Source organism: Argopecten irradians, chromosome 8 (genome assembly GCF_041381155.1).
Source record: "Argopecten irradians isolate NY chromosome 8, Ai_NY, whole genome shotgun sequence".
Lineage (NCBI taxonomy): Eukaryota > Metazoa > Mollusca > Bivalvia > Pectinida > Pectinidae > Argopecten > Argopecten irradians.
Window position 1 is genome coordinate 41,522,713 of NC_091141.1, and position 521,094 is coordinate 42,043,806.

At 36.0% G+C, this 521,094-nt stretch overlaps 18 protein-coding genes and 1 long non-coding RNA gene across 35 annotated transcripts; 13 read left to right on the forward strand and 6 right to left on the reverse strand.

Moving 5' to 3' along the window:
- Positions 1-8,696: 8,696 nt before the first annotated feature.
- Positions 8,697-9,239, forward strand: LOC138329909 (PE-PGRS family protein PE_PGRS47-like). The gene has a single exon (XM_069277193.1). It carries the CDS (start codon positions 8,697-8,699, stop codon positions 9,237-9,239), a length of 543 nt encoding a protein of 180 aa, XP_069133294.1.
- A 23,581-nt stretch (positions 9,240-32,820) lies between these two features.
- Positions 32,821-52,988, reverse strand: LOC138330389 (BBSome complex member BBS2-like). Of its 5 annotated transcripts, XM_069277977.1 has the most exons (25): positions 52,857-52,988; positions 51,396-51,532; positions 50,646-50,864; positions 49,988-50,113; positions 49,572-49,634; positions 49,067-49,144; positions 47,781-47,885; positions 46,882-46,968; positions 46,387-46,464; positions 45,426-45,483; positions 44,843-44,940; positions 43,539-44,003; positions 43,128-43,184; positions 42,601-42,634; positions 41,923-41,986; positions 41,548-41,655; positions 41,072-41,201; positions 40,205-40,336; positions 39,786-39,803; positions 39,277-39,294; positions 37,121-37,258; positions 36,815-36,927; positions 36,078-36,198; positions 35,889-35,916; positions 32,821-35,311 (listed from the first exon to the last, which is right to left on the reverse strand). In XM_069277977.1, the coding sequence occupies exons 2-25, from the start codon at positions 51,510-51,512 to the stop codon at positions 35,211-35,213; spliced, it is 2,556 nt and encodes an 851-aa protein (XP_069134078.1). In that variant the 5' UTR covers positions 51,513-51,532; positions 52,857-52,988; the 3' UTR covers positions 32,821-35,210. The 5 variants fall into 5 exon arrangements, with proteins under 5 accessions (XP_069134078.1, XP_069134077.1, XP_069134080.1 ...); XM_069277976.1 differs by lacking the exon at positions 35,889-35,916 and having other exon boundaries at positions 36,050-36,198; XM_069277979.1 differs by lacking the exons at positions 35,889-35,916; positions 39,786-39,803 and having other exon boundaries at positions 36,050-36,198.
- A 179-nt stretch (positions 52,989-53,167) lies between these two features.
- Positions 53,168-70,523, forward strand: LOC138330391 (uncharacterized protein KIAA2013 homolog). 2 transcript variants are annotated; one of them, XR_011209560.1, is made up of 15 exons: positions 53,168-53,333; positions 54,851-54,948; positions 55,738-55,992; positions 56,622-56,680; positions 57,182-57,286; positions 58,320-58,393; positions 58,541-58,684; positions 59,043-59,151; positions 59,507-59,575; positions 60,753-60,952; positions 61,977-62,089; positions 62,514-62,778; positions 63,818-63,942; positions 64,736-68,119; positions 68,164-70,523. XR_011209560.1 is itself a non-coding variant. In XM_069277983.1 (14 exons), exons 1-14 carry the CDS (start codon positions 53,206-53,208, stop codon positions 64,921-64,923), a joined length of 1,932 nt encoding a protein of 643 aa, XP_069134084.1. In that variant the 5' UTR covers positions 53,168-53,205; the 3' UTR covers positions 64,924-70,523. The 2 variants fall into 2 exon arrangements, 1 of the variants encoding a protein (XP_069134084.1); XM_069277983.1 differs by having other exon boundaries at positions 64,736-70,523.
- Positions 70,524-75,188: 4,665 nt separating this feature from the next.
- Positions 75,189-83,717, forward strand: LOC138330392 (branched-chain-amino-acid aminotransferase, cytosolic-like). The gene is made up of 10 exons (XM_069277984.1): positions 75,189-75,448; positions 77,111-77,305; positions 77,795-77,905; positions 78,128-78,256; positions 78,504-78,664; positions 80,583-80,725; positions 81,447-81,532; positions 81,823-81,891; positions 82,553-82,690; positions 83,151-83,717. The coding sequence occupies exons 1-10, from the start codon at positions 75,314-75,316 to the stop codon at positions 83,190-83,192; spliced, it is 1,209 nt and encodes a 402-aa protein (XP_069134085.1). The 5' UTR covers positions 75,189-75,313; the 3' UTR covers positions 83,193-83,717.
- A 29,559-nt stretch (positions 83,718-113,276) lies between these two features.
- On the reverse strand, positions 113,277-130,858 carry LOC138330390 (glutamate receptor 4-like). The gene is made up of 12 exons (XM_069277981.1): positions 130,721-130,858; positions 127,275-127,430; positions 126,139-126,318; positions 122,210-122,506; positions 121,595-121,788; positions 118,608-118,664; positions 117,166-117,408; positions 116,698-116,808; positions 115,717-115,842; positions 115,106-115,315; positions 113,894-114,705; positions 113,277-113,520 (listed from the first exon to the last, which is right to left on the reverse strand). The coding sequence occupies exons 2-12, from the start codon at positions 127,417-127,419 to the stop codon at positions 113,376-113,378; spliced, it is 2,520 nt and encodes an 839-aa protein (XP_069134082.1). The 5' UTR covers positions 127,420-127,430; positions 130,721-130,858; the 3' UTR covers positions 113,277-113,375.
- Positions 130,859-131,128: 270 nt separating this feature from the next.
- Positions 131,129-157,453, forward strand: LOC138329910 (glutamate receptor ionotropic, kainate 3-like). Its single transcript, XM_069277194.1, has 23 exons — positions 131,129-131,575; positions 139,202-139,357; positions 139,723-139,959; positions 140,901-141,091; positions 143,037-143,090; positions 147,731-147,830; positions 148,272-148,438; positions 148,721-148,855; positions 149,056-149,181; positions 149,367-149,543; positions 150,184-150,487; positions 150,706-150,740; positions 151,140-151,226; positions 151,549-151,551; positions 151,795-151,797; positions 152,091-152,157; positions 152,451-152,522; positions 152,844-152,917; positions 153,249-153,251; positions 153,659-153,706; positions 154,178-154,214; positions 154,546-154,577; positions 155,598-157,453. The coding sequence occupies exons 1-23, from the start codon at positions 131,491-131,493 to the stop codon at positions 155,769-155,771; spliced, it is 2,367 nt and encodes a 788-aa protein (XP_069133295.1). The 5' UTR covers positions 131,129-131,490; the 3' UTR covers positions 155,772-157,453.
- A 2-nt stretch (positions 157,454-157,455) lies between these two features.
- LOC138330393 (probable splicing factor, arginine/serine-rich 6) lies at positions 157,456-169,913 on the reverse strand. The gene is made up of 5 exons (XM_069277985.1): positions 169,825-169,913; positions 168,317-168,604; positions 167,825-167,992; positions 161,574-161,753; positions 157,456-160,862 (listed from the first exon to the last, which is right to left on the reverse strand). The coding sequence occupies exons 2-5, from the start codon at positions 168,589-168,591 to the stop codon at positions 160,448-160,450; spliced, it is 1,038 nt and encodes a 345-aa protein (XP_069134086.1). The 5' UTR covers positions 168,592-168,604; positions 169,825-169,913; the 3' UTR covers positions 157,456-160,447.
- A 139-nt stretch (positions 169,914-170,052) lies between these two features.
- LOC138330394 (serine/arginine-rich splicing factor 7-like) lies at positions 170,053-184,648 on the forward strand. The gene is made up of 5 exons (XM_069277986.1): positions 170,053-170,210; positions 173,166-173,368; positions 173,746-173,964; positions 175,894-176,010; positions 184,190-184,648. The coding sequence occupies exons 2-5, from the start codon at positions 173,166-173,168 to the stop codon at positions 184,233-184,235; spliced, it is 585 nt and encodes a 194-aa protein (XP_069134087.1). The 5' UTR covers positions 170,053-170,210; the 3' UTR covers positions 184,236-184,648.
- Positions 184,649-186,533: 1,885 nt separating this feature from the next.
- On the reverse strand, positions 186,534-205,884 carry LOC138330395 (dnaJ homolog subfamily C member 5-like). 2 transcript variants are annotated; one of them, XM_069277988.1, is made up of 6 exons: positions 205,692-205,884; positions 201,781-201,862; positions 200,982-201,038; positions 196,048-196,200; positions 195,266-195,397; positions 186,534-192,404 (listed from the first exon to the last, which is right to left on the reverse strand). In XM_069277988.1, exons 1-6 carry the CDS (start codon positions 205,712-205,714, stop codon positions 192,168-192,170), a joined length of 684 nt encoding a protein of 227 aa, XP_069134089.1. In that variant the 5' UTR covers positions 205,715-205,884; the 3' UTR covers positions 186,534-192,167. The 2 variants fall into 2 exon arrangements, with proteins under 2 accessions (XP_069134089.1, XP_069134088.1); XM_069277987.1 differs by having other exon boundaries at positions 195,257-195,397; positions 205,692-205,877.
- Positions 205,885-206,070: 186 nt separating this feature from the next.
- On the forward strand, positions 206,071-229,595 carry LOC138330396 (BOS complex subunit NOMO2-like). The gene is made up of 31 exons (XM_069277989.1): positions 206,071-206,256; positions 206,786-206,921; positions 207,131-207,231; positions 207,655-207,761; positions 208,171-208,246; positions 208,871-208,948; positions 209,407-209,481; positions 209,773-209,907; positions 210,384-210,473; positions 211,141-211,197; positions 211,834-212,033; positions 212,225-212,402; positions 212,892-213,033; positions 213,436-213,503; positions 213,853-213,916; positions 214,061-214,197; positions 215,971-216,119; positions 216,305-216,403; positions 216,756-216,881; positions 217,805-217,887; positions 219,799-219,958; positions 221,085-221,211; positions 221,784-221,900; positions 222,316-222,443; positions 223,060-223,201; positions 224,344-224,427; positions 225,033-225,182; positions 225,669-225,770; positions 226,154-226,273; positions 226,836-226,928; positions 227,784-229,595. The coding sequence occupies exons 1-31, from the start codon at positions 206,101-206,103 to the stop codon at positions 227,928-227,930; spliced, it is 3,627 nt and encodes a 1,208-aa protein (XP_069134090.1). The 5' UTR covers positions 206,071-206,100; the 3' UTR covers positions 227,931-229,595.
- An 11,267-nt stretch (positions 229,596-240,862) lies between these two features.
- On the forward strand, positions 240,863-348,749 carry LOC138330399 (myelin regulatory factor-like). Of its 5 annotated transcripts, none has more exons than XM_069277990.1 (22): positions 240,863-241,004; positions 266,828-266,900; positions 301,023-301,256; positions 310,534-310,610; positions 328,494-328,764; positions 330,482-330,612; positions 331,093-331,267; positions 332,007-332,202; positions 332,510-332,788; positions 333,367-333,567; positions 334,049-334,273; positions 334,757-334,935; positions 335,943-336,128; positions 336,514-336,627; positions 337,270-337,388; positions 338,234-338,380; positions 339,334-339,503; positions 340,589-340,739; positions 343,260-343,404; positions 344,326-344,428; positions 344,707-344,766; positions 344,934-348,749. In XM_069277990.1, exons 1-22 carry the CDS (start codon positions 240,962-240,964, stop codon positions 345,021-345,023), a joined length of 3,369 nt encoding a protein of 1,122 aa, XP_069134091.1. In that variant the 5' UTR covers positions 240,863-240,961; the 3' UTR covers positions 345,024-348,749. The 5 variants fall into 5 exon arrangements, with proteins under 5 accessions (XP_069134091.1, XP_069134093.1, XP_069134092.1 ...); XM_069277992.1 differs by having other exon boundaries at positions 328,494-328,611; XM_069277991.1 differs by lacking the exons at positions 240,863-241,004; positions 266,828-266,900 and adding an exon at positions 287,572-288,431.
- Positions 313,748-315,800, reverse strand: LOC138330398 (uncharacterized). The gene is made up of 2 exons (XR_011209561.1): positions 314,550-315,800; positions 313,748-314,013 (listed from the first exon to the last, which is right to left on the reverse strand). It is a non-coding gene; the product is annotated as an uncharacterized lncRNA (long non-coding RNA).
- Positions 348,750-385,398: 36,649 nt separating the features above from the next.
- LOC138330400 (BTB/POZ domain-containing protein KCTD1-like) lies at positions 385,399-390,156 on the forward strand. The gene is made up of 2 exons (XM_069277996.1): positions 385,399-385,511; positions 386,420-390,156. Exon 2 carries the CDS (start codon positions 386,486-386,488, stop codon positions 387,206-387,208), a length of 723 nt encoding a protein of 240 aa, XP_069134097.1. The 5' UTR covers positions 385,399-385,511; positions 386,420-386,485; the 3' UTR covers positions 387,209-390,156.
- A 7,643-nt stretch (positions 390,157-397,799) lies between these two features.
- On the forward strand, positions 397,800-400,157 carry LOC138329911 (protein starmaker-like). The gene has a single exon (XM_069277195.1). It carries the CDS (start codon positions 397,800-397,802, stop codon positions 400,155-400,157), a length of 2,358 nt encoding a protein of 785 aa, XP_069133296.1.
- A 12,643-nt stretch (positions 400,158-412,800) lies between these two features.
- Positions 412,801-419,668, forward strand: LOC138329012 (uncharacterized protein DDB_G0287625-like). Its single transcript, XM_069275712.1, has 2 exons — positions 412,801-412,952; positions 418,192-419,668. The coding sequence occupies exons 1-2, from the start codon at positions 412,898-412,900 to the stop codon at positions 419,385-419,387; spliced, it is 1,251 nt and encodes a 416-aa protein (XP_069131813.1). The 5' UTR covers positions 412,801-412,897; the 3' UTR covers positions 419,388-419,668.
- A 6,982-nt stretch (positions 419,669-426,650) lies between these two features.
- Positions 426,651-470,352, forward strand: LOC138330401 (uncharacterized). Of its 3 annotated transcripts, none has more exons than XR_011209562.1 (6): positions 426,651-428,316; positions 465,127-465,372; positions 465,893-466,045; positions 466,380-466,442; positions 468,564-468,918; positions 469,200-470,352. XR_011209562.1 is itself a non-coding variant. In XM_069277997.1 (5 exons), the coding sequence occupies exons 1-5, from the start codon at positions 426,911-426,913 to the stop codon at positions 469,240-469,242; spliced, it is 1,911 nt and encodes a 636-aa protein (XP_069134098.1). In that variant the 5' UTR covers positions 426,659-426,910; the 3' UTR covers positions 469,243-470,352. The 3 variants fall into 3 exon arrangements, 1 of the variants encoding a protein (XP_069134098.1); XR_011209563.1 differs by having other exon boundaries at positions 468,564-468,804; XM_069277997.1 differs by lacking the exon at positions 468,564-468,918 and having other exon boundaries at positions 426,659-428,316.
- Positions 470,353-476,390: 6,038 nt separating this feature from the next.
- Positions 476,391-485,769, reverse strand: LOC138330402 (RNA-binding protein 1-like). 5 transcript variants are annotated; one of them, XR_011209565.1, is made up of 7 exons: positions 485,682-485,769; positions 483,540-483,769; positions 482,639-482,806; positions 480,345-480,952; positions 478,921-478,980; positions 478,669-478,695; positions 476,391-477,159 (listed from the first exon to the last, which is right to left on the reverse strand). XR_011209565.1 is itself a non-coding variant. In XM_069277998.1 (6 exons), exons 2-6 carry the CDS (start codon positions 483,749-483,751, stop codon positions 477,135-477,137), a joined length of 492 nt encoding a protein of 163 aa, XP_069134099.1. In that variant the 5' UTR covers positions 483,752-483,769; positions 485,682-485,769; the 3' UTR covers positions 476,391-477,134. The 5 variants fall into 5 exon arrangements, 2 of the variants coding, with proteins under 2 accessions (XP_069134099.1, XP_069134100.1); XR_011209566.1 differs by lacking the exon at positions 478,669-478,695 and having other exon boundaries at positions 480,352-480,952; XR_011209564.1 differs by lacking the exon at positions 478,669-478,695.
- A 7,592-nt stretch (positions 485,770-493,361) lies between these two features.
- Positions 493,362-508,209, forward strand: LOC138328852 (metal cation symporter ZIP8-like). The gene is made up of 7 exons (XM_069275574.1): positions 493,362-493,468; positions 495,299-495,543; positions 495,786-495,955; positions 496,566-496,697; positions 505,097-505,337; positions 507,237-507,424; positions 507,894-508,209. Exons 1-7 carry the CDS (start codon positions 493,362-493,364, stop codon positions 508,041-508,043), a joined length of 1,233 nt encoding a protein of 410 aa, XP_069131675.1. The 3' UTR covers positions 508,044-508,209.
- Positions 508,210-515,484: 7,275 nt separating this feature from the next.
- Positions 515,485-516,447, forward strand: LOC138329912 (uncharacterized). Its single transcript, XM_069277196.1, has one exon. It carries the CDS (start codon positions 515,485-515,487, stop codon positions 516,445-516,447), a length of 963 nt encoding a protein of 320 aa, XP_069133297.1.
- The last annotated feature ends 4,647 nt before the right edge of the window (positions 516,448-521,094 follow it).

Sequence of the window (521,094 nt, forward strand, 5' to 3'; positions counted from 1 at the left end):
AGCAAGATATTTATGTTGAGAAAATTTGTATGATTTGGGGTGCATTTACAGATCTGAATAGGAAAGCATTCAATTAACAAAGACATATTCTGTAATGGAAATAACAAAGGTATATGGTGAATGCAGTATCTCAACGTTAAGAGAGTAACATTCCACTCAGCACAATCACTGATCTTCTACAATGTGGAAAGTCAATTAGGAGATACTTTTAAAGCAACCAATCAAAATAAAGAACATCCAACATTAACAACTGCCAATTAGTACAGCAGGAGTTGGATCATATGTTTCAAAATTACCCAATCAGAACACTACCCTTAAACAACCAACACATAGGCTGAAGAAATTAGATAATATGTTGCCCAAAATAGTATAAATTATCCAATCAGCACATCTATACTGTCCTAAAAAACAGCCATTCAGAAAGGCTGAAGAAATTAGATCATATGTGGCCCAAAATAGTATAAATTATCCAATCAGTACTCTGTCTTGGAAAAAAACAACCACTCACAAAGACTGAAGGAAGAAACGTCACTCAAAATGATGATTTATAAGACAAGACTTGAAGAAACACTTGATCAAAATCAGAAGTGATTTAAATTGGATTCAGATTTTACAAATTGACAAACAGTCTTGCGAAGATTTGTTTCTGCCCTTTCTTATGTAAATGAATCCCTGTACAAATCACAGCTTGTAAAACCTTCAATCAATAACGAACAGGTCTTTGACAAATCACAGCATCGGTTTTTTCTTCAAATCAACTACATTTGTATGAATTAAGGCATTAGAACATTTCCCCGTGCAATGGATTGAAATTTGTTGCAAACATTGACTAAACAATTACTGTTTCGTTCAACTGTTTAGATATTCTGAAAACGACTTGAAAAAAAAATTGAATAATACATATTAATCCAGAAGCTACCCCAAGGGTTTGTTTCTCAGATGAGAAATGAACAATACAGAGCACTTTGAACTATCTAAGGATGGAACATAATCATTCTCTGCAATATATCGCAAAGAAAACAGTTAATGGCTCACTCCCTTTCAGAGAAAATGAAAAGGTTTCTTAAAAACATTAATAACATCAGAAAATATATATCGATGGCCTTAGATGAGGTTACAACACCAAACATATGCTAGATTTTCTGTACAGTGGAGAGTCATTTCACTGTTTTACCGTGTGGCGCAGTGACAGTCAACTATCGTGTGGTATTTAGGACAAGGACGGAAAACATAGACAACCTGCGTTATGAAAATTAAAATTTTATTTATTTTAATCAAATTGTTCAAAAGGTGATAAAAAAGAGTCACTTTGGTTCTTGTTTCATGCATCAATATTATTATCATGTTAAATAGATCCGTATAATTTGTTTAAACTCAATTACATAAAAAACAACTAAAAAACAACAATCAAACCTGAGTCTACAACTTCCTGTGCAAATCACCGTAAAAAGTCTACCTTGGTTCTTAAAACATTTTCATGTTTCTTCTCATAAAAACGTTATCTCTATACCACTTTCAAGATTTTGACTTGTGATTTTGATAGTCGTAAAGAGTTAAGTCTAGCTGGCAAGGTCAACATACCAGGCCAAAGGTCAAACAAGGTCATCAAGGTCAAAATAGTTCAACATTTAGTACAACTAGACAGAGGTGTAAATCTGTCAAAAGAAAGTCAATCTATAATAATCAAGTCCAGAAAGGTCTTTAAGATCAAAACAGTCAGAGAAATTCCACAAGCCCAACAAGGTAAGCACATGTAGATGTGAAGATTTATCAACAAGATCAAAGGTCAGAAAGGTCAAAATAGTCAAACATGATAAGATGCAAAAAAAAAGTACAACTGAATATCAGACATTTCTAATCAATAAGGTCAAAAGGTCAATTGATGTCATTATAGTCAAAATAGTCCTATAGGGGTTAACAATTTGCTTTGAAAAGTAAAAGGTGAAGCAAAATTGTTCAAGGTCAAAATCAGCAAAATGATCAAACAAATCAACCAGTCCACAAGGTCTGTGATAAATTGATCTGTTAAAAGCCTTAAGGTCATTAGAAAAGTTCAAGGTCAAGCAAAATTGTTCAAGGTCAAAATCACCAAAATGATCAAACAAATCAACCAGTCCACAAGGTCTGTGACAAGTCTGTTAAAAGTCTCAAGGTCATTAGAAAAGTTCAAGGTCAAGTAAAAAATTTTCAAGGTCACCAGAGAATTTACAAGATAAGGGTTAGTATAGTTATATGTGAACTCCTCAAACTATAGGCAATTACTAAAAGTTTTTTACAAAAACCCACAAGATACAGCGCTCCACACCTTCTAACAATTTAGTTTTAAGTACTAGGTAGTTGAGAGCTTATAAGTAGCTTGTTATTAAATTAACATGGTTTATATCTCTCACACGGCTTGCACATCAGTGAAAGCAATGGCAAGATCATAATAAGGAACATATCTCAAAACATCTCTGACCTTTCACCATGGACACTTTTCAGTTCTTCTAAATTCCCTGTCTGGTATAAAGTAACCAGGAGTCTGTAGCTATCAAATAACTCAGTAATAGTCAGTACAACTTCTGTGTAGGTGTTTCAAAACAGGTTTTACAGTAAAGGTTAGGGAAACTACTTCAACCAATTATTTGTGACAGATTGGACTTAATGTCCTGTGAGAGATAAGGTCATTTAAGTCTAAGCCTTTCATATGTGCCAATGATGTCGGTATGTTTTGGAGTCTGTGGTATACTTGTGATGTGAATGAATGAATGTCTATATATTTGGGAAGCTAAGGTCATCTAAGGATAACTGCCTATGTGTGCACATGTGTGGTGTTTGTGTATGCCTGTATGCATGAATGTCTATATATTTAGGGAGGCTGCGGTATATTTGTATATGTGTGGTATTTGTGTATGCCTGTATGCATGAATGTCTATATATTTAGGGAGGCTGCGGTATATTTGTACATGTGTGGTGTTTGTGTATGCCTGTATGCATGAATGTCTATATATTTAGGGAGGCTGCGGTATATTTGTACATGTGTGGTGTTTGTGTATGCCTGTATGCATGAATGTCTATATATTTAGGGAGGCTGCGGTATATTTGTACATGTGTGGTGTTTGTGTATGCCTGTATGCATGAATGTCTATATATTTAGGGAGGCTGCGGTATATTTGTACATGTGTGGTGTTTGTGTATGCCTGTATGTATGAATGTCTATATATTTAGGGAGGCTGCGGTATATTTGTACATGTGTGGTGTTTGTGTATGCCTGTATGCATGAATGTCTATATATTTAGGGAGGCTGCGGTATATTTGTACACGTGTGGTGTTTGTGTATGCATGTATGCATGAATGTCTATATATTTAGGGAGGCTGCGGTATATTTGTACACGGTGTGGTGTTTGTGTATGCCTGTATGCATGAATGTCTATATATTTAGGGAGGCTGCGGTATATTTGTACATGTGTGGTGTTTGTGTATGCCTGTATGCATGAATGTCTATATATTTAGGGAGGCTGCGGTATATTTGTACATGTGTGGTGGTGTTTGTGTATGCCTGTATGCATGAATGTCTATTTAAAACACTAACATTCAAAGGCTTTTATTCAATTTTCTTTTTTTTTCTATATAATGAAATGGATTTTTTGTACAGTACAGACAATTTGCTACAACTCTGGATATCCGGAGAATTAAAAGTACGGACCGTTAGTACCTACCAACTGTCCTACCTTCCAGGGATTAGAAATTTGCAAACTAAAGATCGAGCTACTTGTAGTAGTATAACATATCATGATTTTTTACCCACTCATCACCGTGAATTCTCGTAGAAGTCGGAGTTTCTCCATGCATGGCCTCTTGATCCAACTTTGAATTAATTTGGTTTAATTGACTGTATCTTAGATACATTTTTTTCACATTTGAGAGGTTCTACTATAAATTGAAATGCGAGATGATGATCAGTGTGTGTTATAAATAATATTTATTAGCGGTATAGAAGGAAGTGAAGAATGATTGTGTAATCAGTATTCCGTGGAAATGGTTCGTTAGTGAATTAATGGTATCGTGTGCTGTGTAGCTTATATCATTATAATCAATAGCTCATTGTCATCAAACACACTAGTCTGGAAAGGTTATAATGTAAATAGTATTGACTCTCAGACTACACGTGTGACTAATTAAAACTCTAACTAAAATCTAACGAGCACCCATTGTTTATCACATTGACAAATATCAAACATTGATGAATCAATGTATCATGTTCTGGCTGGTGGAACCGGAACTGGAGATAGAATCTAATAGAGCATGATCATTGAGGTAAAAGGCTTATTTATTGCTTTTCCCACGCTACATTTCTCCTCTCTAACTTGTATTCAACATTCGGCATACATGCAAATATGTGACAAAGACATCAATCACTCGTGACCTTCAAGGCATACAATGATACCAAATATCTCAGATATTTGTGAGCATATACCAAATTATCTCAGATGTTTGTGAGCATATACCAAATTATCTCAGATGTTTGTGAGCATATACCAAATTATCTCAGATGTTTGTGAGCATATACCAAATTATCTCAGATGTTTGTGAGCATATACCAAATTATCTCAGATGTTTGTGAGCATATACCAAATTATCTCAGATGTTTGTGAGCATATACCAAATATCTCAGATGTTTGTGAGCATATACCAAATTATCTCAGATGTTTGAGCATATACCAAATATCTCAGATGTTTGTGAGCATATACAAATATCTCAGATGTTTGTGAGCATATACCAAATTATCTCAGATGTTTGGAGCATATACCAAATTATCTCAGATGTTTGTGAGCATATACCAAATATCTCAGATGTTTGTGAGCATATACCAAATATCTCAGATGTTTGTGAGCATATTATCTCAGATGTTTGTGAGCATACCAAATATCTCAGATGTTTCAGAGCATATACCAAATATCTCAGATGTTTCAGATCATACCAAATATCTCAGATGTTTCAGAGCATACCAAATATCTCAGATGTTTCAGATATACCAAATATCTCAGATGTTTCAGAGCATACCAAATATCTCAGATGTTTCAGAGCATATACCAAATATCTCTGATGTTTCAGGGCATACCAAATATCTCAGAAGTTTCAGAGCATATACCAAATATCTCAGATGTTTCAGAGCATACCAAATATCTTAATTGATTGAGAGCGTACCAAATATCTTAATTGATTGAGAGCATACCAAATATCTCTGATGTTTCAGAGCATTCCAAATATCTCTGATGTTTTAGAGCATATACCAAATATCTCTGATGTTTTAGAGCATATATCAAATATCTTTGATGTTTCAGAGCATATACCAAATATCTCTGATGTTTTAGAGCATACCAAATATCTCAGATGTTTCAGAACATATACCAAATATCTCAGATGTTTCAAAGCATACCAATATATCTCAGATGTTTTAGAGCATATACCAAATTATCTCAGATGTTTATGAGCTTATACCAAATATCTCTGATGTTTCAGAGCATTACCAAATATCTTAGTTGTTTCAGAGCATATACCAAATATCTCAGATGTTTCAGAGCATACCAAATATCTCAGATGTTTCAGAGCATATACCAAATATCTCAGATGTTTCAGAGCATACCAAATATCTCAGATGTTTCAGAGCATACCAAATATCTCAGATGTTTCAGAGCATATACCAAATATCTCAGATGTTTCAGATCATACCAAATATCTCAGATGTTTTCAAGCATTACCAAATATCTTAGTTGTTTCAGAGCATACCAAATATCTCTGATGTTTCAGAGCATATACCAAATATCTCTGATGTTTTAGGGCATACCAAATATCTCAGAAGTTTCAGAGCATATACCAAATATGTCAGATGTTTCAGAGCATACCAAATATCTTAATTGATTGAGAGCATACCAAATATCTCTGATGTTTCAGAGCATTCCAAATATCTCTGATGTTTTAGAGCCATATACCAAATATCTCTGATGTTTTAGAGCATATATCAAATATCTTTGATGTTTCAGAGCATATACCAAATATCTCTGATGTTTTAGAGCATACCAAATATCTCAGATGTTTCAGAACATATACCAAATATCTCAGATGTTTCAAAGCATACCAATATATCTAAGATGTTTTAGAGCATTACTAAATAATCTTATATTTTTGTAATTTTTTTTGTTCATTCACCCATCATATTAAAATTTATTTGCTGGTCAATATATTATAACAAGCCATTGCTTGTTCTATGTCAATGTGGGGTAGTTGCAGGGCACTATCTGCTGGTCAGCATTTTTTTCACTGAGTACTCCAACATCATATATTGGGGACTCCACTGTCAAACAGTATAGCTACAATGTCTAGGAGACTCCACTGTCAAGCACTATAGCTACAATGTATAGAGGACTCCACTGTCAAACACTATAGCTACAATGTATAAAGGACTCCACTGTCAAACACTATAGCTACAATGTATAGAGGACTCCACTGTCAAACACTATAGCTACAATGTATAGAGGACTCCACTGTCAAACACTATAGCTACAATGTATAGAGGACTCCACTGTCAAACACTATAGCTACAATGTATAGAGGACTCCACTGTCAAACACTATAGCTACAATGTATAGAGGACTCCACTGTCAAACACTATAGCTACAATGTATAGAGGACTCCACTGTCAAACACTATAGCTACAATGTATAGAGGACTCCACTGTCAAACACTATAGCTACAATGTATAGAGGACTCCACTGTCAAACACTATAGCTACAATGTATAGAGGACTCAACTGTCAAACACTATAGCTACAATGTATAGAGGACTCCACTGTCAAACACTATAGCTACAATGTATAGAGGACTCCACTGTCAAACACTATAGCTACAATGTATAGAGGACTCCACTGTCAAACACTATAGCTACAATGTATAGAGGACTCCACTGTCAAACACTATAGCTACAATGTATAGAGGACTCCACTGTCAAACACTATAGCTACAATGGATAGAGGACTCCACTGTCAAACACTATAGCTACAATGTATAGAGGACTCCACTGTCAAACACTATAGCTTACAATGTATAGAGGACTCCACTGTCAAACACTATAGCTACAATGATAGAGAGGACTCCACTGTCAAACACTATAGCTACAATGTATAGAGGACTCCACTGTCAAACACTATAGCTACAATGTATAGAGGACTCCACTGTCAAACACTATAGCTACAATGTATAGAGGACTCCACTGTCAAACACTATAGCTACAATGTATAGAGGACTCCACTGTCAAACACTATAGCTACAATGTATAGAGGACTCCACTGTCAAACACTATAGCTACAATGTATAGAGGACTCCACTGTCAAACACTATAGCTACAATGTATAGAGGACTCCACTGTCAAACACTATAGCTACAATGTATAGAGGAGCTCCACTGTCAAACACTATAGCTACAATGTATAGAGGACTCACTGTCAAACACTATACTACAATGATAGAGACTCCACTGTCAAACACTATAGCTACAATGTATAGAGGACTCCACTGTCAAACACATATAGCTACAATGTATAGAGGACTCCACTGTCAAACACTATAGCTAAGAGGACTCCACTGTCAAACACTATAGCTACAATGTTAGAGGACTCCACTGTCAAACACTATAGCTACAATGTATAGAGGACTCCACTGTCAAACACTATAGCTACAATGTATAGAGGACTTCACTGTCAAACACTATAGCTACAATGTATAGGAGACTCCACTGTCAAACACTATAGCTACAATGTATAGAGGACTCCACTGTCAAACACTATAGCTACAATGTATAGAGGACTCCACTGTCAAACACTATAGCTACAATGTATAGAGGACTCCACTGTCAAACACTATAGCTACAATGTATAGAGGACTCCACTGTCAAACACTATAGCTACAATGTATAGAGGACTCCACTGTCAAACACTATAGCTACAATGTATAGAGGACTCCACTGTCAAACCCTATAGCTACAATGTATAAGAGACTTCCCAGTTTGACACATTGTACACTGTCAGATATTACAGTTTAAATGTATAATTAAGTTATAATATATGTATGTCCAATTTGGTATAATCATTCTTGCTTAGAATAACAACGCATGATAGCAATCTCAGTGTCCTTTACACGAGAAACACTATCCATCAATTATGATGCATACCAGCTGAAGGGTTTCCAGATATTTCCAATATTATTGATATTTTTGCTTACAATGATTCCCAGGCAAATATTGCACAGCTGACTGTCCGATACTTTCATTAGGTGTGAAAGCAATAAATACGATACTTATTATCGCCACAAAAATATTGCTGTGATAACAATACTGTATATTTTTATATTGCAACATTACGACCAGTATTATGTGATTGTTATTAAAATAAGATATCTCTTCTTATTCTATGTTTTCTGATGTGAAAAAAATATATAATAGAGAATGTATGAAAACCTTATAATTACTTACCTGGAAGGAATGAGTAAGCCTCAAACTCGGCTGAAAATTACATATATCCGAGGTGAATCAGTGTTATATCAATAGTAACAGTCCGACCTAGAGAGATGAGCTGGTGCTGGCGACTGTTGGTGGCCTAGTGAGGACACATCTACCTGGAGCCAAGCCTCTGTAGCAGGATCTCACAGAGCACAGCTACCACCATGTCAACCGGCAGTTCAACAACTCAGGGCAGTGACAGCAACCAGGGGAACACAGGAACTAGGGTCAGCTGGGGGTGCACTGGGACTAGGGACAACTGGGGGACTATAGGGACTGAGGACAGCTGGGGAGTACAGGGACTGGGGACAGCTGGGGGAGTACAGGGACTGGGGACAGCAGCTGGGGGAGTACAGGGACTGGGGACAGCAGCTGGGGGAGCGCACATACTGAGGACAGCTTTTATTGGGGAGTACAGGGACTGGGGACAGCTGGAGGAGTACAGGGACTGGGGACAGCTGGGGGACATGGGGGACAGCTGGAGGAGTACAGGGACTGGGGACAGCTGGAGGAGTACAGGGACTGGGGACAGCTGGGGAGTACAGGGACTGTGGACAGCTTGGGGGGGAGTACAGGGACTGGGGACAGCTTTTATTGGGGGTGTACAGGGACTGGGGACAGCTAGGGGTGTACAGGGACTGGGGATAACTGGGGGTGTACAGGGACTGGGGACAGCTGGGGGAGTACATGGACTGGGGACAGCTTGAGGTGTACAGGGACTGGGGACAGCTAGGGGGTGGTACAGGGACTGGGGACAGCATGAGGTGTACAGGGCTTGGGACAGCATGAGGTGTACAGGGACTGAGGACAGTTGGGGAAGTACTGTGACTGGAAACAGTGGAGGGAGTACATGGACTTTGGACAGCTGGGGAGTATAGGGACTGGGGACAGCTGGGGAGTACAGGGATTGGGGACAGCTAGGGGTGTACAGGGACTGGGGACAGCTGGGGAGTATAGGGACTGGAGACAGCTAGGGGAGTACAGGGACAGGGGACAGCTAGGGGTGTACAGGGACTGGGGACAGCTGGGGGAGTATAGGGACTGGGGACAGCTGGGGGAGTATAGGGACTGGGACAGCTGGGGGAGTATAGGGACTGGGGACAGCTGGGGGAGTACAGGGACAGAGGGGACAGCTAGGGGTGTACAGGGACTGGGGACAGCTAGGGGTGTACAGGGACTGGAGACAGCTGGGGGGAGGGGACGGACAGCTAGGGTGACAGGGACTGGAGACAGCTGGGGGAGTACAGGGACTGGGGACAGCTAGGGGTGTACAGGGATTGGGGAGTAGGGGGACAGCTGGGGGTGTACAGGGACTGGGACAGCTGGGGTGTACAGGGACTGGGGACAGCTGGGGGAGTACAGGGACTGGGGACAGCTAGGGGTGTACAGGGACTGGGGACAGCTGGGGGTGTACAGGGACTGAGGGGACAGCTGGGGGTACAGGGACTGGGGACAGGGGGTGTACAGGGACTGGGGACATCTCGGGGAATACAGGGACTGGGACAGCTGGGACAGTACAGGGACTAGGGACAGCTGGGAGAGTACAGGGACTGGGGACACTTGGGACAGGGACTGGGGACAGCTGGGGGTGTACAGGGACTGGGGACACCTGGGGGAGTACGGGGACTGGGCACAGGTAGGACAACAACCAATGAGAAAATGGCATTGATATTGACCAATAACATCATGGCATGTTATCAACCAATGAAAACATGCCTCTAACATATCGGCCATCAAGGTTATGACAAGGTTATTTTGTAACAAGTGCATGTCCTGATTGGCTTCCATTCCTACAAACTCTGGTCATTTGTGCTACCAATTTCCCTACCTGGTTTCCAGCATGTAACGCAAACATTGCTACTGCCTATATTTGTACTCCCTATAAGCATTAGAATTATTTCTTATGTCAGCTACTTTGCAAAAGAGATTTTTCCAATTAACTATCACTGAAGATCTAACTAAACAACAGAGTTCTATATTTCACCAGGTGCTAATGGTGAAAAACTTATCATTCCTTATTAATAAAAAAAGGATCATCCTTTTAATGTTTCTTTGTGGTTAAAAATAGTTCTACAGAACAAAGCAGATGGGTTTTATTTCGGTAAAACTTAGTTGTCATGGTAATGACATTATACAACTAAATCTCTGACCTATTTGTGATTTTTTTTCTTCTTTTGTTCTACCTTTACAACTGTTTTATTTAGAATCATGAGTCTTTCATCAAATGAGTAGCTAACTTAACTAAAAATAAAGCAGCTGTGCAATTTTTGGATATCCATGGTAACCTAAGACCAATTATACTTCATAGGAACTCAAAGAACAAGAGGCCCAGAGGGCCCGTATCACTCACCTGGTATGATAAACCAAGCAATGTTATAAGTATCTGTACAGGTTATGTGCTAATTTCTTCAAGGATTCTAAAGAATTAACTATAATTTCACTCTATAGCTATTTGCCCCTGCTTCTGATGCACCAGGGAGTCAAAATTAAAAAAATTACAAATTCTGTCCCCTTCCCCCAAGGATGTTTCTGGCCATTTTCCTCATAATGAGCCCTGTCCCTCCTCCCCCAAGATTTATACAAACAGACCGACACACAATGAACAGCGGGACTGCGCCAGATAGAGCATGATAAATATAGGTCATCCTGACCCCAACCGTCAGATAACCTAATAATGAATTAAATGTACGTTAAACTGGTACCCAACAGATTTTTCTGTAAATATTTCCTAATTAATTTTATTAAATAGTGAAGGTGTAATTCAAAGTACTCGTAAATTAATGATTAATAAATGATTCGAATGATGCAATTTATAGATAGAATGCCTTAACCAATAGAAAGCTTATGAAAATTTCAATTTTTCAATGATCTAATTTTCTTTCATTATCCATATGATATTGTTAACATGTTTTTAATAGGTAAAAGAATTTGTTAAATATGTAGAATTCAAATATTACTACAGCCTACATGAACCGTCCCAGATTTAACAAACATAATTAAATCTGGTTAGGTATCTATATTTCCCTAAGTTATCTAATGTCTTACTGGACCGGCAGATCTTGTATACAATACAACATTTATAAATTCCCCTTTTATAATGAATTGAATTTCGATAATTCACAACCATTCAATATCTGATTCATATAAAATGAAACATGATTTATTGCTTCCCAAAATGAAATTCAACCCCTGAAGACATGAAAAGAGTCTCACTAGCCCTTCATCTCTTGGTCATGGTGGCTGAGTGGTTAATGTGTCTAACATTCTACCTCTAGCCCTCCACCTCTGGGTCATGGTGACTGAGTGGTTAAGGTGTCTGACATTCTACCACTAGCCCTCCACCTCTGGGTCACAGTGGCTGAGTGGTTAAGGTGTCTGACATTCTACCACTAGCCCTCCACCTCTGGGTCACAGTGGCTGAGTGGTTAAGGTGTCTGACATTCTACCACTAGCCCTCCATCTCTGGGTCCACAGTGGCTGAGTGGAAGGTGTCTGAAATTCTACCACTAATCCTCCACCTCTGGGACATAGTGGCTGAGTGGTTAAGATGTCTGACATTCTACCACTAATCCTCCATGTCTGGGTCATAGTGGCTGAGTTGTTAAGGAGTCTGACATTCTACCACTAATCCTCCATGTCTGGGTCATAGTGGCTGAGTGGTTAAGATGTCTGACATTCTACCACTAATCCTCCATGTCTGGGTCACAGTGACTGAGTGGTTAAGATGTCTGACATTCTACCACTAATCCTCCATGTCTGGGTCATAGTGGCTGAGTGGTTAAGGTGTCTGACATTCTACCACTAGTCCTCCACCTGGGGGTCATAGTGGCTGAGTGGTTAAGATGTCTGACATTCTACCACTAATCCTCCCATGTCTGGGTCACAGTGACTGACTGAGTGGTTAAGATGTCTGACATTCTACCACTAACTCCACCATGTCTGGGTCATAGTGGCTGAGTGGTTAAGGTGTCTGACATTCTACCACTAATCCTCCATGTCTGGGTCATAGTGGCTGAGTGGTTAAGGATGTCTGACATTCTACCACTAATCCTCCATGTCTGGGTCATAGTGGCTGAGTGGTTAAGGAGTCTGACATTCTACCACTAATCCTCCATGTCTGGGTCACAGTGGACTGAGTGGTTAAGATGTCTGACATTCTACCACTAATCCTCCATGTCTGGGTCATAGTGGCTGAGTGGTTAAGGTGTCTGACATTCTACCACTAGTCCTCCACCTGTGGGTCATAGTGGCTGAGTGGTTAAGATGTCTGACATTCTACCACTAATCCTCCATGTCTGGGTCACAGTGGCTGAGTGGTTAAGGTGTCTAACATTCTACCACTAGTCCTCCAACTCTTGGTCATAGTGGCTGAGTGGTTAAGGTGTCTGACATTATACCACGTATCCTCCACCTCAGTACTGGGTCACAGTGGCTGAGTGGTTTAAGGTGTCTGACATGTATTTCAGTTTGTACCACAGTATTGTCAGTTTGTATCACCTACTGTATTGTCAGTTTGTCACAGTATTGTCAGTTTGTATCTACTACTACAGTATTGTCAGTTTGTATCACTACTACAGTATTGTCAGTTTCATTGTCAGTTTGTATCACTACTACTACAGTGTTGTCAGTTTGTATCACTACTACACAGTATTTGTCAGTTTGTATCACTACTACTGTCAGTTTGTATCACTACTACAGTATTGTCAGTATCACTACTTACAGTATTGTCAGTATGTATCACTACTACTACAGTATTGTACAGTTTGTCAGTTTGTATCACTACTACTACAGTATTGTCAGTTTTGTATCACTACTACAGTATTGTCAGTTTGTATCACTCACTACTACAGTATTGTCAGTTTGTATCACTACTACTACAGTATTGTCAGTTTGTATCACTACTACTACTACAGTATTGTCAGTTTTGTATCACTACTACAGTATTGTCAGTTTGTATCACACTACTACAGTATTGTCAGTTTGTATCACTACTACAGTATTGTCAGTTTGTATCACTACTACTACAGTATTGTCAGTTTGTATCACTACTACTACAGTATTATTGTCAGTTGTGTATCACACTTCTACTACAGTATTGTCAGTTTGTATCACTACTACTACAGTATTGTCAGTTTGTATCACTACTACTACAGTATTGTCAGTTTGTATCACTACTACTACAGTATTGTCAGTTTGTATCACTACTACAGTATTGTCAGTTTGTATCACTACTACAGTATTGTCAGTTTGTATCACTACTACTACAGTATTGTCAGTTTGTATCACTACTACTACAGTATTGTCAGTTTGTATCACTACTACTACAGTATTGTCAGTTTGTATCACTACTACAGTATTGTCAGTTTGTATCACTACTACTACAGTATTGTCAGTTTGTATCACTACTACTACAGTATTGTCAGTTTGTATCACTACTACTACAGTATTGTCAGTTTGTATCACTATACTACTACAGTATTGTCAGTTTGTATCACTACTACTACAGTATTGTCAGTTTGTATCACTACTACAGTATTGTCAGTTTGTATCACTACTACTACAGTATTGTCAGTTTGTATCACTACTACAGTATTGTCAGTTTGTATCACTACTACTACAGTATTGTCAGTTTGTATCACTACTTACAGTATTGTCAGTTTGTATCACTACTACAGTATTGTCAGTTTGTATCACTACTACAGTATTGTCAGTTTGTATCACTACTACAGTATTGTCAGTTTGTATCACTACTACAGTATTGTCAGTTTGTATCACAGTTTGTATCACTACTACAGTATTGTCAGTTTGTATCACTACTACTACAGTATTGTCAGTTTGTATCACTACTACAGTATTGTCAGTTTGTATCACTACTACTACAGTATTGTCAGTTTGTATCACTACTACTACAGTATTGTCAGTTTGTATCACTACTACTACAGTATTGTCAGTTTGTATCACCACTACTACAGTATTGTCAGTTTGTATCACTACTACTACAGTATTGTCAGTTTGTATCACTACTACTACAGTATTGTCAGTTTGTATCACTACTACTACAGTATTGTCAGTTTGTATCACTACTACAGTATTGTCAGTTTGTATCACTACTACTACAGTATTGTCAGTTTGTATCACTACTACTACAGTATTGTCAGTTTGTATCACTACTACTACAGTATTGTCAGTTTGTATCACCACTACTACAGTATTGTCAGTTTGTATCACTACTACTACAGTATTGTCAGTTTGTATCACCACTACTACAGTATTGTCAGTTTGTATATCACTACTACAGTATTGTCAGTTTGTATCACTACTACTACAGTATTGTCAGTTTGTATCACTACTACAGTATTGTCAGTTTGTATCACTACTACTACAGTATTGTCAGTTTGTATCACTACTACTACAGTATTGTCAGTTTGTATCACTACTACTACAGTATTGTCAGTTTGTATCACTACTACTACAGTATTGTCAGTTTGTATCACCACTACTACAGTATTGTCAGTTTGTATCACACTACTACAGTATTGTCAGTTTGTATCACTACTACAGTATTGTCAGTTTGTATCACTACTACAGTATTGTCAGTTTGTATCACTACTACTACAGTATTGTCAGTTTGTATCACTACTACTACAGTATTGTCAGTTTGTATCACCACTACTACAGTATTGTCAGTTTGTATCACTACTACTACAGTATTGTCAGTTTGTATCACCACTACTACAGTATTGTCAGTTTGTATCACCACTACTACAGTATTGTCAGTTTGTATCACTACTACTACAGTATTGTCAGTTTGTATCACTACTACAGTATTGTCAGTTTGTATCACTACTACTACAGTATTGTCAGTTTGTATCACTACTACTACAGTATTGTCAGTTTGTATCACCACTACTACAGTATTGTCAGTTTGTATCACCACTACTACAGTATTGTCAGTTTGTATCACTACTACTACAGTATTGTCAGTTTGTATCACCACTACTACAGTATTGTCAGTTTGTATCACTACTACAGTATTGTCAGTTTGTATCACTACTACAGTATTGTCAGTTTGTATCACTACTACTACAGTATTGTCAGTTTGTATCACTACTACAGTATTGTCAGTTTGTATCACTACTACTACAGTATTGTCAGTTTGTATCACTACTACTACAGTATTGTCAGTTTGTATCACTACTACTACAGTATTGTCAGTTTGTATCACTACTACTACAGTATTGTCAGTTTGTATCACTACTACTACAGTATTGTCAGTTTGTATCACTACTACTACAGTATTGTCAGTTTGTATCACTACTACAGTATTGTCAGTTTGTATCACTACTACTACAGTATTGTCAGTTTGTATCACTACTACAGTATTGTCAGTTTGTATCACTACTACAGTATTGTCAGTTTGTATCACTACTACTACAGTATTGTCAGTTTGTATCACTACTACAGTATTGTCAGTTTGTATCACTACTACTACAGTATTGTCAGTTTGTATCACTACTACTACAGTATTGTCAGTTTGTATCACTACTACTACAGTATTGTCAGTTTGTATCACTATACAGTACAGTTTGTATCACTACTACTACAGTATTGTCAGTTTGTATCACTACTACTACAGTATTGTCAGTTTGTATCACTACTACTACAGTATTGTCAGTTTGTATCACACTACTACAGTATTGTCAGTTTGTATCACTACTACTACAGTATTGTCAGTTTGTATCACTACTACTACAGTATTGTCAGTTTGTATCACTACTACAGTACAGTATTGTCACTTTGTCAGTTTTATCACTACTACTACAGTATTGTCAGTTTGTATCACTACTACAGTATTGTCAGTTTGTATCACTACTACTACAGTATTGTCAGTTTGTATCACTACTACTACAGTATTGTCAGTTTGTATCACTACTACTACAGTATTGTCAGTTTGTATCACACTACTACAGTATTGTCAGTTTGTATCACTACTACTACAGTATTGTCAGTTTGTATCACTACTACTACAGTATTGTCAGTTTGTATCACTACTACAGTATTGTCAGTTTGTATCACTACTACTACAGTATTGTCAGTTTGTATCACTACTACTACAGTATTGTCAGTTTGTATCACTACTACTACAGTATTGTCAGTTTGTATCACTACTACTACAGTATTGTCAGTTTGTATCACTACTACAGTATTGTCAGTTTGTATCACTACTACTACAGTATTGTCAGTTTGTATCACTACTACTACAGTATTGTCAGTTTGTATCACTACTACTACAGTATTGTCAGTTTGTATCACTACTACTACAGTATTGTCAGTTTGTATCACTACTACAGTATTGTCAGTTTGTATCACTACTACTACAGTATTGTCAGTTTGTATCACTACTACTACAGTATTGTCAGTTTGTATCACTACTACAGTATTGTCAGTTTGTATCACTACTACAGTATTGTCAGTTTGTATCACTACTACTACAGTATTGTCAGTTTGTATCACTACTACTACAGTATTGTCAGTTTGTATCACTACTACTACAGTATTGTCAGTTTGTATCACTACTACTACAGTATTGTCAGTTTGTATCACTACTACTACAGTATTGTCAGTTTGTATCACTACTACTACAGTATTGTCAGTTTGTATCACTACTACTACAGTATTGTCAGTTTGTATCACTACTACTACAGTATTGTCAGTTTGTATCACCACTACTACAGTATTGTCAGTTTGTATCACTACTACAGTATTGTCAGTTTGTATCACTACTACAGTATTGTCAGTTTGTATCACTACTACTACAGTATTGTCAGTTTGTATCACTACTACTACAGTATTGTCAGTTTGTATCACTACTACAGTATTGTCAGTTTGTATCACTACTACTACAGTATTGTCAGTTTGTATCCACTACTACAGTATTGTCAGTTTGTATCACTACTACAGTATTGTCAGTTTGTATCACTACTACTACAGTATTGTCAGTTTGTATCACTACTACAGTATTGTCAGTTTGTATCACTACTACTACAGTATTGTCAGTTTGTATCACTACTACTACAGTATTGTCAGTTTGTATCACTACTACTACAGTATTGTCAGTTTGTATCACTACTACTACAGTATTGTCAGTTTGTATCACTACTACTACAGTATTGTCAGTTTGTATCACTACTACTACAGTATTGTCAGTTTGTATCACTACTACTACAGTATTGTCAGTTTGTATCACTACTACTACAGTATTGTCAGTTTGTATCACTACTACAGTATTGTCAGTTTGTATCACTACTACTACAGTATTGTCAGTTTGTATCACTACTACTACAGTATTGTCAGTTTGTATCACTACTACTACAGTATTGTCAGTTTGTATCACTACTACTACAGTATTGTCAGTTTGTATCACTACTACTACAGTATTGTCAGTTTGTATCACTACTACTACAGTATTGTCAGTTTGTATCACTACTACTACAGTATTGTCAGTTTGTATCATCACTACTACAGTATTGTCAGTTTGTATCACTACTACTACAGTATTGTCAGTTTGTATCACTACTACTACAGTATTGTCAGTTTGTATCACTACTACAGTATTGTCAGTTTGTATCACTACTACAGTATTGTCAGTTTGTATCACTACTACTACAGTATTGTCAGTTTGTATCACTACTACAGTATTGTCAGTTTGTATCACTACTACTACAGTATTGTCAGTTTGTATCACTACTACAGTATTGTCAGTTTGTATCACTACTACAGTATTGTCAGTTTGTATCACTACTACAGTATTGTCAGTTTGTATCACTACTACTACAGTATTGTCAGTTTGTATCACCACTACTACAGTATTGTCAGTTTGTATCACTACTACAGTATTGTCAGTTTGTATCACACTACTACAGTATTGTCAGTTTGTATCACCACTACTACAGTATTGTCAGTTTGTATCACTACTACAGTATTGTCAGTTTGTATCACTACTACTACAGTATTGTCAGTTTGTATCACTACTACAGTATTGTCAGTTTGTATCACTACTACAGTATTGTCAGTTTGTATCACTACTACTACAGTATTGTCAGTTTGTATCACTACTACTACAGTATTGTCAGTTTGTATCACTACTACTACAGTATTGTCAGTTTGTATCACTACTACTACAGTATTGTCAGTTTGTATCACTACTACTACAGTATTGTCAGTTTGTATCACTACTACTACAGTATTGTCAGTTTGTATCACTACTACAGTATTGTCAGTTTGTATCACTACTACTACAGTATTGTCAGTTTGTATCACTACTACTACAGTATTGTCAGTTTGTATCACTACTACAGTATTGTCAGTTTGTATCACCACTACTACAGTATTGTCAGTTTGTATCACTACTACAGTATTGTCAGTTTGTATCACTACTACTACAGTAATTGTCAGTTTGTATCACTACTACAGTATTGTCAGTTTGTATCACTACTACAGTATTGTCAGTTTGTATCACTACTACAGTATTGTCAGTTTGTATCACTACTACTAGTATTGTCAGTTTGTATCACTACTACTACAGTATTGTCAGTTTGTATCACTACTACTACAGTATTGTCAGTTTGTATCACTACTACAGTTTGTCAGTTTGTATCACTACTACTACAGTATTGTCAGTTTGTATCACTACTACTACAGTATTGTCAGTTTGTATCACTACTACAGTATTGTCAGTTTGTATCACTACTACAGTATTTGTCAGTTTGTATCACTACTACAGTATTGTCAGTTTGTATCACCACTACTACAGTATTGTCAGTTTGTATCACCACTACTACAGTATTGTCAGTTTGTATCACACTACTACAGTATTGTCAGTTTGTATTCACTACTACTACAGTATTGTCAGTTTGTATCACTACTACTACAGTATTGTCAGTTTGTATCATCTACTACTACAGTATTGTCAGTTTGTATCACTACTACTACAGTATTGTCAGTTTGTATCACTACTACAGTATTGTCAGTTTGTATCACTACTACTACAGTATTGTCAGTTTGTATCACTACTACTACAGTATTGTCAGTTTGTATCACTACTACTACAGTATTGTCAGTTTGTATCACTACTACTACAGTATTGTCAGTTTGTATCACTACTACAGTATTGTCAGTTTGTATCACTACTACAGTATTGTCAGTTTGTATCACTACTACTACAGTATTGTCAGTTTGTATCACTACTACTACAGTATTGTCAGTTTGTATCACCACTACTACAGTATTGTCAGTTTGTATCACTACTACAGTATTGTCAGTTTGTATCACTACTACTAGTATTGTCAGTTTGTATCACACTACTACAGTATTGTCAGTTTGTATCACCTACTACAGTATTGTCAGTTTGTATCACTACTACAGTGTATTGTCAGTTTTTTACCAGTATTGTCAGTTTGTATCACACTACTACAGTATTGTAGTTTTGTATCACTACTACAGTATTACAGTATTGTCAGTTTGTACTACAGTATTGTCAGTTTGTATCACTAAACAACTACTCTGGAACTAGTATTGTCAGTTTCTAGTTGTATCAGGATTAAACAACACTCTGGAATCTAGGGTATTCAGTATTAGGATTAAACAACACTCTGGAATCTAGGGTATTCAGTATTAGGATTAAACAACACTCTGGAATCTAGGGTATTCAGTATCAAGGATTAAACAACACTCTGGAATCTAGGGTATTCAGTATTAGGATTAAACAACACTCTGGAATCTAGGGTATTCAGTATTAGGATTAAACAACACTCTGGAATCTAGGGTATTCAGTATTAGGATTAAACAACACTCTGGAATCTAGGGTATTCAGTATTAGGATTAAACAACACTCTGGAATCTAGGGTATTCAGTATTAGGATTAAACAACACTCTGGAATCTAGGGTATTCAGTATTAGGATTAAACAACACTCTGGAATCTAGGGTATTCAGTATTTGGATTAAACAACACTCTGGAATCTAGGGTATTCAGTATTAGGATTAAACAACACTCTGGAATCTAGGGTATTCAGTATTAGGATAAAACAACACTCTGGAATCTAGGGTATTCAGTATTAGGATTAAACAACACTCTGGAATCTAGGGTATTCAGTATTAGGATTAAAAAAACACTCTGGAATCTAGGGTATTCAGTATTAGGATTAAACAACACTCTGGAATCTAGGGTATTCAGTATTAGGATTAAAACAACACTCTGGAATCTAGGGTAATTCAGTATTAGGATAAACTAGGTATTCAGTAATTAGAATTAAAAAACGCTCTGGAATCTAGGGTATTCAGTAATTAGGATAAAACAACACTCTGGAATCTAGGGTATTCAGTATTAGGATTAAACAACACTCTGGAATCTAGGGTATTCAGTATCAAGGAAACAACACTCTGGAATCTAGGGTATTCAGTATTAGGATTAAACAACACTCTGGAATCTAGGGTATTCAGTATTAGGATTAAACAACACTCTGGAATCTAGGGTATTCAGTATTAGGATTAAACAACACTCTGGAATCTAGGGTATTCAGTATTAGGATTAAACAACACTCTGGAATCTAGGGTATTCAGTATTAGGATTAAACAACACTCTGGAATCTAGGGTATTCAGTATTAGGATTAAACAACGCTCTGGAATCTAGGGTATTCAGTATTAGGATTAAACAACACTCTGGAATCTAGGGTATTCAGTACCAGGATTAAACAACACTCTGAAAATCTAGAGTATAGGTATTCAATACCAGGATTAAACAACACTCTGGAATCTAGGGTATTCAGTACCAGGATTAAACAACACTCTGGAATCTAGGGTATTCAGTATTAGGATTAAACAAACTACTCTGGAATCTAGGGTATTCAGTAGGATTAAATCAACACTCGGAATTTAGGGTATTCAGTATTAGGATTAAACAACACTCTGGAATCTATGGTATTCAGTATTAGGATTAAACAACACTCTGGAATCTAGGGTATTCAGTATTAGGATTAAACAACACTCTGGAATCTAGGGTATTCAGTACAAGGATTAAACAACACTCTGGAATCTAGGGTATTCAGTACCAGGATTAAACAACACTCTGGAATCTAGGGTATTCAGTATTCAGGATTAAACAACACTCTGGAATCTAGGGTATTCAGTACCAGATTAAACAACACTCTGGAATCTAGGGTATTCAGTATCAAGGATTAAACAACACTCTGGAATCTAGGGTATTCAGTATTAGGATTAAACAACACTCTGGAATCTAGGGTATTCAGTATTAGGATTAAACAACACTCTGGAATCTAGGGTATTCAGTACCAGGATTAAACAACGCTCTGGAATCTAGGGTATTCAGTATTAGGATTAAACAACACTCTGGAATCTAGGGTATTCAGTATCAGGAAGGATTTAAACACACTTGGAATCTAGGGTATTCAGTATTAGGATTAAACAACACTCTGGAATCTAGGGTATTCAGTATTAGGATTAAACAACACTCTGGAATCTAGGGTATTCAGTATTAGGATTAAACAACACTCTGGAATCTAGGGTATTCAGTATTAGGATTAAACAACACTCTGGAATCTAGGGTATTCAGTATTAGGATTAAACAACACTCTGGAATCTAGGGTATTCAGTATTAGGATTAAACAACACTCTGGAATCTAGGGTATTCAGTATTAGGATTAAACAACACTCTGGAATCTAGGGTATTCAGTATTAGGATTAAACAACACTCTGGAATCTAGGGTATTCAGTATTAGGATTAAACAACACTCTGGAATCTAGGGTATTCAGTACCAGGATTAAACAACACTCTGGAATCTAGGGTATTCAGTATTAGGATTAAACAACACTCTGGAATCTAGGGTATTCAGTATCAAGGATTAAACAACACTCTGGAATCTAGGGTATTCAGTATTAGGATTAAACAACTCTCTGGAATACAAAATCACAGACACTAGCATAATCTTATAAAATGATTATTGTAGATCACTCACCTGGAAACAGTCACCATAGGTCAACAGACTGTTTCTTATGCCTGTCCAATAGCCAGACAGTTTTCCATGGATGTCCATATGATACAAACTGTATTCCATGGAGACTGTTTCCATGGATGTCACACTGCTGTGCCAGATTCACACACCTGGAAACTGGTGCCATGGAGTCTAGATAAAGAAACCACAGACATTGTATATTCATTCAAAATAAAGGTACAGAATTATTTACATGTATACCTTTTTTGTATTATTGAAAAATAATAAGATTTTGGTGAAACTTTACTATGGCAAGTTTGTAATTTGCCATAGCGACCACCTCTGTATAAAGACCACCTGCTTAATTAATAAAGCCACTTTCCAGACTCCTAAATGACCAATAACAATTTCAACACAAATCAACCTGTTTTATAAAGACCACCTGCTTAATTAATAAAACCACTTTTCCAGACTCCTAAATGACCAACAACAATTTCAACACAAGTCAACATGTGTATAAAACCACCTGCCAATTAAGACCATTTTCCTCTGTCCTTTTGATAGTCTTTATAAACAGGTTGACTATACTGTAAATTAATTTTTCTTTAGCATGCAGTTTACTTTTGCTATATAGTTAACTTGTTTGTCTTCATGAAGAAATATCTTCTATATCCTACTCATTTCTATTGAAATGTCACAATTTTCATTGAATTCTTAAAACCACATAAGTAAATTTAATGTTTTGAAATGAAAGTCGTGAGCTATAACATCCTTAAAGCAAGGTTTATCTATTCATTTATATTTTTATCTAAAGCTCATTTGCATTTTTTTAATTTGGCATAATTATATTGATATGCCTGTCCTAAAGAATTCATTGATATATATATGGTTCATCATTCTCATCCATCAGAGTTAAATCTACTTCCCTTCCTTTCACTCAGTTGGTATAGGGATATATATATAGCTTGACAGCCGATGGGGGCCGAGAATGTGGGTTCATAAGTTGCCTCCCTTTACAGATTGTCTGCGTCACTACTTGTATATTGAGCACCACCGAAGAGCCCAAGCATGAAATGGCCATAACTTGAGTTTAGTGTTTGCTGCAATTAGCGACCCTCTAGTCATCATTAGGATTTTCTGTTAGAAATCATAACTATCAATCTTTGATGTCATTACCTCCAACGTGTTAACAGTTCCACTTAACATGAAGACAAAACAAGAATATACCACAGTCTCCCAAAACACCCACCTCGCATAGGTATTAACTCGTCTGACAATACATGTCAGTATAATATATTGGCATGTATTGTCAGACGAGGGTATTAAACTCGTCTGACAATAGATCTACAAGTCAATATTAATATATTGGCATGTATTGTCAGACGAGTTTAATACCTATAGCTATGGCACCACGCACTTTATACACACTACGCACCGCATACATGGGTGTAATAGGACATTAATTAATCAAACAAACAACTTTATACCTATATGACATATCCGGTTCTGAGAGTAGACGCACGTACAGTACCACATACACCTAGACGAACGCGTACTCGGAGGTAGACGAACGCGTACTCGGGGGTCGTCTCAAACCGACTTGACTCTTCACTCAAATACACTCAAATATACTCAAATACACTCCTCAAAAAGTAAACTCCTCTCAAACGCATACCCAGACGTATTGTCGATTTCCAGCTAGGGCATAATAAGCATTCCACTAGTGAAAAACAATGAAGAACTACGATATTAATGGTTTTATAATTACAAAGTATCTTGTAATCAAATAACATCACAGTTTTTCACTTATTTATACTGACGTGTTTTAATTTTGATACAACCCCCTGAGTACGCATCCGTCTACGTTGATATTCTCAGAACGAACAGTCGCACGCATTTTTGTTTTAATAAAGATTATGCCATAGTTCTAGATGTCTTAGAATATTTTCTTATGTAATTATCATGCTATCAGATAATCTTATTAGTCTGCAAATGCCTATGATCAAAACCAGAGATGTCTTGCATTCATATAAGGTGCATTTTTTTGCTGAAACATCCTGAAAATCTAATGATTGGAAACTCCTTCTTTGTCTTTGATTTGATGACAGGCAAAGCAACTCCGGTTTATGGGCACTACTGGGTTAGCTACTTAAAAGTGCATGGATTAAACATGATATTTCTGCGTGAATACAAAGTTTAAATATTATATCTTGGTTTGATATGACAAATTGTCCCGATTAACATGATTTAATATGATTTTTGAAAGCATGAAAATGACCAATTTTACATGGTTTTTATTCAATCGACTTCTTCTCAATATTAAACCGAAAGGCACAGAGTACTGATTTATTCTAATATTTGGCATGTGATGCTGGGATGAAGGGCTACAAAGTTTGTTCAAATGAATGACCTTGACCTTCATCCAAGGTCAGAGGCACAGGGATATATTGTATAATGTTTGTTTAAAAAATGTGTGCTAGGTCCCTGTGGCATGCTGGGATGAAGGGCTATCAAGTTTGTTCAAATGAATTTCATTGATCTTCATTCAAGGTCATTGATCTTCATTGAAGGGCACAGGGGTCAAATAGGATAATAAAATCTATAAACAACTTCTTGTGAATAACTAAGAGGCCTAGAGACCAGATATTGGGCCTGTGACATGCTGGGATGAATGACTACCGAGTTTGTTCAAATGAATGACCTTGACCTTCATTCAAGGTCACTGGGGTCAAAAAGGGTAAAATCTTTAAACGAATTCTTGTGAATAACTAAGGGCCCTAGAGACCTAATATTGGGCCTGTGACATGCTGGGACAAAGGGCTACCAAGTTTCTTAAAATAAATGACCTTGACCTGCATTCAAGGTCACAAGAGTAAAAAACGCTAACATCTTAAAATGTATTCTTGTGAATAACGAAGAGGCTTATAGACCTGATATCCATGGTCTATGACATGCAGGGATGAAGTTTGTGCAAATTTGTTTATTAAAATGAATGATCTTGACCTTCATTCAAGGTCAAATTCATCAAATAGATCTGAAACCAAATTTCTATGAAAGAGTACATTGTATTGCCTAATTGTTTGCCAGTACTACTGATATATTCTTTGTTGTATTCTGCCAATAATCAGATGACCATTAAGGCCCATACGACTCTTGTTCGAAAATCAGACATTGAAAACCGGAAGTGCATTTTGATTTATTAGTATATATATTTTAATATATTATTTTTTTCTTTCCAAAATCATACTCAAAACCATCTGAAAATTACTGAACTTTTTGTAACATATCAAAGTTATTCTCCTATATTTAACTGTATATAATAAAAAAAAACAACCATAAGCACTTAGAGGTACATCGCAAACAATGACGGAGTTGCCTATCTCTCTAATATATGTTTCTGTTTAAACATCTATTTCAAACTGGATTCCCAAATTCATATCACGGTTACCTAGGTATAATTAAGTGCCAAAAACCTTTTTACTTGTGAAATTCAAAATTAACCAGCCAACCATAGGGTTAAATCTTCTATACACAGGGGCCATTTCAAAGGTCTATTTTTCTTTACAAATGGGGCCATTCCGAAGGTGTATTGTTATTTACACAGGGCAGGGGCCATTTCGAAGGTGTATTGTTATTTACACAGGGCAGGGGCCATTTCAAAGGTCTCTTTTTGTTTACACAGGGACCATTTCAAAGGTCTGTTTTTCAGCATGTTGATTGCCCCCTTAGATAATAACAAATTCAACAGCCTGAACAGAGAACCAAATCATTTCGACTACAAATACGGCTGAATCTCCAAGTTCTTTTCTATTGGAAAATATGTACTTTTCAAATGCATGCTAATGGTGTTTGGAGAGTTTTAAGTGCTCAGATCAATCACTATCTAAATAAACTTTTCCCAGTAAAACCTTACATGCAAATTTGACCTTCTCTGAGCGAAAATATACAACTTAAAACTAACATCTTTCAGAGAAAACCAAACATCTTAAAAGTGAATTCAGCATTTCGGTAAAATTTAAATGCAGATCTTCCCCAGAACTAGATGTAGATCTGTATATCAGTTTTTCAGAAATGTCAACAAAAATACATGTAAAAGCAAACAGTTATTTATTCTTGAAGATTCAGCTAAAATGGAATAACATTCACAGCATTTTATCTGCCCAATGTGGATAACAGTCATGGTTTCGACTGTAATGGGTTAACCATTCAACACAGAGTTGGAGGACTAGTGGAAGAATGTCAGACACCTTAACCACTCAGCCACTGTGACCCAGAGGTAGAGTGCCAGTGGTAGAATGTCAGACACCTTAACCACTCAACCACTGTGACCAAGAGGTGGAGGGCTAGTGGTAGAATGACTAGTGGTAGAATGTCAGACACCTTAACCACTCAGCCACTGTGACCCAGAGGTGGAGGGCTAGTGGTAGAATGTCAGACACCTTAACCACTCAGCCACTGTGACCCAGAGGTGGAGGGCTAGTGGTAGAATGTCAGACACCTTAACCACTCAGCCACTGTGACCCAGAGGTGGAGGGCTAGTGGTAGAATGTCAGACACCTTAACCACTCAGCCACTGTGACCCAGAGGTGGAGGCCTAGTGGTAGAATGTCGGACACCTTAACTACTCAACCACTGTGACCCAGAGGTGGAGGCCTAGTGGTAGAATGTCAGACACCTTAACCACTCAGCCACTGTGACCCAGAGATGGAGGCTAGTGGTAGAATGTCAGACACCTTAACCACACAGCCACTGTGACCCAGAGGTGGAGGCCTAGTGGTAGTGGACACCTAACTACTCAACCAGGACCAGAATATTGGGACACCTTAACCACTCACACTGTGTACAGTGTTATATTGGGACACTCAATCCGCATCACAGCAGCTATAGCTAGGAAACTGAACAAGCTGACTTTGGGTTAAGTCAAAGATAATTGAGAAAATGTTTAGTTTTGTTATGAGCTGCATATTACCTCAGAATATGACCTCTTAGCCAGCTACCAAGACATTACTAACAAGCTTAACCATTCAATATTGTATATGTGCTATGAACAACCAGTATTTTACGGCTCCCAGACGTCATAAAAGTGATGAAATATAGGAATATGCTATCCAGGGAATCCCTTCTCAGCTACACACTAATGGAGGTCTGCTGTTCCACATCCACTGATGCCACCGCAGACAATGGTCGACCCATTTGTACATTACCCATAGGAATCTCTTCTGATGTTACAATTGATTTGGCTACTACACTAACATCCCGTTTCTATTACACAGAGATAGTAAAAAAAAATAATTGAACACTAATTAGGGTTATAAATGACACTGGCCAAGCTCAGTAAGGAGGGAAAGGATGAAGGGGTTTCGGTGTCAGAAATCATCCTTTCTGGTTAAAGATACTAGTCTGCAAGTAAACAGTAGGACTTATAAGATGCATAAAGACCGAGCCGACAAATACTAATAACAGCACTTGGTTAGGACCATAGGTCAAGATCATTTCAGGTAAATTGCAGCTAAATCACTGTTTTCAAGATGGCCACCATGGCACCCATGTTAGATTTCAGGTCGACCCAAAAAATGCCAACACTCAGTCAGAATCATTTCAGGCAAGTTTCAGCTCAATTTCAATAGTGGAACTTTAGAAAAAGTTATGTGTTTTCAATAAGGCAGCAGCGGCAGCCATCTTGGATTTCGGATTGAACCGAAAAGTTTACTGACAGTGGGTAATGGCGGCTGATGACAGGTGATGCACGATGACTATAGTGTGAGGATGACCTCAAAATCACCGAAAAGTGACCAGAACCTAGCCCATTGACCGATCGCCAGGTGTAATATAGCCAGGCCTCGTGCTCACAAACCCACGTGTTTCTATTCAATGTCAGAGCAAACATTGTAACACACAATACAAAATGCAAAGTCACGTGCGGTTTGATTGACAGCTGGCGATCCGTCAATGCCCAATATAGGATTTGAACTTGTGACCCAGAGGTTGAAGGTTTGTGGTAATAGTGGTGACATCTTAACCACTCGGCCACCAGCTACATACAACTCAACTTTATCTGAGTATCTACTATTCTGAGGGCAGTTGGTTACACAAGCCAACATAATTACTTTATCAAGAAAATCAAAAGTTGTTAGAGACAGTCAGTTATTACATCAATGTGACTGTCTTTAAATTACCTTGGCCATTCATTGACCAATAAACGTACAAGTAAGATATACGTGTATACCGTGAAACTCAAAAAAATCACTATGGGTCAAATAAAGACTCTTCGCCTGTGTAGAGAGCTCTTTACCTGTGAATAAGCTATTTACCTGTGTAGAAAGCTATTTACCTATGTACAGAGCTCTTTACCTGTGCAAAGCTTTAACCTGTGTAGAAGCCATTTACCTGTGTAACAGCTCTTTACCTGTGTAGAAGCTATTTACTTGTGTAAAAGTATTTACCTGTGTAGAGAGCTATTTACCTGTGTAAAGAACTATTTACCTTTTAAGAAGCTATTTACCTGTGTTGAAGCTCTTTACCTGTGTAGAAGATCTCTACCTGTGTAGAAGCTATTTACCTGTGTAGAAGCTATTTACCTGTGTAGAGAGCTATTTACCTGTGTAGAAGCTCTTTACTTGTGTAGAGAGCTATTGTACATGTGTAGTTAGCTCTTTACCTATGTAGAGAGCTCTTTTACCTGTGTAGAAGCTCTTTAACCTGTGAAGAGAGCTCTTTACCTGTGTAGAAGCTATCAACCTGTGTAAAAGCTCTTTCCTATGTGAGAGCTCCTTACCTGTGTAGAAGCATTTACTTGTGTAGAGAACTATTTACCTGTGTAGAAGATATTTACCTGTGTAGAAGCTCTTTACCGTGTAGAGAGCTCTTTACATGTGTAAATAGCTCTTTACCTTTGTAGAAGCTATTTACCTATGTAGAAGGTATTTACTTGTATAAAGAACTATCTATTTGTGCAGAAGCTCTTTACCTGTGTAGAAAGCTCTTTTACCTGTGAAGAGAGCTCTTTACCTTAGAAGAAGATATTAAACTGTGTAAAGAGCTCTTTACCTATATTGAGAGCTCTTTGCCTGTGTAGAAGCATTTACTTGTGTAGAGAGCTATTTACTGTGCAAAAGCTCTTTACCTGTGTAGAGAGCTCTTTACCTGTGTAGAGAGCTCTTTACCTGTGTAGAGAGCTCTTACCTGTGTAGAGAGCTCTTTACCTGTGTAGAGAGCTTGTTACCTGTGTAGAGAGCTCTATCCTATAGGACATGTGTTATTGAGGACACAGTCAGGGATATCAGCCTACCTAATTATACTCATTAGTAGGTATATATCATTGTCACCAACACTGTACCAATATCCACGATAACAGCCTATGTGTCACCACAGTAGTCATTTAACTCGATCACTCGCTATAGCATCGCTGTCAGGCAAAAGACACAGCCACGACAACCTTAGCAGACACTGACGTCAGAGACAATCCATTCTTGAAGTTTGAAGCTATTTCGGGCAAGATATTTATATATATAACTTTCTCTAGTGACATTACTTAAATTTGGAATGTATTTCTGGAGCTATATTTCAACAATTCTGTATCTATTTTTAGCAATCATTAAGTTTAGTTTTATGTCAAGACAAAGGATTTTCATTCTTTTTGTTCTTTAGAAGCTTAATCCTTCTCTGAAATTGTCAATACAATTTGTTAAATCTATGTTGGTTCAATTGTTTTTCTATTTATACCAATCGTCGGAGACTCTGTTGGGAGCACTACACACTCAACATCATGTAATTTTTAATAACATTTCCAAAATCTCCAAGGAAAGTTACTGTTTTTTTTATAAAATCTGTCAACATTTCCCGATTCTCTGATGAAAGTCACAGGTTTTGATAAAACCTGTCATCATTACCCAAACCACAAAGAAAGTCACAGGTTTTGATAAAACCTGTCAACATTTCCCAAACTTCCAACATTGCTTAAACCTCCAAGGAAAGCCACTGGGTTTTTTTTATAAAATCTGTCAACATTTTCCGATCTTCCAAAGAAAGCCACTTGGTTTTTTTATAAAATCTGTCAACATTTTCCAAACCTACAAGGAAAGTCACTGGTTTTCATAAAAACTTTTAACATATCTCAATCCTTCAACTAATTTAAGTCACTGGTTTTTATAAAATCTGTCAACATTTTCCAAACTTACATGGAAAGTCACTGGTTTTTATCAAATCTGTCAACATTTTCCAAACCTCTGAGGAAAGACACTGATTTATTTTTTTATAAAATCTGTCAACATTTTCCAAACCTACAAGGAAAGTCACTGGGTTTTATATCAAATCTGTGAACATTTTCCAAACCTCCGAGGAAAGCCACTGTTTTTTAACAAAATCTGTCAACATTTTCCAAACCTACAAGGAAAGTCACTGGTTTTTTTTTATAAAATCTGTCAACATTTTCCAAACCTATAAGGAAAGTCACTGGTTTTTATAAAATCTGTCAACTTTTCTCAATCCTTCAACTAATTTAAGTCACTGGTTTTTATAAAATCTGTCAACTTTTCTCAATCCTTCAACTAATTTAAGTCACTGGTTTTTATAAAATCTGTCAACATTTTCCAACTCTCCAACGAAAGTCAGAGGTGTTTATCAAATCTGTCAACATTTCCCAACTCTCCAACGAAAGTCACTGATTTTTATCAAATCTGTCAACATTTCCCATACCTCCAAGGAAAGTCACTGATTTTTATCAAATCTGTGAACATTTCCCATACCTCCAAGGAAAGTCACTGATTTTTATCAAATCTGTGAACATTTCCCATACCTCCAAGGAAAGTCACTGGTTTTTATCAAGTCTATCAAGATTTCCCAAACATCCAAGGAAATTCACTGATTTTTTATCAAATCTGTGTACATCTCCCAAACATCCAAGGAAATTCACTGATTTTTATCAAATCTGTGTACATCTCCCAAACATCCAAGGAAATTACTGATTTTTATCAAATGTCAACATTTTCCAAACCTCCAAGAAAATGTTTTTTTTTTTTTCATTAAATCTGTCAACATTTTTCAATCATCTAAGGAAAGTCAATGGTTTTTTTATCAAATCATTGTATCAACATCATCTGGTATCATTGGTTTACAGTGTACCTGTGTACCATTGGTATACAGTGTACCATTGGTATACAGTTGGTACCATTGGTATACAGTTGGTACCATTGGGTATACAGTTGGTACCATTGGTATACAGTTGGTACCATTGGTATACAGTTGGTACCATTGGGTATATAGTTGGTACCATTGGGTATACAGTTGGTACCATTGGTATACAGTTGGTACCATTGGTATATATTTGGTACCATTGGGTATAGTCAGTACCATTGGTATATAGTTGGTACCATTGGGTATACATTCAGTACCTTTGGTATACAGTTGGTACCATTGGGTATACAGTTGGTACCATTGGTATACAGTCGGTACCATTGGTATATATTTGGTACCATTGGGTATAGTCAGTACCATTGGTATATAGTTGGTACCATTGGGTTTACAGTTGGTGCAATTGGTATATAGTTGGTACCATTGATATAGTCAGTACCCCTATGAGGGCACTATTGCCTCGTAGAATATTATCGAGCTGAAGGTGAGGGCACTATCCCATCATGAGACAATACTATGAGGAAATAGTGCCCTCTCAACCAGGCCATAATGGGTTTAGTACATCACCCTGTCAATTGTATAACACAATATCATGTCTTTCATCATCAAAAAAAACACTTCAAGGAACATCTCACAACGCTGCTGTATATCCTAATTCACAATGATGGTGCAGCATTATAAATACAACATATCAATTGTAGCATATCTGTGTTTCTTCAAACGAGATTCAGTTTCATGAAGTTTGAAAGTAGGCCAATATAGAACTAACAACCGTCTTCTGCAGAAAAGCGACATTTGTCGATATCCCTGTATACCATGCCTATCCACCATCTTTGATGTCTTGGTTCAGCCCAATGTTGAGATGACGTCGTGTGGTGTCACAGTACAGTCATGCCCGACGTCACATCACTACGATAGTGGTAGCAGGTCCTATTGCAAATAGTTTCTATGTGTGTAGCCAATCAGAGGTCAGTATTCTGTCATGTGATGTATTACATGTAATGGTATTTCGTCATTACCATTGGTAAACTGTTGGTACCATAGGGTGCAGTCGGTATCATTTGCATACAGTCCGTAACATGGGTTATTGTATATTGTAACATTGGTAGACAACTTGGTATCATTGAAATACACTAAAGACAAAAGTATAATATGGATGTTTAAGAATTTTATTCACATTTTTATTAACCATCATCACAATACATTATAATATGTATCACAGAACAGCTATAAGACTGCCCCATGTCCGAGAACAGTGATTTTTACAATCATAACGGTCCTTAACATAAATAAATATACCTCACATACATCACATGGGGCGGTGGTGTTTATTTACATAATTATTGTATCACTTTTCAGTTACGCAAACAAACATCGAAGGGTAGTGGCAGACATTCGGACGGAATATAATCTATTACACATATATTGGTGTACAGAGAGCCAACGATAATCCGGGAACAGATAGTCCGGAAAACTCACCATCCAGACGGAAATGTCAGTAAACAGAATTGACACTTGACTAAATAGACAGATTTCGGCAGTGTGGAAAGTTTAAAGAACGTACACATTTAATACCCAGTACAACCTATTTGGGGGCCGAAATTCCACCCCTTCCCCTACAGAAATTTAGATGTAGTGTATTTTCCAAATGTCATGTAAATATTTTTCCACATGAAGTAAAACATCTGTTAAATATATGCATATCAAGGAAGAAAAATGTGGTATTTTCTCAAATTTAAAGGCACAGGCCCCTGAAATGATCATATACAAAAATCCATATTTCACCTTTTTTTTCTCTCTCACTCCTTAATTAGGGTGAGAAAGTTGTTTTATATAAATAATCCAGATACCAATGTTACACACACATGACATTCACCAATAAATATATATGTAGTATATTGTGTATATTACAACACATAAAATGTTTTAAATTAACGTAACATACAGTTTTAAATGAACATACCATCAATGCATATCAAAGTTATACAGCTCATTATCGTAATGATTTGAATATACATTTGTATTTAGTATTTCATTTTATAGAATATTTTTTGTATGGAGGTTTCTAAATCATGTTTCATATGGAAATCACAAAACTATTTTTTCTTTACACAAGTGTTACCCGTACCAAGTACGATGATTTTCGATCAAATCACTACATTATCCAGAGTTGTCTCCCCTTGGTTATAGATGCTGATGATCATTTCATTGGTTACTTACTCCCACATGTGTATGAGGTCCTATTCCACCCTAATTACATTGGTTTGGATAGCGACGCAATGTTAAAAAGTCGTTAATCTCGTCTTATTAACCTCTAACATTGTTGGAGTAATTTGTAACTTATGAGAAAATTATATTATTTTTCACAGCTTATCAAAGATCAGATGATACTACAAACATATAAAATCCATAATAAGTAAATGTTCAGTGAGAAAAAACCCTACTGATGTGAATAAATAAAGCCGTGATTTCTACACCCTTTTCAAGACACTGACCATGACATTCAGTGTCCAATAGAAACTCTTGAATACCAATTTTTATTGATACATGTCGATATTTAGGTATTTACCATAAGCCTCCAAAACATAATATGTCTGTGTAGGGTTAGATTGGCAAAAAAAATCGGAGTCTGAGATCGAAATCCCGACTTTTGATATATTTTTTTCATAGAAAAGTGGAAAAAAAATTAGGGTCAGGGGTTAAAAATTAGGGTCGGTCGGGTAACCCAAAAGAGACAATTTTTTTTTTGGCCTAAGCATACCATTATGTAGACTGGGCACCAGACCTAAGTCAATGATAAGACTTTCTCAGCTGAGTTCTTCACTAGATTATCTCCCCCTAGTTTGAAGCTTAAAATCAGACATGAAGTAGAGACAAAATAATCCAGCCGATTTTTAGTGATATTTTTCAATATTCTAGAGACTGGTAGCCAGTGTAATCACCACCTAGTAAACGTCCAATGTGTAATTTCAAATAACAGAACTGCAAGTTGAAATCTTTGGAAATTAAACTATAATTGTGGATGGACAGAAGGAGGGTATACCGGTAATACTGTGATTACATACCTCCTTAAGTTTATTCCAACATCAATCGGTCCCCCTAAGTTTTAGATGACCTTGACAATTCAGACACAAATTGTTCCCTTATCATAACACCAATCTCTCACTCTAAATTGAGACACAAGGAGAGCACTTCTGTATTGATTAATTTAAAGCATCAATGATATTAAATATGTCTGTTCAACATTAAACAATTGCAACCTGCCTTAGGAATATCAAATTTAAAACATTCTAAATATAGTTCATGCTTCTTGACACTTGACATTTGTGAGAGTTGAAAATTGGCAAAAAATTAAGTGCTAGAAAATGAAGTTTTCAGACATACAGGCATACATTTTCTCCATAACAATTGTTTTGCTGATGAAGAAACCCAATCTCTGTAACTAAAATGTCTTCTTCACAGTTAGTTATTCCTCAGAATAAAACATTATGCACATTTAACAGGACGGAATGCATTCAAGTCTCTGTATAGAAAGCCTCTATCAGGATGCTCCCGTCTTGATGATTTTGAACAGCGAGCTGACGTTGTTGTTTTTGATAGCACCTCGACATGCATTGATAACTTGTGTTTTGTATCTGCCCACTGTAAATAGATTTAGACATTGTGCAGTAATCAACAACTAGTCACATGTACAGACATACTGAGTACAGCAGACACAGATTTAAGGGGAGGGGCAAGGTTTGGATATAGTTTTTATTTTATAAGTCCCTCAGAAACAAAGGAAAGAAACTGGTTTATAAAGAGAAAATCAATGTGGTCAAGCAATTACATTACCTTAGAGCATTTTCATATTCCTTGAAAAATCAAACATTCAATGAACAAGAGGCTCATGGGCCTTAAGGGAAGTCACAATACAACACAATACAACACAGACAAAGTATGTATACAAAAAACCTTTGGATCAATATAGAAGAATCAAATACATGTAGACTGACAATGCTCACCTGTTCATTGGATAACATTTAAAGCATTGTATTCTAGAAACTCTTCATTTTAACCCAAGTGACCTTGAATGTTGTTCAGGTGATTCAGTATCAACTGGTTGACCTGTTGTATGTCATCATGACTACCTTTGCCATGACTATCGTTACCATGACTACCTACCTCTGTGGGTGACCTGTTTTATGTCGGTATAACTACCGGTGCCATGACTACCTACCTCTGAGTCGTCCGGCCTTCTGTATAACCTGGTTGACCTATTTTATGTCCCTATGACTTCCGTTACCATGACTACCTACCTCTAAGTCTTCCAGCCTTCTGTATAACCTGCAGGTTGACCTGTTTTATGTCGTTATGACTACCGTTACCATGACTACCTACCTCTGAGTCGTCCAGCCTTCTGTATAACCTGGTTGACCTGTTTTAGAGAGGCCAGTAGCTCCTGATGGTTTCCACAGCGGATCTTATAGCCATTGATAAGGTCACGGTTCATATTAAACAGCTCCATGTATCCCTTCCGCATATTCTTCCTGAGGGTAACAATGACATCAGTTACTTAATGTCTTCTGTTTTCATACATGTGATCAAACCATGAAAAGCATATGATAACAAGTCCTGATGGAAACAAAGTCCCCTAAATCACCCAGCATTAATATTATTGTGGTCTCTCATAAACCTGTGGACTAATTCTAATACAACAACAACAACTAAAGTACAACCAATGAGGCGTCCATTCTGTTACCATGGCAATGGACCTTTTTGAAAACTATAAACATAGATATTTCTACGAGTGCTTAATTTAGCGGCATACTTAACGTTGATCTTTTGGTAAGAGCTTAGAGGGGTTATATATTCAGAGTATTTTGTATTGAACAACCTTCACAAACCATATTTGACCCAATAAGCGCCCATGTCCCTATAAGCCCCCCCCCCTTTTAAGGCCTCACTTCAAATATCCGAGCATAAGACTAAAACTATCAAAACTGTATATGTATGCAATAATTTTGTCTTATTATGCACCTTTTTATTTTTTCAATTTTTTAAACATCCTGTGCGCTTATTGGGTTGAATACAGTAACTATGAAAATTTTCAACACATATTTCTGATTACAGTATATTTATATATCTACAAATTTCTGTACTCACATATCTCCCATTAACCTGGCGTCTTCAGCTCGGACCACCATACTTCTGATGAGGTTGGAGTGGTCAGCCATTTCTGCGGTCAGTTTCTGTCTCACAACATTGTACTCGTCCACCTGCCAAACCACAAAAGAAAATGGTCATCAGATGTCCAGATCAGCTGATTGGCCTTAATGGGCATCTCGGTCTCACTGTGAGAGCCAGGGTTGGCAAGTGATGAAGATAAATCAAATATTCTACCACAAGCCCTGGACCTCTGGGTTGTGAGTTCGAAATCCACTAGGGACAGAAGTGAACATTTAATCCTACCTTTAAAAGGACTTCCTTTAGATTTTCTATCTCGGCTGGGAAATCTGCTGTCACCTGCAAGTCGTCCATGTTAAGGAAGAGTGCTAAGTTCTGTATCACATCCCCGGCCATGTCCATATCGTCTGTCAACAGGGTCACCTTGGCAACGAAATAAACAAATGTATAACACTGGAAATTTTTTGTCAACAGGGTGACCCTGGCAGCAAAATAAATAAATATATATATTTATAATGATATTAGCATACAAAATAAATAAATATATATATTTATAATGATATTAGCATACCATATTCAACCCTATAAGCTCCCCACTACATGCACCACTCTCCCTTTTTTGAGGCCACTTACCTCAAATTAAATGGAGACAGAATCTACGAAAATCTGTGGAGGTTTCTCTTTTTGAATTCTTTTGAAAATTTATTAATGACTTTCTCTTTACAATAGTTTTATGAAATGTTAGCCAAAGTTTGGTACTATTAAGCACCCCTTCATTTTTGCAATGTTTTAAGTGCTTATTGAGTCGAATATGGTACATGTATGTAAATAATTTTCTATAACAATATTATGTCAATTAGATATAAACAACTACATCTTGCAATGGGTCAAATCTTAACTAATAATAGGTCACAAAGGTCAAATACTAACTAATAATAGGTCATGAAGGTCAAATATTCACAATTACAGTCATGAAGGTTAAATATTAACTAATTATAGGTCATGAAGGTCAAATATTAACTAATAATAGGTCATGAAGGTCAAATATTAACTAATTATAGGTCATGAAGGTCAAATATTAACTAATTATAGGTCATGAAGGTCAAATATTAACTAATAATAGGTCATGAAGGTCAAATATTAACTAATAATAGGTCATGAAGGTCAAATATTAACTAATTATAGGTCATGAAGGTCAAATATTAACTAATAATAGGTCATGAAGGTCAAATATTAACTAATAATAGGTCATGAAGGTCAAATATTAACTAATTATAGGTCATGAAGGTCAAATATTAACTAATAATAGGTCATGAAGGTCAAATATTAACTAACAAAATATACCATGAAGGTCAAACATAAATCCAATATCAAAGGTCACATGAATTAATTTATTTATGTGATGTGATCTCTACATTATTACATTCGCCTTTCACCATTCATTCATATAAAAGATACTTGGACTTTAAATAGCACACATTATCATTGTGACATATTTTCCAATTAATAAACATAATTATTAACTTTCTTTTCAATAAAAGATAATTGCAAACATTTTAAAAGCAAAATTTTGTTCTCTCAAAATGTTGTCCTAAATATTGTAGACATGACAATAAAAAGGTTTAAATTACTATAGTCTATAGTATATCTATAGGAACACCTACACAGGGTTAGAATTAATTAGTCTGTCCTTTATCACTTCAAAGAATTGAAAAATATATGATAGAAAATTTAAAAAAAAGAGTTGACAATAATGAATTAATTGAAAGATAATACATGATGTAAGAATGTTTAGGTTACATTGGCACCATTTGAAAAGGAAATTTTTTTATTTTAGTTTTCAATATTTAGTGAATTTCGTGTCCATCTTGGATTTTAATAAGACAGTGCAATGTGTTTTTGGAGGTCTAGAATAACAAATAACAATTCTAGGCTATCCTTTAAAACAAATTACATTCATACAAATTTTCAGAACTAGTTGAGCTGAAGAAAAACTTTAAAATGTGTTTTTCATGATAGGTGCTGTGGAATCCATCTTGGAATTTGGACTGACCAAATACTTAACCATATCAGGATCATTTCAGGAAAGTTTCAGCTAAATTGTACAGAAAGAACTTGAGAAGAAATTCAAAATGTTTTGAAGATAGTGGTCATTGCGGTCATCTTGAATTTCAGATTGATTCGAAAAATCAAGACTATGTCAGAATCATTTCAGGCGAGTAGCTCAATTTGACTATTGGAACTTAAAAAAATTAAATTGTGAAAAGTTTATAGACAGCACACATCGACGGACGAAGCAAGATAGATATAGGTCATCAAATGACCTAAAAATAGTGATTTATGTTACTAAAGAATGACAGCCAGACACCAGAGTCCAAAGATCATTGAGAAAAATGTTAGTAAACTTCATTTCTGAATAATTAATTAACAAAGTTAATCACCCTGGAGCTATCACATGTCTACAACAAAACAAATGTCAACCAGCAAAACATTAAAAATCAACAACAATATTTATCCTAAAAACAGCCCAACAGTCATTCATCAACTCATATTTACTTAATGAACTTTAAAGTAGTAAACTATAAAAGGTTTCTTCAGACTCTCAGGACAGAACTAGAGGTTTTGATAGGGTAAATGGGAATAATTCTCAAACCACGTGATACCTGATAATGTTTGTGCGGGACTATTGTTTCTATTGGTGATGGAATGACGTCAAAAGATGATATCCTGTGCTAACGTCATTTCAGCGGGAAGATTACAAATGGTTACGTTCCATCACCACTGGAGGAACAAGTCCTGTACAAATGTTATCAGGTATCACATAGTACGTGAATTAGTCTCAATGAAATTAAAAAGACTTAAATATAAATCTCTAAAAGGGATCTAAAAGAGGTGAAGTTTCTTGTAGGGGTGGGCTACTTTAAGATAAATATGGTACAGTATAACTTACAACAGAAGCAGCACTGGTCTACAAACATTGGATGGACAGTTCATGTTATAATGGATTTAAGGTAGAAATCTGGAGAGAGGAGGCAGTACTAAAAACCAGGGGAAATGGCTACTTATTTTCAAATGTGAATAAATTTTCTAAATTAACAGGTGACAATATCAGAAATAGTGAAAATAAATTGCAGCGAAAATGTTTCATGCTGAGGCATTGTAGAGCAATAAGGACTCGTGAAAAAGGCATAAAAACACGAAAAGTTTCTGTTCAAATAATTTGGTTTAAAGTATTTCCCTTCTCCCACTCCAGCTGATTCTACAAAATCGAAGAATGATTTAGAAATAACCAGTTTCCCTAGAATTATTTCCCCTGTCATGGTTTGTAGATTGTGTTCAGATTTTATCAGAGTTTTATAAAATCTGTACCTGGCCAGCAGCCTCCATCTTGAAGACCAGCGGACCAGAGCCTCTCAGGGACAGAAAACTGAAGTGGAGGCTAGCTCCGTCGCAAACTAAATCATCTTGTAGCAGGAAATTCTGGTTGATCCAAAGTAATACCTGAAATAAGAATAGGAATACAAAATATCATGCTTTATACATACAGTGTATCTTGTCTAAATCTGATGTTACCAGGCCCAGACTATTTGGTTGGTATAGTCAGGTTTCTGAAGTATACAGGTTTTGATTACATTTACTATTAATTAAGAGGGAAATTTCATACAAGTATGTCGGACTACATAGGTCTCTAGATTAGACAAGGGCCAATTTCACTGTACTGGGTGCATGTTCGTGTTTTACTGTGGTCTAAAATTGATGAAATAAGTTTAATAATTTGATAGGCCTTGGACGACTAGCATTTCCAACCATTTAAAGATGCTCTACCTCTGACAAATAGTATTTTTTCTCAATAAAAACATGAGCAAACAAATTAGTATTTTTTTTTCAACTACAAAAATCACTTACTTTACACCATTACCACCATTGAAAAGTTTGAGTTTCAAATTTTATTTCCAGATAAAAATATTAAAAATAATTAATTGTATCCCGAAAAAATTCTGTGGTACTGTGTTCTTTATGGAATGAAGAACTGATTGCACATGTACCAAAAGCATAACTAATTATTTATATTAATTTTGTGCTAATTACACATACAACTGTACATATATATATATATACATGATTAAACACCAATTATTGATCAAATGATGAGTATCGTTTATGCTCTGTCGGCAGTGGAGCATCTTTATTGAGTAAACTGCGGCATGACTTACATACTACCAAGAGTTATCTTACCCTGGCCACACGGTCGTTGACGGTGAACACACAGGAACTCTTCGGCTCCTGGTCCGGGTTGTTCTTGATTGGAGTATACATAGAGAACCGTGGAAGTTGACGTGTTAGCTCAAATACGTGAAACTGGATACTGAAATCAGGCAGAGCAATTTTAACTCATCTGTAGAACATCAATAGATGAAAGTATCTCAAAGCAAATTTCATCTCTAAATTACATTTTGACCTATTGAGCTTCTGTGTGATTTCAAAGTTGTGCATTTCTCCCTTAAAATGGATGTCCATACTCTAAACAACACTTAAAATCATGATACCTGTATATGTATTTCAAAACATGTTCCAAAACCTTTACATCAATGAAAGGAGGATTCCATAAGTGTTGTTTTAGCATGTAATTTCAGCCATTTCTAGTACCCAGTATAACACATTCATATCATGAGGCAAACAAGAAAGAGAACCAAAATATAATCAGAAATTACCTTGACTTGTATCCGACAAAGGCTTTAATATGGAGATCCACAGGGACGTCTTTTGGGGGTTGGATTGATACAGTCAGGCTGTTTGACAACTGGGCAGGGGCTGGGTGTCTGTTGGGGAGAAAAGCATGGAAAATCAATCAAATTTAATTGGTACACAGAGAACAAAAGATAAGTTAACAGCTTAAAACAGAGTGATTATGTCTAAAGTCTTAAAACTGATGATTTTCTTTTACATTACAACTTGTCAGATGCGGTCTTAAATAATACGGATCTCTGTCAAATGCAGCATTATTGTATGGCATTTTCTTTTTTAATCGGTAGTAATGAATACCTGTGTAATCAGAAAACTTGGCAAAATTCAACCTCACTACTTACATGACATGACTTTCTCCCTCAAATATTCCCTCAGCAAATATCAATACTGCTTTGATGGCAGTGTCTGCAAATATAAAATTCTGAGTACAAATTCATGTAATGAAGAGCTTTATAATAAAAATACAAAATGCCTGAAAACTGAAAATCGTAGCTCTGTATTAATATATGCAAGTGAGCGCTATACATTTTTAATACTTTAAAAACTTTGTTCTCAGTTCTTTTAAAAGTTCTATTATTATGTATGCATGTAACATGTGACTTTCCCAAACCAATTAGTTATGCAATCTAATTAAAATTAGACTTGTAATTCCGCTTCACAAAGATGCTCTACTATTGAACTCTGTTCAGGGTCACCTAAGAATGACCCTATAATGTGCCAATCAACGTGTCGCCTATGAAATCTTTGGTACGGTCCAATCTCTTGGAAGTGTAAATGGCTAACAGTACATCCCAAGATTCTTGGCCAGGGTCATGCTGAGGTGACCCAAATGGGGAATTGTTAGATCTTGTATTGAAGCTTACATTGGAGCATAGTGTAGAGCATTGTAAAGGAGTGGAATTACAAGTCTAATTTCAATGTCATCCAATAAGAGTTTGAGATTTACAAATTTTATGTAATCTAACAAATTAATTAACTAAAATCAATTAGGGTGATGAGTCATGTTGATGTATACATACCATTTGTTGTTCCTATAAATAATTCCACGTGTGGCTAGGAAAAAAAAGATTAGAAAAATTACAGTATTCTTAAACAAAGTATATTTTTTTCTAAAAAATCAAGTTGGCATGAATAATGAAATTCTTAAATTGGAAAGTTTATCTAGAAGAGTTTAAATAAATATCATGTCATTTATTCCTAGCCTTCCAAGTACACAGCATTCTCTGGTATTCTAAGTGCTTTAGGTGATGTGACTGTGATATGTTTTTATACTAACGAACATTTATCTTTGTGTAATAATTCACACAATGTGATGGTTTCAAGATCCGAAAACGATGTAGGTAAAGTAAGAGTTACTGTTGATTTGTCTCACCATCCGGTGATTGTGACGTCACATTTTGATGTGAACTTGGTGATGTCACAATCGACAGTAATTGTATTTTACACAAATTATTTTGAAATCTTGATGATCTATTGATGGAGAGATGGAAGGGAATGGGGGTTCATATCATTAAAAGTTTATGCATTTTACGTAAAGGATACTTACAGGTTTACCATCCTCCCCCGTATTCACCCTCAGTGTTGTCTGTAGCTGGGTAGCAGCCTGTCAAGGTCAAAGGTCAAAGGTCAGTCTAAAATGGTACTTTTACTATCTGACATGCATCACATAATAATGAGGAAGCAGAGATTAAAAGCATTTCAACAAAACAAAATCCTTTGATTCATATTAATACAATGCAGATGAAAACAGATATATATTGTACATAATTGCACAAAAAACATACTTTTAATTAGTTTTTTAAAGAAAAATTCATATTGATGTCAAAATCTGAAAAAAATATTTGAAATACATGTTCCTTATCTTTGGCTACACCACATAATCTTTTAGTGATTATATAATTAAAATAAGGGACAAGCATTTCAAATATTTCTTCCAATTTTGACATTTAACACTTACAGGAATGACTCCCATCTTCTGGGCATCGTATTCCCCAGGTGGGAACGGCCTTTCTGCGGAGAATCTAGCTGCCACACTCCCCACACCTCCGTCTCCTCCCAAACCGCCCGGCCCGCCGGCACCAACTCCTCCAGGTCCACTTCCAGAAACCCCACCTGGTCCTCCGGATCCGCCAATGCCACCTCCAGCTCCACCAGCTCCATCTGCTCCGCCTCCTGCCCCGCCCATACCACCTCCAGCTCCGCCCATACCGCCTCCCGCTCCACCCATACCTCCACCAGCCCCGCCCCCGGCTCCGCCCATTCCTCCAGGTCCCGATCCACCCATACCTCCACTGCCACCCATACCACCACCTCCACTGCTGCTGTTAAAGCCACGAGAGGCCGCATTTGTGGCCAAGGCAGTGGCAGCCACAGCTCCAGCCTTTGTGTTCTCATCATAGTTTTTGAGTTCCATCATTAGGTTCTACAATTATAAATATATTACACAGATCAGTGAACGTCTTAATTGAAAATTACTTATAAAGTAAACTTTAAATTGAAATTAAAGAAATGTGCAACGGAATACAATCTCCCCCCCCCCCTCAACCCCCCGGTACAAGGTACAAGTGTATATCTCTTTATTAAACAGTATTCTAAGGAATTAATTATTTTCAAATTTAAAAGTTGTTTTTTTATAATTGTTTTATTTTTCAAAAGTTTTTTTACTACATATATTAAGATGGTACATATATGGAATACACATACATGCAAAATAAACACACATACACATACTCAGCCTCACACTCACACACCTTTACATACAGCCAGTTCAATTTATTTTTATTCTGAAATATCAATAACACACAAAATGTTAACCTCTGGCCTATTCTTACACCTACCATCATTGACATACATGCGATCACACACCAACTCACATTATTCTTGTCAAAATTTAGATACTCAGTTTATACATATGGACATACATGGATATATAAACACATCACTCTTAAATAAAAGACAAGTATGCACACACATATACCAAAAAAACATTTTGGAAACATATACAAGAATAATAAATTCAGCCACAAATTAATGGTAGGTAACGATACAAAAAAATGAAGATCAGAGACAGATAAACAAAACAAACTACAATGTACACAACATGTATTGACATACAAACTTTAAAAGTTGTTAAACCATCAGAATAATTTCAGGGACAGATAAGCAAGACCATGCTAAATTTCATAAAAGAAGCCAGTTTGATGGAAATTAAACTCATTGCATCTTCTGTTCTGTTGGAGTTATATTTGTTATTTTTCTTACCTGTTTGCGGAGACTAAGGTCACGAATGGTTTCTTGTTCCATGTTTGCATCCATAAGGTTTCCCCTCATTTCTATAGGAGCAGGATTGTATCCCTTTACTGAAATATTTACATATAAGTTTCATTTTATTTCAAAGTATAAAATTATTTCAATTTATTTCATTTGAGGTTTTATTTTAATTTTGTCAGGATCAAGCAACAACTATCAATTTTCTTTCTACTTATATAATGTTCCTTAATCTCAGACTGGAAGACTTTCTTACAAAATAATCTTTAAACAAAACAAACTAGAACTGTCGCCAGATTTGATGACTAATACTCACACTGCACAAATTTAGCAATAACTCCATTAATTGAGAACACTGCAGATCCCTATACAGTTTACTCAACTCCCCTTTATGTCAGGGTTCTGTGTACCAAATTTTATAAAAATCTGTCAGGTAGTGTAGAAGTTCGCCGGACAAAGTTGTGTCTATAGACAGACAGACAGGCTGACAGACAGACAGACAGACAGGCCGACGAGTATAACCCTCTTAACTTCGTTGCTTGGGTATAATGAAACCAAACCAAACCTAGGTACTTACCTTCGCCCTCTGCTGAGACACAGATGAGCTGCTGGGATCCATCTAGTCGGTAGTCACCCTGTAGATATACACAATACATGATCAGTCGAACCAAAAACTATATTTTCAGAAACTGAACATGTATTTTTTTATGTTGCAACAGTCTTAAAAAAAGCTAACAGATATCAACAATGTTTCAAACCTGTTCGTCGTTCAAATAATGTTTCGCCTTGAAAGTAGGTCAATCAAATCAATGGACATGACTGAGATTAAGAATTTTCTGTTAGTGTTGGATACAACAACAAGATATGTGGTAGGTGTATTCCAACAAGGTCAATTTTCATAACATTCAGGGTTTTTTTTGTACATGCATACATGTACAGGTAAAATGAAACCCTGTTTGAGCATACATATTTGTATTACGAAATTAATCCATGTAGTTTAAAAGTAAGCATGTCTCATAACTAAGTCCTACATGCCTTACAAGATCAATGAAATCAATAATTAGGTAGGCTTTAAAAAATAGGTCGGTCTTGAAAATAAGCCTGGGATTTCCTATCAAAAAAGATATAAGACATGGCTTATGGTCAAGATTTTGTGAAAGCATTTCTTAAAGTCTGTCAAAGCTGTTGTTGGGAGGGGAGATTATTAGCTTTATGAAAAAGAAATTTCAAGATTCTTTTATGGTGAACAAATAATTTGATAAAGGAATCTTTGTGTATTGAGCTTGCACAGTGGCAAAACAATGAATTTTTTATCCACAAAATGGCTATAAGCTTTGAATCCCATATTAGATGTGATTAAGTCTGGGGTCATCTTTATGAATTTGGACAGTCCCAAAAAGGGGATAGAGGAAATTTACTTAAATCTTGACTTTAAACAACCAAATTGTTATCCGCCTCCAAAATAATGTATGTTTTCCTCAGATGCTCTAGATTCCTAACTCACAAAAAGAAGTTGTAAATTAAGTTAGACACCTTACCTGGACTATGCCTGCCACAGGGTGGTTAAACGTGTCCTTGTAGATTACCTCCCCTGTTCGGTCACTCCGAACATCAATCTGAACAAACGACAGAAAACAGATCCAAATCAAATATACAACAGCTTAATGAAACTTAATGAGCAGCTTATCTGTCAGTCGATTTGACAATAAAAAGCTTTGGAAAATAGTTTTGTTTACAGAATTAGAGAACAGAAAAGTGTATAATGTTATCTAGGTTTTTTTTTAATTTTAATAATGAATGTCAGCTGCCATTATTGCATTTTGTACTCATGTACAATGTCTTCAAGAACAACAAATAAAACTTTTGACATTTGTCTAGCTCTTTAGAAATTTGTGGTTGGAAATGTATGTTAAAGAACAATTCAATGAAGTTATTTCTGCCACATAGCCATCAAGCAAAATATTTTATGAACTATTGTTCGAAATCTCTCATGAAAAGTAAAACAAAAAATATTTTAATGTAATATACATCACCTTTCCATTGCTCCAGCCTGTGATTAGTTCTGTCACTCCGTCTGAATCCAGGTCAAAACTGTGGATCGCTAGAGCCTGGTTCTTTGACTGAAAAATCAAATAATAATATCTGTTCCTGAGAAATTCAAAGTATTGAAAGTGTGAAAGCAAATAAACCATGAAGGACTATGTATGGTTTGGACCATTTTTGGTCCCTAAATCCATCAATTTTAAACTAAGCTTTAAGATATAAAGCTGTTGTTTTGAAATAATTAATACATTAAGTTATCATGTAGTTCCCTATTTTTGCAGCTCTAGTGGGCAACCATCCAAGTTTTGTTTAAATTATGTGAATTTGATTTTTTTTTTTAAATATGTATGGTAGTGTTGTTGTGTAAGAAATAACAGAGAGTATTCTTGAACAATCTTAACATTTACTGGGTATATGCAGACACTTAAGATACATTTATAGGGGAAGTATAAAGTTTGTTCAAACTAGGATACACTCTTTTATTTTAAGATAATATTGATATAAAATTACCACATTTGCATAATTTATGCATGTTTAGATGGTTGCCATGGCAACAACAGCTGCAATGATACACAACTATAATATTAATTGCATCAAAGATGTACTTGATATTTGATTTTGCTATTTAAACATTAAATAACATGTTTGAAAATTTGATTGATTTCGGAGCCAAACAGGGAACAAACCATACATTGCCATTTATCTTATCATTATTTGTTCATCAACCTATCGTTGTCAACAAAATGTTTGAGATCTTTAATAATATTATTATGTTCTTTAAGACAATAGCGACTTGACCATACGTATGAAAAGAGTAAAGGATTACAGAAAGGGATGGTCTGAACTCTATTCTTTTGTAACACTTTCCCATGTATAATGTATTTGTTACCTTGATTCTCCAGTACCGAGAGGACCTTTCGTATACCCCCACTGTACCATTGGCTAGAGTATACCCAAACCTGCTATCCATCATTGGGCACAGACAGGTGATAGCCTGCAATGGAAGACAATTCAACATAAAAATAGGGCACAGACAGGTGATAGCCTGCAATGGAAGACAATTCAACATAAAAATAGGGCACAGACAGGTGATGGCCTGCAAAGGGAAACAATTCAATATAAAAATAGGGCACAGACAGGTGATGACCTGCAAAGGGAAACAATTCAACATAAAAATAGGGCACAGACAGGTGATGGCCTGCAAAGGGAAACAATTCAACATAAAAATAGGGCACAGACAGGTGATGGCCTGCAAAGGGAAACAATTCAACATAAAGATAGGGCACAGACAGGTGATAGCCTGCAATGGAAGACAATTCAACATAAAAATAGGGCACAGACAGGTGATGGCCTGCAAAGGGAAACAATTCAACATAAAAATAGTGCACAGACAGGCGATGGCCTGCAAAGGGAGACAATTCAACATAAAAAAGGGCACAGACCCATGATGGCCTGCAACAGGAGACAATTTAACACTCATTACCATCTTTTATAATGAAATTACAATTGAAAAAAAACCCAGATACAATTGTTGTGTGTATAGGATGTTTGGGTAATGCAAGATGCTATGACAGTCTAGGGGAGATAATTTGGTATTGATGTGTAAGGAGTTATTTCCCCTTGATTGTAATTCCCCCCTAATATGAACAATTAAGATAAAGATTTTGAAGAGAACAATGTTTGTTGTGTTAAGTATGTAACTTAAGAGCAAGTTCCTCAAACCGTGTCACTACATTACATACACAATGTAAAGTTAAATTTCAGTACCTCACTCTTGCAGATTTTTATTGATCCTCCTTAACACTTTAAGATAACATCGTTACTAAATATAAAGAATACAACTGTAATTTTGAGTTTCTGAAGACATCTCTTACCACAGTGCTAAAGCTAATTCAAGGTCACAGTTCATTATCCTTAAATAACATTATAAAAACACGTGTCATCATCAAATTACACATTCACATTCAGTATAAGAGTATATCCAGTTATTTTTCCAGAGAATTCTCAATTTTTGTGTGGCCACAAAAATTTCATCCACGAAATAATAAGTAATTATTATAGTTAAATCATATGTACTTTTGTATTGGAATATCATGTTTTCTCGTATTATGTCAAAAGTAGAGGAATATTTAAGCCACAGAAATAACCAGTTAAACAGTACACTGATAATTTTACCTCTGTTTCTGTCATTTCTGCCAGAATCTCGTCCTCTCGGAATACACGGATGTCAAAATCTTCTGAACCAACAACAAGCTAAAACAAAAAATTTATCGGGTAATAAGTCCAATAATGAAATTATAATTTAAAACATAATAAATACATCTATTTGTGATTGTCCCATCCACCAAATTGCTGCTATTCAAAATAATTTACAGTATACATGTTTATTTATGTAATTCAAAAAATATCTTCAAATACGATATTTGACCTAATAAGAACCCCTCCATCTTTTTGTGGCCTCATTTTCACAGACCTCATACATGTATTAAATGCAGACTGACAGCATGAAAACAAATATTTTCTTCATTTGATTTCTTTTGAAAATTGATTAATGGCTTACTTTATACAATAATTTTATGAAAGGCTAGTCCAAATTTGATTCTTTTAAGCGCCCCCCCCCCCTTTTTTTTATTACTTTTTTTTACTGTAAGCTGTCAGATCAGATTATAAGCTGTCTTACCTCGTTCTGTCCATCACTGCTGAAGTCAACTAAAGCCAGAGAACACACATTGTCACCTGTCACCTAGACAAGAAAAGGGATTCCAATTTAATTTCTGAATCCTCTAGATATTAACGTTTCCAATCAAGAAACTTACTAGTCGAAAGTTTATTCCTCTAATAAACGATTTGATTCTTGAATCATAAGCAGCGTACATACTTAAAGGATTGCAGCTGACTGAAAATTCCATTTTTATTTATTTCTTAAAACTACTGTACAATTGGACAAATGAATACAAAAGTTTAAATTTTACCACTACATGTACATGAAAATTTCTAACATAAAAAGAACATTGCAGTGAGAATATTTTCATTCATCAGCTAAGAGTTTAAAATGCCTCGGGATTTATTGTAAGCATGTATGCATATATAACATACAGTCCAGAATATGTCATTTCCTTCCATGTCGTAGCCCTGGAGTGTACAGTTTCCTCCTACAATGGCCATTGGATCTGCGATGGAGCCAAGTCGACCAATCACAATACAATTGGAGCCATCAGCTGTCTGTAACAGAAGATCAAATCTAGTCAAAGGGGAGATAACTTAAGTATAGAAGAAATCAAAACATTTTTCTAATCTCTGCAATCCTTTTTAATTTAAATACAAATCAATCGCTTATGTTAGAGAAATTTGTGTTTGAAATTAAAAAAAAAAATTAGACACTAACTTTTCATTAATATACCAATAATCAGTTAATCTGAACAAATTTTCTTTAGCAGCTTCTAAATTTTCTGATTTCTATTTCAAAACACATTTATGAAGATTAATATTTGTGGATTGAAAAATTAAATGAAAGTTTCTAACAATACAAATGATGTAGATATCCATTCCAAGATAAACTTTCATGGCAAAATTACTTGGATCAAGACAATAACATGATTATGAAAATTGGTTTACAGTAGCTTATTTTCAAAGTATTTCGTCCGAGTTCAATACCATTTTTTTTTCTTTATGGGCTGATAAAATAAATTTTCAAGCCAATGAAAATGCTAGTTATAGGCCATATTGAATTATAATACAATAAACTGATACCTACATCTTTGTAAAACAAATCGCTGTTATTTTCCACGTCATAAGCCAGTAGGTTTGTATGAGTCCCTACAGCCAGGATATCATTCTCCTTATCAGGTACGAGTTGGCCGGCTGACACCGACGACACCTGTTGGTTAACACTGAGGAGGTTGATGTCGCCATCAGATGTGATGTCTAAGCGACCCCCTTTTAATCCTCGATCGTGAGGGTTGTGAATCAGCACCTGAAATGGTAAACATATTTTCATACCCAGAAGAAATCATGACTGAATTTGTTTACATAGTCAAACCTGAATGTCACTATAAGTCAGATTTGTTGCTTGAGAACAATGGTAGATGTGACAAAGTATAAACGATACTCATTATTTGATCAATAACTGATGTTTAATAGTGTATATATGTCTAATTAACACAAAAATACATATAAAAGATGAATAATTTATTTTGCTTTTTGTACATGCGCAATCATTACTTCATTCAATATAGGCCATAGTGTCACAGATTTTTTTTTCAGATGCAATTAATTATTTTTAATCTCTTTATCATGAAGAAAAAAAAGAAGCACACACTTTTCATTAGTAGTAATAGTGAAAAGTAAGTAACTTTTGTTACTAAAAAAAATACTTATTCATCTGCTCCTGTTTTTGATAGAGAAAAAAAACATTTGTCAGCAGTGAAGCACCTTTAAATAATGCCATACTTTTGTGATTAGATTTTAGATAATGACCAGATTTCTGTTATATTGTTTTTAATACCTTCCCAGCTGTTGTAGCACAAGTGAGAGACGACTGGGCACCATCATACTTCCCAATGGTGACCATTCGAGGATTCACTTTATGGTTGATCTTCAAGTTAAAAATCGGCACCAACATCTTGGAGATTTGGAGAGTTACTGTAATGAAGATATTGAAGCAAAATTGGTTAAAAATCGGCACCAACATCTTAGAGATTTGGAGAATTACTGTAATGAAGATATTGAAGCAAAACTGTTTAAAAATTGGCACCAACATCTTGGAGATTTGGAGATTTTCTGAAATCGAGATATTAAAGCAAAATAAGTTAAAAATCGGCACCAACATCTTGAAGATTTGGAGAGTGACTGTAATGAAGATATTGAAGCAAAACAGGCTAAAAATTGGCACCAACATCTCGGAAATTTGGAAATTTTCAGTAATCAAGATATTGAAGCAAAACAAATCATGAAAATGAAGAAATGCATAATAGAAAGTAAAAGATCTTTATTTGTATCCTGATGAAACATTTTGACTATATACAGAAAATTTCAAATCTCCTTTAGAATTAAAAAATGTCTGCCTACATGGAGGTGCGAGATTTTTCCTGCCGGACACAATTTCAAAGTCCAAGGGGCACTGGAATACATGTGTTATAGAATTTATATTCTCACACACGTACTATGGCTATTAGAGCTGTGCTTTTGTTACATGTATATATTGAAATAAGAAAAAAAAAAAAGATTGCTGTAATTTATTAAGAGCACAGCTCTCTGCGCTGCCGAAGGCGGGTAGAGTGAAGCTCTACTAACCATAACACATGTAGGAGCATTTAGATTCCAATACATTCCAGTACCCCTTGGACTTTGAAATTGTGTCCCGCGGGAAATGTCTCGCGCCTCCATGTAGGTAGCCATGTTTTCTTTCTCGTTATCAGCACGACGAGGTTTGAAATTTCTGTACTAGACTAAATCATCGGTTTACGCTTTAAGATTACTGTAAGTAGTTTTAATTTACACATATATATACAAGTACAACGCAATAAATATACTGGTCCAATATTATACTGTGTATGTTCTCAAGCGCACGGCACCGTCAGCAGTGATGTCACAAAACCTGACGACAAATATGACAGCACAAATTCGCGCGTATATTTTTGATAGCATGGCATATTGCCAAGTTTTCTCTGCATCTGATAAAAACAAGATGGAAATATATAGAACTATTCATTTTGGATTATTTTGAATTAATTCTAATTATCGATAGTATAAGTGTGAAACCGAAGTGTCATGGAATTAAAGAAGATATGAAGACCTATTTGCATAAATAACTTAACAATTATTATTTTATATCATCGCAATGCTTGTAAAATTTGTAAACGCCGCTCAATCAGCCCGGTAGAGTCATTGACAACACAACATTGTAATGGGAGTTTTTGCTAATTTGACTTAAAATAACAGCGCAATAAATGAAAGAAACACTTACAAAGCAACTGATACGGGTCTGAAAGAGGATGAAAGGCAAATCAGAGATGACAGCTATCTCGTTTACATGTTTTCGTCTCGGCTAAATTATCACTTTTACCTCACAGGAATTTTTACCGGAAGTTGAAACGGAATTTTTCATCAGGAGTGAATATACAATTTAAAAACGAAATGGTGTATTTTAAAAATGATTGAATATATAAATATATCCAAGTCATTATTTGATCAGTTTTAGTATCAAAAGTATGTTTTACTTTTGAAAATTAATAAATAAAATAAATAGTTTTGTCGACTGCGGGACAGAATCAAACTGTCATGGCGGGTTAGATGTGGCAATCGCGCTGTGGAGTATGAATAATGGTCTAATTTTTGTCCGACGCCTTGTTTGTTGCAAATTACCAGTAGCTTTTAGAACTCGCCAAATGTGGTGGAAAGGATCTATCCAGAATTCTTTTAGTAGAATTAACTCTTTGAGCAGGTAAACATTCTTTAAGCTTCATTGTCATATCGATTCAGTGTATTTTATGTAGCAACCCTCTCAGGCTCCTGGCGTTAAAATTAATTCAGGCCCCCAGTTTTCCTGACATTATTGTCATGTTCTTATTTTATTTAAATGTGCATATTGAAGTTTGAACATATGTTACATACGGATGAAGCATGCAGGGAAAACGCACATTCCAGTAAATCTAGTCAAAATTTGACTTGTGATTCCGCTTCAATATAGTCTACGATGCTCTACGTTACGCTCCAATGTACAAACGTACATAACAAGTGTAATCCATACATATTCTTTAACGACATCAAGTGACAACAAACGACAACAGATTCAATACGCAGAAAAGTAAATAACATTGTATTGGAAGTCGTCGATATAACCTTTGTGCCCCTCTGATGGTTATTTATCGCTGTAAAGGTGCCCTTTTCAAAAAGCACCATGCCCTTTTGGGAAACACTTAACAAGATATATTGTTGAAAATAAAAATCCACATGAGAGGGGGTGTTAATATGTACAGGTTAACAACTGTTTTACCTTTTACTTTGACCTTTGCATGGCTGTGGTATTTTTTCTGTCATGCATTTATTTTTCAAGAGTTAAACTGTTTTATATAACCCGTTTCCACTGTCATGATTATATAATTAGCAATCTGATTAAAACCAGCTCTTCAATATGCCTAGGCCATATTTTTTTTTTCAAAAATGTCTGTTAGGGTTACATTGGCAAAAAAAATAGGGTTGGTCAGGAGGATTTTTTCTTTTTAGTGTCTTTCACTCAAAAATAATGGCCGGAACCGGAGTCTGGGATCGATATCCCGACTTTTAATTTTTTTCTTCATGAAAAGTGGAAAAAAATTAGGGTCGGTGTGGGTCGGGTAATCCTAAACAGACATTATTTTTTTAGGCCTTATGCTTCATTATTAACTGGCCAGGCATTAGAATTGTGCCTGGTGCCCCATTTCCAAAAAGCGACTAATTATAAATTTAGGATCTTATCTTTTCTGTTCTTCCTATATAGACGCCCATGACACAACCTAACTTTTGGCCTTCTGTTGAGTGCTCGCCCCTGTGAGAAAGGCTCTGGGTTCTCTCCCCTGGCCGAGACACACCAAAGTCTATAAAAGTGGTAGTTTCTGCCCCTGCTTAGCGCTCAGCATGATCACCCCTTCTTAGTTTAATGTGACCGGGCCAGAGAGGGATGTGTTGCTTGGTGCATGTGTCTTCGGCAGCATGCATGCTTCAGTGATATAGCACTATAAAAAGGGCAAGAGTTCCACTATACAAAAAGACAATACAAAATTTTATATACTGCAGTCTCCCAAAACATGCATCACATATATACTACATACATTCATATGCTTTACACCGCATACATGGTTGTAGAAAAGTATGGAAAATGAAGAAGATTCTTGTCAAATAAATGTGCTATCATAAAATATGACAATACAAAATAATGTAAATGTACCTATACTTAAAACAATGTGCTGTTGTATTTTTCAGGTCCAGAAAAGTGATCCTTTTGATTTTGGTGCTGTTGTTGATTCTGTATTTTCTTGGACCTTACTTTTTCCGGACCCAGACTACTCAAATTAATCTTGGTAATTTATAGATAATAAATTACAAGCTGTTTGATAGCTTATTAATAAGCAAAAGCAGTTTGAATTAAAGCGAAAAAGATATTTGTTTTTGAATTAGTTATTTTTATCAAATTATTTACGTAGTTCAAATGTTCTGAGATGATAACCAATGATTATAGGAAGTGAACACAATGTGACAATTGTAATTTACAAACAGTGGAACCTTGTGAAATTAGCTGGAATTTAAAGAAAAAACTTAGAAATGATCTGAAATATAAGTAACATATATAGAAAACTAAAAATCAGAATGTATTTTATGAAATTACTAAAGATGCTCCACCGCTGACAAATGATAATTTTTTCTATCAAAAACAGGACTAGGCGATTTAGTATTTTTCTTCAGTTACAAAAGTTACTTACTTTACACTACTACCACAATTGAAAAGTTTGAGCTTCTTATTTTACTTCAAGATAAAAATATTAGAAATAATTAATTACATCCCGAAAAAATTCCTTTGCACTATGTCCTATATGGAATGCAGTACTGTTTGCGCATGCACCAAAAGCAAAATCAATTATTTTTTATTATTTTTTAGTTAATTAGACATATATATACACAATTAAACACCAATTATTGTTCAAATGATGGGTGCCATTTATGTTCTGTCGGCGATGGAGCATCTTTAATACTGAATGTGTCAAGCACTCCATGTATATTGCATGTTTCAAAACCTGTATAGAAAAAATATATAATTGAACCTAAAATGCCATATAGATGTATATAAAAATGTATCTTTATTCCATTGGCAGATGTCCTGGACAGTTGTGTAGAGGACAAGGTGAGAATCTTCCGTAAAGCCACACAAAGTTTTGATGCCTTTGTGAACGGAGGACCAACATCACCAGACCGACAATACCCTGCCTATGTTGGTAATGGCCACGTCGCCGCAGCTTTGGGCAGCTCCAATGGCCTTTTTATTCGTCTCAATAGAGCCCTCTCACTTCCAGTCAAGTTCTACCCAGTCGTGTCAGCCTTCATGGAAAATACTAAATCCAATGTGAAAGGTATCTTAGTGTTTTATCGATAGTTGGCAATCATAATATTAGTTAATTAATTAATAACTTAATGAAGTTGAATAGATTTGAATATTAATTTAAAGTTTCATAAATGGCTAATAAGATCATTATTGTTAATGAAATAAAAATGATAGTGTGATTGAATCTTTCTTTCATTATTTAGTCCAAATATGGTAAGACACATTATGTTGTATTTTTAACGTATGAATCTATTTACTGCTAAAGCTAAATGCGAAAAAAAAAATTACTAGAAATTCAAGCTGATTACCACAATTTTGAACAATTGTAAAATCGCAGATAAGTCATCTGATTCCAGCAAATGATCAATTTAGCTGATTACAACACAACTTGATATGATAAAGGCTTATTCATTTCAACCTCACCGTCTGTCGCTGCAATACACAGATGATAATTAAAAGATGTTTAGCTGAACTGGACAAGCTCGGTGGACCTGAGTAAAGTCAAATTGTATACCATTTAACTTCTCTAATTCTCTGGTAATTGAATCAAAGAGGATAATTTTGAGGTTGAATAAGTTAAACTAGTATTTCCTTAACTAAGAAAACATTAAACAGCATGAAATGACTTTGATTAATTTAATTTTTTTAATGTTTCAGAAGTGACAGCTTTGCATATAAAGTCTGGTATTGCTTACAAGATACAGACCATCCATGTTGTAAGTCTGTTTACATATTAAGTCTGGTATTGCTAACAAGATACTGACCATCCTTGTTGTAAGTCTGTTTGGCAATGTTTTGTCATAACTATCCAAGTACACTACTGTATGAATTTGTGAGATGTTTTTTGAATAAATTGATGGGATCCATTGATTTAATAGTAGCAAAACTAAGAATACATTTGCTGATCAAGAAGCTTATATTACAATCTTTATACATAGAGGCCTTGGTGGCCGAATGGTGAAGACGTCTTGACACATTACCACGAGCCTCTTGGTCATTAGTTCTAATCTCAGGTGGCCATGGGTCAGTTACCAGGTTCTGACCACTGGTCAGTGGTTTTTCTTTGACCTTGTCTGTTAAAGGGACGTTAAACAAATCAGACCAACAATCTGAAAAATTATATTACAACAAGTGAGAGAGAATTTCACCAAAATAAATAGTGAAAGCATTTTATCACAAAAAATCATTTTAATGTTTAGTTTTGCTTTTACCCACAGGAATCTGGATGGACTGGCTCTTGTGTCTCCATAGGAACACAGCTATATGCACACAGGTCAAGGCCGTCGGTGCTGGTACAGGATATCAAACTCTCAAACCCAAGTGTATGTATGAACTCCACCTCATTAAATGACCATTAATTCAATATTTCATATAGTTAATAATCATTCCATAAGATTTTAAAGAAACTATACTGTATTTTCTGTAGTATAAGCCAAGACATTTCCCCCTGAAAATCAGGAGTGCGGCCTATACACCAGTGCGACTTATATGTGCACGAAATCCAAAATCAGACAATGTTTTTGCATTATTACGTCATGATACAAAAATCGTTATTTTTACTGGCTGGTGTAGTAAAGTTATATACAGAAAAAATCTCAGTAAAAGTGTTTAAAAGAAATAAGATGTATTGAAAATACAATAAAGATGAAATTAAATGTGAACCAGATTCATGTTCAATTGTAAAATTGTTTAACTCGAAGAAAATCATGGTATAAAATGTAGGGGTGACTATTGCCCACAATTTCAACCATTGCATTACTATTGCTATCAAGGGAAACACTATTGCGATAGTTTAAGTATTGCAGACTACAATTGCAATAGTATTGTGATAGTATTGCACTCTGAATTTGATGAAAATCCAGTCGATGAATTGGTCGCCATGGCTCACAGATAGTGCAGTATTGGTTTAGAGTTACTTCCCTTTACCTGCTATCGTCAGTTCCAACTCAAACTCGATGGAGATCGTGATTGAGAACATTGTAGGTGTTTGCATTTGATTGAAAAGCATGGAAAAGAGACATTTTTATCGTGACTGTTAGTCTGTTACTGTATCAAACCTCTGTGAGTACATGATTTTAGTCCAAGTTACAGAAAAATATCTGACTATTGAAACTATTGATAGTTTGGCTTACTATCGGCGATTGTTATCGACTTTTTGAAATTGCCATCGATTGATTGAGTTGAGAGGCATAAAATCGCAATATATCGATAGTCCGATGTATTGTTACACCCCTAATAAAATGTATGTTAAATATCACTTTGGCGTATTCTAGACTGCATTAGAGAAAATGTGTGTTGTGGATCTTTTGGTTACAAAGATGATATGTTCTAAGAATTCTGAAAATTGATTTACAGAAGAACCTGGTGGTTGTTGACTTGGACCAGATTGGAGATTCCGGATGGGAAGGGTCGAAAGCTATCCTGAAAAGGTACACATTCTTAGTTAACATTTAGATAGTCTTAGCAGCTGGTAAGCTCTCTGGCCCATGGTGCAGCGTCCAGTCCTCAACTATAAATTACCTCTTCTCAATAACCAAGAATTAATATAATTAAAATGACTTGGTTTTATCTTACAGTGCTAAGAACAATGTAGGGGAGGATGTTCAGTACAGTTTGACCTCTGGAGAGGTCAGCAGTCAACTGGAGGATGGCTATGTTTCCTACGTCACGGTGGCAACCGTTAAAATACCTGAAAAGTTCATCAAAATCGCAGCTGGGAAGTATGTGTACAAGATTAATTATCATGACTTTGCACGATTATCTCTGTAGTCAGAAATGTTACATCATTTCCAGATTTTACCTCTCTTCTAGAGACACGAAATTGAAAGTTTGGTCTATATTTCTTTAAACACTAGTTATGTGATAAATATAATCATACAATTGTGGCTACTTAATATGAAATTTATAAAAGTTGTTATATAATAATTTGGTGTATAAAGTTTTCAGTGTCAGTCCTGTCCTTTTTTGTTTTGTTCCGAGTAAAATATGGTGATGGATGACATTGAGAGTTTTTTATCCTGATTTGCCTACAGAACTAAACTATGAGATAATAGTTTTTTTATCCTGATTTGCCTACAGAACTAAACTACTACATGTAGTTACAGTGGTACATTACACGGCACCGATACCAAAGAACACCCGGGATCCTGTCACCGTCTTCAAGGACTTGGAAGAAAAAGTAGACCAGGTAGAATAATAGTTGAAGTGACATAGTGAAGCCTATTTTTATTTTTCACTTTATTTCCCACTATTTTTATGCCCTCCGCAAAGAAGTTAGGGGGGTATACTGGAATCAGGTTGTCTGTCCGTCCATCTGTCTGTCTGTCTATAGACACAACTTTGTCCGGCAAACTCCTCCTCATTACTTGACAGATTTTGATAAAATTTAATACACAGAACCCCGACATAAAGGGGAGTTGAGTAAACTGTATAGGGTTCTGCAATGTCCACTATTTATGAAGTTATTACTAAATAAGTGCATTAGGGGATACAATGTATAAGGCATCGATAGTTCTAGTTTCTATAATTTATCCTTTTTGTAGGACATGTTGGAAGTGCTAAAGATGGACGCTAACAACTTGAGAGAAGAACACATACACGTATGGAACAAGGTAGGGGCAAATCAATCTTGTAATTCACAAGGAAACCCATTCACAAATTCTAATCCCTAAATTACAAATGTTTGTATAAAATGACAGACTTTAGTGTAGTTTATTTTGATATTTCCATTTATGCTAACATATGTCACCATACTGGTTAACAATGGAATAATAATTCATATGTTCAAATATCATGCTTTCAAACAAATAATGCTTAAAAAGCTGAAACTGGCACCAAAATGTTAAAAAGTTTACAAACAAAAATTATTTGGTTACAGTGGCTATCGTCATACATGTTGACATTTTAATGATTGGCTATTTATAAAAACAAAGTTGAAACCATGGAAAAATCATGACACAATTAGTTGATCTGTGTACATTGTGTATATTGGTCCATACTAGGTACACAAAGAATTACACCTAAACACGGTTGATATATATGGAAGCTTATGCCACTGAAAACTTGTCAATGTCAGTGTCCTCAAAATCTGAGATGTACTTAAATTGTTTGTTGATGATATAAAATCAATATAGATCTAATTTGTGAAAATAAAATCATTTTGAGATTTGAAATAACAAAATTATGTATTTTCAATTAAGTTTTAATCGGGATGTTCATTATTTTTCATCTGAAGCAATTATGGTATCTTTAATCTAGCATTTACCAGAATACAAATTCTAAAAAGTTTCAAGATACACTGTATGGTATTCAATAGCTTTGACTTAAGATGATAATTCTAAAAAGTTTTAAAGATATGTGCATTGTCAATATGACAGAAACAAATATTATTTAAAGACAATAAAATGATTGTACCGTGGTGGCCAAGTGATAAAAATGTCTCCACATGTTACCACGAACCCTCCACCTCTGGGCAGCAAGTTTGAATACCATGTGGGGCAGTTGCCAGATACTGACTGTTGGTCGGTGGTTTTTCTCCGAGTACTCTGGGCACATACTTACATGACATCTGCTGTTAACGTGGTGTTAAACCAATAAAACCTTGTAAAGTCAGTACTACTGTATAACATGAATTGATCATGGGAACTTTCTTTCATGGTTTGAAGCATCCAATTCATTTCTTGGATAAACTATTTGTGGTTAAATGATGAAACAAGGTAATAATTTTATATTTGTAGTTCCATAGTAGCCACAAAAACAACAAACATTTGCAGTATTGGTTTGTTACAGCTATGGCAGAGTGGGTTTGGGATCAGCTACTCCAAGGCGAGCGGCGCCTTGAATGGAGACAAGATCAACTCAACCATGTACTATGTAATGAGTAACATTCCGGCCCCACTGCACAGTGTCACCTCCACACTACAGGAGCGTACTGAGATCTACAGAACACTCCACTACCCAGATAGGTGTTACGGCGGCCATTCTACGCTGTAAGTACATCGCCCTCAACCATTGTGCATTACATACTTTAAGAGTCTGAAATTCTCTCCTTAAAAACCACACAGATTATGTTAAACATATATAAGAGAGAAAAGAATGGATTGATTTCCCCATGATATAATCCAAAGGTTAAGGATGACCTCTAGTCATCAGGCTTCGTCCATCCTTTTCTGTCCTACGGCATGTGCCGCCCATAAACATTTTGAACTTCTCAAATTTTATGAGTAGGATTGAGAAGAAACTTGCCTGAAATCATCCTGACATAGTGCTGACCAAGTGTTGTTATTTTTTGGGTCAATCCAAAATCCAAGATGGCCACAACCGCTGCAATCATGAATGCGCATTCCAAACTTCTTCTCTAGTTCTACTTATGTGATTTAGTTGAAACTTGTCTGAAATGATCCTGAGATGATTTTTGTTGATATGGAATCCAAGATGGCCACCATTTTCGTAACACATTTAAAAGTCAATTCCAAATTCACCATCTTAAAAAAACATATTAAAGTGTTTTTACTATGCAATTGGTGTAATGGTTGTCTGATGTGTCTCTTGTCAAATTGCGAAAATTTGGCCGACAACATTAACTGATTATGTACAGTAACTAAAATCAAACCATGCCCTGACAACCATATATATCAAATGTGTCTCATCTTCCATTCATACATGTATTTTATAGATATGTAGATATTCATATAAATGTTTCTTTAATTAAACTTTACTCCATTAAATAATTAAATAGTTAGCAAATCATTTTTGTGAACATTGGCTTCACGTCACCAGAATATTGCTTTAAGATAGATATATTTATACTTAAATTCACACCAACACCCTACAAATAATAATCTTTCGTTTTAACACAGGTTCTAGATTCTTGTTACAAGAGTATTGAATATATTTATTCTTATGAAAGGTAAATTCACGCCAACACCCTATAAATATTATTCTTTAGTTTTAACACAGGCTCTTGATTCATGTTACAAGAGTATTGTATAAAGAATATATTTATATTTACAGCCACGCCAATACCCTGTGGGTAGATGTGGCAGATGAGGATGACATCGCTAGGGTGACTACTACATGGATGATTACCCTGGAGAAACAAGGCTGCTCAGTCATGGTAAAAGCAGGTAAACTTATAGAGACATCATCAAATCCATTTTACTTACAAATGTCTCATTTACCTGTGAGAATTCTAAATGCTTAGTCATTCTAAATATGTTTGCCACCTTTGTGACTTTATTGCTGACTTTGTCAACTTAGTCCTCGTTACACTGTCTGTGGCATTCGATTAAGATTCAGGAAAATTATTTGAATTAATACGGCAGTATACAAGGTTGGCAGACTTAAAGGGGAAACTATATCATAAATATGATTTAAATTAATATCTTATTATTTCACAGATCCAATTTTTGTGATCCTTATGCCTGCAAAAAGGCGATAATTAAAACAACCGACTTTGCTGTATTTATTCTAACACTTCAATTATCATAAATTGTTTATAATAAGATTTCACTGCCATATGTAAAATTAATCTGTATACTACATTTTTAGGTGCGGAAGGTGTGATACAAGCGATGGTGTTGAGTCTAGGAGCGCTCAGGTTCGCCAACGATCACCTAGAATTCGCAATGGAGCCTAAAGATCTGCACCGGGATCTGTTTTTCCACAGAATTAATTACGGAAATAACACTCACGTCAATGTGTCTGTAATTGTGGGGGACGACAACAGAGCAAATCTGTTTGTAGCCCTCGATCGTAACGACCGTCCGTACTACGCATGTGATGCTGGTTGTATAGATGCACCAGTAGCTCTCAGGTAAGGTCAAGGTCATTGTTGGAGTCTCCCATCATCTCTCAAATCAGGGTCAAGGTCATCATTTCTATAAATGGAATAAAGAATAGTGTTCAGTTTTATCTGGAAAAGATAGAAGATTAGTAAACAAGAGTAGAAATTTTAAGATTGAATCGCATCCTTTGTTCAGTGGTTTCCAATCAACTTCTTCTTTAAAACAACTGATGGGAATTGAACCAAATTTAATTTGTAGCATCCTTGTGGAATGGGGACTCAAATTGTACAAATGGTCAGATTGACTACCCATGAGCCTGAGGGGTGGGGCCAAAAGTGTCAATTTTGCTGTTTTCATATTTTATTGCATTTATAATGGTAGGAGTGAGGATGTTGATTGATTAATTGATTTTAAAACTTTACTGAACCAGACAACTTTTTAAATGTTTGTTTTATGCATACAAAAATCGTTTCATAGTTCTATAAAGTGTACAATAACATATATTTACTCAATTAACCAGGTGAGGCCATACAAAAAAAATATTTGTGTTTCTGGTAACCCAACCGACCCTATAAAATCAGTGCCTACTCAAAAACTTTTTATCAGTTTTGTCCTCAAGCAAACAAATAACAACCTAAATTTTGTTTGGTTTTCACAAAATCCAGAATTTTGATAAAAATTCTGTAAATCTAAGACACCAATAATCCCCTGGGAATCAAATCCATAGTTTATATAAGGTTGAATAAAGTCTATTTCTGTCTTTCACTGCAAGGAACTGAAACAAGAATATAGTTTTATTTGGAACTGAAACAAGAATATAGTTTTATTTGGCCTGAGCGATATGTTCAGATTCATATACTTAAATCTACCAGGTATGTATCAAAAGACAATGCTACCATTCTGGTCAATGCAGGCCCCCAAAGCAGGATGTAAATTAAAGGAAATTCTAACATATCATTTCATTGAAGGCACAGTATTGACCTTGGAATTAACTGCAGAATTTTTCATGTTTTACAAAATGTATTATATTCTGCATTTGTGTGTATGATATATTAATCATGATTTCAGCAAGGAGCTGAAGCAGTTTCCAGTGAAGCAAACTAAACCATTGACCTCCATCTTATACATCACAGCTGACAAAATCCACATGGAGGAGCTAAAACATGCCATCCACGTGGAGAATATTGTAGAAGGTAAATAGCCTCACTTGGATTTAATAGGGGCGGCCGCGGAGCTGAGCTTCACTCTGGATTATACCGAATTTGCATATTACAGAGTTATCTGCACTTGCGGGTAGGTATTGATTGTGACGTCTTTCGTTTGGGAGCGTAACGTCATAAGTGCGGAGAAAACAACGTGAATTGCGCTCACAAAATAATGACGTAACTATCGATACCTGCCCGCAAGGGAGCTAACTCTGTAATATGCAAAGACGAAATAATGGGGGCAGGGCCAAGCCTCACTCTGGATTATAATGGTGGCGAGGCCAAGCCTCACTCTGGGCTGTTATGGGGCGGGACTAAGCCTTACTCAGGACTGTAATGGGGGCAGGGCCAAGCCTCAATTAGACTGTAATAGGGCGGGGCCAAGCCTTATTAGGACTGTCATGGAACTTTCTTTAAATTCTATTCATGAATAGACATGTTAGTGCATAAATGAATTGCATAAGGCGGATTCCAGACTGGGAAATCATGTTAATTAGATAAGAGTTTTGTCATACTTGCTGAATAAGCCAGGTGAGCAGCACATATGCCTCCTCATTTTATAGTTGATTTTTTTTCTCACAAACTGGCATCTACCTTTTTTTTTATTAGATTTTAGCTCTGATAAATCTTCAATAAAATTGTGTGTCCTAAGAGCTTGATAGTGGGGATAAATACAGTTTACGGGGTAAAAACTTGATAATTTATTACTAGAATATTCAAAAGGGTATAAAGTCAAGTATAGAAGATCAGTTGAGTATATAAGATTTTTTCTGTTTTTCAGCGCCGGCCCATGAACACCATGTGATCGCCCTCCACAGACACGGACATCACTTCGGAGGACTACCCACCATATTCTGGCTGTCCATAGCATTCCTTGTCATCGTGTTCCATATGTTTTTGTGTAAATTAATATTCAACGAATACTGTGCTGGACAAGAACGTTTCACCAGGGGGCGCTACAATGTATAGTACATGTAGGCCCCTCCTATAGGGGTACTTCATAGTCATCTGTCATTTGGGAAATTCTGTTTCTGCCATGAAACAAATTGGAAGGAGATCATTTTGATTTGTTTGAGAAATAATCATGTATGCTTCATGATAAGTCATTGGACAAAATTCATTCATTTGACCTGAAAGCAATCTTATATTCTCCAAAGATTATGATCACATGATGCTATTCTTTTCCCTTTTAAGATAAATGTATGTGGTTGAAAACTAGGAAGTATTTTAATGAGAAATATTGAGACCTTAAACTGATTATTAAATTTACACCAAAATTTTCATATAAACTATGAAGAAAATGAAAACAATATTCATATGAACTTGATCTGGATTCTGCGAAATAAACAACATTTTATTGTTGATTATCTAAATATCTTGACTTAAAGTGAAACAAATAACAGTTTTACTGTGTATGCATCAGTAATCTTAACTAAGTTTTTATCTTTGTAGATATTATGAGAGTAGTTATTCATATAGGAACAATTTTCGAAGGTAATTCAGATTTTATCTTACCACAGGTAATAAAGGTCTTTTTAACCTCTTGTTTCAAAACCAGTACGTGTATATATTATCAAAATTTCAAAAAAAAACACCTTGACTATATAAAAACAGATTGTTTAAGGATAAATTACAGATGATTTTATGTGAAGTATATGTGGAGTTATTTCCCTTGGTGATAACATTTTGTACTGTGATAAAAAAACTCAATAGTCAAACAAAGCTCAAAGTCCATCATGCATTCTCAGACTGTGCTATTCTGTATTTGCATATTACAGAGTTATCTGCCCTTGTGGGTAGGTACTACTTGTTATGTCATGTTTTTATATTTTCGGGGGAAATGATGTAATTGTGCTCACAATACCATGACATTATGATTGATACCTCTACAAGGGAGACAACTCTGCAATCTGTAAAGACTCGAGTTAAATGAATTATGAGAGAGATGGGAGGGGCGGGGGTGTTTGTTGAATGTCAGGTGTAAAAATTTTGGGGTTGACTGGAGTCTAGAGTGTTTATGTAAAGTAACTAACATTCCCAGAATATTTTATTGGATGAGATGTACAACATGCTATAGAAATCATAGAAGTCAGTCATGGTGAAAATGCTATGAATATATATTATGTAATGTCAGCAATGAAGTGATAAACTGCTGAAGTGTACATATTCTTACAGAGTTATTGAGTAATCTTTCGGATATTCTAAAATGCTGTTTAAGAATCTGTTAAATATATAATCATGAAAGAACAATAATCATGAAAAAACTTCATGGTATTTTCAAAGTAATTTTCCAACATTATTCTTATATTTTCTAAAAGTTCTTGCTTTTCCGAAAATTTACCATCTTTCAATAAAGAAAGGCTAAAAAGTCATAAAATGTGCCACAAATATTCCTTCCTTAACACCATTTTGTGTTGATTATATTTACTATGATAAACTGTATTATTTATTAATTATATGTTAACAAAATCGCTGTGATGTTCTGCTCTAAAGCTTATATACCCTAATTCAGAAATCCGTGTGGGGAATGTCACATCCTACTTACCTCCCCTTAGTAACTTTTTAATTCAGTTTTCTTTGCTTTCATACTAAATCTGACTTTCTGATAAGAAATTAAAATTTTTAATTTGATTTTGTACAATGAAAACTAAACATGAATACATATATGATTTGATTCATTACAAATGTAACCCTACCCATTTTAGCTAATAACAAAAGGGAGGTAATCTAGAAATAAACATTAGATACATTATTATCAGTACAGGAATTCTCCACTTTAATAAACTGGGGTTTGATGTGTCGATAGGAGATAAAAAGATCCAGAGATTTGGATGTTAACTCATTCACTCCTAAAATTTCATAATGGACTGGTCTAGTTATTGCTCTAGAAGAGTCTAAATGTCTCTACAGGGGTGAATGTGTTTAGTATGTGTCAATGATTAATTTGAAATTTAAAACAATTGCACAGAATTGTTCGTGCTTGTAAATTGGAATTGAGTTAGGTAAAAGAGAAAGCAAAAATCTGTTTATCATAATTATTGATATATTTACATGTATTTGGAACTGGTACTGGTCAAATATATTTATATATATAGGCATATTTATCTCTCTATCATAATCATGTTAAATACTATATCAGTAATCTATGGGACGCATGTATATGGAAAAAAATTGTTTCTTATTTGTTTTACTTTTTCTGGATTTTGTTTTAAATTTGTGAGTACATGATTATTGAACTTAGAACTAGTGAATGTATATCATCTAGCAACCAATGTGGATTGGTTACACAAACGTTAATGTATTAACCTTACCTGGCTATGCACCTTTTGATACATTAAGTATGAAACAATCTGTAGTGAAGTTGCCTGGTGATGTGATGTCATTGAATTATCCTGTTGATATTTTGTGATTCTGATCAAATTACCGATACTTATTCTCGCTTGTTTTATAGAGATTGTGATGACCTCGTGATGGGTCATATTATGTGACCCGTTCGTATTATCCAGAATACACTGTATTGAACTTTATCATGCAGGAGATGAACCAATGTCATAGTTCTTGATATATCGTGTTGATGATTTCATCCCATTTGCAAAACAAAGTCAGCTATCTAAGAAGAATGGTGTGATGAAATGTTATTTTAGCTGGTGCTGTAGTGAGATGGAAAATATACTAACTGGTACAGGGAGTTCAAAGGTCATCAGAATGTGACCCCTAACAGGATGTTGTCAGATCCTCAATGGAAAACAGTGATAATCAGGCTCTGTATTTTAATCCAAGTGATGTTATGTGATCATTTCAGCTGTTGTTGTTGTTGTTGGGGGGGGGGCGTGAAATGTATTTGATGACATGTGTGAAGAGGTATAGAACTTAACATCTTCAGTTTGTGAGAGTTGTCTGCCCCTGTGAACAGGTATAGAACTTTACATCATAAGTTTGTGAGAGTTGTCTGCCACTGGTAACAGGTATAGAACTTTACATCATAAGTTTGTGAGAGTTATCTGCCCGTGTTAACAGGTTTACATCTTCAGTTTGTGAGAGTTGTCTGCCCCTGTGAACAGGTATAGAACTTTACATCATAAGTTTGTGAGAGTTGTCTGCCACTGGTAACAGGTATAGAACTTTACATCATAAGTTTGTGAGAGTTATCTGCCCGTGTTAACAGGTTTACATCATTAGTTTGTGAGAGTTGTCTGCCCCTGGTAACAGGTATAGAACTTTACATCATAAGTTTGTGAGAGTTATCTGCCCGTGTTAACAGGTTTACATCATTAGTTTGTGAGAGTTGTCTGCCCCTGGTAACAGGTATAGAACTTTACATCATAAGTTTGTGAGAGTTGTCTGCCCCTGGTAACAGGTATAGAACTTTACATCATAAGTTTGTGAGAGTTATCTGCCCCTGGTAACAGGTATAGAACTTTACATCATAAGTTTGTGAGAGTTGTCTGCCCGTGTTAACAGTTATAGAACTTTACATCATTAGTTTGTGAGAGTTATCTGCCCCTGTGAACAGGTACAGAATTTTATATCATTAGTTTGTGAGAGTAATCTACCCCTGTGAACAGTTATAGAACTTTACATCATTAGTTTGTGAGAGTTATCTGCCCGTGTGAACAGGTATAGAGCTTTACATCATTAGTTTGTGAGAGTTATCTGCCCCTGTGAACAGGTACAGAACTTAATATCATTAGTTTGTGAGAGTAATCTACCCCTGTGAACGATAAAGAACTTTACATCATTAGTTTGTGAGACTTATCTGCCTCTGTGAACAGGTATAGAACTTTTCATCATTCGTTGTGAGAGTTATCTGCCCCTCTGAACAGTTATAGAACTTTACATCATTAGTTTGTGAGAGTTATCTCCCCCTGTGAACAGGTACAGAACTTTACATCATTAGTTTTTGAGAGTTATCTGTCCCTGTAAACATGTACAGAACTTTATATCATACATTATTAGTTTGTGAGAGTTATCTGCCCCTGTGAACATGTAATGAACATTAGATCATTAGGCTTAGAGTTAACTTGCTTGATTAAACTGGTGATATTCAATCATATCATGTTATTTATTGAACATTTTTATTTGTTATTGACCAAACATGTTATGACTAGTGTAGTTGTTGTTGTGTCTGATCTGACTATATTTATGTGATGAATGATGTTGATTTCATAAAATGGCCAATTTTCCTAAGTAGTTATGTCATGACCTCTCCTAAAAAAACATTTATTCAAAATCTGAAAACAGATCATGGTTATTCAGTTTTCTCCATTCCAGTTGGTCTGTTAATGTTAATAGATGTATTGAAATCCTGCAATACCATTTAGTATACAGTACCTTAATTTGTGAAATGGTGCATTAATTTTGTAATACAGCAGATTTGTGACAGTAAAATGTCATCTTTTTAGTACGACTGGTTCCACCATTTGGTGATTATGACGTCACACATTCAAACAAGAAAAAAAGACGTCGCCTTATCAGGAAGTTGGACAAATCCTACTCAAACGACAACATTTTACTGTAACTGCCATACTTGAAATAATCCACAAAACATTGTTATGTATTTGTTAATAGGTGTCTTATTGTTTTCTCATAGAGAGTAGGTGTGAATGTTTTGACGGCGGTTTATAAGGCCAGCCATAGCAAGATATATTTTGATGAAACCTGTACTAGCTGGGTATCACTGGTTATGTACAGCTGTGGGTTTATATGTAAATTGGTGTACAATGTATATAAAAACTTATTTTTATATCAAGGGAAGTAACTTATTGCTGTATTAGATTAGTGCTAAAGTGACTACACACTCTCAACACACGGTAATGGGCTGGCACACTCATAGGCAGATTGTGGTTGTCATGGTAACTCGCCCATAGTGTCATGTTTTTATACCCGACCGTGAAATATGGAGCATATACTGTTACCTATGTCATTGGCCCCGAAACATATGCTGCTTTGATATATCGGGGCAGGGAACTTTTTTTTTAATACATAGGTGATAAGCAAGTCCTGTGACTCAGATTTGAAAGTTCGGCCAATACACCGGTCCTTATTATTTAACAATATGGACTTGTATATTGGCAGCTGTACTTTTGTGTTGTTGTTTTTTCAGTCCAAAAACTTGCCTACCTTAGACTAACACTCATTTCTAGTGTCTTAAAATAGCAACATCTGAGGTAATCACATGATCTTTTGATCGAAGGCGATTAAGAGCGACTCCCTGCTATACAGCCATTCAGAAATACAAATCTGGAGAAAGGGGGAACTCTTCTTTGCTGGAGGTACAATTAGATGACTGACACATTCTGCCTTAAGTGTGAGTCATAGTGTCTGATAGCCCAGAACCTTGTTGAGGGAATGTGTCATTTTGTGTGTGTGTGTTTGGATTGATATCTGGTTGTATAGAACAGGCAAGATTGTGTAGGATGAGAGAGAGAGAGAGAGAGAGAGAGAGAGAGAGAGAGAGAGAGAGAGAGAGAGAGAGAGAGAGAGTGATGTTTGTAAATGGTTTTTCAAACCATGGATTAATTTTTTTTATTTAATTTTATTCAATAAAATGAAACAATTCAGAGTTGAAAGTTTTCACATTGTTCCTTTTGATCATATATGGTTGTTTTGAAGAAACACATAAATCATAAGAAAAGATTTGTGTATAATATTGCTCTCAATCTCTATGGAAATAGGACTTTGCATATCCCAGGATAAATTTTCGGTATCCAATTATTGGTGTGGAGGGTACCCTGTAATTAATCCAGTGCTATGTTTCCAACTGTTGACTCAATGTGCCGACAACCAATGACTGAATCATAGCAAATCCGAAGGCTCTGTCTTGTAATGGATGAGCAGTTAATTTGATGAATGAATGATAGTTCATTGTGGTTGACTTTGTGGCCATCTTGAAAACACATTATGAATATTTTCTCAAGTTCGACCAGTGTGATTTGGCTGAATCTTGCCTGAAATGATCCTGACATGGTTAGTCGAAGTAAGGTTAGTCGGGACCAAGTGTTATCATATTTCGATTCGATGTGATATCCAAAATGGCTCTCACAGCTGCCATCTTGAAAACATGTACAAAAGTCTTTAGATTTTCTGATGTTGACTTTGGGCGTAGTGCTTCCTTCTCTTTTCATTCTCTGCAATAATTGCCAGCTTGCGTAGGACCCTATCGAGATGCCATCTGTAACGTCCCTAAGTGTACGATATCTGACACCCTGACAAGATGTAAGCCATTGATCACTGGCTCCCACAGAGCGGACAACCTGGATCGTCAATAAGTCTCCACAAGATTTGATGGAAATGGTAGTGTGTCGTACACCGCTCTTTACAGGAATGCTATCCTGTACTGGTTCTTCTTTCACACTTATGACCAAGATAGTCCCACTTCATCCACATCCTTTGCTTTCCAAGCTAAACAGCTTTTGACTTCCTCATGACTTCCTTTATCCACCTGCCTTCGTTCTGAACCATCCTGTGCCTCTCTGGCATTGACGTGTTCTTCCACTGTTCAAAGTTTCACAACCCTAGTCCTTGCCTTCCGCTGCAAGTGTTTCTAACCACATTCCGTAGTTCCAACATAGTTTCAGCCTATTTTACAGATGTTTATACTGGCCACTTTCTTTCTGTCCTTGTATGGACAACTGCTCCGCTGACTTTTGCATTAAGGAATCCCGCTATGTCATGACTACTTGCTGCTCTCTCCGATCCCTCAACTTTCGTCATTGGGACCTCGTAGATCAGCAACAGCCACATCAGCCTTGGCAAACCTCGTCTTGGTAAATCCAAGCTTTGTACTTCCCTGGTAGTCCGTTTCCGTCCGCCTTTTTCATCCATGATCGATTTGTTGTCTGACGGTGATTATCAAATCTAGTTTTAGTTCTACCGTGTTCTTGCCTACTTCAACAGAATGAGGATTGTGCAAGTTGGGTGTGGCAAGGCTTGTGTGTGAAAGATTAATTATATTTGTATTTTGATAGTCCAGTCTTGAAGGAGGAGAGGGTAGCACTTGTTGCTAATTCGGGAGGGAGAGAATTCCAGTTGGATATGGTGCGTGGGAAAACAAGATTCTTTACGTGTGGAGGTTTTACAGGAGAAAGTTTGGAAAAAGAGTGGATGAGAGTGTCTGGACAGTCGATTGAGTGGTTTTAGGTCTGATGTGCGGATGGCTGTCTGTTTATCTATTTTAAACATGGTTGTCAGACGAGAATCGCAGCGTCGGTCCGCCAGGCTGCGCCATTGCAAATGGTCCAGCATGTTGCCAACACTGGATGTTTTCCTGTGGCGACTGGTTACAAATCTGGCGGCCCGGCGCTGCACCATCTCAATCTGATCTATGTCTTTTTTTAAATGTGGGTCCCATTCTGAACTGGCGTATTCCAGCTTCGGTCGGACCAGGGCTAAGTAGGCCTTTTCCTTGATCTTGGTGGAGAAGATTTTCAAGTTACGCCTCAGAAAACCAAGGGAACTGTTCGCACAGTTAGTAATGTTACCCCAACATGTGCCCCCCCCCCCTTCAAGTCGGAGGTAATCGTGACGCCCAAGTACTTAGCCTGGTCTACATGCTTAAGCACCTGGCCGTGAAGCTGGTAATGATGCAGTATGGGATAGCAGGATTTATGTATGGACAGAACTTGGCACTTATCAGGATGAAACGCCATTCTCCATCTGCTTTCCCAACTGGCGAGAATGTCTAGAACTTTTTGCAGAGCGATGGCATCACTAGTGGATGTAACTGTTAAATACATTATCGTATCGTCTGCAAAAAGCCTGACAGGAGGAGATACCGTCAGTAATATCATTTATGAAGAATAAAAATAGGCTGGGTCCTAGGACTGACCCTTGAGGTACGCCAGACTTAACAGGTACAGTGTCAGATGATTCACCATCTAGTACAACAGTTTGTGATCTGCCAATAAGGAAGTTTTTGATCCATGTATTGGTCTTACCTTGGATACCATACTGATGTAGCTTATGGACCAGGAGATGGTGACTAACCTTATCAAAGGCTTTACTGAAATCCATGATAAGTACATCAGTTTGTTAACCGAAATCTTAATTTTTGGAAACATCATCAACAAATTCTAAAAATTAGGATTCACTTGATCGTTTTTAAATCACTTTCTCTGATCATTTGATTGGATTGTTGACTAGTGTTGGGATTTCTTCGTCTTGCAGCTTCAAGTTAACTTCATCTTGGCAAAACGTCATTTTAAATTCACTAAAGAGCTGTTAGAGACAAAATATCGGATGGACTCCATTGTTCAAAAGAGGAAGTGGAAGGATATTTGTGGTAGACGCATCATGGTCCCAAATGTGATGCAATATTTGGCAAGAGCCCAAGAGTAGAAGAAGCCAGAATACCCATGAATGTGAAAAACTCATGGAAGGAAGTGTCCGAAGTGTGTAAGAAGACAAGATCAGGATCTGCACCTGGCCCTAATGGAATTCCTTGCGGGGTTTACAAGACGTGCCAACGGCTGTTGAGGAAGTTACTACAAATGATAAAGGTTAATTGTGTGGAAGAAAGGAGTGTTACCAGGAATGTTGGAGGAAAGCTGAGGGATGTTTCCCACCTAACGAAAAGGAGGAAAAGAGCATCAACCGGTTTAGTACAATATTCTTACTGAACTTGGAAAGAAAGATGAGGTATCCAAGAACTTTTGTCCACGTACTGTGACTGTAGCAAGTGTCAATTATGTCATAAATCTCTCCGTTCCTTCACCACTCCCAACACAATCTCAGAATAGTGCTGGATATCGTTAACACAATCATACCATCATCCGTGGTTTTAAACACCATTTTTGCTTTGTAAATGAAATCTACATGAAATAGGCAAGAAAACGATACCCGTTGGAACAAGATGACATGAATTTCCCCAAACGTAACGAGCTATCTTAGTGCGTGTAAATATCCAAACAAAAGCAAAAACAAAAAGTTTTGTTAGGCTTGTCATAAAAATTCAAATTGTGTTTTGATAACAATAGCTTTAAAATATTAATCAAACTTCATGTATTCTTTAATAACACCATCTATATTTGATGATTTGGTTTATTTAATACAGAATACGATGATCTTTATGTAATAAAAGTGCCTATATTTGATTGATTAAGCTCTAGGAACTTTAGCGAGTTTTACCTAGTACGTGTGACCCGGATATCCCGTCGGACATCTTGTGACATAGGTTATTATACAATGATAGGTAGCCTAGCAACATGTATAGATATAATTTAAATCAATTTTTCATCTATTTTGGTTAATTTTAAGTGACAGGAATTAAACTAATAAAATATTTTACTTGGGGAAGATCCAAACGAGATGTAAGTTGGCCTTCCATCACTTGTGTCATAGGGCCTCAAATGAGGCACTTGGTGTATTCACTTACATTCTGAATGCTCTTAAGTCAGAAAACAACTGTAAAACTTAAACTATTAAAAACTCCATGACATAAAATTTTGGTTATTTTATAAGGTTTATAAGTTTTCCAAATGGAGGTTACAAGAAATATGAAACATGTTTTTGAGTCATAAAATTAAAGATATATCACTAGTTAGTATATATGAGCTAGTCTTATATAATGTCCCCACTAATATGGTCCTACTGTTGAAATCTAACAAAAGACCAAAGATATACATTCTTGGAAAAATCCAAGATATTTTATATTACATTATACCGTATTCGTATAAACAGTATCTTGTTTTCACGGGAGAGGACAATTTGTACAAACCTTCCATCACATTATCCGACTATAGACTACAGCCAGGACGTAGATCTACATTTATGTTTTATATGTAAACTAGTTACGTATACGTAGGCGAGTTCATGATGTATATTTAGACATACATGTTTGTCATGGCTGGAATTTTATTTTACTCAAACTACTAAATACATGTATTCTACCGTATAATATTCCATGAATTATAAATGTATATTGTACATTACTAAATTCACGAAGTGGAAATACACTAGGCCTGTGTATTGTGTACACACAGAAAGGATGTTAAATCTATATGTACATGTGTAACTTGCACACATGTCGATAATGATAAGTGAATGGAAAATTTTGTAGCGTCCGTAAATACTCTCCGTGACGCGGATGATAAGCCAAATACCATCGGTCACGTGGTTGGAGGTGTGTCAGGTCACGTGATATTAAACTGGAGGTGTGTCAGATTTAATCCAATGAAAACGCTCGCCGCAATGTGATTATGAAATTCGGGTAGGTATACACATATATAAGCTTTTACACGCGTGTTAGTTGTAAACAACCCGCACAGCACTTTCGTAATATATCAGTCACGGCCTAACCGTCGTTACATCGAAAGATCCACTTTTTAGTAATTATTTACTACAACAGGAGAATAACTTGAAAATGGAAACAGTCAGAAAATCTGTTTTAGTTTCAGTAAGGAAACTAAACCAGTTTTCAGTTGCTTCTCGCTGTATTGGAACGCAAACAAAACATAGCCAACAAGATGACGAAATACTGGACGGACGTTCATTCCAAGTAAGTGTTGTTTATTTTTCAATCAATAACAGACTCCGGCAATGATTACAGTACTTTTCTCTCAGCCATATGCTTGTATCAAAAATAAGTACAAAATTACTTTGAGGACGAAACGCACCGACTATGTATAGTGTATATATATATATCATATGGTTTTTTTTCTCTCGCGTAATAATTCTGTATGAAACAGGATATACAATTAACCCATAAGTGATGCTTTAAGAGCAGTTGCGCCGCACTGACTTTCAATAGGGCTAGCTTATAAGATACGATGTGATCATGAGTGTATAATCCACGGGAAGAATATCGATATAAAAACTGTAGGTCTAGTACTTAAAACAACTTGTCACTTTATAAATCAAGAATCCCGGGGATTTACATGTAAAAGGATAACAATTTTCATATAAAATGTACTTCCTTATACGAAAATAATTTTTAATTGTAAAGCTATAAAATATACTGGTAAAGTAAATAATGTAATGTAAACCACATTGTGTATACAATGTATATACACGTATGTACATGCATTTCCTATAAGGCTTGTGTTCTAAGAAATCTCAATAGGATTATACCAATATATATATAACGGAAAAAACAACAGTACGCAATAACATCGATCAATATCCCCAATATTACATATATCTGGCTCAGAAATGGTGTTTCGCTTATAAACACTGAATCTGACAATAATTGATAAATTTCAACAAAAAGACATCCCTATAATCAAGATTTAAAAAATGACGGTCATGTCTAGCAGAATAATATTGATCTATATTCTTTGTTGTTTTTTCATTATCCTTTGTGATACTGTATATTGACACCATCGCATGCCTGTAGCTATTTGTGTAAATCAAAATGTGTTACCTGTGATTAGCCTAATTATTTGTTAACTGTAATTAGGCTGTAATCTGTGATATCTACCTGTCCTGTAGGGATTAACATTCCCTGATATGTTTCGTTGCAGTGCATTATTTCCAATGTCCAAGCTTTAACACCTATCGCTTAAAACTTGTTCAACAACCGTTGGTCACACAGGCACCCGATGGCAAAAATATGTATTTTAAACGCACATACAAATAAACCTATACAACCGGATTAAATTATGTTTTTGACAAGTACTGCTACACATGATATTCCTTGTTGCAAATTCCAAACTACTTGTGAAATGCAAACCACGGTCTACTAAAATATAATTTAAAAAAAAAACATTTACATATACCAGTCGCCAATTTGATTACTTAATGACATTAGCTAACTTCAAATTCGTTTTTGAGTATTTGTTGGCTACAATTCACGCGAAATAATTACGAGTTTCTGTTGGGTCGTGACTTTGAATCTCGTATGGGGGCAGTTGCCAGGTACCGACCGCTGCTCGATGGTTTTTCTCAGGGTAGTTGGTCTTTCTTCCACTTTAACAATGTACAACCTTAAATAAACCATCAAAAACGACTAATTATATAATAACCGTGGATATTGTACTAGATTATGGACAAATCCCCGGTGATGACCTGGACTAACATTCAGACAGACCGTTTTTTATGAGTCCCGAAACTGGAACTTACAACATCACGGTATGCAGACATTGTCCTTCATTATGAAATTATGCAACACCATGCACATTATTATATACCAATACATGTATCCTATACTTCAACCTTGTAGGCACGTGATACGATGGTGTATCGAACCCGCCGGCCTCAACCCAAACCGGCCAAGGATACCCTCAGCTTTGGCACTGCCTTTTCGGACCACATGCTGACCATAGAATGGGAAGGCCAGTGGTCAACGCCGGTCATATCGCCCCTAAAGAATCTCTCGTTACACCCGGCAGCTAAAACGCTACAGTACTGTACACAGGTATTTATATCAGACAGGGGTTTGAATGAGGAGAAACCAGGCCCCAACAGAACATGGCTTGTCCCCCAGGGGTCTGTTGTTCGATATCCACGGGACATCCTAGCTGACGCAATACCGCAATGCACACTGGGAAAGATTGCATCATGTCTTAACATGTGTTATGGAGTTGCATCATCGACAATATAAGCTTTACATTAAATAAACTGTTTCTATGGTCAAGCGCAAAGACAAAATTACTGTGCTCTACGAACAAAAAGAAAAAATAGAATTAAAAACGTAATATTTTTTCGCTTTTATTTTGTCAAAGATTTATAAGTATCACTGATTTTGTTCAATATCATTATATCGATAGCTTACCTAATCTATAGAGATATCTCCTATTTATGCTACTTAAGGGGAGAAATGGGTATAAAGACATGACAGCACACGTTTTATTTATTTATCTTTTATTATCATTTATTATTTATTTATTTATGTTTATTTATTTAGGTATTTGAAGGGATGAAGGCGTTCCGCGGTTACGATGACAAGGTCAGATTATTTCGACCAATGAATAACATGGAGAGAATGGTCAAATCTGCTGAGAGAGCGGGGCTACCGGTAAGTAAATAACACAATCAAATCAAATAATGAACAAGAAATTTGCTGAAAGGACAATCTTATCCCACTCAAACAAGATTGAGCTCAGTGCTTAAATCATTGAGTTACTTACCTACTTTTGGTGCAGCTTACATGTAGATACCAGCGTATTATAAATGTATTTGCAATCAATGGATTCAAATTTAATGGTTGCTATCATTTTTACTTGTGTACTTTTGACAGACGTTTGAGCCTGAGGAACTCCTGGGTTGTGTGAAGAAACTGGTGAGTCTCGACAAGTCCTGGATACCTAAAGCTTCACCGGATATGCCTTATTCCACCTACCTACGGCCAACGATGATTGGTACAGAGGTACGTATAACACAAGTTATTTTTTTATAATCACAGTTATTGTGGAATAAATTCATACTTTTCTTCACGTGCAAATTTTCTGAACTTTTTTTACAATGTAAAAGCAGCGGAAAGCTACGTTATATTTAGTTATCTAATAATTTTGAAAACTTTGAATGCAAAAACTGCTAGAAAAAGACAACCATCTGTACTTAAGATGTAGATTTTTTTCTAAGTAGATAAGTACATAAACCTCTCCATTACACAGCCTGCCTTGGGGATAGATAAACCAGCATCGTGTATGCTCTACGTCATCAGCGGACCGGTAGGCCCATACTTCAAGACTGGAATGAAGCCTGTCTCTCTCCTGGCGGACCCCAAATACGTCAGAGCTTGGCCCGGGGGCTCGGGCATGTACAAAATGGGATCGTAAGTATCACACCACTGGTGGTTTTTGTTGTTGTTTATTTTCTTTCATTTTTGTTTCTTGCTTTATGCATATAAATTTATATAACAATTGAAATTGCTAAGCAATATCATTACATGTATATCATCAGAGATTTAAATGCATGAAGTAATTATATTTAAATCTCTGATATCATTGTTTAATTTCAATATTCTTTCCAATCAAAGGGTTAAGGTTCCGCGTAGCCCATTTAGCTTTTTCTGAAGCTATTACATTGTACTTGTATTGCTTAGCAATTTCAAATGTTGGAAACGAAACCACGATCCGCGGAGAACCATGACGGTACAAAACACGCGTTCTTTGTAGTAAAACAAGTCACGTGCTTATACCTCATTCATGCCATTGGTCGAAATTATGGGTAACTAGTAATCACAAGATGTGTTTACTTTGACTTTGATTTCTCTGACCGTGTATTTAGTATATATAATTTGGCATTTTGACAGAGATCTGAATTTTGTGTGTGTTATATTTACAGTTTATCTGTTCTGAAACCTAAAGCAGGTAAATATAAATTTAGTATTTTACGAATTAAGACGGGAGTAGTCGATCTTCGCTGATCCTAGATAAGACGGTTAGACCGATGGAATCTGTCAATCCTCGTAATATCATTTAGAGATAAAACGTAGAAATGACGGTTTTATAACTCATTTCAGTCCATTTTCTATAGTAAAACAGTAGAAATGTGGAAGTCAAAATTATATGCATGTAATATTATTAATATTTTGGAGTCTAAATATTTTGCAATAAATCAATTTTTCCGAAAAATGGCAAGCAATCTATCACTATATTTGGAAGTAAACAGACAATCACGTGATCACCTATAAGGCAATTTTATATTTCGGCCAATGGCATGAATGAGGTATTAGCACGTGTTTTACTACGTTTTTACTACAAAGATAGATGCAAACATTTTAAACTGGTTTCCCAATGTGTAGTGTGTACTTGTACTGTATTTTAATATTACAAATATAACATACAAGGTAACAGTACAGGTACACACTACACATTGGGAAACCAGTGTAACGTGTTTCCATCTATTTTTTGTAGTAAAATTGTAGTGTAAAACAAGTCACGTGCTTATACCTCATTCATGCCATTGGCCGGAATATACAATTGTTTTATGGGTAACTAGTGACCACGTGATTGTCTGTTTACATCCAAATATAGTGATAGTTTGCTTGCCATTTTTCGGAAACATTGATTTCATGGAAAATATTTTGACTCCAAAATATTATTAATATTGCATGCATATCATTTTGACTTCCACATATGTACTCTTTTATTGTAGATAATGGACTGAAATGAGTTATAAAACCGCCATTTCTACGTTTTATCTATAAATGATATAATGCGGATTGACAAATTCAATCGGTCTAACCGTCTAATCTAGGATCAGCGATGATCGGCTTCTCCCGGCTTAATTCGTAAAATTATAAATTTATATTTGTCTGCTTTAGGTTTCAGAGCAGATAAATATAACACAAAGAAAACAATTTTCTATCAAAAGGCCAAATTAAGTATACTAAATAGCAGATCAGAGAAATCAAAGTCAAAGTAAACACAATCTTGTTATTACTAGTTACCCATAATTTCGACCAATGGCATGAATGAGGTATAAGCACGTGACTTCTTTTACTACGTTTCACAACAAAGAACGCATGTTTTGTACCATTATGGTATCCCCGTGGATGATCAGCAATATTATCATACCCTAGTTTAATTTCCATACAAATGGTTAGTTAAGCTTTCGCGTAGCTCACTTAGCTTTTTGGGAAGCTAATACTTTATTTTCACCGTTTTGACTTTAAAATTTTGTTGGTGTTAAAAAAAGCACGGGAAAATTGTCACGTATATATCATTGAAATGTTGTGCATGTTTCAGAAACTACGCTCCAACGATACACGTCCAGAAGGCCGCGCTAGAAGCAGGGTGTCAACAGGTGCTATGGTTACATGGTGACGAGCAGGAGATCACAGAGGCTGGCACCATGAATCTGTTCCTATACTGGATAAACACTGATGGAGGTAGGTCTCATAGCTGCCATCCTTGAATGTTAGTTCATATTTTAAATGAATTCTAATGGAACAAATGCCGTATAAGCGGATACAATTTTCGTGTTTTTAAATAAAAACTACAAAAATTAAGCTTAAGCCGTTTTAAATTTTCGCGACCTGGCTTCCATAGTATATATGAGCAGACAACCAACTCTCAATATTTCGCGGATCAAATCTTTGCGATTACAGCAGTGTCCCACAAAATCGCGAAAATAGCGGGCTATACTGTATATCATTTGTCCTACTCTAAATCTTCTCTAGCATACTGCACTTAGAGAGCGTTATTGTGTGTGTGTGTGTGTGTGTGTGTGTGTGTGATTTTTTTCTTCACAAAACCTTTGTGTTTATTCCCAATATTATTGAGTTTATTCCCAAAAGCATTGCGTTTATTCGCAAATGAAAATGCATTTATTTGTATCCAATTTGGCATCTATGGTCTTTCGTAATACTTTGTATGAATAATGTGTTTTGTGGAAATTAAAATTAAAAATAAAATAAAATCATATTCAATAAAAAAATTTTTATCAATTAATGTTCATTACAAATATTCCACGTTGTCGGAATGATATTTGACTTTTTTGTTGTTTGATGCAGAAGAAGTGAATTTCTTTGTTTACTTTTCCCCCATTATCATGTAGTTAAATGTGTCCATATCTAATTCACTAAGTTAAAATTATGCTTTACTTTACAGAGAAGGAACTAGTCACAGCGCCATTGAATGGAATCATTTTACCAGGCGTTACTCGCCAATCTGTATTAGACCTGGCGAATCAATGGGTAAGTACCTCAATAGTGCAATGAAACTACAAATATCCCCTCTGTGGACATTTTCTCCCGTGATTTCAGTTGAAAGGGTCATTAAGGAGACTAAGTTTGGACCCGTGTGTCAATTACGACACTTGTTACATGTACTTGAGATATTTCCTTCGTGTCAGTTTTTCTACCTTTTTGGTGCGACCTGTCATCAATTCTCCTTATATAGTTTAAAATCCATGATATATTATTATCAACTTAAGTAAAAAATACATTGTCAAAGGTACATCAAATTTTATATTTTTTGTTCAAAGGGGGAATTTAAGGTGACAGAGCGATCCATTACGATGTTGGAACTAATAAGAGGGATAGAAGAAAACAGAGTAAGTAGTTACATATAAACCCAATATATCTGGGAGAAAGTGATGTCCTTAACAATGGGGACATAGGGATGACTATTGGATAAACTGTCACAGGTTAAAGCGCCCTGTTACTGTCAGACACCGTAGCTTCTACAAACTGTTTAAAAGTTTTCATTCGTGAGACAGGCGACGATTTTTTTCTATAACATCATATTTATCTTTATCCCTTTATATTGGCAATTGCACTTTATACATGAAAAGGAAATATGACAGAGCAGCCATCTTGAATTTTGTCACTTTCTCTGAAAGTGCAGAAGAAGTCTAGCTTCCTCAAATCATCTTGTCGGTTCTTCTTGGTCCTGAGCTCTGCATATTCATTTTGAACCAATCCAAGCACAACATGGCAGATAGTGACCATATTTAATCTGACCGTTGAAGTGACTGAGTCTGATAAGCTTTCTATTTGGAGCAAAGTTAATGAAAAGTGTCTGTATGTGCATTCAATATTTGAAACTGAGAAAAAAGATGAGAAAAAGATCCATTTTTTCATTGTCTGGCATAGATGATTCTTTGGTGGATACCAAGATCTCTCTTTGAACTATTGTTTATATTTTTGCCCTAGTTATGGTATAATTTGACGTGATTGTCTGTATTTTAATGAAAACCACGATCTCTCTTCCAGGTGATAGAGATGTTTGGGTCAGGGACAGCGGTATCCATTTGTCCAGTTGGTCAAATCAAGTACTGTGACCAGTGGTATACCGTCTCTAAGGAACAAAAACTAGCCACAAGAATGTTCAAACAACTGACCGCTATACAGGTAGGTTTTAAGACATGTTGTTACCCAGTTAATATGCTCTTGTTTTTGATTAACTTTTATTGTTACGATTCGATGATGTCAGTATAATGTTAAAAAAGATATTAACAAAAAAAAAGAAAGGCGAGTTTAGCTTTGGTAACTGTGGGTTATAAAAAAAGGTGAAAAGACAGAAATCATAAATGCGTCAACTTCAAATATAATGACGTTGCTCAAGGCAAACAGGTCCTTATTTGGAAATGAAAATCTTCGTTTCTTTGTTTTCCATTTAGTTACAGTAAGATATGGGAACACCCCTTGATGACCATGTAAAAACGTCATTTGTCTGAAATAAGGATTTTACACTTTCATATTGTGATACAGTATGATTGATATATTGATAAAATCTCATTTATGTTCAATAAGGATCAATGTAGTTTATTGTTTTGAATATACAGTTTAAGATTATAATTTATTTTCGCAGTATGGCGAGCTCCAGAGCGAGTGGGCAGTGGAGGTCGATTGATCGCAACAAAGTCACGTGGTCAGTTTCCAAGGTAGCTGCACAGTTTACAGGCGGTCTTTCTGTTCCCGTCGGCGTAAAACCAACGTCACTTCCTGTCGTGACGTTTCATCACGTGGACATACGCTAGTTCAAGGAAGGGAATGATCTGTATAGTCTACATGACTTTCTAATCAAAGCACGCCGATTCACTGCAGCAACGTAATCTCAATAGTAAAGTGGATACTAGTACTTAAGAAAGCTTGTTTTAATTAAATAACCAGCTTCATTTTTGAATTTGTGATTCGTGTCTCCGGAAGAAAGTTAGTGTTGTGATTTAATATTTGATATAACCACATAGGGATTTGTGTTTTAGAAAAAACAATTTAAAATGTGATTCATTGTATATTGAATCAAAGACTGTACATGAGGTTTCGTTTACATGTAATTGCATTTAATTCATTTTGATTTTTGTTGTTGTTGATATTATATGTATATTTATTTTGACGAAAGTTGTTTATTTTTCAATAAAAATGTTCTCAAACGTTATTTTTGTTACTTTATTATATTTTAAAAAAATTGAAATCGACAAGCTGTATATAGTTATATCAAAGCTGCTTGGCAGTCTTAACGACCAAGAAATCAGCAAAGTAATTTGATCTTTTCTGTTATCACGTGTCCTTTAATATTATTGCATATACCCACAAAAACGCATACTATTCGATATCAAGGCAGAAACCAACATCAATTGTTCAGGAATACAACATTTCAACACTTTTACCAAATTCAACAACATTTGGTCCTTTGAATTTTCAAACGCCTTAGTTTTCATCCTTAAAATGATTTTCCATGCCGAACACACCACTTATAATTCTACAACAAGTACAAAAATCAATCTTTTTTAAAGTAAACCTACGCCAAACGCAGGAAAATTAGAAAAAACGCAACGAGAACTCCCTGGTCATGATTTTATTGAATGATGGTGGTGACATGAAGTAAAAAAAAACCAACCTTATGAAGGATACCCTTAGACTACTGTATGGTACGAAATGGCGGATATCAATTTGTGTATATTTGCTAACAAATTACATCAACGTCTATGTAAATTTCACAGTAATGAGGGGAGGTTACTCCGGTTTGGGTAGCCTCTCCGAGGGGCACACGAGATTGAATGAAGAGTTGCTAGATATTAACATGATTTCGTATCTCTCGTACTCTGAACTTTCCAAGTTATTTTCGTTTCGCGATTTACAGTCCAGTTTTAATGTACATTTAAGACCGCAACAATTTCGCAGCTAAGCTTTGGCTCACGAAAATTGGTTTATTCATGAACTTTGCTCTACATTTTACAGAAAATAATATAATGTGTCATTTGCTACTTTACAGAAACTAAATAACATACATATAACTTGTGAATTATTGCACTAATAAAATGGCTTTCATATCTTGATGCATTTCAGATTCTTTCCTAGTAATAGACAAGGTGGCCACTTGTACGCACATATACATTTACCTTGTCATTCATAAACACATACGTATCAACAGTTCAATACTTAAGTAAAACATTACAGGTGTATATTTCTCATACTATACATCACATGAAATAGACACTTTTATTATTACTATGAAATACATATGCTGCAGCTTATGATATATACAACCATATTTGTATTTTATACAACAGTAAACTGTTTGTACAGAGTGAGTCGTAAACACACTCAGTCAAATGAAACAAAAAATGGATCTTATAAACCATTTTAAAGGTTAAGGTATCTTTTCACTTCAATACCAAATTAAGTGCTCCTATGATTCTAGTGTTATCTACATGTACGTTGCTCCGAAATTATACTGAGAATTTTTATGTTTAGTTTGAAAATTCCTTTTGCTTTGAACCTTATCCTAAGTAAGAAAAAACCTTACATATCGTGAAACGACGAACGAACAAATGCTATTTTTGTTTTGATTTATCCACTACAATTATCATTATGTACCGTTGGTAATAGTGATGAGGTTTTTAATTTCGCAAAGTTCGCGGATCCATCCAAAATCGCGAAATTTATCAAATTCATGGTTTTACATATTATAGCCTGTTGTATTGCTAACACTTTCAAATGCCTTAAAGATAATTCACGAAAATAAACCCCGCGAACAAGTTCCAAACAGCAAATCGTAAAATTTTACAACTATACAGTATCCGTGTGCCATCATCCTGGATACTCCAGGGGTTCCGATCACTTACGATCTCTACACCCCTGGACTATCTCATAGTAAAACTGAAGGCAACAGAACAGAACAGGTAATTTAGTCGTTTGATGTACATCAAAAGAGCCGTATAACGGTAAACTGTGGTTGACTGTGTGGCTTTGATATTAGGCGTCTCTCTCTGTGGTCTTTAAAGGAAATCTTTGCAGGCCCGTGATTGGTTCAGATGTTTTCTCCTGAGCTGCCACCAATTGTACTATGAGATAGTCCAGGGGTGCACAGATCGTAAGTGATCGGAATCCCTGGAGTATCGAGGATGGGGTGCCATATAAACTGTATACAATGCCTTATAATTAACGCAGTGTAATGTTATGGTCACAATGATCGGCCGATATCCGAGATATCCGGGAGGGGTTGTGACCAAAGCATACATTTTCATCACATCTTAACGAGCTGCATAAATTGGTTGTACGATTTAACTGAATCTAAGCTCCGCTGAGTGTTTTATAACATGTCTCCAGGTAACTTTTGTGAACTATCCAATAGCACACTCTCCGGCATCTTTTCCTTTTCATCATTCCTTGCAAGCACATAAAACTTCTTAAAGAGGAAAAATGCCACAGAGCAAGCCATGCCAAAACCGCCCACAATGAAAACACCAGCCATGTGACCAATGGAAAACTCGACTTGTGTAGACGATCTACCGGAAGTTTCACTGTCACATTTACGTTTGTTATCCCACCACCTGTAAGGAAAGAATAAAACATACAAAAGACCGTGCATAATAAATTTAAAGATATCAAGAATGCAATCATGCAAACAAATATTTTGAAAAATAGATCTTTTTGAACTTTTTGTTCTCACAACTTTATTCAGAAGTTTCTTTCCTATCATACAATGTATCTTTTTATGTAATAATAGTGTTACAAACCCAGATAACATTTTATGTATGACTTTTCGGTGACTAGTACAATGCGCGTACCCACACAAACCATACTTTTAGAGAAAATGTTAAGAAAAACGCATTCTAGTAATCTTGATAAAAAATGGAAAATGCCTATATAATTATATTGTGACAACACCACGTTTTGTCATAGTTTCGGTATGAATATTCTTCTATGTATATCACACGGTTTAAACAAGCAATTGGATAATTCATGCATCTATTATTAGAACTAGGGGACATGTTCTTTGAGTATGGATTCGGGTCATTTCTCCTGTGACAAGACCATATCCTGTGGCTGCCCTATTTTTTAATTGAAAAAAAAATCTACATAATTATCAATTTCACAATAAAGTGCATTGACAAATACTTTCTTTGTCCATATAATCAGTTTTTTAAGCCTCAAAAACATAACATTTTCCCTGTTTATATATGTCTAAAAAAAACGGCAATATATTATATTGTAATTTGGCAATTTGCAACTTTTCTGAGAATGACTCATTTGCATATTACATAGTTATTTGCCTTTTTGGGTAGGTTTTGATTGTAACGTCCTGTGTTTTGTGAGCGTAACGTCATACGTTTTATTCGGGAGAAAAACGACATGAAATAATGATGTAACAATCGAATACCTACATGTACCCGAAAGGGAGCTAACTCTGCAGTGCGCGAAGACGATATAAACAATATTGCAAGCAAACACGCCCTAAGGAAAAACAACATTTGTTTTGCACTAAACAATCTTTGAAACAATCCGAAATATAATGGGACGAACGTAATAAAAAATAATGTAAAAAACACTTACCTATGTACATATATGTACTTTTTTCATATCAATGTTAAATACATTATATGTTGACATTTTCTACATTTTTATTATGACTCGGATAATTTAAGTAACATTTTTGGATTGAGTATATTTCTTAGACATCACAAATCCATGTTTATATTTTATAAATATTATTCGATACCAATATATATTTTGCATACATAACTGCTTCTCTCGTTACGCAAAACACATATATATTAATATTCAATATCAAAAGGGTAATATTTATAGAGTTTCAGATATATCAAAGATATATTCCTAGTCTCTCTTTGCTCCAATATTTGTACTTATTCGAAATTGTTTTCTCTATCTTAATTTTCCTAGCAATGCATATCTGACGAGCAATTATATCAGGAACAGATATAGATATTATAATTTTTAAAGTAAGTGACTGTTGTTTATCATGTTTATCAAACTCGAGTTGGTTAATTTTCAAATTTGGAAAAGACGCGAGCTTTAGCGAGTGTCCTTTTAAAAAATTGAAAATTTCTAACGAGAGTTTAGATAAACATGATAAACAACAGTCACGCGGTCGGGAACTTATTTATCCCATAACTGTAACTCTATATTTATAACGTGGTGACCATTTCTTCGTCTTCATTAAGGGAAACTTACCACCATACAACGTGGACTGATATTTTTCCGCCATAAAAATATAGTGCCTAAATAGAGAGTCAATATTCTATTGTTTTAATACTTTGAATAAGCAACTACCTGTTAAACAGTAAATACAATGATATTTAAAAGAAAATGCGCTGTGAAAAGTAGTCCAAAATTGAGAGCCAATCGGAAACAAGAGATCTTGAAGTTGACCAATCAGAGGGCGCCGTAGGTGTTTTTACATACTGGAGTGTGTAAACATAAACAACAATCAACTGCTATGGAATTTATCACACGGGTTTTCCATCGTGAAACATGCATAGGTACGTGATAAATAACAAACTCTGATTTATGTGGTTGCTCAACAGCTTTTCCTTGACCTTTAAAAAGGCTTTCATCAAAACATTTTTGTTTGTTTTTGGAATAACGCATTCGTTTGTTTGTTTTTCTTACATTTTTAGTATACATGCGTTACGATATTGTTCGATGCATTTGATTTAAACTAAGTATACAATGTATCTCTCACAAGACACTATCATCGGCCTATTACATATGAAGTTTGGGATACGTTCCGTATTATTCTGATTAATAAGATAAAAAAACTGACCTAAAAAAAATATCAAATGTAGTCAATACCACTGATAATAATATTTGGGCTTATTTTTCTTTAGTAAATACTTCGTTTATTTGCCATGGATAATTTGTTGTCCAATAATCATTAACAATGCAATTTACAAATTTCGGTTATATATACTGTGCATTTTTTTTATCAATCAAGGAAACGTACGACGATGTTATGTAATGAATTCATTTTTGAGTATCAAATAGTAAAGATACTTTAAATGTATCTTTTGTAATATTTCTTCAGTTACAAAAGTTACTTACTTTACACCATTATCATCATGGAAAAGTTTGAGCTTTTTATTTTACTTCAAGGTACAAATTTTAAAGACAATTGCGTCCCGACAAAATGTCCATGGTACTATACCATATGGATGGAGAATTGGTTGAATCCACAAAAAGCAAAGCAATTTATTATTTTTTTAATACTTTTGTATGTTCTGTCGTCGATGAAGCACTTTTTAACGGATTTAAACCCCAAAATATCGCATTAAATGATGGAATTAAAATTTCAGATCGCAGCTAATTGTCGCAAATGAAGTGTTCGCTCTACTTCAAGTTCAAGTAAATTTTAATCATTTGTTTTTAAGGTAAAAAAAAGATAAATAGCTGATGACTTCAAATTACTATCCTCTACAATATATTTTCATTTTTATGTGTTTATACTGCATTTTGAATATTGACAATATTCTATACGAAATCAGTGAGGTCGTATCAATATTAAAAATTAATTGAGGGTTTACATCAAGATCATCCACACGATTGGTGAGCATCATTCATTATTTTTTGGCGGTTGTTAATGCTGCACGAGATACTCCACACTATACTTTATCACTGGAAACACCTTTCTCAGACTTGAAGATCCTCATTCCCGGGTAAGAAACGCCAACCTCACTATCACATATCCATTTATCAACATTTTCATGACTTGAAGTCATATATGTCGTCTTATACCCAAAGTCAGTATGACTATGACGAGTTTTCTCCCCTAAAACTGCATCCTCATTGAGGCGGACTTTCAGTCTTGATCTCTCATTAAAAATGGCGGTTTTCTCACTTACAACTCTACTGACGGGATTGGGCAGTTTAGATCCATATTCCGAATTTACAGTTTTCTCCTCCTTTTCAGGAGATGTTCCTATTAAACATACCTGGTGCGGCTGTTGAGTACACTGACTAGAGATGTCAGTCTGACTTAATCCAGGTGAGGACCGAAGGTCACCTTCATCTTCGGCAGATGTTTTCAGAAATTGTCTCCTGTCTGCTGGATAACTGAAGTTTGTTATCTGATGAACCATTGAAGAAGTTGATAGGAGAGGTGTTTCTTCAACAAACTGTTTGGGTTTCAGAACGTGTTCGGTAAATGTTCCTTTAGACTAGATGAAGGTCTTATTGTTTTTATTAACATCCGATTCGATTGATTGTTTTGTATGTGTTCTTAGGTGGCAGTTTCGGTGATGTGACCTAGCAAACCTCTTACCACAGACATCACATCGATAACGGCTTCTCTCCTGTATGTGTCCTAAGGTGTCTATCTCTGCCTTGTGACCGAGCAAATCTTTCACCAACAAACATCACATATATACGGCTTCTCTCCTGTATGTGTCCTTAAGTGTGTATTTAAGTTTTGCGCTTGCCTGAACGTTTTTTCACATACATTACATTTGTAAGGCTTCTCCCCTGTATGTATTCTGCCGTGTGTCTCCAAGTGGTAAGAACTACTAAACCCCTTACCACAAATATCACATCTGTAAGGCTTCTCTCCTGTGTGTATCTTGTAGTGTGTATGTAAGGTATTCTTCTCAATAAACCCCTTACCACACACATCACATTTATGCGACTTTGTCGCGTTATGTGTGTTTAAGTGCCTTCGTAGGTCCCCAGAACGGATACATCTCTTACCACATATTTCACATGTGTACGGTTTCTCATCTGTGTGTGTTATGAGGTGGAATTTAAGTGATTGGGTCTTATTAAATCTCTTATCACAGACATCACATTTGTAAGGTTTTTCTTCTGTGTGCGTCGTCATGTGTAAATTAAGGCTCGTTTTAACACTAAAACCCTTACCACAAATATCACATCTATAAGGTTTTTCTCCTGTATGTTTCCTTTGGTGTCTCTGTAGGTACTGAGTCTGAGCAAAATCTTCACCACAAATATCACATTTATAAGGTTTCTCTCCTGTATGTGTTCTGTGATGTTTATTTAGGTTGCCTATTTCAACAAACCCCTTACCACACGCATCACATTTATATGGTTTCTCTCCTGTATGTATCCTGAAGATGCTTGTTAAGGTTACCTGTTTGAATAAACCCTTTACCACAGACATCACATTTTGTACGGCTTCCCGTCTTTATGTGTCCTGAGATGTATCTTTCGATCGATTGCCTTACTAAACTCCTTACCACATATATGACATCTGTAATGTTTATCTCCGGTGTTTGCCGATTCCTGTCCATTCTTTTTATCGTTCTCTTCCATTATGAAATAAATCACAATTCACCAATTGTACCGCTCTGGTCATGGATTAATCTTTTTCGGGTGTCAACATTTTCTGTTCTTTGGATTTCCTTTGGCTTTACAGTAAGTGATACTCAGAGTTCATTTCTCATTTCTGAAAAAAAAGTAATTTGATAAAATCTCACGATTTCCATTTAATGACAAGGAGACACAGCAATAATATACCGCAGCCTCCCCAAACATATATCAACGTACATGAAAGTATACACGTAATATTACGCAATGCATATTATATAGATAAGACCGTCATTAAAGTGACGATTCAGTCTAGAATACATTATAAATATTGCACATACTGTATATCGGAGACAACCCAGATCTAATAAAAGTTAGTTTAGTTTGGTTAAGTGTGATTCGCCAGAAAAGCCCACTGTGGTGAAATGTGTGTAAAATGTCCACATAGTGGTCGGACGTCTTGTATGCCGAACTCTGACCCTTGACAACGGTGTTAAGCGATCTTTGTCTAGAGCTCTTACTTAGTGTGTTTAGGTGCGTGTGTTCTTGTGTAAAAAACAGTTTGACCAACTCCACGGTGGTTATATATCATATTTGTTTAACTTAAATTACATTGACTCGGGTTTGGGTACAGCGTACACCCCTGGACTATATCATAGTAAAACTGAAGGCTGTTCAGAAGAAAATATCTGACCAATCACAGACCCAGCAAAGATTTCCTTTGAAGACTACAGAGAGAGCGACACCCAACTTCAGAGCCACACAGTCAACCACAGTGTACCGTATTACGGTTTTTTTGATGTACATCAAAGGACTAAATTACCTGTTCTTTCCAGTTGCCTCCAGTTTTACTATGAGATAGTCCAGGGGTGTAGAGATCGTATGTGATCGGAACCCCTGGAGTATCGAGGATGTGTACCTACATGTGCTTAATCGTATTGCAATACTATTTTAAATTTTAACGATATCAATTAAAATACTTTAAAATGCCGCGGAATTTAAAATGCCGCGGAATTCTTCAATATGTTTTGCTTTATGTTTTATAAGGATGCAGAACATTACATGGATGTCATATTTTGCTTCGTGGTTCTGTTACAGAATTAGCCTTACTGAATTGTCCCTTTAAGGCGGAGGTACATATTTGACAGGTAAAGGTTTACAATTCAAACATATCATGACAATTAGGGTGAACTACAATCTGTATCCGTCAGAGCAGAGTTAACGTTACTTTCCCTTATGTTGATGTTGACAGTACTGCTGACACTTTGAATTGAAGTAGAATAACTTGGAGGGCTGAAGTTGGTTGCGAGTTCCTAGTTCCTAGTTCCGTTTAATAAACGGAACTAGGAACCAGACCCGATTTCCGTTTAACTTAAACGGAACTAGGAACCAGACCCGAGTTCCGTTTAACTTAAACGGAACTAGGAACCAGACCCGAGTTCCGTTTAAACTTAAACGGAACTAGGAACCAGACCCGAGTTCCGTTTAAGCATATACGGAACTCGGGTCTGGTTCCTAGTTCCGTTTAAGTTAAACGGAACTCGGGTCTGGTTCCTAGTTCTGTTTATTAAACGGAACGAGGAACTAGGAACTTGCAACCAACTTCAGCCCTCCGAATAACTTTATATGTGATAGCCGGATTTGTTCATATAATCAGGAGCGGAAGTCAACATATCATTGATTTAGATACATGTACTTATATATTTTTGTTTCAAGCATCAATCATTGAAAGGTTGTGGAAATCTACCGTCCTCAATGACTAATAATTGGTCACCAGAAGTTCGATCGGTAGTATACAGTATATCGACGCTTTTTTTTTATTCTATAATTTTTTTTTTTAGCAAACACCGAGTCAGGAAGATAATAGATATTGTTAGAACTGAGCGTTTTTGTAGAATATGTAAATCTGGAGATGTGGAAGTTGAATACCATTTTTTTCAGAGATATTCGCTCAAAACGAATTAAATTATATTATTTGAAAAATTCATCTTTGTTTAAAACAAGCAAATTCGTGGAATTTATATCCCATTTGTCAATTAAAGGCCAATAACTCCACCAAAAAGATTCTAATGAAGTGCAAATAACTTTTCTAATGCCATGAAACATTTAACCATGTTATTAAGTTTCGAGACAATCCGGTATTATTTGCATGATCATGAGTTATTTAACGGAAACAGTCGGAAATAGACACGAGTGGCGTTTTTCGTTATTCAAAGGGCCATAACTCCGCCAAATAGGGTCAAATCAAAGTCTCAACCGAACTTGGCAAAAAGTCTGAGAATTTACTTATCTAAAATCCGGTAATATTTGTGAGAGTTATTAAACGGAAACAGTCGCAAATGCCATGGTCCGATGATCAAAGGGCCATAAACCCCGTCAAATAGGGTCCGATGAAAGTTGGCACATTCAACCATGTAACCAAGTTGAAAATTGATTTTGTGGCACTTATTGCACGGAAACCAAGCGTTACAGTCAGGACAGAAGGACGGACGGACATACCAAAATTAATAGCCCCCGTTTTGGTGAAAGCGGATGATAATGATACAATTATTAAGCTCAACTAATTTGATAGATTTGTCTATGTTAACCTAAAGTAGATTAAAGAAAAGGGTTTTAATTTGAACATCAATTTTGATGAACGTGTTTTGTCTCCACGATGAGCTCTTCAGGGTGGCGTCCTGTGACCATCGTTTTTTTCCAATTAACATACACATCGATATCATATACATGTGAAAGACACTACATATCTGATATATAAATTAAGGACTATTCATTCGGTCCATATGGTGTTATACATATACCATGCACCGTGTTAGAACTAAAACAAAATAATGAACTCAGGCTACGCCCTCGGTCATTATCTACAAGTAATTCTTTTAGGGTAATATTATTTTACATTATTAGTACATCAACAGAGGTCCATACATACACCAACATAGTCCCACAATATAATTGATAAATATCGGTACCCGTTATACTATAAAACATGCGGATATACAATATATATTGGGATAAAAATATATTCATGATTAGTTTTATGGAGCATAGAATTTTACGGCACTCACCTGTAATACATTGTATGTCATATTATAATGATAATAACTGTACTGTTCCCTATATGCTTGTTATGCATTTGGATGAAATAAAAAACTTGAAAACTTGTAAACTTGAAACTCACCTAAAACCTCAGTCAGGCAGCATACTAAGTGGTTGGACAGAAATAGAGAACAATGCTTTATCAAACATTCTAGACTGGTATCTCGACTGGCGATCAGGCGGTACAGTTTATACAAATCACCTGGTTCATGGTCAGTCCAGTAAACAAGTGACCACACGGGTTTGACACCGTGAATAAACATTAATTTGGCGGCTTACACCTGTCCATCCTCACTCAATGCTTGACATGGTAATATCTCCTTCGTCGTGGTTTTGTTTGTTTTTGCTTTGGTCACAACCCTTTCAGATAACACTTAATTCCCCCGGGATGATTTTAGCCATTCTGGTCTGGTCCCCGGCTGGACACCAGATCTAGACATGGCCGGGTGACACTTTATGTACCATTTTATTGTCCGAAGTTGTTTCTGATACTAGTATCATTTAATCAGGTTACGTCAGAGATATGAAGACTGAAGAGTCAGTGTTATTTTGACAAAATTATGATATCCATGTGATCAAGCTCATGTTAAGAATATTGTCTCTAGTTTGAAAGGTTCATGGAAAACACATTTGATTGAAAATTAAATTGAATAAAGGATTTGGTTGTTATGAGGTTTCTATCTAAACTATTTTTTTTTATTTCAATACGTTTTTTTCTCCTGAATTTGAAAATGTATAATTTTAAACTCTAATACTGAAAATCAAAGCTGTTAATTTGCTATCTAAACTACTTTTAATTCTTCCCGTTGTCTGTAATCAGCTAGAGTGAAACATATCTTTGACATAAACATATGTATACGTACTTGTAATGACATAGATTTATAATAGATAGTTTATACACATGTAACAAACTATATCACGCGTATACAAATGTAATAAAGTGGTCCTCTTACAAATATAGGTAATTGACAGGCACGTGATGACATGGTCCCCTATACGATGTATGTAATTGACAGACACGTGATGAAATGCTCCTCTTTGCAAATGTATGTAATTGACAGCCACGTAATGACATGGTCCCTCTACAATGTATGTAATTGACAGACACGTGATGACATGGTCCCCTCTACAATGTATGTAATTGACAGGCACTTGATGACATGGTCCTCTCTACGATGTATGTAGCATAAGATTTTTTGTTGTTGTATATTGTTGATAATGATTGTTGGTTGTTGTTTTCGGACCGTTGGTATTGTTTGAATTAGCAGGACACAAAACAAAGAGTTCGTTGGCTTGTAACAGGTTTCTTGTATTGTTAATTTTAATTGGTTTTCATATCATAATTATAATAAAATAGTGGCACATTGCTTAGAAGGTAAAATTAAAGTTCACTAATATTGGTAATCCAATGTAGACACTGTGATATTATGTCCGTAGATGGTAATCCATCAATAAGTTCACTGTTTCACCACTTGTTCTCTATTTTGGAAATCCAACCTTTGAAAATATGTAATTAAAAGTCCGATATAGTGGGGGGAACCGTCTTGGTCCGCTTGACCCGTTCTGTCCGGTTGATCGTTGGGATTCCAACGCAACTGCCTCCAAAATATCAAAACGCGGTTATATGAACAGAAGTGGTCATTGTTAGGTTTGACAGGCAAATCCGGATGTGAGATTAATTAATAAACAGTTGTAAGTCTTGACAATAGATTGTGTGCTTTGATTTACAAGTAAAAAGACTTTCCAAGCCTTAATGACACCAACGCCTCAGGTAGAGATATCGACAGTATACACACACTTTGATTGACACGTGAAGAATTGAGGCGTCATATTAATTGGACGGTAATTTCCACAAAGATAAGGACATAAGGTAGAAATAAAGATCTGAATAATGGTAACAATCAAAAACATTCACAGGGTAAATTATAAACAATTAATGTAAGAACAACTAAAACGTACGAAATTTCGCTGTGATATCTTTGTAATTGACTCAGGGCACGTGATTAAACATGGTCCCTCTTCGATGTATGTAATTTGAAAGAAACTCACGTGATAGACATGGTCCAGTCTTACAATGTATGTAATTTGTCATGACACGTGATGACGTGGTCCCTCTACAAATATATGTAATTGACATGACACGTGATGAAAATGCTCCTCTTGAAATGTATGTAATTGACAGGCACGTGATGAACTTGGTCCCTCTACAATGTATGTAATTGACAGACACGTGATGGAAATGCTCCTTTTGCAATTTAAAGTATTGGACCAGGCACGTGATGACATGGTACCTCTCACGAAGTATTGTAATTGACAGAACACGTGTTGGACATGGTCCCTCTACAATATATGTAATTGACAGACACGTGATGAAATGCTCCTCTTACAATATATGTAATTGACAGGCACGTGAAGATATGGTCCCTCTACAATATATGTAATTGACAGCCACGTGATGACATGGTCCCTCTACAATATATGTAATTGACAGACACGTGATGAAATGCTCCTCTTGCAATGTATGTAATTGACAGGCACGTGATGACATGGTCCCTCTACAATGTATGTAATTGACAGCCACGTGATGACATGGTCCCTCTACAATGCATGTAATTGACAGGCACGTGATGACATGGTCCCTCTAACTATGTATGTAAAATTGACAGGACACGTGATGAAATGCTCACTCTTGCATATGATTATGTAATTGACAGGCACGTGATGACATGGTCCCTCTACAATGTATGTAATTGACAGACACGTGATGAAATGCTCCTCTTGCAATGTATGTAATTGACAGGCCACGTGATGACATGGTCCCTCTACAATGTATGTAATTGACAGGCAACGTGATGACATGGTCCCTCTAAACAATGTATGTAATATGACAGGCACGTGATGACATGGTCCCTCATATACAATGTAATGTAATTGACAGGCACGTGATGACATGGTCCCTGCTACAATATATGTAAATTGACAGGCACGTGATCGACATGGTCCCTCTCTCAATGTATGTAATTGACAGACACGTGATGAAATGCTCCTCTTGCAATGTAAGTAATTGACCAGGCACGTGATGAATGGTCCCTCTACGATGTATGTAATTGACAGACACGTGATTGACAGGGGGGTCCATCTACAATATATGTAATTGACAGACACGTGATGAAATGTCTCCTGCTTACAATATATGTAATTGACAGGCAACGTGAAGATATGGTCCCTCTACAATATAGTAATCTTGACAGATACGTGATGAAATGCTCCTCTTGCAATGTTATGTAATTGACAGGCACGTGATGACATGGTCCCTCTACAATGTATGTAAATTGACAGGGCACGTGATGACATGGTCCCTCTACATGTATGTAATTGACAGGCACGTGAAGATATGGTCCCCTCTACAATATATGTAATTGACAGCCACGTGATGACATGGTCCCTCTACAATATATGTAATTGACCCAGACCACGTGATGAAATGCTCCTCTTGCAAGTATGTAAATTGACAGGCACTTGATGACATGGTCCCTCTACAATGTATGTAATTGACAGGCACGTGATGACATGGTCCCTCTACAATGTATGTAATTGACAGGCACGTGATGACATGGTCCCTCTACAATGTATGTAATTGACAGACACGTGATGACATGGTCCCTCTACAATGTATGTAATTGACAGGCACGTGATGACATGGTCCCTCTACAATGTATGTAATTGACAGGCACGTGATGACATGGTCCCTCTACAATGTATGTAATTGACAGGCACGTGATGACATGGTCCCTCTACAATATATGTAATTGACAGGCACGTGATGACATGGTCCCTCTACAATGTATGTAATTGACAGACACGTGATGAAATGCTCCTCTTACAATGTATGTAATTGACAGGCACGTGATGACATGGTCCCTATACGATGTGTGTAATTGACAGGCACGTGATTGACATGGTCCCTCTACGATGTGTGTAATGACAGGCACGTGATGACAAGGTCCCCCTCTACAATGTATGTAATTGACAGACACGTCGATGAAATATTCCTCCTACAATTGATGTAATTGACAGGCACTTGCACCAGTGATGACTGTTGGTTTCCCTTCTACGATGTGTGTATTTAATTGACAGGACACGTGATGAAATGCTCCTCCTACAATGTATGTTATTGACTATGCACGTGCACGTGATTGACATGGTCCCTCTACAACTGTATGTGATGTCTAGATCTTATCGCTATTGTGGCTTACACAATCACAATTGCCAGTTGTTCCGCATACCTGTCTATATTATTATAATTAGCGGACTAAGCACTACAGTACATATTAGCGGAACTAGCAATATAATATCAGCGGAATAACACTATTTGTACAAGTAGTCCGCTAATCCCGTCTTTATTATTAGCAGACTAGCTCTGTACTCACATTGTGCGACTTATGTTCCAATATAATGTCAATGAATCTTAACCTCTCTATATTGAACGGCTCACTGTCGATATTCTGTACATGATTGTATAGGCTTTTTTACTAGTCTATTCTGAAAAATCATTGCAATTATATGTGAAGGTATTTTTTTAACATACAAATGTACATGCAAACTCATGATACATATATTACTTTGTGTTACATTTACACGTATATTGTAAATTATCCAACGATTGTTACTAGATTTACGAGTGATATAACATCTCAGTACACTCCGTATACGTTCGTATATATACATACCGATGTAGGCCCGAAATACTCTGGCCCATGACACCAGACTCAGACATTATGACTGATAAATGTATGGTGTTAAACTAGACATCTTTATTTCATAATATCTTACATATGTAGTTCTGGTGTAAGGGCCAGAGTATCTCGGGGGCTAATACAAGATATATATATATATATGTATATTATGAAAAAAATATAACAAAATAAATTTCATTACGATATTGATAACTTCCCGAGATTACCCATCGGTTTATTTAATACTGTATTATTTTTTAAATTGTTCTCGTCTCTCTCTTTTTGAATTAAACTATACCCGCTTTCACTTGTATATCTACTGAAAGTATATTACGAACATGATACGTATCCCGGTTAAAACGGCCCCTCTGTAAAAATTGACCCCAATCAGAACGGCCCGACTGCTATAAACGGCCAGAGTCGAAACGGTCCCCGTTCCAAAAAAAGGAATTTATGTTTTATTTCAACTATATATTCATTGTTCATTTTGTTTATTTTTTACTTTTGTGAAGAGTTTATATATAATCTTGTACATACAATTAACGATAGGAAAATACAGGCACTAATTATTCTACAACCCTTTTAACACTAAAAATCATATGGTTTTATATTTATGTACTCTAAATTATTTTATGAGTTTCAATTAAAATTGTTTGATTTCTTCGTTATATTTTTTTCTGCAAATGCGTAGTAATCACACGCGTCTTTTCATTTTGTTGATAATATGAGTAGCCTGATCTGATTTGCTAATTTTGATTGAAATACACATCACCATTATAATAAGCTCGATTAGTTACTAACAGTGTTCAGGTATATTGTATAGCTAGTGTACAATCGTCTACAATGCATCTGGGTTGTATGTACATGTAAAGTACTGTGCATTTTGGAATAACATATTATGTATGTTGCTTTTATATTGGGCTTGGCTCTTTTTGTAGTCTTCAAAAGAATTATTTTCCCAGCTGTGATTGGTTCAGAAATTGTTACTCTGAGCTGCATTTCAGATTTACTATGGAGATACATCTAGTATAAGGGTGTAGAGATCGTATATGATTGGAAACCTTGGAGTATCAAGGATGGGCCACGAAGAGCGCCACTTAACCTTGGTTTTTTTCAATCAAATGAATAATTTATCATATCTTGAAAAGACCAAGGTACATTGTGGTGAGTCACAGTGAAGCCTCCCAGTGGTTATGTTTGTTTCTGGAAAGCTGTTCTGAATCGGTGATGAATTGGCCCGTACCAAGGCAATTGTCCCAGCGGAAAGTTTTGATATAGCAGTGTCGCCTCTGGCCAAACATTTGTCGAACATGGGCCAATGATAATGACAGCCTGGAAGAAGAACGATTTCCCATTTTCCGATGCCTAAAATGGATAGAATGGTTGGTACGAAAAATTCACACATCCCGAGCCAAGTCAAAAAGGGGAGCTGCATTAATTTTCGCTAGAAGGGGACATACTTGATTCGAAAGGGCATGTTTTATGAGTACAAATCTTGGTGACTCTGTCTCTAGTACCTGTTACGGGGTATCTTGTGATTTGTAGTTTTCGACTGTTCTTGGGTATTATGTTTTAAATATCATAATTCATTTTTAGATGGATGACTATACTAGTGTTAATTACAACTCAAAGTTTTATGTGATTTCTATAAAACTGAATACAATTGTAGGACTAAGTAAAAAGATTTAAGGTGTTGGTTAACTTACTGATGAAACGGAAGTTACGGTTTTGGGCGTGTCTTACATGCGACATGATAAAGTTTTCTTATTCAAAGAACATTTTATTCTAGAGTCCATGGATTTTAGAATGTGTAAAAATATATATTTTTAATTGGATTTTGCTTGACTCCTGTCCCTGTGATATTTTAGGTACTGTTTTGTTTTATTAAGTATTGATTTTTGTCACTTCAGTATTTGTTAATTTCAGTAGAATAACACGATGACATGATTGTTACCTGAATGGGGGGGGGGGGGGACAAACATGGTCAGAATCAATGATAAATGACAATCAATACAACTATTATTGTGAACATTTTCATTCAAGATGCTCCATCGCTGACGAATGGTCTTTTATTCTCTACCAAAAAAAGGAACTGATGAATTAAAGTATTTTCCATGAACTGACAAAAAGTTACTTACTTTACATTTGAAAAGTTGAGCTTCTTATTTTGATGTAGGATTACCAATTAAAAAAAAAAACGATTTAGTTGTAATCCTGAAAAAATCCATGGCACTGTGCCCTATTTGTTTATAAGTATGATTGTGCATGCACCAAAAGCAAAATATTTGTTATTAGGCTCACATGGTTCCGAAGGACCGTTGTGAGCTTATTTTTGGGATACCGAATTGTCCGTCGTCCGTCGTCCTTCCGTCCGTCGTCCGTCCGTTAAACGAATCGACTTCTTCTCCATAACCGCTGGTCGGATGTTCAAACAAAATTTGACTGATGGCATCCTTATGGGCTACTAAACGGAAAAATTGTACAAATGGTGGGGCTGACCCCACAGGGGCCTGAGAGGCGGGGTCAAAAGGGGGTCAATTTGGATATTTCTTTATAAATTAACTTTCTTCTCTGCAACTAAAGGCATGGGATAGCATCAATAATGTTAATGGTAAGCATCCTGTTCATAGAGGTGCGGGATTCAAAATTGTAACAATGATAGGGCATGACATCCAAGGGGGCCCGAGGGACGGGGTCAAAAGTATGTCAATTGGACATATTTCCATTTAAACCGACTTCTTGTCGGAAACTGAACAAGATTACGCTCATAATGCAATGGTAGCATTCTTATAGAGTGGGGATTCAAATTTATACAAATGATGGGGCTAACGCCCCCTCCCCTGGGGGCCTGAGAGTCTGGGTCAAGAAGGGTCAATTTAATATTTGCCATATAAAACGACTTCTTCTCTGCAACTAAGCATGGGGGAGCACTCATAATGCAATGGTATCATCCTTATAGGGTGGGGATTCAAAATTGTAGCCAATGATGTGGACTGACCCCTTATGGGACTGAGAGCAGGGGTCGCAAAGGGATTCAATTGGCTGTTACCATATAAATGACTTCTTCTCTGCAACTAACCTGGAAGGAGATCTCATGATGCAATGGTAGCTTCCTTATAGAGTGGGGATTTGAAATTTTTACAAATGATAGGGCTGACCCAGGGGCCTTATAGACGAGGTGGCAAAAGAATGCCAATTAGGCTTCGATTTTCATATAAATAACTTTTCTATCTGAACCTATGTATTGGATAGCATATAGTGTATGGTATCTATAGCATCATTATATCATTGTGATTCAAAATTTAGAAACAGTTTTTAAAAAGTAAAATTTTGCTAATTTTTTTGCTAATTGAGAGAGTACTTTTGTGATAATTCAAAAAAAAAAAAACAAAAAAAAAAACCAAAAAAAAAAAAATTGACACATCCTTTGGTCCTCATGTCCTATTCAGGTCCTTTCTGGGCCCCATAAGTATATGTATATGTATGTTGTGTGATTTAGACACATACACCATTAAACTTAATTTAATTGTTCAATTGACGGGTATTGGTTATGCTCTGTCGGCGGTTGGCTAAGTCTTTAAATAGTTTAGATTCATCAATAACAATTATAACAGGAGAGGAGATTAAATGTGGACCGAGTTCGGACCCAGACTAAGCTACATAGTATCACATCACTGATGATCGATCCATCAATTCGGCTACACAGGTTATGAAGTGAGATCACCTTCAGTATTGTGCCAGAAGCCACATAATCATTATTCCAAAATATATTCATTCATATTTGATAAATATCTAAAGTTTTTCTTTTTTTTTTTGGTTATTTTTTTTTTTTTTATTTTTGTCTATTTTTTGGGTGAATTTCTCGGTGAATTTTTGATTCATATATTTTGGAAAGAAGAAGAGTATTGGCATTTTCCTTCTATAATATTTGTATTAGGTTTATGTAGCTTTTATGTAGCTTTTATGTAGATCGTATATTGTTACAATTGTGTCAATTTTAATTTTAAGAAAATCTTGTAAATAACAGAAAAGCTTAGGCAATGCCGCATGGTTTAGATCGCCAATGATGCATTTCGCAGATAGCCAATGATGTATAGAGTAGATCGGCAATAACACATGGCTTAAATCGGCAATGACGCATGGCGCAGATAGCATATGATGCATGGGACATAAAGTCAATGATGCATAGCGCATATAGCCGATGATTCATGACACAGATCGCCAATGATGCATGAGGCAGATATCCTATGATGCACGGCTTTGTTTGTTTGATAGCCAAATGATTGATTCGCCAATGATGCATTATGATGCATGGCGCAGTCCTATTATCAGCTATGGTCATGTAAGGACGGCCTCCCATGTATTCGTAGTGTTGCGTGTATGTTGTGCGAGGTGTGCGTGTTTTGGGAGACTGCGGTATATTCATGTTGTGTCTTCTTGTATAGTGGAACTATTTGCCCTTTTTTATAGTGCTATATACACTGAAAGCATGCGCACCGAAGGTCACCAAGACAACACACTCCACCCGGTCACATTATACGACAACAGGCGACTAACCAGCGTCCCACTCCCTTTTTGAATGAGCGCTAAGCAGGAGTAGAAACTACCAATTTTACGACTTTGGTGTGTCTCGGCAAGGGGACAGAACCCAGAGCCTTTCCTCACAGAGGCGAACGCTCAAACTCAGGCCAAAAAAAAAAAAAAAAAAAAAAGTGAGGATAAGGAAGGATAAAGTATAAAAAGTTAGGAAGAATAGAAAAGATAAGATCCTAATTTAGTCGCCCTTTTACGATCCTGCAAATTGGGGGCAGCAGGACAATTCTAACGCCCTACCTTGCAGGGCACAAAAAATCGGAAGAGAACAAGATAATGTTAAATCTAAAATTATTACTATCCAATATAACAAATCGCATTCACAAGTAAGTTTTGTCACCAATCTGTAATCTACCAAGGTACAGATGTAAAACGTTTATTACAAAAACAATAGAGAAATATGAAATAAACCGACTCGACAAATTTCAACCTGTCTCCATGTTTTGTCCTAACCGCCAGAAGAGAAAAATCCTACACAAACATTATCAAATTCTTTAAATTTTTCAAATTTCTTTATTTGCAATTAAAGTTTTTCAACTTATTTGATTGTTTTACAAAAGATTAATATAAAAATACAAATTTGCATACACTACAGGATAAGTTGGAGAATGGACAAAGGCACTCACAATAATGACTTTCTCAAAATAGTGTGCATTGTAAATATTATTTACTAAGTAGATTTAATTCTTTTAATATTCTGTAGTAGTCAAAAGTTTGGTTATTTAAATACAGATGGTTTTTCGCCAATAATGTCCTTTTTATATATTTCTTTCTAATATCTTTGATAATTTGGACTAATGAGAATATAAATGATATTCGTCATCTATATCACGATGAGGGTCACAAAACTGACAAACACGCTCACTTCTATCTATATTTTGAAAAAACGTCAGATTCAATGCACAAGGTTATGTGCCGATAACCTTATTTTTGTCCAATACTATTACGATTTTTGTTTGGAATGTTACTATGTCAAATAAGTTTGGTAAATAACAACTTGATTCACCAGTGGACGATTTAATTAGCACTTAGAAGCGTTTTCTAATTTAGATGACAAACTCTTGAAAAAGCTTCTTTAACATTAATTCTTTGTCTGATTTATTGGTTAAATTTTTGATGGATACAAACTTTATGCTGGGTTTACCCAAACATCACCAAAACCCATGACTGTTACAATATATCTTTAACTACATTCATACCCAATTAAATACATGGTTCGGATTTTGGTTAATTCAATTTAACTATTATATAGCTGTTTTTAAAATACCAGTTAGTTGAATGCTGATTAAATTTCAACCAGTTACTCTTATCATTCGATACTTTCTGGTATAAACAAGAGGAATAACGGCCCAAGTTCATAATAAAAACCATTACATTGCATGTGGATTTTTTAACATGTAATACACTTTTTATTCTGATATTCAAAGCTGTATTTCTTTTCATTATCTGGAGCTTTACTGCCTGACCCCAGACTTCCGTTGGCATAACTTTAATACACATGTTTAACATAATGTCTCAAATGAATTATAATGAGTAAACAAAATTCATTTGCATTAGATTTACGCATGTTGAAAACTAAGCAAACACAGCCTTTCGCCCTTGTTCTGACAACTTTTTTAGTATTGCATTAAACCGTTATTATGAAATTTTTATAAAACAAACATCCCAGAATATCTCTGTTAATGAATTGTCTACAACTTCCAAATGTTGGTCAGCATTAAAACCAACATTTTTCTTTTCGTAACTTGCCACTTTTTTCTTAGAAAAACCATTATTTTAGTTTTATCAATCATTCACAGTTAGATTCCCACGTTTCACAATTAATTTTGTAGGGTGTTTCAGCATGTTTTCGTAAACTCTCTGGCAGATTCCGCAAAACAAAAACTAACATTTGCAGAGACTACCTTCTTGAGAAAATAGACTTAAACTCACAAAATTGGTAATCATTTACTCCATGTTCGTAAAAAATAGTTTTCAATAGTCCATTATCAAATTACAACCGAAAAAATTATCGGGGTGGACATAATTATCTCCCTTGAGGCGTGGCCCATAATTGTTTACTAAAAAAATATGACATCTCATTTTTTTTTTAACAGTATAAACAAGTTTGTACTTGGCTATACATTGATTTAATAGTTTTTATGTATGTTTCCTCTTATATTCCAATTTGAGATTAAATTTATATACCACCACATTAGCATATATCGATAGAGTCGCGAAAGCTCTTTTTTAAAATCACTAAACAGCAAATTAATCTTTATATTATACAATTATGAGATATAGTTATAATTGAAATTGGAGCACAAAGTGATAAGCTTCAACTGTACTTAATCCAGGGCGAAACACCAATATTGGGCATCAGTACAAACACTGTTTGATTCCGCCAATTGTTATAAGACGATTATTTTAAAATTGATGTATATAAGTTTTTTCGCCATACATGCTATGAAGACTAATACACTCTATTAATTGGCCAGGGTCACTTACGGTGCTCCTTTTCTTATAAAAATGGTTATAATTATTCATGCAGTTGACCAAGCTTCAGATGGAGTATAACCTGAGCTTCTCAATAACCATATTGAATATGTTATTTAAGAAATACAGGATTCAACATGTATGTTCTGCATTCGATAATGATATTCGTTGAAGATTGCCATCCAGGCCGTGGAGATTTACCTCTTTTCAAAACTCCCTAATAGCTTTTTCAATTTCCTGAGTGGTAATATTGGGTTTATCTAAATTCCTACAACACAGTAGCGTACGATCCGTATTTATCAGGGTGAGCCTGGTCATTTTTATTAACAGAAAGATTCTTTGCACAATGGATCATTAAACTCAGGATATATGTACTGTAGGGTTAACTCGTTTCCTTGATGAAAATTTATTTATAAAAATTTATAGGGGTTATGTTTCTTTAAAATGATCTCTATATATCAACCTTCTACCCTTCCTATAATACATGTTTTTACGCTTTCCTCTCAGCGTAATTTTGTATACACTGTTTACATGCGTGTAGCTGTTGGCGTATTACTGTTGGGATTTGTCCATCTATTAAATACTTTTAACCTTATATTATGCTTACCGACCTCTTATTCTTTGTAGTTATTCATCAAAGAACATGGTTTGTTTTCATGGGACACACGAGGAATGAGACGGAAGTTCTGGTCATCTGGGTCCTCAGCACCGTGCTGTCCTCTCAGGTCGCTCATCTGCCTGTTCTACTTTCGTGAATTAAACGGAGATAGTAAATTTGTCAACTCATGCGTGACATTGTAAACACATGTGTTTTTATAGAGTCAGGAGTTATTCTCCCTTCAATATCACTTTCAACGTTAATCCTATCAATATTATCAGTATTGTTGTAACACATTGATCTTAAACTTTCGTCCAATTTATACACATGACCTCTAGTACATGACAGATCATACATAACATTATCACTTGTACCAGATAATCTGATTAATTTCGTTTTGTAGAGGAGCGTGATCTGAAAATTCTGTGGAAACTACAGACAATAAATTATCAATGATGAAATTAGCTGGGGATGCCAATAAGGTAAATCAATTACACTCATTACCGCTTCTAACCATGGAATGTAAACAATCACTGGAAAAAAGTAATTTTATTTCTTCCGTTCATTATTCTTAGGCCAGGATGACTTACTTAGGATTTAACAGTTTGTACCTTAGTCATTCATAACCGTGTCCAGGGATTAATTCTTTAGTCATGTCAACTCTGTATCATATGTAATAAAAACTTTGCAAATGTTGTTGTATATTCTGATTTATATAATCTTGTCTAATGAAATCATTATCGTACGTGTTCTGACTTTTCATGTCACCAAAAACCATAACAATCACCCTTACTTGAGTATTCAGCAATACAGCTTTCAAGTTCAAATAATAAATCACAATTATAATCCTGATAGTAATTGGAATGACAGGAGGGATGTATACAAACCGCTACATATAGATCATTTTCATTATCTACCACCAAACTTTCCAAGGTACCCTCCTTAAAATGCCAGAGAATCATAATAATCATTCAGTTGTGTTAAAATGGGAGAACAACATGTGTATCAACAGTTACCTTAACAACGCCAGATATTATAGATATAGAAACATTAAGACAATAATAAAAATAATCTATAGCAGAAAAGTGCTCGCAAACACATATTAACATGACCAATGTTTAGAGGTGTTTGCCAAAGAAAATAAACCATAAAGGGTTGAACATGAGCAGGAAGCCACAGAATTTTATTGAAGATTAACGTATAACAATATATACCATGCCGGTCTAATAATATATCATTCCTGTAGTCATTTAGGAACTTCACCAGACAGAAAAGCCATTGATCCATCTGTGGCCCCTATGTATTGACTTTATGAATAAAATGTTCATAACGCTGATTTCTATTACAGAATTAATAAATTTTTATCCAGGTAGATAAATACATCATACAAAATAGTACAACATGACCAATGCATGTCAATATATATGACAGCCAGTGGCCTAATTGAAATTAAGTAAATAGTAAAGTTTACAGCATAAATTAAACTTCCTTCAATTTCAAATCACCTCTTAGTCTAGATTCTTGCTACTTTTTTTTCTTGCATTATACAACAGAATTATCTGTTTCCATGTTATTATACAACTAGTATATCTTTGTCATGATATTATACAAACATAGAATTCCTTTGCCATGACATTTTAATACTAGAATATGGTTTTCATGACATCATGCCCACTAGAGTACTAAAGTGTCATTATATCTCAAGACATGTAACTATTGTCATGAAATTATACCTCTAAAAATGAACATATTTGTATGACTTTATACCTCAAAACATGATAACCTATTTGTCATGACATTATACCTCTAACTTGAACCTATTTGTCTATGGACATTATACTCAAAACATGAACCTATTTGTCATTGAGCTTTATACCTCAAGAATGAACCTATTTGTCATGGTCATTATACCTTTAACTTTGAACCTATTTGTCATGACATATATACCTCTAAACATGAACCTATTTTATGACATTATACTCTAAACCATGAACCTATTTGTATGGACATTATACCTCTAAACATGAACCTAATTGTCATGACATTAAAACTCATATACATGAAAACCTATTTGTCATGACATTATACTCTAAACATGTAACCTAATTTTGTCATGGGACATTATAATCTAAAACATGAACTATTTGTCTTGAATTATACCTCTAAACATGAACCTATGTGGTTCTTGACATTATTACTCAAAACAAGAACCTAATGGACACTTTAACCTCCTAATACATGAAAACATGAATTATACCACAAGACATGTAACTATTTGTCATGACATTATACCTCATAGGACATGTAACTATGGGTCTTGACATTTATACCTCAAGGACTTGTAACTATTTGTCATGACATTATACCTCAAGACAAGTTAATATTTGTCATGGAACATTATACCTCAAGAAAAGTAACTATTTGTCATGGCATTATACCTCAAGTACATGCAACTATTAGTCAATGACATTATACCTCATGAATATTGTCTCTTTTGTCGTGTCATTATAGATACAATGAATTCATAGCCTATTTTTTCGTGACATCATACATCAAAGAACTTATTATCACTTCTTTCTTGATATTATACATCTAGACTATTTGACTCATTTGTCGTGTCAATTTTACTTCTAGACTCTTTTCACTTTGTCCTTACATAATACATCTAGGACCCATATCTAGTTTGTCATGACATTTATATTTCTAGACCCATATCTATTTGTCGTGAAATTATTCCCCTAGGATCTTGTCTCATTTAACGCTGACATCATACCTCTAAGACTCATCTATATGGACATGAATAATATACCGCTAAAACACTTTTCTCGTTTGTTCGTGATATTACCTCTAGATTCATTCTATATTTGTCTTTATCATCATACCTATAAATGTTTATCTTGTGTGTCATGATAACTTTTATCACTTAGTCTAGTATCCTCATTTTTCATGACATTATATCACAAGACTTGTATGCATGTGTCATTCCATTGTTTCACTAGAACAATAGACATCTAGCTCCCGGAGGACTGGGTGGACAACCACTTGCGGGAAGCTCACCGCATTTTGGGTGAATGCACTAGCTTTCGGCTTCCCACGCTTTTCAAGCTCAAGCCAACCTTTTTACCATGGCTTTACAACTCGTAATCACGAGAAGTAGGTCGCTGGTAGTTGAATAGGTTTTAATTATCAAATTTTACTATCTCTAGCTTTATGCTTTCACAAAACATGATTTGAATTATCTTTGTTTCGAATTAATTTCCCAGATCTCTACCATTTTGTGTATCTCTGGCAACTTCGTCTACCATTTGCCAACATATTTATAGCAGTTTACCTTGCCATTTCGTGCAAGCGTACACGTGTTTGGATAGAGCATAGCCACATGCGATAATCTACCGACCAAAAAATTTTAGCTACATTAACATCAAGACGCAGTATTTTAGTATAATTATCTTTAATTTATATTGCCATACAATTAACCTTCAAAACAGATGATTGTCTCATAGCAAAAAGTTACAAGACCGATACTTTTTTATAATTGTGTTACTTTTTCAAAAGATTTTTTTAACGTATATTAAGTTGGTACAGATATAGAATAAAAATAATATTCAAAAAAATCACACATACACATCCTCAAAGCCCATCACGCCCACACGCCAGTGCAAGTTCTTTTTATTTCTGATTATCGATAAACATCCCAAAGGTTAAAACCAGGCCTATTCCATAAACTTACCATCATTTGACAACCTTGCATCCACACATCAACTCATCCACGTTATTCTTGTCAAAATTTAAGATACTCATCTTATGGCATATGGGACATAAATGGATTATATCACCATAATCCATTACCGATGTCCAGTGATTTGGCCGCTGTTATAGTTTTTGCATATGTCACTAGTGTTAAATGTACCTGATAGCGATTTTTCATTAGGCTAGAGAATTCATTGTGACTGTCAAACAGAAACAATAAAATGACGTCATGAAACATGACGTGACGTCAGGATTGTGCCGAGACGGCGGGTCAAAATGAACGGCCTTTTTGCTGGAATTTAAAGTATACATTTTGACGTGAAAATTCTATATTAATGTTAATTGAAGCTATGATGATAAAAAGTAATCTTAAATTTTGTGTTAATTTCATATGAGTTTTTGTGAAACTCGTCTCGAATGTTTTAATTTTTGCTACGTCATAAGGCTCGCAAAAAAGTATAACCTTCTTAGACACGTTGTTCTATAAAATCTCTTATAAATTGGAACACACATGTTAGATCCAATATATATATAAAATCACCTCTCACTTAAATGGAAGACAAGTAATGCGCACACATAAACCAAAAATACCATATTAGAAACAATTTACAAAGAAAGGACATTACCAAAGACAAAGTACAAAGTTACCATTGGTTTCTCCCTTTCCTGTTACATAATGTACAAATTGGACTAGGGGCGAGTGCAAATTAATCTTATAGGGAAAATGTATTAGTCCACGTAGAATATCATGCATAATTCCTCACTTGAAAACCACTGTTGTTTTGAACTATTTGTCCTGTACCTGTTGGTGTTACAGCAAGAGTAAATCAAACAGTTATACAAGAAACTTTAGATTATTTTTTGATTCTTAAAGAAAATCTGAAATTTCAAGTGTTAAAAGCTGGTAGAGACGTGTGTCTCCTATAATGCAGTTTTACATCAATTTTTCGAAGGGAAATTTTTGGCTGCAGGGACACAAGGGACATTGAAAAATGGAACCTGCAAACTAGTATAAGTGGTAGAACATATTTGAAAACACATTGAATGTTGGAAGGGTTTTAATGCGGTCAGGATTCTTAATACGGTCATTGAGGGTAACTACACACATCATTGAACCAGTTTTTGATAAAAATTTACATTTATTTCCTACATTTTAAATCTGCATAATAACCATAATGTTTGTTTTCATTATATTTTCTTGTTTATATCTAGATTGGATTTGAATGTTGGGGAATATTTAAACTTAAAAAACTCTTTTGCGACATCTATCCAAAACATGTCATTGGTAGTTGGATAGGCACTGTTTAATATCTTCATTTCCACATTTCCACATATTTATATAATTAATGTAATAAAAAAAAAAATAAAAAAAAAAAAAAAATAAAAATTTGTGATTTTCCACTGTACCTGTGGGAATAAAAATTCTCCATAATCCAACCTATTTTTAGAGTGTCCTTTGAAGGTTTAAACATCTATCATTTTCAGTCCCCCTTTTCAATAGATCAGAATTACTAACATATTTTTTATTTTATGAGATTTTACTTGTCCCGTAGAAAATTCAAAGAGGAAAGAGATATTTTTTAATTGCAAAGAAGCTCTGTCAGATGAGTTTGGAAAAGGTAGTAAATAAGTAAATTAAGCTGAAGAAAGTAAGTAAAGATTTAATCATTTTGATTCTTATCCAATTGGATTTAGTCTTACGTCATTTTCAACACTGTAAAATTATTGACTTTAAATTTTACAATGATTTTTATCAAAAATTCATTTTGGGGAATATCACTTAAAATTGATCTGAAAAACTCAATTACCTAAAAAACTGAATATTATTCCTGCCACCGTTAAATGTTTAAATTCAGGAAAAAGCTTTTCTTTCGCTGTGCTTTTGAACTTTCCTTATCCATACTAACCTGTTTTTTGCTGGTGTTGACATTTAGTCCTGTTATTCTTAATAGAACAAATTGATTTTGGCCACTTGTACGCACATATACATTTACCTTGTCATCCATAAACACATACGTATCAACAGTTCAATGCTTAAGTAAAACATTACAGGTGTATATTTCTCATACTATACATCACATGAAATAGACACTTATATTATTACTATGAAATACATATGCTGCAGCTTATGATATATACAATCATATTTGTCATTTTATACAACAGTAAACTGTTTGTACAGAGTGAGTCGTAAACACACTCAGTCAAATGAAACAAAAAATGGATCTTATAAACCCTTTTAAAGGTTAAGGTATCTTTTTCACTTCAATACCAAATTAAGTGCTCCTATGATTCTAGTGTTATCTACATGTACGTTGCTCCGAAATTATACTGAGAATTTTTATGTTTAGTTTGAAAATTCCTTTTGCTTTGAACCTTATCCTAAATAAGAAAAAACCTTACATATCGTGAAATGACGAACGAACAAATGCTATTTTTGTTTTGATTTATCCACTACAATTATCATTATGTACCGTTGGTAATAGTGATGAGGTTTTTAATTTCGCAAAGTTCGCGGATCCATCCAAAATCGCGAAATTTATCAAATTCATGGTTTTACATATTATAGCCTGTTGTATTGCTAACACTTTCAAATGCTTTAAAGATAATTCACGAAAATAAACCCCGCGAACAAGTTCCAAACAGCAAATCGTAAAATTTTACAACTATACAGTATCCGTGTGCCATCATCCTGGATACTCCAGGGGTTCTCATCACTTACAATCTCTACACCCCTGGACTATATCATAGTAAAACTGGAAGGCAACAGAACAGGTAATTTAGTCCTTTAATGTACATCAAAAGAGCCGTATAACGGTACACTGTGGTTGACTGTGTGGCTTTGGTGTTAGGCGTCGCTCTCTCTGTAGTCTTCAAAGGAAATCTTTGCAGGCCTGTGATTGGTTCAGATGTTTTCTCCTGAGCTGCCACCAATTGTACTATGAGATAGTCCAGGGGTGCACAGATCGTAAGTGATCGGAATCCCTGGAGTATCGAGGATGGGGTGCCATATAAACTGTATACAATGTCTTATAAATAACGCAGTGTAATGCTATGGTCACAATGATCGGCCGATATCCGAGATATCCGGGAGGGGTTGTGACCAAAGCATACATTTTCATCACATCTTAACGAGCTGCATAATTTTGGTTGTACGATTTAACTGAATCTAAGCTCCGCTGAGTGTTTTTATAACATGTCTCCAGGTAACTTTTGTGAACTATCCAATAGCACACTCTCCGGCATCTTTTCCTTTTCATCATTCCTTGCAAGCACATAAAACTTCTTAAGAGAGGAAAAATGCCACAGAGCAAGCCATGCCAAAACCGCCCACAATGAAAACACCAGCCATGTGACCAATGGAAAACTCGACTTGTGTAGACGATCTACCGGAAGTTTCACTGTCACATTTACGTTTGTTATCCCACCACCTGTAAGGAAAGAATAAAACATACAAAAGACCGTGCATAATAAATTTAAAGATATCAAGAATGCAATCATGCAAACAAATATTTTGAAAAATAGATCTTTTTGAACTTTTTGTTCTCACAACTTTATTCAGAAGTTTCTTTCCTATCATACAATGTATCTTTTTATGTAATAATAGTGTTACAAACCCAGATAACATTTTATGTATGACTTTTCGGTGACTAGTACAATGCGTACCCTGCCAACTTCACCCACACAAACCATACTTTTAGAGAAAATGTTAAGAAAAACGCATTCTAGTAATCTTGATAAAAAATGAAAATGCCTATATAATTATATTAATATTGTTTGAAGTATATATCTTAGTGAACTTACTTTTTCTGCATGTCTCGAATGTAATTCTGTTCCTTAAGTTGTAGTAAACCGATATTGATTTTAGTTTTATAGGATGCTCCGGCTGGTAGGACGATCCCGTGTTCCTGTAGTCGAACTGGTATCCCCACCATTTTGGTCTCGCAATAGTTCTTTTCCGAGTAGAGGTTGATGAGGTAATCAAATATGAAAGCATAGTGTCCCTGTTCCACCCTCTGTCGTCCTACAGAAGAATTCTCCACCAATCCGTACTCAGATTCGCGGATTTTCTGCCAGATTTCCTTATAAACCTGTTTACTGCCGTCCTGTAGAAATTTCATTGTCGCCGATTTATCAATTGTTCCGCATTCAATGTCGCTCCTCTCTGCTAACTGTTCCAATGACGTCACAGGCTGTTCCAGGTTTGTTGTTGTAAGAAAAGCCGCCATATTAGCGGTGTACGTGCTAACTGTGATCAAAACGAAGAATGTGAACCCAGCCGTGACGATTCTCTGTGACGTAGGCCGTGGCGAGAAGTCCGTGCCGCGCATGAGTAGTGTACCAATAGAAAACCACAACGTCTCCTTAACAGTGAACTGTCTTTCGATACTGCTGTAGTCCAAAATAAATAAAATCACAGATACCACAAATGACGCCCCTATGATTGCTAACCACAGATTGAGAGAGAACGGCTCCATGAACTGGAAGATTGTCTTTGCCTCCTTTGGTTTCTTGATGAGCATGTTGACTCCTGTACTGATCACTCCAAGACTAAAATCTATAACCTTTTCTCTCGAGGACGTGATAGAAATTGCCCCCATCCCCATGTGTGCATTCTACAAAAGTAATGTATAAGTTCTTGAATACAACAAAACATGATTTTTTAATGTAAATATATTTCCATTCTACTTCTAGGTTTTTGTTTACGCTATGTAAACCAAATGGGAGTATATTAGGTAATGGACGGCCACCTGGGCCTGCTTGAGACCAGATGAGCGTCCATAGCCTAGTACATTCCCATCTAGTGCATCCCGACAGTTTTGGCCTTTTTATCTGTCAATGGTGTTTTTAAACAAATATGAAAATAATGGAAAGCGGCAACAGCAAATATTTGAAACTTGATCTTAATCGGTAAAAACCAGTTTGTACTTGTAAAGTGATCACTGCTTTTGAAAATTGGAAGCTTTCGTCTAATAATTATAATTGTTTAGGAATAGATCGTCAGCTGATACTAACCCCTGAGAGTACTTCCTGCACCATGCCATTCCACGAACCATTGGCATTCTCTGCTCCGTAGAAGTTGTCTGGACTCTCATAGATTTCGTACTTGAGCTGCAGAACATTGGCCAACTGCCGCAAGATGTCTATAGTAAAACCCTCGTAACGATCGTTGCCTTCGTATTGATGTCCATTCCGACCTACCTTTCGAATAACAAATGGTTCTTCCTGAAAACGAAATAAGTTGTTGTTTTCATTCTGTTTGAGATGTGTTTGTTTTCAAATTATTTATATACATCATCATTTTTTATATGATTATTGGCAGCTATAATTTTGATTAACGTGTCAGCCTTTTGTAGTTGATAAAGCACGAGATTACAACAAAAAAAAAAAAAACACACACACACACAAAACCCGCAGCCTATGACAAGCCCCTAACTTGACTTGGCCATCATCCTGTTCTAGCTGCACCTTAAACTCACGGCCACAATAGCTAACTGGAAGAATACGACACAAAACACTATTTAACCATTGGGTCGTGGACGAAGGGGTTTATGCAGCAATATTATGACATTACGACAGTAATAGTAATCCCTAGGATATCGAGGAGTCTTTAGGGACATACGTACGACGACCACTACGACTTTGAGGACATTGTCGAAGATGCTTCCTTTGGCCTGGTCTCCGTCGTTACCCGACTTGCTCAGATTGAGTCGTTCATGGATACTGGAGCCGGCAGGATTCCATTGTCCAACCTAGATAATGAATGGGAAGACGGAATGCGTCAACTGCTTGTAATCACAAGAGTATCTTAAAGCAAACAGGACAGCATAAATCACGACGAGAAACACAGTCATGGTCGTAAAATAAAATCTAATAAATATCGACAAATGAAAACAACACCTTGCATGAAGAGGAATTACAAGACGTATACGAGGGCGCAAAAGGAATTGCAACTCTCAGATATCTTAATATACGTCGGTATTACCTAGCGAACACCAGTGTTCCCACGTATGCAATTCCGAAACCGTACCTTCAAACTAGAAAAACCGATTACATTAAGCACACCAAATAACAAACCCAAAAATAATTTGAAGGCCTTTTTTTCCTCGCTTTTGTTCTTGAGGCGTTATAATAGTTTGCTTTGGGAACAAAAACGAAACGAAATTCATGAAAATTTGTTGACTTAATGTGTGTTATTAGAAGGCTGCATATTGTTATCAAAGGGAGTTAATCTTCTCAACATTTATTTGTTAGATTGTTTGCTTGAATCATTAATGTCCCATTTAATAGCCAGAGCCATGTAAGGACGGCCTCCAAGTGTGAAGTGCATGTTTTTGGAGACTGCGGTATATTCGTTTTGTATTTCCTTGCATAGTGGAACTCTTGCCATTTTAATAGTGCAATAACTCTGAAACACGCTGCCGAAGACACCAAGCAATACATCCCACCAGATCACATCATACTGACAACGGGCAAACCAGTCGTCCCACTCCCTTAATGCTCAGAGCTCCTCAGCACATAATCATACTAAATTATCATATTTGTTACTGTACCATAGTTTACCATAGATTTACCAATATGATATTAGATAAGTATGTGTTACTCACCGGCTGAAAGAGGCCCATCCCACCGTGATTTATCAGTCGTAATGTGTAATTCACGCGCTTTCCTTCGTTGTCAAATTGCACATGACCTGTCAGTGGCGAATCGAAGGTTACCTGGTGAAAAGCAACGCCCATTATCTCGACAATCATACTTTATAAGCGTTATAACAATGATTAAAAGGATCAAGCTGACGATAGATCCTTTTTTTCTTTAAAGTATCGATACACTGGTGCAGGCTTAAACATTTAAGAAAGAAATGAGCGTGAAACTGCGGAAGAAAAATTATTACCCCGTCAAACATAGGATTTATAAGAACTACCAGATTTAGAAAGATATCAAAATTAACATAAAAATTGTCTTATGTTATTGGAACAACGAAAATCTATAAACATCCAAGAAATGAATGGATTTGAAAGTTTATGAAGAAATAAATGGTTTACAATCTTTAACTTCACATTTTATTTTATTACCTGACGAATTGCGTCCAGAAAACGCGCCTTAGAGAAGACAGGGTCGAAGTAGCCATTTGACATTTCGAGGTACCGCGTTTGTGCTCTGCTCACCAACTCGGCAGCGTCTGTGGCTGTCGCTTCCTGACTGCTCGTCAAGTTGACGTTATTAAAAGTATACCGGAAGGCCAACAGGCGGCACTTGACGGCGTAAAGCCCCTTCCGGTACATATTCATTTCCTTCAGAGGCTCAAGGTACATTGACTTTGTGGAGAAAAATAGCATGATTTCAACGGGTATTTTGTCGTATTAAAGCAAAAATATAATGACTAGCAATGGATGAATTCAAACATTTAAAAGAACAGTTTAAAAAACAATCATAAATAAGATGTTCTGAATGAAAAGGCCCACTACCTTTCCAAGACGGCTTTTAATTTTTTTTAAATAAGAATGTAAAACTAGATCGTTAATTCAGTAGAGTCGTAAAAGTTTTTAGCTTACCGCTAATACTACACGTATCATCACCTTTTGAACAATTTCATATAATAAATTTAATGTGGATTTTGTTTCCTGCCGTCGACCAAAATACTGCACGGTAGTTGACTATCACTGCGTCAGAAATCAAAACAGCGAAATGGCTTTCCACTGTTATGATATATTACACAGGAAATCTTGTATATGTTTGGTGTTGTAACCTCATCTTAGGCCATTGCTATATATTTTCTTATGTTATTAATGTTTTTAAAGAAACCTTAATGTTTTGCTCCGGAAAGGTAGTGGGCCTTTATCATTTGGCATTTTTATGGAATTTATAGAAAAACATTTGTCGCTAATTAAAAGAAGAACATTGTGACGTGAGAGAGGGGGAATAATACATCTTGTATATCAAATTTAACGTTACCATCTCATCAGCTTGTGATGAGTTTAACATCAATGAAAGTCCTTCCGGCTTGTAGTGATATATTGTAAATATTTACAATAATGGTCAAACATCTTCATCATCTTTGGAGCAAAGTACACCCTACGCCAATATCTATCAAAAACATTGAATTTAATTAGAATTTAGACCAAGTAGCTAGCTAAGTATTCAGTAAAGATGCTCCACCGCCGACAGAGCATAAATGATGTTAATCATTTGAACAATAATTGGTGTTTAATTGTGTATATATATGCCTAATTAACACAAAAAATAATATAAAATAATTTATTTCGCCTTTGGTGCATGCGCAATCAGTACTTCATTCCATATAGGATATAGTGTCTCGGAATTTTTTCGGGATGCAAATAAATATTTTTCATATTTTTAACTTGAAGTAAAATTAGAAGCTCAAACTTTTCAATGGTGGTAATGGTGTAAAGTAAGTAACTTTTGTAACTGGAGAAAAATACTAAATCGTATGCTCCAGTTTTTTATAGTGAAAAAATATCATTTGTCAGTGGTGGAGCATCTTTAACAGACTTACTGTATCTAACAGGATGAAGACGTTATTCTTATCCCCCAGGAGACCAAACGACATGGCCTGTTAACAAAAACAAAACAACGTGTGAAAATGTTGACTTTGGAATTGCAATATGACGTATTAATATCTATATGATGTATTTATAGGATATGACGTATTAATAGCTATATGATGTATTTATAGGAATATGACGTATTAATAGCTATATGACGTATTAATAGCTATATGATGTATTTATAGGAATATGACGTATTAATAGCTATATGATGTATTTATAGGAATATGACGTATTAATAGCTATATGACGTATTAATAGCTATATGACGTATTAATAGCTATATGATGTATTTATTTAAGGAATGATTTTTATTTTTTGTTGTTTACTGGTGTGTAAACTGCATTTTTGTATATATATTATAAATGACGCACGTCAGCGCGTCATGTTGAAATATATTTACAAAAAATGCAGTTTACACACTAGTAAACAACAAAAAATTAAAAACATTCTTTATATTTACATTTCGACCGACCTTTTCATTTAAATTTAGTGTTCTGGTGAAATGAACCTTCGATCTTTCAACATTAAACAATTGATGTAACAGCTTGAGTAATTGATGGAATCGCGAAACAGCAGGCTCCAATTTGGCGGGAACAAGTTCCGGGAGTAAATAAAATATAGTTCCACAATAACTTTATCGTTTTTCATCCATTTATTCCATATGTTTTCATTTTTTTCATTTTTTAATATTAACACAATGCTTCCCATTGCATTCAAACTGATGTTGATATCGAACCCTTGTAATGGCATATATTTTAGCCTAACCTGATGCGCATTCACATAAGGGCGGAAGTCAGTGTTTTGGTTTGTGTTCTTGCGCAGCAGCCCCTCTGCGTTTACGCAAGTGTAAACGATTGCCCGGTTAGTAAGGTTATATAGGAAAGTGAAAACGAAAATGTAAATATAGGAATATGACGTATTTATAGCAATATGACGTATCTATAGCAAGATGACGTATTTATAGCAATATGACGTATTTAAAGGAATATGACATATTTAAAGGAATATGATGTATTTATAGCTATATGACGTATTAATAGCTATATGAACTTAAGTATTTATAGCAATATGACGTATTTATAGCAATATGACGTATTTATAGCTATATGACGTATTTAAAGGAATATAACGTATTTAAAGGAATATGGTGTATTTATCGCTACATGACGTATTAATAGCTATATGAAGTATTTATAGCAATATGACGTATTTATAGCTATATGACGTATTTAAAGGAATATGACGTATTTATAGCAATATGACGTATTTATAGCAATATGAAGTATTTATTGCAATATGACGTATTTATAGCTATATGAAGTATAGCTATGTGACGTATTTAAAGGAATATGACGTATTAATAGCAATATGACGTAATAATAGCAATATGACGTATTTATAGCAATATGACTTTTTAATCCATTTATTCCATATGTTTTCATTTTTTCATTTTTTAATATTAATACAATGCTTCCCATTGCATTCAAACTGATGTTGATATCGAACCCTTGTTATGGTATATATTTTAGCCTAACCTGATGCGCATTCACATAAGGGCGGAAGTCAGTGTTTTGGTTTGTGTTCTTGCGCAGCAGCCCCTCTGCGTTTACGCAAGTGTAAACGATTGCCCGGTTTGTAAGGTTATATAGGAAAGTGAAAACGAAAATGTAAATATAGGAATATGACGTATTTATAGCAATATGACGTATTTAAAGGAATATGATGTATTTATAGCTATATGACGTATTAATAGCTATATGAAGTATTTATAGCAATATGACGTATTTATAGCAATATGACGTATTTATAGCTATATGACGTATTTAAAGGAATATGACGTATTTAAAGGAATATGACGTATTTATAGCAATATGACGTATTTATAGCAATATGAAGTATTTATTGCAATATGACGTATTTATAGCTATATGACGTATTTATACCAATATGACGTATTTATAGCAATATGAAGTATTTATAGCAATATGACGTATTTATAGCAATATTACGTATTTAAAGGAATATGACGTATTTATAGCAATATGACATATTTATAGCAATATGACATATTTATAGCATATGAATTATTTATAGCTATATGACGATTTAAATATTATATTATATTTATAGCTATATGACGTATTTATAGCAATATGACATATTTATAGTCAATATGAATATGAATACGTATTTATAGCATATGAAATTATTTATAGCAATATGACGCATTTAAATGAATATGACGTATTCAAAGGAATATGACGTATTTATAGCTATATGACGTATTTATAGCAATATGACGTATTTATAGCAATATGACGTATTTATAGCTATATGACGTATTTATAGGAATATGACGTATTTATAGCTATATGACGTATTTATAGCTATATGACGTATTTATAGGAATATGACGTATTTATAGGAATATGACGTATTTATAGCTAGATGACGTATTTATAGCTATATGACGTATTTCTCAGTATGTCTAGAGGTTATCACCACTTGATTTAGAAATACATAAATTCAAAATATATAGCGTCATACGACGTCGAAAATCTAACGGTGGCAGATAAGAGAATTAAGACTTTTGCTCTCACCAAGCAAGTTACAATTGATCATGTTTGAAAGTTATACTGGTTCCTCGACGTAGTCTAACGCAATGCAAATATTCATTTTATAGCCAATTAATGATTGTTTGAGATAATGTTAAAATGGAATTATCCATGCTTTCTTTAAATGTTGAATTGAAAGAGCTTGCTAAGCAAAGACAACCACTGAATATGCCTGATCTTACATTGTAATAACCCAAATACGCAAATAAATAAATAAATAAATAAATAAATAAATAAACAAAACAAAACAAAACATGAAAATCAGTATATTCTAATCTATTCCTAAATGAAAAGCTGGAAAATATTAAAGAACAAACCTCATTTAGGACTGTTTCAATGAGTTTGTCCTTTTCGTCGCGTGGACTGCACGTGAGCACCACGCGTTGTTCGAGCATCTGGGCGTTTCTGAGGACATCCCGTGTCTGGTTGCTGGTTTTGTCGCCCAAGCTGACTGCGTAAGGAATCGGAGAGATATGACTCCGTATCATCTGCTTCACTAAGTCCTTGCATTCTAAAAATAAGAATACAGTTGTATGAAGGTAAATAAAATATTGGCTTAATCAAACACTCAATCAAAGCGAAAACAAAAGAAACTACGTTTTTTACTTATTGAATTTGCTTAAATAAAATTGGTGTCTTAGTTCAAAAATGTGTGCGCGTTTGTGTTTATTTCTTTAAATACGTTCTTTAAGACGTTATAGAAGTTATTACAAGGCTTTGTTTACTATAATGACTTGCTCTACAAGAACTTTTTCTAAATATTTGTTTATGATTAAGTGATCTTTTGAAGAACTAGATCACCTGTATCATTTCTTCCCAAACAATTTGAAAAAGAACACAAGGAAAATGGCATAATTCAATGAATCTCGAATTGTTTTCAATTGCATATTGCTTATTTTTACAACAGAAAAGAAAAATACATCCAGACAGACCTTGATTTTCCCTTGGATTATCGGGCAACACGACCACGACACTTGTCCAGTTCTCCGCCTTACACAGATCCACGACGGCCAAGTTAATTTCTGACGCAGCAGGCCTCATTTCTATCACAGAATGCCATTGGACGGAGTCTGTCACGCGATTACTATCCACCCAATCAAAACCCTTGTAATCTGTGACGATGTAGGGGATGCCGACCATCTGAAGAATCATGGCCATGTTTGTATAGAATGGACCAATCACAACAGTCAGTCCGTACTCACTGCCCAAGTTTGCTTGGTCATCCACCTCTGTTAGTAAGAAAAGAACAAAACAGGATGAATTGTAAACTCAAAACATTAGACAGATTCCTATAATGGCCAATGGTCGATCGAAGTTATGGTAGAATAAATGTCAATTAAACCTATTTATGGGGAAATCATACTGTATAGTTGCAAATATTCAAAAATTGAATTTTGCTAAACTCGCGAAATTTGATACCTCGCGGAATTTTTCAAAAGAGATGGATTTCAATTCCAAACAGGAAATCGCGAAATTTAACAATTATACAGTATTATTCCCAATTTATCTACTGTCATATTAGACGCTTGACTTAGTTTGGTTTGGTTTGCTTAGTTCATTTAAGTATGTGTCAGGTTTGATGGTTGAAGATAATCGTAGTATCCTAATCAGTACCTGGCAACTATCTCAAATAGTAATATAACTTGTGACCTAAAGATGTGCTAGTGTTGATTTGTTGGGACATCTAACCAGTCTGTATATGCATTATAAGTCAGATCATTAGCCATGGAAGAATTCAGATTCCGTCTTTGTATATTACACAGTTAACTCATTTTTTGTCGTTTGTGACGTCATTATTTTGTGGCAGAAAATACGTCTTTTTCTTTGCCAAATCACGCTCTCTCAGAGTTCAATGAGGCCCCACATTCAATGTGAAATGTGGGTACCGCAATGTACCATGGGAGAAATTGCTGACAAATATAACGTTTTACTCACAAAAACATGACGTAATAATCGATCCATTTCCACAAGGGCAAATAATTCTGTATGAAAAAAAGTATAATATCAAAGGTTTACACTCCATGAAAAATGAATGTTGTGCTAGGCGTAAAATATTTCTGACGTAGATTGAACTCTTTCTTTCACAGAATAATTGTGTTGAGATGTTATAAGAAGGTATCATGTGGCTAGCAGTAGTTTTACAAGTCCATGACAATAACAATATACAGATATTAATATGGTTTTATGTTTCGCTCTGGCACACTCCTATAATAACCATATAAAATAACACCATACAATGAAAACGCATTTATAAATATTGTACAGGCCAAACTATTCCGTGAAGTGTGAACACCTTACTTGAGTATTTCCTTTCAGATCATGTGATGTTACAAAATAAATAATTTGATAATACTTTTATCTGACTGAAATTTGGGCCATTCTTTGTATACAAGTAGATTTTGCGTAGTTCATAACAACACTAAAATATGACTTCGTTTGGAAAAATAGTAATTAATATCTAACATTTTTAAAAAATTAATACAATATGGGCATTCAATATAAAAAAGATCAAAGTAAATAGAGGATTTTACGGGTCATTGTCTGAGGTATTTGAGTATATAGAAATCCAAATGTATCGTCCTTGATTATTATCAATACCAGCATGTCATGCAATATATCGAGTTACATAATTTTTGCATGTGTTATGGAAGCGTTTTGCCTATTTTTGTGTTTTCATGCATAATATTAAAATTGATAGTGACGTATTCTCGATAACCAGCGTATCAATACCAGTCCTATCAATGTAACGTGAATATCTGTCGAACACATATCAATGAAATTTTAATTAACTCTTTACAGATGTGGTTTTGTTTGATATGGACATTCAAGCATACGCTGCAAATCAACTAGATAAAAAGGTAAAAATAAAAACTTGTCAATGCTGCAATTAGAACGAACTTCCCAGATATATGCAAAAAAGTAAATGCCGTTTGTAGTTTCAATACCTTCATAAACTTTCATAAACATTTTGCAAATCATATCTTGTTTAGAGGTGTGAACTTTGCTGACGTTATACTCTTGCTTTTGTCTTAGTCACGAATTCGACGGCAACGAAAATATGTGTTAACTATTGCACGTAGGTCGATGATTTTTCTTTGTCCTCAACACCAAAACCCGGAAATCTTTGATTGACCAGTACGTCAGATTTAACATTAGCTGAACAGTAATAAAATAAGAAAATATATTCAAATAACTGGTATTTGTATTTAAAACGACTAATTGCAGATCAAAATAATATCAAGAAATGGAAGATATAGAGCGTTGATTAACTTGAACAGTTTTACTTAATGAAGAAATTTTAATCAGCGTAGTAATTTATGGGTACAGCAACATGCATGATACAACGTCAATGTTTGGAATTAAAAATTATATTATTCCACTATCATTACGCAAGTAATGTGATATCTGAAAGTTTTACATCATGTCATAGGATACACCGGTATTAAATATCACTTTATTGACAACCGTATTGATTTATTGTTGAAATCCTCTTTAATTATTGTTCCCAGGATAGACAGATTTTCCGATGTCATCATTAATACTTTAATCACTCACACGAACCGCAGTTAATTGGTTTGCTTCAATTTGGAAACAGCTATAATAAAAGTAAAAATTACACGTAATTGTTTATAAAGGAAAACTACAGCATTAATATTGCAGGAATAAACGGCTATATAAACTACATGTATATGACAATTGTGAACATGTTGTGCAGAATCATCTATTGTCATCAGCATGATATCTGAATGCTACATGATGCTGGTCAATTAATTCATTCATTTTAGCGTGAAATATACACCTTCGTTTAGACTAATTTTAATAATGTTAAATACAATAAAAACTCTATTATAAACTTTTTTTGTACTCAGAATTGGCTTGTCATCTACATAACAAATACACAAAACATGTTCATATAATAAAAAAATACTCTATTTGAAATGAAACTAAATGTTTTGAAATAAACTGAAAAACTACATGCTATTAAATGCAATGAAATTAGTTTTTGTTATATTGTGTGGGCTGTTAATATTCATACAGTTTGTTTTACAATTAAACTATTCTGATTTGTTGGTTTTGGCATTTTATCAGTGTATATTTGTTCATTTTTTTTGTTAATTGTTATAGTTTTTATTTTCGATTTGGTAGTGGTTTTATTTCACATTATCGGTTATGCAAGCCTTCTACAATATGGTTTAAAATTTACATGATCCTGATAGTTTCATTGGTGGACAAACTCGGCCAATCAAAAACGAGGATACATGGCTACAACTTCAGCTTACGTTTCATGCTTAAAGTATATAAAAAATAAATAGAAATCTGCATGAAATGCTCATGGAAGTTTCTTTAAAAAATTAATTGATCAGCAGAAACATCGACCAATTACATAATAGTAACTCTACACGTATCACAAAACTGTTGGGTCTGGAACGTTCCATCCTCTATACCACAGGGGTTACTATCACTGTTGTTAAATCCCTCTCGAAATGTCATAGCAAAACTGAAGCCTTTATATTCGAAAACAAATCAGTAGGTTGTTTGGTCCTTAGATTTACATCAAAACAACATCAAAACAATCGAATAGTACACTGTGTTGCTTTAAAGTTAAGCATCGCTCTCCCTGTTATCGTCAATGGAAATATCTAAATCTGCAGACCTGTGACTGGTCAGTTTTCTTCTCCTGAGATGTCTTCATTTTAACTATGGTATACTCCAGGGGTGGATATAACGACAGTGGAAGTAACCTCTGAACTCTCGAGGATAGGAAAGTTCCTACCAAACGAAGACTGCATTTTCTACCGTATACATTTTTCCCGGATACCGTTATCATTGGACTGATATCATTCATTATTGATTTACTCACGTGACTCCATCATGTCTATAATTTTTGTCCACCCTGAGCGAGGGATCATCAGGTCACGATCGATGTCCATAATGACGATGTATGGCGGCATGAAGCAGTTCTGTACGGCTGTCTCATTATTCTTGATGTTGGCTGTCACAAAATTCTGAAAGGAACGTCCTCGGTTTGAACTCAGCACACCTACATAAACAGAAATATTTCAACAAGTAAAATATGGCGTGAAGTAGCACGGTTGGGTGGACTGAAAAACTTCGAGGCAACTTTGTTATGTTTTACTCATTCACCCCTAAAATTCTAAAATGGACTATTCCAAGCTTTGATCTAGAAGAATCTAAATGCGTCTTCAGCGGTGAATGGGTTACTGTACTGGGGGAGAGGGGTAGTAAGGTGATGATTTCATGGATGCGAATTTCATTATTGAAATACGCCTTCAATAGTATAATGACGTTTTGGTAATTATCTCTTTCAGTGGTATAAGCTGTATAATAACACCACATTTGCTGAATATTTCACAGCAATGTTGAAAATAAAAAAATAGTGTAGATGCTTATCCTTTCTGAAAAACCCACAGAGTCCACAAATAATCCATCATCGACATGCCAAGGACAACTATTACTGTGGGATATAACGGCAGTGAAGTAACCCCTGGAGTATCGAGGATGACAATGGCAAAGTTGTAGTACATTCACGTTGTTCTACAGGTATCCCATCCTCGATACTCCAGGGCTTCCGATCACTTACGATCTCTACACCCCTGGACTATCTCACACTGAAATTGAAGGCAGCTCAGCGGAAAACATTTGACCAATCACGGGCTAGCAAATATTTCATTTGAAGACTACAGAGAGAGCGACGCCTAACATCAAAGCCACAGAGTCAACCACAGTGTACCGTTATACGGCTCTTTTGATTTACATCAAATGACTAAGTTGCCTGTTCTATTCTGTTGCCTCCAGTTTTACTATGAGATAGTCCAGGGGTGTAGAGATCGTAAGTGATCGGAACCCCTGGAGTATCGAGGATGCAGGTATCCAAATTTTGTCCCACCAGCGACACCAATTACGTATTTTTTTCCTTTTTGGTCCTGCTTTAACAGTTAAACACAGTAAATTTATGTAAATTAATGACTCACTTACCCACTATAAAGGTGTATGGAGACTGGTCAGAAGAAGAAGGCATACATTCCAATGTTTTGCCCAGACTCCATGATACCAAGGTCATGACAACACCGAGCTGTATCCATTGTGTATAGAACACACATCGGGTGGTCGGCTTCAACATTTCTCTTTTACCTGAAAGGTTTAAGTTCAGATTACACAACAAATAACATATATATAGTCATTTGTGATATCGTCCGTTTAATCCTGGTCCACAACATACTGGACTTGTCTATGATTTTCTACAACATAGATCCCATCTCTTTTGGGAGATATTATCTTTGTTAATTTGTTACCTTTTTTGTTTTTGTTTGGGGTTTTTTTTTGGTTTTTTTTTTTTTGGGGGGGGGGGGGTGGTAGGGGTTGGTTTTTTCCCTGGTAGTATTGTTCAATTTTCCTCTAATAGGATCTTATTCTACCACACTCAAACACATCGCAAAAGATACCGAGCAAGATACCCCACTTCTTCGTTAAAGATATCGATCAAAAGATATCGATCAAGATACCCCACTTCGTCGTCAAAGATATCGATCAAGATACCCCACTTCGTCGTCAAAGATATCGATCAAGATACCCCACTTCGTCGTCAAAGATATCGAGCAAGATACCCCACTTCGTCGTCAAAGATATCGAGCAAGATATCCCACCTCGCATTACAATGACAAATGGCGAAAGTTCGTTCTACTCAATTTACTGAGCGCAATGCACTAACTAACCTGATTTTAAAATTCTGGTATATCAATAATTATTTAATATCTTTTTTTCCGTTTTCAATGCAAACATCCTCCATTCCAATCTATTGTTTCTGAAGCAGAATGATGTATAGTATACCTGACATTTAGTCTTTATACATTGATATACAGCATACAGACAAATATGACATGCATGTCAATATGAAGAACTACATTCCCCGAACTGTGATGGTTACATTTTACTAATGCTGATTTATATCTAATAATATAATTGGGTTTTTCTGACATTCCCCAAACCTGTGTCCCATATGATCACTTTATTATATCAACGACCAATATATAATGGCAAATACCAGCGATTCATCATTCACCACGCCGTTGAACTTCATATGCTTTCTAGGAAAGTGGTTTTTGCAGAAACGTATAACTGATGTGAATATCGCTTTGGTGTTTGATGGCACAACACGAGTAATGCATTAAGCTGTATGTAGAACGTCAAAGCTCGATAACAAAGATAAATTGCTCAGTCTCAATTTAACATCATCACCTGGTAATACTCTTCTTCAACTTAATGTGATTCAGAATTAATCCCTAGCAAGTTTAAAAGAGGAGTAATATTTTTGAACTCTAACTAGGTCACTTAACTTCCACGAAATATATAAATATATGTACCAGACAGTTGTCTGTTGAATTTACTGTACATATAGATAAAGCTACGATTGATCCTCGTTTCCTCGAAATCACATCAATCGAAAGCTTTAATTGATGCATTTTGTTGGTAATTGATGTGTTTTAATGGTGCTAACTCTTCACTATATTCGAGTAAACTTAAGTGTTACCACATTTCAAAGCGAAAATAGGTTGAAAAATCTAGTGACGCAACATTTCGTCCTGGATATTTTTGCCGCGGTAGTATGTGGTTAAGATGTCCCGACATATTACCACAAGTCTTCCACATATAGGACGCGAGTTCGAATTCCATGTGGGGCAGTTGCCAGGTACTGACCGCTGGTCGGTGGTTTTTCTCCGGGTACTCCGGCTTTCCTCCACCAACAAACCCGGCATGTCCCTACGTGACCCTGACTGTTAATAGTAAAATTAAACAAACCAAAGCCAAACTTATGTTATGACGACACAACAGACGCCCTGCTCGGTATAGCACCAATACAGTTCACCTCTTGAAATATTTCACTAGTGATACATACAATAATTTTGACTGTTTTCATGAAAACCACAGGAAATGCTGCTAATCCACAGGCGTCTGCTTCTGGCGTGGAAAAATACGATTACATATACTATATAGTAGGGGGAGGTTATTGTATTTTGTCCAAACTAGGAGCAGACGACTGTGTGCTATTCCTTGGTTTATTGCCATTTATACAACAGTAGCACTGATGCCAAGTACTGGTGTATGAGCCTAAAATGTGCGCAGTTGTATCCCCCTTCGAGACCCAATTTAAGCGTATAAATACAAATTTCATTATTTCTAATAATTATATTCTGTTTAAACCATCCGTTATTTAGATAAAAAGTCAGTTAATAATACTTTGTTTCAGTGAAATAATTGACCCTCGGTAGCAGAGATGCTAAGTAAGTATTGCACTGGGTCTTGGGCCTCGAGCAATAGTTCCGTATGTCTCTATTGATGTAACAATGAGTAGGTTTATCGGAATAGCGTGGATATCAATATAAGATTTTAATCAAATTGATATTTGACTGTTCCCTCGGTACCAATGATATTAAATGGGCGAAGTCATAGGATGTTTGACAAGTTATTTATCTCTAATTCACATGCTTAATTTACATGTCCAAGTCACTTCACAAAATACAAAGACGAAATAAGTCGCGATATTTAATCTCATATTGTTGCTCTTTATAAGCGAAAACTTGTGTTCAAGGTAGCGTCATTTCCATGTAATCAAAAAGTTCCATTCTAATGCTGCGAAATGTTGATAATATTCTCTCTTTCTTTTATTCCCATTTCCGTCAAAATAATAAGGTTAACTTTCGTATTATGTAATTTTTTCATGTCCAACAAATACATTTGGAGACTAATGTTAATGAAAGTCGTACGATATCTCTCCTACTCGAGAAAGGCTATTATGTAGTGCTCGCATTGTGACTTCTCTACCCAAGTCCTTGTCTTTCCAAAGTTAAATGAATTATATATCGACGTGGTTGAATACCAAGCAATTGTGTAAATAATATTTCTAAACATGTTCCTTTGACTGGAAACAATGAAGACTCCTGGTCAACAGCTTTAAGAACGAGTTTATCACGATTTCGTTACGTAATTGTACGGGTTTGTAATTACATTAACTCAATAACGTTGAATGATCAACGCCGTGGCGTTGTATGCTATCCTATACAACAATATGGTGTCATGGTTTTCGTAAAATTTTGTTATGATATTTCCATCAGGATTAATTCAAATTTACTTGTCGTAACATTGTAAGCATTAACGATGTTCTAAGTCATCAAGTTTTTATGACTTAAGACATCGTTCATGCTTAAAATGTTACGACACTGAATCCAACGATGTAATGAGAGTTTTCAGTTGCAATGTACATAATGTCATTTGATAAATACATAGCATGTAAATGTACGTTTGGGAAAAATTTAATTTTCTAATTCTAAATAATAATGGAATGATGTGAAACAGCAATACGGAGAAAATTGAATATGGTGAATATATGTTGAACTTGCAAACATTAATGATAAAAATGTTCTTACCTGTTGTAGAAAACTCTTTCGCAGATGTAAGGAGAATCTCAGTCAGATAAAAAAAAACCACCAAGGATATCTACATCTTTTCCACGTCAATTCGATTGTGCATTCCTCGTTCCTAAAAGCACAGCGCCAATGTTTGCCCATGTGAGCAGACGGCAGTCCGCTTCATTATTGATGCTGGACATATCAGATAGAACTCCAATAGGTTGGATTGGATAATCGAGTGCTAAGAGGCGCTCCTCCCACGAGGAATGTCAACAATTATGCATGAGCTTGCCTACGAGTTTGTCTCCTTCTCACCGAGGTCATAACAAGGTCTTGTTGTGTCGGTCATCGCACGTGCGGAACATTTTAATGTGTAAAACGAACACCAACCAACATGGAAGACAGACATTCTTTTCTGTGAACATTAACTTGGAACAAATTTGTGGTAAAATATCAGAGGGTTTGTCTGAAGGTGCGGAGTAAAAAATACACCTGTACTATATTCATCCAGAAGCATTAGAAGACAATTTGTAAAGATAATTTGTTTCGTTATTTTGGATATTGGATGAGTGTTATTTTGTTCAACAAAATAATATGTAAAGGACAAGTGGTTTTTTTTACTTCATTGTTTAATTCAGAAACAGAAAAGCAAATCTCGAAAAACTCCAATGTGTCTTCATTCAAAGAGCATTACACTTGAGATCGTGGCTCGCATGATATGAACAGGGGTTTTATTTCCAGTCTCTGTCAGACACAGTGTGGTTATTAACTGACTTTATCAAGGAAAGATGATGTCCTCATTATATTCTGTACTTGTACTAAGTTGTGTCTTCACACCCGGATCAACGGAAAACTCTTATCTACTTAACGCAGGTATGAACCTCTGTAATTGTCACGTGATTGTGTCCTGTACCCTATAACCACTTATTGGATTTTTTTGTTTGTTTTTGTTGTCTTGTTGTTTTTTACCAAGTAAATCTTTTTAAAATTCTTTTTCTTGTTTTTCAATTGAGATAATCTCTGCTCAAACAAAAATTATATTGGCATTTTAACGGAGGTATGAATCTCAATTGTCACGTGAGTGTGCCCTCTACCCTATAACTATATTTTGGATTTTTTTTCGTTTATATATTTTTTTTTCAAGTAAGTATTTATCTTTTTCCATGGCATGTGATTCACAGCTTCCACAACATTCTTTGTCTTATTTTGAATAATTTCTGCCCAAATAAATTGATGTTGACATTTTGCTATTGTTTATTTTCTAACGATGTTTCTGGAAACTGTCGTAATTTTTTGTTGTTTTAATCAAACCCTTATTGTTTAACGGTATGTCCATCCAGTGTACATTTTCTTTGAATATTTTTCATTTACAAAAATCAGATTGTTATATCGCATAGTAGTGTCAAACCTGTCTATAAAGACCATCCAAGGTATAGAGAAACATGATCTACATAGCCTCGTGGTCCTATACACGGGTAATTGTGTAGAAATTGGTCATTTAAAACCTCAGAAAAGTGGTTTATTAAGTAGGTGGTCTTTAAAAGAGGTGGTCGCTAAGACAGGCTTGTATGTAAACTGTAAAAATACATTCCTTCAAACAACATTGTTATTCTTGCTTGCTTTTTGTGAACTTCATGTGGAATTCAAGTGAGCGTCAACATTCCCACGTGAACTTTGCCTTTTTTGTCCAATCTCACGTGCAAGTCATGTGAGGTTTTCAATTGAATTTCAAATAAATTTCACATGAGTCTTTCTATCCGCTTACGTGTACGTATCATTAATTCTATCGTTCTAATATTTTATATTTAAATCTTTTTAAAAACTCAATCATAACGTTCAAAAATTTAAGATCAAAATTATCATTTACATGGAGAAGATTCATTTGTAATTTATAGAAAAAAAAGTTGGTATAGATATTATTTTAGTACTTCTGATTTACTTCGAGAAAAACTATGTCACTAGGCAACGATCTGATGCAAAAGTTAACTGCTATATAGATCATGCATTAAAGGCCATTAACTGTCTATATATGTATTTTGTATTTAGTTACTATGTTGCTTTCAATTCTATTCACTTATCATTTTTATTCGGATTCGGAGCAGAGCGTTATGGTTCGGTTTGAAAATTAGATTATATATACAAGTGATATGAATACTTTGTAATTCATTTACTGCATTACAATACCTTATATACATACCAGTATATGGAGATAAATTATTCATACATTCGGCGTAGTTATCCTTCATTCAATTAACGACTGTTATGACATGACCGCGAGTCCTACTAAAACTAGATCAAGGCGATCACCATCCTCGATACTCCAGGGGTTACTATCACTGACGTTATATCCATCACTGGACTATTTCATAGTGAAACTGGAGGCAGTTCAGAAGAAACAAAAGATATTTGATCCTTTGATGTACATCAAAGAAATCACATATTGGTAAACTGTGGTTGACTGTGTTCGAAGTTGGAGGTCGCTCTCACTGAAATCTTAACAGGGAGTCTCTGCTGGCAATTGATTGGTCAGTTTTTCCCCCTCCTGTCTCCAGTTTCACTATGAAATAGTCCAGGGGTGGATATACGTCAATGATAATAACCACACGACTATCGAAGATGGTCGATCACGCAGGTCTAAGTAAACACATATATGTCATCTTAAATCAATGGAAAAAGTCGTAGTCTACTGACCTGAGTGTCCATATGAAGACAGTAGATCGGTCAGTTGTATTTCTCAAGGAACTCTCCACTCTCCATCAGTCAAAAAAGTCACATCATCAAACATAATTGTTTAGACGAGTTTGTTATGTCTAGAAGTCTCAGAATTTGTAATCTAAAGATCCTACACCGGCCTTTATAAGAATATGATTAAAAGCTAATTTTTACATGGCACAGAGGCCGTTTATTTTTAATTCTGACAATTGTTAGACACCAGATTATTTTTACGTGTCATCAAGTATTCATAACTTATATGAAATATTTTACGACCAATATTGCATGTGGTTTGTGTAATAGACATGTAGTTTCATAGAGCACGCCAATTATAACCATGTGGTGAATAAACAAGATCAATGACGTAGCACACAATATATGGCTATGTCACAACAGAAAATCTCGAACTGTTTGCACGGACTACAGCGAAATTTCCATTATTACGCTGTGTGTGTCTTTATTACACCGAATCACAATTGGATTGCGCTCAGTATTGTTTTATGGGAGGATGTGGTTTATGATTTAAGTCCGGCAACATTTTGTATTTGCTCTCAACCTTCATTTCATTTCATACGGCAGCAGTCACAAACTTTTTTATTATTATTTTTACCACAGCATAGTTGATGAAGTGACTACTGCCATGAAAACTGGTTTTGAAATCACTTGAATACATTGCAAACCTAAGGGACATAAAACCAGATAGAAATCGATAGGATTCTCCACATTCCGCTATTGTAACTCCCGAGGAAGTCAGTGTTTGAATAGCCCAGAATGGCCTGACACACGACAGGGATAGAACAGAACAGCATGTATGGGGAGTATAATGAAGGCAGGGGGAAACACTCCAATACTAGTAGTGACAAATTTAACTTGTCATTTTTAATCTGCATTTCATAAAATAATAAGATTTATGAACTGTTTTGATTTCATTGTGTTTTCTGACATGATTTAAAGTTGATTGTTGTTGATTCTTTGACCGACACAGTGACGCCATCTCTCTGTCTCTCAGAACTTACTATCTACAACTATCATATAACTTACAAAATGAAAATAGCATAAATAATGACCTGTTTTAAATGTTGAGGTATTTTTTTTTCGTGGTTGTTGATTCATTATAAACTGACTTTTGATAGATTATTACAATAATGAATCCATGGATTTTTACTGATCACAATTACATAACCAAAATACAGCAGACCAAATCAATTATAATATGTATCAATATTAAAAAAAGTATTCAATGAATTTAGATAAATCTATAAAATCGATAATCTTTCCAAAAGCCTTTTGCGAACAGTTTATTTTCGACTTCTAAATCACATGGACTGTTGGATGAAAAAGGACAATCAATTCATTTAGACCTAATTTCTCTGATAGCTCCAAACCTTGATAAACATTACAAATCATGAAGGACGAATCTATTCCAAACAGTTGTGACACCAAATCAATGCTCGCTAAGAGGTATGAAGGACGCCAAAATGGCAACCGCTCTAGTCGGGTAATACGTTAGCACTGAACATTAAATAAATAGGAATCACTTTAGGAATCACTTATCCAGAGTAAACATGATAAGTGTTACGTCGTCAAGGTATATTTCTGTTTACGACAAGGATAGGAATTTCACGTTTGGATAAAATGGCGAAACCTTTGAATGAATTGTAAACTATTATATTGAACTTAAAAAGTTGATAAAGATATTACTTTTTGAACTTTCTATCAAAATGGAAGAAAAAAGAACGATTCCGTTAATTTAAAGATGCTTCACCGTCGAATGGTATTTTTTTTCAAAAATATAAGCAGACGATTGAGCATTTTTCTTCAGTTACAAAAGTTACTTTCTTTGCACCATTACCTCCATTGAGAAGTTTGAGTTTCGTATTTTAATTAAAGATAATAATATTTAAATAATAAATTGTGTCCCAAAAAATCTGTTTCTGCTCCTGCTTAGCTTACAAGAAGACCCACCACGAATATAGCAAAAACAAGCACCACGCACTTCATACACACCACACAAAGCACACACGGAAGGCCATCTTTAGCTGTTAGGATGTTAGTTTAATCAAACAAACAAACAAAAAACATTATAAAACAATGCCGTATACTTTACCTGTATGGAGTCAGTGAGCTATCATTCAGAATAAACCATTATTATACCAGTAGTGGTAAAATACGTAATATAAATGACATTTTCGACTTTAACAACTTAAGATTCTGTAACTGTTAAGAACACCGGTACTATAATTATTATCTCATTTTACCTGGCTTACCATTTCAAGGATCGCTTTCCTTTCAAAGGGCATACTCTGTCCACCAAGGAGAGTTGGATATTTGCAAGTTGTATATTTTATGTTTCATCCTGATGGTGGTCATTATCTAAACCTTCCCAGCTTCTCTGCCCGTGTAAAATCAGTAGTAATTGATTTTAATTTGTTTAACTAGTCTTTTTATATATTAGCTGCTACCCATTGATTTATCTAAATTGCAGGAAATTATATTTGAATTACAAAAAATAAATATCAGCCTATATGTTTTTATCATTAGCTGATGATAATGATTTATCTAAACTACAGGAAATATTTTAATAATTAACAAATTAAATGTCCTTCTCCTTAATCATCTTCTCATATACCATGCACTGTGTCATTCTGGCTGGTATTGGTTTCTGGTATATTTATATATTTTCAAAATGTCACTTTATAACAATTATTTGACGGTTGAGACTAATCCATTAGAAAAAGACTCCTCCAGTTGTTATAGCGTCAGAGGTGTGTCCCACTGTTGGGACGCTCGAGTCCCTAACCGTCAAATAATAATGGAAATGATTTATAACTGTGCACTGGTACCTCATTGTTCTCATAAATTCGTCAATATAACCAGTTGTTCATGTCAGACGAGGCACATGGAGAGTTCGGACCACGCATCATAAAAACTCCACATTCCACCAAACATTAACGAAGCAGATGATTATGGTGAATATAATTCGACCAATGTTTTTATTAGAAAGTTGATCACGACCAGGCAAGTATTCTTTTAAGCAACACCAACATCGACTAATACCATCATGTTTGGTTTGGATTGTTTTGTTTTTGTTTATTTTGCCTAACGTCCAATCAACAGCTTATGTCATTTAAGGACGGTCTACCCAATATGTAGTTTCGGGCATCCTAGATACTCCTAATTAGTTTCCCATCACTTATGATTTATACAACCCCGGACTATCTCATAATAAAACTGGAGACAACAGAACAGAACAGGCAATCTAGTCCTTTGATGCACGTCAAAAAGAACCTATAACGTTACACTCTGTTGAGCGTGGCTCTCTCCGTAGTCTTCAAAGGAATTTTCTGCTGGCCTGTGATTGGTTCAGATGTTTTCATATGAGCTGCCTTCAGTTTTACTATGAGATAGTCCAAGGGAGTAGAGATCGTGAGTGATCGGAACCGCTTGAGTATTGAGGATATGTTTCGGGAGACTGTGGTATATTCGTGTGGGGTATTTGTTAATACTAGAACTCTTGCCCTTATATAGTCATCCCTCATTGAAGCATGTACCGAAGACACAAAACAACACCCCACACCAGGTCACATCATATTGACAACAGTTAAACCAGTCGTCCCAATTCCTTAATGCTGAGCGTTAAGCATGACCAGAAACTACCACTTTTATAAGACTCAACCAGGGGACAGAACCCAGTAGCTTCCTTGCATAAGCGAGCGCTCAACGCATGCCGAAAGTGACACGGCGTCAAGGAAGACGTAAGGAACAAGAAAATCAAATAGAAAGAAGAGAAACGATAATATTCCAAGTTAAGTAGCATTTTACGATCATGCAATGGATGCAGCCGTTACAATTTTTAACGGCTTACTTGCATATTGTATCACCAAGCACAATGGTAAATATGATTTGTAATCCCGTTCCTTTATTTTTTCGTCGTTCAAAACTTAATTAATTTACTTCATAGCAACGTTTGCGCTATGTTTGCTCTGCTACAAAAATGAATAATTAAGATGAAAGTAATTATGTGTGAACAGAAACGAAGTGATCTTGTTTGATTTGCTCTTGAAGTGATGTGAAATTACTTTGATGGTTGCTACGTGGAACTATCATAGACCATGTGTGATATAATAAATGTGACGTGGTTCAGCGAGAATAAAGAAATCTCTTCAAATCACATTATTAGTTTTCATCATGGTGAGCTATTCAAATCGCTTTTCGTCCGTGGTCCGTCCGTCTGTTGTCTGTCCGTCCGTTTTTTCATCTCTCCATCCGTTAACAATTCTTGTTAACGCTATTACTCAAAAAGTGTAAAATATTAGCCTTTACAAGGGACCATTCTTAAGTGTCATTATTACTCAGGACTACTACATATCCGTTCATTTATTTAAACGCATAAGAACATTTGACAATAATTGGATATTTTAATCTATGTAATCGAAATACCCATTCCATTACGTAAATTCCTTGTCTATGTAATGTTAAGAGACATCCGCAGAGAGCCACCCAGCGCGCGAATGCCATATGGCATGATAGACTGCAATAATAATTAATCGTGAATCAAATAGGGAATGGCCATGTTTGCAATGGATTGCCTTTCAAATCAAACTGTGCAAACAACTAAAAGTCACTCCCATGGTACTGTAAGTGAAATAAAAAGCGGATTTTAACATTGCAATATAACTCGGGAAACATGTGTAGCATTGAACCGAGGGAATCAAATGTGACAATCCTTATCTCCATCTACAACGCAATACAATACATAAATGCCCACCTAGTCATATTCTAACCATATTGTTATTATATAGTTTTGCCATAGTTTATATCAATGCAATCACTCATTACATGTCTGCATTTGAACCGTTAAGCTGTTTTCATTCTGCAGTTATGTAATGATGAATGTTCGCTTCACTATTTCTAATCCACCATAAAGTGCATTCACGTGCTTCATCAATTTCGAATCGAGATTATTATCTATCATCCAAAACCATGAAATTAAAGCAATTTCGATACCTAAACATTCAATAAAAAATTGTCTATGAATTATCATCATAGTAGGAACAGTTTCTTCATGAGCATGCGCGATAACCGTGACGTTATAATTTATAATGAGGTATTATATAAGGTGTTGTGCGGTTACGCTTCAATAACGATCAACTGCGATTGTTTAAGTTTATATATTGCTTCTAAGATCGTTATTGATGTAATGGAAATATCAAAGCTGTTGTTAGGGACTGCTGTTTCGGCCGTCTAAGACTGCAAGTAATTTCAACCAGATTTCGTAATAGATCACGGCAGATGCTAAAATTAGCATTGTACATCACAAATTATCGTGTTTGAAAAACATAACAAATTTTTAAAGCAGTTACAGTTGTGGTAATCTTATATGTAGTTCTTTCTGTAATTTTAAAGAATAAGAAAATAATTACACCAGTTGAAATAAAAACAACACCGTGATCCAAACTCTAAAACGATTCATCAAAGTATGAACCATAATATGTTTGTAGTGAGATTAATTGAAATAAAAGCAAGCTGTGATCCAAATGATAAATCGATTTATCAAAGTATAAACCAAAATATGTCTGAAGTGAGATGATTATGAATATAACATGGTGTTTCAAAAGGGGAAGCGTACTCTACTTCATTGATCACGTGTAGATTTTACGTGTGAAAATGGCTGAAATGAGGGGCTGGCGACTACACGATATAATATATTCACCTCAATTAGCGGTAATCGTCTAACTAACGGTGTAAGAATAGGTAATAATGTGTGTTTCTATGCATGTTTTACAGCTGTGTTGGGCAGAAAGGGCCAGACTGTGATTGAGGATTACCGGAGAGTAGCGGAAGTGTTACAGGAAGGTCATAAGGATTACTGTCAGGTTAGGTTCACACCTGTGGAATACGACAACAGCAATGGTACAACTGTGTACGAAAGTCTAAAAACAGGTGGGTTTACGTCATCTATCGATGGAATAGCAGTTTTCAAAAGTGAAATGCTTAGTCGTATGGTTCTAGATGAATACTTACGTTACAGGGCATCTTTGTAGAAAAGTATAAGGCGAGTAAATGTACTTATAGGAATGGTTTAATATCTATTATCAAGTTTTATATGGAGATGAGGCTATGTGATGACATCATTATACAAACGTATACCTTTGATTTAGGGTGATTTTTCAACAAAATCGATGAAGAAATTAAAAGCCAGAGTAAAAAAAATCTTATTTTTTCTTTTTACTGAATAGCTTAACTTTAATAAAAAAATTTAATTGATATTTAAGCAAATTATGTAAATATTTGATTTTTTTCTGCAGCCCTAGATATATTTGCGAACCCTGAAATCGTCATTGCTGTTGGGCCCTTCATCGACGTTTTCACGTCAATGGATTACGTCATTAAAAGACAAATTCATTTGGTGACGTCATCAAGTGAAGGTCAGGAGAAATCTGATAGGGCTCTCCCGGTCCTCCCCGACACCAAATCCCTATCTAATGCTGTCGCGGAGATCGTTCGGACGCTGGGATGGACAAAAGTCGCCTTCCTTTCACAGGGTATGGACATCAAACTCGTGATTCATAATAATGTTCAGGGAATTTGAGTTTCTGTGATCCAAACATTCAGCAAAAAGAAAATTTCTATATAAACACATTAATTTCTCGAACACTGCATTTCTTTCAAATCAATTTCATAAACTAAATGGCTTAAGAATTTCAAAAGTAGTCGATGTACAATTTGGCTTACAGCTGCCAAAAATAAGTTTTACTACATTCTTTATCGCATATAGTAAAAGATTTTGTTCCTTATATTGTCCGAGGTATGATCAAGAATTTCAGTTTCTTTCAGAAATCAGCAACAGTTGTTTTCTATGTCTAAATACAAATCATATTTCATTTTTGATTATCATACATCCTCGATACTCCAGGAGTTAAAATGACTGTCATTATATCCACCACTGGACTATCTCTCATAGTAAAACTGAAGGCGGTTCAGGAAAAACACACTGACCAACCATAGGCCAGCAGAGACTTCATTTGAAGATTACATAGAGAGCGATACCCAACTTCCAAGCCACACAGTCAACCACGGTGTATCGTTATTCGATTCTTTTGATGTACAGTACATTGATTAAATTATCAATTTATTTGTATTTTCTGCTGCCTTCACTTTCACTATGAGATAATCCAGGGTGGATATAACGTCAGTGATAGTAACCTCTGGAGTATCAAGGATATACAATACGACACCTCTGGAGATATCACAACATACACTACCATTGTTTTTATTCTTCTTACACAGGCACCTCTAGATATGTATAATACTGAAACCAGGATTTGACATAAATGTTTGTATAACAAGAATACAAAATCCTTGTAAACTGTACAAGGGTGGTCTGTTGGACTCTTTTAGCATTGACGTTTCTTTAGGTGAAATAAGACACTTTGATGCATTAAGGGCCTCACATGTCTCTACCTGGGTAATATATGTTGTCTAGATGACTTCTCGCCCGTGCTGGCTCTCGGAAACAGTGAAATATTCGCTTGGCCGATTTTACTACCCTCCAAAATCACAAACGGCGGCAACCTAGAATTGCGGCAGACAATGACCCAGCTCCGTGAGGCCCAGATGAGGCAGTTCATTCTTCATTCCATGGATAAAGAAGTGGTGCAGCATGTCATAGCAGCGGTAAATATTCCTCTTCCTGTCGTGTGAGCATGTTATTATGTATCTATCACGGCCATGTCATAAACATCGTAAGACACATGTGTAATAACACTACCATGACGTCACATGTAGTTTTGACGTCATAATCTATAAAATGACGTCGTATGATTGTCTCAGTAGACGGAAGCGTCTCACCCGAGCTGGATTTCTATTATTTTATATAGAGACGAAATTAAAAGTTTCACTTATATTTCTTTTGATAAAACTCCTGTAATAAATAAAATCTTACATTCTTGACTATGTAAAATGAAACTCGTTACATAATTTGATATGCCACTCGCAATAAAAGCTCGTGGAATATCAAATTATTGAACGAGTTATTTCATATTACATAGCCACTCGTGTAAGATATTCTATATGTATAATAGATAGTTTTCAGTATTGCGGTACCGGGTATGATGTAGTTCTTTATGACAAGCAATGTAAATAGATAATCAGACCACACCGTGATAAGTAATTGTCTGCACTAATTGGTTACCTGGCAGTCGTCTGCCTTTCTAGGTTAGAGTTCATCAGACAGTACCTTGTGGATATAGTGATTCCAATAGTAACAGCAGATTGTAAATAACAGCAGTGTTTTACTGTCCCGAAGATAAAGACACTGAAGCGTGTCGTCATGCTTACACGGACAATTATCATAAGTTGACATAATTGTCACAAATAATGTTTTAGAAAAACTCTTTTTTTTCTTTATTTACGTCAATTCAGTTAAAGATGCACCACCGCTGACAAAAAGTATTTTTTTCTCTAACAAAAACAGGAACAGACGAATCAGTATTTTTCTTTAGTTGCAATATGTATTTACTTTACACTAGTACCACCATTGAAAAGTTTGAGCTTCTCATTTTACTTCAAGATTAAAATATTAAAAAATGATTAATTGCATCTCGTAAAAAATCGTTGCTACGATATCACATGCTACGATGCACAAAACACCAATTATTAGAAATTTTCAAATTTGATGATGAGTATCTTTTTTGCTCTGTCGGCGATGGAGCATCTTTATGATATTATTTGAATAATATTTAAATGTCAATTTAATATAAAATATTAAAAATCGACTTGATTTTCGTTTTTGTAAAATTAGACTATTAGGTATTGTTGTCGCATTTTAGTTGCAATCATTGATTGGAAATATAAATTACATATTTATTAAGACGAGCAATCTATTTGAATACAATAAGGAGTAGATGGATCGTACACAAAAGGGCACAGACATGGTGATGTACATAGGTTATACACCCCCAGTCTGCACACCACAGGGAAATCAGGACTAACCGAATTATAACAATCCACAGACATTGCGTGTTCGTGCAGCCAGTGGGAATCACTAAGATCAATATAATAAACGATCATCAAGCACCCAGTGGTGTACTCACCTCCGGGCTTCTCACCACCTATTTCGACTGACAAAAAAAATGATAAATGTGTCATTTGGTCACGATCCAACGAGCATCAACAATCCAATAGCATGTCTCATTACTTTTTTCCGTTGTTGCATCCCCCGCCGTTTTGACAAAATGTGATATTGAAAACTAATAACATTTAAGAGTTCATGACATCAAGAGATATGTAATGTTAAAGCATGCCTTAATATCCAATCTGAATCTACGTCGATAAAACAGGGGCAGAACTTTGAACACACTAAGTCTGTCAAAAGAACACAAGGACCATGCGCGTATGAAGAATACATGTCTTCTGCTTCGTCATCATGTAAACCGAGTTTATGTTTATAGTACAGTCTTTGATTATTTTGGAGTTATGAGCGTAGAAATAACAGTAATTATCACATAAAATGAGTTTTAGTAATTTATTATCAACATCGCATATAGGTTCATTTATATGCTTAGAGACTTCCTCTCTTAAATTATAGTGCTATCTTACTGAAATGTATTTATACTTACAGGCTGAGGACCACCACCTCCTCCACTACTCCAGGAGCTGGTTTATCACCTATCTAGTAAGTATATACAGCCAAACCTGCCTTGGCGACCACCTCTGTATCAAGACCACCTGATCAATAAGACCGCCGTCCAAATTAGTACATTTCAACACATATTGCCCTGTGTATATATAAAGACCATTTTTCTGTGCACCTGGGCGGTCTTTATAAACAGGTTTGGGTGTGTATTAACATTTCCTTACCTCATCTTTGTTTGTTTTAGGTATTTGGCGATATAAATTCAACAAATCTATAATATTGAACAGCAATTTCTTATTTTGTATATGTTTAGCGACAAGTACATTAGGGTGAACGACCTTCGAAATCAATAACATTAAACGGCATTATAGTCGTAATAAGTGTGTAGCATAAATAATTGAGTATATGGAGAATTATGTATAAAGATTTCTTTGAAATGTATGTCATATGTTTACTGACATCCCTGTAATATTTTCCGATGGGACAGACACCCATAAATGTTCCCAGTAAATTATCCGTTATCGGTAAAGGACCAGAATACCATGACATTTGAGAGAAGTGGGGGAAATATGTATCTGTATCAATGTATGGAAAAGAGGCAATGCTTCATTTGAATATGTCACCAGGGAATACAGAATAGTATGTCAGAGTGTGAATGCCCTGTGTTGGTTTGGCGCCTACAGATCCATTCACTAACAAAAACAAATACCCTATAGGTCTCGCGCATGGATTCCGATCTGTGGAACATATGAGAAAAAACTCATTTTATTCAATGTCTATTACAAATATTTCTACAAGTTCTTTCTTGTCTTTCAAAAGTTGTTTTCTTAATTTAATGTCGCATGCTCATACAATTAAGTCAAATTTGGGCTTAAATTGGTGTTTTAATTACATGATTTAATGAATAACCAGTCAACAATATCCTAATGAACTGTTATAATTATCAAAACTACAAGTACAACAGTCAAACATATCCTAAAGACTGTTATAATTATCAAAATTACAATTACAACAGTCAAACATTTCCTAATGACTGTTATAATTATCAAAATTACAATTACAACAGTCAAACATTTCCTAATGAACTGTTATAAATATCAAAATTACAATTACAACAGTCAAACATATCCTAAAGACTGTTATAATTATCAAAATTACAATTACAACAGTCAAACATTTCCTAATGAACTGTTATAAATATCAAAATTACAATTACAACAGTCAAACATATCCTAAGGACTGTCATAATTATCAAAATTACAATTACAACAGTCAAACTTTTCCTAGTGAACTGTTATAAATATCAAAATTACAATTACAACAGTCAAACATTTCCTAATGAACTGTTATAAATATCAAAATTACAATTACAACAGTCAAACATATCCTAATGAACTGTTATAAATATCAAAATTACATTTACAACAGTCAAACATATCCTAAAGGACTGTCATAATTATCAAAATTACAATTACAACAGTCAAACATTTCCTAATGAACTGTTATAAATATCAAAATTACAATTACAACAAACATATCCTAAAGGACTGTTATAATTATCAAAACTACAAGTACAACAGTCAAACATATCCTAAAGACTGTTATAATTATCAAAATTACAATTACAACAGTCAAACATTTCCTAATGAACTGTTATAAATATCAAAATTACAATTACAACAGTCAAACATTTCCTAATGAACTGTTATAAATATCAAAATTACAATTACAACAGTCAAACATATCCTAAAGGACTGTTATAATTATCAAAATTACAATTACAACAGTCAAACATTTCCTAATGAACTGTTATAAATATCAAAATTACAATTACAACAGTCAAACATATCCTAAAGACTGTTATAATTATCAAAATTACAATTACAACAGTCAAACATTTCCTAATGAACTGTTATAAATATCAAAATTACAATTACAACAGTCAAACATATCCTAAAGACTGTTATAATTATCAAAATTACAATTACAACAGTCAAACATTTCCTAATGGACTGTTATAATTATCAAAATTACAATTACAACAGTCAAACATTTCCTAATGAACTGTTATAAATATCAAAATTACACGTACAACAGTAAGGTAATAACTTCCACTATTTAGGAATCATAGCGCAAGACATACAAAACCCTATATAATCAAAAAAGGGCCAAGGTTGCAATCAGATGGAAGAAACAACTTAAACAAAATACTTACATTGTAAAGCAGGTCTTTGTCCAGTATAAAGCGACCGGGAATCGTGCCACGCTGACCTGAAGACATTCCACATACATATATGGAAAGGATCTGACTGACAAGATTAACACTAGACCAAAGTTCATTCTTGAAATATGATGACTCTAACACAAACACAGCTACATCAATTGGGAATATCACTGTACCATCTGGAAAGCTGACTACAACATCAGTCAGGTGAACTACCCTATCCTCAATACCAAGGTCCAGTTTCATGGACATTCCTTCAAGGAATCCCTTAACTTAAAATTCTCCATAGGCAAGCATTACAGGTTTTAAAGAAGGCTCCTTTACATAAGTTCCTTAAATTTAAGGAATGTTCATGAAACTGGGCCCAGATCAGAAGGGTAGAAGACTATAAATAAAACAACATCAGAGGATATAGCTAAGTCCATGAACAGTCATTTCACGTGTTTTACATCAGAGGAAAGGATCGCTTAGAGACCATACCTATTGGGAAGACATGTTTATCAAACACTTACAGTCCTTTTATATATCTGACGGACAAGCATGTTGACATGTTATCCTTTTACCCCGTGACTTCTTCATTCCCAAAAACTTTTCTTTTCTCTCCCAAAAGTTCACGAAAGACTAATATATTGTGATATCATTGTGATTTTATATTATATTCGTTTTATCAACATTGCATTAACATTGCCTTAACATTGCATTAACATCAGCATTAACATCAGCATTAACATTGCATTAACATCAGCATTAACATTGCCTTAACATCAGCATTAACATTGCATTAACATCAGCATTAACATTGCATTAACATTGCATTAACATCAGCATTAACATTAACATCAGCATTAACATTGCCTTAACATCAGCATTAACATTGCATTAACATCAGCATTAACATTGCATTAACATTGCCTTAACATTGCATTAACATTGCCTTAACATCAGCATTAACATCAGCATTAACATTGCATTAACATTGCATTAACATCAGCATTAACATTGCCTTAACATCAGCATTAACATCAGCATTAACATTGCCTTAACATCAGCATTAACATTGCATTAACATTGCCTTAACATTGCGTTAACATTGCCTTAACATTGCATTAACATTGCATTAACATTGCATTAACATTGCATTAACATCAGCATTAACATTGCATTAACATTGCATTAACATCAGCATTAACATTGCCTTAACATCAGCATTAACATCAGCATTAACATTGCGTTAACATCAGCATTAACATCAGCATTAACATCAGCATTAACATTGCGTTAACATTGCATTAACATCAGCATTAACATCAGCATTAACATTGCGTTAACATCAGCATTAACATCAGCATTAACATTGCGTTAACATTGCCTTAACATCAGCCTTAACATCAGCATTAACATTGCATTAACATTGCGTTAACATTGCCTTAACATCAGCATTAACATTGCATTAACATCAGCATTAACATCAGCATTAACATCAGCATTAACATCAGCATTAACATTGCATTAACATTGCGTTAACATTGCCTTAACATCAGCATTAACATTGCATTAACATCAGCATTAACATTGCCTTAACATTGCATTAACATCAGCATTAACATCAGCATTAACATTGCATTAACATCAGCATTAACATCAGCATTAACATCAGCATTAACATTGCATTAACATCAGCATTAACATCAGCATTAACATCAGCATTAACATCAGCATTAACATCAGCATTAACATCAGCATTAACATTGCATTAACATCAGCATTAACATCAGCATTAACATTGCATTAACATCAGCATTAACATCAGCATTAACATTGCATTAACATCAGCATTAACATTGCGTTAACATCAGCATTAACATCAGCATTAACATTGCATTAACATCAGCATTAACATTGCGTTAACATCAGCATTAACATCAGCATTAACATTGCATTAACATCAGCATTAACATTGCGTTAACATCAGCATTAACATCAGCATTAACATCAGCATTAACATTGCATTAACATCAGCATTAACATTGCGTTAACATTGCCTTAACATCAGCATTAACATTGCGTTAACATCAGCATTAACATTGCGTTAACATCAGCATTAACATAGCATTAACATCAGCATTAACATTACATTAACATTACATTAACATTGCGTTAACATCAGCATTAACATCAGCATTAACATTGCCTTAACATTGCCTTAACATTGCGTTAACATTGCGTTAACATCAGCGTTAACATTGCATTAACATCAGCATTAACATTGCCTTAACATTGCGTTAACATTACATTAACTTTGCATAATACATTGTATTAACGTTAATGTTTAATTACTGATGTCATGTTATAGCGCAAACTTGGTTTTTTTCGTTAAAGCATGCAGATTTAACAAGCAATTATGTAGTAGTGAAAATACTTCTTCGCTATATATATAATTATTTACCGTTTTCAGGATTTTCCCGACTTGACTTTGCATCTGAAGGAGACTGTGTCACTATATGGCATACAGCTACTGAACGCTGAAGCCATTCCGGCAAGGCTATATAGAGAAGGTACGAGTCCAACCAATCTAATCAACTCATCATCATACAGCTCTGTAATTCTCATAATAAGTACTATATCACTAGTCATTTTATGAGTATATTATAACTAGGTAGAGTAGCACGATGTTTGTTGCGTTGTATTTTGGTTGACAAAATTTGAACTGATAAAACAGTAAAAGTTTTTTTGTTTTGTTTTATTTATTTCCCCCTCGCTGTCTCCACATCGCCTTCACCATTAAACTGAACTATCATAAACCAACTATTTGTTTCCGCGTTTCCAGAACGAACGACGTTTTACGAAGAAATGTTTTGCTATTTAGATTCGAATATTCTTTTATATCGTTATTTGAAACTTTTCGTGTTGACTAAATTTTTTTTTATGAAGTTTTTCTTTTGCTGGAAAATAAATTGGTCTACACGTATTCTATGCTCTGATGTTGTTTTGTGCAGAAGAGTTCCGGAACAGATCCCGCTTAGACCTTGGTTTGCTGGTGGATGTCGTCTCCATCCTTAGACACTGTCTGAGGAGAGGTCACAGTGAGTCTTACTGCGACAGGCAGCCCTTGAAGAACCAGACCAGAAACCAAAAGATGCTCAATGAAGTTTTCGAGGATAGGGTAAGTTTATTGTCTACTTTGGGATGCATGTGGAAAATACACCGTAGTTGGAATTTTGAGTTGTCAAATCATTTTTGTTTGTGAGTTGTCCACATAGCAGTAACAACGTAAACTTGTTTTTGCATTTATGATTTAAGTTTGCTTTTTTGCATTTATGATTTAAGTTTGCTTGTTTGGCGGACGAGTGAATTTTAGACTTTAACACAGAACATATAATTTCCGTTTTCACGCTCTTTTGTGAGGCTGTGTGAATTAACAGTACGTTTTTCTGACTTGTTTAAGTCTGACACTTATGTGGGCGCACTAGGACAGTACATATGGGGACACACAGAGGATGGACAAAGTAGGATTCGTACCAGTTACTCAATGTCCGTACTACAGCATATAAACAACGCTACCATCAAAGACAACATCAAGGTATGTATTTCATCGAGCCACACGTTTTAGCCTTTATACTTTGATTAATGATCAAACAAGAGAAGGAAAATGTAGAAATTAAAACAACACAAATGTCCCTTCATATACCAATTCGGCCTCATGGCCATCCTCTTTCAGTCTGTTTTCCGTGAATCAGCTGCGGTCCTATTGTCTACTCAATTGTTTTACTCTTTGTATAGATAGGGAACTATACTTTCCTAGAAAATCCTGTCTACACCACAAGCAGCGGTGGCACGCAACAAAAAGAAGTTCGGGACATCAGGACGAGTCTGAAGGGCATGACCTTCACAGTCATCACCAAAAAGGTAAGCAAGTTTCTCTTATTATTTTTATTTGCGGAAACCTTTCTGAATGGAATTGCTTTAGATTTGTTTTAGTATTGTAAGATGTCTATAACGCCGTTTCTACATTAGACGCAGATATTCGAGCGTACATTGATTGCATCTGCTTAAATTTTACTTCACGTATAGTTAAGATTATTTCCTTTCAGGATCCCCCATTCTATTCAGTAAGGAACGGCATACACGAAGGCTTCTGTATTGACGTTCTAGATGCCTTGAAGAAGCTAATGGGGATCGATTACAAGATCCTCCCCTACAGGGGCAAATGGGCTGGACTGAACGAGGATAAAGAATGGGAGGATATATTACATAAGCTCATGGTCGGGGTGAGTGTATAATTATAATAGATGCAGGTCATCTGTGAACCGGCAATCCTGAATCCGTGTAAGGAAAAAGCGATCGCAATTTCCTTTTTAACATGTCCTAAAATGACCCTGACTTTTAAACCAAGCCAATCAAATGTTACTAAACAAATCCTAATCAATGATAAAAATAGGTAGGTATCTAGTGTTTTAATACATCTATAATGGGGTTACGGATTATGTAAAAACACCGTGAATGGAACCAGGCACGAGATAATTGTCTGTAAACGACATCTCACAAGTACATTGTATATGTCAAAGCTTCACGAGTGCATTGTATATGTCAAAGCTTCACAAGTGCATTGTATATGTCAAAGCTTCACGAGTGCATTGTATATGTCAAAGCGTCACGACTGCATTGTATATGTCAAAGCTTCACGAGTGCATTGTATATGTCAAAGCTTCACGAGTGCATTGTATATGTCAAAGCTTCACAAGTGCATTGTATATGTCAAAGCTTCACAAGTACATTGTATATGTCAAAGCTTCACGAGTATATTGTATATGTGAAAGCTTCACAAGTACGTTGTATCTGTCAAAGCCATCCTGGTATATTGACGTTATATCGAAAACCAAATACGTAATCCTTTCAAACATGTTGCAGGATGCTGCCATAGCCATTGGCGGTCTGGTCGTGAAGTCAAAGAGAGAAGCTCAGATCTCGTTCTCCAACACCATACTTACATCCTCTGTCAGCATGTTGATAAAGAGACCGCCACTCCAGCCGACCTTCTTCCAGTTCCTCTGGCCGTTCGATATCGGGCTCTGGTTTATGATAGCCATATTCTTCTTTATAGTCGGTCTGTCGCTGTTCCTTATGACTAAGTATGACACCACTCAGCGGACGGCTGAGCAGAAATTTGATCTGAAGGAGAGCATGTGGTACTCCCTGAATGTCATACTGCAAGGTAATGTGAAATATCAGTAAAGTAGAACGGTAAAGTTTGACATCCCTTTGTAAGTAATATCACATACCAAAGGCGATTATACGGATTACATTGAGTAAAGTGGCCAAAGTTTGGTGGGCAGTTTCAATCTTCCATTTCAAATTGTCAATTCAATAAAGTCATTTCCGTCTCCATTGTTTCTCCACCAGAACCACGTCGATTGTATCCTTTTGTTGTAGGCGGTACCGAGTTCTCACCACAAACCACGTCGATTGTATCCTTTTGTGTAATTTTTGTTGTAGGCGGCACTGAGTTCTCACCACAAACCCACGTCGATTGTATTTTTTGTTGTAGGCGGTACTGAGTTCTCACCACAAACCACGTTAATTGTATCCTCTTGTGTATTTTTGTTGTAGGCGGTACTGAGTCTGAGTTCTCACCACAAACCACGTTCGATTGTATCCTCTTGTGTATTTTTGTTGTAGGTGGTACTGAGTTCTCACCACAAACCACGTTGATTGTATCCTCTTGTGTATTTTTGTTGTAGGCGGTACTGAGTTCTCACCACAAACCACGTTGATTGTATCCTCTTGTGTATTTTTTGTTGTAGGCGGTACTGAGTTCTCACCACAAACCACGTTGATTGTATCCTCTTGTGTATTTTTTGTTGTAGGCGGTCACTGAGTTCTCACCACAAACCACGGTCGATTGTATCCTTTTGTTTGTAGGCGGCACGAGTCACCACAAACCACGTCGATTTGTATCCTTTTGTTTGTAGGCGGGTACTGAGTCTCACACAAACCACGTCGATTGTATCCTTTTGTTGTAGGCGGTACCTGAGTTCTCACCACAAACCACGTTCGATTGTATCCTTCGATTGTAATCCTTTTTGTAGGCGGCACTGAGTTCTCACCACAAACCACGTCGATTGTATCCTTTTGTATTTTTTTGTTGTAGGCGGTACTGAGTTCTCACCACAAACCACGTTAATTGTATCCTCTTGTGTATTTTTTGTTGTAGGCGGTACTGAGTTCTCACCACAAACCACGTTGATTGTATCCTCTTGTGTATTTTTGTTGTAGGCGGTACTGAGTTCTCACCACAAACCACGTTGATTGTATCCTTTTGTGTATTTTTTGTTGTAGGCGGTACCGAGTTCTCACCACAAACCACGTTGATTGTATCCTTTTGTTGTAGGCGGTAACTGAGTTCTCATCATCAAACCACGTTTAATTGTATAATCCTGTGTATTTTTTTTGTTGTAGGTTGGTACTGAGTTCTCACCACAAACCACGTTGATTGTATCCTTTTGTGTATTTTTGTTGTAGGCGGTACTGAGTTCTCACCACAAACCACGTTAATTGTATCCTCTTGTGTATTTTTTGTTGTAGGCGGCACTGAGTTCTCACCACAAACCACGTTGATTGTATCCTCTTGTGTATTTTTTGTTGTAGGCGGTACTGAGTTCTCACCACAAACCACGTTGATTGTATCCTTTTGTTGTAGGCGGTACCGAGTTCTCACCACAAACCACGTTTGTATCCTGGGTATTTTGTTGTAGGCGGTACCTGAGTTCTCACCACAAAACCACGTTGATTGTATCCTTGTGTATTTTTGTTTGTAGGGTGGTACCGAGTTCTCACCACAAACCACGTTGATTGTATCCTCTTGTGTATTTTTTGTTGTAGGCGGTACTGAGTTCTCACCACAAACCACGTTGATTGTATCCTTTTGTTGTAGGCGGTACTGAGTTCTCACCACAAACCACGTTGATTGTATCCTCTTGTGTATTTTTTGTTGTAGGCGGTACTGAGTTCTCACCACAAACCACGTTGATTGTATCCTTTTGTGTATTTTTGTTGTAGGCGGTACTGAGTTCTCACCACAAACCACGTTGATTGTATCCTTTTGTTTTGTTGTAGGCGGTACCGAGTTCTCACCACAAACCACGTTGATTGTATCCTCTTGTGTATTTTTGTTGTAGGCGGTACTGAGTTCTCACCACAAACCACGTTGATTGTATCCACTTGTGTATTTTACCACGTCGTTGTAGGCGGTACCGAGTTCTCACCACAAACCACGTTGATTGTATCCTCTTGTGTATTTTTTGTTGTAGGCGGGTACCGAGTTCTCACCACCACAAACCACGTTGATTGATATCCTCTTGTGTATTTTGTTGTAGGCGGTACTGAGTTCTCACCACAAACCACGTTGATTGTATCCTCTTGTGTATTTTTTGTTTGTAGGCGGTACTGATGTTCTCACCACAAACCACGTTGATTGTATCCTCCTTGTGTATTTTTTGTTGTAGGGCGGTACTGAGTTCTCACCACAAACCACGTTGATTGTATCCTCTTTGTGTATTTTGTTGTTGTAGGCGGTACTGAGTTCTCACCACAAACCACGTCGATTGTAGCGGTTACTGAGTTCTCACCACAAACCACGTCGATTGTATAATCTTGTGTATTTTTTGTTGTAGGCGGTACCGAGTTCTCACCACAAACCACGTTGATTGTATCCTCTTGTGTATTTTTTTGTTGTAGGCGGTGGGGCGGTGAGTTCTCACCACAAACCACGTCGATTGTACATCCTTTTGTATGTGTGATCACCACAAACCACGTTAATTGTATCCTCTTGTGTATTTTTTGTTTGTAGGCGGTACTGAGTTCTCACCACAAACCACGTTAATTGTATCCTCTTGTGTATTTTTTGTTGTAGGCGGCACTGAGTTCTCACCACAAACCACGTTGATTGTATCCTCTTGTGTAATTTTTTGTTGTAGGCGGTACTGAGTTTCTCACCACAAACCACGTTGATTGTATCCTCTTGAGTGTATTTTTTGTTGTAGGCGGTACCGAGTTCTCACCACAAACCACGTTGATTGTATCCTTGTGTATCCTTTTGTGTATTTTTGTGTTGTAGGCGTTCTCACCACAAACCACTTTTGTGTATTTTTTGTTGTGAGTTTCTCACCACAAACCAATTGTATCCTCTTGTGTATTTTTTGATTGTACCGAGTTCTCACCACCGTTGATTGTATCCTCTTGTGTATTTTTTGTTGTAGGCGGTACCGAGTTGCTCACCACAAACCACGTTGATTGTATCCTCTTGTGTATTTTTTGTTGTAGGCGGGTACTGAGTTCTCACCACAAACCACGTTGATTGTATCCTCTTGTGTATTTTTTGTTGTAGGCGGGTACTGAGTTCTCACCACAAACCACGTTTGATGTATCCTCTTGTGTATTTTTTGTTGTAGTGGGCGCGGTACTGAGTTCTCACCACAAACCACGTTGATTGTATCCTCTTGTGTATTTTTTGTTGTAGGCGGGTACCGAGTTCTCTCACCACAAACCACGTTGATTGTATCCTCTTGTGTATTTTTGTGTAGGGCGGTACCGAGTTCTCACCACAAACACGTTGATTGTATCCTCTTTTTTGTAGTAGGCGGTACTGAGTTTCTCACCACAAACCACGGTTGATTGTATCCTCTTGTGTATTTTTTTGTTGTAGGCGGTACTGAGTTCAAAACCACGATTGATTTGTATCCTCTTGTGTATTTTTTTGTTTGTAGGCGGCACTGAAGTATTTCATCACCACAAACCACGTTTGATTGTATCCTCTTGTAGTATTTTATTGCGTTGAAGTGTGGTACTGAGTTCTCACCACAAACCCACGTTGATTTGTATCCTCTTGTGTATATTTTTGTTGTAGTCGGGTACCGAAGTACTCACCTCACACCAAGCTGAACGTATCCACTTGTATATATTTGATGTAGGCGGCACTGAGTGTCATCACCACAGAAAACCACTGTATGATTTATATCCAAAAAATAAAAAATTCCTTGTGTATTTTTTGTTGTAGGTGGTAACTGAGTTTCTCACCACAAAACCACTTTGAATGTATCCCTTTTGTTGTAATCCCCCTTTGTTATGTTGTAAGGCCGGAACCGCGTTCCTCACCACAACCAACGTTAATTGTATCCTCTGTTGTATCCTTTTGTTGTAGGCGGTACCGAGTTTCTCACCACAAACCACGTTGATTGTAATCCGCTTATTAATGTGTGTATTTTTTTGTTGTAGGCGGTACCGAGAGATTCTCACCCAATAACCACGTATAATTGTATCCTGAGAGTATTTTGTTTTTGTAGGTGGTACTGAGTTCTCACCACAAACCACGTTATAGTATCCTCTTGTGTATTTTTTGTTGTAGGCGGTTGGTATGTATCCTATTTTTTTGTATGGAAACGAGTTTCACCATAAACCACGTCATACCATATGTGTTTATGTAAAGATGTGTATTTGGTACACAGCATGATTTTTTTTACTCTCAATTGCGAAATTTGAATCTGACTGCCAATGTACTTGTCTGTCAAGGAACACTTAGTTTAACGACAGCGTGTTATTATTCGCCTCGTTTCTCTCATTTCAGTAGATCCATGCGTGTGTGTGCGTCTAATAGTCAGGCACACACATGTTGAAATGCCATTGCTTCCATTCAGATGTGTTTTTTTCCAAAAACATGGTTCTTATTAAAGATTTTTCCTTGACCATTTTTGTTGTAGAAACATGGTTGTCACCACAAACAAAGTACTTTTGAATTTTTTTTGTAGGCGTACTGGTTTCCTTTCCTATTTTTTTTGTAAAGGAGTACAAACCCCCTTGTACGTCAAAGCTAGTCAATATCGGTTGGGTTTTGCAATGGAATTCTTAGAAGTCATGTTAGACTCGTTGTACATGTGTTGTTAGAACACTGACGTGATTAAGACTGTCATATTCCAGGCGTGCGCTTGTGTGCGGAAAACTTTCGATCTAATCATGAACTTCTTAGTAATGAATCCACGTAAGTATGTTTTCGTTTTGGATGTGGATATTTGTTTTCAGCTTCGGTTCAAAGCGACTCGTTTTACCACAAACCGACAATTGTTCCTTCTTTTTTTTATTGTTTGATAAGGTATCACTGTACAAGTACTTTATACTGGTGAAACAAGGTTTTCGCCTTCTTAGCGGTTTGTGAGAAATCTTTGTTAGGAAGCAATAAAAATTACAGTTCATATAAAACCTAATCTAAAGATGACTTATCGTGTTTATTTGCTACAGATGGTGGGAGCCCGTCTCTAACTGTTCCACCGTAGTTAAACGAGCAGACGGGCGTGAAGCTGTCGGGAGAGCTGGAGCTGGAAAACATGGTCGGGGTGTTTATTGTTCTCGGCTGCAGTGTGACGCTCGGGGTGCTCGTGGAAATATGTAAACGGATTTATCTAGCCGTCCAGAATGAACGAAATAATGAAAATGGTGACAAGAGCTGAGCATTTCCTGCTCTTCTTTTGTGTATTCATCAAGGAGGAATATGGTACTAGTGTAGCAGGTTGTAGTTGTCCTGGTCACAGCACCAAATGTAACAGGGCAAGAGTACACGCGACCCCGGACTTACTGGTCTGCAGCTCTACCGACAGAGCTAAAGAGAAATTCCTCATAGCGCAAAGCTAGAAGAGCGACCGTATCACTAGTTACAATTAAAACCTGCTATACTTATAGTAAGGGGTTGGTAATACTGTTATGGAAACGAGCTCAATATTCAAAATATCATATGTGTTTATATAAAGATGTGTATTTGGTACCGCATGATTTTTTTTTAATTGCGAACATCTATGCAAGAAGTCAACTTGTCGTCAAGGTCTTAATGTTATATTCGCCTCGTTAATCTCATTTCAGCCATGCGTGTGTGCCGATATCGACACATCAATAATGCTTCCATTTAGATGTGTTATTTTCCAAAATACCATTATTAAACAAGTGTTTGCAAGAACATGGTTGTCCATCAAAGTCGACAGAATTTTGTTCTTCCTAGTTTGTCAAGGAGTATGACCCCTCGTACGTCTTGGAAAGCTAGTCAATATCGTTGGGTGTTTGTAATGGAATTCTTCTGTCATGTTAGACCGTTGTGCGGACAATGACAAGATCATAATGTGTGCGCTTGTGTTTTCTTTCGACTAATCATTGTATAATAATGTCGTAAGTATGTTTTCGTTTTGGATGTGGTATATTTGTGATCCTCTTGAAGAACTGACTTTACACCGATGAAGTAAAAGGTTTTTTTATTGTTTGATAACGTATCACTGTACAAGTACTTATATACTGGTGAAACCAAGGTTTTAGTGGAAATCTGTGTTAGAAGTAACATTCAGAATGAGAATTTGCCCAAAACATAGTTACCGTATTCGATCCAATAATCACCCCATCCCAATAAACGCTACATCCCTCTTTTTGAGGCCTCCAATTCACTTTCTTGGTCCTATCAAACTCTTTCCATTTTTCAAAGCATTAGGCGTTTATAAGGTGTCGAATACCGTAAATGTATTTAAGCGAAAACAAAAGTTGGTCATCTGACTATTAATAAAAAACAGCATATAATAGAACAATGTAGCCCATTCGACCCGTGACCTTAAATGATTTGTTTGTTTGAGTTTTACGGCCCATCGACAACTAAGGTCATTTAGGGCCAACCTTGAACATAAAACTTTAAACGTCAAGGTCACTCATATGAACAAACTTGGTAGCCCTTCAAACCCAGCATGTTAAAGCCCCAATATCAGGGATACCTAGGCGTCTTATTGACAAGAAGTCGTTTGAAATTTTTAGCCATTTTGATCCTGAATGAAGGTCAAAGTCATTTCTGTTAACAATCTCATTAGCCCTTCATCCCAGCTTAACGGTTATTGGGAAAAAGTCGTTTAAAGATTTTAGTCTTTAGATTCTTGTGACCTTGAATGATTGCCATTCATTTAACAAACTTTATACCTCTTCGTGTCAGCACGATGCAGGCCCAATATGAGTACCCTAGGACTTTCTGTTATTGAAAAGAAGCTATTTAAATGAAACGTTTGGCGGATGGCGTAAAAACAGATGACCTAAAATGGTGGAAAACTCCTAAAGATCATCATTACTTTGCTGTATAGTTCTGAAAGTCGTAAATAAAACAAGAAACATATCTGACTCTCTTGGTCTTTTATTGGAATATGGTATAGTCATCATTAACATTTAAAGAAACAGCAACAAAACCCACCAACACAATGAATATAGAATACTGGGATCTTGTCGCCAGCTCTAACAGTCTCTGCATACTGGGACCTGGCACAATCTAAAACCTATATCTATATACTGTAAACAAGTCATTGTCGCCTGCAATTTTAAAGATGCTCCACCGGCGACAGAGCATAAATGATATTCATCATTTGAACAATAATTGGTGTTCAATTGTTTATATATATGTCTAATTAACCCAAAAAAAAATGATATAAAATAATTTGTTTTGCCTTTGGTGCATGCGAAATCAGTACTTCATTCCATATAGGATATAGCGGCACAGAATTTTTTCGGGATGCAATTAATTATATTTTTATATTTTTAACTTGAAGTAAAATTAGAAGCTCAAACTTTTCAATGGTGGTAATGGTGTAAAGTAAGTAAGTAACTTTTGTAACTGATGAAAAATACTAAATCGTCTGCTCCTGTTTTTAATAGTGAAAAAATACCATTTGTCAGCGGTGGAGCATCCTTAAAATTTCATGAGCAACAAAAAAATCACAGAAATTACTTGCTGCAAAATATCCCCAGTAAACAGTTGAACAATTATGAAATTTTGAAGATCATGTTGGTTTACAGTGAATAGTTGAGGTCAGACTGATCAAGTTTCATCTCAATTGTTTACAGGCAAGATTACAATATCAATAAAGATAAATACTATCTGTATAAAATATCTATAAAACTGTTAGCTTTTTGACGTTCACAATTAATCAATCTCACTTATAATGACATTAACTTTAATATTCACCGCTTATATTTTAATGAACTTTTCCATCCATTGTTACATCAACTTATTCTCCCTGAATTTTTCAATAAACTGTTTCAACTAAAATCACAAAAAATATATAAATTGCTTTGGTTTTATTTTTTAAGACGAGATCGAAAATACCTGGTACTCTACTCATACTCATAAGATTACGGAAATCATACAAAATTTATTCAAGACAGAAATAAATTGGAGCACCTTTTTACGTGTAAACTCTATAAAACCGTATCTTGAAAATGACTGTATGTATCTATAAAATATCAGGCTTTGATTCCTCAAAACAAAAAACACAGACTAAAGTCAAAAGTTAGTTTTTTTCTGTATGTAACATATTTTAACAAATTTTGACTAAAGTTCTTTTTCCACTTCAGTTTGTTTCAAGATATCTGAGCTATGTTGCAAAATAATAATCAAAATGAGCTGAAATGTCCTGAAATATGATAATTATGATACTGTATGTTTTTTGTAGATTATTCTGTAAATTATTGGTCACTGAATTATCTTCAAAACAATGGGGAAACAAAATAACTAACAACAAACAATAACATAACTGAACAGCCATACACCAACAACATATAGCAAAGACTCATGAGTGGCATCAACTGTCTCAAAAAATGTGGAAAGCAAGAAAATTGGTCTCTCAGCATACTTGAGTATATCGAGATTTTGATGAAATATTGTTCAAAAACACATAATATTAAACCAATTACCTTTGCTGTACACAGATGCTGCAATTTTCATTTAGAATAATGGTACAAAATTTCAACAAATAAAAATGTTCTGCCAATGTAGGTGTCTACTTTATCTGTCCCGGTCTTAACATTTTGCTGATAAAAGTTTTATGGTCATTTTGATACTCCAGTTACATATGGGTATATTGTATGTGAGTTTTAGTTTCAACTAAATTATTCTAATTATTAGGAAATGACCCTTAGGCATACATTTGATGTGTTATGAAGGGGTTCACATATAGACCCGGAATCTTTCTCAAATTAAAACCTAGTATGCTTGAAATAGAGATATAAGGCCAAAAAAAATGTCTGTTTAGGGTTACATTGGCAAAAAAAATAGGGTCAGGTTGGGAGGATATTTTTTTTTATAATTTTTTTTTTTTTTTTAGTGTCTTTCACTCTTAAATGATGGCCAAAACTGGAGTCTGGATGCGAAATCCCGCAAAAAAAAAATTCGTAGAAAAGTGGAAACAAATTAAGGTCGGTGGTAAAAAATTAGGGTCGGTCGGATAACCCTAAACAAAAAATTTCTGCAAATTCCATGATCAAGATAAATTCACAAAAGTTTATCTCCGCGAACTGGTATCTTTCACAATTCTTACACCAAAGATATTTCCATTCAATTTTAAATCTGCAAAACTTTTAAAATGGAAATCACAAAATTAAGTAGCCGTGAAAGAAAGTTTGCTAACAATATTATATATTGTTCTATAATACTGATTTCATAATGGGTTCAAATGAAAATTGTGTCCAGTTCAAATTAAAGATAAAAGCAGAAACAATTATCCTACTTGAATAAATCTTTTACATATAGATGTTTAAAATACTGAAAATCACTCAATTTTCACTGCAGCTTCATTTTCATGACTTACAGTATTTTTACCATTATTTAATTATACAGATTACAGTCAGAAAAAATTCTACTGTTCCTAAGATTCAAAATACTTCTAATAAATTCTAGCAGTACAGTATATTGCACATTTACAACAAATTTGTAATCCCTTTACCTATACGTGGATTATGTTTTCTGATTAATTGTTAGTCCTAATTACAATCAATTAATGTCTTTTTGTCATTGACACAGACAAAGTTTTAATAATGATTTATCTTTTTTCTAGTAAATAATTTCCAAGACGTTTGCAGTTGTACTGTACATAAAATCAACATTATAAATCATACATTTGTTTATAAAGTGCATGAAAAGGATTTCTCTATTTTCAATTAGAGCTATTGCTTACAAACATGAATGATGAAAACCTAATTCACAATTATACATGATCAATTTATTTTAAATTGTCAAAATCAAAGAGTAAACATTCTTTTCCTTGACAAAATGGCAAAGTCTATCAAAATATTCTGTCTCTTTGCTGTTTCCATCAGTGGATAAACAATGGAAAAAAAGTTAGTCAGCGTTTTCATCCTGTTCCATATTGTCGACGTTATCGTCGCCACGACGATCAGGACTCTGTGACGCTGACCGTTTAGGACTACGGCTGACAGACCTAGACTTATCATCCTCAACTCTTTCAGGAGATCGCGATTTTTTCTCCACAGAATGTGACCTTGACCTTTCATCTCTAGCGGGTGAAGCTGACCTTTTCTCTCTTGACCTTGACCTCGACCTTGCAGGGCTGCCATTGGCTTCCTTTTCTCTGCTGGGTGATCGAGATCTGTTGTTTTCATCCTTCTCCCTGTCGTCCTGTTTATCTTGCTCTTCTTTGTCATTCTCTCTCTCCTCTTTCTTACTCCGATGTTTATCCTCTGGTGTCCTACTTCTGTCCTTCCTCCTCCTCTTTGACCTTGAGTTTGACCTTGATCTAATACAGAGAAAAAGAATCTATAAATTGTGATAATTGTCTAAGAGAAGCTGGACCAGCCCTTCAGGGCAGCCCATAACCCAAGGCTTCTATTAGTCTCAGAGAAGTCTCAAAGAAAAGTGTCTTTCTGGGTCACAAAAAGTGTGGTCTTTAGTTTTGTCTTACAGAGAGTAGCTTAATTCAGGTAACTTATATCATAAATAACATCAAGAGGGAAATCACAAGGTCATATATAACAGGAGGTTGTTATAGTGGGTCATTGAAGCAGGTTTTACTGTATTTCCTTTTTTCAGCTTCCAGCTACTATTTCGTCTTTGATTATTACAGTTAGCTCCATTGCTTGTTGGTATCAATTTTACATCATTATTTTGTAAGCGCAATTCACGTTATTTCTTTGAAAAGTATGACGTTACACTCACGAACACATGACTTCTCGATCAATACCTTTTTGAGCCGATAACTCTATAATATGCAATACAGATTATGCCGAAGCCTAATTTCACCTATCGTATTCAACCCAATAAGCGCCCAGGGCGTTTTAAAACATTGAAAAAATTGAAAAGGTGCTAAATAAGACGAAATGAATGCAAACCTATACAGTTTTGATAGTTTTGGCCTACATTTATACCCAGGCAATTGATATTAAGGCTTAAAAATAAGGAGGGGCACTTATTGGGTCGAATACCGTATTAGTGTTTTCATTTGACCTACCTGCTCCTGCTATGCTTATTCCTCCTCTTACTCCTACTCCTAGACTTGCGCCTACTACGACTTTCACTCCTACTCTTCCTTCGACTACGACTCCTGCTCCTCCTTGACCGACGAGACCTGTCTCTCGACCTTGACCTCGAACGTGACCTTGATTTGCTTCTACGTCGATAGCCGCGGTCTCTGAAAATATTTAATCAACACTTTAGTTCCAAAATTCGAAATACTTTTAGTATATCAAATTAAACAGCTGACTTGTCAGGAGAAATAATCTACATGGGACATCCATTACATTTACTAAATGGATAAACCGGAGTAACGCATGAAATAAACACAAAATTAATGCCAAAAAAAAAAAAAAAACACAAAAAAACTAAAAGGACTTGAATAGAGATGTGTTTTTGTGACACTTCTAAAATGAAAAAAAGTAGGGTCTTACAATAAGCATGTGCATCACAAAACATATTTGGGCAATAAGCTGTCTGATCCTCCTCCACCAGGAATAAGCAAGGTCACAGATATGGCCCCCATACAAAAATCAAGTGCTTATCTCTCTAAACATATTGAAAATAAATAGAACATGAAAAAAGAAATTTAATGAAACAACTTAAATAAAGTTTGTGTAGCTAAAGGAAATACACAAATGTACATAAAAGTGTTTCGGACGACACAAAATCAATAGATATTCCTTGATAAATTTCTCGTGACAAGTCATGTAATCTGTTTGATATTACAGGTTTCTGGTTACATAGATAAACTCATGCTGAAATTTACAGTGTCATAACCTTATAATGGTTCGTCGGCTTCAACCTTATCTACAAAATAAAAAACTGAACAGATATTTTAAAAAAACTATTTCTGATTTAAAATTCACCGGTTGTTTTGAGACGGGACTGTTTTTGTAAAGTAAGCGGTATCCAAAAAATTTACTTTTATGATGTCATATTTAAACTTTGTATCGTAAATAAATTCTTACATTTTGCGGAAATTAGAAAAAATAATTATAATTAAATACTTCATCTAGTAGGTTTTCTATGCTTTCAGGTAATAATAATAGGAAGTAAAACTCTAAAAGCATTTCAATTTCATAAAATGTATAAAAATATAACCATATTTCCATCAATCAGAAAAAAGGTTGTTTTTTTAATTCATACAATTTTCTGATGGAGACTGAAAATTGTCTGTCGCTTAATAAAATAACTCATTCATCCCTTAAAACTCATAATGAACTGTTCCAATCTTTGAGTAAGAAGAGTTCAAATGTGTCTTTAGGGGTGAATGGGCTAAATCGGAGTGTTGATATGAAGCCCCTTCCTTGGTAGCACCTACTGGTAGGTGTAAGTGCGAGTCTTTGTGTAATGATTGACACACTCATTAATACATACCTGTCCACACGACTTGTTAGTGCCTAAGTCAGGCACTACCACATATCTTATATCTTTACAAAACAGCCTTTTGGTTCCCCCACCATCAGGCAACCAATCACAGGGCTCCACCACACAACCAATCACAGGGTTCCACCAATACGCAGACCAACCAATCACAACCCACGGTCATTATTCAATTTATATCCTTCACCATATGACCCCTTCACTGAGCACTCGATCTCACCCAATCTACCATGACTGTGTGAAAAGCGTTTAAATTAGTCAGGAAACTGATTCTTGTGTTTAAAATAGAACAAACAAATAGGAGTAAGGAGGAAAAATACAGGAATGTTTCCGTCTATATAGAGTTCATCTGATTTCAAAAAAGGCTTCTAAGTCTTATCACACATATCCAACTTTCTCAAAAGCTGTTTATATTTAAAATTTAAATTAAATATCTCATTCAATTACAATCAACGGACTTTGTTCTTCTGAATATGGAGAAGTTCACACTGTTGTTACATAAGGTATATTGGTGCTTCTTCAATGTTGTGAAACTATGTCCACATAGTGTATATGAGATAGCTACAACAAAGCAGCTACGTACTACTGGTACTAACATACCTTAAATACAAATACTTTGGCAACAATTGATAATACCACTTCAAAAGACATTGCATTGACATTGTTAACATGTACAATACAAAGTACATAACATCAAGAACATGCAGGTGTTTTATGGAATATAAAAAATAAATCCTACAATCCTCAAAGTTTTTATAGGAAAAATCAAATGGCAAACACTGTCACAGCTAAACATTTTAGCCATTAATGTACCAGTATATTAAACATATGTATACAAATAGAAATAATAAAAAAAGTTTTCTGACTTGAATGACTACATTATGAATATTAAAGTGTTGAATATAGAATTGTGTATCTATCAATTCTAAACTAGACAAGTATATAGCTAGGTTTTCCTAATCATGCAAGTTAATACACCTAAAATTGGTTGTCTAGATTGAAATATATATCCCTCATCCCACACTTCCACAAATATTCCTGAAGCATGCAGGTGACAAAATTTGAACCCCATTGTAATAACTACAAAAGAGGACTTTCACAGTACACATGAACAAATTGAGAATAATGCTGAAAATCATATAATGGATTTAATGCTAAAACTTGCAAAAAAGATGTAAATTACCGGTAATCAGTGAATTCGAAATTATCTTTTAAGAAGGAGGTAGCAGATATGAGGATTGGTTATTAGTAAGGAGAGTCAAGTAATTCTGTGTTTGTATATTACAGAGTTATCTGCCCTTGTGGGTAGGCATATTTATTATTTGAGAGTTGTGTAATTCTGTGTTTGTATATTACAGAGTTATCTGCCCTTGTGGGTAGGCATATTTATTATTTGAGAGTTGTGTAATTCTGTGTTTGAACATTACAGTTATCTGTTATTTGTGACATCATGTGTTTGTAAGCGTAACGTCATACTTTCCGAAGAAATCAATGTAAATTGTGCTCACAAAAAATGACGTCACAATGGTACCTACCCATAAGGGAGTTAACTCTGTAAAACGGAATAAAGTATTATACAATATTAGAAGAAAAGGTCATCCGGATCGCTGATAAAGATGAAAAGACATTAAAGAAATAGATGACCCTCTCTGCTTATAATTATTTATCATGGTTTGAAGATTAACCAATGTCAAGGCAAAATCGACACTTGTTAATATCAAAAAACATCAAAATAAATAAATCATTCTAATAAACTGAACCTGGATATATCGGTATACCGATAATACCGCGCACCACTTATAAACTGTCTGGGAAGGGGAGGGGGCATATGCCTTTTAACCTTTGAGATGCATTATTATGTTGTGATTCACATGTAAAAGACTCGCAAGTTCATGTAATATGGAATACAATGCTGATATTAGAGGCATCACATGTTGTAAAACATCATTAAACCCATGGGATGGGGGCTTTTATAATACAACTTTAAACACCTTCCCTAGAAAAGGAGGGGGGAGGTGTGCGCTTATATTGTTAAACTAATGGGGCATTTATAATACAACTTTAAACTCCTTCTCCAGAAAGAGGGGGGGGGCGCTAATTCCGGAAAGCACAGTATATACAATTTTATTTATACAGATAGCAACCAATGACTTCTGTTACTGACTTAGCTCACTGTCACACTTAGACAATTCCCTACAAACAAAATTAATTGAAATTTCACTGCATTCCAGTGAAACTGTGCAAATTTCCATTTGAATTCCAGTGTTATTTCCAAGGAACAGTGCTAATATTTACCAGGATTTTCATTGGAATTCAAGTTATATTTTTCATTGAAAAGTTGAGATGTTCAATACATTTTATACCTTCTAGGGCAAGTATTAAATCAAAAAACAATTTTGATTGTTTTATGTGTAATAGGCAATGTATAAAACTAGTTGTGATAATTTTGTACCATTTATATTTTAGCATTATCTCTCAGATCTACTCAAATACCTAAAGGTTGTTTTAACTACAAATAAACAATAGGAACTGTTTGATTTTGTTCGTTTGGAGGCCATGCAAAACCTTTTAAATGAAGATGCAAAAACTCTGATTTTTTTCTTCTTCAAAAATAAAACTCAAAAACGTACCTGCGCACTATACGCACAAAAATATGTTACTACAACAGATTTACTGATTAACTGATTAATATTAGTTCACAGTTCAACAGCAAACAAGAGGCTCAGAGGGCATGTATCCATTACCTGGTTCAACTCAGTAATAACAAACATTTTTTTTAAACTGACTTAGGACCTGATGCAACAGTCTCAAATATTGCAGTAACACATTAGATTTATATTAAGATGTCAAATTCAAACTATTTGTATAATTTTGAATCACCACCTACAAGTGTGTCACCAACCAAATTTGGTCAATTTCCGAAATTTGGTTTTCAAGAAGAAGAAATTGATTGCGAATTGTGGACGATCGGATACTGGAGGCCACAGTATGGCATATGTAAGTTCACTTAAGTCCAAACATTACGATGAATTCGTAGTTATAAAATTATTTTCATTCTCGGCCAATATTCCTATCAGGTTTGATACAATTGTGTTTTATTGTATGAAGGGACCATGAAATTCAGCAGCCTTAAAAAGACGTCGCAAGCATTCATGTGTATAAGCCTTGGGTGGTGATAAATTGGTAACTTTTACAATTTTTTTCCACAGGAACTAAAACTATCAGGTTCCACTTTGACTACAGATACAAATTTCAGGAGCGAATGAGTTAAATGCAAGCCTAGCTATTTATCCAGATTCTTAAGTTGTCATCACTACATTTTGAAGCAAAGACACTAGTATTAGTTTGTGTCCTCAGATATTTTCATAAATACCAATCAACCTATAACTGGAATCCTAATTATTCTGAAAATGTAAACAGTAATATTTTGAACAGTGTACAAACAGCTGTTTAAGGCAACACATGCTGACAGGGTCTATAACACATGCGTGAAGACTATACTAAATAAGTGTTACCATTTCTACAACACAAACCCAGTTAATACATTTTTCAGTTAATTAATCCACGAGTAATTTTTAACAGTATGAATAAACAGGACATCAACTTCCATGCAGGTGTTAAATGTCAACTTCTATAGGTAAGTGGTTTCTTTTCACACTTACAACAATCTAAATAATTCTTCATTTCTCTGACAACAATGTAAAACATTATCTAAAACTTGGCGGGATTTTCCCCGCATGCATTTTTATCTTCAAATTTCATCAAGCTTTGAAAGAAAACCACATGAATGTGTGTAAATTTGGAATATGTGTCTTAACACTGTGTACCTGCCGATGGCTAAGACAGCTGTACGTACATTAGTAATCTAAAGGTGATCTATAAGGTGGGACTAAAACCGAGCTGGTAAAAGTATTCACTTTGAGCAGTGTTAGTATTTGTCAGAAAGTTAATACACATGCCCTAAATGTAAGATTGGATAAGAACAGTACGATACTTTAGGATACAATACTGGTATTTAATGATAGTGATGATCATACTAATACTTTTGAAGACATACACTGGTTATCTAACATACTATGTATAGATTTCATTTGTATCAAAATTATAAAAGATTATACATAAGTTTTTGTGCAGTTGATGTAATTAAGACTTTTAAAGATCCTGTTCGCATACATACAACTTGTGTCTCCTTCAAATTCATTTAGTCAATTTTACGCATGGATTTCCTTTGAAATCCATGTGTTTATTTTTTTTCCAAATACAACTGAGAATCTGGTATCCAACACTAGCCGTGAGTGTCCTAGAAAAGGAAACTAAAATAATCAAGGGTAGATGTATTTGTAAAGGTATTTCAGAAATAGAAGGTCTGTTAAATTAACAACCATGCTATTTTTCTTTCGGAAAATACTTAAGATTTTTGCTTTCCTGTAGCAATGAAAACAACCATACAAAACTATTTTCTTAGCAATGTCAATGGTTTAGAAACTGAAAATAATGGGGGGTGGGGGGAAAAGCCGGTTAGTTGTTAGAACTGGTTGAGTACCAAATACATACACTGAGAGTACTATGCTATAGAAGATTATAAGTATTCTGTGTGAGTAGTGTCAATGATTTCTTTTAATACCACTGTCTTAATATTCCTTGATTTATATTTGTTTAAACCTGGTTCAATGAAAAGCCAAGATAGCATTTAAAGTGTCTTCAAGAATATAATTAGGAATGTGAAAATGCCATATAACTTGTTTTTACAATGAATATGAGAAGAAGTAGATGTAATTTGGCTGCATCATATACATAAATAAGTAAGTTGAGTTGAAGCATGACCTAGATTGGAGGTCCGTACCGAGATATTTCTATTTTTACCTGCTGTTGTTACGGCGTCTTTGTCTCCATATCTCTATACAATCTCGGGAGAAGTGACCTTTTTCTCCACATGTGTAACATCGTAAATTGGGGTCAAAGCCACGACTCCGTCGACCTCGTGTTCGTGGACGTGCAAATGAACAGCGTACCCTGCCTCCAGACATTGTTCTAAAACATTGAAAAGCATTTATCTAAAAAAATTGAATAAATGTCATGTGCATTGAAACTAACTTAAAAGATTTTTTTAGCAATAATTTTATGAATAGCTAGTCCAAATATGGTTCTATATGCACCCATATTTGTTGCAATTTTTAAGTGCCCAGTGCACTGATTGGGTCAAATAATAACAAATATGGTATGTACATTAAGTATTAGTTTTCATAAAGGACAGGAATATTCTCAATCTGAAAATAAACAAAATCAAACCAATATAGCAGATTAGGTTCTCATCAAAATTAAGTACAAATGAATGGAATTAGAATGATCACTAACTTGCCATCCATTTCTCGTATAGCTCTCTCTGCATCCTCTTTGTATCTATAAACAATGAATGCAAAACAGGGCGGATTCCTTGCCACCCACACTTCCATAATAGGACCAAATCGGTCAAAGCTTCTCTCTATTTCTCGTTTTGATGGGTCAATGCCGAGGTCAGACACATGGACACGAAAGCCTTCTTCAGGAGATGGACTGCGACTGTCATAACTGTCACTTCGACTTCTTCTGTTTCGACCATAACTTCTGCTGCGGGACCTTGACCTCCCCATGGTGGACAAAATTCTGAAAAAAGAAGGAACAAAAATAACTTTGAGTTGATCATCAAACTTTCTAAAATGCATTATTTCCACATTCATAAAACAAAAGTAAGTGTATACATTCCAATGTAATTATTAATAGAATAAATCCCAACCTAAGACTCTCTAACCACCTTCCATCAGTTATTTAGTTAGGCACTGACAAGCATTCTTTTCTAAGATTGAATTACCTCCCTTATAATGGACAGGTGTGCTAAAAATCACCTTAACTGCATTTTCAACAGGTTGGGGACCATACCGTATATGCAAGATAGTCCTGCATTTGAGTAACAGTCCTGTATTTGAGGGATAAATTTGTTATTCAAATGCAGGATTATGTGGAATGAAAATGGATAGTTGTTTTAAAAATTTGTATCAAAAAAGGGCGTCATCATTTTCAGATACCCATATAACTAATTGAAAACTTTATGTATTTGTTTATGAACTATTGAATTCTATTATCTCACTTTGTAATAAAGTGACAATTTAGGTGCTCTCCATAGACTACAGTGTATAGCCATCAGGGAAATATAGTGCAAATGTCATGGTTGATTGACTTTTACCTGTGTTCTATTTTTAGCCCCATAGTAGGCAATAGAGGTGATTTTGTTTGTGACTTTTACAAACATTTAGATGATGAAATTTGTTTCCATTTGAGTAATAATGTGGAAAGTTGTATTAGTGATGATGCCATATAAAAATTAAGATGCCCTTTTTTGATGACAATGTTTAAATCAACTTTATCACTTTTCATTTCATAGAATCCTGCATTTGCGTAACAAAATTATCCCTCAAATACAGGACTATTACTCAAATGCAGGACTATCCTGCATATACGGGATGGTCCCCAACCTGTTCAAGGCTTTACCTTTATTCAATATCATCAAAATGTCATTTCAGTAGGCAGGTAGCTCTATTTGAAGGACAGGCTTACCACTCAAGTCAAGTGAACTAGCTAAATTTATTCTGATTAGGTCTAACTGTTGGCTAATGGGCTATAGCTAAGAATCACATGTGAAACGTGATGATCATGATGGAACGATCGGCCATGTGTGTTCACGGTCGTTATACATGCAAGCATCATCGAGATTCCTAAATTTTGCTGAGGGAGTGTTGTGTACAATATTGCATAGCGTAACACATGCGTATGATGTAACAAATAACTGCATGACAATATCACAGAAGAAATCAGTAAAATGCGTTTACCTCGTCCGCCTCCTCAGAAAATCAATATCACACTAAACGCTTGACTTATGAGGAAGTGACACGTTGTAAATTAAACATTGATCCGATGCAGATTGATTATCGAAGGGACGAGAATTAAAAAAATAAGTGTATTTAAGTCTAAAATTTATTTTAAATCAGCTTCACGACAAAACAATGAAAATACAATGAATTTAGATATTCATAAACAAAATTTGATAAAATCGCTGCATTTTAAAAATTTCATTGCATTTTCTGAAAACGAGGCTCTCAGTATTCAGAAAACGTCGTGCTGCGTACGCGTGATTCGTGCTGCGTCCTGCAACTGAAGAGACAAAAGTAATAAGTTCATGTGGCCATAGCCGCCACACACTCTTATATTTTAGAACGTAAGTATGACCGGGATATGTCCCAATCATTTTCTGAATTAACGTTCCTGAAACGTGTGCGTGAAATTCTTGTTTTCTTTCGAGGTACCATAACAATGAACATTTCAACATCCGGCATGCTTACACGTGCTGCTTACATGGATAAACTGTACTGTACTTGTTGCCTAATGTTATAGGTTATTCTATTTATGGAAATATTTAATAGATATTGTTAGATAAAAAGGACAGTATTCGTTTGGAACAGAGAGGGAAAATTCTTTATTCAATGCCACAATAATGCACGGTTAGTGAGAAGGACCTATTTTACTATAAAACTCAGACCCTACTTGTAAGTAATTTAACATGTTTCTTATTGTGATTTTGCATGCAGTCGTAACAAGATTTTACGTACTGACTAAGAACTAGTTTTGCATCCTATATAAATTATCTAATATATACTTGCCACATAGACATGCAATTTTTATGATGCTATTTTACTATATGACAAGAAGGAAATGGAGGCGTCGTTAAACGTTGTTTCGATAAAGTCGCTCACAACTCCTAAGATATTGCAACAAAAGAAAATTTGCATTACTTCGAAATAAGCGCTATTAACTTGCTTATATGTTGTCAAGTTCGAAGTTTTTTACGTTTGCAATTGATTTTTGGAGAGAAGTTATAAAAAATGTAAAATTACTAAGAATGTATTGTAAAAAAATCGCATGGTATTGTATTACAGCCATCAGATCTGTATTTACAAGTACCTCCCAAATTAAGCCATAACAAATTTACATAAAAAATTGGTGTGATATCATTACTAATCATACATGTAGTAGTATGATGGCAACAATGTGTACTTGGCGAGAACTGGTCACTTGTAAGTCTATAGTTTCTGAAATACTAAAGAAATATACACTTCCTTGTCTAAATTTTTGTTACAAAGAAGTTTCAATTCTCTGGTTTGTTGCGTGTGGTGTCAAGACTGTATAGAGCAGTCAAGTGTGGCACTTGCATATAGAAGAATGCCAGGAAACATCGGACGACCTGCATTATGAAAATTGAAATTTCATTTATCTATACAAAATTGATTATTACAGGCAGGTGACCAGTTCTCGCCATTGATCTGTTTTCTGATCGATAGAAGACACTACCATTGTGCTGATATCCACGAAAAGTTATCTAAAAGTTTGTGTGTGATCACACACAAGCACCCAGTACATGCAATGGTGAGATTGGGCACTCGGCGATGTGTGTGATCATACAAGCACCCAGTACACTGCGATGGCGAGATTGGGCACTCGGCGAAAACTGGTCGCTTGACAATAGTGAAGGAGCTCAACAAAATTAGTTTCATTTTAAAAATAAGAAGTTGTTTCAGTTAAGATATGTTTAATACCTTATGTTCTGTTTGTTTGCAGTTAATCTTATTGCATAAAATCAATATATTGGTAATGCCTAAAGAATAAGGTCAATAAACTACTTTGTATGTACATGTTATATGTATATAATCAAAATATAATTTAACTAGAAATTGTCATAGACAGTTTGGCGGGCTTTTCACTATATTTAGTTTACAATACCGTCATTGCCAGGTAAGTTAAGAACTAGGTAATGCATGGGTTTTGAAGTTGTAACCAATAAATGACGTTGACTTTCAGCCCTGAATAAAAGTGTGTTTTAGTGAAGATCTGCATGAAGTTTGATCAGCCGAAGATAACTCTCATCTTAATCCAATTCATATTTCCAAATTCGTTCGAGCAAATGATAACGAGATCAAATGCGCCTTAATGTCATCTGACTAGCGGTGTTGTTAAGTATATATACCCCGGTATGTATATTTAAACTCTGGACCCCTGTGACCTTGAACGTATGAAGACTCTTGTCATTTTGGTTATTGTTGAGTCATTTAAAGATGTGAACATATTTGACTCATGTGACCTTGAATATGGGTCAAGGTCATTCCTAGTATCTGACTTTATAGTCCATCCCCTGGACATCTTATATATGAAATATGAAGATCCTAGACCTTACAGAACTTCAGGAGAAAAGTTTTCAAGTTTATTGTTAAAAACAGGACCTTTAACATTTGACCCTTACCGAAAACCGGAAGTTGCCATTTTTTGTAATAACATGTAGAGAGAAAAAGTTTACGCTTAAGATTATCTGCAAAAAATATTATTGGATGAAATCTGTGAAAAGAATTGTTAGTGAGTTATAAGCATTTTTAAATTTTAAGATATGACGTCATAGCGGCCATTTTGTTTTTCTGGTGAAGATGAAAATCATATCAAACGTTAGAGAACATTAGAGGGGTCTTTTCTATAGCAATTGCAGACTATATTAGTCATTCAGTTCGACAATATATAATGTTAAACATTTTGGCGGGAAATTAGCAAAGATCAAAGGATTGTTCAAAATGGCATACAGCATTAACCGGAAGTGCTACCGAAAAATAAAAGACACCAAATTCATCGGAATGACATTCTGCATCGATATGTAAAAAGAAATTTCGCAAAATCAAAAAAATAAAAATTCGTGAACTTTGACCTCATAGCGAACTTTTTAGTTTGACCTTTGACCTAATTGCTGTAATTGAATAAAAGTTAGTCTTTTATACAATCTACATCAAAAATATTTGCTGTATCTTAAACGGTTTTTGAGTTATGGCTGTTTTAAACTTTTTAGTTATGACGTCATGGCGGCCATCTTGGATTTTTGACCTACTTAAAAATGTTGCGGTCACCCCTTCAACTCATGCCATACAATAAAGCAATAAGGCCATTGGCATACCTCTTACCATTTTGAAGATCTTTTGGACACAAAAAAGTGTAGAAGAATAATAATAACAAAAAAACAGAACAAAAACAATAGGTCTTTTTCACCACATGGTGAAAAGCCCTAAATATGGAGAGATCCATTTCTTGTAGCATAGAAAAGCTTGCACAGGTAGACTACATATCTCTCTTACCATTTCAGATGTCCCGTGGCAATAGCCTTGATTCCAAAGTGTATGTTGGAGATATCTCCAGAGATGCCTCGGAGAAAGAGCTTGAAAGAGCATTTGGCTACTATGGCCCTTTGAGGAATGTTTGGGTAGCCAGAAATCCTGCTGGCTTTGCCTTTATTGAGTTTGAGGACCCAAGAGATGCAGATGATGCAGTTCGAGGGATGGATGGCACGTAAGTCAACATGTAACTTTTTGTGGAAAAAAAAAGATTCAATAACACTATCATAAATCATTGACAATATGGGACATAAGACTTTCTGTCATAATGATATTAAGAAAATGTATGGGCCTGTAACTCACTCAAACTTTCATGAAGTCGCATCATGAAAAAGTAAAGAACATGATGTTTTGTTTGATTTTGCAAAAAACTGAGTAGAATTGTCTGCTTAGAAGTTTGTTCTAGATGTTTTATTATAGTTTCTTACTTTTTAACCACATGCATTTGTTAAAATGTTGAATGACTAGAGAATATATATAGATTGTTTATCTGAAGCTGCTTGTCCTTTTACAATTTTATGTTTTCATAATAAATCTGTTTTTGATACATAGAACCATCTGTGGAAGCCGTGTACGTGTAGAACACTCTACTGGAAAAGTGCGTCCAAAACCTTGGCTACGAGCATCCCGAGGCCCACCTCGGAGTCGACGTCCTTTCCATCCAGACGACAAATGTTATGAATGTGGGGGGCGGGGACATTATGCCTATGATTGTCCAAGAGTCAACAGTAGACAAAGCAGTTCTTCTAGACGATCCAACAGAAGATCTCGGTAGGTTCATCCACTAAGGCAACTAAGCCTTTCTGTTTTGTTTTATTTATCTTTGATGAACAAGCTATATTGTAATGTTTTCGAAATTTTCAGTTCTTCTTTTAGCTGTCAAAATATTTTTATAAATTTTGTTCATTGCTTGAGTTCCAATGTAGATTTTGGCCACATGGTTTAGTTGATTGAGAAAAAGCGATAAAATCAATTCTATTTCTTTTTCTTTGTTTTGCAAATGTTTAGAATGATATTCTTTGTCTTGTGTTTTTGTTTTAGATCTAATTTTCTTTGTTATTACTCATAATAACTAATATATGTTGTGATACTTTCAGAATAAGACATGTGATTCTTCATTAGATTGTGATGTTTCAACTTGTGCTTTTAAATTTTTTTTTACTTTTCATCAAACAAAACAATGTAAAAATTCATAATGGAAACTAAATATTTTCCCAAAATTTTAATATCAGTAATTTTCATCTAAAAGGTGTATATCAATTTTATTTGCTAATAAAACCTTCGAAAAAATACAACTTTTTTTGCACCAAGAATTTTTGAAACATATAAATATTTGAGATTTTATTTCTGCAATGTTGTGTATTTGTTGATGCGTGTACGTGTCTGATGCATGCATTAAACCAACACTGACATGTTGCCTGTACATGCTTTGCAGAATTTATCCACTTCTATGATCAGCAGCTAGAACGAGTACAACCTAGCATCGCGTCAGTGCTGCCCCCCTAACTCAGATAGATCTACTTGACAAACACAACAACCATCCAACTCCATCGATAGTTCGTCATGATTTTCGTCATCAGATTATGCGTCACGATTTTGATCCATATTCTCCCTTCTTCCACTGTGAGAAAGAGTCGGCCAACACTGCGTCACAGTTTGAAATTAGAATTCTCGACCGACACATCCAAAACGATAAGATTCTTCTTCCCAGCTTAACTCCGAGATCGTGTCACAAAACGAAATTTATCATCCAAGAGATTGTGATCTAGAGCTCACCACACAATGAAATCTTTCATCCCAGAGATCGAGAGTTCATCCCACAATGAAATCTTTCATCCCAGAGAGAGCACATCCCACAATGAAATCTTTCGTCCCAGAGTGAGATTTTCCGCATTTTTCAGCTCTTGCGATTGTTTGATGATATCACCCTGCTTGGAGGTGTCATCTCTCTCTAGGTTATATTAGTGGAGTCTTTCGATCATCCTTTCTAGGCCTCTATCATCTGTCGTTAATCAATCTCGATCACAACATCTCCAATTTAAAATGCCCACTGAAACATATTCTTATTTTAAATGAAAACTACCGTAAACCGTAAGTGAAAATCAGATATTTGCTAAATACCATAATCTGTTGTAAATTTTAGGTCTTTTTGTTCACGATGGAAATTTATCACTTGATTTTACCCTTGATGTATAGAAAAATATATTTTTGAGGTAAAAGTTCATGTATTTTGCTTTATTTTTGCAAAAATAAGTAAAGTTAAGGTTGATTGCTATAGTGATAAAAAATGAAATGCTAAAATAAGCGAGTAGGTCATAATAATAAAATGTTTGATTCATTTAACTAATTTCATGAAATATTCCAAAAAAAATTATTTCAAAAGTTTAAACTGAGAATTGTTAATGCAGATTGCATTTTAGCTGTATTCGAAAATTTACATTGTGACAGATACTAAATCACCAAGTTTTTCAAAACTGATACTATTGTTCTTATTTTTAATTTGAAATGTTTTATAATTATCTGTCTATTGTTTTAAAACAATTTTACTCTAGCATTTCTGTCGATTATTTGTGGAAAGTGTTCATAATAAGTTGATTATTTGGGGATTTTCATGGTGAATAACGATGCACAGTTTGACTCTATGCTCTAATTACTAGTTAGTGTTAACTATTTATTAATAACATATTGATATGTATATAGGTCGAGGTCACGGTCGAGGTCAAGGAGCCCCCGTGGTAGGAGAAGCAGGAGTTACTCAAGGAGTCCATCTCGCAGTCGTTCACCACGATACAAGAAGCGCAGCATGACCAGAAGCAGGTAGGGTTTGTCACACAATTATAAATAAAGGATCCAACAGGATTGCTATGTTTAGTCTACTCATGTCACACAATTATAAATAAAGGATCCAACAGGATTGCTATGTTTAGTCTACTCATGTCACACAATTATAAATAGAGGATCAGACAGGATTGCTATGTTTAGTCTACTCATGTCACACAATTATAAATAGAGGATCAGACAGGATTGCTATGTTTAGTCTACTCATGTCACACAATTATAAATAGAGGATCAGACAGGATTGCTATGTTTAGTCTACTCATGTCACACAATTATAAATAGAGGATCAGACAGGATTGCTATGTTTAGTCTACTCATGTCACACAATTATAAATAGAGGATCAGACAGGATTGCTATGTTTAGTCTACTCATGTCACACAATTATAAATAGAGGATCAGACAGGATTGCTATGTTTAGTCTACTCATGTCACACAATTATAAATAGAGGATCAGACAGGATTGCTATGTTTAGTCTACTCATGTCACACAATTATAAATAAAGGATCAGACAGGATTGCTATGTTTAGTCTACTCATGTCACACAATTATAAATAGAGGATCAGACAGGATTGCTATGTTTAGTCTACTCATGTCACACAATTATAAATAGAGGATCAGACAGGATTGCTATGTTTAGTCTACTCATGTCACACAATTATAAATAGAGGATCAGACAGGATTGCTATGTTTAGTCTACTCATGTCACACAATTATAAATAGAGGATCAGACAGGATTGCTATGTTTAGTCTACTCATGTCACACAATTATAAATAGAGGATCAGACAGGATTGCTATGTTTAGTCTACTCATGTCACACAATTATAAATAGAGGATCAGACAGGATTGCTATGTTTAGTCTACTCATGTCGCACAATTATAAATAGAGGATCAGACAGGATTGCTATGTTTAGTCTACTCATGTCACACAATTATAAATAGAGGATCAGACAGGATTGCTATGTTTAGTCTACTCATGTCACACAATTATAAATAGAGGATCAGACAGGATTGCTATGTTTAGTCTACTCATGTCAATTATGTCACACTATGTTTAGTTACTCATGTCACACAATTATAATAGAGGATCAGACAGGATTGCTATGTTTAGTCTACTCATGTCACACAATTATAAATAGAGGATCAGACAGGATTGCTATGTTTAGTCTACTCATGTCACACAATTATAAATAGAGGATCAGACAGGATTGCTATGTTTAGTCTACTCATGTCACACAATTATAAATAGAGGATCAGACAGGATTGCTAGGATCTCATGTCACACAATTATAAATAAGGATCAGACAGGATTGCTATGTTTAGTCTACTCATGTCACACAATTATAAATAGAGGATCAGACAGGATTGCTATGTTTAGTCTACTCATGTCACACAATTATAAATAGAGGATCAGACAGGATTGCTATGTTTAGTCTACTCATGTCACACAATTATAAATAGAGGATCAGACAGGATTGCTATGTTTAGTCTACTCATGTCACACATCAATGTTATAAATAGAGGATCAGACAGGATTGCTATGTTTAGTCTACTCATGTCACACAATTATAAATAGAGGATCAGACAGGATTGCTATGTTTAGTCTACTCATGTCACACAATTATAAATAGAGGATCAGACAGGATTGCTATGTTTAGTCTACTCATGTCACACAATTATAAATAGAGGATCAGACAGGATTGCTATGTTTAGTCTACTCATGTCACACAATTATAAATAGAGGATCAGACAGGATTGCTATGTTTAGTCTACTCATGTCACACAATTATAAATAGAGGATCAGACAGGATTGCTATGTTTAGTCTACTCATGTCACACAATTATAAATAAAGGATCCAACAGGATTGCTATGTTTAGTCTACTCATGTCACACAATTATAAATAGAGGATCAGACAGGATTGCTATGTTTAGTCTACTCATGTCACACAATTATAAATAGAGGATCAGACAGGATTGCTATGTTTAGTCTACTCATGTCACACAATTATAAATAGAGGATCAGACAGGATTGCTATGTTTAGTCTACTCATGTCACACAATTATAAATAGAGGATCAGACAGGATTGCTATGTTTAGTCTACTCATGTCACACAATTATAAATAGAGGATCAGACAGGATTGCTATGTTTAGTCTACTCATGTCACACAATTATAAATAGAGGATCAGACAGGATTGCTATGTTTAGTCTACTCATGTCACACAATTATAAATAGAGGATCAGACAGGATTGCTATGTTTAGTCTACTCATGTCACACAATTATAAATAGAGGATCAGACAGGATTGCTATGTTTAGTCTACTCATGTCACACAATTATAAATAGAGGATCAGACAGGATTGCTATGTTTAGTCTACTCATGTCACACAATTATAAATAGAGGATCAGACAGGATTGCTATGTTTAGTCTACTCATGTCACACAATTATAAATAGAGGATCAGACAGGATTGCTATGTTTAGTCTACTCATGTCACACAATTATAAATAGAGGATCAGACAGGATTGCTATGTTTAGTCTACTCATGTCACACAATTATAAATAAAGGATCCAACAGGATTGCTATGTTTAGTCTACTCATGTCGCACAATTATAAATAGAGGATCAGACAGGATTGCTATGTTTAGTCTACTCATGTCACACAATTATAAATAGAGGATCAGACAGGATTGCTATGTTTAGTCTACTCATGTCACACAATTATAAATAGAGGATCAGACAGGATTGCTATGTTTAGTCTACTCATGTCACACAATTATAAATAGAGGATCAGACAGGATTGCTATGTTTAGTCTACTCATGTCACACAATTATAAATAGAGGATCAGACAGGATTGCTATGTTTAGTCTACTCATGTCACACAATTATAAATAAAGGATCCAACAGGATTGCTATGTTTAGTCTACTCATGTCACACAATTATAAATAGAGGATCAGACAGGATTGCTATGTTTAGTCTACTCATGTCACACAATTATAAATAGAGGATCAGACAGGATTGCTATGTTTAGTCTACTCATGTCACACAATTATAAATAGAGGATCAGACAGGATTGCTATGTTTAGTCTACTCATGTCACACAATTATAAATAGAGGATCAGACAGGATTGCTATGTTTAGTCTACTCATGTCACACAATTATAAATAGAGGATCAGACAGGATTGCTATGTTTAGTCTACTCATGTCACACAATTATAAATAGAGGATCAGACAGGATTGCTATGTTTAGTCTACTCATGTCACACAATTATAAATAGAGGATCAGACAGGATTGCTATGTTTAGTCTACTCATGTCACACAATTATAAATAGAGGATCAGACAGGATTGCTATGTTTAGTCTACTCATGTCACACAATTATAAATAGAGGATCAGACAGGATTGCTATGTTTAGTCTACTCATGTCACACAATTATAAATAGAGGATCAGACAGGATTGCTATGTTTAGTCTACTCATGTCACACAATTATAAATAGAGGATCAGACAGGATTGCTATGTTTAGTCTACTCATGTCACACAATTATAAATAGAGGATCAGACAGGATTGCTATGTTTTTAGTCTACTAAATGTCAACAGGACACAATTATAAATAGAGGATCAGACAGGATTGCTATGTTTAGTCTACTCATGTCACACAATTATAAATAGAGGATCAGACAGGATTGCTATGTTTAGTCTACTCATGTCACACAATTATAAATAGAGGATCAGACAGGATTGCTATGTTTAGTCTACTCATGTCACACAATTATAAATAGAGGATCAGACAGGATTGCTATGTTTAGTCTACTCATGTCACACAATTATAAATAGAGGATCAGACAGGATTGCTATGTTTAGTCTACTCATGTCACACAATTATAAATAGAGGATCAGACAGGATTGCTATGTTTAGTCTACTCATGTCACACAATTATAAATAGAGGATCAGACAGGATTGCTATGTTTAGTCTACTCATGTCACACAATTATAAATAAAGGATCAGACAGGATTGCTATGTTTAGTCTACTCATGTCACACAATTATAAATAGAGGATCAGACAGGATTGCTATGTTTAGTCTACTCATGTCACACAATTATAAATAGAGGATCAGACAGGATTGCTATGTTTAGTCTACTCATGTCACACAATTATAAATAGAGGATCAGACAGGATTGCTATGTTTAGTCTACTCATGTCACACAATTATAAATAGAGGATCAGACAGGATTGCTATGTTTAGTCTACTCATGTCACACAATTATAAATAGAGGATCAGACAGGATTGCTATGTTTAGTCTACTCATGTCACACAATTATAAATAGAGGATCAGACAGGATTGCTATGTTTAGTCTACTCATGTCACACAATTATAAATAGAGGATCAGACAGGATTGCTATGTTTAGTCTACTCATGTCACACAATTATAAATAGAGGATCAGACAGGATTGCTATGTTTAGTCTACTCATGTCACACAATTATAAATAGAGGATCAGACAGGATTGCTATGTTTAGTCTACTCATGTCACACAATTATAAATAGAGGATCAGACAGGATTGCTATGTTTAGTCTACTCATGTCACACAATTATAAATAGAGGATCAGACAGGATTGCTATGTTTAGTCTACTCATGTCACACAATTATAAATAGAGGATCAGACAGGATTGCTATGTTTAGTCTACTCATGTCACACAATTATAAATAGAGGATCAGACAGGATTGCTATGTTTAGTCTACTCATGTCACACAATTATAAATAGAGGATCAGACAGGATTGCTATGTTTAGTCTACTCATGTCACACAATTATAAATAGAGGATCAGACAGGATTGCTATGTTTAGTCTACTCATGTCACACAATTATAAATAGAGGATCAGACAGGATTGCTATGTTTAGTCTACTCATGTCACACAATTATAAATAGAGGATCAGACAGGATTGCTATGTTTAGTCTACTCATGTCACACAATTATAAATAGAGGATCAGACAGGATTGCTATGTTTAGTCTACTCATGTCACACAATTATAAATAGAGGATCAGACAGGATTGCTATGTTTAGTCTACTCATGTCACACAATTATAAATAGAGGATCAGACAGGATTGCTATGTTTAGTCTACTCATGTCACACAATTATAAATAGAGGATCAGACAGGATTGCTATGTTTAGTCTACTCATGTCACACAATTATAAATAGAGGATCAGACAGGATTGCTATGTTTAGTCTACTCATGTCACACAATTATAAATAGAGGATCAGACAGGATTGCTATGTTTAGTCTACTCATGTCACACAATTATAAATAGAGGATCAGACAGAGGATTGCTATGTTTAGTCTACTCATGTCACACAATTATAAATAGAGGATCAGACAGGATTGCTATGTTTAGTCTACTCATGTCACACAATTATAAATAGAGGATCAGACAGGATTGCTATGTTTAGTCTACTCATGTCACACAATTATAAATAGAGGATCAGACAGGATTGCTATGTTTAGTCTACTCATGTCACACAATTATAAATAGAGGATCAGACAGGATTGCTATGTTTAGTCTACTCATGTCACACAATTATAAATAGAGGATCAGACAGGATTGCTATGTTTAGTCTACTCATGTCACACAATTATAAATAGAGGATCAGACAGGATTGCTATGTTTAGTCTACTCATGTCACACAATTATAAATAGAGGATCAGACAGGATTGCTATAGTTCATAATAGTCTACTCATGTCACACAATTATAAATAAGGATCAGACAGGATTGCTATGTTTAGTCTACTCATGTCACACAATTATAAATAGAGGATCAGACAGGATTGCTATGTTTAGTCTACTCATGTCACACAATTATAAATAGAGGATCAGACAGGATTGCTATGTTTAGTCTACTCATGTCACACAATTATAAATAGAGGATCAGACAGGATTGCTATGTTTAGTCTACTCATGTCACACAATTATAAATAGAGGATCAGACAGGATTGCTATGTTTAGTCTACTCATGTCACACAATTATAAATAGAGGATCAGACAGGATTGCTATGTTTAGTCTACTCATGTCACACAATTATAAATAGAGGATCAGACAGGATTGCTATGTTTAGTCTACTCATGTCACACAATTATAAATAGAGGATCAGACAGGATTGCTATGTTTAGTCTACTCATGTCACACAATTATAAATAAAGGATCAGACAGGATTGCTATGTTTAGTCTACTCATGTCACACAATTATAAATAGAGGATCAGACAGGATTGCTATGTTTAGTCTACTCATGTCACACAATTATAAATAGAGGATCAGACAGGATTGCTATGTTTAGTCTACTCATGTCACACAATTATAAATAAGGATCAGACAGGATTGCTATGTTTAGTCTACTCATGTCACACAATTATAAATAGAGGATCAGACAGGATTGCTATGTTTAGTCTACTCATGTCACACAATTATAAATAGAGGATCAGACAGGATTGCTATGTTTAGTCTACTCATGTCACACAATTATAAATAGAGGATCAGACAGGATTGCTATGTTTAGTCTACTCATGTCACACAATTATAAATAGAGGATCAGACAGGATTGCTATGTTTAGTCTACTCATGTCACACAATTATAAATAGAGGATCAGACAGGATTGCTATGTTTAGTCTACTCATGTCACACAATTATAAATAGAGGATCAGACAGGATTGCTATGTTTAGTCTACTCATGTCACCACAATTATAAATAGAGGATCAGACAGGATTGCTATGTTTAGTCTACTCATGTCACACAATTATAAATAGAGGATCAGACAGGATTGCTATGTTTAGTCTACTCATGTCACACAATTATAAATAGAGGATCAGACAGGATTGCTATGTTTAGTCTACTCATGTCACACAATTATAAATAGAGGATCAGACAGGATTGCTATGTTTAGTCTACTCATGTCACACAATTATAAATAGAGGATCAGACAGGATTGCTATGTTTAGTCTACTCATGTCACACAATTATAAATAGAGGATCAGACAGGATTGCTATGTTTAGTCTCTACTCATGTCACACAATTATAAATAGAGGATCAGACAGGATTGCTATGTTTAGTCTACTCATGTCACACAATTATAAATAGAGGATCAGACAGGATTGCTATGTTTAGTCTACTCATGTCACACAATTATAAATAGAGGATCAGACAGGATTGCTATGTTTAGTCTACTCATGTCACACAATTATAAATAGAGGATCAGACAGGATTGCTATGTTTAGTCTACTCATGTCACACAATTATAAATAGAGGATCAGACAGGATTGCTATGTTACTAGTCACACTATCTCAGGATTGCTAGTTTGTCTCACACAATTATAAATAGAGGATCAGACAGGATTGCTATGTTTAGTCTACTCATGTCACACAATTATAAATAGAGGATCAGACAGGATTGCTATGTTTAGTCTACTCATGTCACACAATTATAAATAGAGGATCAACAGGATTGCTATGTTTAGTCTACTCATGTCACACAATTATAAATAGAGGATCAGACAGGATTGCTATGTTTAGTCTACTCATGTCACACAATTATAAATAGAGGATCAGACAGGATTGGTATGTTTAGTCTACTCATGTCACACAATTATAAATAGAGGATCAGACAGGATTGGTATGTTTAGTCTACTCATGTCACACAATTATAAATAGAGGATCAGACAGGATTGGTATGTTTAGTCTACTCATGTCACACAATTATAAATAGAGGATCAGACAGGATTGCTATGATATATGAAATTTATTTTAATGTGTTTGATACAAAAGCCATTCATTTCAGATTTATCACATAACTTATATTTATGACTCTCAATTACCTGTATAAGAGTTGCAGTTTCAGGCTCATATTTGATGTTTCTGTCTACCAAGACATTCGTACAACGTCCTATTTTGATCTTGACATTATTATCTGTGATGTCACAATAGTGTTATTGTAGGTGTGTTTTACGGCTGAACGGTTATGTGACATGCATTATACTGTAAAACAAAGAAAGACAAGACAGTGCATTATACAAATTGTCTCTCAAACAGAATATTCTCCTGACGACTGATATTTCCAACCTGTTAAGATGTTGATTTAATTTCCTTTCAGAACAAGGAGTCCAGTTCACAGATCGAGGAGTCGTTCTCGCGACTGATCCATCACCTGTCCATTACAATTCATCACAGACACACTACTGGTGTTTTTATTTTACAGTCATTCTAACTTTCAAACATGTTCCAATCACTATCTCTTTAGATTGAAGTTTTTCTCGAATTTTAAAGCCATTGTAATGTTGATTTTAAATCACTGTGTCAAATCTTGATATTAGTATTTTCTTGTGTTAACTTTATCATTTATTGATTAACATTTTAATTTGATGATCGCGACAGGTGTAGAGATGCACCACAGAAGTTCTGTACATACTCATTTTTCATCTCGTTTGTCCTGCTATATATTACCAAATGTATTGTGCTAAAGAAGGATAACACATGGTAGGGACTCCATTGTATAGTAAGTTTTGATGTATAAAATGCTCTTTTGAATGTAAATAAATCTATTAAACATGAACAGTTTTCAGTTATTTTTCATAAATGTTGCTCTGCTACAATGTCTTTTCCAGTATGAGAATAACTTAACTAATCATTGATTTGATTACTCTGTTTCATTTCCGATTTAATTCAAACTTCATTGAATAGTGCAAGATTCATTATCTTATCACTGATTGAATCCAGGTCTTCGTGTGATAAACACAGATAAGAAAGTTATATTCTCTGTATTCAGGGCATTTGCTCATTGTAAACATACTTATTTTAGCAGTAGTTTTAGTCTTTGAAGTGCTAAATTCATGTGTAGCACTAAATTTTATTATTTTTTCCTGGTATTGACTCACCGATTTGGGCTTATAAATCATTATTTGCAGTTTTTCTACATTTGTACCAAGCATGTTTACAGTAAAATTGACTGACAAGAGAAAAGTACATCCGGTATGTGTAATTGTGAAAGGAAAATGTCTGGGTCATTAAGGACAGTGGACAGTGAAAACTGGAGTACCAAGAGATAGAACACCAACCTATAATTAGTACCTAACTGACAATACAACAGAAAAGTACTGATGGTTGAATGTATCTGGACACGGCCAATATGGAGGTCCCGAGATTCCAAAATGTTGTGGGTCGAGTTTGATTTCCCGTGATCAGTCCCACCTTCTGGTGATAATGATGTCACAAAAATCATGTTGATGGTAAATTATACTTTACCCACATCATCTTGGGATCTTCAAAACTTCGTTATCACTACCATGACCACATAGTTATGGATGATTGTTTGTTTCGTATGTTTACGACTAATCCCTCGATAGAAGAATATTGGATTATGTTGTTGAATGTGATATGGATGAAACAACTTGCCTTGGTCTTTTAAATTGTCCATAACAACAAACAAGAGATCCCAGAGGATGCACCCACCCAAGAATGATCTATGTCTGACAAACAAAAGAGGGATCTTTTCTCTGCTTTTCAAACTTTTCGTACAGCTGTACATATTACTAAATATGAAATTTGAGAAAGACCCTTCGAGTACTTTCTTAGTAACATACTTCAATTATCGAAATACAAGATGGCTACCTGTCGGCCATTTTTTTGACTGATCAGTCCGAAAATGCAATATGCACAAATAAGGTCCTAGGGCAACTTACATATAAAATTTGAGACAGATCACTTCAGTACTCTCTGAGCAATAGTGGTAACAAGCTTCAACTATCAAAAAGATATCGGCCACCCTGTTCATCAATCGGTCCCAAAATACAATATGCACATCTAGACCCCTAGGGGAACCTGAAAATGCAATTTGAGACAGATCCCTTCATTACTTTCTGAGAAATAGCGGTAACAAACTTCATTGTCAAAATCCAAGATGGCTTCCTGGTGGCCATCTTGTTAACCGATCGGTACCAAAATGCAATATGCATAACCAGGGACCTAGGAGACCATGCACATGAAATTTGAGACAGATCCCTTCAGTACTTTTTGAGAAATAGTGGTAACAAACTTCAATTATCAAAATACAAGATGGCGTCCTGTTGGCCATCTTGTTGACCGTTTGGTCCAAAAATGCAATATGCACAACTAGACCCCTAGGGGAACCTACATGTAAAATTTGAGAGAGATCCCTTCAGCTCTTTCTGAGAAATAGCGGTAACAAACTTTAACTATCAAAATCCAAGATGGCTGTCTGGCGGCCATTTTGTTGACCGAATTAGTCCCAAAATGCAATATGCACAATTAGGGCCCTAGGGGAACCTACATATGAAATTTGAGAAAGATCCCTACATAACTTTTTGAGAAATAACGGTAACAAGAATTGTTAACGAACGGAAGGAGGGAAGGACGGACCACAGACGAAAAGCGATTTGAATCACCATCTGATGATGGTGGGCTAAAAACAAGTAATAAAGTTTGTAGGATGATTGCAATTTATTGTTGGGTAAACATGAACAATGGACTGTCACATGTTATACAGTAATAGCACTGTGCAACACTTAGCAATGTTACAATGGAGTTGCCACATAACCTATTACTTCTCCATAGGAAAGCATTACAGAAGTTTTCTTAACGCCGCTAATGCTTTCCTATAGAGAATTCTTATGTTAAGGAATATTGATGAAACTGGGCCCAGTTCATTCTCCTCATTGTGGTATCGCATTACATTTGGGACAACAGTTGTATTTGAATACCTTGTTTTGTTTTCTCGCCAAAAGATAATTAAAATCAAAAGAAAGTGGAATATGCATACAACTTCAGTTTATATTTTAATTTAGCAGTATTTTATGCAAAGTTTAGTCAATTTTCATGTGTTAATTATATTTATTTCAAGGCTATTCAAGATTAGAATGAATAACCTTGAGGTATCATAAAACCTTTATCATTAATATCAAAATTTCTACTGGTACTGAACAACTGGAAGAACAAATACACTTTAAATAACAGAAAAAAACCACATTTCATTTTCTCTAAGTAACCAATCTGGGCTTCATTTTCATTTACACAGAAAAATGGTTTATAATTTTGGATATGAATCTCCACAGGCCAACCTGCATACTTGTACCTCGACATAAACGGAATTAAATGTATTGTGAGGACACATCTACTGATGATATTTGTTCCTAGGCTCACAACTTAAACCAATTTACAAGATTCACATTGGACAGAAACAGGAGGAAATCTGGTTGAACCAGGGCTTCATCTAACCTAGAAACGCACGGTAAGTTAATTTATGTTGCTGATGATCAACTGAGCCCTTTCCAGCATCACAGACTGTACGATATTGAATAGAATGTATATTGCAGAATTCCTTACAAAAAGAAAGTAAGCTTTTACATAATATCATATTTATATATATTCTTCCAACTAGAGAAAGGTTTACATTAAATTAAAAGTTGCATTATGTTGAACAAAGTCAGTAGAAAAAAGAATTCTAGTATTTTACCTATCAACCCATGCAGTGCAGTATATTTATCCATTTCATATAACGTGTACAAGATATAACTTTATTGAAATTAAGTTTGTGAGCTAATTTGTGGTCATATTTAGATAAAGAATAATATCAATACAATCTAGCACACATATGTGTATATGGAAAAAGTGTGTAATATTGATAACAAACTTTATACAGGTATATATATGTCTATGGATCAATGATATCGCACATAGGGGCCTGGCACAAATTTCTAACCAACAGTATTTATGTATATATTATAGGATGATATATATATACACACTGTTGTTTAAAAATTTGTGCCATGTCCCTGTGATAACCCTGTTTGTGGTTCAACACGGTGAGGAAGTCTTCACATCTGCCAGCTAGATATAAATTGATTTGTACTTACAAGGCATATCTACGAGCACTATATACCAAATTATTTTTATCATTTTCACTGTGACTTAAATTCGTGTTCTCATGCATAATTTTTTTACAAGTTGATTTTACAATTTTGACTCAAAAAGTTTCATTATTTCTAATCACCAGTTAAATGGAAAATACTGAATAGCACATAAAACAAGTAAGTAAGTTACATGAACTGTCGTCACTGACAGATTTTATATCCGAACACCTAAGACATCCTCCTTCATTCTTGTGGATAATAACACTGATGATGAGTTTGAAAGATTAAGAAATAACAATTAGCTGAATATGAAGTGAAAATCTCATAGTACCACATAATTATGCTGTGCTGATTATATTTGCTTTAATTAGAGCTGATGAACTATAGAGAATGTACAGAAAAAAAGGAGTTATTTTTAGAAAAAAACCTTTAAAAACCTTGATTATATATACTGATATATCTGAGATATTTAAAAGCAGTTTTATTACAAAAACAAATATAAGAAATAAAAGATTACAGTAAATAATATAAATTTCAAGATTAGGAGAAATGAAATGTTTATATCTTGTCCTAATAGCCCAAACTAGTTTTTGGTTATAGGTCAAAAGTGTTTACTGATGAAATGATAGATTAATACCACAAAGAGATTTTACCAATATATATATATATACACACACACAAAGGTCTCATATATCACAAGATACATCTATAACAAGAGGTCCAATGGGCCTCAACTGTCATCTGACTATTAATAGAACATATAGTACTAAGTAAAATACAGTAATAGGAAAAAAAACAAGAGGCCCAATTGGCTTACTAAATAATCATTGGAAGTTTGTTAAAACGCCCTTACTTTCAATTGGTAAATGTATATTTCGTGTAAAAACGATGCCTCATCAAGAGCCATTTTATACTATCAGTATTGTTTGTACATAATCAAGAATACAATAGTAGATTTACAGGCAAACGGAGATAACTATAGATTTGTTTAGCCTATTTAATTTATCCCTGTGACCTTAAAGAGTTTACAGACGGCGTATGGCATACGAAGCACAATGACCATAGGGTCAGATGACCCCGATATCAATAACGCATACATGAAGATGATCTTGATGTATTAAGTAAGCCATCAAAATACTGAATAACATTCAAAACTGGGACCAAATGACGATAATCATAATTACATTAAACAATTATCAAATAAATATCTTACATTCAACACACAGAATTTTACAGACATAATTCAAGATGAAAACAGCAAACAATTTGGTAAATAATTCTTTCCTAACCAACTGAAATTCTCTTCTGCAGATATATTTCAGGTTTTCGGGTACATCAAACTTTACCCAGTTTTAATTCACTTTCCTTATTTCAATTTCATCAATATGTTATGACTGAATTTCTTCAACGAAAAATCAAAAATTTCTGTCTGTCATGAAAAATGTTACAAAGATATGCTACTACCTGGTCAGGTATATACATTCTAAACATGCACAAATGATCATTCTATATATATATATATATATGTATGTATGTAACTTTTAAAAATTTGCTACGAAAAAGATAAAAAGCGAAGAAAATGAGCAAAAGAGTGTAAAAAAAACATGTCAATTCACTCACAATATAAAGAATTTTTAACAAATAGTTTGTGAAGTCATCACACAAAATTCATCACACCACAAACTTTTCAGCAAATAGTAGCTTACATACTGGGGGGAAATCGAAACTTAAGCTTGAAATACAAAAATTACAAGAATGAAAATTTGTCAAAATCAATTTGGAGTAGATAATCCAAACATATGCTTCTAAAGCCCAATCCTTCTGTCTGCCAGACTCTGTTTTACATTATCAATAATCAAATCAGTTCCCTTATACATGTATATTTCTGTACAGAATGTGAGTTACGACCAGATTCCAGACCAGGTCCAGACTAATTAATTATTCCACCATAATTATTAATAAATTCATTCTGTTTTAGGGGGTTTCATTTTTTTTTTTCTTCTTCTGAAAACAAAAAAAGATACAAATTAAACAAGAAAAACTCTGTGGCCATTTGTCACTCACTTTATATCAATTACTTCATCCTTTCTGCAGTCTGTTAGACCTGCTTAATAACAACAGAAAAGTTCTATGTAACACGCTCTCACTCGTCCACACATACAGAAACTAAACAGTTTATAGGAATGATGAGAAATTACTGACACCAATAACACTAGTACTTCTTAATCTATTCAAACTCGGCATATTCTTAGTAATCTCACTACGCTTATTTGCCGTGTTGACTCTACATGTAAATTCCTTTCCTTATAACAATTCAAATCATGAGTAGCGTGCCAGAAATGAGACGTTTTACACAATTTTTATTTTAGAATTTGATTATTTCTTCTTGTAGCAAATAGGAAGTTTTTATTTTTGCACCCAGAATGAGATTGCTCATCCTAACACTTAAAAGTAAAAACATCTTATCTGCAATGAGAAGAATTAACCAAATTCTGAAATAGCAACAAAACCATTGAATATTTTTAACTGAAATAAATAAATTCAGCAACCTTTTTATGTTGTAAAAGAAAACCATGCATACTAAATATGCTAGGAGTTGGAATTTGGTAAGTAGACAACCTTTATCTACACTAGGAGCGTGCCGATAGCTAGATCTAGTACTGGATATATGTAGCAATGTTTTGAAGTCTTGATGTCTTCATCTGTCCCTTTATGCTTTAGACACTCGTATCTCAAATCTAGAAACGTTTAGAAACATCTATAATAGTTTGAGCCAATTTCCTTTAAAATGAAAATAAGCTATTATAATGGGACTAATTCAAGTAGCACATGAGCCCGATTGTGTTTGTGCGGGGCTAGTATGTCCAGTGGTGATGGAACATAATTCTTTGTAATCTCCCCGCTGAAATGACATTAGTGCGGGATATGATCTTTGGACATTATTCCATCACCAATAGAAACAACAGTCCCTCACAAACGTTATCGAGTATCATGTGGTACGTAAATTATTCCCATTAGTTACTAAAAAGAGTCCACATAGGTTAGTTTTATCAAAAATGTTTTTGTAAATTAATTATTTTTTTATGATTTAAATTAGGAAATCCAGAATACAATAACACAAGATATAAACAAATGATTAAATTTAATATAACTAGGTATTTTTCTAGGTTCATTTCTATTATATATATATATACCATAAATATACATGACATACAGGTTTTGGCTGTAAGCCTATATCTGCATTTTTTTTTTCGTGGTTGGATATTTCAGTGATCATTTTTCCTTAACAGATGTTTAAATCCCTAAGTTCAAAACAGTGTTATTGTTCCAAAACCTAAAAAAAAATAAAAGAAATAATCATCTTCCAATTAAGAATACATTGCATTTAATATGTTTTCTAGAGAATACAAAGTACATTGTACTTAAATGTTTTCCGATAAAGAATATGTTGTATTTAATATGTTTTCTAAATAAATACACAGACTGTTTGTACCATAGAGAATTACACTTTTAATTTACTGCATAGATGTTTAATTTTACGGGGGAAATTTTTCAAGATTTTCTCTTTGGTACTTATTTGTGGTGAGAAATTTTCACATATTCCTACCAGTTGTCTACAGGCTACCTTTTCAACATCCATGATACTCCAGGGGTTCCCATCACTTACGATCTCTACACCCCTGGACTATCTCATAGCAAAACTGAAGGTAGCTCAGGGGAACAAATCTGAACCAAGAACCAATCACAGGTCAGCAAAAATTTTCTTGAAGACTACAGAGAGAGTGATGCCCTACTTCAAAGCCACACAGGCAATCACAGTTTACCTTTATACGGCTCTTTTGATGTACATCAAAGGACTAAATTACCTGTTTTTTATGTTGCTTCCAGTTTTTCTATGAGATAGTCCAGGGGTAAAGAGATCGTATGTGATCGGAACCCCTGGAGTATCAGGGATGCCTTTTCATTGTATTCACAGGTATTTTAAGTTCACAGAACTGAACTTGACTGTGAATATAACATAGTTTAGTCCCCTGCAAATAAAAACAACTATCCAGTAATGCACTAAAATTTGTGTACACCAAAAAATGTACATCTGCAGTTTCTAACTGAAATTAAAATGTACAATAACAGTCACTCTGTAAAGATGCACTGCATCCATACACCCAAATATCATAACACTAAACAATCTCCTAGACATCACAACAACTAGCTTCGCTCCATGTCGTCATCGAAGAGCGGCGGCCTCTGTCGTGAGTGTGGCTCGCTCTGATTGGTTGGGTCTATTTCCTTTCCGTCCACTCCGTAGGTTGGTTTTGTCTCAGCATTTAGACTTGTCGTTTCATTTGCATCTGATGGTGGAGGTGCTCCCAGTACGATAGGTGCTGATCCGCCCTGGGGTTGGGCCGTCACCGGAGACTGGTCCTCGGGGCTACTGAACTCATCCTGTTAAGTAGATACATAGGTAATGAGTATATTGGCTGTCAGAATGTCAGTCGCAGTTATAACATTACGATGTCACAAGGAAACGTAATTACTATCATTATTAAGCAGTTAAAACTTACTATTAATAGGCAGGTATAGGATAATCTACGTAACTTTTGTGTCTTTTTACCTTCTAACATAAATTGTAAATTTTTTGTTTTACCTTCTGACATAATATATGTGTCTTTTTACCTTCTCACATAAATCATAAATTTTTTGTTTTACCTTCTGACAAAAACAGTAATTTTTTGTGAGAAAAAACTTTGGAAAATCTGAGTTTATTCAACTCCAAACTAATGTTCATTCCAAGTTAATGCATGGAATTTTCTATTTTTAGTAACATTGATCTTGACCTTGAACTTCAGACTTGGAAAGCAATCCTAGCAAGGGTTTTTGATATTTTTGGTACTACTGTAAAACAAAAAATTCCACAGAACGTTTTTAACTTGTTATAATCCGTACAGTTATACCCTGCAATAATCCATACACCATGTTAGTTTTAAATGAATATACGCCGTACTCAAGATGAGTAATTTTTCGTTTCTAAGACTAGCATATGGAAAATATAATGAGAATAAAATTCAATGAAATATAGTTACTATGTACAAATCAAGTGGTTACCATATAAGACCCAATAAACGCCACCGTCACTATAAGTTTACCATGAACTTACATCCTTATTTGGGTGCAGACTGAAAATACCCATGAATACTAGGTACACTGTTTCACAAATATTACTTCTTCTGCAAATTAATTTTGTGCTTAAACGCATACTTTGAGCAATTATTTTCTAAAGGTCTAAACTTCAATTTTTCAATTTTTTGGCAGCTTACTGGGTCCAATATGATAACTTCCATTTTAATTGGAGATTGCTCTGGGAATTGTTAAAGTTATATTAAATGTAAACTAGCCACATTATATAGCTATACATACTCTATCAAAGTAACCATGAATGAGATTTTGTTTTAAAGATTATTGAAAATAAATTCTGCAAACCAACATAATTTTGAGGTGACTTGTGAGTCATAAGTTTCTATGGTAACTATGACTGGTGCCAATTTATTTCTGCATTTTCCACTTCTGCAACACACATGAAATCAAATCGCATGGAAAAATTAGTTGGTTCAATAATTTTGCTCTAAGAAAGTTTATTACGACGAAAAAATCTTAATTTTGAAAATGTCAGTACAATGTTAGTAGACCCATCACCTGAACAGTGCAAACTAGGCAACCACGACTTCTCAATGTTATTTCTCGCACCTCCGACAGGGAAATCTCACATGATACCTGGTGCTACATTTTTCCGATCTGTCTGGTACCTTTACAATATTTTTGGCGGAATTTTACTCCATTCACGTAACAGTTTCGCATGTGACATCATAAAGCCTTGTTTGGAATTTGTTACAAAGCATTCAACTAAGAGAGCCCAATCCTGATAACTTACCGGTAACAGATTTTATCAATCAATTTCTTTTAGTAGAATATTGGTAAAGATGTTACCATCAATTGTCTGAACCAATAATTACTTGTTCCTAATATTTTCAGTGTATTAAGACTTTTATCTTTAATTTATCTTTTTATTACAATCATTTGTTAATTTATTTTTGGTGTGTGTTTTATATAAATATTGTGTCTGTAAACAATTGAAGGAAAAGTACAATGAAAATTAGGTTTAATAAGTTAAAATTGAGAATAATACGAATAAAACAATTATATGATTAAAAGTTTTTTTATATAATTCTATAAAGTTTCCAGAAAAACTGGAGGAAGGGACAAATTGATATTCTCATTGATATCAACTCCATACATCATCTAAATGTCTAAACATATCTGTGTCCTGTTTACCAGAAAATGGTGAAAATCACTCCAGTGCTTTCCAGAGCCTTCTAATTAATGGTCTACATCCAAATCTCCAGGCCCCTTGGTCATTAATTAGCAAAAACTTACCTAAATAATAAACATTACTTGAACTCTCTAACCTTGAATGAAGGTCAGATTTCAACATTTTGACTTCTGTGACCTTGCATGAAGGTCAGATTTCAGCACTTTGACCTCTGTGACCTTGAATGACGGTCAGAGTTCTGCATTTTGACCTCTGTTCTTGAATGAAGGTCAGATTTTATCCTGTTGACCTCTTGAAAAAAGGTCAACTTCACCCTTATCAGTCACCTGAGTGTTTATAACCAGGTTCTTGTGAACAGTCAGGGCCAATTTGTCCAGTAAGGTCTTCAGTAAATAGTGCTATCTAATACTGATAGTTCATGTCAAGTTTGATTAATTTCACATAGTATCTGATGTGTACGAAAAAATAATGCAGAAAATATCATTTTGATCTCTTTTACGCCAGGCCCATGGTTTTGGGGCAATTCACAATTTGATTGATGTTTGGCCATGGAATATATCTGCGGAATTTCAATGAATTTGTTTTATTGGTTTTGGAAAATAAGTCAAATGAAGCACATTGACAAGAAAAAAGTTGATCAGAAAAAGTAATTTGAGACTTTGTCTCAGGTACCCCAAAAAATCTCAATAGCCATATTTATCTTCGCTTAAAGTGATATTACTATCTTTCTTTATATGTTGCCAGATCATCAGTGCAAATAAGGCAGCTGTTTGTATCAAAGACAAAAAGATGACAAAATTGAAGAAAAAAAAATTGCAGGGGAAATGCTGACAAGTCCAGATGAGCAGCCATTGGTTGCTAGAGACATGGAGGTGTTAGCCCGAGCCAGTGTTAGTGACAAGCTGGTTACAGACAGACTGGAAGCGTGCTGTATATACGACCAGCCGGTAAACGGTAGTAAGTTGTTTACATTATTTACATGTAGATTGGCATACTCTCCCTCCTCGTCAGGTGCTCGTGGTTTGTACTTCCCGCAGCAGAAGTTACAGCAGCAGCAACAACAACAACAGCAGTAGCATCCCGTGATCAGTCCACAGAACACAAACAACGCCTGAAACAACAGAAAACATCAGAAATGAACACAAACAACGCCTGAAACAACAGAAAACATCAGAGAATGTACATGATGTGTGGGAAATCCATCAGAAATGGCACCAAACCTTGCTTAGTTGACCCCAGTAGCTGAAGTACCGGGACCGCAGAATTTTATACAAATAACCGAAATATTCAAATAACCGTTATTCGATTATGTGGAGTCCTCTGTAAATGTAGCATACTGGCTCAAGCAATCATTTTTTGTTCTGTTACTGATTCAAAAAAATCATTTCCATTATATTTGTGACCCTGAACAGTCCATAATTCCAATGGGACTATTTCATGTACCACCTGATACCTACAAACCATCAACTATATACAAAACAATACAGTACCAGGCATCTATGACCTGAAGCTATATATATATACATGTACTATATTAGCACTTACTGCATTGACCATTAACATACCATTCAACACTGTATATGACCAGAACTTAATTTTGGCATCCAAAATACTATACATGATCTTGACTTCATATTTTCACCAAAAATCTCAGTAAATTCTATTTGACCTTCACCTTTAAAACTTGTTATTGACCTTGACCTTCAAAAACCTTGTTAGCATTGATCTAGGCATGAATTATATGAACCTGTATAAACTCACCTTACACCAGCCACTTGTGAGGGTCAGGTACATGTTAACATTTTCTTCCCCGATTTGGTCGGCCAGGTAGATGCCCATGGAGCCATATCGGTCGTAGATGCCACGCTTGGTCGTGTCGGTGAGGACTGTGTGTGCCTTGGCTATTTCTTTAAACTGAAACAATTGATAGAGTAAGATAAATGTGTTTGTGGCCCATCATGACTGGTTTATTGATTGTAGGTTTCTGATTTTTCTCTGGAAAGTCTGGCTTCCCTCCACCACCAACACATAGCTCATTCTTATCCAAGTATCGAAAAAAAAAAACCCATTTAAGTTGTTCATGTTTTTTTCCTTTCTCTCAGCTAAATCTATTTATTCTTTAAAGGAGGTTTCACTTAGCCTGTATCCACATAAAGTATCACAATTTCAGGTAAATGAGTTCTTATATCCATCACAAATTAGGTCAGTAATTGTATATTGGCTGTCAAATTATTATTTTACTTATTGATAAGAATACACTGAACGGTTTAATTGGTAGTGATATTCTCTTTGTACCAAGTTCTGTGGAGAAATTTCACAGATACATATTGCATGTCCCACTGGGAATATTTCTCTCCGGTCATATATTCATGTTTAGAAATCTACAAGATCCTTGGATCCCCAGGGAATACAACTCAAACCCAAAGTATTGACCATTCCCTAATATGTGGAATAATATTAAGGCAGGTCTGCTCTCTAAGGGCCAATAGTCATGCAACTTCATCTACCTGGACATTATTTATAATATTAAGGATACAACTTTCCCATATCCACTATATACAATAGCATGATATCATTCTTCTGCAAAATATGTACATTGGCTAGTCTTACAGTAAGCCAGATGACTCGGTAACTTGATACACTAAAACGTTCATTGGTGCTAAACCTGTGGAATAACTCACTAATTCAGCACATTCGGTAATTTTGTTATAATTGTGCTGTGAAATTGCTTCTGAACAACTACAATTCTATTTGCTTTTCAAATATGAGACAAAACTCAGATATTGGGTCTGTCAAGTAGAAGGGAATTTATCTCAAACAATGTGAACGATTTCGGCTGATCAGCACTCAGCAAACTTATGCTATAATCATTTGACAATATCGTTATCTAAAAAACCTTTTTGTGGATGTATATATCTAAACCCTCAAAGCTATCTAATCAATGCATTTTCTGCAAAACTATAATGATGAAATTAATAAGATATTTTTAATGCATGCAAGTCACAAGTTAATAAGTAACAGTGACAGCTGGTCACAGGCTAGCAAGTCACAGTCTAGCAAGTCACAGGGAAGCAAGTCACAGGGATGTAAGTCACAGTCTAGCAAGTCACAGACTAGCAAGTCATAGATTAGCAAGCCACAGGGATGCAAGTCACAGGCTAGCAAGTCACAGACTAGCAACTAATAGATTAGCAAGTCACAGGGAAGCAAGTCACAGTCTACCAAGTCACAGTCTAGCAAGTCACAGGGAAGCAAGTCACATGCTAACAATTTTAAGTCACGGGCTAGCAAGTCACGGGCTAGCAAGTCACAGGGAAGCCACAGGGAAGCAAGTCATGGGCTAGCAAGTCACGGGCTAGCAAGTCATGGGCTAGCAAGTCACGGGCTAGCAAGTCATGGGCTAGCAAGTCATGGGCTAGCAAGTCACGGGCTAGCAAGTCATAGGCTAGCAAGTCATGGGCTCGCAAGTCACAGGGAAGCAAATCACAGGCTAACTATATTACAGAACCAAGCAGACCAATGTAAGGTACACTTATTACCCTCCAGATTACTACCAATTGTGTGTTGACTTCCTCTTCGTGTTATTGATTTTGTAATATGAGCCAGTGTGACCTTGACCCTTTGGTACTGAGAATCAATGCATCCTAACATGACAGCTGAAATCCCTTGTTGCTTACTCAAAATGATGCTTTCCTTAGAACTAATTTTCTTATATAACCTAAACAGTAAAATTGTTTATAAATACAATTTACTTCAGCTTTTCTTTCAAAATTCAATATCTAAGAGTGTAAAATTTATGATTTTGTTTCCAAATTCTTGGCCTGTTATTTCTTTGCTCCTTATCAATGTTTCAGCGACACTGGCCCATATTTTAGCATTTTGTTCAATAGTTTTCAAACTGCTTACACTTATCAAACCTTGTGGCATTTAGCCAGGAATGTCATCAGAATCAAGTCCTACCTCAAACTATTAATAGGTCTATTCCTTCCAATAAATGCTATATTAACTTTCTTTGATTCTAAAATACAAGAAGACTTTGACACACAATCAGCCCCCACTGGTGCCCCCTCCCTTGACCCCTATTGAAGCCTCCCTCCCTCGGTCCCCACTGGAGCCTCCCATTCTCTGCCCCCACCCTTCTTTGACCCCTAATGGAGCCTCCCACCCTTGACCCACTCTCTGGTCCCCTATTGGTGCCTCCTCCCTCGACCCCCACTGGAGCCTTCCCTCTCCGCCCTCAGTGGTGCCCCCTCCCTCCACCCCCACTGGAGCCAGGGTTCCTTCCCTCACTCGGTCCCTACTAGTGCCCCTCCCTCGACCCCGACAGGAACACCCCCCCACCTCCGACCCTCATTGGAGCCTTCCTCCCTCCATAGGTTCCCATTGGTATCCCCTCCCTCAACCGCCCACTGGTGCCTCTCCCTCAACTCCCACTATAGCCTCCCGCTGCCCCCACTGGTACCCCTCCCTCCTTCTGTCCCCACTGGTGCTCCTGCCTTGACCCCCAATGAAGCTTCCCTCCAAAAGCCCCCACTGGTGCCCCTCCCTCGACCCCCACTGGAGCCTCCCACCCTCACACTAATTATGTTTTATTTGATGCCAGTCTTCCCTTGTGATCTATCCACTCCAATATCAATCCTCCCTATAGCTCCATATATAGACCTAGAAGCACGACTCAGCACAACATGAATGGCTATTGATTATTGCTGGTTTGTATCTCAGCTGCTGGAGCAGTGTATGATGCAGCCATTCATAACCACCAACCCGTTACTTCCTTTTACCCACTCTCTCTAAAACTCAGTCAAATATATTGGTAAATTAATGTTGACAGATTTCATGATGACATTTTACCTAAGCACTTAGCAATCATAATACACTTATAATTCTTAATTATAGGGTTGGTGTACCATACTCTGGTTAAAGTTTGACCAATAATTATAAAACCATTACAAAGAATTCCATGAAAAGTGAACTCCCACAAATGATTTTTTATTGGCTGAAACCAGCAATAGATGCAAATGTAAGCCCCCAAAAACTCAATATCATAACTTCTTTCTCAATAGACCTACGGTATGTAAATTAATGTAGGGCAACACATTGAGTTTCCTAAAATTCTTTATACCTAATTTCTGCATTTAAATAATACAATTTCATTTCATACAGAATTTTCTGTGCAATACATGCATATCAGCTCTATATTCTTCGCAATACTCTAACATTGGCTAATTCTCTCTCCTTTTTAAACATTTATCACAATTCAGATAGGATTCCCTGACCATCTGTTGTGTGAGATGACAGTCTGTCTCTGACATACAAAATACATCTTATTGATAACTTGTTTACAGGGCGTGTGTACAACATCTGCTGATACATGTATTCCATCACTAACATTGACCCTAATCTCCCACACACACATTGTCTGATATAGAGCTGTTATTGTAGAGAAAATTTTTAATGAGTAAAATGTAAAAAGAATTAATGAAAATATAAGTCATGTTTTCGTTTATAAGACCAATCATGAAAGTACAATATAAGCTAGGCATACGCTACCAATTTGCATTTTCATTATTAACGAATCTATTAGGCTAATTCTGAAAATAAATTAATCCTATTTTGCAAGAAATGCAAGATATCCAATCATGCTGACAGTATTCAACTGAAGTTGTCAAATTATTAATGCAAAATAATTGACTTCAAGTACAAAGTACAACAGTCAATAGAGTTTTTAAAATGTAAATCACCAAATAAAGTCCATTAAAAAACGCTAAAAACACAAACAGAACTGTAGTTCAGCAAATGACTGGCTACCATATCATTCGGTATTTGTTGTATTTTTTTTTTATTTTTATTTTTTTTTTGCAATATATGCAGGGTAATTTTTACGTCCATAGAAACTTTTTGCTTTTTTATTGTGAATCAATTCATACATCATTGTCATCACAACAAAACATGCAAGGAAAGAAAAGAATTGAAGGTCAAAAGTCATCATATATTAAAGATGCTCCACCGCCGACAGAGCATAATTGATATTCATTATTTGAACAATAATTGGTGTTTAATCGTGTACATATATGCCTAATTAACACAAAAAATAATATAAAATAATTCATTTTGCCTTTAGTGCATGCGAAATCAGTACTTCATTCCATATAGGATATAGTGGTACGTAATTTTTTCGGGATGCAATTAATTATTTTTCATATTTTTAACTTGAAGTAAAATTAGAAGCTCAAACTTTTCAATGGTGGTAATGGTGTAAAGTAAGTAACTTTTGTAACTGAAGAAAAATACTAAATCGTCTGCTCCTGTTTTTAATAGTGAAAAAAAATACCATTTGTCAGCAGTGGAGCATCTTTAAGCATAAACTTCCCCCTAAATGAGTACCCATGGTTACATGATAAAATCCAATTGTTATACCCTAAATTCTGGTCCCTAGTTCAAGTGTCCATTGTCCCTGGGTCCCTATTTCAAGTGTCCATGTCCCCTGAGTTACTATTTCAAGCATCAATGCCCCCTGGGTCCCTATTTCAAGCGTCCATGTCCCCTGGGTCCCTATATCAGGCCTCCATGTCCCCTGGGTCCCTATTTCAGGCGCCCATGTCCCCTGGGTCCCTATTTCAAGTGCCTGCGTCTCCTGGGTTTGTAATTATCTCACTTTGTGACAGGAGTGCTAATTAAATATATATTGTAATTACCTTTTCTGCAGCTTCTGGGTTGTCTGGGTTTTTGTCAGGGTGGAAGCGCAGCGCCAACTGTAAGTAATATGCATATCATTTACAAAGACTAATTGTATGTTAATTAATTAAATTATTACTAAAATTCATCAATAAATCAAACCTTGTTTGCTAAAACTCAGTATTTTGTTGGTCCCATTACACAGTAAAACATGTACCGTAAAAACTTATGTGATTTGCGCCCTTTTTCTGTGCAAAAATACAATTTGTAGTTGGGGGTGCGCAAATTACATTGATAGAGGAGATTTAAAAATTTTGCTGGGAAAAATCTGTCCATAATATAGACGTTTATTTAAAACAAACAGCAAAATTATTTCTCGTGACGTTTGGATTACCATACTTATATGTTCATCAGACGTCAATGACCAGTATAGTGTGTTAATTCAGAGGAGATAACGAGATGGTACAACTTGGTGTGCAAGTAAAACATGATTTTACAGTGTACCTCTCGGAGACCATCAAAGACAATTTGTTATAAAAACATACAATTGTAATAAACATATATTAGTATCGTAGGAACTTTGACAGGTAATGAAAATTACTTTATAACCATGACTTTGCTGTAAGTGTATTCATTATAAATATGTTTTACTGTATATAGATAAGTAAACTGATCTTTCTACAAGCAGATAATATGTTCATAAGAATATTACTTTACAATGATTAATCAACATAAAATCCTGTTTTTGTTGTAAATATCTGACTCATGATGATTATTTTGAGTGTCGTCTGCTAGTTATGGCCACGTCAATAAACTTACCCTTCTATAGGCCTTTCTAATCTCATCATGGGTGGCTTCCTTCTTCAGGCCTAGCAGTTCGTACAGGGAATTCCCTGATTTCCTGTTCAAATACACACAAAGCATTTTGATTAATATGAATTATGAATATGACTCAAGATATGCCAAGAGGGTTTTTTGTTTTTGTTTGAAGAGGAGGGAGGGGGGTAATTACAGTAATGGTGGAGGAGAGGGGGGGGGGGGTTAGGGGGGTAGGGGTAATTACAGTAATGGTAGAGGAGAGGGGGGGGGGGGATAGGAGTAATTACAGTAATGGTGGAGGGAGGGGGGGTAGGGGGTAGGGGTAATTACAGTAATGGTGGAGGAGAGGGGGGGTAGGGGTAATTACAGTAATGGTGGAGGAGAGGGGGGTAGAAGTAATTACAGTAATGGTGGAGGAGAGGGGGGGTAGGGGGGTAGGGGTAATTACAGTAATGGTGGAGGAGAGGGGGGGTAGGGGTAGGAGTAATTACAGTAATAGTGGAGGAGAGGGGGGGTAGGGGTAATTACAGTAATGGTGGAGGAGAGGGGGGTAGGGGGGTAGGAGTAATTACAGTAATGGTGGAGGAGAGGGGGGTAGGGGGGTAGGGGTAATTACAGTAATGGTGGAGGAGAGGGGGGGTAGGGGGTAGGAGTAATTACAGTAATAGTGGAGGAGAGGGGGGTAGGGGGGTAGGAGTAATTACAGTAATGGTGGAGGAGAGGGGGGGGGGTAGGGGGTAGGAGTAATTACAGTAATGGTGGAGGAGAGGGGGGGTTAGGGGGTAGGAGTAATTACAGTAATGGTAGAGGAGAGGGGGGCTTACAACAATATATTCTTATACTAATGGAAGGGCTTACAGTCAAGGGGGCTTACATCAATATATGCTCATACTAATGGAAGGGCTTACAGTAATTGGGGCTTACAGTGATGGGGGCTAACAGTAATGTATGCTTATACTAATGGAAGGGCTTACAGTGATGGGGGCTTACAGCAATATATGCTTATACTAATGGAAGGGCTTACAGCAATGTGGGCTTACAGTAAGTAATGGGGGCTTAAAGCAATGGAGAGCTTACAGTACAGTGTGTGCTTATGTACAGTAATAGGGACTTACAATAATGGGGGCTTCTAGAAAGGGGAGGGGGGCTTACAGCCATTGGGACTAAATTTAGACCTTTTTCTATATTTTATATCATGGAATGTAACATTATTCAGTTGCCTTGACTAGTGATCATGAAGACAATTGTGGTTAGAATGCGGATTAATTAATCTTTTGAGAAAGAAATAAAAGTTTTTGTCAATATTCTTATAAATACTGATATATAACACATCAATTATTTACTCATATTACATATCAAGTCATGTATATTCATCGATAAATTAATATGACAGTAAATACACATGTGTACACAGTAGATATTGATTAGGAAACCCAATCTGTATCAAGGTAGATAAATACCAGAAAATATGTAAAACACAAAATATATATTTCATATTAATTGTTAATTACTGAAAGTACTCAACTGATCATTAACACCATAGGGAAGAACAATTGCTCAGATACTTAGTGTTCCAGTTGTTTTTAAGATAAGTTTAATTATTATTATGCTTAAAAATTACAATGGCTATTCATTGAAGTATGGATATAAAGGGACTCTAAATACACATAAGTTTAGCTCACTGTGCAATTAGTTAGATTTTGCTGACATCTGACCCGTCAATATCAGATCATGTATAAATCACAACAATGAATCCTAACAAAGGAACAAACAATACCAGTATTGTTACCAAACCTTTAGGTATTACACAACACCTCAGACATTTGTTTATCTATAAAATCCTTATTTACCTCAGGATATAGGAACTTTGTTGTTCAGTATTCAGATTTATATAGGAATCTTTGTTTACCTAAGTATATAGGAACTTTGTTGTTCAGTATTCAGATTTATATAGGAACTTTGTTGTTCAGTATTCAGATTTATATAGGAACTTTGGAGTTCATTATTCAGATTTATATAGGAACTTTGTTGTTCAGTATTCAGATTTATATAGGAGCTTTGTTGAACAGTATTCAGATTTATATAGGAACTTTGTTGTTCAGTGTTAAAACATAACAATCTTTTGGGACAGACATGTCGACAAACATATACCTATCAATATCTACAATGTGGTATTGCAAAATGATCAAGTTCCCATTGAACTTATCAATAAATGTACCAGTATAATATCAATATTATCATTATGACTACATAACTCTTAAATAAATTAAGTAAGGCTTTGCTATGCATAAGGTCTTTATAAATACCGGTAATTATATCAATGCTAAAACAATGACAATGTCTTTGCACGGTTTTAAATGCATCAATTCCAAATTATATTTTTTAATGCCACCTTAAGCAGCTGAAAGTCATCCAATTGAATAAACTTGATAGCTTTAATCCGAATATTCTAGAAGCTTATAATAACTATGACCTTAAGCTAGGCATGCATCTTAGTTATCAAAACAAGAGGTCTAGAGGGCCTGTATTGCTCTGACCTAGTTTATTCATTAAGGATAGCAAAAATTCCAATTACAGTTTAATACCAGATACATCAAATATTTTTCCAGTCCTGTCACAACAGCACCTTGATGCATCAACATTTAACTAAATGAAAACTGTCTCATTCAAAACAAAATTACAGTAATTTTTTTATTTGTATTTTTTTAGTCAACTTGAACTTGTAATTATATGTAAAGGCACCAATTGATTGTAACATACATCAGTAACTTCAATCACCTTAGGCTTTCAATATAAACAAATGGACCTTCCTTTACTTGTTTTGTTGTTTTCCTTTTTTAACATTATGTCCAGTTTTAAATGCTAGATAATATATACATCTTTCAAATTCACCCCATTTTTCTGATTCATAGCGCTAGACATTTTTTGATGTCGTACTATTTCCTGGGAGTTTTATAAATACATTATTTCAATCAGTTACCTGATGTGATTTTAATCCAATTGACATTATTTTTGCATCAATATAAAGTTTAATATCTAAAGATACTACACTGCCAACAAATGGTATTTTTATCTATTTTCAAAAACAGGTGCAGAGAGTGATGCCCATCTCAAAGTCACATGTACAAACTACCAATATTCGATTTGTTTTATGTACATCAAAGGACCAAACTACCTGCTCACCAGTTGTTGCATACAGAGTCTTTAGTTTCACTATATATGATAAAGTCCAGGGGTGGATATTACAACCATGATAGTAACCCCTGGGTTATCCAGGATGTAAAATTACCATGAACAGTAGCAAGCTTTCTCTTAATGCCATGTGTATTTGTTATACATGTATAGCTATAGGTCTGGGATTTTTCAGCGTCAGTTTAATATATCAATTCACTGTTAAGCCCAGTAGATAATAAAGTCTTTATGTATATTAGATATCCAGTCTACTACAATAAGTGGATACACTTCTACAAGTACATAAACCAGAAATACAATAACATGATCACAATATGCCCCCCTGTCCATTTTAAGATGATAACTATGTGTTATCTCTAGACCATAGACTTAAGTATGTTACTATGCAGTAGTTGTACTGTACAGATAACGAAAGTACGATCGATGCTAATTTAGTAATTAGGGCTCCCATATCTTAATCCAAATTCAAACACAATAATTTATTCAAATATAGATAATAATCTAGAATATTTGAATAAAGGTATCGTTTTAAAGCAAAATAAGAATCGTACACCAGATATGTGTATGGTCTTGTAATTATCCGGCAGCAGGTCTAAAATATGGACATACATCAGTACATATTAGCCTTTACCCAAGCACCTGCTACCGTCGGTATTTCGCAAGAATGGCGACCGAAAATGATCACGTTTTGAAGTAAACAAATTTCTTTATATACTTACGAATATGCTCTTGGCCTACTCATCTTGATTATCCTGATATGTTACAGAAAGCCGGCTACTTGCATTCCATTTCGGAAAATTATAATTTATCGATAACTGAGCACAGTGACATCTAGTGGATCTTTATCTTGTCGAAGCTTCGTGTTGAGATTCCTTTCAATAAAACGCTCGAATGAACCTATAGTGCCGCACACGTGAACAGGTTTAGAATATGTTGAAGTAATTAGAATTTGCTATAAAATAAAACGGAAATTAAATTAAACCAGAGTAAAATGTGCTTTACAAATAATATTTTGAGATGACGAATTGAAAATAAAAATGTCAAAGTCCGGGTGTGGTCACAATCCGGAATTCTCATACAAATGAATTAGACAGCCATAGTAACTTCCGGTTTTGAAAAAGACACGCGATGAGTACCGGTGCAGTTTATAATTTGTTTTCTTTTAGCGTTATAGTATTTATTTTGGTTACAGTACTTTGCCCAAGTGTTGTATCGGGTGAAGGTGTGTTAGGATGTGGCGGATTCGTGCGATCAGATGTTGATATTAACTTCTCTCTCGTCGAGGTAGGTTACGCCCCCCCTCCCGTGTGTGAATGCGACTAAAAAAAAATCCTGTTTTCAATCTATTCTTGTGATTTGCACTGTATATTCCTTGACGATATTTAATAACGTTTGATATTTGCACAAAAAAAATCTGTGTGTTTTATTACTGAATGATACAGATGATTTTTTAAGCAAAATTTTGGTATAAAATTTAAGCACACCAGTTGACAAACTGACAAAGCAATAAAAATATCAATTAAAAATTCAATCACAATCAAAGAAATTATACTGATAATCAGAGGTTTGACTGAGAAGCATGCAGTACTTCGCCCATTCCCAAAATTAGGTAAAGTGCATGATTTGGTTAAAAGCGAAATCATTTTGCAATAAATAAGTGTGGGCTTTCGCATGAAGTATAGAGTTGGTATTATGTAGGATGGGATTGATATATTCTACCTTAATTAAGCATATTTCTATCACACCAAAAGTGTGTTTTCATAGACAACAAACTTATAAATTATTCGATAAGATAATAAATTTACTGTTTCAGGTAAAGCTGTATACACCCCATGGCAGCATCAAGTATCAGACTGACTGTGCACCAAACACCGGATACTATCTCATTCCTCTGTATGAGAAGGGAGATTTTGTCCTCAAAGTCGAACCACCAGCGGGATGGAGTTTTGGTAATACGATAACAATCAACATTGTGATTAGAAATCTTATAGTTCACTCCATCAATATTTGTGCCACAAATCCCATATTTTCCAAATTAATTTCATCTGTTGCAGTTTCATAAATAACATAAAAACCACTGTGATGATGTCAAACTAACTAAAAATCTTTTAATGTTATTATTTACTTTTTGTTATTTTTTTTTTTTTTTGCTTTACAGAGCCAGAAAGTGTCCCCCTAAAAGTGGATGGCAGCACTGATCACTGTAGTCTTGGAGAGGACATTAACTTTCGCTTTACAGGATTCTCAATCAATGGAAAGGTATGTGTGTAACTCATTTACCCCTGAAAACACATTTAGGCACATCTAGATCAAAGACTAGACCAGACCATGGTGAAATTTCAGGGGTGAATGGGTTATTAATAATGTTACAGTGCAATGATAGCATGTCAAAATCCCATTTGATTAAATTTACTTTACTTTTAACTTTGAATTGACATCCAAATATCATTTCCCTCTTTGTGTAAACACAAGTAATCACAGGGTTAATTTGACATTTGTTGATTTTCATTATGATTGATCATCAAGATTATTATACCGGTATCACAATTTTTATCAAGTTTTAGATAAATGCAAACATTTATTTCATTTAGATGTACATACTTTGCAAAAGAGAAATTGTTACGGTACAAAGTATCCAGTAGAATATCTAATCCACCCAATGATCTATAAATAAATCTGTAGGTTGTAAGTAAAGGCCAAAACAAAGGTCCTACTGGGATTACAGTCACTCTAAAGAAACAGGGTTCTACTGAGGCGCTGAAGACAACGGTCACTGGGGAGGATGGCAAGTAAGTCAGGAAACCAGGACTGTATCACATAGGTGGATGGTAATATGTTAGAACACCTTAATTACTTATCCATGTCATTTTGGTAACTCGTAAATGCCTTATGAGATACATTAAATGTAAGACTAAAGGAGATTTAGAATAAGATAAAAATCCATCATTTATAGGATACTGTAGATTGTAGTGAATGTTTTGGCGATTACAGGTGTAACATTTTGATGATTACAGGTGTAATGTTTTGATGATTACAGGTGAAATATTTTGGTGATTACAGGTGTAACATTTTGATGATTACTGGTGTAATGTTTTGATGATTACAGGTGAAATATTTTGGCGATTACAGGTGTAACATTTTGATGATTACAGGTGTAATATTTTGATGATTTCAGGTGTAATGTTTTGATGATTACAGGTATACATTTGCTGGTGTGTTACCGGGGGAATATGAAGTAAAAGCATCACAGTCAGAGGACTTCAGTTTTCTTCAGGTAAGTGTCACATGATGATCACGTGATATGTATATCAAAGTAATGGTATCACTAGTCACATGATTTTAGTTTCCTACCACATGACCACCTCAATCCTGATAATTAAATGTATAATTTGTGAATTAATGGAATCATAGTTATATAGTATCTTATATGATTGGCTATTCTGTATTTGCATATTATAGAGTTATCTGCCCTAGTGGGTAGGTATTGATTGTGACATCATGTGTTTGTGAGGGTAACATTATGCGTTTCGGAGAAAATGACGTGAATTGTGCTCACAAAATAATGACATAACAATTGATACCTACCGCAAGGGACCTTACTCTGTCATATGCAGCAAAGACGGAAAGATTATATGAAAGTTATTTTAAAACTATGTGTTATGTGTGTATATATCATCAAAATATCTGGTATTATTTATAACATCATCATTTTCGTAACAGACGAAAAGTTTATGAAACAGAAAAGAAAACTAGACACAATCTTTAGATTATAAAGGGCTACGTTTGACAGACCGTTTAAGAATGTTTTCTAGTTTGTATTATTAGTTGTGGAAACAATGTAACTGAATCCCCTCTGAAGTACCTGAATGAAATGTAAACAAATGTTTTCTATTGTCAGGCTGACACTAAAGTAACTGTTACCAATGACAACGCCAACACAGGTGACAGCCTCGTTATCGCTGGATATAAAGTCAAGGTATGTTATGTATGGTAATATGTTATAATGTGATGTTGTTGGCCTCATTTACCTGTAGATGTATACTTAAAAGTTACATGTGCCATAACTGGGCAAAATTTTGACATGTTATTTTTTCTTTAGTAATCTATTGAAACCCACAAGTTTTGATAAAATCATTTAAAAGTATGATAAAACATGTACATGATTATGATGCTTATAGCATTTTCAACAAAATAAATTGATGTACTCTAATAGTTCTTGTTTTTGATGCTTTATGTGTGTTTAAATATAACACATATGAAGAAGTCACTTAATACTAACTAATATTACTGTGAAATTCCGAAAGTATTTGCTGCCTAATGTCTGGTTTTAAACAGTTTACTAATTTGAATGAAATGATGTCTGTTTTGTAGCTATTTCTAATTACTGTCAGTTCTCTCCAGTATATTACATGACTATTGTGTTATATTTTACAGGGAGCTGTACAGAGTGAAGGAGAGCCTATCAAGGGAGTTAACTTTGTCCTGTTTTCCTCAAGTTTTAAGAAAGAGGTGAGACAATTACTAGGCGATGTGAATCATGGTCTGTCTGTTACTTATTCATTCTTCTGAGAAAGTGGAATTAACCCATTCAACCCAAAAATGCATTTAGATTCTTCAAGTTCAAACTCTGGAATAGTCCATTTTAGAATTTCAGGGGTAAATGAATTAAGGCTGTAGATAGATTTAGTTGTCAGCCTGAAGCTTCAATACAAGTTATAATTATCAATATTTGAAGCATTGATAGTTTTTGATAAAAAAATAGCCAATGATTTAAGAAATAAAACTATTTTTTTTTTGTAGGATATTACCGGTTGTGAGAAGGGGCCCCTGAAAGGCTTCGCCACCACTGACAAAAACCTTCCATTGTGTTACTCATCATCCAAGGCAGACGGCAGTTTTACATTTCCTGCCCTTCCTGTTGGCAATTTCTACATCGTAGGTACCCTTCACAGACCCAACATTTTAATCTCATATAAAATTTTTTGAATGTTGCTGTATTGTAATACCATGAAATTTCCTCAGGTACCTGTGTTAAAAATCCCCTGTTATATATATATATATTTTTTTTTTAAAGCTTTATTTCAGTAATTGTACATGAATTTCCCAGGCTCAGGATGAAATTCTAGCAAATAGGATTTGTAGTTAATCTAATGTTTTCACATGTACTTACTCCTGAGTAGATTATTTCTGAAATCTGTTGTTTATTTCTGAAATCTGTTGTTTATTTCTGAAATCTGTGGTTTTCTGAAGCCTGTTGTTTATTTCTGATTTTTTTTTTCTGGAATCTGTTGTTTATTTATGAAATCTGTTGTTTATTTCTGGAATTTGTTGTTTATTTCTGAAGTCTGTTGTTTATTTCTCATATTTGTAGATTGTTTCTGAAATATGATATATTTTCTAATTGACACTAGGTTCCTTTTTACAAAGGAGAACACATAAGATTTGATGTGTTACCCGGGAGACTGGACATACAGGTCCAACATGGACCGGTCACTCTCAAGGTCAGTAACAATACCAAGATCACAAGGAATTATTATTCCTTAATTAATATACAAATTAGATGTTGAAAGGGGTATGAAAAAAGTTTTGTTAAATTTACAAACTATGAATCAACCACGGGGATTCTCATCAAAGTTTATTTGTAAAATTTATTTCATGCCCCTATGAAAATAAAAAATAGTGACATCAATGCTTAAATGAGTTGTATTGTAAATAGTTCTGTGCAATCTCATTGATTTTGAAACAGATTTATTTCCAAATCGATACACAATGTCAGTGTCTTTATTGTGGAGTCACGATAATAGCAGGTTTTCGCTCCATTCTTGGGATTTATTTTCGTAGTGGTAACAAGAAAAAGAATTGGCCAATCAGAAAGTTAGAATTTATAAGTATGAAAGCAAAGAAAAAATTATTATTTTGATTTGGTCAAGTACGAATGGATAGAAACCTACTAAAGGTGGCTTTACCTTTCATACTGAATTCTCTAACTTCATATTACCTTCTAATATTTTTGAACTAACAACTTTATTGAAAATTGAAACAAATTTTCAATCCATTAAGATATTTGTTACATTTTATTAGGACAAATATTATTTTGTTTTGTAATTTATATTGCCTTTAATATCTTCATAAAATATAGAATTAATAATGACATGAATTTGTTTTTAGGATATATTCCAAGTGGAGGGATTCTCTGTCAGTGGTCGCGTACTCAACAAAGCAGGGGTAAGACTTTATATACCTGTACAGAACTACAAATAATCACCATAAGCATTTGGGAAGAAAAATTAACACAAATTTAGTAAGATGAAAACCTAAACTTTGTGCTACCATGACCAACAGCTGTCATCATATAGGCTCTGATATGCTTAGGATAGACACTGGAAACGTCTACTTTCATGGGAAATTGGAAGGGTCAATTTTTCGGAGAAATTCAACTTCAAGAATTTAATATAGAAAGAGAATAAAAGATATCAATATAAAAATAGATATCCTTTCATGGGACATAACTCTGAAACCAGAATGACACAGTGACTGTAATATCTAATTAATTCTTCCATACTGTCGATGATGGTTACAACAGCATGAGAAGTCAGCCATGTTGCAAAATTGAATTAAGAAAGGAGGAAGGTATTAAGAAGTTCACAATTCTTTGTCTTTTGAAATAACACTCAGCTAATACTACACTTCACCAATATATATTTGTTTTGTATTTCAAATTGTAAAGGTTCAATAAAATATTCTGCTGACCTTGATAACAACTATCCTAATTCTTTATGAAGTGACTTTGCATCGACTGGCTTCTAATATCATCATTCAACCTTGACCTTTATCTTTAATCTCTTTGACCTTGACCTTTAGGGAGCAGGAGTGTCTGGTGCATCAGTATTGGTTGATGGGAAGGCCGTATCAAAGACAGATGCCAGCGGAATGTATCACCTAGAGAATATGAAGACAGGAAGTTATCGCCTACAAATACAAACAGACAACATCTATTTTGATGATGTTAATGTAAAGATTACTCCGAACACGCCAAACCTTCCTGATATTGTGGCCTCAGAGTAAGTCAGTATTGTATATTATTTTGAAAATTTCAAGAGGTCCAATGGGCAAAATTGTACTAGCATGATTAAGCTCTTAGGTCTTTAAAGGCTGCCAGAGGTCAATTTTGCTATTCTCAAAAAGCTTTTATTTAATTTGGAATCAGAGGTATTAGAATACTTCTATAGAGTTTGTATTTTCCTGTTAACAGTTTTAAGATGTGTGGAAAGATTGTTATCAGCCAGCTGCCAGACACTCTGAGACAGGTTGGCGGTCAGCGACGAATCATCATCATTCCTCAAAACAAAAACATGGATTCCTCCTCTACCAAGGCCGACGCCGACGGAAACTTCTGTGCCAAGGTCAAACCGGGCAGTCATGTTGTACAGGTAAGTACGGGAATTTTGACATCTCGTACTTAAGAACCCCTGACAAGTATGACAGGTTCATTAAACACAACCAGTAAATATTCACTAGTTGTTTAACACTATCATTGCACAAACCATACTTATTGACCTGAAGAAAATGTTCAGAAATATTCATTAGCATCTATTAATAACAATTTTCACTAAACAAAACATTATTTGTTCAAATTTAGTAAATTAGATTCCATATCTAAAGCTTAACTTCTATATAAAAAATTGAGTTACTTAACAAATTCAGTTTCAGCACAAACTTTATAATGCATACAACCAAGAAAAATATAAAACATGAAATATGAGAACATAAATATAGCACAAATAGTGAGAACTAATATTTATCTCATTGAGCCTCCCCTGTAATTTCATAATAGACTGGGCTAGTATTTGATTTAGAAGGTTCTAAATGTTTCTTCAGCGGTGAATGAGTTCAGATTAAATTATGTATAAATATTGTAGGTCCACTTGACGGAGGAAGAGAAAGCAGCTGGACTGTCCATCGTCCCGAGTGAGAAGACCGTTGTTGTAACAGATAAACCTGTGATGGACGTGACCTTCTCCCAGTTCCAGGCCAAGGTCACAGGCACTGTCATATGTCTTGGTAAGGTCAAGGTCACATACAAACGAGTTTCATATACTACTCCTCCTTCATTTTGTCTAACACATTTCTCAAACTGTTGAACTGAACTAATATTGTTCACATTAGAGATGCTACACACAATGGTGCCATGTGCAAATGCCTCTGTTGCCATGGTAAAGAAATGAAGACTTTTGATTGGTCAAAACTTTTGTATGTTTGATTTCAGGGGAAAATGTTAAATAGCGTTTTTGAGGAATGTCAAACACAACGGTTCCATTTTCGAAAACATCTATGGTAACAAAAGAAATTGGTAAAAAGGAGTTTTGAAGGATAACAGATTCAATAGTATGACTGTGGTGCCTTTTATGAGAACTTTTCATGTGTATATACCTTTAGTAATAGTGATGATATCATTTGTTTTAGAAAAGTGCGGGTCTATGGAAATTTCCCTAGAGAGTGACAGACGCGGTGAAGTGAAACAGATCACACAGGTAAGATCAAGAATCAAGGTCCGTCCTTCCGTCTGTTAACAATTCTTGTTACCGCTATTTCTCATACAGCACTGAAGGGATCTGACTCAAATTTGATATGTAAGTTCTCCTAGGGTCCTAGTTGTGCATATTGCATCTTGGGATCAATCGGTGAACAAAATGGCCAACAGGCTGCCATCTTGGATTTTGATAGTTGAATTTTGGTTATGCTCTGTCATAAAATATACTTCACTTTCCATCATGTCATATCGCTTTCTAATTTCATATGGAGGCAGGGACATGTTTTAATTTGTAGCTAATTATTCTTGATGACATATGTTTTGTTAAACTGATTCCATATGTTTCACAGGTGAAAGAGGCCTCAAGAGGGGGAACCTTCCAGTTTGATAATGTACTGCCTGGAAAATACAAAGGTAAACAGAGAAATATCTGCTCACTATGTCTTTATGTACCGGTAACCTCTGTATGTTTGGTATTCAGCAGATTACCAAGATTTTGCTTCACTAATAAGGCCATACATCAATAACCAGACTAAGCTGTGATTTTCTGTTGGATAGTGACCTTGCTGCAGGACAGTTGGTGTTGGAAGGAGAAGAGTCTGGATGTGGAGGTGGCCAGCGCTGACCTATCCGGACTCGAGTTTACACAGACCGGATATATACTCAAGTGTAGCATTTCTCACGAAATCAAACTGGTAATTAATGACATCTCTCACAAAATCAAACTTGTAAGTAAAAAACGTCTCACGAAATCAAACTTGTAAGTAAAAACATCTCTTACGAAATCAAACTTAAAAGTAAAGACATCTCTCACAAAATCAAACTGGTAAGTAAATTAAGACATCTCTCACGAAATCAAACTGGAAAGTAAAGACATCTCTCATGAAATCAAACTGGAAAGTAAAGACATCTCTCACAAAATCAAACTTGTAAGTAAAAAACATCTCACGAAATCAAACTTGTAAGTAAAAACATCTCTTACGAAATCAAACTTATAAGTAAAGACATCTCTTACAAAATCAAACTAGAAAGTAAATTAAGACATCTCTCACGAAATCAAACTGGAAAGTAAAGACATCTCTCACGAAATCAAACTGGAAAATAAAGACATCTCTCATGAAATCAAACTGGAAAGTAAAGACATCTCTTACAAAATTAACAAGTAAATAAAGACATCTCTTACAAAATCAAACTAGTAAGTAAATTAAGACATCTCTCACGAAATCAAACTGGAAAGTAAAGACATCTCTCACGAAATCAAACTGGAAAGTAAAGATATCTCTCATGAAATCAAACTGGAAAGTAAAGACATCTCTTACAAAATCAAACTAGTAAGTAAAAACATGATAAATGTTACCAGCTATCAATAATTTAGATTAGATAAGATTATAGAAAGCTTGTCCATTTGATATATTATCTGGAACTTTATAGATATGAATCATATGATAATGTTGCCTTATTTCCCCACCACCAATATTCAGAGATATGATAATAGTGCCTTATTTCCCACCCAGGGTTTAGAGATATGATAATGTTGCCTTATTTCCCACCCAGGATTTAGAGATATGATAATGTTGCCTTATTTCCCACCCAGGGTTTAGAGATATGATAATAGTGCCTTATTTCCCACCCAGGGTTTAGAGATATGATAATAGTGCCTTATTTCCCACCCAGGGTTTAGAGATATGATAATGTTGCCTTATTTCCCACCCAGGGTTTAGAGATATGATAATTTTGCCTTATTTCCCACCCAGGGTTTAGAGATATGATAATGTTGCCTTATTTCCCACCCAGGATTTAGAGATATGATAATGTTGCCTTATTTCCCACCCAGGGTTTAGAGATATGATAATAGTGCCTTATTTCCCACCCAGGGTTTAGAGATATGATAATGTTGCCTTATTTCCCACCCAGGGTTTAGAGATATGATAATGTTGCCTTATTTCCCACCCAGGGTTTAGAGATATGATAATGTTGCCTTATTTCCCACCCAGGATTTAGAGATATGATAATTTTGCCTTATTTCCACCCAAGATTTAGAGATATGATAATGTTGCCTTATTTCCACTCAGGATTTAGAGATATGATAATGTTGCCTTATCCCTATCCAGGATTTAGAGATATGATAATGTTGCCTTATCCCTATCCAGGATTTAGAGATATGATAATGGTGCCTTATTTCCCACCAAGAATTTGGAGATATGATAATGTTGCCTTATCCCTATCCAGGGTTTAGAGATATGATAATGTTGCCTTATCCCTATCCAGGATTTAGAGATATGATAATGGTGCCTTATTTCCCACCCAGAATTTGGAGATATGATAATGTTGCATTATTACCCACCTAGGATTTAGAGATATGATAATAGTGCCTTATTTCCCACCCAGGATTTAGAGATATGATAATGTTGCCTTATTTCCCACCCAGGATATAGAGATATGATAATGTTGCCTTATTTCCCACCCAGGACTTTGCCCATGAGAAGAAGGAGGGTACAGTTGGATCATTCCAGTTAAACAAAGGCACCAACCGTTTCTGTCTGGCACAGCCAGGGGTGTATCGCCTTACTCCAGACTCCTGTCATCAGTTTGATAAGGATGTGTTCACATACGACACGTAAGTCTGTTGTGTTTATAAAGATCATATTGTCAAATTGAGCTCCACCACTCAAATATCTACATATTTACACATTAAGCATTGTGCACAAAGTACAGGCTATCCTTAACTTAGCCCAGCTGTTAATGTGATATAGAACAAAGTAGGTATCAAGTGATTGATTACCATATGGATGTTTTTGCCAGGTCTAACCCGGAGTTACTTACCCTTGCTGCCGTGAGACACCAGATGGAGGGCACGGTCATCACAGAGGAAGCAGCCTCAGACATTCATGTCACTGTCAGGTTTGTAAATCATTACTTAAATGCTCTCAGATGAGCTTTACTTCTTGTCAAGACTCCATCTCTGTTGATATTTTGCTGGTTTTTCTCCTGGTCCTCTGTCTTTCCCCCACTACTATTTATTATTTCTTGTTGACTTTTGACCCCATTTAACTTTGACCTTTAGACCTTTATAACTCACAATGACCTCTACAATACCATTTCTACCTTTGCAGTCCATTTTGGCTTCATTTGTTAATCTCTAACCCCAGGAGCTTGAATTTGATTCTCTACTGTTGTACTTTGATCTCTGTTTTTATACTTTAACCTTTGAAGTGCAGCTTTTGACTTTAATTAAGTGTATGTATAATTTCAGCTCATTAGTGGATCAAGATACAGTAAACATTGGCCCGCTGACGTCTGTTACAAAACCCACCAGTACAGGGAAAGGTGCCAAACCTGCCGCCGGTCCATTTGTCTACAAGTTCACACACTGGGCAAGGTAGGATACACAGTCACGGACACGAATTTAAACTTAAGTAACATGAAAGGGATGTCGGGCAAAAAAAAGGGAAACTTAGAACTAATTACAGTCAAACCTCGAAGTTCAAGGGACCGTCAGAAAAACTTCGAAACATCGAGACATCGAATTATTCATGGTTGAAATTAGACCGATGTTTTTTTTAACATGATCAACTGTGGAAGTTGTGTACAGGTCGTCTCCGTTCGGTAAACTTTATAATCATTGTAATGACCACAAACAAAACAAAATAAAAACGAAGTATGCAATTAATCACATGTATTGCTTAGGCCTAACATGTGTACATGTGTACGTTTGGTGACTATTTAATGGAATTTTACGGAATGAATATAAAAACGAAAACACGTTGTAAAAACAAAACTGAAAAGGAGGAACCGAAAGCGCTACAACACCTACAAAATACTTCGGTTTAGAATGATCATTTTGCTCAAGTATTTATGCCAAAGTTTTGCGATGTAACAGTTTTTAGTATGAGTTTATAATAATGTGTCTTGCTATTTACCGTTCCGTAAATTCTACAAACCGCTACCAATGGCGTAATGAAGTTAAGGGGTGTATACTGGAATCAGGTTGTCTGTCCGTTCGTCCGTCTGTCTTTAGACACAACGTTGTCTGCCCAACTCCTCCTGAAATACTGACAGATTTTGACAAAATTTGGTACACAGAACCCTGACATAAAGAGGAGTTGAGTAAACTATATTGGGTTGTACAATGTACCCTATTAATGAAGTAAATACTAAATTTGTGCAGCGAGAGTATTAGCCGTCCACTCTGGTGACAGTTCTAGTTTTGGTTGATATTTTTGTTTTACTGAGTTTTAGGAATATTACATACAGTAAACTTTTGTGTACAACTAATGTCATGTTGTGTTGATGTGTTGCCAGGTCGGGCGAGAGACTAGAGATCAGTGCCAAGTCTAAGGAACTGTTGTTTAGTCCCAGTAAATCTGAGGTCGTCATCCACGGAGGTGAGATATTGTGTCACGGAATAGACTAACATTGTAATACTGTGATCTATGATACATCAGCATCTACCACAACATCATGATAATGTTACCATAACGGCATGATAATGTTACCACATCATGATAATGTTACCACAACGTCATGTTAATGTTACCACAATGTCATGATAATGTTACCACAACGTCACGTACCATATCATGATAATGTACCACACATGTCATGATAATGTTACCACAACGTCACGTAAATGTTACCACACAACATCATGATAATGTTACCACAACATCATGATAATGTTACCACAACACAACAACGTACCACGTCATGAAATGTAACCACAACGTCATGATAATGTTACCACAAATCATGATAATGTTACCACAACATCATGATAATGTTACCACACATCATGATAATGTTACCACAACGTCATCATGATAATGTTACCACAACGTCAGATAATGTTACACGTCATGATAATGTTACCACAACGTCATGATAATGTTACCACAACATGATAATGTTACCACAACGTCATGTTAATGTTCCACAACGTCATGATAATGTTACCACAACGTCATGATAATGTTACCACAACGTCATGATAATGTTACCACACATCATGATAATGTTCCAACTCATTAACAAGTCATGATAATGTTACCACAACATCATGATAATGTTACCACAACGTCATGATAATGTTACACCATGATAATGTTACCACAACGTCATGATAATGTTACCACAACATCATGATAAATGTTCCACAACGTCAATAATGTTACCACAACGTCATAAAATGTTACCACAACGTCATGATAATGTTACCACAACGTCATGATAATGTTACCACAACATCATGATAATGTTACATGTAACCACAACGTCATGATAATGTTACCACAACGTCATGATAATGTTACCACAACATCATGATAATGTTACCATAACAACGTCATGATAATGTTACCACAACATCATGATAATGTTACCACAACAGTCATGATAATGTACCACAACGTCATGATAATGTTACCACAACATCATGATAATGTTACCACAACATCATGATAATGTTACCACAACATCATGATAATGTTACCACAACGTCATGATAATGTTACCACAACGTCATGATAATGTTACCACAACGTCATGATAATGTTACCACAAACATCATGATAATGTTACCACAACGTCATGATAATGTTACCACAACATGATAATTGTTACCACGTCATGATAATGTTACCTTGTTATGGTTACAACGTCATGATAATGTTACCACAACGTCATGATAATGTTACCACAACCACAACGTCATGATAATGATCAACGTCATGATAATGTTACCACAACGTCATGATAATGTTACCACAACGTCATGATAATGTTATCACAATGTCCATGATAATGTTACCACAACGTCATGATAATGTTACCACACAACGTCATGATAATGTTACACAACATCATAATAAACACATGATAATGTTACCACAACGTCATGATAATGTTACCACACATGATAATGTTACCATCATGATGATAATGTTACCACAATGTCATGATAATGTTACCACAACGTCATGATAATGTTACCACAACGTCATGATAATGTTACCACAAATGACATGCCACAACGGTCATGATAATGTTTACCACAAGTCCCTGTTACCACAACAGTCATGATATTTGTCCATGGTAATGTTTTCTTTTTGTTTAAAAGTTTTTAAAAAACCAAACTAAGTAAGTATGGCTGTGTGTTCTACTCATGAACAAATTCATGATCTTAAGATGAATATTGATGCTGTATATGGATGCAGTTTATTCCAAATTAACAGGAGTATCAGTTAAATGTGATAAATCTGCTGGATCTAGGTGTACAAATGTATGTTTGATTTGGACAGATACTTGTGCTGGAGAGGTGGTGAAGTTTACAGGGAAACGAGGTGTTTTTATCAACGGTCAGATTAAACCTGCCCTCGCTGGAGTCAGTGTGACGGTGGTCGCTATGGATGATTCTATGGCTCCAATCGTCATGGAAACAGCAGAATCTGGAACATTTAGGTAAAGAGAAAGGACTACTGTGATTAACGATGCTCCAACGCTGACAGAACATAAATGATACTGATCATTTGAACAATTATTGGTGTTTAATCGTGTGAATATATATGTGTAATTAACACAAAAAATAATATGAAATAATTCATTTTACTTTTGGTGTATGTGCAATCAGTACTTCATTCCATATAGGATATACTGCTATGGAATTTTTTTCAGGGCGCAATTAATTATTTTTATTATTTTTAATTTGAAGTAAAATTAGAGGCTCAAATTTAGGTGTAAAGTAAGTAACATTTGTAACTGAAGAAAAATACTAATTTGTTTTTATTGAGAAAAAGAATACTATTCGTTAGGGGTGGAACATCTTTAAAGATAGGCAATAGTAACAATTCTATTTAGCTTTAATCTGAAATGAAATTTATGTTCAGGACGGTTAGACAGACAGTTGATATATTCAGTATGGTTAGACAGATTTATATATTCAGTATGATTAGACAGATTTATATATTCAGTATGGTTAGACAGATTTATATATTCAGTATGGTTAGACAGATTTATATATTCAGTATGGTTAGACAGATTTATATATTCAGTATGGTTAGACAGATTTAAATATTCAGTATGGTTAGGACAGATTTATATATATTCAGTATGTGTTAGACAGATTTATATATTCAGTATGGTTAGACAGATTTATATATTTCAGTAATATGGTTAGACAGATTTATATATTCAGTATGGTTAGACAGATTTATATATTCAGTATGGTTAGACAGATTTATATATTCAGTATGGTTAGACAGATTTATATATTCAGTATGTCTTAGACAGATTTATATATTCAGTCATGGATTAGACAGAATTTAAATATTCAGTATGGTTAGACAGATTTATATATTCAGTAGTCTCATGTTTAGGACAGATTTTATATTCAGTATGGTTAGACAGATTTATATATTCAGTATGGTTAGACAGATTTATATATTCATGGATTATGGTATTTAGACAGATTTATATATTCAGTTATGGTTAGACAGATTTATATATTCAGTATGTTTAGACAGATTTAAACATTTTTATGATCAGCTGTAAGTAGTGGTATTGATGATGTTGACCTTTGACCTTGTAGTGTTGGCCCCCTTCACAGCGGTAAGGAGTACAGCGTGTCAGCAGAGAAGACCGGCTATGTACTGGTTAAAGAGGAGGGACAAACAGCCTCCTTCAAGGCTTACAAACTAGGACAGGTGTCTGTAAAGGTGTGTACATTATATCTCACATGGACATTCATATTCAGTCATTTTCTGGTTTGTTTGTTCTTTGGAGCAAACTTTATTGTTTGTTCTATCATTCATTTAAATTATTAATTTATTGGGTCATTTAATATTTGTATTATTTGTTTGATCATTCACTAGAATTATTTATTCATTCGGATTCCATCAAATATTTGTTATCATTCATTTGTAAGTTATTTATTCATTCTTTTCTTTGTTTATTTGCTTGCATTTTCATTCATTCATTCATTCATTCATTCATTCATTCATTCATTCATTCATTCATTCATTCATTCATTCATTCATTCATTCATTCATTCATTCATTCATTCATTCAATTACCATATTAAATGATTTTAATGAATACATCCGGATGATTTTAATTTCTGCCTCATATGGTACAGGATCACCCTGTGATAAAAGATAAACACTGTCACCAATATCATTATCAATATAGACCTATTTGGTATAGAAGTGTAAAACCTAATGTCTCCCATTCATGTGATAAGAATCAAAGACAGAAGCTGTTGCTTACAAAACAATCTCTCTATTTTTAGGTACTGAATGAAAAAGGTGAACCGCTGTCGAATGTGTTGTTATCACTGAGTGGAGAGCGACAGTATCGCAGCAATAACGTAACCAGTGACGACGGCACAATTAACTTCATTGGACTGGTAAGTCAAACAGAGGATTAGCAGTCAGTTAAAATCTCAACATGTACTGTGTTTAAAAATATTGTTAGGGTTCAGACGAATTTGTAGCTCTGTAAATCATATAGCTACAAGGAAAAGTCATTGATGCATGTACCATGGTTTACCTGCTACTGTAGTTGTTCAATTTCACAGGTGTAAAATTTCACGATATACTGTTAGCAATCTTAGTGTGAATCATATTTATAGTCCTTAAAATCAACATTTTTACGATAGGCTCTGATATATAAAACCTGATTTTGATAAATTAATTTTTCGAAATTTTTTTCTCGAAATTTTGATGAATCAGCAAATTTAGCAAAATTTAAAATCCTGTGAATATTTAGAACTGTAAGTTAATTGAATATGTAATTGATTCATATGAGTTATGTTTGTGTAGAGCCCAGGCGAGTACTTCCTACGACCCATGATGAAGGAGTATAAGTTCGCTCCTGCCTCCCAGACCATAGAAGTTGTGGAAGGTACAACCAAGGAGATCACAATCAAGGGACTTCGTGTGGCCTACAGGTAGCATTCAAAATTCATACAATGTTATATAGTGACCGGTGATGCTGTTTTATAAAAATGAGATACTACAAAAATGATGTCATTTTTTTTTTTTGAAAATTTATCAGTTTAAGATTTTTCCTGTAACTCAATAATTATAATTTTTATACCCAACACAACAAAGTGAAGGGGTGGTATACTGGAATCAGGTTGTCCGTCCGTTTGTCTGTAGACACAACTTTGTCTGGTGATTCCTCATAAACTACTTGATCGATTTTGAAAAGTTTTGGATACAGAACCCTGACATAAAAGGGAATTGAGTAAACTATATAGGATTCTGCAATGTCCTCTATGAATGGAGTTATTACTAAATTTTACAGCGAGGGGTATTAGTCTGTCACTCTAGCGACAGTTCTAGTTTCTTTTTTATTTCATCTGTGACAGTTGGGCTCTATATATGGTAAATTTATATATACAATGTATTTATGGTGATCTTTATTTGACTGACAGATGCTATAGGAACTTATGTATCTGAAAGTTACTATGCTGTCGATTATGTTTGACAGTACTTTTTATGTGTCACAACTTTTGACAGTTTCTGTTAAATTGATGATAGTATCTGATATCTCATCGACAGTTGCTACGGATCGGTAACATCCCTGAATGGAGAACCAGAACAAGGCATTATAGTGGAGGCTGTTGGCACAGGAACCTGTGGTAACTTTCAGGAGGAGAGCAAAACAGAGCCTGATGGCTCATACAGGATCCGGGGACTACAGGTAGGTCATACAGAGGTCATGCAGGATTTGTGGACTACAGGTAGGTTATACAGAGGTCATACAGGATACGAGGACTACAGGTAGGTTACTCAGAAGTCATACAGGATATTAGGACTACAGGTAGGTCATACAGAGGTCATACAGGATCTGGGGACTACATGTAGGTCATACAGAGGTCATACCGGACCTGTGGACTAGAGGTAGATCATACAGAGGTCATACAGGATTTGTGGACTACAGGTAGGTCATACAGAAGTTCATACAGGTTATTAGGACTACAGGTAGGTCATACAGGACCCGAGGACTAGAGGTAGGTCATACAGAGGTCATACAGGACCCGAGGACTAGAGATAGGTCATACAGAGGTCATACAGGACCCGAGGATTAGAGGTAGGTCTTACAGAGGTCATACATGAGCCGAGGACTAGAGATAGGTCATACAGAGGTCATACAGGAACCGAGGACTAGAGGTAGGTCATACAGAGGTCATAAGAACCCGAGGACTAGAGGTAGGTCATACAGAGGTCACACAAGACCTGAGGACTAGAGGTAGGTCATACAGAGGTCATAAGGAACCGAGGACTAGAGGTAGGTCATAAGGAACCGAGGAGTAGAGGTAGGTCATACAGAGGTCATAAAGACCCGAGGACTACAGGTAGCCTAGGTCATACAGGGATCTTACAGGGTCCAAGGACTAAAAAATGTCAACCTCAAATGTGGTGCAAAAATCCAACAGAGGCGGTGAATTTATCCCTCTGTCCTTGGAATTCTGATGTTACATCATTAATTCTGACATCTTTTTATTGTTTCTCAGAGGTATCAACATGTTGAAGGTTGCTCCGATGTAAGCACTGGGCACCAGTTTTGGACGTCTCAGTCTAACATATACCCTTCTCACTCTTAACATGTTGGATCCCCTGTTTATGTCATGATGTCACAATGGCACAGCCCAGCACAACCAATGAAAATCTCTCCAGGTCATATTACACTAGTGACATATGCAAAAATATCACATTGGCAAAATCACTGGATATCTGAAAAATTCTGTGATGAAAATTTTTTGTTAATTGTTTTAACTACATGCGATGAATTTATTAATTCTAAAGTTTCTGGAGTATTTAAAGTCTTTCTTTTCTTTCCAGCCCAACTGTACCTACAGCATCCACCTAAAGAACGATGTTAACAGACACATTGAACGAGCGGCACCTAAATCACAGGATGTTACGGTAAAGTTATAATATAAACAGTCAAAGCCACCTATTAAGACCACTTCTGACAAGGGACTAAGTGTAAATGGTCCTTATAGCCAGGTGGTCTTTATAGCCAGGTGGTCTTTATAGCCAGAGATATTGATTATAGTTATAATGTTTTCTTTATGTTAGAGCTAATGTCATCCTAGATATTCCAGGGGTTCCTATCACTTACGATTTCTACACCCCTGGACTATCTCATCGTAAAACTGGAGGCAACAGAATAGAACAGGTAATTTAGTCCTTTGATGTACATCAAAAGAGCCATATAACGGTACACTGTAGATGACTGTGTGGCTTTGATGTTAGGCGTCGCTTTCTCTGTAGTCATCAAAGGAAACCTTTGCTGGTCTGTGATTGGTCAAATGTTTTCCGCTGAACTGCCTTCAATTTCACTATGAGATAGTCCAGGGGTGTAGAGATTGTAAGTGATCGGAACCCCTGGAGTATCAAGGATGAGCTAATGTATACTAAGGTAAAAATGGTCCTATCTATCTTTAACTTTTAGAAGATATGGCTTAATGAATATATGTGTTACTGATGTTATATGGTTCTATCGTTTGTCTTTATGTCGTGATCAGGTGGTCGATAAAGACTTCACTGACGTGTCCATTATTGCCTTCCGTCGTGTCAACCAGACTGACGTGTCCATTATTGCCTTCCGTCGTGTCAACCAGATGGACATCAGCGGCAACGTCATCACACAAGAGGAACACCTTCCCAGTCTCAAGGTAAACACTTTATAACCTTGCTGATGCCAAAGAACAATTTGTTTCCCGGACACTTGACGCTGTTAAACCAATCACTGGCACTGTTAAATCATTGAGGAATAATAATAAGATTTATTACTTTTGTAGATAATTGAGATTCTTTTCGAGAATGAAATATAAAGAAGGAGAAGGAAGAAGGCCTGTATAGGCAATGCCTGCTGTCTAATCTCATTGATTTTTATCATCAAAATTAAAATTAAAATGCACCTCTCAATTGAATAACTGTTAACCAATTTTCTTTCAAGGCTAATAAATTTCGTGATTTCTAGGCCAAAACACGTACACATAGATAAAGTTTTGCGGATTTGAAAATTAAATGGAATTACCAACCAGTATAAATAAGGCATATATATACTTGGGGTACAATTGTACATACAATGATGTTACATTCCCTGATGATGGTGTTGTCTCTATTGTTTTGATATACCTCTTGTTATTGTACCACAGGTGAAACTGTTCCGAGACGAGACCCCGGAGTCTCCCATACATACCGTCAGTCTGGGAACAGTCACTTTCTTCTTCCTACCATCCCTCCCTATCGACAACGAGGTCAGTATAGAAACCTTAATCATCTTATGTGTTTCATAGCTTCACTTTCAAATTATTTTAACAGACTACGTTAAGGATGTAAGCAGAAAACAGTATAATATGTAAAATATTGGACTGTCTGAGGCAATTTCATTAACAGACTGTGTGGAGCCATTTTGGCCCAAAATTCATTAAATAAGAGTTAAAAAAAGCTGGTTTGATTATGCATATATCAGATGGTTACCATGGCAACTAAACTGTGATGGTAGAAAACTACCATCATTGATAAGTAAGAGATTTTGTGTAACATAATTCTCTCAGATTAATAATTTTGTTGACTAAAAACATAATTCTCGGTACTTTTAACACAAATGGTTGACTATATTTTGGTTGTTTTGTTGCAGAGATACACCCTGAAGTTGGAGAGCTCACTGTCTAAGGCCTCGTTTGACTTTACGTTACCCGTCGTCAACTTTGTGGCTAACACATCGTATCAGCATCATAGTATCAAGTTCAGCCCTGTTGTAAGTTTTATTTTTAATTTCTTTCAGTACCGTCACTGATAAAAACATGTTTGAAAATGAATTATTTCAAAAACTTGAATATATGGAAATTAATTTCCAAGCAATGATTTATATGGCAGTGAATGTTATATAATTTGGTACACATGTACAGTATTCTTATAATTATATGGATTGATAACATCCTTATTCAAGTTAATTTAGACCATCTCATCTTTGCATACAATTAATTTTCGCAGATTTCGCGGGGGAAAGAAAATCATGAAAATAAATCGCTGTGACATTGTTTCAAACACATGTAAGGTAGCATCAGTCTTGATCATGAAATTAGATTGTTGTAAGTCGTTTGGTAGAAAAGCGTGAAATGAAGTGGCTGTGAAAATAAGTTTCTTTATGGTATATTTTGAAGATTAGATACGTGTGTGAGGGAATTTATTGATTTTCACTTGGTGCAATTGTTTTATTGTAAAAGATTTTGTTTAACAATTTAATTTAAACCATAGGATTTGCAAAACATTATAAAGAAACATTCTCACATTGTAATTAATGTTTTCTTTGTTTCCAGAGAAAGTCATTTGACCAAGAATTCATCCAAGGGACATCACTCTTCCTTCCTTTTTCATTACTACTCGCAGCTGCTGTCTATAACTACCAAAAAGTAAGTGTGAAACTATTCCACAGTAGGGTGGTACATGGAGCAGATCCTTTGCCCACTGGCCCCTAATTTTAAAAAATGACCTCTTTGGTTCTGGAAATTTCTTTCATATTTCTTTGTTTTATAGTTCGTAAGAATTGCCAAAATCTTTAATTAATTTGATAATTTTCAACTGGAACGATCCATGCCATTACAGCCATCTTACTTATATTGAAAGTTTGCTGCCATTTTGTTTAGCTCATTTTACACTAAGAGAAAAGAATACTTAATCATTAATTTCAGGAGCCTGTACCTTTCAATTGGGAGAACATTAAATGTCATCTTTCTTGAAATATGTATTTTTAGAGAGTTTTTCTTTACTTGGGAATATGTTTTAAAAAAATTGGAAAAATACAGCAAAATTTCTCAAAGGGAAGGGACCTTTATTCGGCCCCAAATGTACCTAAAAAAGATCACTGATATGGTATAACGGTGCTAATTTAGCTTATGTAACCTTTTAGAAGCTATCAAAAGCAGAATAAATCAGGAACATTTATATACATACTCCAACACATTCTATAAAAGAGAGTTTGTCATGACAAAATTACCGCGTTCTGTTTCACACCTGATGTGATAATTGTAAGATAACATAGATAATGGATGTATGATATGACCACCATGCTAGCAGGCGGGGAACCGTTTATTTCTAACACTTTTTTCTCCTTTATTTTATATTTATTTCCTCAATATCCTCATCAGGAAATAAAAACAGGGTTTCCTTAGACATGACTAACAGATCTACTCACACATCACACAGTTCCAAGTAGGAGTTTTCAGTGCTGATTTCCTGTGATAATTTTGTGACCTTTTGTGTTCCAGCTATTCCCTTACTTGATGCGTATGTGGTCCCAGGTCCAGGCCATGCTGACCGCTGGTCAAGGCGATAGTATGATGACCGGAGGTGGGGATGCTGGACCAGGAACAGACACACAGATGAAGAAAAAGATGAAAGCACGAAAGACATAACATGATGTGTAGATCTGAATTATTTGATGATGTAATTATTCTGGGGTAACTTAAATGGGATTTGTCTGTACATTCAGGGTTGAAATCAATCCTTCATAAATCTAGTAAAACTGCTATGTATTAAGAAATCCAAAAGAAGACGAATTGAACTTAAATGGTATTTAAACTTTGTAATTTCATAATGAACTGTTTCGGCCTTGGAATTATAAGAGTTCAGATGTGTCTATAGGAGTTTAATCCATTGAAGATTCTTCTACCAAATTATTACATAAACAAACTCTTGTACTGCTATAATCCACCCTAATTTTGCACTCCTATGATTTCTGTGTATTTCAGGGAGGATCAGAAATTGTAAAATTAGATCAATGTGACATTGTATCAAACATGGGAACTGCAGAACCATGGCTAAATCAAATCACTCTGAAAAAGTTAGTGTGAATAAAAAAAAAAATTAGATTCCCTGAAAAATTTGCTTGTAGTTTTCGCAAAGATTTTTAATTGCTTGTATCTGAAGAAAAATACACTTGTAAAACAAGTACTAAAAACAAACAAAGCAAGAAAACTATGTACATATCTACATATATGTAGATCCAAGGAAATTTCCTTTGTATTAACTCATTCACCCCTGAAGACACATTTAGACTCTTCTAAATCAAAGACTAGATCAGTCCATTATGAAATTTCAAGGGTGAATGAGTTAATATTATTTTAGCTTTTTTTCCATTTTGAGTATTCAACTTAATAATGAATGTGCCCTACAGTTTCACTCTACATTTTTCCAACAGGAAATGTTTTAATGCATCAACTGAAATCTGTTAAAACCAGTCCATCAACAAAACTTACATGCATTAATTTCCTGTTGGTGTTGTTGATCTCTGTGTGTTAAAGTGCTTTGGAATAGATTTGAATGGATTTTGTAGAGTGTATTGAAAATGTCTGTAATACAGTTATATAACTTCATTTGTGAGAATGTGAAGTCCATGCTTTATTTTACAATTCTGTGATTACAAGATACTATGTATAAAGGTAATCAAGTTAGAGAATTTTGTGTACTATGAATGGTACAAGATTCCATACGATTAATTAATCTGGTTATACATGTACTTATAAATATCCACTCACATTTTATGCTATGTTATGTCTTGATGACAACCTTTATATTACATAAGAATTTAAACCAAGAACAAATATAGGGGGTATATTAAATAAAACTTGTCCACCCCTGTAGTTTGATAATGAACTATTCCTGTCTTATAATTAGAGGAGTCCATTTGTGTGTTTAGGGATGAAAGGTTCAGATGTATGATTTGGGATGAATAGTTTACCATAGCAACACTCCAAGTGATAAAGAGACTTTGTCAGTGTATATATTGTTTATACACACAAAGTGTGAATTATTACTTAACTGTCGGTCAAGTGCTTCCTTCCCACCTATAGGGGAGGGTGTATAGCGACTCCTTTGTGTGTGTAGATACATACACAGAGAGCTTTATATCAAAGTTTCATCAACAAAGAGAGTACATGTCTCTATATTCCATGTGTGTTATAGCACCAAACACAAAAGATATTATTCTACTTTGAACGAGCAGAAATCAGTTTTAAAGCTTTTGAAAATGATATTTCTAGGGGAAAAATAGATTGGCCACCAGTTTCTGGAAGTATTGATAAAAAAAATCACTAAAATTTGGCTTGATTATTTTTGTTTCTACTACATGTCTGTTTTAGAGTTTCAAACTATAGGGGGAGATGATCTTGTAAAGAACTTTAAAGTCTTATCAACAACTCAGGGTCTGGTTGCCAGTCTAGGGAATAGATATTTAAGACAGTTTCACGATACATATATATATAGACCATTTGTCAGATTACCGAATATCCGTGGGGATACTTTATGATTTTGTGTTTACAAACACAAGCAAGTAATAATTACTCCTTCAGGTTTTTGAAAAGTATAGCAATGGTTTGGTTGGTTTGGTTTGTTTAGTTTAGTCCTATTAACAGCCGGGGTCATGTAAGGACGTGCCAGGTTTGTTGGTGGAGGAAAGCCGGAGTACCCGGAGAAAAACCACGGCCATGGAAAGAATTTACTGGACACCTAAAAGAAACCTGTTGTTGGCTTGTTACAGAATCTATCATTTTGTTGAACAAATTTTGCATAATTTGGTTGAATTGTTTCCTTGTGAGTTAGCCTATTTATATATGTTATGGTGTAATAATGTGTAGATGTTGTAATTGATATTTAATTTTTCACATTCCTATCATAAACAGGTATTTTCAATATTCAAGTTTTTAGGGAAATGGGTATTCTCTTCAATGTTTCTTAGATTTTTTATCTTTTTTGAAAGTGGAATGAATTCTTTCTAAAAAAAAACAAAAAAAAAAACCACCCTGAAATTTAACTGAAAAGTTATCATTGGCATCATAACTTATGAGTGTATAGGGAATATTTATGTGGTAATCACAATTAAAAATTCTTTCAATAAAAAGGGAAGGAGCCTAATTTATGATATATCAAGGATATATACAGGTATGTTGTATGGATGTGCCTATGAAATTCAGGAATTTCAGGAGATTGTTTCTTTGTTAATTGCAACAAAATCGAATCTAGGTTTGTTTAGGCTAATAGTCACCTGTTATAGTTTTAGTTAACCATATTCAGCCTTTTCTCTGAAATACGCAGGTTGGTCCACTTATGTTTGTCTTTTCATCTTGAAGAGTTATCTACCTTTGCTATCAGGTATAGTTTCATCACAAATATTACTAGATGATCAAATACAAATTAAACATAATTATCTCATAAATTTATTATTTTCTTTGTGCAAACAATTAGGATCATCTGATCTATCTTAGTTACTGCCATTGGTTTCAGACAAAGTGAAATGAAGGGAAGTAACTCTTGATAGATCAGAGTGAAATGAAGGGAAGTAACTCTTGATAGATCAGAGTGAAATGAAGGGAAGCAACTCTGATAGATAAGAATGAATCAAAACCTGCTAGCAAAAGTTGATACATCTTCATATGAAACGGAGCTGATAGAGAGAGCACTTTTTATTTGAACCTTATTTAATGCATGTGTCTGTTCGATATTCTATTTATAAAGTTAATTATTGAGATATTATGGGATGTTGTGTGATTGGTAGGCGTGTTTGAGAAGTATAGTAAACGATGTAATTCAGAACCAAGAATAAAAAGCTGTTTTGTTTGCTCATTCATCAAAAAAATGAATTTTAAAGCATTTTCTTATCTGTAACAAACAAGTTCATAGACCTTTTATTTGGTCTGTGGCATCCCTAGATAAAGGGCTACCATGCATGTTTGTCCAAACAAATGTAATTGTCCTTCAATCAAGATTACAGGTGTTGAATTGCCTGAGGTCATATACAATCTTCCTAAAAAGAGATGTGAGCATTAAAAGCCCTGTTGGCCTCTATGCTTTGAAAGGTTGCAATTTAGAACACCTCTGTTAGGAAATCTGTAAAAAGATTCAGTAGAATTTTGGTTCTGAAAAAAATCTCTGATCACTATATTTGGTGTGTGTTTGGCCCAATAATCTGTACATGAGATATATTTGGTTAGGTGTGTGTTTGGCTCAATAATCATACCTGGTTATATGAGATGGTTGAAACCTGAATATCATAATTTTATACCTGAAATGAAAGATTTGTGTATTTGTAATAAAAACAGTGTCTTTACTTCATGCTTCTGTGATGTTTTCATTTGTAGATTTTAAGTTTCTGATTCTAACTATATTAAAATATGCCTAGCAATCACCTCTGTATAAAGACCATCTGTTTAATGAGACCTTTTTTTTCTAGCATCCCAAATGACCAATTTCACCACCTGACTATGTCCCTTGGGCGGTCTTTATAGACAGGTTTGACTTTATATTAAAGATGCTCCACCGCTAATGAATGGTATTTTTTCTCTATCAAAAACTTGAATAAATGAATTAGTATTTTTCTTCAGTTATAAAAGTTACTTTACAACATTACCACCATTGGAAAGTTTGTGCTTCTTTTTTTACATTAACATAAAAAAAATATTGATATTGATTAATTGCGTCCATCAAAAAATTCATGGCACTATGCCCTATATGGAATTAGGTACTGATTGTGCTAGCACCAAAAACAAAACAAATCATTTCATATGTCCTTTTGTGTTAATTAGGCACATATATACATGATTAACATGAGTTATTGTTCAAATGAAGAGTATCGTTTATGCTCTGTCGGCAGTGGAGGATCTTTAAAAATGTCATACAATGTAAATATCACTGAAGGTCATGTCCAGGAGATACCTATAAAATAGAAATGTTATACAAACCGCTTTATGAAATATTTCATAATTTGCCAATATCTTTGGGAAAAATTCAAGATGATGTAGAAAAATGACTTACACAATGTAAAACTGAGCTGTAACTGTTTACATTCATCTGATATTTGAGTTGCAAATTCCAAAAGGGAACCCAATATTTTAGATGGGGACCGCTTTGTTCTCAAGTCTGGCACTGGCATCCCACAAAAAATGACATGACTACCCCACAGTTCGAAGTGACAATTGCTGACTAGAGTAAATTCATGACTTAGGTAACAAGTACTGGAATATAGATAGCACTGACAGAATATTGTGAAAAAGTACAGGACCCTGGCAAAACATGTAAAATCCACATCAAATGATGGCATAACTAAAAACTTATTTAAAAAATCTTAGAAATGCTCCCATAAGATTCATCAATTTATCGAAGGAGATCTTAAACTTTTTAGACAACTTTGAAGTCGACCAATCAGAACGGTTCCTCTCTAATGATAGCACCCCATCAATCTATCCTACTCGAAGTTTCCAAACTTGATTTGTGGCAATGTTAACATGCGGTATGAATTGAAGATCGTTCAGAATGCTGAAGATTTTCTAGAACAAATATACGTACTCAGCCAACTATACCTTTCGGCCATGTCCTAGTGGAGCACTGCCTCAGAAATTCACTCGGGCATAATTTTCTATACTTTTTTGTAGGTTTCCAATTATTTCATGCTTATGTATGCATTCACATATTTTTCCAAAACAAGCATAACGACCATTCTTATAATACATATATCTATGGTACCACTCACAAGAGACGTCAAGTTCATAATTTGTAGACTTGCCGTATAATTTTCCTTTGAAAGACCTTCATATTCATATGTGAAACAAATAATGCCTGGCTGTGATTTTTATCTTTTATGCTGTTCAGTTTTGTTGCCTAGTTAGTAAGCATTATAAAAAGGTACGATACAATAATGCATACAAATGTTTTAATAAAGTTTTGCATAATCATTACTTTGTTAGGCACCCATTGTAGCTCTAAAGACGACGTCATTATTCGTGTAGAAGTCTTTTGCACATGTATGATCTTTATAAAAAGAATAGCTGTGTTAACTTCACAATAAAGAGTAATTGTGATTCTACTGTACATCAAATTATTGAATTAATCAGAATTTATGTGAAAATCTAGAGAAAAAAAATGCAGCCGTCTTGTCTTGTTTTCTGTGGTATATTTGAATCTAGTTCGCGTGTGTGGCACATGGGACTGAATGTAAAACAGCAAATTATAGTATACGCGTATACATGTGGTTGGGAAACATCAAAATTGGTTAAAAACTTCTAACACAGGGGTTTGATACGTAATCGCCGACATTTTTTTTAGGAAGTAGTAGATCTTCTGTTAAAAGTACAGTTGCTAGCGTTCAGCAAGGGTCAGTTTTATGTCCATTACTATTTATCCTAATATATCTGATAATCTTAAAAGCTTTTCAAAACTTAATTTCTGGATTGATTTTGAAATAAAAATAAACATTAACAAAAAAATGGGCAGAAAAATGGACAATAAATTTCAATCTCTGAAAAAACGGAATATTTCCAATATTGAACTTGAACATGTTATTTAAATAAAGTTTAATGATGTTAGTATAGATTGACGCCAACTTTGCATTAAATGGAATAGTCATATAGACCTTTGCAAAGATGTTTTAAGACAAGTAAGTGTCTTTCTAATTAAGCTGAGATACATTTCGACAAACTTTGATAAAAATGTTTAAGACATAGATGCAGACTAGTTGATTGTATACATTTGGCCTTTGGTCGGTCATAATCCATGTTTAAGACAAGTAATTATTTTCTAATTAAGCCTGAGATACATTTACGACGAAACTTTGATAAAAATGTTTGTAAGACATAGATGCCCAGACTAGGTTGATTGTATACATTTGGCTTTGTTCGGTCATAATCCATCTTTCTCGATTGTTTTGGTTGGTTCCCTCAGCACAAAACAATTATTAAATATGTTCCAAATGTATTTCGTCTAGTTTTAGAAATTTTCCAACAATCCATTTCTTCCTTCTAGACCAGCAAGATCGATTAATAGAGATTAATTGGTATGACTTTTTCATCGGGGTTAAAAGCAAAACTTTACTTAGTAATGCTGTGGCACATGTAATTTTCCTGTAACCCCGACATGACCGAGTTGTGTAAGATGTTGTCACCGAACTTCCGATCAGTATACGTACCTGCAGAAGGATCGCTGTATCATTGAGTTCCCGGACCTACACCTCCAAACGGAAGTGTTGGAGACTGCATGTATTCACTTTTAACTACAAAGAAGCCCCGGAACTGGAACATCCTGATTCTATTTTAGTCGTCATGTTTCGTCCGCCGTCGTCCGCCGTGCGCCGTGCGTTAACTTTTCACATTTTGAACTTGTTCTCAAGTTCTACCAGTGCGATTTAGCTGAAACTTACATGATCCTGACAGTCCCGACAAAGTGTTGTTATTTTTTTTTAATTTCATTTCTTTATAAAGTGTCGTTAATAACCCTCGACCTTAATTAAAATATCATACCTTGGACATTTGATGCTTACAATTGCAGTCCATGAAATATTAGGTTTACACATATATATATTTATGATCTTAATAATGCTTACATCGCCAACGAATGATATTTTTTATCTATTAAAAACAGGAGTAGATGAATAAGTATTTTTTCTTCTGTTCTAAAAGTTACTTACTTTACACTATAACCACCATTAAAACGTTTGAGCTTCTTTTTTTACTTCAGTATAAAAGTATTTCAAATACCTAATTGTACCCCGAAAAATCCATAACACTATGTCCTATACGGAATGAGGTACTGATTGCGCAGACATCAAAAGCAAAACAAATTATTTCTTATGTATCTTTTGTGTCAATTAGACATATATGCATGTGCACGATTAAACATTAATTATTGTTCAAATGATAAATTTGCTCTGCGGTGGTAGAGTATCTTCAAATGGGTATTTACTAGTATACTAGTATAAGAAGATTTTGTTTTTGTTATACTTAGTGAGGAAAAAATAAAACTTCGAGACGAGTTTTATAGAATCTTATGAAATGACCATACGTCTGATGCAACATTTTGGTTTTATAAATGTTTAATTTAGCTTTTATTCTCTCCCAATATGTAATAAGGTATGATTTCTAAACTTATGAAGAGGGATACTCATAAGATATAGTCTGTCTCCGGTGTTTCGCGTAGATAGGATAGAAGAGGATATCCTTCCTATTTTGTAAAATTCCAAGTACGTGTAGTTTCTTAGATGTCCGTATTAATACCCTTAAGCAAGTGCGTTGATAACCGGACGATCTCGATCATAGACCTGTGTTGAAACACAGGGACATGACACCATTTTCAGCTAAGACTATATCTGTTTGGTTTGTTTGGTAAACCCATTGGTGGAGGGCTAGTGGCGACCACCGCGTCCCCAAGAATCACAATATGTACATGTCAATTCTATTATTTCCCTGAGGTGGCTGTTTTAACGACTTGTTGTAACTTTGTGCCTTAGCATAACCATTTGTAAATACAAAAAATTGTAAATAAATGTTGATAACACAAGTATTGTACAAAATCCAACAATTGTGATGATAAATACAGTGATATGTATAATAGTCTATCCATTACACATCGTACGACTGCATTTTTCTACTTCCTCTCTCCCTCTTGACTCATTCCACACCAATACTCCACTCTCTGTCAGGTCCCTGTGTTTCAAGTTAACAGGAAAAGACGGGACTCTCACAAGAAACAAATCGCTGGTAGGTGTGAAAAATCACCTAGCCATGCCATATTGGGGACCTCCGATCCACCTACTAGCAACGGAAACAGACAAACCTAGATGCGAGTGTAGTATTAGTACACTGTCACAGTCTACATTTGCATCAGGACAAATATACGGGAAGGCCAATCAGGGTTTAGGGGAGCTTTGATTACACCTTGGTACATTATGTACCTGTGTTTGAAAGAAAAAAGAAACATATCATCCGAATTTGACTTCATTATATATACCAACTAAAATCAATCTTTCTAAATAGTAATATTTTTAATACATACATCTTTGCATCTCGGTCCAAAATTAACGTTGAACTATTTAACAGAACACCTTCAAGTAAGTTTAGAATATTCATAAATTAACAGGGAATTATATCGTCATTTCAAAAGTAACGCTGGGATTATTATTATTATTATTTCTCTGTGATAGCAATTCCGGTAACTCTGATTTCCTTCTATTTTACCTCGTCCTGTATACCCTTGTGATACTAGTGACTACTACTAACCCCTGTAATTATCGCCGCCGATAGCGGTGACAGTGGACAGGTCCATGATAGTTTGGATCGTGACAATGGCGCCATCTGATATTATTTTCTTGTACTTATATTAACTTAAACCGTGATTTACATATGTGTCATAAACTGTTTGAAGTGGAAAAGAATCGACAAAATAATTACACGCCAAAAAGCATAACATCACACAGAATTATGAAATATAAATCTGTGAAAGTAAAGATGATAAACTATTAAATGATGCACAAAGTAACCAACATCCACCAACAACAGGGATGATGAATGTGGTTGGCAATGTCAGGAACGGTTTGCCAGAATCGGTCGTGAACGCAGAAATCACCAAAGACTTTGAAATCCTACTGGAAAACCATTTAAAGGACACCGTGTATAGTAATTATTGATACTCTTTTGGTTTTGGACTTCAAATGTAATTAACCATTAAAAATATGTAATCCGTGTAATATGTCTTATGACCTGGACATAGAAACTGTCAGGCAAGGGCGAATTCGATAGATAAAATGAAGCCAAGGAAAATAATACAATAATGATGTATTCGGAAATACAGCAAGTTCAATAAAACATGCATGAGTGATCGAATAATGAAGCTGTTTACCTGTGTAGATCGATCTGCTATTCGAAGGTACGTGACAGATATGTTACAATTGATGAGAGAGATCCTAAGGGGTTCGAAAGCTGCAGGTCGATGAAGACAATAGGAAAGTTTTACTATCGGAAAAAAAAATTGATGTCATGATTTGATCGGAAATCTCTACATTATTTATATAAATTCAAACAAAGGTTAACTAATTAATGGTATATTTCAAACAAAAATGTCTTGAACAGATAATCTTGAACATTTTTTAAAAGAGGCCTTTTTTTACTCATGCCGTGGCCAGAAATTTGTCTTCATTGTTATTAATGATATAAAAAAAAAATGAAGTTTGCAAAAAGAAATTTCAATAATGCTAAGCTACATGTCATAATATCTGAATAAAATGCGTATAAACGAGGTGGTGGAACATCACAGGGGCCAGGCAATATTAGCTTATTATTACATTTTGAAACATACAAAACATATGATAGAAAAGTAAACTGTTAAGTTCTACGTACAGGTAATTTCCCTAATTCCCAAGTCTCTGTGTATAAATAGTTTGCTTACTATTATGTCGGACATACTGATTTATTTAAAAAAAAATATTTAAATGTCAAAGTATTATTAACATTGCAAGCATATTTGTTTGCCTTGCATATATACACTTATTTACTATAAACAATGGGCTGAAATGAGTCATCAAACTGTCATTTCCACTTTTTATCTATACATGATATAATGCAAATTGACCGATTCAATCGGCATAACCTTCTAATCTGGCCCTACTAAGATCATCTGCTCCCGGCTAAAATCGTAGAACGTATTTCCTTCGACAATCTTCGGTCGATTCCGGTATACATGTAGTGCTACCATTCCAGATGCACAACTCGACCATTTCAGATAAAAACAGCTATTGATGAATCCATAAGTTCAAGAAGAAATATCATAATGACGTAGATTGATAATTTAATTAGACATATTTAAATGTGATTTACAATTCACAACATATGATCTTGTGTGATATGTCTTGTGATATGGACGTACATGTAGAGGCTATCAGCCCACGTCCATTTTTCAATTAGGCCTAAATTAAATAAAATGTACAGTCGGTACCTTATCGTATTCCCTGCCGAACCTAGGTATCCCCGCCCCACCCCTCTGCAAGTTGTGAATAGTATTACTAATTAATCCTTTCTCTAGCGATTACCTGATATACCGAGAGCGAAGTTACATACTTTCGTATTTAAAATGTAATATGTTAAAAGTTCTTGACAATTTTAATTTACACTTGTTACATGGTTATTATACATTATAGGCTTATTATGTATTTATGTGGAAAAAATCAAGAATTTCGAATAGTTGCATATGTTCTTTATTAAGGCCAAAAATATGTCTGTTTAGGGTTACAATGGCAAAAAGGGTCGGTAGGATTTTTTTTTCTTCTTTTTTTTTTAGTGAGTTTCACTCTAAAATGATGGCCGGAACCGGAGTCTGAGATCGAAATCCCGACTTTTTAATTTTTTTTTCGTAGAAAAGTGGGGAAAAAATTAGGGTCAGGGGTAACAAATTAGGGTCGGTCGGGTAACCCTAAACAGAGTATTTTGTTTTTTTGGCCTAACACATGTGGTTATTTCAATACACTACAGTTGGATTTACAATATTAGAACGTCATAACACTAACTATGGTATGCAACAGAAAATTTCTATAATGAAGTCCAGAAATTAATCGACGGGGAATTATACAGCCTCTACGTTTTTGGATGATGGGTGATTTTAGTCACGATTCCATGCTCCTTTCTCAACACGGGCATGGGAGCGGCTATGGCGCAGATTACAGCCTCTAGGTCCTTTGGAGACATTTTGACAATCGGAGTATAAGTTTTAGTGGGTGCTTCGATCAGTATGTTCTTTATGATTGCATTTAATTTGATATATAACGAATGAATGTACCATTTAATTTGATATATAACGAAGAATGTACCAAGTGGAATAAGATTTATTTTCAGCGGGAGTATCTTTAAATTTGTTCTAGTCGAATGAATTAAAATGAAATTCACAATTAAATTTGAAGTTACCATTCAGAGAAGATACGGTGGCTAGGAACAGACATGGGAAAAAATGCGTAAAATTTTTATTGCGTTCGAGCGAAATGATTTCGAAATAAATTAACTATTTCGTTCCTCTGCAATGATATTTCATTCTAACGCAATACTATATCGTTCTATCGCAATAATTATTGTCCCACACAATAATTATATCTTTTTTCATGCTCTATGATCATCGGGGAAACATAACAATCGTGTCTTCTGTTGTCAAGTTCTAATAAGATCCTGTGATATTCGATTTTAAATCAAAATATTTTTACCCCCTACACTGAAAAAAATCAGTTGGCTCATATGTATATTAAATTGCAAATTGCAAAAATTTATTAACCTTTCACCTAAACATGCATATAATTTATTTGAAAAAAAATTAGTAATGTCCCGTAATGAGTTATGGATGTGAAGTGTGGGGCTTTCACTCTGGGTTGGCAGTAGAAAAGGTTCATTTAAGGTTTTGTAAAAGATTACTTGGAGTGAAAACTTCGACACAGAAACAACTTTATTTACGGAGAATTAGGATGTTTGCCACTAAAACTCAAGGGATATTTTATGATAATTAAGTATTGGCTACAGATTGTCCATCATAAGAAAAATGTAATTGGTGAAGTCAGTCTATGATGAACTTTATCAACAAGCTGAATCATATAGAATAATTAACTGGACAAAACTAGTAAAACAATTATTAATGTACGTAATGGTTTTTGTTTAATGTTTGGTTAGAACAAACAAGTTGGAAACGAAAAGGTATTTTTAGAATTATTCCAAACTAGAGTTAAAGATATTTTTTTTATACAAAACTGGCATAGTGAGCTGGTAGATTCCGCCAAGGGCTAAGATGTTATTTATTGTTATTAAATTAATTTGGATATAAGAAGTATTTGGAATGTCCCCTATTTGTGTAGATATTAGATCAAAACTGTTAAAAAAGAAATTTTGGTTTAGGCCTAAATATGACTAAATATTATAGATCTCTTGACTTCAGAAAATAGTAGCATTGTTAAAAATTTAGCTATCTTTGTTCTCAGAGATAATGAAGTTAGAAATTCAATATTATTTGATAATTGATTATAAAAACATGTAGTATACATTTGTAACATCCTTCTGTGAATCGCTGTCATGTCCGAGAAAAGGGTATAGGCCTATAATCTTAATGTGTCTGTGAGTGTCTGTACTTCATCGAATATCGGAAGAAACTAATTTCAGCCTCTTGTAGTTGGCGATTTAACCAATATTAGATTTACTAGTTAAACAAAAATCAACAAATCTATTCTTGGGCTACAAAGATTGAAAGCGTCAAAGATATATTTACAATGGCTAATTAGGAGTCATGCTATCATGCTAATTAGAGTGGGATTTGCGTACAATTTTGTATGTACACATGACACCGATAAAAAACCCAATGTAAAGTATCCAATGTTCACTATACAAGTACGCAAACAGATATATCGATGACGCATTCCTTCTAGTACTTAAAATTATTATACCCACCATGTTAAATTAAAAACAAGCCTCTACGCCGTCAATTAATAAAACTAATTAAGCGGGCACCTGTTTCATTGTGGCCCAAGGGAGATAACCGCATCAGAACTTGTCATGTGTCGTGACGTCAGAGTATAAAGTGCAAAGTATTCTACCGGACTGTACATGTGAGAGCTGATGTGTATTCCATGGATTAACATTTAAAACAAAAGACTTAGACAAACTCTATGGATGTCTTGGCCGATGAGCAGATTTTACATGCTGAGTTAGGTAAGTGTAATTTTTTATTCAAAGTATGTCGAGTGAGTTGTCAAAAGTTGTTTTCGGGAGTGTAAGGCGAGCGTGACGGCTAGGCATGGCCCACTTGTCAACTCGTCGTGTTTATTTTGGATGAAGATAACACTTAATTTTCGTAGTAAATTCAATCATTAATTGATCATTAACAACAGAGAATAACACGATATTATCATTATAATTTGTTTACTTGTGTGTATAGTCTGAAGGCACCGGCTTTCATTATCGTCTATAATTTAATTGATAAGCAGACTACATAAGGCGGAATTCGAGTGACCTTATTTAATTAGGCCTGTGTAGTATGTATATAATGGGGCCGATATGTGATCCTAACGTTATGCCATGTATGTGGCTTACTCATTTATACACACACTGCCTTTCCTTCAGTCAACACTGACTTTATTAAATAATATTCAGCGTTTTTGTAGTCGGAAAAAGTCACAGGTCAACTTAGTACACTTTTTTTTTACATTAACCTTTGCCTGTATCCTGTTTCGTATGAAACGTTCATTTTAAAAACATTTCAAATTATATAAAAGATAGATTAATTTTATAAGTGATTCATTATCTGCAATAGAAATAAATAGGCGAAGCAATTATTTTGCGAAGGCAATTATTTTTAATGATTTTCTTCTGTAAATATTGTTTAAAATTATAGAAATAATAAACTTCAATTTAAATTGTTGCATATAAATTCTATATTGTGTGGTTAGAGTGAACAGTATTGTCAATTATAACTATTTATTTATGTATAATTAAACATTGTATATTTTTTTTTGCACTAACCCTTATTTTTCCTACTAGAGTTTATTGAAATGAATTTTATTAACAATGTATCATAAACATTTGCTAATATTCCAATAGTACTTTTTTGTATCTGTGATTCATTAATTAAAGATTAACAAAAGTTTAGTTAAAGATTGACAAAATATTAAGTAAAGATGAACAAATATTGATTTAAGATGAGGCCTTGAAAAAAACCCTACTAAGAACATGATTAAAGAATAACTTTAATTATCTTTGTACAATGTGTATGTTGAAAATATTGTAATGTTAAAATATAAATTTGTTACAATATTTGAAGGATGAGAAACACACATATGTATAATAATGTAAGTTTGGCTTAATATCAGAAATTCACCAACCCATGTTCCTTGGAAATCTTGGTCACACAAGGCACTATTACATGGCCATACACATATAGTTATAATAAAAATCTAATGACAGCTGTCAAAACTGCTTTACAAATTAGCCATTTTCATTAGGTGAAGTGTATGAACCACAGTTTTAAAACATATTGACATTTTCTAAGTAAGTGCTAATTATCCTAACAGTAAAAAGGATAATTGATAGAAACTTCAATAAAATTTATTAAGACAATATTGAAGCTACACATTTTTGTACATTGATTCATATATTTTGTTAACTTTTATTTAGTACATTTGCAAAATGTGTTTTAAAGGTAATGGTTAATTAGGAACTGACATGAAATAGTTTTATATCAGTAAATTATTTGCCAAACTTTCACTGTTTTTGTTTTCAATTAAAATAACGTTTAATGTGATGAAATCTGTACAGCTAAACTAACCAAGTAATGATTCTTTAGGTTAAAGACAAGGATGTTGAAATTTAAAACATATAACAGAAAGCTACACAATTTGATTAAAATTTAAGATTTTATCTGCTTGATTACGATGCTCTTTGATATAGTAAGTGTTTCTTAAAAGCATAATTACTGTAGAACATCATATTGATACAAAATTATGAGTTCAATTTTAATTAGATTAAATTTGGAAGCTAAATAATTAAACATGCCAGAAGAAAGTTGAATAACTATATTGAATACATTGAATGACCTATTAATTAATTAATCTTAATTTAGCTGTTAATTTCCGCGGATTAATTGTAAAAGGTTGAGTGATATTCAACACTACTGACTCACTGTAGTGTCATTGTAGTTTATCTGAGTAAATGGATTTAGGAATTCAAAGTATTTAGAACAGAATGACTTGAAACTTAAAAAATCGTAATACTTTCAAAGTTTGTAAGGAAAAGTTTTGTTATAGATAAAATCAAAGTTTTTATTAACTTCAAGATGTTTTGATCATAATAACAATTATTAGGAACTTTAAAATCATATTAACATCTTAAAATCTTTTAAGAATTATATCAACATCTTAAAATCTTCAATTACATCCGCACCCCTTTTATTACCCGTATGGCTAAGATGCACTCGTAGGATAGATATGGATGCATCATTTCCGACTAAAAGTACTTTATATTCAAATTTCTATTGTTACTCCTATGGTATAGACGATTTCTATGATAGTGTTTTATTACATAAAGCTGAGTCGTTTCGATGAATTTTGATTCATGTACTGTATTTAATATGCTGTGATCATGATAACTGTCATAAAGAGAAAACTGCTTAGCAGCATGTATACTCAAGAATAAAGCTTAGAAATATGAATGTTCATGGAAATCAATAAGTGTGTCAGGACATTCAAATTAATTAATTAAGATGAAAATTTATGTAGATACATCTGTATATTATACATGAAAAATATGCTCCCCCCCCCCTGGTCAGGTTAAAGCCCTCTGATCCTGTTCTGTCCCTCTGGTCCTGCTGTGTTCCTTTCTGGTCCTGCTGTGTTCCTCTATGGTCCTTGCTGTGTTTCTCCCCTGGCCCTGCTGTCCCCCCTGACCCTTTTGTATCCCCCTTTGTCATGCTGTGTCCATCTTGGTCTTGTTGTGTCCCTCTGATCCTGTTGTGTCCCCCTTGATCCTGCTGTGTCCTCCCTGATCCTGTTGTGCCCCCTGGTCCTGCTGTGTCTCTCCCCTGGTCCTACTGTGTCCCCCCTGGTCCTGTTGTGTCCCCTTTGGTCTTGCTGTGTCCCCCTGGTTCTGCTGTGCCCCTGTCTGCTGTGTCTCCCCTGATCCTGCTGTGTTCCTCTCTGGTCTTGCTGTGTTCTCCCCTGATCCTGCTGGTTCCTGTGTGTCCCCCCTGGTCATGCTGTGTTCTCCCCTGGTCCTGCTGTGTTCTCCCTGGTCCTGCTCCCCTGATCCTGCTGTGTCCCCCTGGTTCTGCTGTGTGCTCCCCTGATCCTGCTGTGTCCCCCTGGTTCTGCTGTGTTCTCCCCCTGATCCTGCTGTGTCCCCCTGGTCTGCTGTGTTCTCCCTGTCCTGCTGTGTCCCCCCTGGTCCTGCTGTGTTCTCCCCTGGTTCTGCTGTGTTCTCCCCTGATCCTGCTGTGTTCCCCTCTGGTCTTGCTGTGTTTCTCCCTGGTCCTGCTGTGTCCCCCTGGTCTGCTGTGTTCTCCCCTGGTTCTGCTGTGTTCTCCCCCTGCGTGCCCCTGGTTCTGCTGTGTTCTCCCTGATCCTGCTGTGTCCCCCTGGTTCTGCTGTGTTCTCCCCTGGTCCTGCTGTGTCCCCCTGGTCCTGCTGTGTCCCCCTGGTTCTGCTGTGTTCTCCCCCTGGTTCTGCTGTGTTCTCCCCTGGTCCTGCTGTGTCTCCCCTGGTCCTGCTGTGTCCCCTGGTCCTGCTGTGTGTCCCCCTGGTTCTGCTGTGTTCTCCCCCTGGATCCTGCTGTGTCCCCCTGGTTCTGCTGTGTTTCTCCCCTGATCCTGCTGTGTCCCCCTGGTCCTGCTGGTCCCCCTGGTCTGCTGTGTCCCCCCTGGTCCTGCTGTGTTCTCCCCTGATCCTGCTGTGTCCCACATGGTCCTGCTGTGTCCCCCTGGTTCTGCTGTGTTCTCCCCTGGTCCTGCTGTGTCCCCCTGGTCCTGCTGTTCCCCCTGGTCCTGCTGTGTCCCCCTGGTTCTGCTGTGTTCTCCCCTGGTCCTGCTGTGTCTCCCCCTGGTCCTGCTGTGTTCTCCCCTGGTCCTGCTGTCTCCCACATGGTCCTGCTGTGTGTCTCCCCTGGTCCTGCTGTGTTCTCCCCCTGGTCCTGCTGTGTTCTCCCCTGGTCCTGCTGTGTTCTCCCCCTGGTCCTGCTGTGTTCTCCCTTCTGCCCCCTGGTCCTGCTGTGTTTCCTCCCCTGGTCCTGCTGTGTCCCCCTGGTCCTGCTGTGTCCCCCCCTGGTTCTGCTGTGTTTCTGCTGTGTTCTCCCCTGATCCTGCTGTGTCCCCCTGGTCCTGCTGTGTTCCCCCTGGTTCTGCTGTGTCCCCCTGGTTCTGCTGTGTGTTCTCCCCTGATCCTGCTGTGTCCCCCTGGTTCTGCTGTGTTCTCCCCTGATCCTGCTGTGTCCCACATGGTCCTGCTGTGTTCTCCCCTGGTTCTGCTGTGTTCCCCCTGGTTCTGCTGTGTTCTCCCCTGTGTCCATGGTCCTGCTGTGTCCCCCTGGTTCTGCTGTGTGTTCCCTGCTGTCCCCTGGTCCTGCTGTGTCCCCTGGTTCCTGCTGTGTTCCCCCTGGTTCTGCTGTGTTCTCCCCTGGTTCTGCTGTGTCCCCCTGGTTCTGCTGTGTTCTCCCCTGATCCTGCTGTGTTCTCCCCTGATCCTGCTGTGTCCCACATGGTCCTGCTGTGTCCCCCTGGTTCTGCTGTGTTCTCCCCTGGTCCTGCTGTGTCCCCCTGGTTCTGCTGTGTTCTCCCCTGATCCTGCTGTGTCCCACATGGTCCTGCTGTGTTCTCCCCTGATCCTGCTGTGTCCCCTGGTTCTGCTGTGTTCTCCCCTGTCCTTCTGGTCCTGCTGTGTTCTCCCCTGATCCTGCTGTGTCCCCCTGGTTCCTGCTGTGTTCCCCCTGGTTCTGCTGTGTTCTCCCCTGGTTCTGCTGTGTCTCCCCTGTTCTGCTGTGTTCTCCCCTGGTTCTGCTGTGTTCTCCCCCTGGTTCTGCTGTGTTCCCCCTGGTTCTGCTGTTTCTCCCCTGTCCTGCTGTGTCCCCCTGGTTCTGCTGTGTCTCCCCTGATCCTGCTGTGTCCCACATGGTCCTGCTGTGTCCCCCTGGTTCTGCTGTGTCCCCCTGGTCCTGCTGTGTCCCACATGGTCCTGCTGTGTCCCCCTGGTTCTGCTGTGTTCTCCCCTGATCCTGCTGTGTCCCCCTGGTTCTGCTGTGTTCTCCCCTGATCCTGCTGTGTCCCCCTGGTCCTGCTGTGTCCCCCTGGTCCTGCTGTGTCTCCCCTGGTCCTGCTGTGTCCCCCTGGTTCTGCTGTGTCCCCCTGGTTCCTGCTGTGTTCTCCCCTGGTCCTGCTGTGTCCCCCTGGTCCTGCTGTGTCCCCCTGGTCCTGCTGTGTCCCCCTGGTCCTGCTGTGTCCCCCTGGTCCTGCTGTGTCCCCCTGGTCCTGCTGTGTCCCCCTGGTCCTGCTGTGTCCCCCTGGTTCTGCTGTGTTCTCCCCTGGTCCTGCTGTGTCCCCCTGGTCCTGCTGTGTTCTCCCCTGGTCCTGCTGTGTCCCCCTGGTCCTGCTGTGTCCCCCTGGTTCTGCTGTGTTCTCCCCTGGTCCTGCTGTGTCCCCCTGGTTCTGCTGTGTTCTCCCCTGATCCTGCTGTGTCCCCCTGGTCCTGCTGTGTCTGTGTCTGCTTGTCCCCCTGGTCCTGCTGTGTCCCCCTGGTCCTGCTGTGTCCCCCTGGTTCTGCTGTGTTCTCCCCTGATCCTGCTGTGTCCCCCTGGTTCTGCTGTGTTCTCCCTGATCCTGCTGTGTCCCCCTGGTCCTGCTGTGTCCCCCTGGTCCTGCTGTTCTCCCCTGGTCCTGCTGTGTCCCCCTGGTCCTGCTGTGTTCTCCCCTGATCCTGCTGTGTCCCCCTGGTCCTGCTGTGTCCCCCTGGTTCTGCTGTGTTCTCCCCTGGTCCTGCTGTGTCCCCCTGGTTCTGCTGTGTTCTCCCCTGATCCTGCTGTGTCCCCCTGGTTCTGCTGTGTTCTCCCCTGATCCTGCTGTGTCCCCCCTGGTCCTGCTGTGTTCCCCCTGGTCCTGCTGTGTTCTCCCCTGGTCCTGCTGTGTTCTCCCCTGATCCTGCTGTGTCCCCCTGGTCTGCTGTGTTCTCCCCTGATCCTGCTGTGTCCCACATGGTCCTGCTGTGTCCCCCTGTTTCTGCTGTGTTCTCCCCTGTTCCTGCTGTGTCCCACATGGTCCTGTTATTTCCCCCTGTTGAAATGAAGATAACGGGCCATTTGTACCTGTTGAAATTAATTTATGGACCATTTACACCTGTTGAAATGGAGATTAATATTATCATGATTTGATAAAATAAAAGTCTCTCTGTTGTGAATGGTGATTAATATTATCATGATATGTTAAAATAAAAATCTATGTGTGTGACTGTGACTGGTACAACAGACTATAAGACTAATGCTGAAATGTTTTATTAGAATAATATTCTCATGTAAAATATTGAGGTCATAGGGTAAAGGTCACATGTGATTATCAGGGTCACATTTGTTACTATAAATAGTGATTACATTGTAATCTAAATGTGGATATGTTTGGATTAGATATGTATATATGAAGGAATTATGATAATGATGATGACAAAATTCCTATGGGCGACATCAGCTGTTCGGAAAATAAATGAGACGTCAATCAAACGCCGGTAAAACCGGAGGGCTTTCATGATGTCAAACCTTCATCTGTAGCCTGTTATCATTGTAAATAATAAAAAAAGTAGCCATTATTTCAAATGATTAACAAGGAGTTAAAATGTGAGCGGTGTAATGGTAACTTTTTGTGTGGTTGTGATGACATACTGGCCAGGCTATTGCACAATAGATACAGGTTGGGGCAAGATGACAGATAGATATTGAATATACATGTATATATTTGAGATATTTGTCCTATTTACTTACCTAAATATGTAATTAGTATTTTGACCCAGTGCATTTATATCTTCAATCATGAATAAAATATTTTTGATTGGTCATTATTGATTTCTATTGCCCTTAAAGATTCTCCACATTCAAACATTTGGATTTGGTGTTTAATCGTGTTTATGTAAGTCTGATCAACACAAAAAGTATTATGTATAAAATCATTTATTTTGCCTTTGGTGCATGCGCAATCTGTAATTCATTCCATATTCTGTCTTTGCATATTACAAAGTTATCTCCCCTGCAGGTTGGTATTGATTGTTATGTCATTATTTTGAGAGCAAAATTCACACATCATTTTCTCCGAAAAGTATGATGTAATGCTCAGAAACACATGACGTCACAATCAATACCTACCTGCAAGGGCAGATAACTCTGTAATATGCAAATACAGAATAGGATATAGTGCCATGGAATTTTTGGGGATGCAATTAATTATTTTTAACATATTTAATTTGAAGTAAAATTAGAAGCGTAAGCTTTTCAATGGTGGTAATGGTGTAAAGTAAGCAACTTTTGTGACTGAAAAAAAAAACTATTTTGTCTTTACTCCTGTTTTTAATCGAGAAAAAATCCACTTGTAAGACACCTCAACCACTAGGCCACTATATATATATACTTCTTACAGTAATGGGGGGCTTAGAGTGGAATGTCTGACATTTCAACCACTAGGCCACTATATTATGGTAAAATGTCTTACGCATGAACCACTATCCAGTAATAAGTGGGCAGAACAAATTTGGAATAGCATTTCATAGAATTTTTCTACAAAGTAAGGCATAACCCAGTTTGCAAAAAATATCAGCAAGGAAACCAACACAGTTTTTTCAGTCTGCATTTGATTCAAAGTATTTAAGTGAAATTAAAGCTAAAAAGGGGGGAGGGATGCTTATAGGAATGTGGACACTTATTGGGTAGATTACGGTAAGTCTCCTGGGCTCACCATTTAATTTTTACAGTGACTAAAATTAGTCGTAATTTATGTTTATAAAACTCTATATTCAGTATTTACATATATATGGCGATTTATTTGTAACATAATTACAGAGTAAGACTGGGTATGCACATTTATATAGTGATTTTAAGGTAAGCAGGCCAATGTTTAATTTTGATGGCACATACGCACGGTGAATACTTAAAGATGACAAATCTACATTGGATTAAATTGTCAGATTGTATGTAATGGTCTAATGGCTGTACTTCCATTATTGAATTTGCAGACATATATCAGCCTTGAATTAGCTTTTTACTTAAACTCCAAGCTGTTATAGAATTAATAGACACATCAAATGTGATGACTGTGAGTTCTATACTTGCATGCTGTCTTTTACGTTTGTACAGTTCGAGCGATTAATTGTGTGAAGTTTGCATGTGGATCCTCATAATACCGCCGGTCAGGGGCGGATAATTACAGGTGTACCGATTGTTCCCGAGGGCACATTATAACAGCAGTAGTTTATATAGCGTCTGTATACAACTTACCTGTGTTGGATCCTTAACAATGGACCGATCAAGGGTTGACATACACTCTCATTGTTAAACCAGTTTATTGTTTTATGGTAATCATTATTACATAAATACTGTATGTCAATATCTACTGTTCCGCATGTTAAACATCACGTGGATGTTTATAGAAAAATTCCACTCAGATTTGCTAGCTAGTTTATAGATAATGCGTTGAATCTACCAAACTTTCAACAGAATTACACTAATTCAATTTCCCATTTTACGCCAAACTTTACACTTAGTTTTAATGTGTCAAACTTCCTCAGGCTGTGAGTATAGAGTTAGATAATTTCAATTTCCATTCTTTTCAAGTTGGTGATTTATGTATACATACTTAGAAATGTAATTGTTTGTTGATATACGTAAGTGTTATACTTCCTCAAGCCAACAAAAATAGAGTTAAACTTATATATAAAAAAAGGGATATTTTCAAATTTATTGATGTAAAAATAATTAACTGTATATAATTTTAAACTATGAAATTGATTTATTTATTTTTAGTAATTGGTACACATGTAGGTTTTGAAATTATACTAGTTTTAGGTATTTGATCAATACGTGGCTTTTGTTTTGATGATGATATTGAAGATTTGAATTCTCTATTGAATGGTTTGACTCAACAGAATGCATGACAGGACTTTTATATCAAAACAAAATGGCTGAAACAGTATAAAAGATTCTTAACCAATTTAACAGACCCACATGAAAAATTACAGCAAAAGAAAAAAAACCTATGTTTGATAGTTCATTGAATGTCCAGGACAAGTATTCACACACACAAAGTAACAACTCATATACAAAATGATTCATTAAAATAACAGTTTTATAAGATAATTCTTCATAAAAGTCTTAAATTTTGTAGTAAATGATTTATCATGTATGGTTAAAGAAATTAATTGATCTTGTCATAATTTTTTACGTAGTATATCAAACCTAATGCTGTATTATATCATTCTTCATGTCTGATTCAAGAAATCCTACCCTTATTTTCCTGAGTATCAAATGTATGTTTCTTTGTGGTTTTAGTGGTATGTGTGTTGATATATGTACAATGGTATTTATTTGTTTTACCATAACCTTGAAAGTCCACAAAAAACGACTATCGACTTTCCAGCAGACTCTAGACTGGACTTAATATGTTGTTTAGCGATAAAAGGGTAGTGTTTCTTATAAGAAGTAGATTATTATCGACACGAAATGTCTTTTAACTTTTGTGTGAGCATGCACATTTAAACAGTGAACTAACTGTGTTGTTACTGCATGACCTTTATACATGAAATCCCATCACTGGGTAAAAGGTACCTTGTGACCTTCCGACCTTGTGATCTTGACCCACTTATAAATAACCAATTCCATGAATCTAGACATCAATCACCTAGCTTGTTCACCTTTTGGAAAGAGGAATTTTTGCCTTGATAGATGTCACTTTTGTTTGCTATAGATAGAGGCAATCTAAAACCTAAAATAATGTTGGTTATATTGCCTATCATTAACTTAAAAGATGCTGCACCACTCAGTGAGAAAGGCTAATTTTTCTCTATCAGAAACAGTAGCAGACAAATTCGTGTTTTTAGCTCACCTGGTCCGAAGGACCAAGGTGAGCTTATGCCATACCGTGGCATCTGGCGTCCGTCGTCTGTCGTCTGTCGTCCGTCGTCCGTCGTCCGTCCATCCGTCTGTCTGTCAACTATCGACTTCTTCTCCATAACCGCTGGTCAGAATTCAACAAAATTTGTCTGGTAGCATCCTTATGGGTTACTGACTGAAAATTGTACAGATAATGGGGCTGACCCCCCAGGGGCCTGAGGGGCGGGGCCAAAAGGGGTTAATTTGGCTATTTCCATATAAACGACTTCTTCTCTGAAACTAAGCATGGGATAGCACTCATAATGCAACGGTAGTATCCTTATAGGATGAGGATTTAAAATTGTACAAATGATGGGGCTGACCCTCGGGGTCCTGAGGGGCAGGGCCAAAAGGGGTCAACTTGGCTATTTCCATATAAACAACTTCTTCTCTAAAAATTTGTATGGGATAGCACTCATAATGCAATGGTAGCATCCTTATAGGGTGGGGATTCAAAATTGTACAAATGATGGGGCTGACCCCCCGGTGGCCTGAGGGGCGGGGCCAAAAGGGGTCAATTTGGCTATTTCCATATAAACGACTTCTTCTCTGAAACTAAGCATGGGCTAGCACTCATAATGCAATGGTAGCATCCTTATAGGGTGAGGATTTAAAATTGTACAAATGATGGGGCTGACCCCCCGGGGTCCTGAGGGGCAGGGCCAAAAGGGGTCAATTTGGCTATTTCCATAGAAACGACTTCTTCTCTGAAACTAAGCATGGTGTAGCACTCATAATGCAATGGTAGCATCCTTATAGGGTGGAGATTCGAAATTGTACAAATGAAAAATTGAAATGATACGGCTGACACCCCCCCCCCTCCCCCCCCCCCACCCCAAACGACTTCTTCTCTGCAACTATAATCATGGGAGAGCACTCATAATGCAATGGTAGCATCCTTATAGGGTGATGATTCAAAATTGTACAAATGATGGGGCTGACCCCTGTGGCCTTATGCACGGGGCCAAAAAGGTTAATAAGGCTACTCATACTTTTCATATAAATTACTTCCTCTCTGAAACTATGTATTGGATAGCATATTCGTATGGTATCGATAGCATCATTATATGGTTGGTATTCAAAATTTAACAAATCATGGAGTCAATTTTGCTATTTTTTTAATTGTAAGAGTCTTTGTGATTTTTTAATTACTAAATTACAGAATTACTAAAAAAAACACTAGGTGAGCAATACAGGCCCTCTGGGCCTCTTGGTTTTTCTTTTACAAAAGTTTCTTCATCTTTACCATCATTGGATTTAAAGCTTCTTATTTTATTTCAAGTTAAAGATAATGAAATTAATTCATTGCATCCCGAATAAGTCGATGGTATTATGCTTTACATGGAATGAAGAACCGATTGTGCATTCCTGAAAAGCAAATTAGAATATTTTTCATAATATATTTTTGGGTTAATTGGACATAAATTTACATAAATTAACACCAATTATTGTTCAAAGGATGAGTATCGTTTATGCTCTGTTGGCGATGGAGCATCTTTAAAGAAATGAAAAGCTAAAAGGTTATTTTGTTTTCTTTAGAGATATAATCATAAGCGAACTAACTTCAGTTGAAGAAGCTGCCATAAGAATATACATGTTATTTATATAAAAAATCAGTCCTGCTAGTGATATTTTCACTTCATTGCTTACTGAAATAAAATGATGTTATCATGTACCAACCAAAATTAATCCTTACTATAGGTTTAAAGACATTAAATTGTACATTTAATTGTTTTATATGAATTTGTCTTCTTTTACACTGTTTGAAATATTAATTACAGGTACACATAAATTGTTTGCTATTAAATGGGAGTGTCATTAAATTAGTAGATAAAATTACATTTATTTTAAAAGCAATTTGTTTCATCAAATTTTCTCCAGACAATATTTTTTTTCTAATCTGAGGGAAAAATTAAAGTTCTGGTTCATTAAAGCTGGAAGCTATTAAAGAAAGCTTTAGGTATGGTTGTTGTACTAGTCAATGTACCAATATATTGGTTTTCTATATACCACCCCGCCCTCTACTTGAGCTGTAACTAGGGTGTACAGTGCTAACCTGTTCATCTCCATTAACGATCTCATTAACCCATTACTGCCTCCGATTTGTGTGTAAAACATCACATTGTACAGGTAACATGAAACAGACTTAACACACCTGCATAGCTTAACACAAAATAACATCAGATCTATTTAAAATCTCAAAATTTAATCAGATTATTTACGAATAATTTAGAAATTGAATTAACTTCACAGAATTGATTGCATAAATTTGTGTTTGATAGAAATCTTGTTTATCATTTATGGTTTTTTTTTTTTTCTCTCGTCAAGTTGTCAATACAATGGAGAGTTTACGTTGACTTTGTAACAAAGACAAACCAGGCTCATACAACATATTCTCTTTAACATTTCTTGTGTGGTTCTATTGATTATAACTCCAACATCTCCAGCCACAAAACAGGCAAATTAAGACTATTTTGTTTTTGTGACCACAAAGCTGATCAGGTTTCATTGATTATCAATATTTTTAATTGGTATAAAATCTTGAAAATTGATGCAGACATGTTGACTTGATTGCATCTTAATTATCATTGAAGCTCGTAACTTGCCCGGGTTTAAATGACAGAGGAGGGTGCGGTGTTCATAATTAAATATTTACATTTTCATGGCAGTCCCACTATGTAACCTTTCCAAGTGCAGTTGGCATTCATCAGTCTATGAACTGCCATCTGCTTATGACATCATTATAATTGTGATGTCACAATTGTCGTTCCAGTGCTCACCAAAGGTGGCTATAGCTGTTTCATATTTGACAATAATGAATTATTTATTTGTTATAAATGAAAAATCTCTTGGGATTTCATCATAAAATTGTTATCAAATGTAAATAAAAGCATTGAACCTACTTCAGTTGGCATTCATAGCCAATATGACTGTGCCAACTGGACAGAAGGCAGGCAAATTCAACATGAAGTGTGCTATCAACTTTTTTAGGTATCAATCATCTTTTTGTTCTTGTTCTGCATAACAACAAAAGTTTGGTGTGATTTGCCAAAACCCTTATCAAATACATTGTGTTTAAAAGTTCTCGTATTTCCAGTATTTTCCGAGACTAAAAATAACATTATTATTCTGCTTGATTTTCAAATGATTTCCAGTTATGTTATATATCACAGTTACCACTTAGTTATCTCCCTTAGGAAGAGTTATCTCCCTTAAAAAGAATTATCTCCCTTAGATAAGAAAGCTGTTACCATTTTGATGATAAATTTGATGAGAAGAATTCCAATGATATAGGAGTATGGAAATTTCTTCATTGGCCCCCCTGTGAGGAAGGCTCTGGGTTATGTTCCTTGGCCGAGACACACCAAAGTCTATAAAAGTGGTAGTTTCTGCTCCTGCTTAGAGCTCAGCAATCAGGGAGTGGGACGACTGGTTCGCCCGTTGTTAGTATAATGTGACCGGGTGGGGTGTGTTGCTTGGTGTCTTCGGCGGCATGCTTCAGTGATATAGCACTATAAAAAGGGCAACAGTTCCATTATACAAGAAGACACAACACGAACATACCGCAATCTCCCAAAACACGCACCTCGCACAACATACACGCAAACCACTGCATACATGGGAGGCCGTCCTTGCATAACCCTGGCTGTTAATGGGACGTTAAAATAATCAAACAAACAAACAAAAATCATTGTAAACAGTAAACAGAAGATGTAGAATGGCTATAAATTGTACAATCATAAAGTTGCAAATCAGCAAACTTTAATTTAATTCTGCAAAAGACAAATGTTATTTTACCTGATTGAAGAACATTTACGGTAGCAGCTGCTAGACACTATTTTTGTCATAGTAAGGTTGATGATGTAGAAGATCGGAAGTTTATTTTAAGTCAACATCAGCATAGTTTAAAATCCAGGAAATAATTACAGTTAGCCGTGTAGGTAGCAGCCTAGGGCTATTAAACACATTATATTATGACAGTAGTGCATCAAAGAGGGTGCGGTTTACTAGTTAATGAACGACAAATGAACAGACGACATCGTAATTATACAACCTCCATGTACTGGGAGACACTGATTCTGTTTGACATGTTACACAAATCATTCTACTTTCTACAAACACCTGTAAATCATCCCGTTCAATAACATCATCAGGCCGTGGGCTACCGTGGGCTACCGCAAACCTTCTCTGATCACAGTAATTCACTTCAAAGTATTGGCCACTATTGGTGGTAGCTTTCCATAGCGTATTCACAACAAAATTGTGCTTGATTTATACATAATGTTGATACATACAGTCCAATTACAATATTTTAAAGTAAGCAGAATGATGAAAAAGTTTAATACTGTATAGAGCGCCTTCGGGTATTTTCGGCCGTCTGCTATTTTCGGCCCCTTAATATAAAAAAAACTTTTTTGACCCAATAATCGGGCGTCTATAAAGATGTTAAGCTTTACCGACATATCTCTTGTTATTGTTTTTTCAGACCAATGGTAGTGAATTTAAACTGTTATTTACCACACACAAAAATGAAATTATTTTTTACCTGGTCATATTCAGCAATTATTACGCAATATGCAATATTTGATGAAGTTGTCAATAAAGTTATATATTTATCGTATCAATGAAAATTGCAAAAAGATCGATGTTTTTAGGCAATACTCGATGGAAGGCCTCTGGATGAAAATGCTTCCAGGCGGCAACACTCCAGCTGCAAATGGGACGATGGGGGCCGAATTTTACCGACAATTTTGTAAATTGTTTGGAGTTTTTGGCCTCCTAATCAGTGTTCTCCTGTATTTTTGATAGTAAAACCCTAAATCAGCGACATCACCGAGTTTTATTTTCTTCTGATAGAGTTCCGAAAGTTTTGGGAATTTCCAATAACCTCACGTACTTGACCTATAACACCTGCTGGGGTCCCCGAAAGGGGTATTTTTAAAAATCAGTGTCACCAGTTTTATACAGAAGAATACCACTTAGGATGACCAGTAAGATAATGATACATAATTTATATAACAATTGATATGAAAGGTAGGAATAAAAGCAAATAAGATTTTATCTCAAAGCAGAGATTGATGTTCATGTTTAATGGCTGATGATATTAATTGACAGTGTTAGCTTTGTAATAAGATCCGATTTCTTTGTTGCTCCTGGGATATATTTTACATACGGATTCAATGTATTCTGATAATTAATAATTACTTCAGAGTTTGAATTTTTCTGGCCACATTTTTTTTTTAGATTTAATAATGAATATTCAGAAGCTGCAGTTAATTAAATATTTCATAAAAAAAAGGAATCGGCATGGTAACTTTTAAACATCGATTCAATATATACTGTATTGGTATTACGTTCATAAAAGCATGCACACTCTTATAATGATTGATTATAATTAATTGGCGCCAATTACCGGTGAAATTGACTAAGTATATTCTAACGTAACCCGATCAGTCTAATACAGTGATAAATCTATGTGCGCATCCTGAGTCCTGGACTCACAGAATTTTAAAAGGACCATGAAATTTCTGGGAATGGGAAAGGGTATAAAACCCCCCGGGGGACAGGAGGGGCGGGCCCCAATAAGGGAAATTTAGGTAAATCCTATAAATCGCTAACACTGCATGATTGGGGAAACAATCCTTGGGGGAAGGGGAATAGAACATTTTTGGCTCTTCACTATAAATCGCTTACTTGTCCTAGAGTTCTGCATGGATTGTAAAATTTTGGGGGCCAAGAAACTACTTGTGAAAAGTACCCCCCCGGGGGACCACAATAGGGGAAATTTAGGGTAAATCCTATAAATCTAGATCGTAGAAACCTTGAGGGGAACAGAACTTGTATAAATTTTTGCTCTGACCAGCCCTGCAGGAGGGGTGGGGGCCCAATAATAGAGGATCGACTAGAAAATAACCAAATTTGAAAATCCTTGGGGGAAGGGGAAATGCGTATAGCTTAGCCCCCCCCCCCCCCCCCCCCCCCCGGGGATAGTTACAAATAAGAAATATTTTCGTCTAGCGTGCTTAAATTATTTGATGAGATGAATTATTCACTAGGAATTGAAATATTTCCAAATATTGAAGGTGTCCGAAAACTCCAGAAGGGGGCTGAAATCCGCAGACAACATCACATTATAAAAGTCGGAAATCGCCATCAGCACAGGCGGCCTTGACCTTCGGTTTCTTTGTAAACAAAACACACTTAAACATATATCGTTATCCTGCATTCACACAGTTTCCTGAATTGGGATAAGAAAATTATGAGAAAATTATATTTCTGTAAGGGGGCCGAATATAACCGAACACGCTCTACCTCATGTTCATGTGTTAGCATTTTCTATTTTTTTACGTCCTATTAGCAGTCAGATTCGTTTAAGGACCTGCCAGGTTGAGGATAGCCAGAGTTCCTGGGGAAAACCGCCCTATATTATACTGGTTTCAATCCTGCTGACTAGGATGTTGGAACTGTCCTTAATCATTTGGCCACCAAGTCCCCCCTAATTTATGGAGAATAATACATATATTTACATGAATCTATAATAAATGAATGGTCCTATAACACCAACTATATTCAGGGTCAAGGACAAGTTTGTCCCAACGAGTACTGTATTAAAACCAAATTATTTTCGCTCTGGCTTCATGTATTATTTACAAGTCTAGCATCTTTTTAGGGCAATTTGTTTTCGCGATAAACAGTTAATTTTATTGATGGTTGAAATGTTTTGTGGGTATTTATATTTGCTACTTTATTTTTGGCTGTGAATTGCACAAAATTTAATTGCATGTAAAGGTTTTAAAGGTATTATGTTCTTAAAGTTATATGTGCTATAACTAAGCAGAAATTTTGACAGGTTATTTTTTCTGTGATAATCTATTGAAAAGCATATGGTTGAGATGAATTAAGGTGTGAAAATCATTCAAATGGACAGAAAAACATATGACTGATACTTATAAACATTAATTCTTTCATCCCTAAGGGTGTAATACTGCCATGGCTGGTCTAGGGCAATACAACCATGTCGCCTGAGGCTGTATTACATGGCTACCCATACATGCAATAAAGCCTCGTGACGTCACAGTGTCAACAAAATTACTATTTCCTCGGTAAAATTTTAACATTTTTTTCACAATTTTGACTGATTTTACTATAAAAGATGCAAACAACGGAATTTTTGTTTATCATATAGTTTTTCATATATGGAAAATTGACTCTCATGATGCAGTCATGGATTTCTTCGAATTTATTTCAAAATGGTGGGATATTATAGTTGTAAAATTGCAATAAAACGTTGAGGTATGAAAGGAAAATACTCTTTCATAAGTGGATATGAAGGATAGGGATATTCTACCCTCGGGATCACAAAATGTAGTAAAACCCGAGGCTTGCCGAGGGTTTTGCAACATTTTGTGATCCCGAGGGTAGAATATCCCTATCCTTCATATCCACATATGAAAGAGTCTTATATTATATCACAGAGTTTATACAATGTAATGTAAAATTCTTGTTTTTCATGCTGTATGTATGTTAAGATGAAAACATATCTGCAGAAATCACTTTAAAATTACGAAAAATGTACTAATAATACTGAAAAAATGTGAAATGAAATTAGGACCACTGCTTGGCTTCAGAGTCTGACAGTAAATCATATATACTAGCTCATAATATTTTTTGGTAGTACTGCCAAAAATCTTTTTGAGGTCTTATTTTTACTTGTAAAATTAGAACATATGTTGTAAATGTTATGATTCTCAGTATGTTAGTAATTTTTAATGGTGAATAAAATATTAGACTCTCTTCTTGATTCGTGAGTATGAAAATTACGACATATAACTTCAATGTATGCATTGGTCTTCCTGATCACATTGGTGAAACAAGTTCATCATATTGATTACACAAAAACAAAATCTTCAGCTGTGTAAGTAGGGAACATTAAATCTTGCTTGGTTTCGTAGCTTGTGAAGTCTTGGTAGGGGTGACTGAGGTGAGACACAAACATCTATTAAGACTTTAGGGGGTCCCATAAGTAATGCATTGTGTTGTCCGTCAATTAACACGGCATGTATCGATGAAATATGAAAACATGGGATAAATAATTCTACTGCATGTCTGACAAATTGTACACAATGTCCTGCATCTTTTATGGATGTTATCTGAACATTATCTGTGCGACACCCTGTGTGCCGTGGTATATCTGTGTCGGCTGGATAGTTAAAACGTGATTAAGCTGTTATTATGACTCTCACATGAACTGTAGGATCGCGGGTACTCACACTTGTAGACTCATGTAATAAGGATCCCCTGCTGAAGCTGATCACCTTATGTTTTCACCTGAAGTAGCTGTTGGCGTAGGGGGGAGGGGTGGGGCGTTGGGCGTTGGGGGGAGGGACATTATATAAGAAAGAAATGGAGAAAGTATGATTATGAATATAGTTATGAGAGGCTGCTGATTGGCTTATTTTGAAATGTCAATCTGTGTCCCTATTGTGCAGGGTACTGGCCTAAGGTTGGTGATTTTTCTCCGGGAAGTCAGGATTTCTACACCATTATAAAACTAGTTGGATGTCCTATAATAACCATTGCATGTTGTAGGTTATAAAAAAAATGTAAAGCAAACTGAAATCAGGTTATGACAATAAGTTGTGCTTCATATCTGGTATGATAGGGGGGGGGGGGATTGGAGGGTTTCAAAAGTTGACCTTGACGACAATTCTAGTTGGATTCAATGTGGAATTTTGAAATATTTCCATGGCTTAAACAATGCAATGTAGAGAATTACAAAATTCAAACAGAAGGTTTGTAATTGAGCCAATGCTATTTCATTGTTCATTGTCTACTGTTGTCAACAGATCTGTCAACTCTTCTAAAATAACCATTAATTCCTCGTAAAGTGATGATGATGTCTTCAAATGCCTTTAAACTTTTTATGGTCACAGACGTTAAAACTACAAACCTTTTGTAAGTTTTTGTTTAATTATCATGTTTATAGATGCAAAATTGCAAATAAATGAGGAAATGGTAAAATTTTCCTCACATGGCTAGGATCATTGATAATGTATGTACTTGGATTATGCACATTGCGTTAGAATTATGCAGAAAATAATAAATGAAATAAAAGTTGTTGATTTTCACACCTTTGCTATTAATGCTGTATAAATCGGACATCTTGTATGCCAAACCCTGGCCCTTGCCAGTGTAGTAAAGAAATTTTTGTCTAGAACTACTCAAATCTCGCTCTTATAGTAGCTGTGTTTGCGTTATTAGGTACAAGTTCTTGTCTGAGTATAATTTCACCAACTCCTCATTGGTTATGTATTGCATTTGATTAACGTACATGACTTTGGCTTGGGTATTGGTACAGTACATGTTATACCTGCTTATTCATGGTATTGTCAACGATTTGGAATTTCATCAGTATAAATCAAAATACTTAACAATGCCGTGGAATTTGTAAATATTTCTTGTTAAATGTTTCATAAGTAATGTAGAACAATACATTTATGACATATTTTGCTTCATAGTTATGTAAGAGAATTTTCTAGCCTCATTGAATTGTCCCTTTAATTTTGTCATCAGGACGTTAATCATAGTAAGCTACATATATTACACAGACAGTTACAAAAATGAAGAAATTAAAATTTTACGTGACCGATATTATGCAAAAAAATATTGCGTGGGTCGCTAAATGGATAGGAAGTAGATTATGTGATAGAAATAAATAAAAGTATTATTTTTTCACAGACATATGTAATTATTTTTTAGACAAGTTTTTTTTGTTTTGTTTCAATAAAGAAAAAATCAATAATTACGGTTTTTTGTCTTTGAAATGGAACTCTTTTGTGTGTTGAGTGCATTGTGCAGGTTGCCAAGTAACCAGTGTGTGTTATGATGTCATTTGGTGATGGGATGTCGTACAGTACTTTGTAAGACTGAAATAACTCCCATTAGCGTTGATCATGTCTGACTTTGACATGTGAACCAGACTGTGACAACATTATTATACTGGTTCAAAATGACTTCAACTCTGTCAAAATACAAGTCAATATATATCCATTAATATTGGTATCTCTGTCAAAATACAATGTCATGATATTGGTATCCCATATATATAGCTGTCATTTGTTTTCCATGTTCTACATTTTGTATCTTTTGTATCTATAAATTTATTGAGTACTTTTGACTTTGAAATAAATCTAAGTACACATTCATTGATCAAATCCTCTGGGTTTTATAACATTTGGATGGCATTTCTAAGACACTCAGAATTCGGTGAATTCAACAGTCGCGAAGCAAAAAAATGACTAAATAGACCTAAAAATTAAAGGCATTTGTATTTGTTGGTCTGGTTTCAACTGGAATAAGGATTTTGGTTTTGCCAGTTGGAGTTCTGATTTAACTGGAACTTGAATGATACTGAAGTGATCCTCACAACATGTGCTGCTATTTTCAGGATCGGTCCAGAATTTGAGGTCGCCATCTTGAAAAACAAATATTTGAATTTCTGTTTTTGCAGTTTCTTAATAGAGATTAAGTTCAGACTTACATGAAAGTATTCAGACTTATTGCTTTTCTTGATTTTTCAACAACCAAGTCTTAGAATCAATATTAATTCTTGTGTCAATATGCTTGATGAACGAGTTTGTGTTACACTGTAATCAGATGACTATTAAGGCCCCTTTGGCCTCTTGTATGTATTTGATGAAAGTATGCATTATTACGGTATTCACTGAGACCTATAGATCACTTGTCTCAGACCTTTCTGCATCAGCTGTGTCTACTGCAATTTGGACTTGATGTGATGTTTTACATTCAGGAATTTGTAGACTTTTCTTCAAACCAAGCAACTACTTATAAATTACCATGATGAGGTAGCTGTTGATAGAATGAAATACTCAATTCCAACAAACAATCATTTGAGATAAAAAAAAGAAGTACAATTTTGAAAAACAAAGCAAATGATTTATGGGTAAGATGCTCCTGTATGTGAATTTGAATGTAATTTTGAGATATACCTGTTGGTTTCGTAAGATAGGATCACTCTGCGTACTGTGCAAACTTAATAAAATGCAGGGTTTTATCACACACATTCTGTTCTTACAACCCTGAACTTCATTCTACTACATATAAAAACATCTTGTATCATGTCCTAAGTTGACAACTTAAATAACTACACTAGAATAGTGTATTTGTTGACTTGTCAGTTACGTAGATGAGCTGTCACTAAGCGTCGCGACAGGTTTGGAATCAGAATGATTCGGCTGTAGTGTGCGGGCACTCTAAGATGGCCAACAAAGATATCTGATTTGACACTATACTGCAGTAAATTTACTCTGTACTAGACTCATTGTGCCATAGAAAGGATCTGTCTTTATAGTAAAAAGTGCTTTAGAAATACGTATTATCTGCCTTCATTTAGCTAACTGCAATTTTGAGCCCAGCTGCCAGACTGTCAATGTGAACTTCTGAATGTATGAATAATAATACATTGCAGTTTGGTTTGATAATTGTCTTTCCTCAGGCATCATTTAAAGATCTTCTTTTCAGTAACTATGGACTTAGACAAAACATTTGGGCAGTAGTATGCTGGAATATATATGCAACCAATCAAGTTTCTTCATTTAAATGATCTTGACCTTTATTCAAGGTCATAGGTCAGATATGCTTAACTGGATACTAAATATTAGTATATAGAAATCCTGGGTCCATAGTGTTGCCCATATCCTGCTGTGTCCTGCCGTTTCCTGTCGTGCCCTGCCGCGTCCTGCCGTGTGCCGTGTCCTGCTGTGTCCTGTCCTATCCTGTACCTTTTCAGTGTAATTACAGGGGACACTAATGTCCAGGTTTTGAGTGCTTTATGTGTACAGATTATGTTTAATATAAATTACTGGTGTAAACACAAACACAAATATTTACCAGCCATACTGTACATCCTTTCTGCCTCCTGTACAGACAAAGGCCAATTGTTGTATACACAGATTTATATTGTAGGGCTGTAGGGTTATATAACATATATACCCCTAACTAGCCTAGTACAGGCTTATAATGTCAAGTAGCACTAAACATTATGGAGTGGTCATGCATTGGCTGGACCTTATAACTGCACTTACTTACCAATGTCCACCAGGATATAGGTAACTGTTAATGTTCCAGCCCCTTAATGCTAAGTTTTTATGCCCTTGCACTGAAATGAGGCACATAAAGATACCCAATACAGGTCTATCCTGATCTGTCACTTTTTTGGCCTTATTTCATGTCCATTCCTGCAAGGAAGAGTTAGGTTCTCTTACTGAGACATAAAGTATCGAAATTTGATGGGTATTTTGTTGAATTCGTGGATTTGTTTTAATCATGACCGTTCTCTCCTGATTTGAGAATAAAACACATCTATGTCAATTGGATGCTCTATATCATCCCAGAGAACTATTAAAACAACTGTTAATGTGTTTTCCTTGAAAATTAGGTCACTGTGATCTACAGTTTTAGCAATGACCTACTTACATCAAAGGAAGAAACTTCTAACAAGTGTCCTGGTTTAATTTCACACTGATATGGACTGTAGTTTTCCAGTTTAATGCCAAATTAAATTGCACTGAACTGGGATCTGTGAATGAAAGACACCTGTAAAACACTACAACACTATATCATCTACACGTGAACCTGATGTAGCCCAGATGTTAACTGATAAACACACTCCTATCCCTGATAAACCAGCTATTATAGATAGGATGAATACATCGAATGTTATGTAGATATTATATATTATATATGTGAGGATTTGTATATACAATGTTTTCTTGAATGGCTGAATAAAACATATCACATTGACTTTACTATAATTGATGATGAAATAAAAACTTGATGAATCGAAGGGGGAAAGGGAAAAGAACCAAAATCCACCTCCCACCCCTACCCCCCACCCTCATTCCCGGCCTTAAAAACCTTTTAATTAACAATTAACATCCTCTAATTAACAATAAAAATCATCTAATTAACAACTGTTAATAAGATGGTTTTGATGGAGTAATATTTTCAGTGAAGATCAGTAAAACTGTCAAGTACAAGGAATTCATATAAACCTAGTGTTTCCCTGTCAAAGTTGTTTGTGGTATGTGTTTAACAAACTATACTTATAGTAAAATGATTTTGTTGGTCCCCAGAGGTTTGTTATAACTGTGTTTTACTTTATACCCTTAATATCATTCCAGGACTCGACTCAATAAAAGAGGAATTAGATAATTTGTATATAATGTACACTGGTGCATGTGATGATAGGCCGATACAGATTACAGGTCATGTGACCTGCTGTGTAACCATTCCGGGACATTTTGATCATGTGATGTTTATTTGTTTACCTTCTACTGTTGTTATTATTGTGTAATTGTCTGCCCTGCCCCCCTGCCCCCATCAGTGACAGTTCTATTTTCATACGACAGAATTAGTAAAAATGAGCCAATTGTAACAGCTGAAGAGTCACCAATATTATCAAAATAAACTTGAATTATTATCATTTCTCTGAAATCTAAACACTACCATCTTCCATAGGCCTTTACCCAACAGAATGTATGGTTGTTATTATCTGACTCTCAAAGCTTGTTGTTATAAATATAAACTTTATTTATTTTACATCGATTACGAAACAAGTTAGACAACTTATGTAAATCACTCTTGATGGCCCGGATGTAAGTGCGAGAGAGATCTTAGTGTGGGAGGAAGCCGAAGTGCCCGGAGAAAACCCACGTGATCGTGCAGGTGACCCCTAGCCTTTTCACGTCCGTGTCGGGGATCGAACCCCGGCCGGCTAAGTGAAAGGCGAGTGGCTTAACCACTACACCACCCGATCACCCATGTGTTGTTATCGATATTGGCAATCATTTAGATGGTAATAAAAACATCATTTTTTGAGAATTTCAAGTTTTAGTCCATGATAAGCTCAATGCTTATAGAATTCAAACCTGATCTGGCTCTGAGTTCTCGAAACAAAAGAGCAGACTTAAATCAAAACTTAAGTTTTTCTCCTTATGTAACATGTATGAAAATTTAAGACTTAAGTCAGTTTGTTTTGAGAAAACCCATGGTTTTAAATTTAATTTCAAACCTGTAATATAAACTTTCAGTAATTTGTATGTTTAATTACCAGAACTTTAGTATGCAAGCATATTGCCCAGTTTCCTTGAAATCTCCAGAAACTTACATCTTGGCTTCTTGTACCAAATTCATTAGGATTAATTATGTACTGCAGGGATCATTGATAAATTATAGTCACCTTTTGGTCAGTATATTTAAAACATTTCTGATAATTAATAATATTTAATTTCTGTGAATTATCAGCACTAATATTTATAGTATGGTATAAATCTGTATAAGATTGTTGTACTAACTTGTTTAGACTATGATAACAGTCTACTGATACACTAGTGGGTCAGTGTTTGTTTACCTGTGTATATCAGGTGTATAAGTACACAATAATGGTCATCTCACCTGTACACAGGTAGATCTCGTTAAGTCTATGAATACTTTAACCTCGTTATCTGTGATATATAGCCTGTGATACTTGTACATCAGAGTGCATACTGACACTAAGGAGACACCTGTATACACCTACAGTGTCATCCACGACCTAAACACAATGTAGGATCAGGTTAATCAATGCTCAGATTACCCCCCTTTGTTGGTGATCGCCAACAGTCTACTGGTTTATCAATTACCTCCCTTTATTTGACATATTTCTTTTGTAAATTAATATGCTTGGTATTGTTGTAGGTGTGAACAAAAAACAGACCAAGAGATGTCATGAATAGATATAACAATAATATGTTGTACATGTTAAAATGTAAAATATTTAGGTTTTATACTAAAGTTGTTTTAATACCAAGGGGGATAACTCACTGCCTAATTTCTGAGGACATGTTTCAGCATACACAATTTGGTAAACTCTGCTTATCAACAAAAGTCATCAAAAATGTTATTTAAGTATTTATGTCACTATTTTTTAACTTCATTGAGGTATGAAAGAAATTTTGTTTGCAAACAGTGATTCCGCGTAGCGGATTCTCACAAAATTTTGCAAACTTAATTTATTTCATAACCCAATGAAGTTAAAAAATAGTTACATCAAGGATTATAATTAATTTTTCAGACTACTTAATAACATGAAATAGTTCAAACGTACAATTCAATTGACTTTTAAATGGATTATTTTTTCTAAATCAATACGCAACATCGATGTCTCTAGTGTGACGTCATGATAACGCCGGGTTTTCAGGCCTTTCTCAGATTTTTTGCTTCATAGTGTATGAAGAAAAAATATATGCCAGTCAGAAAGTCTGAAAACAAATGAAAACAAATAAAAATTGATTATAATGAAATCAATATTATGGACTCAAATACATTGTTATATCACACTGTTAATATAAGGAAGACTTGCCAATAAGGATGGCTGGCTTGCCAAGTGTTCAGGATAATTGTAATATGTGTTTTTTTGGGAGCCTGTGGTATTCTAAATTAATCTCCTGATGATATTGTGAAACTGATTCTGAATTTATAGTGTGATCACACTAAATCATACTGTATATAACATAAAATATATGTTTTGTATGAATGATAGGTTTTTTTGGCTGCTAATGAACCAGCATTATCAAAACAATTTTTTACAGTTCTGAGAGTACTGCCATCATCTAACCACAAATACCACAGAATATGCACATTATATACCACTAAAGGACATGTTATACACTACAAGTGGGGGATCTTTTGATTTTGATTTAATAAGCTCTCAGTTTTTGACCTTTGTTTCTTAAGCTGCATGATCTAGATCATAAACATATCTTGAGTGTTTTTTAGATTTGAGGAATCCAATATTATTTATATTTTATGTTTTGTAGGTCGAGACTTCAACATTGACCGGGACACAATAGAACAGTTAGAAAGATACCTAACCAGCAGCGATGGAGGAATGTAAGTAACAATCGGGCATTTTATATGTCAAAATATACCTGTCTATAAAGACCACCTAAAGACAACCTGTCTATAGGGGCCACCTGTATATAAAGACCACCTCTCTATAAAGACCACCTCTCTATAAAGACCACCTGTCTATTGAGACCACCTGTCTATAGAGACCACCTAAAGACCATCTGTCTACAGAGATCACCTGTCTATAAAGACCACATGTCTTTAGAGACCACCTATCTATAAAGACCACCTGTCTATAAAGACCACATGTCTTTAGAGACCACCTGTCTATAAAGACCACCTGTCTATAATGACCACCTATCTATAAAGACCACCTGTCTATAATGACCACCTGTCTTTAGAGACCACCTGTCTATTAAGATCATCTCAAGACAACCTGTCTATAGAGACCACTAACTGGTCTTTATATACAGGTGAAACTGTTGAAACTTGTCCAAATTAAGCAGGTGTTTATTATACAGAGGTGGCTGTTAAGACAGGTTGTACTTGGTATAATAGGCACCTTTATCTACTGAAATTGTCGTTTTAGATGAAAACACAAGAATCTTAATATGATAAATCAACAAGATAAATGTTGATTTTTACCTGATTTTAAGTGAACTGATCTGATAATCTTGTTGAGGTTATTCATATGTTGTCACCTTGTTTTCAACATATGTAAATTTTATCTGAATAAAAATAGGAATATAAGAGAACTCACGGATGTAATTTTTTCATTCCTCATCCAAAATTACAGCAAAATGATAAAATATGTACTTGATATTGGAAATTTTCTTTTGGCGTGAACAATTTAGAATAACATTTTAAAACTATTTGCATAAATGACATTTGATGTTAATATCTGATGATTATTCAATAGGACTTATTGAGGATTGGTACCACTTGTCATTTTAAAAATTATGCTTATGTAATTAATGGGGCTTAACACCATTTTTCTGGCTTAAATCGATCCTAGGACACTTCAGATACCCTACTATCTCATTGTTGGAGTTGTTCCTGTCATAAAATTGGGAGAGAGCCCTTAACTGCTACCCATGTCCGTAATGTATCCTAGCTATCATGTCCCTAACCGTCCCATCAAAGTACATCCTGACCCTAGCGTCTTGTTCTGTACCTGTCCTTTCCCTGTTGCCTGTCCCTAACTGTTACATCCTTCCTTTCACTGTCCTTTCCCTGTTTCCTGTCCCTAACTATCCTTCCTTCCCCTGTCCTTTTTCCCTGTTTCCTGTCCCTAATATCCCATCCTTCCTTTCCCTGTTTTGTCCCTGTTTCCTGTCCCTTACCATCCTTACTTTCGCTGCCCTTTCTCTGTTTCCTGTCCCTTACCATCCTTACTTTCGCTGCCCTTTCCCTGTTTCCTGTCCCTTACCATCCTTACTTTCGCTGCCCTTTCCCTGTTTCCTGTCCCTTACCATCCTTACTTTCGCTGCCCTTTCCCTGTTTCCTGTCTCTAACCATCCCATCCTTCCTTTCCCTGTTCTGTCCCTGTTTCCTGTCCCTTACCATCCTTACTTTCGCTGCCCTTTCTCTGTTTCCTGTCCCTAACATCCCATCCTTCCTTTCCCTGTTCTGTCCCTGTTTCCTGTCCCTTACCATCCTTACTTTCACTGTCCTTTCCCTATTTCCTGTCCCTAACCATCCCATCCTTCCTTTCCCTTTCCCATCCTGTCCTAATTTTGAGGCTGATTAGGTTATGCCTTACTGTATTTAAATTTTAGTTATTGTTGATGTAAGTGTAATTAATGGGATGGTAGGAACAATGAGTCATGACATTGGAATCGGTGATTTCTAGATTGATGAACAGAACAAGTAGGTATTTACCAAAATAAACAATAACCAACGCAAGCCTACTCGATGGTTTTATTTTCCAATAGTTCCTATAGTCATATGATTGATTTCTCACTGTTGACCTTAATGCTAACACAACATTGACTTGGGGCATTTCCACGGGATTGAAGGATCTGTCGATGACAAAATCACATCTCGCTGTAGTAGAACTGTGGTTATGTTTACAATTAAAACCTGATAGAAAGTTAGTGACGTCATTAAATCCAAACGCTCTTAAAATGATTGAAAGCCTAAGAAATCACTTTGTATCTGAGATATACTTTTGGTAATGTAAACTTCCTTTTTAAATTAAATTAAATTCTAGTTTATTTGTTTGATTTGGAATTATGACTATTATAGCACGAACAGTATAAAGTCTGATCAAAGTTTAATTTGTGATTTTGTCTGATCTGATCAGAGTTTAATTTTTCATATTATAGCCCTCCATAAAGTTGCCATTGGTTAATAAGTGTTTGATTTAATCAAGACTTAAAAAAAACCCAAGAAATTTTAATGTAAATAAAAAAACACCACTGACTTATAAATATAAAATGGTGGCTGATTGGTTAAGGTGTCTGACATATTACCACTAGTCCTCCACCTCTGGGTTGGGAGTTTGAAACCCATGTGAGTATTTGCTAGGTTTGCTGGTTGGTAGTTTTTCCCTGGGTCATCTTTTCTTTCTTTCTCCAACTAAACCTGGAACGTCCTTAAGTGGACTGTTAACAGAAATTTTAACAAAATAAACTAAAACCCATGTCATAATTGTGAGAATGAGGCTATATAGTGTGGTATATAGTTGCCAGGTATTGAATGCAGGTCTGTGATTTTCCTCAGGGAACTTCCCTCATTGTAAAAGCTTTTGATAAGGCTGCTAGTTAAATGTAAAATGAAATGAAACAAATGTGTATCAATGAATAATCTGTTTCATACAGAGGAGCATATTTCTACATACATCTACAAATGGTTTTAAATCTTTAAGGTCTCAAGCAAAATGAATAAGGTCGTAAGCTAATTTTGAATTACTTGTTATACATATACATATGCATATATGAAATCATAAAAAAAATTGAATATGATTAAGATCTAAATTTTGGGATTGCATTAATATCATATCTTATATAACTGTTAAGTGGATGCAAAATACATTTAAACAAATTCAAATTCTCAATGATTGATGTTATGCAGACAAAATCTAGTTGATAAAGGTAAATGATTCAAGAGAATAGCATATACATAGGATTCTGCTTATTTGAATAAGTCATTTTCGAGAAGAAAATATTAAAATAACCGGAGTATTCAAATTGGTGGAGATGGCATTTTGCACCTCCGTTTGACCCCCTACACTGTAGGACATTTATATATTATTTTGTTTACTTGATAAATACGTGAATTATCTATACTTAAAATGAACAACAAATGTTTATTTTCAAAGTTGTAAATCAATTTTAATTGTTTGATAACAAAAAAAATTCCAATGATAGATTCTTGTTTACGTTACTAGATCAACACGTGAATCTTTGAGAAAAAGCTAGACGATCGATATCAAATGCAATAACTAAACATGATTGAATTTGTGTCTGCAAATATTTACGTATGAATTCTGAATCTAAATAATAAACAAATTTACGTACATTTGCCTCGCAAAATGAGCTTACGATCGTTATTAAACTTCAAAGTGCCGATCAACTAGCAGTGTTTTGACACATGTGTATGAAAATGGCGGCGGGTGATGAAGCTGTACGTTCACTGGACTTAAATGTGTTTTGAGAATTCTCATGTATTGTTGATCGATGCGGCTAGATAGCTTGATAATATTTCAGAAATTAATGCGAATTCAAGTAGCAATGAAACAACGTAGCAAGTATCTTTTGTATCCATATTACGAAACTTGTGGTAGTCATTGCACCCCGACTTTGCATGCTTTTATATCTCGTTCAACGAAACGCTTGATACGCGCATGTCTGGCGTAGTCAAAAGAGTCAACGTGAACGAGACTACCAATGAATGGCGGTTGTTGTAAGGAAGCATGGTTTATCCAACAGATCGCGAACTAAGGTACGTTACGTTAATAAATAAACATATTTTAAAGTGCAAATGCTTTAATTAGATGTTTGAGTCAGTGATTATACTAAAGTAATGATCTACCGCTGCTGATGTAAATCGTAACAGCGTCAAATACCTTTGCAGATTCATGTGTAAAATAACAAGCCATACCATAACGTTAATCTGTCACCATACTGATTTCTAGTGAAAGCGAAGTATCTTGAAACATACATCGGCGAATTTCGCGGAAAATACATTGCAAAAGTGAAAAATATTCGATTTTATTTTAAGAATTTCCCAGATATTTTATTTGAATAACCGGAGGTTATGTAAAAAGTTGATTCAAATAAACGGAGATGAAAAACAAAGATAAAGAAGGAAAAAATCGGGACCGCAGAATTTTATGCATATAACCGAAATATTCGAATAACCGTTATTCGATTAAGTGGAGTCCTCTGTATATCTACAAATGAATATAACAAAGGTGTTAAGCTAACTTTGAATCGCCTGTTATACATACATCCATATGCATATTAAATTAAAAAAAAAAATTTAATTGGAGGAATTATATTAAAATAATATTGATATTCATGACAGGATTTTCAATCATGAAAGGGGATGATATTTTATGTTACGTAAATAAAAAGTCTTAAAAGACAAGAAGAGGCTGTAAACATTTATATTTTGGTGTATTGAACATTTTGTGGATACTGATAAAAATTATATATTGATGTACTGTAATTTTAGAGATAATTAAACAATAAAAATTATATTTTGGTGTACGGTAATTTTAGAGGTAATTAAATGATCAAATTATATTTTAGTGTCTGAGGTAGTTGTTGGAATCCTCACCTCATCAACCTGACAAATGACCCTTGATAGAAAAGAAAACATATAAAACCAATTAACATGAAGTCATAAACACAAGATTACTATAAAAATGTATTGTTTAGAAACATACACAGAATGACAGATTTATAAATCATTGTACCTTCTAATGACTGAATGATGTGATATTTTGTGTGTATTAGTTGGATGTCGATCGTCTTGTCAGATTTGATAGAAAGGTGAATCGGTTAACAACATTAAAATCTGTTTTAATCTGTACAGATTGGAATCTTAATCCAGTGTGTCCACAGCTGAACTCATACAAACAAACCCTCCACAACGATAATGTTGACCCAGGGATTTAATTCTCCACAGAAAATGACAATACTTTGGATAAATATCATCACTGTAAGCCCGTCTATTTAGGAAAACACTTCCCCGGCGCTGTACATGTGTAACATTACGGTGTCATAGGGAGACAGTATGGAGTTTGATTCATGTCTTGGTCCTCTTACGTAGACATTTTTACCTGTAGAAATGTTTCTTATCAATTTCTGAAATATGTTTCAAGGTAGAATATTATGTATTTCCTGATGTTCATTAATTAGATTTAAATATCATCAATTAGGGTTGTTTCAGATAGGAATGCATTTAATGGAGTTTCTTTTAAGGAATAATTAAAGAATTCTTTTAATGGCTCATTTTTGGGGAATGAAAAAGGATATTTTACATATTACCAAAGAAAAATTTAAATGTGATATATATTATTTAACACCAGGTTCTAAGTGAACATTTATCTGTATATTGTAACCAGTACTGTATCCATCTCAATAAGTAAACATGTATCTGTATATTGTAGCCAGTACCCTATCCATCTCAATAAGTAAACATTTATCTGTATATTGTAGCCAGAACCGTATCCATCTCAATAAGTAAACATTTATCTGTATATTGTAGCCAGTACGGTATCCATCTCAATAAGTAAACATTTATCTGTATATTGTAGCCAGTACCGTATCCATCTCAATATACTGTTTAGTGCCTAGGCCTAGTGAAAATGGGTCAAAATTTAGACTACAATGTTTTACAAAATCATTGCAAAAAGCAATTAAGCCACAAATTAATTTGCAAAAGATAAAAACTAAAGGAAACTTTACAGCAGTCTGCAATTTATTCAAATTTAAAGTAAATGAACTAGAAGCTAGGCCTCCAAAAGTGGAAGGAACCAATTGGAACATTTGCGGTATAAATTCCCAGATACTTTGACTAGGATTGGCTTATTTGGGCGTATTAGTTGATAAATACGGTAATATCACTTGTGTGTGTTAATGAGGCGTGTTAATTATACCGTTAGTGCACCACAAGTATAATGTATCGCTTGACTGGTACCGTATTTCTTATGGTAATTTTCTTATTGCATAATCAGTTCCTTTTCTCATCAGTAAACAACTTTAAAGGAAAATAAACACATTAGTTAAATGTTTGAGTGCTGTACATATCTTTTAACATATGTTTTGGTATACAAATATTATAGATACATAAACAACTCCAGGATATATAATTATTTGATCATGGTCATTATCATACCATTAATTGAACTTCTTAAGATCATGATTTTATAATTTTGCCAGTGTACATGTAGTTTGAGACTTACAGCTATAAGTTACATGGGCCATTACCTCTCCTTTATTATACTGAAATATAATTTTTTTAGGGGTGGGGGGATGTTTGTAATTGAAACCATTAAAATTTATTTTCTTGATCATGCTTGAATAAGGATGACATCACACACTAAGAACTTGAGAACAACAATGGACGCCAGCGTTTTGTTGATAGTTGTCAAACCACAAGCCATAGGGTTATAGTAAGAAAGATAGTACAATGGACATTCTGTACCCGTATTGAAAACCACAGTCCAAAACAGCCAGTGAAAGGGAAAGTGTTGTAATTAGTACCCACATAAGGTTTGGTCGCAGACCGACATACCCAAAGTGTTCGTCACACGGAAGTCTTTTCTTGGCCTGAGTACAGGATGTATGTGTTCACTGACCGAAATATTTCTAAACGTTTTCGGTCATTTTCTACCTGTCTTTTAACCTGAAGAGCAGCTATAGGCATTAATATATAGCACTGACTGCCCCAGATAGGGAGGAAAAAACAAACCCAAGAATATAAGTTTGAATTGAAATCGGCTGTTTATTATACAATTATTGGATATGAGATTTAAAGAAATTTCAGTGATAGCATCCTTAGATATAGGGTAGGTATATAGACAACTACAATGGTGTCTGTGGTTGCTGACCCTAATCCCACCCCACACCACCCCACCCCCACCCCCCTCATTTGATGGTGTACAGGTTATGTAAGATTATGTCAAACATACATGTAACCCCTGTCCAGGGTCTGGAGGACAGCTTGTGGTAGAACATCACAACCAATTAGCAGTCCCCAACATCCCTATACATACTATATATCATAATCTACAGCAGTGAATGTGATATAAGTACTCTATAGATATTAGTACTCTATAGATAAGATTTTGATAGTTATTATTCACCTTTATATGCGAGTGGAATGTTGGTTATAATGTAACCCTCCAATAAATCCTTGTCAGGGGAGATAACTGGCTCTTACAGCAGTTATTGTCCACTCCACTACTTTTTATGGCTGACCTTTACTGGCCAATACCTGCTACTCTAGGTTGTCACTAAATAAATATGATTTTATAAATTGAAAGTTTTAATATATTAGTGTGATTTTAAAAATTCTTAAGTTTCACTAGATTAAGGTAATTTTAAAAATTCTAAGTTTCAAAAAAATTGACATAATTTTATAAAAATTCTAAGACGCAATTCTTGGTTGGTTTTCTCGGTTTTGATTGTTAATTGATTCTGGTCGTAGTATACCTCACCTTTTGAGATTTGGTTGGTGTTTTAAAGTCACCTTTTACTTTTAGTTTGAGTTGGCTAAGGTCTTCCTCTCTTGAGTTTAAGTTTTAATCTCATCTTGAGTTTAAATCACTTCAATTAAAGTCAGTTAGTCTTTGATTAACTTTGAGTAATAGTATGCTTAGTTTTTTTCATTCTTTGTTCATTGACCATATGTTGTTTGTTTTTCTCCTGGTACTCTGGCTTTCCTCCTGATCCTTGGATATCCTTATGAACCTGGTTGTTCAACTGATATAAAACAAAAGCTTATGATAGAGCACAAGAGCAAGTTCATCTGTATATTTTTAAATGTTGAAAATCACAAGAGGTCAATATACAAAAACTCTAGACGGCGTCTCACTTGATTTTACGATGGCCACGCGTTTAACATCCATAACATGGCTTGATTGTCGTGTTTTGGCTAGCTTCCTGTTTGATGTAGCTCTCAATGGCTTGTTAAGTGGGGTTTTAAAGCTTATTTGTCTGACAAGAAAGCAAATGTGATCCACCTTGTACTTATTTGATATGAAGAGTTTACAAGGAGGTCGTAAAACTCCACTAACAGCCCTAAAGCATGCAATGATGATAAGCTTTCTCAATATTTTTTTTTATCTGAATAAATCAGCTGTTATTGGTGTGATAATATGGTTAGAGTACACTTTAGTAAGACAGCACTATAAAGTGGGTACTAAACTATCACAAGGAGACAAACAATACATCAAAATATACAGCAGGCTCCAAAATCATACACAAATCTTCACTAACATTCCTCACACATATATATAGGCCATCCATTTACTGGGCTTTAAAGCTTCAAGTCTTCACCAAACCGACAATAAAGCAAAGATCATTGTCAGTTCAACATTCTACCACTAACCCTTCACCTCTGTAACACAGTGGCTGAGTGGTTAAAGTGTCTGACTTTCTACCACTAACCCTTCACCTCTGTAACACAGTGGCTGAGTGGTTAAAGTGTCTGACATTCTACCACGAACCCTTCACCTCTGTAACACAGTGGCTGAGTGGTTAAGGTGTTTGACATTCTACCACTAGCCCTCCACCTCTGAGTTACAGTGGCTGAGTGGTAAAGGTGTTTGACATTCTACCCCTAACCCTCCGCCTCTGGGTCACAGTGGCTGAGTGGTTAAGGTGTCTGACATTCTACCACAAGCCCTCCACCTGAGGTCACAGTGGCTGAGTGGTTAAGGTGCCTGACATTCTACCACTTGCCTTTCACCTCTGGACCTCAGAGTGGCCATACCACTGTTTAGTTGTAAATTTTCTGGCTGCTGGATCGGGATTTTTGTTTGAGAACAGTTTTCTTCACCACCATAACCTGTGAATCCTGAAATGACTGCCTTTATATAGGATATACAACAAAATCAATGAAAATCAGCTTCTGAATTCAAGGGCTACTCCTTTGAAGTGTCTTTTGGTGTCATGATTCAATGTTGAACAGGGACGGTTAGCACATGGACATTCAGCAGCTCTTATCAGGTAATATTTAACCCTATATCATTGAATGTTTTCTTGAGTTCAGCCAGAATTAGGACATCAATAAAATGTATCTTTTTCAAGGTTACGTTGAGTTTATGTCAAGTTTATTATCCAACATGGCAAGAAAATGGACTATTTTAAGATACCACTAAATCAGATCAAATTTACTTAGCTCATGATTTATGTTATTCAGTGTGATTTATTCAGAACATTAAAAGTTTTTGTGGGATTTTGAGATTATTCAAATCAGTTGTTTCGGGTTACCAATGGCTGCTGTTGACACTGCAGGATTGTAAAAACCACACACAATGGTAACAGCATAATTTCAGAAGCTCTAAATCTCGTCACAATCAGCTTGATGTTTCATGCATAACAAGTTTGTCCTTCTGTAAAAAAGAAACCTGGCTTCTCATCTATCTGTTTACTTCAGCACTTAGTTTTTGTTCTTTCTTGGGATAGATTTGTCCGAACCTGATACTAGAATGAATTGAAACGTGTATGGTAAAGTGTCAGTGATAGGTGGGTAAGATGGTCCGTGTTTGACTCCATCAAGCTATAATCAAGCCGGGAATAGAGTTGTCACAGAAACATATTAGTGTCAGATGTTAGGGGGAATAAATGGAACATTGAGAAATAACGTACTTTTTAGTATATATGCTTGTGGTACATTACTGTTCATGATATAACTTCTGTATCCCCTCAGAAGCAAATCAATTTTGCATTATTGATGTATTTAATTATCCTGAAAGCTGTGTTAATATGAATCCTGTAAAAAAATAGAAAGAAAAGGGAAAGAAAAGGGAAAGCAAACTACCTGCTAGCAGGACTATAGTGGAGCTCTTTCAAACTAGATTTCTCCTTGTGATAGCAGAGCTCTTTCATTCTTAAGAGTACTCCTTATGATAGCAGAACTCTTTCATACTTTAGAGTGCTCCTTGTGATAAAAGAGCGCTTACAAAATAGAGTGCTCCTTGTGATAGCAGAGCTATTTCATATTTTAGAGTGCTCATTGTGATAAAAGAGCGCTTACAAAATAGAGTGCTCCTTGTGATAGCAGAGCTATTTCATACTGTAGAGTGTTCCTTGTGATAGCAGAGATATTTCATACTTTACAGTGCTCCTTGTGATAAGCTCTTCCATATTTTACAGTGCTCCTTGTGATAGCAGAGCTCTTTCATACTTAAGAACGTTCCTTGTGATAGCAGAGCTCTTTCATACTTAAGAACGTTCCCTGTGATAGCAGAGCTCTTTCATTCTTAAGAGCGTTCCCTGTGATAGCAGAGCTCTTTCATTCTTAAGAGCTTTGTTTGTGATAGCAGAGTTCTTTCATACTTAAGAGTGCTCCTTGTGATAACAGAGCTATTTCATACTTTACAGTGCTCCTTGTGATAAGCTCTTTCATATTTTACAGTGCTCCTTGTGATAGCAGAGCTCTTTCATACTTAAGAATGTTCCTTGTGATAGCAGAGCTCTTTCATACTTAAGAGTGCTCCACGTGATAGCAGAGCTCTTTCATACTTTACAGTGCTCCATGTGATAAGCTCTTTCTTACTTTACAGTGCTCCTTGTGATAGCAGAGCTCTTTCATACTTAAGAGTGCTCCTTGTGATAGCAGAGCTCTTTCATACTTTACAGTGCTCCATGTGATAAGCTCTTTCTTACTTTACAGTGCTCCTTGTGATAGCAGAGCTCTTCTATACTTAAGACTGCTCCTTGTGATAGCAGAGCTCTTTCATACTTAAGAGTGCTCCTTGTGATAGCAGAGCTCTTTCATACTTAAGAACATTCCTTGTGATAGCAGAGCTCTTTCATACTTAAGAGTGCTCCTTGTGATAGCAGAGCTCTTTCATACTTAAGAGTGCTCCTTGTGATAGCAGAGCTCTTTCATACTTAAGAACATTCCTTGTGATAGCAGAGCTCTTTCATACTTAAGAGTGCTCCTTGTGATAGCAGAGCTCTTTCATACTTTACAGTGCTCCTTGTGATAGCAAAGCTCTTTCATACTTTACAGTGCTCCTTGTGATAGCAGAGCTCTTCTATACTTAAGACTGCTCCTTGTGATAGCAGAGCTCTTTCATACTTATAGAGTGCTCCTTGTGATAGCAGAGCTCTTTCATACTTTACAGTGCTCCTTGTGATAGCAAAGCTCTTTCATACTTTAGAGTGCTCCTTGTGATAGCAGAGCTCTTCTATACTTAAGACTGCTCCTTGTGATAGCAGAGCTCTTTCATACTTAAGAGTGCTCCTTGTGATAACAGAGCTCTTTCATACTTAAGAACATTCCTTGTGATAGCAGAGCTCTTTCTTACTTTACAATGTTCCTTGTGATAGCAGAGCTCTTTCATACTTTACAGTGCTCCTTGTGATAGCAGAGCTCTTTCTTACTTTACAGTGCTCCTTGTGATAGCAGAGCTCTTTCATGTTTTACAGTGCTCATTGTGATAGCAGAGCTCTTTCATTCTTTAGAGTGCTCCTTGTAATAACCGAGCTCTTTCATACTTTAGAGTGCTCCATGTGATAGCAAAGCAGTTCTTGCTTACTTCAGAGTGCCACCTTACGAAAGTAATTCTAATGATGGAGGGAATTTTTCTGATCTTCAGCAAAACAGAATATCATAAGTGTTTGCTTGCTTGGTAACAGATATATATATATATATATAAACATACAACATACATGTTTGGAACTTAGAATCAAATGGCTGAGTTGTTATTTACAGCTCATACATTGTTAGAATATCACGTATGATTTGTAAAAGTGTATAACTGATGTCCTAGATATGACAGGAACAGTTTGTATACAGAGTATGTGGGGGTGATCCCTACACAAATTATACGTTCACTGTCGATACAAAGTATGTGTATGTTGTGGCCGTCTTACAGGAAAAGAATCAAGTGTTTCAATGCCTCATAAACATGGAGGACCCAGAATTCATAAGTCGTAGCGGAAGTCATGCTTTCTGACTCAACACATCACTGGAGACTATCATCACATAAAGTAGTCTTGTGTATTTCTAATAACCTTGAGATTTAATTTGCATTCAAAAGTGGAAATGACATTTCAGATTAATATTTGTCACGGCTACATTTATGGTCGTGAGTTAGAGAGGTGCTATATGATAGTTAACTGGCTAGTTGATCATCCATTTTATCTCGGCCTGATTTTTACATGTTGATGTACTACTTCCGTGTTCAGTTTTCCTGCCATTAATGACAGGTTCAGTGAAGTGCATCCATGCATGGTACTTTGATTTTATTGTTCTCCAGATTCTATTAAAACAATAGTCAATCAAGGATGTGCATTTTTTATTAGTCGGGGAAAGTTAGAGTTTAAGAGCTGCCCTTCACGTTGTTACTTTGCTCCTGCTATTACATGATTGTAAAAGGTGACTGAACTTGTGATTTTATCTTTTCTTCCCTAACTGACATTATTCTTTGTAATGTCTACTTTGACGCTGCCTCACAGTTGGCCTTGAGATGAGTGTTGCTTGATTAGGTTTACTGTCCTATGAACGCCCCTGTGAGGAAGGTTTATAGGGTTCTAGTTGTGTCCAGGCCGTGACACACCATAGTCTATCATAGTGGTAGTTTCTACTCCTGTTTAGTGCTCACCTCAAAGGGAGTGGGATGACTGGTTTGTAAATTACATATTTATATTTGATTTAAGTGCTTTAAAAACATTATGCAAAATAGATATTTTAGTGTTTTGTCAATCAACTAAAACTATATCTATTTAAGTCATTGAATGAAATCCATTAACTTTATCCATTGAGCATTTGATATATTTGTCATGATAAGTTATTAGGTCACCTGAGACAAAGTCTTCTTTTGAATTCACAGATTTGATTGAACTGAATACTCTTCATAGATTAAAAAGTCAAAATAATATCACTGACTGATTTCAAGGGCCAGTATATATAGTGTTTATATGTCTTTGTTTCATTCTGAATCCGAACTCAGGTGACCGCTAAGGCCCATGGGCCTCTTGTTTTTTCTTAAATCTTGATCTCCTCAATGATTTGTGGAAAGTACCAACCCAAGTTACAATGAGATTTCAACTTAGCAACATAGTAGAAGGGGTGATAACTCTTGCATTGAATGTCAATAAGATCTCCATTTTAATCAGCTTAAAATGTTTTATCTTTAAACAGAGACTTGTTTCTGTATAAATATACAGTATAGATAATTCACATCAAATTAACAAGACTCATCCAGATTTATTTTACATCCATATAGTGTTAATTTAAAAGTAGTGTATTAATGCTCTTATCATTTTTTGGTGAAGTACGTTAATTATCATATACACATTTGAAGTCAGTATTTACAGTGTCTGAACCCATTCACCCCTGGAAATTTATAATGGACTGTTCCAGTCTTTGATTTGGAAGAGTTCAAATGAGTCTACGGAGGTCAATGAATTAATATATACTTCAATTTTGTGTGTCTGATTAAATTACATTCAAGCAGCTTACTATTTAAAGGGAAGTAACTCTTAAGATGTACAGTTGTTATAGACATAGTAAATGGAGAAATAAAGTACTTACCGGGTATTTAATGAAGAAATAAATAAATGCTTTATTAATTTTTAGAATATTTAAATAAATATCAACCGTAAAATGATAATTTTTTTAATCTTTTTTCATAATCTTATGATATTTAAATACTGGTTAGATTTCTCAATTAAATCTAAGTTTCAATCTTTGTTAAAATTGATGTGTAAAAATCTGTTAATGACGTACATTTATGATCATTGTCACTAAGAATTGTTCAAACAAAACTAAACATATTTTCATTTTCAAAGGTAATGAAGATTCCTTCCAGATTTTCCTATGAAAAAAATGTTGCAAAATACCATAATGGGAGACAACTCTCTCACACTTCTTAACTAATTTAGTTCTGTATCACTAATATAGAATAATATAATAGCTGTTGTCTATAATTAATCTAATTCATTAGGATTAATTTAAACCTCAAAAAATGAAATATAAAGCTGAAATCCAGTGTATGTTAAATATAATGACCTGATATAAAATTGTGACCATATCCCATCCAACAATTGCTTTCAATCACCACATATACAGTCTTAGGAAGACTTACAGAAAAGTTGAAAGAGTATTGATTTAAGCAATACTCACTTCATTGAACATGGAAATTTATGAGAATGGGCGATATATGCTAATTACGCATAGATTGCTTGATCGTGAAAATTTCCCCGTTCGTAATATTTTGTACATATATCAACTTTGTTGTTTAAAGTCTGAATATGTTTCATGAAAATAACAACACTGCAGATTTTTTTTACATGCAAGTTGTGAAAAACTCCATGTTAACAGTTTTAATCATTCCTTATGTTTTGGATTGCCACAATGTGTCTGTGCATACACATTGGTCCAAATGATGTTGGAAGATTTGTCTGATGGTCAAAATAAGAAAATAAGATCGCTACATACCATACAGTAAAAGAATGATTAATAGAATCTTTCCCTACCTAGAGGGTGTGACAACAAAATCACGACCTGTTGATGATAAAATCAACCAAGAATGGATTCCTAAAGTTGATGATAAAATCAACCAAGAATGGATTCCTAAAGTTGATGATAAAATCAACCAAGAATGGATACCTAAAGTTGATGATAAAATCAACCAAGAATGGATTCCTAAAGTTGATGATAAAATCAACCAAGAATGGATACCTAAAGTTGATGATAAAATCAACCAAGAATGGATACCTAAAGTTGATGATAAAATCAACCAAGAATGGATACCTAAAGTTGATGATAAAATCAACCAAGAATGGATACCTAAAGTTGATGATAAAATCAACCAAGAATGGATACCTAAAGTTGATGATAAAATCAACCAAGAATGGATACCTAAAGTTGATGATAAAATCAACCAAGAATGGATCCTAAAGTTGATGATAAAATCAACCAGAAGGATCTAATTGATGATAAAATCAACCAAGAATGGATACCTAAAGTTGATGATAAAATCAACCAAGAATGGATTCCTAAAGTTGATGATAAAATCAACCAAGAATGGATACCTAAAGTTGATGATAAAATCAACCAAGAATGGATACCTAAAGTTGATGATAAAATCAACCAAGAATGGATACCTAAAGTTGATGATAAAATCAACCAAGAATGGATTCCTAAAGTTGATGATAAAATCAACCAAGAATGGATACCTCACTTTGTGTCATGGATTGAGATTATTAAATAAAAACCAGACATGAAAGCCACAAGATATCGGCCCAGGGTTTGTGTATTGTTATATAAAAACGGAGTCCAATCTACTGATCCTTTATCCATGAATTTGTCATTATTGAATGTAATATGATAGGACTGTCATAAGATGGGTAAACTCGGCCACAAATTAGATATGGTAGCCGTAATGTGTGTCAACATTTCAACAATAGAGAACTAAAATGACAAAGTTCAGTAACACGGCCCGTGTGTACTTTCCACTTTTTCTCCAATCACAATAACAAATGGCTGTTTCCAGATAAAAGGTGTCGCCCATTGATTTCTGGTCGCTGTCCTGTTTGTCTTCAGTCTAGAGTAAATAAGTTGGGATTTTAAGGTTCTCTTTTGGGCCTACACACTATTTTTCTCTCACCTGTAAGTTTCAGAACATTTCAAATTATGTTTGGTTTTTCCTGGGTTTTTTTTAGGTCTACACTCATTCTCACCTGTAAGTTTGACAGAACATTTCATATTATATTTTCTTGGTGTTTGTATTGATTAACTGATTATAATAATGAGTTTACAATAATTATGAGGTTTGTAATTACAGCGTTTTTGTCATGCTTGGTTCTCATTGATAATCATGAGGATCTCTCATACATGGAATGTGGGAGGATTACAACAGGACCAAGGGAAACGGATATAGTTTACAGTTTCAAGATGAATATATATAGTTGGTTCTCATTAATGTCCATGCTTGAGGATCCTTAATGGGACGATGAGAACAGGGGTATAGTTCACAGTGCCAAGTTGAATATTTATAGGAGCCCAATTTGATGGTCAACTGATAAAGATATAAAGTGACAGTTATCACCAGATACAGGCCCCACTGGCCTCTTGCAGATATTAAATGGATACAGGTCATGCTATGGTTGACATTATTATTAGTTTTAACCAAACGAGAAGTAGGATGAACAATGCAGCGTTAATAATGAACTTATCAACCCCAAACAATACCAAGATAGCATGTACGATATCTCCTGATGTCGTTTATTTATGACGTCATTATTAATCTTATTTGCATGCTAATAGCATATGAAATGCAAGACTTTTTATGCGTTAAGTGAAATAAAAAATATCAAGTTGTATATAATCGTGACAATAAAATCTCAAAAATGAATTAACCAGAATGGAATCAACATGAAATGACAAAATGAGTCAGAAATTAATTAATGGTGCTTGTTAGTAATAGAAACTCCTTACTGAATGGATATCATAAAAACAATCATTTCCTCCCTAATTCTGTTTTGTCAAATTTTATTGAAATTTTATAATTTTGTATTTGAGATGTTTTTTGCACTTACACTAAAAAGTCTATGTATTGGTAAACATTTTGAGTATACCTCATTTGAAATCAACCATATTGTCCTACATTTTAGTTCTGTTTAGTTTTTGTGTTAGCTTGATTACCTGGCCCAAAATGCCCAGCATCTGTGGTCCTTCCATTCATCAACAGTTTACTTTAATTGTTTAGTCATGGAGTTATACGTGGACTGTAACTAAATTAGGCCAAAAACATGTTCTATAAATCTTGGCTCTGACTCCCTTGGGGCAGGAGGGGCAAGGCCCAATCCCAGTGGGCACACAACATCCGGAGGACGTTTTTATTAGGTCCGATCGCAACGTTGCATTTAGGTTGCAAAAAAGTTGCAAATGAAAGTTTTGGGAACATTTTTTGACAACGTCTGCCGAATGTTTTCATATAATGTTTTCACAACGTTTGATTGTTACGTTGTATATTTTCATTATTCTAGTATTTTGAAGTAAAATAACAACAAAATATAATGTTTATATAATATTTTAATGTCTTCTGCTGTCTTCTGGGAATAGGGGTAAACAGAGGTTAATCTTTTAAAACTCTACTAATCATATAGTACAATATTGACTGTAACCAAAGGTCTATGTATGGTTTGTGCCTTTTTTGACCCTGAAATGTGGCAAATTTTCAAACATTCACAAATTATGAAAATTTGGAAATGTTGTCAGTTTTGGTCATTATTTACTGAGTTTTTCATCTAGAAACTATGGAGCATATTCTTGGAACACACCTGAAGAAGTATCTATATTATATATGTGTGTCTTTAATTTACTTTCATTAAATATATAGTTTGTTCAAGATTGTGCTATATCATTTCTTAGATCAAAAATGTAATAAAATAGGCAAAAAGTGACTACATTTTCAAATTCCATTAACTTGTACATAGTTCAGATGATTGCGAAATTAGAAAATTTTAAAAACAAGTGAATCAGGGATGTACAAAATATTTCAAGTAAAACAATTTCATTTCTTAACTCTTGGTTTAAAAAAATCTATGAATTTGGGGGCCAAAAGGACCTAAAATATATCAGTCCTTTAACTATAGAAACATCCTTGGGGGGAACGGGAACAGAGTTTGTATAAATCTTGGCTCTGACCCCCATGGACAGGAGGGGTGGGTCCATATAGGAGAAATTAAGCGAAATCTTTTATATCGCTACTAGACATAGAGTTCTGCATTGATTGTAGAATCAAGGCTCTGTCGACCTCTTTAGAACAGGATCTATGAGAGGAGGGTCCAATGAAGTCTATGAAACAATAACAATTTATTTGTAAATAATGCTTGGCTTCACTAACCAGAGTTGTTTGTTGGCTGGCCATTACTTTCAGGAATTGTTATATAATATACCAAAATTATCATTGCAAATATATGAATTAATTTGGGTAAATTGCTGTTAATTGATTAGATGATATATGAATCATGGCGCTTGATAGGAAAGTAAAGCTAGACCAATCATGACGCTCGATAGATGAGTAAAGCTAGACCAATCATGACGTTTGATAGTTGATTAAAGCTAGTATAGACCAATCATGACGCTCGATAGATTAGTAAAGCTAGACCAATCATGACACTTGATAGGTCAGTAAATCTAGACCAATCATGATGCTTGATAGGTCAGTAAATCTAGACCAATCATGACGCTCGATAGATGAGTAAAGCTAGACCAATCATGAGGCTTGATAGGTCAGTAAATCTAGACCAATCATGACGCTCGATAGATGAGTAAAACTAGACCAATCATGACGCTTGATAGGTCAGTAAATCTAGACCAATCATGACGCTCCATCTGTGAAGTCTATAGAGAAGGAGCCATTAAGGTTGGTGTACAGACCATCAATCAAACACCTTGATAACATTGAACCAGAAAACTATCAAAGGTAACAATGGTGTATCTTTATTCGCCGGTGGACACAGATACACAGCCTGTATAGAGTTGTCAGACTATCTTTGACCTGGAAAATTGAATTTCGTTTGGATGAGAATTCAAATGTTGGAGCTTGAGGGTGTATTGTGATCAGCTTGTAATCCTGTGTATCTATACACGCCTTACTTATCTATAGATGTTTACACTTGTATAACACACCTGAGATCACATGACAGCGCCCTACATCAGCCCCAGGTCCCTAAGGTGTTACAGTCTTCTTCTACACACAAGAGACCCTTCATTATGTAATGTAAATATTGTTGTATCATTACACCTCCATTTGGGTGGAGTTCATAAATATTCATGTACCATTAAAGATACAGGACTCTTAATGACATAATATAGATATCATTGTATACCAGGTCTGTGTCATGAATATTCATGAGATATAAGAGATAATTTTAATATGGCTAATGCTACATTTATATGGCTTCATAGGTAAGTAGCTAGTAACTTGTAATTATCACGTTGTAAAATGGAAATAAACGTTTTTACAGAAAAATGTTCTTGGCAGATACAGAACTGATACAATAAAAAATCAATAGTATATTGAAAAAAACCCCATTAAAAGCATACATTTTTGCTTATGAATTAAACATTACTTTTTGGCTTTAGGGCTTCAAAACACCTGCAACTGCATTTTGTTTCCTATTTATCTTTCAAATAGCCCACCTATATCTACTTGTACACTTTAGGTTTTACTAAAAATGCACATTTAATTAGTGATATATACATTACTTCCTTTTATAAACCTGAGTATGAGTAGACATCAGGTTTACTGCTTCCTAACTCGGATACCATATATGTTTGTAATAGCTGAAGATGTTCTGATAAAGGCTTCTTGACCTATTCAGAAATTGTCTTTATTTTATTGCAGATGTCACTATTTTATAATATCACTGGGATAATAAAAAAATAGTAAAATGTTTGACAGTCTAGTGTTAATTCAGTAAGGTGTCAGTAAATTCAGGTGTCAATTTATACAAGTTTTCACATAGTCAGATGTCAGTTTAGTAAGGTGTCAGAAAAATGTCAGCTAATTCAGGTGTCAATTTATATAAGTTTTCACATAATCAGATGTAAATTTAGTAAAGTTTTAAGAAAATCAGGTGTCAATTTAGTAAAGTATCAGTTAATTCAGGTGCCGATTTATAAAGATGTCAGTTTATTCAGGTGTCAGTTTAGCAGAGTTTTAATTATGTCGGGTGTCACTTCATTTGGAAAGGTGTAGTGTCTTTAAAGTCTGTTAGGTTAAATTCAGGTGTCAGTAAAGTAAGATGTCCCTGTTGTGTGAGCATTCAGTTAAGATGTCTGTAAATTTACTTGTCCTTTAGCATAAGTCTTATTGAATTTTGTGGAGATTAATCAATATCTGCTTAGATAATTTAATAAAATAATTTTTTGTTACCTGAGTGGTATAAGAATATACAGATGTTGAATTTTGACATGTGTATCACCTTCAGATAGGTACAACCGTGTATAGCAGAAAAATGGTCTTAACAACAATGTAATTCCACATAAAAATGATGTTTAATTTGATATTGACATAATGTATTAGTACATACCAGGAGCTATCACTGAGTGTCACTTGGTAGGGAAGGAGGGGGGAGGGGAGGGGGGAGGTGTTCTATGGTGAGCTGTGGTTCTCCTCTAAATGAGAGGAAGTGGCCTTTTCAGACTCAAGTGTACAAGTGAGAGTCAGATTTCCAGTACAAGTTCATCTTTTGTTGGCTTTGTTTGGGATAATTCAGTTTAATACCCAGCTTATGATGAGAAAATATCCATTTGTTTCATAATAAAAGTGAATAGCAAATATATATTTATACACATGTTTTGACACAAGTTGAGGTATATTTTTTATGTGTATTATTGTTATCAGGTATGATTAGGGCTCCTGTTACACCTGTATACACCTGAGCAGTGATTAGTGATGAGGGATAATTTACCTGTAATTATACCTGGTAGAAAGAAACACCGTATACAGGACCGTACAGTAACTTATCGCCCATCTTAGTTCCCCGGCCCATAGCATGATCAGGGCCATTTGGACCAAGCAACAATCCATCTCCACCATTTCTTACCAATTTAAATAGCTCAGGACCAAAACACTTATAGTATTTTACGTGGAATGGCAATGTGGGGATATTTGGTTCTGACAGTTAAGACAAATCGTATCACGGAGTGACAAGAGATTTCGTCTGACCCTGCCTGGTACGACCCGACACCGATTGTCACTGAGTATAGAGCTCGCCCCTGAGGTATATATACAAAATCGGTCTCTATACATACTATACTCTAGCTTTAATGGAAGTCAATACAACTGGCCTTTCAATGGAATAACAAGGTCATGCATGATCGCTCCGGACAAGGGACTTTTAGGGTCGGCTGAAGGGGCAGGTCTCGGATAATTACCCTGTGAGTGGACAACACTCTAATTTTGGGTGTATCGACATTCTACTCTAGTCAGGGTTTAGAAGATGTTTGAAAGTGTACTGTCATCATACAATCTGATTAGATGTTATAATCAATTTGGACGGACCGACTACCTAGTGCAGGCCGAAATTAATGTTGTCTTATTCAGCGTCCATGGATGTACTTAAGAGATGCTGTGATATATAGCATGTGATATAGCAGTGTCAGTGTGGATATTTATGGAGAATTCGGGTATATAACAAAAACTTGTTGAAAGTATACACAAGTGTAGAGAAGTAAAGGATAGTAATTGATTTTGTGGCCGAAGGGGTTGGATGATATATACACACGCTTCAAGGAAGTACATTAAAAACAAGATGTTTTTGGTGAAATTCTGGATTTGCATGTATTGAAACGTTTGTGTTTTGCTAACTAGAAATATTAATTGATGTACAACGGAGTGCCCCCTGGTGTCAGCCTTATGTTCAGGTAAAAATATAAAATATATTTATGATCTATCAATTTTGATGGACACTTGTAGTAACTGTGTGACTATAGTGTGTAGTATTGGTATGAAGTTGTAGGATGAGAAAGTTTGCTGATGATGGCCTACTTAACAGTAACTTTATAGCACTATATTACCTGTGTTGTTGATGACAGTAAGCTTACCTGTGCATCATATGTAGGTTACAATTTTACCTTTGGTTCTGAAGTAGAGTTATGTAATCAGATTATGTTTACCTGTAATAATAACACAGGGAGAAGGGCTATTATACTGTAGTAGTCTGTTCTTAAGTGATGAAGATAGCACACACCTACACCTGTACACAATACACATCCTACACCTGTATACCATACCTACCCAACACCTGTACACCATACCTACTCCACACCTGTATACCATACCTACCCCACACCTGTACACCATACCTACCCCACACCTATACACCATACCTACCCCACACATGTTCACCATACCTACCCCACACTTGTATACCATACCTACCCCACACCTGTACACCATACCTACCCCACACACCTGCACACCATACCTACCCCACACCTGTACACCATACCTACCCCACACCTGCACACCATACCTACCCCACACCTGTACACCATACCTACCCCACACCTGTACACAATACACATCCCACACCTGTTTACCATACCTACCCTACACCTGTACACCATACCTACCCCACACCTGTATATCATACCTACCCCACACCTGTATACCATACCTACCCCACACCTGTATACCATACCTACCCCACACCTGTACACCATACCTACCCCACACCTGTACACCATACCTACCCCACACCTGTACCCCATACCTACCCCACACCTGTATACCATACCAATCCCAAACCTGTATACCATACCTACCCCACACCTGTATACCATACCTACCCCACACCTGTATACCATACCTACCCAACACCTGTATACCATACCTAACCCACACCTGTATACCATACCTACCCCAAACCTGTATACCATACCTACCCCAAACCTGTACACCATACCTAACCCACACCTGTATACCATACCTACCCCAAACCTGTACACCATACCTAACCCACACCTATATACCATACCTACCCCACACCTGTACACCATGCCTTACCCACACCTGTATACCATACCTACCCCAAACCTGTATACCATACCATACATACCTAACCCACACCTGTATACCATACCTACCCCACACCTGTATACCATACCTACCCCACACCTGTATACCATACCTACCCCACACCTGTATACCATACTACCCCACCTGTATACCATACCTACCCCACACTGTATACCATACCTACCCACACCTGTATACCATACCTACCCCACACCTGTATACCATACCTACCCCACACCTGTATACCATACCTACCCCACACCTGTATACCATACCTACCCCACACCTGTATACCATACCTACCCCACACCTGTATACCATACCTACCCCACACCTGTATACCATACCTACCCCACACCTGTACACCATACCTACCCCACACCTGTACACCATACCTACCCCACACCTGTACACCATACCTCCACACCTAAACCTACCCCACACCTGTAACCATACCTACCCCACACCTGTACACCATACCTACCCCACACTGTATACCATACCTACCCCACACCTGTATACCATACCTACCCCACACCTGTACACCACATACCAACCAGAAACAATACACCTGTATACCCTACCCACACCTGTACACCATACCTACCCCACACCTGTATACCATACCTACCCCACACCTGTACACCATACCTACCCCACACCTGTATACCATACCTACCCCACACCTGTACACCATACCTACCCCACACCTGTACACCATACCTACCCCACACCTGTACACCATACCTACCCACACCTGTATACATACCACCACACCTGTATACCATACCTACCCCACACCTGTACACCATACCTACCCCACACCTGTATACCATACCTACCCCACACCTGTACATACCACCCACCTGTAACCAACCTACCCCACACCTGTACACCATACCTACCCCACACCTGTATACCATACCTACCCCACACCTGTACACCATACCTACCCCACACCTGTATACCATACCTACCCCACACCTGTATACCATACCTACCCCACACCTGTACACCATACCTACCCCACACCTGTACACCATACCTACCCCACACCTGTATACCATACCTACCCCACACCTGTATACCATACCTACCCCACACCTGTACACCATACCTACCCCACACCTGTATACCATACCTACCCCACACCTGTATACCATACCTACCCCACACCTGTACACCATACCTACCCCACACCTGTATACCATACCTACCCCACACCTGTATACCATACCTACCCCACACCTGTATACCATACCTACCCCACACCTGTATACCATACCTACCCCACACCTGTATACCATACCTACCCCACACCTGTACACCATACCTACCCCACACCTGTATACCATACTTACCCCACACCTGTACACCATACCTACCCCACACCTGTACACCATACCTACCCCACACCTGTATACCATACCTACCCCACACCTGTATACCATACCTACCCCACACCTGTATACCATACCTACCCACACCTGTACACCATACCTACCCCACACCTGTACACCATACCTACCCCACACCTGTATACCATACCTACCCCACACCTGTACACCATACCTACCCCACACCTGTATACCATACCTACCCCACACCTGTACACCATACCTACCCCACACCTGTATACCATACCTACCCCACACCTGTACACCATACCAACCCCACACCTGTATACCATATACCTACCCCACACCTGTACACCATACCTACCCCACACACCTGTACACCATACCTACCCCACACCTGTATACCATACCTACCCCACACCTGTATACCATACCTACCCCACACCTGTATACCATACCTACCCCACACCTGTATACCATACCTACCCCACACCTGTATACCATACCTACCCCACACCTGTATACCATACCTACCCCACACCTGTATACCATACCTACCCCACACCTGTATACCATACCTACCCACACCTGTACACCATACCTACCCACACCTGTACACCATACCTACCCCACACCTGTACACCATACCTAACCCACACCTGTACACCATACCTACCCCACACCTGTATACCATACCTACCCCACACCTGTATACCATACCTACCCACACCTGTACACCACCTACCCACACCTGAACATACTACCCACCTGTATACCATACCTACCCCACACCTGTATACCATACCTACCCCACACCTGTACACCATACCTACCCCACACCTGTACACCATACCTACCCACACCTGTACACCATACCTACCCCACACCTGTACACCATACCTACCCCACACCTGTACACCATACCTACCCCACACCTGTACCACCATACCTACCCCCACACCTGTACACCATACCTACCCCACACCTGTATACCATACCTACCCCACACCTGTATACCATACCTACCCCACACCTGTACACCATACTACCACCTGTAACCATACTACCCCACACCTGTATACCATACCTACCCACACCTGTATACACCATACCTACCCCACACCTGTATACCATACCTACCCCACACCTGTAACCATACCTACCCACACCTGTATACCATACCTACCCCACACCTGTATACCATACCTACCCCACACCTGTATACCATACCTACCCCACACCTGTACACCATACCTACCCCACACCTGTATACCATATACCCACACCATACCATACCTACCCACACCTGTATACCCATACCTACCCCACACCTTACACCATACCTACCCCACACCTGTATACCATACCTACCCCACACCTGTACACCATACCTACCCCACACCTGTATACCATACCTACCCCACACCTGTGTACCTACCCCACACCTGTAAACCATACCTACCCACACCTGTACACCATACCTACACCCACACCTGTGCTAAACCATACCTACCCCACACCTGTATACCATACCTACCCCACACCTGTACACCATACCTACCCCACACCTGTACACCATACCTACCCCACACCTGTACATACCATACCTAACCCACACCTGTACACCATACCTACCCCACACCTGTAACCATACCTACCCCACACCTGTACACCATACCTACCCCACACCTGTATACACCATACCTACCCCACACCTGTATACCATACCTACCCCACACCTGTATACCATACCTACCCCACACCTGTACACCATACCTACCCCACACCTGTACACCATACCTACCCCACACCTGTATACCATAACCTACCCCACACCTGTACACCATACCTACCCCACACCTGTATACCATACCTACCCCACACCTGTATACCATACCTACCCCACACCTGTTACCATACCTACCCCACACCTGAATAACCATACCTACCCCACACCTGTACACCATACCTACCCCACACCTGTATACCATACCTACCCACACTGTACACCATACCTACCCCACACCTGTACACCATACCTACCCCACACCTGTATACCATACCTACCCCACACCTGTACACCATACCTTACCCCACACCTGTACACCATACCTACCCCACACCACCTGTACACCATACCTACCCCACACCTGTACACCATACCTACCCCACACCTGTACACCATACCTACCCCACACCTGTATACCATACCTAACCCCACACCTGTACACCATACCTACCCCACACCTGTATACCATACCTACCCCACACCTGTACACCATACCTACCCCACACCTGTACACCATACCTACCCCACACCTGTACACCATACCTACCCCACACCTGTATACCATACCTAACCCACACCTGTACACCATACCACCCACACCTGTATACCATACCTACCCCACACCTGTACACCATACCTACCCCACACCTGTATACCATACCTACCCCACACCTGTATACCATACCTACCCCACACCTGTACACCATACCTACCCCACACCTGTACACCATACCTACCCCACACCTGTATACCATACCTACCCCCACACCTGTACACCATACCTACCCCACACCTGTATACCATACCTACCCACACCTGTACACCATACCTACCCCACACCTGTACACCATACCTACCCCACACCTGTATACCATACCTACCCCACACCTGTACACCATACCTACCCCACACCTGTACACCATACCTACCCCACACCTGTATACCATACCTACCCCACACCTGTACACCATACCTACCCCACACCTGTACACCATACCTACCCCACACACCTGTATACCATACCTACCCCACACCTGTACACCATACCTACCCCACACCTGTATACCATACCTACCCCACACCTATCACCATACCTACCCCACACCTGTATACCATACCTACCCCACACCTGTATACCATACCTACCCACACCTGTACACCATACCTACCCCACACCTGTACCAACCTACCCCACACCTGTAACCATACCTACCCACACCTGTATACCATACCTACCCCACACGTATACCATACCTCCCACACCTGTATACCATACCTACCCCACACCTGTACACCAACACCATACCTACCCCACACCTGTATACCATACCTACCCCACACCTGTAACCATACAACCACACCTGTATACCATACCTACCCCACACCTGTACACCATACCTACCCCACACCTGTACACCATACCTACCCCACACCTGTAATACCATACCTACCCCACACCTGTATACCACCATACCTACCCCACACCTGTAATACACCATACCTACCCCACACCTGTACACCATACCTACCCCACACCTGTATACCATACCTACCCCACACCTGTATACCATACCTACCCCACACCTGTACACCATACCTACCCCACACCTGTATACCATACCTACCCCACACCTGTATACCATACCTACCCCACACCTGTACACCATACCTACCCCACACCTGTATACCATACCTACCCCACACCTGTATACCATACCTACCCACACCACCTGTACCTACCCACCAACCATACCTACCCAACACCTGTACACCATACCTACCCCACACCTGTATACCATACCTACCCCACACCTGTACACCATACCTACCCCACACCTGTACACCATACCTACCCCACACCTGTATACCATACCTACCCCACACCTGTACACCATACCTAACCCCACACCTGTATACCATACCTACCCCACACCTGTACACCATACCTACCCCACACCTGTATACCATACCTACCCCACACACCATACCTACCCCACACCTGTACACCATACCTACCCCACACCTGTACACCATACCTACCCCACACCTGTATACCATACCTACCCCACACCTGTACACCATACCTACCCACACCTGTAACCATACCTACCCTAAACCCCATACCTACCCCACACCTGTACACCATACCTACCCCACACCTGTATACCATACCTACCCCACACCTGTATACCATACCTACCCCACACCTGTACACCATACCTACCCCACACCTGTATACACCATACCTACCCCACACCTGTATACCATACCTACCCCACACCTGTACACCATACCTACCCCACCCACACCTACCTACCCCACACCTGTATACCATACCTACCCCACACCTGTATACCATACCTACCCCACACCTGTACACCATACCTACCCCACACCTGTATACCATACCTACCCCACACCTGTACACCATACCTACCCCACACCTGTACACCATACCTACCCCACACCTGTATACCATACCTACCCCACACCTGTACACCATACCTACCCCACACCTGTATACCATACCTACCCCACACCTGTATACCATACCTACCCCACACCTGTAAACCATACCTACCCCACACCTGTACACCATACCTACCCCACACCTGTATACCATACCTACCCCACACCTGTATACCATACCTACCCCACACCTGTATACCATACCTAACCCACACCTGTACACCATACCTACCCCACACCTGTATACACCATACCTACCCCACACCTGTATACCATACCTACCCCACACCTGTACACCATACCTACCCCACACCTGTATAACCATACCTACCCCACACCTGTATACCATACCTACCCCACACCTGTATAACCATACCTGTACACCATACCCCCACTGTATACCATACCTACCCACACCTGTATACCATACCTACCCCCACCTGTACACCATTACCTAACCCCCACACCTGTATACCATACCTACCCCACACCTGTATACCATACCTACCCCACACCTGTATACCATACCTACCCCACACCTGTATACCATACCTACCCCACACCTGTATACCATACCTACCCCACACCTGTATACCATACCTACCCCACACCTGTACACCATACCTACCCCACACCTGTACACCATACCTACCCACACCTGTATACCATACCTACCCCACACCTGTATACCATACCTACCCCACACCTGTACACCATACCTACCCCACACCTGTACACCATGCCTAACCCACACCTGTATACCATACCTACCCCACACCTGTATAACATACCTAACCCACACCTGTATACCATACCTACCCCACACCTGTACACCATACCTAACCCACACCTGTACACCATACCTACCCCACACCTGTACACCATACCTACCCCACACCTGTACACCATACCTACCCCACACCTGTATACCATACCTACCCCACACCTGTACACCATACCTACCCCACACCTGTACACCATACCTACCCCACACCTGTATACCATACCTACCCCACACCTGTACACCATACCTACCCCACACCTGTACACCATACCTACCCCACACCTGTACACCATACCTACCCCACACCTGTACACCATACCTACCCCACACCTGTATACCATACCTACCCCACACCTGTACACCATACCTACCCCACACCTGTTATACCATACCTACCCCACACCTGTATACCATACCTACCCCACACCTGTACACCATACCTACCCCACACCTGTATACCATACCTACCCCACACCTGTACACCATACCTACCCCACACCTGTATACCATACCTACCCCACACCTGTACACCATACCTACCCCACACCTGTACACCATACCTACCCCACACCTGTATACCATACCTACCCCACACCTGTACACCATACCTACCCCACACCTGTATACCATACCTACCCCACACCTGTATACCATACCTACCCCACACCTGTATACCATACCTACCCCACACCTGTACACCATACCTACCCCACACCTGTACACCATACCTACCCCACACCTGTATACCATACCTACCCCACACCTGTATACCATACCTACCCCACACCTGTATACCATACCTACCCCACACCTGTACACCATACCTACCCCACACCTGTACACCATACCTACCCCACACCTGTATACCATACCTACCCCACACCTGTATACCATACCTACCCCACACCTGTATACCATACCTACCCCACACCTGTACACCATACCTACCCCACACCTGTACACCATACCTACCCCACACCTGTATACCATACCTACCCCACACCTGTACACCATACCTACCCCACACCTGTACACCATACCTACCCCACACCTGTACACCATACCTACCCCACACCTGTATACCATACCTAACCCACACCTGTATACCATACCTACCCCACACCTGTATACCATACCTAACCCACACCTGTATACCATACCTACCCCACACCTGTACACCATACCTACCCCACACCTGTATACCATACCTACCCCACACCTGTATACCATACCTACCCCACACCTGTATACCATACCTACCCCACACCTGTATACCATACCTACCCCACACCTGTACACCATACCTACCCCACACCTGTACACCATACCTACCCCACACCTGTATACCATACCTACCCCACACCTGTACACCATACCTACCCCACACCTGTACACCATACCTACCCCACACCTGTACACCATACCTACCCCACACCTGTATACCATACCTACCCCACACCTGTACACCATACCTACCCCACACCTGTATACCATACCTACCCCACACCTGTATACCATACCTACCCCACACCTGTACCACCATACCTACCCACACCTGTATACCATACCTACCCCACACCTGTACACCATACCTACCCCACACCTGTATACCATACCTACCCCACACCTGTATACCATACCTACCCCACACCTGTATACCATACCTACCCCACACCTACCATACCACCCCACACCTGTACACCATACCTACCCCACACCTGTACACCATACCTACCCCCACACCTGTACACCATACCTACCCCACACCTGTATACCATACCTACCCCACACCTGTATACCATACCTAACCCACACCTGTACACCATACCTACCCCACACCTGTATACCATACCTACCCCACACCTGTACACCATACCTACCCCACACCTGTACACCATACCTACCCACACCTGTATACCATACCTACCCCACACCTGTATACCATACCTACCCCACACCTGTATACCATACCTACCCCACACCTGTACACCATACCTACCCCACACCTGTACACCATACCTACCCCACACCTGTACACCATACCTACCCCACACCTGTACACCATACCTACCCCACACCTGTATACCATACCTACCCCACACCTGTACACCATACCTACCCCACACCTGTATACCATACCTACCCCACACCTGTACACCATACCTACCCCACACCTGTATACCATACCTACCCCACACCTTTACACCATACCTACCCCACACCTGTATACCATACCTACCCCACACCTGTACACCATACCTACCCCACACCTGTATACCATACCTACCCCACACCTGTACACCATACCTACCCCACACCTGTATACCATACCTACCCCACACCTGTATACCATACCTACCCCACCCACACCTGTATACCATACCTACCCCACACCTGTACACCATACCTACCCCACACCTGTATACCATACCTACCCCACACCTGTACACCATACCTACCCCACACCTGTACACCATACCTACCCCACACCTGTACACCATACCTACCCCACACCTGTACACCATACCTACCCCACACCTGTACACCATACCTACCCCACACCTGTATACCATACCTACCCCACACCTGTACACCATACCTACCCCACACCTGTACACCATACCTACCCCACACCTGTACACCATTGCCTACCCACACCTGTATACCATACCTACCCCACACCTGTACACCATACCATACCCCACACCTGTATACCATGCCTACCACACACCTGTATACCATACCTCCCCCACACCTGTATATCATACCTACCCCACACCTGTACACCATACCTACCCCACACCTGTACACCATGCCTACCCCACACCTGTAACACCAATCCTACCCCACACCTGTATATCATACCTAACCCACAGCTGTATATCATACCTACCCCACACCTGTATACCATACCTACCCCACACCTGTACACCATGCCTACCCCACACCTGTATATCATAACTACCCCACACCTGTACACCATGTCTACCCCACACCTGTACACCATACCTACACCACACCTGTATACCATACCTTCCCAATACCTGTATACCATACCTACCCCACATCTGTACACCATACCTACCCCACACCTGTATACCATACCTACCCCACACCTGTATACCATACCTACCCCACACCTGTACACCATGCCTACCCCACACCTGTATATCATACCTACCCCACACCTGTATATCATACCTACCCCACACCTGTACACCATGCCTACCCCACACCTGTATATCATACCTATCCCACACCTGTACATCATTCCTACCTCACACCTGTACACCATACCTACTGTACACTATCCCAACCCCACACATTATGTAACTACACATCTCATTTGCAGGTTAGTGACTTTAACCTTATGTAAAATATGTATATGGCTTTGATATAAAGCACACTTACAGCTTTTTACACAGAGACGAGACTATTACACTGAGAAAGAAACTCAGTGACATCAGTACCAGGATGGGAGATATACAACCTGTCCCTGAACTCCCATCCTATTGATACTGATATAGGTATCCTGTGTTACCGTGAGAATCGGCTCTCACCACTCAGGTCTCAAATTTGTCTGAACAATAGTTCATTATGTCACTATCAATTGTGTTCTCTCAAGCAACTTTCTTTAGAATGCAATTTAGAACATTTCTGATCTAAGTAAATTTTGATTAAAAATTTATTTCTGCAAATTAGTGTTATTTCCATTGAATTTTTGTGTCTGCAATGATTAATATTCTCAAACATGATATGGAATGGAAATTAAAAAATCACTGTACATAAAGTAACAAAATTGCCCTCCTCTTAGTATTTCTGATAGTAACAAATGCCCTAATAAGGTAACAAAATGGCCCTCCTCTAAGTATCTATGAACAACATAACAAAATGGCCCTCCTCTTAGTATTTCTGAACAAAGTAACAAAATGACCCTCCTCTAAGTATCTCTGAATAAGGTAACAAAATGGCCCTCCTCTAAGTATATCTGAACAAGGTAACAAAATGATCCTCCTCTAAGTATATTTGAATAAGGTAACAAAATGGCCCTCTTCTAAGTATCTCTGAGCAAGATAACAAAATGGCCCTCATCTAAGTTATCTCTGAATAAGGTAACAAAATGGCCCTCCTCTAAGTATCTCTGAACAAGGTAACAAAATGGCCCTCCTCTAAGTATCTATGAACAACATAACAAAATGGCCCTCCTCTAAGTATCTATGAACAACATAACAAAATGGCCCTCTAAGTATCTATGAACAAAGTAACAAAATGGCCCTCCCTCTAAGTATCTATGAACAACATAACAAAATGGCCCTCCTCTAAGTATCTATGAACAAGGTAACAAAATGGCCCTCCTCTAAGTATCTATGAACAACATAACAAAATGGCCTTCCTCTAAGTATCTATGAACAAGGTAACAAAATGGCCCTCCTCTAAGTATCTATGAACAACATAACAAAATGGCCCTCCTCTAAGTATCTCTGAACAAGGTAACAAAATGGCCCTCCTCTAAGTATCTATGAACAACATAACAAAATGGCCCTCCTCTAAGTATCTATGAACAAGGTAACAAAATGGCCCTCCTCTAAGTATCTATGAACAACATAACAAAATGGCCCTCCTCTAAGTATCTATGAACAAGGTAACAAAATGGCCCTCCTCTAAGTATCTATGAACAACATAACAAAATGGCCCTCCTCTAAGTATCTATGAACAAGGTAACAAAATGGCCTTCCTCTAAGTATCTATGAACAAGATAATAATATTGGCCTCCTCTAACAACTTTAGTAACTACATATGTTGCTTACTGATTGAATTCTTGTCAGGCAATCATGAATTACCCCTCGGGATGTGATTCATTGTCACCTATCCATTTCAGTGAAAAGTTTTCCAATTTCGCAATATTTTCAAAAGTCAATATATGAAAATAATTTTTTGTTGTTTTCAGATATACCTGGATTCTTTCCCCAGCCAAAACACCAAATTGTTTTTTCTGAGATCCTTTTCTGATCATTTCATCTTTGGTGTGTTTCAGATGTTTACCGGATGAGGTCATTCCGGCGATGGCCTACAGTAACACAGGCCGCCCCCAGGTGTGTCAACAACCACCAGACCTTTGCTACCCGAGTAAGACGGTCTCTATGGCAACTCCCTGTACCTCCTCCAATCAGCCTCTTATGAACGGCCACCTACATAACTTGCCATATTCGTGTGCCGCTGCCACCACGATGGACGGCCAAGGAGGCTATGACAACCCTGCCATGCATCCGTAAGTAGTGTGCAGTTTGACATACGGTAATACCATAGATCACTTGTATCAGTTAATGATCCTTACTCTTTCATTGATCATGGCCTTCCAGTGATCCAGGAAAAAAATTGGATGGGTGTGTAATTGTAATCACACTTTTGAAAATAGAAAGTTACAACTCTGACTTTTGTGCGAACCCATAACTGACTTTAGTTATGTCAGTAAATGTTATTTGGTAAAGTAATCGATGATGAACAAGTGCAAGTATCTATACTTTTATGGATCATGGCTTTCATTGGTCATGACTTTCATTGGTCATGGCTTTCATTGGTCATGACTTTCATTGGCCATGGCTTTCATTGGCCATGGCTTTCATTGGCCATGGCTTTCATTGGTCATGGCTTTCATTGGTCATGACTTTCCTTGGTCATGGCTTTCATTGGTCATGGTTCTTTTGCTCATGCATGGCTTTCATTGGCCATGGCTTTCATTGGCTTCATGGCTTTCATTGGTTGTGGCTTTCATTGGTCATGGCTTTCATTGGTCATGGACTTTCCATTGGTCATTGTCATGGCTTTCATTGGTCATGGCTTTGGCTTCATTTGGCCATGGCTTTCATTGTCATGGCTTTCATTGGCATGACTTTCTTGGTCATGGCTTTCATTGGTCATGTTTGGCTTTCATTGGTCATGGCTTTCATGGCTTTCATTGGTCATGGCTTTCATTGGTCATGGCTTTCATTGGTCATGGCTTTCATTGGTCATGGCTTTCATTGGTCATGACTTTCATTGGTCATGGCTTTCATTGGTCATGGCTTTCATTGGTCATGGCATTCATTGGTCATGACATTCATTGGTCATGGCTTTCATTGGTCATGACTTTCATTGGTCATGACTTTCACTGATCATGGCTTTCATGGATCATGACTTTCATTGGTAATGGCTTTTGTTGGTCATGGCTTTCATTGGTTGTGGCTTTCATTGGTCATGAATTATGTTGGTCATGGCTTTCATTGGTCATGGCTTTCATTGGTTGTGGCTTTCATTGGTCATGACTTCTGCTAGTCATGGCTTTCGTTTGTCATAGCTTTCATTGGTCTTGACTTCTGTTGGTCATGGCTTTTGTTGGTCATGATTTTCATTGGTCGTGGTGTTCATTGTTCGTGGCTTTCATTGGTCATGTCTTCCGTTAGTCATGACTTTCATTGTTCATGGCGTTCATTGGTCAGTTCTTTCATTGGTCATAGCTTTCATATTGGTCATTACTTTAGTTGGTCATGTCTTTTGTTGATCATGGCTTTTATTTATCATGGCTTTCACTGGTCATGGCTTTCATCGGTCATGTCTTTAGTTGGTTATGGCATTCATTGGTCATGTCTTCCGTTGGTCATGGCTTTCATTAGTCATGGCATTCATTGGTCAGTTCTTTCATTGGTCATGGCATTCATTGGTCATGTCTTTGGTTGGTCATGGCTTTCATTTATCATGGCGTTCATTGATCATGGCTTTCATTGATAAAGACTTTTTGGTCATGACTTTTATTGATTATGGCATTTGCTGTTAATGGTTTCCATCACCTATGACCTTTATTGCTCTGGAGCTTTATCAATTTGAAATCAATTATTGTTGACTCTGGATTCAATTTATTATTGTCACATTTACGAGGTCACAAAGTTATGTATAGAAAGAACAAGTTTGAAAAAGTTAAAGTACAAAACTATGTATGTAATTATTTAAAGTAGATTGAAAATGTTCCCAGGAGAAAAAATTAGTAACAGGAATATCCAATGGAAAAATAATATAAACATTAGAATTTTTGATGGGGTAACGATTAAAAGTAATACAATCTGAAATGCTAGTGTTTGTGGAAACGGCAATACTATAGGACTTATGTATGTCTTCAACAGATAAAGATTTATTGTTTGATTATAAATCATACGAATTGAAATGTTTTCACATTTGAAAGACATCTTAGAATTTGAAACCTAAAATACGTTTATTGCTGGCATGATACTCTCTTTTGATGACAAAGAACACAAGCATTGATGACATAGAGCACCCAATGCACAATTGTTGCTGATACAATAGTCGGTCTTTGATGACAAAGAACACGAGCCTTTGATGTTGTATTAATTGTGTATACCATCCTTGTAATTACAGGTTCTCTGGTAGCAATATTTACTCTCACCCGTCATAATCGTGACACAATGTGAAAAAAAAACTCAGGTTTTTTTTATAGGTGTACATGCTATAATTGTATTTATAGAAAAACCAATGGTTACCGTAAAAAATGTACTGTAGGTTTTATTTATAAACTTTAAAAATCTAGCTTAATTACTGAAAAGCAGTTATGGATAATTGCTCAATTTGTTTTTACCGAATGCACTCCAAAACTTAACACATTAAAACTCATTCATTTGGGAGGTTTATACGTACAGTGGGAATTTTAATTGATAAATTAAGTAGTTAATGAAATTGATGAAAATTTGATTTTAGGTCATTTTTAATGGAAGAATAATTATTCATATTCAAGTAACGGTTGAAGTGTTAATCGCCTTATAGACATATTTTGAATGAAATTACTGTTGGAAATCAAATAAAAATAGTACCATGTATTAAGATGAATGGGAACATAGAATTAGGAATCCTTTATCATTTTGAAATTAATTTCTTTTTTCTTCTTTGTATTTTTTCTTTTTTCCTTTCACATTCTTCACACATAAAAAGGTCTCAGTAAGGACACAGTTATCCCCCTAGGGGCTTAAGTTAAGGGGCAGTTATACACAATAAAATTTGGACCAAACTTTCACAAAATTATTACACAAAGTAAACTAAAAATCAATTTATAAAAGAAATCAGATAGAGAAATATACACAGTGTTCTTAGTTCTGTCTGCATTTAATTTGAGGTAAGTTAAATTATGGCCTCAAAAATGGAGTAGGGGGGGGGGGGGGTTGAGGGGGGTTACTTATAGGGTTGAATATGGTATGCATGTTAATACAACAAAAATCAGAGTTAAAGGTCAGTTATGAATATTTTTGAGCATTTTTCAAGTTGCTGTGTCATTAACTACTAAGTGCATTAAAAAACATTATTAAATTCATCTGAGGGTATAAGTCTGAAAAAACAGTAAATAATAAACTAAATAATAATGTTCTATTAAATAAGTATTGTACTAATAGGTCAAAATGGTAAAGGTCAAAAGTTCAATAACATGAAAAAAGTAATGCAACGGAAAGCATATTGTGGAATTTATCATGTTGTATCTAAATAAAAAACAATCATAGCGAGGTCAAAGGTTAAATGCTTCTAAATTAAGCTGGTATTTAAACTATGTGATGCAATATGGCCTTGTTGATATTTGTTCTATATAACCTTATTTTAAAAGTCGAGAATTTCATGCCTAATGAAAAAGTTTAAATTCGAGATGGAGAAATGAGTGTTGACTTGTTTCACAGTAATTATTTGGGAGTGGAGAATTTTAAAATTCTGTTAAATATAGGGACTGATTATTTGGAATTTATGTTAGGTAATTTTTCTTGGCAGATGAAAAACTTTTAAGTTTATTACATTAAACGAAACCTTGCCTAGAGAGTGAAAGTTTCATCCACCACATCTTGCCAAAAAGGAAACAATGGGTTATAATGCAGCTAAAATTGTGAAAGAAGAATTAAGTTTACTGTGAAGAAGTTCATAAAACAAGAGGAAATGTAAAATCCTCACATAAAGCTAATTTTACACCACCCAATAAATCTCGCACGAAAAAAAGTATATTTCAACTTCAAGGAACCTGGACCATTCCAAGGTTGTTAAAAGCATCAATAAATATTTATACATCTATATTAATGACATTATCTCTACAGGAAGTGAAGCTGTCTTCCTTTTACACTCAAGCTTTCAACTTCTCATTTAGATTACCTCTTATGATACCTGCTTTTAGGTTTGAAACTCTTGACAAGTGCTGTACACTGGTACATACTGGTATAATAATATATTTTTATTCATTTTATTTGTAAAAAAAATCAGAGCTTCTGGCCAGAAGACACTAATTCTTGTATCAGATATGTACTCTTTTCAAAGATTCAATAAAATACCATTACAGATGATAATTCTAGTAGATAGGTGGACACAGAAAGAAAGAAATCTGAGTGGTTTTGGTAAGGCGGGCTCTAACTGCCTGTGTACTGTGTGTAGCTTATGAGGCGTGACGTATCGGGTCGGTTTATTTGCTCGGCCCTATTACGAGTAGACACCATCTTTGAACACTACAAGGCAGAAGCAATACCTGTGGCACATCGTACCAACTCACTCGAGTATCTGGCCTATACGCTGTTGTTATGATCGTAAGTGTCGCAAACTATCGCATTCATACTCCCGCATCATTTCTCTTGTAGAACACCTATAATATTTGACATGGTTGTTAGTTTTGGTTGAATATGCCTCTTAAGCTTCCTGTTCGTGTGGAACAGCTCATTAACATAGCTCGCCGTCTAATATTTGGTTTTCTTTTATTGAACATTTACATTTTACTTACTTGTGATATTTTGTAGATTTTTTTTTATCAATTTAATTAATTTTGTAAATCTTTTTCAATGATTGTTGACAGCTTTTCACTCAGTGATATTGACAATGTTATGTGATTTTTAAATACTGAACATTCTGTTTTTGTAAAGCATTCAAACTTTATTTCTTCAGAAATTTTGATTATTTGTTTTTCGTTGATTTAAAAAATACAAAATAATTTTATGAAAATAAATGGAATTTTTTTCTTTTATTCAGAAATTTAGAATCTATTTACAAAAATAATTTTTTATTACATTTTTTTTTTCTATTGCATATTTACTTATTTATTTTAATGATATCAGCAGTAATTTTTTTTCATAGAATTTGAGTTCTATAATCAGTGTATAATCGAGTGATAAAAATATTAAGTGTAAAAATAAAATTGTCATTAAGATTATCATACTTCATTATTTCAAAATGTTTAATTCTCCGTAACCTCAGATATTATTATTTATTAAAACATTGATTGAAACGAACTTGATAGAAATCAGGTTGTCATGGTTACTAGTTAGTTGGATTATAAAAAAGTGGAGAAATAATTTTTCATTGTCATTATCAAATACTTTATATTCTACATTTGATTTAAATTGAACATGGAAACTCCAAAAAATATTAGTGTAACTATTTCTAATTATTTACATATGTTTATATTCATTGAAGTTGGTATATTTTTTCATGTTTCACCAATAAAGAAAATTGCTAACTTACTGGTACTGCAATTTTTTCGTAGAAATTTCACAGACAAATGACTTAAGGCACTTAAGGCATTTTTAACAAATTGTTATTCATATATATTTGTTTGGTGATTTTGTGTTATCAAGATGTTTTTGGTCTCTATAAAGACCCTGTTGTCTTTTAATTTCAAAATATTCAAAACATTTCTGGTTTACATTTTTAGCATGTGTTTTTCCTACTCTTTACATTGAAAATTTTAATTAATTATTATTTTTTTATATTTTTATAACCCAATTAAAAAACAAAGGGAATATGTACACTTCAGTAATTTTATCCGTCATTTAGAAAAAAAGCAATACATGGATATCTGTATACATATAGCTGTTGTAATCAAATTATTCAAATGTTTAAGGTAACTTTATTTTTTTAGTGGGGGAAACACTATCTTGGAGCATTATGATATTATGAATATTTACATTCTAGTTTGTCAATACCTAGGTAAATTTGTGTTTGATCTAAAATTTGTCATCGCTGATCTGGTAAAGTAAATGTTTTCTTATTTGTAAAGTTGAAATTTCATGTGAAAGAAAATAGTTTAAACTTAGTCCTTTCAAATTTTGATATTTATTTATCGATATTTTAATCTTATAAATAGAATTCTTGAATAGTAATTAACTGTCATTTAATTAGAAATTAAAAAGTGTTATCTTAGTAGAATTAATTTCATTTTAGGAGAGGGTTATCATGGAAATAGCCTGTTGCCCAATCCCAATTCTAATACTAATATAAAAAAATCAGTAATGAAATAATTCGTTTCTTTTGAATTTCTCTTGAAAATGTGGATCCTTTATTGATTGTAATTATAAATTAATTACTTTTAAAACTACTTTTTGATATTCAAATAGTCCTGAAATAGTCCATTAAGTTTAATCAATCAATAAAACAAATGGTCGAGATTCTATGTTATATCAATGGTTATTTTATTTGTGTAGATTTAGACAGTTAAGCAAAATTAAAATTATGTTCATATAAAAGCTAAATTTAAGGTGTGTTTTATCAAATAATAGTACAGATTTATTTCATATATAATCGAAAGAGTATAAGTGGGAATAAGTGTTAATTAATTAAGTAATTAATATATACCGTTAGATTAGAATTATAAGGCAATAACATTTTAATTAAAAGCAGGTGTTTTTTTTTTTAAGATTACCTGAGATAAATCTGATATATAACTATTTAATTCTGTTAATTTGTATTTAGAATGATTACATTTGATTAATAAATATTTCAATAGTCAAATCACGAAGATTTATTTTCATCCTGTGTAAAACCTTTACACAAAAGATAAAAACTATACAGTATTATGTCATTGAGCCTCATAATGGATATTCACTAAAACTAAGAATTATCAAAAACAAACAATTTATGCTCATACCCCAGTTAAGATCAAGTTTTATTCCAAGAAATTTTAACATAAGTTGGTGCAATTTATTTGTCTTTCATGTGTGTTTCTTAGTAGAGCATTTTATTAAATATCTTATGCTAGAATATAATTTGTAACTACAATATCACAGATTGCTAAACGATTGTTTGCATTCTTTCATGAAAGACTCGGAGCCGTATTCTCCTCCTAAACGATTGTTTGCATTCTTACATGAAAGAAGAATATAAACAAGACAGAATTTTGAAATGATTCTTAAAATTAATCCATTTACTAAAACAGAGATAAGATATAGTGGTAACATTAAGATAATTAACTACAGACACGTATTGTGAGATCTTTGTAGTTCTAAGTTCAATGCCACGGTGCACGTTTTTTATTGCTGAGACTTTATAAATAGCCAGGCTTGGGGTCAGTCAGAATATCACATTGTCGTATGTGTGGGTTACTGTGTCGGGTAATTCTGGAAAGTCACCAAAAAATGATTGTCAAATATCATAAACCACGTTATAGGAAGCCATTGATTTGTGTGTGTTTTCTGAGTTTAGCAAGCTACATAATCCTGTTAAAGTCCCTGTATGTAGTGTACTTGTTATGGAGGCCTCGGGAAATTTAGTCTGACGGATATTAGATGTTTGATGTTAGACATTTCTGTAACGGTAGTTATCAAATGTCATCGTTTTGTTTTCTGTTGAAGATTTTACAATGTCTGAACATAGCACAGTACAGCAGTCATCTCTATGTACAGTGTGTGATGTTATATAGAAAAAAAACAATGTTATAATGTACATTGGATTCATTCTGATATCATTATCAATAAATTCAGTGGAACACTGAAAACTCTGATTATTTCAGACATGTAGAGATCTTCTTTAATTAATATATACACTGAGACACATTCAGATATCATTTTAGATACATAAAGAGGAATGAAATCATTATAGATATATATACAGAGAGATGAGATCATTATAGATATATACAGAGGAATGATATCATTATAGATACATACAGAGGAATGAGATCATTATAGATATATACAGAGGAATGAGATCATTATAGATATATACAGGAATGAGATCATTATAGATATATACAGGAATGAGATCATTATAGATATATACAGAGGAATAAGATCATTATAGATATATACAGAGGAATGAGATCATTATAGATATATACAGAGGAATGATATCATTATAGATATATATACAGAGGAATGAGATCATTATAGATATATACAAAGGAATAAGATCATTATAGATATATATACACATGAATGAGATCATTATATATGTATACTGAGGAATGAGATCATTATAGATATATACAGAGGAATGAGATCATTATAGATATATATACACAGGAATGAGATCATTATAGATATATACAGAGGAATGATATCATTATAGATACAAACAGAGGAATGAGATCATTATAGATATATACACAGGAATGATATCATTATAGATACAAACAGAGGAATGAGATCATTATAGATATATACAGAGGAATGATATCATTATAGATACAAACAGAGGAATGAGATCATTATAGATATATACAGAGGAATGAGATCATTATAGATACATACAGAGGAATGATATCATTATAGATATATATACAGAGGAATGAGATCATTATAGATATATACAGAGGAATGAGATCATTATAGATATATACAGAGGAATGAGATCATTATAGATATATATACAGAGAATAGATCATTATAAGAATGAGATCATTATATACAAGGAATGAGATACAGAGGAATGAGATCATTATAGATATATATACACATGAATGAGATCATTATATATGTATACAGAGGAATGAGATCATTATAGATATATACAGAGGAATGATATCTCATTATATATACAAACAGAGGAATGAGATCATTATAGATATATACAGAGGAATGAGATCATTATAGATACATACAGAGGAATGAGATCATTATAGATATATATATATACACAGTAATGAGATCATTATAGATATATACAGAGGAATGAGATCATTAAATATATATACACAGTAATGAGATCATTATAGATTTTATAATACAGAGGAATGAGATCATTATAGATATATACAGAGGAATGAGATCATTATAGATATATATACAGAGGAATGAGATCATTATAGATATATACAGAGGAATGAGATCATTATAGATATATACAGAGGAATGAGATCATTATAGATATATACAGAGGAATGAGATCATTATAGATATATACAGAGAGGAATGAGATCATTATAGATATATACAGAGGAATGAGATCATTATAGATATATACAGAGGAATGAGATCATTATAGATATATACACAGGAATGAGATCATTATAGATATATACACAGGAATGAGATCATTATATATATATACAGAAGAATGAGATCATATAGATATATACAGAGGAATGAGATCATTATAGATATATACAGAGGAATAAGATCATATAGATATATACAGAGGAATGAGATCATTATAGATATATATATACAGGAATGACATCATTAGAGATATATACAGAGGAATAATAAGAGATTAATTAATTTCAGGTGATTGGGACTTGTTTTAAGAAATGTTAATTAAGCATTTTGATGTTTCAGTTTACCGGACAGCCCACCCGACTCGGAGCCGTATTCTCCTCCCGACGGACATCGTAATGTCCATGTGACATCCTCTGGTAAGTCAACAGTGTTTATTTCCATCTGACGTCAGAAACAGCATAGCTCAATTTTCGCTGGTATATAAGGAAAATTAAAAAAAAACAAAAACACCACATTGCGCCATTTCCTTATTAGTTTATAAGGCTACCTTATAGGAGAATTTTTCACATACATAGCTATGTATCTTACCATTTAAAAATCATACATTTTCTTTAATTGAAATATATATTTGAACATTATTTGCTTTGGTATTTTAGATTGACTTAGCTTATCAATCTTGTTTAATTTCTCTACAAAGTAAATAGTTAAGCGTTGATATATTAATTACTTTTCCTACTTGATGATTTGAATAATTCATAAGAACTTTAGAACTCACAGAGTAGGGCAAGGTCAAGGGCTAAATTCTCTTAACAGACAAATTTCCATTAATTTTGTAAAAGGAAAATGAAAAACTTCAAAAAATTTTATGATATTGTAGCATATAGTTTAGAAACATTTATTTATAATTTTTTTTTTTTTTTTTTTAAATTTTCAAAAATTTTTTTTCAAAAATTATACTCAATACAGATTCAGATGATTACATATTAAATAGTGCTATTTCTTAGAGGTTTTGAATTGCTTTATTTTCCTCAGTTGTGAACAACAAGTTTGTTCATTTCTTCAGAACCTTTGTCAAATATTTAAACACTGCAGATGTTAAAAGTAAAAATTGTATGAATTAAAGGCCAAGGTGAAATCAGAAAATTGTTGAAGATTAGATTTTAAAGCAACACTAAAAATTATATTTCTAATTTAAGATTTTCTCATTAAAAGAGTAATATGATCACATTTTCATTTATTGCAATTTTAAGAATTTTCATTTCATCCCTTGAAACTAAGAATATTCAATGAGATAAAGAAATTGTTTCCAGAACAATATTGACTTTAGTTCTTAAAGTACATATCTGCCATTTGGCCTTTTGGTCAGTAAACACATACTACTGGGGATATGTGGATTATTTAACCAATAGCTCACTATCCCTCATTTTGATTGAATTCTTTATTGATTGTTTTATTAAAGAAGATCCACCACTGACAAAATAAAATTCTCAATAAAAAACAGTAGCAGTTAAATTATAATTTTTCTTCAGTTATCAAAGTTATTTACTTTATACCATTACCAATATTGAAAAGTGTGAGCTTCAAATTTTACAATTTTACTTCAAGATAAAAATATTAGAAATAACTAATTGCGTTCCAAAAATGTTCTGTGGCACTCTTTCCTATATGGAATGAAGTACTGATTGTGCATGCACCAAAAGCAAAATATATTATTTTACATTATTTTTTGTGTTAATTAGACATATATATACTGGATTAAAAACACATTATTGTTCAAATGATGAGTATAATTTATGCTCTGTCGGTGGTGGGGCATCTTTCAGACTTCTGCTTGGGAATATAAAGTCCTGCAATATATATTTCCTATTGGAGAGAAAATATTTGAATTAAAAAAAAACCCAAAAAACATGAAATTATATGTAATTGGTGTGTAAAACTAGTTATAATGAGCGCTGCAATTTCCTTTACAAATTAATGACATTCAAATTTCATTTGGAACTAGTTTTTGTCAACCAATGCAATGCTTCAAAGGTGAAAAGTGCAAAATATGTTTGTGTTCTAAAGTTGTATAGCTTTCAAAAGTCAATTGAGACAGAGCAGACGCAGACATTTATCAATGTCAGTAATGATATCAGAGAAAAAAGAAAGTACTGTTCTCACACGTTAGATGCTGTGTAAATCAAATCCGCTTGTTGGGGGTAACAGTCTTGGGTTTCCAACCCAATACGTATTACGGTGTTGAGTTTTCAAGTTCAGATCTCAAGGTCATGATCGGAACAGGGCGTGCATGTTACCAAAATGGCTAGAGCAGGCGTTCATTGCGTGCATTTATTATGCGCCTTTTCGCAGGAGTTAAAATCGTGTGTAATGAACAATAGAACTTTTTCTTGGATTTTGTTAGAAATTTTTAACGAAGAATTATCAAGTTCTAATATGAAAGTTGTTGGAAGCTTGGATTACAGGAAATAGCTGTAGAGTGCTGCTGTCTTCAAGAGCAATAATGGTAAAAAATTCTGAAGTCATAATAAAAATTGAGGTCAACCGGTCTATTATGAAATTAATGTACTTGGTTCAGATGGCTGTTTCTAATGATGTTCAAAAAATTTGAAGTTTGATTTCATTTCTCATATTCATGTTTTGAAAGAAGTCAAATCGTGATGGAATAAGGAAATTCTATTTTTGAAATTCAGAATAATATAACATATTAAAAATTATATTTGTTTTAAACTTTGTGCACTTGCAAGTGAGAAAAAGTTTGAATATTTCCTATACCTGGGACGGATTACTAATTACGAATGTATTACGGTACCGGTATATCTGATGTAACGGAGAGCTAGTGTTAAATCTATCTGACCTCAGCTTCCTGTGTCTGTCTCCACATGTGGTGACGGCACCAACAGACAGCGATGTCACCACACACTGATCCATCCAGCCAGTTCTGAGATATAGAGCTTATTGGTGTATAATCCTGTACGAAAAAATACGGGCGTATTCAGGGTGGAATTTTAAGACAAATTCCTGCTTTTATATGAACAGGAATCCTGCTAAGGTATATAACAGGAACAGTGAGTAGAATAAGCGGAATTCGCCATTATTACAGGAATTAAGACGGAAATCAAGCGGACTTCAGCAGGAATATGAGGCGAATTATTTAAATGAGATAAGCAAGAATCCCACAAAATGATTCCGCAAAAAATCCGCCTTAGCTAGTGGAAAACATTCCGCCTTTGTCCATCGAAACATTCCGCCTTTGTCCATTGAAACATTCCGCCTTTGTCCTCCTAAACATTCCGCCTTTGTCCGTCTAAAGGTTCCGCCTTTGTCCGTCTAAACATTCCGCCTTAACATTCCACCTTTGTCCGTCTAAATATTCCGCCTTTGTCCGTCTAAACATTCCGCCTTTGTCCGTCTAAACATTCCGCCTTTGTCTGCCTAAACATTCCGCCTTTGTCAGCCTAAAAATTCCACCTTTGTCAGCCCAAAGTATTCTGTGACTTAAGTCTCAAAACTGTTACTAATAAAAGTAAAAATAATCAAAACAAAAACAAACAAGAAAGTCAATAAGCAGGATTTTTTATCAATAAACTTATAGAGTTTAAAAGTCAATATAGTCTTTTCACCACATATGGCTCTTAGCTGATTCATATAGAGTCCTGTATATAACAATATTATGGTCAATGAATTAATTGTCCATGATTTGTCCATGATATCTTCTACACATTGAAGATTTTTTCTTGGCATAACTAATCCTTCCTTTTGTTGAAGATGACTGCATGATCATTCCTTTTGTTGAAGATAACTTTATTCACTTAACATTGTCTGAAATATAAAAGGAAAAAAAATTACATTCAATTACTTTTTCAAAAATCATTTATTCTTTTCCTTATACCTTAGCTATCCTAATCCTATAATGTCCTTTTATATTGATAAATAATTAAAGCTGCATCAGTGTTATAAATTCGACAAATTCTACAAATTCACTGCAACTGGTTTTAGTAAAACAAGCTGGATAAAAGTTATGCTTATTGTATAACAATTTGGATCAATTAATTGGTATCTTTGACCTAATTTTCAAACACTTTTTCTGTGCTGAATTTGACACATTATAATAATTCAATTGTATAAGCTTTAAATTATAGTATGTTCCAAATATACTGATGCTACTTAAATACAAATTCTCTGTGCCTAAATGACCCAACAATATTGATGCTCAAGAAGGAGATTTATATATATCTATATATATTACTGGCAATAATATGACAATAAAATTCTCACCACTTAATGTATGTCCCACAAATATCAAAATAATTACATGGTATATACTCTCCAAATGTAACTATGAATCTAAAACTCACCAGTATGAATGTTGCTCCCATGGTTGAAATCTTCATCTCATTCTGATAATACATCCATAAACTCTTTTCTGTATAAGTTATGCAGTTGCATATTACCTTTTACTGTACCATAGAATCCAAAATAACACAAGATATAGTTCCATTTCTAGAAAACTTTGGGATATTTAACACAAAATCACAGAGAAAAATGTCCTCCTCCATCCACAGCACTCACTTTCAAAAGTACTGGAAAGTAGATTCACCGTTGGAGAATGGAAAAATTGGGGCACAAGAAAGGATTTTTATTACTACCATAGTAATTAAAAAGTGATTTTGTTTTTCATTTGCTATATCTGATTGGAAACAAGTATACTACAGACACGTTCTAATTATTTTCCTTTTTTGTGAACTTCAATCATCATGTACATATATATTCCAACAAATAGATTTAATAAGTAAATCATAGTTGTTTATAGATAAACCTATACCCTATGGTTGGCCCCTTGATGACTCACTGATCAGAATCCTTGACCTCTGGGAATCCCTTGCCCAGTGCCCAACTGGGGGGCCAATATATCTAGATCTACTGATAAGAGATCTAGATGCCAGCATCATACTGGTAACACATTGGGAGCTGGACTTAGACATGTATATATACAGTACATATATATATATATAATATCAAAACAGAAAAATTAAAAATTGCCTAATTTACCTACTGCTAGCTATTAAATAAGTCAAAGAACTTTGAAAAGAAATATGAAAAAATATTAATATATTTTAATACTATAAAAGTTTGAGTCTTCTCAAAAATTAGCAAATGTATGAAGTTACTTATCATTATACTCTTTTCAAGTCCAGCTTCAGGCAATTAGTTTAAATGACATAATCAAGAATTTCAATGTTTCTATAACTTGTTTGCCTAAGTCTGAATTTCGCTAGAAAAATGATAAAGTTCAAAATTCCGCTAATTGAAAATGACAAAGATGAAATTTCCGCCTGAATTCCGTCAATTGGAAAGGGCAAAGATGAAAATTACGCCTATGAGTTTTCTCAGAGTTTAAATCTGTCTTTGTCCGCCTAAGTCCGCTTAATAAACCCTGAATATAAGATGGATTCAGGTAAAGCATTTAGGCGGACATAAGACGGAATCTTTGAAAATTCCGTGTCCGTCTAAGGTCCGTGTTTCTTTCCGTGTTTTAAGCAGGATTCCAACCTGATTCAGGTTGGTATCCTGGTTATGTCCGGGCGGAATCCTGTTAACAGTTTCATACAGGATCAGACGGTCGTCAATAGATGTCCTTAATGTAAATCTCCTATTGACCATCTTACCTTATTGGGATACAGTCACGACAGAGAATGATGTACCTACTGAATGTGTAGAAGCCAACCGTTATCTATTGAGAATCATGGATTTCTTTATCAAAGTAAACAACTCAATGGTCTGGCAATGGTCTGGAAACATCTTTGGAAGTTTGGTGTTCTGCTTTTTGTTTTTCCTGGATTTGACGAAAGTCTTCTTCAAAATGTCAAGAAAAGTTTTTGTTCCAAGGATTAGAGTATGTGATGTGTTTCATAGGTAAACTACTGGATTAAAAAAGATGTTGGAATACAATAGTGATTGTATAATCACATAACAGTTGTGTACAGGTAAATGTCTGCATGTACTGCATCATATAGGCAGGTAATTTGTATCAGGTATATATTGTACAAGTAAACAGATTTATAATAAGGTTCATACAGGTATGTTGTACAAATAAACATATTTATTATAAGGTTCATACAGGTATGTTGTACAAATAAACATATTTATAATAAGGTTCATACAGGTATGTTGTAAAAATGTACAAATTTATAAGGTTCATACAGGTATATTATACAAATGGACAGATTTATGAGGTTCATGCAGGTATCAATACAAATAAATAGATTTTTAAGGTTCATACAGGTATATTATACAAATGGACAAATTTATAAGGTTATGACATACAGGTATATTGTACAGATGGACAGTTTTATTGTAAGGTTCATACAGGTAAACTGTACAAATGGACAGATTTGTCATAAGGTTCATACAGGTATATTGTACAAATGGACAGTTCTATAAAGTTCATACAGGTATATTGTAATATGGGCATATTTATAAGGTTCATACAGGTATATTGTACTATGGACATATTTATAAGGTTCATACAGGTATATTGTTGGTCACATACAAAATATATTATAATTGGTACATACAGGTTTATTTTAATTCCATATCTTACACTCATTCCTATTGGTTAGATGTTTGAGGTTATTTTTGCATTAGTCTTAAAGAATTGTGCATCAAGTATATATCATGTTATACATGAAGAACATTTTTGCAGGAAATGTTAAAATTGACAGTCATTGGCCAAACTAAATTAGAAGATATCAATGTGAATTTGTTTAATTGTAAAATTAAGTAAAAGCAAGAAAATCAATTAGTACCTCACTCATCATCAACCTCACTCATCATCATTTAAATTAAATTGAAAACATTATTTTCCAATATCTTTTGTGTTTATGAAGTCTTAGGCAAAAAGCGGACAGCCATTATTTTCTATTTTTCATTTTTTTTTTGTCTTATCAATTAATGAATTTATGAACAAAATAGATATTGACAATTAGGCTTAAATGTTCTGACTAAACAGGTATATTAAACCTGTATTTATTGCATGGTGCAACATATTTCAGGTATATTATAGATATTTCAGGATCATTTATATTTCGTTACTACTCTATGGAAATGTGCTATTCTCCAATGATGATTACAACAGTCAGGAATGTCATTCAGCAGATTACTAAGATTAACCCTATAAATAAACTATCCTGAGTGTTGCATGGGATAACCCTACAGTATTACACCCGTAGGTATGAGAGAAATAAATATCTTGTTAAATTTCTCCAATGAAGTGGCTGAAGAATATCCAAATCTAAAAATGAATAAATGTGATCTAAGAATAGCCCAACATGTAATGAGCTGAGAAAGCCTGAGGAAGTGAGATCAGCGGGGGATGGTACGTAGGTCATAGGTTAAGTGTCTTAAGGACTCATCGCTGTTGTACGTGGGTCAATAAGTAATGATAAATACTTACAGGTCCAATCGTTATGTAAGTATGACATTTTCTACTTCCCGTAAGTAGCTCGTGAAATGATCAGGTTTAATGCCGCTCCACCTGGCACGGAACAAACCGTTGTCACTTTGGTACGAAGTTAATTGAACATTTATAACAGCACACTTACAATGTTTTGGACTTCATTGTGAAGTTTTTTGTAACAATGAGTTCAATATGTAAATGTATTAACCCTGGAAACTATGATACCGACCTAAGCACAATTCACAATAAGATGTGATCATCTTATAAACTGTTCTGAGTTTTGATTAAAAATCAAAGTGTTATTGTTTCCAAAAATATTAGTATTGTGCTGAATGGGAATTACCAGTAAGAATACATAAAACTATAATTAAAAATAATTGAATTTAATCTAAAGATTGCTTTGTGTAAGATTTCCTTAAAAAAAAACATTTCCTGCAGGTCAAATTGTACCTGAAATTTTCAATGATTTAGATTTTTGTCAACCACCATGAGTTTATGATTAAACCCAGTTTTCTTTTAAGAATTATATAATTTTTTGCAATATTCTTGGATCGCAGAAACTTCAAAACTTAAAATACAAAATGAAATACAAAATTAAGTTTTTTTAAGAATAATTGATTTCCTGAATTCTAGTGAACACTTATTGATCATTTTATATCTACATTTGTGTATGAGTTAAATATATATTTGCTCTGATACGATTTTTTCGGATGATAAAAATCAATCCCAAGAAAAATAAATACGTTGACGGAACGGATTCTGGTGGCCGTGGTAATTGGTCTGCTTTATGTCCGAGCTGGAGAACAATGGTTGCCATGTTGATAATTTTCAGTGTTATTTATAGATTATTGCGATAAAAACTTCTGTCAATACTTTACAGCGGCGGTTCTGTGATTAGCATGTTAAAAATGATTATCAATACGCGACGGAATTATGGTCTAAATACAACAATTAGGTGTATCGATTTTGTCGGCTAAAGTTGCCCGAGACTTTGTAAGTCAGACTAGATTGTGAAATATACAAATTCAGATAAAATTTTTAAAAAGTTTGGAATGTTGTAAACACATTTTTTTATAATGCTAATTATTGTGATTAGTTTTCCCTTGAATTAAAATAAATTAAAAGTTAATTAAAAGTAATTTCCAACAATTCATTACAACTTAGTTTATTGCTATTTATGTTTCAAGATTTAAGTAAAAAGAAAAATAAATAATGGTAATAGTGTTCTTAATCTCAAATGTTTTTGGTGTTTGGGTTTATTGTGTAAAAATTCTTAACTTTGATAAAAAAATACATGGTATATATTTGACCACAAATGTACATAAATGGTCCGAAAAAATATTACTATTAGAAGAAGATTATTTATTTTAAACTACAAGTCATATGAAACAGATTTTAAATTACTTTTTAATTTATTTCATATTGGTCATATATACATGCAATATTGAAAGCATTGTTTCAAAAAAGGAAGTTAATTTATTTTCTGTCAATAAATGCATTTTCTGAATCTATTCTTTGAAAGTTCATCTGGACCTACCATAACCTAACCTAAATATAGACAAACTTCAATTAATTAGTCATTTTAATAGAAAATGTTGTAAAATAGAACGGTTTTGTTTAACAAGCATATTCAATCAGGCAATCTGTAACTTCTTTTCGGATGTGTTTGAAAAGCATTTCAGAAACTTGAGAAAAATCTTGATTAAAAAACTCTTCTAGAATGAAGTAAATGAGTCGGTTCTGTTTTGCTGAAATGATATTTTTCATCGTCAACTTTACAATAGTATTATATTCATCAAGATGAGGTAGGGTAACAAATTAATTAGCCACCTTTTGTGCTTGTGAGATGACAAAACCTTGTTATCAATGTCATGAGAAAAGATTTCTCCAAGTATAATCCAGTATTGTAAAGCTGAAAATATTTGGTCTATCTTAGGCAAGATATTTTTCAAAAGATCTATGACTTGAAATCTACAGCTTGTAAAAATGCGCTGTTAATTGATTAATAAATAATACAATAAACAAAAGTGAATGAAAATGATTTAAATTGTTATTATTTAAAGATGCACCACCGCCGACAAAGCATAAATGATATCCATCAGTTGAACAATAATTGGTGTTCGATCATGTATATATGTCTAATAAACACAAAATATAATATAAAATAATTTATTTCGCCTTTGGTGCATGCACAATCAGTACTTCATTCCATATAGGATATAGTGACACAGAATTTTTTCGGGATGCAATTAATTGTTTTTCATATTTTTAACTTGAAGTAAAATTAGAAGCTCAAACTTTTCAATCGTGGTAATGGTGTTAAGTAAATAACTTTTGTAACTGAAGAAAAATACTAAATCATCTGCTCCTGTTTTTGATAGTGAAAAAATACCATTTGTCAGCAGTGGAGCGAGCGTCTTTAAAAAGGTCAAAGAGATCAATAATATGAAGAAAGATAAAGAAAAATGAAGAAATATTTCATTGATGTACTGATAGCTGATAACTGTAAGTTTGGAAGCACTTGGCTAAAAGATCTTGCGGTTGGTAACACATACTTAATCTCAAGCTTTCATAAAGCTAACTTTTGCATCTAATTGGTGAAACGCTTGTGAAATTGTTAAAAAAATATCAAAATTTATTTGAAAAAAATGGCAAATGAATTACGAAAGCTCAATAGAAATTTACGGTCGATTAATTTGATGTGTGAAAAATTGAGCAAGGCTAATTTGACAAATACAGTTGACTGGAGTCGGTGAAAAGACGTGTGTAATCGGACCAGTGACGGAGCACAAGTCGTATGTTTGTTGAAGGGATTTTTTGTACAATTTTAAAGCTGTCATTATCAGCGATTAAGAAGTCGGATTTTTGTTATATATATATAACAAGTAAAATTGTGTTACTTAACACCATCATTTGAATCATTATTGCGACTTTTTCTGATATTTATGTGAGTAGAGAAAATAGCCTGTACAAAATGTATTATAATACAAAATTTGTAGTATACTATTTTGACACAGATATGAACTCTGGCATTAGTAAAGTACATCAGATGGATGGATATAAATATTGTAAAACTTAGAAACTACAAAATTATTTGAATAATTTTTGTGAAAAAAAGGTTATGATCGATTTATTAAAAAGAAATTGTGAGTTTCAAGAATTCCATTCTTAAACAAATTAAATTGAAACAGCATCCTGCTCATGTTTGTGTGGCTGACATGTGGCAGGTACTGGGTATATATTAAGTCTGTGGTTTTTCCCCTGGACCTTTGGCTTTCTCCACTTTCATGCAACACCCAATATATTCTTGATCCAAACTAAGCTGAACCTACCCATACAAAAACCTTTAGTTCTCTTTTAAAGTGACGAATAGATTAGTCTAAGAGTTCATAATTTCATGAGAATATTAAGTCTCTTTAGGGTATGCTAAAGAACAGAATATCTACAATATCTGCCAAAGTCTTAATTATTTCTTTATTACCGGTACTAACCATAACAAAACATGTTTGGGAATCCTAACTGGGAAACCATCAGACAGAATTCAATTTATACTTTTGTTCTGAACTAATTGATAAGATTTTACAATTATGTTAACGATGGTTAACAGGTAAGATACAGACCTGTTGAATTTTAACGACTTAATTACCTGTATAAGCATCGTTAAGAATATTATAAAATCAGTATACAATGCAGCGACATCTCTCCTAATCCAAGTTTAGGGAAATTTACGAGTAGTGTCGTTAATTAATTCGCCAAATTCAGTGTGACTAATTAGGTATGACAGCGTATCATCGAAGGTAGTCACATGTCCCGAGACCCTCCGCTAATTAATTACAGTGATTAAGAAATGATATGATATAGATTGGAAATCTTAAAGGCTTTGTTGACATGCATAATGACCGGTCACTAGCCGTATTTTACACTGCCATTTGCCTGCAAATGATTTATTTCGTTTTTGAACCCAGAGAATCGGTGCAGAATTATATATAGATACAAAAAGTACTTATGCTACTTTTTTTCTTGATCTACAGTTAAAATATTGCACAAATTTACATACAGAGAAATAGTTTGGAGAAAATCGTTTTATCAGATTGGTATAGCAGACTGGTACAAAAGCGCTTTAGAACAGGCCAACAAAAGCGTGACAATGTTGGAACAGCAATGTGCCTATAGTATTCACACAATAGCCGTCAGCGAGCCGTATTAGGTTTCTGTGACGGTGCGTACCAGGTACAGAGTCGTGGCCCCTTCCCAGTCTCTACACCTGGTGCTACATGCTAGTGTACGGGGGGAGGATCCAAACTGTGTCCCTACTCTGTCACACTTCTTACAACCATATTCTATTTGTCTCATAAATCTGCGTGGAGAAAAAAAAAGTCGGTGTCTACCCGACAGTAGGTCTGTGTTTTTCTGCTCTGAGTCAAGTTCAACCATTATAGGCTCATTAAAGTAATCTCTCATGAGCTGGTTCTAACTTAACACATGTAAGGTAGGCTGATCTACAAGATATCTATTCCATGAAAATCATATTGTCCTTTCGGTCCAGAATGAGTCAGAACGTATAGATTGTACTAAATATACATCAAATGTGTTTGGTTTTAGTCTGTATTGTTTCAGTTTAATAACCCAAACTAAAATGGTCTGAACTCAAACTTTCTAGTGTCTATTTGAGGGGCTTTAATCAAAGGTTCTAGTTTCTATTTGATGGGCTGTATTTAAACTTTCTAGTATTCATTTGATGGGCTGTCTTCAAATGAGCTATTGTCTAATTGATGGGCTGTATTCAAACGTTCTGGTGTGTATTTGATGGGCTGTATTCAAACGTTCTAGTGTGTATTTGATGGGCTGTATTCAAACGTTCTAGTGTGTATTTGATGGGCTGTATTCAAATGTTCTAGTGTGTATTTGATGGGCTGTATTCAAACTTTCTAATGTGTATTTGATGGGCTGTATTCAAATGAGCTAGTTTCTATTTGATGGGGCTGTATTCAAACGTTCTTGTGTGTATTTGATGGGCTGTATTCAAATGTTCTAGTGTGTATTTGATGGGCTGTATTCAAACTTTCTAATGTGTATTTGATGGGCTGTATTCAAACTTTCTAGTTTCTATTTGATGGGCTGTATTCAAACTTTCTAGTTTCTATTTGATGGGCTGTATTCAAACTGTCTAGGATCTATTTGATGGGCTGTATTCAAATGAGCTAGTTTCTATTTGATGGGCTGCATTCAAACCTTCTAGTACAAAATTGATGTACTGTATTCAAACTTTCTAGTACCAATTTGATGGGCTGTATTCAAACTATCTAGTTTCAATTTGATGGGCTGTATTCAAACTTTCTAGTATCCATTTGATGGGCTGTATTCAAACTTTCTAGTATCCATTTGATGGGCTGTATTCAAACTTCTAGTTTCTATTTTGATGGGTTGTATTCAAATTCTAGTTTCTATTTGATGGGCTGTATTCAATTGAGCTGTATTCAAATTTCTAGTCTATTTGATGGGCTGCATTCAAACCTTCTAGTACAAAATTGATGGGCTGTATTCAAACTTTCTAGTACCAATTTGATGGGCTGTATTCAAACTTTCTAGTTTCTATTTGATGGGCTGTATTCAAACTGTCTAGTACCAATTTGATGAGCTGTATTCAAACTTTCTAGTTTCTATTTGATGGGCTGTATTCAAACTGTCAAGTGTCTATTTGATGGGCCGTATTTAAATTGTCTAGTGTGTATTTGATGGGCTGTATTCAAACTGTCTAGTATCCATTTGGTGGACTGTATTCAAACTGTCTAGTTTCTATTTGATGGGCTGTATTCAAATGAGCTAGTGTGTATTTGATGGGCTGCATTCACACTGTCTAGTTTCTATTTGATGGGCTGTACTCAAACTTTCTAGTATCCATTTGATAGAAAACTAGCTACCAAGCCAAAGAATCAATCACTCAAAAATCATGTTTTAAGACTGGATTTCTAGGATTGTTATTCTTAAAGTAACTATTTAAATTTTGTTTCACGTTCTGGGTGTACGCAGTGCCTAACACAGTTGTCCCCAGATGTTTACATAACCTTGTTTTACAAGTAATAGTTTCAGATTTCATCGCCAGATCATACCGTAAATGTCTGAGCAGAAACATTCAATGTTGTTACAATCAAACTGATTTCCAGCTATTTTGGAAGTTCAGAAAGCGGGACAGCTTGTAACATGAATAATTTGGATGTGTACTTTTATTTTGGCTGTAGCCATTGAACATACTATACCTTGTAAAATATTAAGTATAGATCGACTGAATGTTAATGATTGAAAAACAAATATTATGAATTACAAAAAAAATTATTGATTGAAAATGAAATGTGAGAATGCAGCGGTCTATTTTGTTGACTGGAAAACTTGTATATTTTATTGATGAAATGCATAAGCACTTTAAATGCAAACCGAATTCTCTTCTCAAAGGTATGTATTTAATGGAAATGTTTTCTCTATAATTATTACGGTATCAGGATAAAATGTGGTTCATGGTCATGTAAATTTTCATTCAGTATATAGTTTGTAGTTATGTCCCTTTTGCTGCAGGTGTGTTGTCTAGAAAATTACACCATGAGCTAGCCACCAGCTTCTACCAGGAGACCTACCATACAACAATCTTGAATCTGACATAAAACTGTCCTATTTTAGCGATATTTTATCAATTTGACAGTGAATTTTATTTGTTCAAAATCATATGAATCCTTTTACTACACTAGGAGTCACGCTTTTGCAGGTTTTTGATAAGGCAAAAAAAAATGACAGTCGTTAGACATATTTTTTTTCATATCTGTGAATAGATTACACAGCAGTGGAGACTATATTGAGGTTTTTGTTGAAAATTTGTTCTTTTATTCACACTTCATTGTGATTTGTTTTTTAAGTTAGCAGTTTTTTTGATAATTTGCTTTTTTAAAACGTTAGAAATTATCTGCTTTGTGAAATTTTGAAATTTTTAAGTAAAATGTATTTTTTTCTGCTTGAAATAAAGCACATTAAAAAGTCATGACTATTAAGTGAAATTGATGCGACATGTTCATGAAAGGAATTGATAAAAAAACCTCCTTAATTTGAAAACTTTTTTGTCATAGAAAACCATGCTATTGAGTTTTGCTTGGATTGGCTGGCTAGTATAGTCATTTAATATCAAATTAAAACTGTAAAAATAGCATTGGGTTTTTGTTTGAGTTGTCGTGTGAAGTGGTCCGCTAGGAGATGTCACCGCAGTTCAATGCTTGTTATTGGGCTATTGTTGTAGGTCCTTGTGCGGGAACAGAATTAAGATATATGAAGTTTACTTAGATTTAAGTAAATTGGATTTTAATTTGTGAAAAACTTGTTAACATAATAGCCAAGGTGTGAACTGGACAATAGAGACGGCCACACAAAATGCTTACTTTTCAACGTGTCAAACATTTGCCTGGCTATTCTAGTCACACCAGATTCACAAATCTAATATAGACATTTTTACAGTCTTAAAAATGTTGCATTCATGAGGGTTTTTTTTTTTTTATTCAATCTGTTATTTGAAAAAATGTGACTCATGGCGTTTGGATTACTACGATGGAGCTGAATGAAACATCATGTAGATACACTCGTATTTCCTGATACATATATTGAACTCTGAAAAACATGCAGGAAGAACATCACATAATGAGATAGAGTCTGATCATAGTCATGTGATGCCATTAATTATGTAGAAGGATTATCAACAAATTCAAACGCTAATGGGATATAACGAAGAAGATGTGGAAAATCCTCCCGTCACAGATCATATGATTGCATTTCATAATTACAACGAGGAATTAAAATTCTTTGAATCATAATCTGGAGAAGATCAATTATGGAAAATTTAAACTTGTTGATCATGATTTCATAACAACAGTTATCGAGTGTTTTAGATTTGATTGGAGAAGAAAATTGCTCTCTATCCCGGAATGATATAATGTTATTTTTGAGTTACATCGAGTGCTTATTGAGAAGTATTGTGAATCTCGTAGGATATTTTGGAAGCGTCAAACGTGGAAACTCCAATGTATTATAGTGCTTCATCTCCAAACCGCCTGGAATTCCTACCTTTACGGGATTATATAGGTAGGCTAGACTAATGGTCAGATAAGTATAATTATCAGAAAGTGTTATCTCAGTCTAATCCAGTAAATAATTTTATGTCCAAATTATAGAAAATTTCAGAATGGTAGAATATTTATTGCTTTGAAAAACAGGTGTGTAGGTTATTTAAAATAAGGATTGCTATAGACAACAAAATAAAATTGGCGTGTTTGTAACCATGAACAATTACCAAAATAAAACTAGTGTGTCCGTTACCATGAACAATTAACAAAATAAAACTTAAAACGTGTTCGTAACCATGAACAATTCTGTAGTAAATATTTTACAAAGTTCTATCATTGAAATTTTCTTCACATACGTAGTCATATTTAGTTAGGTAGGCATACTCATATTTAGTTAGTGAGGTATACTCATATTTAGTTAGTGACGAGGCATACTCATATTTAGTTAGTTAGGCATACTCATATTTAGTTAGTGACGAGGCATACTCATATTTAGTTAGTTAGGCATACTCATATTTAGTTTAGGCATACTCATATTTAGTTAGTTAGGCATACTCATATTTAGTTAGTTAGGCATACTCATATTTAGTTAGTGACGAGGCATACTCATATTTAGTTAGTTAGGCATACTCATATTTAGTTAATGTCAGAAGGTATTCAGGTTTTGTAACATAATAAAATAATGAACAACCTCAACAAACAGACTCGCTATGGAAGAAAACAATATGAAAATAAAGTAAACTTGGCAATCATTTTAATTAGTTTTCATATTTTCTGCTTGTTTTGTACCTTCGTTCTCAATGAAAATTTATAATATAATTATAAAACTGATGATTAATGTTATTATAAAATTAATTAATGTGCCGTGCTTGGGTGAAAATTTTGACATGTTAATATTTCTTCAGTAATCTACTAAAAAACATTAGGTTTGATGAATTAAGTTGTGAAAATCATTCAAAGACATAGACAAACATGTATCATGCCCTCTACACATAAGTAAAATACAAAGGAGAATGTTTTCACGGTAGAAGTTCTTGGTTTTATACTTTACGTATGTTAAGATGAACAATATCTGCGGTAAGTCACTTTACAATTACAAATCATTTTATAAATGTGCAGTGAAATTGTAGACCACAACTCCAGGGTTCGGATCATGTGTATTAATTTCATTGCACTGTGTTGACGTAGTAAATATTATGAGTTATTGTAGTGTTGCTGAAATTCATTTTGAGCTATATTTGCCTGTAAAATTAAAACCTATGCATTATAAGTATTTTAATTCTCAAAATAATGGTAACTTTTTGTGGTGAATAACCTATCAAAAACTGTTCTAAATTTGTGAGTATAAAATGTACGCCACATGAAATTTTAATATGAAATTAATTGTTGAAGTAATCATAAGATTAATGGCCCATATAAATATGAAATTAATAGTCAAAGTAATTATAAAATTAATGGTAATGTTATGATAATATCAATTGTTTTTACAGAAATATTTTTTTGGTTTTTATCTTTATTTTGATTTTTTAATTTAGTCAAAATATTATTTTTTTGTGAATTCATTAATCAGCAGTTCTGTGAGGAGATTGAAATCCTTTGGCTTTGATTTAGTTTTGATTGGTTGAATCCAAACATTGCAAAAAAAATGACTACCTCTACTTTGAACTTGTATTATAAAACAATTATTGAATCTGTTTTTAGAAAATAATGAATTATAAAGCTCTTTTTATCCACCATGAATAAGATTTTTGAATGTTAAAAAATAAAAACAAAAACTTTTCAACTGACAAAAGTGTAGGAAATCTGCACATACAATGTTCTGTACGGCTGAACACTTGTTTTTTTTCTTTTTATTGGATATAAACATTTCCTTTTTGTATCATAGCCAAAGAAAATAGTTTTGTTGAATATTGTGAAATATTTTTAAAATCTTTTATAAATTTTACAATTTGCATAAATATAGCGACTCCTACAGATGACATAAGCATGTAATCTTAGACATAAAATAGTGACAACAACAAACCAAGATGGCTCTCGGTAAGCTGGAATATTTCAGTTGTGTGAAAGAGTTTATCAATTCTGTATTTAACATAAAAACTTGCTCTGGAAATTTGGGGTTATAAGTGTTACATCTTTTTGAAGTTTAACTTAAAGAAAAAGATTTGCGATGTTGAATCGATGTTTGGATCCTATAAGAAACTGTGCAGTAACATTATTGATTATCGTTAAACAAGCACCATGAGTGATCAGATGATGTCAGTACTGTGTTACCTTAATGGCTGGGCTACAAACATTGGAATATACCGGGACTTTTTCAGAAGGCTGATATATTATTGGGTGATGTCCATTCCTCTTATGAATAATGTGTAACGCGAATTAATTGTGGGTAATAGCTTCCGTGGTTTAGAGCTTTCAAATCATTTCATGGATGAAAATATTCATGGTTCAAAAAATTTGTATTTTTTTTTAAAAATTGTTTCATTCCTCAATTACTATATTAAAAGACATTTCTTATTCGTAAATACAATGAAAGCAAATGAAAAAAAAATAAGTAAATTGTCACCCTACACATATTACAGTGTGTAGGCCGACAATTTACTGTAAAAAAAAACACCTTTTTTTTTTTTTCCCCCCTCCAAACTTTTGACATTGTAAGGAACATTTATTTATGATAAACTATGTACCATCACTAAATCTTTGTTTATTTAAGTTTAGAATGTATTGGTTATATTTTGGTGTCATTACAGAAAGCAAGTTTGGTATTGTAAACCCGGCCAGCACGATGAACCAACATATGTACGGCCCGCCACACCACCGCCCACCAGGGATGCCACCGGGGATGCCACCAAAGATGCCGTCTACAGGGTATAATGAGCCGCCATCCCTGAACCATCTCCTCCCTGTATCCCACGTACCACCCCCTGTCCCTCCGTCCACCGTCTCCTGCGCCACGCCTCTACCCCTACCTACCTCTTCACAGATGAACAACCCACAAGTTCTCTCCCCTCCTAATATGAGGTTAGTATGCTTTGCAATTAGCCAAAGGCTTTTCATATCTTACTATATTTAGTCTGGCATTTTTACAGCGATGGTATTTCATGATTTTGTTGGAGCATTTTTCTTTCAGTCACAAAAGTTTGATCTATGAAATGAAAAGTAAGGCCAAACAAAAAATATGTCTGTTCAGGGTTACATTGGCAAAAAAAATAAGGTCGGTAGGTCGGGAGGATTTAAAAAAAAAAAAATTGCATCTTTCACTATAAAATAATGGCAGAACCGGAGTCTGACATCGAAATCCCGACTTTTTAATATATTTTTTTTGTAGAAAAGTGGGAAAAAAATTAGGGTCGGGGGTAAAAAAAAATTTTTTTTTTGGCCTTATATGTAAATCAAAAATGATTTCCTCATTAAGTGAAAATCTGGCATGACCATGTATGGCAATGGGACAAAATTATGTACCATGTGATGCCTGATAACGCTTGTGACTAGAATTTTCATTGGTGATGGAATGTCACTCTTTGTAATCTCTCTGCTCAAATGACTTTAGTGCGGGATGTCATCTTTTGAAATCATTCCATCACCAATAGAAACAATAGTCACTTCAGTTGGCCTTGATTTCAGCTTGATATAGTTCATTAGTTTGCTACGCCATGTACAAGCTGTTAAATTACTTGTTTTATTCTGATATCTTGTTAATTTACATATGAAAGACATTAATCAATCTGCAAGACATGTGTTCATATAATTTAGAAAGGGAATCTGATTGAAAAAGTTAATTCAACATCGATAGAAAAAGTAAATTCAACATCTGGCTGTACTAAGGTGTTATGAGCGTTGATTTTAAGTTTTTGATTAAGGCCTTTATAGACAGGGTGTTGAAAACTTCTCTCCACAGTTTAGCTTGCTATGTTATTGACAATTTTGGTTGAAGCATATAAGTGATTGATTCTTTTTGTTTGTAATGGAAATAAATGTATTCAGGATGTCAGAATTTAGCTACATTTTGAAATGCAGCCCATTAAGATAGGAATCTGTATGAAAGCATATAGCGTATAGTATGGTCTTCCACCAATTACAGCTCGAGGGCTGTCACCATTGGATAAGTCCCCGTAACATCGTCTTCTCCTTTTATCAGCCTCATGTGTAATGGACTCAACTGAATAAACACTGAAAAAACCCTGTAAAATGTAATCTTTGTTTCATGTAGCTACTTGTACAGTGTATATATTTTTATAAATTATGTTTTAAATACCCAAAAGCTATCTCTTGTCATGTTTTGTTTTGAAAACTAACTTTAAATGTCAACTAGGTATAAAATGTAAACACTTTCTGAACATGTTTCATATTTCATTGTTTTAAAACAATAGTAAGTGGCTGGATCCATTTTTGAGACTGTTTAGTATAGAGTTTTCAGAGACTTATCCATGACCGAGTATTTAAAGTGTCTGATCCTCTAATACTGGACCTCTGGAGGTCACAAGTGTGAGTCCGGGTCTTTGCCAAGGTACCGACTGTAGGTTGGTGGTTTTTCTCTGGAACCTTTCCTCTAAATCAGGCCCTGATATAGGAATTAATAGGATGTCCAGGTAAAGCTGTCTATAACGACCACCCAAGAGACACAGGAAAAAGCCAGGTGGTCATTATACAAAGGTGGTCGCTAAGGCAGGTTTGACATATATGTCCTAGTGTCACATCCCAACCATGAGGGATTAACAATATTTTGTGAATGTTTCAGTCCAAACATGCACGGCAATGCTTCGGCTAAGAAGAGGAAGTACCCCGAAAATTCTGGTGCAAGTTTAACGAGCGCTCTCTTCAATACGAATAGAAACAATGGGTCGATGAACATCAAACAGGAGCCTAATGGTAAGAAACAATGAAAACAGGACAGGCAGTAATGATTGTTTCTGGTTTGATATTACAGAGTTATCTGCCCTTGTTGTTAGGTATCCATGATGACATCACTAATTTGTAGTAAAAATAATGAATAATATGAGGTTAAGCTCACAAACACATGACGTAACGATCAATACATGTCGGAAAGGGGCAGATAACTGTGATATGCATAGCTGTCAAGGTAAAAGTTTAAGGGTTGGGAGCTTGACTGGGAACTCTCCTTCCCTTTGTTAAAATATTGTGAAGGAATGAAATTGAAGGGAGATAACTCACACTCTTTCTACTATTATTAAATTATTGTAAAAGAATGAAATTTAAGGGAGATAACTCACACTCTTTCTACTATTATTAAATTATTGTAAAAGAATGAAATTTAAGGGAGATAACTCACATTCTACTATTGTTAAGATATTGTAAAAGAATGAAATTGAAGGGAGATATAACTCACAGTTTCAGGATCAGCGTTTCCCCCGTACATGGTGGACTTTGATGAAGACCAGTACAGCAATTGTTACGACCCTGAGGCCAGCAACGGTTACTTAGACAGCCAGTACCAAGTGATCAAATGGCAGCCGTACCAGGTACAGAAGTGGAACGTCCTCACTGACGCTAACCTCAAAGACCTGTAAGTATCCATGGCAACAGCTCAGTGTATTTATCGAAAGTATCCATGGCAACAGCTCAGTGTATTTATGCAACAGCTCAGTGTATTTATCGAAAGTATCCATGGCAACAGCTCAGTGTATTTATCAAAGTATCCATGGCAACAGCTCAGTGTATTTATCGGAAGTATCCATGGCAACAGCTCAGTGTATTTATTGGAAGTATCCATGGCAAAGTTCAAACATACCTTATAACATGACATATTTGTGGGTACTTTTTTTTTTGGTTTAGAGCTTTGATATAATTTTGTGGTTAGAAATATTTGTGATTAGTAGACTGATCAATAGTTACAATAATATAAAAACAGAATTTGTTATTTCTCTCTTTGTGGTTTCACAGTAACCATGAATACATTTGAATTTCTACACAACGAACATTGTATGTTATACATTAGGCGAAGATTGAAAATTAGGTAGCAACCAGCTACTACAAAAGTGTAAAAATTTAAATAGAAATATGACTGTTCTGATGTCTGAAATAGAAGAGCTCAAATTCCATCTTATTTAATTTAATATCCGTCGGGCTTTTACAAATCGGACCATTTCATTTAGAGAGAGAGAAGATAGAAGAGAATGTAATCTTAAAGGAATTGTTTAAATTTAGGGAAAAGATTTTGTGGGTTTTCATGTATCAGAAATGTATGTACTGAATCAGGTATAGATTTAATATTCTATGATGTCTGATTGGTGTATTTTTGACAGGCCGCCCCCTCAGTATAGAGTCGACTCCGACAAAGGTTTCAACTTCTCTGTATCAGACGACGCCTTTGTTTGTCAGAAAAAGAATCACTTCCAGGTCACAGTTCATATTGGAGTAAACACAGAACCGAAATATGTACGGACGTCGGAAGGTGTAAAGAAAATTGACGGATTTTGGCTACACTTTCATGGGGTAAAGGTGAGGGTGGATGGAAGACAGCACTTTGAAATATACATATCTAATAATTTCATTTCTTTTATGTTTTGGAAGTATACAGATCTATTAATTTCATTTCTTTCATGTTTTTGAAATGTACAGATCTATCAATTTCATTTCTTTTGTGTTTTTGAAGTGTACAGATCTATGAATTTTATTTCTTTCATGGTTTTGAAGTGAACTGTTCTTTGAATTTTATTTCTTTCGTGGTTTTAAAGTTTATTGATCTATGAATTTTTTTTCTTTCATATTTTTGAAGTGTATGGATCTATGAATTTTTTTTTTACAGCTTGAGTCTCCAAACCAACTTATAAAAATTGAACAGTCACAGTCCGATCGCACCAAAAAAATGTTCCACCCAGTCAAGGTTGACCTGCTTCCAGATCAGACCAACAAAGTCACGGTTGGTCGACTCCACTTTAGCGAGACAACATCTAACAACATGAGAAAGAAGGGTCGGCCCAACCCTGACCAGCGCTACTTCCAGCTCGCCGTGTCTCTTTGCGCTCATAGTGGAGAAAACAACTACATGGTATCTGGAAGTGCTTCAGAGCGGCTGATTGTCCGGGTAAGATTTTTGATCACGTAAATTTAGTGATCTCTGAAATGAAAAGTAATATTCCAAAACTTTGTAAGACTTGAATACAATTGTCTCCCTTGTATGTAGGAAGGGTCTAAAGTGATTTTGAGTTTGTTTTGAGAAGTTACTGTGTATTCGAGTATGTCAATTGACTTAATACAATTGTCTCCCCTGAATGTAGGAATTAAGCGTGTATGGAGATTTTGAGTTTGTTTTGAGAGGCTGAGACAGACCTATATATTGTCTGTAGTGCAGTATCACTGAATCATACTACTTTATTCCTCCAATGATAATACATAATTCAATTATGTTGTTATATATAAATACAGGAAATATTTACTGTAAAAAAATTAAATTTATAGATGCATTAAGTCAAGGTACAAATTTTCGTTCATTCCACTACTGGTTATTCCTACTTACGTGAAGTTCACAGTATTATGTTAGATTAGATAGAGACCATTCCTTTGTCCGAATATGTCATACTGAAACTCTACAAGTTTGTAAAGTAAGGTAGCCACCAGCGTCTACTCTTGTGTGTAACCTTCTGTTTCATTATTTCATCACAGGCTTCCAATCCTGGCCAGTTCGACAGTGACGTTGATGTTTTGTGGCAGAAGGCACAAACTCCCAATGGGGTTTATCACGAGGGTAGGGTCGGAATTAATACTGACCATTTAGATGAAGCGCTGACCGTTAATGGCAATATAAAACTGACCGGTCGAATCCTCCAGCCATCTGATATTCGAGCTAAGGAAGATCTTAAAGAGGTATGTCACTAGCATCGCAAGGGAGATAACTCTGTGACAGAAGAGAGAGAAGATTATGTGATGGTATACATACTGGTTTGTGAAGAATTTCGCACACAAAATAATCATAGTGATAATGAATTTTGGATTTAATTAAGGTAACACATGTGCCTAATTGTCTGAAAAATTAAAAACAGATTTTTTTATAACCAAAAAATATCATAACAACTGACAGAGAAATGTATCATTTATCGAATAGTATTTCAAATTCATCATGTTACTGTTTCTGTATTTCAACTTAATCATGTTACTATTTCTGTATTTCAACTTAATCATGTTACTATTTCTGTATTAACTTAATGATGGTACTGTTTCTGTATTTCAACTTAATGATGGTACTATTTCTGTATTTCAACTTAATGATGGTACTGTTTCTGTATTTCAACTTAATGATGGTACTATTTCTGTATTTTAACTTAATGATGGTACTATTTCTGTTTAGGTTGACTCGAAGGATCAGTTAAAGAAAGTGGCCCAAATGAAGATTTACCAGTATAAGTATAGTCCAGACTTCGCGGAGAGCGCTGGTCTGCCCGAGGACAAGAGAAATGATACCGGGGTTATAGCACAGGAAGTCCGCGAAGTCCTTCCTGATGCTGTCATGGAAACAGGTGATGTCCTCCTCCCCGGAGGTCAGAAAATACGCAACCTTCTCGTCGTAAATAAGGTAACTTTTCTATATTTGCAGTATTACTTCAAATCTTATAGCAATTAAACCTTATTGTTTCTTATAGCCCCTCACAACAAAGTTAAGAGGGAAGGGGGTATAATGGAATCGGGTTGTCTGTCTGTCTGTCTTGTCTTTTTGTAGACACAATTTTTTCCCGGCAAACTCCTCCTTAACTACTTAACAGTTTATGATAGAATTTGGTGCACAGAATCCTGACATAAAGGGGAGTAACTCAGTTGAGTAATCTATGTAGGGTTCTGCAATGTCCCCTATTAATGGAGTTATTACTTAATTTGTGCAGCGGGGGGTATCGACCACTCTGGTGACAGTTCTAGTGTTTTATTTTTTTTTTTTTGGTGTGTGGGGGGTGGGGGGGGGGGGGGGGGGGTGGGGGGTCACCATAGCTTTTTGTATTGATTTCACTTTCATGTTTCAAGTTTTTACCATAATAATGATCCTCGTTACATTGTCTATTTGCAGGAGCGGATATTTATGGAAAATGTAGGAGCTGTGAAAGAACTTTGTAAATTAACTGATAATCTTGAGGTCAGAATCGATGAACTTGAGAAAATGAACACAAAGTTATCGAAACTGAAACGATTTGATAGCATCAAATCAACGGTCAGTTCTAAGTCCAGTTCTAGCGTCAGTACGATCAGGTATGTACGGTAAAACCTGTTTATTACAAATATATTTTTTATGATTTACATTATAAGAATGTTTCTGTGATCTGTAGCCTTTACCCGTAGAAAGTTTTATACAATGTTTTCATGATTATGATCGGGAAAACCCCTGATTCTCTACGTCAATGCAATGGATTGACACAAATTATCACATGAATTTAAACAGAAAAATTATCACATGAATTTAAACAGAAAAATTATCACATGAATTTAAACAGAAAAATTATCACATGAATTTAAACAGAAAAATTATCACATGAATTTAAACAGAAAAATTATCACATGAATTTAAACAGAAAAATTATCACATGAATTTAAACAGAAAAATTATCACATGAATTTAAACAGAAAAATTGTCACATGAATTTAAACAGAAAAATTGTCACATGAATTTAAACAGAAAAATTATCACATGAATTTAAACAGAAAAATTATCACATGAATTTAAACAGAAAAATTATCACATGAATTTAAACAGAAAAATTATCACATGAATTTAAACAGAAAAATTATCACATGAATTTAAACAGAAAAATTATCACATGATTTAAACAGAAAAATTATCACATGAATTTAAACAGAAAAATTATCACATGAATTTAAACAGAAAAATTATCACATGAATTTAAACAGAAAAATTATCACATGAATTTAAACAGAAAAATTATCACATGAATTTAAACAGAAAAATTATCACATGAATTTAAACAGAAAAATTATCACATGAATTTAAACAGAAACCTAGGTAACTAGTCTTAGGATATATCTGAGAGTTCCTGAAAAGTTGTCTCCTGTAAAACTTTACATCATTCCTACTGAAACTCTTAAAACAAAATTGTAGTTACTTATATACAATAATAGAGCTCTAATTATTTTCGAGTTTTTGAGAGAAAGAAAAGATATCATTTAAGAAATCGTAGTAAAAGAAAATTTGGTGAAAATATTCTGTCTTACTTCAATTTCAATGGTTTGTGTTGTTTCAGTTCAATGCCAAAGAAACCACCTCAAAATCATAAACATCGTTCGACACGCTCCGTCCATTACAAGGAACATAAACCCACATCAGGGTCCCAAGGGCCCGCGCCAGCCACTACAGACAACCATGGCTGGTGTAGTAATCGGTTCATACAACTCACCATCATAACGCTCATTCTCATCATGGCCTTCTGGTAAGTGGAATGGAAAGCTTACTATCATAATGCTTATCATGCATTTTGTTATTTAATTGCATCCCGTGTTATTTAATTGCATCCCAACAAAAAATGGATTGTTTATACAAAATAATAAGATAAAACTGTAAAGACCATCTTTCACTTCAATGAAACCAAATGTTAAAAAAAATTGATCTGTATTGAAACTGAAAGGATAGATATTTCAGATTATAACCTAGCTCACTAAAGATTGATACTATTTCACACTCCTAGCTCACTATAGATTGATAATATTGCACACTCCTAGCTCACTAAAGGTTGATAATATTTCACACTCCTAGCTCACTAAAGGTTGATACTATTTCACACTCCTAGCTCATTAAAGATTAATACTACTTTACAGTCTTATCGCCATCACCATCCTCTACATCATGGAGCGCAATAAGGAGACAGGGACGGTCACCAATAACCACAACTACATCCTGTCAGCCACGCCCAACTCGGGAGGACAGTCACAGTACGTATTGCTGCTTTCTACGTTTTCTGTAACATACATTGTTACATGGTTCATGTATTGGATATAGAATAGAATTATCGAAAAAAAACTGGCACAGACTATTTAAGATAAGTCAGTGTGTGTACTTAGTTCTGGTGGAAATTATATAAAGTTTTATCTGATCCTGTAAGATAAGTCATTTGTGAAGATTTTGTTTACCTGTAGAAACTTGTTCACCTGTAGAATCTCTACATTGAATGTATCATGTGGTGATCCTATTTCACTTTATTGAATATTACACCATTATTAAAGACTCCCTCCACAGAATGTAATGATAAAAAAGTCTTATTTGAATTTGTTTGAATTGTGATTTTAAAAAAAACTTTGATTTTCTTCCTATAGATTTAAAATTTTTCATGATAACACAGACAAAAGTTCTAACTTAACGTGTATTTCGATTGTACGGCAGTCTTCTTCTGCCGAAGGTGTTAATCTTCGTGTCACCTGACTGTCCATCTCCATGTAACGCTGTACTGAACACTTTTCAATGTGTGATACAGACAAAAGAAAGTGTAGGTTATGAACTTTTCTCTTGAAAATTTGATATCTTATTGTATGATTTTATCTAATGAATTGATATGTTTGAATTGATGTATTTGATAGGCCAATCAATGGGAAAAATATTACTCATGGTCCGCTTATATTCAACACCACGCCAGTTCCAGCAGTAACGACCGAGTCCATGACATCCTCTACTACTGTACATTTAACAGTTACTTCCAGTAAGTCACCGTTAATTATGCTGATTCTAACACCATTATACAGCTGATCTTGAAGACCTGGCCCCGATTTCTCGAAACAAACTTAAGTCAAATACAGACTTAAGTCGTAAATACAAACTTAAGTCAAATACAAACTTAAGTCAAATACAAACTTAAGTCAAATACAAACTTAAGTCAAATACAAACTTAAGTCAAATACAAACTTAAGTCAAATACAAACTTAAGTCAAATACAAACTTAAGTCAAATACAAACTTAAGTCAAAAACAAACTTAAGTCAAATACAGACTTAAGTCGTAACTTTTCATATAAGTTAGAGAAATCAGGGCCTGATCCTAAACATTTTGGTAGTCAAATGCCAAAAACTCCCAACTTTGTTAATTTGATCCTTCAGTAACTGGAATATTGGATCAGTGCGGCAATGTTTGAGATAACAAGGCTTAAATTAACATGTTTAATTATTTTCCTTTTTGCAATAAAATTTCTTAGACTACAGTTGATTATTCCAATGTGTCCTGTAATTCTATGTTGAAATGAGATCTTTCCATTTTATCCTGTAATTTTGTGTTGTAGCAAGATCTTTCCATTTTATCCTGTAATTTTGTGTTGTAGAAAGATATTTCCATTTTATTCTGTAATTTTGTGTTGTAGCAAGATCTTTCCATTTTATCCTGTAATTTTGTAATGTAGCAAGATCTTTCCATTTTATCCTGTAATTTTGTAATGTAGCAAGATATTTCCATTTTATTCTGTAATTTTGTGTTGTAGCGAGATCTTTCCACTGTATCCTGTATTTTTGTGTTGTAGCGAGATCTTTTCACTGTATCCTGTAATTTTTTGTTGTAGCGCGACCACCACTGATGATCGTTCCGCCGTATCCACCGTGTGACCTAAACACATCCTGTGATATGCGTATCTGTTGTCCACCTGCGGCACAACACGACACAGAAGGGGGAGCGTATATACCCTGGGGCAACAGAAACAATGGGGAAGGTAAGTCTTGTACACATCATTGTTTTAAAAATGTCATTAATTCACAAAAATTCCATTTGCAGAAATAGAGGATCTTGTATGAGTGGATATGTGATGTGAAATTTATCAAAGGAGTTCAATAATTTGATAGGTCATAAACATTTAGGCAAGTGGCATATCAAATAATCTAACGAGTTTGATCAATGTCATATCACATAGTCACGAGTGTAAGATTCTATTTATCACATATCTTTTATATAGAAATATAAGTAAAACTTTAAATTTCATCTCTATATAAAACAGTAGAAATCTGTCTCGGAAAATCGGGCTCGGATGGGACTTTCCTTTCACTGTAAACAATTATGCGACATCATATATATTTATGACGTCAAAACTATGTGTGATGTCATAATAGTGTTATTACACATGTGTCTTACGATATTTATGACATAGGTGTATGGGCCAGTTATGTGATAAGTATATTTATATATACAGTATATCTGTATTTTTATATAGTGCTTATATTTCAGCATAAAAAAAGTAAAAACTGTATTGTTGGGATTTGTCATCTTCATTTGTAACTTGCAGAAGTTCTGATTTCGTTGTTTTATTTTACTATCTACCTTTATAAACCTTAACATTTATTTACATCTTAGTGGTGTTTTAGGCCATCTGGCCCGAAGGTCAAGGTCACAGGGGTCAAATAGACTAAATTCTTTAAACAACTTCTTGTGAATAACCAAGAGCCCTAGAGAGTTTGTTCAAATGAATGACCTTTGGTCGCAGGGGTTAGAACCTTTAAACACTTGTCAAGAACCAAGAGACCTGATATTACTTTGGGCATACATCGAAATTCTAATTGACCAGATAGCATGTGAGCGATTCAGGCCCATTGGGCCTTTGTTTCTACTTAACTAATGGGGTTGGCTTTTCATGACCTACCATGGATTAGAATTTGATCTTTGTTCTTTCAGGCGAGGAAAGCCCTCAATCATCCTCAACAGACGTCGCTCCAGAACCTGTTGATAACAACACACAGAGGAACAATACTAACCCTGCGTACCGCATTGTCACCCATAGTCCCAGTGCCACGCCCCACCCCTCACAGACGGGCAATGCCCTGCCCCAGGGAAACACTATAGTGGTAAGGACATTGGTCAACTTACTGTCACTAACCCCACCCCCAGATTTCAAACACTATTTCTACATCATAGAGAATCGATAGTGTAATAGGCTTTCAAATATCTTTTCATTTTTAGGTCATCTGAAATGAAGGGTCGGGATGACCTATAGTCATCACTTTTCGTCCATCATCTTCCGATGTGCGCCATGCTTTGACTTTTCACATTGTGAACTTCTGCTCAAGTTCTATCAGTGCGATTTAGCTGAAATTTGCTTGAAATGATCCTGACGTGGTTGTGATCAAGTGTTGTTATTTTTCGGGTCAATCTGAAATCTAAGATGGCGGCCACAGCAGCCATCTTGAAATCACATTTTGAACTACTTCTCAGGTTCTACTGGTGCGATTTAGCTGAAATTTGCATGAAAAGATCCTGACATGGTCCCGACCAAGTGTTGTTATTTTTGGGTCGATTTGAATTCCAAGATGGCCACCACAGCCACCATCTTGAAAACACATGTCAAGCATATTCTAAAGTTATACCAGTCCAATTTGGCTGAAACTTGCCTGAAATGATTCTGATATGATCTTGACAAAGTGTTGCTACATCTCTGGTTGATCCCAAATCAAAGATAGCTACCATGACACTATATCTAATTAATTTCCTATATGAATTTTGCCAAGGAAGTCAGATGACCGTTAAGGTTCTTGGCCCTCTTGTTAAGGGTTTTAGTACCATAATGAGACTGATTCACATACCACGTGATACCTGATAACGTTTGTGTGGTACTAGTATCTCCAGTGGTGATGCAATGTAACTATTTGTAATCTTCCTGCTGAAATGACGTGAGAGTGGGATATCATCTTTTGATTGAATGCCATCACCAATAGAAACAACAGTTCTGCACAAATGTTATCAGGTTTCAAATGGTCCGTGAATTATTCCCATTAGTACGTAGCAGGTGAGCGATTCGGGCCCATTAGGCCTTTGCATTATGGTAAACTGATACAATAACAAGATCTCAATGACAATTTCCAAGACAATAATTGATCATATTAGAATTATTTTGCCTAAATGTATCCATTAACACTTTGTTTTATACTTGTAGACGGTGAAGCCAGGGGATCAAGAACCAAATGTGATTGTCAACAGCATTGACGAGTCGAATTCAGATAGCCAGGGTTACTACTACAACAATGGGGATACAAACAGTAACGAACTCAAGGTCTCGCACCGACGCAAGCGCTCCGTCACCGCAGGTACACTACACTAACACTGCAAATCTGTATCTAGTCAATTCAGATATCATATACTCATTTATTTTTGCGATTTCATGGGTCATTGACATATTTGCGAAATTTTGATTTTAAAAATTTTAAAAATTGGTTGAAATATATATACCCTTGAAGCAGAATTGCGAAAGTTTGATTTATTCAAATTTAATTTTACTAGTTTTTGGTCCAAATCGCAAACATTTAGACCTACGAAAATAACTGGCTATGCAGTATACGGTAGATTATCTTTGAAGGAGATAAGATAAGAACATTCTAATCCAGGTATAATTAAAATAATACAACACTATTTTTAGGTCATCTGACCCGAAGGGTCAGGATGACCTATAGTCAAATCAGGTGTGTTAAACAGGCTCGTCCGCGCTGGGTGTCACGTCTGTTCAGTCGTCGTGCGCCGTCCGCCGTGCGCCGTGCGCCGTCCGCCGTGCGTTAACTTTTCACATTTTGAACTTCTTCTCAAGTTTGACCAGTGGGATTGAGCTGAAACTTACCTGAAATGATCCTGAGATGGTCCCGACAAAGTGTTGTTATTTTTCGGGTCGATCCGAAATCCAAGATGGCCGCCAACAGCAGCCATCTTGGAAAAACACATTTTGAACTTCTTCTCAAGTTCTACCGGTGCGATTTGGCTGAAACTTGCATGAAATGATCCTGACATGGTCCCGACAAAGTGTTGTTATTTTTCGGGTCGATCCGAAATCCAAGATGGCCGCCACAGCCGCCATCTTGAAAACACATTTTGAACTTCTTCTCAAGTTCTACCGGTGCGATTTGGCTGAAACTTGCATGAAATGATCCTGACATGGTCCCGACAAAGTGTTGTTATTTTTCGGGTCGACCCGAAATCCAAGATGGCCGCCACAGGCGCCATCTTGAAAAACACATTTTGAACTTCTTCTCAAGTTCTACCGGTGCGATTTGGCTGAAACTTGCATGAAATGATCCTGACATGGTCCCGACAAAGTGTTGTTATTTTTCGGGTCGATCCGAAATCCAAGATGGCCGCCACAGCCGCCATCTTGAAAACACATTTTGAACTTCTTCTCAAGTTCTACCGGTGCGATTTGGCTGAAACTTGCATGAAATGATCCTGACATGGTCCCGACAAAGTGTTGTTATTTTTCGGGTCGACCCGAAATCCAAGATGGCCGCCACAGCCGCCATCTTGAAAACACATTTTGAACTTCTTCTCAAGTTCTACCGGTGCGATTTGGCTGAAACTTGCATGAAATGATCCTGACATGGTCCCGACAAAGTGTTGTTATTTTTCGCGGTCGATCCGAAATCCAAGATGGCCGCCACAGCCGCCATCTTGAAAACACATTTTAAACTTCTTCTCAAGTTCTACCGGTGCGATTTGGCTGAAACTTGCATGAAATGATCCTGACATGGTCCCGACAAAGTGTTGTTATTATTCGGGTCGATCCGAAATCCAAGATGGCCGCCACAGGCGCCATCTTGAAAACACATTTTGAACTTTCTCAAGTTCTACCAGTGCGATTTCGCTGAAACTTGCATGAAATGATCCTGACATGGTCCCGACAAAGTGTTGTTATTTTTCGGGTCGATCCGAAATCCAAGATGGCCGCCACAGCCGCCATCTTGAAAACACATTTTGAACTTATTCTCAAGTTCTACCAGTGCGATTTGGCTGAAACTTGCATGAAATGATCCTGACATGGTCCCGACAAAGTGTTGTTATTTTTCGGGTCGATCTGAAATCCAAGATGGCCGCCACAGTCTCCATCTTGAAAACACATTTTGAACTTCTTCTCAAGTTCTACCGGTGCAATTTCGCTGAAACTTGCATGAAATGATCCTGACATGGTCCAGACAAAGTGTTGTTATTTTTCGGGTCAATCCGAAATCCAAGATGGCCGTCACAGCCGCCATCTTGAAAACACATTTTGAACTTATTCTCAAGTTCTATGAAATGATCCTGACATGGTCCAGACAAAGTATTGTTACATCTCTGGTTGATCCCAAATCGAAGATGACAACCATGACACTATGTATAATTAAGTTCCTATATTTAAAGGCCCTTGGGCCTCTTGTTTGAAATAAAATTTGTTGAAAGAAATTGAAAATGATCCTGACATGATCCTGACAAAGTGACACCATATATAATTAATTTTACTATTGTCAAGGTAGTCAGATGACCGTTAAGGCCCTTTGGGCCTCACTATTCTTGCAAGTTTGAGTTATTTGAAATTTCATCATAAAGCTCAATGATATAAGGTGCCTACGTCCATCATCAACATGTTTTCATCACCAGTTTTTCACGCTTGATGCAATTTCAAAAAAAAAAATTTTTTTTACAAACCACCATTTGTATATAGTTTTTCTTGCCATATAATCTGCTCTGCTCATTTCCAGATAAAAAGGGTGTGGCATATTAATCTGGAAAATCATAAGTAAGGTCCCTGCGATCTTGCAATCTTTTTTGTTAATTAGCAAATTCTTATCTTATCTTATTTCTTATTTCAGATCAACTGCAGGCACGTATTTTCCTGGAGGAGCTCAATTTTGAGTTTGACTCCAGATTTTGTTCCAACTGTACAAGTACGAACAAGACGTTGATGATGAAACTGAGCCCTTACTTTCAATATGAACCAGTCACCTTTAGATTTGAGTAAGTTCTGTATGATTGTATTGAAAACACACAATGTAGATATAACAAATAGTCGCTTATTCTGTTGTTGCATATTACAGAATTATCTCCCTTACGGGTAGGTATCCAATGATACATCATTATTTTGTGAGCACAATTCGCCCCGTTTTCTCTAAAAAGTAATATAATGTTACTCTCACAAACACATGACGTCACAATTAACACCTACCCGCAAGGACAGATAACCCTGTAATATGCAAATGCAGAATATATTGTATCGTACATTGCATGAATAATAACGTGGCATTCCATCAAAATGATTTACAGAGAGTTCCGCTTATTTGCCAAGGCAATCTTCCCCAAAATGCTATGCAAATAACCAGAGTATTTGTTTATACTTACATATGCCCCTATATAGTCAATGGGAGAGGAGTTGCATTCAAATTAGTGTAATCGCATTGACATATGAATATAAACCCAGTGCAGGATTGGACTACATACTAGTTAAGCTTCGATAAGAGTTTGCGTCATATGATAATCTAAATAAACTGGGTAGTATGAATGCCATTGGATACAGACAAATTCTAGCGCGCTACATTGAATATGTCTGTATCCCATTGCGTTCATACCACCTTTGATGCAAACAAAATACTGTTCAATCTCTATGACGGACACAGGTTTTTGTACATCCCAAATTGACCCTTAATAGCTATACACTTGAATAGGTATAAACAAACATTCTTATAATTTCAGAAACAAACAACAAACATTATTTTTCGATAAGTTTCAATACTTGTGTTGTTAACTTAAAAACAGTCTTTGATGTGAGTTTGGTATTTTGGCGCATCAGAGGGAGTCCTCTGTGTTTCTGTGTTGCTAAAATCTTTTTAAATAAGCATTGATCAATGAATTAGATAATATCACATTTTAAATGTTTTACAGTGTGGAATCTGACGTGGCCGTTTCTCTGTGTTACAATATGTCTGTGGATAGATGTATCATAAACTCTGGTCGGTTGGATATACAACATGACTCTGAATATAAGGTATGTAGTCTTCCATCTCCGTGGTCCAATGAAATTAATATCCATGGTCCAGTGAACTCTTAATAAACCATCTAGACTCTGTTGAATCTGCATCTTTGCAAAAACAACTGAAATAATCCAATCCTGAAAAACTATAAAAATACCAGTATATCTGTAACAAACAATCAACAATGTTCTTTGTAAAGGTATGAATACATCACTTTATAACTTGATTTCCTTTGTTTGAGGACTTGAATCACTATAAATACTTTGACTGGTGAATGTTTTCATTCTTACAGTGGAAGCTACCTCTTGGCCTCTACTACTACACTGCATTCCGATTCAGGGTCACTACGAAGGTAAGATCGCGGATACTCACATTTGTACCCATCATGAAGTCATTTCTGTAAAAAAAAAATCTTTATATTAAGAATAAGTTTTCTTGATGAGAGCAAAAGTATTGTGATTCCTACAAAATGTTTAAACTTTGAGAGTTTCTGATTTTTCCCAATTTTGTATTTTTTAGGACCAGATTGCACCATGCTCTCTCCTTGCAGAGGATACCACAAACCTGTTTGTTGAATACAGTCTTCACTTTGAGAGGGATTGTAGCTGAAAGCTTCCAACAGAACAATTATTCTAGGTCACCATTCTCACAGAAAAGCTTCATGTATTCAGTACATTTGATCAGATATATGTGAGTGTGTATGTCATCCCGCACGGACCAAATCTCCATGGTTACCTGTCTAGTTTCGCGAAAAATTGAGAAACTTCTGGAAGATAATTTCATTAATTGTGACTATACTGATTTGGTGTTGGGAGTGGACCAGAAGAATTGAGGTCACGTAATCCTGACACCGAGAGGTCAATAAGTGTGGATAACAAGGCAGCCTATGTCAGGGGAAATAACTCCTGAAATCATCAATAATGATCTCCTCAAATTCAAGGATTGTTTTCCAAGGATCCTAAATCGATCAACAATGTTTCAGGGGAGACAACTCTTAATTGTCAATAATGATTCAAGAGAGATAATTCATGATTCTATGGTGATACGTATGCCGGTTGATATTTATAGCAGATTACTCTGTTCACCATTTTGCATCTGTTTACAGAGGGCATTCTAGAGGCCTTGAAACACAAACCCTTGAGTAGTGTCAATGTGCTTTCTGCTAGGACTATGTTTGTGGAGTGTCCAGAATCAAGTGTCATAGCTGTTATTGGTGTATCTATATGTTCAGCACTGATGTACGGTGTACATGAGATGTTAAATGTGTCCTTTTTTTAATTTACATTACCTACAAGAAACTATATACTCCTTAAACTACATTAAGTATAGAGCTCGCTCAGAGGGCTCACTACATCGAGTATAGGGCACGCTAAAAGTGCTCACTACATTGAGTAAAGAGTTTGCTCTGAGTGCTCACTGCATTGAGTATAGAGCTTGCTCAGAGTGCTCACTACATGAGTATAGAGTTTGCTCAGAGTGCTCACTACATGAGTATAGAGTTTGCTCAGAGTGCTCACTACATGAGTATAGAGTTTGCTCAGAGTGCTCACTACATGAGTATAGAGTTTGCTCAGAGTGCTCACTACATTGAGTATAGAGTTTGCTCAGAGTGCTCACTACATGAGTATAGAGCTTGCTCAGAGTGCTCACTACATGAGTATAGAGTTTGCTCAGAGTGCTCACTACATTGAGTATAGAGCTTGCTCAGAGTGCTCACTACATTGAGTATAGAGTTTGCTCTGAGTGCTCACTGCATTGAGTATAGAGCTTGCTCAGAGTGCTCACTACATGAGTATAGAGTTTGCTCAGAGTGCTCATTGAGTATAGGGCTCGCTCAGATTACTACATCTACTTGGATAAGACTAGATTGTACATTGATGTTTTATTGCTCAATATTGGGTCAGCGAAAAAAATATCCTTTTTAATATATAACTGCATGGTGACTTAATTTGAGATTTATAGAATTACTAGAGAGATTTATAGTATTGAGTTTCATACCCCAGAAATCTTACATTTAATATATTCACATGTGTGCCGGTATATAGGTAATGTATGTAATATGTTGTTGTGACGTCTATTTTGGTTTTTTTAATCTGTTTTGGATGTGTGTGCTCATTGTTAATGATATGTAGAAGGTCAAAGTTCGAAGGTTAGGGATCGGAGGTCATAATTAGCCAAAAGCTAGAAGTATGGTATATCCGAACCTTTTCCGGGTCTGACCAGGAAATTAAAGGTTTTGTTATATGGTCTCTGATTACATGTGAATATTTTTATGTTACTAGTTCACATGCTGTAGACATGCTTATTTCGTTATTTGTGTATTTTAACACTTTAGTCAGTTGGATGGCTGACGAAAATAAATGATGAACAAATTGATATGAGTATAAAAACATAATGAATATGTAATTAGGATGAGAATATTTAAGCAGATTTTCATAAGTGGAGAAAGTGCTAAAGTATGAAGGCCATTGAAAAGACTGACAGTATAATAATCACTACACTTTAATGCATTTCATTATTCTTTTATTATAAGATTTATTAAAATTTTACATGTATATATTGAGATGATTATGTTGCCATAGTTATAGATATGTTGTCATTTATGGATGTCTTTTTCTGTATATAAATATGTCAAGAGTTATCTGCCCTTGTTGGTAGGCATTGATTGTGACATCGTATGGTTATAAGTGTAAAATAATACTTTATAAACAAAAAAACATGGGAGTTTCAGCCACAAAATAATGATGTCACAGTAGATACCTACCAGCAAGGGAGGTAACTCTACCATATGCAAAGACAGAATACCTTCAAGTCATTCAGTTATAATGTGTATTTAATCTATTTTAAATTGCATTATCAGGTGAAAAGCATTTTCACATATTTCCAAATAGTTGAATATTTCTTGCACTATATACTACATTCAACAATGCAAATATTTCTTTCATACAAGGAGGATGAATAATTATACAAAATTGAAGGGAAAATTATTGAATTATAGGAAGAAATAGGAAATTCTTTTTTTATTTATTTTGTAAATATTACTCAAAAATTGCATAATGACTTAATTCTTGATACTCATATCAAACCAAAGAGATTCCTTTTTCCGAAGAAATTATCACATCGTGCAAAAACATTAAGGTTGAGAATTAATATTGATATTTTATTTTTCTGCTTCGCGGAATACTCATCTATTTAAATGTCAATATTCTACAGGAAATGTTGTATTTTAATTCAGTATTGTACTCTATATGTTTTAATCTTTTAATTTGTGTAAAGCATATGATCAAAATGTCTGGCGATAATAAAATCATGTTTGTAATTAAAATTATCGTTAATTATCTCCAGTATCAAACTCATCTTAATTATCTTGTTACATAATAATTGTATCTTCAGCATCGTGCCTTCATTGTGAAACGATTCCAATTTTATTTATGAAAGAATTTTGTGTGAATGGGAATCGTGAAATTGAGTTTGCAAGTGTAAAGAGTGCTGTTTGTTACTGAATGTGCTTTTTTATGCCTAAATGTTGTTATATTATAAATACATCACCTTTTCATGTGTAATCCTGCACTTATTTTCTACTATATGAGACTAATTAGAGAAACAAGCAATAGTTCTGGACTAGAAGGACACTAATATACACATCATGGTAATGTTCTACTATCATAATACCCACAAGATATTTCTCAAAATCTTGATAATGACTGTATATATATGAGAAATAAAGCCACAGAAAAATACTGGTTTTCTCACTGAAAAGTATTGAACATGTTTGTACAGAAATTATTAATTTTTCATTTGTTTAATCTATTATGTAAGGCTAAATCAGTTACAAAAGTTCAAATTATTTTTCTATGGAATTATGACTATATACTCACTTTATATAACGAGCCGTTCTTCGCACGTTCTTTGTTAGATCAAAGGAATACTTTACATTTATTTTTCTATATCGTAAACATTCCAATGGGTTCAGACAGACATATTTATATTTCATACCCGTATGAGATTAAATCACGCAAGGTGAACAATTAATATCATATCATTTCTTTTTTTTTTTAAATATTGTCCCCTTTGATGAATAATTATATTTTAGTAATTTTTGTGATTAAGTTTATGAAGATGGAATAGCAGATTCAAAGTTCTCAAAATCGTATTATTCACATGCTTGAACAAATTTGTATTCAAAACATTCCTTACATGTTTGTATTCAGGCAACAATATTTGTATGTGTTAAGTAATGTTAAGGAATGACCTAGCTGTTGAATGTGTATACCACTATCAAACAGTCCATGGCTGGATCGAGTGGTTATTGTGTCATTAAAACTCATCAACATACGCCAAGTGTTGTGTTGTTTATCCCAGATTTAACTCTTTCCGTACTTTTTATTCCTTCCAGATTCCATACTGGAAGTACATTTATCGTAGTTATAAGTCTCACCACTGGAAGTTTTTTGAGGAAATGCCAGACAAGTTGTTGTTTGTTTATTCATTTACTTTAAATTGAGGCAAAGGAAGGCTTAAGTCGTTAAAAATGGTGTTAATATATCCAGTATAATTAATTATGAAATAGAAAAATAAAATTTCCTGTCAAAATCACACTATGCGAAGAAGTTAATTTATATTATAGGAATCCTAAAATGTCTTCCCCACTGGCTATGTCTGTGTTGACTTTTCACGCAGCCTTGTTTTCAAAGAGTTAATTTTAGAACTGTGCTACATGGGGGCCTTTTCCATAATTTTAATGGTCAAACTGGTCAATGAAAGCAGAACCTGACCATCGTTTTGATATGTAAATACCTTTGGAATGCCAATGAACGCATTTAGACTGGTTTTCTTTGCCTGACTATTCACTTTAAACATGCTAAAGGTTAATGTTATTATTTGAACTTAAAATTACTTACTTAGAAAGATTTTATTTTGATATTGCAATCTAGAACAAAGGTGCAACAAATTGCCAGCTTGTTTATGATGATAACGTACGTATGTATGATTTCTCTTGTTTGTCTGCCACAAAAACGATATACATGGTCAAAATAAATATGTATTAAATTTTCAGAAATTATGTTTTCAACTGAAAATACTTTTCATATATCACTGCATGGAAGATTTGCATATAATAGAAAAATCATTGTGAAGAAAGAACATCAATATGGAATGTCGACTATTATAGTTGACAACAGGGAAGATGGAGGACAAAATCTTGTTGACAAAGGTATGGAAAGAATTAACTTAAGTAAAACTAGTAGGTAAATTCAAACTCCGTGGCACCTTGAGAAAAATTCAAGTTAACCAAGTCTTCAGAGGAAGCAAGTTCTCGAGTTTGGTTAAGGTTGTTATCTATACATGTACTTAATTTACCTTCATGAATTTGAAACACTTTTCTGTAAAACACCACCTTCCAGTTGGAAATAAGGGTCAAAGTTCAAAAGTGCAATTTTTTTTTTTAAATCATTAAAAAATCTTCATCTCAAATTCTAAAAGGCCCAGAGAGCTAATATTAGGCCTGTAGCATGCTGACATAAATGTCTACCAAGTTTGTAAATATGAATGACCTTGACCTTAATTCAAGGTCACATGGTCAAAAATCCTAAAATACTTCAAATGACTTCTTGTGAAGTTCTAGAAAGCCCAGAGACCTAATATTAGGCATGTCGCATGCTAACATAAACGGATACCTGATTTTGACCTTGACCTTTGTTCAAGGTCACATAGGCCAAAAACCCTAAAATCTTCAAATGACTTCTTTTGAAGTTCTAGAAGGCCTAGAGACCTAATATGCAGCTTGTAACATGCTGACATATATGCATACAAAGTTTGTTAATATGATTGACCTTGACCTATATTAAAGGTCACAGTGATAAAAAACTGAAATCTTCAAATGACTTCTTAAGAAGTTCTAGAAGGCCTTGATATCTAATATTAGTCTTGTAGCATGCTGGCATACATGTAGCTGCCTACTATGTCTGATAAGGATGACCTTGGCCTTAATTCAATGTCACATAGCCAAAAATCCTATAATCTTTAATGATTTGTGAAGGTTTAAAAGGCATAGAGACTTGATATTAGACCTGTAACATGCTGACATAAATAGCTACCAAGTTTGTTAATATGAATGACATTGACCTTCATTCAAAGTCACACGGGAGAAAAATCCCCAAATCTGTCAAGGTCTGAAAGGCTAGAGACCTAAAATAGACATGTAGGTGATGAGGTAAATGACTACCAAGATAGTTAATACGAATGACATTGACCGAAATTCCTTGTTAGTGAAAAGCCTGTCAAATTGTCCAATGACAATATCTAGTTGTGAATTATAATAATAGCAATAACAAGTTTAGCTATTTTGGTTGGTAATGAGGTCAAACCCCTCTCTTAATATCTCAGTCATATGTTGCAATAGAATCAGAACAATATTTGGGGGAATGATTACTTTACACCATAACCGTCATTGAAAGTTTAGATTCTCTATGGAATGAGGTACTGGTTGTGCAATCAAAGCAGAACACTTTATTCATTTTTATGTTAATTAGACACGTATTTACACGATTAAACATCAGTTATTGTCAAAATGATAAATATGATATTTATGCTCTATCGACGGTGAAGCATATTTTAAGCTAAATATTACACGATGGTCCCAGCCCCTTGTAAGCGCCATCCCAGATGTTCGACACTTGATCAAGTACATTGCATTTAGTTGATAGTTTGTTTTGTAAGCTAAATTGGCACGAATAATTTGAAAAATCAGATGCATTTCTCGTTTATCTAAACATATGCTAACTAGGTTAAAAATGTTTAAGTTATATGTGCCGTAATTTTCAAAATCATCATATTTGTATCTATACAGTGCAGCGAAATGAGTATACACAGGGACCTGGCACGATGTTTTTTAATCGACAGTATACATATATATATTATAGTATATATATGTATACTGTTGGTTAAATTTTTTCGTGCCATGTCCCTGTGTGAGTATACGGTCTGACCACGAAGCCAAGTTGTAGTCTACAATTTTATTTGACATTTTTACAGTGAACATTATTAGTAATTGTAAAATAATTTCTGCAAGTATGTTTCCATCTAAACAAGAGTCTGTGTATATTTTCACAGCGTATATTAATTCAGCAAACCTGATGTTTTCAATAGATTACTGAAGAAAAAATAGCATGTCAATTTTTCCCCAGTTAGCATTATATCTAATATATATTTCTGCTTTAACTTTTTTCATATTTAACAAGGATCGTGCACGTGGTTTAGCCAGTGTTCCAAGGCAACGTGAAGTTAGCACCAGATTCGGTATTCGGGATTCGAAATAACGAATCCAGTGCCAGCACCTTATTCGTTATTAAAAAATGATATAAATACATGTACATGTAAATAACAATTTCAAAACATAAAAAACAGATCAAACAGATAATTTCACAACCTCAAAAAAATTAAATACCTCAATAAATGTTTTGAGTTTGAATAACGAATAAGGTGCTGGTACCGGATCCGTTATTTCGAATCTCGAATCCGGTGCTACACAAAAAAATGTAACTTCACGTTCCATTGAAGAAACGTGTATTAATTCATGCAGGCGTCAATTATTTCTGAACGAGATGCATTGTAGTTTTAACATGATCATGTACATGTTTGTTCTGTAGCTAAAAAGCGGTATTTAGATTTCTTCACGGCCTGTGTAATATGTATGTCAATGTTATCACGTATCGATATATATGTGAATTTATTTGCTTTCCGTAAGCGACTGTGCTTAGTCACATGACTTCAAAGACTCGTTCTGACCAGGGGTCAGAATTTTCCCTCCAAATCCATTGTTCAGAAGTATGGCGAACTGACAGCACACTTGAGATTCTGAATTGCAAGACTTCATGTATCAAAAGGCAAGTCCGTTCTGATCATTTCATTTATACGCTATAAATATTGGTTTATGTGTAGCGCGCTTAACTGTCTACATGTACATGTATTTAGATTTTTATAACCAACGGTATATATATGTATATGTATTACTCTCCCCTTCTCTCACATAAAGCCACATGTACGAATAGATGTCATTTTGTGTTCCCTGTAGTAATGTTGGTAATTATAATTCTGTAAGGACATTGGTTTGTAGGTTGATTATTTGTATCCCACCAAAATAGCTATATACAGTTTTAGGAATGTTCGTTAAGTTTTAGTTTTTTCTTTGTTCAAGATAACTTCCAGTGGCGTAGCGCCCGTGCATGCTTGCATGCTCAAGCATGCAAAAATATTCTGACTTACATTTTTATACAGTCAGAAAAAAACACAACATTTGAATACACGTAACGCTGCAGAATATAAATTACGTATAAATACATATGATATGTCCAACTATATGCCTAACATAACTTTGTGCACATTAGAAAGATTTGAAGATTGGCCATTCTGGAAATTTATTATGTATAATAGTCTATATATTTCCGGTTACCACGTGCATTTAGTTGTTAAATTTGATTGTTTGAATCTTGTCGAAGACAATATTAGACTTCTTCACAAAAATCCCTCAAGCAAATGTGGCTTTTGAATCGGGAAACACTTACGAATACCAATTCGGTGTCTACTCACGAAATGGTTGACTTTTATTTTTGTCGAATATGAACAGATTGTTGATTTAGAAAATATTTTTTTTGTTGTTGTAATTGTTAGAATTAGAACAGAATAGGTAGAAAAATAGGTTATAAATACTATGTTTAGTTTTTTTTTAATTGAGGTGGTCGTGGACTGGTCCCTTCTAACGCAATTTACGCAATTTTGACAGTGGTCTTTGACTGGCTGTCATAAACAAACCAACACGTAAACTAAATTTAGTTCTGCATTGTTATCAACTAAATATCGTGACCTCCATTTGACCATTGGAGTAAAATGATTACTACATTGTAACAAGTTCCCGTCAGCTTCTGGGGGGCTTCGCCCCTGGACCCTGCACCCCCAGGCATGCAGGCCTATCCAAACCTAGCTACGCCACTGACTTGTTATAAGCTGTCACAAATATGCGAGCCACGGAACACTGGACCTACTCATGAACATATCTCAGTTTCTACATGCAAAAGTAGTAATGATTGTATGCATATTCTACTGTGCGTCCAGATTTCCGAATGTTTGGAGCTATGTTGACGAATACTTTATGATGGTGTTGTTTTATTTATGTGGAAATAATGTGTTTCATGAGATGCAAACAATTGGTTTTTTTTTCCAAAATCACTACTACGGTTTCTTCACGACTACTGGTAGGGCCCTAGTTAATCCCCTGAGCTTCTCAATATTTTGATGGTCCCATCCAAGATCTCATTTTACAAACTTATACACGGTTATTTCAATAATACAAAAAAATCACTCTTTCCCTAGTTTTAGTTCAGTCTTTTGTATGGATATTTATGCAAATTCCGGTCCAGACACAAACATCGATATATTGACTATATTTCATCAGAGACATAGATAATTTAAAACAGAGTGATACGGAGATCATTTACTATTTAAATCTCTGATTTCATATAGATATTCGTAGCTTAAGAAATAAAAAAACTCGCCTCCAAAACATTGCAGATGAACTCCACGTATATGTACGCATCACCGAATCTCATTTAGACAACACTTACATCAATCCCTGTTTTTTAACAACACTCTTTTTGGAAAATATCGTGAACATGGCGGAGAAGATGTTGTCATCTATATGTCTGATTTTATTTCTGCCAAATGTCGTCTTAAAAATTTCCAAAAAATTTCCACCAGGTGAAGTCGTATGGGTAGAAATATTCCACCAGGTGAAGTCGTATGGGTAGAAATATTCTTAAATAATTCCTCATACCTCCTTTGCACAGTTTACAGACGATAGTATAAATCCTTTTTGGAACAATTTGAAAACTCCATTGAAACCGCATTTGATGAAAATCTTCATGCAATAATAATTGGAGACTTGAACGTTGATTTACTCTCAGAAACCATCCACATACTTAATGATATCATCATGATACGTTCATATTCCTTTTCCAATGTCATACACTAACCTACACGTGAAGGTCAAACACGCGCTTCGTTACTACATGTAGATCCCGTGCTGGTCATCAGTGATGCTTGCGAAATAGAGATTTTCGATGTTATGGAGGAAGCTCACGATATATCTGACCACGATGACACTATGGTTGATATCATGCAAAACGTATGTCTCCCTGACTGCTGATTACAAAAAAAAATAATGATCTTATACAAAATACTGACTGGCAGTTGTTAATTAGAGACACCAGTCATGTAATGTTATGTGTGAATTATTTTCTGAAAAAAATACTTACGACTATGTCCATGTTTGTATTCCGCCTATAAATATCATAATTAGACCTAATGATAAGCCGTGGTTTACATCTGAATTACGACATGAAATAAAGTGTGAGAAATAGGTTACATAAAAATACTGATACATTGCTCTTCCTTTCTAAATTTAGCTAAATTTGAAAAACAAAGAAATCATCTAAATAATTTAAAACGCAGAGCCAGGGAATTATTTTTGGCTAATGTAAATGGACCACAAGAGAATTCTCCAATCAAAAACAACCAAAAGAATTTCTGGAAACTTGTCGGTAATTTAATAAAGGGTTCCGATACGAGATTCCGTTAACAATACCATTGTGGTAGATGATGAACGAAAAGCTGATGTTTCAAACGATTACTTTGTAACTTTATCAACCTTATGTGATACTGGTGTTACCTTACCACATGTTAATACCAGAACACAAAGTCGTATCGGTGATATTTTTTTACGCTTTCTGATATTATCGATATTATTAAGTCCCTAGATATAGGCAAAGCTGTCGGTTTTGATTAGTCGTTAAGTGTTGAAAAATACTACAGTTGAAACTTCAGTTCCTCTTTTAACTATTTTCAGAAAATCTCTCAATAAAGACTTGTTCCCAGATATATGGAAAGAACACTTGTTTTACCAATTAAAAAAAGATGATAAAAGAATTTCCTAGTAACTATAGACCAATTACTCTATAAAGTACTGTGGTTTTTTTAGCTCACCTGGCTCGAAGGGCCGGTGAGCTTATGTCATGGCGCGGCGTCCGTCGTCCGTCCGTCCGTCAACATTTCCTTTAAATCGCTACTAGTCATAGAGTTCTGCATGGATTGTAACCAAATTTGGCCACAAACATCCTTGGGGGAAGGGGAACAGAACTTGTATAAATTTTGGCTCTGACCCCCCGGGGGCAGGAGGGGCGGGGCCCAATAGGGGAAATAAAGGTAAATCCTATAAATCGCTACTTGTCCTAGAGTTCTGCATGGATTGTAACCAAATTTGGCCACAAACATCCTTGAGGGAAGGGGAACAGAACTTGTATAAATTTTGGCTCTGACCCCCCGGGGGCAGGAGGGGCGGGGCCCAATAGGGGAAATAGAGGTAAATCCTATAAATCGCTACTTGTCCTAGAGTTCTGCATGGATTGTAACCAAATTTGGCCACAAACATCCTTGGGGGAAGGGGAACAGAACTTGTATAAATGTTGGCTCTGACCCCCTGGGGGCAGGAGGGACAGGGCCCAATAGGGGAAATTGAGGTAAATCCTATAAAACGCTACTTGTCCTAGAGTTCTGCATGGATTGTAACCAAATTTGGCCACAAACATCCTTGGGGGAAGGGGAACAGAACTTGTATAAATTTTGGCTCTGACCCCCCGGGGGCAGGAGGGGCGGGGCCCAATAGGGGAAATAGAGGTAAATCCTATAAATCGCTACTTGTCCTAGAGTTCTGCATGGATTGTAACCAAATTTGGCCACAAATATCCTTGGGGGAAGGGGAACAGAACTTGTATAAATTTTGGCTCTGACCCCCCCGGGGGCAGGAGGGGCGGGGCCCAATAGGGAAATAAGAGGTAAATATTCAAATTCCTTCAGAAAAGAAACAATGAACCTGTATTCAGAACATGATTTGACATTACAAACCAGGTGAGCGATACAGGCCCTCTGGGCCTCTTGTTTCATTTCTTTACAAATAAAGGGAGGTAATTTTTCTCTTATTAAGTATAATATGGTATGCTGGACTGTTAGTTGATTTATTGAACAGTAAGCTGAAAACAGCTAACCAGGTGTCTCTCCATATATTTAATACGAATTATAATTTTAATTATATATTAATTAACTGTATGCTTCAGTTTTCCGAGACCCAGGTGACGACGGGAAGGGCAACATGGTAAGCATCCTTGGATGACGACGGATGGTTCATCTCCATGAATGGTAAACTCGAGTCGTGAAAAACTACCAACTGCATTTAGGCAAGTATACTCAAATTGTGACAATTAGCGGTATACCTGTCAAGTTAATACATTTTCATCAATTTATGCGTAAACGTGTCATGCGACAGTGCGATAATGCACCATGCGACAGTTTGTTTGTCGCATAGTGCATTTTCACACTGTCTCATTATCACTAATGCGACAGTGCGACAAAGCCTAAATCAATCACTATAGAAATTAAGAAATATGTCTAGTTGTCGACCGACTAATCAAATACCAGGATAAGTCGGCTATATTGATTGATATTTCGAAATAAGCACATTATATTTATTGCCATTACAATAATTGTATATTTTCTTCTCTCGGAAATGGTAACCACGAGAGGTGGTCGTTGATCGAGTGTATTTTTCAGTTTTCCAAAACCCACGTGTCGACAGGAAGGGCAACTTGGTAAACATCCTTTAATGACGACGGATGGTTCACCTCCATGAATGGTAAACTCGAGTCGTGAAAAACTACCAACTCCATTTAGGTAAGTATACTCTAATTGTGACAATTAGCGGTATACCTGTCAAGTTAATACATTTTCATCAATTTGTGCATAAACGTGCCATGCGACAGTGCGATAATGCACCATGCGACAGTTTGTTTGTCGCATAGTGCATTTTCACACTGTCTCATTATCACTAATGCGACAGTGCGACAAAGCCTAAATCAATCACTATAGAATTTAAGAAATACGTCTAGTTGTCGACCGACTAATCAAATGCCAGGATAAGTCGGCTATATTGATTGATATTTCGAAATAAGCACATTATATATATTGCCATTACAATAATTGTATATTTTCTTCTCTCGGAAATGGTAACCACGAGAGGTGGTCGTTGATCGAGTGTATTTTTCAGTTTTCCAAAACCCACGTGTCGACAGGAAGGGCAACTTGGTAAACATCCTTTAATGACGACGGATGGTTCACCTCCATGAATGGTAAACTCGAGTCGTGAAAAACTACTTACTACATTTAGGTAAGTATACTCTAATTGTGACAATAAGCGGTATACCTGCCAAGTTAATGCATTTTCATCAATTTGTGCGCAAATGTGCCATGCGACAGCGCGATAATGTACCATGCGACAGCGTGTTTGTCGCATAGCGCATTGTCGCATTCTCATTATCGCCAATGCGACAGTGCGACAAAGCTTAAATCAATCACCATAGAAATCAGAAATATGTCTAGTTGTCGACTAATCAAATGCAAGAAAAGTCGGCTATATTGATTGATGTTTTGAAATAAGCACATGATATATATTACCATTACAATAATTGTATATTTTCTTCTTTCGCAAATGGTAACCACGTGACGTGGACGTTGTTAGAAATTATCTATTTCAGTTTTCCGAGACCCATGTGACGACGGGAAGGGCAACATGATAACCATCCTTGGATGACGATGGATAGTTCACCTCCATGAATGGTAAACTGGAGTCGTGAAAAACTACCAACTGCATTTAGGTAAATACAATCTAACTGTGACAATTAGCGGTATACCTGCCAAGTTAATGCATTTTCATCAATTCGTGTGCAAATGTGCCATGGGACATTGCGATAATGTACCATGCGACAGTTTGTTTGTCGCATGGCGCATTGGCTCATTATCGTCAATACGACAGTGCGACAAAGCTTAAATAATCACCATTGAAATCAGAAATATCTAACTTTCGACTAATCAAATGCAATGGAAAGTCAGTCATCTTGATTGACGTTTCGAAATGAGCACATCAGATATATTGTCATAACAATAGTTATTTATTTTCTTCTCTTGCAAATGGTAACCACGAGAGGTGGTCGTTGTTGGAAATTATCTGTTTCAGTTTTCCGAGACCCATGTGACGACGGGAAGGGCAACATGAATGGTAAACTGGAGTCATGAAAAACTACCAACTGCATTTAGGTAAATACAATCTAACTGTGACAATTAGCGGTATACCTGCCAAGTTAATGCATTTTCATCAATTCGTGTGCATATGTGCCATGGGACATTGCGATAATGTACCATGCGACAGCGTGTTTGTCGCATAGCGCATTGTTATACTGTGTCATTGTGACTTATGCGACAGTGCGACAAAGCCTAAATCGATCTTTATAGAAATGAAGAAATATGTCTAGTTGTCGACCGACTAATCAAATGCTAGGATAAGTCGGCTATGTTGATTGATATTTCGAAATAAGCACATTATATATATTGCCATTACAATAATTATATAGTTAGTTCTCTCGGAAATGGTAACCACGAGAGGTGGTCGTTGATCGAGTGTATTTTTCAGTTTTCCAAAACCCACGTGTCGACAGGAAGGGCAACTTGGTAAACCTCCTTTAATGACGACGGACGGTTCACCTCCATGAATGGTAAACTCGAGTCGTGAAAAACTACTTACTACATTTAGGTAAGTATACTCTAATTGTGACAATAAGCGGTATACCTGCCAAGTTAATGCATTTTCATCAATTTGTGCGCAAATGTGCCATGCGACAGCGCGATAATGTACCATGCGACAGCGTGTTTGTCGCATAGCGCATTGTCGCACTTCTCATTATCGCCAATGCGACAGTGCGACAAAGCTTAAATCAATCACCATAGAAATCAGAAACATGTCTAGTTGTCGACTAATCAAATGCAGCACATCAGATACATTTGTATATTGCCATTACAATTGTTGTATATTTAATTCTCTCGCAAATGGTAACTACGAGAGGTGGCCGTTTTTTGAGTGTATGTTTCAGTTTTCCAAAACCCATGTGACGACAGGAAGGGCAACTTGGTAAGCATACTTGGATGGAGACCTGTGGTTCACCTCTATGATTGGTAAACTGGAGTCGTGAAAAACTACCAACTGCATTAAGGTAAGTATACTCTGTGACAATTAGCGGTATACCTGTCAAGTTAATGCATTTTCATCAATTTGTGCGCAAATGTGCCATGCGATAGCGCGATACTGTACCATGCGACAGCGTGTTTGTCGCATGTCGCATTGTTATATTGTGTCATTGTCGCTAGTGTGACAGTGAGACAAAGCCTAAATAATCACCATAGAAATCAGAAACTTTCGACTAACCAAATGCAAGGGAAAGTCAGTCATCTAGATTGTAGGTAAATATACTCTAATCTAAGTTAAAAACGAAAAACTGTATCCGGTATACCTGCTAAGGTTAATTGTCAAGAAACTGTTCTAAATAATAAATTTTATTAATTTGTGCGACTATATGTCAGGTGACAATTTGACAATGCGCCATGCGACAGTATGTTTGTCGCATAGGGCATTGTCGCACTACCCCATGACATATTGTTGTCCTGGTGCATGGCATATTGTCGCACTGTCGCATGACATATTGTTGTCCTGGTGCATGGCATATTGTCGCACTGTCGCATGACATATTGTCTTGATAGATGTATTGAAATAAGCTGATCATATACTACTATCGCCGTCATTATATACCTCTTTCTCTCGCAAATGGTAACCACGTTAGGAGGCCGTTGTTGGAGAATATATGTTTCAGTTTTCCGAGACCCGAGTGACGACAGGAAGGGCAACATGGTAAGCATCCTTGGATGTAGACTCGTGGTTAACCTCCATGAATGGTAAACTGGAGTCGTGAAAATCTATCAACTGCATTTAGGTAAGTATACTTAAACCTACGTGAAAAACGTATATCCAGTGTACCTGCTAAGTTTAATTGTTAAGAAACTGTTTGCATAGCTTATTATCGCTCTATAACGAATTTTTATCAATTTGTGCGACTATACGCCATGCGACACCTCGCCGATGCACTATGCGACAGTTTGTTTGTCGCATAGCGCATTGTCGCTCGATCGCATGGTACATTGTCGCTGTCGCACAACCTATTTTCGTATTGATTGACGGTTCGAAATAAGCACGTCAAATGCACTGCTATTACAATATTTATATACACTGTACTTCTTTCGCTCGCAAATGGTAACCACGCGAGGAGGCCGTTTTTGAGTGTATGTTTAAGTTTCCCGAAACCCGAGTAACGACAGGAAGGGCAACATGGTAAGCATCCTTGGATGTAGACTCGTGGTTAACCTCCATGAATGGTAAACTGGAGTCGTGAAAAACTACAAACTGCATTTAAGTAAGTATACTTAAACCTACGTGAAAAACGTATATCCAGTGTACCTGCTAAGTTGAATTGTAAAGAAACTGTTCATATAGCTTACTGTCGCACAATAACGAATTTTTATCAATTTGTTGGACTATACAACCAACTCGACAATGCGGCATGTGACAGTTTGTTTGTCGCATAGCGCATTGTCGCAAGATCGCATGGTATATTGTCGCACTGTTGTATGGCACATTTTCGTATTAATTAACTTTTTGAAATACGCACATCAAATATACTGCTACATGTATCACACTAGTTATATACTTCTTTCGCTAGCAAATGGAAACCACGACAAGTGGCCGTTGTTTGAGTGTATGTTTCAGTTTCTGGAAACCCGAGTAACGACAGGAAGGGCAACATGGTAAGCATCCTTGGATGTGGACTCGCTGTTAATAGAGTAAAAATTGTACAAATGGTGGGGGCCAAAAGGTAATGTTTTTGTTGTGATGTGAATAGTTACTAAATAAAACCGAACTAAGCCACGTATTTGAAATTGCATTGCCACCATTGCCGTCAGCTTCAAGACTTGTTCAGGGGTCCTGTCCTGAAATGGTTATTACGATGTCATAGTAACAGTCTGTAGTTATATTTGCATCACAAAAAATGTGGCTTGTGTTGTAAAAGTTCTATGCAAGATGATCAATCTTTAAAATTTTCATTTCACAGAGTATAAAGAATTGACCAACGACTGTATAACCAGTATGACCCCTTTGTTTGGAGGTGGCAGTATCTGTCAAAACAGTTTTTGTAGGATAACTTTTGACAAAGTAGGTCTTTACACAAGATGTAGGTTCGGATACATTTTTATTAAGAGGGTTAAATATAAAATGGTGGATGCTGATGTTGCCGTGTACATTCATTGTTTTTTAACTGTTGCTGGTTGAATTTGTCTTATACCGTCTGCTTTAAAGCATGTAGTTTTGTCACCATCTTATTGTTTTGTGTCTTAGTTTCGCTTTACATTACATATATTATTCTCAAGGAAAAATGACATTGCTGCTTCTTCTGTTAGACAGGGGACTTGGGGTGTTGGTATATAGGATTTGAATATCCTACCTAATTATGCTTCTCCTTGTGACGTAGGTACTTATCTCATAGAGTAAATGTTGTGTTGCCATTTTTGCATCTTTATTTTCCGCTTCGATTGGCCATTAGGCTTGACTTGTGACTAAAGCTTTGGTTACATGTGCCACAACGATAGTCCACGCGTGCTCTGTGATGGCAGTTCAATTTCCTGATTGAAGAACGGACGTTCTACGTAACAATCGCACGGTCAATTTTCATCGCTTTTGTCATCAACTGCGATGCACCACTCCAAAAGCGTCCAAACGAACTAGGGTGTAATCCGATTTAGGGCGGGATTACTTTTCTAGACGGAAAGAAAGAACATGAGTAATCCGTCCCCGTAATTATCGGCAACCTTTCCGACTTATAGTTCGTGTGGACACTTTAAGGGTAGTGCTGTGCTGTTGGGGACAACAGCATTGAATTGACAGTGCGATTGCTGTAGAAGGTCCCTTCTTCAACTAGAAAATTAAACCACCATCACAGAAAGCCCGCCTGGATTATCATTGTCACAGCGATAATCCAGTCAGCCTTTTGATGGTTGTTTCTTTTGATTGAAGAACGGTTCTATGGACAATCAGTCAATTTCATCGCTTCCGTCACTGACAACCCGGCGCACCACTCCAAAAGCGTCAACACAAACTAGTGAGTGTACTGGTATAGGGCGGGATTATTTTTCTTGGCGGAAAGAAAGAACATGAGTAATCTGTCCCCGTAATTATCGGCAACCTTTCCGACTTATAGTTGATATGGACACTTTAAAGGTAGTACTGCGCTGTTGGGACAACTGCATTGAATTTGACTTTGCGATTGCTGTAGAACAGTCGTCCTTCAATCAGAACATGGAACTGCCGTCACAGAAAGCATGGGTTATCATTGGGGCACCTGTGCCCAAAGTCCACAAGTCAAGGCTGGTAAGTCGGCATGAGCCGGCTTCCAGTGCCAAGTGAAGCGGATAATTCAAGATGCAAAAATTGCAACACAACATTTACTCGATGAGATAAGTATCTACGTCACAAGAAATGGCATAATCAGCTTGGATGATCAAATCCTATAGCAACACTCCTAGTCTAAGAAGATGGATGGCGAAGAAGACAAGCCTGTTGCCTGTAACAATGGAAGACTCGAGAGAAGAAAAATAAACACGAAGCCTTTGATACTACAATGAGGTAGGTCAGCTATTCTATACTGTATACTGCAGTACTGATTGGGCATGCACCGAAAGCAAAATAAATTATTAATAAGTAATAAATTACTTATTTTTTGTGTTTCTTAGACAAATATATACACAATTGAACACCAACAATTGTTCAAATGATGGGTATCTTTTATGCTCTGTCGGCGGCGGTTATTTTAGGAAAATAAGTTATTCAACTTATAAGTTATTCAACTTATTGTTCTTGTATCAACTTTAAATATTGTATAAATTATAAATATCTTTTGTTTAACTCCAAAATTCAACATTGTACAGTATTTACTACAACATGTGTATACTAAATTCAATATAATATTAATGGTAAACCAGTTTCTTTATCCTTTGTTTGAGTCCTTCAGGCACTTTGAATTCTACAATACTAGTTCTAAAATGTACTCTGTTTTAACCTTCGGTCTTCAGATCCACCCCCAACCCTTGCAACAACTCGGCGCAAGTTCAATTTCGGAGCAGTGGACCTTCTGCCACTGTAACAAAACACGCCAGTGAGGATAGGTCAGAGGACAGTTCCTCGTCACCACCCAGTGCTCGCCGAGAGGCAGACAACTTACGACACCTCCACCTCAGACGATCAAGATGTGAGTAGTCTTCATTGATTGATTTTACGGGTGTGCTACCTGACTTGTCTGCATTCAGACAGTATGTTACCTTTCGTGTGTCTTGCCTCTGTTAACAGGAATCAGGCGGACCTGATAAAATAGAGAGCTATGGCAGATTACCTTGTGCCCCTGACCAGGACGACAGGCGATCACCATCGTTTTCCCTTTGGATATGCCATCATCCCTTTGACAGAAGTCCCACCACATTCCCCTCTTGTCATCGTACTAATTGATAGGGCAGTCGGCAGCGAGGGAGAGGGTGGCCCCTAGAGTGGTAGCAACGAAACGATGCTTCTTCGGATCAGAACGCGCGACCTACAGAGCGGCCCGACTGTAATCAATACGTGGAGGCAATCAGCATATTCAGGACTTTCCCGTCACCAGTGAAGAAGCAGGGAGCCTCTGGTATCAGGTGGACCATTGTGATGCAGGCATACAAGTCGATCCACGACAAGGTCCTTGACAACCAACAGGTCATGTCGCAGACACAGGTTCAGCATGTGGAGATTAATTTTACCAGGGGTAAATAATACTTATATATATTGTGTACTACAAAGAATATAGAGAGATGAAAAGTATGTATAATTTTTTGCTTATGTGAAACTATTACATACAATAAAAACACATTTATTTTATTTTTATATCTGTATTTTACAGATTCAACAGAAGATCGAAGAGACAGGATTTTATTTTTATTTCTGTATTTTACAGATTCAACAGAAGATCGAAGAGACAGGATCGCATTGTGTTGGAGCATGGGTTACAGATCGAGATTTCGGAGGAAAGCGGACAAGCTCCTGTCCCGCCAAGGTTTCAACGTATGTTTCAGTTTCCCGAAACCCGAATGAATACAGGAAGGACAACATAGTAAGCATCCTTGAATGTGGACTCACGGTTAATCTCCATGATTGGTAAACTGGAGTCGTGAAAAACTATCAACTGCATGTAGGTAAATATACTTTAACCTAAGTGAAAAACGAAAAACGTAAATCCAGATCACCTGCTAAGGTTAATTGTTAAGAAACTTTTTCTAAATAATTAGATTTTATCAATTTGTGCGACTATATGTCAGGTGACAATTTGACAATGCGCCATGCGACAGTATGTTTGTCGCATAGGCATTGTCGCATTACCCCATGACATATTGTCGCACTGTCGCATGACATATTGTCTTGATAGATGTATCGAAATAATGCTGATCATATACTACTATCGCCGTAATTTAATATATACTTACCTCTTTCTCTCGCAAATGGTAGCCACGTTAGGAGGCCGTTGTTTGAGATATATGTTTCAGTTTTCCGAAACCCAAGTGACGACAGGAATGGGCAACATGGTAAGCATCCTTGGATGTGGACTCGCGTGGTTAATCTCCATTAATGGTAAACTAGAGTCCTGCAAAACTATCAACTGCATTTAGGTAAGTATACCTTAACCTACGTGAAAAACGTATAAACCTGCTAAGTTTAATTGTAAAGAAACTGTTTGCATAGGTTATGGTCGCAATATAACGAATTTTTATCAATTAGTGCGACTACACGCCATGCGACAACTCGACGATGCGCTATGCGACAGTGTGTTTGTCGCATAACGCATCGTCGCACGATCACATGGTATATTGTCGCACGGCATATTGTCGCACTGTCGCATAACCCATTTTCGTATTGATTGACGTTTCGAAATAAGGGCGTCAAATACACTGCTATTACACTAATTTAATATATACTTCTTCTTTCGCTCGCAAATGGTAGCCACGTGAGGAGGCCGTTATTTGAGTGTATGTTTCAGTTTTCCGAAACCCAAGTGACGACAGGAAGGGCAACATGGTAAGCATCCTTGGATGTGGACTCGCGGTTAATCTCCATGAATGGTAAACTGGAGTCGTGAAAAACTATCAACTGCATGTATGTTAATATACTTTAACCTATGTGAAAAAAAAAGAAAAACATATGTCCAGTATACCTGCTAAGTTTAATTGTTAAGAAACTGTATTAAATAATGATTGTTTATCAATTTGTCCGACTATACGCCGTGTAACAACTCGACAATCCGCCATGCGACAGTGTTTGTTGCATAGCGCATTGTTGCACTGCACCATGGCATATTGTCGCACTGTAGCATGACCCCTGGTCGTATCGATTGAAGTGTCCAAATAAGCAAATCGTATATACTGCTATCGGCCTAATTATATACCTCTTTCCTTCGCAATTGGTAACTTCATGAGGTGGCCGTTTTTGCAGACTATATGTTTCAGTTTTCTGAGACCTCAGTGACAACAGGAGGAGCTACGTGGTATGCATGCTTGGGTGTGGACTCATGGACAACATCTATGTATGGTAAACTGGATTTGTGAAAAAAAATTCTACTGCAAAAAGGTATTAAGCATGATTAAATCCAGTATACCTGCTCAGTTTAATTGTAAAGAAACTGTTCTAAATAATGAATTTTTATCAATTTGTACGACTATACGCCATTCGACAACTTGACAATGCGCCGTGCGACAGTGGTTTTGCATAGCGCATTGGCGCAGTGTCGCATGGTATATTGTCGCATGGTCCCATGGCATATTGTCGCACTGTAGCATGACCCATTGTCGTATTCATTGACGTTTCGAAATAAACACATCATATATACTGCTATCGCCCTAATTATATATGTACCTCTTTCCCTCGCAAATGGTAACCACGTGAGGTGGCCGTTTTGGGAGATTATATGTTTCAGTAGTCCGATACCCGACTGAACGACAGGAGTAGTCCGAGACTCGAGTGACGACAGGAGAAGTCCGAGACCCGAGTGACGACGGGAGTAATCCCGAGACCCGAGTGGAGGAAGGGGAAGATGGTAAGCATCCTTGGAAGTGGACTCATGCTTAACCTCCATGTATGGAGTCGAGAAAATCTACTAGCACTCATATATTGCATTGGTAACATCCTTATTAGACGGGGATTCAAAAATGTAAAAAATTGTGGGACAGACCCCCGGGAGGCCTGAAGGGAAGGATCAAAATTAAATGTCAATTTGACTATTTCTATAAAAATTAAATTTTCTCTGAAACTAAGCATTGGGTAGCACTCATATTGCATTACTTTTGTAGGATTTTTATGGATGGGAATTAAAAATTGTACAAATGGTGGGGCCAAAAGGGTAATGTTTTTGATATTTCCTATTTTAAGAGTTGTTGTGATAGTTACTAAATAAACCGAACTAAGCCACGTATTTGAAATTGCATTGCCACCATTGCCGTCAGCTTCAAGACTTGTTCAGGGTCCTGTCCTGAAATGGTTATTACGATGTCATAGTAACAGTCTGTAGTTATATTTGCATCACAAAAAATGTGGCTTGTGTTGTAAAAGTTCTATGCAAGATGATCAATCTTTAAAATTTTCATTTCACAGAGTATAAAGAATTGACCAACGACTGTATAACCAGTATGACCCTTTGTTTGGAGGTGGCAGTATCTGTCAAACAGTTTTGTAGGATAACTTTTGACAAAGTAGGTCTTTACACAAGATGTAGGTTCGGATACATTTTTCATTAAGAGGGTTAAATATAAAATGGTGGTGCTGATGTTGCCGTGTACATTCATTGTTTTTTAACTGTTGCTGGTTGAATTTGTCTTATACCGTCTGCTTTAAAGCATGTAGTTTGTCACCATCTTATTGTTTGTGTCTTAGTTTCGCTTTACATTACATATATTATCTCAAGGAAAAATGACATTGCTGCTTCTTCTGTTAGACAGGGGACTTGGGGTGTTGGTATAGGATTTGAATATCCTACCTAATTATGCTTCTCCTTGTGACGTAGGTACTTATCTCATAGAGTAAATGTTGTGTTGCCATTTTTGCATCTTTATTTTCCGCTTCGATTGGCCATTAGGCTTGACTTGTGACTAAAGCTTTGGTTACATGTGCCACAACGATAGTCCACGCGTGCTCTGTGATGGCAGTTCAATTTCCTGATTGAAGAACGGACGTTCTACGTAACAATCGCACGGTCAATTTCATCGCTTTTGTCATCAACTGCGATGCACCACTCCAAAAGCGTCCAAACGAACTAGGGTGTTCCGATTTAGGGCGGGATTACTTTTCTAGACGGAAAGAAAGAACATGAGTAATCCGTCCCCGTAATTATCGGCAACCTTTCCGACTTATAGTTCGTGTGGACACTTTAAGGGTAGTGCTGTGCTGTTGGGGACAACTGCATTGAATTGACAGTGCGATTGCTGTAGAAGGTCCCTTCTTCAACTAGAAAATTAAACCACCATCACAGAAAGCCCGCCTGGATTATCATTGTCACAGCGATATTCCAGTCAGCCTTTTGATGGTTGTTTCTTTTGATTGAAGAACGGTTCTATGACAATCAGTCAATTTCATCGCTTCCGTCACTGACACCGGCGCACCACTCCAAAAGCGTCAACACAAACTAGAGTGTACTGGTATAGGGCGGGATTATTTTTCTTGGCGGAAAGAAAGAACATGAGTAATCTGTCCCCGTAATTATCGGCAACCTTTCCGACTTATAGTTGATATGGACACTTTAAAGGTAGTACTGCGCTGTTGGGACAACTGCATTGAATTGATTTTGCGATTGCTGTAGAACAGTCGTCCTTAATCAGAACATGGAACTGCCGTCACAGAAAGCATGGGTTATCATTGGGGCACCTGTGCCCAAAGTCCACAAGTCAAGGCTGGTAAGTCGGCATGAGTCGGCTTCCAGTGCTAAGTGAAGCGGATAATTCAAGATGCAAAAATTGCAACACAACATTTACTCGATGAGATAAGTATCTACGTCACAAGAAAAGGCATAATCAGCTTGGATGTTCAAATCCTATAGCAACACTCCTGGTCTAAGAAGACGGATGGCGAAGAAGACAAGCCTGTAGCCTGTAACAATGGAGAACACATGGAAGACCCGAGGGAAGAAAAATAAACACGAAGCCTTTGATACCACAATGAGGTAGGTCAGCTATTCTATACTGTATACTGCAGTACTGATTGCGCATGCACCGAAAGCAAAATAAATTATTAATAAGTAATAAATTACTTATTTTTTGTGTTTCTTAGACAAATATATACACAATTGAACACCAACAATTGTTCAAATGATGGGTATCTTTTATGCTCTGTCGGCGGCGGTTTTTTAGGAAAATAAGTTATTCAACTTATAAGTTATTCAACTTATTGTTCTTGTATCAACTTTAAATATTATATAAATTATAAATATCTTTTGTTTAACTCCAAAATTCAACATTGTACAGTATTTACTACAACATGTGTATACTAAATTCAATATAATATTAATGGTAAACCAGTTTCTTTATTCCTTTGTTTGAGTCCTTCAGGCACTTTGAATTCTACAATACTAGTTCTAAAATGTACTCTGTTTTAACCTTCGGTCTTCAGATCCACCCCCAACCCTTGCAACAACTCGGCGCAAGTTCAATTTCGGAGCAGTGGACCTTCTGCCACTGTAACAAAACACGCCAGTGAGGATAGGTCAGAGGACAGTTCCTCGTCACCACCCAGTGCTCCCGAGAGGCAGACAACTTACGACACCTCCACCTCAGACGATCAAGATGTGAGTAGTCTTCATTGATTGATTTTACGGGTGTGCTACCTGACTTGTCTGCATTCAGACAGTATGTTACCTTTCGTGTGTCTTGCCTCTGTTACAGGAATCAGGCGGACCTGATAAAATAGAGAGCTATGGCAGATTACCTTGTGCCCCTGACCAGACGACAGGCGATCACCATCGTTTCCCTTTGGATATGCCATCATCCCTTTGACAGAAGTCCCACCACATTCCCCTCTTGTCATCGTACTAATTGATAGGGCAGTCGGCGGCGAGGGAGAGGGTGGCCCCTAGAGTGGTAGCAACGAAACGATGCTTCTTCGATCAGAACGCGCGACCTACAGAGCGGCCCGACTGTAATCATTACGTGGAGGCAATCAGCATATTCAGGACTTTCCCGTCACCAGTGAAGAAGCAGGGAGCCTCTGGTATCAGGTGGACCATTGTGATGCAGGCATACAAGTCGATCCACGACAAGGTCCTTGACAACCAACAGGTCATGTCGCAGACACAGGTTCAGCATGTGGAGATTAATTTTACCAGGGGTAAATAATACTTATATATATTGTGTACTACAAAGAATATAGAGAGATGAAAAGTATGTATAATTTTTTGCTTATGTGAAACTATTACATACAATAAAAACACATTTATTTTATTTTTATATCTGTATTTTACAGATTCAACAGAAGATCGAAGAGACAGGATTTTATTTTTATTTCTGTATTTTACAGATTCAACAGAAGATCGAAGAGACAGGATCGCATTGTGTTGGAGCATGGGTTACAGATCGAGATTTCGGAGGAAAGCGGACAAGCTCCTGTCCCGCCAAGGTTTCAACGTATGTTTCAGTTTCCCGAAACCCGAATGAATACAGGAAGGACAACATAGTAAGCATCCTTGAATGTGGACTCACGGTTAATCTCCATGATTGGTAAACTGGAGTCGTGAAAAACTATCAACTGCATGTAGGTAAATATACTTTAACCTAAGTGAAAAACGAAAAACGTAAATCCAGATCACCTGCTAAGGTTAATTGTTAAGAAACTTTTCTAAATAATAGATTTTATCAATTTGTGCGACTATATGTCAGGTGACAATTTGACAATGCGCCATGCGACAGTATGTTTGTCGCATAGGGCATTGTCGCATTACCCCATGACATATTGTCGCACTGTCGCATGACATATTGTCTTGATAGATGTATCGAAATAATCTGATCATATACTACTATCGCCGTCATTATATACCTCTTTCTCTCGCAAATGGTAACCACGTTAGGAGGCCGTTGTTGGAGAATATATGTTTCAGTTTTCCGAGACCCGAGTGACGACAGGATGGGCAACATGGTAAGCATCCTTGGATGTGGACTCGTGGTTAACCTCCATGAATGGTAAACTAGAGTCCTGCAAAACTATCAACTGCATTTAGGTAAGTATACCTTAACCTACGTGAAAAACGTATAAACCTGCTAAGTTTAATTGTAAAGAAACTGTTTGCATAGGTTATGGTCGCAATATAACGAATTTTTATCAATTAGTGCGACTATACGCCATGCGACAACTCGACGATGCGCTATGCGACAGTGTGTTTGTCGCATAACGCATCGTCGCACGATCACATGGTATATTGTCGCACGGCATATTGTCGCACTGTCGCATAACCCATTTTCGTATTGATTGACGTTTCGAAATAAGGGCGTCAAATACACTGCTATTACACTAATTTAATATATACTTCTTCTTTCGCTCGCAAATGGTAGCCACGTGAGGAGGCCGTTATTTGAATGTATGTTTCAGTTTCCTGAAACCCAAGTGACGACAGGAAGGGCAACATGGTAAGCATCCTTGGATGTGGACTCGCGGTTAATCTCCATGAATGGTAAACTGGAGTCGTGAAAAACTATCAACTGCATGTATGTTAATATACTTTAACCTATGTGAAAAAAAAAAGAAAAACATATGTCCAGTATACCTGCTAAGTTTAATTGTAAAGAAACTGTATTAAATAATGATTGTTTATCAATTTGTCCGACTATACGCCGTGTAACAACTCGACAATCCGCCATGCGACAGTGTTTGTCGCATAGCGCATTGTTGCACTGCACCATGGCATATTGTCGCACTGTAGCATGACCCCTGGTCGTATCGATTGAAGTGTCCAAATAAGCACATCGTATATACTGCTATCGGCATAATTATATACCTCTTTCCTTCGCAAATGGTAACTTCATGAGGTGGCCGTTTTTGCAGACTATATGTTTCAGTTTTCTGAGACCTCAGTGACAACAGGAGGAGCTACGTGGTATGCATGCTTGGATGTGGACTCATGGACAACATCTATGTATGGTAAACTGGATTCGTGAAAAAAATTCTACTGCAAAAAGGTAAGCATGATTAAATCCAGTATACCTGCTCAGTTTAATTGTAAAGAAACTGTTCTAAATAATGAATTTTTATCAATTTGTGCGACTATACGCCATTCGACAACTTGACAATGCGCCGTGCGACAGTGGTTTTGGCATAGTGGTTTTGCATAGCGCATTGGCGCAGTGTCGCATGGTATATTGTCGCATGGTCCCATGGCATATTGTCGCACTGTAGCATGACCCATTGTCGTATTCATTGACGTTTCGAAATAAACACATCATATATACTGCTATCGCCCTAATTATATATGTACCTCTTTCCCTCGCAAATGGTAACCACGTGAGGTGGCCGTTTTGGGAGATTATATGTTTCAGTAGTCCGATACCCGACTGACGACAGGAGTAGTCCGAGACTCGAGTGACGACAGGAGAAGTCCGAGACCCGAGTGACGACGGGAGTAATCCCGAGACCCGAGTGGAGGAAGGGGAAGATGGTAAGCATCCTTGGAAGTGGACTCGTGCTTAACCTCCATGTATGGAGTCGAGAAAATCTACTAGCACTCATATATTGCATTGGTAACATCCTTATTAGACGGGGATTCAAAAATGTAAAAATTGTGGGACAGACCCCCGGGAGGCCTGAAGGGAAGGATCAAAATTAAATGTCAATTTGACTATTTCTATAAAAATTAAATTTTCTCTGAAACTAAGCATTGGGTAGCACTCATATTGCATTACTTTTGTAGGATTTTTAAGGATGGGAATTAAAAATTGTACAAATGGTGGGGCCAAAAGGGTAATGTTTTTGCTATTTCCAATTTTAAGAGTTGTTGTGATAGTTACTAAATATATAAACCGAACTAAGCCACGTATTTGAAATTGCATTGCCACCATTGCCGTCAGCTTCAAGACTTGTTCAGGGTCCTGTCCTGAAATGGTTATTACGATGTCATAGTAACAGTCTGTAGTTATATTTGCATCACAAAAAATGTGGCTTGTATTGTAAAAGTTCTATGCAAGATGATCAATCTTTAAAATTTTCATTTCACAGAGTATAAAGAATTGACCAACGACTGTATAACCAGTATGACCCTTTGTTTGGAGGTGGCAGTATCTGTCAAACAGTTTTGTAGGATAACTTTTGACAAAGTAGGTCTTTACACAAGATGTAGGTTCGGATACATTTTCATTAAGAGGGTTAAATATAAAATGGTGGTGCTGATGTTGCCGTGTACATTCATTGTTTTTTAACTGTTGCTGGTTGAATTTGTCTTATACCGTCTGCTTTAAAGCATGTAGTTTGTCACCATCTTATTGTTTGTGTCTTAGTTTCGCTTTACATTACATATATTATCTCAAGGAAAAATGACATTGCTGCTTCTTCTGTTAGACAGGGGACTTGGGGTGTTGGTATAGGATTTGAATATCCTACCTAATTATGCTTCTCCTTGTGACGTAGGTACTTATCTCATAGAGTAAATGTTGTGTTGCCATTTTTGCATCTTTATTTTCCGCTTCGATTGGCCATTAGGCTTGACTTGTGACTAAAGCTTTGGTTACATGTGCCACAACGATAGTCCACGCGTGCTCTGTGATGGCAGTTCAATTTCCTGATTGAAGAACGGACGTTCTACGTAACAATCGCACGGTCAATTTCATCGCTTTTGTCATCAACTGCGATGCACCACTCCAAAAGCGTCCAAACGAACTAGGGTGTTCCGATTTAGGGCGGGATTACTTTTCTAGACGGAAAGAAAGAACATGAGTAATCCGTCCCCGTAATTATCGGCAACCTTTCCGACTTATAGTTCGTGTGGACACTTTAAGGGTAGTGCTGTGCTGTTGGGGACAACTGCATTGAATTGACAGTGCGATTGCTGTAGAAGGTCCCTTCTTCAACTAGAAAATTAAACCACCATCACAGAAAGCCCGCCTGGATTATCATTGTCACAGCGATATTCCAGTCAGCCTTTTGATGGTTGTTTCTTTTGATTGAAGAACGGTTCTATGACAATCAGTCAATTTCATCGCTTCCGTCACTGACACCGGCGCACCACTCCAAAAGCGTCAACACAAACTAGAGTGTACTGGTATAGGGCGGGATTATTTTTCTTGGCGGAAAGAAAGAACATGAGTAATCTGTCCCCGTAATTATCGGCAACCTTTCCGACTTATAGTTCATGTGGACACTTTAAAGGTAGTACTGCGCTGTTGGGACAACTGCATTGAATTGATTTTGCGATTGCTGTAGAACAGTCGTCCTTCAATCAGAACATGGAACTGCCGTCACAGAAAGCATGGGTTATCATTGGGGCACCTGTGCCCAAAGTCCACAAGTCAAGGCTGGTAAGTCGGCATGAGTCGGCTTCCAGTGCTAAGTGAAGCGGATAATTCAAGATGCAAAAATTGCAACACAACATTTACTCGATGAGATAAGTATCTACGTCACAAGAAAAGGCATAATCAGCTTGGATGTTCAAATCCTATAGCAACACTCCTGGTCTAAGAAGACGGATGGCGAAGAAGACAAGCCTGTAGCCTGTAACAATGGAGAACACATGGAAGACCCGAGGGAAGAAAAATAAACACGAAGCCTTTGATACCACAATGAGGTAGGTCAGCTATTCTATACTGTATACTGCAGTACTGATTGCGCATGCACCGAAAGCAAAATAAATTATTAATAAGTAATAAATTAATAATTTATTTTATTTTATTTTATTTTTTGTGTTTCTTAGACAAATATATACACAATTGAACACCAACAATTGTTCAAATGATGGGTATCTTTTATGCTCTGTCGGCGGCGGTTATTTTAGGAAAATAAGTTATTCAACTTATAAGTTATTCAACTTATTGTTCTTGTATCAACTTTAAATATTATATAAATTATAAATATCTTTTGTTTAACTCCAAAATTCAACATTGTACAGTATTTACTACAACATGTGTATACTAAATTCAATATAATATTAATGGTAAACCAGTTTCTTTATTCCTTTGTTTGAGTCCTTCAGGCACTTTGAATTCTACAATACTAGTTCTAAAATGTACTCTGTTTTAACCTTCGGTCTTCAGATCCACCCCCAACCCTTGCAACAACTCGGCGCCAGTTCAGTTTTCGGAGCAGTGGACCTTCTGCCACTGTAACAAAACACGCCAGTGAGGATAGGCCCGAGGACTGTTTTCACCACCCAGTGCTCCCGAGAGGCAGACAACTTACGACACCTCCACCTCAGACGATCAAGATGTGAGTAGTCTTCATTGATTGATTTTACGGGTGTGCTACCTGACTTATCTGCATTCAGACAGTATGTTACCTTTCGTGTGTCTCGCCTCTGTTAGAGGAATCAGGCGGACCTGATAAAATAGAGAGCTATGGAACGGTGGAAGCCCTGGCAGATTACCTTGTGCCCCTGACCAGACGACAGGCGATCATCATCGTTTCCCTTTGGATATGCCATCATCCCTTTGACAGGAGTCCCACCACATTCCCCTCTTGTCATCGTACTAGCGGATAGGGCAGTCGGCGGCGAGGGAGAGGGTGGCCCCTAGAGTGATGTCGACGAAACGATGCTTCTTCGATCAGAACGCGCGACCTACACAGCGGCCCGACTGTAACCATTACGTGGAGGCAATCAGCATATGCAGGACTTACCCGTCACCAGTGAAGAAGCAGGGAGCCTCTGGTATCAGGTGGACCATTGTGATGCAGGCATACAAGTCGATCCAAGACAAGGTCCTTGACAACCAGCAGGTCATGTCGCAGACACAGGTTCAGCATGTGGAGATTAATTTTACCAGGGGTAAATAATACTTATATATATTGTGTACTACAAAGAATATAGAGAGATGAAAAGTATATATAATTTTTTGCTTATGTGAAACTATTACATACAATAAAAACACATTTATTTTATTTTTATATCTGTATTTTACAGATTCAACAGAAGATCGAAGAGACAGGATTTTATTTTTATTTCTGTATTTTACAGATTCAACAGAAGATCGAAGAGACAGGATCGCATTGTGTTGGAGCATGGGTTACAGATCGAGATTTCGGAGGAAAGCGGACAAGCTCCTGTCCCGCCAAGGTTTCAACGTATGTTTCAGTTTCCCGAAACCCGAATGAATACAGGAAGGACAACATAGTAAGCATCCTTGAATGTGGACTCACGGTTAATCTCCATGATTGGTAAACTGGAGTCGTGAAAAACTATCAACTGCATGTAGGTAAATATACTTTAACCTAAGTGAAAAACGAAAAACGTAAATCCAGATCACCTGCTAAGGTTAATTGTTAAGAAACTTTTCTAAATAATAGATTTTATCAATTTGTGCGACTATATGTCAGGTGACAATTTGACAATGCGCCATGCGACAGTATGTTTGTCGCATAGGGCATTGTCGCATTACCCCATGACATATTGTTGTCCTGACGCATGGCATATTGTCGCACTGTCGCATGACATATTGTCTTGATAGATGTATCGAAATAATCTGATCATATACTACTATCGCCGTCATTATATACCTCTTTCTCTCGCAAATGGTAACCACGTTAGGAGGCCGTTGTTGGAGAATATATGTTTCAGTTTTCCGAGACCCGAGTGACGACAGGATGGGCAACATGGTAAGCATCCTTGGATGTGGACTCGTGGTTAACCTCCATGAATGGTAAACTAGAGTCCTGCAAAACTATCAACTGCATTTAGGTAAGTATACCTTAACCTACGTGAAAAAACGTATAAACCTGCTAAGTTTAATTGTAAAGAAACTGTTTGCATAGGTTATGGTCGCAATATAACGAATTTTTATCAATTAGTGCGACTATACGCCATGCGACAACTCGACGATGCGCTATGCGACAGTGTGTTTGTCGCATAACGCATCGTCGCACGATCACATGGTATATTGTCGCACGGCATATTGTCGCACTGTCGCATAACCCATTTTCGTATTGATTGACGTTTCGAAATAAGGGCGTCAAATACACTGCTATTACACTGCTATTACACTAATTTAATATATACTTCTTCTTTCGCTCGCAAATGGTAGCCACGTGAGGAGGCCGTTATTTGAGTGTATGTTTCAGTTTTCTGAAACCCAAGTGACGACAGGAAGGGCAACATGGTAAGCATCCTTGGATGTGGACTCGCGGTTAATCTCCATGAATGGTAAACTGGAGTCGTGAAAAAATATCAACTGCATGTATGTTAATATACTTTAACCTATGTGAAAAAAAAAGAAAAACATATGTCCAGTATACCTGCTAAGTTTAATTGTAAAGAAACTGTATTAAATAATGATTGTTTATCAATTTGTCCGACTATACGCCGTGTAACAACTCGACAATCCGCCATGCGACAGTGTTTGTCGCATAGCGCATTGTTGCACTGCACCATGGCATATTGTCGCACTGTAGCATGACCCATAGTCGTATCGATTGAAGTGTCCAAATAAGCACATCGTATATACTGCTATCGGCATAATTATATACCTCTTTCCTTCGCAATTGGTAACTTCATGAGGTGGCCGTTTTTGCAGACTATATGTTTCAGTTTTCTGAGACCTCAGTGACAACAGGAGGAGCTACGTGGTATGCATGCTTGGGTGTGGACTCATGGACAACATCTATGTATGGTAAACTGGATTCGTGAAAAAAAATTCTACTGCAAAAAGGTATTAAGCATGATTAAATCCAGTATACCTGCTCAGTTTAATTGTAAAGAAACTGTTCTAAATAATGAATTTTTATCAATTTGTACGACTATACGCCATTCGACAACTTGACAATGCGCCGTGCGACAGTGGTTTTGCATAGCGCATTGGCGCAGTGTCGCATGGTATATTGTCGCACGGTCCCATGGCATATTGTCGCACTGTAGCATGACCCATTGTCGTATTCATTGACGTTTCGAAATAAACACATCATATATACTGCTATCGCCCTAATTATATATGTACCTCTTTCCCTCGCAAATGGTAACCACGTGAGGTGGCCGTTTTGGGAGATTATATGTTTCAGTAGTCCGATACCCGACTGAAGACAGGAGTAGTCCGAGACTCGAGTGACGACAGGAGAAGTCCGAGACCCGAGTGACGACGGGAGTAATCCCGAGACCCGAGTGGAGGAAGGGGAAGATGGTAAGCATCCTTGGAAGTGGACTCGTGCTTAACCTCCATGTATGGAGTCGAGAAAATCTACTAGCACTCATATATTGCATTGGTAACATCCTTATTAGACGGGGATTCAAAAATGTAAAAATTGTGGGACAGACCCCCGGGAGGCCTGAAGGGAAGGATCAAAATTAAATGTCAATTTGACTATTTCTATAAAAATTAAATTTTCTCTGAAACTAAGCATTGGGTAGCACTCATATTGCATTACTTTTGTAGGATTTTTAAGGATGGGAATTAAAAATTGTACAAATGGTGGGGCCAAAAGGGTAATGTTTTTGCTATTTCCAATTTTAAGAGTTGTTGTGATAGTTACTAAATATATAAACCGAACTAAGCCACGTATTTGAAATTGCATTGCCACCATTGCCGTCAGCTTCAAGACTTGTTCAGGGTCCTGTCCTGAAAATGGTTATTACGATGTCATAGTAACAGTCTGTAGTTATATTTGCATCACAAAAAATGTGGCTTGTATTGTAAAAGTTCTATGCAAGATGATCAATCTTTAAAATTTTCATTTCACAGAGTATAAAGAATTGACCAACGACTGTATAACCAGTATGACCCTTTGTTTGGAGGTGGCAGTATCTGTCAAACAGTTTTGTAGGATAACTTTTGACAAAGTAGGTCTTTACACAAGATGTAGGTTCGGATACATTTTCATTAAGAGGGTTAAATATAAAATGGTGGTGCTGATGTTGCCGTGTACATTCATTGTTTTTTAACTGTTGCTGGTTGAATTTGTCTTATACCGTCTGCTTTAAAGCATGTAGTTTGTCACCATCTTATTGTTTGTGTCTTAGTTTCGCTTTACATTACATATATTATCTCAAGGAAAAATGACATTGCTGCTTCTTCTGTTAGACAGGGGACTTGGGGTGTTGGTATAGGATTTGAATATCCTACCTAATTATGCTTCTCCTTGTGACGTAGGTACTTATCTCATAGAGTAAATGTTGTGTTGCCATTTTTGCATCTTTATTTTCCGCTTCGATTGGCCATTAGGCTTGACTTGTGACTAAAGCTTTGGTTACATGTGCCACAACGATAGTCCACGCGTGCTCTGTGATGGCAGTTCAATTTCCTGATTGAAGAACGGACGTTCTACGTAACAATCGCACGGTCAATTTCATCGCTTTTGTCATCAACTGCGATGCACCACTCCAAAAGCGTCCAAACGAACTAGGGTGTTCCGATTTAGGGCGGGATTACTTTTCTAGACGGAAAGAAAGAACATGAGTAATCCGTCCCCGTAATTATCGGCAACCTTTCCGACTTATAGTTCGTGTGGACACTTTAAGGGTAGTGCTGTGCTGTTGGGGACAACTGCATTGAATTGACAGTGCGATTGCTGTAGAAGGTCCCTTCTTCAACTAGAAAATTAAACCACCATCACAGAAAGCCCGCCTGGATTATCATTGTCACAGCGATAATCCAGTCAGCCTTTTGATGGTTGTTTCTTTTGATTGAAGAACGGTTCTATGACAATCAGTCAATTTCATCGCTTCCGTCACTGACACCGGCGCACCACTCCAAAAGCGTCAACACAAACTAGAGTGTACTGGTATAGGGCGGGATTATTTTTCTTGGCGGAAAGAAAGAACATGAGTAATCTGTCCCCGTAATTATCGGCAACCTTTCCGACTTATAGTTCATGTGGACACTTTAAAGGTAGTACTGTGCGCTGTTGGGACAACTGCATTGAATTGATTTTGCGATTGCTGTAGAACAGTCGTCCTTCAATCAGAACATGGAACTGCCGTCACAGAAAGCATGGGTTATCATTGGGGCACCTGTGCCCAAAGTCCACAAGTCAAGGCTGGTAAGTCGGCATGAGTCGGCTTCCAGTGCTAAGTGAAGCGGATAATTCAAGATGCAAAAATTGCAACACAACATTTACTCGATGAGATAAGTATCTACGTCACAAGAAAAGGCATAATCAGCTTGGATGTTCAAATCCTATAGCAACACTCCTGGTCTAAGAAGACGGATGGCGAAGAAGACAAGCCTGTAGCCTGTAACAATGGAGAACACATGGAAGACCCGAGGGAAGATAAATAAACACGAAGCCTTTGATACCACAATGAGGTAGGTCAGCTATTCTATACTGTATACTGCAGTACTGATTGCGCATGCACCGAAAGCAAAATAAATTATTAATAAGTAATAAATTAATAATTTATTTTATTTTATTTTATTTTTTGTGTTTCTTAGACAAATATATACACAATTGAACACCAACAATTTCAAATGATGGGTATCTTTTATGCTCTGTCGGCGGCGGTTATTTTAGGAAAATAAGTTATTCAACTTATAAGTTATTCAACTTATTGTTCTTGTATCAACTTTAAATATTATATAAATTATAAATATCTTTTGTTTAACTCCAAAATTCAACATTGTACAGTATTTACTACAACATGTGTATACTAAATTCAATATAATATTAATGGTAAACCAGTTTCTTTATTCCTTTGTTTGAGTCCTTCAGGCACTTTGAATTCTACAATACTAGTTCTAAAATGTACTCTGTTTTAACCTTCGGTCTTCAGATCCACCTCCAACCCTTGCGACAACTCGGCGCCAGTTCAGTTTTCGGAGCAGTGGACCTTCTGCCACTGTTACAAAACACGCCAGTGAGGATAGGCCCTAGAACAGTTCGTCGTCACTACCCAGTGCTCCCGAGAGGCAGACAACTTACGACACCTCCACCTCAGACGATCAAGATGTGAGTAGTCTTCATTGATTGATTTTACGGGTGTGCTACCTGACTTATCTGCATTCAGACAGTATGTTACCTTTCGTGTGTCTCGCCTCTGTTAGAGGAATCAGGCGGACCTGATAAAATAGAGAGCTATGGAACGGTGGAAGCCCTGGCAGTAATGGTAAACCAGTTTCTTTATTCCTTTGTTTGAGTCCTTCAGGCACTTTGAATTCTACAATACTAGTTCTAAAATGTACTCGGTTTTAATCTTCGGTCTTTATATTGTGTGTTACTTCAGATCCACCTCCAGCCCTTGCGACAACTCGGCGCCAGTTCAGTTTTCGGAGCAGTGGACCTTCTGCCACTGTAACAAAACACGCCAGTGAGGATAGGCCCGAGAACAGTTCGTCGTCACTACCCAGTGCTCCCGAGAGGCAGACAACATACGACACGTCCATCTTCCCATCTTGTCATTGTACTAGCGGATAGGGCATTCGGCGGCGAGGAAGAGGGTGGCCCCTAGAGTGGTGTCGACGAAACGATGCTTCTTCGATCAGAACGCGGGACCTACACAGCGGCCCGACTGTAACCATTACGTGGAGGCAATCAGCATATGCAGGGCTTTTCCGTCACCAGTGAAGAAGCAGGGAGCCTCTGGTATCAGGTGGATCATTGTGATGCATGCATACAAGTCGATCCACGACAAGGTCCTTGACAACCAGCAGGTCATGTCGCAGACACAGATTCAGCATGTGGAGATTAAGGGGTAAGTAATACTTATATATATTGTGTACTACAAAGAATATAGAGAGATGAAAAGTATATATTTTTTTGCTTATGTGAAACTAATACATACAATAAAAACAAATTTATTTTATTTTTATTTCTGTATTTTACAGATTCAACAGAAGATCGAAGAGACAGGATTTTATTTTTATTTCTGTATTTTACAGATTCAACAGAAGATCGAAGAGACAGGATCGCAGTGTGTTGGAGCATGGGTAACAGATCGAGATTTCGGAGAAAAGCGGACAAGCTCCTGTTATACCCACGTTTCAACGAGCAACCTCATCGGTCAGGGTACCCCAAAGCCAGCAACACCAGTTCGATTTGCCATCCAACACCGCAGGTCAGCCACCAACACCGAAGTGTCGTCAGAAATCTATATTGCCAACGATCAGCGCCACGCTAGTTACATCGACTTCGGTTGCCACGACCATTGTCTCTGCGCTTGTTTCTGTTACTTCTGTTGCGGCTTCCTCTGCTACGTTTCCTAGAGGGCAATACCAGATAGCCTTTGGGTCTGCACCGATGACCGTTCCTCTCCTGTTACAGATGCCTAGTCCTGGTCAGCAGTTTGTCCCAATACCGTTACTGCCATCCCCGCGTCCTGGTCAGCAGTTTGTCCCAATACCGTTACTGCCATCCCCTCCTCAACAAAGTCATGTTCATGTAGTTCCTCAAGGCACCACTGCGACTCAACAATTCGTCCCAATACCGATATCGCCATCCCCAGCTCTACAAAGTCCTGTCCAGATTGTTCCTCAAGGCACCACTCAATCACAGCAGTTTTTCCCGATTGCACCACAGGAATCCGCGATGTCGCGTCTACCATCACCACTTCGTCAGTGACCATCAGTGCCATCCCCTCCTCAACAAAGTCATGTTCATGTAGTTCCTTAAGGCACCACTGCAACTCAACAATTCGTCCCAATACCGATACTGCCATCCCCATCTCTACAAAGTCCTGTCCAGATTGTTCCTCAAGGCACCACTCAATCACAGCAGTTTTTCCCGATTGCACCACAGGAATCCGCGATGTCGCGTCTACCATCACCACTTCGTCAGTGACCATCAGTGCCATCCCCTCCTCAACAAAGTCATGTTCATGTAGTTCCTTAAGGCACCACTGCAACTCAACAATTCGTCCCAATACCGTTACTGCCATCCCCTCCTCAACAAAGTCATGTTCATGTAGTTCCTTAAGGCACCACTGCAACTCAACAATTCGTCCCAATACCGATACTGCCATCCCCATCTCTACAAAGTCCTGTCCAGATTGTTCCTCAAGGCACCACTCATTCACAGCAGTTTTTCCCGATTGCACCACAGGAATCCGCTATGTCGCGTCTATCATCACCACTTCGTCAGTGACCATCAAGCCCAGGTCCATCCCGAAACAGCAAGTCGTACTACAAACGTCAAAACAAAGAAGTCAAGAGAGGCATGGTTGTGAGGAAGAATCCAATCAGGTGTGGAAAGTATGATAAGGAGAGGGACAGGGAGAACCACAGACAGTTCTTCGGCAAATGGTTTTATGCGCGGACTGCAACAGTTTTATTTGAAGAATGGACAGAGACGATGAAAGCTAGAGGCTACACCACCAGAAAGTCCAAGACGTAGAGTAGATTTAGGGATCCCTGATCACCTTTTACATATACCAAGTGCTGGACAACGAGGCATAAGGGGGATATAAATATTTTTAATGCTGCCTAGCAACACTGCTAGAAGGTCCCAAGCCCTTGAAAAAGCAGAGGGGAAATATTTGTATTCACTGAAAAAAATAACAACAAACACTGTGATAAATCATGTAGTGTTGATAGCAATTCCTATGGTGAAATGGCTATCACACTTGTCACTATGTGGCAGGAGATCCGGGTTCGATTCCCGGTGGGAATTTCAGCACAATTGGTTTGTTACAGCTTTTCGGTCAGATTTACATATACATGTATGTATCACAAAGAATTTTGTGACAAATTTGAAAATGCTTTTAACTTGTGTTAATAGTTGCTAAATTTTATCATCGATTATCAGTTTACTATTGAGTAAAATTTGACATTCCTAAGGCTTTATTATATTCTTGATTATATTTACTCTACAAATATCGTTTGTGACATTTGAGATAATAACCCGTATGTGTGATAACTGTGTATATCCTATGGCAATTAACTTCGATACCTTTTCTGAAAGATTTTATGTTCCATTCTATTACGTAACCGGATTAATGTCACGGCCATCCTAATTGCCTAAAAGACACTGACCACAGCTGATTAATTTCCCAATGAGCGATATCTGTCAATCATGATTCTGTAATTTTATTGTCTGTACATTATTTAAGCGTGATAGATTTTATTTGTAAATCAGTTAGGTCCCAGCCTTTGTACGGAACACGTCGGGTACATTCTGGACACTCCAGAATATCCCTCCGTCAAGTCGAAGTTAGCGTTAATAAATTTTAAAATTTAACTTCAAAAATTCATTCGTCATCATTTCAACTTGACAAAACGTGCGGAAGTTTCCGTATGTTAAATGTATCTCGTAATCTTCGAAACAACGGTGACACTATTTAAGGCTGACGCTCTGGATCTACCGTATATTTCTTTTCATTTTTCATTTAGTAAATTTATTGTATTTTCATTTTAAATCTTCATAAAACAATTTCTGTCTCTCATATATTCTATATGTAAATAACATCCAGCTAAAAGCGTTTCACTGTTCTACTATATGTAAATACCATCCAGCTAAATGAGTGCCATCTCTATCCACGGGTAGGCTTTATTTTCAGATCTTGTAAGATCAACAGCACCGAAAACAAAAATTGTTTGATTATGTTGAGATACATTGTATGTGTTTTTAATGGGTTTTTTTTACTTTCAAATTATAACCTTAACCGTTACTGAAAATAACCAATATTCTTTGAGAAACAATAATAATTAGTATAAATTATTGACTATGTTCCATAAGTTTTCAGTGATATATAAAAATGTTATGTAAGTATATGGAAAAAAAATGAAATCCACAATGCTTTAAATTAAGTAACGGATCAGAATATGTATCTACAGTCGGACGGACAGACAGACAGACAACCTTTATTTCCTCTTTACAAGAGTTTATGTCAATCAACTAACACATGTGTTATATTGCAAATTTTTGACACGTGCATGTGTTCATATATCCCTCGGATATATGCGTAGCAAAATTTCATTTTATAAATTGCCAAAATGTTTCCACATTTTATTAATAACTGCACAAGTCCATTTCAGACAAATATAATTGTTACAGTTGTCTCCCTTAGCCCAATACATTATTACATTTCACTTAGCATACCAGAAAGGCAGAAACAAATAAATTGTTGTTGTCTCATTTACCTTGTAAACATTTCAGAAATTGCCTGGTACATGTACAGTAATCATTTTAATAAAAAAATACTATAATTATATTTCTCTGATGATATCAAATATTTGAAAATGTCATTTACGATTTTGATATCAAATATATTCTTAGTCATAAAGAGCTAATTTTCTTCAAAGTTTAATATGTAATCTTTCTGCACACACAAAAAAATGTAAATGGCATTTTGTATATATATCGCGGCATTCAAAATCACGATAATGGATTGCCAGTATCATTTCCAGGAATATCCATTATTTGCTTGGAAAATATTTATTGCTTTCATATGCCTATTCCGCTGAACCTTCTTCTTCTTCTTCAGATCTAGAGTCAGACTCAAAGGTTGAGTGCATTTGACTCTGGGAGGTGGCATGTAATTTAATGTTAGTTACATGATTTATTTAGTTTTACATACAGTATATATGATTAAAAACTTGTTCTTTTATGCAGAGATTTAAATAGTATTACTATTTAAATCTCTGTTTTATGCCTACATTATTAGGTTTTTTTATTTGTTTATTTTTTGACTAATATATAGTCTATATGTTAGGCAAAAAATAAACAAAACAAAAATCAAATAACAGGTTTATCAGACTATCATATTATATACCCCTCTATAACAATGATTTTTTTTTTGTACAAAATATTTTTATCCGGAATTTAAAACCCGTTTCGTATCGAAATTTATTGTGTAATTGAAACTTCCTGTACACATCGCCGAAGTTTTGTGTAGTTGCCGAATGATACGCTAAGATACGGCTGAAAATGAAGATACTATGATAAAATCACATATGTTACTGCAGGTAAGATACACGAAAAACCAAGAAATTATGTAAGGAAGCTAATTTTCGGTTTCTTACGTTGGCATGCATACAATACAGAAGCTCTGTTGTTGACAGGTTGAGCCCATTTCAAGTAACGTTATAGGCCAATCTATCAATCCTTCAACTTTGTGGATTTTATCGGGGTATTTTACTTAACATGGGTTTTAAAACTTCAGAAACGCTGGTCACTTTATTCAATGAACCCAATATTGTGAAATAGACAAGAGCTACAGTGCATTTTGTATTTTCTCGAATGATTGCCGGTCGAATCAGATATGCAACAAATCTAAAATCAATCTTTCTTTATTTACATGTACTAGAAAATAATAACTCTATCACATTTCAAACTTAGCAAGTAAAAAACCGTATAAATGTAAGAATATAAGACTCTTTCATATGTGGATATGAAGGATAGGGATATTCTACCCGAGGGTCACAAAATGGTGTAAAACCCGAGGCTTGCTTAATCTTAATTAGAATATCAAATATGCTCCACCACTGACAAATGGTATATATATTTGCTCTATCTAAAACAGGAGCAGGAGATTTAGTATTTTTCTTCAGTTACAAAAGTTACTCACTTTGCACACTGACCACCATTGAAAAGTTTGAGCTTGTAATTTCGTTTCAAGATAAAAATATTAAAAATGATTAATTGTATCCAGAAAAAATTCCATGACACTATGTCCTACATGAAATGAAGTTCTGATTGCACATGCACCAAAAGCAAAATAATTGATTTTACATAATATTTTGTGTTAATTATATACGATTAAACATGATGAGTATCGTTTATGCTCTGTTGGCGGTGGAGCATCTTTAAATGATATAACATTAAAATGATTCATTTACATTGATGTACATGTTGTTCCAAACTTTATTTTCAGAGCAGCAATGATTCCTAAGGTGTTGAATTAAGACCATACTAAAACATTTGGAGTTATAGAAGAGATATGGATGGCACTGAGCTTCTACACCTAAATGTTGGTGGCATAATGTACACGACCACCCGAGGGACTTTATGTAAATACCGTGACTCCATGTTAGGGGCCATGTTCATGGGTAATATGATGTCGGCCACTGATCAAAAGGGACGTCTCTTTATTGACAGAGATGGTGAAATGTTCAAATACATCCTCAACTTCTTGCGATCATCAAAACTTAGTCTTCCCAATGACTTCAAGGACTTTGATTTACTTGCTGTTGAAGCTGACTTCTATCAGATCCAGCCCCTTATTGAGGCCATCAATATGTTAAGGGATGAAAGACAGCGAGACGACCTTATGACTCATTTCTATGTTGAAGTGATTGAGGTTCGCACAGGCACAACTGCTACCATGCCTTCTAATAACTCACGAGTTAAGACTGTGCTTGCTGGAAGGAAAGATGTGATCCTTTCTTTGCCATCTGAGCTTGTTGGGGAAGGAGCATCAGAAAAGTTACAGAAGAATGAAGGATTTGATTATGTTGAGCTGCAGCTCAACGGTGCTAATGTGAGATTGAGACTTGCTGAAACTTTGAGAAATGGGGGATGGCATATTGTTGATACAAACTTGTCCTCTTCCTCAAGTCTTGTCACTTCTTTTACAGGAAACACACTTTTTATAGAGCAAACCTACAGAGATAGGTGGAGATTAACTTTGCCAAAAATAAAGAAACTTGCAACTTACATGTAGAATTCTGTGTTTTTACTAACAGACACTAGCACTAATACAAAAACAACAACATTAACACTGAAGTTTGACAGTCGTGCTGTGATCCTTTAATTACATCTAAAATGCTTTAGAGTTAAATTGATATAACTAAAAATTGAACGATTAATGCATTAATTAAAATTAAACACCACATGATTTTGACTAATGACTTTACTCTAATTCATTAATATTTCCCTTGTTTGGTGAAATGAAATGTTTTCAATTTTCAAAGACCTATGATCTATCTATTCTGTTTTCAAATGTTTTACTATTAAGGTTATGAATGTGTATTTCCCCCAAAAATCACTAAAGATCAGAAACACCATTATGAAAAAGTATCAGTTATGATACCATTTGTTTGTTCAGAGCTCAGATGCATCAATGTTAGGAAGAAATATAAATAACTTGCTTAGATAACTTTACTTATACAGTCAAACCTCATAAAGGGTAATATGTATACAGGACATATAGCGAAATTGTCCTTTATAGAGAGGTGTCCTTTATAGAGAGATCTCCTTTATAGAGAGTTGTCCTTGTACAGAGGTGTCCTTTTTAGAGAGGTGTCCTTTATAGAGAGTTGTCCTTGTACAGAGGTGTCCTTTTAGAGAGGTGTCTTTTATAGAGATCTCCTTTATGGAGAGTTGTCCTTGTACAGAGGGGTCTTTTATAGAGAGGTGTCCTTTACATGGAGGTGTCCTTTATAGAGATATGTCCTTTATAGAAAGTTGTCCTTTATACAGAGCTGTACTTTATAGGGAGGTGTCCTTTATAGAGATATGTCCTTTATAGAGAGTTGTCCTTTATCGAGAGCTGTACTTTATAGGGAGGTGTCCTTTATAGTGATATGTCCTTTATAGTGATATGTCCTTTATAGAGAGTTGTCCTTTATCGAGAGCTGTACTTTATAGGGAGGTGTCCTTTATAGTGATATGTCCTTTATAGTGTCCTTTATAGAAAGTTGTCCTTTATACAGAGCTGTACTTTATAGGGAGGTGTCCTTTATAGAGAGTTGTCCTTTATAGAGAGCTGTCCTTTATAGGGAGGTTTCCTTTATAGAGTTATATCCTTTATAGAGAGGGTTTCCTTTATAGAGAGTTGTCCTTTATAGAAAGTTGCGTTTATAAAGAGTTGTCCTTTATAGAGAGCTGTCCTTTATAGAGAGCTGTCCTTTATAGGGAGTTGTCCTTTATGGAGAGCTGTCCTTTATAGGGAGGTTTCCTTTATAGAGTCATGTCCTTTATAGAGAGGTATACTTTATAGAGAGTTGTCCTTTATAGAGAGGGTTTCCTTTATAGAGAGTTGTCCTTTATAAAGAGTTGTCCTTTATAGAGAGGTGTCCTTCACACAGGTTAATCAATGTTTTATAGCAAAGTTTTAGATATTTCATCAAAACAGATATTTGGCATTTTTTATCAAATATTTTTTCTTTCAAAATTAATCAATAATATTTCCATTATTTACCATGATTTAATCATTTAAACTATTCTAATAGCTGTACTAATTTGATTAAATATAAGATTTATTTAATGAAGATCAAGGACGAAAAATGTCACTGAGATATTGATAAACCGTATTCGACCCAATAAGCGCCTTTCCCATTTTTGAGAACTCAATGGCAAAAATAAAGACCAACACTGTATAGGTTTGTAATAACTTTGTCTTATTAAGCACCTTTTCATATTTCGTTTTTATTTCTTCAGCGCCCTGAGCGCTTATAGGATCAAATACATTATATTGGAAACCATATACCATATTCAAGCACAGAATACCTCTGATCTCTCGTTAATATCCTTTTTATTCAAGCGTTTGGATATTTGTTTTCTGTCCTGGTTTTGATTTGCATGATTTCCCCCAGATTGGAGTGTTTTCTTTTTCCTTAACTGAAAATATTTAACAAATTGTATTTTGCAGACTTTGAAGTTGTTTGATTTTTGCTTAATTTGATTGTTTTTCCAGGTTTTGAATTGTTTTGCAGATTTTGAATTGTTCGTTGACCTTAGTTGCAATAGTGTTTTGTGTTGAAGAATCCTGTTTTGTTTTTTACATGTTCATGATAAAAGTTTATATTTGTTGTTATTTGATGACTTTCTGTGCATGATATCTTTATGTGCTTGTAGGCAGAATAGCTAATATTCCATTCCAGTTACTTTGTTGTATTTATTTTACATATTACATCTGTGTATGCACTTTATAGGTCAGAAGGGTCTGGATGACCTTTATCCTTCGTGCTTTGTTTGTCGTTGTACGCCGTGCGCTGTCAGCAAACTTTTCACATTTTAAACGTCTTCTCAAGTTCTACCAGTAGGATTGAGCTGATAATTGCTAAATATGATTCTAACATAATATTTTCTCGGGTTGTTCCGAAATCAAAGATGGCTGCAAAAGCCCCCATCTTGAAAACATATTTGGAACTTCTTCTCAAATTCTACTTGTGCGATTTAGCTGAAACAATTGCCTGAATTTATCATGATGTGGTCCCAACCAAGTGTTGTTATTTTTAGTTGATCCGAAATCCAAAATGGCTGGCCCAAAGCCATCATCTTGAAAACGTAATTTTAAATTCTTTTGAAGTTCTACTAACATGGTCCCGACCAAGTGTTATTTTTTCGGGTCATGGCCGCCACTGCCTCCATTATGAAAACACAAATTGAAGTTCTTCTTTAGCGTCGGTGCTGAAAATATTTTTGATTGTAAAGGAAGGCTACCTAAGAAGTGTTAATTTAGACCTGTAAAAACACATTATACTGTCTTTCCGAACGGAGATGAATGTCAAGGTCACCATATTGGAACCTATTTCAATATTTTCCTATGGTGCCAAGTTTGCATTGTCAGATGACCGATAAGGCCTTGGAGCATCTCGTTTTAAATTCCACATATTGCTTTTTTGCTTTCTTGCCAATATGTATTACATAAATTAATTTTTCTGCCTATATCTTCTGCTTGTTTTTCTTCCTATTTTAATTTTAAGTTTCGAATTCTTTTTACGGAGTTCTTGTTTGTTGATGTAGCTGAATGACAGCTGCAGGGTCACTTATATATATTCTATCAAGTTCAGACTAATTCATTTGAAAATTGATATTTTTTGGTAGGGAGGAGGTACTTTTATTCAGGACGAATCCCCACCCCCTCCTTTCTTCTGGGGTAGGGCAGTGATGGTTTAAATGATTTCATGGTCAAATGATTTTCTCTAATCCAAACTTGTTGGAGTAGACAAAACAAGAAAAAAATTGCCCCAGGGGTGGGGATTTCTCTGTTTGGTTAACAGACAATAATAATTGCAACCCTTAATTGAGTTCTGCTCAATTCAACCGTTTTGAAACTAAATATATTGAATTCATACTTTTTATGCAAGGTGGGGGAGGTTACTTTTTATGCATGGCACCGTCATTAATATTTCATATACTTGTCATGAATGGATCTGCTGTTCACCACCTGCCTGGTATTTTCCTAACTTAAGATATTATCGCTAGTTTTCTTTGCTTCAAACATACTGAGGTTTATTAACTAATGCAACAGCACAAAAACAAAAATGTACATCAATTGGCATATTATCTTTTTCACAATGATATTTTGAAGTTACCGGATTTTCAGCTAAAACTACATCTGATACTAGTGCTGTATAGTTGCATCATCATAGGTTTATCAACTAATCTAACAATACAAAAACAGAAATGTACGTCATTGTGAAATCCAATCGCACGTGAATATATTAAGTAAATGAGTAACTCCAACTGTGTGGAAAAACATTTCATTATTAATACACAAAAAGAACAAATGAAATTTCATGATAAGGACGGTAAAAATGTCCACATAAATAGAAATAAAAAAGATACACATAGATTGATATTATATCTATGCGCATTTAAAAGAGTTATCTGCCCTTATACATCTGTAAGAATTGGCATTTTCCTGACAAGGTCGAAATGTATTCGATGTGTATGCCTTGTAAAGTCGAATTCGGTCAAACCATCGCTCCTACTACATGCATGCTATAAACACTCGTTAACATATATAATGGCATGGTTATTTGGTGACAGAAATGTGTTCTGAAACCTGTGGAATTCCAAATTTTGCCAAAATTTACAAACAACGCAACAATCTTCGAGTCAGCAGTAATATCTAAGGTTAGGACGGATGCATAACCACGTTTTAGTGAGTAAGTTATGTTCAACTACACCTAAGAAGTGATATATAGGCATACAAAATATCACTAGTTTAGACGGGGTCTTATACATTAAAATATCTATTTAGAGAGTGGAAGATAGACTACTCAATTTATTAAACTTTGTGACGTCAACAAAACTACAACCGGGATAATTAAACAATATTTTCCTGCGATTTTATTACAGATACTTTAAATGGAAATTAAAGCATTAAACTATCTTCCTATGGAATCTATATACTATATATTTACATTTACTTGTCACTTCTACTATATAAACTAACCAAGGCAAAGTGAAGTATATAACGGTATAACTGACACCCAAAACGTGACCATTATGACGTCACTAAAGTTGACGTGGTGACGTCAACTGATCAATCTCAAAACGTTTTACTGGTCTAGCTAAACAATGTTAATGCAGAGACCCAAAAATGAGTTGATAATGTATATATAATAATTTAACTATCTTCCTACGGCATCTATGGTCTATATAGAGGCCATAGGAAGATAATTTAATGCTTAAATAGATGCCAGAGCTTTGCAGACAATCATCTCAGAATAAGCTAGCGCGCATTATAAAGATTGCAAAGCTCTGACATCAATATATAAACCATAGATAACATAGAAAGATATTTATATTTAGATTATTAATTCTTTTAAATTTGGTGGTCCATGAATTAACATTGGACCATGAAAATGATTGATCATCGATGATTTAATCCACAGGATGTGACAGCCATTTTGACGGTGATCAGTTGACGTTGCCATATCAACATTAGTGACGTCACAATGACCACGTTTTGGGTGTGAATTATACCCCATAGACTTCACTTTTGCCTTGGTTAGTTTATATATTGGAAGTGGCAAGTAAATGTAAAAATATAAGTAATAAACTGTTATCAGATTTGGTATACAGTTGATATGAACCCAATACTGTTGGAAGATCAATTTACATGGCGACTTTACGGGCGCCATTTCATAGCAACTGTATACCCCACTTGGTATGAGTTTATTGCTTAAACAATGTCATTTCATCTAAAAAATTTCATACAAAAATAGAATTATAAGGAAATAGGATTCGTTTATAAATCTACAAAAATAAACACACAAAAAATAATTGATACATCAGCTATTTAAATAACAGTGTCTGAGATAATACATATGACATCGGTGAAATCACAGGCGTTTTGCTCTAAATGTATGTGGATACTGACACGGTATAAAAAGAGAAAATGTCTATAAAGAAAAATGCCTGTGGTCATGACGATCCACGAGCATCATGAATAATGACGGGTTATAGAAACCTACGACTAACGAGTTGGGACACATATACATCACGTGAGACGGCGATGCATGGCGACTGTATAAACACATCTAGATGTACTTAATGACAAATCATCATTTCTTCGTCGTTACTCCATCATCACGTCAAAGTTATAGCTCACAATACATATCTTAATTAACTGTATCGTACTATATCAAAGCATTTCCGTTTCACTCTTAGCAAACTATTTATCAATATAGATGCAGATATTTTAACATCATTAAACATTGTCATAAATTGCACTTAAGAAAACACCATCAAAGCATTGTCACTTCATCGATAACCTAAATAGACAAGTTATGTTGATGTGGATTCATGCTAATGATCAAGTACATAACATATTTTGATATCATCAAAGATGTGTCGTAAATTATATTGTTTTAAAAATGTTAAATGATGATCCCCGTCCTTACATATAATTAGATGTCATCAATAACACTAGGCCTAATTAAAGATATTAAAGCACTGTCATTTCATCTATATAATAGATTATAAAACAAGATTAGTGAACTTTCCAATGATTGGTAGTTACCGTATTCAAAATTATAAGCATCGTGAATGATCTATATTAATTTATGCAATATTTAAATAATTGAGAAGTGGGCATAATACTGTGAAACTGATGTTTTGAATTTCAAAATGCAATTATTGATTCAAAGTTAAAATAACGAAAACTGAAAATAAAACAATATTGAAGCATGAGAACGTACATATCAATTTTACTGAGGACCGAAACAATTAATTTTTATATTAGATATCACAGTTATTTGAAAATTCATGTGATCGTGCTAAATGATATTGAAAGAAGAAGAAAAAGCATGGAGAATGGCACAACTACCTCTTTCCAAAGAACTCAACATCGACACAAAAGGAATATTGATTTTGGAGTGACGTCACAATAACAATGTTGACTCTGGTGTGACGTCACAATAAAATATTAACTCGGTGTTTCTAAAAATGAAAACATTGAGTGGATGTGCTATTTATATAGATCTGATTCGGATTCCTCGTGACCACGCGCATCAGTCAATGAGAATAGTGGAAAATCAGAGTATATCTAATATTGATCAATTATAGACCTTTTCTGAGGTCATATGGTGTCATACCGCCCTGGTAGAATTAAATAATGGCCGAGGCATTCATTCATTCAATCATTTTATTCCGTAGGCCTTTCGGCCTATAGGTGAAAATAACAGCATGTATATATAGTATTGCAACGTACAAATCCATATAAGGAGAGTGATAAACAAATATTGGAATATTACATAGATTCATAATAGTAATAATAAGATTCATATAGTAATAATAATATATTATGAATTTAATGAGTGACAGTTGACAGATTTCAAACTGAAATCTAATAAATGAAAGCTAATTAACAAGGACACTGATATATTACTAGTTTGACCAATACATGATAAACGGCTTTAGTTTTCTAAGCACTTTTCTTAACGAGTCGTGTAAAAGACGAAGGTGATAAATCCAAGCTCAAATGAATTTCTGCATGGGTCTTACTGGAACTATGTTTGAATTCTATCGGAGATCTCCCCTCCCCGATATAGTTCTACGGGATATTTTTATCAAGACCAACAATTAGAAATAAGGAATTATATCATTCCTTTCTAAAATATTTGAAAATTATTCTAAAATATTGAAATCACTAACGCAAAAATTACGTTTCATGTGTGTAATGGATCTTATATCTGTTTGACATGCACTTAAGCCTTAGACGGCAGCTGTCAATTTACGTAAGTGGTTAATCGTGTATGATACTTTATTATATAACATAGAATAACATGTTCATTATCGTTGATTTGATAATACAAATCTCCATAAGATTTGCATTATATGTTGACGTATTGCGTTCGTCACTGATTTTATTATTTCCTGTGAACTTGTTACACTTTGTGGCCAAATATATTGTTAAAGACAAATAAAATAGCTACTCATGTTTAAGTAATTAAATCATATGTATATTTATATAGAAATGAATCATTTAGATACATCGCGTTGAAAAAGTGGAAGATATTATTTTATTGATGTAAGCTTCTTAAAATAAAAGTTTTAGTTTAACAGTAGAATGACTCATGATATATTTAATGCCCCTAATTATAACGTCTAGAGACAATTGACGCAACATTGAATGCAAATTACAATATCAGGGTCCTTATAACAATACAAACCACAGAGAAATGTATACTTAAAACAGTTCTTCCATTTTCAAAAATCCTCGTGGAAAATGTGTAGATAGTTAGAAGGTGATAACAACTTATAGCCTATCCTCGTGAACTCTTCATCAAGGACCAGAAGTAGGTCCGTTTACTTAAGATAGAGACAATCCTTTTAAACAAGTGGAATATATATTTTTATTTACTATCGTATAATATATATCTGAATTTAAACAATGAAATATATTACCTGATAACCTCCTTCTAACAAGTGAATATTTTTTTATGCCCTGTATAACCTATCCTCTAAACCATCCTTCATCCTTCTAAACAAGTGAAATATGTTTTTTTATCTACCCTGTATAACCTATCTTTTTCATCATGTCTGTATATCTTTTGTACATGATTATGTATATCATACAATCATTCTATTGTAAATATTATTTATATTGTTATAAAACCTATATTATTAACGTATATTTTAAAATATTCAATACTTATAGCTAGATATTGTATGTATTTGACAATGTGATGCAAATATATTCTTTTATTATTTTATTCAAAGTAGATTAGTGATAATTATATCTATTTTACTCCGCTTTTCTTTCTCACTGGAAAAACCAAAAATTTGATTTAAGTTTTATACCGTCATCTGCAGGTTATCAATTAACCATATACTGGAAATGCACATGGGGATTTCTAAGACACACTAGTTTAAAAATAAATCGTGCATGATGTGGGGAAGGCGTAAATATTAAACAGAAGAATTTGACAAATTACAATGAAACTATTCTATATACTGAATGTAGCACTCGCATAGCTACATGGTCTTGCAATACTGTCAAAGTGTAGGAAGGACAAATTAAAAACATTTTGATAAAAGATGAAAAAAATGATAAATCAACTTAATATGTTACTTTGTAATAGAAAATATTTGAAAGTAATTTCAATTACTTTTTGTAAAGTAATTGATTGTAATCGATTACAGGCTAATTGTACCTGTAATCAATTTATAATCCATTACACATTTTTTACCCAAGTAATCGATTATTAATTTATTACATTTTGAAGTAATTGTGCTTATGCCTGAACATAGGTCCTTTACTAAAGGTAAGTCATTTTACTAAAGGTATGTCATTTTCTTACAGGTAGGTCATGAAACTAAAGGTAGGTACTTTAGTTAAGTTAGGTCCTTGTACTTAAGGTAGATACTTTAGGTAAGTTAGGTCCTTGAATAAAGGTTGGTCCTTTACCAAAGGTATACCCTTTTACCGTAGATGGTAGCTAGACTGGTCATTCACTAATGACTGGTTATTTTATCAAAGGTACGTGTTTTTACCAAAAGGAAGTCCTTTTACTACAGGTAAGTCCTTTTACCAAACGTAAATCCTTTTACCAAACGTAAATCCTTTTACTAAAAGTAAGTACTTTTCCTAACTTTGTTTTATTATTTTTATTATTTTAATTTTGAGTTTTCCTTTACCCAGTTAACAAACATAACAAAAGTTTCTGAAATATATATATATAAATGTTTTAGCTCTGTCAAAGATGCACCCGCTTTTTCTGCTTTCCTAATGGTACTACAGTATATCAATTTGTAAAATTTTGATATTAATGACAGTTTTATTGAAGGTCAATTATTTTTTTTCTCTTTTTGCCTACTGTGCCATGTGCTGGTCGACACTTTGATGGATGTTATTTACATGGATAATGTGTACACATTTTTTCACGTCGTCCTGACGAGACACGCGTTGTACTATACGGAGTATATAGAACTGTTGTTTATGTTGAGTGATGAACGTTGTGATCATGGAAAATCGTGACCAGAAAATTTAATAAATATCTAAAGAATCGTAGATGTTCGAATCTATATTGTATTGTTGTAGCTAGTAGAATCAGAGGACGGGTGGGATGTTTCTGATAGAGGGAAAATGAACTTGTTTTTAATTTCCCTGGTTTTGTCGGCTACTGTTTCTCTCTGCGGTAAGTACATGCTCTGTTAAATATATGTATGCAGTGTTCGATATTCAAATATTACAAACGTAAGGTTTTTCGATAATAATAATTCTTTTTTTTATTTTATCTTTCTATCGTCCATTCCTTCATTCATAAATACATGTTTCGTACCCACGTTTTGAAAATTGTATGTGTGAAACAAAATGTCGTTTGAATTGCTTTCGAAAGAGATTTAAAGTTATATGTACCGTAAATGGCAAAAAGTTTGATCTGTGTTTTGATAATTCTCTTCAAACACTATTGTATTATACAATTGAGTCATTTATTACAAAATTAGTGATGTGTTATACAAGTAGTGTCATATTAACACTTAATATCAAATTTTGTATTGATAAAAAGAAATTAAATGTCAAATTAGCATAAAAATTGAAAACAAGTGTCTCGTTTTATTTTAAACAGCTGTATTTTTTCACGTGCGCCGATTCCTTTATTTGAAAGACAGGCAATCATCTTTGTTAAACATTGTGATACGAATATGATAATAAATGTAACACTGCTAAATATAAAAAATCATATTATGCATTTTTGTAATGTTGCAGGCTAAAAAGAATACATGGCTAGTGTCTTAAAATATATTTTAATATATTTAAAGACACTGACCATGCATTCTCTATGAAACATCCCTAAAAATTCGTAATGGAAGTATTATTTTGGTCTCGGGCCATATTAACCAAAACGTTTAGTATAAATGTATAATGTATAAAGCTAGCCTTAGTGATGTTTTATAATTTTACTTGCTTTTAAATAGATGCAAGATTCGCTACTGCAGGAAGGAGAAGCAATGGGTACAGCACCCTGGTCAGATGGTTACCATGCCCGCCCTGTAACTCTCAGGGCACGTGTCTAAGGCTTCTGTGGAGCGGTGAAGCCAACATTAGGAGATGGTGTTTAAGGTGTATATTTATGTGCACTTTTAAACGGGAACGGAGACTCTCAACAGGAAGAGATAGTCGGATCCAGCTTCAACTTCAACATCCAACTAAAAGTAGAATTTCGGACACTCATACGAGGATATCGTCATTTAGAGGATTGACGAGCATCCGAGGAAGAACGTCGAATGTTTTGATGACTGACACTAAAAAACCTAAAATCAGTTTTGTAAGGAACATTAACTATGGCAGAGAGCGTAGAAAAGTTATTCAAACTGAACAGAAGTCAAATACCAATGATACTGTAACACCCGAGAAAGAAAACATCGGAGGAGATGATGTGGGTGATCTGATACGTGTCACAAAGAAAATCAAAGATTCCAGCGTCGAAAATGACAGGCATGTGGAAGATGGGGGAGAACAGGGTGTTAAATCAGATACGGACAGTACAGAACACGACGCAAAATCAAAGGCGGAAACTAATTCAAAACCTCATAAGACAGGTAGAGAAAAGGATGTAAAATTGGATAAGGATAATGAGAGTAAAGAAAACGAGCCATCTTCAGAGAATGACAATGAAAGTGTTAAACTGCAATCTGGCACAAAATCGGATTTTGTCAAAAATAGTGAGGAAAATAATTCAGCGTTTGATCAGAACGACGACGGTGAGAACGTCAATGACGAAACTTATTCAACAACCAAGGATGATTTAAAATCTGAATATGGAAGTGGAGAAAAGAGTTTGATAAAAACCGTTGATGCCTATGATGCGAATGGGAAAAGCGCGGAAACAGATCAAAGGATTCAATCAGAAGGGTTAACATCAGGCGAAACGTCAAAAACCAATGACGAACGCGGAACAAAGTTTAACAAGGAAAGTAAAGAAAACGATTCATCATCAGAAAACGATTCAACATCAGAAGACGACTCAACATCAAGGTCTAAACATTATAAAGATGAACGTGATTCAGTCGAAAGCTCTAACCGTGAAGACGAAAACAAAGAAAATGATTCAAGTTCACCAGGAAACTCTAAATCTGCGGACGAAAACAAAGAAAACGATTCAAATACATCAGAAAGGTCTAAACCTGATGCCGATAGCAAAGACAATAATTCAAGTTCATCAGAAAGGTCTAAACCTGAAGCCGATAGTAAAGAAAATGATTCAAGTTCATCAGAAAGGTCAAAACCTGAAACTGAAAGCAAAGAAAATAATCCAAACACATCAGAAAGGTCTAAACCTGAAACCGAAAGCAAAGAAAATTATTCAAACACACCAGAAAGGTCTAAACCTGTAGCCGAAAGCAATGAAAATGATTCAAATACATTAGGAAACTCTAATTCCGACAACGAAAGCAAAGAAAAAGGTTCAAACTCTGATTCCGACAACGACAGTAACGAAAATGATTCAAACACGTCGAAAAACTCTAATTCCGACAACGAAAGCAATGAAAAAGGTTCACACTCTGATTCCGACAACGACAGCAACGAAATTGATTCAAACACATCGAAAAACTCTAATTCCGACAACGAAAGCAAAGAAAAAGGTTCAAACTCTGATTCCGACAACGAAAGTAAAGAAAATGATTCAAACACATCGAAAAACTCTAATTCCGACAACGAAAGCAAAGAAAAAGGTTCAAACTCTGATTCCGACAACGAAAGTAACGAAAATGATTCAAACACATCGGAAAACTCTAATTCTGGAGAAAGTGATTCAACAACAGCTGAAAACTCTAAATCTGAGGACGAAGGCAAAGAAAATAGTTTATTCCAAGCCAAAAGTACTAAACCCAATGCAGAAGATAGTGTAGAACGAAAAGATCTAACAATGAAAACACAGATTTCTGAAAATAAGATAGAAGACAAAGATTCTACTGCAGCCAAAGTTTCCGGAAAGGCTGATAAAACACTTAACACAAACAAAGATTCTATTCCTGCAAGTCGACAAATATCTGCGACCCCCACGACCCACCTTGATGGGCTAATTCATGGACTTTCTACATCTGAAGTGTTTACCAAATCAAACAGACGGGCAAAAATTCGAAAGCAAATATTATTAGATATTGGTGGAAGATTGGGCAGAATAGCAGAATCGCAACACGGCGCAGTTAGAAGTAGACACCAAGAACACAATATCATCAACAAAAAGTATCAGCGAAACAGATCTCAAAACAAAAGAGAGAGGGTACCAATCAATATGTTGTCGACAATTATGAAAACACTCCCGAAATCTCGACCTATGAAAGCCTTGCGGCTGCGTGATGGGCATTTTCAACGTGTAGTTGACGGGAGCGGAGAAAACATGGGCTTTGGAAACCGCCGTGGTTATGCAGGTGGTATTGGAATCTCTAGTACGGAGGACATTGGGTACACGGGGTACTTCAGGTAAGTTAGGAAGCCTGTGTAGTGAAGAAATTTTTGTCTATAACTACTCAAATAGCTCTTACAGTAGTGTTTTTACCTTATTAGATGCCTGTTCTTGTCAAAAATAATTTACTCAACTCCTCAGTAGTTATGTATTGTGTTTAATGTGCGTGACTTTGGCTCGGGTATGGGTAAAGCATACATGTTGAATCATATGCTGATTAACGGTTTGGAATTTCAACAATACCAATCAAAATCCTTAACAATGTCGTGAAATTTGTTTCTTGTTCTATGTTTCATAAGGAATGTAGAACTATTCGTTTATGTCATATGTTGCTTCGTGGTTATGTAACAGAATTAGCCTCACTAAATTGTCCCTTTAAACATATTTTATTTGAAAATCAAATGTAGTTTCCCCTTGGAATTATCTCTTTTAAGTTCCATTTAAAACAGTTTTATGGATTAAACGAGTCATAGTAGAGGTTGGTCCTCTGATGCGCTCCATGCAATAGTGGATTTTAGTTAGTGAAACTACACCCTCGAGAAATGGTTCTTTCCGGGGAGACAACTCTAGATGTTTCCCTCCACAAAGGGCCATAATTAATTGTGTTATATCAATACCTTGTATACGTAGTACTACTACAGTCGTTCCATATCGGCCCTGTAGCACAGACCTCTAGGGTCTTTGTGCTACGTGGTAAAGGGGAGAAAACCCGGCAATATACAGAGTCATGGAGACGGGGCTAGTCATTAACTATATAACGTAAATTATCGCTGCTGCGCATAATTCAATTTTCACGACAATTTGATTTTGGCATTGTTAAACTTTACGAGTTTTTTTTCACATAAATTTAATTTTCTGCTTTAGAGGGTTCCTCTATATACATATAACTCTACTTAAATCATAGATTTGTGATCAGCCGCGGAATAGACTCGCTCACGAATACATTTACAAAATATGTTTACAATTGTTATGTTTTTACATTGCAGGGACTAGCTGCATCTCAGATGATTCGTCAGACATCGGAAGGAACCATCTAACAAGCCTATTCATACCATCGATCCGTGCCGCTGATTCCAGTGATGATCTGGCGACTTCTAAAAGTGGTTTTATTTTGAGGATAACAAATTGCACAATGATTTAAAAGTTACACGATTTTCTGACGAACTTTGAAATGACGTGTTACATACATTGTATTCGTCGAGACAGTCAACAGGCTTTGAGACCAGTGTCTTGTGTTGTGAACACCATCAGGTATATCTATTTCTCTCATACCTACAGGTGTAATACTGGCTGGTCTCGGACAATACACTCATTTCGCCTGAGGCTGTATTACATGGCTTCCCATGCAAGACAGTCTCGTGACGTCACAGCGTCGATAAAATGAATATTTTTTCGTTACAATTTTAACATTTTTGTTCAAAAACTAGACTGGATTTACTTTTAAAGATACAAACAACGGGACTTGCGTTAAAAATATCACACCATTTTCAAATATGGAGAATTGACTTGCAGTCTCAGATTTTTTCGAATTTATTTCAATATGGCGGATGATCATAGCTATAAAATTTCAATAAAACGTCGAGGTATGAGAGAAAAATTTTCTTTCGTATGTGGATATGAAGGACAGGGATATTCTACCCGAGGGATCACAAAATGTTTTAAAACACTCGACAAGCCTCGGGTTTTACAACATTTCGTGACCCTCGGGTAGGATATCCCCATCCTTCATAATCACATATGAAATAGTCTTATATAATTACATTTTTTTATCAGAACACAACATTTATGGTGAAAATATCGTTTTGGCGAGAAATGTTTTTTGAAATATCCCACACATTGTGCATGCTTGATTGTATAGCTATGCGATTAAAAATTTCAACTATAGCACTACACTGGATTTTGTCAAAATATTTTGTTTATTTTTCATAAGGGATGCAGAAGAATAGTTATATATAACATTTTGCTTTGTGATTATGTAGCAGAATTAACTTCACTTTAATTTCATGTTATCCAGTTTGGAATGTGTTGTGTTTTCTGTCTTTGAAAAAGTAAAGAGCCATTAAGAATGTTCTGGGTTTAGAATGTGAAAGAGCTGAAGTATCTTAGACATACCGCTGACTTAGCATAAACGATGTTCATCACTTGGACAATAATTAGTGTTTAATCGTATATGTGTCTAATGACATATATATATGTAACACAAAAAAGTAAAAGAAAATAATTTATTTAATTAATTATCTTTGATATTTGTATATTTGAGTAAAATTAGAAGCTCAATTTTTTCAATGGTGGTAATGGTGTAAAGTAAGTAACTGCAAAAAAAATACTAAATCATCTGCTTCTGTTTTAGATAGAGATGAAATATCATTTGTCAGCGGAGGAGCATCTTTAAAATGACAGAGTAAAAGCCTAAAAGGACTAACTTTTTTTTTATTGTTTTAAAGTTCATCATATTTTTTGGTATCTTGACTAATTTGCTTTTCACGAACAATTTCAGGGCTTCGGAACCTTTCATTGAGCCTTATTCACATTAGCCTCAGACTAGTAACTGGGCCAGTAGAATTCGAAGTACGAAGACTTACCGCGTGACGCTTAGATTCAGGCCCGAGTCACTTCATAACCAAATTGAATTCTTCACGTGGCCTGGCTCCAATTTCTTCTTTAAAGAAGGTGTTTTTCCATACAACATAATTTTCTGGTTTGTCGCCGAACTGACTAAGACGCGAAACAAGAATATCTTTCTATTAGAGAAAACTGGAAATGTTTCTTACTGTGTCATGGTTAATATCTAAGGCTTGTTATCTTAACCATGTTTACTAAACTGAGGTGGTGGTGGAACTATTCCTATGTCTGGTTCATCATTGGGCTGAATGGGAATTTCATAAGTCACACTAGGTACATCATGAACGTTAAGTTGGGCAGGAATAGCCGGATACTTTGCAAAGTTGCATTTTCTCGTGTTGAACATCCTTCAAATCTGAACCTTGAAAAATCTTGTTTGCTACAGCTACCCTTAATCCAGCTTCAGCTTGCTCCCTTTGTGGATTATAATTTAACTTTTCTAATAACTTTAATTTTGTTTCCAAAGTAACCATTTCTTTCTTGTGTAGTATCTCTTATTCTAGTGATCTTTTCTTTAATTCTGTTTATTTCATTCCAAATAATAATTGAACCTTTACATTTTCTGTCTTTATACGGTGTGTTATCAATACGGTATCGGATATTGTGGACCTCTCCGACTCAATTATGTCATCCTTGGCTGTCGCTTCCATGATCTCTCTCTACTGGTATATGTAATGTGACTTTTTATACCACTTTCATCAGGAATCAATGGCTTGCTCGTCACACGACGCAATATTTAATGTTAAAATGTATCTCGTCGTGTTAAACTCTTATATTGTTGGAGTATTTCGCTTATGTACTTACAAAATATTAAAAAAATTCTTAATATGCTAATTTCCATCGAAAGCTCGAAGGGAGATAACCACTACAACTTTCACCCCAAAAAAACCCATCTGAAATAAACATGATTACATGACAGATACCACCCCGAAATAAACCATTGAATCTTGAGGATACCGCACAAAAATATACAATTTTATCTTGAAGATACTGCACAGAAATATACCATTTTATCTTGAGGATACCGCACAGAAATAAAACATGTTATCTTGAGGATACCACCCAGAAATATACCATTTTATCTCTAGGACACCACCCAGAAATATAACATTTTATCTTGAAGATACTGCCCAGAAAGCTATTGGTTTTTCTTATGGATACCGCCCAAAATATATTGTTTAATGTTGAAGATATCGCCCAAAATTATAACATTTTATCGTGGGGATACCAGCCCAGAAATATACCATTTTATCTTGGAGATACTGCCCAGAAATCTATCAGTTTTTCTTAAGGATACCGCCCAAAATATTTTGTTTAATGTTGAAGATATCGCCCAAAATTATAACATTTTGTCTTGAGGATACCAGCCCAGAAATATACCATTTTATCTTTAAGATACCACTCAGAAAATAACATTTTATCTTGAAGATACCGCACAGAAATATACCATTTTATCTTGAGGATACCGCACAGAAATAAAACATTTTATCTTGAGGATACCACCCAGAAATATACCATTTTATCTTTAAGATACCACTCAGAAAATAACATTTTATCTTGAGGACACCACCCAGAAATATAACATTTTATCTTGAAGATACTGCCCAGAAAGCTATCGGTTTTTCTTAAGGATACCACCCAAAATATATTGTTTAATGTTGAAGATATCGTCAAAAACATATTATCTTGAGGATACCACGCCAGAAATAAACCATTTTATCTTTAAAGATGCTCCACCGCCGACAGACCATAAATGATATTCATCAATTTAACAATAATTGGTGTCTAATCGTGTATATATATGCCTAATTAACAGAAAAAAAAATTAAAAATAAATAATTTATTTTTCTTTGATGCATGCGCAATCAGTACATCATTCCATATAGGGTAAAGTGCCCAGGAATTTTTTCGGGATGCAATTAATTATTTTTCATATTTTTAACTTGAAGTAAAATTAGAAGCTCAAACTTTTCAAAGGTGGTAATGGTGTAAAGTAAGTAACTTTTGTAACTGAAGAAAAATGCTAAATCGTCTGATCCTGTCTTTGATAGTGAAAAAAATAACATCTGTCAGCGGTGGAGCATCTTTAAGATACCACCCAGAAAATAACATTTTATCTTGAAGATACCGCCCAGAAATATACCATTTTATCTTGAGAATACCGCTCTAATTTATACCGTTTTGAGGATGCCGCCCAGAAATTCAATATTGCATGAACGGTTTGATAAGTATTTGTTATTGATAAATGATTTTTAAATACCAATTTTTGTTATAATGTTAATTACAGTGGGTGGAGCCCTGTTAAGAGGATGGATGAGGACGTTTCAATATATAAATATTATACATTTGTTAATTGAGCAGTGTGCAGTATATTTATGAAAATGATTAAGCATTAAATGATAAGAGTACTCCATTTTTGTCAATCATTAAATGCATGTCTATACACACGTCAAAAGGTATTGGGATATTCTGAACTGATCAGTGTGATGGATGAGCCTCCACCTTAAGTAAATTGTAAAAACGGCAAACCGTTTATAATTTAGCTGACCTACATGATTGTCATTATTTATTGAAAGTTCGTTTTCATTCTGCCTAACAGAAGACTCTTATGTAATTCACGGTCAGGGATACCCTTAGAATCCTACGATTTAAATACACAGTCTATTTAGTCTATCACTTAAATCTAAACCATTTACTTTCTATCCTATCATAAATGTGATCAATCAAATTATACCCAACGAATATCCCTATTCAGTGAGAGAGAGGTAGACAAATAAATGGTGTTGGGTGAAAGGGCGTTTTAAAGCGATACCGAAAATAATATTGTAATTTTGTGAAGTGAAAAAACGGTTTTTTTATCTTTATTCATACGACATCAGTTAATTTTTAACAAACAAAGAACTCTGACTTAGTAGTCTATTGACGTTTCTGTCCGCGCTCGTTTTGGTTTATTAAATAATGTAATATAAATCACAATATGTTCTTTAAATTACTATCATGTTAATTATCCCACTCAATATGAACCCTGGTCTGTTTTGTCTAACTTAGATTGTAGTTTAGCATAGGTCGAAGGATGTGATGTACTAACATGAAAACATTATTGTATACTCCAGGGGTACCTCTCACTGTGATTACATTCTAGATAATCCAGGGATTACTCTCACTGTGGCTACATCCTCGATACCCAAGGGGTTACTCTCACTGTGGCTACATCCTCGATACCCAAGGGGTTACTCTCACTGTCGTTACATCCTCGATACTCCAGGGGTTACTCTCACTGTCGTTACATCCTCGATACTCCAGGGGTTACTCTCACTGTCGTTACATCCTCGATACTCCAGGGGTTACTCTCACTGTCGTTACATCCTCGATACTCCGGGGGTTACTCTCACTGTGGTTACATCCTCGATACTCCAGGGGTAACTCTCACTGTCGTTACATCCTCGATACTCCAGGGGTTACTCTCACTAACGTTACATCCTCGATACTCCAGGGGTTACTCTCACTGTCCTTACATCCTCGATACTCCGGGGGTTACTCTCACTGGGTACTCTCTGTCACGTCGTTACATCCTCGATACTCCAGGGGTAACTCGACCCAGGGTAACTCTCACTGTGGTTACATCCTCGATACCCCAGGGGTTACTATCACTGTCGTTACATCCTCGATACTCCAGGGGTTACTCTCACTGTCGTTACATCCTCGATACTCCAGGGGTTACTATCACTGTCGTTACATCCTCGATACTCCAGAGGTTACTCTCACTGTCGTTATATCCTCGATACTCCAGAGGTTACTCTCACTGTCGTTACATCCTTGATACTCCATGGGGTTACTCTCACTGTCGTTACATCCTCGATACTCCAGAGGTTACTCTCACTGTCGTTACATCCTCGATACTCCAGGTGTTACTATCACTGTCGTTATATCCTCGATATTCCAGAGGTAACTCTCACTGTCGTTATATCCTCGATACTCCAGGGGTTACTCTCACTGTCATTACATCCTCGATACTGCAGGGGTTACTCTCACTGTCGTTACATCCTCGATACTCCAGGGGTTACTCTCACTGTCGTTACATCCTCGATACTCCAGGGGTTACTCTCACTGTCGTTACATCCTCGATACTCCAGGGGTTACTCTCACTGTCGTTACATCCTCGATACTCCAGGGGTCACTCAGTGTGATTACATCCTCGATACTCTAACTATACTCTCGACTATTACTGTCGTTACATCCTCGATATTTCAAAGTAATTTTCACTGTCGTTATATACTCGATATTCTAGGGGTTACTATCACTGTCGTAATATCATCATTACTCCAGGGGTTACTGTCACTGTCGTTGTATCCTTGATACTCAAGAGCTTACTTTCGCAGTCGTTATATCGTGGATATATACCGTATATATAACGATAGTGAGAGTAACCCCTGGATTATAGATAATATAATGACAGTGATAGTAACCCGTGGAGTATCGAGAATGATATCGCACCGAAGCGGCTGGATGGAATTATATTAGTTTTATATTAATATTGCAATAGATTAATATCCTGTATAAACATTTCGGGGAAAAACATAAAATTGTGAAAATGTCATTCGATATGTAGAATTCTGAATTATAAATGTGTTTCATCTTCTTCTAGTAATTCAACATTTTCTTCAATCTATGTAAAATTTTCATTTTTGGCCGAACATTATTTTAAACTTGCTGGCTTTTAAAGTTGTATGGTCTTAGCTTTCGCTCTTTATGTCTTAGTGAAAACTGTTTAAGTGTTATACATATTTTTCTCCGTCTGTCTGAGTTTTACACTTTCTAATTTTACCACTTTTTTATAAAGTTGTAGCACTAGATGAGTTTTTAATTATAAAAGTAAAAAATCTTTTTAACGTGTGCAAGTGAAAAATAGGCTCGAAAGATGCCGAATCATTCCGAACTCTTCTGAACATCGTCGCGACAATCTCGAAGTAACACGAGATAGACAAAACATGTGGTCGACCTCAGCAGACTGGATCTACACAGAAAATAATGCTCTCACATGACAATATTTGATACACACAATATTTCACGGCAATTTGTAAATTGGATGTTTCAAATAATCATTCTGTGGACATATTGGCCAGAAGGAAGAAAACGTAAACAAACACATGTGTGCTTACACTAGTTACCTGGCTCACCACGTGGAGGTCGTGTCGAACATCAGTTACGTGATACGATTCGGAATCCGAAGTCACTGAACATGGCGGTGATTGAAGGCGCTTTATTAAAAACCAGGAATATATGATCCCTAGATTTCAGCTCTCTTATAGGCTGACATGTGCTTTTGGGGAGCTAAATCACCAAGTTACACGCCAATGTTCAAATATCAAATTTTTAAGTGACATATCGTTACAGTGAAATAGCATGCAATATAGCTTTAATGTAGAATCGTTAATGGACGTCTCTAATGTATGATACAATACTGTATCTGATTTCATTTTTTTTTCTTTTGCTCCATCGTCGACAACAAATTATTGCAATCCATAGCACATCTATTTTTTTTAAATATATGTATTTATATTATGGGGAAACCATGAATATACATTAATGTTATTTCGATATGCAAAAACATAAAATATATATATATAAATGTGAAATGTGATTGATATAATTTGAGAAGTGAGTGATGATTCGGGAAGTTTATTAGTGTGAAATGATATACAGGTGTTAATTTCTTTGATGATTATATATAACGGATTGAAATTTCGCGGTCCAGCAGAAATGACTATTGCTATGTAAATGAAATGTTTACTATTCAAATTTATTCCGTGTAATTTACACCCACGTGGTCTTTCATCACCTCGTGACCCCTGTTTTACAGCTTGACACATGGTTGAGCCTATTTTGAAAACATGATTTTGAATTATTTTCTGTTTCCTTCAAATTGTATTACAACATGGTCTATAGAAATAAACGGAAAAAAGAAGAGAGCAAAATAAATGACATAGAAATTGTTTTAAAATTATTTCAGATAGCATTTGCAAACATTTTTACAATTTGTTCGACGTAGAGATTTGAATCATATAAACAAATGTACCAGATGATTTCCTCGTCATATCAATTAGGAGATTTTTTTAATTATTTCATGCATGATGAGCAAGTACTTCTTTGGTCATTTACAAGTAAAACATAAAATAAATTAGTAAAGAAATATTTACATGATACAAAATCAACGTTTAACACAACGGTGAACTATGGGTTGTTTGTTTTTAATGCTCCTCACAATACCTAGTTCGGCCGGCATTGTCACTGATTACTAGTACAACGTTAATGCTACATCTACAAACGTATTAGCAGTATTACATAGCAACCTAGCACAGATTGATACCATCCCAGAATGGTAGCAATTATCGGTTACTTTGCCTGTCATCTTGTTGGGATTCCACATGGTTATAAATAATATGTCCACTTTGATTGGTCGGCCAAACGGACGGATTGATGTGTGTTGATTTTGTTGATGATGTCATGTGTGTAAAAGGGGTGCCAGAATGGAAATTATTACAAACAAATCATTTTTAATCTTTTTACGCTGGATTACCTCTCAAAGATAATGATGTAAGGCTGACGTTGTAGAGTAGAACAAACGGCAGAGGTTAGGTTCTAATGTTTATTGTTCGTCGGCAAGGCGTATTGTGACGTCCACCCGTCTTACATATTTGTATAGTGTATACTGTACACTGCATCACTGCATATTCATCCGCTCAGATAGACAATTCGTATGCCTAACGTCCATAACACCTTTACGACCTATAGAACTTGTCTTTTGGTGTACGCCAATTCCTACATATCATGTGAGCTCCGTGTTCATCGTCCATTGTACTTATATGTTCCCTAGATTATCTTTTTGTACATATATGTATTCTTCCTAAATTATATGTAAGTGTCAGAATACTGACTTGCAGACAAATACAATTTATGAAAAATAGCAAACAAATAGAAAAGTATAACTGAACTAACATCTCCAATATTTACAATTTAAAAACTGAATTATATGAAATTATATCAGAATTACATAACATATATATTTGGCCTGATTCAACCGTCACGTAGGCGGTTTAATGATGGGTCTGAAACACCTGGTGTGATTCTACCGTCAGGAGATAAGTAGTCATGGAATTCAACCACACCTAGTACACACCAACCACTAGATAATGATTCAATCGAAAGAGAGATTCACGACCTCCTTGTAAATAACCAGAATACATTTTATAATTTATTCATTGAAATGTGCCTCATTTTCCAGGTGTCATTTTTAATCCAGTAAATTCTCTTCAGAATCATTGATTCCCCCTATTTCTACTGTAAAGCTTTTCTTTTATGATCAAATGCAAATAACTGTTACTAATATAAAAGTTTCTGTTCAACCCAGAATTCCCTATGTTTACAATTTACAACACATCCCTGCCATTTCACCTCTTATGTATATATGCTTTTCTATAAAAGCCTTATGGAATTAACGTAATCCTTATTTTTTACTGCATTTTCTATTGCAACATATTTATTTTTCACTTTTAAAGGCCCACTACCTTTCCGAAACGGCTTTTAATTTTTAAAATGGGAATGTAAAACAAGATCGATAATTTTGTAGAGTCTTAAAAATTAGTAACTTACCGTTAATACTACATTTATCATCACCTTCTGAACGATTTGATCAAAATAAATAAAATGGTTTTTTTCATAACGCGGGTCGTATTATGTTTCCCACCGTCGTCCTAAATACCGCGCAGTAGTTGACTATCACTGCGCCAGACGGCAAAACAGCGAATGGACTCTCCACTGTTTTCATATATTACGCAGGAAATCTTGCATATGTTTGGTGTCGTAACCTTATTTTAGGTCATCGGTATGCATTTTCTGATGTTATTAATGTTCTTTAAGAAACCTTTATATTTTGCTCCGGAAAGGTAATGGGCCTTTAAAGCCCACTATACCTTTCCGAAACGATTTTCAATTTTTAAAATGGAAAGTAAAACGATATCAATAATTTTGAAGAGGCGCAAAAGTTATTATCTTACCGTGAATACTATATTCATGATCACCTTCAGAACAATCTAATTAAAATTAAATGTTAATTTTAATAACGGGGGTCGTCGTGTTTTCCGCCGTCGTCCTAAATACCGCGCCATAGTTGACTATCACTGCACCAGACTGCAAAACAGCGAAATGAATATTCACTGTTAAAACTTATTACGCAGTAAATCTTGCATTTGTTTGGTGTTATAGCCTCATCTTAGGACATAGATATGTATATAATACATGCTTGTGATGTATATAAGAATTTTTTTTTCATTTTTTTCTTCGGAAAGAAAGTGGGCCTTTAAACTAATTTCAGTATGAATTAAAGAATTATAAGCAGTTGAAAGTAAACCGTCTAGTATTATTTCGGATGGGGCACGTGTATAGAATGACATCGGTTGGTATTTGTAAATTAACTCCACGAATAGCCTAAAAGCGGGAAATAAAACGCCACTCGATACTCGAGACACGGCAGCCCTTTGGCCCTTACTCCCCTGTGTGCTTTTGCACAGAATATAATACCTTTATTCCTTTATTCTCTCCATTCAGCGTCACAAAACCTGTCTACGGCTATGTGTGCTATTAACCTACGCCGGCCAGGCAGTCAGCTACCTATGCTGGTAGTCTGACAAGTATTTACCCTTAAACAGTCAAGGTCATATAAAGACGATATCCATGGACATTAAGGCGACTAAGTGCCCCTTTTTACTTTATTGTCAAATAAAAAAATGAAAAGTTTTGTTACGAAAATTATCCATTACTATATCTTCGTAGGCTCTATACCTACCCATCAACACCTATATCAAAGGCTGTCTCGACCAGGCGGAGTTGCAACGCTTTAATTTCATCGCTAGGACACGATCTTTTTATTTTGGTCCAAATAAATTCGCTATAAAAGGATGAGAAAAAATTGATTTTGATAAAACTTATATACATATTGATGTTGTTATTTCTGATTCACAATGCCCTTCAACAATTTTGCAGGAAAAAAATCATAAAAATACAAATATTGCTTTTGTAAATGTGTTTGTTTGTTTCATGTTGAGGAGAGAATCTAGTCGTATGTAGGTTGTTTGTTATCCTGTTTAAATAAATAAAGAATTGAATTAAAAAATGCTTTACTAAATTGCAGATTGATTTCGTTTAGTTAATAGTTATATAAATATGAAATCAATGTTAGAAAATGCGAAGATTTCGTTTAGTTAATAGTTATATAAATATGAAATCAATGTTAGAAAATGCGAAGCTGTCTTTTATGTAAAATGATCATGTGATTGACGGTCTTTTTAGATTACAATTCAATTCACAAATTAAAGTATAACAAATAATGTTATTATAGGAAAATCATAAATTTTTACAATCACTTGGTTTTTTTAATATTTGATTTGTTTCATTTTCCATGTTTATTGTTAGTATTTGAGATAATTTTGTACAATGATGGTTTCATGCACGTGTATACTGCGTACTTCGTGACACACACATATTGAGAATATTAAAATAATAAATGTCACATCGTTTGAACGGGCATTTAAAGATTTGACACTGACATGTCTTCGTATCATGGCGTTGGATTCAAATCAAATTCGAATTTTTAAAAGATGCACATTTTATTTCTTTATTCGCAATAGTGGCTAATGATATTTGTATTCAGTTGCGAAGTATTCCCGTAATAAAAAAAAACAACTTTCCATTGCTAAATTTATTTCTTATAAATCTGTGATATCATTCCTCGGTATTAAATTCCTAAGAATATCAATTATTGAGAGACACCTATATATAATTACTACACATAATTACTTAGGATGACTAGTCGGGATGTGATATATAATCACTCATAATCAGCGATGCGTCATTGAGGAGAAAAAACAAACTTTTATTTAAGGCGTCTTTCCGTCTTCAAATACAATTATGCATAATTTGCCTTCATGAATAATTATACTTGATAATACCATCTACATTAAAAAGATGGTTAGTCTATAAAAGGAGAGTTCCCGTCTGAAGTAGTGAACGCCGTTTGACGTTGAAGCAGAAGGAGTTCTTAAGTGGGGAATCAACTAGATAGCGGAATACCTGTGTATATCGATATGGCCATACAAACGCAATGCTGTGTATTGTTAGTGATCTTTGTGACAATCACAGGTAAGTTGGTTGTTGGTTATCGACTACATTATAAACTTTTTGTTTGTTTGTTTGATTAATTGACGTTCTATTAACAGCCAGGGTCATGTAAGGACGGCACAAAATATGAACAGCACTTCTAATATTTACTTCTCTAACACTTTATTCAATAACTGGGCGAAATTTTCGACATGCTATTTTTTCTTCATTTTTTTTTATTAAAAACATCAAATTTGATGAATAAAGCTGTAAACAATATTCAAAGGCACGGATAAACATGCATGATACTTAAAAAGTATATGCAACATCGCATATATTATGCATTGAAATAGTTCAATACTTTACGTATGTTTAGACGAAATGAAATGGTAGACCACATTTTGATGTCTTAGATGGATCATGTATTCTCATTTTACTTGCACTGTAGATATAAGTATCATGATGTTTGGCAGTGCTGCCAACTTTCATTTTGATATTTTATTTGAATTTGTAAAATTAAAACATATTCATTTTAAGTATTGTAATTCTTTAAATGTTGGTAACTTTTGATGGTTAATATCATATTAAAAGGATCTTCTGGATTCAAGAGTATGGAAATTACGACATATATAACTTTAAGGTAATATCGGACGAATTATATCTTACACTTGTCGGTGTTTAAATAAATATGCATATAAACCGTATGAATTAAAATATGCATTTAACCGACGATGCTAACGATATCAAGCGTAATAATACGATAGCTTTTCTTCAAATATGAATAATAATTTTACAACTTGATATATTTTTTAATACAGATAAAAGGACCATTATTGCTAATAAATGATTTTTTTCGTTCAAACTAGAAATTGAGATTTGAAGTTTGTTTTAATAGTTTTGATAATATAACTGTTAAGTGCCAATCGAACTCGCCTTACCGTACCACGACAGCTGATGTTTTGCATTTAAATTGATATTTTGGTAACTCTTAAAAAATACTCCATGTAACTATAAAGTCTGTCAGTTAAGTTACAATGTGGATTTAAATTATGAACAAACTGTCATACCTTAATGCCCTTACATTTTATGTTTATCATAAAATCACACACCGATGAACTTGATAGGCGTTACGTGGGTGCAATATCCTTTATATGCAAACTCATCATTGAATTTACTTTTTCGGTAGATGTTTTATTGAACGTCACAAAAGTTAACAAAGTCAACAATGAGTTTGCATATTTCATTGTAGTTGTCAGTATCAGTTTTACCACCTTAAATCGCTAAGGCCTAATAGTCCGGAGGCTTTTTAGTCAGAAAACTAGTAAATGTATCAAGTTATATAGCGCTGTTGTTATAATTCACGTAATTTTGATATGTATATACACTGCTTTAAAGCTATTAACCGCCACTTTCTGTGGACATCAAATTGTCATTTCTTCATATAGAGTATTGCATGATTAAAATTACAAAAAAAAAAAAAAAAAAAAAAAAAAAAAATTAGAAGAAAGAAATGATGTAACAATCATTCTATAAAATATCTTGCAAATGTAATTTGTTTGCATTAGGAATAGCATTACTCCATGAATGGATTATGCACTATATATCATCAAATCTTACCGAAAAAATGGCCTATATAAATGTACGTGTAAACGTCACTATATTGTACACTATGTACTTAACGATATACTTTTGCGACCCCCTTTCTGTGGCTTGTTTATTCTCCCTTTCAATAATGAAAGTGGTTCGCATAATGATTATTTCTAGAAAAATGTTATACAGGATTGCAGTGCACAAATGTATACTTTTTGATATCAGATACGTAGACGTATTTCAAAGATTATCTTTTAAATACAACGGCTATCAAAATGATCTTTTTTGCAATTTTTTAATTTCGTTTTTTATTGCAATTTCCCTTGTCAAATCTAGAGTCACGTATATCTTAGCAGGTTTATTACAGATTCTTTTATATGGACACTATAATAAATATTTGTCTCAACGTGATTTCCCGGAAAAAAATCCGCTCCTTTAAATTGGTTGAATACTGAAAATTTTCGTTTCATTTGATCTTTTTCGAAATATTCGAAAACGACTTTAGTCGGCAACACGACCCTTCTAAAAGAACGTGGTAGGTTGGACATATTCACTTTTTAACGGATTATCATAACATCTTACTTTGTTTCTAAATACTTTGAATGATTAGATAGTTTAGTTGATTATGCATTAATGTGCCCCTTAGATACCCTAGAGTAAGGGTACATACTTTCGGACACCTGTTGATATTTTCGCGATTTTCCTGCAGAAGGATGTATTTTGTTGTTATTGTTGTGACTAAAGACTAAAGGTAGCCTCGTCGTAATTTTGTAATATTTAGGTAAACCTTTCAGGATGAATTTATTTTAGAAAACGAAATCGGAATAGAACAGCATATATCTTTAGCGTCCTATAACCAATAAGGCCATTCAAGCCACCATTCTATACTGTATGTGGTGTTTTTTGTGTTTTGGGAAAATGTAGTATTTCGTGTTTCATTCAAAACAATAGACGATGGAGAATAGACGATGGAGATAGAAATATTCCGTTGGACTTTAGTTATAACGCTTGCTGTTTTTAATCTTATCAAATAATTGTGCTCAAAATATTTGTTGAGTAGTAAGGAATGCTTGGTTCCTAAGTAATTTTGTTTGTCTATCTGACATATTCTACATAAAAGGTGGAGGCAAGTTTACATAATTTGAATAAAAAATGTGATGCGCTTGAGCTCCTATAAGCACAATACATTTTTGTGAACAAATATCTCTTTTTAATGCCAGAGGAAATTATCCTCGTCACACAGTCGCTATTTTGCATCACTTGATCAATCATGTAGATGACTGTGCAGGGTAGGGCCATGGGGATTGTGGGAAATACCTACAATGATATTTTCCATCTTTTTCTTCTGTCATTTTATGACTTATCGAGGGTCACTGCTTTAGGGCCCCGTTTAGAAATCATTCACATCAAAATAAAGGTAAATTGTTAGTACAAAAATATCAAAAAAATTTCAAACTAAAACAGACTATCTTTAATTGTAGCAGTCCTTGTGATCTTAGCCTCGTAAAACAATAAAAAAAACGAATATCAAACCATATGTGAAAACATTAAATAAAATACTAAAATACATATAGATTCAATGAATCACGGTCAAATGTTGTGAGTGATATCCCTGGCAGTGAGTACATGTAAGTACTAAGTCACTGAAGTAACGTGTATATTGTTTTATTTAGAATTACCTGTTTGATATTTTACCTGTTTGTACTAGAAGATGACTTGCACAGTTTGCACAATAGGTGTATTGTTAGCAGTGATAAATAGCATTTACACAAAAATTACCTTTGTTACAAAAACCATGTATGGTTCACGCTGTGATATAATATTTAATGTATTCCGAAACCCTATCTAATTAAATGTTGCATATAATTTAATTTTCTATAAATCATAAAGCCATTAATTTTTTTTTTCATATAATCTTCATTAATATAAACGGCTGCAAGATCCTAGTTAGGTTAATTGTTTATTAATACAACGTAAATGAATTAATTAATTAACGTATATAACCATAATTATGCTTTCAGTTTTATTGATAGATTACGTGTAAGCACGTATGATACACATTATGCTTAACGTACCGGGCTGACCTATGATGACATAATGCTAGTGAACTAAGTCCAATGACGTCATCCTATATACACTTCATTATAATTGTTGGCAGATTGATAAAGAAAGAAAAAACAAGAGATTTCTTACTATAAAACACAGGTGGAGTGCTTCGATACTTCTCGTTATTATCTACAAAAGGTATTATCATTAAATTATTGGCCGACTTTGATAGATAGCAGAGAATCGATATATCATACCTGACAATATACGGCGACGTAGTAATGAGAATGGACCTGGCAAATGTTATAATTACTTTCCTTTATAAAGGTTTTAAGGTTTTACATTATAAAATGTATGAAATATTTAAAATCATAATCTTCTAAACCTTAGGTAATTGTATTTTACTTTATTTTTTTTTTATATTTTTGAACGAAGTTTTAATTCATAAAAAAATAAAATGTTTTAATCCTTTTATACTATGAGAGCATTTCAAGAAAATGCATTAAAACTAAAAATAAAACAATACACACTATATTGGGTAACGTGACCCGGACCCGGTTGTTTGGTATCTACTCCCACCTGCGGTTTCAATCAGAATTAAAGTGAGTTAAGTGGACGTAAAAAACTCGTCAAATACACAGTAACAATATACGACTGGTTGTTATTTCTAAAACATTCATATACAATCACCTTTCAATTTTGTTTAAAACATTCCGTTCACAAAGTTTGATTGAAATCGTCACTATCATCTTTCGTTTTCTGCAGATATGTCATAAAACACATACTACGATGTCCCATCTATTGGACACATGGCAAATGAACAATATTCTAGCATCTTTTATGATCTGGATATATGCACACACTGCCGAGTACATATTATATTACATTTTCTGAATCCGTGTGCAGGGTTTATGACCTGGTTTAGTACGAAGCGAAGAATCAAACGTGTAGTCATTAACATACGGTTTGGTTTAAGAACCTGGTTAAGAGTTTGAATCAAAAATAAAATCATAGGATAACTTAAGGACAGTATTATCATTTCGCGCAGTAAAATCGACCAGAAATACATATCAGATAGATTGGCAACTCCGCCATTTTTACGATCGGTAGATGTGCCTCTGTAGCTGTTATGCATAACAAAAGTAATAATTTAATGTATTTGCACTACAGTTTTAATGAGTTCAACCAATAACAACGACAGTCTCGCTAAATTACGGATATTATTCAGTTCCGATATTCTAAATATCTGTCTTAAATATATTGGTAGCTAAATTCCCTAAAATGACCACTTTTCACAGTATATAATTGTTCTTGAACTATTGCATGATTACAACCGGAATTCTGTGTTAAGTAATTCACATGGAGTTTCCCGTTGGCCAAATATTACACAAATATATACAAGTCCGATTATTCGGTTACGTAATTTTGTAACCGGTTAGTAGGCTTCCGGCCGAGTAACCGGTAAACCGATGACAACCCTAATATGCACTTAATTTAGGTGAAAGCCATCGCGAAATTTACGATTTAGCCTTAACTTAAACCTTCGGGAAGATTTCAAGTTTGATTCGGGTTTATGTTTAAGGTTTTTGTTGTTTCTGTGGAGTGGAGATGGAGGATGCTTATATGTGTTTTTTTCTTTTGACAGCAGGCGTTCCAGTCCCAAGCAAATATGGTGGGATCGCCGCATCATCTAACTGTCCCCCATGTAGACTCCCTAAAAGCATAGAAGATTCTTGCATTGAGAGAATATTGACTCGTATAAACACTGGAGAACTATGTCTATTCTGCATCAACCGGTGTCGATCTACAAAAGGTACGAGTTCAGTGATGTCAGGGACAGTCGGTACTAGTCGTTCAGCGTTAACGCGCAATCAACTCAAAACAAAATCAATTGTTTCTACCAAATCTATGCCTGGTAGGAATAAGAAAAGCAAATCTAAACCAAAAAGGAAATCTTCTAAAAAGTCAAAAAGTGAATCCAAACGAAAATCTTCCAAAAGGTCAAAAAGTGAATCCAAACGAAAATCTTCCAGAAGGCGAAAGAACAGCAAGAAAGGTTCAAAAAGATCGAAATCAAAAACAACATCTGCTAAAATTGCAACTGGTATGCAGGCACATGTTATGGAAAATAATATTGTTACCAACACCGCCATCAAACCGCAGAAGACGCCTTCACTTCAACTGTCTTATGGCGAATCCCCACCAGACAAAGTGGCTTCACTAGTACCATCAGCAGATACACAAATGGCACAGAAGGGAAAAACACAGCGGAAAAAACCAAAAACACTACTTCGTGGATCCAGGGTTGGTTCTGTACCAAGGCAATCAAGGATAATAGATCCGTATGCTGATGAGACGCTAATTCAACAAGGTACAATGAGCAGATCCTATAGACCAAACCGTAGATACGGCGGCAGAAGACACAGGCAGATGTCTTATGGCAGACGTATGACCGGACAAGGTTACTACCCGGGTAATTACGGATACTTTAACCCTAGACCAAGGACATGGGACGACAGACGGTCATATGACGATGGGTACAACGCCAGGCAAACTGACGATATGAGTAATGACAATGATAGCGGCAATGATAGCGGTAATGATAGCCGCGACAATGATAGCGGCAATGATAGTCGCGAAAATGATAGCGACAATGATAGTCGCGAAAATGATAGTGGCGATGATAGTCGCGAAAATGATAGTGGCGATGATTATGGTAGAAGTGGCTATATGGTGCCGAAAAGGGCAAGGTATAATGCTAATTATCGTAGTAACAATAACAACTTTAGTAGTGGCGGTGGTGATTCCGGAAGCAGCTCTGAAAACAGATCGGACAGATAATGAAACCTTTGTAATGTTTAAATGTATATATATATATATATAAATAGTTTCACCTGTTACAGTAGTATACACCCTTAAGATGTTGTGATTTTGTTGTGTAAAGAATGGATTTGTTTTCGAATTCATACTCACCTTCTCTTGACTGTTAATTAGCTTTATGGTTATAGCAAAATAAGTGCAATACATTTTGTCAAATTCGTTTTTCCCGACTGTATACTTATCGCTGGGGTTTACCTCCGAAGCTCTACTGATATCGGATTGAAATACACTTTGAAAACAGACTGTGTTGTTTGTTTTATGTTTTAAATAGCGCAGTATAGAGTTGGACTGGTTTTATGCATTGAAAAAGTGATAATAATTTCATACGAATTTAATCATAAAAGTGATAAATATGCAACATAAGCATTAGCATCTTCAAGAAATTTTTAAAATCTACACATTATATCATACATGTTATTTGAATATATATATGATGGCGAGAGATTGTGAGGTTGTAAATTGGACAGTGACGGAATTATCACCATTGCTCATGCAGTTGGTTTTTATTTACATTTTAATGTACATGTAAACACAATAATCTACGAAACACGTCAAAGTCACTCTTTGTTTTCACAAAACTTTGCTAAGATCTACATCAATGTCCTTTATGAAGCGTTCTTCATTTTGGTTTCTTTCAAATGATAATAATTACGTTAATTATCAATAAGCTAGAAATTCTTAAAATAGAACGTGTTAATTTCTATACCTCGTGCATACGTATACAAGGGTGCCAATCTACGTCATCATTAGGTTGTAGTACACTCCAAATGGCAGCCATTTTGCTCTAAATCGCCGGGAAGTTTGGGCTTTTAAAGTGAATAGTCGGGCAAGGGGAAAAGGGTTGGTAAATGATGTTTATATATCCAGTTTAATTTCTTGTGAAATATAAAAGTATATCTCCCATCAAAATCGCACTGCATGCGAAGAAATTAATTCATATCATAGGAATTCTAAAACGTCCACCCGGTTGCTATGTCCGTGTTGACATTCCCACGAAGCCACGCTTTCAGAATTTATTTTTAGAACTGTGCTAAATTTACATTGAGCATTTCTATAATTTCAATGGTCAAAACTGGACATCGTAAGCAGATCTTGGCCTTCGTTTTGATATATGAGGACTTTTGGAAGCCCAATGAACGCATTTGGACTGGTTTTCATTGCCCAACTATTCACTTTAACAACCTTTAGAAAAAAAGTATTTACGAGACAACGCTCACGCTACTCAGACAAATATGTAGGACATCTGTATTATCTAATATACTCTGTATATTGTCTGATTTTAAAGATTACCCCGTGTAAATACAAAAGCCATGGTTAGGTTGTAGTATAATTGCGTGTTGATACCAGTAGAAATAAACGTTTTCTTTGTTGTCTTTGTAATGAAAGAACTTCTGACACATTTAAACCGTTCTCATTTGTCAATTACGTGGCAATAACGTGTCAAACTCTTTGTGGATGTATCAGTTTATAGTTATTTCTTACACATACAGTGTCGAAATCAAATCTCGATGATTCGGTAGTGGTATAAACGTTGTTTTTTTTATTATTATTGAAAGTCACATATGCCATAACTCGGCGAAAAAGTTGACCTGCTATTTTTTCTTTAGAAATTTATTGAAAATCATATTAAGTTTTCATGAATTAAGCTATGAAAATCGTTCAGGTAAGGTAACCTTGTGTATATTCAGATCAAAATATGAAATACAACTAAACTCAGTATACAAAGGCTATTACATAATGATAATACACAGATTATCTGTCTAGGTTCCGTAAGTGTGTCTTAATAACACCGATGGCTATATATAGAATATGATTAATATGGAAATCTTAACGACGATGTGCACAGGAAATTCTAATGAATACACGTATACATCACTGCCTTAAACTGTTTCGAAAAATAAGTTTGCTCAAAAATTTGATTGTGTCAGGTCGACGTGAAATCCAAAATAGCGACTCGGCCATAATCTTGAAATTCTTCAGTTCTATTGATGCTGAATCGGAGGTGTTGCATGGCCGCCAACGATCGATTTTTAAGTTTTTGGTGCAGATACATCATTCAGCACATAATACGTATTAGATTGGTGATTATTCCATAAATAGATTATTTCTACGACTACAGCTCTACCTTTTATCAATTTAACGTCCGATTCATACCTCTGCATCTTTAAAGTGTCATATAAAGGCATATAAAAGCCGAAGAGAAATTATTTTCGTTTTAGTGCTATATCATATACAATAATTTTTAGTGCTATATCATATACAATAATTAATTGCTGTAATAACTATACCAAGTCCCGAGTACCTTAAAATTTTAGCAATCAAAAATATCTTCATATATCATGTATGGACTTATTAAAATATTGTGTTGAGGAAACACTTGATATGCTGACTTTTTAACACTTTTTTACAACTACCCCCTTTATTTCTCACCCAATATCAAAGTACTGAGAGTAATAAAGTTGAAATTTTACAACGAACTATCATTTTCTTGGATCTATCATGTATCACAAAATGCCTTAGCATCGCCATACTTAAGGGAAATGCAGCACATGTCAGTTGGTGTACCATAATTTGATCAAGCTGACCTACATATTAACCTTTGACCTACATGTATATCGAAATAAAATCTTGTTTTCGTCTATATATCCTTCAATATTTTTCATAAAATGTTCATTTTAAGGTTATAGATTGAACAAGATAAGACATTATGTCATCAAGCAAAATTAGGCTAATGTAACCTATATTTTGAACTTTAACCTATATCAAAAATTAAACTTTATTATGAACAATGCCCGACACCAATCATCAATATATTTGCTATTTGTGTCATCGTGGGTTTGTTTGTCTTTAGAAAATGTGCTATTTAGCAAAATGGATGTCATTGTGACCTATATTTTGACCTTAGATATACATTAATACTATTGTTTTGACACAATTTCATAAACCTACGGTCACTAACTAGGTTTTAATTACATGTATTAAGCCAGGACCTATAGTTGTATTTGCAGAAAAAGAAGTTCTCTACAACATATGACATAGACATACCAAAACAAGTGGCCCATGGACCTTCGTGGTCGTCTGACTAGTGACTTAATAAGGCATGCTTAAAGTATAAAGTAATTGACAAATGGTACATTTATTTACAAAGTAATTCAGTGGGCTGAAAATACGTGTATTTATTTGTCTAAAAATAAAGAAATTGCACGTTAGGAACTCTCCCATAGAAGTTACTAATGTCTGATATATTTAAAAACTATTAAAAGGAAAGAAGATCAGACTTATTTAAATAAGTGTTTCATCCGGAATGCTACGGGCTATGACCTGAGTTCTTTAAGCCTTACATACAATGAGAAGCTGCTTGAAGATTTTCTTATATTAGACCTACCTTTTATTCCAGCATACAAAGGCGATTCAGTTATTGTTAAGATGTCGTTTATGTTGGGCAATTTGACTCATTTTGCCTTGAATTAAGGCCAAGGTCATTCATTTGATAATAACTTTGTAGTCTTTCATTCAAGAATACTTCAGGTCCAATATAAGATTTCCAGACCTTTCAGTTATTGAGAAGAATTCATATGAATGAAAAATGTATGCATGTTAAACGGTGCAAGACAACCGACGATGTACAATTAGTGTATGTCACCTTGACCGTTCGGGTCAGATGATCTAAAAAGACATTTATCGAGACAACATTTTCTACACAGTTACCGTGTCAAAACTGTTATTTGTTTGATTTGTATTTTTCTGAAGTTTTGTCCCTCAAACTATTTCTGCATCAATGTTTTATTTTGTGTTGAAACTTAGGTAGAACAAGATATTAGCACTTTGCGATATACCGATGTTTGTTTAAATACCTTATTTACAAAACTTATTTACATAATGCAATGCTGACTTCTTCTTACTGACATTTCCATTGACACCTTTGAGCATTCACATCTGTGAGGAAGGTCCTGCGTTCTGTCCCCAGGTCGAGACACACCAAAGTCTATATAAATGGTAGTCTGCTTATGCGTAGCTCAGCATAACGACCGGTTTACCTGTTTTAAGTATGATACGACTGGATGAATTGTGCCTGTGTGGTATCAACGAAAGCATGCTTCAATAAGATAGCACTATAAAAAGGACAAGAGTTTTACTATTATATAGAGGTGTGACATTAATATACTGCTGACTCCCTAAACATACAGACATCTCAACACAGCGTACAGGCCATCCTACTGCAGAACCGAACAGAAAATCGTCCAGAAAAAAAAGTTGCTTATAAAAAAAAAAATTTCGAAAATAGAAAGAGTGGTATGGACATTGAACGACCATTTTCTAATGTAATTATACAAGTATTTCGGTTTTATTTATATGGAAAAATGAAGCTGCTAGAAAGCAATGGTCATTAAATGATGAACTTTTGGAAGGATTCATATAATGCATTAAGTTGGCATTAAGTTCGCGGACCCAAGGTCGAGGAAACATAACACTTTGTCTAATTGACGCTGGTAGCAAAAAAAGAATATTATATTTCAAATTTAGTCATCTTTTACGATCATGCAATGCGGACAGCAGGTGCAATTCTAACGCCCTATCTGAGGCAATGGAACTCTTGATAGTCCCCTGTAACAATGGGCGAAGGATAGATACTGTCGCATTTTATATTGGTTTATGACGTATCAAATGTCAAAAACAAGCTCTAATGTGCTTATTTGGTTAAAGAACGCTGCCCTGAAGAATGCAGTGCTTGGGCAATGAAGTTCACAATGGAATTTTAATTATATACACATCTGAGGTTTCAGTCCCGTTGAAGTCTCGTTCCGACATAAATCAAAGAAGTTATGAGATTTTCAAATAAAATTCATCAATATATCTGTAGCAAGTTGTCAGTTGCAAATTTTGTCCAAAAAAATACATTTCTATCCTTAATAGATTTTTTTATATAGGGACTTTATAGGGACTTTATGAAATGACCCATTTACCGGAAATATTGAAAATATGTCTTTTTTCGCTTTGAGTACAGCCTAAGTTTGACCATTTTTTGCTTAAATTGTTTTTACTTAAATCATCACTGCGCCAGCATTTTAGCTGTATCAAGTGATATTTTGCTTTAAATCTTTACTAGGTTGATGGTTATTAAAATATTAAGCATTAATGTGTAAAATATTACCCTTTTTCCCCCTTTATTTTCACGATTAATGGTAACTTGAGCACTTTTACATTTATCTTAAAATATCGAAGATACCAATTTGACAAAATATTGGATTTTATGAGTTAAATCCATTATCTTCTATGGTATGAACTCAAATTTCCAAAAATCTATAAGAGAATAACGTTTAATACAAGAAAATTTTGACTTCTCAGAGGTGTACATCTACACCGAGTCAATAATGCTATATATTGAACGTCACATGACCATGTATTGGCCAATGAAAATAGAGGAAAACAGAACATAACTCATATAATGATCTATTTGGTAAGCAGTAAATATGTCACTGACTCACTGTGAGAGTAATGTTATTGACCGGAACCAATCTTACAATCTGTGACCAATCCATTGGGCCATTATCCTCTCTTAAGACATCCTATACTAACTCGGCACACTGACACGTAGACGAATACCGCCGGGTAACAATAGGAAGGTAGCGTCGGTTGATTTCCATTCACGCTACAATGAGTATTAGTGGAAGGACGTCTGTAAATAACATTAGCTACAGTAATGACCTAGTTGTTTTGATTATCAGCTGTGTATTATATCCAACGGGACAATAGAATGTTAGATATTTTGATTAAGATCAGCTGACGACAAACAATTTCACATATTTTCTAGAGATGAGATTGAATGCTTCATTTTCCATAGCAACATGTAAAAAAAGATAAAAGATTGTTACCGCTAAATGACAGGTGATATTCCAGCAATGTAGATAATTAATACTTAAGTTAATAAGAAGTATACATATGGATAGACTTTCTGTTATAAAGTCAAACATCCGTTGAGTATGAGAATTGTTCACTGACCGATCGCCAGGTGCAATATACCCACGCCTCGTGCTCTCAAACGCACGTGTTTCTATTCAATGTCGGAGTAAACATCGTAGCACACACAATACAAAATGCAAAGTCACGTGCGATTTAATTGACAGCTGGCGATCCGTCAATTATCATTATAAATAGTCCGTAAATGAAGCTTTGGTTTTGTTTTCGTTCCTTTTTAGTGTTTAGTCGTTCTATGAAAATACGTCAATAAAAATAAGGAATATTATGATCTGCACATAAAAAAAGATATCTATTTAATAAATAATAAATACATGTATATAATGGTATTTATTTATTAATAGGCAGTCGTTAGATATTTTATTATCAACGTTTCTCACATGTAAACAGACACTCTCAATTCACGTGTATTTTAGACATACAAAATCTACAACCTAAGTGTTTCATATGAAATCTAATTGGCGTTTACCAAACTCAAAGTGCACAGAATGTTTGTTTAAAGGAGACTTTGTTATCCTAGTTTTGCAGTGAATTGGTGTTTCTTTAGCTGCAATATTGTAGCTCAAAAGACTTTTTGACAGAAAACGGTGTCGTCTTTAGAGCTACAATTGGTGCCTATTACTGCTAATGGAGCAAAGTAATGATTATGCAAACCATTATAAAACGTTTGTTTGCATTTTTATTGTACTTGTTTGATATCGCTTACCTTCTAGGCAATAAAACTGAACCCCATGAAATATGAAATTCTCATCGAGGCATTATGTTTTTTACATAAAAACATATGTAAATGCATGTATACGCATAAAATAATTGGAAACCTACAAAAAAGTAAAGAAAACGATGTCCGAGTGATTTTCGGAGGCAGTGCTCCACTACGACACATATGGACCAATTCGTACCCGGCCGAAAGGTATAGTAGGCCGGGTACGTATATTCGTTCTAGTGTTTCTTAATTTGTACAGTATCTATTTGAACTTTTTATTTCGAATTAGCTTTCCTGACACCTACATTACGCAAGTGCATGCATTTTTATTTTGACCGAGTTCAATATGTTTATCTGACTCTGTGCAACGTGCATGTTTGATATTAGATAAGTGGGCTGATTCAAGTTTTCATCAAGTTGAATGTGTTTACCAGTGGAGGAGAGAGCTTGAATTAAATGTTTTGAATGTATTCACGGACCGATGGCTACACAAGTCGACACACCCAGTAGTGTGTACCAATGGAGCGAGTCAGTTTATTATGTGTGTGCATATACATATACCCCATTTACACCTTCAGTCTCGGGAAGTCTTCACTGCTAAACGACATACTTGGATTGGTCCACATATGTAGTGACAGTGTCTGGTGTGTAAGTAAGGACATATAAGTGCACCAAACAATTTGTTTACATTGACATCTTACCACGCGTTAGGAGATCGAGAGTGTGGGTAATAGGATTAGATTCGATCCCAACACGAACATAACATGTGTTGACATCTAATGGACATACGGTGTTTAACTCCTCAATGAAAGACGTTGATAAAGGATTTCACCATTGGGACAATCATAAGACCATGGAATATCATCAAATTCCAGTGAAACAACCTCTACTACCATTACCGCCGCCTCACATGCGAACACCATCACATCATCATCAAAAGACTTTACCTACTACTCCGTCAGCATTCGTAGCCTACCCACAAGGATATTATAAGTCTGGGATAGCACCTCCTCCTCTTGAAGCGTATTTACCTTCTGACCAAATATTTGCCATCAACACTAACGACTGTTCTAAACAACATGAAGAATGTTATCCGACATTGGTCCAGAATTCTGGCCCAGTTAAAATGAAAGTTGACAGTTCCACACAAGTGGATGACAGTTTTCCTCAGGATTACTATCCACATTATAACGAAGACACTGGATACAAAAGCGGAAAGGATAATTATAAATCACAAGGTGATAATAAGCCATATTCCAGCAAACAGGGGAAGCATGGTACTTCAAATCGCTCCCAGGGAACGCAAAAGAACCCGCAAAACGACAGCTATTCATCTGGTTACCGAAATGACGAAAATTCTAAACATCACATGAATGGTTCGTCATCGAATGTATATGTCCAATACAATGATACATCCAGAACTAAAAAGTGCTGGAACATTGCTTCATCGCCGCTGGAACAGGATCAGTACTCCGATCATCGAAAGGAAGATTATCCAAGACGTCACAGGAATGATAACTCGTCACATCGTTACGATGATAAATCTAAACATCGGCGGGATGAAAAGTCACCACGTCAACAAAATGATTATTCAGATAGTCAAAGCAATGACAACTATAGACACAGGAGTACCTCTCCGCATCGCGCTTTCAAATACTCTGATAAACGAAATGACGTCAAAAATTATCAAAGTGGCAGTCGTTCCCCTCATCGAAAGGACAACTACGCCGCAGAACAACGTAGCATCGATAAATCATCACATCGGAGAAACGATTCCTCATCGCGCCGTTCGGATACTTACAACGATTATCGACGCGACGACAAACCTAACCAGGAACGGCACAACCACTCAACACATCGCTCAAACGACCACTCCACACATCGCAACAGCAATGGCCGCAAACATCACAGCGACGACTACTCGTCACGTGGCCATAACTCCGACCATCGCAACAACAACAACGATTATTCCAAACAACGACGGAAAGATAAATCATCTACTCGGCGTGATAATTCCCCAGATCGTCGAAGCAATGAGAGCTCAAACCGGCGAAACGGATCTAACATCACATCTACAATCGATGACAAATACGATAATCGTAATGACGACTTCCTCGACATCTACGATTCTTCCACAGGCGATTTCTACACTTATCCACTCGACAAAGAGCTCACGTCAGAGGAAGACCAACTTTTCATCACAACTGACAGGTTTGTTACGTTTATTATTGTTTATAAGTATATACATACATGTACATACACACCAACCACCATACATTCAACGTGATCTGTTGGAAACCATAAGGTAAGTGCTTACATGTAATTGTACACGTATTTCATTTTTAATAATTACTTTTTATTTGTTTATATAGTCAAACTTCGTTAGATTGAAGCTGCAATATTCTAGGTCAAAATACTTTTAGACAGATACAATGTAAAGGTGTTAAGAAAGCCAGGTACGTATATTCGCTCTAGGAGAGGGTATACAAGGCGTCGAGTTATCCGAGTATTTGAATAGGTCATGTTACAATATTATAGGAGAATGTGTGGTCGGAACAAATATGGGAGACTACAAGTCAGAAGAGTTAATGAGTTTGATCCATACCGATGTCAGTAAAGTCATCTGTTATATAGGCAGGGTATTCTCATATAAAGATGATCATACGCTTTTAATTAAGTACATACAAGTATACTGTATGATACAACTAAGCGTCTAATCATTTAACTCATTTCAAAAATTTAGATATGATATGCATTCCCACTATTTCTCATTGGCTAATAAATTGCCATGTGACGTCCAATATATAGCATATTGACTCGATCGGTGTTTCTATTTTTAGAAACATCGAGTCAATATGCCTTCGGTGACGTCATTTTCCAAACGTTGAGTGCTTAATGATGACGTCCTGTAGCCATCGTTCTTACTGTAATTAATATATAAATTGGATATTTCTTTTGACATTTGTCAAAGGAACTACACATCTCATATAGAAATTAAATTCCTTTGACTTGCGTCTACAAAGGCGGTCTAACACCATATGGACCGAATCAAAGGTTCATAATTGATAAATATATTATTAGAAATTATCACACACATAATGTATACGCTTCCAGTCACAAATAGCTTCAGTGGTACCTATTTAAGACATCTAAGACATTACATATTTTGTGTGACGTGAGTTATTGAACCCGGTAATTAATCCGATAGAGGGTGTATTATCCCAGGATACTGACCTGGTGTCATTATCTGTCTTGTTCGAGTCATTACCAGTCTGGCGTATTACGTGATTCCACATGTCGAAGGCGAGATATAATTACCCTATAGAAATGAAGTCTACCAGCGATTTATCCGACAAACCGAAAAGTGAAAGCTTAGATTACCTTACACACACTTACAAGATGAAACTTTCAGTCGACGTATAATTCCCAAAACATGTTATTAGTGTCTAGTAAAATATCAAATCATATAGCAATGGTCAAAATATGTATATACTTTAAAAAATTAAGCAAGAAACTTCCAATATCTGACCATGCTATTATATCTGATAAAACCTCCAATATAAAGGTTTACTCGTTATTGTAGATAAATAATCTTGTATGATGAACTAGAAACAAAAAACACTTATTGTAGATAAATAATCATGTATGATGGACTAGACACAAAAAACACTTTATTGTAGATAAATAATCATGTATGATGGACTAGAAACAAAAAACACTTTATTGTAGATAAATAATCTTGTATGATGAACTAGAAACAAAAAACACTTATTGTAGATAAATAATCATGTATGATGGACTAGAAACAAAAAATTATTGTAGATAAAAATCTTATTTGTAGATAAATAATCTTGTATGAAAATAGAAACAAAAAACACTTTATTGTAGATAAATAATCATGTATGATGGAATAGAAACAAAAAACACATTATTGTAGATAAATAATATGTATAAATAAATAATCATGTATGATGAACTAGAAACAAAAAACACTTTATTGTAGATAAATAATCTTGTATGATGAAATAGAAACAAAAAACACTTTATTGTAGATAAATAATCATGTATGATGAAATAGAAACAAAAAACACTTTATTGTAGATAAATAATCTTGTATGATGAACTAGAAACAAAAAACACTTTATTGTAGATAAATAATCTTGTATGATGAAATAGAAACAAAAACACTTTATTGTAGATAAATAATCATGTATGATGGACTAAAAAAAAAAAACGCTTTATTGTAGATAAATAATCTTGTATGATGAAATAGAAACAAAAAACACTTTATTGTAGATAAATAATCATGTATGATGAAATAGAAACAAAAACACTTTATTGTAGATAAATAATTGTAGATGAAATAGAAACAAAAACACTTTATTGTAGATAAATAATCATGTATGATGAAATGAAAGCAAATTACGCTTTATTTTTGAGATATGTTCATGTATGAATGTATGATGAAATGACAGCAAACACGTATGAAACGCAAGGTACACCTTTCAGTTTAGTGGGAAATAATGATAGAAATGGTGTTTTTTTTTTTTTTTTTTTTTTTTTTTTTTAAACCCGTTGGATATTGATTGAAAGCCTATACGCCTTATATGAACAAATAAACTTTTATATACGTACTTGAGTGGACGACATGATTTACTGTATTATCAACGATTTTGTGATTTGAGCGCTTTTTGTAATCATGATTAGCTTGGATTGATTTGTTTGACATCTTATTAACAAGGGTATTTATAGACATGCAAAGTTTATGGATGAAGGAAAACCGGAGTTCCTTGAAAAATCCCCCGACAAGCGGTCAGTTCAAACAAGTGCCCGATACGGGATTCGAACTGTCGACCCTGAGATGGCGGACTTTGGGAATGTGTCGAGACATCGTAATCAGTGTGCCACCACAGCCATTAACATATGCAGACAGTAATTGTCTGATTTCAATATAATGAGCAATTTTTAAACAAACAGAACATTCGTATTGGGAACTTTCAAATTACAATGTACTAGATTACGATTACTGGATTCTGATTGGCTACAGACACATTAAACAATAGAACCATAAACAGACTTATTTTCACGTTGTGATTTAATTTCGTTTTTTTCCGCGAAATTAAATCGTAGATAAGTCGTTAGAAAATTCAGATATGCTATTCTAACATTCAGACAGGCTATTCTTACATTCAAACAGGCTATTCTAACATTCAGACAGGCTATTCTAACATTCGGACAGGCTATTCTAACATTCAAACAGGATATTCAAACATTCAGACAGGCTTTTCCCACTGATCATCGAACAAAGGGGCCTGTACTATAACATGAATATTACAGAACATAGAGGGCCTTTACCATAAGATATTACCATAGAGCATAAGGGAATGTTCTATAATACATTCAAACTTTCAGGTTGAATGTAGTCTAGTTTTTTAACACATGTGACATACATAAGTGATAACTCTCGGCATACTGTGAAGACGAAACCCCTTCAGTGATTACGAGCAGCAGAGTATTTTAACTTACCTATGTAATGTATGATCATTGAGTCTCAAGAAATTACAACCAGTACATATATGATTTGCAATTCATGTGGGTTTTAAATTTTTATTGTAAGTCAACAAAACTTACATATGGCATTATTCATTGCTCAAATGATAATATCAGTGATGTTTAGAACTTTTATTAATGGTAATGGGCATAGAAGCAAACATGGTAATGTGTGTTGAAATTACATTCACGCACTTTTTTTATCGTAGTCATCCTAACAAATAGAACTTCTTTCTTGGAGCGATTTTGTACTGATCGTTAAATCGGGTTTTCAACTCAGTGTATAGTGCGTATATATATATATATAAATCTTTGACAACTGAACCATAATGATGGCTTGTATAGTTTTCATTTCAAAGTTTGCATTATCAACCCTTCATTAAAACTCGAAGGTCCAACAAAATAAAACTTCTAAAGTATACAAATACATACGAACTAGTTTATAGGATTCAAGATTTTGGTCAACAAATTAATGTCAGTTCGTTAAAATTTGAACCCAGCGTTTTATGTAAATATTGTCTTGTATATCATGTAATTGTAAGTGTCAACAAGTGTTAAATTTCAATTTCCTTATTAATTAGATAAACATAACTAAATAGAAAACTAACTATTTTGTGAAATATTCAATATTTTTCGCAGTCATACAAAACACGTGTTGAACGCACGAGTCGGTTGACAGTTCCCTGCATGTGAATTCATAGAACGAACGCATAGCTGTTACATTTATAAACCTTATATGTGAAATACAATCTACAAAGTACCTAGCGCCTTTGTACTGAAAGATCTAATTTATGTTTAGAATTATCAACCAAATATTAAAATACTCAAATCAATACTTTGCTTTAATCAGATTATACAACAGCTGTGCAAACCATGCCTGAATTAAACAAGATCCATACAAAAAAATTGGATAGACATTGAACGCCATATTGTAGACTAAAGCACAATGGTTTGTGAATTTACTGTCAACAAATCCGCATATAATTATAGATATATATACTACAGATAGTTCTATGGTGATGTGAGATGTCATCGATTTACAGAAAATTACATCTGACACACTCATCCTCGAATATACTTCAGAAACACCTTACACCTAAGTAAATACTGTCTGATTTCCTCGCTCAATAGACCCTTTCTAATGCTGGGAGGTTCTGTAGACATCCACAGTAGCATCACGATGTTGAGCAGGTAGAGTATTGATATAAACTTTGACTGCACTTCAATAGTTGTGTTCCCTTGCACTAATTCAATAGCTATGTCCCATTGGTCTGTTCTATTAAGATATAGCAGTATTTTCTTTTGAGTAATGCTTTTAACATAATTATATACAATTGATGCATGATGCGTGTCTGCCAACGACATTTAAAACTACGTGAATTTAAATTATTTCTAATTTCTATCTTATCTGATTTCATCAAATATCCCCGAAATTCTTACGATGCCGAAGTTGTGCTTTGAAGACTGCGCTTCATTCGATTTCTCATACAGATAATACCATTAATCCTGAAACCTTATTACTTAGTTATATGTTAATTCGTCATTTCCCTATGTTTCTTCTATGTCCATCAATATTTTAAGACAGCGATAGATGATTTTTTACGTCTTTGTGTATAGTAGCAGTAGAACTTTTTAGTACATTACAATATGGCATGCAAACAAAAATATCATTTTCATATCGCAAGATATTAATGATACAATTCTTTATATTATATTTTATCGGAATACTAAATTTAAAAGAAAAGGTCGGTCGAAATGTAAATAAAGGGAGTTCTTGTTTTTTGTAGAGCATTGGTGTGTAAACTGCATTTATTACTAATATTTCAACATTACGCGCTAACGCGCGTCATCTAAAATATCTGTACAAAAATGCAGTTTACACAACAGTAAACAGCATAAAATAAGAACTATAAATAAAGTAAATTATCCTGTCCAAAGTAAAATTGCTGAGTGAATTAGCAACCAGAATTTTTGCTCATTCATTGTAAATAATTATGAAATATTCAGTATAATTTGCAGTAAGAATAGGACAAAAATGCGGGTCGCAAATTCACTCAGCAATTTTACTTTGACAGGATAATTTACTTCGAAAAAATAGCGTGTTTCATTTAATTCGTATGCTTTTGTATATTTTTGTTTTGTTTCCTCGATTCCCGCTGTTACATGTTTGACTGGCGTGCTTCTGTCATTAGATTGGTTGGTTTTGTCATACGCGTTATTGATTCAGTTGTGTTGTCCTTCTTATGTAAGTCTGTCTATACAGATGGTGTTCATCACAACTTACACAATCATATCACAAAGGATTACAGCAGGTTATTGTGGTATGACCAAACCAAACTCCATCGGCTGTCACTCCACTTAGGCCATGTCTTACAACACCATTTGTCGCGTATATCATGTAGTCATTTACAATTTTCAAAAAAAAGTAGTGGTACAAATTCAAATAAAATACGTGCCATTCGTATTGTCAATAGGTTCAGTGGGTCCAACATGACGTATGGAGCCATACACATTCAAACACAATGCACTAATTTGTTTTATTATTTTTTTAATTATTTGTTATGTTCATTCTATATTGAATTGCATCAGTATTTTCCTGAAACGATCTACCTTAATCTATATCAGCAAATTACACTTACGATTTATTTGGATATTTGGATGTTCCTGATATGTAATGTAAACAATAAATTCATACATTTACAACCTCACGAAAAAGGTCCTAGCGACATTTCCGTGTCGCAAACATACAAACTGTAGAGAATAAATTAGTTTGCTTGGCTATTAATAATCACGGCGACGGAGAATAGCTAGGCTTGGCGAAAAAACACCGAACTAATGAGACTTTGAATTCGGCTCGCGATAAAGGCGTAAAGGGTTGGTGGAAGACATTTCGGTTTGATCTTACATAAATGACTAACCTCACTGGCTTTTTTATGATATCAATGTGTACACACAGCTACTGTTGTTTACAATTCATGCCCTCATATCTACTTTTATTTGTCTTTTGTATTAAGTATGCTCATATTTCACTTCCTGCATGGCAACAGTTTGTTCTATCGATCTCATTAGGATTTGTTTTTAAGCACGTTATAAAAGAGTCTTTTGTGTAAAAATAAGCTACATATCAGTATCATTCTGTGTATTTGTAAATCATTTAGTAACGATACCTTTTGAACATGATATCCTACAGTTGCTGTAGCCATTGTTATAGATATTGGATATAACCCGACATGGCTATTCACCAAAGTGTTCACGTATATCGAACAAAGTATTTAATCTATTCATTTATTACGATTTCCTCGTTTATCACACGCGAGATTTAATCATTACGATCCCTGCGTATACCTCATGCGAGATCAAAACATCGCGATTCCTGCGTATACCTCACGCAAGATCAAAACATTACGATCCCTGCGTATACCTCACGCAAGATCAAAACATTACGATCCCTGCGTATACCTCACGCGAGATCAAAATATCACGATTCCTGCGTATATCTTTCGCGTTCCTGCGTATACCTTACGCGAGATCAAAATATCACGATTCCTGCGTATTTCTTTCGTATTTCTGCATATTCCTTACGCTAGATCAAAATATCACGATTCCTGCGCATACCACTTGCGAGATTTTTCAAAGAAAGATATTGGAAGTTGACTCGTTGGGGTTACAAAGAAATTATTTATGGTTTGACTGTTGAATGCTCCACTGGTAAATCATTGTAGTCAGTCTCGTTGTGCAACCTGATTACAAAGTAATCTTTGGCGTAGAGAAAATGACAATAACAGCGATGCACTTGTGAAACGTGTGTTATGAAAACTTACTAGATTTATGTTTAAACTAAAATGCTTTGAAGTCAAATATTTCATAGAGAAATCAGATAAATGCACTTTATTATGTTTCATAAAGCAGGTTAAGGCATGACAGAAAAAAAATTTAGCACTTAAGAAAATATCAATGTCTTTATAAACCTGTTTGGAATTCCTGTTTAAAATGTATACGATTTCGTTTAAGACCAAGGACCTTATTAATTAGGACTTATCTCACATATACCATAGTACACTCTTTCTCCTTACAACTCAGAACAGGTAAAGTCCATTTACAAATACAACTCTCTTTACTTTTGACAGTTCATAGGTAGGTTGACAGGTACTATATATTTTTTTTCATCCAACACGGATTTGAGAGGTTTACATCAGAGAAACCAACATGTCTTCGATTATATGTGCCTACTATGATCCAATCAAGGAACGTAAGGCACCTACCACGCCCTGCCAAATTCATTTAAATGTAAAGTTGTTGCTGTAATGCGTATGACTGGCGTGATAACCACTCGATCATAATGTCTATAATCCATGCTGGGATCTAAATGCTTAGAGACGTTCGTCCTGGTAGGGTGGAAGACACATGGTTTGTTCGCCTCAAAGCGTTTTCTTACGCCGGGTTTTCTTATCGCCATCCAACTAGTTTCCTCATTTCTTATAGAGAGGACACGGGTAGTTAAACTTCTCCTCAGCAGGTGTAGAGTTCAAAGTCTTTGTGAAGTGTTACAGGACAGATTCCAGCTATCTAATGGGTCCGATGGGTTGTTTATCACAATGCTACCTTAACATTTTAACATTGTTTCATGTGTTATTCTGTCATTTAGGATTCCAGTAGTTGTTTTTATTACTATAATACATATAAAAATGTTTGAGACGACGTACTGTAAGCACATTGTAACGGTTGAGTTACTATGAGGCAGATTGACTGAAGTATGGAAAAGAATAAGTAAACAACTGAGTTAATGTGAGTATCCTGTAAAAACTTTAGTGAGTAAACAACTGAGATAATGTGAGTATCCCGTAAAAATTTTAGTGAGTAAACAACTGAGTTAATTTGAGTATCCCGTTAAAACTTTAGTGTCTGTGAGTAAATAACTGAGTTAATATGAGTATCCTGTAAACTTTAGTGAGCAAACAACTGAGTTAATTTGAGTATCCCGTAAAAACCTTTAGAGAGTAATCAACGGAGTTAATTTGAGTATCCCGTTAAAACCTTAGTGTCTGTGAGTAAATAACCGAGTTGATGTTGGTATCCTAAAAAAACGTTAGTGTCTGTGAGTAAACAACTGAGTTAATGTAAGTATCCGGTAAAAACTTTAGTGAGTAAACAACTGAGTTAATTTGAGTATCCCGTAAAATTTTTAGTAAGTAAACAACTAAGCGAATTTGAGTACCCCGTAAAAACTTTAGTTAGTAAACAACAGACTTAATATGAGTACCCCGTAAAAACTTCAGTGAGTAAACAACTAAGTTATGTAAGTACCCCTTTACATCGCTGTTGGTATTTACGCCATTCCATTACGCTAGATTTACCCTGCCAATCTCCACTGACTTCACGGTCTATCCTTATACCCATGGATCTACTGTCCTATTCATTGTCTTTGTTACGGATTCTTACGTGGAAGTGCATAGTAAACCATTGATAAGCCAGCGAGGAGTTGATTTGATGGGCAGTATTTATTTTAGCACATTAAGTGTTTTATATCCCATTGTTAATGGTCAAATTGAAAAGTGGAACTGGAAACGCCTTACGTTATTTACCTTCAGGTAGTTAGTTTAAAGGGAAAACTTTGATACGTCGATTTCATGCATGAAATAAGAATCACATCCAATGTTTATCAGTGACAAGACGGACCATGTCACCCAACAAAATACCTGCTCCTAAAATACCCCGAATCAGAAATGTGAAAGCAGTTTTGTCGATTGTTCAATAAAAACTGAAATTCATGTTTCTCCCTAACAACTTCACCTCACATCTTTGTAATTATGAACCAATACTTATTACAAAGAGTATATCCCGGACAAAATCTTTATCAGAAATTATACAACTCTTCTTGTGTAATGATAAATTATATAACTTTAACACATTCACTTTAGAGCTACCTCCATGTTTTTGTATAGTAAACTTTTTTTATTAACTTTATCATTAAAAAATGTTAAAGAAAATAAAAATCCCTAAGACTCGATTGCTTACATAGGATACAGGTTGTAAAGATTGAGCATCAGTATGTATGTTGCATTTCATCAAAGTCCAAGGCGTCCTATCAATATTGTAGGTGTCGCCAGCACCTGTAGACCCCCGAGCTTCTGCCTGTATATGTAACATGATCACAAGAAGAGATCATTTGATACCCTTTCACCTAAATGCTAGGTATGCTATCGGACCATCAGTGTTACAAGTCACTGGCCACACCACCCGACCAGGGGTATACATGTGCAAAAGGTCCGTGTAGGATCTTTTGATGGCAGGTTTATTATTAGAATGTTATGGTCGTTTTGTGTGGAGTTGTTATTTCTTCACATTGACCTGTATACAAGTTAGTCGGCTAGAGTTGTACTGTGGTCATACACAGGCTCTAGATACAAGATGCAAGAAACTTTATATATAAAGGGGTTTAAGTAAGGAAGGATAACGTATTATATATCACATAAGCATGCACAATTTGATAAGTTATATATATATATATATATATATACCTAGCTCGATTTGGATTAATTAAACATCGGTGAAAAAGGTAGAATTACAAAAAAGGTAATCCAGAAGACAAATGATTGGGATTCCCTTACCTAGCAAGCTCTCTGGATAAAGTTTACACACGCAATAAGACAAAAAATTACAAAATTGTACACACATACACCACATCACAGAAATATAGCAAATTCAAATTATTTTATTTGCATATATTTATTTTTTCTTTGTTTTCATAGCAAATCTGGTTTCTGATTGGTCAATACCAAATAAAAAGAATGTGTTTGCAAAAGTTTTCATTTGATAGAAGGTTTTTCCATTAATATCTTTTTATAAATTTCTTTCGAATATCTTGGTAAATTGGACAAATAAGAATAAAATGGAATTCATCCTCAATATCACGATGAGGATCACAAAACTTACAACACTCTCATTTCTATCTATATTTGAATAATGTCCAGATTCAATACAAAGTTATCTGCAGATAACCCTATTTTTGTCAATACAATGCGAAATGTGTTTGGGAAATACTTTGTCAAATAAGTTTGTAAGACAAATCGGTTCATCATGAGTCGATATAAATGACAAAAGAGTTTTCTACTATAGATGACAATTCTTGAAATGCCATATCATTAATTATCTGTTTGATTATTGGTAAAATATTTGAAGGAACAACTATATGCTGGTTTACCCAAACTTCACCAAACCCATGACTATACATTATACCTTTAACAAATTCTACTTAATTGAATTCATTTTACGATTTCAAAATTCAAAATACAGTTATTAGAATCATAATTTTCAACTAGTATTTTATCATACGATACTTTCTAGAGTAGAAAAGTGGAAAACGCCCAAGTTCAAAAGAAACAATTTAATTACACGTGGATTTCTTAATATATAGTGTACTTTTACAAATTTCAAGCTGAATATTTTCAATATCTGGAGCTTTACAGCCACCCCAGACTTCCGATGCATAACTTAATACACTGTTAACATATGTATAAAATAAAAATAAAAAGAGTAAGGAAATTCATCACAGTTTAGAACTAAATTGATAACCGGCTGATAAGTCATATCGGCCCGGCAGTTTAAAATATGACGTCATCACTTGATATCAGCCCCGACGCTGATATGACGGCGCAGACAGTGCTAGTATCATACGGCCAAAATATTCATTATCAAAGACAAAAATGTGAGTAGGTATAGTAGAAGATTAGAAATAAGTAAACTTTGTAAAAAAAAATTGCAAATTGAAAAAAAACTGATTGACGTTGCAACATGGGAACGGTGTTCATGTTGGTCACCTCTAGCCACAGGCTCTATAGACATTTTTCTCTATATATGTAATACTGTGTCCTTGACACAGTATTAACATAAGGACACAGTATTAACATACTGTATATATAGAGAGAAGAATCTCTATAGAGCCAAACGACTGTGCTCTAGTCATGGATAAACTTCTCTCAGTAAGTCAGTAATTAGCTGTGTATATTAGGCACTATTTATAATCACGAAAACAAAGAAGCAACCAAATAATATCGAAAATTACATAGTATGTAAAAATGAAAAATATACAGACGGGCGTTATTCTACTACTGGTGGAGAAAACGCAACTGGCAACAAGTAATTGTTACACGGTGAATAGGGTCAGAGAGGGCTGCCCCAGGTGTGCAGCAGTCTACAAAATGATACCATCAGGATATATATTTTACATTTCCTGATATGGTTTGGCAGACCGTTGCACGCTCGTACAGCCTCATATCTGAATAATTTCAGTCCTTATCTTGATGTGTATATCTGGTAAATTCAGAAAATTCTCTTTCCTAAAATTAATATCAGAAAGTTTAAGTTTAACAAGATTGCAAATCTACTCTGGAATTATCTCATGTAATATTTCAAACTCCACAAGCATGTTTACTAACACATAAATAGCACAGATCGTTTCAAAGTAAAGGGCCAATTAAAGTGCATGTACAATCCCTTCCAATAAAACCTATGGCTCTTTCCTAAGGAATTTCTTCATTTTCCTGATAGATCTCAGGGAACAAAAATGCCAAGTAAGAGGGCAGTAATTAAACTTTAAGATGATAATAGATTTGAAAATAAAAATCTTTCCTATTTACTCAATTCTCTACCAATTCTTTTCAAATTACAAAGCTGCTAAGAGCGATTTTTCTGATATTTGACACATGTTCATCCATTTCCAGTTGAAAGTCAATGTCTGCTCCTAACAATTTAATAGTGTTTTCACATATGACAAAATTGCCATTGATAGTCTATAAACAACGATCAAGCATCATATTAAACAAAATATCCAATATATATTTTTGTAAAATTATGTAGCAATTCAGAATTTACTCATTTCTCGATGGGGAGTATAATAAGGAATACATTTGTATACTTGTCAGGTTCGGTTTGGACCGTTGGTATGATAGAATTTGCAGGACACAAAACGAAGATTTCAATTAGCTTTTGCTTCTTAATTGTATTGCATTGGTTCTCGTGTATTAAAGATTGTGGCATATTATATAGAAATAAATTAAAGTTCATTCGTATGGTGATCCAATATCGACATTGAAATCATTGTCTGTAGATTTGAATAATGTTCACACTCATAGTACCCTATTTGGTAATAAAAGAAAGGTCAAATATCAGTATTGGACGTATTGTCCTTTTGGTGGTTGGTTGTCTAACTGTTATCCCAGTATAAAAACGCGTTTATATGAAAAAGTGGCCATTGTCCACTTTGACAGGTAAACCCGAATGTAATAACGATTAATTTAATAAAATATGATACCACTGTTTAAGACTTGACAATTAGAGGTCAATTTAGCTATGATATACTACCGTTTATGGATAGTTTCCCCTCAAGAAAGGAATTATCCTCTTGCTTTACTTAATCTAAAAACAAAGTTAGTTTTTTACAGTAATTTTTTTATCAAAGTGGATATCATTTTGGACCAAAATAGAAGACTCAAATTACCCATATTTCGTCTAACATTTCCCCTATTTTGAAAAAGGGTAGTTTCCCCCAAAACCTAGATTGATTCCTGGCTTCGGTATGAAATAGCAATGACACAATTGTCTCAGCAAGGTATTAACAAGAAGTTTGACTTGTGCACCGTCATACTCATTGGTAATAACTCAACAAAAATAAAACCATATGCTTTATGGTTTTAAACTTATCAACACATCTGCATGTAAATATTTACAATTACGTTAGAACAAAGAACATCTCAGATTTTTCTAGGACAATTGTTTCGTGATCGCACACCGTCATCATCCATATTGCCAGTGCCAACGATCATATCGTCGTAACAAAAGGAACTTCCCTTGTGTGGTAAGGATGTGATGGATTCAGCATTCAAGCCTTCCTCTATGACGGGATACTACGTCATTCTTCTGGAATTAGTGACTATTACTTGCGATGAAAAGTGGAATCTACTAGAATATGTGGATATATTTATCAACACGGAACATTGTACTTACATACTGCGATCTCCAGTTAGTAATGTGACTTGTGAACGACTACTGCGTCACATGCTGCCACCGTCACCTCAAGTTTATATTTGGATTATCGTCTGCTCTTATGACTAAAGCTGAGATGGAAAGTGAGCAAGGATTTAAATTCTGAGCAAGTTATTTGCATTATTGGATGATATGACACACCTTTACATAACAAGTCTAAATGGCATCCAGGAAGGATATTTTCTTACGTACAAAACAAAACACCTTCACTAAGTGATGGGTAGAGCTCATAAAAGTTTTCAAAAAGAAATGTATTTTATGAGAATGCGACGACCCGTCAAACGACACCTAAATGTGTTTACAATGATGTTTACTTTTCTTTCTTTGTTTTTGTCGTGCAATACGTTTTACACACTCCTCTGATTCGATGAATCTCTGCACAGAACTTTTTATCGGTTTTGAGTACCGATGTCATTTTATAGTGATCGTTGTCATTGTTTATTCAAATGTATATATGTGTGTATTGCACTTGAGCGGATTCGTACCCGCACAATTAGTCTCGTGGGGATTTACATGTTATGGTGTATGCAGTTTGATCCTTTGAAAAGTCATGTTAGATACAAGTGAATGAATGCTTTTAATGTAAAATGAAATCACATCATGAGCCACTGCACTTATCTGCCTTGATGGATCTGTTTCTTTATTTGATGCCGATTCTGTTGAAGGTACCGGATAAGAAAGTTGTCTTCATGTCCATGAGTGAGTATAAGAAATTAGTTCTTCTCGGAGAATAGTTAAACATCAACTGTGGTTTGTATGTGGGGGATTCATTATATTAGCATTATCAACATACCAAGAAAGAATTGATTATCGTTTATCGAGGATCGAATACTTCACTAGGCTAATGATTTCTCTAGCTTCTCTTTCTGATAACTTGATTTTAGGCAAAGACACTCGATCGATCACTATTCAAATAGCATTTCCTCATTTATCAAATAATGTGTACAAAGCAGGTCAAGAGTTTTAAACTCAAGTTCAAGCATTATGAAAGGCAGATCATGGATGTATTGCATAGATTATTTATTGCATAGATTATTTTTTAACAATATTTGAAGGTCATGCCGTGGAATTCATTACCAACATATGAAGGTCACGCTATGGAATTTATTACCAACATCTGAAGGTCATGCCATGGAATTCATTACCAACATCTGAAGGTCACGCCGTGGAATGTAACCAACATCTGAAGGTCACGCCGTGGAATGTTACCGACATCTGAAGGTCACGCCATGGAATGTTACTAACATCTGAAGGTCACGCCGTGGAATGTTACCAACATCTGAAGGTCATGCCGTGGAATTCATTACCAACATCTGAAGGTCACGACGTGGAATGTTACCAACATCTGAAGGTCACGCCGTGGAATGTTACCAACATCTGAAGGTCACGTCGTGGAATTCATTACCAACATCTGAAGGTCACGCCGTAGAATGTTACCAACATCTGAAGGTCTTGCCGTGGAATTCATTACCAACACCTGAAGGTCACGACATGGAATTTAACCAACATCTGAAGGTCACGCCGTGGAATGTTACCAACATCTGAAGGTCACGTTGTGGAATTCATTACCAACATCTGAAGGTCACGACGTAGAATATTACCAACATCTGAAGGTCATGCCGTGGAATTCATTACCAACATCTGAAGGTCACGACGTAGAATGTTACCAACATCTGAAGGTCATGCCGTGGAATTCATTACCAACATCTGAAGGTCACGACGTGGAATGTTACCAACATCTGAAGGTCATGCCGTGGAATTCATTACCAACATCTGAAGGTCACGCCGTGGAATGTAACCAACATCTGAATGTCACGCCGTGGAATGTTACCGACATCTGAAGGTCACGCCATGGAATGTTACCAACATCTGAAGGTCACGCCGTGGAATTCATTACCAACATCTGAAGGTCACGCCGGGGAATATTACCAAAAACTGAAGGTCATGCCATGGAATTCATTACCAACATCTGAAGGTCACGCCGTGGAATGTTACCAACATCTGAAGGTCACGCCGTGGAATGTTACCAACATCTGAAGGTCACGCCGTGGAATGTTACCAACATCTGAAGGTCACGCCGTGGAATGTTACCAACATCTGAAGGTCACGCCGTGGAATGTTACCAACATCTGAAGGTCACGCCGTGGAATGTTACCAACATCTGAAGGTCACGTCGTGGAATTCATTACCAACATCTGAAGGTCACGACGTAGAATGTTACCAACATCTGAAGGTCATGCCGTAGAATTCATTACCAACATCTGAAGGTCACGACGTAGAATGTTACCAACATCTAAAGGTCACGACGTAGAATGTTACCAACATCTGAAGGTCATGCCGTAGAATTCATTACCAACATCTGAAGGTCACGACGTAGAATGTTACCAACATCTGAAGGTCATGCCGTGGAATTCATTACCAACATCTGAAGGTCACGAGGTAGAATGTTACCAACATCTGAAGGTCATGCCGTGGAATGTTACCAACATCTGAAGGTCACAACGTGGAATGTTACCAACATCTGAAGGTCACGCCGTGGAATGTTACCAACATCTGACGGTCACGTCGTGGAATTCATTACCAACATCTGAAGGTCACGACGTAGAATGTTACCAACATCTGAAGGTCATGCCGTGGAATTCATTACCAACATCTGAAGGTCACGTCGTGGAATGTTACCAACATCTGAAGGTCATGCCGTGGAATTCATTACCAACATCTGAAGGTCACGAGGTAAAATGTTACCAACATCTGAAGGTCATGCCGTGGAATGTTACCAACATCTGAAGGTCACGACGTGGAATGTTACCAACATCTGAAGGTCACGCCGTGGAATGTTACCAACATCTGAAGGTCACGCCGTGGAATTCATTACCAACATCTGAAGGTCACGACGTGGAATGTTACCAACATCTGAAGGTCACGCCGTTGAATGTTACCAACATCTGAAGGTCATCGGGAATGTTACCAACATCTGAAGGTCATGTACGTTGAATCTGTAACGTTGAAGTTCTGTATGAGCAAGTAAAACAGCATTGTATTGAATTAAATCAACGTCCTACTACCAGCCAGTGTGATTTAAGGTCATTCCGTGTTTAGGAGGTGGAGGAAAGTCAGAGAACCTGGTGAAAAAACACTGGCTAGTCCCACATGGGATTCGAACTCGTGACACGGAGGTGGCGGGCCAGGGACATATTAATCACGCGGTTATCACTGCGACCCATCGCAACATTGGAATCTAAAAACATTCATGAATGCAAAACACTCGTAAAAGACATTTCAAGGTGAGGTCATGTTGTTGACCATGACATACCCTTATACCCATAAAACAAATTCATTAAACCGAGACACCATACACATGGCAGAGGTTTCTTTTTGTTTTTTTTCCTTCAAAGGATAAAACCCTTTTATACACAATAAAACCTACCAAGAGAACTCGTACAACAAACCGTTTATGAAACGTCATCAAAGTCAAGGGATCATACGTCATCAATCAAAGTCAAGGGATCATACGCCATCAATCAAAGTCAATGGATCATACGTCACCAATCAAAGTCAAGGGATCATACCAATCAAAGTCAAGGGATCATACGTCATCAATCAAAGTCAAGGGATCATACGTCATCAATCAAAGTCAAGGGATCATACGTCACCAATCAAGTCAAGGGATCATACGTCACCAATCAAAGTCAAGGGATCATCATCAAAGTCAAGGATATACGTCATCAATCAAAGTCAAGGGATCATACAGTCACAATCAAAGTCAAGGGATCATACGTCATCAATCAAAGTCAAGGATCATACGTCATCAATCAAAGTCAAGGGATCATACGTCATCAATCAAAGTCAAGGGATCATACGTCATCAATCAAAGTCAAGGGATCATACGTCATCAATCAAAGTCAAGGGATCATACGTCATCAATCAAAGTCAAGGGATCATACGTCATCAATCAAAGTCAAGGGATCATACGTCATCAATCAAAGTCAAGGGATCATACGTCATCAATCAAAGTCAAGGGATCATACGTCATCAATCAAAGTCAAGGGATCATACGTCATCAATCAAAGTCAAGGGATCATACGTCATCAATCAAAGTCAAGGGATCATACGTCATCAATCAAAGTCAAGGGATCATACGTCATCAATCAAAGTCAAGGGATCATACGTCATCAATCAAAGTCAAGGGATCATACGTCATCAATCAAAGTCAAGGGATCATACGTCATCAATCAAAGTCAAGGGATCATACGTCATCAATCAAAGTCAAGGGATCATACGTCATCAATCAAAGTCAAGGGATCATACGTCATCAATCAAAGTCAAGGGATCATACGTCATCAATCAAAGTCAAGGGATCATACGTCATCAATCAAAGTCAAGGGATCATACGTCATCAATCAAAGTCAAGGGATCATACGTCATCAATCAAAGTCAAGGGATCATACGTCATCAATCAAAGTCAAGGGATCATACGTCATCAATCAAAGTCAAGGGATCATACGTCATCAATCAAAGTCAAGGGATCATACGTCATCAATCAAAGTCAAGGGATCATACGTCATCAATCAAAGTCAAGGGATCATACGTCATCAATCAAAGTCAAGGGATCATACGTCATCAATCAAAGTCAAGGGATCATACGTCATCAATCAAAGTCAAGAGATCATACGTCATCAATCAAAGTCAAGGGATCATACGTCATCAATCAAAGTCAAGGGATCATACGTCACCAATCAAAGTCAAGGGATCATACGTCATCAATCAAAGTCAAGGGATCATACGTCATCAATCAAAGTCAAGGGATCATACGTCACCAATCAAAGTCAAGGGATCATACGTCATCAATCAAAGTCAAGGGATCATACGTCATCAATCAAAGTCAAGGGATCATACGTCATCAATCAAAGTCAAGGGATCATACGTCATCAATCAAAGTCAAGGGATCATACGTCATCAATCAAAGTCAAGGGATCATACGTCATCAATCAGAGTCAAGGGATCATACGTCATCAATCAAAGTCAAGGGATCATACGTCATCAATCAAAGTCAAGGGATCATACGTCATCAATCAAAGTCAAGAGATCATACGTCATCAGTCAAAGGATCATACGTCATCAATCAAAGTCAAGGGATCATACGTCATCAATCAAAGTCAAGGGATCATACGTCATCAATCAAAGTCAAGGGATCATACGTCATCAATCAAAGTCAAGGGATCATACGTCATCAATCAAAGTCAAGGGATCATACGTCATCAATCAAAGTCAAGGGATCATACGTCATCAATCAAAGTCAAGGGATCATACGTCATCAATCAAAGTCAAGGGATCATACGTCATCAATCAAAGTCAAGGGATCATACGTCATCAATCAAGTCAAGGATCATACGTCATCAATCAAGTCAAGGGATCATACGTCATCAATCAAAGTCAAGGGATCATACGTCATCAATCAAAGTCAAGGGATCATACGTCATCAATCAAGTCAGGATCATACGTCATCAATCAAAGTCAAGGGATCATACGTCAAAGATCATACCATCAATCAAGTCAAGGGATCATACGTCATCAATCAAAGTCAAGGGATCATACGTTCATCAAAGTCAAGGATCATACGTCATCAATCAAAGTCAAGGGATCATACGTCATCAATCAAAGTCAAGGGATCATACGTCATCAATCAAAGTCAAGGATCATACGTTCAATCACATCAAGTCAAGGGATCATACGTCATCAATCAAAGTCAAGGGATCATACGTCATCAATCAAAGTCAAGGGATCATACGTCATCAATCAAAGTCAAGGGATCATACGTCATCAATCAAGTCAAGGATCATACGTCATCAATCAAAGTCAAGGATCATACTCATCAAAGTCAAGGATCATACGTCATCAATCAAAGTCAAGGGATCATACGTCATCAATCAAAGTCAAGGGATCATACGTCATCAATCAAAGTCAAGGATCATACGTCATCAATCAAAGTCAAGGATCATACTCATCATCAATCAAAGTCAAGGGATCATACGTCATCAATCAAAGTCAAGGGATCATACGTCATCAATCAAAGTCAAGGATCATACGTCATCAATCAAAGTCAAGGATCATACGTCATCAATCAAAGTCAAGGGATCATACGTCATCAATCAAAGTCAAGGGATCATACGTCATCAATCAAAGTCAAGGGATCATACGTCATCAATCAAAGTCAAGGGATCATACGTCATCAATCAAAGTCAAGAGATCATACGTCATCAATCAAAGTCAAGGGATCATACGTCATCAATCAAAGTCAAGGGATCATACGTCATCAATCAAAGTCAAGGGATCATACGTCATCAATCAAAGTCAAGGATCATACGTATCAATCAAAGTCAAGGGATCATACGTCATCAATCAAAGTCAAGGGATCATACGTCATCAATCAAAGTCAAGGGATCATACGTCATCAATCAAAGTCAAGGGATCATACGTCATCAATCAAAGTCAATGGATCATACGTCATCAATCAAAGTCAAGGGATCATACGTCATCAATCAAAGTCAAGGGATCATACGTCATCAATCAAAGTCAAGAGATCATACGTCATCAATCAAAGTCAATGGATCATACGTCATCAATCAAAGTCAAGGTATCATACGTCATCAATCAAAGTCAAGGGATCATACGTCATCAATCAAAGTCAAGGGATCATACGTCATCAATCAAAGTCAAGGGATCATACGTCATCAATCAAAGTCAAGGGATCAAACGTCATCAATCAAAGTCAAGGGATCATACGTCATCAATCAAAGTCAAGGGATCAAACGTCATCAATCAAAGTCAAGGGATCAAACGTCATCAATCAAAGTCAAGGGATCATAGGTCATCAAACAGGGGAGCTATTCTGGAGATAACAAAACGACATTAATGTAATACATATGATTGAAGAATACACTGGATAACAGTAAAACAATAAGTTATACTTCCCTGGAAGTGTTATCTAGGTTCATCTAGATCGCGTCAGTGATCATAAAATGTTTAAACTATTCGAACGGAAGGTATGCAGGGAACTTTAGTTGCCTTCTAGACGTCATGGGAGAAATCTGACTATTGTACAAGTCACGCGCAGGATCTTACATTGTGCAGAGCTCGAGAGTATATAAGCAAGTCTTCTCCTCCTCGACTCATGGTGAAGAGCGAAGTAGTTCTTACCAAAAGACCCGTGTCTTTCACAGCTTGTCGACAGAGAATTATATTAATGTACGTATCTGGTGGAAACAAATGGACGTACGTGACAGTGCCTTTATATGGAAATGGACGTGTAATAGATGTGATAATGCTCTTATAAGGAAATGTACGCGCATATGTGATAGTATCCTTATAAGGTATTACCAAGAATGACTCTAGCCAAAAGAACATCCATTGGGAGAATAACCGGTACTAAATAACGTGTCATACTTCACTTAATATATCTCTGGGGATTGTAAAGGAGCAAACAGTCTAGCTGTGCACATAGAGTGACGAATGGGTGGCCTGACACCTGATACGTGTCATAAGTTACACCCATTAACAGAGTACAGTCTATAAAAGTGAACCAGGAAACACACCAAGACTGAATACACGCTATATCTCATCTTCAAGAGCATTACATGTGTACCAAGGGCAATGATGGTGGTGGCTGGCAAGGATTAGTCGTGAAAACAGGCAAGAATGCATGCATTTAGAGTGAACAGGCGAAGATGCATGCATTTAGAGTGAACAGGCAAAGTTGCATGCATTAAGATGAAAGACAAAGATGCATGCATTAAGAGTGAACAGATGCATGCATTAAGAGTGAACGCAAACATGATTAGAGTGAACAGGCAAAGATGCATGCATTAAGAGTGAACAGGCAAAATGCATGCATTAAGAGTGAACAGGCAAGGGTGCATGCCATTAAAAGAATATCCGGTTAAACATTTCCTAGTCGGAAATGTAGCCAGTCATATTGGGCTTAATTTCTTATAAGGAGACAATGGTTTCATTGAATAGATGCAATTCTGCCGTACAATTTATTAAAAACTGAAGAACTAGAAAACTTAGCCATGTTGTCAAGAGAAGATTGGATCTCTGTGTGTTGCTTCGCCTCGGGTGACAGTGATATTCCAAGTGGTGACACTAGGCACTGTCAACCTCTAATGCATGTACATGTAGTATTAATTTTGTTATACCAAAAGTCTCAAAAGAAAAAACCTAGTTTTCAAGTATCCACATTCTATTGAAACATTTTAGTAAGCTTAATTCAAGCAAAAGTCGAAAACTCATCGTCGGCTTCCATAACGCTTATAATTGGTGCAATGTAAAAACAACTAGCAATAAACATTCTTTATAAATATTCTTGTTGTCTTGTATCATGCATTTGTTAAATATATATATATATTTTTGTGTAAATCTCAATGAATTCTGGCTTCGTCCGGTCGCCTGTTTATAACATCAGCAAGTTCCAACGTGAACATCAATTTCTCACAGGGTTCATTAAGGTTCCGACATTTGGTCACGGAATGGCCTTCCTCAAGTCACAGAATATTACGTCATGGCGAATTTTTAATACCTCGTGGCCCCTTTATATAATATGATGTCACAGTGATTGTTTTTGAAATGGCCGACCGCGTATGCAAATCTTGACTATGTGTATTTGCATAAATCTAGTATACTGTTTCTGCAAAATAGTCCTTAATTGTTTGGTTTAATATTGAATTATCAAGTTATATTCTATCAGAAATAACAGTCGTTTATAGGCAAATAACACAAAAGGAAACTTATATTTGCACTAAAAAATTATAATGCTTCCGAAATACGTTTTTCAGCAATCTTGAAATTTCCGTTTGCCGTTTACAGAGGCAAAATGTGGGGACCGCAATGCATTCTGGGAGAGATTGTGTTAACGTTACGAAGACGTTTGTAATTGACATCATAAATGATTTATGAATTTCCACGAGTATTAACAGAAAAAAGTTCATGAATATTACTATAGGCTTTCTAATAGCTTACGTTCATCGAATCACCGACGAGATGATAAAAACAAACATAAAACGTTTTAATAGGGATAAAAGGAAAGCTACGGATTTATTTTGAACAGACAATGGTGATAAAAAGATTAATTTGGCAAAACTATCAATAAATAGCTTCAAATCAAATAACAAAGATGGCGTCGAAAAAGAAAAGTGTGCGCATCTTGCGTAAATACTTTGTACTGTCAAAACTGAATAGACTATTACCCGTTGCTAGGGAGTTGCTACGAAAGTGTCTATTGTCCCATTTTACCGTGTGACAGTGTGAAATGTCAAATATCACTCGACCAATCAGAATGCAGGATTCTAACTTGAGGTATAATTATGCAATTAGCTGCTTCTTGGAGCGTTTTCGCAGATATCCAATTTCACTCTGGCAACACGACCATGTAGGAATCTTCTAGTTTATAAATGAAAGGTTTTATATTTCCGGTGAATTGTTGAAATGATCTTTATTAAACGAAGTGATATTAAGGATCTGTATTTTCATCAGATTGATAATTCCGATGGGTCGTATTTCCTGACATCCACGGCCCCAGGTGTTCGTCACACTACATCGCTTACTAAACCCTAGGACCATACGCCGCATTCGCCGTGGTCTCATGAATAATTCATTGCCCTAATCCTGGTCGTTTGATTGGCTTCGCCTAAAACCAGGCGGATGCAATCAAATTTCGTGTCTTAAAACATACTTCGGGTATAATTTGGTATACATTGATTATATATTTCAAGGACGTAGATGATATATACAAAATATGTACGTTCTTGATATTTTGTTAAATTTAATACTACTCGCAATTTCTACATAATTTTAATGGCGTACTATGTAACCTCACTAAGCCTAGTTGCCATTCATCAGTCTATGAACTGTCATTTCGTTTATAATGACGTCACTACTAGTACTATTGTGACGTAATTGTCGTACCCGCGATCACACAAGATGGCTGTTCAAATGGCAGTTCCGTTTTTGACGATAATGAATTCTTTATTCCTTATAGATACAAACTCTTATGGAAATGTTTCATAAAATTGTTATCAAAGGTAAATATAGGCATTGAAAGTCTTTCAGTTTGTATTCATAACCAATATGAATGCCAACTGGACAAATGCAAATTCAGCGCGCTTCATGGAATTTGTCTCTCCAGCTGGTACCAATTGATACCATGATACCGTACCATTCAACTGTAACATCGGGTCGCAAAACGAATATAAAAACACATTTCAGATATGTATTAACTTCTCTTGGAAATAAAAGATGTAAAAAAAAACACAAAAAAACCAACAAAACTTAGCCTTAAGTAGTGTATTGTGGAATGTTGCGGTGATGCATCATTTGAATAGTTCTTTGAACATCAAAGTGTGCGGCATATGTTCGGCGGTTGCAGGGCAGGGTCGATATGTAACTATCTATAATTGGCTACAATCAAGACATGTCATTCTCTGTTTAAAAACATGTTTTCATTACCGAAAAATTTATTGACGCGTTCACGAAATCTGTGTTTTTAATCAATATTAGAAAGACGATGCGTGTCCGCCTGTCATTTGGAAACCAATACACATACCACGCGTGTTATATAAGGCCCGTATGGTACATATAAATGTAATGTGAGCCAATATGTGCAGGGATGCCTCATTTCTGTAGGTAGCTTTATCTTTAATTTCTTATGCATTTCTGTTTTTTTTTCTTTCTTTCTTGCGCACTACTGTTTGTTTGTATCATAGGTAAATTGCATTTTCTGCGGGTGAATCATTAAAAAGGATGTCACACAAAAACTGGTCCGTCTAGCCATGTCATACGGCCATGTCATAAATGTGTAATAACACTATTGTGACGTCGCAGGTAGTTTTGACGTCATAAGCTATATTTGACGTCGATAGATTAATCAGTGAGATCAATATGTATATTTTTAGGAGTGAATCAAAAACTATCAATCAAATCAGTTGTGTGTGTGTTTAAATTTCCCGTAATTCGCCGTCCTTTTAGAATTCGAAAAAAATTAACGCCACAAAAACTAATCGACTACAAGACTTAGTACAGTAGAGAGTTTTACCTGTGAATCGGAAAAAGGTGACATTATCATAATGTCCGTTCCCCAAAATACATCATTCATCAGTTACAAGCCATTTTTAAAATGCAAATGGAAACATGTTACATAAATTGTCTCTTTGAAGTTTATCGATGCAAAGTATTGCTACAAGCTAAATTCAGGATGAAAGAAGCGAACGACTAGTAAACTAAATTTAATACACAGAGATGAAATATTTAAGTTATAACTTTAGCCCCACCCAAAATCCAATAAAAATTTAACCCCCTTCCGTGAAAGTTTAAAAGATCATAAATCATTTTCATATTTATAAATACGAGCTATTCCTCATTATTTACATCCAGTGACGCTTCCTCTGTATTTAAAAGAGCATTTACTTATTAATTTCATTGGAAATTCACAAGAAAAATCCTCGTTTTTACAGCATTGCTACACCTAAAACCCATGTCTTCATCCACCAAAAGAACAATTGCACGCATGACCTTGACATCGTCACGGTCCACTTCATCACGTTGATAGCCGACAGTCCGTCCCTTTCTACTCCCAGTATCGCTTTACAAAAAGGGTCAAGAAAAGTCCATGGTAGTTCAGTAAGAGAAAGGTTTCTATACAAACAGCAGTCAGTTTCTGAAATTTATACATGTTTAGTGTCTAAAGTTCCCTCCATAAAGATTTCAAAATTTGATAAACTGAGACATTCCATCCTATTATGTTTCTCTATGCATTGAAGAAAAGTCTTCGTTTATTGAACCATGAAAGCGTGACGAATCAGTGTTGTAGACCTCCGAATTTATTTCATAGTGAATAAAAGGACAAGGAATTATGAAATCCAATATGGAGAACTTTCATGTAATAATATGCTGTAAATTATACGTTTACAAATAACTCTCTGAAAGGTCATCGATGTCTTGTGGCTTGACAAAAACATGATCTTCTGTGCACATGAAAGACAGAAAGAGTGTTATTTTAAAATAAACAGAATAGCGAATAGAAAACGCACGATGGTGGTAAAGGGCTGTGAGTTCCATTTGTGGATTCGTATCAGTTGTACTAAATTAATACAGAGATTGTCCTTATACATAGGCGATCGTTATATAGGTGTATCGTAATACAGAGGTGGTCGTTATATAGAGGTAATCGTACATAAATGTGTCGTTATAGAGAGGTGGGCGTTATACAGAGGTGGTCGTTATATAGGTGTATCGTAATACAGATTTGGTCGTTATATAGAGGTAATCGTACATAAATGTGTCGTTATAGAGAGGTGGGCGTTATAGAGAGGTGGGCGTAATACAGAGGTGGGTGTTTAGACGGGTTTTAAAACCAGTCGGTGACGTCGATCAGATTACCTGCAAAACAATCATGCACCCTAAGTAACACAGCACACAACCATTCGTCCTCATTTACATAGCAAATAAACATGCACCTTTAGTAATATAGCAAACAATCATGCACCCTCAGTTACATAGCAACAAACATGCAACATTATTTACATAGCAACAAACATGCACCTTTAGTGATATAGCAAACAATCATGCACCTTTAGTAACAAAGCTAAAAAACATGCACCCTTAGTAACATAGCAATAATCAGGCACCCTTGGTAACATAGCAAACAATCATGCACCCTCATTTACATAGCAACAAACATGCACACTTAGTAACATAGCAACAATCATGCACCCTTGGTAACATAGCAAACAGTCATGCACCCTCATTTACATAGCAACAAACATGCACCCTAAGTAACATAGCAACAATCATGCACCCTTATTTACATAGCAACAAACATGCACCCTTGGTAACATAGCAAACAGTCATGCACCCTCATTTACATAGCAACAAACATGCACCCTAAGTAACATAGCAACAATCATGCACCCTTATTTACATAGCAACAAACATGCACCTTTTGTAATATAGCAAACAATCATGCAATCTCAGATACATAGCAACAATCATGCACACTAAGTAACATAGCAACAATCATGCACCCATGGTAACACAGCAAATAATAATGCACCCTTAGTGACCTAGCATACAATCATGCACCCTTAATGACATATCAAACAATCGTGCACCCTTATTGACATAGCCAACAATCGTGCACCTTGGTAACATATCAAACAATCATGCACCCTTAATGACATAGCAAACAATCCCATGCACCCTTATGGCATAGACATTAGCACTTGGTAACAATCATGCACCCATGTACCCTTGGTAGCAACAATCATGCAGCCTTAGTGACATAGCAAACACCCCATGCACCATAGTGTAATATAGCAAGCAATTATCTCAGTTGGAAACATAGCAAACAATCATGCACCCTTGGTAACATAGCAACAATCATGCACCCTTGGTAACATAGCAAACAATTATGCACCCTTAGTGACCTAGCAAACAATCATGCACCCTTGGTCACATAGAAAACAATCATGCACCCTTATTAACATAGCAAACAAACATGCACACTTAGTCACATAGCAACAATCATGCACCCTTGGTAACATAGCAAACAGTCATGCACCCTCATTTACATAGCAACAAATATGCACCCTAAGTAACATAGCAACAATCATGCACCTTTAGTAATATAGCAAACAATCATGCAATCTCAGTTACATAGCAACAATCATGCACACTAAGTAACATAGCAACAATCATGCACCCTTGGTAACATAGCAAACAATTATGCACCCTTAGTGACCTAGCAAACAATCATGCACCCTTGGTCACAAAGCAAACAATCATGCACCCTTAGTAACATAGCAAACAATCATGCACCCTTAGTAACATAGCAAACAATCATGCACCCTTAGTAACATATCAAACAATCATGCACCCTTAATGACATATCAAACAATCGTGCACCCTTATTGACATAGCCAACAATCATGCACCCTTGGTAACATACCAAACAATCATGCAGCTTAGTGACATAGCAAACACCCCATACCATAGTGGCATCGCAAGCAATTATGCACACTTGGTAACATAACAAACAATCATGCACCCTTGGTAACATAGCAAACAATCATGCACCCACATTTACATAGCAACAAACATGCACACTTAGTAACATAGCAACAATCATGCACACTTAGTAATATAGCAAACAATCATGCACCCTCAGTTACATAGCAACAATCATGAACCCTTAGTAACTTATCAAACAATCATGCACCTTTAGTAATATAGCAAACAAACATGCACCTTTAGTAACATAGCAAACAAACATGCACCTTTAGTAACATAGCAAACAAACATGCACCTTTAGTAATATAGCAAACAATCATGCACCTTTAGTAATATAGCAAACAAACATGCACCCTTAGTAACATAGCAAACAATTATGCACCTTTAGTAATATAGCAAACAATCATGCACCTTTAGTAATATAGCAAACAAACATGCACCTTTAGTAACATAGCAAACAAACATGCACCTTTAGTAACATAGCAAACAAACATGCACCTTTAGTAATATAGCAAACAATCATGCACCTTTAGTAATATAGCAAACAAACATGCACCTTTAGTAACATAGCAAACAATCATGCACCCTTAGTAACATAGCAAACAAATCATGCATCCTTAGTAATATAGCAAACAATCATGCATCCTTAGTAATATAGCAAACAATCATGCACCTTTAGTAATATAGCAAACAATCATGCACCTTTAGTAATATAGCAAACAATCATGCATCCTTAGTAATATAGCAAACAATCATGCATCCTTAGTAATATAGCAAACAATCATGCACCTTTAGTAACATAGCAAACAATCATGCACCTTTAGTAATATAGCAAACAAACATGCACCCTTAGTAACATAGCAAACAAACATGCACCTTAGTAACATAGCAAACAAACATGCACCTTTAGTAACAAAGCAAACAAACATGCATCCTTAGTAACATAGCAAACAATCATGCACCTTTAGTAATATAGCAAACAAACATGCATCCCCTTAGTAACATAGCAAACAATCATAACCCTTTAGTAATATAGCAAACAAACATGCACCCTTAGTAACATAGCAAACAAACATGCACCTTTAGTAACATAGCAAACAAACATGCACCTTTAGTAATATAGCAAACAAACATGCACCTTTAGTAACATAGCAAACAATCATGCACCTTTAGTAATATAGCAAACAAACATGCACCTTTAGTAACATAGCAAACAAACATGCACCTTTAGTAACATAGCAAACAAACATGCACCTTTAGTAATATAGCAAACAATCATGCACCTTTAGTAATATAGCAAACAAACATGCACCCTTAGTAACATAGCAAACAATCATGCACCCTTAGTAACATAGCAAACAATCATGCATCCTTAGTAATATAGCAAACAATCATGCATCCTTAGTAATATAGCAAACAATCATGCACCTTTAGTAATATAGCAAACAATCATGCACCTTTAGTAATATAGCAAACAATCATGCATCCTTAGTAATATAGCAAACAATCATGCATCCTTAGTAATATAGCAAACAATCATGCACCTTTAGTAACATAGCAAACAATCATGCACCTTTAGTAATATAGCAAACAAACATGCACCCTTAGTAACATAGCAAACAAACATGCACCTTTAGTAACATAGCAAACAAACATGCACCTTTAGTAACAAAGCAAACAAACATGCATCCTTAGTAACATAGCAAACAATCATGCACCTTTAGTAACATAGCAAACAATCATGCACCTTTAGTAATATAGCAAACAAACATGCACCCTTAGTAACATAGCAAACAAACATGCACCTTTAGTAACATAGCAAACAAACATGCACCTTTAGTAATATAGCAAACAAACATGCACCTTTAGTAACATAGCAAACAAACATGCACCTTTAGTAACATAGCAAACAAACATGCACCTTTAGTAATATAGCAAACAATCATGCATCCTTAGTAATATAGCAAACAATCATGCACCCTTAGTAATATAGCAAACAATCATGCACCTTTAGTAATATAGCAAACAATCATGCACCTTTAGTAATATAGCAAACAATCATGCATCCTTAGTAATATAGCAAACAATCATGCATCCTTAGTAATATAGCAAACAATCATGCACCTTTAGTAACATAGCAAACAATCATGCACCTTTAGTAATATAGCAAACAAACATGCACCCTTAGTAACATAGCAAAACAAACATGCACCTTTAGTAACATAGCAAACAAACATGCACCTTTAGTAACAAAGCAAACAATCATGCATCCTTAGTAACATAGCAAACAATCATGCACCTTTAGTAATATAGCAAACAAACATGCACCCTTAGTAACATAGCAAACAACATGCACCTTTAGTAACATAGCAAACAAACATGCACCTTTAGTAATATAGCAAACAAACATGCACCTTAGTAACATAGCAAACAAACATGCACCTTTAGTAACATAGCAAACAAACATGCACCTTTAGTAATATAGCAAACAATCATGCACCTTTAGTAACATAGCAAACAATCATGCACCCTTAGTAATATAGCAAACAATCATGCACCTTTAGTAATATAGCAAACAAACATGCACCCTTAGTAACATAGCAAACAAACATGCATCCTTAGTAATATAGCAAACAATCATGCACCTTTAGTAACATAGCAAACAAACATGCACCTTTAGTAATATAGCAAACAATCATGCACCTTTAGTAATATAGGAAACAATCATGCATCCTTAGTAATATAGCAAACAATCATGCACCTTTAGTAATATAGCAAACAAACATGCACCCTTAGTAACATAGCAAACAATCATGCACCCTTAGTAATATAGCAAACAATCATGCACCCTTAGTAAATAGCAAAATCATGCACCTTTAGTAATATAGCAAACAATCATGCACCTTTAGTAATATATAGCAAACAATCATGCACCCTTAGTAATATAGCAAACAATCATGCACCCTTAGTAATATAGCAAACAAACATGCACCCTTAGTAATATAGCAAACAATTATGCACCCTTAGTGACCTAGCAAACAATCATGCACCCTTGGTCACAAAGCAAACAATCATGCACCCTTAGTTAATATAGCAAACAAACATGCACCCTTAGTAACATAGCAAACAATCATGCACCCTTAGTAATATAGCAAACATGCACCTTTAGTAATATAGCAAACAATCATGCACCTTTAGTAATATAGCAAACAAACATGCACCCTTAGTAATATAGCAAACAAACATGCACCTTTAGAAATATAGCAAACAATCATGCACCTTTAGTAATATAGCAAACAATCATGCACCTTTAGTAACATAGCCAACAAACATGCACCTTTAGTAATATAGCAAACAATCATGCACCTTTAGTAACATAGCAAACAAACATGCACCTTTAGTAACATAGCAAACAAACATGCACCCTTAGTAATATAGCAAACAATCATGCACCCTTATTTACATAGCAACAAACATGCACCTTTAGTGATATAGCAAACAATCATGCACCCTTGGTAACATAGCAAACAAACATGCACCCTTAGTAATATAGCAAACAATCATGCACCCTCATTTACATAGCAACAAACATGCACACTTAGTAACATAGCATCAATCATGCACAATTGGTAACATACCAAACAATCATGCACCCTCATTTACATAGCAACAAACATGCACACTTAGTAACATAGGAACAATCATGCACCCTTGGTAACATAGCAAACAAACATGCACACTTAGTAATATAGCAAACAATCATGCACCCTCATTTACATAGCAACAAACATGCAACATTATTTACATAGCAACAAACATGCACCTTTAGTAATATAGCAAACAATCATGCACCTTTAGTAACATAGCAAACAAACATGCACCTTTAGTAACATAGCAAACAAACATGCACCTTTAGTAATATAGCAAACAATCATGCACCCTCAGTTACATAGCAACAAACATGCATCCTTAGTAATATAGCAAACAATCATGCAATCTCAGTTACATAGCAACAATCATGCACACTAAGTAACATAGCAAAAATCATACACCCTTGGTAGCATAGCAAACAATCATGCACCCTGAGTGACCTAGCATCGATCATGCACCCTTGGTAACATAGCAAACAATCATGCACCCTTAGTAACATAGCAAACAATCATGCACCCTTAGTAACATAGCAAACAATCATGCACTCTTAATGACATATCAAACAATCGTGCACCCTTATTGACATAGCCAACAATCGTGCACCCTTATTGACATAGCCAACAAACATGCACCCTTATTGACATAGCCAACAAACATGCACCCTTGGGAACATAGCAATAATCATGCACCCTTAGTAACATAGCAAGCAATCATGCACCCTTAGTAACATAGCAAACAATCATGCACCCTTAATGACATATCAAACAATCGTGCACCCTTATTGACATAGCCAACAATCATGCACCCTTGGTAACATAGCAACAATCATGCACCCTTAGTAACATAGCAAACAATCATGCACCCTTAGTAACATAGCAAACAATCATGCACCCTTAATGACATATCAAACAATCGTGCACCCTTATTGACATAGCCAACAATCATGCACCCTTGGTAACATAGCAAACAATCATGCACCCTTAGTAACATAGCAAACAATCATGCACCCTTAGTAACATAGCAAACAATCATGCACCCTTAATGACATATCAAACAATCGTGCACCCTTATTGACATAGCCAACAATCATGCACCCTTGGTAACATAGCAAACAATCATGCAGCCTTAGTGACATAGCAAACAACCCATGCACCATAGTGGCATAGCAAGCAATTATGCACACTTGGTAACATAGCCAACAATCATGCACCCTTAGTGACATATCAAACAATCGTGCACCCTTATTGACATAGCCAACAATCATGCACCCTTGGTAACATAGCAAACAATCATGCAGCCTTAGTGACATAGCAAACAACCCATGCACCATAGTGGCATAGCAAGCAATTATGCACACTTGGTAACATAGCCAACAATCATGCACCCTTAGTGACATATCAAACAATCGTGCACCCTTATTGACATAGCCAATAATCAAGCACCATAGCAAACAAGGTATGGTATGAACCTCAAATTATAAAATAAATTTATATATATGGATGATTAGATAACATACAGAAAACATCTGAAATTAAGTGGTACAGACTGTTTTCAACCAAAAAAGTAATTATAAAAAGAACTAAAGATATTTTTCACAAACGGAGATGACCTGTTGTAAGCTGTATCCCATTATACGATTATTCCGTCTATTGGATCTTGAAATAGGCAAAGAACATTGATATCACGGTAGGCAATGAACGTCACACATCGTGGATATTAAAACTTAGGCACTTAAAAACAAAAAAAAATATGTCTCGCTTCACACATCACTCTAACAATGTAAAAATGGAGAAAATCGATACACATCAGGCTAGGGTTGTCACCATGCGAGCTATGAAAGGTGGGGTACTAGATATAACTATGAAAAGTTTGTGTCTGCCCGACTATGGAACAGCTTGGATGTTGTTTGTAAGTCTGTGTGTCATCTCTCGAAGCTGGCGATGTCGGGTGTACGGTATAAAGGCCAAAGCTAGTGAGTACAATACATCGACGATACTTTTGTCACAATCATCAGTAATTAGGGATTTGTGACGAGCAGGTCGCTTATTGAATTCGGCAACCTTGAGATTTTTCCCAGATAACATGAATATTTAAAAGTACCAAAAGTAACGAAATAGACATGTATATTTTAATTAGTTGCGGCCCGGGGATGATAAACAGTTAATGTGCGATCATCTAATGGGTTGTTGTTGTTATTTTCTTTTGACTTTTTGAATCAAGGCCTCAATAGTTGATTTATTCATTTGCATAATATTTGACACCAACTAGACGTGGCGTAATATGATGTTATTAAAACTTTTTGTAAAATTATAGTACTCGTTGTACAACACCAGTGTATGTGCATATCAGGATGGTAATGCTTGTTTCTAACATACATACAATGTATATATATGGTTTTTTTTTTTTTTTTTTTTTTTTTTTTAATTTGAGTGATTAATTAATGTTTTAATTAATATAACTGATGATGTCTGAACATTAAAATGTTACATCACTGATGAATGATAGTTATTCTCTATCAAAAAACAGGAACAGAAAGATAAATATTTTTTCTTCAGTTACAGATATCTAGAAATAATTAATTGCATTCCGAAAACAAATCCATGGCACTATGCCCTTTATAGAATAAAGTACTCATTGGGCATGCACCGAAAGCAATTTTTTTTTTTAATAGGTATTTTTGTGTTAATTAGACATATATACACGATAGATTAAACATAAGTTATTGTGAAATAATGGGTATTGTTTATGCTCTCTCGACGTTAGAGCATTTTTAATTGTGTTTAGATATTTACTAATTGCATGTTAATTATACATTAATATGATTAAGAAGAAGTGGTGAAGGTTAAAGAATCACAAAATAATTAAATGAAAATGGGTTTCTCAATGGTGGTAATGGTGTAAAGTAAGGAACTTTAGTAACTGAAGAAAAATGCTAACTCGCATGCCCTTGTTTTTTTTTATTGAGGTAAAAATACTTTTTTCATTTATACTAATGAATAAAGAGGGGACATTCAAAAAAATAATGAGAAACTGACTCGCATGAATTGAAGCAGCTATATGATGGATTATCAGTTAGATGATAATGGTTTAAAACCAATTTAAATAACCATATGTACTAATTTAAATAACCATATGTACTAATTTTGAAACCTATTCCAGATGCCAGGGTACAGTCTAAGGGAGATAACTCAATAGTAGTGTCTCTGTAAAATCGAATTAAATTATATATTTTAACATCTATTTATATATCATTAATTAAAAATACAACATTTTCATATAGATTTTTCAGTATGAATTAATAAACCACTTTACAGTAGTGAGTACAGTATTTATTTTAAACTCGTTATTTTAGTTTGATCCGGATAATTATTTGTTTCTAATATTAGTGACAACCAGCCATTTCCGGACTAGCGTTTGTTGGTATGTATTTCGATTTCCATTTCTCGTGGGTTTTTTCGTGTTGATATTTGATGCATCATCGTCAAATAGTATGCTTATTGATATTTTTTACTTACTTAACGTCTGAGATACAGACATCACACCTTTTCTCCAGGAGGACATTTTCAATCGACGCCGGGCTACAGTAGGCATCTCGCCACATGTTTGTGCCCTACTTGAAAAGTGTTTATTCGGGCTGGGCTTATCCAAGCGTGGTGTACACAATGCAAATTTGTCTAATACACTGTAGTTAGAGTTGTTTGACTCCTCCTAGCTATTTCTTTGTACATGGAGTTATCTGGTGCAAATAAGCTCATGTTAACAGGTTGGACACAACCCTGCATATGGGTAACAGTTACCAATTTGAGTAACAGTTACCGGGTCGAGGAGGCTAATCAATAAGTTACCCAAATGGGGAATTATGTAAAAGAAAAATGCTTGAAGTTGTTTAAAACTTTTTTTTTATCAAAAAAGGGCGTAATAATTTTGACTTGGCACCATTACTAACATAACATAGTACATTATTATATGAAACAAAATGGGACAAACTTCACTGTCTCAAGTTTGGTAAAAGTCACAAACTAAATCACCTCCAGTGCTTACAATTTTGCTAAAAAAAAATAGCACACAGGGTAAAACTCATTCAACCATGACATTTGCACTGAATTAATGGAGAACACTTAAATTGTCATCTTACAAAGTGAGACAACAGAATTTGATATTGCTTGCACAGAAACATGGAGCCTTAGTTTAGTTGTAAGGCATTCTAAAAATCATTACGCCCTTTTTTGATAATGATTTTTAAAACAAAATTAAGTGTTTTCTTTTCACAGAATTACTCATTTGGGTAACTAATTGATTACTCAAACAGGTAACTGTTACTCAATTGGGTAATGATCTGTTACCAATATGCAGGTACATTGTGCCCAACCTGATTAAGGTTTAAGTTAAATATCAAGTTATCAACACAGTTTTGTACAGGTCGGGAAAAGTCCTGCAGTAGCGAAATGCATTACTTCTTTTAGCTGCAATACTGTAGCTCAAAAGACTTTTAGACAGATAATGGTGTTGTCTTTAGAGCTACAATTGGTGCCCATTACTGCTAATGGAGCAAAGTAATGATTATGCAAACCATTATAAAACGTTTGTTTGCATTTTATCGTACTTGTTTGATATCGCTTACCTACTAGGCTACTGAACCACATAAAATGTAAAATTCTCATCGAAGCATTATATTTTTATATAATATGAAGGTCTATCTGAAGGGAATTTATACGGCAAGTCCACAAATTGTGAATTTGACATGGTGTGAGCAGTACAGTGGATATTAAGAATGGTAGTTATGATTGTTTTGGACACAAATAATATGTAAATGGATGTATATGCATAAGATAGCTGGAAACCTACAAAAAAGTATAGACAACTGTGCCCGAGTGATTTTCGGAGGCAGTGCTCCACTACAACACATAGGGACCAATTCGTATCCGGCCGAAAGGTAAAGTAGGCTGGGTACGTATATTTGTTCTATACTTTTTTTAAAGAGGTATATGTTTCAATGCTATATACATGGTCCTTGTCCTTAATTAGTTGCCACGATAATAACATTAAAATTAAAAACTCACCTGTGCGTTTTTTCTGTAGAATCAGCTTTTTTTTTTTCTTTTTTTTTTTTGGCAGGGAACTGTAACTGTTGTCCTTATTTGCTTATTTACCAAAATTCTAATCTATCTGAAGGTCACAATAACTTGTACATTTTCTAGTAATGCTGTGATAGTAATCCACTATTAATTAACTAGTTTGTATTTATTTCAATTTCAAATAATTTGTATGGAAATTTAAAGACGCATATTATCTATATGGCGTTGATTAATAGTTAAATTTGGAAATGTTCTTTTTAATTTTGAGACATTACTTGTATAGACGGTATATATATATATCTAGACCTGTAAAATCTGGAAAATAAGATTAATTGTGGAAAATGAAATTTAATTGAAAAATGAGTTACATGGCTATCAGAAGGCTTCTTAAATTATATAGTAATAGTCAGTTAGTCATTATCTTAAGTATCACCCAATACATGCATGATCAGGGCATCCGGTAGACCCCTTTGAGTATGTTTTTTAACTCCCAAAAAACAGATTTTACTCTTGGGTTTGAAGCACAAAATATGTATTGATCATGGCTTTTGACTCTTAAGATTTCTGAAAAATGATTATTTGTTTTCTGAATCTGTTAAAAGTTTAGGGTTAAGTCACCATTAATTCTTTGTTTTCTTTGTTACAGCATTGGCTGGCCCCTGGAAAGTGACAGTATGAGTAGTCGTGGCAGTTCATCTGCAGGAGACTTGGACTGTAAGGTGTATGTTGGCCAGATCGGTCGTGGAGCTGTGAAAGAGGAGCTCGAAGACAAATTTGGTCGCTTTGGACGCATAAAGAGTGTTTGGATCGCTCGTAACCCTCCAGGATTTGCCTTTGTGGTGTTCTACAACATTAAAGATGCTGAGAAAGCCGCTGATGAAATGGATGGAGAGTGAGTACTTTATTTTTGCATATAGTGCACATGTATGTTTTTATCAGTTTTATTTTGGGAAAAAAAATTACAAAGAAAATTTCAATTTTTGCATCTTCATCCCCAAAAAGTTTTACAAAGATCCAAACATTCTTAAGCAACAAAATAAAACGGTTTCATTGTTTATCAATTCTTTTAAAAAAACAACCTTCTTGTCATTAAAATTAGCGAGATGAGTTCGACAAGATGATTTACACTTTGTTTACACAGCGGTAGGCCTAGTTAGTTTTGTAAATTGCTGGTAAGAATATAGCTATCTTTTCAACATTGTTTTTACAATCAAATGTGCCTATTAGGTGTACTTGTAATTCCAAGTGTCAGTGAATCTGATGGGCATTTAGATTTAATTATGTCCAAGATATTAGCTGGAAAGCGGAATAATCAACAACGTATGGCACATCGTTAAATGACCTTGGCTGTTAAACTGTTAATAGATCATATAACAGAAACACTATCAATATTATAAATGTGTGTTTTCTAGGATCATCAACCACAGAAGAGCTCGTGTAGAGATGTCCAGTGGCAAGTCAAGATGGGGCAGTGCTGGTCCACCTAGCCGTAGACGAGATAGTCGTGACAGCCGCGACAGTCGAGACAGGGGCAGGCAGCACATGTATAATGGCGGATTCTCCAGGTATACAAACTCATTCTGATATATGTACAACAGAACATCATCTTGTATTTAAGTTTGTAAAACAAATCTTAGACTGGTTGGAATAGCTAAATTATTTAACAACAAGACAGTAACACTTCAGTAACAGCAGGTATCAGATCTGCTTTGTTTGTATACTTAAACTGCCAAGATGGACTGTAATATGCATGATCGTATTTCCTTTCTTTGCTTTAACACCCATCAATTTTCATTGTCACCTAGCTAGATTCCTGTGTAACTAAGCACATATTGATAAATAAAAGCATTCAGTTGCTATAATGTAGATCCACATCATTTCATGACATTTTATTTTCAGATCAAGATCTCGTTCACCGCCCCGATATGACAGATACAGGAAGTACTCTCGAAGCCGAAGCAGGTAACAATTTATTGCAAACGCTTGTGTTTTGATCATACGCAAGCTGGGAAATGGTTCCTAATCAGAGCTAAGTAAGATTGTAAAGAAAGCTGGACACATCACATTATTCAACTAAAAACTACAACATGTTACATTCTAAATTTTTAGGTCATCTGAGACAAGTTTCAAGTGACCTATATTCAAATCGCCTTTTGTCTGACGTCCTGCTTCGTTCATCATGTGTTTGTAAACAATTTACATTTTCAACTTCTTCTCCAAAACTGCTGGAGCAAACTCAATGAAATTTTGCACAAACATTCTATAGCATAATAACTAATTAGATGGTTGTTAATTTGGGTAGATGGTTTATAATTTGGGTAGATGGTTTATAATTTTGGTAGATGGTTGTTAATTGTGGTAGATGGCTTTTGATTTGGATAGATGGCTGTAACGGTAATAATCTAGGCAGTTAGCTAATAATTTGGGTAGATGGATGTTGTTTTTGGGTAGATAGCAAATAATTTGGGTAGATATATGTTGATTTTGGGTAGATAGCAAATAATTTGGGTAGATAGATGTTGATTTGGGTAGATGGATGTTAATTTGGGTAGATGGATGTTAATTTTGGGTAGATAGTTGTTAATTTGGGTAGATAGTTTTTAATTTTGGGAAAATAGCTGTTGAATTTGGTAGATAAATGCTATTTGGGTAGATAGATATTATTTGGGTAGATAGATGTTTTTTGGATAGATCGATGTTTTTTGTGTAGATAGAAGTTATTTGGGTAGATAGATGTTATTTAGGTAGATAGTTGTTATTTGGGTAGATAGATGTTATTTGGGTAGATAGATGTTTTTGGGTAGATAGATGTTTTTGGGTAGATAGGTGTTTTTTGGTAGATAGATGTTTTTTAGGTAGATAGATGTTTTTTGGGTAGATAGATGTGTTTTTTGGGTAGATAGATGTTATTTGGGTAGATAGATGTTTTTTGGGTAGATAGATGTTATTTGGGTAGATAGATGTTATTTGGGTAGATAGATGTTTTTGGGTAGATAGATGTTTTTGGGTAGATAGATGTTTTTGGGTAGATAGATGTTTTTTGGGTAGATAGATGTTATTTGGGTAGATAGATGTTTTTTGGGTAGATAGATGTTATTTGGGTAGATAGATGTTATTTGGGTAGATAGATGTTATTTGGGTAGATAGATGTTATTTGGGTAGATAGATGTTATTTGGGTAGATAGATGTTATTTGGGTAGATAGATGTTATTTGGGTAGATAGATGTTTTTTGGGTAGATAGATGTTATTTGGGTAGATAGATGTTTTTGGGTAGATAGGTGTTTTTGGGTAGATAGATGTTTTTTGGGTAGATAGATGTTTTTTGGGTAGATAGATGTTATTTGGGTAGATAGATGTTTTTTGGGTAGATAGATGTTTTTGGGTAGATAGATGTTTTTTGGGTAGATAGATGTTTTTTGGGTAGATAGATGTTATTTGGGTAGATAGATGTTATTTGGGTAGATAGATGTTATTTGGGTAGATAGATGTTTTTTGGGTAGATAGATGTTATTTGGGTAGATAGATGTTATTTGGGTAGATAGATGTTATTTGGGTAGATAGATGTTATTTGTGTAGGTAGATGTTTTTTTGGGTAGATAGATGTTTTTTGGGTAGATAGATGTTATTTGGGTAGATAGATGTTATTTGTGTAGGTAGATGTTTTTTGGGTAGATAGATGTTATTTGGGTAGATAGATGTTATTTGGGTAGATAGATGTTATTTGGGTAGATAGATGTTATTTGGGTAGATAGATGTTATTTGGGTAGATAGATGTTATTTGGGTAGATAGATGTTTTTTGGGTAGATAGATGTTATTTGGGTAGATAGATGTTTTTTTGGGTAGATAGATGTTTTTTGGGTAGATAGATGTTATTTGGGTAGATAGATGTTATTTGGGTAGATAGATGTTTTTTGGGTAGATAGATGTTATTTGGGTAGATAGATGTTATTTGTGTAGGTAGATGTTTTTTGGGTAGATAGACGTTATTTGGGTAGATAGATGTTATTTGGGTAGATAGATGTTTTTTGGGTAGATAGATGTTTTTTGGGTAGATATTGATTCTTTCCTTTGTCAATTGTAGACATGGTGATGTTAAATCCCTACACTTGCCTTCTTAGGATTTGACGTGCAATGGAATGAGGATCGTCATATCGTCCTCGCCATTTCGTCATATCGTCCACGTCATGTCATGTACTGCTCATCCTAGTGTCTCCTATTCGTCATATCTTCTAGTGCGGACCAGATCCTCAAGTATACGTCATATCGTCTAGCACTTGTTTGAAGGTCTGGCACACGTCATATCGTCTAGCACTTGTTTGAAGGTCTGACACACGTCGTATCGTCTATCTTTTGTTTGAAGGTCTGGCACTCGTCATATCGTCTATCTTTTGTTTGAAGGTCTGGCACTCGTCATATCGTCTAGCACTTGTTTGAAGGTCTGGCGCTCATTATTACACCTAGTGCTGCCCCTATTGTATACGTAGCTCTAGATCTTATCATCTGGTGCTCACTACTCTATATTATGACTATATGTTGTTTTGTGCCAACAGTCGGATGACTGTTAAGGCCCATTGTTTAAGATGTTATTGCTGTGAACCATTGAACGTCAAATATGTACATAAGTTTAATTTCCTGTAATACTGGTATTCATAGAAACTGAACTGGACAAAACAATATAAATTATTATCTATATGAAGTATTTAACCTTTTTTTTCAGGTCAACATCGCCTTTTGAAAACATTTATCGTGATAGGCGGTGATGCAGTGTGGGATGTTAGAGAACTATATGTATTACACAGAGCTGTACCGACACACCGTTCTACATTGTCAGTGTTATAAACAGACATCTTTTTACACAGTTGGGAATGTGAACCCCTCCAAAACATTAAGAAAGGAGCAACTCTAGATTAGATTTCAGCCCCATATCATTAATCCACAGGAACTTTTATGTCAAGTTTGTGAGAAGAAAAATCATCATCAGCCATTGTGAGAATCTGTTTTAATTGCTTTAGCCTAGCATTTTGGAATCCTGAAGGATGGCTCAAGACAAAATAGTACATGGATGGTGAAAAGTCCTACAATTTCAATAAGATTGTATTTCCATATTGAAGTGAATTGACACTCCATATTGTGTATGAATTGTGATGTACTATTGTATACTAATTTCACCTGTACTATAGCAACTCAAAGATGCTTGAATAAGTTGTCTGGATCTCGCCATATGTTTTTTTGATTGTATCAGAATATTGTCTTCATATTTTAAATGTATACGTACTAAAGGCAGGAGCAGTCTGCTAATTCAACCATCAAAAGTTCTACTTTTAGTTTCACTTTCACATCAGTTGTGACCTTTGAACTCATTATCAGTGAAAGCTATCACATCTGTTGCTATATATGGCAACATCATTTTACATAAGAATACATGGAGTTGTTTCATAACTTACCATAGCCATGTGTGTCTTAGGGGGAAAATTTCAATTTTCAAAGACAGCATGCCACGGTACCTTGAGTGTTTCATTGTTCTGATTGATCCTTCACAGATTTCCATGGTATTGGTACAAGTCTAGTGTATACTTAAGCAATCAATTGTAATTTACACATGAGATGAGGTTAAGAATTGGTGCCATATTGCGTGAACAGGGCATTGATAAATCTTGTATTGGAGCGTAATGTATACATAGATCATCATAGTCGAGCAGAATTATAAGTTTAATTTTAACTTTGTGAGAAGCCTGTTATCAGGTCTAAATAGGAATATACAGGTGGTTAGGTTCATTGCTGGTATATATCATTGTTAAATTAGAATAGTATAGTCATATCATTTCAATGTTGCATTTTTAGCTCACCTGGCCCGAAGGGCCGGTGAGCTTATGCCATACCGTGGCGTCCGGCGTCCGTCGTCCCGTCGTCCGTCGTCCGTCGTCCGTCGTCCGTCCGTCCGTCCGTCCGTCAACAATCGACTTCTTCTCCATAACCGCTGGTCGGATTTCAACAAAATTTGGCTGGTAGCATCCTTATGGGCTACTAACTGAAAATTGTACAAATGATGGGGCTGACCCCCCAGGGCCTGAGGGGCGGGGCCAAAAGGGGTCAATTTGGCTATTTCCATATAAACGACTTCTTCTCTGAAACCAAGCATGGGATAGCACCCATAATGCAATGGTAGCATCCTTATAGGATGGGGATTCAAAATTGTACAAATGATGGGGCTGACCCCCCGGGGGCCTGAGGGGCGGGGTCAAATGGGGTCCATTTGGCTATTTCCATATAAACGACTTCTTCTCTGAAACCAAGCATGGGATAGCACCCATAATGCAATGGTAGCATCCTTATAGGGTGGGGATTCAAAATTGTACAAATGATGGGGCTGACCCCCCGGGGGCCTGAGGGGCGCGGTCAAATGGGGTCCATTTGGCTATTTCCATATAAACGACTTCTTCTCTGAAACCAAGCATGGGATAGCACCCATAATGCAATGGTAGCATCCTTATAGGGGTGGGGATTCAAAATTGTACAAATGATGGGGCTGACCCCCCGGGGGCCTTAGGGGCGGGGTCAAATGGGGTCAATTTGGCTATTTCCATATAAACGACTTCTTCTCTGAAACTAAGCATGAGATAGCACTCATAATGCAATGGTAGTATCGTTATAGGGTAGGGATTAAAAATTGTACAAATGATGTGGCTGACCCCCCGGGGGCCTGAGGGGCGGGGTCAAAAGGGTTCAATTTGGCTATTTCCATATAAACGACTTCTTCTCTGAAACCAAGCATGGGATAGCACCCATAATGCAATGGTAGCATCCTTATAGGGTGGGGATTCAAAATTGTACAAATGATGGGGCAGACCCCCGGGGCCTGAGGGGCGGGGTCAAATGGGGTCAATTTGGCTATTTCCATATAAACGACTTCTTCTCTGAAACTAAGCATGAGATAGCACTCATAATGCAATGGTAGTATCGTTATAGGGTAGGGATTAAAAATTGTACAAATGATGTGGCTGACCCCCCGGGGGCCTGAGGGGCGGGGTCAAAAGGGTTCAATTTGGCTATTTCCATATAAACGACTTCTTCTCTGAAACTAAGCATGAGATAGCACTCATAATGCAATGGTAGTATCTTTATAGGTTGGGGATTCAAAATTGTACAAATGATGTGGCTGACCCCCGGGGGGCCTGAGGGGCGGGGTCAAAAGGGTTCAATTTGGCTATTTCCATATAAACGACTTCTTCTCTGAAACCAAGCATGGGATAGCACCCATAATGCAATGGTAGCATCCTTATAGGATGGGGATTCAAAATTGTACAAATGATGGGGCTGACCCCCAGGGGGCCTGAGGGGCGGGGTCAAAAGGGGCCAATTTGGCTATTTCCATATAAACGACTTCTTCTCTGAAACTAAGCACGTTATAGCACCCATAATACAATGGTAGTATCCTTATAGTGTGGGAATTCAAAATTGTGCAAATGATAGGGCTGACCCCCCGGGGGCCTGAGGGGCGGGGTCAAAAGTGGTCAATTTCCATATAAATAACTTTTTCTCTGCAACTTAACATGGGATTACGCTCATAATGCAATGGTTACATCCTTATAGGGTTTGAATTCAAAAATTTTGCAAATGATGGGGCTGACCCCCCGGTGGCCTGAAAGGTGGGTCAAAAGGGGTCAATTTAGCTATTTCCATATAAATGACTTCTTCTCTGCAACTAAGAATGGAAGAGCACTTATAATGCAATGGTAGCATCCTTATAGGGTTGGGATTTGAAATTGTACAAATGATAGGGCTGACCCCCGGGGCCTTAGACGGCAATAGATGCGAGGTCAAAAGGTCAATTAGGCTACTATTTTCATATAAATTACTTTGTCTCTGAACCTATGTATTGGATAGCATATTTGTATGGTATCAATAGCATCATTGTATGGTTGTGATTCAAAATTAAACTTTGGGAGTCAATTTTGCTTATTTTTCTAATTGTCTGAGTCTTGTGATAATTACTAACAAAAAACCAGGTGAGCGATACAGGCCCTCTGGGCCTCTTGTTTCTTTTGCAATCAGAACCTTTGAAATTGAACATATATAGGGCAGTGTCATACTCTCCCAAATAGACTATAAATTACTTTCACAACAATTTTATTATTTTGACAATATTGTTGTTTTCCTGTTGATATTTTTCCTTTCACACCATTGATCATGTAAAATCAAAATTGAGATTCTGAAATGTTAAATAACATGAATAAATTTGGAATATAATTTTGATACTTTGTGGACTCTTGGACCACAATCACCTGTTCCCAAATGAATATCATTTTTTGTCAATTATTGATAGTTGTTGGAACGTTAAGGAGTTGTATATATGCATTTGTTAGATGTTTTGAAAGCACAGATGGTGTACTCATTTTACTGTGAACTATATTTCTTTCGGCTACTATGAGATTTCCATTTGAAAACAAGTTGGCAAAGTTTGGCATTCACAGATTTAGAAAACTTTTGTGAATTTCCTTGGATCGTGAAATTCGCGAAAATAAATTGCAGGCGAAAGAAAGTTGGTTTGCAGTTATTAGAGTCCCAATATACAAATGACTGAAGTGTACGCAAGAGATAGTAAAACATTACTTTTAAATGATATATTTGGTTTTAAATTAAAACAGCTGCTGAAGCACTCTGTATTCAGACTATGCATAATCTTTAGAAAAGTATTATACTTAATAAGTTTATACAAACGCAAGATTGGGATAATTTGAATTGGTGCAAAGTAAATTTGATTTGAAATTTAGAAACCAATGGATTTTGTTTGAAATTTCACTTGGTATGTGTCTGTAATTTTTTCCTTTCGACTGTATAATCTATAATTCTACAAAATTAAATTTAAAAAAAAAGCACATGTAGTCTGATGAATAGCTAGGTTTGTGTCCAGTGAAAGTTTGAAGGTCGAAGAGTGAAAGTTTGAAGGTCAACGGGGAATGTATAATGATTCCCCGGTAGTCTGCACACAATATTTAAATTTTTTGTTGTAAGAGTTTGTCCACCTACCATGTATTTACAAACTTTTATGGTAAATATATACGCAAGGACTTAAAAAAGGTATATAATGATCCAAGAGTAAATATCGTACCAAGGCCATGTGCAGATATATACAAACTGAACTTATTTTTTAGTGCTTAGAACTAGCTTTTTTACCAAAAATGTGGAGGTGTGTTTTTATTTTGAAAATATTCATTATCATTATAAACAATAAAATTGTAAACAAATTTGATTTTTTGTATGAATTTAAAACTAAAGCATTCACAGAAAGAATTTTAAGGTGGCAAGCTACTACTTGAGGAATCGAATGATTTAAAACAAACTATTCAATAATCTATGTTGAATTTAGACTTGTTGATTAACAGTCTTAATTACTTTTAAATCTTGTATGATACCATCTCATTCCATTTCGTCATTAAAATAAAATTTTGAAATCTTGTAAACATAAACTTGTTTTTATTTTTAGGCAATGGTTGTTTTACTTTGAATACGTAAGTTTATGCTAGCATATGATGTGTTTTTGTCACCTAATCCATCGTTAATATTTGTCTATATATATATGCGTTCAAGTCTGGAGAAAGTACTAAGTTTGTACACAACATCTTGTTGCAATGAGGTTTTCAGAAAAATATGGACTCAAAAACACTACGTCCTCTGGTGGCTGCCAAATTGGTTTCCAAAATAGTAATCTTCATTTACCTATATCTAACATTCTATTACCAAAATCAAACGTCTACACCAATTTTGTATTACTAGATGGTCGCAAAACTGACCTCTGTTTATGTTAACAAGAGGCCCATGGGCCTTAACAGTCATCTGACTTTAATTAAGACACTCCTTACTTGAAACTAAATTTCTTATACATATTTGATGACCTTGACCTTAAAAGTAGGTCAAGGTCATTCACTTTAATAAACTTGGTAGCCCTTTATCATAGTATGCAACTGGCCAAAAATCAGTAATCTAATCCTCTTCATTATTGAGAAGAAACTGTATAAAGATTTTATACTATTTGACCCCTTTTACCTTGAACGATTGCAGGTCATTCATTTGACCAAACTTGGTAGCCCTTAATCCCAGCATATTGCACACTTTTATGTAATATAGAATCAGTCTGATTTAAACACAGATACTTACTAATATGACTATGATTAATTAACGTCCTATTAACAGCTATAGTCATGTAAGGACGGCCTCTCATGCATGCAATGTGTAGCGTGTGTGAAGTGCGAGGTGCATGTTTGGGAGACTGTGGTATGTACATGTTGTGTCTTCTTGTATAGTGGAACTGTTGCCCTTTTTATAGTGCTATATCACTGAAGCATGCCGCCGAAGACACCAAGCAACACATCCCACTTGGTCACATTATACTGACAACGGGCAAACTTGTCGTCCCACTCCCTGTATGCCGAGCGCCATGCAGGAGCAAAAACTACCACTTTTATAGACTTTGGTGTGTCTCAGCCAAGGGACAGAACCCAGAGCCTACCTTGCAGGGGCGAACACTCAACTCAAGGCCAAAAGTGAGGAGATGCCAAGGAATGTATTAGGAAAGATAAAGTCAGTAAGGAAGAAGAGAAAAATAATATCCTAAATTTAGTCGCCTTTTACAATCATGATAAAGAGGACCCGACAACATCCATTTAGGGGTCACATCCTGTGACCTTTGGAAATGGCCAATCAAATTGCTGCCTGCAGGGCACAAAATATTTTTTAAATTTGGGACGAAATGGCGTTTTCAATTGATGTAGCAATGTGTAGAAAATGCATTTGATCTGAAATACAGGTGGTATAAAGGTAATCCGAACACGACCCCTTATGGGATGTTGTCAGATCCTCTATTGAATCGAGTGGTTATGTGAATATGTATTTAAATCAGTTTGAATATTAGGTCTCTAGGCCACTTATATTCACAAGAAGTTGTTTGAAGATTTTAGCCTATATGACCCCTGTGAACTTGAATGAAGATCAAGGTCATTTATTTGAACAAACTTCATTCCAGCATTCTGCAGACCTTTTATCGGGTCTTTAGGCCTCTCAAGTTATTGGCAAACAATGTTTAAAGACTTTAACCTATTTGATCCCAGTGACCTTGAATGAAGGTCAATGTCATTCATTTGAACAAACTTCTTAGCCTTTCATTGCAGCATATTACATCCCCAATATCAGGTCTCTAGGCTTCTTAGTTATTCACAAGAATTTGTTTTAAATTTAGTTTTCAGCCTATTTGACCCCTGTGACCTTAAATGGCGTTCAAGGTCATTCATTTTGATGAAGCCCTGATGTCCAATGGGCTTTATCGATTATCTGGCAATTAATTAGAAGTACAGAGGACATTTAAATATGTTAGCCTGCTTGATCCCTGTGACCTTAAATGGCGTTCAAGGTCATTCATTTTGATGAAGAAAGCCCTTCATCCCAATGCATATATCACAGCCCCAATATCAGGTCCCTAGGCCTCTTACTTGTTTGAGAAGAAGTTGTTTTAAGGTTTGACTCCTGTGATGTTGAATATCATATATTTAGTCAAGGTCATCCAATTGAACAGACTTGGTAGCCCTTCATATTAGCATGCAACAGGCCCTTCAGACCTATAGTCATCATGTTTCGTCCATCATCAAGCGCCGTCAGCTGTCTGCCATTTTAATTCAAATGCCTTCTTGTCAATTACGAAGAGTCCTAGAGACTTGATATTGGGCATGTAGCATGTTGGGATAAAGGGCTACCAACTTGTTCAAATGAAAGACCTTGACCTTCAACTTTATCCTCTTTGTACACTTGTGGTGGTACACAGTTTCTAAAAGAAATGGTACATAGCATGTAAAAAATGAGATAAATATCTTTTTTTTTTACTGTACTTAAATTTAATATATAAAAAAAAGACTATAGGGAACATTTTGTCTTTTATTTCTCCACTTAAAATGACCTGACAAATATGTAAGACAATATGACCATGATATTAAAAGACAATGATATTAATATAGATTTAAATAGTTCCTGCAACTAAAGGAAATAACGTCTAACATTACAGACAATCTGCTCTCATACAAGCTTACATTTGTACTTCCACAAATACTTTACTAGATTTCAATATGTTTCCAAATTACAGGCTTTTACATTATGATTAAGGGAAAAAAAGTCAAACATATGACCTTTTAACAGTTTGAAAGGGATCGTAAATTATAAAGATAATCTTGACATACAGTTCAATTAAAAATAACACAGATTTTCCACACCATACAAGAGCGTAGTACATAACTAAACACATCATCACAAAACAAGTAGAACATTGCACTGCAGATGCTCGTTTTTATAAAATTCTAACACACTTTTGATTTTTGTATAATTACAGTATCAAATTGATTTTATGATGATGTTATTACTGGGTTTAAAATACAAATTTACAATCAACAAGTACTATTTAAAACAGGCAGACTAAAAGTCCAGATGGAACGGCTGTTCAGTCTGGATTGTAGAGCAGCTGGTCTACATCACAGGTGGGAAGTGTAGGAATTACTAGTAAAACAAGTCCTCTACTGCACACATCTTTCCCACAATATGGTAGTGGACACTGACTACCATTACGTCTACACCGAGAACATAAAACAAATCACCGTCTGTTCCTTCACACATCTTATCGCCTGTATGGAGAATTGGACCTGCAAAAAGTTCAAAATATTTTGTTAAATGTTATTCCAAATGAAGATAGATCCATTTCAAAATTATATATCAAATACTAATCCACAAAATTTGGAATCTCAACATATGATTTTAGTTCCTTAATATTCCTTTATTTTTTTAACAATATCTAAACTGAAGGTTTCTTTTGCAATTATTGTGGAACATGGAACATCTGATGATGGTAGGCTATAAAAAAAAATGATAAAAGATTCACATATTTAAGATTCAAGTATTTAAAACACAATGCTGATGTGCTAGCTCTCATTCTGTCTACATCACTGGAAAAAAAAACAAGCACTTTTTTTCTGTCACCTAAATTATATCAGCTACATTGTAACTAGATACCTGTATTTAAACAAACACCCTTGAGCATTTATCCTGACCCTTCAGGTCAGATGATCTAGGAACAATAGTTTTAATACACTTTCACCTTTAAAGTTGTTTTAGCTAGGTTTTAAACTTTCCATATCTACATACTTTTGTCAAGTATTTCCTTTATCAAGTCATTTTAATTTTTTTTTACCCTATCAACTTCGAACTTATCATTGCATTTCCAACTTTTGTACATGTTTTCAAAACAAATAAAATTGTAATTATATTTCTGTAACTATATGAGACAATGTCATCTGAAAAAGATGTCATATTTACCCTATTTCACTAAACGTGATAAACCAAATCCTCACCTCAAGATCAGATCTATCTTTTTAACAAGACAATATTCCCAGTTAACCATTCAACTCTATTTTAGGTTCACAGTTGTATTACAATGGTTTAGTTTACAAACCTGATGACATTTTTTTATCAAATCTGTTTTGCCACTAACAAAAGGCAAACTGAAAACTCAAATATAGCCTTAAAAGTTAAACAGATAGATAGTTAAACCTTTAACAATATTGCTGTATAATGAAAATATTGATAGCCCGGTACCCCTGCGGACAATAGCTATAGGATCCCACTCAAGGTAACAGGCTTAAGTTTCATTAATATTCCTCATCAACTTGTTCTATCTTTGCATATTAAAAGAGTTATCTGTCCTTGCAGGAAGGTATTGATTGTAACGCCATGCGAGCAAAATATCATATTTTTCAGAGAAAATAACAAGAAGCCCATGGGCTTTAATGATCATCTGAGTTCGGATATAGAATGAAACAAAAACATATCACACTATATATATATTGGCCCTCCCACAAACCCCTTGGGGTTGGGGACCATATGCCTTCCAACAAGGGAGACAATCCTGTAACATCTTCCAATAAGTGATAACAACACTGTAATATGCAAAGACGGAATACAGCTGCAATACAGGTTGGAGTTTCCCACTGGATAGTATTTGAGAAGTTAATCCTTACATCAGCTTGCCACTCTGTAACTTTTATGTAATGCTTTCCTTTGGAGAGTTTAAAGTTGAGAAATTAGTTAAAATTGAGGAATATTGTTGAAACATGGGCCAGGTGTCTGAATACCAGGATATTACCAACGGAGCCTACCTGCTGCTACTGCTTCTAGAATGTCTTCTGAAACCAAAATACTCTAATCATATAGATAGCTAGAAAATGTCTTCTGAAGCAAAAATACTCTTGTCGTTTTCTAAAAAGGTTACATTTTGAAATGAAGTTGATAACAGACCATTTCCCATAATCAAATTTCAACTTGTCACCTTTGCCCTTAGAGTGAACTATCTATTTAATGCAGATATTTAGCTGCCACATCAAATAGTCAGAATCAGGAAAGGTAATTACCTGCTGCGGCTTCTGCTCCTGGAGTACTTCCTGCGTGGTGGGGGAGATCTGGACCTTGACCTACAATGAAAATGAATTTCAATTCCACATTTTTATCACAGGCATTTTAGAAATAATATAAGACTTTGATATGACTCCTGGAAAACACCACACAGTACATCACCGGAGAGCCTCCAGCAGGATTATAATGTTATTAGTGCAACAGACATTCAGTTAGTAAAAACAAGAAATCCACCATCAGTAATTAATTAATATTGGAATTGCATTTCAAAACTATTGAATTTTAATACAAATTTAGACAAGAGGTCAAGATTTTTGAAATTTTAGTCATTTAAGCCCTTTTAGTCCGCCCCTATGGTCCCTGGGGCTTCGGCAAAAGACCAAATTTGATGATATATTAAAATGCTATCTCAGGCTACTAATTTTAATGAAGTTTGTCTCATTTTCTTTGAACATTGAGCAAATTACTTAAAACTATAATTAATTTGACCCTCTCCCCACAAATCATAATTTTGGATATTTGAATAATTGAAAATTGAAAAAACCCTGAATAGTCAATAAGGTAGTGTTAGCAATAGAAGGTGTCTAAAAACCATCTCCAGGGTAAGATAGAAAGGCTCCACAAACAGGTCAAGTAACACGCTTCTAATCTGCATACACATTTCTTTTTCATTTCATTATAATCTGCATACAGATTTCTTTTTTATTTCATTATAATCTGCATACAGATTTCTTTTTCATTTCATTATAAACTGCATACAGATTTCTTTTTTATTTCATTATAATCTGCATACAGATTTCTTTTTTATTTCATTATAATCTGCATACAGATTTCTTTTTCATTTCATTATACTCACAATCAACTTTGCCTTCAAGAGCACAAAAATGTTTTTACCCCAGTATAATCTCAATTTGAACTAAACACTAATTCATATGCTAATGACATTACTTCTAGTAGATTTATTTTACTTCGCTAGATTATAAATCAATAACACAGAAACTTTATAAAGCAAGAAACTGTGCACTTGGTATATAAGAATTTCAACTTTAAGCAATTAATGAAACTATCAAATTTTGTAACAGCAATGTTAGAGGTTCAAAACTGAACTGAAGCAGCAATTAAACCATTGACTGTAACAAACCTGGAGAACCAGAAAATCAAAACTCGCCAAGCAGATGTTCAGCACAAACACCAATCAACGCTAGTGTCCCAGACCAAATATATACAGCTGAATACTTTATATATTATAAGCAGCTAGTGAACTCTATACTAATTATAGTAAATAAGAGGGAAAAATAAATATGCATGTAAAAAGGAATGAAAATGGCAAATACAAATGCAGTAAGATATAGGTTAGTAGAAAATAAGCATGGAATGATGAGTTAGAACAAAACATGAATGATATATAATACTGGATTTGTACCCAATACCCTTGAGCTGTCATCGATGGATGATGTCTACCGACGGTTGTAGCCTGCTGAGCGGACGTACGATGACTGCAGTTTTTGAACAGAATTTGGGAAAAGTGGATTGCCCCGTAGGCCTTAGAGCTGAGGGTGGAGAGTGTGTTGTTTGTTGTGGTAATGATGGAGCAACGAGGACCGAAGCCGAACAACGAAGAGAGGGAGGCCTGCAGATTAAGTTGATTGATGGTGGAAGGAACCTACACATTTGATTGACAACTGGTCTCAATAGTCAATCAGTTAAAAGTGTAGCTACACAGCCACACTATACGGGCTGGTGATGGACAGAATGCTGAAGACAACTCCCGGGGATATTGGAAGACTGCTGTAGTCTTACTGTAGTGTAGAACCTGATGATATTTACGACGTGGCTTGAGATTTGGCTGTGTCGTAGTAGTACGCTGAGGTATTGAAACAATACGTTGTTTGTTGGAGAGATGCCTAAGGTTTGTTTGGCCTGAGCTAGGCTGGGCGGCGAAGGTGGGAGGAGAGCTGATTTGTATGTGTTATACACTGCTCTGATGCTGTTGGCAGGTAGAGCTGTCCAATGGCATCAAGGGGGATAAGCCTGTAAATTGTTCCGTTAAATTAATAATATATCAAAATGAAAGCATTTACTTTAACTTGATGTACAAAAACATATTTTAGTATGTTATGTCTTCAAAAAAATTCTTTAATCAGTTTATAATGAAAACTCATGTACACACTAAAAAATGTTTTATCCTTATTTACTAGTATATAAAGAAGTATATCAGATTCTCAACAAAATAGCTCTCCTGGATCATTTAAAAAGTAAAAGTTAGTACTAACAATATTGAACCGGACTGAACGAATAATTGTATTAAGCCAGGATATTGTATTATCCGAGTTTGTATCACCAAGTGTCAATGTATTAGTAAAACCTATGCGTAACTTCACTAAACAGGTTTTCATTTTATTCTCAATAAAGTTTATCATTACCATTAACAGTGAAACTACCAGTATATTCACATCTATATATTAATGTGTAATTCTTACTCGTATCAGAAATCTATAGCAATTTATTTCAAGACAATTTCAAAACACAGATCAATTTTTTCCTAAAACTGGTATTTTAAACTTGTGCTGAAAACAACTTCTATTTGACAGATCAGTGAATAAATATGCCATGCAAATATATTTTATGTGAGATATTTTATTATAATAACTTATGATGATCATACTTCTAACCTTTACTTTTTCTTTGTGTTAAAAGTAAAAATTATTATCAAATGATTTTGGTTATTTTTATTGTTATATGTGCGATAAATGTGTGAAACTTTTGACATTTTATTACCATCAGAATTTATGCACTGCAATTCTTGTTTTTTATGAGATTTCTATATATGGAAACAAATGAAGAAATCAATTAAAAATACCTAATACGGTAAAACGACAAAATTGTGAAATGAAATAAAATTGTAGACCACAACTTCGCTTCATGGTCTGATGTATGTACGGTAACCATTTTACTGAACTGTAAATTTATTTTGATTACAATGATTTTTGGCAGTATTGCCGAAAACCATTTTTAATTCTTATTTCTATGTGTCAAATTAGAACCTATGCATTGTAAGTTCTATGCCGTTCTCAAAATGTTGGTAATTTTTTATGGTAAATAAAATATCAAAAGTTCTTCTTGATTTACGAGTATGAAAATTACGGCACATATGACTTGAAAATTACTTTCCATAAAATTTTAACAAAGAAAAAAAATATGATTTCTACCTGTAAAAAAAAATCATCAAAAATAGTTTTATAGAGTTAGGTTTATATGTCATTGATAGTATGATTTTTATTGATAAAATACACCTGCTATGGAGAGGGGCCAACCATATCTGAAATCCGGGCGTTCCTATATATATAAGTGATGAAATATACATGACACATGCCTCAAATTAATAAACAACTGAAATCACATACTTGGAATTCACAATTAATCTCTTGTTTTACACATGATACATGATACAAATTAAACAAAAACGAACCAGAGGGTATCTTGTTGTTCCATACAAAATACTCATATGTTTAAGAATATTTTTTCACAAATTCTTACAGAACGTAGCATTTTTTATGCAATTTTTTTTCAGAAAATGTTTTAACAGAAATTGGGAAAATTACACATACACACAAACTTCCTACCAACACTTGTTAAAACACCAAACAAATCTGGTTCATAAGATGTAGAGGTGACAGGAGAGATAAGTTTGGATTACCTGTTTAGTTATAAACCTACCTTGAACGTCCCCGACTAGTTCCTGGTCGCCAGTAGCTATCCCTGCTGTCTCGGCCACCGCCTCCACGACTTCCACCCCCTCCGTATTGGCGCACAGGAGGACCACCTTTACCCCAACGGGACTTCCCATGTGACATCTCTACTCTCACCTTAGATCTACAAAGTCTCCTAAAACACATACACAAGATACCAACTCTTTAATGTGAGTGAAAGATTCATGAAATAAATAGAAACAGAAAATACAATTAGTTTGTATAATTTTCATTTACATATCAGGGGTTTCATTATCTTTCAGGAGAGGCGGTACAATTGCAATTTCAGGGGGTACTTTTCTATACCATCTGTATGCTATCTAATGTAATTTAGCCAAAATCAGGCGGTACCACAGCTAGGTTCAACCGGCAAAAAGTACCGGGTACCGTCTGATATTGAAACCCCTGCATATGAACCTTTATATCAAACAAAGCAATTTCTAAAACATTCTTTAAGAGATTTCTATTTTTTTTTTTTTTTTTTTTTGTACACTGTAACACCTTGATATTACTTGTCCCATTTACGACTATTACAACAACGGCAGACGTTCAACAATCCAATATGGCAACCTACTAGACCAGTCTAGCTCTAGTCATGCAGGTTGTCTGCAAATAAGACCCCACACCACCAATTTAGATTTTTTTTCTATCTTGGTGAGGTTGTCTTAATTGCAGTAAAATACGATATCCAAAATCATATTTAATCCAAACAAAAACGTCACTATTGCATTTTTATAAAGGAAATTGTTAATTCTTAAACCCCTATTTCTGTTATTTCATATTTGTACGTCGTTTGAATTTCTATATTTTAAACATTTTCAAAATTAGCTAATTCAAAATGTATGGTGTGTGCACACTAGTATACTTACTTTCCATGCAGTTCTTTGCATGCATCCTCCGCATCTCTGGCATCTTCAAATTCAACAAAAGCAAACCCTGGGGGATTCCTAGCAATCCAAACATTTTTTAGTCTTCCATACTGTCCAAACGCATCTTCTAATTCCTGCTTGTTAGCATTATTTCCTAATTCACCAACATAAACCTTGCAGGACAAGGTCCATTCCTTTGAGCGGCCACTCATTGTAAATTTATTTCACACCTGCAATCAATACAAAGACAGAATGATACAGTAGGCCTACAGAGTTAGAGCTAGTGAACAGGCAAAGTATTTGTTTAAGCCATATAAGCACAACTCCCTTATCTTTAGCACAGACAATGAATCAACCTCTTGTAAGGGTCTATTATTACATTTGATGTCTGATCAATTAGTAACAATATAAACATGTATATTGTATATGTAAATAAGGTCCTTAAGCTTACTTAAGGAGGGCATAAATGTTGTGCCAGTGTTGGTTTAGGAACAAGTTCAGTGTCATTACAGACATCACATATTCTGGCAAACTTTTCCAAGTTTTCTACTATCGAATGTTTTGTTTTTTTTGTTTTTGTGACTTATAGATAGGGCTATAACGAGTATCCGAGTACTCGAGTATTCACGAATTATTGAGAAAGATCGGATACGAGTATTCGTTACTCCTGATATTTGTGGATCGCGATCTTTCAAAAGCAAAAAATAATACCTTCTTTAATGCTGTCATAGCTCAAAAATGTGAAGGAATGTACACTAAAATCTGAATATCATCGATCGATGTTTTCACTTTGAAGTAGACCGAAAGTACACAAGAGCTGCGTGAAGTAAAGCTAGCAACATGTTATTTTCTTATCCACGCTTCGATGCAGTGTTGTGAATTCTTCATAAAATAATAATGATAAAACATAATTATTGAATTCTAGAGATGTAAAAGATGATAATTGATTTCGTTTTCATTACAGGTCGGAAATATGTAAAAATATGAATATATTACATTAGGCTACTGAGTATGTAGATGTGAACCCCATGTCAAAAACGAAAGGTAGGCTAATTATGAGTCAAAATCATAAATCACTTGATTAAAAATAAAAACTATAGGCCTAGAACCAAATTAAATTGTAACTGCTCTTACAGATTTAAACATTTTTTCTTAATCTCAATGTTTATTCTGTATTTGATCAAAATAAAAGTAACAGTGAAAATATTTTCATATGGTTATTTATGCCTTACCATGATGATTTCATGCCGTAATTGATGTGCAGTAGTATTTTTGAGATGACGTCATTTCAAAATTCAAATAATTTGATTTTTTTTTATAGTTACAGTGACTGAATCCTGCTGTACTTCACCTGTAACTCTATTGCTTAGTGATAAGGAATGTAAAATTGCTAAAAATGGTTTTATTATCAATCAAACATTTATCAATATATAAGAGCATTATTGATTTATCAATAAAAACAGTTTCGACTTCAATTGAATCTTTTGCTTGTATCTAACTGGTGATTCGTGGTCCGATCTGTGAATCGTCAACCTCGAATCGTGGATCGGATCGCCACATGTTAGACAATCCACAGCCCTACTTAGAGTGGGGGTTTTATTTTGACTTTAGAGTATGAATTTAATAGACCTTTTCAATCTTTTACTTTGTTCCACTTCTGGCAGACGACTACGCCAACGCATGTGTATTTGAATGATTAAATATAAATTTCATAAATATACTAGCCTTATCGTGATAGAAGACGCTAGGCCTACCATGCACTTAACATTGCTCGAAAATTCGTGTGTACTGAAATCATACACGATACTAAATACACATGCAATGTCGAGAATTGGTCGCTAAACCATTTCGGTAGTACGAATTAGACACCAATTGTAGCTCTAAAGACGACACCATTATGTATATAGAAGTCATTTTAACTACAATATTGCTGCTTATTAGTGATATAAATATTTTGACCGCAGCCATTTTTCATTTTGCGAAACTCTCATTATGCTGATTTCACGAGTTATTCATTTATTTTACACAAATATATTGTCACATTGTCATAAGAAACTAATGCTATACATGCAGAAATGCTCTATAAGTACTGTAGATACAGTAAAATGCTTATATTTTGCAGTTTTTGCTTTTAAGTCTTACGTGTGTCGATGCAAGCAAAATGGCTTCTTCCCTATGAAGCGTTCAGACGTTTTGATTGGCTCGCCATCTGGGTTAAAGTCACGCTTTGATATAGACTTGCTGATGTCCTAAATATTTGATCTAGACGGTTACAGTTTTATTCTGGTAATCAAGTTCTGAGTATCAATCAGTAGACATAGTAAATAAGAAAGAAAAATCTATTAAAAAAAGAGGGAAATAAGCGACTTTGACTGATGGTAAAGAGCTCCAATCTAATGAACCAAGGTCCTAGAATAGGCACAGGGGCCTGACACATGTTACTAGGACTAACCAACATTAATATATCGGATAGTATCTTCTATATCTCAGGTATATTTCTGTTGCAATAACTACGAGGTTTGGCCGTTCGCGTAGGATTACTATACTAACAGATCTATAAGGTCTACCTATTGACAAGTTAATAATTAACAGGCCCAGCTCTGTCATGGGCACACAGAGATATTCAGCATAAGTAGCCGACAACCGAAGCTTCTATAGGACATCACAATCACAGGGACCTGGTATGAATTTCTAACCAACAGTATTTGTATATTATAGTAACATCGGTATGAACTCTACGGTAGAGAAAAACCAACATATTTTTTTCAATCAATGTTTTGTTTTTTCATTCAAGCTACAATGTAGGTCAGTAGGCCTATAGGGACCAAAAATCCTACAATTTTCAACGAATTTTCTGTGATAGAGACCTAATATTGGACCTATAGCACGCTACCTTTTGATAATATGAATTTGACCTTGACCTTTATTCAATGTCAAAGGGCCAAAAAACCTAACATCTTAAAACGACTTCCTGTCGAGTTCTGGAATGTCTATAGTCATGGTATTAGGTATGTAACATGGTGGGATAAAGCGCTAACAAGTTTATAATATGAATAACTTCGATCATCATTTATGGTCACAAAGGCAAAACTTTATTTTTTACAACTTCTTGACAAGTTCGAGAGGACATAGAAACCTAAAACAATGTATAGGGCCTGTATATAGCATGCGGGTATAATGGACTAATAATTTTGATATGATTGGTCTTAACCTCCATTCAAGGTCACATGGGTAAAAAAACCCACCTAAAATATTTAGACAACTTCTTGTCAAGTTCTTGAAAGCCATGGGACCTGATATCGAGCCTGTAACATGCTGAGATAAAGAGCTACCGGGTTTATTAATATGAATGGTCTTGTTGGTGAAAAGCCCGTCAAATTGTCCGATAACAATTTCCAGTCATGCTTACTGTTGCTTTTCTTGGCTTATATCTTTCTTAAATCCGTCAACTGCGTATTGATCCTAACTATATAGTATAACAATTACATACACGTGTATGTACCAAACTTTTATATTTGAATACGAGCCGAGTCAACATATGAAGAAGAAACTGGAAGAATGGTCCTATCAAAAACAGCAAAGAAGGAATACACGAATTATACATTCCAAATGTCAATATTTAGCATATTTATGCTAGGCCCTATTTAATGTACATGTAGTTGGTAACCGTACTCCCAAAGACAACTAGAATACCACAAAGTATCGCTAGGCACCCCATCACGACAAAATTGGCATTTCCAGTTACCCTAAAATCATGCCCATGCAATTTTACAAGCTTGATTCCAACGTCGTGCACGTGGTATCTGTACTATGTATGTGTGGCTGTGTGTTAAATATCTATGTGATTGTATGTTAAGTTTTGTTGCACTGTATATATTTATGCACTTTTTCTGATGAACCTAAAGGTTCAAGGAATAAAAGAATTGAATTGAATTGAATTGAACGTCCGTGCGTCTATGCGCACATGACTTACGCTTCAAATATTGCTAATATTGTTACAAGACACGATCTACGGCGGTTAGCCCAGAAAAATATCTGTCTATTCTGTGAATTTATCAATGAAGATACACTCAAAAGGAGTTCCGTATGATGAAGGATATATCTGTGATTTTCACTATCAATAGTTTTATCTATTTGATATAAAAACAATCCACTACATACGAAAACCGACTGGGGTTTTACTTTAGGGAATATTTTTAATTTCTAATTTAATTTAATTTTTTAAAGTCGTTATTACGAGAGAGAAAAAAAAAGTCGTTATAACGTTGTTGAATTAGGGGTGTAGGAAGCACGGCCCCCCCCCCCCCCCCCCCCCCCCCCGTTCCCCAGGACGAGGGGGCAAACATGTCTTTTTTTCGTTGACTGAAATGTTCGGAAAATGCACATTTCAAAGAAAAACAGGTCCTCCTGCACATTTTTCGTGTTATACTTCATAATAGATTTTTCCCGATGCGCGACGCATGTTCAACCTTTAATACTGAAAATTCAATACACATGGACTAGACTAAAAATGTCCATCAAGGGATTCTACTTTTTCAAAAATATGTCTCTTAAAAGATTAATTTATTTATATGTCTTAGCAAGACAATTAATTCATAATTATTTTGAGTTACACAACAATGTGCCGATTGTGTGAAGCCGGTATGTTCAGATCGATATAATGATATGACGACATTCACAATTATCATTTCTAAATGCAGATAACTTTAATTAAAATAAAAAAGATGTTTAGAACGCCTTAAAACCATCAAAATACATCGTAAAACTCATCTCAACCATTCTTAATCGTAATATTTTTTTTCGGGGGAGACCCCGAAGCTCCAAAATACCGAAATACTCGCGCTTTCGGCGCTTTCACGCCGATTTGGCCAATATTTGCGTACTCATTAATTTCCTGTTAGCGACGCCATGTGTACAAGGATTATATTTAAAAAAATCAATGTAATAAAAATATGTAAAGTATATATGGTTGTGTGTTGAATTAACCCAAAGGATCCGAACTGGAGTGTCCATTACATATGAATATTAAATAATTATTGACTTTTTGTGTGATATTTGTTTTTATTTGATATGATACTCAGCAGGGAAAAACATCGACGAATTAATGTTTGGTTTTGAATTTCATTATCTGAAACCATGTTGTCATGTCAGAACACACGTGTTACACTATGGACATGATAGGGAGGAAGTGCCACTGGGATCAAACGTATGCAGAAACAGCTTTGTGGCAAGGTTACAAAATAAGTAGATAACAGAAATATCTTTCACTATCTTGATTTAGAAACAAAATTTGAACTGTTCTATGAATAAAAAAAGATGAAAAGAATAAGTAAAAAAAGAATAGTTAGAAGGTAAACAGTCACAGCTAGTTTGATTCCTGAACAATCTGTCGGCATTTACATTTGATAGTGTTGTGGGTGAGTGCGTATGCAAGTATTTTTGTGTTTGTGTCCATTTGTGTATACTATTGAAAATGATTGAGATTGAACAAAGCATTTGATAGTTATACAAAATTAAGATATACAGTTCACTGATCGGACAACACTGAATTGGATATTACACGTGACCAATACACCGGTCAGTACTTTACATGATCGAAGGTGACCAATACAGTACTTCACGTGATCAATGATGCCAAATACATCGGACAATACCTAACGTGATCAAAGATGACTAATACACCGGTCAGAACTTCACGTGATCAAATGTGACTAATACACCGGTCAGAACTTCACGTGATCAAATGTGACCAATACACCGGTCAGTATTTTACGTGATCAAAGATGACTAATATACCGGTCAGTACTTCACGTGATCAAATGTGACCAATACACCGGTCAGAACTTCACGTGATCAAAGGTGACCAATACACCGGTCAGAACTTCACGTGATCAAAGATGACCAATACAATACTTCACGTGATCAAAGATGACCAATACAGTACTTCACGTGATCAAAGGTGACCAATACACCGGTCAGAACTTCACGTGATCAAAGGTGACCAATACACCGGTCATACTTCACGTGATCAAAGATGACCAATACAATACTTCACGTGATCAAATGTGACCAATACACCGGTCAGTATTTTACGTGATCCACAGGTGACCAATATACCGATCAGTACTTCACGTGATCAAAGGTGACCAATACACCGGTCAGAACTTCACGTGATCAAATATGACCAATACACCGGTCAGTACTTCACGTGATCAAAGGTGACCAATACACCGGTCAGTACTTCACGTGATCAAATATGACTTATACACCGGTCACAGTACTTCACGTGATCCACTGGTGACCAAATACATCGGTCAGTACTTCACGTGATCAAAAGTGACCAATACAGTACTTCATGTGATAAAAGGTGACCAATACAGTAGTACTTCATGTGATCAAAGGTAACCAATATACTGGTCAGTACGTCACGTGATCGAAGGTGACCAATACAGTACTTCACATGATCAAATATGACTAAAACACCTGTCAGTACTTCACGTGATCAAAGGTGACCAATACACCGGTCAGTACTTCACGTGATCAAAGGTGACCAATACACCGGTCAGTACGTCACGTGATCAAATGTAACCAATATAGTACTTCACGTGATCAAAGGTGACCAATACACTTGTCAGTACGTCACGTGATCAAATGTAACCAATATAGTACTTCACGTGATCAAAGGTGACCAATACACTTGTCAGTACTTCATGTAATCAAAGATGACCAATACAGTACTTCACGTGATCAAAGATGACCAATACAGTACTTCACGTGATCAAAGGTGACCAATACACTGGTCAGTACTTCACGTGATCAAAGGTGACCAATACACCGGTCAGTACGTCACGTGATCAAATGTAACCAATATAGTACTTCACGTGATCAAATGTGACCAATACACCGGTCAGTACGTCACGTGATCAAAGGTAACCAATACAGTACTTCACGTGATCAAAGGTAACCAATATACTGGTCAGTACGTCACGTGATCAAAGGTAACCAATATAGTACTTCACGTGATCAAAGATGACTAAAACACCTGTCAGTACTTCACGTGATCATAGGTGACCAATGCACTTGTCAGTACTTCACGTGATCAAAGGTGACCAATACACCGGTCAGTACTTCACGTGATCAAAGGTGACCAATACACTGGTCTATAATTCATGTGATCAAAGGTGACCAATACACCGTTTAGTACTTCACGGGATCAAAGATGACCAATACAGTACTTCACGTGATCAAATATGACTAAAACACCTGTCGGTACTTCACGTGATCAATGGTGACCAATACACTGGTCAGTAATCCATGTGATCAAAGGTGACCAATACACCGGTCAGTACTTCATGTGATCAAAGGTTACCAATACAGTACTTCACGTGATCTGTGTTACCTGGAATATACAGTTGATGTGATGTGTAAGTGTTACCTGGAATATACTGATGATATGATGTGTAAGGGGCCTGTTTTATCAGGAATATACTGTTGATGTGATGTGTAAGGGGCTTGTGTTACCTGGAATATACTGATGATATGATGTGTAAGGGGCCTGTTTTACCTGGAATATACAGTTGATGAGATGTGTAAGGGGCTTTTTTACCTGGAATATACTGTTGATGTGATGTGTAAGGCGCATGTGTTACCTGAAATGTACTGTTGATGTGATGTGTAAGGGGCATGTGTTACCTGGAATATACTGTTGATGTGATGTGTATGGGGCATGTGTTACCTGGAATATACTGTTGATGTGATGTGTATGGGGCCTGTGTTACCTGGAATTTACTGATGGTGTGATGTGTAAGGGGCCTGTGTTACCTGGAATATACTGTTGATGGGATGTGTAAGGGGTCTGTGGTACCTGGAATATACTGTTGATGGGATGTGTAAGGGGCCTGTGTTACCTGGAATATACTGATGATGTGATGTGTAAGGGGCCTGTGTTATCTGGAATATACTGTTGATGTGATGTGTAAGGGGCCTGTGTTACCTGGAATATACTGTTGATGTGATGTGTAAGGGGCCTATGTTACTGGAATTACTGTTGATGTGATAAGGGGCTGTGTTACTGGAATTTCTGTTGTGTGATGTGTAAGGGACTTGTGTTACCTGGAATATACTGTTGATGTGATGTGTAAGGGGCCTGTGTTACCTGGAATATACTGTTGATGTGATGTGTAAGGGGCCTGTGTTACCTGGAATATACTGTTGATGTGATGTGTAAGGGGCCTGTGGTTTTACCTGGAATATACTGTTGATGTGATGTGTAAGGGGCCTGTGTTACCTGGAATATACTGTTGATGTGATGTGTAAGGGGCCTGTGTTACCTGGAATATACTGTTGATGTGATGTGTAAGGGGCCTGTGTTACCTGGAATATACTGTTGATGTGATGTGTAAGGGGCCTGTGTTACCTGGAATATATTTTTTCGATGTTTAAGGGGCCTATGTTACCTGAAATATACTGTTGATGTGATGTGTAAGGGGCCTGTGTTACCTGGAATATACTGATGATGTGATGTGTAAGGGGCCTGTGTTATCTGGAATATACTGTTGATGTGATGTGTAAGGGGCCTGTGTTACCTGGAATATACTGATGATGTGATGTGTAAGGGGCCTGTGTTACCTGGAATATACTGTTGATGTGATGTGTAAGGGGCCTGTGTTACCTGGAATATATTTTTTGTGATGTTTAAGGGGCCTGTGTTACCTGAAATATACTGTTGATGTGATTGTAATGTTACCTGGAATATATTTGTGATGTGTAAGGGGCCTGTGTTACCTGGAATATACTGTTGATGTGATGTGTAAGGGGCCTGTGTTACTGGAATATACTGTTGATGTGATGTGTAAGGGGCCTGTGTTACCTGGAATATACTGTTGATGTGATGTGTAAGGGCTGTTTACCTGGAATATATGATGTGATGTGTAAGGGGCCTGTGTTACCTGGAATATACTGATGATATGATGTGTAAGGGGCCTGTGTTACCTGGAATATACTGTTGATGTGATGTGTAAGGGGCCTGTGTTACCTGGAATATACTGTTGATGTGATGTGTAAGGGGCCTGTGTTACCTGGAATATACTGATGATATGATGTGTAAGGGGCCTGTGTTACCTGGAATATACTGATGATATGATGTGTAAGGGGCCTGTGTTACCTGGAATATACTGATGATGTGATGTGTAAGGGGCCTGTGTTACCTGGAATATACTGATGATGTGATGTGTAAGGGGCCTGTGTTACCTGGAATATACAGTTGATGTGATGTGTAATGGGCCTGTGTTACCGAGAATATATTGTTGATGTGATTTGTATGGGTAATTTGATCTTCTGTAAAAATGATGCAACACACAGGAAAATTAATTATTAGAAATACGAATATTCGTTTATCAATATAATCACTATATGCATTTTAGAAATTTCATTAAATCTTACATGACTGTATATCACAAATCATTATCTATCAAATTTCAGCACAGGACAGGGTAATACATGTATATATGTATACATTTACCCAAACCTTTGCCAAGGTACGGGTACCGATGAACAAACAGATGGCACAAGCAATGTTTAAAATTGGATGGCTTTTTCATATCGTGATTTACATATGAAGCCTGTAGATAGCAACGCCATGTATATTCATGTAACAGTATTCCGGTAAATCCTATGCGGAGAGTTCTTCCTTTAGAATCTCCCGTGCGTCTCCAATGGATTCCTTTTGCGTCCTCATCCTTACTTTCACAACTTTAGGGAGTCTTGGAAAAGCATCTGAAAATAACAACAAGGATTATTTTATCAACAAAATGTTAGATAAATATGGATCTAACGGCATCCTTTCAGAGGACGGATTTTACCAACTTGGATATAAGCTTGGTTTACACCCGACACATGTTTCATCCAATTCCTCAACAGATGAATGCGAGGTACGTACTTGGCGTTCTCAAAATTACTCAGTTTCACATTAGATATTTAAAGTGGAGGATTGAGTGACTCAGAATGATAGGTTTCACGGAAAGATGAGGAAAAATACCGCTACTTCAGACATATTTTCCAGACGAGACAGCCTATGTAACCACACAATCCTTGTAATTCATAGCCTAAAACCATCTCTACATTGGTATCTATTTTACTGTCTAACTAAATACCTTTGGCTAGCGGAGAATCGAACTAAATACCTTTGGCTAGCGGAGAATCAAACTAAATACCTTTGGCTAGCGGAGAATCAAACTAAATACCTTTGGTTAGCGGAGAATCGAACTAAATACCATTGGTTAGCGAAGTTGGAGAACTTTCTGCCAAAAAAATTGTGCGATCGAAAATTTAAACCCTGATATTTCACTTGAAGACCATTTCAACAGCTAACGCTTTTTCATCATTGAATCACACAAAGAGAACTTCCCTTTACCTTTGATTGAAAATGTTTAAAGATACTCCACCGCCGACACAGCGTAAATGATATTTATCATTTGAACAATAGTTGGTGTTTAATCAAGTATATGTCTAATTAACACAAAAAATAATATAAAATAATATATTTTGTTTTTGTTGCATGCGCAATCAGTATATCATTCCAAATTGGCCATAGTGCCACAGAATTTTTTCGTGACGCAATTGATTATTTTTAATATTTTTATCTTGAAGTTAAATTAGAAGCTCAAACTTTTCAATGGTGATAATGGTGTTAAGTAAGTAACTTTTGTAACAGAAGAAAAATACTAATTTGTCTGTTCCTGCTTATATTGAGAAAAGTACTATTTGTCAGCGATGGAGCATCTTTAACATCCGATCAACAGCGAAACAACGTTTCAAAATTCAAAAATACATGTATTCAATAAATAAAAATTTATGTTCAATATTTTTCAATATATATGTGATGAATATAATATATATCAAAGAAACACAATTTAAAAAAAGCATGTGATGAATATATATATATATATATATATATATATATATATATTATGTATGTGTTGAATAATTACTCAAATATATGTATGGTGTAATAAATATATGTATGTGACATTTTATATATGTATGTGATAATTTAAAAATATGTATGTATATGATAAAATGCATATATATATATATATGTGTTCAATGAATGTGGTAAAAAATATACATTCGATAATTTGCATTCTGGGTAAGGTTTGTAACAACGGATTTCATTGGCTGTTTGAATTTTGAAACGTTTGACTTGCCATTGTATACCACACAGGAACCTGGCACAAATTTTTTAAGCAGCAGTATATAATATAGCCAGGTCCCTGTGGTATTCCTTTAGAGTTAATACCTGGGAATGTACGATGTATACAGGTATATATGATTAGAACGAAGATGGTTGGTATGTGACATTGGATTATGTTTAATGTCCCAGGTAAGTTGATTAGCATCCTCGATACCCCGGGGGTTCCGATCACTTACGATCTCAATTGACCAATCACAGGCTAGCAAAGATTTCCTTTGAAGACTACAGAGAGAGCGACGCCTAACATCAAAGCCACACAGACATCCACAGTGTACCGTTATACGGCTCTTTTGATGTACATCAAATGACTAAATTACCTGTTCTAATTCACTATTTTCAGTGTACAGCAAGATTTATTCCATTTAAAAGGATGTATGCATGCACCACCATGAAACACTTAGAGCACAGGCTCTATAGACATTTTCTCTCTCTATATGCAATACTGTGTCGACACCGTATTACATGTATAGAGAGAAAAATGTCTAAAGATCCAAACGCCTGTGCTTAGAGAAAGTGGTCGTGGAATACAGCCTTTCTGTCACGACATTGTGGAATATCTTAATTTGATTGTTTTATTACAGTGTTTAGGATTTGAAGACATATTTCGGCAGTTTTCTACCAATTCAAGCCTAAATAGGACAGGTTTAACCAGTAGTCTCCCGGCCGTGGTTTACTCCGCTCAGGATCCTCAGTGTTACCATGGAGACGAGGACGACGAGGACGATAAAAGAAGCAAACCAAGCTCCGCCGAGGGTCAGTGTCGCTTTTAATTGAAAAGTTTTAAAAACTATTAATTTCACAATTCCACTTTCTTAATTTAACTCATCAAATGAAACATAGTACATTCTTTTTAATGTGAAACTGATTAATGTTTAATTTACAAAGCTGTACTCCGGTGCACTTTCTAAACACATAGTTCGACCAGTATCTACCATCGTATTACTATAAATATATTATTATTATGTTTAGTATCGGACATGGTCTCTTGTTTTCAGCGTGGGGCTATGGCGTCGGATCAGCGTCCATTGTCGTTTTCATCTCAAATATTGGATCGTTATTTAAACCATGCATGAAGTTTCGAAGCTTTCAAAGAATTATGTATTTTTGTGTATCTCTGGCCGTGGGCACGCTGGCAGGGACAGGCGTTTTAGTCCTAATACCGGAGGTAAATCAGCTTTAATTATCATACAATGTCTTTTAGCTCTGTTACCATCCTCGATACCACAGGGGTTCCGATCACTTACGATCTCTACACCCCTGGACTATCTCATAGTGAAATTGAAGGCAGTTCAGCGGAAATCATTTGACCAATCACAGGCTAGCAAAGATTTCCTTTGAAGACTACAGAGAGAGCGACGCCTAACATCAAAGTCACTCAGTCAACCACAATGTACCGTTATACAGCTCTTTTGATTAAATCAAATGACTTATTACCTGTTCTATTCTGCTGCCTCCAGTTTTACTATGAGATAGTCCAGAGGTGTAGAGATTTTAAGTGATTGGAATCCCTGGAATATCGAGGATGCTCTGTTACATTACAGACATTACAATTATAATTATGAAGACAACCTATCTTTTGTAAGTACAAGTACATGTAGATTTGTTTTTCCCCCCATAACTATATGTATGTTTTATATGTTTAACTAATTAACTTTTAACTTTTAATAATTTTTAATTAACATCATTTAGCGTAGGACGATAATGGGTTGCGCAACACTTACAACGGCAGCGTCGTTCAAAGACATGTTTGTGATTTTTCTGCTTGTATATTTTAGTCATTAGGCATGACAAGCGAGAACAATCCAATCCCTGATTATAAATGGAAATTAACCATGGCCATAGTCGGGGTGTATGTCTTCTTCGTATTGGAGCGATCAATCGACATGGCAGCAACGAAGAGGAGAGAGGTGAGTGTGGTGGGGGAGTTAACATGGCGGTGACGAAGAGGAGAGAGGTGAGTGTGGTGGGGGAGTTAACATGGCAGTAACGAGGAGGAGAGAGGTGAGTGTGGTGGGGGAGTTAACATGGCAGTAACGAAGAGGAGAGAGGTGAGTGTGATGGGGGAGTTAACATGGCAGTAACGAAGAGGAGAGAGGTGAGTGTGGTGGGGGAGTTAACATGGCAGTAACGAAGAGGAGAGAGGTGAGTGTGGTGGGGGAGTTAACATGGCAGTAACGAAGAGGAGAGAGGTGAGTGTGGTGGGGGAGTTAACATGGCAGTAACGAAGAGAGAGAGGTGAGTGTGATGGGGGAGTTAACATGGCAGTAACGAAGAGGAGAGAGGTGAGTGTGGTGGGGGAGTTAACATGGCAGTAACGAAGAGGAGAGAGGTGAGTGTGGTGGGGGAGTTAACATGGCAGTAACGAAGAGAGAGAGGTGAGTGTGATGGGGGAGTTAACATGGCAGAACGAAGAGGAGAGAGGTGAGTGTGGTGGGGGAGTTAACATGGCAGTAACGAAGAGGAGAGAGGTGAGTGTGTGATGGGGGAGTTAACATGGCAGTAACGAAGAGGAGAGAGGTGAGTGTGGTGGGGGAGTTAACATGGCAGTAACGAAGGGAGAGAGGTGAGTGTGGTGGGGGAGTTAACATGGCAGTAACGAAGAGGAGAGAGGTGAGTGTGTGGGGGAGTTAACATGGCAGTAACGAAGAGGAGAGAGGTGAGTGTGGTGGGGGAGTTAACATGGCAGTAACGAAGAGGAGAGAGGTGAGTGTGGTGGGGGAGTTAACATGGCAGTAACGAGGAGGAGAGAGGTGAGTGTGGTGGGGGAGTTAACATGGCAGTAACGAAGAGGAGAGAGGTGAGTGTGGTGGGGGAGTTAACATGGCAGTAACGAAGAGGAGAGAGGTGAGTGTGTGGGGGAGTTAACATGGCAGTAACGAGGAGGAGAGAGGTGAGTGTGGTGGGGGAGTTAACATGGCAGTAACGAAGAGGAGAGAGGTGAGTGTGTGGGGGAGTTAACATGGCAGTAACGAAGAGTAGAGAGGTGAGTGTGATGGGGGAGTTAACATGGCAGTAACGAAGAGGAGAGAGGTGAGTGTGGTGGGGGAGTTAACATGGCAGTAACGAGGAGGAGAGAGGTGAGTGTGGTGGGGGAGTTAACATGGCAGTAACGAAGAGGAGAGAGGTGAGTGTGATGGGGGAGTTAACATGGCAGTAACGAAGAGGAGAGAGGTGAGTGTGATGGGGGAGTTAACATGGCAGTAACGAAGAGGAGAGAGGTGAGTGTGATGGGGGAGTTAACATGGCAGTAACGAAGGAGGAGAGAGGTGAGTGTGGTGGGGGAGTTAACATGGCAGTAACGAGGAGAGAGGTGAGTGTGATGGGGGAGTTAACATGGCAGTAACGAAGAGGAGAGAGGTGAGTGTGGTGGGGGAGTTAACATGGCAGTAACGAAGAGGAGAGAGGTGAGTGTGTGGGGGAGTTAACATGGCAGTAACGGAGGAGAGAGGTGAGTGTGATGGGGAGTTAACATGGCAGTAACGAGGAGGAGAGAGGTGAGTGTGATGGGGGAGTTAACATGGCAGTAACGAAGAGGAGAGAGGTGAGAGTGCAGTAAGAGAGGAGAGAGGTGAGTGTGATGGGGGAGTTAACATGGCAGTAACGAGGAGGAGAGAGGTGAGTGTGATGGGGGAGTTAACATGGCAGTAACGAGGAGGAGAGAGGTGAGTGTGATGGGGGAGTTAACATGGCAGTAACGAGGAGGAGAGAGGTGAGTGTGTGGGGGAGTTAACATGGCAGTAACGAGGAGGAGAGAGGTGAGTGTGATGGGGGAGTTAACATGGCAGTAACGAAGAGGAGAGAGGTGAGTGTGGTGGGGGAGTTAACATGGCAGTAACGAGGAGGAGAGAGAGGTGAGTGTGATGGGGGAGTTAACATGGCAGTAACGAGGAGGAGAGAGGTGAGTGTGATGGGGGAGTTAACATGGCAGTAACGAGGAGGAGAGAGGTGAGTGTGATGGGGGAGTTAACATGGCAGTAACGAGGAGGAGAGAGGTGAGTGTGTGGGGGAGTTAACATGGCAGTAACGAGGAGGAGAGAGGTGAGTGTGGTGGGGGAGTTAACATGGCAGTAACGAGGAGAGAGAGAGGTGAGTGTGATGGGGGAGTTAACATGGCAGTAACGAGGAGGAGAGAGGTGAGTGTGGTGGGGGAGTTAACATGGCAGTAACGAAGAGGAGAGAGGTGAGTGTGGTGGGGGAGTTAACATGGCAGTAACGAAGAGGAGAGAGGTGAGTGTGGTGGGGGAGTTAACATGGCAGTAACGAGGAGGAGAGAGGTGAGTGTGGTGGGGGAGTTAACATGGCAGTAACGAGGAGAGAGAGGTGAGTGTGGTGGGGGAGTTAACATGGCAGTAACGAAGAGGAGAGAGGTGAGTGTGGTGGGGAGTTAACATGGCAGTAACGAAGAGGAGAGAGGTGAGTGTGGTGGGGGAGTTAACATGGCAGTAACGAAGAGGAGAGAGGTGAGTGTGGTGGGGGAGTTAACATGGCAGTAACGAGGAGGAGAGAGGTGAGTGTGGTGGGGGAGTTAACATGGCAGTAACGAGGAGAGAGAGAGGTGAGTGTGGTGGGGGAGTTAACATGGCAGTAACGAGGAGGAGAGAGGTGAGTGTGATGGGGGAGTTAACATGGCAGTAACGAGAGGAGAGAGGTGAGTGTGATGGGGGAGTTAACATGGCAGTAACGAAGAGGAGAGAGGTGAGTGTGATGGTGGGGGAGTTAACATGGCAGTAACGAAGAGGAGAGAGGTGAGTGTGGTGGGGGAGTTAACATGGCAGTAACGAGGAGGAGAGAGGTGAGTGTGATGGGGGAGTTAACATGGCAGTAACGAGAGAGAGAGAGAGGTGAGTGTGGTGGGGGAGTTAACATGGCAGTAACGAAGAGGAGAGAGGTGAGTGTGGTGGGGGAGTTAACATGGCAGTAACGAAGAGGAGAGAGGTGAGTGTGGTGGGGGAGTTAACATGGCAGTAACGAGGAGGAGAGAGGTGAGTGTGGTGGGGGAGTTAACATGGCAGTAACGAAGAGGAGAGAGGTGAGTGTGGTGGGGGAGTTAACATGGCAGTAACGAAGAGGAGAGAGGTGAGTGTGGTGGGGGAGTTAACATGGCAGTAACGAAGAGGAGAGAGGTGAGTGTGGTGGGGGAGTTAACATGGCAGTAACGAAGAGGAGAGAGGTGAGTGTGATGGGGGAGTTAACATGGCAGTAACGAGAGGAGAGAGGTGAGTGTGTGGTGGGGGAGTTAACATGGCAGTAACGAAGAGGAGAGAGGTGAGTGTGTGGGGGAGTTAACATGGCAGTAACGAAGAGGAGAGAGGTGAGTGTGGTGGGGGAGTTAACATGGCAGTAACGAAGAGGAGAGAGGTGAGTGTGGGGGGAGTTAACATGGCAGTAACGAAGAGGAGAGAGGTGAGTGTGGTGGGGGAGTTAACATGGCAGTAACGAAGAGGAGAGAGGTGAGTGTGGTGGGGGAGTTAACATGGCAGTAACGAAGAGGAGAGAGGTGAGTGTGATGGGGGAGTTAACATGGCAGTAACGAAGAGGAGAGAGGTGAGTGTGATGGGGGAGTTAACATGGCAGTAACGAAGAGGAGAGAGGTGAGTGTGATGGGGGAGTTAACATGGCAGTAACGAAGAGGAGAGAGGTGAGTGTGATGGGGAGTTAACATGGCAGTAACGAGGAGGAGAGAGGTGAGTGTGATGGGGGAGTTAACATGGCAGTAACGAAGAGGAGAGAGGTGAGTGTGGTGGGGGAGTTAACATGGCAGTAACGAAGAGGAGAGAGGTGAGTGTGGTGGGGGAGTTAACATGGCAGTAACGAAGAGGAGAGAGGTGAGTGTGATGGGGGAGTTAACATGGCAGTAACGAAGAGGAGAGAGGTGAGTGTGGTGGGGGAGTATTAACAGGGTGGCGTATACCAGTAACGAAGAGGAGAGAGGTGAGTGTGATGGGGGAGTTAACATGGCAGTAACGAAGAGGAGAGAGGTGAGTGTGATGGGGGAGTTAACATGGCAGTAACGAAGAGGAGAGAGGTGAGTGTGGTGGGGGAGTTAACATGGCAGTAACGAAGAGGAGAGAGGTGAGTGTGGTGGGGGGAGTTAACATGGCAGTAACGAAGAGGAGAGAGGTGAGTGTGGTGGGGGAGTTAACATGGCAGTAACGAAGAGGAGAGAGGTGAGTGTGGTGGGGGAGTTAACATGGCAGTAACGAGGAGGAGAGAGGTGAGTGTGGTGGGGGAGTTAACATGGCAGTAACGAAGAGGAGAGAGGTGAGTGTGATGGGGGAGTTAACATGGCAGTAACGAAGAGGAGAGAGGTGAGTGTGGTGGGGGAGTTAACATGGCAGTAACGAGGAGGAGAGAGGTGAGTGTGATGGGGGAGTTAACATGGCAGTAACGAGGAGAGAGAGGTGAGTGTGATGGGGGAGTTAACATGGCAGTAACGAGGAGGAGAGAGGTGAGTGTGGTGGGGGAGTTAACATGGCAGTAACGAAGAGGAGAGAGGTGAGTGTGATGGGGGAGTTAACATGGCAGTAACGAGAGGAGAGAGGTGAGTGTGGTGGGGGAGTTAACATGGCAGTAACGAAGAGGAGAGAGGTGAGTGTGGTGGGGGAGTTAACATGGCAGTAACGAAGAGGAGAGAGGTGAGTGTGTGGGGGAGTTAACATGGCAGTAACGAAGAGGAGAGAGGTGAGTGTGGTGGGGGAGTTAACATGGCAGTAACGAGGAGTAGAGAGGTGAGTGTGGTGGGGGAGTTAACATGGCAGTAACGAAGAGGAGAGAGGTGAGTGTGATGGGGGAGTTAACATGGCAGTAACGAAGAGGAGAGAGGTGAGTGTGGTGGGGGAGTTAACATGGCAGTAACGAAGAGGAGAGAGGTGAGTGTGGTGGGGAGTAATGGTTAACATGGGAGTTAACGCAGTAACGAGAGGAGAGAGGTGAGTGTGGATGGGGGAGTTAACATGGCAGTAACGAGAGGAGAGAGGTGAGTGTGATGGGGGAGTTAACATGGCAGTAACGAAGAGGAGAGAGGTGAGTGTGGTGGGGGAGTTAACATGGCAGTAACGAAGAGGAGAGAGGTGAGTGTGATGGGGGAGTTAACATGGCAGTAACGAAGAGGAGAGAGGTGAGTGTGGTGGGGGAGTTAACATGGCAGTAACGAAGAGAGAGAGAGTGTGTGTGATGGGGGAGTTAACATGGCAGTAACGAAGAGGAGAGAGGTGAGTGTGGTGGGGGAGTTAACATGGCAGTAACGAAGAGGAGAGAGGTGAGTGTGATGGGGGAGTTAACATGGCAGTAACGAGGAGGAGAGAGGTGAGTGTGATGGGGGAGTTAACATGGCAGTAACGAAGAGGAGAGAGGTGAGTGTGGTGGGGGAGTTAACATGGCAGTAACGAAGAGGAGAGAGGTGAGTGTGGGGGGAGTTAACATGGCAGTAACGAAGAGGAGAGAGGTGAGTGTGATGGGGGAGTTAACATGGCAGTAACGAAGAGGAGAGAGGTGAGTGTGGTGGGGGAGTTAACATGGCAGTAACGAGGAGGAGAGAGGTGAGTGTGATGGGGGAGTTAACATGGCAGTAACGAAGAGGAGAGAGGTGAGTGTGATGGGGGAGTTAACATGGCAGTAACGAGGAGGAGAGAGGTGAGTGTGGTGGGGGAGTTAACATGGCAGTAACGAGGAGGAGAGAGGTGAGTGTGGTGGGGGAGTTAACATGGCAGTAACGAAGAGGAGAGAGGTGAGTGTGGTGGGGGAGTTAACATGGCAGTAACGAAGAGGAGAGAGGTGAGTGTGGTGGGGGAGTTAACATGGCAGTAACGAGGAGGAGAGAGGTGAGTGTGATGGGGGAGTTAACATGGCAGTAACGAAGAGGAGAGAGGTGAGTGTGATGGGGGAGTTAACATGGCAGTAACGAGGAGGAGAGAGGTGAGTGTGGTGGGGGAGTTAACATGGCAGTAACGAGGAGGAGAGAGGTGAGTGTGGTGGGGGAGTTAACATGGCAGTAACGAAGAGGAGAGAGGTGAGTGTGGTGGGGGAGTTAACATGGCAGTAACGTAGAGGAGAGAGGTGAGTGTGGTGGGGGAGTTAACATGGCAGTAACGAGGAGGAGAGAGGTGAGTGTGGTGGGGGAGTTAACATGGCAGTAACGAGAGGAGAGAGGTGAGTGTGAGTGTGGTGGGGGAGTTAACATGGCAGTAACGAAGGAGGAGAGAGGTGAGTGTGGTGGGGGAGTTAACATGGCAGTAACGAGGAGGAGAGAGGTGAGTGTGGTGGGGGAGTTAACATGGCAGTAACGAAGAGGAGAGAGGTGAGTGTGGTGGGGGAGTTAACATGGCAGTAACGAAGAGGAGAGAGGTGAGTGTGGTGGGGGAGTTAACATGGCAGTAACGAAGAGGAGAGAGGTGAGTGTGGTGGGGGAGTTAACATGGCAGTAACGAGGAGAGAGAGGTGAGTGTGGTGGGGGAGTTAACATGGCAGTAACGAAGAGGAGAGAGTAGGTGATGTGTGTGGTGGGGGAGTTAACATGGCAGTAACGAAGAGGAGAGAGGTGAGTGTGATGGGGGAGTTAACATGGCAGTAACGAGGAGGAGAGAGGTGAGTGTGGTGGGGGAGTTAACATGGCAGTAACGAAGAGGAGAGAGGTGAGTGTGATGGGGGAGTTAACATGGCAGTAACGAGGAGGAGAGAGGTGAGTGTGATGGGGGAGTTAACATGGCAGTAACGAAGAGGAGAGAGGTGAGTGTGGTGGGGGAGTTAACATGGCAGTAACGAAGAGGAGAGAGGTGAGTGTGTGGGGGAGTTAACATGGCAGTAACGAGGAGGAGAGAGGTGAGTGTGATGGGGGAGTTAACATGGCAGTAACGAGGAGGAGAGAGGTGAGTGTGGATGGGGGAGTTAACATGGCAGTAACGAGGAGGAGAGAGGTGAGTGTGTGAGTTAACATGGGTAACGAGAGGAGAAGGTGAGTGTGGTGGGGAGTTAACATGGCAGTAACGAAGAGGAGAGAGGTGAGTGTGATGGGGGAGTTAACATGGCAGTAACGAAGAGGAGAGAGTGTGAGTGTGATGGGGGAGTTAACATGGCAGTAACGAAGAGGAGAGAGGTGAGTGTGATGGGGGAGTTAACATGGCAGTAACGAAGAGGAGAGAGGTGAGTGTGATGGGGGAGTTAACATGGCAGTAACGAAGAGGAGAGAGGTGAGTGTGATGGGGGAGTTAACATGGCAGTAACGAGGAGGAGAGAGGTGAGTGTGATGGGGGAGTTAACATGGCAGTAACGAGGAGGAGAGAGGTGAGTGTGTGGTGGGGGAGTTAACATGGCAGTAACGAGGAGAGAGAGGTGAGTGTGGTGGGGGAGTTAACATGGCAGTAACGAGGAGGAGAGAGGTGAGTGTGGTGGGGGAGTTAACATGGCAGTAACGAGGAGGAGAGAGGTGAGTGTGTGGGGGAGTTAACATGGCAGTAACGAGGAGGAGAGAGGTGAGTGTGGTGGGGGAGTTAACATGGCAGTAACGAAGAGGAGAGAGGTGAGTGTGGTGGGGGAGTTAACATGGCAGTAACGAAGAGGAGAGAGGTGAGTGTGGTGGGGGAGTTAACATGGCAGTAACGAGGAGGAGAGAGGTGAGTGTGTGGGGGAGTAAACGGTGAGGGGGTTAACATGGCAGTAACGAAGAGGAGAGAGGGAGTGTGGTGGGGGAGTTAACATGGCAGTAACGAAGAGGAGAGAGGTGAGTGTGGTGGGGGAGTTAACATGGCAGTAACGAGGAGGAGAGAGGTGAGTGTGGTGGGGGAGTTAACATGGCAGTAACGAAGAGGAGAGAGGTGAGTGTGGTGGGGGAGTTAACATGGCAGTAACGTAGAGGAGAGAGGTGAGTGTGGTGGGGGAGTTAACATGGCAGTAACGAAGAGGAGAGAGGTGAGTGTGGTGGGGGAGTTAACATGGCAGTAACGAGGAGGAGAGAGGTGAGTGTGGTGGGGGAGTTAACATGGCAGTAACGAGGAGTAGAGAGGTGAGTGTGGTGGGGAGTTAACATGGAGTAACGAAGAGGAGAGAGTGTGTGATGGGGGAGTTAACATGGCAGTAACGAAGAGGAGAGAGGTGAGTGTGGTGGGGGGAGTTAACATGGCAGCAACGTAGAGGAGAGAGGTGAGTGTGGATGGGGGAGTTAACATGGCAGCAACGAAGAGGAGAGAGGTGAGTGTGATGGGGAGGTTAACATGGCAGTATCTGATTGGCAGCGAGACTAAGGAGCAATGTAGTGGAAAACTCGATAATACAACCGTAATTCACAATAACATCGTGTTTCGCTTATTTTCAGAAAAGGGAGAAAGATGTCGAAACGACAGAATTAGAATTCTTTCAAAACATGGAATCACATGGCCATTCCCATGTTCGGGTAGAAGGCGGAGTGGCTACCGTAGCGTGGACTCTTCTACTTGGTGATGCCCTTCACAACTTCTCCGACGGTCTTGCCATGGGTGCAGCCTACACGGAAAGTGTAGCCGTTGGAATAAGTGTTTCCTTGGCAATACTAAGTGAAGAACTTCCACATGAACTTGGTGGGTGTTTATTTATCCGGTTGGTTTGTTTTCACACAAGAATGTAACACAATAATCTACAACCTGGTCCCATGCAGTGCAAGTTAAAGGGGTTTTAATACAGTATAACTCCTTTAGACATACTACTTTATATCTGTCCTAAAACAAAATAGTACGTAGTTTTGTACCAACTGTCCATGTCATATGAGGCGAAGGACAAGGACCAGGGCACACAGGAGCTGACAAGGACCAGATAAGTTGTAGGATCAGACACTTTTTCAATGATATCTTGCTCTTCAAAACCCTTAATTTCTTTTTCTACATGTGGAAATGAATTCGACGGTGGGGTTGGCTCTCTGGTTGAACATCCATGTTGATATTATAAGTTGATTTTTACATCCTTACATTTTCCAATTCCGTTGAAAATGAATGAATTTTGATCACAAAATCCATCACATTTTGATTTGGGTGTCACATTCGCAATGGTGGAAATAATCTGGTAGCTTCAATCGTTCCCAAAAGTGGTAATGGCTTTGAGGATCCACAAGCGAATACCTTTATATCTTTGTTTATTTTTCGAGAACAGTTGTTCCTTCAATCTTTTTGTAGGTTTCATCAGTTATGATATTTATACTTGATCCTGTGTTGACAAGAAGTTCAGTATTTACACTGTTGACTACAACGTCCGTTTTTAACCCAAAACAGTCTATGTATTCGATTTCTGATGAGTTACTGGACCTGTCACTTTTCTTGATCAATGCGTTTGATGATTTTCTTGGTTTTCTGGTTCTGGTTCTTGGTTCAGCATGCTTTCGCAAATGTCCCAGTTTTTCGCAGTAGTTACAGATTTTTCCTTAAGCCGGGCATGACTTTTCTTTTGGAAAGGGGAAAAACCCCTAAACACAGTTCCTACACACAGTGCCTACACATTGTGGAAACTGAAGTCGTCTTTTGATGATAATTACTATGAAGTCGAGATTTGTTTTCCAGAACTGACTCTTTGTTTGTTAAGCTTTTTGACCGCTTCTGACATGCCAGTGGCAAGTTCATTTCTTTTCTCTATGACCTCTGCTTGTGTTTCCGATAGTTCCATACTTCGTGCTAGTTGAAGTAGATTATCCAGAGAAATTTCTTCTCGCAGTGCTCTTCTTCGTAGAATTGACGAATTACATCCTTGGATGATTTGAGTTTTAATTTCCTTTCAGGATTCACGAAGTCACATCGGGAGCTTTGCTGTCGGAGTTTTGTCGTAAATGCATCAATCGATTTTCAACATTCTTGCCTAAATTTATATAAATTTATAGACCTGGAACTCTGTTGGCTTCTTAGAAGCAAATTATTCAGATAGTTCTATGTGGGCGTCATTGAAGTTGTCTCCTGTATCATGTAACGCGGCAAAAATATCACAAACTCCTTCTGCTGTGTAGTGCAGTAACATAGCTTTTTGTCTTTTTTACATCTTAATGTTCATAAGAATAACTGTCTAACTGTAATTTTTGCTCACGCAGGTTAAAGATGCTCCACCGCCAACAGTACATAAATGACATAAATCATTTGACCAATAATTGGTGTTTAATCATGTATATATTTGTGTCTAATTAACACAAAAAATAATATAAAATAATTTGCCTTGCCTTTGGCGAATGCGCAATCAGTACTTCATTCTATATAGGATGTAGTGCCACGGAATTTTTTCGGGATGCAATTAATTATTTTTCAATTTTTAACTTGAGATAAAATTAGAAGTTCAAACTTTTTAATGGTAGTTATGATGTAAAGTAAGTAACTTTTGTAACTGAAGACAAATATTAAATCGTCTGCTCCAGTTTTGATAGTGAAAAAATAGCATTTGTCAGCGGTGGAGCATCTTTAAGTTAGAATATGTATCCAATATGTATTCCTAGTTTTGTTCTGTTCCAGGTGATATAGCCATTTTGTTACACACTGGTATGACGATAAAGAGAGCACTGGTGCTGAACTTTTTAGCGGCGGTTACAATATATCTGGGGCTGGTGATTGGCATTGTTGTCGGCGAGAACACTGATGCTAATACTTACGTGTTCGCATTTTCTGGAGGTCTATTTATTTACATAGCTCTAGCCGACATGGTGAGAGAATTTCGAAGTTTAGTCTATTTACATAGCTCTAGCCGACATGGTCAAAGTATTTACTCTATAATAGGTGTATTATATTTCGATCGCTCTCGCCGACATGGTGAAAGAGGTTTAGTCTATTTCTTTTGCTCTAGCCGACATGGTGAGAAAAGTTTAGTTTTTTATATCGCTCTAGCCGACATGGTTAAAGGAAGGTTAGGTTATAAAGGATTAAGGAGTTGCCTCTAATCTTCCTTTTCCCACGGATGGTTGGGGTGTCACAGTCATGATTCATTTATACAAACTCTGTTCCCCTTTCTCAAGGTTTTCTCTGGCCAATTTCGGTAACGATCCCTACAGTAATCAATGTCAATGGAGGGACGGACGACAGACGCCGCGTTATGGCGTAAGCTCACAGGCCCCTTGACAACAGCGATATTAATGTTGTTTCTGAAAATTATTGGTGTATTTTGTTTTCTTACAGATTCCCGAAATGAACAAACAAGCGAAGTTTGCGGCTGTGGCAAGTCACGATGGCCCTCTGACCGTGTTCTTCCACCAAAATATTGGTCTTCTCCTAGGATTCGCAATCGTTATATTCCTGGTTACATATGGCAGTATCATATCCGGATAATTGCATTCCTGACTACATATGACTCTATATCATATCCGGATAATTGCATTCCTGACTACATATGACTCTATATCATATCCGGATAATTGCATTCCTGACTACATATGACTCTATATCATATCCGGATAATTGCATTCCTGACTACACATGACTCTATATCATATCCGGATAATTGCATTCCTGACTACATATGACTCTATATCATATCCGGATAATTACATTTCTGGCTACACATGAACTCTATACTTTTATCTCATTCGGATAATTGCATTTCCTGACTACACATGATTCTATATCACATGCGGATAATTGCGTTCCTGACTACACAGGACTCTATATCACATCCGGATAATTACATTTCTGACTACATATGACTCTATATCACATCCGGATAATTGCATTTCTGACTACACAGAACTCTATATCACATCCGGATAATTACATTCCTGACTACACAGGACTCTATATCATATTCGGATGATTACATTTCTGGCTATATATGACTCTATATCATATCCGGATAATTGCATTCCTTCTGCATATGACTATATATCATATCGGATGAGTGCATTCCTGACTACATATGACTCTATATCATATCTGGATAATTACATTCCTTGCTACATATGACTTTATATCATATCCGGATAATTACATTCCTGGTCAAGTATGCAGTCATACCGTCTATATCACAGCAAAAATAGTTTGGATGACACAGCTCGGCGACGATCAGTTTGCAAACGTTTTTGATTGGTTGACCAATAGATGAATAGTATCAGCATGAGTGCATCACTTTGATTGGCTACTAGTTTTACTAATAGACTGGAATCTCTCTCTCTCTCTCTCTCTCTTTGCAATCGTTTAGATACTTTTTAAATGTTCACATTAATTAAACACATCGTGCAGTTTGTAACCAAGTTTGTTTTCATAAATAGGGAAACTATTAATACCATATACATGTAACAATTATTGATATTGGAAATTCGTCTTAGAAGTTTAAAATCTAATACAGCACTGTAACAACAAAGCGAAAATGATTTGTGAAAAACAGTTTGTTAAAACCACTTTGGCTACTGTATATGATCTGAAAATTTGCAAGTTATGTGGAACTCCGAGAAATCTCAAAACATGATAACATTTTAACATATTCACCAAGGACCTCTAACGTATAAATTCTTGATATCAACTAACAGTTTTAACACGTTAAACATTTAAATATCCAATATTTCGATAGTAATGCTACATGTCTTCCAAGGATAGTTCATGTAGAGCTCTAAGCCAATGTTAAGATGATTACAGATTTCAGTTTGCCAAAAATATATATTTTCACCTGGATTAAAATCTGGGCTACAACGCATACATATACATGTATTATATGTACATTAAGGCAGAAAGAAGGGAGAAAACAATCAGCAAATCATTCATTTTCTGCATGGTGTCGTGTACCATTGAATTGAACAGTGGCCTGCCTACTCTCAAAACTACTAGTCAACAAATGCATTAAATTCAAACTACATGTAATACTGTTCCCGGATTGTTCAGTCAGTCAGAAACGTTTTGCAAACTGATCGTCGCCGAGCTGTGTTGGATATCAAAGGGATCCAAACTATTTACCGTTACAAGTTTTGGTAAATATTCTTATTCCAGAATTGTTTTCGATTTACTATGGCATTCTGTTTGGATTTTTTTTACAACAAGTGAAAGTTGCCCTCATGTAATAACTAATCTCTAAAATTGTTGAATAATTCAAATAAAAACAGTAAACTGAACATTAAATGATCTCATGTTTTGTTTGTCGCAGGACATGATATTCTAAAACGGCATCGTCCGGACCGAAATTTTAAAAAAATCACACACAAATCTTTAAAAACTCAAAATATTGTGAAAGAATAGAAAAAAAAAGGTTTCGACTTTTTTTTCTCCAGGGAACAATAACTTTATTTATCGACGGATTTTTACCAAATTTGGTATAAGAAATAGTCTGCTTTCTCAGTTCGTACTATTTGCTGAGTCTTCCGATGTTTCATTTTCAAAATATCATTATTTTTGCATCGTTAAAACTTCATGAAACTTTCCTTGTTTTTACAAATAGTGTGAAAATGCTTGCTCATAGGACACGGTTTTATAAAAAATACACTATAGCTAAAACTATTTATGTATAATCTGTAAAAGTAGACAATATTCGGGAAGTTTGCATTTTGGCAACTTGTTTAGAATCCATGAATAAATAAAATCAGATAAATACAAAGAACAATTGTAAAATGTTTGCAAAATTGACCGTGTGAAAAGACATTTCAGCCGAAATTGTGCATATGAAGTTTATAAAAGAAGCAGTAAAATACTTCAAATTCCAAATGCATGTGCATTGGTGCCTGTCAGACATGTTGTTTTCTGATTAGCCCTAAGTTACAATGTGCGTGTACGTAGGAACCGGGACTTATAAATGAAAAGAGATCCCCTCAAATACTTTCCGAAGATTACATGTAGCGGTAAAAAGAATGTTTACGGACGGCTGAAGAACGACGGACAAAGTTTACGACGCTGAAGAACGACGGACAAAAGGCGATAATAGTATATGAACAATAATTGGTGTTTTAATCGTGTATATATATGTCTAATTAACACAAAAAATAATACAAAATACTTTGTTTTGCTTTAGATACATGCGCAATCAGTACTTCATTCCATATAGGATATAGTGCCAAGGCATTTTTTCGGGATGCAATTAATTCTTTTTCATATTTTTAACTTGAAGAAAAAATTAGAAGCTCAAACTTTTCCATGGTGGTAATGGTGTAAAGTAAGTAACTTTTGTAACTGAAGAAAAATACAAAATCGCCCGCTCTTGTTTTTGATAGTGAAAAAAGACCATTTGTCAGCGGTGGGGCATCTTTAAATTTAGAGGAGTGGGATACAATGAAAACGTAATGGTCATCCTAAAGGTGTGACGTTTCCGACTAATTTTGATTTGAAAAAAGTTACGGGTCAATTCAAAAAAATTTCAAAAATTTAAAAAGGAAAAGGAAAAGAGACGTCTTAATTTTAAATCCTCCAATAGTGAAAGTTACAATAGGCCTTTCGATTAACCAAAATTGCTCGAGTCCCTTGAGAAATCAAGGGACTCGGCAGCTGAAACAGGCGAAATTCCATATATGTTTTTAAACAATTGCCAGACTCTTCACTAAAATGTCTTTTAACTATATTTAACCAAGTTTACTCTTCTGGCAAAATTCCCGAGTCTTGGAAGGAATCTACTATTATACCCCTTCCGAAGGCCGGGAAAGATGCTACTGATGCCAATAACTATCGTCCTATTTCATTGACGAGTTGTATTTGTAAAACTCTAGAACGTATGATAAATACTAGATTAGTTTGGTTCCTGGAATCAAACAATATTTTAAGTCCTTTGCAAAGCGGCTTTAGAAACCGCAGGGGAACGGTAGACCACTTAGTTAGACTATAAACATTTATACGAGAAGCATTTGCCAAGAAAGAGCATCTTGTGGCCGTATTCTTTGACCTTGAAAAGGCATACGACACAACTTCGCAATATGGAATTATGAACGATCTCCATGATATCGGTATACGTGGTAATTTGCCAAAGTTTATTTCAAATTTCATATCTGACAGGCATTTCAAAGTTCGAACGGGTTCAACTTATTCAGAAACAGAAACACAGGAGATGGGCGTCCCCCAGGGTGGTATCCTGTCCGTCACACTTTTTGGATTAAAAATTAACAGCATAACTAAATGTCTTGGCCAATCTACGGAAGGGTCTCTATTTGTGGATGATTTCTTGATCTGTTACAGATCAAAAAACATGCACACTATAGAACGACAACTACAACAATGTTTAGGCAAATTACAAAATTGGGCTGACGAAAATGGCTTTAGATTTTCAAGATCAAAAACTGTCTGCATGCATTTCTGTCAAAAACGAAAACCACACAACGATCCAGACCTCACACTCAATGGAATTAAAATTCCAGTAGTTGAACAAACTAAATTTCTTGGATTAATATTTGATTCGAAACTGTCCTTTGTTCCACACATAAAACACCTTAAGGATAAGTGCTCGAAGGCGCTGAACATTCTACGTGTTCTGTCCCATTCTGATTGGGGTGCAGACCGTGAAATGCTTCTGCGTATCTACCGGGCACTTATTAGATCAAAACTTGACTACGGCTCGATTGTCTATGGATCGGCTCGCAGCTCCTATCTACAGATGCTTGACCCTATCCAGAATCAGGGACTGCGTCTAGCATCTGGAGCTTTTCGAACAACAACTGTGAAGAGTCTCCATGTGGAGGCTAATGAACCATCTCTAGACGATCGACGAAAGAAATTATCCTTACAGTATGCTGCTCGACTGAAATCCAATCCCAAAAACCCCCCATTCGATCTTGTATTTAATCCACAACACCAAGACTTATTCAAACAAAATCAAAAGCTCATACTAACATTTGGCATCAGAATTTCAAAGATTTTGCAGGAACTAAATATAAAAATTTCGACACCATATCGGATGTACCACCATGGCTCATTCAAACACCTGATACCAATTTATCTTTGCATGAGAGGGCAAAGTTCAGTGCATTACCCGAAGAACATAAATCCTCCTTTCGGGAGTGCATCAGAGCTTTCCCTGATCATGTTAAGATCTACACTGACGGCTCAAAAGATGGTGATAAAGTTGCGGCAGCATGCTGTACATCTAATCACTGTTCCTCTATCCGACTTCCAGATGTTGCCTCCATTTTCTCTGCGGAAGCTTGTGCTATCGGTCTGGCTCTTGACCACATCGAAGAACACCGCATTGAAAAGGCAATCATCTGTTCAGACTCTCTTTCGGTTCTTCAGGCTTTGAAATCAAGATGCCCTAGAAATACTCTAATTCAAAATCTTTTAATCCGAACATTTCGATTATCTTCTAAAACTCAAATTACTTATCTCTGGATTCCCAGTCATGTGGGTATAAAGGGGAATGAACAGGCTGATAAAGCAGCTAAGACTGCTCTTCGCCTAGCACAAACAGATTTGAAACTACCATACACCGACATCAAACCTTCAATTCAGTCAGCCATCAAACACCCATTGGCAACAAAGGTGGTCTACCGAAACAAACAATAAACTGTTTAAAATTCAACCTACACTTAATCCTAAACTGTCCAGTCGGAGAGACCGCAGAGAGGAAGTTGTTCTCTCTCGGCTCCGAACTGGACACACATATTTTACACATTCCTATCTATTGAGAGGGGAGGATCCTCCCACATGCCATGCATGTGATTCTCCTCTCACAGTGGAACATATTTTAGTGCACTGTATTGATTTTAAGCACATACGAGATAAGTACTACGAGGTCTCCGACATGTACACTTTGTTTCATGCCGTGAGACATAATCGTATTTTTAATTATCTCAAAGAAATCGGTATTTTAAACAAAATATGAACGTTTTCTCATCATATCATATCATCGTATCAACTCAACATTTCATCGTTTCATCAACTTTGTGCATGAGTTTTCTCTCATGTGTTTTAGCCAAAACTATTTTATCCCATGCAAACCTTTTTTTTTATCAAATAAACGTTTACAATCTGTGTTTTAGTCCTTACCTGCCTTTTCTTACCCTGATCTTTTATCCTGATATTAATGCATGACTTGTAGTTTGGCCCTAAATGACCTTAGTTGTCGGTGGGCCGTAAAACTGAAACAAACAAACAAACAAATTTTCGGGTCAAAAGTCTTACCGCATTGTTAAATTTCCCTATATACATGTAGAGCATAATGAGGTATTATCGACCCCTGTCTATTATCGACCCCCTAGCGGTAATTTCATAAATAACTCCTCTTATGTAAATCTACTTGTCAGTCAATCGCTTAATTAACACAGATCAAGACATTCGTAACATCTTTTGACTATTCTAATGTTTCAAGCATTAATACAAACTACCAAAAAATAATCCAGACTCAAGTTGCTTTGGCGGCAGTGTTAGAAAATCGGAGTCGTTACAAGAAGAGTTAACCACAGGCGTCTGCATTTGGTTTTGATAAAATACAATGTCCTAACCCTAATATATGAACAAGGTGAGACACTCCATGAACCGGAAGTTCAGGTACGCTCCAATTCACTTTGAAATTAGACAAAATTTGACGAAAATATTGAGTGTCCGCTCGTTTAATCAACGTACCTTAATTAAGAATTTTTGCAATGTATGCCAGGTTTTTGTCTCGAAGTTACGGTTTTTTAATATGAAACAGGACACAAAGTATCCAAGTAGCGGACGATGCATCAACTATGGAACGGAAGTTGATCTTTCAAGCAAGCAGTTTTGCAAGTTGCAATCTGATTGGTTAATCAAATTAATTGACCAATCAAATTGCTTCTTGCAACTGCTCGCTTGAAGAGTTCCAATTCCGTTAAACAGTTGAAGTATCGGAGTGTCTCACCTTGTTTATATAGTAGGGGTAGGTTATTATATTTTTTATCAAACCAGAACTGGCAGAAGCAGACGCCTGTGAGTTAACGGTAAGTATTAAATCAATTCGCTCCGTGTTGAAAATGTCCTGTATTTTTTTCCCCTTCTTTTTGCATGAAAAGAAAGAGATATGAACTACATTAATCAAATAAAAATGGAAAAAATATGCCAATACCTTCAAATGACCTTGTAATCAGGGGGGTCGATAGTGTTTTATCGACCCCCCTCAGATCCCGGAAGTAAAAAGTATTATCTAATCATGAAAATGGTACGGAGTAAATTTGCAACCTTGTTGTACGAGTTGTCTTTCTTAGATCCTATAAGTAAGTCATGACTGTATGTCATGTCTAATTGTTTTTTATTATTTTGTTTCCATTGATGTCACCGTCTACTTTCGTAAATATATGTACACATACGCGAAAGATTTACTTACAACTGGTGTTTGTAAAGAAAATTGGATTGTTTGTAAAATATTTTCTTACTTCTTTAAATATTATGTTTTGTTAACAATTGATTGCCCGGCAATAAAGAAATCAACTGGATCAAGTCTAGAAATTAATATTTTGTTAATTATGCCATACTTCTTTTTAGAAGTCAATGGCTGGCAGACGTCGGCTAATATTCTGACGTGTTTTGTGTCGATAACGTTGATTTCATGTATAGAATAAGGTAGTACTTTATGCTATGGAATATATTCAATAAGGTTAAAAAACAAATGTCTATACATCATGTTATGAATTTCTCCTTTTTTTAACTCAATTGTGTTATATTTATATTATAGGAAAATAGGATAAAGTTCATAAAGTAAGGACTTTAAAATTTGCGTGTACCAACCTGCATTTTTCTCAACATAAAATAAAGTGTATGAACGGTATGAACGTAATCATGCAGAGATCCCGTAGATATTACAAATCCAGGGTCGTTTATCAGCTCGTACTTTAAAGCAGTCTTTACTTTTTAGATCATGGCGTCCCAAATCCGAGCTGGGAAGAAGAGAGTGCAGTTTTCTGCAGAAAACATGGCACAGACGATCCAAAGTGTTCGGGATGGAAAGCCCAAAATGAGAGCAGCAAGGCTATTTGGTGTACCAAAAACAACTCTTCTGGATAAACTTGCGAACCGTGTGCCCGAAGCAGCTACGAAACCTGGAGCCAAGCCAGTTCTGACCTTCGCTGAAGAAAACACCTTAGTTAACTATGCTCATTTGATGGCTGATATTGGCTACCCCATTACAAGAAAGGAAATATGCTATGAGGTGAAAAGGTTAATGGATATGGATGGAAGGAAAACTCCATTCACGGAAAACCCGCCAGGTTACAACTGGTACATGGGGTTTCTTCAGCGGCACCCTACCCTCTCGGAACGCACGCCACAAGCTCTTGGCCATGAAAGAGCTCACATATCTATGCCAATGATAGAATCATGGTATGATAAAATGTTTAATTTCCTGAAAAATGAAGTTGAGAATTGGGAGGCCATGGTTAAAAAACCACGAAGGGTTTTTAACGCATCTTTACGAATCGGGGTTTCCTCTATGCGTAAAGACAGGGAAAGTCCTTGCTCAAACCGGCTCAAAACACGTCTAACAAGTTGTTACATACAACAGATCACAGTAATGGCGTGTTTTAACGCAGTTGGTGACTACCTTCCACTCTTTATCGTGTATCCTGGTCAACGATTCTGTGATACGGGATTGGAAGCATTCCCTGGCGCTATATACGCCCTTTCGGAAAATGGATGGATGGATCAAGATCTATTTGTTAGCTTTCTGGAACATTTTTACATGTTTGTAGACGATGTTAACATAGAAGAACCCGTCATATTGTTTATAGACGGCCACAGCACTCACATGACAGCTCAGGCAGCAAGGTTTTGCGCGGAACATAGGATTGCTTTGCATTGTTTCCTCCTAATGCAACAAACATAATGCAGGCGTGTGACATCGGTTTTTTTCTCCTATGAAATCTGCATGGAAGGCGAGTGTGAAGACATGGCAAATGAAACACCTCGGGCAGGCACTCACAAAACATTCATTTCCAGCAGTTTTCAAGCCGACAACGGACACATGTGCAACAATAACTGTTGCTGCTCAGGCGTTTAAACGCTCGGGACTATTCCCTTTGTCAGTTGACGGAATCGACAAATCCAAAGTGACACCTTGCAAAATCATTTCACCTACGCGAATTAAACAAGAATCTGCAAATGATCAGGAAAACAACAGAAATATCATCAATGAGAATACAGTCTCTAGACAGAGCGTTGCGAATGATAATGGATTTGCTGAGAGTGAGAGAAGTGATGTCCTGTGTGATAAAGGCGAGAATGATCAGGAGAAAATCAACGAAACTGAGAAATCTGAAAGGGCAGAGAAAGTTGGTGTGAATGTTTCTGACAAAAGCGGTGAGGCGGTAAGGGAAAGATTGTCGCAAAACAGCGGAAATGAGTTAGTCGTTATAGCAGATGTTCATGTGTCTTCATCGAATATTGGGGCATTACAAACATCACGCTCGAGGGACGAAACTTTTATCTCCCCTGCATTCAGTTCTTTGACAGTCCCAGAGATAAAGAAAGGAAGATCGAGGCAACCATATAAGAATAAACTACCAAAGGCACTAACAGGACACGATGCTCTCCGAATGTTCAAGGAGAGAGAGGAGAAAAAATTGGAAGATGACCGACAGAAGAAAGGGAACGATGCCGACAGTGATGACTTTGAGGAGGAATTTGAATATAGTGCTTCCGAGGCACCATATTGCCCAGGGTGTGAGGGGAGTGACGGAACGTCCTTCGAATGGGTGGTCTGTACCGTGTGTGGTCTCCGGTGACACATCCTGTGTAGTCAGGACATAACACTGAACAAACTTACCTGTATGTCAGACATCAATGCATACCAATTCAAATGCGTTTTGTGTGTGTAAATATTCTACATACATGTACGTGTATTTCCAAATGCATTGTCTGAGTCTGCATCGTTCATTATTTTGTAGACTGACACATTTTCGGTGCGGTTTTACGTGGTTCAGAATTAAAACGTTTTTGTTATCCATGGCAAGTTTTCTTTTTGAAAATATAGATAAGACAATAAAACAGGATTCCGGTCGTAATTTTCTCGTTACCTGTGATTATAAATGAGACAAAAGGGGTCGATAATAGGGTGTGTCAGAGGGTCAAGTAAAGCAGTTATATTGCAGAAATAATCGCAAATATCACAACTATTTAGCACCAAAACACTAGTATGAAGTCCAATTCAAACTCTGTGATAATAAGAATAGCACAAATACCTTATATCCTTTTTTTATAAGCCAAACATTGTTAATTTAATACCTCAATATGCTCTAGTTGTTTTCTTTTCATTTTATCTTTGAATTTTTCTGATCTCTTTATTAGTGGATTTATACCAATTTAATTTTTATGTTCAGCTCATTATATTAGCATAATTTTCCAATGTTTTATTTTTTAGATATCATTATCACAGTGTATGAACGGAAGTGTATAGTATTTTTTAAATTTCGTAGTTGCGAGTCTGTATAGCGGTACTCGATCACTTGCTAAGACAAATGAAACAATGGATAGTGGATGATTTTGTCAATTTTGTTTATTATATACGTTTTTGTTCTAATCTTTAGTTATAAACGGCGTCATGGATAGCAGCTTGAACTACCAGTGAGTGACTAATGAAATGTTGAGGGTTAATCAGCATTAACATTTCAGACACTTTTCGTGAGTTGATCTGCTGTTCATCATCGAATAATTGAGACACCCGCCTAATATTTTGCGCTATTTTAATGTATTCTGCCTGGCTTTCATTATTTCAAGCACCATCACTTGTGTATAAATGAATCCAACAATATTAAACACATTAATACATATTAATGGACACAATATCTTTTACATAATCGTATTTTGTAATAACGCGAAAGTTTCGCGTTAGGGTAAAGTGATCGTAAGTCGGACACCCTTTGTGTTCAAAACAGCAGTACGTCGAGATATGAAGACCACTATTAATCTAATGGGTACCGTCCGAGAGAGCACACTTTCTGCATCATATTTCCATTTCGATACTCTCGTTTTTTACCTTACGATACATTACAGAGCAAATAAAGTACCTAACCTGCAATTCGATCGAGAGTCGGACGCATTTGACTTTGAGTCGGACAGTCCAGATTGGTTTGATATTACGTCGGACAATCGGATTAAGTTAACACTTTATACAATTCTGAATCAAAAATATTAGTCATTGATCATTAAATAAGAAATTTGTTGTTCATATTACTTTCAGTAATTGACATATCGCCAGCTGTCAAGCAAACTGCACATGACTTTGCATTTTGTATTGTGTATGCTACAACATTACATTTGCTCCGACATTGAGTAGATACACGTGCGTTTGCGGGCACGAGATGTGGCTATACTTCACTTAGAAATGTTTCCACCTTACATACAGTGTATCTCTGGGAAATCAATAAATATAGCTTGCATAACAAATGAGCCTGACGAAATAGTTGTAGATATTTCATGGAATGAAAAACGAAAGAAACTGCGGTCAATTTTAATAAGGGAATGTATATTGATTTAATTTCATACAATGCTTGAAATTGGGTTGTTATATGTTTTAAAATAACATGTTCCTTGAAAGTATATTCAGTTATTTCTAAGATTCCAGGGAAAGATCATCAATGTTAGTAAAAGTTTAGAACCCATGACTTACTAAACCAAGCAAGGGATCTGCAGTTCAAACGCCCTATGTATCGATGTTACGTGGTCAGACGTGGCAAGCACACTGGCATTATCATTAAACAACTACATATGTATTTCCTAATCTGAGTTTGTGTTTTATCGTGGTTGCATAAGTTGAATAAGGAGAAATGCCTGTCGCTCTAAACCCATTCTGAAATACACTGTACATTTTTTTATACTAGGAGACTTTGTCCTTTGCAAAGCACAAACATTTTCAGGAATTGACGATTGCCAATAGCAACTCCGGTGTTCCTAATAAACACATGCAGAACCTGCTCCAATTACTTTAAAAAGAATTGAAAACTATGTGACAACCAAAAGTGCTGTGTGTCCAAATTCCAGGATGACTGTATGGGCAACATCATTTTCCCGCGCTAATCATGAGTCATGGCCATCCCAAATTAAAGTTTCTGTGTCTACATTGTAGCTTGTGTTGCCGATATTTTAGATAAATGATTCAGAGAATGAGTTTTGATATATATAAACCATTGATATGTCAGAGAAAATTGTGTCTATTTGATGGACAAGTAAAAATATTCGTGTATTGCGTACTCGATTTCACTTTTTTGCTTTACAAAGTACATTATGTAACTGCACAATCAACAGGATGGCACCAATAAAATATGAGAAATTTTGTTGTATATATATTTTTAAAATTTATTCATTGGGCTACACACGTTTTTCTACTAAAATGTGCGCTGCGATACATTCTGATTAAAAATTAAAGAAAAATACCAATGGTGACCTGAAAGGAAACTTAAAAGACTGATTAGAAAATAAAAAATAGATATGAAATATTTATAAAAAAATAAGGGATGAAAGTTTCAAACTTACATGTATGATGAAAAAAGGGTAATTACAGCACCTCTTTATGTCTATATATCACATATATTCACTGGTATAATGTTAAAATTCACTGTCCGACTTATGATCGTTTTGAACATTTTTGGTGTCCGACTCAAGATCAAATCACGTTTGCGACTTTGAACCAAATTATCAGATAAAATGCTGTGTCTATCGGCAAATTGAAGATAATTCTGCATTTGTTTTACACAAATCTTACAGCTAAACTTCAGCTTTAAGTTGCATGCCGTAATAATAAAAAAAAATAACTTCTCATATCAGTTTGAAATCACAAAACTTTACCCGCTCTCACAGTGAAATGTACCGCTTTTACTACTATTCGCGATCGGACTTGGCAAAATATGTAAACGAGAAAGTTATCAACGGGAGACAACTCTAGAAAGTCAATACTTCATTTAGCATGTAGACAGCGTTTTTTTGTAACGTGGTAACCGGAATAAGGACGGTAAGACGTGTTAAAAATGTCCGACTCTAGATCGTGTCCGACTTAATATCAAGTTTCGCGTTACAACGCGATTTTTCTTCTTCTACGAAAATGAGCCCAATCGGCTCTCGTAGACTAGGAACTGTACATAAACACGTACTTTTATTAGTTGTGCATAATAATATCAATATTGTGACGAGGACTTCCGGGCTTGCCGTGATAATGACGTGACGTCATCGCTGGGTCTATTGTTCAACTGTTCATATTTTTTTCAAATCACGTTTTGATCGAAACACGACTTGGCAATCCCTAAGAGGATTCCTGTGGCACTCAAAGGGTTAGCTTCCGTAACGCTTTCCTATGGAGAATTTTAAGTTAAGGAAATACTTAGAGTTAGGAATGTTCATGAAACTGCATGGGCCCTAACGGTCCCAGGTATGAATGGAACCCTGCAGTTTTAATTTATTACGAGTTTAATATATCAAATATTCGGAACTGGCAAAACAACAGAATATAAATATATATTTACTGTTGGTTAGAAAATTATGT

What these genes read in the sequence shown, in the direction of transcription:
- LOC138329909 (XM_069277193.1), top strand. Translation starts at nt 8,697, where the DNA reads ATGTCAACCGGCAGTTCAACAACTCAGGGCAGTGACAGCAACCAGGGG.
- LOC138330389 (XM_069277977.1), bottom strand. Translation starts at nt 51,512, where the DNA reads ATGTTGGTGCCGATTTTTAACTTGAAGATCAACCATAAAGTGAATCCT. An exon ending in AGAAGATGGGAGTCATTCCT is followed by an intron (nt 43,185 to 43,538) that starts GTAAGTGTTAAA and finishes TGACCTTGACAG; the next exon opens with GCTGCTACCCAGCTACAGAC. An exon ending in GAAGGCCGGACGACTCAGAG is followed by an intron (nt 35,312 to 35,888) that starts GTAGGTAGTCAT and finishes ATCTATTTACAG; the next exon opens with TGGGCAGATACAAAACACAA.
- LOC138330391 (XM_069277983.1), top strand. Translation starts at nt 53,206, where the DNA reads ATGAATAATGGTCTAATTTTTGTCCGACGCCTTGTTTGTTGCAAATTA. An exon ending in TCGAAAGCTATCCTGAAAAG is followed by an intron (nt 58,394 to 58,540) that starts GTACACATTCTT and finishes TTTATCTTACAG; the next exon opens with TGCTAAGAACAATGTAGGGG. An exon ending in CTCAGTCATGGTAAAAGCAG is followed by an intron (nt 62,090 to 62,513) that starts GTAAACTTATAG and finishes CTACATTTTTAG; the next exon opens with GTGCGGAAGGTGTGATACAA.
- LOC138330392 (XM_069277984.1), top strand. Translation starts at nt 75,314, where the DNA reads ATGGAAACAGTCAGAAAATCTGTTTTAGTTTCAGTAAGGAAACTAAAC. An exon ending in TAGACCTGGCGAATCAATGG is followed by an intron (nt 81,533 to 81,822) that starts GTAAGTACCTCA and finishes TTTTGTTCAAAG; the next exon opens with GGGGAATTTAAGGTGACAGA. An exon ending in AACAACTGACCGCTATACAG is followed by an intron (nt 82,691 to 83,150) that starts GTAGGTTTTAAG and finishes TTATTTTCGCAG; the next exon opens with TATGGCGAGCTCCAGAGCGA.
- LOC138330390 (XM_069277981.1), bottom strand. Translation starts at nt 127,419, where the DNA reads ATGTTGAAGCCGACCACCCGATGTGTGTTCTATACACAATGGATACAG. An exon ending in TCCATACACCTTTATAGTGG is followed by an intron (nt 126,319 to 127,274) that starts GTAAGTGAGTCA and finishes CTGTTTATGTAG; the next exon opens with GTGTGCTGAGTTCAAACCGA. An exon ending in TATAGACATGATGGAGTCAC is followed by an intron (nt 122,507 to 126,138) that starts GTGAGTAAATCA and finishes TCTTACTAACAG; the next exon opens with AGGTGGATGACCAAGCAAAC.
- LOC138329910 (XM_069277194.1), top strand. Translation starts at nt 131,491, where the DNA reads ATGATGTCCTCATTATATTCTGTACTTGTACTAAGTTGTGTCTTCACA. An exon ending in ATGAAGTTTTCGAGGATAGG is followed by an intron (nt 148,439 to 148,720) that starts GTAAGTTTATTG and finishes GACTTGTTTAAG; the next exon opens with TCTGACACTTATGTGGGCGC. An exon ending in TTACCACGTCGTTGTAGGCG is followed by an intron (nt 152,523 to 152,843) that starts GTACCGAGTTCT and finishes TTGTTGTTGTAG; the next exon opens with GCGGTACTGAGTTCTCACCA.
- LOC138330393 (XM_069277985.1), bottom strand. Translation starts at nt 168,591, where the DNA reads ATGGGGAGGTCAAGGTCCCGCAGCAGAAGTTATGGTCGAAACAGAAGA. An exon ending in ATACGAGAAATGGATGGCAA is followed by an intron (nt 167,993 to 168,316) that starts GTTAGTGATCAT and finishes TCAATGTTTTAG; the next exon opens with AACAATGTCTGGAGGCAGGG. An exon ending in AGACGCCGTAACAACAGCAG is followed by an intron (nt 161,754 to 167,824) that starts GTAAAAATAGAA and finishes AAATATTTTCAG; the next exon opens with AGACCGCGGCTATCGACGTA.
- LOC138330394 (XM_069277986.1), top strand. Translation starts at nt 173,166, where the DNA reads ATGTCCCGTGGCAATAGCCTTGATTCCAAAGTGTATGTTGGAGATATC. An exon ending in GTTCGAGGGATGGATGGCAC is followed by an intron (nt 173,369 to 173,745) that starts GTAAGTCAACAT and finishes TTTGATACATAG; the next exon opens with AACCATCTGTGGAAGCCGTG. An exon ending in CGCAGCATGACCAGAAGCAG is followed by an intron (nt 176,011 to 184,189) that starts GTAGGGTTTGTC and finishes ATTTCCTTTCAG; the next exon opens with AACAAGGAGTCCAGTTCACA.
- LOC138330395 (XM_069277987.1), bottom strand. Translation starts at nt 205,714, where the DNA reads ATGAGTAGGCCAAGAGCATATTC. An exon ending in AGTAGGCCAAGAGCATATTC is followed by an intron (nt 201,863 to 205,691) that starts GTAAGTATATAA and finishes GTATTTGAACAG; the next exon opens with GAAATCAGGGAATTCCCTGT. An exon ending in CCAATCTACATGTAAATAAT is followed by an intron (nt 192,405 to 195,256) that starts GTAAACAACTTA and finishes TCTACTTAACAG; the next exon opens with GATGAGTTCAGTAGCCCCGA.
- LOC138330396 (XM_069277989.1), top strand. Translation starts at nt 206,101, where the DNA reads ATGAGTACCGGTGCAGTTTATAATTTGTTTTCTTTTAGCGTTATAGTA. An exon ending in TTTCTCACGAAATCAAACTG is followed by an intron (nt 214,198 to 215,970) that starts GTAATTAATGAC and finishes TTTCCCACCCAG; the next exon opens with GACTTTGCCCATGAGAAGAA. An exon ending in AAGTTCACACACTGGGCAAG is followed by an intron (nt 216,882 to 217,804) that starts GTAGGATACACA and finishes ATGTGTTGCCAG; the next exon opens with GTCGGGCGAGAGACTAGAGA.
- LOC138330399 (XM_069277990.1), top strand. Translation starts at nt 240,962, where the DNA reads ATGGATGTCTTGGCCGATGAGCAGATTTTACATGCTGAGTTAG. An exon ending in CTCTCCCCTCCTAATATGAG is followed by an intron (nt 328,765 to 330,481) that starts GTTAGTATGCTT and finishes TGAATGTTTCAG; the next exon opens with TCCAAACATGCACGGCAATG. An exon ending in GATTCAGGGTCACTACGAAG is followed by an intron (nt 344,767 to 344,933) that starts GTAAGATCGCGG and finishes TGTATTTTTTAG; the next exon opens with GACCAGATTGCACCATGCTC.
- LOC138330400 (XM_069277996.1), top strand. Translation starts at nt 386,486, where the DNA reads ATGGATGGCACTGAGCTTCTACACCTAAATGTTGGTGGCATAATGTAC.
- LOC138329911 (XM_069277195.1), top strand. Translation starts at nt 397,800, where the DNA reads ATGTGCACTTTTAAACGGGAACGGAGACTCTCAACAGGAAGAGATAGT.
- LOC138329012 (XM_069275712.1), top strand. Translation starts at nt 412,898, where the DNA reads ATGGCCATACAAACGCAATGCTGTGTATTGTTAGTGATCTTTGTGACA. An exon ending in GATCTTTGTGACAATCACAG is followed by an intron (nt 412,953 to 418,191) that starts GTAAGTTGGTTG and finishes TTCTTTTGACAG; the next exon opens with CAGGCGTTCCAGTCCCAAGC.
- LOC138330401 (XM_069277997.1), top strand. Translation starts at nt 426,911, where the DNA reads ATGAAAGACGTTGATAAAGGATTTCACCATTGGGACAATCATAAGACC. An exon ending in TATAATGGCGGATTCTCCAG is followed by an intron (nt 466,046 to 466,379) that starts GTATACAAACTC and finishes TTTTATTTTCAG; the next exon opens with ATCAAGATCTCGTTCACCGC. An exon ending in TACTCTCGAAGCCGAAGCAG is followed by an intron (nt 466,443 to 469,199) that starts GTAACAATTTAT and finishes CTTTTTTTTCAG; the next exon opens with GTCAACATCGCCTTTTGAAA.
- LOC138330402 (XM_069277998.1), bottom strand. Translation starts at nt 483,751, where the DNA reads ATGAGTGGCCGCTCAAAGGAATGGACCTTGTCCTGCAAGGTTTATGTT. An exon ending in TGCAAAGAACTGCATGGAAA is followed by an intron (nt 482,807 to 483,539) that starts GTAAGTATACTA and finishes TATGTGTTTTAG; the next exon opens with GAGACTTTGTAGATCTAAGG. An exon ending in TCTAGAAGCAGTAGCAGCAG is followed by an intron (nt 477,160 to 478,668) that starts GTAGGCTCCGTT and finishes AACTTTTTGCAG; the next exon opens with GTCCAATTCTCCATACAGGC.
- LOC138328852 (XM_069275574.1), top strand. Translation starts at nt 493,362, where the DNA reads ATGGATCTAACGGCATCCTTTCAGAGGACGGATTTTACCAACTTGGAT. An exon ending in AGAACTTCCACATGAACTTG is followed by an intron (nt 505,338 to 507,236) that starts GTGGGTGTTTAT and finishes GTTCTGTTCCAG; the next exon opens with GTGATATAGCCATTTTGTTA. An exon ending in ACATAGCTCTAGCCGACATG is followed by an intron (nt 507,425 to 507,893) that starts GTGAGAGAATTT and finishes GTTTTCTTACAG; the next exon opens with ATTCCCGAAATGAACAAACA.
- LOC138329912 (XM_069277196.1), top strand. Translation starts at nt 515,485, where the DNA reads ATGGCGTCCCAAATCCGAGCTGGGAAGAAGAGAGTGCAGTTTTCTGCA.